At 47.4% G+C, this 576,716-nt stretch overlaps 3 protein-coding genes and 1 pseudogene across 5 annotated transcripts; all 4 read left to right on the top strand.

Annotated features, from left to right (window-relative positions):
• Window positions 1-17,321: 17,321 nt before the first annotated feature.
• CAPN14 (calpain 14) lies at window positions 17,322-48,363 on the top strand. Of its 2 annotated transcripts, XM_075535930.1 has the most exons (21): window positions 17,322-17,546; window positions 18,782-18,851; window positions 19,613-19,731; window positions 19,865-20,001; window positions 20,405-20,579; window positions 21,683-21,748; window positions 23,752-23,837; window positions 26,448-26,522; window positions 27,690-27,853; window positions 29,141-29,308; window positions 30,296-30,300; window positions 31,920-32,125; window positions 33,024-33,060; window positions 37,375-37,431; window positions 38,799-38,856; window positions 41,176-41,240; window positions 42,891-42,959; window positions 43,633-43,711; window positions 44,356-44,472; window positions 44,811-44,866; window positions 48,337-48,363. In XM_075535930.1, exons 1-21 carry the CDS (start codon window positions 17,322-17,324, stop codon window positions 48,361-48,363), a joined length of 2,061 nt encoding a protein of 686 aa, XP_075392045.1. The 2 variants fall into 2 exon arrangements, with proteins under 2 accessions (XP_075392045.1, XP_075392046.1); XM_075535931.1 differs by lacking the exons at window positions 17,322-17,546; window positions 18,782-18,851; window positions 19,865-20,001 and having other exon boundaries at window positions 19,709-19,731.
• A 52,723-nt stretch (window positions 48,364-101,086) lies between these two features.
• GALNT14 (polypeptide N-acetylgalactosaminyltransferase 14) lies at window positions 101,087-366,569 on the top strand. Of its 2 annotated transcripts, XM_075535663.1 has the most exons (15): window positions 101,087-101,215; window positions 272,816-272,985; window positions 308,573-308,671; window positions 315,323-315,390; window positions 321,172-321,237; window positions 321,487-321,608; window positions 330,360-330,447; window positions 331,224-331,308; window positions 334,144-334,247; window positions 356,469-356,595; window positions 359,163-359,255; window positions 360,766-360,849; window positions 361,594-361,738; window positions 365,134-365,253; window positions 366,411-366,569. In XM_075535663.1, the coding sequence occupies exons 1-15, from the start codon at window positions 101,087-101,089 to the stop codon at window positions 366,567-366,569; spliced, it is 1,659 nt and encodes a 552-aa protein (XP_075391778.1). The 2 variants fall into 2 exon arrangements, with proteins under 2 accessions (XP_075391778.1, XP_075391779.1); XM_075535664.1 differs by lacking the exons at window positions 360,766-360,849; window positions 361,594-361,738; window positions 366,411-366,569 and having other exon boundaries at window positions 365,134-365,218.
• Window positions 366,570-413,051: 46,482 nt separating this feature from the next.
• LOC142431040 (next to BRCA1 gene 1 protein pseudogene) lies at window positions 413,052-415,208 on the top strand (annotated as a pseudogene).
• Window positions 415,209-514,762: 99,554 nt separating this feature from the next.
• Window positions 514,763-575,257, top strand: CAPN13 (calpain 13). Its single transcript, XM_075536071.1, has 21 exons — window positions 514,763-514,960; window positions 521,614-521,692; window positions 524,036-524,154; window positions 531,395-531,534; window positions 542,335-542,509; window positions 543,657-543,731; window positions 547,746-547,831; window positions 551,736-551,810; window positions 554,187-554,308; window positions 554,801-554,964; window positions 557,132-557,143; window positions 559,956-560,158; window positions 561,202-561,235; window positions 561,527-561,583; window positions 563,885-563,942; window positions 564,030-564,088; window positions 565,529-565,597; window positions 569,591-569,666; window positions 571,870-571,998; window positions 574,308-574,363; window positions 575,231-575,257. Exons 1-21 carry the CDS (start codon window positions 514,763-514,765, stop codon window positions 575,255-575,257), a joined length of 2,013 nt encoding a protein of 670 aa, XP_075392186.1.
• Window positions 575,258-576,716: the final 1,459 nt, after the last annotated feature.

The raw sequence follows: 576,716 nt of genomic DNA, 5'->3' as shown, positions 1-576,716 counted from the left end.
GGGGCCAACTCAAACTCACAGATGTCAAGTTGATGCTGACTCATTGCGACTGTATAGCGCAGGGTAGAACTGCCCCTCTGAGTTCCCAAGAGCGTAACTCTTGAGGGAATAGAAAGGCTCATCTTTCTTCCAAGAAGAGGCTGGTGGTTTTAGTTGCAACAAGAACAAAAATATCAAGGTGTAAGAAATCAAACTCGGGATGATGGCAGAGGAGCAGGTGTGAAGGGAGAGGTTGGATGAATTCTAGAAGTAAAGCACTCCTTTGACTGAAATGTACTGAGCATCGCCTGGGCACCAGGCCTCGTTCCAGGTGCTGGGAAAACAAGGTGAACAAGCATGGAGAATGAACTGAATTGCTGTCATAGGAGTCTCTGCAAGGGTGGGAGCCAAGGAGAAGGATTGTGGAAGAGTTGGGGAAGTCTTCACACAAAAATAACCCCTGAGAGGGAAGGTCACCTGAATTTGGTCAACTTCACCCAGGGAAAAATGGAGATAATTATTGGTCAAGGTCAAGACTTATCACCCTAGAAGACTAAAGACAGAAAGACCCAACTTGCAGAGACAGAGAGTTAAGGAAATCGCTTAGGGAAGGAAGACAAAGTCTCTCTCTACCATAAAGGAATTGGCAAATTACTCCTCAGTAGAAAACAACCTGAAAACAAAAAACCAAGCTCACTGCTTTTGAGTTGATTTCTGTCCACAGTGACTCTACAGTTCAGGGTAGAACTGCTCCTGTGGGTTTGTGAGACGAAAACTCTTTATGGGAGTAGAATGCCTCCCTTGTTTTCAGACCAACTTCTAACTCATTACGTCAAAAGACTGCCAAAGAAAAACCCCCAGGCTTTGACTCAATTACTTCCCTGGCTTTTGTCAATGTCTAGCATAAACATCTTCGAAGTATTGAAAAGCAAGGAAGTTACTTTGAGGACTAAGGTATGCCTTGACCCAAGCCATGGTATTTCCAGTTGCCTCATAACTCAAAACCAAACCCACTGCCATCAAGTTAATGTTGACTCCTGCAACCTTTCTGGGAGTAGAAAGCCCAGTCTTTCTCCAAAGGAACTTCTAGTGGTTTCAAACTGCCTACCATGCAGATCACAGCCCAGCGCTCAACCACAATGCCATCAGGGCTCCTGCAATTGTCTCACATATATGTCAAAGTTGGACATAGAATAAGATCAAAGAAAAATTGATGCACTCGAATTGTGGTGTTTGTGAAGAAGATTGAATGTACCATGAACTGCCAAAAGAGCAAATGAATTTACTTGGAAGGAGTACTACTACCAGAATGCTCCTCACAGGCAAGGACAGCAAGACTTTGTCCCATGTACTTTGGATATGGTATCGGGAGCGACTAGCCTGGAGAAGGACATCATGCTGGATAAGGTGAAGGGGCAGTGGAAGAGAGGAAGGCCTACATGAGATGGTTTGACATAGTGGTTTCAACAATGAGCTCAGACTTAAGAACAATTGTGAAAGTGCAGCAGGACCGGGTGGTATTTTGGTCTGTGATAAGTTGGAACCAACCTGAAGGCACCTAACAACAACAACAACAAGAGGCATAAACATCAGAGTGTCCAGGGATCTCAGTTTTTATTCATTGGCAGCCTATGCATGAGTGGGCTTGTGGGCTCCTTGCCATTAGTTAAGTAAAGTTCTAAATCCTGGCTGCCGGTTTAGGGTTGGAAGTCGGAGGATGACTAACTCTACGTCTGGTCAAGGCAGTACTGGAACAGGTTCTGTTTGTATGGTGCTCTAAGAAAAACTCAGAGTTATACAATACCATCGCAAAGCCGCAGGTGTCCCCTCCCTTCCAAAGAATATGCGTTGGAGAAGCGTCAAGCTCTGGAGAGGCGGGAACTCACTATTGACCAAGAGTCTGTGCTTAGAAAGGACCATATATAATATGGAGTGGCAGGTGGCAGGCTTTTGCTTACATCAGAAATAGAGCCTGTCAGGTTCCATAAGGAAGCAAGACCCCCTGCACAGGTAAATTTCTATCACTCCAAAGATGGGTCTAGTTTAGCCCAGAGCCACTAGGGGCTTCTATAAGGTCTAGGTTAGGTTCACCAGGCGAGAGAATGGTGTGTATTGCTGGTTACTTCTGGTTTAAGCTTTGCAGGCAGTGTGTAGCTGGAAAGAACATCGAAGTCTGGAGGTCTGAGTTTTGTTCTCAGCTTTGTCATTACCCATCAGTGGGACCTTGAACACCTGTTGACCTCAGTTTCTTCATTTATAAAAGATGGGTTTGTGATTAGCAATCTTTGAGGTCCCTTCAAACTCTGGTTTCTATAAGTGGTTATTTGGTAGCGCTATTGATGGTTTTAGGCACTGCCATTTATCTGGCCACAGACCATCCAAGGAGTCTTCTGGTTTTGGAAGGGGTCTGGAGGAGGAGGCTGGGTCCTTATTGGGGCCCTAATGGTCCTACTCTCTGAGGACTTGGGCTGCTGGATGGGTACCCAGGGGCAATGGGGCTAGTTGGCATCCTCCGTGAAATCACAGGTGAAGAGGACAATGATGACCAGGCTCATGCTCTGCGACAGTGAACACATGGGCAAGATCTTCATGAGTGCTGAGCAGCCACCCTCACCGAGAACCTGAGAACTAGCCATTGTTTGGTCAGGGAACTTGCCTCTGGTTCTTGGAAATCACACCTTGACGCTCTGGAAGACTTTGCAGCCGGGCCACCAGCTCTCAGCTCTGTTTGTAACTAAACTCTTTCATATGGAGGCAGAGAAGAGACACCATTTGGGTAGGAGGCACGCATAATATGTGTTTACAGTTTTGTTCCCAAAATGCCAGGTACACTCGATCTTTGGCTCCTAGCTTGAATCTGGAGGTGGATGAGCTCAGGTCTTCCAAACCTAGTCTGCTTTGGAGTACGGCTCTAGGATTGACAAGGTCCTGGCGCCCTCCTGGGTATCGCTGACCTTATAGAGCGAGGATTCTTAGAGGGTTGGGTCCTGGCAGTTCCACAGAAGGAGAAAATCTAGAGGGAAGGGAAGGAGGCTCTACTTAGAGGATGCCTGGTGACTGGACTGTGACTTTCCTGAGGTCAGAGATTCTAATTCACCTTATATCACCTGACCCAGCACCTGACCCATGGAAGGCATGCAATAAAGCCTTGTTTAAATGAATTGAATATACAACTTTTCAAATGGCCTTGTGAATCACTCTTTTGAACACAAAAGCCACCAAGAGAAAGAACAGGAATTGATTGAACTATTAGTGGTGTAACTGGTCTTGTGGTGAATTCCTATACACAAAAGATAACCACTAAGCTGACTTCTAACACAGAGCTTATTTTTGTTTTGCTTTTCTTTTTGCCTTTTGGGATGTTATATAAGTGGAATCTTAGAATATTTGTGTCTGATTTCTCTTCTGTAGTAATTTGTGAATGGCATTCCTCTGGTCGTGTGGAGTTCTTGCTTGTGTATGCTCAATTCTGCAGTCTATTACGTGACTGTACCTCAGTGTCCTTACCCTGCTGATGGCCATTGACATGGTTTCACCTTGGAGCTACTTTGAATAGTGGAGTTATGAGGATTCTTGTACACGTCATTTGGTGCACAAATCTATGGAAAGGAGAACACAGTGGGTTATGTGTTGAGTTGCTAACCACAAGGTCAGCAGTTTAAACCCACAAGCTGCTCCATGGGGAAAAAATGAGGCTTCCTACTCCCATAAAGATCCATAGTATTGGAAGAGCATAGGGGCCATTTTACCCTGTTCTGTAAGTTTGCTGTGAGTCAGAATTACAATCAGTTCCATTTTGCCTTTTTATATACCCAAGAGTGAATTGTGTAATAAAGTGCACATATGTTTAGCTTTCATGCTTGCTACCAATTAGGGTTTTTTTTCAGGAAATCTTTTTGGCTGACTTGCTTTTTCCAAAGGCAGGCTTTATTATTCTTTACGTTTTACAAATAAGGAAGTACCACTGTTCAATCACTCAACTGGCCAGTCATGTAACAAACATTTAATCAGGCGTTTGTGGACTCAGGACTCAGTGCCGGGCTCTGGTGTATTGTTTCGTTTTGTTTTTTGGTGCCATCCAGTTAGTTCTGGCTCAGAGCAAGCCCCTAACGACGGAAAAAAAACACCCCCTTGTCCTGCGCCGAGATCATCTTATGTTGGAATCCATGCTTGCACCCACTAGGTCAACCCATCTTGTTGGGGGCTGCTTCCCTTTTTTCACAGCCTCTCTCTACACTTTACCAAGCATGAAGTCCTTTTCCAAAGACCGATTACACGTCTAAATGACACGAGATGGTATCTCACTGTCACTGCCTCTAAGGAGCATTCTGGCTGTACTTCTTCCAAAACAACTGTTTGTTCTTTTGGCAGTCCACGGCACTTTAAATATTCTTCACCAGCACCATGACTCAAATGCACGGACTCCTCTTTAGTCTTTCTTATTCAATGTCTAACTGTCAAAGGCCTCTGAGCGCATTGTAACGACCATGGCTGGGGGAAGGCGCACCTTAGTCCTCCAAGTAGCGTCCTTGTATTTCATCACTTTAAAGAGGTCTTGTGCAGCAGATGTACCCAATGCACTGCTCTGGGTATACGAGGGCGGGGGGGGGGGGCGGAATCTCATTCTACCTTGAAATGCAGTTTGAGTACAGTTTCTTGATTGTCTTCTGAAAAGCAAGCGTCTGCTCTGAAAAGAGAAAAAGAGGGCTTGAGGTTTTCCATGACAAACGAAACCTAAACGCAGGCAGAGAACTACTGGAGGAATTTAAAAGAACCTTCAAACCATTGATTTTGCAAAATGATCTCCCCTTCCCTGAACAGGAGATGGCCATATATTGATATGTAGAAATATGGGTTTTCCAGTTATTACTTAAATTCAAACATACTGCCATCAAGTCGATTCCAATGCAGAGTGACCCTCTAGGTCAGGGTTGAATTTCCCCAGTGGGTTTCTGAAACTAACAAAAATTTTACTTAGAAAAAGCTTGATCCAGGGCAATGTAACCGAGAGGAATTGCTGAAACCCAAATGAAGGCTGAGCATGACAGTGGGACAAGAGCAAAGTCAAAGGAAATAGAGGAAAGAGCTAGGGGCAAAGGGCATTTATAGAGGTCTAAATACAGGCATGTATATATGTAAATATATTTATAGATGATGATGGGGAAATAGCTCTATGTACATATATTTATAGGTTTAGTATTAAGGTAGCAGATGGGCATTGGACCTCTACTTAAGTGCCTCCTCAATGCAAGAACACTTTGTTCCATTAACCTGGCATTCCATGATGCTCACCTTCCCGACACAATCACTGAAGACAAATGGGTGCATAAGCAAATGTGGTGAAGAAAGCTGATGGTGCCGGCGATCAAAAGATATAGTGTCTGGGGTCTTAAAGGCTTGAAGATAAACAAGCAGTCATCTAGCTCAGAAGCAACAAAGCCCACATGGAAGAAGCCTGTGTGACCATGAGGTATCAATAGGATCAGTTATCAGGCATCAAAGACCCAGAATGAAAAATCATATCATTGTGCACGAGGGGGAGTGTGGAGTGGAGACCCAAAACCCATCTATAGGCAATTGGACATCCCCTTACAGAAGGGTCACGGGAGGAGACAAGCCAGTCAGGTTGCAGTATAGCACCGATGAAACACACAACTTTCCTCCAGTTCTTTTAATGTTTCCTCCCTTCCACTATCATCATCCCATTTCTACCTTACAAATCTGGCTAGACCAGATCATGTGCAGATAAGAGCATGAAACACAGGGAGTCCAGGATAATAAACCCCTCAGGGCCAATATTGAGAGTAGCCATACTAGAAGGGGAAGGGGAAGATGAGGGGAGAAAGGGGCAAACAATCACAATGGCCTACCTATAATCCCCTCCCAGGGGGATGGACAACAGACAAGCAGGTAAAGGGAGACGTCGGTTAGTGTAAGACACGGAAAAAATATTTATAAATTACCAAGGGTTCATGAGGGAGGGAGGGTTGGAGAGAGAGGGGGAAATGAGAAGTTGATACCAAGGTCTCAAGTAGAAATAAAATGTTTTGAAAATGATGATGGCAACAAATGTACAAATGTGCTTGATACAATGGATGGATGGATTGTGTTAAGAGTTGTATGAGCCCCCAATAAAATGATTTAAAAGAGAAAGAAAAACATTCCGGCCAGATTTGGTCCCCTCACATGTGAATGGTGCAGCCCCCTGAGTGATGCCAATGTTTCAATTGACTGTTCATTGAAGGTTGACAGCTCTAGCCCACCAGTGGTGCCTAGGAAGAAAGGCCTGATGATTTGCTTCCATGAAAACGACAGGAAAAGAGACTCGACGGAGCAGGTCTACTCTGGAAGACTGGGGTTGCCACAAACGGGAACCAACTGATCTGTCGGCAACGGGCTTGGCATTTTGTTGTTTTCACATCAGTGAAGTTTGGAGGGGAGGCACCCGGTACCTTTCCCGTTTGACAGGAGAGGAAACAAGCTCCGAGCTGGCACGGGGTCTGCCCACTGTCTCGAGCTCAGAGGTCACTGACCCAGCTGTCTTCCCGATGAGCTAATTCCAGATCTAGTACTCCATGCCCACTGCACACTGCCTATTACACAAACGAAGTACGGCGCCTGCCCAAGATAAGTCAGGCAGGACCTCTAATCGGTCTTGTTCTTTTGGTCCAACTGTCAAGAGCCTGGAACCGATCATTTTTCAATCCAGTGCTTTGTATCGTGGAGACAGCCAGCAGGGAAGAACTCCAATTTTACCTCAGACAGCTCGAGTGGGCTGGGACAAGAGGGCAGATTTCTCGGGAAATCAACCATTCCCTGGAGGATTCTGAAGACTCATAATAAGGATGTGCTGCTGATTTCTGTGTGTCCTTCCCAGGGCTCTGATCCTGTCCCAGCAGGTGGACCCAGTCACACATATCCAGCATGGGGAATGGTGCCTAGCACCGACACGTTGCTCAGTAACCATCGGGGTGAACTGAACTCAAGGCATAGGACAGACCCTCGGGGACTTGTTCTTAGTTTTGTGCTCTCTTGAGATTTCTACGTGCCCTGGTGTCTTAGTGGTTACATGCTGGCTGCTAACCACAAGGTCAGCAGTTTGAAACCACCAGCCACTCTCAAGATAACGACCGGGCTTTTGACTCCCGTAAAGACTTAGTCTTGGGAACTCACAGGGGCCATTCTGTTCTGTCCTATAAGGTCACTATAGGCATCAACTTGATGGCAATGGAGTTTAGTTTTCCTTTTTAAGTTGAGATTCCTATGGAATTCATGACCATGTCGTGGGGGGGGAGTCAGTCTTCCCACCTTAAATTGGAGTTTGTACCTTTAATAAGTTCTGCAGAGATGGATGAAGAAGCAATGCAAGTAAGACCTAGTCGCTAGGCAGACATTATGCTTCTTTAAACTAAGGCAGTAAGGTTAGTGTGACGATGCCAATCGGACGGGAGTCAGACTGATCCCTTGGTTGTCTGACAGTTTTTAAAATTTGAATGAACTTTACTGAGATCAGATCACATATATTAAAACGCACCTTGTACAAGTGCAGAGTTCATCCAATTTGACAAACCTCTGTGCCTGCACAAGCACCACCACAAGTTAACGCATGGGACATGTCTACATCTCTGGCCAAAGTTCTCTATCTCCCTTTGCAATGAGTCCTACCCTTGGCCACTTGTTGCCACTGAGTTGCCCTCTTAGATTTCTCCTGGAAACTTTTTTTCTCTTGATAAAGGGAATAGGTGCTAACTGCAGAGTTCACACAGTAAAGTGGTACAATGGAAAAAACCAAAAATCTTGGAGCCCTGGCAGTGTAGTTGGTTACACTTAGGATTGCTAACCGCCAGGCCAGCAGTTCAAATCCACCAGCCTCTTCGAGGGAGAAAGATGGTGCTTTCTACTCTATAAACAGCTACAGTCGCAGTTCTAGCCTGTGGACTAGGGTGGCTGTGAATCGGAACCAACTCAGTGACAGTGAGTTTGGTCGTTTGGATTGGAGTCGCGTTATCTAGAGAGAGCCAGGGTTATCATTCATAGGTTGTCCCTGGCTTCTCCGTGTGTTTAATAGCTTTGGGGTCATGTTCTTGCACATGTGTCTGGGATGACTGACTCTGAAGTCGTCCTTTTGCATATAGAACCGCTAACTCAGCGGTTCTCAACCTGTGGGTCGTGACCCCTTTGGGAACAAAAGACCCTTTCACAGGGGTTGCCCGATTCATAGCAAGAGCAAATTGACAGTGATGAAGTAGCAACGAAAATAATTTTATGGTTGGCGGCTCACCACCACCTGAGGAACTGTATGAAAGGGTCACGGCATGAGAAAGGTTGAGAACCACTGCCCTAAGTGATGGGCATCTCGATCTCGGCTACCAAGTTACCCCTACCAGTTTCCTCCCATAGCAAGTTGGTCACGAAGACCCATACATTCTAAAACCTTAAGATGGCTTGAGTATTTTCTCTGCCCTCTCCCCACTGCCTTTATTCCGGCTGGCTCTTGGTTTTGCCTGGGTTGTTACAGCAGTCTCCTACCTGGGTTCTCGGCTTTCAGGGGCGGGGACCACTGCAGCCCCAATTCACACATGTTCTAAAGTCCAGCTCTCTTTGCCTCTACTACCGCTTACTTCACCCCGTGTCCTCAGGATCAGGTTCATGTCTGGGTCAACTCTCAGCACGCTCTTCCGTCCGTGTCAATCACTCGAATGCCCTCATTACTCACAGTTCCTCAGAAGTCACTGTTGTCTCACACCTGTACACTGGAATGTCCTCTTCCTAAGGCCCCGCTCAGCAAACTCAGCAGTGTGATCTAACTCTACCTGGAGGCTGCTCCTGACACACCCTCAGTATTGAGGAAGTGTTAAAATGATATAAGCAGTCGACCACTCTTCTGGGAACTTGTTATTCTTATTATTTCAAATTCAACCACGTTTTTGAGATCCGCCCACATTGACCACAATGACTTCTGGGTATCTTCCACTATATGAAGAAGTCACGCTTCATCCTTCCACTCCCGCCTGAGGAAAGGTATGTCGATTTCTTTTCTATTAAAATAGCGTGTAGCACACAGCCTTTCCCACATTTTCAGCTGTGCATGCAATCAAACATGTATCTGCTATAGATGTCCAGGTGTGGAATTTGCTTGGTAAGGAGTCTTATGGCTCTTTTTTTTAACTTTATTAAATAGATATGACACTCTAAGGGGACATAGAAAATAATGCTCCCCCGCGGTCCTCATGGTTGGAGATTCAAAATCACCAGCAGGTCCTAGGGAGGAAGACTGGGTTTTCTTTTCATACGCAGTTACCAATCTTAGAAACCCACAGGGGCTCGCTATGAGTCAGCATTGGCTCGAAGGCAGTGAGAGAGTATTGTGTGGAAGGAGCCCTGGCTAACTGAATTGGGCTCGCCGAAAGGTCAGCAGTTCTAAACCATCAGAGCCCCTCTGAGGGAGCAAGAGGAGACTTTGTACTCCTGTAAAGATGCACGATCTCTGAGGCCAACCGGGACCATTCTTCTCTGTCATATGGGGTTCAATGAGTTGGAATCAAATCAATGGCCGTGAGATTTTCGGTGTATTGTGTGACAATTCTCACATACTTATATGCTCATGATGCCTTGGTACGGTTATATTTTCCAAGTCTCTTCCGTTTGATGGGTATGAAATAATATCTAGTTAGTGTTCAATTTGCATTTAAAAAATATTAGTCAGGTTTTTCTCCTTTACCACTTTGCCACACATACAAAAACTGAACTTTGGGGTTTGCCTGTTCATATTCCTTTCCTATATATTTTTAATCTATTTGTTTATCTTTTTTATTAACTTATGAGTTATTTATCTTCCACACATTTGTCCTTTGCCAATTACGCATACCTTATCCTTGTTTGGATCTTGCGTTCTAACTTTAAAGATCGTGTCATTTGTCTTGTTAGGACTTTGATTCTGAAGTAGTAAGAATTTTCAGACTCTGCTCTAAGCAAAATCTCCTTTTTATCCTATAGTCGCGATCACCTCCTGTATCGCTGTCATTTTAAAGCTGTTGTCTTATTTAAAATGTGATTTAGGTTTTTAATCCACTAGGATAATAGTTTTTTCTTTTGGTGTGAAATGGGAATCTATGTTCTTTCCTGTATAAATAGCATGGAGACCCATTGCCATGCCCTCATTACCTCTGTAAATTGACTGTAGTACACCTCCAATCACATAATCTACCAACCATCTAGTCTACTGTACGAGGGCCTACTAGAGGCTCTTGATTTTATTCCATCGTCATATCTGTCTAGCATTAGGCTGACATCTTATATCTTTGGTTGTGACAGCTTTATTTTAATATCTCGTGGGACAAATCTTCTTTCCTTATTTTTCTCTTGCAGAGTTTGTTTTAAAATACACACACACACGAGTTCTGCAGAAAAGCTTGTCTAAAAATCCTATTTCATTTTCTGTTAGCTTTTCTTTCCTTTTCTCTTTTAAAAAATCATTTTATTGGGGGCTCCTACAACTCTTATCACAATCCATAAATACATCAATTGTGTAAAGCACATTTGTACATTCATTGCCTTCATCATTCTCAAAACATTTGCTCTCCACTTAAGCCCCTGGCATCAGGTCCTCATTTCCCCCCTCCCTCCCTGCTCCCCCCTCGCTCATGAACCATTAATAATTTAAAAATTATTATTTTGTCGTATCTTTCCCTGTCTGACGTCTCCCTTCACCCACTTTTCTGTTGTCCATCCCCCAGGGAGGAGGGCATATGTAGATCCTTGTAATCTGTTCCACCTTTCCAGCCCACCCTCCCAGTATCGCCACTCACACCACTGGTCCTGAAGGGATCATCTGCCCTGGATTCCCTGTGTTTCCAGTTCCTATCTGTACCAGTGTACATCCTCTGGTCTAGCCAGACTTGCAAGGGAGAATTCAGATCATGATAGTCGAGGGGCAGGGAGGAAGGAAGCATTTAGGAATTAGAGGAAAATTGTATTTTTCATTGTTGCTACATCGTACCCTGAGTGGCTCATCTCCTCCCTGAGACCCTTCTGTAAGGGGATGTCCAGTGGCCTACAAATGGGCTTTGGGTCTCCACTTTGCACTCCCCCCTCATTCACTATGGTAAGATTTTTTGTTCTGATGATACCTGATCTCTTTGACACCTCATGCTCGCACAGGCTGGTATATTTCTTCCATGTGGGCTTTGTTGCTTCTGAGCTAGATGGTAGTTTGTTTACCTTCAAGCCTTTAAGACCCCTGACACTATATCTTTTGATAGTCGGGCACCAACAGCTTTCTTCACCATATTTGCCTATTCACTTGCCTTTTCTTCAACGGTTGTGTCAGAAAGGTGAGCGTCTTGGAATGCCAATTTAATAGAAGAAAATATTCTTGCATTGAGGGAGTACTTGAGTTGAGGCCCAATGTCCTTATGCTACCTTAATACTAAACCTTTAAGTATATGCACACAGATCTATTTCCCTATCCTCATACGTAAATATATTTGCATATGTAGATGTCTTTATATAGACCTCTATAAGTGCCCTTTACCTCCCAGCTTTTTCCTCTATTTCCCTTGACTTTCCTCTGGTTCCACTATCATGCTCAGTACCCACCAGGGTTTCAGTAATTCTTGATTACATTACCCTTGATCATGCCCAACCATGCCTCCCACACCCTCCTCACCACCAATTTAGATTACTTTTTGTTCCCTTGTCCCTGGGTTTGTTAACACCACTTCCTTCCTCCCCTCCCCTTCTCCCATGTCCCCCTGGAACTGTCAGTCTCATTGTTTTCTCCTCCAGATTGTTCATCCAGCCTATATTATTTAGACAGACCTGTGGAGATAATAACACGCACAAAAACAAGACAGAGCAAAGCCAAGCAACAATCTACAACAAAATGACAACAAACGAATGACAAAACAAAACACAACAAGAAAGAAAACTTGTAATTAGTTCAAGGATCCTTTGTTGGCCTTTAGGAGTGTTTTCCAGTCTAGTCTGTTGGCGCACCATACCCTGGCCCCAAAGTCCACCTTCAGCATTCCCTGAGGACCTCGCCACTCCATTCCCTTGCTGTTCTGTTGCACCCCCTTAGTGTTTTGTCTTGGTGTGGCGGGATCAGATTGGGTGCAATTTCCACACTGTGTCTCCAGTGTTGTCCCCTGTAGGGTTATGGGTCAGTGAGGGGCATCATGTCTCATAGTGGGGCTGGCCATGTGGTCCTCTTTGTGGACTAGCTGCTCTAATCAGGAACATCATCCTCAAGGCCTGGTGGGCCAGGATGTGCTCCACTCTCTCCTCCTCCCCCTTCATCTGATCCCGTGTGCTCCGATCAGACATGTCCCTCTCCTGGAGCTGAAGATTCAATGCCGTCCTCTGAAATAAATTCTTATGGGGGGAATCTTTCCTTTTTTCATGAACGTTTTGAGCCTCCTTATATATGCAGGTAGGTATATACGTTATTTTCCTTGATCATTAGTATACTTTATGAATTTTAGAGCCAGCCTAACAAGTTTCATAGAATGCATTTTAATTAAAATATATTTTACTTTGTCTTTTTGGGTGGTTTGTGTTGATAGACTTCCCATTGCCCTGGAGTTGATTTGGACTCCAGAGGAGACCCCCTAGCACACAGTGGACACGCTCCAGGGGGTCTTTGTGGCGGTCAGTGTTGACCGGAGCAGAGAGCCTCCTCTTTCTCTTGCATGGGGACGGCTTGGTTTGAACACAGCTGGCATCATGGCGAGTGGCCCCTCAGTGTGGCCATGACAACAGGCCACCTTGTTGATAGATAAATCGGTAGAGATAAGCTACATAAAGAGGTACCTTTTTTTTTTAACCACCAATAAGTTTTACCATTTTCTCCATTTAGGTCTTGCTCTTCTTTTGCAAGATTTATTCTAAAGTGCTTTTGAATAAACTTACGAAAGTAAGTTTGACCCAGGGTCTGCCCACCTTCCCTTATTATTACATGTGTCTTCTTGGATGAGGATGATACCTAAAAGATACTTTGGCTCACAAAACTTCAGACTCCCTCATCTTGATGAATGGCATCAGCTAACCCAGAGCATTAACCCCACTTACTGTTATGCATAGATATTTTAAAAATAAGAAAATTGTCTAGTTTTTATACAGTAGTTTTGCTATGGTATAAAAATATCATTGCAATTTTGTAGAGTGCACTTACCTTATAGTCACTGAGACTCTTGAACATGGATATTAGTTGATTTTGTTTTTGAGATCTTGGATATTCTATGTGTGAAATAAAATATTCTGTAAATAAAAGCCATTGATTTCTAGTTTTCTGATTAAAAAACTCATTTTATTGAGGGCTTTTACAGCTCTTATCACAATCCATACATCCATCCATTGTGTCAAGCACATTTGTACATATGTTGTCATCATCATTTTCAAAACATTTTCTTTGTACTTGAAACCTTGGTATCAGCTCATTTCCCCCCACACCCACCTTCCCTCCTTTGTTTTCTGATTTTTATGCCTCTTGTTTCTTTTTTCAAGAAGTTGTAATGACACAGAGTAAGTGCTATTATTTGATGACAGTGAAGGAACAGTATCAGGGCTTAAATTGTGACACCAATTTGTAGAAAGCTAAGGAGGAGAGGGAGCCAAAAATCCATCTGCAGAGTATCTAGTCAGATGAAGCCTCTGGCAGAGTCCCTCTGGCCACAGGACAGGGAGTCCAACAGCTTCACTATCAGACAGATTATTGTAAACTTGATTATGGTGGATCGAACCATGGTATAATATGACGCTTGATTAGTTGACCTCTCTCTTGACCCAACTCTAGGTTTAAATATTTCCCACTTGTTCCATGACAGAAATTTATTCTTTGGCTTTAAAAAAATTGTTGGTGGTCTTTGCTTTCTTATTCTTTATTTTTATATTATTATTTTCTTCATTCTGTTTAGATTACTTTTTGTTTTTTATTGCTTCTGTTAGGTTTCCCAGTTTATGAAGCACAGAAGAAGTGGATGCATAGAGACAATAACTGATGCAGTGGTTTATTGGGGTCTGGATGGGGATATGGGGAGGGTGAGGGGACTTTGGAAGTAAACAGTGGATGTGGGAGGAAGGAGGGAGCATTTGAACTGATTGTGATAATGTGTATAAAACTCTTTTGAAAGGTGATTTATCATTCTGAATGAAGGGGAGTGTGGTCTCCAGACCCAAAGCCCATCTGTAGGCAACTGGACATCCCTTACAGAAGGATCATGGGGAGAAGATGAGCCAGTCAGGGTGCAGTATAGCACCGACGAAACATACAAGTTTCTGCTGGTTCTTTAATGCTTTCTCCTCCCACTATCATGACCTCAACTCTACCTTATAAATCCGGCCAGACCAGAGGATGTACACTGGCACAGATAGGAACTGAAAACACAGGGAATTCAAGACAGACAAAAACTTCAGGAACAATAATGAGAGTACAGATACCAGCAGGGTAAGGGGAAGGTAGGGATGAAAGGGAGAACTGATCATAAGTATCTACTTGTAACCCCCTCCCTGGGGAACAGACAATAGAACAGTGGGTGAAGGGAGACATGAAAAAATAATAATAATTTATAAATTATCAAGGGTTTGTGAGGGAGGGGGAGGGAGAAGAAAATTAGAAGCTGATACCAAGGGCTCAAGTAGAAAGAAAATGTTTTGAAAATGATAATGGCAACAAATGTACAAATGTGCTTGACAAAATGGATGCATGTATGGATTGTGATAAGAGTTGTATGAACCCCCAATAAAATGATTAAAATAAAAATGCTATTTAAGTCTGCAGCGTCTCTAGTCGGATGAAGCCTCTGGCAGAGAACCCCTCTAAGCCGCAGGCCAGAGCCTTGGACTGCTTGACTATCAGACAAAGATGACTGTAAATTTGATGTTGCAGGGTCAAACATGGCATCATCCATACTTTTTCAGTTGACTTCCCTCTTTTTAAAAAAATCAGGGGACATACAACTCTTATCACAATCCATACATACATCAATTGTTTAAAGCACATTTGTATATTCATTACCCTCATCATTCTCAAAATATTTGCTCTTCACTTAAGCCCTTGGCATCAGCTCCTCATTTTGCCTCCTTCCTCCCTGCTACCCCTTCCCCCATGAATCCTTGATAATTTATAGATTATTATTTTGTCCAACGTCTCCCTTCACCCACTTTTCTGTTGTCCATCCCCCAGAGAAGAGGTCACATGTAGATCCTTGTAAGCAGTTTCCCCTTTCTCCCCCACCTTTTCCAGGTATCGCCACTCTCACCACTGGTCCTGAAGGGATCATCTGGCCTGGGTTACCTGTGTTTCCAGTTCCTATCTGTACCGGTGTACATCCTCTGGTCTAGCCAGATTTATAAAGTAGAATTGGGATCGTGATAGTTGGTGGGGAGGAAGCATTTAGGAACTAGAGGAAAGTTGTATGTTTCATCATTGCTGCACTGTACCCTGACTGGCTCATCTCTTCCCTGCGACCCTTCCGTAAGGGGATGTCCAATTGCCTAGAGATGGGCTTTGAGTCTGCACCCCGCAATCCCCCTCATTTATAATGATATGATTTTTTGTTTGGATGATGCCTGATACCTGATCCCTTCAACACCTTGTGGTCACACAGGCTGGTGTGCTTGTTCCATGTGGGCTTTGTTGCTTCTGACCTAGATGGCCGCTTGCTTTCCTTCCAGCCTTTAAGACCACAGATGCTATATCTTTTGATAGCCAGGCACCATCAGCTTTCTTTACCACATTTGCTTATGCCCCAGCTTTGTCTTCAGGGATTGTGTCGGGAAGGTGAGCATCACGGAATGCCAGTTTTATAGAACAAAGTATTCTTGCATTGAGGGAGTACTTGAGTTGAGGCCTAATGAATTGACCTCCCTCTTGACCCAACATGAATTTATTCTAGTCTCAAGTATTTCTTGCTTGTTCCATGACAAAAATTTTTCCCCATCAGTTTAAAATATTGTTGGTGGTTTTTCTTTTTTAATCTTTATTTTCATCTTTATATTACTATTATTTATTCTTGCCATTCTATTTTGTTTTTATTGTTTCTCTGCCCAGAAGGGATAGGAACATGGAAATAATGATGAATGCAATGGTTTATAAGTGAATTGGGGTAGTGGGGAGTAGAGAGATTGAGGGGATTTGGGGAGCAAACAGTGAATGTGGGAGGGGCCACTAGAATTGATTGATGTATTTATCACTCATTTTAAAATGGTTTAACCAGGGAAGTATGTGATATATGAATACTATATCAAGAAAATGACTAAAAAGGAAACAAACCAAAAAAAACCCACCATAAGTATATACATGTTTGTGTATATTTTTAGAAAGTGATTTAACTACGGAAGTGTAGGTAGGATATGTGGATATATCAAGAAACGACTAAAAAAGGAAAGAAAGAAAGAAACCAGACTTGAACTACAATTACCATGGATGAAAGAGGAAGAGCGTTTGCTTAGAGGCCACTGAGTTTAGGTGAATGGTGCAATGATACGGAAGATGATCTCAATAATGTTGTGCAACACAGAGTACCATCAATGGCACTGAATGACACACGCAGAAGTTGCTGAATCAGAGAACGTTTGTTGTGCGTACTTTTGCCACAATTAAAACACAAGAATCAAAAAAATAAAAAATAAAACACAAGAATCACATGAATCACAGTGAGTACAAGGAAGAAGAACCTGTTCTAAAATTGATCGTGGTGATGATTGCAGAACTCTTCCTGATGTGACTGAGTGATTGAATGGTCTGATATGGGGATGAAGAGCTAAGAAACTTGTTTCAACAACAACGAAAAGAGAGTCATGATTTTACAAAGAAGGAGGGTGATTTTTGAGCAAGAGGAACATATACGGATGAGAGGCAGAGTGAGGGAAACCTTTGGTGGGAGGCTAGGGAGGGGACGCCATCGCTCCTTCCCGCCTCGTCAAGTGTATGGCCCCTCTACTCACTGGGGGAGCTTTTGCTTCCTGCTTCTCCCTTCTTATATCTTCTGCTGAGCAAAAGTAGCCCTGTGATCTTAATGTAGTCAAGGGCCCTGGACTGAGGCGTAAGGCGGGAGAGTCTACATCATTTCCACAGACCTTTACGGTGGGGCCTAGATCCTCCACCTAGACCCCAAGCCATTGAGCATATGCGCATGGACCTCCAGTCTCTGGGATCGGATTTGAGCCCACTGTTTTTTCATAGGGTCCTTTCTCTTTCTTACCCCTTCTCCACGCCCTTCTTCCCCGGCTGTGGAAATGGCAAAGAACAGAGATGTGAGTCAACTGACCCTCTGCTTTCGGTTTCAGGAACAGCAAACCCAATCTAGGGAGACCCGTGGAGACCATATCCACCTGCCAACATGTCTCTGTGGTCATCTTTCCGAGGGAAGTGGCAGCTGGCCAGGAAGAACGTGGTGGGAAGCTCTGCTCAGTTGCCAAAAGAGGACTATGAAGTCTTACTGGAAAACTGCCGTAGGAATCACTGCCTCTTTGAAGACAACAGCTTTCCAGCCACCCTGAGCTCCATAGGCCAAGGGCCCCTGCTGCAGAAGCTGCCGGCTCGCCTGCATTGGAAGAGACCTCCGGTAAGGCTGGCTGGGAAGGGGGCTTCTGTGCAAGGCACACATGGGTCTGGCTAGACCCTCCTTCAGAAGAATCAGAGCTTTCTGGCACCAGGCCGTGTTCTCTCACATGGATTCCCCACAAGAAGGGAACCGAGTGAGCTCCCATAGCTCCATTCTCTAGAACAGGGGTTCTCCACCTTCAGAAGGCCGAGACCCTTTAATGCAGTTCCTCATGAGGTGGTGACGCCCCCGCCCCAACCATAACATTATTTTCATTGCTACTTCATCACTGACATTATGAATTGGGCGGCCCTTGTGAAAGGGTCATTCGACTCCCAAAGGGGTAGCGACCCACTGGATGAGAACCGCTGTCATAAAAGAAGAACTTCCATTATTTTAATGGAAACCCAAAGAAAAGGCTTCCCACCCCCCCAGTACAAGTGCTTTCTCTCAGTGTTGCCCAGCCTCTGACTTCCAGGAGCTGTACACCAGAGAACTACGTTGTATACAGTGAGAGGCATCTGCACCCCAGATTTGCTGGGGCAGCCCTGATTTCACAGATAGTCCACATCTTATGGCGTGATGGGTCCATGTTGGGCTGCTAACTGCAAGGTCAGCGGTTTGAAGCCAACAGCTGCAGCGAGGGAGAAAGACAGGGCTTTCTACTTCTCCACAACAATTGCAGTCTCAGAACCTTACAGGGGCAGTTCTACCTTCTCCTGTAGGGTCACTCTGAGTCGACTCGATGGCAGTGAGGTTGGTTTTGTGGTGATAACTATATGTCTATAGCTCTAGCTAAGGATATAGAGACAGCGTCCCTGGAGGGTGAAAATCGTTAAGTACTCAATTACTTGCTGAAAGGATGATGCTTTGAACTGTTAGCGGACCTGGAAGGCAGATCTGGAGTGAGGTTTATGAAAAGTGACACCTTGACAACCTTACGGAGCAATTTGACTCCACACCCACCTGGTTGCCATGAGTTAGAATCGACTTGATGGCAACTAATGACAACCAACCAACATAAAATACCACATCTGAAACAAGTTTTCAGGGATCGGAAAGTATGGTCACTGCGGCTCCGGGGGGAGTCCCTGGTGGCTCAACTGGTTAAATGCTCCCCTACCAACTGTGAGGTTGGTGGCTTGAATCCATCCAGATGTCTCCCAAAAGTCACAGTCATGGAACCGTGGTTGGTGGTTGTAGCTCCTGAACTTCCTTGCTCTGGGTCAGAAGGACAATCTTGTCTATTCACACAGGAGCTGCACAGAAACCCCCGGTTCTTTTCTGAAAACACCAAAAGATTGGATCTGTGCCAGGGCGTGGTAGGTAAGTGCACACAGCCCTCGGAGACCCAACCCTGGCTGCCTGCAAGCCTTTCCTGGCCAAGGCAAGATGGAGCACCGAGAAGGACAGTCTGGAAAACCCAGAGGCGAAGATGGGGCGGGTTGATGTCCTCTGTCTGTTGGTGGGATCGTTATCAAAGCTAGTGCTCTGAGAATTAATGGGGATGCCGTTCCTTGGCTCAGACCCAGGGAACCCTTGTCGCCAGCGCATATGTTTAAATTGTTGCTTTAGGAAAATGTTTCCTTCTCGTTTCCACAAAGAGGTCCTTCTTGGAACACCCGTCTGTAGGTTTTTCAGCACAGAGTCCAAACAGGTTTACCCTCAACCAGCTGTTCTTTTAGGAATATGTGCAAATGATCCATGACCACCAGGGAAGGCATGAGTACAGTGATACCAATTTCACACCTAGCACAATGGAGTCTAGAACATAAATATGTCACAGACGCAGAATCTTGCAAAGCTTGGCCGTGCTTTGGTCCAACTCCCCAAGGTTAGAGTATTCAGGAAAGTAGACGTTAGTCAAAGAACACGGCTCTGTTAGTGTTGCGTGCATTTCATCAATATTTCCCAACATCCACTTCCTCAGCATCTTTCTCCCCAGTGTGTATATGTTCCTCTTCTCCTAGCTATCCTACACACTCAGAGAGGGTGTCTATGGGGCCCCAAGCATTTCTAGCCTGCAACAAGGCCTCAGTAGGTCCCTGCAGAAACTTGTAGACTAAAATGTGTGCTGTCTGGCGTAGGAGACTGCTGGTTCCTGGCTGCGTTGCAAGCTCTAACCTTGCACCAGGACATCCTGAGCCGAGTCGTTCCCCTGAATCAGAGTTTCACTGAGAACTATGCTGGCATCTTCCGGTTCTGGGTATGTGTCCTCCTGCTGTCTCTGCCTGCAAGGGGCATTGGGAAGAGGGTTCTTAAAGGAGCTAGGCCTTTCCCCACTGGGCTGAGCAGTGTCCATGGTATCCTGACTCATGAGAGGCACTCTCTCCTTCTAGTTTTGGCACTTTGGGAACTGGGTTCCTGTCGTGATAGATGACCGTCTGCCTGTGAATGAGGCTGGCCAGCTGGTCTTTGTCTCCTCTACCTGCAAGAACCTGTTCTGGGGTGCTCTTTTGGAAAAGGCCTATGCCAAGTAAGACAACCAGAACTAGCCCCCCCCCTCTTTCCTCCCTCTCTCTCTCTTGTCAATGTTGGGAGATAAGAAAGGAAGTGGGTAAAGTCGATGAAGCCCCATCCCGGGGCACATTTCAGTGAACAGAGACGTGATACGCCTAGGGTCTGTCTCTATGTCAACAGTCAGGAATTGTGTCTTTCTCTAAAGGGTGGGATGGTTTATGAGGAGTAGGGACATTGAATATGTATTTCCTTCTTTACCCCCCCCCCCTGGGGGGCACAGGGAGGGAGAAGGAAAGCATTGCAGACAGGCGCTCAGAGATGAACAGCAGAGGAGATTCCTGAGGCTCATTGGGACGTCTGTGGGCTTTTGTATAAAGTACTTTCCCTTCGCTGTTCATGGGTACTCCTTCCCTGGGCAGGCTCTGCGGCTCCTATGAAGACTTGCAGTCTGGACAGGTGTCAGAAGCCCTTGTGGACTTCACTGGGGGAGTGACAATGACCATCAACCTGACAGAAGCTCCTGCAAACCTGTGGACCATCCTAACTCTAGCCTCTTATAGCAGGACCCTCATTGGCTGCCAGACCGTCTCAGGGGTGAGGCTGGGCTGGGAACTGGGAGAATGTCCTCCCGTCCTGCTCCCCTCCTCTACACCGACGACCTCTCCGCTGTGGGGGCCCATGGACCCGCATGGAACCCTCATAGTAGGCAAGGCCACAAGCGAAGGAAGATGGGAACGTAGACAAGACACTAACGGTAGTTCAGTGTCAACCACTTGTGAGACAGCTTACCTGTGTCCTTTAGTAGCGACCCGGAGTCCAGAGTGGGGAGCGCTGGGCCCATCCCCACCCCTACTATGGCCCCCTTGAGTGGCCTCACACAATGATGTAGCACTTCTGAACTGGAACTTATCCTCTGTAAAAGGGGAGTGCACACTGCAGCCAGTGTCGCACACGGCATCACTGAGACTCTCAACTCAACTGAAACCACAGAGCTTTAAGGACGGCAAGGGAACACACACATCAAGTTCCTTCTCCACACTCACGCTCACTCTCACATGCTCACTCTCATGCTCACGCTCACTCTCACGCTCACTCATGTTCACACTCATGTTCACACTCACTCTCATGCTCACTCATGTTCACACTCATGCTCACGCTCACTCTCACGCTCACTCATGTTCACACTCATGCTCATGCTCACTCTCTCATGCTCACTCTCATGCTCACGCTCACTCTCACGCTCACTCATGTTCACACTCACTCTCATGCTCACTCATGTTCACACTCATGCTCACGCTCACTCTCACGCTCACTCATGTTCACACTCATGCTCATGCTCACTCTCTCATGCTCACCCTCATGCTCACGCTCACTCTCATGCTCACTCATGTTCACACTCATGCTCATGCTCACTCTTTCGTGCTCACCCTCACGCTCACTCTCACACTCACAATCACTCTCATGCTCACACTCACACTTACTCTCACATACTCACTCATGCTCACTCTCATGCTCCCGCTCGCTCTCACACTCACTCTCACTCACGCTCACACTCATGCTGGCTCTCACTCATGCTCACTCTCACACTCACTCTCATGCTCACTCTCAATCTCCACGAACCCTTGCTCCCTCCAAACAGCTCTCCCACAGATTCTCCAGGGAGAGTCACACCAAACATCTCTCCTTTGTCTTTACAGAGGGAGAGGGTGCTGGAGAATGGGCTGGTGGATGGGCATGCCTACACACTCACTGGCATCAGAAAGGTGGGTTGAACTTGATTCCTCTGAGCCTTTCTTCTCTCCCTGAGTGTCCCACCAAGACCTTGGCTTATCTGGGTAGATAGTTATCTCTCTTTTTGGGGGGTGGGGGGAGGAGGTTGTTTGTTTGTTTGTTTTGTATCTGGTAGAATACATTTCTTTTCTTTTAAAATCATTTTATTGGGGGCTCTTACAGCTCTGATAACAAACTGTACATCAGTTGTATCAAGCCCATGTGTACCTATGTTGCCATCATCATTTTCCATCTTGATGATGTCTTGATGAACTCACCAGCGCCTGCCAATGTAGATGATGGGATCCCCATGCCACTGTCCCTATTTTCTGGAGTTAGAAAGCGGGTACTCTCCCAACTTCCTTCCCCTGGGAATCACTCAATCTTCAGCTAATTAGCCATCTGTGCCTCATTTTCCTTTCCTGACCTACCAATGACCAGTCATAGAACGATTCCTCCCCCTCAAATTCTTGTTTATTTACCACCTGCTCCTTTCCAACAGTATCTCAGAATCCTCTGATTATTAGACACCTTTTAAGCTCTAGTAGGCATTGAAGAGAGTGTGAGGAAGGTAGGATACCTGCTCACACAGAGCACGGAGATGCAGTACGTTAGAAAATGACAAGGAAGCCAAGTAGAAACAGAAGGGAAAGCGTCTCCAGAGGCTTGTGGACGTGCAGGTAGCAGAGAGGATGCCGACCTCGCCCTGTTGAGGGATCCAGGAAGGCTTTGCAGGAGAGCTGATATTTGAAAGACGGCGGACACTTGATGGCTGGCTCCTGAAAGATGGTACGATTTGTACAAGGGAATAAGAACATTTTTTATAAGAGAACAGCATGAGCAAAGGTAGAGATAAGAAATCTGAAGGTTTAGTTTCAAAGAACTTCCTCTAGAGCACCTGACTCTACAAAATGCCTCCAATTCCCTTTAAATTCTCTTTTAGTGTCTTGAGCTCAACCCTTGCTTAGATCTTCAGCAAGCATATTTGTTTACCCAGAACTTTTTATTTATGTTCATACTGATTTAACACAATTTATATAGCATTTACTAGAGATGGAACACTGTTCCAAATACTTTCCAAATATCAACTCACTTTAATGTTTATAAGTCTGGTGAATACAAGGGTGCTTTACACAATTAATGTATGTATGGATTGTGTTAAGAGTTGTATGATCCCCTAATAAAACGTTTAAAAAAAAAGAAACCATAGAGGAAAAAAATGTCTGGTGAATATATCAATGTGAATGAGGGGGAGTGTGGAGTGGAGACGCAAAGCCCATCTGTAGATAACTGGACATCCCCTTAAAGAAGAGTCACTAGGAAGAGATGAGCCTGTCAGGGTGCAGTCTAGCACCAACGAAACATACAACTTTCCTCTATTTCTTTAATGCTCCCCCTCACCACTATCATAACCCCAATTCTACCTTTAAAATCCTGCTAGACCAGATGCACATGGATACAGATAAGAACTGGAAACACAGGGAATCCAGGACAGATGATCCCTTTCGAAGTAATATTGAGAAAAGCAATACCAGGAGGGGCAGGGGAAGGTGGGGGAGAAAGGGTGGGAGAGGTAGTGGGGGAAATGAGAAGCTGATACCAAGGGCTCAAATAGAAAGAAAGTGTTTTGAGAACGATGATCGCAACAAATGTCCAAATGTGCTTGACACAATGGATGGATGGATGGATTGTGATAAGAGTTCTACAAGCCCCCAATAAAATGATTAAAACAATAAAATAAATTTAAAAGTCTGATGAATAAGTATGACTATTCGCCTCATTGTCTTGATCAGCAAACTGAAGAATCAAGATGTTAACCAGACCTGGGTATCACGGCCAGTAAGTAAGAGAGCCACTTTCTCCCTCACCAATTATTCTTTGATCTTTAAGCTTCCATTTCAAGGTCTCCCCTGCAGGTATGCATCCCCCTCAAACAGCTGGAATACGTGAAGCCGGCACTTATCTAGCCACCTAAACTGCTCCTCATTTTGTGCAGGTGACCTGCCGACACGGACCTGAATATTTAGTCAAGCTGCGGAACCCCTGGGGGAAGGTGGAATGGAAGGGAGACTGGAGTGACAGGTGAACTTGGGGGACTGGCTGGGAGGAGGGAGACAGAAGTAGGTGAAGGCTGCCGTCGGAAGATAAATTACACCTGTTCATCCCGTGCTGTCACGCGGGGACAGGGACAGTGTCAGAGTGTGAGAGTCCCCTCTCGCATTTCTCGAATGCTTTATCGTCTCTAAACTGCTTTTTCGTTCCTTAAAACACTTAAAATCAGGATGTAGGGGAGGCTTGTCAGCACGATGCTAACCCTTTTGTATTGCTATTATCTCTTTTATTCCTCCAGACAAGGCTTTTACAAGGCAGGCCACGTCTATCTTCCTTTTAGTGATGAAGAAACGATGCTTAGATAGAATGAATTGGTTCATATCCTAGAATAGGACCCAGAGTAGGGTCACTGGTGTTGTGTCCAGTGCTTCCCGACATAGTTCGGAACTCTTTTGGAATCACTGAGTCAAAAGTCCCTACACTCTAGTCATTGTCACTGACCTTTGCGTTTTCAGATTAGATGCTTACCTTCAGGTTATATATTTCCGTCTAAAGTCAGCATCAGAGGAGCCCTGGTAATGTCGTGGTTACGCACTGGGCTGCCGTGACATAGCACTTTGAAACCACCAGCCGCTCTGTGGAAGAAACATGAGGCTTTCTAGCCCTGTTAAATCACAGTCTCGGAAACTCACAGCAGCAGGTCTACCCTGCTCTTTAGGGGCCCTGTGAGTCAGAATCGACTGGAAGACAGGGAGGTTGGTTTGGGTTTTGAAAGGTAACCTTAAAGAGGAATGGTCTATTTCAGCTACTTCCTGGTTGGAGGTTGCAAGCAGACAGGGAGTCCTACCCATCTCATTATAAAGATTTGTAATGCTTAACCTTGTATGACACCTTAGACTCTCAGAGGATACACACATGTCCACACACACGATCACTTCTGTTTTCTAGAGGAAAACACTAAGGCTCAATAAAATAAGCTGAAATGGACTCCTGACAGTTTGTACTGCTTTATCTTCGTGATCGATCGGTACATAGATGCGAGTTGTCAGCGGGGCTGGATCTAAGTGGGAAAATGGCATCCACAGAAAAAGATGAACTTCAAAGTGCCGCAGAAATGGACCATCATGTTGTCTTGTCCATCTGCGTTTTGGCATCCTTCCCACTTTTTGTGAGTCAGAGGGGTGGCGAGGACTGAGAGAGACAATGGGTCTTATGCCCTTATGCCCCTGTGCCTAATCTGTTGTTAACCTCCCTCCGATGTGTTTTTTTATTTAAGACGTTGTGGCTTTCAATTCTTTAACCCGCACACAATTCTTTCTGTATGTTCCGGTGGTTGCCCCACTCGCTTCCTCTGTCCCTGCAGAGCCATGAGAATGTGGAGCTGATTCACTGTAGCTCTTGGAATGTCCTCACCTGCTACTGGCTTCATCTCTTATGTTGATTTCTACAGTCTTTTTCTTAAAATCTAGCAATGAAACACATATTCCTGCTTCTTCACACATCTGGACATTTTTTATTAGATGCCAGACCTTATAAATTCCATGTGGGCTTAGTTGACATCTCACTTAGATGGCTGCTTGCTTGAAAACAAGCCTTTAAGATCCTAGACACAATTCCTTTGGATAGCCAGGCACCATCTAGTTTCCTCATAGCTCTTCTCTCTAGCACCCACAACTTCTATTGTTCATACATTGTTGAAGCCCCAGTCATATCCTGGTCTGTCGTTAAATTGCTTAACTTTTGAATCCTTGCATTTAGAACATTTTAAACATTTTTATCACAAATCTAAAGAGAACTTACTGCCCCCCACCCCCATAGAGTGAATTTAGCTGCAACAGTAAGGGCTGGATTGTCTGCATCTCTATGGGAAGTGTCATGTATTTAATACAGTGTCTTAACTCTGTCAGGGATTCATGTGACTCCAGCCCTAGGAGAGCTCTGGGATGACTTCTGCTTACAAATTCCAAGTAATTCTTCTCTCTAAGGAAGGTGCTGTGTGGGTGTGTCCACATTTGATTAGCAGAACTCAAAGGAACACGAATTTGTGGAGCTCTCTCTTCAGGTAGCCCCCCTCCTCTCAAGTACTTTCCCCAGCACATTCTAGCTGCCATGGGTTCCCTCCTCTCAGACTCCTGGTCCTATACCACCTTGTCCGGTGTCTGAAAAGAGTTGTCTCTTATATTGAACCTATTTGTCATCGCTCATGGTGGAGGATGATACAAGGCAGTCTTGCTCTCTTATGGCCAGAAGTAGAAGTGCAAAAGGATGAGGCTGGAAAACAAGCGATACCAACATACGTATAAACACCAGCTCTGCCTTTTAATCACTTTAAACATGGGGCTTAATCTGTATCTTCAGTTCTAAAATGGGATGCAAAAACTCCTACTTTTCATGCTTGTGATGATCCTTAAATGAAGCCAAGCATCTCAATGGCTTGCTTAGCTCAATGCTTGGCTTGTAGAGGCGCACAGCGAATATGAGCCATTGCTCTCGCGATATGCAGCTTGAGGTGTTGTTGTCAGCAAAACGGCATACAAATCTTGATCAATGATGGCACTATGAAGCATTTACTAAAGAATTTCTAGCATGTCACCCATAAGCCTTTCATCCCCCCTGAAAACACCTCCTTTTGGTTTTCAGCTCAAGTAAGTGGGAACTGCTGTGTCCCAAAGAGAAGATTCTGCTGCTGAGGAAAGACGAAGATGGAGAGTTCTGGTACTTGACTTGGGACTTGGGTTCTCACCTGGCTGCATTTGAACTTCAATCCAGCAGACATTTATTGGGTGCTTCTATAGGCCAGGCGATGGGTTCAGAGAGGCCAATCAGATACAAGCTCCATCCTTTAGGAGATCACAGTGCAGCAGGGCAAGCAGGCTCATAGACAAGCCACCAGAGCATAGACAAGCCACCAGAGCTTAGTGATAGATGCAGTGACCCTGGCCAAGGAATTTGTGGGCGCAAGCCCTTGGTCCATGAGCAGGTCAACGGAAGGTGGACCACTCCTTCTTTCTGGTCTCCACTGTCGTCTCTTGTTGACTATATAATAAAAACTCTTGCCAAACTATACGCCCCTGGACATGTGATCCTGCAGAACACGGTAACACTACCCCTATGCACTCCTATGTCTACTCATTCCATTTTCTGAAAAGACACGAAGCCATCCTGAGCCCACAATGCCTCTTAGTGTGGGGCGTGAGATCCATCTACCTGTTCCTCTGTCCTGGTTCCTTGCAATATTTGCCCCTTTACATAACCCACTGCATGTGTGTGGGCATGAACTGCAACCCTTGCTGCCTTAACCTGTGCCCACTCCCCACCCCCAGCCTGGTCTCATACTCTTTACCCATCCAGTTCGGACTGCGATGGCCGTCTCTTTTGAAAGTCTTTCACTGAATACAAGAGCTCTGCTGAAACTATTATTCTACTTAAGACAAATGAGCCCAAGACAAGTTAAATAGCAAGCCCCAAGTCAAAAAGTTAGCAAATAGGTGTCAAAATATTCTATTCATGATCAAAAATGGATCTGTGCTATTCACGCCGAACAGTTAAAAATGGCTGGTGACAAGGGCCTCTGTTAGACAAGCGGTTAGCACTGGGCACCACAAAACCAGAGCATTGGCCTCAAGCAGCCTCTGTAAGGAGCGATCTGCACCCAGAGAATAGGATTTCCCAGGAGTCCTGACCCGCCAGTGAGGGACCCTCACTCTAGTCTGGCCCCACTCCCGTGTCGCTAAGATCAGATTGGATCAGCTCTGCTCCAGATCCTGGGGGAGGGTCTTGGCCCAGGTGAGGGCTGGTGTGGTCCTACAGGTTGCACAACCTCCCTTTAGTCCTGGTGACTAGGTGACATCTCATTTGTCTCTTGTCTCTTCCTTCCCACAGGATGACACTGCAGGACTTTAAAATGCATTTTGTGCTTCTGTTCATCTGTAAGCTGACTCCCGGCCTGTTGAGGCAGGAGGCTGGCCAGAGATGGATGTGCACCATGCAGGAGGGGAGATGGATCAAGGGGAGCACGGCTGGTGGCAGATTGAAGTCACCCCGAAGTGAGCATGTGCACAGGCATCAGGACCTCTGGGGTCGACTGGGACAGCTTTGCCAAACAGGGATGGGGTTCGGGCTGAGCCACTGCACGTACCTGTGTGGTTGGCACCTGCCTGAGGGTCAGTGGGCTCTGCTCACTAAGCCTAGTGCTCTGGCTTAGTAGACTGTGTCCGCTGGGTAGATGGGACACTTTTCTAAGGGGTACAAAGATGCAGTGAACCAAGTGGGCCTGTGAGCCTGTGGAAGTGCATCTTTCCCAAGGCGCACCTCTTCCTACTCGGCACAAAGCATCCTTTTGGACCAACAGAAGCCCTGCCTGTAGGCATGCATGCCTCTTACAAAACCCAAACTGAATGGAACCCACTGCCATCGAGTTGACTTTGACTCATAGAGACCACAGGACCAGTTCAAAGGACACCTTGGCTTTCTGAGACTAAATATTTATGGAACAGGCAGCCTGATCTCTTCCCCTTGGGTCCACGGGTAGGCTTATATTGCTGACCCTGTGGTGGGCAGCCCGATGCTTGATCCACAGCGCCACGAGGGCTCCGTATGCACAGTGGAAGCGTGGACTACATCTTTTTTGGTTGGCTTGAGTCAGGAATAACAGCACTTGTTTATTTGTTTGTTTGGGGTGGTTAGGTTAAGGCTATTGCTATGTTGCAGAAACTACTCTTTCATGGCCAGATGTAGAAACTAATTATATTTATCAGGCCTGCCTTAGCTGGTACTTGGTAGGGAAACTGAAGACAAGAAATATCTCTAAGTTACAAGAGATGAACACGTTTGAATTCTCAAAATGGAGAGGTTGGGGAGCTCTGTCATGTCCTCCACAAAGGAGAGATGGGGTGATTCCATTGGAAACAATTACCCATGGGTTATGCTCCCAGCTGGCCAACGTGGCCTGAGCTGTGGCTTCCTCCCCACACCAGAGAAGTACCCCCCCAAGGCTGAAGCCAACACTAACATGCAATGCCCCTGGGATTTCGAGCGCTGTTGGCTAATCCAGTTGCTGCTCCCTTCCTCGGCAAATGCCGGGGCTCCTTCACTTGGTGGCAAATGATGGGCCCCAGTGCGTCTCAGGGAGCATGTAGAAACAAGGTGGAGAATGTGGTCTGGGGCAGGGCAGGGCTGTGGTGCTCAGAGCTGAGATTGAGGAGTCGCCCACTCCATCAGGTGGGTGCTGTGGTGTGGAAGGTGCCCTCTGAAGGGATTGGTGAGCTGGATTAAGACGGCCAAATGAGGAGGGAGCCGGGGACCGGCTGACAACTTTTGGCTTTCTGTCCCAGACACATTTTGGAAGAACCCACAGTTTCTGCTGTCTGTCTGGAAGCCCGAGTCGGTCAGGAGGTCTCTGCACCCATGCAGTGTGCTGATATCTCTGCTTCAGAAGCCCAGGTGTAGGCACCGCAACCAGAAACCACACCTCGCCATTGGCTTCTACCTCTTCAGGGTAGGTGGGCTTCGAAGGGCCTGGGGATCTGCCTGGAGGGCCCTTCAGCAGCTCTCTACCCTTCCTCTTCCCTGTCCGCTTCACCACCCATCTCTGTCCACAGGCCTGGGTTTGGACAAAAATTCTGTCCCTTGGAAAAGGTGAACTAGAACAAGGTACTTCTCTGTACTTGAGGGTCAACTCCCTCATCTGCCAAATGAGCACCATCATCTTTATACCAACTTGACTAGAATGACCATGCAGGAGGACTCACCTTTGGGTCAGAAACATTAGCTGGTACTTCCTCAACATTGGATTCCTTTGCCTCCTCCAGAAAGCCCATAGTTACTTCCCACACCCTTTTCCGGAATTTCAGATGTTGAATAGGGATGACAATGCGTAGAGTAGCAGGCATTTTGGAAGGGACCAGGGCCTCCCGGGGAGTCTGCTATATCAACCTCCTACTAGGGTCGGGGTCTGTGAAAGAGTCAGAGGCCCTGTGTAACGAGATCTTTCTGTTCTTGTGTTGTAGATGCAGGGGGTGAGTTCTACCCTTGACCGGCAGGCCCTGGTTTGAGGTGATGTCCTGCGTGGCCAAGCCCTGTAGGGTTGGGTTGGCAGTCTTCACTTGATGTGTGCCAAGAGGCCAAGAAGCGATTGGCTGTAGCAGTCTTTACTGAAGGAGTTCCGCAAGGTCTGATGTTAATGCAAGCTCACTGCCTGTGGGGCCTGAGAGTCCATCGACTTTGCTTCCTTCCTTCCTTCCTTCCTTCCTTCCTTCCTTCCTTCCTTCCTTCCTTCCTTCCTCTTTTCTTCTTCTCCTCCTCCTCCTCATCCACTCCTCCTCCTCCTCTTCCTCCTCCTCCTCCTCCTCGTCCTTCTTTTCCACTCAAGGACCCCAAGAAATCCTAATGCATCCATAGGGAGGTCTCAGTCTGGTGCATACATTTCAGAATGGGTGCAATCTCTGCAGATAGACCTAGGGTGGACATGGAAGACTGTCACTGCATAGGAAAGGTGATGAATCACAATCTCGCCTGGGTGCTGAGGCCATGAAGAGAGGCCACTAACAAATGGGGCATCAAGAGAAATTGCACCCCATCTCCCTGGGGATGAGGGACAAAGGCTTGGAGATAGGGGGCATGGTGGGGGGTGGTAGGAATATAGGCAGGGGGGTGGTAGCCACTCTGCGAGGAGAGAAGCAGCCTGGAGGGATTCGTTCAGAAGACACAACACATCACAGTGTCAGAAAGATGGCAGCTATTATTTTATTTCCCAGAAATAACAGGAGTGAAAAACTTAATTTTCTCAGTTTTGATAGAATTGGGTTAAAAGATTTTATAAAGGAGCCATTTTGCTTTGGGCATTGGCTGGTTCGCTAACTGCCTCCCTAACCTGCTACTTTTATGGGGCTATGGAGGGCTTGTGATGCCTCTTAATTGAACAGGTGGTTATTTGTCTCACACCTACTTCCTAGTAGAATTTGGGTCAACTGACATTAAAAAATGTAACCACGTCAAAACTATAGCCAGTGAAAAATTAGAGCGACAGGAGAAAAGTAATAAATAGATAGGGGTTACCTAGGCAATTGATTCTAGCAGGAAAAATAAATAAAGCTGGGCAGCTAGGAGGATTGTGCTGCTGCTATGATTTCACTCGGGGGGTCCTTGCAGGCAAGGTCAAGGGCCAACTGGCTGAGCCTCTGCTTTTTATTGTCTGATGCATTTTGTTCTCTATCCCTGAGTGGAATCTGCCCAGTATGTTTGCACGTGGATGGTTCGTATCTTCGTTAGAGCTGCGTATACACTGCTGCAGGGACGGTCCCCACGTGCAGCTCCACTGCCCAGAGAGCACAAAGGGGAGAGGGAGCAGGAGGTAAGGAGAGAGAGGAGAAAGGGGGAGCAGAGGAAAGAAAGAGGGAGAGGAGAGAAGGAGGAGAAAGAGAGGGAATAGGAAAGTCTCAATGAGAAAATCAAGCTCGTGCCATATGCCAGGGCCAAGGTTAGAACCGGCAGCCCAATCCGGGTCTTCATCAGAGCTCTGGTTGGAGTCTGGCTCCCTTTTCTGAGGCCGCTTCCCTGAGAACACGCCGTATCCTGTCTGTCTGTCTGTCGTCTGTCTGTCTGTCTGTAGCTGTCGCGATGTAGGTGAGGAGGTGATTGGTGACCCACCGGTGGTACGGGTTACCATAAATCAAAATCACCCAGAGCTTGCACCGCAGACGTGGCAAGCAGCATGCGTTAAGAACATGGGCCCGAGAGCTCAGCTGTCTTTGGCTGCAGTTCAGACTGGGATTCGTACTAACTGATGGCTTTGGGCAGATGACCTACTTAGCTGAGCTCACCACCGTCCCCCACCCCCAACTGCAAAATGGATAGTACAGGCCCACATCATTTTGCACACAACTCTGTTTCTAATATAATGCCATTCAAGTTGGCATGTGTTGATTCATCCCTGGTAGAGTTCCAACTGGGATGCCCATCCCTGGCATCTGTTTTCACCCCTTCTTGCCATCTGCCACCCGAGCGTGTTGAATTTGGCTAGTCAGAGTCACCTTCATCTTGGGCCAAGGACCCCAGGTCCAGTCACAGTCAAGGTGATCATTGTAACTGGTTTTCTTCTTCCTCCACTCACAGCTCTATGGCAAACAGAGGCGACTGTCCCCTGAGTTCTTCTGGAAAAATGTTCCCTTGAGTCGGCCAGAGAGATTTCATGCTGAGAAAGAAGTGAGCCAAGAGCTGTGGCTGGACCCAGGAACATACCTCATTGTGCCCTGCACATCTGAGGCCAACAAGGAGTTGGAGTTCGTCCTTAGAGTCTTCTCCAGGAAGCATACCTTTCAGTAAGACTGCAAGGCCTCCCTGCGAGGTTGGGGCTCACTGGGTCCAGGGTAGGCAAGGAGGGCAAGGTTCAAATTGGGGGAGGGCAGGGTCTCCCTGAGACTTAGAGAGAGCAGGTCACTGATGTGGCTGTCTATGTGAGAAGCATCCCTCCTTTCTGCAGACACACTCTCATGAAGAGTCAAGGGAATTCTGCTGAACATTAGAGATCAAAAGATAGAGCAATCGTGGTCCCTGTTCTCTAGAATCTCAAGGTCTGGGGAGAATACAGATGTAGCAGCAGTTATTTACATTCATGTGTGAAAGGCATTGAGAGGTCATCAAGGAGAGCCATCTGAGCCAACCCTCCGTGGTCCTGGGGGGAGCAGAGACAACTGCAGGGAGAGAGTGGTGCTGATGACATGCAGCGAAGTTGCTCAGGTGAGGGGAGGTCATCTGTAAGTGACAGGCTCAGATGTACACTTGAATCTACATCGCCACCAAAAATATTCCTTTTCCTCAGCTAGGTAGCACTTGGATGGTTTTTTGTTGGGGTGATTTGTGACGTCTCAGCCACACATATTTAGACTTGGCATCGGTCCTCTGCTGCTGCTTTCAGACAGTTGAGTCATTGAATAGGAATAGAAATAGTTAAATGAGGATGTTAGGAGGTAGAGGATTCAGAATAATGAAAGGTACCGAGATAATAAATAGCGGAGTAGGTGGAGGGGGGCCACGAGCAGTTTGGTGTGCCCTGTGCCTTGTCTTGATTCCCCAAGGAGAAGTGATGGTGAGCTGTCAGAGCTGGGCAGGCACAACCAAGGAACTGAGAGCTGAGCTCTCATGGGGAAGGAGGGGACTGTTCAAAAGGCTCTCCAAATGATCTCAGAGGGAATCTCTTCTCTGTTTTTCTTCTCTTAGCGAAATTGGCAGTGACCCCCATGTTGCCGTGTCTAAGGTGAGCAAGCCAGGAGAATTTCATGTGCCTGGAATGGCTTTCAAAGCCAGGGTGGCGGGTGGTTCCCTTTATATTCTGAGAGCGGTAGTTCTGGGGGGAGGAAGGAGGTGCCAAGACTCACACACCCCGCTGTATGACAAACAGACCACTACACATCCACTAAGGTCCCAGCCATTCCAAACCCAGAGCCAAGGCCATGCAGTGTGTGTGTGTGTGTGTGTGTGTGTGTGTGAATGCAATTGTAGGAAGTATAAGAAGGAGGAAAACTGAGGAGCTGATGCCAGGGGCTTAGGTGGAGAGCAAATGTTTTGAGAATGATGAGGGTAACAAATGTACAAATGTGCTTTATACATTGAAGTATGTATGGATTATGATAAGAGTTATATGAGTCCCCAATAAAATGACTTAAAAAAAGAATGTAAATAGTAAAATATGCCCATTGAAAGGGGGAAAATAGGAATAGAGAAGGAAAGAAAGAAAGAAAGAAAGAAAGAAAGAAAGAATGAAAGAAAGAAAAAGATACTACAAGATTCTGTCACGGAACAGGAAGTCACGTTGAGAACAAATGTGCACATTCAGCTCTCTTGAGCTGGTATGAGCTGGCATTTATAAATGATGCCAGGGCTTGATTACTCAACACGCAAGCTCTGCATAGTCCAATTTCACCTTCCCATCAGTCTGCAGTGCACAATTTCACCTGACCCCCCACATTAAAAAGATGCGGTGAAACCCATAGGGACTTGCTCACCATAGATTAGCTTGCAAGCCCACGACTGAATACCTTGCTCAGTATGAGCCCGGCACAGTTTACATTGTGCTTACTTGTTAATCCACCCGTGAAACTGCCATACTCTTTTACATTCCCATCAGTTATATACGAAGAGTCCCTTTTGTTCCATGCTCTTGCCAATGCTGGCACAGTCTTTTGCGTTGTTTTAAAACCTCTTGGTAGGTTTATAAGACCTCTTGGTAGCACTAATGATTACGTGATCAACTCCTAAAGGCGGGTAGTTTGGACACACCAACCTGACAACTTTTCCCAAAGGCTCTAAACTCCCTAGCTGGGGCTGATGACAATCTGCAAGTCAATGAGAGATGGTCTACAGTGGCATCGTACTGTCTCCCTAATTTGCATTTTACCGAGGACTTTGGAGGATTGTTTTCATCTACATATCTTCTTTGGTGAAGAGTGGTCACACTTTTTGCCTCGCCGACCTGTCCCTGAGTTGTAAGTGTTCTTTCCATGCTCCACATGCAAATCCTTTGGGAGCTATTTTCCAAATATGTTCTCACAGTTTGTGACTTGCCTTTTAATTTACTTAATGCATCTTCTGAGGAGAAAAGGGTTTAACTTATGATTATTTAAATTTACTGAGTATTTCCTTTTATAGTCTTGTTGGATTGCATTGAAGACATATTTGCCAAACCCAAAGTTAAGATATGTTTTCATATGTTTTTTTCTGGAAGTTTTGTATTGTAGCACATGAGCATCTCTGATGCATTTAAAGTTTAGTTTTGTACATGGTGTGAGGTGAGGGTTTTTTGGTGTTTCTTTCCCTACAGATATCTAATTTTTCCAGCACCATGTGTTTTATAAAGTATCATTTTCTACTGACTGGACATGATATTTGATCATATACAAGGAAAATTCAGAGTTCATGGGAAAATTTCATCATATTTTGATTCCATTTTCCATGAAATTTTTGAAGCACTCTTGAATGCGTCTCAACTCTAGACCTGATTATTTCCCACACATGAATTTATACAGGTTTATGGCTGTGTTACCATGATTACTAGAGTTCATGGTATTGAAATCGGATAGTACAAATCCTCCAACTTTGTTTCCTTTTCAAAAGGGGTTTTTAAATTTTTGTTTTGTTTTGGCCTCTTCTAGGTCTATCAAAGTTACATTTACATTTTAGAATCAGCTTATCAATTTCTTCAATAAGGGCAACTGAGATTTTGATTGGTATGGCATTGAATCTATAAATTATGGGAAGAACTGACATCTTAATTTTAAGTCTTTTGATTCATACACGTGGTGTATTCCTCATTGATTTAAATATTTCGTTTATTTCAAAAGAGTTATATAGTTTTCAATAATAGGTCCTGCACATATTTTGTTTAAAAAATTCCTAAACCATTAGACAGTTTTACAAATACATATAAGGATAAATATATGTACACAAGGGCACATACACACACAGATAAGTTAAAAAGTATTGCTACTATGGTTCCCATTCATACACATATAGGTTTATTCTAAACAGAATTTTTATTGTAGACCCATTAGTGTGCTTAAAAAACTTCCAAACAAGACTAGCTTCAGAAGGGTATGCTGAGACAGATAAACTCAAGCCAGAGAACTCGGCTCAGAAGGTTATGGTGACTGTGTTTTGGAATTCCAAAATCATCATCTTGATAGGTTTTCTCAAATGACAAAGTATGATCACACGGGCTTATTAGGAAGAAAATTTCAAAAGGTTGAAAACTGCATTGGAGAGAGAAAAGGTACACAAATTGTGCTAAGAAATCTCCCCCACCTCGTCATTACAATGCACCCACTCATTCTTCAAGTGTAGCAAAGTTTGTCCTGCAAGAATTTCATTGGAAAACCTTTTCCCATCCACCCCACAACCCTGACTTTGCCCCTTCAGACTTCATTTTGTTCCCCAAAGTCAAAAACATTTAAAAGGAGTATGAATCAATTCCCTCAAAGGTACCCAAACTGGCATTTTGATGTGATGCAAATTGAAGCGTGCATAACTCTTTGAAAAAGGGTTAGAGAGAATGAAACACCACGTTCAGAACTGTATAGACTTAGATGCTCCCACATCAAACTATGTTGACATTTGGTCTTTTGGTTTAATAAATGTTTATATGATTTTATAGAATGCTTTTTGACTTACCCTCCTGTACATGCGTATGTCTAGTTCTAGCTATCTACCTATCCCATATCCACCCATAGATGCTTAATCTATTCAACAGAGATGTTTACTCTTTACCCTACCTATTAGGAATTTGGATGATAGTGAACATTTGAAATATAGTTAATGCTGTTTAACTATTCATCCATACAGACTCTATCATCTGTTATTTCTCAATGTGTTTCCATTGATTAATTTTGTCTTTCTTACATATCAGTTTTTCCTTCTTTTTCCCATACATCAGTTGTCGTTTTTTTTTCTCTTCTTCTTTGATTGGGCACAAGGCACTGCAGATTTTAATGTGGTGCTGGCGGCTTCCGTATTCCTCCACATATCCTTGACTTTTAACTTATTAAATTACTTGGAAACAGTTTGATCTCATGCTTTGATGTCAGAACCAGAGAGCTCTGATCTAGGTTTCCATACTCGGTGAACGGTAAGGTCTTCCACTGCGTCCCACACGTTAGATTTCCAGATTGCTCTCTAGTTTTGCATTTCTTTCCTCTCTGATACTTTTCAACGTGAACTCTGGCCACCTTGGCTTTTCCTGACTCTTAGCCCTGTCTCCTCATATCATAAAGACCCTGGGGTTCTATCTGAACTCCCCATTTTTGCACCATAACCTGGGAGCCCCCCTCATTTCTTTCCCTGTCTCTGGAATCATTGCACTGTCTGATGTCTGATACTGACAATCTGAAAGCCTTTGCTTCATCGAGTGGTCTACATGTTGTTTCAGGCAGTAACAAATCAAGTAATCCCTATTATTCTATCTTTCTCTGAAAGAGAAGCTTCATTAGCCTTTCTATAGTTGAGGCAAACATCTGTCTTAGCTTTTTCTCTAACGGCTTTTGTTGTCAAGGTGTCTTGTCAGGGATGTAGCCCACTTCCCCTGTGGATGCGGCACAAGAAGAAAGGGGTGGGCTTAATGGAGGCATTAAGAAATCTTGGAGTCTAGAACCCAGAGCCGAAGCCCTGATGTCATTCAAAGTCTCTGTTTAAAATGTTAACTATGTGCAATTTAGACACCGAGCAAGTTCTAAACAAGGGCCAAAGGACAGGGTTGTGAACACTTTTGCTAGGATAGATTCTGAGTACTCAGGTGTTTTGTGGACACATGTCTCTAATTGGAGTCACTGAGGGTCAACATCAGAGACAGCTGGAGGGCTGTGGATTGGGGTAGATGCTGCATCAGGGGAATGACTAAATAGCACCCTTACTTAGAACTCTTCTTTCTGTTCTGTTTGGGAAGCTGAAGCGCGTCAAGTGATGAAATAAGAGAAAAACAGCATTTGCTTCCCCAAGGGCCTAGAAGCCATGAGACATTCGTGTGCATGAGAGTCTGTTTGCACAGATAAATGGCTACGTCTCCCTCTATCTGTTCCTACAGGAAATAGTAGAGCAACATGAAGAGCAAGATGAATTTTTCACCAAACTCTTTGCAAAGGTAGGTTGACCAGATGTGGTAGCAGGGGGTGGTGGTAATAATGGAGAACAGGGGACAAATTAGGGGCTCTAAGTTCTCAGAAGATGGGCTTGCACTTGCCTGACCCTGTGCATAAACTGCGACGTGAGGTTGTCCAGTCTCAGGATGTTCATGTCCCATGATGTTCTCGAGAGTTTAGGGTCACCACTGCAGTCGCTGTCCCTAGAAGGAACCTGAGAAATGTGAATCTGTTCTTGGAAACTGCATCAGTACTCAGTTGGTCTTTGCTGCTTGAGAACATAGCTTACAGGAATCTCGAATCTGTGCTGGGGAATGAAAGGAGATTGGTCATGACAAACCAGGGGGCCGTGAAGAAGGAAAACTGAGGGAAGCTCAGAGAGGAGGTCACTTGAGCGGTGACTTGAAGAGGGACTGAAACTGAAACGGGTAAGAAGGTAGCTAGAAATAGGAGGACCTGGGGGTAAGCATCTGCCTCCCTTCCACCCTTGAATTGGATCTTTGAGTTGATACAAATTTCAGCACAAGCAGAAGACGGGTGGGGGCAGCACCCGGCTAGGAAAGCCACCTTTCCCTTGCCTGCTCGTTACTAAATTTCCTTAGGAATAGGGCAAGAACAATACTGGGATCTGGAGTCTGATACTTAAACGATGCCATGAAAGCTGGAAAGGAGCACTTGGTGGCGGGCGTAGTGGTTACAAGTTGAGCTAACTGCAAGGTTAGTGGTTCGAAACCACCAACGGCTCTGGGGGAGAAAGACAGGGCTTTCAAATTTTATAAAGAGTTAGTCTTGGAAACTCACAGGGGCAGTTCTAGCCTGCCCTTCAGGGTCATTGGGAGTCGGCATGACCTCACTGGCAGTGAGTTTGGCTTCAATTTGGAATGAAATCTGGATAAACCAAACTTCCTTTGTATGCAAACTTCATGTTTCAAATCCACAACGTCTTTCTTATTCTCCTCTAGTGATTTGCTTTATATAGCCAGAGACGATAAAACAGAATCTTATCTTTTAACTCATAAAGGTGGTTTCAGTAATCATAAACTAAACCAAAATGCTCGTGAACTTCTAATGGATTTGTGTAGAACCAGTGTGGCCCTTTGAACAACCTGTCCTGCGGGCACTCTCAGAACGTGGCATCCAGTAAAACCCCACCCAAAAATTTCCATGAAGCCACAGACTCAATTCTACGTCTAGCCTCCCCTTTTCTGTGCACGCTAATGGTGTCAGTCATCTCTGCTCAGGAGGGAGCATTACACGGGGAGGATGTTCCCAGCCACAGTGGGCTCCCTCTCTTAGCTTGTGGCCCCCGTGCCATCTAATGAGCTTTCAGTGATGCGTATTTTCTACTCTTGTTCTATTTTCTTTGTAGTATCCAGAAATAAATGCAGTTCAACTGCAGAAAATCCTGAACAATATGACCTGGTCCAGTAAGTATTTCAGAGCCATTTGGCAGGATCCAGAGGGGCCATAGCTCTTCTGTGTGTGGTTTGCCTCTCATTCCCCTGGTGGAGTAGGCTTTGTACCAAGAGAGGTCATCTTGTATGGCAAAGCATGTATGCAGCACTAAGAATACCCAAGTTTCGTTTCATTTGGGTGAGTAGAGAAATACGGCAGCAGGAGTGAGGGTTTTTGTCATTTCCTAAACTGAGAGGAATAGCTGAGTACTTCTTTCTCGGCACATACATTTCACGAAGAACAACTTCGTTTCCTTCCTTCATCTGACAAATAAGCTCTTGGATGAGCTTATGTTCCAATCGATCTGCACACATTTTTCAAAGCCTTCTGCAAATGGGGGACATCGATGCTTTCACACGAAGCTTAGGATCAGCCAGAAGAAAAGGTTGAAGTCTATAAAAGCATTTTATACCTCTATTTGGAATGAGAAAAACAGGTTAGTGACAGACTGACTTCTCCAGAAAGGAGAATGAATGTAAAGGTGCATCAATTAAAGGTGGATTTTCTACCCAGGAAATGTGATCGCCTTTCCTTTCAATGAAGCCAAGCCTTCAAACCCAAGCAGGGAATTATATAATTCTGGGTCTTGAAATAACTCCTGGGCGATCTCTCCAATTCAAATTCTGTTTTCAGAGAAATAGCAGAGGACCTAGACATGATAGTCCATAATAACTGACTCCTCCAAGAACTTTCTAGATCAATTCTGTAGAGATTATCTTGTAAATATGGCATATGCACTTTCAAAAAAAATTAAGTACCTTGATCATAAGGATGCAAAGCAATTTTTCAAAGAGCACATGGCCAGGTTACATTCATTTAATTCTTTGAGAGGGTTCCTGCATGGACAGATCCGGGGACTCTTGTAGATTTTGGCCACATGCTTGTAAATGTCTTCATGTAAGTGCAGAAATGTGGGTTGGAAAATGGTAGTGTTAGATTACTTGCTGTAAGTCTTCTTACCAGTTAGATAAGAGTTATAGACCTGTGAAACTTGAGGACCAATTCTAGGTGAGATGTTGCTCTTGGTCCTGTTCATTTACCCCAGATTGAGCAATGACTTGGGAAGAAATGGGATGCTGGTTGATCAGGTTGGTAGATGTCATAATACTAGAAGGACCCATTCCTATCATATCAGAGAAGGGAGGACTGAAAGCCTACATGTTCTTAACCAGCGGTGCCCAAACCAAACAGATGAGATGTAGTCAAGCTGAAAACAAAGCCCTATAATTTGTTTTTTTTAAATTGCTGCACAAATTTTATACAGAAGAGACCTCATTTTGGTGACAGTTTATTGCGAAAAATGCCTGGTTAATTTAATTGACCTCATGCTTAACATGAGATAATAGTTTCAAGTTGCTGCTTAATAAGCGAATACAAATGCAGGCTATATTTAATGACAGCATTTACATTTGTGGCTTCGAAATGGTGTGCCAAGACACAGCAGAAGCCAAGAGGTTTTCATCAGTTTCCATGCAAGGAAAGGGATTGGATTCTGTGGTCCATTACACTCTGGGAATTCTGGGTTAAAAAAAATGTAATTGTTGGCTCTTCGGTACTTAGGACATGCGAATGTTGCATGGTGAACAGAGAAAAGGGTCTATAGACACAAAACATCCCAACTTGCCTTGACTGCAAAACCCTTTCTTTGAAAAAACATCTCCTTTCAAACAGCACTTGGGAAATGCTAGCCTAAAACTCTAGCTGCTTACTCACATTGCATCTGAAGGATTATGCTCAAGATGAAGTACCCGATTTTAGGTAAGTCCTGGCAAACTGACAGTGTCTAGAATGAGGGTTTGGAAATCAGATCACCCGGGAACCAGTGGAAGAAATCTTTAGGTGTTTCGATTGGAAAGCAGAAGATGAAGAGGGGACAATGTGCGTCGTGCTTTTCTGGAGGCTGAGCTGGGATCAATGAGAGACGCTGACACAGATTTCATGATAGTTAACACAAGAGGTGTTCTCCTCACCAAAATGACCATCTGCTCAGCAATCCGAGAAGCAAACCCATCAGTGTGAATGGGACCTGGAGCAGGTTGGCCTCCCCGATCTAGTACATCTGGGAGCCTGTAGTTCTATGATCCGAGCTTCCCCTAAAGCAGGAGGGTTGTGTCCACTTGAGCCATGAATGAAGGAATCTCCGCCCACCCAGCTCCACTGGTCTCTCAGTCTCTCTCTCTCCACCCACATAAATGGTGTCATTGCAGCAGCTCTGTCCTCCTGTTTAGAAAAGGGAATGTTGTGTGGAGCCAGCCCCAGGCTGACGTGTTCTGTTTTTGGTTTTGTCTCAGAATTGGGGTGCACACAGCCCGTCTTCAGCCTCGATGCCTGCCAGGGGATCCTTGCCCTCCTGGACGTATCTTTTCATTTCTGTGGGAGAATGCATGCTGCTGGCTGGGCACTTAGCTCCGGGGCCAGATGGCCTGGGTTTGAATGCCAACCCCAGCCCAGGTTTCATGACCTTGGGAAAGCCATTTAGCCCCATGGGCCCTCGAGATGTTCATTTGAAGAACAGAGGGAGTATTAAAACCTACCCCCAAGAATTCAAGCAGGATACATTTGAAGTTAGGCGCTTAGAATAGAACTGTCACATAAGTGACCAATATGAGCTATGAATAACAATAGTCTTATTTCCTGGTAGTGAAGATGAGGCAGCTGCAGGGTGGTGATTATTAACAATTCCCCAGCTTGTCATTTAGTGATAGGGGCGGTGTGCTCCCCAGTTATAGACCAGGCGACTGGAGCTTGGGGAAGTTAAATGACATGCCACAAACTCAGTTTTCTTGGTTCTTACTGCTGTAATTTTTCTAGCAAACCCTCTGCCTTTCTAAATAGACAATATAATGAGAATTTGATTATCCATTCTACAGAAAGACACATAGAATTGATAGTCTGGTGTGTGTGTGTGTGTGTGTGTGTGTGTTTGTGTCAGGTGTGGGGGGGGATGGGGTGGCAACAATAGAAACCAAACCAGCAGAGAGAAAAAGAGTCTGCAGAAACTCGGAGAGGGACAGCCGTTGCTGTTTCACCGTGGCCAGCGCCCAGCCACGGTGGTACAATGCACAAGGGAATGCAATACCATGCAATGCTGGTCCTGTGTCGTCCCCATAATCAGATGTAGGCTGGCCTATGACGATCGGCAAGGATTTCATCGGCTGACATTTGGAAGCTCATCACCTAACCGTTCTTCCTAGTCCATCTTAATTGGGAAGCTCTGCTGGAACCCGGTCAGCACCATAGAAGGACACTTGCCTCTGCTCGGCGGGGCATGAGGTGGACTGGCTGCGATCTAGCCTCATGTAAAGTGGGAAGTCCACCACTGAGCTAGCAACGTCCTCCCTTAGGTGTGGAGTGTGGTGACATGTCTACCTGTGAAAACAGGCTCCAGCCTGGTCATTTAGCAAATCATCTTGGCCTTCTGAGCCCATATTTTCCCATCCATATCGTGGGGGAGACCATACCTACCTCACCTCATAGGGGGAAGGAGAGTCACACAGGTGCGATGTGTCACTACATGGGCTCACCTAGAGGTGGGATGTGGCGGCATTTTGACCCAGCCCCTCTGATACGGGCGGGGGGGGGGTTGGTGTGGGGTCTTTATGGTCATCCACTCAACTCCCAATGGTTCCCAAAAGGGCTAAGCAGGTAGCATATGAAAGGCATCCTTATTTACCTCATGCCTGACTCTTTCCATCAGTTCATTTGAACAGCAAGGAAAACGGAGCTGCTATTCTTTGATTAAAGACATCCGATTGGCCAAACCAGAATGTGGTGCCGTTTCCATCATCATCGCTACCCCGTCATCCTTTCTTTGACTCCTTTAGCCTGTCCTAGTGGGGGCGAGGGAGACTGGGCCAGATGGGCTCCTGAGGGGAGGCCTGGGAGGGGTGTCAGACACTGAATGGGACCACCCAACAACGCACGCAGCTGCATGGAGGACCAGCCACTACCCACCGGGTTGATGTTGGAAGGCTCTCCTGGCAGATTTTTACCTTGACTTTGCTAGCTTAATGCATCAGGTACTGTGAGCATCCAGGAATTCAGAGACCTGTGGAAACAGCTGATGCTCTGTCAGGTAAGAACCAGTCCAAATCATACTTTTGGTGGTGGGGGTGGAAAGGGGAGAAATGGAGACTTCTCTGATTGTAGGAAAACTACATAAAATACAAGTTTCTCCTTCAGCCCTCTGTGCTCTACCCATCACCCAATAGTCTCAAATCTCCCTCCCATGAGCATCTCCTCCTTCTTGCTCTTTCTGCTCCTTAGAGGATTTGTAGCAATGGTCTCCTGAATTTCTAAAGCACACACGTGACCATGCTGGTTCCTTCCTAAAAGTCTGTCCAGACTCCTCACTGCGTATAGAGAAAGATCAGACGTCTTAGCAGGGCGTTCAAAGCCCTTTGTGATTAACAACCCTGATCCTTCTCTCTTGAGTCATCAAGTGGGACAGCCCTGAACAATTGGATCTTGTGCTCAGATTGATCGCATTTCCCTAACCAGGTGGGTCTATACCTCATGAAAGCAAGCCTGTTTGGTCCCTTTCTCAGAGCCATGCTCCCTAAAGCAATGTGAGAGGCAGTAGGATTCTGGCAGGGGCCCGCCGGCACATCCTTATCCCGGGTGCAGGCCCTCCTGGGATACAGCATCCCATAATTCTATGCAGCATCTTCTCTGGGGCCCTTTGGAGCTCTCAGGGTGGGGATGGGGTTGGCTTGGCTTCCATAGCCTTGGGTTGGGTTTCTTTGCAGGATATTTTCCACAAACAAGACAGTCGCCAGTCAGGATACTTGAATTGGGACCAGATGCGGGCTGCCGTGAAGGAGGCAGGTAGGCATGGAGGGGCCTGCTGGTACGGCACTATAGGGCATGCTCACCAGGGCTGGAGGAGAGCGTAAGACTCAGCCACTCACGTTGGCGCAGTGGAGATTAGGACATAACCCACACCATAAGCCTTCAGCCTTTCCCTGGTGCTGGCGGTGATGACGGTAGTGTTAGCAATTACAATCTAGGGAACATTTCAACATGGCCATTCTGACGGCCGCATGTGCATTAGTTGATTCAAAGAAGTGGATTTGCACATAAGAAAAACATTGCTTGGTATTTCCATTTTAAGCATAGCTGACATTTATTGGGGGTTGGCATATCAGGCTCTCACTTAATCTTCAACAGCTCCCAGTAATAATCCCATCTTTCTTGAGTAAGAACTTGAAATGCAGGGAAGTCAGGTGACTTGCCCAGAGTTCACACCTGGGAATCAGACTCAGTGCTGAGTAGACAGCCTCCTGCCAGGATCTAAACATTCCCAGGCTCGTGGAATGTTTTTATCTCCATTCCTCAGGATCGGCAGGCATGAAGAATGGAGATAAAATAGCATAAATGGACAATGAAAAGAAGGTGCCCATTCTCCCCTGAAGTGAAGGTACTCCTCAGGGGCTGCCAGCCCCCCTCACAGGAGCCTGTGTCCAATGTAGGGCTGGAGCTCACTGACGACGTCTGCAAGCTGATGCTCATCCGCTATGGCAGCCCCAATCTCCAGATTGACTTTGTACAGTTTGTCCACCTGATGCTGCGTGCGGAGAACATGGAGGGTGAGCCGGCTGGAGGGAGGTCCAGGGCTTCCTCCCTATTCCCTGTAGGTTTTTTCTCCAAACAGTAATTCATGCTGGAGGATAAGAGGCCAGGCGAACTGCACGGAACATGAGCTCTGAGCCTGTGAGACACGGCTAAGCCCACCCCAATGGATGCTACATGGCTTCCGTAGGGAGAGGCAGCTCATTTAGTGAAAAGGCGCAGAGGCCTAAGGGGGGTTCCCTTGGGGTTTCAGTACCGGGATGGTGAAGGGAGCAAGGAGAGCATGGGGAAAACGAATTCACAGTGTTTCCAACATCGAACAATTCATTCTATGCTTTTCTGCCGATTTTCCCAGATGCCTTCCAGAACTTAACCCAGGATGGCAAAGGCATATATCTCCAGAAGCCAGAGGTGAGTCTTTCTCCATGGAGTCTGCTGCCCGGGATCTTGGGCCCCGGTCGCCATTGTAGGTGCCAACTCTTGGGAAGGAGAAGAGCTCTGGGCTCATTCACTCTGCTGAGTTTGGAATGGTGGACTGCATTCCTGTGCCCACTCATGGATCAGACATTTCTTGAGGACTCACTATGTGCAGAACACAAAGGGAGGGAGCCAGAGACTGACCAAGTGCATCCATGGCCGCAATCTTGCCCTGGAGTAAAACCTACAGACTGCCAGCCTCATACAATAAGCATTTCTTTAGTTCCAGAGTCACAAGGCTTTGAGTCAGGAGAACTCGCTGGCTTGTGCATGCATCTGAGGGCTGGTAGGGGACCGCATTATGGTATCTTCATTAAGGAGGGTCTGACCACACCTAGCCTTTGCAGAATAAAGGCAGAAGCTGAAGAAATCAGATGGAAGCACGCCAGGTTCTGAAATCTAGCTCCCAGCTGGCACTATCACTTGGAACTTCTATGGTCCAAAGCCAGTCCCAGGTCTACATCTGTTTTCAACGTATGGGGAGGTGACCTCCACTGTTGGGAGAGGAAGACGCTCTTGTGGTGCAATGGGTTAAGGTTTGGGCTGCTAACTTAAAGCTCAGGAGTTCAAACCTGCCAGTTGCTCCTGGAGAAGCATGAGCAGTCTATGTCTGTACATATTTACAGCAGCGAAAAACCCACGGAGTAGCTGTGCTCTCTCCCGCAGGGTGGCTATGGGATGGACTTGACGCAATGGCATGGGAACTTTGTTGTGAAAGGGAACACGGCGTCCTTTAGCAGAGGGCATGGGTACAGAGAAGCATGACGAGCTGGGTTACCGGAAAGGCATGACTCACGCACAGGCCATAATGAGAGCGACGCTAGATGCCGTGTTCTACCAACGTCTTTCTAATGGAGGCTACTTTGATGTTGAAGCCCCAAAGATGAACCTAGCTAGCCACCCTGTGTGGCAAGAAGGAAAGACCCAGGCTAGATGGAATAATGCATTTAATCCCACTGAGCGCACAGGGTATGCAGGGAAGCTGACGCACGATGAGCCAGAGGTCAGGGTCATGGCCAGTAGGATGCACAAGACAGAGGAAGCCTCCTCTTAGGAGCTGGCTGGCATAGCCTGTGTCACAAGACAGCAGTATACTCAGTCTTGTCTCTTCTCGAACCTCAGACAGTTCTTTGCATCTAGCAAGTGCTTGGCAGACGTTTGCTGAACGAATGACAGGAGGTATTGCGACCCGAGTGTGTATGGCACCAATTGTCTTCCCTGATCCTTCAGACTGCGCCTACGTCTTCAGTGCCTGCTTTGTCCTCAAGGTGGCGCTGCCTCATGCTCACCGCTAGGACGTAGGTCTGGAGTGGAATCACTGCTTGCCTTTGGAAACAGGTGCCCTGTTTCGGCTGTTGCGAAAGGTCTCAGTCGAAACTGGGGTTTCTTCCTTGATCTCAAATGTCCATTTTTTATGCACCCACCTTCCAAGGTAAGGACCTCCAGCACATACCTCTTATCAATCACTCCGATCTGCAGGTGTGCAGGTGGGGTTCAGCTAGAGGGCAATGTTTAGAGACTTCTGAGTTCACCCCTAAACTTCCTAACCCACACGCTGAACTACTTTGGCACCACCTCTGACCCCAAGTATTCCCCCCCCCCCCATAGAGGCAGGCACAGAAGCAGGGAGCAGTAAGACGTGGGTGACTCGTGAAACAGGACAGCCCACAGCAAGAGCCCTGAGCCTGTGCAGCAACGTGTAGAAAGATGATTGGACTCGACTCGAGTTAAGTGTCGTTGGGCCTGTGGTCAAGGCTCCGTCAGCTCCCCAAATGAGGTCTAGTCTGTCTTGTATGTCCTACCTGATCAGACCCTGACCTCTGCCTGCATTGCGAATCGGTTTTCCTGCCTGCCTTGTGCTCTCGGGGGGATGGCACACGTTATTCCATCTAGCCTAGGTCTTTCTTCCTCTGCACTCATCCTAGCTGGCTGCTTTTTTTTTTATGTTTGGGGACAGTCAACTCATAGGGACTCCATGTAAAAGAGTAGAACTGGCCCTAGAGGAGGGGTTCTCAACCTGTGGGTCGAGACCCCTTTGGGGGGTAAAATGACCCTTTCACTGAGGTCACCTAAGACCATCGGCAAACACATATTTCCAATGGTCTTAGGAACCAAGACACGGCTCCTCTATCTGTCCCCAGGTGGGTCCGCCCACATGCAGATACGCCCACATTCGCGTACCCGGTGTGAAGACTGTTACCCATGCTATGCAATGCTTCAAGACAAAAATCTCATTTACTCGTCATTAGAAATAAATCATTCACAATCTATAATTACATATTATTTTTGTGACGAATCACTATGCTTTCATTATGCACAATTTGTAACAATGCAAACACATCCTGCATATCAGATATTTACATTATGAGTCATCACAGTAGCAAAATGACAGTGATGAAGTAGCAAGGAAAATAATTTTATGGCTGGGGACCTCACTGCATGAAGAACTGCATGAAAGGGTCTCAGCGTGAGGAACGTTGAGAACCACTGTCCTACGGGTTTCTAGGCTTTGACTTCTATGGTGGGGATCACCAGGTCTTTGGCGTGTGGAGCGGCAGTCAGCAGCCCCATGCTTAGCCATGGCTCCAGATCTCCTGGGACCGGGGTCTTGGCCGGCGTTAGGGTCTTCCATCTAGCTCGAGGACTGAAGGCTATTTATGTTCAGTCTCTGGGCCTCAGCTCCCCAACCTGAAATGAGTGGGCTGGACTACGTCCCAAGGTCCTCTCTAGCACTGCCCCTCCCTGGTCCCCTGAAGAGGAGGTCATCAGGGCCACCCAAGATCTTCAGGAGGTAGCAGCCCCCTCACTGGAGTTTGCCTCTGAAGTTTTCTCCGACATCACTGTACCTTCATCAAGACCACCATCACCATTGTCATCGTTTGCATGCCGTTGGCCTGGGAGCAGTTTTCCGAGAGGTCCCCTCTAACTGGATTGTCGTGCCCATTCATCACACCGCATCAAGCCATCAGACAAGTGGGCTCGTGAATGGAAACATCTAGAATATGCATCAGTGGATTCTCATTGCCCAGTTGGTTGGCACACATGCACCGAGCTGTTGTGCGCATGCCAAATTGAATTCATGGGAGGTGGGGGTGGGAGGGTGGAGGTGGGGGATATGGAGAACTGAATGCAGAATCAGCTTGAATCTTGGTTGTCAGCATTCACAGGTACTATGAAAAGCCAATGTTGATTTTTACTTATGACCAGGTAGTATGGTCCCTCTGGCTAAAATATGTATTAATGTCCTGTCTCCATGGCTCCCAAAGAGTCAGAAAAGGAAGCCCAAAGTCCTATGTTGGGCTCTGGTCCTCCGAGTAGCTGGGGACAGACAACTGAAAGCACCCTTGAGTGCTGTGAGGAGATGGATCTGAACTGATCAGAACTTGCTTTTCCATCCTGTCTAGTGGCTTATGATGACTCTGTACTCCTAAGAAGCCTGGCGCCCAGCCACTCTCACTGAGGACTTCCTGCATGGGCCAAGGGTCCCTCTGGCTCCCCCTCACTCCAGTTCCTCATCTTCAGGACCACCTCTCCAGCAGTCAAGTTCAGCCAGAAGGATTTCTCTCCTGAAGATCTCTTCTTTGATGGCCACCATGTGAAAAGAGAAGGGAGATTGTAAATATTGTCTTTGATTTGTAAGGACCAGTTGTCCTTCCCTACAGTCACAACCTTGTCACAGGCAGAGAGGCTATGTGGCATGGCCTAGACACTCTGACTCCAGAGCTGGGGGACTAACCTCTACACGCCCCGCCCCCATGGCTGTCCCTTCGGAGTGCCATAAGGCACTCTTTCATCGCGCTGTACATAAGGTAGGGCCACTGTGAGTCGGAACTGACTTGACAGCACCTAATAGCAATAGCATGGTGTTCTAAGGACCATCACATTTGGGATCATAATCTAAATCTCAAGGTCTGAGGAGGGAGTAGTATCTGTACCGACATCTAAGTGTTTGGTAGAGTCATAGACTAAGGCTTAACTGTAGGTGAGACTGGGGTTAGATTGGGCTTTGAAGAAGCCCGTAAATAGAATCGGCAGGGTCCAGGGATAGTCAGCCAGCTCTGGCATCTGAAGTCATCTTCTGCTGACAAGATCCCCAGATGATTAAATGTTGGGGGAACCACCTGGGTTCTCAAAGAGCTCCCTGCTTGTGGCAAGTGCCAACCTGTTTGCTTGAACTATGAACTATCAGAACCATACCAAATCAGTCCAGAAACTCTCTGTCTGCCTGCGCTGGAGAAGTAAATAAACAAACCTCAACCATGGTGTTCATCGGGTAGGATATGAGATCTTTTTTAGCCACAGAGTCCCCCCATGGGCTCCCTCCCGACACAGAACCCATTTACAGGCCAGAATGAAAGCTGTTCCCCAAAGCGCATGTAGTTCGTTGCAGGTTAGCACTTGCGGGACGTTCATTTAAGTTTGATTTACCCTTAATTTGCAACGACTCTAACAAGCATGGCTATCTGGTTTGCGCACCTTCGCTTGGCCGACTAACGGAAGTGAAAGGAAGGATGAGAGGGCTCCGTTGGCAGCAGAGACAAAGGCGACGGCAAGCCGTGGTCCCCGCCAGAGAGGAGCATCTTTCAAGTCTGGGTTAGAGAGCTAGCAGTATATTTCCTTTAGAAAGCTCTTCACTGATTCCGAATGATCAAGTATATGATGGTTTTCCCTAAGTGCCAGGTATAAGAGGTGTTGCAGGTTTCATAAATGCTGAGCATATATTTATCGTCTTTTCAAAATTTTATATCCATTAATTTATCCGTATCTCTGTCTTTCAGTTCTGCCATTGTTTTCATAAAACAGTTATTCCCTTGATTCATGAAGGTTGTTTTGGAGATGTTTTTGAGCATGAGAGAGGAAACCATCATCCAATGTCAGATCTCTGGATCCCAGTGGGTTGGGTTCTGTTCGCTGGGACGGTGTCTGGTTATGGATTAACTAAGTCTGATAGAAACCCGTTGTCTGGCTTCTGGGTGATCTGAATGGTCACTGATGTGTTCCTCTCATGGCTCGGAGTCTATGTGGCATTGTGCCAATTCAAAGATGATCTGTTCCCAGTTGGGAACAGTGTTGGCCTCCAACAACTCCTCCCACCCAGTGTCCAGTGTCAGAAACCAGGATGCTGAGCCAGCTCCCTCACCCCCGACTCTCTCTTCATGGTCTGCCGCCCGAGGTAACGGGGGGTCAAGCAGGATAGACTGGAAAGGTTGAGAGTCAAGTCTGGGAGGTGGACATCAGCACCTATGGGGGGAGGAAAGACGTTTGCTATAAAAAATCCGAACCAAACTCACCATCCTCGAGCCGATGCTGACTCACAGCAACCGTGTAGGGAAGGGTAGAACTGCCCCCCTTCTTTCGCCTAGGGAGCAACTGGTGGTCTTGAACTGCTGGCCACAGTCCCAAGCACAGCCACCAGGCTACCAGGGCTCGTCCATGATCCATAACAAGTAGAAAATGTGCAGAGCAGAAGGCCAGCATTCGCATCCGGGAAGGCAAGTGGGTCCAGACAGAAGGCCAGGCTGTCCACCGACCAGCCCCAGCAAGCTGAGCCCACCCAGGAGACCGCTCTTCTGTGCTTTGAACACCTCAGAAAAATGTCTCCCAGGGGGCAGAGAGCATGTGACAAGAGACTAAAACACCTGCCCTTTCCTAACCATCATTTTCCTTCCTTCCTTTTTTCTCCTTTTGTCTCATGCATAAAAACTCAGTCACCAAAGAGAACCTTCTCGATTTCCAGAGGGAGCCTGGAGCGGGAACCCAGCCACTGGCTGTAAATAGTATTGCTTTCTTGCTGTCTCCACAGTGGGTTATAGAACTGCTTTTAGCTCCCAGGGTTTTCAGCCTGATGTTTCCCCAGTGAAACAAATGTATTTATTTTTATAATGAAAAAAAAAGGGGGCGCAAATGAGTTTCACGAGACCTGGGCAGGCTCTGCCCAGCTTCACAGAGGCATGGGGTATGTTTCCAGCTCTCAATGTGATCTGGGGAGACAGCCTACGAGTGGCTGCTAACGTCCTGAGCTTCATCTCTTCTCCAGTCACATCAAGAGAGAGGGAGTGGAAAATCGAATGGGAGTGAAAGCAATTGGAGGTTGGGAAGACACCGTCGAGCTGTTCGACTCTGGGCCTCAGTTGATTGTTTTATAAAACAGAGCCCCCAGGCTGGCACCATGAGTTCCTTGCTGGCGGATGCCATCACGTCTGCTTCGATGCACGGTGGCCTTCTGTGCAGCAGAACGAAATGCTGCCAGTCCTGCATCATCCTGACAATGGTTGCCACATTCCAGCCCATTGTTGCAACTGCTATGAGGGAGCTGGCAAGGCCGGGGCCATGCTGGCAGGGGCCAGACCACTGCAGGCCCTGTCATAGGGTCTGGATTTGATCCTGAGCTGCGGAGGCAATACAGTAGAACTGTATACCTAGTCATGAGCAGCACAAACCTTTCCTTTAGAGCAGTGGTTCTCAACCTTCCTAATGCCGTGACCCTTTAATTCAGTTCCTCATGTGGTGGTGACCCCCAACCATAAAATTATTCTCATTGCTACTTCATCACTGTCATTTTGCTACAGTTATGAATTTGGCAACCCCTGGGAAAAGGTCATTGGACCCCCAAAGGGGTCGCGACCCACAGGTGGAGAACCAAGGCTCTAGGAAGTCAGTAGCGTGCAGGGGGAGACAATAACCTCAGAGTCACAAGAATGGAGTTCAAATCCTTCAAATCTTTGCCATGACCCTCAGGATAGGGAGCATTGGTCAAGTGACTCAACCTCTCCCAATTCCTAGAGCCCCATGAGTAAAATGATAATGATTCCCACTGCACCGAGTTCTTGTGAGTGCTCCTAGGATTTGTCAGGACGTCTTAAAAATGGGTGCTCAACCTGAGTTCTTTGTAGCCTGGTGGAGGGAGGGGCTTCCTTCCTCCTGCAACCATGGCATGTGCGGAGACTGACAGCAACACTAGAGGGCGCGCTGGCCCCATTCACTAGGGAGGGATGGGCTGGTTCAGGGTGTAGCGCTTTCTGCTTCAGCCCCAGGTGGATCCATTCTTTATTTTACACGGGGTATTCATTTCCGGAAGGAAAAAAGCCCAAGAACACAAAGTCTTTTTTTAAAAAAATTTAAAACAAAGGCTTTTTAAAAGAACTCATTTTCAATGCCTCTCCTTGAGGGCTACAACTGCATCCTGTCTGTTTACTGTTGTGTCCCAGCACCTAACTTAGTGTCTTGCTGTGTTTGGTATCTGCTGAATGGGTGAATGAAGTTTAAAGTCATCCAGGTAATTCCTGTCATTACGTCGATCTCGTTTCAGGATGCAAACTCCAAATATTAATGTACAAGGTTTGCTAAAAGAGACATACAACTTCTCATTAAAATGATCCCTCGGTGGTTGTGTGAGGTGCCAAGCACCCACCATGTCCTGGCCTAAGGGGCAGTTCCAACCATTATTGAAAAGGTTGTCTGAGCCAGTCAGGCCCGAAGAGAGGTTAAATCCCCTGGCATTCGATGGCCTCTTGCTTCCTTTTCTTATGCATGTGCAGAATGTATTCTCTCAGGAGGATTAGCCATAAGAGTCCCAAGGCCTTGGACTTTCAGGTTGCAAGTGAAAGTGGAAGCAGTGTGAGCACTGGGAGGCTGTGAAGCCCCAGACTGGCTACTTGCCCTCATGTCTATCCTGAGTCTCAGTTCGCTTCCCTTGCTCCTACTTGCTTAAGAAAGGGAGACCAGAAGCCCTGTTGTCCCTGACGGGCAGGGTGGAATGAGAAGAGCAGATCTCTGGCTTCACTTTGGTTGGAAGAGGTCTAGGTGTTTTTAGGGCTACCAAAAAACAAAGCAGAAAGCTGTCCGTGGGGCTTTAGAGGAGCTTCTTAAGTTCTCCATATATTTTTAAATTCTATGGGCAGTGGAGGGGGTTGACCTATATAACTTCTCAATGTACCTCTGGTTAAGAGACCAGGGTCTAGAGTGGCCTTAGAGTGACCTGCCTGGGTCCAGGTCAGCCATTTATTGCTGCTTCCCTTGGCAAACAATGGCGTGCATATCTATGGTCTCAGAGGCTGCTGTGATTGATGGTCACACACCTTCACACCTGTATGCTGCTTAACACAGGGCCTGGCCCCTGCTAGGCTGGCTAGTAAGTACCCTCTCAGTCAGTGATTCTAAACCTTCCTAATGCTGTGACCCTTTAATACAGTTCCTCATGTTGTGGTGAACCCCCAACCATAAAATTATTTTCGTTGCTACTTCATCACTGTCATTTTGCTACTCTTATGAATCCGGTGACCCCTGTGAAGGGGTCATTTGACGCCCGAAAGGGTCGCGACCCAGAGGTTGAGAACCACTGCTTTAAGCCATGTTGACTCAATCAGAGAGCCCCTGCCTCTACTCTACAAAATCTCCTGCCTTCTGGCATGGGAGAGGCAATGGGTTTCTCAGCCAGGGAAATCCAGAAGCCCCCAGGCTCGGCTGTCTACTTGATGTCTCAAATCTACTTGGAAGACATTTATTTGAGGGTTTGGGCATGAAGGATTCATTTCCCAAAAAGCATCTTTTGGCCAAATGGAATGATCAAAATGATCATTGTCTTTGCTTCAACTTCTATGGGCCTGATGTCAAGTTTTACCCCAGAGAGAACGTCACCTAGCCTGACATTCCATCAGCCAGCCGTCAGGATGGATCTGTTCACCAGCAGTGACAGCGAAGGGAAGTCCTGATGAGTCCCCACAACCAGTAAGAACAGACCCAGCAAACTGAGAAAAACAGGAATTTCCGGGGCCCCAGGTCAGCTGTCCCCCACCTGCTGGCTCTTTGTATTCCACACGCGCAGACACGGGGACCAGGCCAGCCCCCAGCAAGGCTGGAGTGTGTGTGTCTCTGGGTGCAACTCATTTGGTTGGCCCATTTGGAGTGCTCCTCTTCTGCTCCTGGAGGAGACACCAGTGACTGCTAGCGTGACTTTGGCCCAGGGCTTTATCCTGGGTGGCTGGGGTGTTCTCAGACCACAGAAGCTCCACTTTTCCACGTGCCATCAGCTCTGGGTGGGTGGGTGGGCATGTGGAGGGGCGTTCCTCTGTGGACTCGAACATGTGGAACAGCGACTAGCCTGTAGCGAGGTTGACAGGCATGACCTAGAAATGGACTTAGGAGATTGCTGTTCAGGTGGATTCACGGCTGTGTATCCGGAAGGAGTCCTAGGGACAGGTCAGCCTGTGCCAGGCTGGGACTCCGGGCTAAGAGAAGAGTCGTAGGTTCTGCTGGGAGAGTTAGAGATCCTCAGGGGAGTAAAACGGACCCCGAGTGGTACCTAGCAAACCAGAGACAGACTTGACCAGAGGCCAGACTTGACCTATGTTTTTGTCCCCTCAACCATGGACTGGTTGTGTGGTATGTGGCCTTAGGAAAGTCACTTGACCTCTCTGAGTTTTTGAGTACTCATCTCGTAGCTTCTGTCACCATGGTGGTGAAATTTAACTGAGATTTTGAGGGGGTCACATCATAAAATGGGGTTCGCAGTTGGGGGTTTCTGTTCTAGTGGAGAGCCCTGGTGTAGCGTGCACTGGCTGGATCCACCTGAGAATATTCAATTCTGCCCTAGAATATCTGAGGGGCTCACCTATAAGGAGGGGCCATGAAAGTCAGTACAGGAGCAAGTGGCCGCGAGACATGTCAGACACAGATAAGAGCGCCAAGCACTTGTGTGTCAACATAGCTAGGAAGCAATGGAGGAAACGAGGAGGCATTGAATATTCATGGTTATGCTAAATATACAGAAGACACATGAAGCATCAAATATTTATGACACATTAAATGTATGCAGGGCACAAGGCACTCAATATTCAACCAGCCACCCATTGGTGACATCCGCTGTGGTTCCGTTCTGGCCCCTAGAAATGCAGATAAACACACTCCTGGCTGTTCAGCAGGCCGATGGGTGACCTAAAGCTGTGGCCAGGGCAGCTGGCCCCTGTGTCTCTGACCACACCTTATGGACTTTTTGTTTTCAGGAACCTGCTGTTCTCTCTCTCCTCTCTCTGTGTCCTAAAAAGATCGAAGGCAAAAGGATTACATTATCTCCCTGACAGATGCTCATGTCCTCCTGAATAGCCTGATGCTTGAAGAACTTCATCACCACTGTCTGCTGTCCATGGCCCCTTTGGAAAGCCACGCACGGGAGGCTTTCTGTGAAAGTACCCCCCCCAAAAGCTAGACCAGAGAGTCCAGTCTGCACCACTTGTTAACCATGACAGTCTGTCAGTCATTGAGACTCCCCGGGCCGTGGTTTCTTTATTCATGAAATGGATGTCCAACCCCAAACCCAAACAAAGAGATACTGGAGGACATGGTACTTGATTTGAATGTGTAAATGCATATCTAAGGAAAGAGGAATGTTCTGGAAAGGGCAGCCTGATTCACGGGAGAATTACGGGTATTGATAATGACAAGTAATTATACAGGATTAAAAAAGTGTTTAGGGGAGCACTCGGGTAGCTTAGGGAAGGGCAGATGGGAGGGGTAGAAATGAGAAGTTTGGGAAGTGTGGTGACCTGCTCGAGATCCATAGAGATGATAGGTCATCAGGAATCTCCCCCCACCCCCTCCTCCTGCCCCAGGATCTCTCTTTCTTACAACCTCAGAAGATCTTGGTGGTACCTTTTCAATGGAGTTGACTAACAACCTCTGCTTGCATGACAAGAATTCCACACGACTCCCCAGCCACTCTGGAGAGTTAGGGGGCCTCCTCTTGTACCTCATGCCATCAAAAGTCCAGATGAAGACCAAGCCCAGGTGGAGAGTCCAAATCCAAGACAGAAGGTGTGGAGGCAGCAGCCACAGTCCTCCATCCAAACCCTCTGTCCTCCTCTGGCCTTCAGTCAGTCTGTCCTCTGGAGGTCCTGATGGAGTCGGGGAAGGAAGACAAAACTTAGTGCATTTTAAGGCCATGCCTTTGCCCTCCTCAGCCAGAAAGGTGCTGGGGGAAAGGTGTCCACAGAAGGCGTCTCACCAGAAAGATTCTGCAACTGAAGTGCAGACGTCTCACTTTCTCACACCCAGGATGGGAAAGACCTGTCTTCAAAGGTGGTGGTTTAATAATGGTGTCATCTCCTTCAGTTCAAGAGGTAGCACTTGCATACCTGCAACGTTGCCAAGTTTATAGACCACATTATGTTGGTGGCATTTTTGAGGGTAGGCAGAAAGTCATCTTAGTTCTATAGTAATTTCTGCCCCCCCCATCCCTGCCCCAACATACACACACAAAACAAATTCCAACTGCCACAACACAATTTGCTTCCAGGAAGATTTCCTTTGAGGAAGATATCTACCCCTCTCAGCAGTTGGGATTCCCATCGCCGGGATGTGGATTCTGTGCAGAGTATGACTGCTCCACAAGATGTTCAAGCCTTTGACTTTTGGGAAGCAGATTGCCAGGCCTATATTCTGAGGCACACTTGGAGGAGTATGAACTACCATCTTCTCATCTAGTAGTTGAATGCTCGGTTCGCGCCATCCATAGACTCCTGGGTTCCCATTAGGACTGATCAGAACTTCTCTGTGACTGGCACTGCCTTCAGAGCATAACAGATGTGACTTATTTGTATAGCAACTCCTGTCCACAAGGTTGGTAGTTTGAAACCACCGGTTGCTCCAGGGGCAAAATATGAGGCTTTTTACTCCCGTAAAGAGTTACACTCTTGGAAACCCACGGGGAAGTTCTACCCCACCCTAGAGTCGGAATCATCTTGATGGTAGGGAGTTTGGTTTGGGTTGGTTTGGGCCTTTCTGTCTCATCTCCTCTCGGGACACAAGACTCAGAAGTGTAATGGTGAGAAAGGAGGCGTTGGGGTTTGGGTGGAAGGCCCCTGGTTGATGCCCATAAAGAACAGCTGCCAACCTGAAAGTCAGAGGTTTGAGTCCACCCAGAGGTGTGTGGGGAGACAGCCCGTCTAAGCAATCAGCCAGGGGCGCCGCCGGAAGGGGAAGGGCGGGCCAGCTTGAGGACTGGGATCCCGTCGTGGAGTTGCACGCGGAGGCCCTGTTGAACCGACATGTGCTTTGCTGTCTCTGTCTCCACCACCGTCAGAAGAGAAAGTGAACGCAGAAGAGCAACGCCCGCGGAGCACAGTGCGCCTCGGACACAACACGCGGGCCTCACCAGGAGGCGGGATCGATTCCAGGGTAGTGAGTGGTTTGGTCACGTTGGGGCTTATGTAAATAGTCTGTAAGCCCCAAACCAGTGAGAGCAGGGAGGGTCCTACGCAGAGCCAATCCTCTGAGTTTAAAGATTTTGCATTTTGAAACCGAACGCCCTTCTGTTTCATCCTTTAACACGAGAACTTTTTAAAAGGTAAGCAAGCAAACAGTGAAAGGATTTTACAAACCCGTTTCCGGAAACGCCCTTGAGAAGAAGAGGAGGTAGGGGATGAACAGGGATGTGCATATTCCTCCCGCAATCCCCACATTGGAGCAGCTGGTTGGGATATGAGCCTTCGGAAGTTTTGTTGGGGGATTGCCTGTGAGCTCTCCTGGGCTTGGCTTCCTAATTGCTAGTAAGAGCGCTCACTAATGTTCATTGGTAAGGAAAGTAGTCTTTGAAGGAGTCAGTTTGCTTCAAGAAAAAGGCGCGTCATTTGATTGTGCATGGGTTTAAAAGAGCAATGTATGGGTTTGGGCGATGTTCATGTTGTAGGGGAGCTGAATATCCCAATGTGTTTGGCCAGTGGTACCTTGCTTTAAAATCACCCGGGAAGTTTCAAAGCACACGTTCCAGAGGCTGATTTAAACACTACTTCTGCGGCCTGCTGCACATTTCACATTTACAGATGATTACATTTTAGACTGGCAAAGTATCTAGTCATGTGGGCCAGCTATTTAATTTACCACTAAATCTGACATTCTGGAGACAGGCATGGACTTATTGTTCCATATTTTCACACACACACACACACTAAAACTCTTCTCATGATTCTCATTTCTCTGAGACCAGAGTTTCAGTACATAACAGAAAATGTTGTCAGTTTTCATTTATTGATTCCCTTTCCAGAGTAGGCTCAGATCTACCAGACTCTTGCTTTCATTGAAGTTAGTTTCTGCTGAGTTGGCCCTGGCTCAGAGTAACCCTTTGTGTAATGGAACAAAACATTGCCTGGCGAGTTAAAGTTTATTGTGCCAACCTGGCAGAGGGCAGAGGGATAAATGTCTGCAAGAGCCTCGCCTTTCGAGTTCTCGGGTCTCTTACTTTGTGATGGTTGCACCAGAGTGCAGCTGCCTTAGCCAGTTCCCTGCTTCAGCTGGCAAGGCTCACTTCCTGCAAGACATCCCTGAGGAGAAGCCACATGGACCTACCCCGATGCAGCTCTGGGTGCTGGAGCAGCCATGTGGAGACCCCTGCCAGCGTTGAGATGCTTACACATTCACTGATTAGACTTTCCTCCTGCAGTTGGTGTCATAGTGTGTGTTTTGTGAGATGGAGGAGGACTTTGTGGATTAGTGTCAGACATCTGGGTTAATGTTGGACTTATGGACTTGGACAGCACTAGGTTGGGATGTTTTCTTTGTGCACTTACCCTTTATATAAAACTCTCTCTTATGCATGAGTTTCTGTGGATTTGTTTCTTTAAAGTACCCAGACGAACACACCTGGTCTTGCGCTATCTTCCTGATGGTTCCTATGTTGCTGCCCTTTGTGGCTTTGGTGCCAATCACCTCATTCAGGGTTTACTTCATGTTTTACCAAATGTAATGTCCTTTTCTAGTGATTGCTTTTTCCTACTGACAGTATCCACCTGTGATAGTTTGGTTTCTTGTGCCAACTAGGTCATTAGGAGCATGTGGGAAGAGTTTAGTCAGGCCAAATCTTGATTAGATGGCAACAAGATAAATGACTTTCCAAGGCCAGCCCCCTTCTCTCTTCCTCCCTGGTGACTGAACCAGCATGCTGCTTCTTGAGCTGGTTCTTTGCCTCAACCGTGAGCTGCACTACCTCTGGGCTAAGCCAACCCATGGATCATTTCCTTCAAGACCTGCTGTGCCACACTACTGGTATTGCTTGAGCTTGTGGCCGATGGATCCTGCTGGCCTTCCATCACTTGAGTTCAAGATCCCATGGGGCCTGCTTCACTAAGCTACGGTGTTACTGATAGTTGCTGACCCATCTTGCTGTCTGCTGCCTCTAGGCAGCCCCTGTCTGCCTTACCTGAGAGAAGACGCTGTTGTTTGCTTCCTTGCTCTCGTACCAACGGACCTCGTGAGTTGAAGACTTTGATATATTAAATCTTCCATGAAAGTGAGTTGAACTGAGCCTCTGCACTGCTGTGTGGACTAATTAGCTGTTATATTCCTTCTTGCTGTATAAGCCTATCATGTGTATGTGTGTATATATATATATATTCATAAATGTCCTGGTTTTGTTTATCTAGAGAACCCTGCCTAACACACCACCTCTCATCTGTCAGTTTGTCATATTGTGGTAGCTAGAAACTATCCACCAGTATTTAAAATGCCAGCAGAATCAATCATGGGGAACAGGTTTCAGTGGCGCTCCCAGACTAAGATAGACTAGTAAGAAGGAATAATCTATTTCTGAGGGATTCATCACTGAAAACCTTATAAGTAGTAACTGAACATTATTTTATAAGTAGTAACTGAATATGAACACCTCAGGTTGGAAGACACTCAAAATGTCACTGGAGAGGAACTATCCTCTCAAAGTAGATTTAGCCTTAGGATTTGAATGGAGCAAAGCTTTAAGGTACTTAGTTTACTGGTGGGACAGACTCAAAATGAGATGATTTGCAAAAATCCATTAACATGCTACACACAAAGTATGAATCCAGGAGAATTAGAAGTCCTGAAAAAGGAAATGGAACATTTAAAGATGGATATCCTAGGTATGAATGAGTTGATATGGACTGGTATTGACCATTTTGTTTATTTTTTATTTTTTTAATTAGTCATTCTATTGGGAGGTCTTACATTCTATAGTTCAATCACATTAAGCAGCATTGTACAATTGCTAGTACAATCAGTTACAAAACATTTTCTTTCTTCTTGAACTCTTTGATATCAGCTTCCATTTATCCTCTCCCTCCCCTTACTGCCCCCTAGGAACCTCAGATTATTTTCCCCTTATAATAGTTTCTTTTCCATGTCTTACACAATCTAATGTTTCCATTCACATACAATTCTGTTGTTCAATCCCATCGAGTGGGGTTATGGAATCATAAATGCTATCAGTTTCCTATTCCCCATGCCCCCACTTCTGTTCTCATACCCCCAGGGAACTATTACTCCTGTTACTGTATCTGAAGAGTTATCAATCTTGGCTTTCATGTACCAAATGTTCTGAAATATACAAATGAACATACGCAAATCTAACATGATTAATGAGGTAAAATCAGTAAAAACCATAATAGGGGAGGAAATATTAAAGAACTAGAGGAGAGTTATATGTTTTATCAGTGCTATACCACACTCTGGATTTATCATCGCTTCCCTGTGACCCTTTTGAGAGGGACTGTTTAATTATTTTACTGGTGGGTTTTGGGGTCTCCACTACACACATAGGCCTTCACACCTATTAGGTTGCTTGTTTTTGAACTTCTGAAACCTCTTACCATTCACACCTCATGATCACAAAGGCTGGTGTCCTTCTTTCTTGTGGGCTTTGTTGCTTCCTTGGTAGATGTTATAAGAGCACCCCAAAATGATTATATTTTAAAAAACAGAAAAGAAAATGTTTTGAAACTGATTTTGATAGCAATTGTATAATACTGCTTGATATCATTGAACTATGGGATTGTATGATGTCGGGATTAACTCCTAATAAAATGGTTTAGTGCAAAAAAGAACATTTCAAGAGCTATCTTTCAGTATTGTGCTATCTGTGATAGCATAATATCTGCACCCCTACAAGAAAGATCAGCTAATACTATTACTCAAACTTATCCACCAACCACTAAAGCCAAGTTCAGGTCCTTCAGCCTGAAATCAATCAGAATGCATTGATAATTACTGATCATTGCGATGAAAACGTTGTAAGCAAAGAGGGAGGATCGGTAGTTGGAAAATACGGCCTTGTGATAGAAACAAAGCTGAACATCGCAATGACAGAGCTTTGCAAGACCATCCACTTCTTCATTGTAAATACCGTTGCCAACAGCAATACTGGAGATCACACACGTGGACCTCACCAGATGGAATAAACAGGAGAAATAATTAAATATATATGTGAGGAGAAACAATGAAGACTTTAATATCATCAGTCGAAAAGACCAAGGTCAACTGTAGAAGTTTATCTATTTCTTCTCCGTAAGTTCAGGTTGAAGGTGAAGAAAATTAACACAAGTCCACAAGAGCCAAACTATGATCTCGAGTTTGTATCATTGAAATTATCAACAATCTCATGAACAAGTTCAACACAATAAGCATTAATGACCGAAGATCTGGTGAGCTGTGAGAGGACATCAACATCATACATGAACAATACCATTAACACCCCCTTACAGAAGGGTCTCGGGGAGGAGACGAGCCAGTCAGGGTGCAGTGTACAACGATGAAACATACAACTTTCCTCTAGTTCTTAAATGGTTCCTGTCCCCCACCTTCCCCCCCATCATGATCCCAATTCTACCTTACAAATCCTGCTAGACCAGAGAACATGTACACTGATACAGATAAGAGCTTGAAACACTGGGAATCCAGGACAGATAAACTCCTCAGGACCAATAATAAGAGTAGAGATACCAGGAGGGTAAGGGAAAGTGGGTGGCGGGGGTAGCGGGGAGAAAGGGGGAACCGATCTCAATGATCTACATCTATCCCCCTTCCTGGGGGATGGACAACAGAAAAGTAGGTGAAAGGGAACATCGGACAATGTAAGACATGAAAAAATAATTTATAAATGATCAAGGGTTTGTGAGTGAGAGAGGGGGAAAATGAGGAGCTGATACCAAGGGCTCAAGTAGAAAGCAAATGTTTTGAGAATGATGATGGCAACAAATGTACAAATGTGCTCGACACAATGGATGGATGGATTATGATGAGTTTTGCGAGCCCTCAATAAAATTGTTTAAAAAGAAAAATGCCATTAAAAAGACAAGAAAGAAAAAAAATGACCAAAGTAGATGTCATAAGAGGTTCTAAAATTTGCTCCTGAACATAAAATATCTAAAGTAAGGGAAAGAAATAATGAAGTGAAAGAGCTGAGCAGACAATGTTAAGGGGTATCTTGGGAAGATAGAGTATTATGATGAAATGTGCAAAGAGTTGGAAAACCAAAAAGGAAGAGCATGCTCACTATACCTCAAGCTGAAAAAAACTGAAGAAAAACCCAAGCCTAAAGTTTAAGTATTGAAGGATTTCATGGGAAAAATATTAAAGGATTGAGGAAGCATCCACAGAAGATGCCGGGAATGTATAGAGTCACTGTACTCAAAAGAACTGGTCAACATTGAATCATTTCGATGATCGTACATGATCAAGAACCAACGAGTCTGAAGGAGGTAGCACAGCTGCCCTGGCAGTGTGGGTGACAAACAAGGCTCCCAGAATTGACAGAAAACCAATGAAAACTGAAGCACTCACTTGTGTGTGCCAAGAAATTCGGAAGACAGTTACCAGGCCAATTGCCTGAATTGAAATTCATATCTGTACTCACGCCAAAGATAGGAAACCCAACAGTATTGGGAAAGTTATGGAATCATATCATTTATATAAAGTAAAACTTTGCTGAAGAAAATTTTAAAATGTATTAGTACTTCAACAGGAAGCTGCCAGAAATTTATGGTGAATTCATAGAGCAGAGGATATGGAACTACGGACATTAATCATTATTAGCAGTACATGGATTTTGACTATAAGCAGGTAATACCAGAAAGATGTTTAATTTTGCTTTATTGATTATGCAAAGACTTTAAACTATGTGCTTCATAACAAACTATGGATAACATGGAGAAGAATAGGGATTTCTGAGTACTTAATTGTATTCATCTACAACCTGTCCATGAATTAAGAAGCGGTGTTCAAGCAGAACAAGGGGTCACTGCATGGTTTAACCTGAGAAAAGGTGTGCAGGGCGATTGTATACCTTCACCATACTGTATTCTGAGCAAAAACTCCAAGAATCTGGGCTGTGTACATTGCTGGAAGAAAGACTCATTAACAACCTTTCTGTGCAGACGATAGAAACCTACTTGCTGAAATTTAAGTTGACTTGGACACTTTGCGATGAAAATCACCAAAGACTGCACCTTCCGTATAGATTACAACCCAATGCAAAGAAAGCAAAACAATCCTTACAAATGGAGACAATATGGAAGTTGTAAAAAATGTCATGTCTTTGGACCCACACAACACTCGCGGAAGCCACAGTCAAAAGACCAAAGAACACGTTGCAGTTGGTGAATCTGCTGCCCTGCTTAAAGTGCTAATATCTATTTAAAATGTTAAGGAACAAAGATGTCACTTTATGAACTAAAGTGTGCCTGACCCCAGCCATGGTATTGTCTATCTCCACATATGCATGTAAAAGCTGGACAATGAATAAGAAAGGCCAGACAATACTAATTTGTTGTTGGTCATCATGTTTTTAATAATTTGTTGTTAATTATGGTGTTGATGAAGAATATTTAAAGTACCATGAACCACCAGAGAAACAAGCAAATCTGTCTGAGAGGAAGTATAGCCAGGAGGCTTCTTAGAATTGGAGACTCTGACTCATGTACTTGGGGTACGTTCGAGAGAGACCAGTCCCTGGAAAAGGACAGCGTACTTGTTAAAGTAGATTCTGTGCCATCTAAGAATTCCAACAATCGCACCATCTCAGATTCACAGTGCTCCTGTAAGGCACAGTACAGTCATGAGGCAGAATCGACCCAGCAACTACACAACCCATGACAGGAAAACCCCTGACCTCCTCCATCATGGAAAACACTGCGTAGTCTGTACGTGTCTGCACCCTTCCCTCCATGTTGCGCTCTCAGGTTTTCACTTTCCCCAGAGCTTACCTGCCCTAAAAGTGGAGCTAAAGATACCGGACCTGATCTGCTGACAAAGTGCCCCCCTCATCCAAAAGAAGGTGAAGCAGGGAGCGGCTGGGTGACTGATGCTGCTGTACACATGCTAATTTGGTCATCTTCATCTGCTTGGGGAGATAAATCACAAGCATTTCCATGAATTACTGCATCTGTGATGAATTTGGTTTCCTGGCTGCTGGTCTGTGGCAAATGATGTTCCATAATTAGGGCAGTTATTTACTAATGGACAAATCTGTTTCCTCACCACCTTCTCCATTTGGAAGTGGCTTCCCACGGCTGCAGAAACCTGGGTGTCTGGAAAGGCGATTGAGCTCTGAGTTCGCAGGACCGCACGGCCTAGTGAGTATGGATTAGGCTCCTGTTGGCATCTCTGCGCTCAGATATCCAGGGCAAACACACTAGTGACCGGATTCTGTAGGCTCCCGACCGCGAGGACGACGCTAGGAGCCTGAGTCAGCGTACAGGCATGGTGGAGGCACAGGATGATGGTCGTGCTTACTTTTCTGTATATTTTGTCATCTCTTCCTCAGAGTTCTTTCTTCTTGATTTTGTAATTGGAGCCCAATGAAAGTATTACTCAGTGGCACTGGATTAAGCTTACTTTCAATATAGTATAAGTTAGGAAAATGAGACCAAGAAAAGGTGAGTCACTAGTGATTGGGTGATTGGTTAATTCTACTAGCGATAGAATGTGAACTTCCTGGGAATGCGGTCGGGGACTCGCTGTTATCCTTATTAGTAGACACGTAAAAAATGACTGCTGTTGTCAGTTGCTGCTTCAAGTGACCTCCAACTCCAGGGACCCGTGAAGGCAGAGCCGAATTGTGCTCCAGAGGGCTTCCATGGCTGCAACTTCTCAGAGCGTGTCTGGCCCGTCTCCAGAGATGCCTCTCTGGGTCGGTTCCAAGCACCAACCCTTCAGCTAGCGGCAAGTTCACCATTGGCTCCACCCAGCTCCTCACACAGAATGTCACACATAGGGAATTCGTCCAATACTATAAGCACTGTCCACACTATCCCATAAAATAGTCCTTGTCTTTAAATAGCTCTATTCCAACAGGAGGGTTAATTTTGCTCTTGGGCACTGGGACCTAGATGGCTCATAAGGCATCTGCATGCACCTGGTGCCACCTCAGTGAGAAGGTGAATGACTGAGTGTTCCACGAGTATAAGTCACTGAAGAGATTTCGAACACATGCAACTGACATCTTAGCGGGGGGAATGAAGTCTAGTATTTCCCCCATCACTGTCTCTAGATGCAAGACAATTGTAGGGGGTGGGGGTGTGGCGTTGTGAGGAAGATCGGATCAGCTATCGAAAAATAAGTAATATGTTCTCTGCACAGCAGAGTTGTAATTTCAATGACTCTGTGGCCTGATTGCATGAACATAGGGAGTTTTATGGATGATGGGATAGGTACATTATTCACTTATACATTTTTCTTCCAATGAATATTTATTGAGCATCTACTCTATGCCAAGATCTTTCAGGGCATTAGATATTCTGAGATGAATAGAACCATTCATTGCTTTCCATGAATCACCATCTAGTTAAGGAGATCCAACTCTTCGGGGAATTAAAGTCAGCATGGTGCTCCCAGGAGGGGTAAGTGCAAGGGCCATGTGATCGCAGGGGGGCCCATAAAGCAGCCTCCAGAGTTTAAAAGAAGATTCAAGAAGGAGGTAACAGTTACGCATCATGTGTTCGCCAGGCTGGTCTTCTTGAGGTGGTAGGCTCCTCCCCAGATCCTCCCCTGGAGGATTAGCACACGCCCCCCTTTGGCATTGAATGCCCCTTCCTCTGCCCTTGAACTCTGGACCCCGACACATGCTTCAGGCCTAAGTTTTTAAAATCAACCTTTTCTCCGAGAGGCTAAATGTGATTCAAATTCACTGCCATCATGTACAGTCTGACTTATCGCGACCCTCTAGGTCGGAACAGCCCTGCCCCTGTGGGTTTCTGAAGCTGTGAATCTTCCCCAAAGCCGACAGCTTCCTCTTTCTCTCATGGCACGGCTAGGGGAGCCAACTTGCTGACCTTGGGGCTAGCAGATTATAACAGATTAGTGCAGAATCTGCTATGCCTTCAGGGCTCCATGCTTCTGACTAACCCCCTTTTACGTGCCCCAGCTCTCCTTTATGATGTGAACATATTTGTCTCTATAGGAATTTTTAAAACACTGTCTATTTTTCCCACTAGTAGGCATGTCCTTCAAGGAGCCTGCTGTACGGAGTGCCTGCTACACGAAGAACGCACGATAGAGAAGGGCAGGCGCGGGAGGGAAAGAAAGCCCTCTGTAGCTATCTCTTCATCCCGACGCATGGGGCTTAGGAGCCAACTGCACAGGCTCTCCGACTACGGTAGACAGAGTAATGGGGCCCAAAGTTGTCCCTGTTCTCTTCACCAGAGCCTGCAAATCGGTTACTTTCTCATGGCAAATCTGACTCGGCAGGGGGGCTTAGATTAAGGATCTTGAGATGGAGAGATGAGCCTGGATTATTTGGCTGGGTGAGGCACTAATCCCAAAACCGACTGCTACTGAGTAGATTCCAACCCAGAGCGACCCGATGCAGGGTCCCTGGCGCTGTAAGTCTTGGCAGGGGCAGTGGCCTCACCTTTCTCCCTCGGAGCAGCTGGTGGGTGTGAACTGCTGACCTTGCATTTATCAGTCTAACTCTTACCTGACCAGTGTCACCGGGGCCCTTTAAAAAGGGAGGCAGGAGGGTCTTTGAAGGTGGGAGACCATGCAGGAAGAATGATGAAAACAGAGCGTGATTAGAAGATGGGGACAGGGGCCCTGAGTTAAGGAGTACAACTGAAGACGCTGGAAGAAGCAAGAGACAGACACTCCCTGTTACTTCAGAAGATACCAGCCCTTCCGACACCTTGATTGAGCCCTGAAGACCGATGTTGGATCTCTGACCTCCGGAACAGTAAGAGAATAAATCGGTGCGGTGTGAGGCTGCGATTTATCATCGCCGCAGGAGGAAAGTAATGCAGGTAGAGATCATCAGATCATGTGTGGGCAGGCTCTTGGAAGAGCACAGAGCCAGAAATCATGATTTGCTTACAAAGGCACACCCCATGTTTGTTCCGTTTCTATGCAGTATGATGTGAGTTCCCACTAACATAATGAGGGAGATGCTTGAATAATAACCCTATTCCACCCCCCACCCCACCCCCAATGGCTTATAATTGCCATACAACTTGAGAATCTCCAGGTCTTATAGTTTTAAAAAAAATCATTTTATTAGGGGCTCATACAACTCTTATCACAATCCATACATATATCAAATTGTGTAAAGCACATTTGTACATTTGTTGCCCTCTTCATTTTTTTAATCGTTTTATTAGGGGCTGCCACAACTCTTATAACAACCCATATATACATCAATTGTGTAAAGCACATCTGTACATTCATCACCCTCATCATTCTCAAAACCTTTGCTCTCCACCTAAGTCCCTGGCATCAGGTCCTCATTTTTCCCCTCCCTCCCTGCTCCACCCTCCCTCATGAACCCTTGATAATTTATAAATTTTTATTTTGTCATATCTTGTCCTGTTCGACATCTTCCTTCACCCACTCTTCCACTGTTCATCCCCCAGGGAGGAGGTCACACGTAGATCCTTGTAATCGGTTCCCCCTTTCCACTCCCTCCACCCTCCCAGTATTGCCACTCACACCACTAGTCCTGAAGGGACCATCCACCCTGGATTCCCTGCGTTTCCAGTTCCTGTCTGTACCAGTGTCCATCCTCTGGTCTAGCCAGATATGTAAGGTAGAATTGAGATTTATAGATCTTAATTATGCTCTCATGCATATGCATCCGTTACCCACATGCGCCTACCTAGCTCATTACTGCAAAGATGTTTAGAAAAAGTGGAACGGGTTCCTCTGCATGCAGCTCCCTCTGAAAATAGCCTAGGAAGTATTTCACCTCACTGCAACAATCTGCTCTGCTCAGGACTGGTTCGCCGATCGGCTCTGCCCAGCGGCGTTCAGCCTCCACGCGCATCAGCTCTGGCCCCAAGCCTGCCTATTTTAACAGACAATTCCCTCCTCCTCAGCCCTGAGGGATGGGCTACAGCTGATCCCTCTGACTTTCAGGCTTTAGCCTGTTCCTCTGGATGTGGTCTGCCCTTCAGGCAGGACAAGGAATGCTAGATCTAGGCATCTATATCCAAACGGTAGTGGGGGGAGCAGAAGGGGTGGTGATGCCTTTGCTTGGGGTGTCACCCTGTTGAAAGTGGCTTGGGTGGGTCTGTGCCTCTGGGCCCTGCATCCCCGCAGTTCTAGAGATGCTACTTACCCGCATGGAGTGACTCTGCCACCCCACAGCCTGTGAATTCCCCGTGTGCGCTTCCAATGGCTTTTAGTCCCTCTTGACTCGGTTAACCAATCTGGAAGGCAATTTTCTTCTGCTCTGTGTTCCTTCCTCTTCCTTAAGGTCCCCCCTTACTTCTTTCTGCCCCTTCTCTCCTCAGCTGTCCTCCCTGTTCTAGAGGCTTCCATAGGAACAACACTGGTTTGTGTGCTCAGGGAAAACTCCAATCGATCTTCATGGGGCATTTCCACCTGATGGACAGATGCGATGCTGTTTGTCAGCCTCTATTTGGGACAACCAGACTGACTTCTTAGGAGCTCTGACTTGTGAGGGGTCTCCATATTACAACACAGGAGCTGTGCCACGAGGGCAGTCCCTTAACTTTTCTGTATCTCTGTGTCTGTAAGTGGAGGTGATTCTATAAAGGTGTTAAGGACTCGGGGAGGGTTAAATGAATGAACATGTAAAGTGCTGGCACCTCCCGAGCACAGTCACTCAGGAAATAGGTCCTCCCTCCTCTGTCCCCGCTCGCCAGTTCCTGGAGAATCTGCTTCAGAGCAGCGGTTCTCAACCTTTGGGTCGCAACCCCTTTGGGGTCAAATGACCTTTTCACAGGGGTCACCCGATTCATAACAGTAGCAAAATGACAGTGATGAAGTAGCAACAAAAATCATTTTCTGGTTGGGGGTCACCACCACATAAGGCACTGTATGAAAGGGTGGTGGCATTAGGAAGGTTGAAAACCACTGCTTTAGAGGATGCTCCCTCCCAGGAGTCAAGGCGGGACTCTGGGCTGAGTCAGTTCCCTGGTGACCTTGAGGCAGACGTCCCTATGCTTTTACAGACTGCTGCAGGGGTCACGAAGATGGTGAGCTTGGGCCACAGCATCTCAAGAGGCACGGCTGCATGGCATCAACCTGTGTAAGCTTGCAGTGTCCTTCCTCAGGGGATGGCCAATCTCCATCGGCCAATGTTGAGTGAGGAAACCTGCGCAGTTTAAATATTATTTTAAGTATTGCTTGACTTATTTTTAAGTTTCTCCCCATTGGGCAATCAAGCTATGTCTGGAGCACACTGGTGTTCCCCGAAGCAGATCCCTAGGGGGCATCAGGAAGCTCCACTCTCCCTATCCCAACATGTTTAAATTAAAAAAAAATTTTATTAGGGGCTCATACAACTCTTATCACAATCCATACATAGCACATTTGTACATTCATTGCCTCATCATTCTCAAAACATTTGCTCTCCACCTAAGCCCCTGGCATCAGTTCCTCATTTTCCCCTTCCTCCCTGGTCCACACCCCCCCATGAACCCTGATAATTTATTATTTTGTCATATCTTGCCCTGTCCAATATCTCCCTCATCCACTTTTCTGTTGTCCATCCCCCAGGAATGAGGTCATATGTAGATCCTTATAATCGGTTCCCCCTTTCCAGCCCACCCTCCCTTCACCCTCCCAGAATTGCCACTGGTCCTGAAAGAATCATCCACTCTGGATTCCCTGTATTTCCAGTTCCTATCTGTACCAGTGTACATCCTCTGGCCTAGCCAGATTAGCCAGATTTGTAAGGTAGAATTGGGATCATGATAGTGGGGAAGGAAGAAGCATTTAGGAACTAGAGGAAAGTTGTATGTTTCATCATTGCTACACTGCACCCTGACTGGTTCGTCTCCTCTCTGAGACCCTTCTGTAAGGGGATGCCCAGTGGCCGACAAATGGGCTTTGAGTCTCCACTCTGCACTCCCCGCTTCATTCACTATGATATGATTTTTTTGTTCTGATGATGCCTGATACCTGATCTCTTCAACACCTTGTGATTGCACAGGCTGGTGTGCTTCTTCCACGTGGGCTTTGTTGCTTCTGAGCTAGATGACTGCTTGTTTATCTTCAGGCCTTTAAGACCCCAGACACTATCTCTTTTGATAGCCAGGCACCATTAGCTTTCTTCACCACATTTGATTATTCACCCACTTTGTCTTTAGCAGTTGTGTAGGGAGGGTGAGCATCATAGAATTCCAATTTAATAGAAGAAAGTATTCTTGCATTGAGGGAGTATGTGCTTGGAAGCCCTCCACTCATGTTTAAATCTGCCTTTCAGAGGTCACATGTTCTCTGAAGCCTGCCCTGCTTAGACCAACATTGCCCTCCCTTCAGCCAGTTTCTCTGTGGCATTCAAGGCACTTTAACTTGATTGCTTGATAGATAGATAGATGATAGATAGATAGATAGATAGATAGATAGATAGATAGATAGATAGATAGACAGACAGATAGGAACATTTCATTCTTCCCAAAGATCGTGAGATCCTGATGGCTTTGTCCTTAATATCTCTCAAACCTGGCCCCTTCCGCCAGCTCTGCCACAATTGCTTGGAGCCCTGGTAACCCAGGGAGTTACGTGTTGATCTGGTAACCTCAAGGTCAGTCGTTCAAATCCACCAGCCACTCCTCCGGAACAAATGAGGCTGGCTTCTTTGGTCTGCCCACACCTTTCTGACCTGTTCAATGTCCTCTCATCCTTCTGGCCAAAGGGAGCTTTGGAAAACGTGGGTCTGTTTAAGTCATTCCCTCGGAACCCCTGCTTATCCACCCCACCAGTTACACCCTTTAATGACACTGCTTCCTGTACTGTCTGCTGGGAGAAATCCCATTTTGACATGGCCTCAAAAACTCTGTGGGGTCTGCGGGGCTCCCTCCTCCACACACGCACCCACAGCCCTTCTGCCTGGATTCTCTCCTCCTCCCTCCTGCGTGGCCTCTTTAACACTGCTTTCAGCACGGAGTGCAAATCTCATTTCCTCCTGCGAGTCTCCCCTCGACTTCCCCAGCCAGGATGACAGTCCCTCCGTAGATGACCCCATCAAACTGGGTTTCTTCTGGCATCGCCTCGCTCATACTTGGCCATTCTCACTTCAGTCACACAGATAATACAGACACTTGACGGAAGCAGAGCAGAAATGTGTCTGCTGTGTGTGTCCTGAGCCTCCTGCACTTTAATTGTGCAGGTTGAACCCGGAGCAGACGCTAAGCATTTATTAACAGCTGAATGGAGGACCAAATGCATGGATGAAAAACGCACTGTTCTTATTCAGAATGAAGGCTTTGCTCTGAACACTGCATGGGAGCACCAGCTTTCACCAGGGCCTGGGCATCAGAAGTAGCGCATTTGTCTCCAGTTAGTAAGGAAGGGCTGAGCATTCTGGGAAAGCTGGCTTGTGGATGCAGGGACTACACTGAGTACTTCATTGCACTGTATCTTGAGCATCTTTCAGTTCGATGAGCACATTTCCCAAGAACGTGGATTTTGATGACTTTCTGGGCAGACTGTGGGAGACGGGCAGCTAAGGAGCACTGTGAGCTGTGTAGACACGTGGCTTCGAATGAGCAAGAAGGTGATGGCCGTGATTCTAAGAGGTGGCCTGGGGAGGTAGAGGTACGAGGGGATGGAGATCACAGGTCGCTGGGCGGAGATCACAGGTCTTTCATCTCGAGGTGAAGTCCAGGGATGCCCGGCATCAGTGGATGTAGCTGGGTGCTGGGAAAATGCAGAACACATCCAGAAGAATTCTCCGATGGTGAGGAGAGAACAATCACGAAGATAGCTTGAAGAAAGGTAGCAGGGCGCAGATTACAGGAATTAAAAATGCTCCGAAGATTCTGACCATGGATGCTGAAGGAAACATCGGTTGGGGGTCCTGCCTGGCCCAAGCCCCTTCTCTAACAATTGCCGGGAGCCCCACTCCTGCCCCTGACGTTGGTCAAGGCAGTCATGACCTGCTGGAGCAACCCTTTTATCTCACCCACCTGCTTCATCCAGAGCAGCTTCCTGGACAGAGCGGATGCCATCAGATTCCTCCGGTGGTGGGATTCAGCTGGTTTGTATCTGTTTGGTGGAAACAATACAAAAGTTTTGGTTGAGTTTGGTTAACTGATTGTTCAACTGGTGCTTATCATTGGGGTTCTCTCTACGGTCGGTGGCTGGGCAGCTGCCCAATATGGAAATCACAAATTGACACCCCTTACTCCTTTGTCAGGCTCGTCCACTCAGCAGCAGATTCTAGGCACTCATAGCCGTGTTAATTCTGCCCATAGGTATAGAAAATTAGATGTCACTCCGCTTGTAGTATTTATTTATATATTCCATAAAACTCGGAAGGCTTCTGAACACATTTCTATTCCCTTGCATTACTTCAGTAAAGAAACACAGAATGTAAAGAGAAAAAGTGCCAAGCTACCAAAGGGTGACATGCTGTCATTCATTTCAGCTTTGTGTTATGCCCTAAATTCCCACGAGATGTTGTGAATGAGCTACGCAATTCCTGAAAGTGTTCAACGTCCTACAAATGTTGTCAGAACAATTGCTGTATGTTCAGCAAAAGCAGAAAGGGGTTTTGCAAAGATGAACATAATGCGTTCAGAGAAGAGAACTCATTTCTCTGATTTTAATCTATTCAACACAATGACTATTGTCTAAATGGCCCACCTTCTCCTACAGTGAAAAGATGGTTAAGGATAAATCATACAACCAAAGATGCTCAGATAAAAGCAAAGACTATCACAAGGGAGGATGCTAATCAAGAAGCAATATGGAAATATCTTAAATCACAGTTCGATTGCTTTTTGTCCGATGTTACTTAATATTTTTTCATTAATATTTTTAAACTCTTTAAAACAATCCAGTTTTGTGCTTCTCTATTACTGTTCATACTCAAGTATTAACCATGTGAAATAATAAACTGCCTTTTGGTATATCGTTTTATTATACGTGAAACAATCATTCGGGCAGCAAATCGGTTGTTCAGTTATTTGAATCCCAGCACTGGGCCCCTCCCTGGACATTCGGGATTAGGATAGTGAGAGACGAAGATTGTTCTTTATCAGAACTGGGGTCCAAAGTGCACCTTGAGGACGGAGCTGGGAGTCAGCGCCAAGGCAAGCCCGGGCTGAGCATCTGGGAGCCGAAGCCCCGGGAGAAGAAGCAGATCTGCAGAGAGAGGCAGAGGTGCCGGCAACTGGGCATCAAAGAGGAACCTGCACGACCCCTCGACCTTCCAATTTCAGATCTCCTTTCCCACAGGCCTGGCTGGGTGGCTTACCCGGCAGTCTGTCTTTACAAAAACCTTCCTGTGCATGGGTTTCTTATCACCAGAAGAGCTCTGAGAAGCCGTCCACGATTAAGCACACATTTTCCACTTGAATTGAGGATGCTCCTGGGAGGACCCAACTTTCCCAAAGAGCCCAGCTAAGGACTCAGCCTTAGAAAGACCAAGCTGGAAATATCACGCTAGCCTGTGACGAAACAGAGTGCCGATGTTTGTGTACAAGGGCCGCACAGCTCACGCTTGAGTAAGATGTTCCTGAGCGGGCAGCTGACCAAGCAGGAGTGGGGGTGATGGCTCATTAGAGAGAAGCAGAGCTGTGGGGGCAGCAAAGCAGAACCCTAAGTGGAGGTATATGTGATAATTAAAGTTTATTGTGCCAACCTGGCCGATAAACACATGTGGAGTTAAATGATTAATTGAAGGGCGGAGGGATAAATGGCTCAGTGAGCCTCACCTTTCTAGTTCTCGGGTCCTTTGCTCTCTGATGGTCAGACCAGGGTGCAGCTGCCTTAGCCAGTTCCCTGCTTCATCTGGCAAGGCTCACTTCCTGCAAGACATCCCCAAGGAGAAGCCACATGGACCTACCCCGATACAGCCCTGGGTGCTGGAGCAGCCATGTGGAGACCCCTGCCAGTGCTGAGATGCTTACATGCTTACTGATTTGGGGTTCCTCCTGCAGCTGGCGTCATTGTGTGTGTTTTGTGAGATGGAGGGGGACTTTGTGGATTGGTGTTGGACAAATGGAGTAATGTTGGACTTGTGGGCTTGGGCAGCACTGGGTTGAGAGGTTTCCTTGATGTGCACTAAACTCTCTCTTAGACATAAGTTTCTGTGGATTTGTTTCCCTAGTTTACCCAGACTAACACAGTATGGGACAGCGAGACTGAGGACCCCAGTAGGGAGTCTTCTGTGTTGCCCTGTGAGAGGGTTATGGCATCCATCTTCATCTGTACAAATCAGTGCAGTCATTCCCTCTTCTTTCCCCTCATCCTCCCACACCCGCCCCACTCCTCCCCGGCCTCACCCCAGTGGCCGGCTGGCCCAGCAAAGGGTTTTGCTAGATGACTTCTAAGGGATTCACACCACACAATGCTCTTGTAAAATCACACTCCCTGCTATCTCCCTTGGACAATGTCTCAGCCACCAGCTCGGCAGGCTGTCCGATGTGTTAGTGGGTGGACTTGGTCCCCTTCTCTCAGGCATAGGTGCTGTCAGGCAGCCAGCAAGTGTGTACTGGGTATCTCCTGGTGGCCAGTCTCTGTACAGGTGATCGGTACTGTTGGCCTAGAGCTTATAGCTAAATAGCAGAGGAAGCTAGTTGAGCTATCTAAACAGATGGGTTTTAAAAATGTTTCTAGGAATGGAGTTGCAGGTTTGACAAAGCAGTGTAATGGAGTGTACTTTGAAGCTGATAGGTTGTTTTATTAAAAAATGTATATACATAGCTTTGTGGGAAATTCCGTTTGGGGGTTTACCTCTTCAGATGTATATTTTATACTGAAGAAATGATTTTTATTGAATTTGTGACACAAACTTATTCTTCCCACCCTGAATGCCCACCTCATGAACCAAGAGCACACCAATTTGTAGACTGGATTGAGCCCAATGGGTTTGGTTTGGTTTTCAAGAAATTACACTAAGAAACTAGTTGAAATTCGGAGAGGGGCTGGAGTGTGGAAAGCAACATGTCTTTCAAGAGGTCTGATGCTAGGCAGCCATTCTCTTCCATGAGCACCTGGACCAGTGGTTCTCAACCTTCCTAATGCTGCGACCCTTTAATACAGCTCCTCATGTTGTGGTGACCCCAACCATAAAATGATTTTCGTTGTTACATCATAACTCTGAGTTTGCTAGTGTTATGAATCATAATGTAAAAATCTGATATGCAGGATGTATTAGGCGACCCCTATGAAAGGGTCATTCCCCCCCCCCAAAGGGGTGGAGACCCACAGGTTGAGAACCACTGACCTAGAAGCAGAAAAAAAGATTGAATAAAAGGAAAGTGTACTCATTTGCTCATTCCTCGCTCATTCACATGAGTCATTCTTAATTCATTTATTGGTTTTCTTTGTCAAGCTATTTATTTCTAAGGAGGCCTGGTGTCACAGTGTGCTAAGCACTGTGCTGCCAATAGAGAGGTTGGGGGTTCAAACCCACCCACTACTCAGTGAGAGGAAGAGGAGACTGTCAGTTACCGTCCAGATTGACCATCTCACAACCCCGCAGGGACAATCCTACAGCATTGCCCCGACTCAGCACTGACTCGATGGAACTGCGTTTGGTTGAGTTTTGGTATTCACTTTTTGCCATACGACAGAGAGTCTGTCATACTTTTGTGTGTGGTTGTGATGCTGGAAGCTATGTCACTAGTATTTCAGCTGCCAGCAGGGCCACCTAAAGTGTGCAGGTGTCAGAAGAGCTTTCCAACTAAGAACAGGTCCCGAAGGAAAACAAGAGGCCGTCCGCTTCTGAGGGATCCGCCCCTGCAGCCTATGGACAGAATGGAGACCCTGTCGGGCACTGCGAACATCATGAAAAGCCACAGAACATTGATGGACACAGGGCCAGAAGATGATCCATGGGCTCGGAAGGTGCTCAGAATGTGACAGAGGCAGAGCTGGCTTCTCAGTGTCGGGTCGACCCTAGTCATGTGAGTGGGATGAAGCCTGTGAGTCAGCCTTCGGGATCTTCATGATGCAGAACGAGAAGAAACAGCCGCAAGCATCAAGGAAGCATTTGAACTTGGGATGCACGAAATATAAATCTAGGCAAAGCCCTGGGTAAATCTGCCACGCAAGAGAACTAAGGTGCCCCGGACCCAAGCCATGGTGCATTCAATCATGTGAAAGTTGGACGCTGCATAAGGAAAGTCGAAGAAGAATCCATTTGTTTGAATTCTGCTGCTGGCAAAGAATATCAAAAGGACCCAGGACTGCCCAAAGAGCAACCAACCCTGTGTTTGAAGAACGAGGGCCAGAATGCTCCCCAGAGGCCAGCGTGGCGGGACTTGGTTCCACTGAGCTTGGACAGGTTGTCGGGAGAGACCAGCTCCTGGCGAAGGACATCATGCTTGGTAAAGTGGAGGGAAAGAGAGGAAGGCCCTCAATGGCGATGGATTGACACCGTGGCTGCAACAATGGGCTCAAACATAAGAACAGTCATGAGGACGGCCCAGGCCTGGAGGGTCTTTCGTTCCATTGGACACTGGATCACTGTGAGTTCGAACTGACTCTCTGGTACCTAACCATAAGATGCGACATGCTCAGTTCCTGCATCAGTGGTGCAACAGTGACTAACATGAAATCTCTTGCCTCCTGTGAAGGGAGAGACATACACATATACGGTTTGTTCAGCAGTAACGGGTGCTGCGAGGGAAATGAAAGCCACCGAGGCCAGAGGGAATGGCAGGGGTCGGGCCTGCTATTTAGATAAAGACACCGGAAAAGTGAAATCAGAAACACCCTAGTGCGGAGCTGGTGGGGAAAATGAAGCGGGTGTCTTAGAGGATTAGAGCCAGGTTTCAGGTTAACCTGGAGTGGTTCCCTCCAAGGTTGGAAGTGGAGTTCACCCAGAGGTGCCTTGGAAGAAAGGACTGGCGGTGTGCCTTTTCAGAAAAGCAGCCTCTGGAAGCTCTGTGGAGCACAGTTTGACACTGCCCTCTGTGAGATCACGGTGAAGCAGCGTTGACTGGACAGCAACTGGTTTGGAGACACGGACAGGGTGATCCTGTCTGTCTGTCTTTACTGTGAGCTATCCTGCTGTTTATTTAATGAATCACTTCCCCCCCCCCAACCTTTGCCAGTTTGAGTGATTTGTAAGACGCTTAAAATTCCACAAGGTGAGTCTAGCGCAATTTTAAACCATCCAGAATTTCATAGTTCCCTCACGTGGTTTTTTAGCGACAAGGGCACATGGCTCTTTAGTGACACCTGGTGGCAACTATCAAGAAAAGTCATGGTTTGAATCCAGTAGCTGCTCCACAGAGCAGTCAGCTTTGGAGCCCCCATGGGACAGTTCTGCTCTATCAAGTGCACGACGGCAGCAAAGCAGACGTAAAGCACTAACGACATGGCAGGTGCTTGGTGAGTTTCAAAACGGAAGGAATCACGCTCTTGAGATCAGGAAGAGGACACTGGTGCTAAGGTGAGTCCATTTGACCGGTCCGAGGGGACGTGGCTCTCCAAGTGGTGCTTTCTTTGAAATGGAGTCTGGAGCTGGTCCCCACCCCAGATTCTGTTCCTACAGATGGCTCTCGGTGGTTTGAGGGCTCCTGCTGGTAAACTTGGGGGCCTCTTTTGTCCCTGGTTTCCTCTTCCTATTCTGGTTTTAAGAAATAGCCCACAGAGTAGGATCTCTCAAAAATTCAATGGCTCCCCGGGGAATACAAATATTCAGATGTCAAAAAAAAAAAAAAGCACCGAACGGGGTAGCTCAAGATTACGACAATTCGGCAGGCTTGGTCCATGGGAATGCTAGTCACCGAATGCCCCCGTGCCAGGCACTGGGCGCACCTCATCACCGTTTATCCCCAAGGATAAACTACAGTGAATGGAAGGGGGCGTTGGTGCTTCAGTGTCGAATGCTCATCTCCCATGCAGGATGTGTGGGTTCAGTTCCTGGTCAATGCACCTCACGTGCCGCCATCACCCGTCTGTTACTGGGGGCTGGGGTGTTGCTACGATGCTGAACGGGTTTCAGCAGAGACTCTGCACTAAGATAGACTAAAAAGAAAGGCTCGACCCTCAAACTTCCCCACCTCCCACACGTCGCCAAAAAGCAATCTGCAGTGGGGCTGGCCCAGGCCTGCACAGGGATTCATTTCATTGCTCCCAGGTCACCCTGACTCAAGGCTGCCCTGACTCAGCTACCAACAGCCACACACACACACAAATATGAGAAAACCGACCTGCAGACTGAGCAGGTCCCTTTGCTGTGTCACTCAAATGCTGGGTTGCACGCTAGGGAAGATGACTTTGGCTGATAAAACAGAAATAGAACAGTTAAAAGGATTGTGGGGAGACGCATGGAGAATGCAGGCTCAGCCTGCAGAGGAGCGGCTTCCCCTCACAGGGTAGAGTGGGCCTTCAGGGACTGCCACTGTCCCTCCTACAGAGAGCTGGATGCCCTGTTGGTACCAAGGCCACATCCATGCAGGAAGCCAGCTGGGTTGCTCTTGCCCTTGCTGCCAGTATACCCTGCCTCTTCTATTCCAGTGGGTTGACCCTCTGGCTGTGTCTACACCCCTCTTCCCACATTTTATTCCATCTCTCTGGTCTCACTGGCTCTCGGGGGGAGGGGGGAAATGATTGGCCCGGGGGCACAGATGAACAGAGGCAGACCCACCCACCAGGCACCATCTGCAATGGAGGTTGTGGAGGGAAGTCACTGGCTTCTTCAACTGCTTTCAGAGAGCTTGGGCAAACGCATTCACAAAAACTCACTGCCATCGAGTCGATGCTGACACAAAGCAACCTCCCTGTGGGTTTCTGAGACTGCAACTGCTTTATGGGAATGGAGAGCCCTGTCTTTCTCCTGCGGAGCTGCCGGTGGTTTCTAACTGCCGACCATGTGAATTGCAGCCCAACTCGTAACCACTGCACGAGCAAGCAGGGCTCCTCAGGTAAACTCCGGGCTAACCAAAATATGGCTGTCCTGACATTGGACCGATAGATATGCCAATAGACTGGAAGAAAAGTCTTAGATCAACGAATGTGTGTGCACTTGGTACATAACACTCCGTAGGAATCCATGGGGGAAAGATTAATATGAAGAGATAGGCTAGCGGAATCTCAGCACACACTGCGTACAAAAGCTGCATTCAAGACCTCACTCCATGGCGGTCGATCGAGGCCCAGAGTAGTTTTAGAATTCTCTGTTGCTTTTCAGATGACAAGACTGAGGCTCCAAGGGCATCCCCAAGGTTGCACAGGTAAGTATCAAGCCTTGGGAGATCTCGGAACACTTCCAGTGCCTGCCCTCGGTTGCAGCTGACTAGAGCTTTTGAGTTTCTTTTGAGTTCATTGCTTCCCCTCATCAGTCACATGCAGAAAGAACCTTGGGTCAGTTCTTAACATGCTATTTCTCAGGGAAGGGTGAATTCAGGAGACCCAAACCTCCGAGGGATCAGAAACGGACTGAGCCTTAGCTTTGGAAATAAGGCCTTGAGGGCTGCTTCCCCCTAGAGAAGAATACATGATATTTCTGTCTTCTTTTCAGTGAGAGAAATAAATAATACATGCTCAGAAAAGATGGTCACACATGAAGTTGGGTTTCCTCCCAATCGTGCTTGTAGCTCCTCTGACCATCTTGAATTATGCCCCCTACAAGTATGCGTTGGGTACCCTAACTCTGATCCTCCGGCTGAAAATCCCTTTGGCACAAGGGGTTGTTTTGGTTATGTTAACTCTCACTGCCATGGACTCACTCACACTACTCACCTTGACCTTGGTCCCCAAGGTCGCTTTCCAGACGCAGATAGCCTCATCCTTTCCTGAGGTGGCTTTGAACTTCTGGCCTGGTCGTTCTCAGTCCCACACTCACGGGGAGTGCCAGGAGGGTTCCTGTGGTTCAGAAGGCCCTATTTGTGCGTCTTAAGCCAATCTTCTTAGAGATATGAGATGAGCAGAGAAGCAGCCGAGATGGAGGAAGATTGATGTCTCACAATATAAAGATCACCAAGAGATGGAGGACAGCAGGGGTGAGACAAGGAAGAACCTTCCCTGAGAGCCACCAAAGAGAGAAAGATTTCCCTTAGTGCCGGTGTCCTGGATGTGGGCTGCTAACCTTCTAGACGGTGAGAACATGAACTTCTGTTTGTTGAAGTCACCTCCTTGTGGTATCACTATTATACCAGCAGTAGGTAATGGATACAAGAACCCACTTTCCTTTGCCTTTCTTCCGAATCCTTCTCTGGGACTGAACCCTGCAAGCCTGATGATCCATCAAGGAGCAGACATATTCCACGGGAAGGGGCTTTCCTGTCTGCCTGTGGTGGAGGGACATGTTTTAGGATTGAGTTCAAGCTTTCATTCCCCGAAGGTTCTATTCTGGAGCAAGTACACCCAGGGATATATGAGATGTAAGGGCCATAGAGAAATACTCGTATCAATAAAGAGATGGACCAGATTCATGGTTGGGATGAGACAACTAAAAATATCATCTCCACAAATTTATCTATAATTTGAAACTCATTCCACTGACATCCCAGCACAAAATTTTTACACAGTAAATCGACAAATATTCTCCATTTTACATGTGTAATACATGTCCAATTGGATAAAGGGTTTCTATACAGAAGAAAGATATATTTCCATGTGCAAACGAACCAGGAGATAGCTATCTTGACATTGGAACTGACAGACCAATGGAACGGAAGAAAAAATGCACGTATTTGTTGTAAGTTGGCGTATGATAAATGTAACACAGCAGTCAATGATAAAGACATGATTCTGGGAATTGAATCCCAACACACCGAATATACAAAGGTAGAGCTCGGATGGGTGAAAGACCTAAATGTAACAGAAAACTTTACAATCAAACAAACAAAACAAAACTGGAAAGGTAACAGAAAAAACTTTTGGAAGGTATCTTTGTGATCTTAGGGTGGGGATGAATCTTACAAACAACAAATAACATTTGACCATCGGAAAATATACCTTTTCTGTATAATAATGGGCACCACCCTCAACATTACTAATGGATGGCAGGTTGGGCAAAGGTGCCTGCATCACCCAAACAGGGAAAGGGTTGCTATCTATTCTGTACAAAGAACCTTTGCAATATTAATAAGGAATCATAACAGAACAGTTAGTAGAAAAGTAGTCAATGTTTATAAATATATAATTCACATCAATGACCCAGATAGCTAAAACAGATATGAAAAAAATGCTCAACATCTTTCCAAAAAACAAAAACCCAAGCCCCCTGCCATCGCGTATGGTCTAGCTCATAACAACTGCGTATAGGGAATCTGAGGCTGCACATTTCCACGGGGTTCAATAGGCTCATCTTTCCTCTGCACAGGACTGGGGGGTTCAAACTACTGACCTTGTAGTTGTGCTGCACTTGCTCAACCGAACACCGGCGCTTCCTTCACATCAGTAGTATTCTGAAAAGGAAAATGCAAACAATATTGAGATACCAAGTTTCACCCATCAGAAAGTAATATAATATCAGTTATTGGTGAGGAGATGCAGAAAGAGCAACTCTCGTGGAAGTAAGAGACCATGTGAGTTGAACCGGGGCATCGATCGGGCAGTACTTAGTGAAATCCTGTTTGTGTGCCTTAGAGACCCTCTCACATAGGTCCATGGGAAAACACAGACAGGGCTATTCATGGAAGCATTAGGTTGTAAAGTCCGTGGGGACAACCAGGATTCTGGATACGTAAAATGCGGTATGTATTTATCTATAGCATCTTTGATTTATAATAATAATCAACTAATTCTTAGGCAGCAGACACTGTTCTAAGTGGTTTAAATATATTATCTCAATGAATCCTTTCAGCAACTCTGTATTATTCCCATTCTATAGTTGGGCAAATTGAGGCCTGGAGTAGTTAAATGACTTGTCCATGGCCACAGTAACTAGACATTGGTGCAAAAGGTATGTGCGATTCATTGACAAGAGATGAAAAACATAAACCAGTGTTGAGTGAAAAATTGTGGAAGCAGAATCACATCTCTAGCACAATATCAGTTATACAGCTTGAAGAACACCATTAAATTGTGTTTTGTATTTTTCAAAGTTACATATCTATTTAGGGAGCTGTACCAAACACATCAGTTCTGTCGACGGGAAAGGAATGGGACAGAAGGAAAGGAGGGGTGGGGGGCCTCATCCATGAAGGGATTCTGACGAGGTGCTGTGATGAAGAACTCAACTGTACGCGGAGATCTGCGGGAGGGGAGAGAGAGACAAGAGACAGGGGAATGGCAGCAGCTCCACCCCATGTGGTCTGAGTGGAGGTCAGCGTAGCACAGTCGAAGGTCAAGGACTGCTCTGCAGGAAGGGAAGGTGCATGAGAAGCCCCCCACCCCTTTCCTCCTGGTGGACCCTTACTTCTACCTGACCCTTTGTGCCTCAAACCAATACAACACTCCCACTACTCGTGGTATGGGGGTCCCTGGGTAGTGCAGACGGTAAAGGGCTCAGCGACTGCCAATTCAAACCCACCCAGGGGCACCTCTGAAGGCAGGCCCGGCAGCCTTGAGAACCCAGGAAGCAGTTCTACCCTGTGCACGTGAAGAATCCGTCTAATAGCAGCCAGCAAGATCTTACCGTGTGTTCTCGCTCTCATGACACAGGTAGGGCGCCATAGCTGCGCTTGCTCTGGGCAGGTTCTGCTGATCTCCTCATTGGATCATTTCTTATTGAATTTGTCCCAGCCACCCGATGATGCAGGAACCATTTTGCAGGGGAGATTCAGAGATCATCTCAGTAACGTACTGAAGGTTACAAACTGCTGACTCTTAACCTACGGTCACAGGCAGTGGCAATGAAGTTGGGGTGGCACCCAGGGCCCTCAGAGATCAAGTCCTCCCTCTTCTATGCTGGGAGGCACTCCTCCCTGGCCTCAGACTACTTCATGAATATGCTCCTCCTCACAGGCGTGCTCCGTACCTGAGGAAGGTGATGATGTCTGATTCCAGATGGAAAACGGCAGGCCCTCAAAGCCTTGCTCCATCCAGCTCACAGGACCGGTTGGTGGCAGACCTTGAGTCCCTGAGCACATACCAGGCTCCTGACACCACCCCTCCTGACCTTGGCCGTGTGGGGCTCTGCTCATTTACTTTTGCTGGGAAATTCTCACTTCTTTGGAGACACGTCAACCAACATTTTCTAAGTTCTAATGAGTGCACCTGCTTGGTTCAGGTATTGGGCTTGGAAGCATGGGGGCTTGAATGGTTAAATGGATGGGGGCATGTGTCTGTTCACCCCTGTGAGACTGGGGATTTCCCCCCGGCCATGCCTCCATTGAGGAAAAGACAGGATTTTCTACAATCTACCCATAAAGAGTTATAGTCTCAGAAACTCACAGGGACATTTCTACCCTGTCCCATGGGGTCATTATGAGTCGGCATGGACTCGATGGCAGTGAGATGCCTCCACTAAGGAGCTCTAGTGGCATAGTGGGTACAAGTTGGGCTGTTGACCACAGGTCAGCAGTTTGAAACCACCACCAGCTCTGCGGGAGAAAGATGAGGTGTTCTACTCCTGTAAAGAGTTATCACAGTGTTGGAAAACCACAGAGGCAGTTCCTCCTTGGCCTATAGGGTTGCTTTGAGTCAGAATTGACTCAATGACAGTGAGTTATTTTTTCGTTATTTTTTCACCCCCAGTGAGTTTATGTATTTTCCCTGTCTGGGGTCCTACTTACCATGTAAATGTACTATTCAGAGAGGGAACTCATTCACCCTCTGGGAATGCACTTTATTGAAGAAGACCTGACTGAGGAACTGGGATGGGATTCCTCCGAGAGGAGGTCAGAAAGGTATTTGGGCAGAGGAAGATCTGTCTTGGCTAGCTGACATCAATTCTGCCTTTGCACAACCGTATCATGGGGCTTGTGATCCACATGGATTTCTTTGACTACTGTGATAATTACATAACTTCATGTCATCTTGAAGAAATATGAACATATAGGGGTGGAGTTTAGCCTGTCAATCAGGTCATGGCCTGATGGTGACTCCTGGTGGGTGTGCCCTTCTCATAAGGAAGGTCCTGGGAACTTCCCTCGTCTCTCTGCCTTGACATTCCTGCTGGTGAGCCACTCTGGGACCTGCCAGAGCTCTGTGATGTGGCCACCACCATGGGATCCACAGGACTTTCCACCCACCAGCCTACGCTCTTCCTGCGTTCTGCGTGTCATGGCATATGGCGGCGTGAGACTGAAGAGGGACTTATGGACTAATATCGGATATGGGCTTGATCTGGACTGGGCTAGGATGTTTGCTTGCTCTATAACTACTTCTTCATATAAAGCTCTCTCTTATACATATATGAGTGTCGCTGGATTTGTTTCTCTAGTCAACCCGGATTAACACAACTAGTTTTTCAGAAGCAGATCTCCAAGCTTCCCCGCAAACCTCTGCTGACAGATGGTGGCTATGTCAGAGGTGCTCCAGCGTGGAATGAACACGGATCTCCAGCATGGAAGGCCAGAATTCTCCCACTGTCCTGCCCCTGCCCCTGGAAGGTGACTGGGAACTTCCCAAAGCAAAACATAACATTAGCTGCCCACCACTGAGCCCTTGCCAGGTTCCAGGCACTTCCCAAGTGCAATCTCATGGAGTCCACCGCCCCTCGATACAGGAGGTATGCTAATGTTCACTCTTTGTGGATAAGAAAGCCGAGGGCGGGAAGAGTAACCAGCTTGGCAGAAATCCACAACTCTCTGCAGAGCTGGGCTTAGAACACAAACTGCTAAGCTGTACCTACTGCACTACCTTGTCCTTTCAGCTCCATCCTGTACTCCTCCCCCTAACATTGGGGCTGTGTTTCCTATACTCGGCTTCTTTAAATACATGTACTTCATGGGATACATTGTTGGATTAAACACTTTCATGAAGTTGATCATCATTAGTAAATAGCTTTAAATAAGAATGGCCATAGCTGGGTTTGGTCATGGGGCGGCGTGCTCCTGGTCTGAGAAGGTGCCCCAATCCTCCAAGGCAAACTCTTTAGACAAAGTCACTGAGACAAGATGAGGGTCAGGCCTAACCCAGGTGGTCCTGGCTGCTCGGGTCAGAGCCACTGTTGGGCATTTGTTGCTTTCATCACCTCTCTGGTGCTTTTTCTGCCTGACGGCTCTGCAAGTCATAGTGGAGACAGACAGGATGAAAGCAAGCCCGTGACGATGCTGCGACCAGTCCTGCGTCTGCGTGCTTGCGTGCTTGCCTGCTGGTCGTCTCCCCCCCACCCCACTGCCCCCCGAGAAATGAAGACCATCAGAGCTGATTTAGGAGGTAGGGGGAGTGTCACCAAAGCCAAACGCCCCAGAGACCCTCAGAGACTTGCTAGAGAGACTTGCCGTTTGCTGGTTGATGTTGAAGGGCACTTTGCAGAGCAGGCTTGTCATGAGGGCTTATCCTTGCTGCGGGCCTCTCCTCTGGAGACAGAAAGCTTTTAACTGTCTCTGAGACAGCTGGACTTGCTGACCGTAGGCAGTCACCCGCATCACCGGCAAGTTTCTTCCCTAAAGGACAAGGACAGTCTGCTTGGGGGTGACTCTCTTCCTAATGAGTAAAAAGGACCTTTGCAGAGGGAGCGTGTGTGATGGGCACGGTCACTGTCAGTGCGCCCCTGGGGGTGTCAGTAGGCAGGTGACGAGAGTGTGTCTTCCAGCGAGACATGCGTGGCAGCATGGAGGGTCAGGAAGAGAGGAGACTCTGGGAGATGTGCAGTGTCCAGGGGGAGCGCGCGGGCGCCTGTGCATGTGCGTGTGCGTGTGCGTGTGCGTGTGTGTGTGTGTGTGTGTGTGTGTGCCGCAGGGCTTGGCTCTGTGTGCCGGCTCTTTCTTCCCCGAGGCCCACCGCTGCTCCAGCAGCCACTACTGATCTGATCTTGGGTTTGGTTCTGGACTGGAGCATGCACTGGGTCTGTAGTCAGGGGCTTAACCAATACTATTATTATTGCTGTATTAGCATCGATAGCCCATTCCCACTCAGATCTTGTAGACGGGAGTCCTTATCACCTGTCCCCCACTCTCTCTCTCTCTCTCTCACACACACACACACACACACACACACACACACACACACACACACACACACACACACCACACCCCATTTGCTGCACCCTGGAGATTGCTTTGAGAGTCCGAAAAGATAAAACCCCTCCGCTGCCAACGGTTTTAATCATTTATTTTTAATTACATAAGAAACGCGTGGATCTGTTCTGCTCGTAAAAAATTCACACCGTGCATTCAACATTAAAGGATCCCCAAGCGAAGAATTTAAAAAGCGCTCCAGTCCTCATCCCTGCTGCGGACCAGCTCCAGGGAAGGCGGGTGGGCCTGGCAGAAGGTTAAGGACGCGCCAACAGACAAAAACAAGACCCCGTGCCTGGCGGCCTGTGTTATGGAGCAGAACTGCTCCATGGGGTTTTCTTGATGGTCTTCTTTATAGAAACAGATTGCCAGACCTTTCTTCTGCGGCAGTGTGGAGGGGGAGGGTGGGAAGGGCGGGCGGTGTTTAAAGTCATGAACCTTAGGTCAATAAAAACTGCAAACCAATCGTTGCAATTGCGTCCATGTGAACTCATTAGGTTGAGCGTTGAGTGCACATTTTTTTTTGCACAGCCCGTTAAGGAAGCACAAGGCCCCTGCTGTACAGGAAAGGGTGAGGGAGCTGGGGTCACCTTTAAGACAAACCAGGGGTCTTGGACTGAATATAGTCTTTCTGCATAATTGCTATTGATCTTGCTGGGAATGAGCTCTAAGACTTTGATAGTTCTCTTTTTAAAACAGATAGGAGCTCCGGCGGCAGTGTGGCTAATACGGTGGGTTGCCACAAAGTCGGCCGTTCAAACCCACTTGCTGCTATGCAAGGAAAACATGAGTCTTTCTTCTCCCACCAAGATTTACAGCCTTGGAAAGTCACCAAGGCAGTTCTATTCAGTCCTACAACATCACTAGGAATTGGACTAGACTTGAAGACTGTGATTTCTATTTATTTATTTATTGACGACTGTGATTTTTACTTTTTATTATTTTTAAGTTTAAAGCAGTTAGGAAAAGGAGGCCAGGGGCTCCTGCACTTTGGACCCTTTCTCTTACTTACGCTGTCTTAATGCTTTGAGCAGTAGAAGCAGCAGCTCAGCCTTTGCCCACTGACTTCTCTCTCCAGAGGGCTGCCTTACCAGCTTGGGGGCAAGCAAGAGCATCTTCCTCAGTCACCATTAGTCCCATCTGACTTAGTAGAGTGATGTCTCCATACTAATTGACAGCTCTCATGAAACTTGAGAGACCTGGCCATCTTTGTCCACAATAAGTGAGAACTTTTAATCTAATTCTCTCAGTGGCATTCTGTTGATGGACATTTCCTTTATGGTGTAATAAGTCCTCGAATAAATTTGCTACTGACCCAGATGGAGATGCATAGAGAGACTAGGAGGCTGAGTCAGGAAGGCACTAAGCTGAGGCACACGGAGGTGGAGAGGAATCTGAGGTGCCATCGACCAAGCGCTGAGCTTTAGAAATGGAACAAGTGAGGTCCAGAGACATTTGCTGTGATGCCCCAACCACATGGGGAATTAGAAACAGAAGGGTCTCCCGATTCCCAGCTTGGGGTGCCCTCTCTGTTCTCAAGACAAAGCCATGCTCCCCTCGGAGAACCGGGGGCACGTCACGCCAGTTCTTGGCCCAGGTTGCTTCTGGCTCTTATCCTTCGCAGAGTCAGATTGCTAAGAGCACCGGATGAAATGGTGAGTATTATGTTAAGTGCCATGTAAATCGCAGTGCAATTTTCAAGTACAAAAAAAGCCGATAGTGCGCTTCCTTTCACTGGTTGAAGGACAAGGCTCCTTAATTAGGCAGTCATCGCAGGAGCGTTTCTCAACGCACCATCTTCACCTATGTGGCATCAAGATCGTAGGGCGCCTGACCCGGAAAGCTTTGCTTTTTGATGTTTTGTTTTGTCTCATTGTTTTAAGTTCCCTAGAAACCTGATTACTCACTGAGTGTTACGTAATCTCGGGGAATTATTTTTAATTCGGTGAGGTGTGATGGCGCTCTTGCTCTCATGTGAGAGGATGTCTTCGTTTGGGGAGACGGGTTACTTCTGGGTTACTTAGGGTGATTATCTAGCTCAGGGGTCCTCAAACTTTCTAAACAGGTACCAGTTCACTGTCCCTCAGATCCGTTGGAGGGCCGGACTACAGTTTAAAGAAAAACTATAAACAAATTCCTATGCACACTGCACATATCTTATTTTGAAATTTAAAAAAACAGGACAAAAACACCCGGCGGGCCAGATAAATGTCTTCAGTGGGCTGCATGTGGCCCACGGGCCATAGTTTGAAGACCCCTGGTCTAGATGCTCTGTGCCATGATTCCTGGACTTCGGTAACCATGGGTTGAACAATCACACGTGTGTGCGGGTACACACACAAACACCTATGACAAATGTTGACAATCACTGAATCTAGGAGGTGGGTGTGCAGTAGTATCACCACCCTTTGCGTATAGACTCGTGGGTTATTTTTCCAAATTTTGAGACTAAAATGGTCAGAAAAACCAGTTCTCAAGGGGAGTCAAGCATCTCTAGGAGCCCTGGCAGTGTGATCATTATGTATTGGGCTTTGAGTCACGTGGCTGGCAGTTCTAAACCACCAGCAGCTCCATGGGAGAAAGACTGGGCTTTTCTATTCCATAAACATCCCGGGAACCCACATGCAGTGAGTTGAGTCATTTGAGAGCCAGTGAGGTGGAGCTGTGAACAGCTGACCATATTCTGTGAGTGGCCTCTTTCAGGAAGTCTGCTAATGACATGGGACTCTATGTCAGTGGTTCCAACCTACCTAATGCCATGAACCTTTAATACAGTTCCTCATGTGGTAGGGACTCCCAACCATATACTTATTTCATTGCTACTTCATCACTGTAATTTTGCTACTGTTATGAATTGTTGTGCAAATATCTAATAGGCAGGATGTATTTGCATTGCTACAAATTGAACATAATGAAAGCATAGTGATGAATCACAAAAACAACATGAATGTAATTGTATATTGTGAAATATTTATTTCTAATGGAAAATAAATGAAATGTTGTCTTGAAGCATGGCGTAGCATGGGTAACAGTCTTCACCCCGGATACTTGTATGTGGGTGTATCTGCATGTGGGTGGATCTGTCTGGAGACATATAGAGGAGCGGTGTCTCAGTTTCCAAGACCATCAGAAATATGTGTTTTCCGAGGGTCTTAGGCGACCCCTGTGAAAAGGATCATTTGACCCCCAAAGGGGTTGTGACCCACCACAGCTCTCTATGATGCTATTCCGAATTTTAAGAAATAAGGTCACGATGATCATTTTAATCCTCTCCTGGTGCCTCATCAGGATTGGAGCCGCTCTCTCCAGCCATGCTGGTGGACTTCCATCTCCTCCAACGTTTGTTTTTGCCTAAGTCACCTGTAAGACCGACATGATGAGGCCCTGGCTGTCATTCTGGCGTCGGGCAGGCCTGCAGTAGCACTGTCTAGCATTGAATAGACCGGTGGGTTCCAGACTCGAGTGCCCAGCAAAAGCACCCACGGCACGTCTGCAGGCTTAGGTGTGGGCATCCGAGTTTTGTTTGGAGCCGTGCTGAGGAAGTCAATGTTAGGGGTGTGATGGCCACTTTAAGACGGAGTTTAATTTGCGGGAAGAACAGCTGCATTCTTGAGCTACAGCCTGCTCTCCGTATCTCCTCTACCATCTTGAAGCAGGGGGCCTGGTGGGGAAAAACGGACCAAGAGAAAGAAGATGGAAGGACCGGCCTGCGGACTGTTGCCGACGTACATGCACTATGTTCCCCTGCGGGAGAGAACCCCATGCCAGGCTCTTAGAGAGGCCCTTATTCCTTGCTCTCTGATTACCAAATGCATCCGTTTCAGTTGAAGGCAAAGAGTGAAAATGTTTTGCTAGCCTCAGTCAATTAGGATCAAAACAGGTGGCGCTTGTATGGCTTCAACCCGATGGATTCTTAGCGGGCAAGCCTGAGAGGAGGCCCTGAATGCAGAAAAAATTAACCCTGACCTTGCAGCCACCCTGCTGAGTGACCCAGGCCCTCCAAGCAGAAGAGGGCCCAGGGGTGGCCTTTGTAGCAGGACTCAATCTCTTCTCGGCCTTTTGGCTAAGATCAAGTGTAGCAGGACTCAGCACGCCCCTCCCACCCCCCTCTGCACACTGGAAAGCGGCTTCCAGGTTCTTATGCAATCCTTCTGTGCAGCTTAAACCTTTAATTAACCAGAGATGCCATCAAGAAAAGTTTGCCAAGGAAGAGGATGCCTGTTTTAATTAAAAAGATCTTTAATAGTTATTAAGAAAATCAATTTGGAATTCAGGCCCAAGAGCGGTGATGGGAGAAGTCACTGAGCGGAACTTTTCCATTTCTCCGGGTAGGAGAGTTTAACCCTCTTGGCAACACAGCTTTAAAATACCAGCAACAGAACACCAGGCCTTTCTTCTGAGTTTCTCGCTCAGGTGAGTTTGAACGTGCCACCTTTCTGTTGATAGCCAAGTCAAGTGCTTAACTACAGGTGCTGTTCATAGACTGCTTTAATATCGCCGGAGTACAGTACGTGAGCGGTCCAGGGACACAGATTGACACTTGTCCCTCCTGGCTCTGGAATCTCCGCCCCAGATCCAGGAGGCAGGCCTGCCTATGGTGTAAGAAGCCCCACCTTTCTGGAATGCAGGGATCCTGTCCATTGAAAGTAACAGGAAGCCTTTCAAATGGAAAGTCTCCTTCCTCATGAGGAGAAATGATTTCCCCCCCCTCTTTCTTTCAAAGAGACGCATTATTTCTCCTCGAGGATTTGTGTGCCCGGACAGCACAGCGGGCTCCTCTCCATTGCCGCTCACGCTGCCTTCCTCGGATCAAGCCAGAACAAAAGGGCTCTGGCTCTTCGGAGCACAAGAGAAATATTATTCTCACTTGCCTCGTGGAAATGATACACAAGAGGAGGAACAGCCAGAGGACGGGCCAAATAAATGGTAGGCGGGGTGGGGGGGCGGGCTGCACTGAGAAAGGAAGGAAGGAGCGCTTATTTTCAGCCACCGTGCCTCCACCAACAGGCGTAGGATCTTCCTATCAGTCGGTCCTTCCACGCAGCTCAGTTGGGTTCAGAGGCTGAAGGCACTTTCCAGATATTTATGTTTAATTAGTATTGGTATAGCACTGAGGGAGGGAAGTGAAGGTGGGGGGAGCGCGGGGCTACAAAAGCCAGTCTCCCGGCCCACTGTAGCCACTCGGGAGCGCCCCCACCTGACACAGGGACACAGAAGGAAGCAGCAGCCGATGAATCTCCTAGCACTCACACCTGTGCTCTCACATTCAGTTGGCGCCAGAAGGGGCTTGACACCCACTTGTATTCCCCTCAGCCAATTGCCTGGAGTCTGTGCTCACAAATTATTGGTCGACTCCCTTGCCAATTTCCTGGCAAGGGCCGCACGTTCCCTGGAACGATCTCAGTTCCTTGTGGCACCTGGCCTGCTGGACCTGGTATGCGGCATTGCGTGGGAGCGCTGAGAGGTGGGTGAGGAAGCGGAGTGGGAGTCCGGTGGTACCAAGGTACCTGCCACTGTTACATAGACAGGGCATCCAAATTTCGGGCTCTGGGCCTCACTTCCCGCCACTGCCAGCAATCCAATCTCGTGCCCCAGGAGGACTCAGTGCGCCTCTTGGGGCCTCTCATTCCAGGGCTTTCACCTGTCATTTTCCCCAGTCTGATTATTATTCTGGTTCACAACCCCCCATATAGACAGACAACTGGCTCTGTTCTGGTTTCACTCTGTCAGCCATGAGTGAACCAGTGTAAAGTCTTGTTTTGATGGTCTGTTTGGTGTCCCAGTGGGTGTACTTATTGGCTTGCTAATCATAGGTCAGCAGTTTGAAACCACTGGCCGCTTCTCAGGAGAAAGCCATGACTTGCTACTTCCTTAAGAGTCCTCGCCTCAGAAACGCACCGGGGCGGCTGTCTCGTGTCCCGGAGGGGTGGTTAGGAGCCAGAATGGCCTGGATGGCAGTGAGTCTTTTGCGTTTTTAATAGGTATTTGGAAGGAGCCTTGGTTGCTTGGTTGGGTAATTATCTTCTTGGATTGCTAACTCCAAGGTTGGTAGTTAAAGCCCACCAGCTGCTCAGAGGGAAAAAGGAGAAGTTCTTTGCTCCTTCAGCCTCAGAATTTCAGTCTCAGAAATCCTCTATAGGGTTCCTAAGAGTCAGAAGAGACTCAACGGCAGTGGATTGGGTTTGGGTTTGGTAAATATTTGGAAGGAACTCTGGTGGAATTGTCAGGTAAGCATTAGTCTGGTAAATGCAAGGTTGGTGGTTCAAACCTACTAGCAGCTCCTCAGGAGAAAAATGAGGTTATCTGCTCCCATAAAAATGTACAGCCTTGACATTGGGCCTCCACTCAAGTACTCCCTCAATGCAAGAACACTTTGTTCTATTAAACTGGCATTCCATGATGCTCACCTTCCCAACATGATCTCTGAAGACAAAGTGGGTGCCTAGCAAATGTGGTGAAGAAAGCTGATGGTGCCCGGATATCAAAAGATATAGTGTCTGGCGTCTTAAAGGCTTGAAGGTAAACAAGCGGCCATCTAGCTCAGAAGCATCAAAGTCCACATGGAAGAAGCACACCAACCTGTGTGATCACAAGGTGTCCAAGGGATCAGGTATCAGGCATCAAAGAACAAAATATCATATCATTGTGAATGAGAGGGAATGCAGGGTGGGGACCCAAAGCCCATCTCTAGGCAACTGGACATCCCCTCACAGAAAGGTCGCAGAGAGGAGACAAGCCAGTCAGGGTGCAATATAGCAATTATGAAACATACAACTTTCTTCTAGTTCTTAAATGGCTCCTCCCCCACCCACTATCGTGATCCCAATTCTACCTGACAAACCCAGCTAGACCAGAGGATGCACATTGGTACAGATAGGATCTGGAAACACAGGGAATCCAGGACAGATGAGCCCCTCAGGACCAGTGGTGAGAGTGGTGATACCAGGAGGGTGGAGGAAAGGTGGAACCGATCACAAGGCTGCACATATAACCCCCTCCCTGGGGGACAAATAACAGAAAAGTGGGTGAAGGGAGACGTCAGACAGTGTAAGACATGACAAGATAATTTATAAATTATCAAGGCGGGTGGGGAGGGAGGGGGAAAATGAGGAGCTGATACCAAGGGCTCAAGTAGAAAGAAAATGTTTTGAGAATGATGAGGGCAATAAATGTACAAATGTGCTTGACCCAATGGATGGATTGTGAAAAGACTTGTATGAGTCCCCAATAAAATGATTTTTTTTTTTTAAGTACAGGGTTAGGAACCTCCTAGAGGCTTGCTATGAGTCAGAATAGGCTTGATGGCAGTGTATTTGGTTTGGTTTATTTTGGTAGGGCTATTCTGGTGACAGGGAGAGATCCTGGAGGGACGAGTAGTGTCTGGCGCCCTGCCCTCTGAAGACACACTCTGTCCCAGGAGCCTGGCTACCTCCATGGTGGGTGGGTGATGTGGTAGGCAGTGAACCACTTTCGGTTGGACAGACAGACTCAGACTGCCACTGGCTGATGTGAGCAAGCCAATTTCTTATGTAAAGCTGGCTGAATGCCTCTCTCCGTAAGCACTCAACTACTAATGGAAGGGCGGGGGAGTTGACCTCACCAGGGGTGCCCCCGAGGAAAGGCCTGTCAATTTACTTCTGAAGAATCATCACCACGGAAAGTCCTCTGGGCCACAGCTCTGCTCTGACAAACATAAGGTCACTGTGAGCAGAGTCCATGAGAGCACAACTGGTTTGATTGTGGGACCACTGGTCTACCTCGTCTCTTCTTTTAATAAACTTCTTGCGCATCAGTTACTCAAAACAGTGGCTCGCATCAACATCCAGGCCATTTCCAACTCAGTACACAACCAAACCAACTTTAACACCAAAGACCCGCATTTTTAATCAGCTAAGAATAACCTACTCCCTTTCAGCAACATCACTGGAAATCCTCCAATTAGAGTAGCCATCAAATTTGTCTAAAATAGGAACTTTCTCAAAGTGAAGAGGGCACTATTTATAGTATTGCCACCAAAACAGGCACAAACAGTGACAGTTCCACAAACCAGGGCAAGCTCAATATGCAGCATCCGCTAGTGACTTGATCATAGAGCTATCAGGGTTGTCCCGTCTCCAGCTCTGGGGCATCCTCGAAATTCTAGCCGGATTGGAGGGTGCTACAATTTTGTTCCTTCAGGTTTTTAATTTTCCTCCCCTCTTCTGCCTCAGTGATGTGTCTAAGCGTAGGCCCGGCACAGAGGACCGGCTTTCGTTGCCAGAGATGGTGCCTATTGCTGCTGTGGAGATAGATGCTGTCCAGTCAGTTCAACGCATGACCAATAGAACAGACAAGGGTCCGGTCGTTTGCCATCCTATCAATGGTTGGTTGCTATGTTCAGGCCCGTTGTTGCAGCCACTGTGTCAGTCCATCTTGTTACGAGTCTTTCTCTGGTTTGCTGACCTACTTTCCCAAGGTGACCCTCCACGTCCCCTTCTACAGACACTGGTCCCTCCTGATGACATGTCCACGGTATGTGGCACGCAGTCTCGCCATCCTCACTTCTTTGGAGCATTCTGGAAGTATTTCTTCCGAGGCAGATTTATTCTTTCTTCTGCTAGTCCATGGTATGCACAGTGTTCTTCATGCACACAATCATTCAAAGGCACCAATTCTTCTGTAAGTCCATGCTCACTTGGGTGTGCCCATGAGGAGTTTGAGGACACCAAAGCTTGGGACTGGCCCACCTCAGTCCTCAAGGTGATAGCTTTGCTTTATAACATGCCAAAGAAGTCTCGTGTGGCCTATTTGGTCAACGTATTATAACCATCGGCATCTGGACTGCTGTTTCCATGGGCACTGAGGGTGCATCCCAGTTAAATGAAATTCTTGACAATTTCAACCTTTCCTCCACTTCACATGAGGCTGGCTGTTGCTTCGGGCATGAAGATTCTGTGTTATATGGGGGTGGAATCCACACGCAAAGCTGTAGTCTCGGATCTCCGTCGGTAAGGACCTTAAAACCTTCACCCTCAGCAAGCAGGGCACGTCAGCTACATCTCACTGGTTGTTGATGAATCTCCCTCCAATCTTGATGCTTCGTTCTTTTCCATGCCGTCCAGCTTCTCAGATGATTTGCTCAGTCTGCAGGTTGAGTAACTGTGAAGAAAGGACACAGCCCTGATGTGCATCGTTCCTGCTTTTAAACCAGACAGTATCAGGAGGGACCAGCTCCTGGAGAGGGATGAATGGAGGGTCAGTGTGGCAAAGTAGATGGTCAGCAAAAAAGAGGAAGGCCTTCAATGAGATGGGTTGGCACAGTTGAGACAATGGTGGGTCCAGACATAGCAACAATTGCCAGGATGGCCCAGGACCAGACTGTTCTGTTTGGCCATTACCTTCTTGGTTTATGTACAGGCTCTGCAGGAACACAATTAAGCATTCTGGAATCCCCATTCTTTATAACAGTATCAAAAATTTGCTTTGAGACCCACAGTGGAAGGCCTTTGTACAGTCAAGGAAACAGTGGCAACCATCTTCCTGGTACTCCGATTTCAGCCAAGATGGATCTGACATCAGCAACAGTGTCTCTCACTCCACGACCACTTCAGCATCAGGCTTGAAATCCCAGATAGTCGTATGCTGACTTCTACGTTGCTGTCATGCCGGATTCTAAATCCCTGGTGTTTCAAGGATCAGCAAGGTCACCTACAGTGGACAGCTTTCGGTGGAGCTTCCTGACTAAGCACCTGGTCATGTCATTCTGAAAATATGGACCAGTGAGATGTTCTTGAACAGCAAGTGAACCTTTTCTGATATAGAGAGACCATGCAGATGCAGACGCTGGCAAACTAGGCAGTCAGAAACGGCCAGGAACAAATGACAGTTGGTTTGGGGTCCCTCTGTGTCTTCTGTGCATGCTCTCTTCTGTCAGCGTCTCCCCCAGCTAGTTCAAAGCACCACGAGTTATGGTCCAGGGGCTTCTGACTCATCACTCCAGGTGTGGCGGGGGAGAAGTGGTTCACCAGGCTAGGCTTCTGCCTGGTAGCTGAGCATTTAACCACTGTGATGCCAGGATAGCTCATTGAACCTCTGACTTCCAGGTGGTTCAGGGTACCAAATCGTCTTCTACTTTTCTCTAATCTAATTGGGGCACTCAATGCTGCTAGGGCCACGCATCTTCCGTAAGACCGAGCATGGTTTATGCCGCTGCATGATCCCATCCCCGAAGATCAAATCGCATTCTATAACCAGCACAGACACAGGGCTGTCACAGCAATAGATCTTATACTCTGCAAGGGGGAGGAGGTGGGGAAAGAAAGTTGGGGGCTTTGTGGAATAATGAAAGAAACACTCCTTTGAAATGCAAAGATACAAATCCTTTTCAAGGAAGTAAATGATGGAGTGGTATGTGAGAAACTAAAGTAGGGGGTTGAGGGGCTGGGGGTGAGGGGATGGGACAGTAAAAGGAGGTGTTTAATGGACAGAGAAAGATCCAGAAAGATGAATGCTCAGATCCCTTAGGGAAAAAAAAACCACCCACCCACTTGTCACAGATAAGAGGAAAGGCTGGCTGGCTTTCTTCTTTTGACAAAGATGTGCCCCAGTGGCAGAGAGAGGAGGGGAGAGGCTTGGTTAATAGTCAGGCAGCGAAACAATTGCATCACTCCCGTGATACAGGCCATGCCGGAGACCAGGAACATGTGGCTCTGATGGGATCTGAATGGGCAGGAGCCAGGTATCGGCAACTAGAGAAAGTGGGGGCTGATGTGTGATTTACAGTTGGGTAGTTGAATAGAGCGGACTGTAGGGGTCGGCCCAAAGACTTGTGTCTGTATTACTGTGGCATAAAGACAGACATCTCTGAATTCAATCTTCGTTGCCAGAGCTGGGCCGATGTGCCTGGGTCTCACTGTAATCTGCCTTCCCAAAGGTCCCCTCCCTGTTGGTTCAGAAGCAGCAGGGACCTATGGGAACTGTCCCGCTTGTGTGGATGGCAGGTGATTGTGCTGGTGGTAGCAGTCTAATGAGTGTGCACCTGGGCGCGCGCACACACACACACACACACACACACACACACACACAATCACTGCAGTCACCCAGTGGGCAGCTAGAAGGTAGACAGGGAATCGGATCTGAAACAAAAGGCCTATGCAGAGAGTGGAGAATGAGCAGTAGGGCGTCAGCTAAAGGAAATGGGCAGCCAAGTGGGGAAGCCCACAGCAAACGCCACCCCCAGAGAGCACACGTGCACACACACGCACAAGCACACGCACAGGGCTTCCCAGCTTCCTCCCGTTTCCAGCCTGCATTGGCTCCATCTGCTGCTTTACCCAGCTTTCCCGGGTCATCATGGATTTCCTTCTATAGTTTTAATACTAACATGAATGGCTCGCATCTGCTCCCATAACCAATTTGCTCTCTAATGTCTTCGGCTGAGAAGAGAGAACAGCTTATGCAGAACTTGCCACTGACAGGAACGGCAAAAAGAGTCCTCATCCAGAGACAAAGGAGAGTAGGACCCTGGATGTGTGGGCCAGAAAGGCCCTGCAGAGAGCACTCCAGGACAGATGGGGACAAGGAGCCCGGTGCAGGAGAAACTTTTGTAAGAACTTCAGAACCAGAGAGCTGGACACATCTGAGAGTACCAGGCCGGTCCTCGGGGAGCATGGTTGCTCCTGGATTCCTTGCCAGGGTAAATCTTTCCAGAGGCTCCCTCCCTCTGCACACAGCTATGAGGGAAAGAGAAAGTCAGTTGGATTACTCACCAGTGAGAGCAAATGCCCCACTGGGATCCTCTGTGTTCTGCATTACTTAAGCTGGTTATTAAAGTTTTAAATATCTGTCGGAGCCTGAGGGACCCTGGCTAGGCTGTGTCCCAGAGAGACCTACAAGGCTGGGCCTGGCATGCAGGCTGACTTGGGGTCTTGGTGCTTTACTAACCCTCACACTCTGTTTCCATGGTAATGACAACTGCTGGTTTGGACCACCTAGTTGAACAGGCCTTTAGTTGATTAAGGTAAATGACACTGAGCAAAACTGGAGTCACTGGAGTGCTTCCACAGGCCCAGGTGGTCTTCCCCATGTGAGCAGAGGGCCGAAGACTGATTCAAGGAGCAAGCACCTTGGAACAAAGCCTCTGCTGTTCCAGGTTTTGCAGGCCCAGTGCCAAGCTGCCTTCATTAGGGTCTCAGTTTCCCCAGACTCCCAGCAGTCCGAATGAAGCTCCTCTGCAGCAGGCAGTGGGGCGCTGCACCATCTCGAGAGCGTGGCGGTGGTGTTGTGTAACTGGCTGCCATCTGTTACTCAGCAGCAGCAGCAGCATCACAAAACGCTGAGCAGTGGACTACGGTGCTGCTGCTGCTCCCCCATGCAGCTCCTGCCTGGAACTGACAGCAGCCCAGCCGCTTGCCTGGGGGTCCCCTGCAGAGCCAGCTGCAGCCTGCTCTTCAGGCCTGAGTCTGCAGGTCCAGGGTCATGCACTTGAAGGGGTTAGGGAGCCCAGGACCCGCCGTGCATGCAGCAGGGCTATGCTGCACCTTGCCCATTTACTGGCACCAGGCAGCTTTGTCTTCTGGCCAAAGCAGTAGCTGGGGAGCTCACCCCAACCTTGAGGGGAGAGGGTTCTAATAAAGGCAAATGCTGACTATTCCCAGAGTTCTCAGAGATGGGCTGAGAATTCAGCTGGATCTTGAGATGGGCTGGCAAGAGTGCTCGGTTTTCTGGGCTGTTCGAATTCCAATGCTGTTCCCCCGCAAACACCTCTTATCTGTGGCCTAGCCAAGAGCTCCGTGAGTCTGCGAAGCAGTGAGAGACAAGGTGTCTTTGAATATTTTTTGGGGCTCCTCTTCATAGGATGAAACCCAGAGTCCTGTTTCACACAGCCCCACTGCTAGTTAGTGTTTCTCTCTCTCTGTGTGGGGGTGGGGGTGAGGGGTAGGGAGGCGGTTAGAAACATGGCAACTCTAGTAGCAGGCACATCATCCTTGTCTCCCCCAAGAAACGTGTTAAGTAAGCATCCCTTTCCCTAAGGCTGCATCCATTAGAATGACACAGGTCCTCAGTTAATACCAGCATCTTGCATCGGACTTTCTGAACCATTCACTCATGTTTAAAAACGAACAAAACAAAACAAACAATCTCTTGTGGGTTGTAGCTCTCCATGCCTCATCTTTCTCCCATAGAGTGGCTGGTGGGTTTGAAGAGCCAATCTTGATGTTAGAAGCCCAATAAGTAAACACTAAGCCACGGAGACATTATGATCCCCATTTTACAGATGGGAAGGCTCCGGCCAGAGAGGTGACTTACCGAGTGTCACAGTGAACTTGGCAGAGCCAGATCTGGAACCCTTTGTTTTTGATGTTAGCAAGTCGAGTGTGACTAATGTTGACTGATTAGAACAGCTCCATGGGGTTTTCAAGGCTGCCATCTTTCAGAAGTTGAGAGCCAGGCTTGTCTTCCTAGGTACCTTTGGGGAGGTTTGAACTATCAACCTGTGAGCTGACAGTTGAATACTGAATTGATTGTGCCACCCCGGGGTCTTCAGGACCCACAGACAAGTGATGTTGCCATTATTCTAGCCTGAGTCTTACCAGAGAATGGGGTTCTAAATTTGCTCTTCCTATAAACCAAGGACAGGAGTCCTGGTGTTCACCACAAGGTCAGCAGTTCAAAACCATCAGCTGCTCCTTGGTAGAAAGATGAGGCTTCCTATACTCCTGTAAGGATTTACAGTCTTAGAAAACCCCAGGGCCAGTTCTACTCTGCGTTATAAGGTCACTATGAGTCAGTTATAAGCGACTCAATGGCTGTGAGTGAGTTTTGTTGTTGTTTGTTTGTTTTGGTTTTCATACACCAAGGTGGTCTTCATCTGGAAATGAGAAAGCGCTCTTTCTAAAGGCACCTGAAAAAGGGCTTTTGAAAGGTAACCCTTTGTGCCCAGGGTGAGAGTATCCTTAAGGGAGATGATTGCATTTTAATTTTTAAAAGGAATTTCTTTAAAGTTAAATTTAGATCTGCTCAGCATTCCATTAAGCTGAAAAAGTTGCCAGGCACCTGCAGGGGGACAGAGAAAACACCACAGGGAGATGGTTGAATTCGCTTTTGGCCTTGAAAAGCCCAAAGCGTGACCCTTGGTTTGGGCATCAGCTTAGCCAAAGCCCCACCAGCTCTTGGAGGGTGCCGGGGACCACCCCTCCCCACCTCCGACCCCCACCCCTCCGGCCATGCCAAGAGCAAGCCCATGTGCAAGGGGAAAGTCCTCTCAGGCCCAGCTCCACCCGGCGCAGGAGGGGCCCTCGGTCCCAGCTTGTGTCTGTGGCGTGGGCAGATGGTGGCGGCGGGCATCCTCTAGCTCTGGGTCTCTGCCGCGCACCGCTTCGACCCTGGGTGGACCCACAGCTGTCCCGGGGCTCCGCGCGGGCAGCCCCAGAACAGCAGCGTGCACCTTGGTCGGCGGGCGGCGGTAGCGCCCCCTTCCAGAGCCGGCTCTCTCCTGCCCAGACTCCCTCAGAGTCCGTCCGTGCGTCGTGCTCGCCCTCCCCTCGCGCCCCCCTCCTCTCTCTTCTCCCCACTGTCCCGCCTTCCTCGTGCTCCTCCCGGGGCGTCGCACACAGCCTTGGACCGCTTCCCTCTCCGCTGCAGCTCCAGTCGGCTTCCCTCGCGCGGCGGCCGCGGCGGCGCGGGAAGCCTCCGAGCTGCCGCCGCGCTCCGGGGACCAGCGCGAGCATCCTGCTCGCCCGCCGCGCCCCAGGGCGCCTCGTGCCCCACGCCTGCCGCCTTCTCTCCGACGCAGGTAGGGGCGCCTGGCAGGATCCCGCGGCTCCTCCTCGCCGCAGCTGGGCTTGCGTCCCCCCGGAACGCGGCGCTCTCCGGGGATCCTGCCCCCCGACCCTCGCCGCCGGGGGGTGCCCCTTGGACCTAGCGTGGAGGGAAGAAGGCCAGGGGGACCATGCGGCGCCCGACTCGCCGCTTGGTGCTGCCCATCTTCGGGGTGCTTTGGATCACCGTGCTGCTGTTCTTCTGGGTGACCAAGAGGAAGTTCGAAGTGCCCATGGGACCAGAAGTGCAGACCCCCAAGGTACGGGGTTCGGCGGCGCGCGGGGCACTGGTTCGCAGGAGGGCGCGCAGCCCGCGCGCCAGGTTGGCAGTCTCTGGGGAAGCCGGGGCCGGGGTCTGGGTGCCGCGAGTAGGCAGCCGGGCGAGGCGTACTGCTCGCGGCTGGCTCCGTTTTTTGAAAAGCTCGGGCACCTCTGTCCCCCCCCCCCCCCGGAGGCGGGAGTGGGTGGAGGTGGAGGGGGGGGCGCGCGCTCACGGACGGAGCTGGTCTCCCAACTTGAGCTGCTCACCAGGGGTCCCGGGGCGGATGGCGGGTGGCGGCCGAGGGGTGGCATCCGGTGGGCATCGATAGTCGCTGGCTGTTGGGTTCGGTGGCCGGGCCGGTGCAGGCTCGGGCGAGAAGTCTGCCGGGCGCTGGCGCTGACCTCCTTCCAGCAGCTGCCAGGCCCGACCTGCGGAGGCTGGAGGCCCCGCGTGCGCCGCGCGCGCCTGTGCTGCTCCTGCAAGCGCCCTGCTGCCTCTGGTGCGGCGGCGGGGCTGCTGCCCGGACCCACCCGGCCTGTTGCCACCTCAGCTTCCTAACTGTCCCCGAGCTCCTCAGAGCCATTGGAAGTTGAAAGTACACTGAATGTCACTGGGCATCCTATGAAAACAGAGTCTAGTATTGGTGGGGAGTTGGGGAAATGGGAATCCAAGTGGATTTCCCCATGTGTACCCAATTTAGTTCCTCATGGAGCAGAGCTAAGGCTCCCCTTACAGGCTCCTTCCTGCCCTTCCATTCTGAGCCCCCATTCTTCACTCCCCTCTGCCCACCATGGACCTGGTGGAGGGGGGAATTCCTAGCTAGCTTGGAAATATTTATTCATTGAATCTAGAGCAGCATTGGGTGCCTTGGGGAGAAACCCTGCAGGAGCAAATAGTTCAAACAGGATACCAGAAACCAGAGTTGGGGCAGTGGGGTGGGGGTGGGTGGGAATGGTGGGGTGAGGGGGGCGGGGGGGAGGGGGAGCTTAAGTACAACACAGAGGGCTGAAACCAAAGAAAAACTAACCCCCCTGTCTGAGTGGATTCCTACTCAAAATGACCCTATAGGACAGAGCAGAACACAGGGTTTCCACCTTTAAGGGGCAGACTGGAGTGACTGATCAGTTAGCAGCTGCAGATCACTTCAACCACTGGCAGGCCCAGCAGGGCCTGTTGTCCAGTTGTGCCCAATACCTGGTGAGTGGGCTCTTCCCAGGTAGATGGGGTAAGTGGTAATATCCTCATTTTCTGGATTAGGAAATGGGTTCACAGGCTGGAAGTCATGCACCCGAGGCCACCCTGTTGGTTTAAACTCAGATCTTTTCACTATTTTAAGACACTCCTCAGATCCCTTTTTAACGAAGTTGTCTGCCCATTATGTTTTGGAAGTTTGCCAACACTCAGGTGAGTTCCACAGACATTTCTTTGAGCACTTATCACGGGAGAAAGATTCGGGTTTTATTACTCCCATAAGAAACCTACTCAGGCGGCTCTTCTCTGTCCTGTAGGGTCCCGGTGAGTCGGAAATGACTTGATGGCAGTGAGTTTGGGGTTTGGGGACCACGTGCCAGGCATTGTGGCAAGTACTGTGAGATGCAGTGCTGAACTCCCTGTGGGTGGCAGATGCAGTCACAAATGGACCAGGTCCCTGCAGTGGGCAGAGGGCCAAGATGACTTGATTTCCTGGAAGGCCGGGGACTTCCTGGAGGTAGGGGGGGACTAACAAAACAGTTGAGAAAGATGAACGGGTTTGCAGGTCAGTCTGTAGACAGGGCATTCTGGGCAGAGGTGAACTGCAGGACACAGGCTCGGGAATGACACAGCATGCTGGTCAAGGTTGGCATCATTTGAGTGTTTACAGGAGTAGACGGCAGGGATGAGCCTAGGGAGGTGAAAAATGCAGGGATCTTAACAGATAGGACCGGGCCATTGCAGCGGATGGGCGTGGAAGAAGCAATAGCCTTTGTAACAATAGATCGATTTTCTCAATCTCCCTGCCCTGGGGCTGGGGAGTTTTTCTTCTCCCCCTGGGTGCTTCTGCTCCTGTGCTGCAGTTAATGATGCCTGCAGGGACATGAACTTTCTCTGCTTTGTGTGGAATCTCATTACCTTAAGCTTACTTTTTCGAGTTTACACCAGGGACCAGGGGCTAGGGATTTGGTTCCTTCTTTGTCCGCTAGCTAAACTTCATGGTGTCTCTTCCTTTCCTGCCTCTCTCATCCTGATATGTGTTGAACGCACATTTATTAGATGCAACCATATGCCAGGCTTTGTGCTAGGCTTAGGGGACGGGGAGGGGGGCGGGGGGGGGGCGCTGGTCTGATGCTAGAAGGTGTTCCTGTTCTTTGGGAGGGCCTCTCAAAGCTCCTGGCTGAGGCAGAGTGACAAATAGATGAGGGTAGTGAGTGTGAGTGGTCTGATAAGAGAGGGCTGGGCGTTGAGTTGGACCTCTGGTGGTATAGTGAGTTACAGGCTGGGCTGCTTAACTACAAGGTCCGCAGTTCAGAAATCACCAGCCCCTCATTGGGAGAAAGTCTATTACTGTGAAGGTGTATCATTTCCTACTCTCAAGCTCGGGTAACTATGAGTTCTAATGGATGACACGTGTCAATGACAGTTGGCTTAGGTTTTTATTTATTTTCATTTTTTTTGGTTTCGACGTGGTGGAAGGACTCCTAGTGGCACAGCAGGTTAAGCATTTGGGCTACTAATGGAAAGATTGGTAGTTCAAACCCACCAGCCGCTTTGTGAGAAAAAGACGAGCCTGCCGTGTCCTGTAACCCTAAACAACAGTTCTACTCTGTTCTCTGGGGGCCCTGTGTTATTTGGAATTGACTCAGTGCCTGCGGGTAGACATCACCACTCAGTGGTGTGAAATCACAGAAAAGAGGGTTTTTTCCCCTTTCTTTCTCATTTTGATCAATTACCCTTTCTCTTAATATTCTATTCATCTTTCTGCATTTCTGGTGTTCTCTGTGAATTCTTCTTTGTCTCATGAGTTCTATAGACTTTAAAATCACGATACCTCTTCATATTAGGCTCCTTCCTCTGTTTTCATCCGTTCCTGTGACTTCCTGTGTTCATGGACATGTGGCAGACAAGGATCTATCTGTAGCTTACGCCTGTGTCTACGTGTCTGAGGAGAGGAGCGGCACAGGGAGAAAGCACTTAGCACCAGAACAATTTTATTCCCCATGGCTTATCTGAAGGCGTGCCCCAAACCACCAGCTGCTATTGAGTCAACCCTGACTCAGAGCGCCCCTATAGCGCCCCAAGAGGACAGATGGGAATTGCTCGCTAGGGTTTCCAAGGCCTTAGGTACATCTTTATGGGATGAGATAGTATAAGGTCTCTCTCCCGGCTAGATTTCAGCCTCGTTCCTTGGCTCCGCGAGAAAGATTTCACGCCGAAGCCGGGCTCGTGATCCAAGTGAATTTAATGAGAGTTAAAAGAAGTTTCAGGTTTTACACGGCACCCATAGGATTCCTCTGACCATGCGGCCTGGCAGAGACTGCTCCGGGACATGCAAGGATCTCTCTCCTCCTACGAAGAAGACCAGACCACCCAAGCAAGACAAGCCCCTCTTCCGGGGAGGCGTGGTGAACGACCCCAGGTCGATCCCATTGGCTGAATTGCAATCACCTTGCCCAGGTGGGCTGCTCCAGGTGTAAAGCCCATCTGACAGCTTTGTCCTATGCTGGCTCTCCTGGGCATGTGTAAATGGACTTCCCAATTCCCTAGGCTAAACTACCTAACAATAGCAGTGGACTGCCTTCTCCACAGTTCTGTGAATTACTGAGGGGGACATTTCTCTCTTGTTGGGCTGGGTGTTGGGGGAGTGTTGGGATTTGAGGAAGTTCAGGACACTAGGTTTTTGTAGGAAATTATTGTGTCTAATCTTGCAAAAAGCCCCTGCCTTCTGTATTAGCACCTTGGAGGATGAGTACATGCAGCTCGGCTTCAACTGTAACCCCTACGTTGGGTCCTTGTTTTTTGTCTTTTAATCCACAGCAGGTGCAATGGGCCTCTAAACCACTTAGAGAAATTGGGAATGGTGTAGGGGGATTGGAGAGGCTGGCTGTGCGGTGGATTCCTGGGTAAGGCCCTTCCGATATTCTCGTCTGTGGGGCCTATTGCCTTCTTGGGGACTGTGGACCCCACTGAAGACCCTTTGGAGGGTCTTTGTGCTTATAGTGTTAGCAAGGGACTCCATTCGCTGAGCGGTGAGACCTCGAATGAGGGGTGAACAATGCAATAAAATCTATGCTCAGTAACAATCCAAGCGATACTGAGAAGCTTGCCGTACTCTTGGTTTAAGGAAATTAATTGGATTCCCCCCCCCCCTTAGTTTCAAGAAGGGCTCGTTCTATTAATAGCTCAAGTAAAGATTTCTTTAAGTTTGACTTTAATGTTGATGTGGTTCTTTTACTGACTTTCCCTCCCCCACCCCAACTCAGCAAAGCTCTAATTCCTAATTGAAAATCCAGGTAGCAAGTTTGATGTCTTAATTCAAACTGTATTTTAGTGATAAACACTATACCATCAAAAAGTACCTGCAAAAATGTTTTCATATCTTCTCTCCCCCTGTCAAATGTGTGCCATTTGGAGAATTATTAGACAATTAAGCAAAAAAAAATTTTAAAGGACTAAAATAAAATAAAGCAGCAAATTTGTCTTTTATTTCCAAGAAACTAAATTTAGTCCAGGGGCTGAAGGCTTAGTGAAAAAGTAAAAGAATCTTAGGCCTGGGGGTAATTTTTGCAGGAGGTTTTGGAAATGTAAAGGCTTAGAATAAAGTGCCTGGGGCCCATGTAAATGTATTTGCATGGTACTAGAAACCTAGCAAACACTATTAGAAAGTGGCTTGTCTTTCTGTTGCATTTGCATACCACCCATGCCTTAAATGTACCACATTGTTATTTTATTCCCCACTTAGTAGATAATTTCTTCCATTAAAAAACCCATGAATTATAGAGAGGGACCCCATTAATCTGCTGGTATTCTTGGCATGCACCCTGGAATCTATCCAGGGAATTTTGACTCTCCAGAAGAACCCTATGATCAGAGGCATGGTCACCCTGTCCTTCCTTGTGTTCTTTGCTAATGCTGCCCCAGGACAGTTCAGGGAGCTGGCCTTGAGGATGGGGAGACCTGGAGCTCCTGGGAATACTATGGGAGACAAGGACACAGGGTTTTAAGGAGGGGTTTTGTTTTTGAGATCAATAAGCTCTTTATTAGCTCTGAGGCCCCTACTCTTAAGAGGTAGTGGGAAATTTACCTGAGGTCTTTCAAGGCTCCCCTGAGGTTGTCACCAGGGCCAGGGTCCTTTGCAGAGTCAGGCCCTGTGGGCACGAGGAGCGAGCACCCAGCCTGCACCTCCCCCTCCCCAGGTTAGACAGGATGCCTTGGCTGCTTTTGGAGAATCTGGGGTACTCCTCTCTCTAACACTCGTTGTATTAGTCCAAGTCAGCTAGAGAAACAAATCCAGGGAGACACTCATATGTGTAAGAGAGAACTTTATATCAAAGAGCAATTGTATATTCAGAAAGCATCACATCCCAGTCCAGATCAAGTCCATAAGTCTGATATTAGCCCATATGTCCGATGCCAGTCTGTAGATTCCTCTTCAGACTCACACAACACATACAACAATGCCAAATGTAGGAAGATCACAGGCCAGTGGGTGGAAAGTCTTGTGGATCCAGTGGCAGTGGAAGCATGTTAGTGCTGGCTTGAGTCTCCACATGGCTCCTCCAGCTCCAGGGCTCTGGCTGCCATCAGCATAGCTCCATGTGGCTTGCCAACAGGAATGTCTTGCAGGGAGAGTATGTGTGTCCCGCCTCCAGCGAGCTATTTATCTCTTTAGTGCCTCCAAATGAGGTCATCAAGCTGCGACCGGATTGGCAGGCTAAACTCCACCCCTTCCCTCCTCAGCTCTCAAGTTGACACCAGATTATGTAAGTGCCACACTTGTGAGTTTGGACACAAAGCTGGGCAAGCTGGGCCTCAAACCTCTCCCGAGGCCCAGAATGCTATCTGCTCAAATGCTGGAAGGAGGAGGAACAAGAGGAGTGTCTGGGTGGCCCAGGCTGTCCACAGACGGGGTGGAGGCTTGAGTCCCCTCAGAGGAGCCTTGGAATAAAGGCCTGCTTCTGAACACCCATTCAATAAAACCCCTGTGGCTAACAGTTCTGCTCGGACACTTGCTGCGTCTCCAGGTATTGGAGTTGACTTCGAGCAACTGGGAAGGGGCAAAACCAGGAAGGAAATCGAAATGAACGTCCCAGCAGAAGCTTCGCAGTCCTGTCTGGAGGCTACCCCTTTTCGTGGTGACCCATCTGTAAGTGTTATTTATAGGTATTCATCTCCACGCACCAGCTGTCATTCATACATGGGGCAGGAGGCCTGGGGTCTCCAACCCGCTGGTTTGCAGGCCACCCCGTTTTCCTCTTCAGCCACACGTCCCTCCTCCCCGATGTTCAAGATCGGTTCATCTAGCACAAGGCTCCCAGGAGCCCATCCGGAGGAACTGTTGGGCTTGGGCCCTTGTTGATCTCTGATGTTGACCATGTCGTCAGCTTCCCCAGTGTGTCTCAGAGCCTGCGCGATTTTGGAAAGCAGTCTGAATCACAAAGCAGGAATGGATCCAGAGCTACTGTTGGAGGGGCCTCTGCGAGCCCTGCCGGTGGCTCGCACACTGCGCCCCAGGGACACCAAATGAGAGCCCTGCCATCTGGTTCGGGGTGGGGGCAGGGGAGGGGGAGGGTGGGCATCTGGAGGGCCTGCGCCCTCTGCAGCTGGCTGCCACTGAGAGGATGCACGCTTTCCTCCTGGTGCGGGCACTCAGACGCACATCCTTACTGTCTGTTGTTCTTGGGTACTGTTGAGGTGACTAGTTCAGGCAGACGCTGCAGGGTGAGAGTACACCAACCTCACAGCGTGGCCCAGGCTGCAGGTTCTAGGGAGCAGGTCACTGGCTAAGTCTGAGTGATTCAAACCTTTGGCTTCACAGCCGAATGCTTAACCACTGTTCCACCAGGGCCCCTTACCTTCTCCCTGGAGGCAGGAAATGGAGTCAAACCCTCCTCTGGCATTTCCCGCCACAACCCAAAGGAAAGCCAAACTCATGGCCATGGAGTCTTTCCCATAGGATAGAGCAGAACCCTATAGCCCCTGTGGGGTTCCAAGCCTACAACTCTGTGCAAGTAGAAAGCCCTGTCATTCTGCCACAGGGCAGCTGGTGGTTTTGAACCGCAGACCTTGCAATTAACTACCCAATGCGTAATCTCCATACCATTGCCAGGGCTTTCTTTGACCTGCTCCCCTCTGCCCCTGGCTCAGGCCCTTATCTGTGGCATGAGGAGTGGCCGCCCCAGCGCCGCCTGCCTCCCACCTGCCTTGCCAGCAGTCTGGCCCTCTTGCGTTAGTTATGAGTAACCTTATGGCTTTAAATGATCAAACCATAGACCCTCTCTGTCTACTACTTATCTTTTAATTATTTTACCAGAAACGCTAGATTAACCAAACGATAAATCAGACTCTGAGTCCTCAGATGTTGGACTGATTAAGAAAGAATCCCTTTTGGGGACAGAGTGGTACACACACACACACACACACACACACACACACGCGCGCGCGCGCGCACACACACATGCATGCACGCACTCTGGTGAATTCTGCAGGCGCTCCTGAAATGTGCTGGCGCTGGTCTTTTGGTAGTTCAGAATAAACAGCCTGGTGTGACCTTCTGGGCGGCAGCCTTTGCTTTTGGCAGCTGTGGTTGCCAGTAGAAGACCCGGTGAACACCAGGAAGCTAATTTGGGGGAGCGAAGAGCGCTCCACTGGGTGAGAGTGTGTGTGCCACCCAGTGTGTGTCTCCCCTCCTGGGCGTCTCTCCACTCTCCCTCCTCCCCTCATCTTGTTCTTGCTCCTGTTCTTACCCACATCTCTGGATCAGCTCCCGGGCTGTGAGAGAGGCGTGGAGCGGAGAGCCCAGGGGCCCTTGGTCTCCCCTACAGGCCCCAAGGTCAGAAGCAGCAGCATCATTAGTCACAGAGATGCAAGGCCACTCTGAATACGCAGAGGCTGACCTTTCCAAAGGAAGGAGGGGCCTCTTTGGGCCACCTCCAGCCCTTCAGGAACCCAAGGTGCTGGAGGCTGTCTCTATCCGCAAGTGCTCTTATCTCAGCGGACAAGGAGCCATCTGAGCCACCACCTCCTGGACATTGCAGATTTCAAGTGCAAAGCCGTTTCTGCATGCCATTTCCGAGAGAGACAAGATTAGGCACTTAAAAAAATTAATTAAATTCTCCTCATGTCACTTATCTTCTCAACTGTAAGCACGCTGACGGTCTTTCAAGGAAATGCAGCCGGGCAGCCCCTGCAATGGGCTTTGAGTCCCAAGACAGAGAGCCCACCACCCCAGCTGCCTTCCTCCTGATGACCACGCTGTTTCAAATGCAATTTGCATTTCATTCTGTGCCAGGAGAGAAGTGGGGGAGCCTGTTTAGAACCCTGACAAGCTTTCCATTAAGTGTCCTGTTCCTTCTCTCTCTCTCTCTCTCTCTCTCTCTCTCTCTCTCTCTCTCTCTCTCTCTCTCTCTCTCTCTCTCTCTCTCTCGTTTGGGAGCTTAGGCTTTTCTTCCTCGCTGGGCCAGGTCGAAGATTGATGCTGCTTCCCTTGTCCCCTTGAGAATGCTGGAATCATTCATTCCTTCCCCCAGCCGCAGAGCGCCAGGCCCGATCAATATTTATGCCCCCGTCACTCGCAGCTGCAACATGCAAGCATAATGGGCGCCAAGTTCTTTGATGGCCATTGAAAATTAGCTGGTGCCTCTATTTCAGTCCCATTGTTTTCTAGGATCGCCAGGAGATCAGACTGCCTGGTCGTTGGATTAATTGAGCCCCCAGATAATTGGCTATTAATGGATGGCCAATTGATGGCTGCCAGCTGGGTGCTGAATTGACTAACATCCTGATGGTGGGCAGGTGGTCTTCAGCAGGCGAGGAACTGGCTGAAAGATTCCACTAATTAAAGAGTGAATCAGGGAAGGAAGATGAGAGGTGGCTCTTGCCCCTCCTTCACCTGTTCTGTGATACTTCCCATGTACAAAGCCCGCCTAGTCATACATGCCTCATTTGATCTTTACTGCCGGCCGGTGGGGGGGGGGCGGATAGTAAGAAAGTCCTTTGTTTTTCTTTCTAGTTTTACAAAGTATGGTGAACCTGGAACTATAAGGGGGCAAGAATCCTATCTTTTGACCCTGAAGCATGTACAATTTCTAATACGGCCAAATTCAACCTCGGGTTAGATTCTTTTTCTAGTGGAAAATGAAAGATGATGTACACACACACACATGCACGCATGCATGTAGCAACCAAGTGCTGCCGAGGCCACTCAGACTCAGGGCAACCCCAGGGTCTCAGAGGACAACTGTACTCCTTAGGGTTTTCGGCAGCTGATTTTTTGGAAGTAGATTGTCAGGTCTTTGTTCAGAGGGCCCTCTGGATGACCTGAGATCTCCAAACCACGAAACACATGAACCATTTGTACCATTGATCGCTGTCAAGTCGATTCTAACTCACGGTCATCCTACAGTGTAGGGCAGACTTGTCCCGTAGGACTTTAAGGCTGTCAACTTTTATCGAAGCAGAGAGACTCACTTTTCTCCCATGGAGAGGCTGGTGGATTCGAACTGCTCATTTTTGGGTTAGTGCCCCAGTGTGTTACTTGCTGTGCCACCAGGGCTCCTATTGCTCCATCCAGGGACGCCTGTATGTTGTTGGGTGCCACCAAGTCCATTTCCACTCAGACATACCTGAAAAACCAAACTCACTGCCATTGGGTCAATGCTGACTCGTAGTGACCCCCGTGGGTTTCTGAGACTGTTTGTTGGAGTAGAAAGCTCAGGCTCTCACCTGCGACCATTCGGATTGCAGCCCAACATGTAACCACTCCCCCACCAGGGCTCCTGATAGCTACTCCAGGTGAGAGTGAGACTGCCCACAAGGGTTTTCTAAGCTGTCATCTTGACAGGAGAGGATTACCAGGCCTTTCTCGCGTGGAACCACAGGATGGGGCCGTACTTCCAACCTTTCAGTAATCATCCAAGCACATAATCACTGTGCCTTTTCTATGTGAATTTCATATAACGCTAGAACTCTTTCTGGGCAATGGATCCCCGCCTCTGATAAAACCAGGAGCCTTGTTTTCCTCTGTGCAGAAGGAGGCTGAGGAACAGATTAGGCAGAATGAAAAGCCAGTCTCTGACCTGGTCAGTCAAGGGCCAGGAGGGCTTTGGGTTTTCTTCCAGGATAGGATAGGCAAAGTTTACATAAACTACCTGGCAGGGTCAACGGTTAAAGGTTCCACAGGCCACTAACATCCTCCATGGGAAAGAGGCTGACCTTGAAGACTCAAGGAAGGGGCTGTCTCATGAGAAGAAGAAGGAGACCTCCCACCCTCTCCGTCCCCTTGTCATCTGTGGCGGGCTCAGCCTCGCCACCGTCCTTCTGGGTCAGCAGGGTGGACAGCTGGAAATTTGGCTCTGCTGTCCTTCATGAGGGTGCGTCAACTGAGAAGTCAATAGAAGTGTGGAATGGAGGCAGGGACTGTGGATTTGAATCCTTACCATGATGCATGGGGTCCTTAAACAGTCAGAAGCAATTCCCTTGAGAGAAGAAACATGTCATCGGAAAGAACCCATCACACCTTATTTCAAATGCAGGCAGATTGTCTGGTGATGGGAGGAGGGGAGGGAGAGGATGCCAGGAAGTGCCTCTAGAAGATCTCAGCATCTCCCTTAGGTCCTGTCCTCTGTCAGAGAGAAGACCACTTGTCTGTATCTTGCTGTTTAGCCTTGAAGTCCTCTGGATCCTTGCTCAGTTCTGCCACGTAGCTGGCTGCTGGCTTTACCCAATTATCAGGAGCAGCTTCCTTATAGCTGGTTTGGAGGTTCAAAATCCAAACCAAACCAAAAACTCATTGCCCTTGAGTGGATTCTGACTCCTAATGAGCCTATGGAACAGACTGGAACTGCCCCTGTGGGTTTCTGAGATGGTAACTCTACAAAAGTAGAAGCCCTCGTCTTTCTTTGAGGAGTGGCTGGTGGATTTGAACTGCTAACCTTGCATTGAACAACCCAATAAGTAACCACTAAGCCACAAGAGTTCCATCGGTGATTGAGAGGTTGGTTGTCTGTAATGTAGTTGCTGCCAAAGTGTATTTTTAATTGTATGAAAGTATAAAATCAGGAGGATGACTACGCCTTCCTCGGTATGTTGTCAGCAGGTAGAATGGGCTGCCAGGGGACTCAGGTTGATGCTTTTGTTAAGAGGCCTGAGTGACAAAGTCATTGTTTAATTTAGAGATTCAGGTTTCTCACTCTTGGCCGTTTCTACTGAACATGGCACCGCTGAATGGTACTGTATTTTGAAAGATTATGTAGTGAGTAAGAATGAAAAGCGTTATCAAGCTAGGCCATTCTGCTGTTTTCTCTACCCACGCAGAGATCCTGAACGCTTCCTAATCATTTGATCCACTCTGGACCGGATCAACTTCCCGCCTCTCTTAAAACACAGCTTATGGCGTCTGGCTCCAGGTTTTGGCTTTTCTCTTAAATCAGAGTTTATATTTTAGAAAGTGTCTTGGCAGTGCCTGCTGCAGCTGAACCCATGTATGTCCCCATGTCGCTGCCATTTCACTCCCAGGTCTATACCCAACAGCAGCGCATGTGCATTTTCAGTGAAAGTCATCCGCAGGAACTGGGTCATCGAACTTTTCCTATAAAGGGCCAGGTAGAAGATATTTCAGTTGTTCGGGGCCACACGATCTATGGGAGAAATCCCCGGTGGCACTGTGGGTAAAGCCCTTGGCTGCTGATGGAATGGTTGGGCGTTCAGTCCCACCGGTCGCTCGAGAGAGAGAGACTTGGAAGTTTGCTTTGGCAACAATTACAGCCTTGAAAACCATAGGGGACAGTTCTGCTCTGTCCCAGAGGGCCACTATGAGTCAGAATCAACTCAATGACAGCAGCATCGTCGTTTATTTATTTATTTATCGCTGTTGGATGTTGTAACGACTCAACTCTGCTATTGTGATATGAAAGACAATGCCTGCCAGCGTGTGGCTAGGCTCCAGCAAAACTTTATGGAAACTGACATTTGAATTCCATATAATTTCTACATGTCATGAAATATTAGTCATCTTTTGATATTTCCCCCCCCCAAACATTTAGAAATGCATACTCCCTTCTTCCTGTCTGGATGGCCGGCTGGATTTGTCCCCTAGCTGTCAGATACCATTTATGGGAAGTCCAAGACCAGGCAAAATGAGAAGCCAGCGGGGTGGGGTCCTTGACGGGACGGAGGAAGAGAGCATTCGCAGGGAGCACACCGTGTCCCAGTTCTTATGCCGGCTTCTGCTGCTAACACAGGTGTGCTCCCTTTGTGACAATTCATGGTGTAGAAAAAAGTTGACAAAGAAAGGAAAACTGAACCCATTGAGTGGCTTCCCACTCCAGATGTTAGCTGTGTGTCACGCATTGGGCTGCTACCTGCAAGGTCAGCAGTTTGAAACCACCAGCTGGTCCTTGGGAAAAAGAAGAGGCTTTCTACACCTGAGAAGATTTACAGCCTTGGAAAACCACAGGGGCAGTTCTCCTGTGTCCTATAGGGTCACTGTGAGTCAGAATCGACTCGGTGACAGTGAGTTTGGAGTTGGGTTTGGTAGCGTCCAAGACCAGCAGTTTTCATTCTCATAGCTACTACTTTGTGTACCACGTATGTCTGAGTGTTTGGGAGAAAGGTCGTGGCTTGTCTTGCCACCTTCCCCAAAGTTGCTTCCTTTTATAGCAGTGAACCTCTGGGGTTACCCTGTTAGCTGCTGGACCATGGGGGATTTGGGGATAGGGGGGTATCTTCAGGGAGTACAGGGGCTGTGGAAGGGTTTTCAGAGTGATGATAACTAATCAGACTGCCCTCCACAGTGCACGCCACAGCAAACTCACCCGTGCTTACAGAAAGAAGGCGCCAGTCCAACTGCGCCCAGGGGAACCATACGGCACAAGCCACTCACAGATGTAAGCCTGCCTGAATGACACTGACTGGCTTCTAGACAACCAGCTCCTCCTCTCTTGTTCATCCAATAAAACAAGCAGAACAGTAATAACCTGAGGCCTCCCCCCATCAGTGGGTCTGATCTTCTGAACACCCCTGTGTGGCTGGCCTTGTGAACATCATTGTTCAGACGAGCAACACTGAGCTTCCCAGGGGTTCTAGGACTCACCCAAGGTCACATTGCTCACAAGCAGGAGTGGGAGGAGGGTTTGCTTCCAAAGCAGACCTGCCTGACTCTACCAACCACTGTTCCCCCTTTGCTGTGCTCAGCCCAGGCCGCCTCCTCTCCCCTCGCAGGCAGAGTGCCCTGAACCACCTGCTCTGGGGAGGGGTGCACTAGTACTCGCTCTCCCCTTCCGTCGCCTCTGCTCTTCTCCTTTCTAGAATTATACACATCTTGGTTAGACCAGAAACTGTTCAGTGAAGTAGTTTTAGATCACAAGTGATCTGTCTCTTCAAGGACAAATCCTTTCCAAAGAGGGAAAAAAATGGTTTATCACTTTCAAAGAGAAATTGGTTATGGGTTCAGCACCGCCTGAAGGCTGCCCGCCCCTAGCCTGGCCAGGAAGATGTCAGGCCCCAGGGTTTGCACCTTAAAAAAGGCTGCTCCAAACTAACATTCTTGCAAGTGTGCTGGGCCCTTGAGACTGATTAAAGAAGAGACAGCGAGGAATTCCTGACAGACGCTGGAAGCACAGACGCCGGAGTGGATGGCTGCAGCCTCCTTGACTTCACCCCGCAGGGAGGCATGGCCTTGTATCCTGTGTAATAACTGATGATTTGGTTGTTTGTACTGAGGAGTTGAAAGCTATCATGCACCGGGATAATACTCAGCATGGAGTAGTAATTATGGATCAGCAGATAATAAAGGATGCATGGGATTGACTGCTAATTAGATTATTAATTGAAGTAGCACCCAAAACAAATACGTGCTGTTTTCTACTTTCTACGCTCACTCCTTTTGCTAACGTGCAACTTCCTTCCCCTTTTGTCTGCGCCAAGACTTCTGGCTTCCCTCATGGTGCTAAGCTTATTTGTCGGTGAAGCTGCAGAATTAAGTCATTTTCTAGCTGTCCCTCCACTCTCAAAGGGGACTGATTGTACTAAGTGTCTTAGGTCAGGCCTTGCTGGCAATGTCTGAAGACTTCCAGTAAGGGAGGAAAAACAAACAGAAAACATACAACCCCACCACTCATCATCCAGCCAGTTCTGCCTCAAGGTGAGCCCACGGCTGTCCTTGTAGGACTGTGCTCTGTGGAGTTTTCAATGGTGACTTTTCAGAAATAGATTGCCAGGCCTTTCTTCTGAGGTACATCTGGGTAGACTTGAACTACCGACAGTTAGCAGCCAAGTTCTTAACCATAGGCAGCAGCCAGACCACCCTCTCTGAGAAGACTGGGTCTTTCCCACAAGTTGTAGTGAGCAGAGAGTGATCCTTTTGGGGTTTCTCTGTGAAGTCGGGGCTGAAGTTAGTTGCCCAGAGAAGTTACACAGTTGCTTTTTTTTGCATTCTGAGGTTTGGTCTTTGCTCTCCTGGAAGAGGGACCAGTGCCTGGAAGAGGATGTGACACTTGGTAAAGTAGAAGGTCGGTGAAAAAGAGAAGGACTCTCAAGGAGAAGGACCGATGCAGGGGCTGCAACAATGCGCTCAAGCAGAGCAGTTATGAGGCTGGTGACGGACAGGGCCATGTCCTGTTCTATTGTATGTATCATCTCCATGAGTCAGAACCGACTCCATGGCACCTCACAACGTCAACAACACCCTAGATTGCGTCGGTGTTGTGCCCCAGTGTTACCAGCATAAGGTGCCTTGAGGACTATGGGCAGGGCCATCTGGAAGTGCCTTCAGGAGCTCTCCAAGATGCTTGCAGAGATGCTGACTCTAGTGGAGTTAGCTCTGGCTTGATCATGGTCCATTGGACTGTGAAGTGCTATTTGTGACTTGCCAGAGAAGGAATTTGTTCGTGACCACCATTTAATTCCAGGAGTCTGTAGCAAGGAGAAGTTCCTGTGTTGGGGGTGGGGGTGGGGAAGCGCCCAGTACTGTTTAGAAGACATGCTCACTGTGCTGGAGTTCCTGGGTCCTAACAGTGGCTTAATGTGCTATACGGCCACCTAAAAGGCTGGAGGTTTGAGCCGACATGGAGGTGTATCAAGAGAAATGCCTGGAAATCTGCTGCAAAATCAGCCCTGGGAAACTTTATGGAAATGGGCTTTGTATGACTGAATCAAATGAAACTAGTTCTGATCCACAATAAATCACTAATCTTTTAGCAACCCATGAAGTAGGCAGTCTGAAATCAACTGATGTATACAAGTGCATTCTTACCAACTGTGGTAGTTACATAATCTGGTGTCAACTTGAGACTATTAGGAGTGAAGGGTGGAGTTTAGCTTGTCCATCAGGTCACAGCTTGATGACCTCATTTGGAGGCACTAAGGAGATAAATAGCTCAATGGAGGCCAGATCCACACTCTCTGTTTGGTCTTCCTGCTGACAAGACACATGGAGCTAGCTGATGGAATCAGAGCTGGAGGTGGAGGAGCTACCTGGAGACCCCTGCAGCACTGAGATGCTTCCACCGCCACTGGATCCACAAGACTTTCAACCCACTGACTTGTGATCTTCCTGCATTCGGTGTCATTGCATGTGTTGCATGAGTCTGAAGAGGAACTTGTAGACTGGTATCAGACATATGGGCTAATATTGGACTTATGGACTTGATCTAGACTAGGCTGGGATGTTTTCTCAATATACAATTGCTTTTTGATATAAAACTCTTTCTTCAACACATATGATTGTCCCTGGATTTGTTTCTCTAGTCAACCCAGACTATCACACCAGTGAACTAAGGCTACTGCCTTTCTGATTCAACAGTGTCTGAGTGTTGTTCTTAGGTGCCATTGAGGTGACTTTCAGGTTAAAGCGACCCCATGTGACAGAGTGCAGCTGCTTGGCAGTCCTTGGTACTTTCGTTATTCTTCACCAACACCGTAACTCAAATGTATCAGCAGTTCTTCAGTTGTTCCTACTTGTCCAGCTTTCACATGCATGTGAGGTGATTGGAGATATCCCAGCTGGGGTCAGGCACACCTGAGTCTTCGAAGTAACATCCTTGATCTTCAATAAATATGGAAATGTAAAAGATCTAAAATATTCAAGACATTCTGAGGGGAAAGGATAAAATTGACAACATACAATATCAGATTAAAAGACTCAATCACACCAAGTTTTAGTAGTTAAGGCAGAATGGTATTGATGCAGGAAGAGTCTAATAAACTAGTAGAAGAGAAAAACAAACAAACAAACAAACAAACAAACAAACAAGCTTGATGCTGATGCGTAACGACCCTGGTAGTACTGTCCCTGTGAGTTTCTGAAAGGCTAACCCTGTATGGGAAAGCCCCCTCATTCTCTCTCAGAGAGAACGAGGTTTCAAATGACCAACCTTGTGGCTAACAGCCTAATGCATAACCACCACACCACCAGGGCATCTAGAGGAGAATACAGAGTCCAGGAAAGATCCTAAGCACTGCTGTTGTTAGGTGCTGTCTAATTGGTTCTGATTCAATGGACCAAAACATTGCCGGGTCCTGCACCATCCTGCAAGTGTTGCTCCCATTGTATAGCCCATTGATGTAGTCACTGTGCTAATCCATCTCATTGAGGGTCTTGGTCTGCTTTACCAAGGATGATGTCCTCCAGGAACTGGTCCTTCCTGAAAACACGTCCAAAGCACGTGAGAAGTCTTGCCATCCTCCCTTCTAAGTACCATTCTGGCTGCCCCGTTCCCAAGACAAATTCTTCATTCTCTGGCAGTCTATGGTATATTTAACAATCTTTGCCAACATCGTAATTCAGAGGCAACGGTCCACCATCAGCGGTCATTATTAATTTCACATGCGTGTGAGGTGAATGAAAATATCCTGGCTTGGGTCAGACCCCCTTCAGTCTTTAAGGTTACATCTTTGCTCTGATTTTATTTTATTTTTTAATTTGAAAAGCATTTGAAAGTGGTGTTTCGCAGCAGATTTGCCCAATACAATTTATAGCTTGACTTGTCTCCTTGGTAGTGATAGCTTGACTTGTAATAGCTTGACTTATAATAGCTTGACTTGTCTCCGTGGTAGGGATTGTGGATCTAAGTAAAATGAAATGACATCTTTGAAAACCTTAATAGTTTCTGTTTATCGTAATGTTGCTTATTGCCCTAGTTTTGAGGATTAAATTTTTTTATGGTAGGTGTAATCTATACTGAAGGCGGTAGTCTTTGATTTATATTGATAAGTGCTTCAATTTCTCTTAGCTTTCAGCACACAAGGCTTTTTCACCACGGGGTATTAATAAACATTCCTCTTATCTCGAGACTCTGTTCTTCATCCTGGATTACGGGCCCCGCACTCAGGTAAGTACGATAAAAGCCTACCACCCTGACACGCACCTTTTCTGGCTCTAAATTGTGCAATACCCCTTATTCGTTTGAATAACTGCCTCTTGGTCTGTGTACAGGCTCTGCGTGAGTTCCACGAAGTGTTCTGGAATCTCTGTTCTCTGCAGTGTTATTCATGATGCATCATGAGCTACACAGTCAGAGGCTTTTGCCAAGGCAGGGAAACGCGGGCACATACCTTCCAGTGGTGTCTGCTTTCAGCCAAGGTCCATCTGGCATTACTACTGATGGCTTTGCTTCCGAGTCCTCTTCTGAACCCACTTGATTCCAAAACCACACTTCCTGCCAATTGAGTTGATTCAGACTCCCAGTGACCCTGTGGGACAGGGTAAAACTGTTCCCTGGGATCTTCGAGGCTGTACACTTTCTTGGAAGCAGCAAGTCTCCTCTCTCTCTTGAGGAACAGCTGGCAGGGTTTGAACTGCCGACCTTCCAGTTAGCTGCCCAGTGTGTCAAGCGCTATGTTACCAGGACTCCTTCTCTCAGGCTTGAATAGAGGTCCTATCATTTGCCCTAATCAAAAGAGATAGTAAGTGGTCGAGCCAAGACCCCCATCACAGGTAGAGGTGATGCTGGAATGGACGCTGTGTGCGTGCGATCAGGGTATTTGACAGATGACCTTGGAAGATGGGTGAGGTCCTGAAGGAATACTGCATTTTGAGCGTGTCTCAAACACAGGAGAAAGATGGGACTTTCTACTCCATTGAAGAGTTATAGTCTTGGAAATCCACAGGGGCAGTTCTACCCTGCCCTATAGGGTCGCTGTGAGTTGGTATCGACCTTAAGGCAATGAATTTGATTTTGGCTCAGACATGGGAAAGAGGTTTATGGGGTCTCTAAACAATGACCAGATTAATTTGTACCAGGGATCCAAGTGTTACCTTGTGAGACCTTTTGCAGGATGCAGGGGTTGGGGGCCATGAAACCTGCCTTGCTCATGTCAGGGGGATTCTGAGGGACTAGAGTCCCCCTGCCTGCCAACTGCAAGGTTGATGGTTCAGACCCAGTCAGTGGCTCTGCCGGTGAAAAGATGGGGGAGGGGGGGATGTTGGAATCTGCTCCCGTAAAGATTGCCGCCTAGGAAACTCTGTCATATAGAGTCAGAATCACCTTGAAAGCGGCTAAAAGCAACTAGTGTAGCGCCAAGCAGTGCCTCTTTGCAGGCACCTGGCCACTTCTGAGCTCTGAGCCCCGTCTCCCTGGTGCAGGAAGATGAGAAGCCTTGGACTACACCCCGGCTGATGACTGGTGGGAGGGACTACGAGACGGGTAGTCTTTGGTTCCTACTGGCCGCAGAAGAGCATGAAGCCAAGAAGACAGAGAGACTCTTTTATCTCGGTTTCACATGAGGAAAGTTTGAGACGAGGGCTTCTAGATCGACTACGAGTTGTTCTGCAAGGTCGGCTCTCTTCCCCTGATCGTGGCATATCCCCCTGTTACTTCAGAAAACTGTGGCTGAAGTTTCATCTCCTCCCTAAAGCTATCTCACGAAAATAGGAACTTGCTATTCCACAGGGCCTCTTGTTCGAAGAAGAAGGATTTAGGGTGCTCTTTGAAAGTTATGTCTGAAGGAACACCTTTACCAGGATCCACTTATCCCTGCACTGTCTGATGTTGTAGAAGCGCAGAGGAAGGTTAACCCCGAAGGAAAACCAAATTAGTGCAGAAAATACTGTGTTAACTGAGCAACAACCTGCTTTCATTTTATTAGTCCAGGCTGCCAGTCATGGATTCCATACTGCTTTGAGCACATTAGGCCAGAGGTCAAGGTTCGCTGGTGGGGCAATGGAGAGGTTGGTCATTTGCGATCCCCAGCCTCTCTGTGAGAGAACAATGTGGCAATCTATTCCTACACTGACTGGCAGCCTGGGGAGCAGGATGGGGCAGTTCCACTCTATCTGTCAGGTTACGGTGAGTCGGACTTGAGTTGTTGGTGGAAGATCTCTTTCAGACGATGGGTCAGGCTGAAGGTCAGTCTAGCCCCCTTGCTATTGTTGTACAGCCGGTGAGTTTAGAATCTGTTTTTAAATGGCTGGACAGGTTATTCTAAAGAAGACTAGGACCTGGTATATGAAAATGATTCAAAATTCAGATTTCAGTGTTTACACATAAGTTTTCATTGGAATGCAGCGACTCGCGTTCCTTTCTATATGGTTGGGGGCTATTCTTGTGCTTCCAGGACAGAGTTGAGTGATTGGGACCAGCCCCGTTGGGTGCACAAAGGGAGAAACATTCACTGTTGAGCCCTGTATATCTAGGAAAAAATTAGCCAGTCTTTGTCTTAAACCTTTGCTTCTTGAAGTATGGTCAGTAGACCAGGAGTGTAGGGGAAACCTGGCTGTTTACAGACCTCTGCAGACAGACTGATTCAAAAATCTGCCTCCTACCAAGTTCTCCAGGCGCCTGGGTGCAATTGCAGATTGAACATCGCTGCCCTAGAGGATAACCAGCATCTCTTGTTCACAAAAAGCTTGTGTGAATCATCCTTCACAAACTGACGTCTGTAATCAGTGACACATTTCCTTATTGTCTTGGAATGACATTCAATTCTAGGTTCCTACTCCCCTGGGTTGTGTGGGGACTCCTCCTCTACCTTCAGTGTTGAAAGGGCTCCCAGAGGCTGCCTCAGCAAGCAGCAAGGTGGGAAGAGCCTGGAATGTCCTGATGGTCACCTCACTGACCCAGCCCTCTGCATTCTGCCGCCCAGTCCTTGGTCCAGGTTCCTGCTTCCCCAGAGGCACCGTGCCATCCCTGCAGTCCTTTCCCTTGACCCCAGCGACAACTGGAGGCCACTCTCCAGGCTGGCGGCCCCTCCTTCCTTTTCTAGGCATGAGAAATATCCCTTTATTTCTAGTCCTCAAAGCCCCTGCCTCTTTCCCTACCCTCTGGGCTACTTCCCTGGGTGGTGTAAATGGTGGCTGCGCTCTGCTGCTAACTGGAAGGTTGGCCATTTTAAGTCTAGCCGAAGACACTAGGAAGAAAGGCCTGGTGGCTGAATTCTGAAAAGCCTTGTCTTGTCAACTCTGTGATGAGACTGGAAATGGGTTGGGAAAGAGTTTGAAAATAAATGCTTTTGCTAGTTGTTTTTTTCTAAGATGAGAGTATGTCTGAAGGTAAACAAGCCTCACCCCTTGGGAATAGGAGACTTGTCACTGGGGACTTTGTTGATTAAATGGTTTGGGTTTACGAATTGCAATTGCTCAGCACAGCTAGCTGCTCATAGAGGGGCCCAGCCTGGACATTTTTAAGTTGGCATTCTTTTTTTAAATTTTATTTTACCCCCACCGGTCTGAATGAGATCTGCTGTTCATGTTCCAGCTTTCCCCCCAAGGTTGATTTTACCTGTTGTCAACCACCTGTTTTCATTTCAACTCATGTAGCTCCTCACAGAGAAATGCCCTGTGGGGAAGTTACCTGCCTATCAGGAGTCCCCACAGGTGAAGGCTGTGGCAGGGCCAGAGCCAATAGTCCCCTTGAATGGCCCTGACCTCCGAGGGGTGCTCAGAACACCTTGAATTTTGAAAGCCTAGGCACCTGCCTATGGGATGATTCCCTGAGAATCAGAACTTGAGATGTGAAGACTTCTTGTCTGGCGCAATGAGCAAAGTGGGTCAGGACTTGGACCTAGTAGAATTCCCTTCTATATATTATAAACAACACACACCAAAAAAAAACAAACTTACTGCCATGAAGTTGATCCCGACTCATGGTGACCCTATGGGACAGAGCAGAATTGCCCCGAGGTTTCCATGACTGTAAATCGTTACAGCCTCCTCTTTCTCCCATGTCTTACACATACCAGGTAGCCCCAAAACTTGTCACGCCCTCCGGTGTTAACCGAGGTTATGGGGCTGGTACACTTTGCCGGTCTCCAAACTGTCCTCTTGGGAAACTGGACCAAGAAAGGCCCTACCAGGTAGACATAGAAATACACCCATAACATGCCAAGGTAAAAAAATAAATAGGATACAAAATGGTGCCCATCTTTTGTTTAAAATAATACATGTTTAAAGAAACCTTAAAGGAAATAACAGTTGTATTATTTTTGTAAATGGAATGTAGTGCATGCCTTTTGGGGTGGGACAAGGTGGGTGTTTTCCCCTCAAATCTTCTATTTACCTTCTTCCACCAGGTAGGTAGGCAACGTAACCACCTGGGTGTAGAGACTAGTGGCACTGTACGTTAAGTGTTGAATTACTAATCTCAATATCAGTGGTTCACCAACTACTCCATAGGAGAACGATTAACACTGTTCCAGATGGTGTCCAGCTGCCAAAAGAATCTTATCTGGGGTCTTAAAGGCTTCTCTGAAAACAAGCAGCATCTAAGAGAGGGGTCAACTAAGTACACATTGAAGGAGCACACCAGCCCGTGTGATCCAAGGCATGTAAAGAATAAAATCCAAATCCAAAGGAGGGAATGGCATTAGAGCTTAAATTGTCAACACCCAGTTTTCAGAAGGCTTTGGATACCAGTGGAAGCCCCATGTCGTCATTTTCAAGGTTCCCGTGTGGATTAAGCCTCTGGTGAGTCCTCTCCAACCATGGTCCAGGGGTAGGAATAATCTTGCTGTCAGGCAGAGAGCATTGTAAAGTTAATTGTGGCAGGTGTAGTTAGGTCCAAATGTAATGGTTTATCATTTGAGCTCCTTTTTGACCCATTTTCAGGTTATTTCACTTTAAAAATGTTCTGCTTTCTTTTTGATTGAAGTTTTTCTATTTTTTTCTTTCTTTCTAGTCATGGTGGTTGTTTTTGCTTGCTTTTTGCTTCCTTATTTTTTGGTATGATTTTTGTATATACGAAATCCAGGATAGGTAAATCTATAGCGACATAAATAATTCCATAATTCACCTAAAAATATAAGAGACAAGCCATGTAATTCAGTAAAAATGTATTAAAAACCCTTACAAACTAGTACATCAAAGAATAAATAAACATTCAGAGACTAATGAAAACGAAAGCACAGAATACCCATATAGGAGAGAGAGCAAAGACAGTGCTTAGAGGGTCACTTATAGGTGAAAACACCTATGTTAGAAAGGAAGAGCTAAAATCAAGCCTAACTGCACAACTGATGTTGAACCATCCTTGCATTGCTCTAACACACCACAGTTATGGTTTACTTTTATTATGCTGCTGGATCTTATTTATTGGCATTTGGGATTTTAGTATGTATGTTCATGAATTAGATGGGCAAGCTGTGTGTGTGTGTGTGTGTGTATTTTCTTAGATTTTGAATTTAATTTAAAATGAATTTGTTGCTGTGATTGGCTTCATTGATCTGACCCCTGGCTCATGGTGAACCATAAGTACGACAGGACAAGGCAATTGTGATCCATAGGGCTTTCAAGGGTAGCCTTTCAGAAGGAGTGTGTCTTAAGCTCCACAAATATTTATTGAGCATCATAGCAATATGCAAGCCTCAACTGGCAGAAAATGAATTAGGATTTTTATTTCATTTGAATGTGTGAATACTTAAACTTAAGCAATTGGCCATTCTCAAATTAAGTAATGGTCACATAAAACTCAGCTATAAAATTGTTTGGTCCTATTCGCTTCTTTAGAGTTCATGGCAGGGAAATCAGCATACTTGCCTCTCAACTAAATGATTGGAGGTTTGAGTACTCCCAGGCTTAGCTCAATAAAAAGACCTGGTGATTTACTTCCCCCAAATCAGCCACTGAAAAACGCTGTGCATAGATCTACTCTGACACACATGGCATTTCCATGAGTTGGAATCAAATCCACGGTACCAGGTAGTGGGACTGGTATTAATTTATCCAGTGGTGGCCCCTTAACCTTCCTCCAGATCCATCATGGTGTGGTAGAGACAACTCTTCACCACAGCCTTGTCTCTGCTCTGGCACACAGCAATATTACATTTCACATTTCCCTTCGACGATGTGGCATTATATCACTCTGTCCAACAGAGTGCTGTGGGAATACACGCGCTTCCCTCTTCTTCCTCTTCTGCCACGTGATAAGATTCTAGGGATGGCCAGGAATCATGCAGTAAGGAGCCTTGTCTCTGAGTCAACTCATGGGAAAAAGTTGGCTTTCCTCCTGTCTCGAATATCTACCCAGGACCTCTTGTGTAGGTTAGAATTTCTATTGGCTTTAAAATATTGATATCGCTTGTTAGCACAGCCTAGTATGCACTATTACATATTGTAACACTTTTTTTCTTTCTTTCAAGTTCTTCTTGACTCAGTTTGGGTAGTTTCTGTCTTGGTATGAAATTACCCATGGCCTTAGGATTTCAAATTTTGCACTAGTGTTGTACATAATATTCTTTTATATTTATTCTATGCCTCTGGTTATATCTCTGTTCATACGTCTAATTGTATATAGTTTATTCTTTCTGAATTAGACTTATTAGGGATCAAATTTATTTTAGGGTCTTTTCCAACAACCAGTTTTTGAACTTATATACCTTCTTTGTTCGAGTTAATTTTAACTTCACTTATTTAGTTATTCTCTCCACATTGTTTTTGAGTAATCGATCCTTTCTGATAATTAGAGCATGTAAGATTGTACTTTTCCTCTTGTTTGCAGCCTTTGCTAAGTCCAATAGATTTTTTTGTTTTTATTTTGATAAGACTTTTTTCTCTTTCCAATTCTTACTAGATGGTTTGTATTTCAAATCTGGATTTACTCTTTGTTTGAAGGGCTGCCAATGAGCATTTTGTAAATACACTGTTTCTTATTATTTTTGATAATTGTATTATTTATTTCTAATTTAACTCTATTATTGAGATAAAATGGGTTGCATAGTTGTTACTTTGAGCATTTCTTAATTTTTATTTAGGGCTAATGATAATTTGTTAAAGTCATTTTGAACATATCAGGAAAACCAGAATATATTTTATTTGAGGGCCGCAAACTTCTTTCTGCAGATATATATTAGATAAATTTACTGGATTCAATTTATCATTGCCTTATTTTGTATCCTCTTTGGTCAGCTAGATCTGTTCAATTCTGAAATAAGACACTGTAATGTTATTTTAATAAATATCTCCTGCCTTCAAAAGTTTTGGTTTTGTTTATTTAAATGCTGCTTTGTCTGGTTCTTCAAAATTACGATTTATAGATACTCTCATACATTGCATTTTGAATTTCACCTTAGCTGATGTTCATAGTATCCTTCCTATGTTGTTTTCATTTTTACTTGCCCATCTCTTTATTCCCGTTTCTTTATTATGCAGTTTATTCCTCGTTAATCATGTATAAATTGGTGTTATTTTTCAATCCAATATGATAGTCTTGTATTTTTAAAATCATTTTATTAGGGGCTCATACAACTCTTATCACAACCTATACATACATCAATTGTGTAAAACACATTTGTATATTCATTGCTCTCATCATTCTCAAAACATTTGCTCTCCACTTAAGCTCCTGGCATTAGGTCCTCATTTTTTCCCCACTCCCCGCTGCTCCTTCCCTCACGAACCCTTGACAATTTATAAATTATTATTTTGTCATATCTTGTCCTATCCGATGTTTCCCTTCACCCACCTCTCTGTTGTCCATCCCCCAAGGAGGAGGTCACATGTAGATCCTTGTAATCTGTTCCCCCTTTCCAACCCACCCTCACTCTATGCTCCCAGTATCGCCACTCACACCACTGGTCCTGAAGGGAACATCTGCCCTGGATTCCCTATGTTTCTGGTTCCTGTCTGTACCAGTGTGCATCCTCTGGTCTAGCCAGACTTGCAAGGTAGCATTGGGATCATGATAGTGCGGGGGCAGGAAGCATTTAGGAACTAGAGGAAAGTTGTATTTTTCTTTTTTAAAAAATCATTTTATTAGGGGCTCATACAACTCTTATCACAATCCATACATACATCAATTGTGTAAAGCACATTTGTACATTCATTGCCCTCATCATTCTCAAAACATTTGCTCTCTGCCTAAGTTCCTGGCATCAGGTCCTCATTTTTCCCTTCCCTCCCCGCTCCCCTCTCTCATGAACCCTTGATAATTCATAAATTATTATTTTCTCATATCTTGTTCTGTCTGACGTCTCCCTTCACCCACTTTTCTGTTGTCCATCTCCCAGGGAGGAGGTCACATGTAGATCTTTGAAATCGGTTCCCCCTTTCCAACCCACCCTCCTAATGTCCTCCCAGTATCGCCACTCACACCACTGGTTCTAAAGGGATCATCCACCCTGGATTCTCTGTGTTTCCAGTTCCTATCTGTACCAGTGAACATTCTCTCTCTGTTCTAGCCAGACTTGCAAGGGAGAATTTGGATCATGATAATTGGGGGTGGTGGGGAGGAAGCATTTAGGAACTAGAGAAAAGTTGCATTTTTCATCATTGCTACATTGTACCCTGACTGGCTCATCTCCTCCCCAGACCCTTCTGTAAGGGGATGTCCAGTGGCCGGATGTCAGGTTTGCTGGTCTAATTGAACAGTTTTAGAACACAGTGCTTAGTTTTCCATTGCAGAATGATGTGTCTTTTTCAATTAGTCTTACTCACTCTCACAGTGTGTGTGTCAGGCCCTTTAATACACTCTAGCTGAATTTCCTTCTACCTGTTTTAAGGTCTCTCACTCCCATACCCTCCTCTTAATTTTCTTCACCTTGAGGCTTCTGCCAGAATTTCTTTCTTTTTTCATATTTACTTTCGTTACCCACTGCCAAGGGGTTCATGCCAACTCATCATGGCCCTAAGTAAGGATTACAGCAGTAGGAGAGTCAGCAGCCTCATCTTTCTAACACAGAGCGCCTGGTGGCTTTGAAGCTTGCAGTTAGGAGTTCCATGCGTACCCACCCGTGCCACCGGGCTCCTTGATTTTCCTTAGAGTGATTTGCGGAGTATTTGCCTCAGCTTGGGAATGTGTTATCTTTTCTGTGATGCCTTGCATAGCCACAAATATCCTGCACAGGGGCAGGTAGATAACATTCTGGCCTCAGCACTAGGTGGCAGGTCAAGTTCACTGCCCTCCAATGGCCCGATGGGTGGTTTTCTACTGTCTTCTAGATTCCAGGGTTGGAGGTGACAAGCTTGCTTAAACTCGAATTGCTTTTCCTTTGTAAGGGACTGACTCTTTCTTAGCGAGCTTGTGAGGCTGGATTGTTATCTTTGGAGACCAGGGTCACCGCTCTGAGCACCTCTTTTTCTGTGGTTCCTGCTAGAGCTCAGTTCTATTCACAGAAGTTTTCTTACTTTCATCTGTTCATTATGTGCTTCTTTTGTTTCTTCTGGGGTTTCTGTGATTCAGAAGCTGCCTTCCAGGGTCTGCCCTCGAAATATCTGTTTGCCCTGATTTTTATTTCTTTGAGCTTTGCTTCTCCTGTGTGCCCTCCACCCCCACCCATCTTGAACTTCTAGATCATTAGTTCAGGTCCCTACAGTGACCATCCTTTTCATCCCTGTATCTGCTGAGTTTTTGAGTTTAAAAATCATGAATTTTCATTCCAGAGAATCCTCCTGTGCTATAATGAAATCTCATTAAGCCCTGTTATTACTTTTTGTTTGAGTTGCCCTGAGTCTCCCCCGCAGTTCTGTTACATAACAGCCACCCCACCCCCACCCCAAATGTTCTGGTCATTCATCTCTGCGGCTCCTGGTCTCCTGGGTGGGTGGCTATTTTGTTTTGTCTTCTTGGTAAGACAAACAGGTGCAGCTGGCTCCACCTGTGGTGAGAATGGTGATGGTGTTGTGGTCTGCATTCTGGTAGCTTGTGATACCACCTGGCTAATAGTGATCTTCCTACAGTACCCGAAAGAACCCCCCTGAGCTGCTTCACCTCCAGGCTAGAAGATACTTGGCAGACATGCTCAGCTTCCCTGCCCATCCTCTGCACCTCAGAGACAGTGGGGCCTCTTGGGACATTCTCACGTGTAGAAGCTGCCTTCTCAGGCATCCATGCTGCTCTGGGCTAATCTGTCCCCAGGATTTGGACTGTGGTGCCCTGTAGGTACAGTGGGTTTTGCACTGAACTATCAATCAAAGGTTAGTTGTTCTAACCCACCAGCTTCTCTAAGGGAGAGACTGTCTACTCCCATAAAGATGTGAAATCTTGGGAACACAAAGGGGAAGTTCTATCCTGTCCTATAGGGTTGCTAAGAGTTGGAATCTACTTGATAGGACAGTCCTTCCTCAGGGCTTTTCTGCGCCTGCTGTCCAGGTTCTTCTTCTCCTTCACCTCCTCCTCCTCCTCCTTCTCCAGCTTTCTTCATCCAGTCTGCAGAACTGAGGCTTCTCATGAAATTCAGACCCTGCTTCTAAAATTGTCTTAGCAGCCTCCAGGCTCAGGAGTGCAACCTGCAGTTGGCCACGAATTAAGAAGACAGCTTGTGTTGTCAGCGGGAATATAATCAATCCATTGTTGTTCCCAAATCTCTCCCTTCATGTCTGAAATTTCAACAGGAACTTTTCAGAAGCCTGCAAGTAAATATTGTTTTGGAATGTAGGTTTCTTTGTAAACTTCTGGTAGGAGGAGGAGAAAGTTGAATCTTTGTGTTTACTTTTATTCTGCCTCATTCTAGGCGAGGGGTTTCTTTCACCTTTTGAAAAGATTTTCTTTCAGATGTTGCACGATGCCTGTTGGCAATCGGTGCCTGCAACTTTACAGTAGCTGCATTAATAACACCGCCAGGCTAGGCTTCCTTCATATGGCTGGGAATTACTTCTTAGAGGTCACGGGGAGCCTGTAAGCAAAGTGAGAGTTCTAACAGCAAAGGGTCATGAGATTCTAGGAGCAGAGGTTATAGAGCAGGATTTGGTGAAGGCATGAGTATAAAATGAAGAATCGTGGGAGAAGGTTTGCGGTTGCTTGGTGCTGTGGACCAAGGAGAATGGTATTGAATCTTGTTCCATAGATGGTCCAGAGTGTTGCCTGACAACAGGGCCAAGTGGATTCTGATTCGCTGGAAAATTAATTGGCCAGGGTGTTATCACATGCCCTTTCAAGTGAGCCGAACTAGAGTATGATGTGGGTCATGAATGTTGCCCATTGTCTTTTGAAGATCATGGAATGCTTTCATGCTTAGTTCACAAAGAAGAGATCCTCATCATTTTCAAAGGTATTCAACATCTGTTCCAAATGAAACCGGATGTCAGGTGTTGACCCATACATTATATCTCACCTTCACCCAATACTCTTAAGTTAGGCAGCATTTTTCACAGCCTACACTGAAGAATGGGATTCTGAGAAGCTAAGTGACTTATTCAGGAACACCTATCAGTTAATGTCCATGAAATTTATTTATGAGTTGACCAGGAAGCTAAACGGATGAATCAGTGTAATTGGAAAGCATAGGGTACATTATTTGTTTGCCTTCCCCCCGCCCCCGCCCAGGAGTGCCTAGGATTTTCCCAGAGGACTTTGAGAGAGGAAGCCACCAGGTCCAGTTTACGTCAGCAGAGTGTTCTCCTGTTCCTTGGAGCTGGCCTTGCTGCTCCCTGGCAGGGCCAATGCACAGGCTCTCTGTGCTTAGCCTACGGGCGTGACATCCGCAGCTTTCCCTTGAGCCTTTGACAGCACTGGTGAGTGGAAGAGGAGCTTCTTTTTCTTGTTGTCGTCAGGTGCCTCTGAGCCGGTGCCGACTCATGGCAACCCTGTGTACAGAAAAACTCAACCCTGGCCCCGCACCACCACCCCTTGCTGTGGCTGAGCCCTTTACTGCAGCTGCTAGGTCAGTTCATTGCATCCTGGCTTTCTTCTTTTTTGATGGCCTCTGCTTGATCAAGCATGATGTCTTTTTCACAGAATGGACTCCCTTGATAACATGTCCGTCCAAAGTATGTGAACCGAAGCCCCCATTCTTGCTTCTGAAGAGCGTTCTTGGCTATATGTCCCTCAAGACAAATTTGTTGGTTCTGATATTTTCAAGATTATTGACCAGTACCCCGATCCAGATACATCAATTCTCCCAAGGTCTTCCTTCTCCAACATCCAGCTCTCAGAGGCCTCGCAGAGCAGCTTCGCCCAATACAATATGCCGTTTCGTTTCTTGACTGCTGCTTCCAGGAGCACCGGTTGTAACTCCAGTTAAATGAAATCCTTGCTGATGTCAACCATGTCTCTGTTTTTCGTGATATTATGCATTGGCTGTTTGTCGTGACGTTGTCTCTGGGTCCAGTTGTTGGCAGGTAGTTTATTTCCTAGATAGTAGAGCGTCCTATGTAGAACAAGGAGCGGGATGGGATGTAAAGGACAAAAAATGTGTGTGTGTGTGTGTAAGTGTGTCTATAGCTGTACGAAGAGAAGGCGCCCAGAACCATTGTTGGAGCCAATGAGTGTCTGTGGCATGGTCCTTTTGGTAATGAAACTTCCCCCTTAGTAATTGGAAAAGTGTACATACAAACGACATTTGTCCATTCCCCATTTCTCAGGTGTACACTTTCATGCGATCCATCCACTGGCGAGGCTGCTTCTGATGACCCGCTACGGATAGTCAAAGGGCAAAACCAAGTACGAGCAAGAAGCAGAGTGATGGCATAAAAGGAGGAAGGGGTCCAATTCGAATTCACCTTGCATCGCGAACAGAAACTAAAACCAGATGAAGCACTTTCGTCTGACAATTTCTGTGGGCGAGCAGATTCACCTGCGTCCTTCCGCGTCCTTGTGAAAGGTGAAGTGTGCGTGCGGTGACCCTCGGTGCCGCCCAGGGAAGCACTCAGCGAGTCCAATTTGTTTGTTGCCGTGGCTCTTCAGGTTGACAGGTTGTATTTGAACGTCCCGGGCAGGAGCCATATTGGCGGAGGCCTATGGGTAAATGGGTCCCTTGTTCATCGCCTTACATCAGCTTTGAGCCTGCTTGCTGTTGATTCAGCAAACAAATTAGATTTCATAAGAAATGGAAACAAACAAAATCCCTCATGCCAGGTGCTGCCGCATACCTCTCCTTTTAAGAACGCAGCAACAGATGGCTCACAAACAGTGCCGTGAGTCCGGCACTGTGCTCAGCATTGTGGGAATGAATACAGTTGGAAATCCGGGGCCTCTGATTTAGGCCTGTCTAGTAGAACCGTCCTCTGGAAGGGCCCGACGTGGTGCCCCTGGGGATTGGGATTGCTCAGGCCCCGAGTGCTTGACCTTGACGTCCACGGCAGGCAGCCCCACAGGGCATTCTCCAGCCACACCTGGAACACCAGTGCAGAACCTGGGGGCAATGCTGGGTTCTCTGTTTAGCCTCCTCTCTGGGGGGCTTTGAAGAACCTGCCATTTTACTTCCTTCAACTCTGCTGGATAAGCCATAGGGCTGAAAACCTCTCTCAGAAACCAGCTAGTAGCCCTTCCTGTGCCACTGGGAGGCCCAGAGCCATGCTTTTGAAAGTCAAACATTGCCTGGAAACTTTCAGTAGCCTGTCCTTAAGTACTGACGACTGGGTGCCCTGAAGTTGACAAGCCACAGAGTGTCTTTATTCCCTTGTGAATTGGGTCAGGAATCTTTATCAAAAGCTCCACATCAGCAGACAGAAGAGATTCAATCCCACACTTCAATGACCGGGGAATAGGGAGCGTTTGATGCTGGTCACCAAAATCCACTGATAGCCTCTCTCAGTCCTAGTGGTCCTGCACCTGTTGTCCATAGGTTCATCTCCCCCCATGGCTGCCTCTTGCTGATTGTGGGGAGTTAGGCAGGTGGGGTGGCTTCTTTGAGGACATTTTCTTATTGGTTCCATGCGTTAGTCCATGCGTGTCACCCGTACAAAAGCAGACAAGAGTAGGGAACTCTCTTCTTCTCATTCTTAAAAGTCATGGTGGGCACGAAGGTACTTCTTCCTGGGGATATGGGAGTCTTTGGATTTCAGTGGGAGGCACTTTGTGGACAACTTTTTGGAGTTTGCAACATACTTCCTCTTTGTCCTCTCTTAGGCGTCTGGGTCCTAAAGTTATGACTGTGTGTGTGGTGGGGACATCGTGAGACTGGAATGCAGGGGACACATTCACTGTAGAAGGGAGGTGGACAGGGAGCAGACAGGTCCGCCCGTATGTCCAGGGTTCACCCAGGCTCCAAAGCTCTACATGAAGAAGTCAGGTCTTTGTGCCCCGTCTTAGTGTCGATTGTCCTTTAACTCTGCTCAGTCCTGCCTCCCGAGTGCAGTCCTACTGCTGCCACCACCTTTATTTTTTGTCCCCTTTCACCTTGGAGCACAAGCTCCAAGATCAGGACAGGGGGCCTGCTGCAGGAAACTTCCGGGAATGAATTTGGTTCACTCTCCCAGGCATGCGTCAGAGGAGGGGAGGCTCAACTTCCCCAAGAATCAGCTCCACTGGTGATGCCTATCCAAGGACTTGCCTTTCCTGTTCTCCGCCTCCTGTTTATAATCTCTGCCTTCCCCCTTCCTCTTTGACCTTCCATTGTCCTCCCTGCCCCCTGAGAGGGTTTATATTTATTTATTCAGAGCCTCTCTGCTTAGAGGACCCCATAGTCCCTTTTCTGGGAGCAGTTAGCGCTTATGATCCTTTTCACAGGGCTCAAGGTAGCTGGGATAAGACATTTAGCATTCTGTTTGTAAATGTTCCCCTCTTCCTCGAAAATGATTTTTATCTTCAGGTCCTTTGAGAGCAGTGTGAGCAGGTAGGCTTTCGCTTTGCCTTGCTGGTGAAGTCTCAGTAAAAAGGCATCATGAGCCTGGAAACAGGCTGAAGTCTTGGAAAGAAATGGCTGACATCCAATTTCTGGATTTTTCTGCAGTCATTTTCTTGATACTTTAGTATCTCTGTGTGTTAGTCTGGGTAGACTAGAGAAACAAATTCATTGACACTCATATGTGTGTGAGTTTTATATAATGCGTATCGTACAATAAGAAAACATCCCAACCCAGTCTAGTCCAGTTCAAGTCCTGTTCGATATTAACCCATATGTTGATACCAATCTAAGAAGTCCTCTTCAGACTCATGAAACACATGCAATGATGCCGAAGGCAGGAAGATCACAGGCTAGTGGGTAGTAAGTCTTGTGGATCCAGTGGTAATGTAAGCATCTCAATGCTGGCAGGGTTCTCCAAATGGCTTCTCTAGCTCCAAGCCTCTGGCCTCCATCAGCCTGTCTTAATGTGTCTCCCAGGGAGTGAGTCGAGAGAGTGTCTCCCACCTCCAAGGAGGAATACAGAAGTTCCCAGGATCCTCAGGAGAAGGCATGAGAGGCCTCACTGAGTATGATCTGATTAACAAGCTAGACCCCACCCCTTCACTCTTAACCTCTCAAACTGACAAACTATTATATAACTGCTATACTCTGTAAATTATAATATTCCAATAGTCATAGTGTTAGAAGAAGTATTTTTATATGGTTCCCTTTGACTAATTTTTTATTGTGTCTTATGTTTTTAATGCTAGCCCTTGGTTGCTTCTTATTGAGATAGTAAACTGCCTTCATTGTGTCTAGGGAGCCTGGGTGGCACAGTGGATTAGGTCTTGTTCTGCTAACTGCAGGGTCAGCCAGTGCTTCAAACCCACCAGCCGCTCTTCCGAGAAAGCTGAGGCTGTCTGCTCCTGTAGATTTACGGCCTTGGAGAAGTTCTACTCTGTTCTATTGAGTTGCTATGAGTTACAACCGACTCAATGGCAGTGGCTCTTGTTTGTTTACTACTTTTGGCTGACCTATCTTATAAGTGGGGTCTTTTAAAATGACGTCATTCAATAAATTGGAGTTACAATCCAAGTTCTCATATTTTATCCTTAGCTGCATCATGATGATGCCTTTGAAAATCTGACTTGAGGAATTTTTTTTGGAGACTTTCGGGAAGCTGGCGAACTAATAAGACATGCTACTGGCTCCCTCAGCAACAAATATCGGAGAAACCAAATGAAATACATTGGGATGATAATCCTGGAATCCTGGGCTTCAAAGTAAACTTCAAGAAGTAGGTTAAAAAAAAGAAGTAGGTAAAGTACTGATTAGAAAAAGATACTGAATGAAAACTAGACAGGAGACATACGTACTGACTTATCAACAGGCCCAGCCGTGGATGGCCATTTTGAATCATGCCCACACCGGTGGCTGATGACCAGTACACAGCCACATTTAGACTAGACACCCACACCCCTGCCCCCAACCTCCCACTGAGCGACTGCTAACACTTGCTCTTGCACCATGTGATTGGTAACAGATGGAGGCCGACACCAACCCAGCCAACCTGCACCTGCTGTACACAAAGCACAAACTACACCCATGACCTGCAATGGGTGCCTAAGTGCAGCCAAACTCACGAGGTGAGCAGTTGTCCAGCTCACCCAGACATAGAAAACACAGTAAAGAGGAAAACCTTAACAAAACACACCAACAGAAAGCCATCAGTTATATACCAATATGTCATGACCACCATGTCTTAGAGCTAGTGTACAACCTCAGTTCACATAAAGTAACAATACAGAGCAGATCAAATCAATGACAAAAGTAGAGAGTCTGAAAACCTTTCTGAGGCAGAACCAGCACTGGAACTACCTGATACAGAATTCCACTGTGCTAGTCTGGGTACTTTAGAGAAACAAATCCACAGAAACTCATGTATAAGAGAGAGTTTTATATAAAGATTAAGTGCACATCAAGAAAACATCCCAACCCAGTGCTGCCCAAGCCCACAAGTCCAACATTAGCCCATATGTCCAACACCAATCCACAAAGTCTTCTTCCATCTCACAAAAGACTCACAATGATGCCAACTGCAGGAGGAAAGCTGAGTCAGTGAATGTGTAAGCATCTCAGCACTGGCAGGGGTCTCCACATGGCTGCTCTAGCACCCAGGGCTGCATTGGGGTAGGTCCATGTGGCTTCTCCTCAGGGGTGTCTTGCAGGAAGTGAGCATGCAGCTGCACCCTGTTCTGACCATTAAAAAGCAAGAGACCCAAGAACTAGAAAGGCGAGGCTCACTGAGCCATTTATCTCTCTGCCCTTCGATTAACCCACATGTGTTTATTGGCCAGGATGGCACAATAAACTAACTACCTCACCCACATATTGAGGGACCTTAAATAGCTTGAGAAAGACACAAGGAGAACAGAAATAAAACTAAAGCCACAGATAAAATGCTAGAAGAATTCAGTACAACAACACCTGGGAAACAACAAAATAATTAGAAAATTAGAAACCTACAAAGACAGCAAATAGAGAACCAGAAGATTCATTGTATTAAGATTTCAGAAAGAGATAACAAACTGGGAGGTGAAAAGAGTCAAATTGAGTTAATGGAAGGCAGAAATAGCAAAATTGAAATCAAATCTTAATAATAATCTGTGTCAGAAACAATCAGAAATAAGGAAGAATGAACAAGAATGAGGAAGTCATCAAAATTTTGTGAGATACCATCAAGAGACACACTGTAGATACAAAGACAAAAACAAATAAAAAGATCAAAGCATAAATACGTTCTGATAAATGTGAAATCAGCAGAAATGGTGGCAATATTTCTGATGAAAGGGTCTTCAGGGCAAAGACCGGCGAGTGAGACAGGAAAGGACATTATATTACTAACTCATGAAAGGAAGGATGTTATATAAATAAAAAGAACAGAAATATCATCAGAAGGAAATAATAGCAGCAGAAATCAGTGAAACAGAAAACAGGAAACAACAGGAAGAATATGACTGAACGTTGGTTGTTTGGAACAGTAATAGAGTGGACAGATCATGGCAAATTTAACAAAGCAAAAAAAGGAGAGGCAAGTAACATAAATTAGAAATGACACCAGTGACATCACAATAGAACCAACACACATATAAACAAAGGATAAAACAACTCTATGAGGAACTGCACCCCGAGACACTTTGGGGCAAGGAAGACCTTTAGAAGAAGTGGGCAGATTGTAGAAACCCACCACCTGCCCAAATGGACACAACCTGAGGCAAAAATTATAGCAGACCCATCTCAAAAGGAGAAGTGGAGTAGGTCAAGACAGATCCTAATAACACAGCTTGGTCCAGATAGCGTCACTCATAACTTCTCCCAAAAATGACAAGGGAGAGGACACTGTTTGCCCAAACAATTCCGAAACACAGACAAGGATGGGACGCTCCTGAATTCTTTCTATGACGCAGCCTGACCTGTATTTTGGACATGCGATCAGGAGAGACCCGTCCTTGGCCAAGGCCATCAAAGTAGAATGGCAGTGAAAAGACGAAGACCCTCAAGGATATGAATGGACACGATGGCTACACAGTGGGTTCAAACAGGACACATGGCGGGAGTGGGGGGCTAGGGGGACAGGGCCGGGCAGGGCATTGTTCTGGTCTCTGGTTGGATAAAGAATGGTGGAACCTTGGAGACGATAGCCCTTCGTTACCATGACTCGGTTGTCAGTCCAACAACAGATATGCAAGGTGTACATCATCACCAGGGAGGTTTGTATCCCTTAGAACAGCGGTTCTCAACCTGTGGGTCATGACTCCTTTGGGGGTCAAATGACCCTTTCACAAGGGTCGCCTAAGACCATTAGAAAACACATAAATGCTCCACAATATATCATTACATATTGTTTTGTGATTAATCACTATGCTTTAATGATGTTTAATTAGGTTCCATTTGTAACAACGAAAATACATCCTGCATATCAGATATTTACATGATGATTCACACCAGTAGCAAAATTACAGTTATGAAGTCGTAACAGAAATAATTTTATGGTTGGGAGTCACCACAACAAGAGGTAGTAGGAAGGTTGAGAACCACTGCTTCAGAAGAATCAACCATTTGAGGTCAAACAGGCAGCATTTTCCTAGAGCGAAAGTACAGAACACAGGAAGGAAGTGGGAAACATGGGAAGACATGGGACTTTTGGTGGACATGTAGCTTGGAATCACAACCTATGTATAGACAGGGTAACCTTGGACTTGATTAGTCAGTGAGTAGAATGCCCAGAAATGAGGACCAGGAGGAATGCATGTGCTTCCTGCCTTTGTACCAGGATTTAGAGATTAAGGAAGGGAGAAAGGGGGACCTGTTCTGGCTATTCTGTAGAAATTAAACCATTTTCCGAGAGACGGGACTTCAAGACAAGGAAAGAATGGATTTGTTTTTAACGATTTCAAGTAGAATGGAGGCTTTTCCTGCGATCGCTGGAAATAAAATTGGTTAGAAAATGATGTCAGCAGAGAGTGGGGACTGTGAACCAGGAAAATAAATGAGCTCTGAAATCACCTTCTATTTTATAAATATTGTTTCTGGAGCTGAGAAAATTGAGACAGATTATTCCTTTTTCTCTCTCCCAAGCGATGAGTGGACGGAGTCCTGAGTATCCCATTTGGACCTTGGTAGGGGCATCTCCTCTTGTCTTGGTGCGCTAAGTAGCTTTGTCTGCATTTAGACACACTCCATTTCCCTTTCAAGGACCACTATCAGCAGTAGCCAATTACAAACACACCTCATAACACATTATTGAGACACACTGCACACAAATAAGCTGGAGAGATGTGTAATGATTTTGCTGCATCACGTCCCTTACAATCTGTCTGCACTGCCGCTGGGACGGAGGGGCACCTCCGCTGCGAGGGTTCCTGCCTGTGTGTGTTGATGTGCATTTTGTTTCCACTGTACCCCAATTAGTCATAATTTCAGCCCGACCAGCAGAGACGCTCGAGGAAAGTAAAAGGACCTAATTTCACATTCCGACAGACTCCTTTTCAGCTCGAGACTCCTTGTCTTTGGCTTTCTAAAAGTATCAGAGCTATATTAGCATCCTGGATTCATCCCAGAGCAAGGGATGATGCATTTTCCGACTCACTGGGTGGCTTCCTTCTGTTATCTGTTTCTTGTCGAGAGGCAAAAGGTAGGCAATTTAGAGAAGTGTTACCTTGTCAGGCACTTCCTCTATCTAGCCTCTGCCGGTTTGGTTTTGTGGTGAGAGTTTGCTGATGAGTGAATTTTTCTCTGCCATTTGCCCTTGATGTTGGTTTCAACGCAAACCTGCATTTTTCCACAGCGACAGCTCAGCTGCATCCAAGGGTTAAACACCAGCCCCCCTTTCCCCCTCCACCCCGATCCCATCCTCCCAGTGTTCAGGGGTGTGTGGGGGAGATCACAATCAGGTTCAAGGGCTTTAGGCAGAATCCTCTCTTGATGAAGCTGGGAACCTGCCCATGGATCAGGTTGACAAGCTCTTCCCGCAGCTGCGGATGCTGAGACTCAGGAGGAGCAGTGACTTTTTCAAGAGGACTCAGCAGGTCATTGGCAGAACTCATCTAGAACCTGACTGCTTGGCTCCTGGTCCAAGCTCTTTCCTCTCTGTCTGTTCCTCCCTGTAAAATGCAGAACTCAGCAGGGGGCAGGGAGCTGCCAACAGGGATGTTGGATGCCTGCTGGACCCTCCAGCCATGAAAATCATCACAGAGCATGCAAATGATGAACGCTTGTGTAATCTTCCTTCCCCAAAGAAACTATTTCCATTCTGCAGAGGTTTCGGAAAGAGTCTATGCCGTTTCAGAGGATTATTTTATCAAAGGATTCTTTTCATCTTAATTCTTTTGGGGAACCAAAAAAAAAACCCCAAAACTGAATGCCTGATGCTCCTACCAGTGCTCCCTTTCTTGAGTTTTGTTCTTGCAGTTTGTGGCCTTTTTTGAAGAGACAGCAGATGAAGGCGAGGATAAGATAGTGCACTTGCATTTAAGTCAATCGAGTACATTTTCAGGCAGATGGAGAACTAGGTTGGGCCTTCTCGGACATGTTTGTGTCTTTGCGCGGTTGATGTGTCCAGCTTCCCAAACTTGGAAAAATTTACTGTTCACACTTCATTCATATGTTCCTTGGTCCTTGGCAAACGGATTGCTTTTGAAGAATTTATGTTCCCATCTGCCACTTCTATTAGTGAGGGCGATATTGTTGCCGGTGGTAGGGATGGTGGAGGCCCAGGGGCCTAGTGATTTGACATTGCTCATCTGCAGCCTGGAACCTCGGGGCTTGCATGGGGTCAGAGACAGGCATCTGGGTTTAGGATTTTCCAGCTCCCACTGGCTGACTGAGGGAGCCTGTGTTTGCTCACAGCCAGGCAGATGGTGCCAAGCGGTGGCACATCCTACTGCTACTTTTGCAGCCAGCAAGAACAATGTGGCAGGGCAGCCAGTAAATTGGCATTTTGAAGAATGTTATGTCTTTGGGTGTGAATGTGTGTGTGTGTGTGTGTGTGTGTGTGTGTGTGTGTGTGTGTGTGTTGGGTGTTCCTAAGTTCTGGTCTTGAAAACCCAGCTGTTCCCTGGTGGGTGACTTAGAGGAGAAAGGGCCTTGAGCCCTGGGGAGAAGCTTAGAGAAGTAGGATGCTGGGTAACATGATCAGCACCATGGAAAGTGCCATGTTTCTCATTCCGAAGCCCTGATGGAAAAGAGACCGGCTTCCTGTCTGTGCCACCCGTAACGCCCCCCAAATCAAACTCGCTGCCATTGGGTCCATTCCAATTCATAGCGACCCTGGTACAACTGCCTAACTCCACTTGAGTGGACTTGCCAGATAGACGTGATCTGTGGAGGAGTGGGCAACGCGGGCACAGGTGCCCCAGCAGCTGAGGTTGGGGAGAGTCCTGAGGGGAAGTGAGGAGAGTTAGGGGAGTGGTAGGAAGACCCAGGGCAGCAGAGGGCAGGGGACCAGCAGAACATGCAACCTGAAGGTAAGTGATGCATACGGCTGATGAGCCACCGCGATAGCCCTTCTTGGCAAGTAGTGGACAGGGGCAAGTGGGCCCTAAGGAAGTGAGCTGTCCCATGGATGGGCTATCAGAAGAAACCTGTCTTCCCTTCCTTCCCCGTGTTTTCTTGAAGTCAAACATACCAGTGGCAAAGTGCACAAGTCCTCTGGACTTCTTTCGGCTTTATACAATTTTAAGTATGTATGCTTTTATATATGGCTCACTTATATAACCTACTATCTAAACCAAGATACAGAACCTTTGCAGCCCCTTGGAGTCTACCTTTTGTCTCCTTGCCTCTCCCTGACAATGTAAGGTCTTATCTTAACAAAAGACTACTCTATCCCTCCCTGTGCCATTCTTTACTAAGTGCAAAACCAGATCCAAGGAAGTCCATTTTATACGCTGACACTGAAAAGAATTTGGTTGGAGTTTTGGTAGAGTTGAAATTAAGATGTGGAGGGGTGTCAATAAGAGCCACAAAATTATCCCCAAATGAACAACATTCCCAAGGAAAATGTTCAAAAGGGCCAGCTGAAAATTATAATCTTGTATTTCACTATGAATTTGAAGGAGTCAACGAAGCAGTCATTTCTGTGAAGAAAAACTACACATCTGAAACAACAATGCTGGAAGGGATGGCATGATGGCAGGAGGAGATGAAACACGAGTTGGCAGAACTTGAGGAGAAAATAAGAGAAAAAGGCAGAACCACCGCAGACATGAAGAAAGATCTCAAGGGGAAATAGGCACTGTGAAAAACACAATGTGGCACGTGAGCAGTACAAATGAGAAGAGTGAGTAAATGCTATTAAATTCAAGATGAGAGAGAAAATGAGCTATAGAAAACAAGAATAGGAAATCCAACACTTAAAGGGGACACGTACAGAGGCTTCCTGGACATATTCAACTCATCGGATTGGGGTGCTGTCAAAAAGTGGAGGACCATCATCTCTGAGGGACAGGTTAGTCAGGGGCACAGCTTACTTCATAACGATAATGTTCTACCTCCTGGTGAGTATCATCTGCGTATCAAAAGTGATCATCTGAGATATAACTATTGGTCTCTACTCCTAGGGAGCAAAAGGGAACGGAAGCAATGAAAGGCTAAAAGGAAAATCGATCCACGGGATTAATAGCTCACACAAACCTCAACTTCTTCTCATGTAAGGCCGGGCAGCTAGAATGGTGCCCACGTGAAACGACCAACAGTGTGACCAGGGACACACTAAGGTCCAAGAGAGAATGGTAGAAAAATGTAAAACAAAACTCACATTTCTAAAGAAGCGTTAAGATTTACGGGACCTATATGAGAGGCTACAGAACCCCCAAACGAATGCCCTAAGATACTCTATGAACTTGGGAATGACACTATATCTGCAGGTCATCTTTCAGCTACGTAATCGATGGGCTTGTAAAACCAACAATATCACCCATGAGTAATACGTTCCCTGAAACCCTGTATTCATTGGGACCCAAACGTTCACCGTTACCTCAAAGCAAAGACAAGAAGGCGGAGAGGAGAAGCAATGTTAGCACAATGGAAATACCACAGACCGATTGGTAACCTTTGGCACAGAACAATCTGTACAAAAATTGTTGGAGGTGAACCTGATTTTTTTTTCATGTAGACTTTCACCTAAAACACCACTTAAAAATTTTACCTAAAATAGGATTGTAACTTCAACAAGAAAGAAGGAATGATTTGGGAATCCAGACTAAGGGACCATTAAATCCCTGAGAAAAGAAATAGCAGACAGGCTCCCTTTCCTTAACAGCAGCAATTCACTGCCCCTAAGATTGTGGAAAAATACGTGTAAGAGACGGAAGCAAGGGAAGGATGTGGGAGCCAAAGGCAACCCAACAGCCCACCACGGCCGCCTAGTTGATTTCGCCGCACAGCGAGCGCTAGGAGAGAGTGGCACTGCCCCAGGGTTTTCAAGGCTGCAATCTTAACGGAAGCTGGCTCTTTGTCCTGGGAGCTGCTCGTGGAGGAGATCCACTGAGCTTTGGGACAGCAGCAAGCGCGTGACTATCGCCCCACCAGCTGCTCTATAAGTAAGTGCCCAGACGGTTCTGAGCATGTGCAAATTCAAGGAAGGTTGTTCCCGCGAGCCCTTCCTTAGGCAAACTCGCAGAGAATGAGCTTCCACCAACAAAGAGAAGTCCGAGGTGGAGCACTGAATATTTTAAATTGTAAAATGAAACTAAAGCTAAGACGAGAACAAATATAAGGATTAAAGCGACAGAGAAGAAAGTACATGCGCCATGTCCTGATGATATAGAAATGATACAACCTACCAAGACGGAAAGGGGAGGAAGGGAAGAGGGAAGAAACTTGCTCTGTGATTGTTGAGGGTCAAAGGAGACCATTTAACACTGATGAAGGAATGAAAGCACAATTACATTTAATAGTGAAAGGTAAACATTAAGAAAGATAATACTATTGATTCAACTCAGGTGGTGGGAGCACAGCAAGAGTAAATGGTGCCCAGGGGCTATGTAATCTGCTCGTGCCGCTCTTTGCGTGCATTTGCCACTGGGTCGGTCTTTCTGTGCACCTTCATAACTGGCACTCCGAGACATATGTCTCTTACTCTTCCCGGGCCTTTGCGTTTCCTCTGAAGAAAGGGAGGTGAAAGAGAAGAAAAGGGAAATAAACCAATGTTTTCTTTGCTTGTAGCATAGACTTAATAAACAATGTCTAAAGATATAGGTTAGCGTTATTATCTAACATTTCTATTAATGAGCGGCTAGCATACAGCTGTAAACCTTATAAATATCAGAAGAGTCACACAGAGACACAATCACAGAAAGACTTATAAGAATGCTGAAGAGGCAGGACACATAATATCAACTAAGGACAAAGAACAAACTTATTTGTCATATCACTAAATATAAATGGGTTTAAGTCACCGTTAAGAAGGATTTTCAGATTAGATCACCAATCAAAACTCAACTCTGTGTTTACAAAGATGGCCCTAAAGGAACACAGACCACGGCATAAATCAAACAAAACGCTTAATGCATGGCTCACAGATGAATGTAAAACTGAAATTACAGATTTTCTGGAAAACAGCAATTTATAAAAATAGTGAATGTCAGCGTATAGCTAAGGCAGTGTTCAGAGGAAATATTATGGCCTTAAATATATACAAGACAGAACAGTCACAAATTAATTAATTATCACAATCTAGGGGTTATTAAAAAACAATGAATTATATGGCATAAGGAAGAAATAGATGAAAGTAGGAAATAATGAGTTAGAAAATAAAACAGTTTACATAAATCTCAAAGCTGACTTTGGGGAAAATGCAGGGCTTTTTTGGAACCAATTCAAAACCCTGGGACAAAAGCTACAATAAAATAAACTAAATCAAACTCACTGCCATCAGGCTGATCCCAACCTAAAGTGAACCTATAGGACCAACTGGAACTGCTCCACGGGGTTTGAGACTATACATCTGTATGGGGGCAAAACGTCTCATCTTTTTCCTACGTAGTGTTGGGTGCCTTTGAACCACAGACCTTGCGGTTACCAGTCCAGTGCTTAACCCACTGCATCACCATAGGTAATTTTTTAAATGTAAGTACACGTGCAGATACAAAATAAAATGAAAGTAGATACATAGGAAATGCACGGCTGCTGGTGGGACTATAAAGTGGTGCAACCACTGTAGAAACTGGATGGCGTTTCTTTAAACAATTGGAAATACAGGCACCATATGACCTGACATTTGGTAGAGACAGGCACTCTCTTGTTCATTGCAGACTATATACAATACAAAGTGATGGAAACAGCCTACATGCGCCTCCCTGGAGGAATGGGTCAACAAGCCATGGTCCGTACACATAGGGACTAGTGTGCCACATTACAGAGGAGCTCTGGTAGGGGACAGGGCTGCTAATCACAGGTCACCAGCTCATTCCTTGGGAGAAAGATGAGACTCAGGCTCCTTTAAGGAGCTGCAGCTTTAGAAACCCACAGGAGGAGTCCGACTCTTTCATATAGGGCCGTTATGGATTAAAATGGACTTGATGGCTGTGAACTTGAGTTGTGTGCAATATTAGAGAGGACCAATGCATCTGATGAGGTCAGAACATGGATGAACCTGGAAGACATTACTCTGAGTGAGATTAGTTAATCACAAAAGGACAAATATTGATTGAGACCACTATTGTAAAAAGGAAAGAAAGAAAAAATATTTTAACACTAAGTTTGAAACCTTTTTTTTTTTTTTTTTGGATGGTTACCAGGAGTAGGGAGCCAAGAAAGGATAAATTACTGGCTAGGGAGTCAACCCAACCCAAACCCACTGCTATCAAGTCCACAAAGACTCATAAGACTCTGTAGGACAGGGTAGAACTGCCTCTCTGGGTTTCCAAGAGTTTTAAAATCTTGTGCGAGAAGACAACCTCATCTTTCTAATGAGGAGGGGCTAGTGGATTCAAACCGCTGACCTTACAGTTAGCAGTTCCAGGAGAATCCATTACAACACCAAGACTCCTCGGAAAAAGGGTAGACAGGTTTGAATTTGGGTGAAGAGCAAAGGCAATCTCTAATATGAAAGAGGTCAGGGGAAAACGATGGAGGCAGGGAGCCTGGGAAGAGTGCTAGGGTCAAAGGCAGCAGAGGTCAGTTATGTACACAATCTTACAAGAACGGTGGTCTATGAGTAAGTGCATGCCTAGAAAGCAGGACGAACGAGTGTGAGAGGGATAGTGGAAGTATTTTGATGGGGGGAAAATATATATATATTTGACAGAAGATCTTTGTATATGTGTATTTACCTATTCTCCAAATATGTTTATAAGCACAGTAGAGCACACAAGAGGTACATTATTGAAACTTCTTAGACATAACCAAGCACCTGGTAGGAAACTTCTTAGACATAACCAAGCACCTGGTAGGAAAGGGTTGCTGGCCCTGAGTTCTCATGACCATAGTCTCAGGGAGCACCGAGGGACATTGGTATAAGAAAGTTCACACGATGTTCTTCATCCTACTTTGGTGAAGAGTCTCTGGAGTTTCAGAAGCTCCTGGCTGGCCAGCAAAGGTCCAACTCTGAGTGCCTTCCTGTCCAGAGGAAAGAAGAGAGAGTAAAATTGAAAGCATGTATATTTTTCACCATGTTCCACAGTGTTGATGCCATCTATTAGAGTCTTTAAGTTTGTCCCCATTTTCTAGTTGCTGGTCTTTATGCTTGTGTGGTTTATATTTAGTTAATGCTTGTCCGTGGTGTGAGGTATGGTTCCTGTTTCATTCTTTTGTAGACAGACATCCAGTTTTCCAGCACTATTTGTTGAAAAGGATGTCTTTTCCCTACTTCATGTGTTTTAGTCCTTGATCAAAATTTAGGTGTCTAGGTACTTGTGTATGTATTTCTGTTTTCTCACTTCCAATTCACTGGTCTTCATATCTATTTTTTTTATTTTAACAATTTATTAGGGGCTCATACAACTCTTATCACAGTCCATACATATACATACATCAATTGTATAAAGCACATCTGTACATTCTTTGCCCTAATCATTTTCTTTTTTTTCTTTTCTTTTTTTTACATTTTATTAGGGACTCATACAACTCTTACCACAATCCATACATATACATACATCAATTGTATAAAGCACATCCATACATTCCCTGCCCCAATCATTCTCAAGGCATTTGCTCTCCACTTAAGCCCCTTGCATCAGGTCCTCTGGTCTTCATATCTATTGTTGTACCAGTACCAGACTTTTTTGACAGCTGTGGCTGTATAAAAGTTTTTAAAATCTTAGAGTAAAAGTCCTCCCATTTTGTTTTAATTTTTTAACAGTGTTTTATTTATCTTGCATTTTTTCCCTTTCCACATAAAGTTGGTGATTCATTTTTACATTTCTTTGAAAACTTGTGGTGGGAATTGGATTGAAATTTCATTGAATTTGTATAGTGTTTTTGATAATAATGACATTTTTCACAATGTTTAGTCTACCTATTCAGAAGCATGGTGGCAAACTTCCACAACTTGGGTAGTTATTTTGGTTTCTTGTAGGAATATTTCGTAGTTTTTCTTATATAAGTATTTTGTTTCTCTGGTAAGATTTACTCCTAAATATTTTATCCTTTGTTTGGTTATTGTGAATGGTTATGTGAATGATATTGTTCTTTTAATATCTTTTTATGTACACAAATCTTTTATGTACACAAATCTCTTTTATGTACACAAATTCCATTGATTTTTGTATGTTGATCTTATAACCTGCTATGCTGCCAAAGTTTCCGATTAGTTCCAGAAAAAATTTAATTGAATCTCTGGGGTTTTCTATAAATAGGATTTTATCATCTGTGAATAAAGAGAGTTTTGTTTCTTCTCTACTTATGTGGATGGTTTTAGTATTTTTTTTTTGATGTCTCTTAACTCTACTTAAAACTTTCTGGACTTTTTAAATGAAAGTGGTGATAAAAGGCAACCTTGTCTTTTCCTTGTTTGAAGATGAATATTTTCAATTTCAACAGATATATTTTTGGAATGTAGATGAGGTCCTACTTTAGTTCACATCTGGAGAAGTGATGTGCCTACCTTCATAGATACTGAGAAAGCTTTTGGAAAAAAATACAATGACTGTTTTTTATTTTAAAACAACACATCCCATAAAACAGGAGTGGTTGGGTACTTCTGTAACATGATAAAGTACATCTATCTCAGGCTAAAAACCAGCATCACATTTAGTAGGGAAACAGTTAAGGAATACGTACTAAACTAAAAGATAGGAATCTGCAAGGCTAGTACTATTATTCCTCCATGTATTGGAGATGCTTATCAATGCAATTAGACAAGAGAAAATAGATAGTGGAGATTAGGTGACAGCCACTACATGCAGATTCTATGATTTCCTGGCTGGAAACTGCATGATAGTTCACTGGAAAGTGATGTTAAACAATAAAAGATTCCCATAAAGTAACAGTGTACACCTGGGAGCCATGGAGGGGAGGAAGTGAGCGAGGAGCTCACAATGACAGTACAGGGAGGCAGTAAGTATTCTAAATGTGATGGTAAGGTGCGAGTAGCTTTTCTAAGTTTAATCAATCCAATTGTATCTGAGAGGAATTATTGAGAGGTGAATAATGGGTATACATAATAGTGGGGTAGAAGGAAAGAAAAATGAAAAAAGGAAAGAAAAATATATAAACGTATGTGTATTTATTGATGTATGTGTATAGATATCTATATAAATGCACCAAGGAAGCAGATAGACTTTGGGTCTCTACTTAAATCTTTCCTCAGTTCAAGAACGGTTTGTTCTAATAATAAGGCACTGTGTGGTCTCATCTTCCTGACATGATCGCTGAAGACAAAGCAGATGCATAAGCAAATGTGGCGAAGAAAGTTGATGGTGCCCGGCTATCAAAAGATATAGCACCTGGCATCTTAATGGCTTTTAGTTAAACAAGCAGCTACCTAGCTGGGAAGCAACAAAGCCCACATGGAAGAAGCACCCCAGCCTGTGTGATCATGAGGTGTCAAAGGGAAGAGGTATCAGGAATTCAAAAACAAGCAACCAAATTGATGTGAAAGGGTATGGATGTAGTGGAGACCCAAACCCATCTGTAAGATAATTGGACTGTCCCTCTCAGAAGGGCCACACGGAAAGGATAAAAAAATCCAGGGTGCTGTATAACACTGATGAACCATATAACTTGCCTCTAGTTCTTTAATATTTCCTCCCCTTACTATTACGGTTTTTATTTGTTTTACCTCATTAATCATGTTAGATTTGCATATTTCATTTGTATATTTAAGATCATTTGGTACATGAAAGCCAAGAGAGATAGCCCCTCAGAAACAGTAACAGGAGTAATGGTTCCCTGGGGGTATGAGAAGAGAAGGGAAGGGGAAAGGGGAAATAAGGAGCTGATAGCATTGATGACTACATAACCCTACTCGATGGGATAAAACAACAGAATTTTATGTGAATAGATATATTGGATCATGTAAGATATGGCAAAAAATCCACCCCACAAACAATTTTAGGGAGGAAATATGGGTTCCTGAAGGCCAGGGTGGGGGAGGGAGTGGATAAAGGGGGAGCTGATATCAAGGAGTTCAAGAAGAAAATTTTGAAACTGATTATGGTAGCAATTGTACAATACTGCTTGATGTGATTGAACTGTGGATAGTTATGATAGCTGTAAGAGCTCCCAACAAAATGATTAAAAGTTTAAAAAATAATAATAAGAAGAAAAAGTAACAATGTACAAAAATGAGTAAAGAGAAATGGTTTCTCTTAATATATATGACTATCAAGTAGAATGCTCACAGAAAACCTTCCCTTTATAAACATAAAATAGTTACTAATTAGCTTAGCAAGAAATTTCAAAATGCTCCTGAGAGAACTCTGCTGCTAGATATGAGAATTTATAGTTTTTCATTTATTAAAACTGTATGTTATATAGAGGCACTTGTACAGATAGTTAAAAGTAATAGAATTTATAGCCCCAAAATAGATTCAAATGACTTGATCAAATACTAAATATTTTATTTAAAATATTTATTTCCTCAAATCATTGGAGGAAAAGTGAAATACATGCTATTTGGATAATTTTAACTCTGTGATGAAAATCAAATAGAATCCATATTTCATACCATATACCAGGAAAAATTAAAAATTAAAATGAGATAAAAACCAACAGCAAAAATTTTAAAACACAGCGGAGACTTTTCTAATCAACCTTCTAAAGCCAGAAGTCATAAAAGAAAAATCTGATATAAATGAGTAGAAAAAATCTCCACAAGGTAATCGGATAGCAAAAAGAATCTACATAAATTGAAAATGACAATACCAACACATAATAATAAAGGACTAATCACCTTAATGTATTCACTGGGTGTGTCAATAGGTGACATGTTTGGCTGCCTAGCCAACAGGTTGGGCGTTCTAGTCCAGAGTCACCTCCAGCAGAAAGTCTTGATGATTTATGCTGGAAAATCTGCGGGACACAGTTTCACTCAGATATACATGGGATGTCATGAGATGGAATCTGATTAAAGAAAAAAATGGAACTCATCATTGCATTGATAAGTAAAAAGCTCCAAAAACCCAAAAGAAAAGTAATCCAGTGGAAACAGTATGCCAACTATATAATCAGAAAGTTTACACAAAATGGAAATAAGCATTTTTCTGGGACTTATTAAAAGATGTGTTCAGCCTTACCTCAAAAATACCCAATACCATATTCATGTATCAAATCGCCAAGTGAAAAAAAAAAGTCAACCTATGGGACAATGTTGTATGTTATATTCATGATTGTATAACAGGTGAAGATGAGGCAGACTTAGACTATAGATTAATATTTGCAGCTATATGCAGGAAACATTATGGATTGACACACAACCAACTGATAGCAGTGCTTGCTTTTAGGGGAGGTGGTGAGACTTGGGGATGTGTTTTTAACCACGCGACGAAGGGGTTCTTGCATCAAGAGGATTCTGCCATATCTCCCGACACATTTATGTCACAGGATGATGTATGAGATTGATTCAAAACGTTTGCGGAAAAATTGAATGAAAAGAGAGTGGCATTTTTTCACGAACTTTTCGAAACCCCCTGGTATATTAACCTGCCCTTCCTTGTTCATGGAAAAGTGTTTGAATGCTTGTAATCCAACTAAGTCTAATTTTCCCAAAGCCCCGTTCTCCTTGTAGAAACCAGGTGGAATAGAGGCAGAGCTCTGCAGACTCTAAATCTACTGTGAGGTTTTCAGGTAATAGCCGCATCGTCTCACATCACTAACTTTTATTAGGCACTGGAGTGTTCATTTGCGAGAAAGCTGAGCATTTGCTGAGTGTGCGGTTTCAGTCTCCCTTGATGATACGGTGTGGATCTGGATCAAGCGTTAGATACTTGTTTTGCAGCTTTTTAATAGAGCTATGCAGTGGTGCCTGATAATCTGATAACCCGATAACTGATAGCCCGAGGTTCCCTAGTTCCTAATTATCACGTGAGTCTGAGAAGCTCTGATCCTGTGAGCTGCGACAGGAGATGGTGGACGTGGGATGGGTGGAAGGGATGGTTTTGTGAATCTCCCTAATTACACTAGGTTGAAGTACCGAGCCCATTAGTGCAAACCCAGAACTAGAAGCTGAGTCTGTGAGGGCCGGTTCTGGCTCCTTTCCCACCTGCGCATTTCCCATGATCACAAGTGTCTTGTGTCCACGCAGTGCAGTGGTGTTCTGTTGGCAATACAATAGTAAGGAAGGACAGAATTGGGGGGATGCGTGCTATCTCTGTTATGATGATTGCTTGGCCCAAATGGGCTACGACCACAATGAGCTTTAACCGAAGAAGAAATGGCAAACACAACTCAAAAGTTCTAGAGTTCAGCAACAACCTATTTGCGCATAGCCCATGTCATAGCATCCTGTTGAGTTCTTTTGTTCAGATGTTTATTTGTTTGAGAGCTTCTAAATAAAAGGGCTTTGTCTTGACTTGCCCTCGGTTGTATCTCCCATGCATAAAGTACCTATTAGATGTTCAATGAGGACTTGTGGAAGAGATTAATATTCCACCCTTGGAGCAGAGGGAGAAACAAGCAAGCACCTGGTCTGCGAATGGAGAAAGAGATGGTTCCCTGAGATTGAGAGATTGAGATGTGGCAATGGAGGCTAGGGACCAAAAGATAACAGATGTCCACTGAAACCCAAGGATTTCTTTAACTTACTTTCTTCCCTTGTTTCTTACAAACATCTTTTCAGTTCATCATTTCATTGGATTTGATTCAGGATGATTGGGATGAACTTCTACCCATTTAGTAAGTGACCCCACAAACAAGCGGGAGTCCCTGGAGCTCCTGGCTGTGCACACAGTACCTGTCAGCATTCACTTTCTTCCTTTCCCCAGCCAGAGGCTCCTGGGGGTTTCACCTTGATTGAGATGTGCAGTCGTTCCATTGCACATCTGTTAGCACACTTGGAACAAGGTGGATTCTCAAAGACTCAGAGTTGGCTGAAACCCTGGAGATTAACAAGGTTTAGTGTGTTGGTGACATTAAATGATCCCACAACCAAATACAACCTTTGCATTGTTTGCTCTGGGGTTTGATTGGTTTTCTTATTTTCACGACTGAACTTGACTTTTGTTAACAGTGCAACAGTGCATCGTGTCTTTCATTTTTACTTAGTGACTCAACTAGAATATGCTCATTGGTTGCCTTCTAGAATTGACATTTACTTGGTGATTCTTGGGTATCTATTTCTGACCTTGTCTGGAATTGAGTCTGACTTGAGCATTCTGCTCATTGGACAGAGGAGTCACTGAGATCAGAGGTGAGAAACAACCTTCTTGGATTCCAATGTCATCAGAGTAGCAGTGGGGCTGAATCACTCCTGTTCCATTCCATGACCCATGGAAGCCTGCTCTCTAAGTTCATCTCTATATGAACATCACTGATGGACCAGAGGTGGCCTATGTCTGCCAATTTGTCGACCAGCCTCACGTTCCCTGAGAAATTTACTTAATGCTGACCCTCAGTTCTTCAGGTGAAAACAGGGAGAGTAAGCTGAGTGACACCAGGAGAGTGGTGAAATCTGTGACATAAATTATACCCAAGGGAGGCCCAAGGTTATTATATCGCCAGAGAAAAGACTAGTCAGGAACACCTGACTAGTTGCCCACATCCAACTTCTGTGGTGCTCTAATCACAAAAAAATAGTTTTGAACACCAATGAAGGCTTGTCAAAGCCTACAACTTAGGTAGATCTTATTGCACCGAAATAAACACAGATGGCCTGCATTCCTTGGCTTTCTAGGGACTTAACCTGCTTGGCGGAGCTTCCCAATAGCTGTAGGGGGAGTTCAGTCTAGACTTGGAAGAATCCTGTTCGGTACTCCCGAATATTTTTCTTTATAGGCTGCAAGTCTGTTAACGCGTTTGACAGCCTGGTTGCATTCAACACCTGCTGGATGCTACAAAAATAACGTGATATATACATAATAGATAATAATAAGAAATGTAGCACCTGTCATTTGTTAACCATGCTATTCTTTTTTTTCTCACGGCAGAGGGGTGTGATGGATTAGTGCTATCCTCTTCCTTGAGAGGAGAGACACCGACACGGTGCATGGAAGCTAATGCTCGTGCCTGTGGTTCGTGCTTACGGGAGCCCAAGGAGAATGCTTTCTCCACCTTGTCCCTTTCCGTCTCTACCTTCTTTATCTTCTTCCCTAGCAGGGCATTGCTCTCAGCTTCTCAGCCCACATTGTGGGCAGAAATGTCACACTCCCAGCCACAGACAGAGCCCCCTACCCTCTCCTTGTCTCATCCTGACCTGCCCTGGAGGACTTAATGAAGGGGCCTCTAAGGGGCTAGCCTTAGAGGAACCATGTACGGCCAGAGGAACTGGGATACAATCATATCACGCAAACATGACATCCAAGACAAACCTGACAAGCTGGCAGGTTATTTGATGCAGTTAAGAGGGTCTTTGTAAGCTATGTAAGTTGTCTTTCTAGAAGGAATGCTCTCCTCTTAACTAATGGCTGTCTGGCCGGCTTTTGGATCTATCTTGTGACAGAGCACTCACCCTTGGAAACAACTCAGCCAGCTGGGATGCTTCCTTATACACTGAGCGAGAATTACCTTCAACCCAGGACAGCATTCTGTAGCAGTACAGGAGCTTGTCTTCCTTCACTGCGGTAGCTCTTTGCATAGATGATGAAGGCACCCTCAGAATTCCCTCTCTAATCAGTCGTCCTGTGCAGCAGCAGAATCCTAGCCTACTCCTGATTGTCTTCCTGGATTTGGCCCATTTGGTCCCCGTCCTTCCTAAAACACAACTCCTAGAATAAAATCCTGACTGATTCTAGAGCTTTTGCCAGAATCTACATCTGGGATCTTTATCAGGGACTGGTAAACATTTTTCCCCTCTGTAACATATATTTTTGGCTCCTGGGACGTATAGTCTCCTGCAGGTACTCAAGTCTGCTATAGCATGAAAACAACTGTGCTCTAACAAAACTTTATTCGTGGGCACTGGAATGTGAATTTCATATAATTTTCATGTATCACAAAATATTCTTTAATTGTTTTAACCATTTAAAATGTAAAATTATTTTTGGCTCGCAGACTATAGTAAACAGGTGGCAGGTCAGTCTTCGGGCATGAGCTGGAGTTGGCTGCCCCTTCGTGTATTCTCCAAGAACCTGGGTGATGTAGTGGTTATGCGTTGGGCTGTTAACTGTAAGGTCCGCAATTCGAAACCACCAGCTGCTCCAGGGGAGAAATACAAGGCTTTCTACTCATTAGGAAGTAACAGTCTCAGAAACCCAACAGGGGCAGTTCCATCCTGCCCTCTATGGTCACTATGAGCTGGCGTCGACTTGAGGGCAGTCAGTTTGTTGGTGTTTTAGTGTGTACTCCAAGGATGCTGTCTTCTCCCATAGAGATTTCGTTTGTGGACCCTAAAGATGAACCATTCTACTCTGTTCTATAGGGTCGCTATCAGTTGGAATTGACTCAAAGGCAACAGTGTTCTTATTTTTATTTATTTTTTGAGCACATATACTCGAGGATGCTATTGGTGAAGTGCTATGCTTCAAGTTTACCTCACAGGGCCGTGGCTTGAGCCCCCCAGCATTTGCGGGAGAGAGAAGCGGCAGTCTGCTTCCATAAGGGTTTGCAGCCTTGGAAACCCTCGTGCTCCGTCTTTACTGTCACTGCGGGTCAGAGTGGATGGCAGTTCGTTGGCAACACATTTGCTTTTTTCAGTGCATTCTTTAAGTCTGCTTTCTTTGAGGATGCGTCCTGAGCATGTTGCCCCGTCACAACAAATCAAAACAATTCTTTCCTCCCTTGCCTGAGGACCTTCCCTTACTGCCGAAGGAAAGTATTGCCCGGCACAGAAAATTCAGAGGTTTTATTTAAAAAGCGAGACTACCATCAGGAGAGGGAATGTGGTCTGGAAAATGTAAGCATAAGGGAATGGGAGTTTATAAAACATGTGTCATATAATTTAGTCTTCCCCGCACCTGTGCAATGGTTATTTTAGTGCGCCCCTCACACTTGACAAGAAAGTCCCCTAAAATTTAAGTGACTGCTCCATATCCCCCAGCTTTAACAGAGTTGAGACTCAGCTCATGTGGACCAGGTGCTCTGTCTACTGATTGCAATGATGCATAGCATATCATTTATTTGACACTCGCATGCACCTGATAGTAGTGGAATCCAGGTGAGGTCAGAGTCTAGTCTAATGGGGAGAGGCTTCATAGCATTGTCAGTACCTGAGTAAAAGGTGAGAGCAGGGAGTCCTGGAGGGGACCTTCCATCACTCTAACCTGGACTGAGGACCTTCTTGCTGGCCGTAGATTCTTCCCTTGATTAGGCCCCTTTGTTCCAACAGGGAAGGAAGGATGGCACCACTTGATTCTTCTGTGTGTCTAGACCTAGTGTTTCAAGTCTGCCCACAGGTACCTTGGAAGAAAGGCCTGGCAATCTCCTGAAATATCAGCCCCATGAAACCCTGTGGTGCACGCTTCCACCCTGGCACACACAGTGTTCCCGCGCCATCATTGACTGTCTGCAACCATTAGTTGCTTGGTTGGGAATGGAGAGGAGCAGGGAGACTAGATTAGAGCCCTCACCGGCCTCACACGTTGGCCTGCAGCAGCCCTACTGCAAGGCAACAGCATTGTCCCCTGGCCCGGTCTGTTCTCTTCAGAGAAGACTTTGGTGGGTATTGCAGAGGGCAGCACAGGGTCTTCAGAACTGGTTAGAATGAGACTTGAAAGAGGTGTTCTGCCATTCTGCCTCTGGTCCCTTCCAGGTATGAATAAGATGTGCAGAGGTGGGGTGGAAGGAGCAGGCCGGCTGCTTGTTATTTCTGGGACCCCTTGCATGAAATGCAAGTACTCCTGGCATCACCTGTCAGATCTAGTACTTTTGGTTTCGTTACAAAATAAAGCAGCAAGCTCTCTAAGCACTGGCTTTAAAGCCCATCTGGAAAATAACCCTTCCTGCGTTCCCAGGAAGATGTCAGCATGTCTAAGGCAGAATTGATGAAGGAATTTTTGAGGCAGTCAAGAAAAGAAAACGAATCAGGCTTCAGGGAAGTTGGCACAAGAAGTGAGAGAAAAATAACTCCAAATCAGAAAATAGGTCTCTCTCCAGAAACAATAGTTCTTGTGGCTAACTCCTTCCAGCTGGTCTTGCCTGATTGGTTCTGGTCCAAAATCAGCTATTCTGTGAAAGGGAACGGTGACAGAGCAATGTATTTTGTTTTGTTTTGTTTTGTTTTGCTTAGTGTTTTACTTTGAGCTTCCTCATAAGCCCATCACTGTGCTCCCAGGTATCTGTGGGGTGCAACAGAAGTAGACGACATTGCCTCCACTTTTTATCACACTGAAGTCCAGCAGAAGATGCTGAAGCTCTGCAGTAAACAACGAGAAGGATGCACATGGTTAAGTGCTTGGTTCATAACCAAAAGGTTAGTGGTTTCAACCCACCAACCATGGGAGGAAAGACTGGAAGATCTGCTTCTGCAAAGTCACAGCCCGGGAAACCCTGTGGGGCAGTTCTGGTCTGTCCTAGTGGGGCTCCCATGTGTCAGTATTGACCTGACAGCAAAAGAACCGCCACCCCCCCCCCAAAAAAAAAACAAAACAAAACCCAAAACCAATCAAGTGTGAAACAGATTACAAAGGAGTCCTTGAGCGGTGCAAATGATTGCCTTGCTCATCAATAGGTTGGCAGTTTGAGTCCACCCAGAGGCTCCTCAGGAGCAAGACCTTGTGATCTACTTCCCAAACCAGTCATTGAACATCTCAGCAACACAGTTTCACTCTGACTTGGGCGGGATCATCATGGGTTGGAATCAACTTACTGATCACAGGGTCGGTGTTTAGAGTTTTTGATATTGCAAATGCTTTAGGGAAAGGGAGGAGTCCTGTGAGCCTAGGGAATTTTAAAGGTGGGACACGAGGGTGGGCAAATAGCAAGCAACACACCTTGTCGATGATCTTGCTTCATAATTCATTGAGAATGTAGAGCTCATTTGAACGTCTCATAATGCCTCTATCAAACTGTAAACATTCCAGCATCTGCTCATACTGTATTCTGTCTTGTTACCATGGAGAGTGCGTGCCTCTTCTCTCACCTGAGGCCAGCCCCATAACTTGTCTTCTGCGTTACATCTTTTTGCTCTTGAGAAAGTCATTGCCCTCCCCAAACTTCCTGACTTCTCTCAGGCTTCTAACCCTCTCTCCTTTCAGTAGCTCATTCCAGCTCGAACAAGCTCTAGTGTCATAGCCCTCCTTGGACTGGATAGACCCCCTCATATCAGTGAGCAATCACTCCAAAAAGGCCTCATTCGAAATAACCACAGTGTCTCAGTGGAGTACAAATAAGCCTTGATTTCCTCCTCGTGGGGTCCTGGGTTGGCCAGAGTTCCACTTATCTAAGTTGCCTTCCAAATTGTGACCTATGTTCCAAGTGTGTGGTGCATATCACTCCTCTTCCTTCATCCAGAGGCTACCCAGGGACTGTCCTTCTCATTGAGAAAGGGGAAGCACAAGAGAGCAAGCTCAATCATGCCAGTCTAGTTCCGGTCCCCAGCTCAGGTCACATATGCACATGCCAGTAGCCATAGCGAGTCACATACCTAAGCCCGACACACTCACCTGGAAATTGAGGGAGGAAGAAAGGTGTGCTGAACGAGAGTCTGCCATGCTCCCCCATCTTGGGCTCTTTTCCCCTGTTTCTCTTGATTGCTAGATTTGCAGCAAGGTTTGCTTACACGTATCTCCAGATGCTCACCTCTCATTCTTTCTTCCTCCCATTCTAGTGGCTTCTGCCCCAACCCTGCCTCCAGAGCTTCCTGTGTCAAGGTCACCAACATCGTCAGCGTTGCCCATGTCCATGCAGGTGCGCCCCTCTCCACCCTACTTTTCCCGTCTTTCGGCAGCAGGCCGCACCGTTGAGGGCTCCTAGGGCAGTTTCTTGTTTGTTGGGGCCGCGCCCTCAGCAGGGCTTGGTTTTCCTCCTTGCCCATTTCTGCACTGACTGCTCCTCACTCTCTGCTGCCGTCTGTTCCTCTCATTCATCCACCAGCGGTGGGTGGTGGTCTGAGGACTTGGCCTAAAGACCTCTTCTCTTCTTCCTTTAAACTCTCTCCGTTTCTCACCGAGGATCTGCTGTGTGTGGATGATACGTGTGTTTTCAGCACAGGTCCCTCTCGAGTTTTAACATCCTCTTATTTTCAGTTGTCTTGACATTTCCATTTCCATCTTCCAACTCTGATACATCTGCATGGAATGCTCTTTGTCCACCTAGAGTGTGTCCCCTTCTCATCCCTACCCTATCCATGTAGCTGCTTGAATAGGCCAGTTGTGGTCTGTAAGTCTCCGAACCTTCACCGAGGCCATTTCTTCTGCCTGGACCGCTTTTTGCCTTCCTTCCTTTTGCCTCACACCCTACTATGGTGGGTGTCTTCTCATTTCCCAGGTTTTGATTTACATGCAAAACTACAGCTGAGACTTTACTAAAAAACCATCAACGTCTTCAATATGGGATGTACCATCATGTAAAGAAAACAAAAATCCTCCAAACTGGACCAGTAAGCAACATCATGGTAAACAGAAAATATCGAAGTTGTGAAGGATTTCACTTGACTTGATTGGGTAACCAACAGTGACATCAAGCTTGGTAAAGTGGAGGGGCAGCCAAAAAGAGGAAGGCCCTCAACAATATGGATGGACACACTGGCTGTGACAATGAGCTCAAACGTACGAACAGATGAGGGTGACACAGGACCAGGTAACAGTTCGCTCTGCTGCACATAAGTTGACTATGAGTCAGAATCGACTTGATGGCACCCAACCACAGCCAGGAAAATGAGCAAATCTATCTTGGAATAAGTACAGCCAGAGTGCTCCTGAGAAGTAAGAATGGCAAGAAGTAGGCTCACTTACTTTGGGCATGTCATCAGGAGCGACCAGCCCCGGGTGAGGACACCAGGCTTGGTCACATGGAAGGCCAATGAAAAGAGAGTGGCATCCTCCATGGGATGGATTGACTAGTAACTGCAACAATGATCTTAAACATAGCAACAATTGTGAGGCTCCAGCAGGACTGGCCAATGGTTCTTTGTTACACATAAGGTTGCTTTGAGTTAAAATGGACTTACTGGTCCCTAAGAGCCATAGCCCCTGAGAAGTCTTCTTTGCTCATCCTATCTTTAAAAAAGGCAAACGCGCCTCAATGCTTTATTGCTTTTCATGTTATCTCTGTTTCCTACCAGTTACTGTAATTGGTCTTTATTTCATTTTTCACTCTTGTATTTTTGCCTATTTCCCTTTTAGCACCTTCACTTCTTAGGGATTCCAGAAATATTTGCTGAATAAATGACCTTGGAAGGCCCTTGGAGATTGTCTAGTGCACTCTTGCCAACCTGCAGGCCATGGATCCAGGAGAACCATGGAATGATGACCTTGGGTCCCAGAGTCCACAGTGCACTAATCATTGCTGAGCTGTAGGTGAGTGAAATCATAAATTTCACTCGTATGTGTACTACTATTTTTCAAATGATGGCATTGCAATGAATAATTGATTGGAAGGTATTAAATTTATAGGACCTTTTTATCCTTGGGCTTTTTCTGGCTTGATGTAGGTAAAAGTATATTCTTTTATGCCAGGGTTGTTCACTCATGTTCAAAGGTTGAAAAACTACTCATGTAATTAGTATAGCTTCGGTCTTTATAGTTGCCAACCCTGAGCTCCAGAGGGAAGAGGTTCCTCGCTCAAGGTCACAATCGTTAGCAGCAGAAAGGTCTCAGGGAAGATGGAAAGGAAAAGGGTAGGGAACTAGGGAGCGATATAGCTTGATGATTAAGAGCCAGGCTGTGGGCAGCCAGACACGTCACAAATAACCTGCCTTGACAGGTGGGTCCCAAGTCCTTGAGCCTGCATTGTGCTTGGTTGACTCTCAGAGGCAGCAGCAGGTGTTAGGGTAGACTAGCAACTTTGTATGTCAAAAAATCGTTTAGCCCAGGATAGAATGTCACCCTTCAGAGATCTTGGGATGTAGCGAAGGCATGGTGGGCAGTTTAGGGACAGAGCAAGTGGCTCAGGTGGACAAGCACATTTCAAATATAGAAGCATCAAGAAGGCACAAGGGTTTGCCGATTGCATGGAAAGGGAAGGTTGTGAATTCTAATGAGCCCCAATGATGGTGGAGGGAAGGATAGACAAGACTGGCAGGGGTTGGGGCAGAGTTGGTGGAAGTCGTGTGGGACTCTGGACTCGAATGGTGCCATGGTGGCTGAGAACATCAGTGCCCAGGACAGAGTGTGGCAGAAGCTGACTTCTCTGCCTCACCCATCAGGCTTCCCTGTCTGCTGCTTTCTTGGGTGGAGGGCTCCTTGTTCTGTCTCTTGACTTAGAGGACAAGCATACTGATGTGCAAGCTTCCACCCCTGATTCTTCCATGGAGCTGAGACATCTCTGCAGGCTGCTCTCAGGAGCAATTCATGAGGACTTGAAGCTCATGCTTGATCACTGGTTTCGTCCTCTCTCTGGGAGCCCTCCTTAGTTTCTGGATGGCCCTGAGGTATCCCCAATGTCTCGGCAGTCAATGTTCTCAGAGGACCCAGACCTTCCTTTTTGGAGGCGTCAAAGACAGAAAGCAGGGGAACAGAGACTTCCATTGAGACTCTGAGTCAGGCGAAGGAGTCTCTTTTTGTTGTTGCTAGTTGTCATTGAGTCAGTTCTGACCCACAGGGACCTGTGCACAACAGAAGGACACACCGCCCAGGCCTGCACCACCATCCCAGTTGTGGCTCTGCCTGAGCCCATTGTTGCAGCCACTGTGTCCATCCTCCTCATTGAGGGCTTCCCCTCCTTCGCTGCCCTGCCACTTTAACAAGAATGATGCCTTTCTCCTGTGACTGGTCTCTCCTGACATGTCTAAAGTGTGCCTGATGAAGTTTGGCCATCCTTCCCTCTGGGGATCTCTCTGGCTGTGTCTCTTCCAAGACAGGATGGTTTGTCCTTTCAGCACTCCATCCTACTTTGATACTTCTTTCCAGACCCACGATTCACACGAATCATGTTTGTTTTGGGTCTTTCTTATTCAACGTCCAACTTTCACGGGCATATGAGGCCACTGAAAATACCACGGCTTGGATCAGGTGTACCTTAGTCCTTAAAGTAACACCTTTGCTTTTCAATACTCTGAAGAGGTCTTGTGCAGCAGATTTACCTAATGCATTGCATCTTTTGACCTCCAGACTGCTGCTTCTGCGAGCATTGATTGTGGACCCAAGCAAGACAAAATCTTTGACAGTGAGAACCACGCATCTGTCAGTGTGTTGTACTGTGGGGGGTCATGTGTTGCTCTGTTGCCGGGAACTACGTCACTAGTATTTCAGATGCCAGCAGCGGCATCCTACATGAACAGGTGTCAGCAGCGCTTCCAGACTAAGAAGAGGTTACAAAGAAGGACTTGGCTGCCCACTTCGTGGGAAGTGGCCACTGAAAACCTTATGCATAGCTTGGAAGGCAGCCTGGCACATTGAAAAGACTGCTAACCAGGAGGAAGATGGCTTCTGTTTGGCTGTGGACCCTGGCATTCCGGCCGGTTAGCAAATGTTTGCCTTTATGTATGTGTGTCTTGTGTGCTGCACTGCACCTCATGAAGTCCCAAGCATGTCGTTCATGGGATCTTTAATACTCGCCTGGGCGATGGGTGAGCCCGGTTATCAGGAGATGAAGACCCTGAGTTCCAAGGAGTGAAGAAGAGACTTTCTTTAGGTTGCTTAATTACCAAGGAGCAGAGTCATTATCGTTATTTCAGTAGTGACGAGTGTGTACCCAAATCTCAGCTTCTAATCAGCTCCTCCCAAAACCTCTCCCAAGGATGCAGCCCCACCCCTTGATCCAGGCCACCAGAGAATCTGAAAGAAACATCAAAGCCTACTTGAATCAGAGGCGCTAGATATACGAGCTGCTGTGTTTTAAAAGCTGTACAGGGCAGTTGGCCCAGAAAAGACTTTTCCTCGCAGCCTGAGGTTCCTTGCTTTTGCCTGAGCCTCTTCTGTTCAGGGAAGCTTTTCCATCCGTGTCCTAACCGCAGCTCCAGGCTTCCAGAGTCAGCCAATGCACGGAAACCCCGAAGTAGTGGGCAATGGCCTGGACCACCACACTTCCCTAGCCTCAGCCTCCACGTAGCTGAGATCAGTTTCCTCGTCAGTAAAATGAGAGGGATAGCGTTTTCTAATGCGCCTAGCAGAGTGCCTGGCCCTGGGCGTTGTCCAGTATGTGGGAAGAGAAGCACAATTTGTAGAGTAGTGGAGCTGAGATGTGCATCAGGTCGCAGGACTCCAGATGGAGCGCTCGTGCTCTCTTGCTGTGATACCGAAAGGAGCCCCTGGGGGACGCAAACAGGGAAGCGGGGGATGCTGGTGAACATACCCAGAGGCCTGGCAGTCTGCCCCCAAATGGTCTTGAAAACCCGACGGAGCAGTTCGACTCAGCACACAAGGGGTCACGATGAGTCGGAGTCGGCTCCACAGTAACTAATAACACCACCACCGTGATACACAGCCGCGTGAGCAATCTCTCGAAACCCTATTGCTGAATCCATCGCTGAATTCCTCAGGGAAACTGGCAGCTTCCCTGACCAACCACACTGGCCCTGAAGGTTCCTTGGTCCTTGCTTCTATTGTTTCGAAGATTCCCAAACAGCATGAAGAGGAGCACGGAGTCAAACCAAGAGAATCAAACTCCTGGCCGTCACGTCAATGCCGACTCATCGTGACCCCATAGGGCCGGGTAGAAGTGCTGACTGTACCTCTTTATGGAAGCTGTTGGTTTCACACTGCTGACCTTGTGGTGAGCAGCCCAACGCACAACCATTACGGCACCAGAGTAGGGAGCCAAAGGTTACATAATTCTCCTTGCTTCAGAATGCATGTGACTCGGGTGACTCGGGGCTGTGGGGAAGGCCTGGGGCCTCAGGCTGCCTGCTGAACCGTGTCCACCGCACTTGGTCTTCCCACAGAGACACATCCCAGAGGCAGTGGGCCTAACTCTCAATCCATCACTTGGCTTCTTCAGAGACTGCACATGTCTAAGCGTCTACTCTGTGCCAGGCCGATGGAATAGGACTCTGAGTAGAGGTTATAACTGAGCAAAGAGTGGTGACTTTGAGGTCCGATGAAACTCATTGATCCCAGGCAGGGCCAGATCCTGCTTCCTCATCACCTCCTCCAATCCCCTTGTTGTTCTCTTTAACTGGAACTGACGGGGGAAACGATCAGACTGGGCAGCTCGTTAACCATCATTGATTCACTAGATCTCCTTCAGCAGGCGACTTGAAGGAAAAGCCAAACCATGATCCTCATCCAAGAATACTCTGGTTCCCTGCCTCCATCTGCCTCTGGTCCCCACAGGTAAGGGCAGGTCTGCCCACCACACGTTTAGCCCCACCTCCCCCAGCCTCACCTTCCAACAGCAGTCTGGACACAATGCTGGGGTGGTGGGGCCAACCAGGCTCTGGTTTTCCACAACTGTGGAAATTCCTCAGTCCTGAGCAAACCAGGACGGTTGATGACCCTAGGAAGGAACATTTCCCCACACCCATCATCATCATCGCCATCGCCTTCATCTGTAATGGCTGATAAGCAATACTTACCCTACGCTAAGGAACCCTGCTGTCGTAGTGGTTATGCCCTGGTCTGTTCACTGCAAAGTCAGCAGTTCGAAACCACCAGCGACTCTACAGGAGAAGACGGGCTCTCTACTCCCATCAACAGTTACAGTCTCGGGAACTCACAGGAGCGGTTCTACTCTGTCGTATAGGGTCTCTGTGAGTGGGCAACAGTGCGATGCCAGTGAGTTTGACCATATGCTAAGAAAAATGTCACGTTCAAGACTGAATCAGATCAGTTGCTGTCGAGACAATTCTGACTCTTGATAATTATACATGTGCAAAGCAGACCTGCTCCATAGGGGGTTCAAAAGCTGGGACACATTAGCAGCAGCGTGGCAGGCCTTTCTTTCAAGGCTCCTCTAAGTAGGCTCAATGGTTTAAATCCTTGAGGTAGGATATTATCAGTCAGCGTAGTGAAGCAGAGATATTACATTGAATCCATTTGGTAACCCCCATACTATCCTGTCTCCCTGATCCTAACTCATGTTGTCAGCACTAGATCACTCTCCTGCTGACGCCGATCGGATTTTGTGGTTCAAAAACCTGACTTCTTCCAAGCTTCTGACTTGTCCTGGTCTCTGGCTCCCAGCCTGCCATATGGCTGAGATCCACTGGGTATTAAGCTCAGTGCAAACTTTGGTGGTCTTGTGTCTGATTTCCTCTATCCTGGAATCTTGCACTTGAACGTCGGTTACTGGTGCTTGGCATGTATACCAGCTCCATGGAGTCCCGGTGATGGAGTGGGATACATATTGCACTGCTGACCACAAAGTTAGCAATTCAACCCCAACGGCTGCTCTGCTGGATGGAGAAAGATGAGGCTTTCTGCCATGGGAAAGATTTAAAATCGCAAAAACTTATGGGACAGTTCTCTGTGCATCGGTTCGCTTGGAGTCAGAATCGATGACACAGCTGGAAGTTCTCCGGAATTCACTTGGCTACCTGAATCTCCAACCTATTGCCCCACACCCCTCATGAGGCATGCTGTCTGTCTGCCAAGAAGCACTTCTCTTCTTCCTGCGGAGACAGACTGCCTTCCCCCTGAGTGTCCTGTGACTCAACCAGCTGGGGGGGTCTTAGGCATCCTTGAGCCCTTTGCTCAGTCTCTCTTCAAGCTGCTGGTTGCTTGCGTAGCCCTATTGGGACTCTCTGCAACTGTCCTGCATTTGCAGCTCCTCTGCTCCCTGCCCTGTTGTGACATGGGAAACACGGCCCTTTTCATTTCAATCTGCGCTTCCTATAATGAGGAAGACAAATAGACCACTGAAAATAACATTAGGCACTCCAAAGGCCTGCACAAATGGCTTTTGGATAGGGCGGGCTCGATTAAAATCAAATTGATTCAAATCATGATTTGAATCACTAGTCAGGAGGAGTCGATTAAATCAATATTTTCCCTTCAGAAAGGCATTCGTTTCTGATATAATTTTAATGCACAGTCTTCACAACTCTGACAGAGATAGATGTGGTTTTCATTTTTAGACGTTACATGCCATGCATTTTTAAGCTGTGATTTATTTTGACATTTCATTGAATCAATTTTGCAGCCATGTCTGAGATTTGAGTGATGACTTGGTGATTTTATTTACCAAAGCTAATCAAACAAATGTGCATAATCCCCCCCACAAAATACGCATGTGCGCTTTTGAATTGTTAACGGTCTCTGCTGTAATTGTAAAATAATAATGTGTTTTTGCTGAGATAAATTAGACTGGATAGGACAGAACCCACCCCAAAGTTAAAATATGACAGTTTGGAGTTAACGCAATCTTTATCTTTCCATTCACCACACTCACATAGTAGAAACAAAAGGTAGGCTTTTCAACAGGATTAGCCTTCCTTGGGAGAACCACCCGTAAAGAGTTCTGGTCTCGGGAAGTCCACGGGGGCAGTTCTACCCTGTCCTGTGGGGTCGTGGTCGTGGTGAGTCAGCATCGACTTGATGCAGTAAGTGAGTGAGTCTTCCTTGGACACACTGTTGCCATGTGTGGAGAAGAGCAGACTCGTTACAAACGTTATAGTTGTCTTTATCACTGTTGGACCTCCACGAGCTGATTGGACGTCTCCTAGCTGTCAGCATCATGTGACCCACAGGAAACCTGCATCCCCTTTTGTGATGGTTCCAGCTTCACCGAATCTGAAATACAGTCTCTTCAGGATGAGCAGTTGAGTTTTATTTTCAGGAAGTATTTTCAGAACGCAAAAAGTTATGAAGCACATTTGGACTGGGACCTGCCCCATCAGGATAGCTTATACAGTCTCAGATAGGGCTTGCTTTAGAGAGAGACACGTGTCTCTTCTCTCCTGTCAGACTTGGAATGTCTGGGCTGCACCCCTGTATGTTTCAGAAGTCCAAATTACCTTTTGCTTTCATGAGTTTACCTTTTTTTTTTCTGAGCCCATTTATAGCACCCACCCATGAACTATCTGGTAGAACAAAGACATATAAGCATTCTTTGTCCTAGTGACTTTCCTCAGACTTAGAAGATAAATCAATTTGTGCTCTCCCCATTTATGTAGTTCTAACTGAATACTTGCGGCTGGGCTACATTTTAGGTTTGCCAAGAACACAGTGACCTCCTGGACTCATCTTCCACTAACTTTTTAAATGTAAAAAGTAAATGACTTGGACAGGTCGTGAAGGCTGAGAGGAGAAACTGGGTCCTTGGAGAATTCCGGAACAGGGTTTTCTCGTCATCAATCTTTGCTGGATTTGAGTCATTCTTCCTTATTCTCTTCTTCTGAAAGTAATATTTAAAAGAAAAACAAAGAAACAAAGATTATTCCTCATATACAAAGATCTCCCAATTTTTCATGTAGAACTTTCTTTTGTGGGCTTTCACAGAGTTTCCTTTGAAGTCTGAGTTTGAAATGGACCCCACGTGGTTCTCACTTAGGGTTGCTGGATTTAGCAAATGATAAAAAAGGAAGCCGACTTACATGGAGTTTCGTATGTTGTTTTCCATGATGGCTGCCATGTTGGTTGCAACTCGTGTGTGTTAGACAGGGTTCTCAAAACCAGTATGCTAATAATTTTATATATATTTATACACATAGATTTATATATAACAAGAAATAAGCAGTTAATTAAATTATAAAGCAGCACAAATGGCACAGTGCAACTCACTCCTGTGAGACAGTTGTGAGACACTGGCAGTCCTTCAAGTCTTGAGGGCTGCCAGGTAGTCCTCTGTAGAGCAATTCAGGCTATCCAGGCACAGGCAGCAAACAGCAAGGCAGGTCACCAACAGTCAGCCAGCTAACAGGGTCTGACAGTCCTCAGCTCAAGAGATGTAAGTTCCAATGGTGTGGCGAAGCAGGTCTTGAAGGAACCTCAAATTACAGTGACACCAGTCCACGGGTTAGATGTCCCACAGGTAGTGTAGCTTGCAAATGGAGGCAAAGAACAAGCAAGGCAGCCGCACACTGGTCTGATGATCAAAGAGCAAGAGACAAGAAAGCCAAGGCTCGTGGAGCCATTTATCTCTCCGCCCTTCAATTAATCCCACATGTGTTTATTGGCCAGGCTGGCACCATAAACTAACGACCTCATCATATGATCCAAAGACAACCTAACAAAACACCGCCAAGCCTTGCACTTTCTTCATGAATGTTGGCATGTGTGAGTCCATTGTTGTGATCTCTGTGCAGTGCCTTCCACTCCTCGGGGCTCAAATAACAACAGTGTATCAGATAATATTCCATGTGAGCCATAGGGTTTTTGCTGGCTAGGTTGACATAAGTATTTCCCCAATATCACACGGGACATATTTCATTTAAAAAGTATTCCTTGTTTATCTGAAATTCAAGTGTAATCGGTATTCTTATATTGTGTCTGGCACCCCAATTCTCTAGGAGGTTGGGGTAATTGTTATGGCATCCCATGATGTCTCTAAAGGGGCAAGTGACATAGTCTACCTTCCTGGATACCAGACAGAGTTGGGTTAATCTTTTAATTGCTTCCTCCACTCTTCTGCTTTGTATTTCCTTTAAAAGACATTTTTGGTCAGATGTGACTTTTTCCTCCCCTTCAATCGAAATGCAATTTCTTGGCATTAGGTTCTTTGTTCATTTTGAAAATACGTTCTATATTTGTAACACACACTAGATGCAGACATATCCACTTTTATTTATATTTCTAATTAAATTTCTTTTGCCTTCACATTTTGCTACTAATACGTGTCAGAGCTCTGATTAGTGGTTTACCCTCTCTTCCTTTCCATCTGTGGTAGCCACCAAAGGATCTTTCCTTCAGTGTGAAAAGATTTTTCCTAGCTTTCTATAATAGGGGTTTCCTATAATAGGTGCCCTTTTGCGATTGATTTATTCCACTCACCATAATGTCCTCCAGGTTCATCTGTGATAGGAGGTGTTTTGCAGCTTCGTTGTTATATTTTATTTAGTGTTGAGTAGTGTCCCATGATTTGTTTATCTGCTGTTCTGCTGATGAGCAGTTAGGTTGTTTCCATATTTTTGCTATTACGAATAGGGCTGTGATGAATGTGGCTGTGCATATGTCTATTTATGTGTTATGACTCATATTTCTATAGGATCTACACCAGGCATTGGGACACTAGATTATACAGTGTTTCTATTTCCAACTTTCTAAGGAAAAGCTATACGATTTGACCATTTAAAAGTCTTCTAGCGATCTTCAAGGGTTCTAGGCTCAGCAGCATTTATTGTTTGCTGGTATTTTTTTAAGCACTGGTATTAACACTGTAATAAGAAGATCTCTTATGGTTATTTTGATTTGCATTTTCCTAATGTTCAACTGTGGTGAGCAATTCTTCATATATCTGCTGGGCACCTGAATGTCTTCTTTGATGAACTGTCTGCTCATGTCCTCTGCCCATTTAAAAAATTGGATTATTGGCCTCTTTGTTGTCGAGGTGTTTCTTAGAAATTTTAGACATTAGGCCCTTGTGTGATGTTATATTGTTGCTATTTTTTCTCCAGTCTGTGGGATCTATTTTTACTATTTTAGTGAAATATTTTGATGCATAGAAGTGTTTTATTTTTAGAAGGTCCCAATCATCTAGTTTGTCTTATGCTGCTTGTATATTTTCAGTTTTGTTTGGATCTGTGTTTATGACAAGTACCATGGCCCTTAAATTTGTCTCTACTTTTCTTTTCTTTAAAAAAATGCTTTTATTGGGGGCTCTTACATCTCTTATCACAATCCATGCATTCATCCAGTGTGTCAAGCACATTTGCACATATGCCGCTATCATCATTTTCAAAGCATTCTCTTCCCACTTGAGTCCCTGATATCAGCTCCCCATTTCTTTTTCCTCCCTCCCCCTCATCTCTGTTTTTCATTGTTAGTTTTAGATTTTATATTTAGGTTTTTGATTCATCATGAATTATTTTTTGCATGTGGTATGTATGACCGTGAAGATTGTATATTAACATGGTAGGCCATGATTCGCAGTGCTTTGGCAATAATGGTGAGGTCATGCACATGGGGAGTGCTAATTTGATATAATTGCCTCCATCGTGAGCAGGCAATCAGTTGAGAGGGAGTTTCCTTGGAGGCGTGGCCTGCATCCAATATGTGGACACTCAAATAAGGCGAGCTTTATAGCCTGCCCATCATGGGACTAACCAGCCGCCTGCTGTCATACCCAATGATCACGCATTCATTTGTTTCTGTAGCTAGCAGCCAGCAGCTAGCAGCCTGCTATAGTCCTAACTGACCTTAGATTCATTCACTTCCGACAAAGAACCTAATGCCAACAAATTAAATTTACACTGAAAGAAAAAAAAATCACAGCTGACCTAAAATGTTTTTTAAAGGAAATAGAAAGCAGAAGGGTCAATAATGCAATTAAAACACTAACCCAAATAACATATTGATCTTGGATTTGTCTGCACTTGCAGCTTCATGAGTCAGGTGTAGCCTCTAGCCTGGAATTTTCTAGCCTCTACACCTGTGTGTGCTTTTTCCTTGAGATCAATCTCTCCGTGTATATACATAAGTACGTTTCACTTGTTTTGCTTCTCTAGAGAACCCAACCTGAAACATTGTGAGATATTGCTTTTACTTCATTTTCCTGCAAATGGATATTCAGTTTTTCCAGCATTATTTGTTAAACAAACTACCTTTTTCCAGTGTACTGGTTTTCATCCCTTTGCAAACATCAGATGCACATAGGTGGATGCATTTATTTCTAGGTTCTCAATTGTGGTAAATTGGTCAACATAGAACAGACAGTTTTAAATTTGGGAAGAAAATAAATTACAAGGTAACCTCAAAGAAGATTAATAAATGTCCCCATCAAGATAAAGAAGGAAAATCATAAAAATTTAGTAAATACTGAAACAATAGCAAATAAATAAATAAATACAAGAAAACCCACAAATAAAATGAACTCAACACAGAAAATGTTATACAAAATTGCTAGCAGTACTACAAAACTGCACAGCAATGTGACAGAAATAAAGTTATACATAGTGATATTTATACCAAATGTAAGCAGATTAAATGAACCTGTCAAGAGACAGACACATAACAGATTAAAAGCAAAACCAAACAAAATAACCCAACAAGACAATGTGCTGTCTACAAGAGATACACCTTAAACATAAAGAAAAATAGACTGAAAGCCAAGAATGGAAAATATATATCGAGCAAATGGAAATCAAAAAGAGGCTATAAAGGACAATATTAATTTTTTTGATAAATTAGGTTTTTAAAGCTAAAGGTAGCATAAGAGCAGGAAAAGACATTACTTAATGATTAATGGGTCAGTCAAATAAGAGGACATAACTGTAATAAATATCTATGCATCTGATCAAAGGTCCTCAAAATGCAATAATCAAATGTTAACAAGATGGAAGAGAGAAATAGATAGTTCTACAACAATAACAGGAGACTTTAATATACCACCTTTGATGAAGGAGAGAACAATTAGAATGAAATCCATCACAGATATAGAAGAACCAAATAACCACATTGTCCAACCTGACACATATGGAATACTCCATCTCGAACAGAGTACAATAGATATTTCTTTCCAGTGCACATGGAACATTCTCCAGAACAGATCATAAAACAAAACAATCCACCAATAAATTTAAAAGCATCAAATATTATAAAACATCTTTCCAGATCACAAACTATAAAACCAGAAATCAACAGTAGGAAGAGTGAAATGAAGACAAAGGAACACAAATCCAATAACATGTTTATTTTTGTCTCCCTTCACCCACATATCTGTTTTTCATCTCCCTGTGGTGGCTATATGTCCAACCTTATGGTAGGTTCCCCCTGTTCCCCCTCCCCTTCATTCCCCTCCTCTCACTACTGTTCCTGAGGGTTTTAACTGTCCTAAATTCCATGTGTCAAGAGTGCTTATCTGTACTGTTGTGTGTACTCTGGTTTAGCCCAGTGTGTAAGGTAGAACTGGGTCATGGTAGTGGGGTGGGGGGTGGGAAGCATTCAGGAACTAGAGGAACTATGAATAACACTGCTCTTAAAAAGTCACTTGGTGATAGAAGAAATAAAAATTGAAATAAGAAAATTCCTTGATTCAAGTGAGAAAACACAATAAACTAAAACCTTTGAGACACAGCAATAGCAGTCTTTATAGGCCAATTTATAGCAATAAACACATAAAAATAAGACCCTAAATCAACACCTTACCTCAACATCTCTAACAATTAGTAAAAGAGCGGCAGAATAAGCTTATAGTCACTAGAAGGAGATAATAAAGATTAGAGCAGAAATAACAGAAACAGAAGACAGAAAAATGATAGGTGGAATAAAAAGGACTAGAAACTGGTTATCTGGACTCCCCCATGCTATTGTATTGATTTTAATTCATAGTAACCTTATAGGACAGAGTAGCACCCCTTGGATTTCTGAGACTATAAATATTGATGGGAACAGAAAGCCTCATCTTTCTCCTACAGAGAAACTGGTGGGTTCAAGTCAAAGGGTTCAAGCCCAAACCTCATTGTCACAGGGTTCTTTGAAAGATTAATAAAATCCACAAACAGTTGGAAAATCTAACAAAGGAAATGAAGAAAAGGATGCATATAATATGAATAAGACTCAATGAGCAACATCAAAACAGAACCAACTGAAATATAAAACATAGCAACAGAATACTATGAAAATTGTATTCCTATAAATTTGAAAACTAGAAGAAATGGACAAGTTTCCAGAAACACATTACTTACCTAAACTAACAATTCGAGATAGAAAATTTGAATATACCCCAAAGAAACTGATCAGGCCATTGAAAAATTCCAATCACAAAAGTCAAAGTCTAGCTGACTTTACTATCAATTTCTACCAAACATTTGGAGAAGAGCACCTATTTTAGTCAAAGTATTCCACCATACAAAAGAGGATAGAATACGTCTTAATTTATTTTATAAACTAAGCATAAATAATCCTGATTTGAAAGCCAGACAGAAGCATGAGTTAAAAAAAATTCTAGACCATAGATGAAAACATTTTCAACAAGATCTTAGACGATGTAATCCAACAACAGATAAAAATATATATACATCACGACTAAGTAGGATTCATACCACATATGCAGGGCTAGTTCAATATTAGTAAAAACAATCTATACAATTCATCACATAAATAAAAGAAATGAACCACACGATTATATCAATCTATGTAGAGAAGATATTTGATAAAATTACAACATAATTCCTGATTAAAAAACACTCCACATATTAATGAAAGGGAAATTCCTAAAAATAATTAGGGGCATATGCAAAGCGTGTACTATGGACATGTTATCAGGAGAGATTAGTCCCTGGAAAAGGACATCATGTTGCGTGAAGTAGAGGGTCAGCATAAAAGTAATAAACACATACATAAAGGGGAAGACTGTCAAGGAGATGGATTGACAGGTGGCTGCAGCAATGGATCTGCGTGTAATGATTGTGAGCATGGTGCGGGACCAAGCAGTTTATTTATTGTTCTGTTGTGCATAAGGTTACTATGAGCCAGTGCCTCCTCCATGGCACTCAACACTAATATCCAATCAATAGAGATACGATAAAAGAAATTCCTTGTACAAATGGGAACCAGACCACAATCCAGTCTTATCGACAGCCTCCTCAGGGATGCACTGCATTGGGCAGGCCAGTTGCAAGAGACCTCTTTAACACATTGAAGAGCAAGGATGTCATTTTCAGGACTAAGGTCGACTTGACCTAAGGCACAGTCTTTCACTGGCCTCATCTGCATGTGAAAATGGGCTATTGAATAAGGAAGAAAAATGGATGCATTTGAATTAGGGTCTTGGTGAAGACTATTTAAAATACTATAGATTTGCAGTTGGCAGCCAAACTCTTAACCACTACACCACCAGGGCTCCTCGTGATTAGGGCAAAGACTGTACAGATGTGCTTTATACAATTGATGTATGTATATGTATGAACTGTGAAAAGAATTGTATCAGCCCCAATAAATTGCTAAAATAAAAAAAAAGAAATGGATCAAAAAAAATAAAATAAAATACTATAGATTACAAGAAGAACAAACAAACCTGTCTTGGAAAAAGACAGCCAGAATGCTCTTTGGAAGCCAGGATGGTGAGACTTCATCTCGCATCCTTTAGAGCTGTTGTCAGAAGAGACTGACCCCTGGACAAGAACATCATGCTTGGTAAAGTGGAAGTCCTCATGGAGATGGAGTGACACCGTGATTGCAACCACAGGCTCGGGCAGAAACACAATGAAGAGGATAGGACCAGACCAGCCAGGGTCTGGACTCGGCGGCACCAATAGCAACAACATTCAGCAATGTGCTGGGAGGGTTAGCTACAGCTAAAAGGAATGAAGAGAAATTAGAGGCAACCATAAGGGCCAAGAAGACCAACTCTGTTTGCAGATAGGGGGTACCCCCCAAAAAATGCTTTTTTTCCAAAGCTATGTATTTGAGGTTGTTGTTTTTTTTTAATAAAACAACCTATCACTTTCAAAGCACTTTCCATTACACTTCATACATTTGTCAAATCTGCGATACCATTCTTGGAAACATTTTTCAAGCTCATCTCTGTGGATAACTGACAGCACCTTCCTCATTTTTTTTTTTACCTCTTCTAAGTCAACTCACTGTCCTTTCATGTCCCTCTTCATTCGAAAAACAAAAAGAATTCGCATGGAACGAGATCAGGTGTGTAAGGTACGTGAGGCAAGAGAGGCATGCTGTTTTTGCCCAAAACTGGCACACTGAGATGGCTGTGTGAGCAGATGCATCGTCGTGGTGGCAAAACCAGTCCCCCTGTCTGCCACAAATCAGGCATTTTTTGTCACACACTGTCATGCAATCTTTTGAGAACCTCTAAATAGAAAGTTTGATTAGCAGTCTGACCTGGTGGAATGAACTCCAAATGCACTGCGAGTCGACATTTTCTTCCATTCAGGAAGTTGATGGACATCCAGAACGAGGTTTGTCATCAATCAGCATTTCACCTTTTTGGAAATGAGAAAACCACTCATATATTTGAGTTTTTTCCCATAGTGCTTCCCTTGTATGCTGTGTTCAACATCACAACAATTTCTGTGGCATTTTTCCCAAGCAGGAAACAGAATTTCACAGCCTCATGCTGTTCTCTTAAATTGGCCATCACAAAAAATGTTTGAGTGAAACTGCTTTTACGAAAAAATTCACTGTGACCAAAGAGAACCTTCTCAGGCGACACCACTGGGTGTACTAACTCAGGGCGAGTTTCTGGATACTTGCCTAGCGGGAAAAATTCATACTATGAAAACTCTTCCCAGCAGAGCTTTTTTTCAGGGCATGTTTTATTTTTTTTTGGTGGTGGTGGGGTTATCCCCTCATATATTGCATGCAAGTAAAATTCTGCTGAACACCATCCAGCAACATTGCAGCAGTGGATTCACAGGTAGCTGCCAGTAGTTCAGGCTGGATTCAGAAGAGGATGTGAAGTAAGGGATATCATTGCTGATATCAGATGGATTTTGGCTGAAAGCTGAGAAGACCAGAAAGATGTGTACTTATGTTTTATTGATTGTGCAAGAGCATTTGACTGTGTGGATCTTAACAAACTATAGATAGCCTTGAGAAGAAGGGGACTCTCAGACCACTTCATTTTGCTCATATAGCACCTATGCATGGACCAAGAGGCAGATGTGGGGACAGAGCAAGGGCAAAGGTGTGTGTCAGAGTTGTTTCCTCTCACCCTACTTGTTAAATCTATTGTCTGACAAAATAACCAGAGAAGCTGGGCCATAGGATGAAGAATGAAGCATCAAGGTCGTAGGAAGACTTATGAACAACCTACCAGATGCAGAAAATTCAACCCTGCTTGCTGAGAGTGACCAGAACTTACTGCGAGTGATGGCAAACTCTAGGACAGGGAGGAGCTGCCCTTGTGGGTTTCTGAAACGACTTCTGTGCAAAAGCCTAGACAGCTTCATCTTGCTCCTGAGGGGCAGCAGCCGATGGTTCGGGACTGCTGGGCTCACAGCTCAATGAGTAGGGACTCTGAAAGCGAGAGGACTTGACATCCCAACTGTCGCGGCTGTTAGTCGCTGTGGAGTAGGTTTAGACTCCTCGTGAACCTATGTGTAACGGAGCGAAACCATGCTCAGTCCCAGACCCCTCTCACATCCTCGGTCTGTTTGAGCTCATGGCTGCAGCCTCTGTGTCCATTCATCTTAGCAAGGATCTTTCTCTTCGTGCCAACCCTTTCTCTGCTCTGTCAACTATGTTGTCTTTGCTGGGGACTCTTTTCTCCGGATAACATGTCCAAAGTCTGTGAGACAAGATCTTGCCATCCCGGCTTCGAAGGAGCATTCTGACTACACTTTTCTCAAGACAGCTCTGCTTGGTCTTTTGGCAGTGTATGGTACTTTCCATATTCTTTGCCAACACCCTAGTTCAAATGCATCGATTTTTCGGTGGTCTTCCTTATTCACTGTCCAGCTTTCACATTCGTTGGAGGTAATTGAAAGCACCATGGCTTGGGTTGGGTGCACCTTAGTCCTCAAAAGGACATCCTTGTTTTCAGCACTTGAAAGGGGTCTTATGCAGCAGATCTACCCAATGGAATCCATCATTTCATCTCTTGAGTGCGGCTACCAGGAGCATCGATTGTTGATTCGAGCAAAATAAGGTTCTTGACAACTTCACTCTTTTCCTCATTTATCAGCATGTGACCTCCTGGTCCAGTTGTGCAGATTTTATTTTCCATATATTAAGTTGTTATCCATGTTGAAAGCTATCATGCTTGATCTTCATCAGCAAGTGAAAAATTCAAAATACTCCACAAAAACTTACTGTAACTAATTGAAAGGGTCACGGGGAGAAGACGAGCCAGTCAGGGTGCAGTATCGCAATGATGAAACATACAACTTTCCTCTATTTCGTTAAGGCTTCCTTCTCCCCGCTACCATGATCCCAATTCTACCTTACAAATCTGACTAGACCAGAGGATGTACACTGGTACAGATAGGAAATGGAAACACAGGGAATCCAGGGTGGATGATCTCTTCAGGACCAGTGATGAGAGTGGTGATACCATGAGGAGAGAGAGAAGGTGGGGTAGAAAGAGGGAACCAATCACAAGGATCTACATCTAACCCCCTCCCTGTGGGGATGGACAGCAGAAAAGTGGGTGAAGGGAGATGTCGGAAAGTGTAAGACATTAAAAAATAATAATAACTTATAAATTATCAAGGATTTGTGAGGCAGGGGGGCTGTGAGGGAGGGGATAAAATGAGGAGCTGATACCAAGGGCTCAAGTAGAAAGAAAATGTTTTGAGAATAATGAGGGCAACAAATGTACAAATGTGCTTGACACGATGTATGTATGGATTGTGATAAGAGTTGTAGGAGCCCCCAATAAAATGATCTTAAAAAGAAAAGGAAAAAAAAAAGGATTCAAAAAAGTGATGGGTGAGTCCAAGGTGAGCATAGGAAAATCAATTTAATTCCTGCTCTAGCAAATCCACCTCTGAAAATTTTATCAGAACCATATCATTTTTGTAGCCAACCAAAAGATGAAATACTTCTGAGTAAATCTAAACATAGAAACAAAAGGCCAATGCAACAAGTGCTACAAAACAGTACCACAGGAGATCAAGAGCGACTTACATAAATGCAACAATATACCATGCTCACAGATAGGACTTACTATTGGAAATGTCAGTGCTTCCCAAAGGGATCTACAGATAGAATGAAATTTTGATCTGGATTCCAACATCATTTTTAAAGCAAGATTGAAAAATAAATCACCAACTTTATATGGGTAGGGCAAGGACAGAAAAAAAGGACTCCAGGGAAGCGAAGGACTACTAAAGAGGAAGAAAAAAAGCAAAAGGTGTCTCGCTCCTCGTATCCAAACCTACTATATTTGTACAACGTCACCTGTGACTTTGCCCCGTGTGAGCAGAGATCCTTGTACGGGCTGTTCCCGCGAGCAGAAAGCAGAGCATCCCTACAAAACCTTTCACAAGCCACAATGGGCTAAAGTGGAGAAGCAAGTACCATGAATTTACATGGGAATTTTGTTGATGAGAATTCTAAGACTCAAAAACAAAAAACAAACCAAAACCCGTCACAATAATATTTTTTTTAAAAACCACATAAAACCTGAATAACTAACAGAATGTGTTTGCAAACCCAGTTCCTAACGGTGGCTGCTTGATGCTGAGATGCTGAGGAGAGTCCCGGGGAAGGAGCTGCGGGACCCCACTCCCTTTGCTTCGGGTGTTCACTGCCTTTACAGGCTCTCTTTGCCTCCCTCTCCCAGCTCCCCAGTCAACATGAAAATGATCCTTGAATTTCTTCTGGTTATCAAAAAATAAGTACTAATGTAGGTTTTTAAAAATCATTTTATTAGGAGCTCGTACAACTCTGATCACAATCCATCCATTCATTGTTCAAATACATTTGTTGCCAGCATCATTCTCAAAACATTTTCTTTCTACTTGAGCCCTTGTTATTAGCTCCTCATTTCCCCCCTCCCTTCCCGCTCTCCCCTCCCTCATGGACCCTTGATAATTTATAAATTATTATCATTTTGTCCTATCTTACCCTGTCCGACGTCTACTTTCACCCACTTTTCTATTGTTCTAATGTAGGTTCTTTCATGAAAGCAAAGTGATGTAAAGTGACTTTAGAAGCATGGGAGGATACCTCTACTTGTTTGCCTAAGCCAGCAGTTCTCAACCTGTGGGTCGTGATCCATTTGGGGGTCGAAAGACCCTTTCACAGGGGTCGCCTAATTCATAATACTAGCAAAATGACAGTTATGAAGTAGCAATGAAAATAATTTTACGGTTGGGGGGTGAGTTAGTTTATTGTGCCAACCTGGCTGATAAACACATGTGGGGTTAATTGAAGGATGAAGAGATAAATGGCTCAGTGAGCCTGGCCTTTCTAGTTCTTGGGTCTCTTGCTTTGTGATGGTTGCACAAGGGTGCAGCTGCCTTACCAGGTCCCTGCTTCAGCTTGAAAGGCTGACTTCCTTCAAGACATCCCCGAGGAGAAACCACATGGACCTTCTCTGATGCAGTCCTGGGTGCTGGAGCAGCCATGTGGAGACCCCTGTCAGCACTGACATGCTTACACATTCACTGATTCAGCTTTCCTCCTGCAGTCGGCATCATAGGGTGTGTTTTGGGAGATGGAGGAGGACTTTGTGGATTGGTGTTGGACATATGGGTTAATGTTGGATTGTGGGCTTGAGCAGCACTGGATTGGCATGTTTTCTTGATGTGCACTTACCCTTTATATAAAACTCTCTCTTATACATGAGTTTCTGTGGATTTGTTTCTCTAAAGTACCCAGACTAATACCACAATGTGAGAAACTGTATGAAAGGGTCGCGGTATTAGGAAGGTTGAGAACCACTGATCTAAACCAACCTGTGCAGGTACTGGTCACAGTGCATGAACTCCTGGAGGCAGGAGCATGCCCTGAGTTCCCAGCCCCTGGTTTTCCCCAGGAGGGCTCAACATCTAGGGAGTGCCTACCAGAGGGCATAATTGTATGACAGGGGTATACCATGATCCAGTGGTGCCCAGAATGGGAGACACATATGTTGTGAGACCCTACATGACCAAAGAAGCTTGTGGAATGCTCTTGTCTGACATAGCCGCATCCAGAAGCCAATTATAACCTAGCAATGTGGGCTTCTAATTGGAGGAAGGAGTACATCTTCCTGTGTATCCCTCTTTCATCCTTACGTGGTGTCTGGGACACGACGCTTGGTCCAGACAGACACATTTCCCATAGCAGTGGTTACCTGAGATGTACATGCATTTCCAGTTCTTATTTCTTAGGTACTTTCTATTGCACAGAATCTATCTAGAGCTGAAGTATAGGCTCACCCATCCCACTTTGAACTGAATCCCCACACAGCTCCCCAGCTGTCACTCCGGGCAGTGGAAGAGAAGGGCCTGCAGAAAGCTCATGTTGTGCAGGGCCTGCCTGTGCTACTCCCTGGTACTAGCTGTGGTGGTTTCAAGTGCCGTTCTACCTTTGAACATTTGCTGCTCTCTGTTCTGAGGGGCAGCATCTTTCCCAGGAGCCAGGGCCTGAGAAATGTTACAGCCCCAACATTCTGGTAGGATCGGACACAAAGAGCACACCAGAACTGGATAGCAAGGCTGCTTTGGTCACCATCTAGTATGCCGATGGGCTTTGAAAGGGAGCCAGCCACCGCAAGATTAAAACCAAAGCAAAAAAAAAACCAAAAAGCAGTCCCATAGATCCAGGAATGCGGTTTGGGCTCACTTGCACTAAATCCCAGATCCAATTTAAGAACAATGAGTTCTTACATCATGGCCCTGCTCCATACTCACCCTCAGGAAGGGAACACAGAAGATGTGGGTGCTATAGCAAAGTGTGGTGAAGAGATTAGATGGTGCCCGGCTTGGAGGTGACTCTCTTGAATTTTTGTTGTTTTTCAGTATACAAAACCCAGGCTTAAGGAATCTATAGGGATAGCAAGTAGATGCTGGGTTTCTGGGGGGCAGAAGTACAGTGTGAGGGTGGGGTGGGGTGGCAAGGTGAAAAGGAACTGATGTCAAGGAGTTCACAAAGGAAAAGACTGTTTGGAAACAGATTGGTAGCAATTGTACAACACTGCTTGATGTGATTGAACTATGGAATGATAAGATATCTGTATTAACTCCCAATAAAATGTTTTTTTTCTTTTTAAAAAAATCATTTTTATTGGGGGCTCTTACAGCTCTTTTTTTTTTAACATTTTATTAGGGGCTCATACAACTCTTGTTTTTTTGTTTTTAAAACTGTCTACTGAATGCTTTGAGGGGAAATTACAAGTTAAATCTTTTTCTCTAGAGTCACTTGGTTGGCTTTAACTCTGGGCAAACCTTGCTGGCAACCTTTAGAACAATAGGATTTTCTTATCAATCTGTGTTCCTTTAATGAGGGGCGGGCTCATTAAGACAGGGCTGGGAGTCGACCAGGTGAACTTCTGATAGTCTCATGCTATCAAATCCAATTAACATTTTTCAAAGCCTTGCTGAAACTCAGAAAGTTGTTGAATTGGATCATTACCATTCAAGTTTTCTCCTTCTAATGAGCCTGAACTGTCTCCTCCATGGCTTAGGCCTGCTATGCTTCGGCTGTTGTCCCTATTGACTAATGAACGTAATTGGGCCTGGGCTTGGATCCAACCTTCTCATTTCAGAACCAGCCACTGCCTGCACTGGAGCCGATCTTTTTCTCAAGATTACGCTGCCCCTTCATTTTTCCCTCCTGCCTTCTCCCCTTTAGAGCATGATGTCCTCACCTCCCACCTGGGACTGTTTGCTTCCCCGTTGTGCAGGGTCCTGGGCTGCCCTGGTCTCTCTCTTCCTTTGGACCAGGTCATACCCATCCATCTGTAACTTAGGACAGTTCCGCTGATGGACACAATACAATACATCTTTATCAGCTGCCTCCGCCAATCTGTAACAGCCTTTTTTGCATAGACTATAACAGAAGAGCTATGCACACACACACATACACACACACAGAACTAGTGTGGCTCCCCTGCTAATTAAGGCATGAAACCCAAAGATGATGAAACCGAGAGAAATGAGAGTATTTTGCTGGCGTTCAGGGGAAGGCAGGTTTAATTAGAGACCGATAAGGAGGTAAATGAAGATTTCAGGGGATTCTAAATGAAGACTTTGGGGGCATCTTCAGTGTCATTGGGTTATATAAGTGTTCCTTTGTTTCGAATTTCATTTTACAGCACAGGCTTTCATTTGCCTTGCTAAAGAAACTATTTGACTTCGCGAAGATCATCACCGAAGGAGGGGGGCGGGGTGAACGGAATGGAGCTGGTGAAAGAAATATTTAGAGGGATCAGATGTGTTGTAACGGAAGGGACAGGAAGGGCAGGTGTTTAAAGAGGGCCAGAGGGCTTGCAATGGAGAGAGAGAGAGACTGCGTGAGATGGCAGGCGCTGAGTTGTGAGCGGTAAAATATTGGGGCATCTGTGAGGTTTCATAACCATTGTGAAGAATATGGGTCAAAGCACAGCCCGGAAAGACCTGCCCCCTGCAGGTAAGATGACACTCCTAAAACTGCGCAGACCTGGATTTTAAACTCCCCTTTGCGACCTTGGGCAGAGGAGCCTCCGCTCTTTGTGCATTGGCGTACTCATCTGTAAAACGGGGGTGATAACTCACACTTCTTGGGAGTATGGTCCCGAGGTTTATGGTGGCTTCGCACAGTCTCTGGCCTATGCAATACACGGATGTTAGAGTTATTACGCAGGGACCGCTATATAATAATATAAATGCCTGCAGTCGTCACTGGTCTTTCCTTAAAGCGTCTACAGGTAGTACTCTTATCCTGGGTATGGGGTGGCCCATTGCAGGATTCAGCACTGGGTTAGGACACCTGCGTGCTGAGTCTGCATACCTTTGCTGGGAATGGTGATCCTTACATCCCGGCTTCCCCATGACCAGCCCCCGTTTATCTTGTCCCCAAGCAATTATTAAGAGTACTTCGTTTTATTCTAAAAAGTCATCCAGTTCGGATGACATATCGCACGCAGCTTTTACTGTCTACATCAGGAAGATAGTATAATGGCATTGCTCATTTTTCCAGTTTTCTTAAGTAGATTGTGAGTTTCTTGGGGGCCCGCTACATCTATTGCATCCACTGCAGTAGACACGCTTCCTTTCTAAGTCCGAATATGTGTGCAAGTTGGAACAATGGAAGGGTTCCTCTGCAACATCAGTCAGTCAGTGAGGGGCCTTCAAACTCTTTGTGGAAAAATTACCTTATCTTTTCATTTGATTTTTCCATGTGTTTTTGGAGTCCTTGGTATAGCATAACGTGTACCTTCTATGCATAGAAAAGCCATTAAAGGGACACTCCCAGATACACTAAAATATGTACCCTGGCAAGACCACAGTAATCATAGTGTTTGGATGTGCAGCACAAAGGAGCTCTGATTTGTTGCCATTATTTTTTTATTTCAGACCATGTTGCACACCCTGGTTTTTTAATATCATAGTCTCTACTGGGTGTGGTTTATAGCTGCGTGTTGGGTGTCGGATGTAAGTCAGAAATGGATAACTCGGGCACTTCCTGTCCGTACTTCCCTAAGCCTATGAAAGCACCCTGGGGGCTCAGTGGGATAGCGCTCCGCTGGGTGCTGGCTCACACCCACCTGGTAATCTGCTTCCATAAGGATTACAGCCTGCAGAACCCAAGGGGACTGTGTTCTGATGTAGAAGATCTGAGTCCTACAATAGACCTTCAAAGTGTCTATAGGTACCCTGGGTATCACAAATAGGCGGGTGCTCAACCAATAGTTAAACCCACCCAGAGGTGCCTCGGAAGAGAAACTTGGCATTTTGCTTCTGAAGGGTCCCAGGCGTGAAAACCCCTTGGAGCAGTTCCAGTCTGCACATTAGTCAGATGGATGACAGCAAACAGCAACCTTGACAGATCCATATAGACACACTACACGTCAAGGGGCACATCTTACTTTGAAAGTGTGATATGTGCATGTATACACATATGCAAATTTATACGAGCATATGCATATTGACCCATTTACATTTAGTGACCTCAAAAAATTGATCAATCTAGCTGATAAATTGGAAACAGAACCATGCCAATGTCTACACTTGTTTCCTGACTTAGTGAAAGTTCTAAGTAGGATAATCCTAATGTTTGGTCACCCAAACTGGAGCAACTTTGCAGAAGGAAAGAAGGCACTGTTAATCTGTGGGCTGGGACAAGAGATGTCCACTGGGGCTGGATGAGGGAACTTGGCGCAGGCTTACATCCATGGCCCGGTGCCTCATCGGAGGGGAGCCTCCTTTGCACGGTCTCCTAGACTTCTGTGGGCAGCTACCATGTTCCCACCCTCTTCCTCCTCAGTGATGCTAATATGTCCATTCCTTGCACACCACGTTTTCCAAGTCTGTTCGTGACCTGGGTACACGTGACTGCAGTCTGTTTCTGGCTGATGGGTTAATTCTTTCTTTCACTACATATTTTTTCACCACATGCCAGGCACATTGTGAGTCACCACCCGATGTGGGCCTTCTGCTCTTGTGGAATTGTAGCCGTCAATTGGGGGGTTGTTTGCCGGGATTTTGAGAAAGACACCTCTCTCCAGCTTCCGAATGAGTGTGGACAACCTGCCGGGGCCCCACAGCTCGGCGTTGGGGGGAAGAGCCTGCTTACCATGGCTTGGCATTTCTTGCCTGCCTCCAGAAGTTAAATCATGTTATTCAAATGGAATATTTGTGATTCAATAATCAATTCAACGGTGTAAGAGAATGGAACAGCCTGCCAGTCCTGGCGGAGTAAATCACCCCTAAGCAGATGGGGAGCAGCAGCTTCTAATAGCTCTTGTAAACATGCTGTCACTCGGGGGCTGGGCGCAGTCCAGCCGCACGCTCCGGGATGCTCATCTCCATTCCCCCGAGAGGCTGAGATCTCCAGTTGTGACAGGCATCCTGCATCAGTCAGGAAACACTTGCGAACCAGACTGGTTCTGATTGTTTCCAGATCAGTCAACAGACCTTTTTGAAGCAGCGTTCGAGGTGGGTGGAGGGGAGGTGTGTGAGACCGTGCAGAAGAGAAGGGAAAACAGTGCAAGGTGGATGGGGGGCTTAATTTGCATCTGAAAGATGCATCTGGGCACCCAACCCCATATTCTGTGTCACACTGTTCCTGTCTACTCTCAGTGGGGGCTCACAGCCGTGGTCTGTTGTTAGCTCCATTTTACAATTGAGGAAGCTGAAGTTTGGCAGGTCAAGGGACTTCTAAGAGTTGGTGCCTGGGCTGACTCTGCAGGCTCCTCTCCATTGGTCCTACACAGGTGGGCTCAGAGTATCGAGAGGGGCATGGTGCCAGGGGGGCAAGTCACTCCATCTATTCACCGTGTTTTCTTCTCCCAGTGACCCTTGGGCTTCCCCATGGAAACAGAACTTGCTAGTCTGGAAGCAGAGAGAGCCTCTCCACCCCTTCCATGGCTGCGGCTGCTTTCTGTTGACTGAGACTCTCCATTAGACCGGCACCCACTCCTGCAATGACCTTGACCCCACACCCCACCGCAGAGTCAGCCTGACCTGAAGTAAAGCAGTAGGAATATGACCAGCCATGCACCATCCTCACAATCGCCGTTACGTCTGAGACCATTGGAGTTGCCTTTGTGTCACTCTATCTTGTTGAAGGGTGTCCTCTTCTTTACTGGCAATCTAGTTTGTCTCATAGGATGTCCTTCTCCAGAGATTAGTTCCTTCAGATGACATGACCCAAGTATGTGTGAAGAAGTCACCCAATCCTCTCTTCTACGGAGGATTATCATTGTGCCCCTCCCAAAACTTCTCACTGCCATCGAGTGGCGTCCGACTCTTAGCAACCCTATAGGACAGGGTAGAACTGTCCCCTGTGGACTTTTGAAGCTCTAACTCTTTATGGGAGTAGAAAAAAATATATTCTTTCTCCCTTTTCCAAGATAGATTTGCTCTATGTTGCAAGCCATGGAGCAGATGCCTGACTACACGTGAAACTGAAAGCAGGAGACAGGCCAGGAACACAGTATCAGAACTGATCGAACCTCAACCACACTCAGGCCTTGGACTGCTGGCCGCCGTGAGGGGGACAGCATTGCTTGGCGGTCATTTCTGAATGAAGCTTCCCTGCCCGCCCTTGATTTCCTCTCCTTCATGCCGCTGACTCTTCGTCATTCTCTGTACATCCTTCATGACATCATCAATACAAGGCTGGAGTCCAGGTAGAACTTACACTCCTGGTGGGCTCATGGTTGGCTGACACATAGGTCTCTTTTCATGTTTCCACTTCAAGCCTAAGCTCCTCATCAAGTCCAAGGAAACTCCCAAATCCTCTCTGATTAAACACTGCCGTTACAGCTCCCTCAAGCATAGTGCCCGGCCTGGCCAGCATCGCCCACTCATCCAATTACCCCCACTTCCAGATTTGCATGTTCGCCACCAGGCTTCAAAATCTTGGATTGCCCACCAACTGAGCGCTAGGGACCTTTGGTGGCACGGTGGCATCTAGGTCAAGCTGGGCAAGAGTCCTGCTTCAGGAAGGAGGCTTTCAAATGAGAAGCTCCAGGCATTGCCCTTGCCCGCGTTGGCTCCTGTCTGAAGCCATTGGCTGCCTCCCCTACAGCCCACTGATAGCTGGTGGGAAAGGGATACGTGGGTGATTTGCAGGGCTTTGGGAGCCCGGCTTCACGCATGGGAGAATGGGATATAAAATGGGATGGAGAGAAAGATGGTGTTTGAGTTGGGGGACAGGCATCTCTGATTCTGAGGACATGATGGTCTGGTTTGGGATAGTGCTGGCACTTCCAGCTTCATCTCATCTTCAGACGAACATTGGGATCGAATTGGCCCACTTTTGACAACACTGATCTCTTAGGTTTGTTTTCTGGAGCCAGTTTGCTGGCTCCACACTGAGCTGATTTATGGCAGGCACGTGGTGAGCGAGTGGATGCTTGGAAAGGCCTCCAGTTACCTTGAGGAAGAAGGAGTTGGATGTGTGTCCTCCCAGGTAGTGGAGGGACCTTCCTTGGCCTTCACTTAGACCATGGTTTTGGCTTCATCTCAGGTTTCCTCTCCCAGATACCAGTGGAGAATGCTTTGTTGGCCTTGCAGGGCAAGTGCTAGTGGCCGGAGGGAAGACTGCAGCTTTGCTCTCGGCTGATTAAGCCATTCTCTGTGTCTTCACCCGGGTTCGGGCCAGCTTGATGCATTCTGTCCTCCTTGTCACAGCGCCTGCCTCTCACTCAGCAAGGCAGTCCATCACCCCATCGGGATGGGGGAGACAAATGACAGCAGTAACGGGAATTGAGGAGGATTAGATAAAACCAAAGAGCTATCACACACAGCAGTGGGCAGTCTTTTAAAAGGAAATCCATCTCCGTATTGCCCAAGGCTTCTCAGGAGGAGAAAGACATCTTCATATTGCATGTTCAGTTTGGCTACTGGGACCAGGGTCCAGGAACAACCCCCCTCCCCAGCCCCGTCCCATCTTCAGGTCAGTATGATCTGCAGGGCTCCAATGAATCTTTCCCAAGAGGTCACCCCAGGGTCAAGGTGAAGAGGGGAGGTTGTACATCACTCAGATGGCCCAAATTAGAATCCCAGCACCCGTTTCTCCCTCCACATCGTCTGCCTGTCCTTCCTGGGCAAGGCATTAGAGTTAACCTTGCTGAGGCTCCTCGTCTTCATTTATAAAATGGGGATAATAAAAAACAAAGGTTTCCTTCACCAGGGCTATTGTGCAGAATAAATGAAGTGCAAGCAAAGTGCTTAGCACAGAGCGAGGATGCAATCAGTGATAAGCATGATGATTATAAAGCAGATCCAGGCTGTCGAGCCCACCTGGAGACAAATACGCTGTAATAACCACGGACCTTCTCACTTTGTGAACACAGGGCTTGTGGTAAATAAGCATTATTAGTGCTGTTTCTGAGGGCCTGGCTTGCTCCTGATGCTTCTTCCACGTGGAAGATCCAGGGGATCTCCCCGCATCATCTTTTTTAAAAGCAGCTTCACGGAGGTAAATTTGCAGCTCATAAAATTCACCCATATAAAGTATAGTCCGGTGCTTTTGGTGTATCCACAATGTTGAGTAGCCACCGCCACCGCTCCATTCTGGAACATATTCATCCCCCGAGAAGAAACCAATAGCAGTGTCTTCCCACCTCTGCCCACCCTTGGCCCTCAGCAGCTACCAATCCAGGCGCTGTCCCCATCGACTGGTCTATTCGACACGGTCCATAAGACAATCAGATACTATCCTCATAGGTGGTGGATTGTGTGTGGATTTATTTATTTCATATTATGTGTTCCAGGTTCATCCCTGTTGTAACGTGTATCAATAGTCCATTCCATTTCAGTTCTGAATAAAACTCCCTCGCATGAACACACCACGTCTTGCTTCCTCATTCATCAGCTGCTGGATCTCTGGGTGGCTTCTATCCATTGGCTTCAATGAACAGAATCCAGTGTCATCTTCAAGACCCAGGAGCTCCACTGTTGTCCTCGGCTGCCGGGGACATTGATGGTGAGCTGCTGTCGCTGCCATTTGGATGCCTTGAGGGAGTGTGTGGAGGGAGCTGGGTGGGCCTCGGCACCGTCCCTACCAGTTTGTTCCACTTGGCAGAGTACGGTAAGGGGCAGGGAGAGGGGAGGTCTTGCGATTGGAGTACAGGGAGGGGCCCTATACCCACAAGAGGGAGAAGTAGCTTCCAGAATGGCGGGACTGTGTCTGGCCTTGGTGCCTGCTTCTCTCCCTGTGTGTATCCATGGAAGCATGTGTTTATCCTGACTGGCTTTGGGGCCTGGCTCGGCCCTTGGGGGACACTAAGCATGTGATTGAACACACGTCTACGGCTCTACGCCCAAGTCCTTGACTGGGAAAAGGGCTGGGGAATGCCCGTTTTATGTTTCCGTGAGAATTAAGTGAGCCGAATGTCATGAAAACATTAACCCGTATTAACCCGGAGGCTCGTGATGATTGCTTCAATTGGTTCCGATGTAGCTCCCTTTGTCAAAGAGCAGCCTTGGTGACCCAGGGGGTTAAGTGCTGAACTGTTAGCTGAAAGGTCAATAGTTCTGACCCACCAGCCCCCCAGAGAGAGCGAGAGAGGGCGGGGTGCGGGGGGGGGGGGGAGGAATCTGCTTCTCAAGATTTACAACTTGGGAACCCCATGGGCTGGCCCTCCTCTGTCTGATCAGAGGGTTATTGTGAGTCGCAGCTGACCCCACAGCAGTAGGCTTGGGTTTTGTAGTCGAGAAAGGTCCACGCCTCTGTCTTTGAAGCTGGACTAGCAGACGTCTGGGGAGCAAGCCATGAGGGACAGGTCCGGGCCCTTCCTAGTTTCGGACAGCACTAGGACCCTGAGGAAGGCCTGCTGTCCTGGCTGAAGGTGAGGTCCGCCTGTCACGCACCTGTGTGGAGGAGGAGTATGGAAGAGAAGGTCCAGTGTCCTTCCTTTGGAGGTGCTGAAGCAAGCTGGAGCCTGGCTCACACCAGCCTCTGGGATCCGACTGCCTGCCTGCCCACCAGCCAGCCGCAGCATGCCCAGCCTTCAGGGGGCTTCCTCTGCAGGTCTCAATGGGGGCCTCTTCCTTTCTCTTTGGCCCCTTTTTACTCACCAGCTGCAGGGCAGGAGGGGCTGGGGTTTCTGCTGTCTGCCTCCTGTTGGCCATTCCCCTCTCCTCATCTCAATGCATCAGGTCTGAGACGAACCTTCCCGTTCTCCTCCCCTGCTCTCTCCCAGGTGACAAGGGCAAAGGCCTCCTTCAGAGTGGGGCAGGCCTGTCTGCCTTCCTCAGAGCCCCAAGGTAGAACAAGCCAGGGCAGATCCTTGAGTCCCTGAGAGCAATGGTGTTGGGAGGACTGCTGGCGCCAGAGGACCGAACTCCTGGGCTGAAAGAGAGGCAATGAGTGTCCTGCTGCGGTAGCTGACCTCTGTCTCCTGAGGTCAGGGGACGAGCCCCTGTTCCTGTGCTCAGTGAATGGTGTCACCAGGGAGGAGGTCCCAAGACCTCCCAGTGTCACAGGGAGGGGAGTTGACCCCGCCAGTCTGACAGGGCCTGGGAGTGGGCTTCTCCACTTCCCCACAGGACTCAGTGTCTCCTTTCTGTTCCTGACCAGGTTGGCCAGCCCCATGGGCAGGCAGGACTCTGGGGGGCTGAGCATGGACAGCGGGCGAGAGAGGGGGGGCAGGCACAGGCTGCAGTACCCCCTGCGCCATGGCACACCTACAGCTGAGCCCCCACGCGAGCTCCTCTGTGCTGGGGGCTCACCAAAACCATCTGCTGCTGATGTTATCTTTCCACGGGGGGTTGTCGGCATGATGCTGTTTTGGCCGAGATGACTTCCTGTCTGACTCATGTCAGCATTTCGGAGGGGAAGAGCTGTAGTGAAAGGCTTCCCCGCATGGCTCCCTTCCTGCTTCCTCAGCCCCAGTGACATCAATATGCCCCTTGTTGCTCTTTCGTGGGCCAACTGAGACCTTTAAAGGTGGCCCGATGCCCGCCTCCCCTCCTCCCGCAGCCCCTGGGCGTCCTCGGGCAGAACTGGTGAGTGATGGCTGCTGTCTGTTGCTCTAGCTGCGCAGGCTGCTGGCTGCTTTACAGCCCAGCCGGGAGGGTGTTGTGCATTCTCCTTCCTCTCCTTTCACCTGGCGCTCTGGCCCTGGGGGGGATGGGGGGGGACTGCAAATGGCTCAGGGAAGGAGCGGAGGGCAGGCGTCTAACCACAGGTGCAGGCATGCACGGAAACCCCATGGGGGTGCCAAGTGGAGGGGATCGAGGTCGTGGATTGGGGACACCTGCCATATGTGTGTCCTACTCGGGACTAGAGGCCGGCGAGTTTCTTACCTTCCTTCTGTCCTGCTCAATCCTGCCAGCAAGGCAGGGCAAGCAGGACTCAGAGGAGGGGAGCTATGGCCTGAGGTCTCACAGCTGGACCAGGTGGAGATGGGATTTGAGTTCTCACAGCTGGGCCAGGTGGAGATGGGATTTGAGTACTCACAGCTGGGCCAGGTGGAGATGGGATTTGAAGCCTGAGCTACAGCCCTGTATGGTGTGTGTGTGTGTGGGGGGGGTGTATGTGGTGTGTGTGTGTGCGCATTTTAGGGCAGACACTGGGGGTACTCAGATAAGCTACACCAGGCCGGATGCCACCTGCTTTGCACCCTAGATAGTTTTCCTGGCCGTGACCATGTGAACGTAGACCACCAGAGCTTTCTTCCAAGGTACCTTGGGGGGCGGGGGGAGAGAAGGGGGTGCTGCAGCAGCCAAACTTTTGCTTAGCAGCACTGGCATCACCCAGGGGCCCTAGACGAATTGTTGTGAGGTGCCGTTGGGTCAGTTCTGATTCATAATGATCTTAGGTGCAACAGAACACAACCCTGCCCAGGCCTTGGCCATTCTCATAACTGCGCCTCTGTTTGGATCAGTGTTGCAGCCACTGTGTCCATCCACTGCCAATGCATGGGTGCTAACTCATGCAGTGACCCTCTATAGGGGTTCTAAGATTATACATCTTGAAAGGAGCCGACAGCCACGTCTTTCTCCCCTGGAATGGCAAGTGGGTTTGAACCGCTGATCTTGCAGTTAGCGGCCCGATGTTTAACCCACGGAGCTGCCACAACTCCTTTGTGGTAGCCAGTCCTTCTCCTCGAGGGTGTATAACGCCCAGGCATGTGGAAGCTGGAATTCAGCGCGAGGCCTTCTGTCCTCGTTCCGACTGGCTCCAGCCCTTACCACACCATGGCCTTGATAAGAGAATCGGTTATCTTTCTCCAAGGAGGACCACCTCCACATGGGGTGATGTGATTCCTCTCACAGTGTTTCCAATCACGCAGAATTTTAAGGATGATATGGTGAATCCGGCACTTTGGGGGGACCGGTCACCACATCAAGTGGGCTTCGGCCAGCAGCACTCTCTCTCGTCACGTCTGCTGGCATTTGCTAGGGCCTAGCACCTAGACGGTGTGTGTTTGACAGGAAGCCCCTAATTTCACCGGATTCTGACCATTTCCCATGCAGGAAATGGGGCGCAGGGAGGGCAAGGGGTTGCTTATGTCCACTCAGCCCTGCCCCAGTGGAAAGGAGGAGTTTGAACGTTCTCCCAACCAGGCTTTGCCCACCATCATCTCAGCCCTCAGCAGAGCGGGAGACAGAAGGCTGGAGGACACAGCACCGATGTCTCCTCTGCTCTCACCACTTAAACACTCCACGGAAATAGTTGAAATAATAAAAAAGAGTCCAGATGGGAGCAAATGCTATGGGATCGGTGCCAGTGAGCTCTGAGCAGGGCAGCCGGCTGACGGCCCGGGCAGCTCATCACTGGGCACGACGGGCTGCTCTCTTCTCTGGAGACAGAGGTGTTTGCTGCCGGAGCCAGGATCCTTCCCTTGAGGGCTGTCCTCTCAGTACAGAGGGGACCAGGGTGCGGGTGGGGGAGATGTACAGCAGCTCTCTGGATGGATGCAGGTGGTTTGGAAGAGCCGGTGGGGTGGTCTGAATTTGCCATCTCAGTAGACATCATGATTGTGCATGCAGCACATTTTCACTTGCAAACATGAATCTGGGCTCTTTTATCTGCTAGTTGAAGCACCCGAGGGAATTAGACTAGACGTCACTTTTTGAAGGCTTTTATTTTCTGTTCCCACGGAAATCTTTTTACTGGAATGGAAATCCTGTTCTAAGTCCCGGATATGAATTGGATCAGAGCGATGCCCTCCCCGCAGGTTGAAGGGAGCAGGAAGGGGCCAGCCTCTGGGGCTCTGAGGGGGGTCCGTAAGGCACTGGAGTAGTTGGCCCTGGAGGGTTTCCCTAGCTCAAATATTCAAGGGTTTTCCTTTCTTATCTTTTTCTCCTCTGTTTTGTGCCTGTGGCTCTGCAGGGGGCCAGTGAAAGCTGTGAGGGAGAGACATTATTTTACATTTTGGTTATCTCCTTGCACACAGTGGGAACATAAAAACATATCCAGACCCAGTTGAGTTTCAATCTTCCTTCTCACTAAAAGCAGCAGGTTATCTGGGGAGAGAGCCCCTACCCGCCAGTCTAGAGACTGAGTTTGCACTGAGTTCTTGCAGAGTTGGCTAGGAACCTATCCCTCTTCCCCCTCCTTGCCATCTACAACAAGGGGTGCTGCCCAATAGGGGTGAAATTAGAATAGACTCCTCATTTTTGGAAGTCACCTCCCGTGAAGTTCTTTTCAGACCTCGTCCATCCAGGCAGGCAGGAGTATAGGCGCGTACTACGAGGCAGGACGTCAATTCATCTCGAAACACTTGCTGGAACTATTTGTTTCAGGCAGTGCATTCAATGCTGGCGGTATGAAGATGCTTCAACCGTGGTCCCCTTCACAAGGACTCCTCAGGGCTAGTGGTAACAATAGGCCCTGCGGGACCGATGAAAGCGTTACAGGATACAGCGACGAGAATGCTTGAAAAGAGGCAGACCCAGGGCCCGTGCCAGGGCTTTATTCTGAAAGAGCTGAGGACCAGGATTTCAAGGATCCGGAATAAAAGAAAAATAGTTCTAGAAAAGCACGAGCAGGTAATTTCAGGTGCTGCTGGGTTAGTTGGGGAGAGTTAGTGTGTGGCACGGAGTGGGAGAGTTCTGGGCTCACATGGGGAGCCCATTTAAGTTAACAGGATGGAGAATTTGCTTCCAAAAGGAAGGGAAGCTATGGCCACTGCTCAGTTTTTGGAAGAATCGCTGGGAAGGTATTTTTGTGGATGTGGATTGGAGGGAGGACAAAGGGGGGGGCATGTTCATTGTCTTTGGGAGAAATGATAGGAAAACTGCCAAAGGTGGTTTTATTGGACATGATCACGTGGATGCTAGAAATAGTTGGAAGAGAAGTAACACACTCTCCTCCCAAAGGGAGGGGAGAGAGAGAAATTGAGAAAAAGGCCTCGTTGCTGATTTAAGAGGCTACATGGAGAGAGGATCTTGCTGTCAGCGGAAAACAGGGTTAGAAGGTTCCTTGGAAGCATGGGTGGTGCAACCTCATTGCAGGTACTCAGGAGAGACCAGTCCCTGGAAAGGGGCATCATACTTGGCAAAATAGAGGGCCAGTGAAGAAGAGGCAGAGCGTTCAGGAGATGGATGGATACAGGGGCTACGGCAATGGGTGCAAACATAGCAATCGTGAGGATGGTTCAGGCCCAGGCTGCGTGTCATGCTGTTGTGCGCAGGGCCGCTGTGGGTGTGAGGTGTCCGATGGCACCAGCAAGGATTGCCATAACAAGATAGACTCACATGTGGGGGACTCTAAAGAAGAGGGATGTATGTCTCACAATTCTGGAGGCTAACCCCCCAAAGCTCCAAATGTACCACCATTGAGTGGATTCCAAGCTCACAGTGAGCCTATGAAGCAGTAGATCTGCCCCTGTGGATTTTCAAGGTTGTAAACCTTTACAAGAGCAGAAAGCCTCATCTTTCTCCTATTGAGTGACTGATGGTTTTGAACTTCTGTCCTGGCTATGATTAGCCCCATTTGTAGCCCTACTACACTACCAGGGCTCCATAGAATGTGGAGCGTAGGAGTTGGATTTCAGAGCCTCATCATTATGGGCTTTCCAGGAAGAAGCTTCTTACCTCTTTCCGCTTTGGAGACACCCAGCGTTTCTTCGTGCTCTTGCCCGCTGGGGCACCCTGGCTAAGTGCTGGGCTGCTCACTGAAGGCTGGCGACCCACATATGGGAGTTGAGAGCCCTGTCTTTCCCCCAGGGAGCAGCTGGTGGTTTTGAACTGCTGACTTTTTGATCGCAGCCCAACTACAAATCACTATGCCACCTATGAAAGGGTCTGGGGAAAACAGCGAACTCAGTAACAGTGGGCTTGGGGTGGCTGCTTATAGCTGTACCTCTGTCTGTGGTCAGTGTAGGTGGTGTAGAGAGGTCTCTGCGCTTCCTCTTTATAAGATCCCACTCATAAAGCGTTGAATTTCTGCCCCATCCACTCGGTTATGCTTCATTAGCATAATAAAAGGGAGGTCTTACTTTCAAGAGGAGTCACAATCACAATTACAGGTACAAGGACTTGATTATCTAGATTTGGGGGGTGGGGGCTGCGGGGTAAGGGGGGACAAGTCGATTCTGAGCAGTGGAGAAAGGTCACCTTGTATACAAGAGGTGAGGGTGAGTGGGACACAGTAAGTTTGCGGAGCCTCTGGGACATTGGAATCCTGGGGACAGACGTGCTGGGTTACACATTGAGATGCTACCCAAATAATGCGCAGTTTTCTCGATGGGAGAAAGATGAGGTTTTCGGATGCTATACAAATTTACTATTTTGGCAACCCACAGAGGGTGTGCTAGTCTGTCCTGGGGGGTCACTCTGAGTCAGAATTGATTCGATGGCAGTAGGAAGGAGGTACTGGATGAGACATTCAAGAAGGATGTCCACTAGGGTGTCTGGAGCTCAGGAGACAGGCCTGGGTGGCCTTTGGGATCCTCGACTGAGGGTAATAGCTGATCGCATAGGAGTGGGTGATGTCAGAGAAGCCACACGTGATGGAAAGAGAAATCCCACAGGCCTGGGACTTCCTTAGAAAATTCTCCATGGTGTTGGGTGCTGTAGTCCTGATGCAGACTCAGGGGTAGCCGAGCCAGGTGGTTCTGCAGAATTGACTGTCTTCCGGGCTGTGCACTGGCTTCCTTTGGAGAGAGGTGGCCTGCTGGGCCCAAAGTACCGAGACTAATTGAGAGAGCTGTTTAACTGAAACACATCACCTGGGCTCACACCAGCCGGTGGGCAGTGCCTGGGCCCCGGGCGTCACGTTGACAGGCGCTAGCCATTAAAGGTGCAGGCAGGCAGTGGAACCACAGTTTGGAGGGGCCGCTATTAACAGCATTTAATAGCAGGACTGTAGTTAATGCTTAGCAAATGCTTTATGAACAGGTTCCTGGTGCTCTGTGAAGGCTGATTCAATTTATTCGGAATGGATTTGCTTTCCCCTATTAAGCTCAGGAGTGCATAATCAGTTCCTTCCCTCCATTGAAGGGCTTTCTGCTTGGCAGAAGTGGGGCCTGCTTAACGCTGGCCCTATTGAAGTTAAGTGGGGACACTCAGAAGGCGCATCTTGGGAGGGGGCTGGTTGTGCGCAGGGGTGATGTGCCGAGTGTTGGCCGGGTAAGGCCCTGGGTGTTTTGTTTCTGGGTGGTGGGGAGTGGGGAGGGGGTGAGAAACCTGAAAGGGCTGCGTTGTGAGGATTGCATCTGCCCAGCCCGCTCGGTTCCAGTCTTGTCTAGAACACCAGTTTCCTTGTCACCCTTGGGCAAGCCATTTAACCTTTCTGCCTCTGGCTCCGTCATCTGTGAAGTACAGCTAATAGCTCGCCTCTCTGCTCCTCTCAGGGGTATTGTAAGAATTAATGACCAAGAAGCCATTTGGGGGTTGGAGAGGGGAAAGGGCTGGGGCTGGTGTAAATAACAGGCATTCAAGGAGAATAGGAGAGAACAGATAAGTCGGCCTTAGCAAGCCATACATTCCATTTGATTTCAGATAGTATTTGTTCAGCGAGAATTAATGCTGGTTTTTTCATTAACAAGACAGGTGGGTGGACTTTCAAAACGAGAACAAAAAGACCCGTCATCCCTCAGCCCTGCATTCCCTTCTCGATGATGCTTCCAGCCTCAGGTCTCCCCTTACAGCTCGACATGGGACCATACCGTGTTGGCATCATAGAGGCTTGCTTGCTGTCTTGTTTGTTTGTTTGAAACGAACTTGCATGTCACAAAAGACTCCAAGACCTTGTCAGTTTGGCTTTTCCCCCTTTGATAGCCACTCGGACCAATGTTCAGATCTGATGGGTAAGGAATCTGGAGGGGCTTTAAGGCTATATGACCTAGTCCATAGAGGCTTTCATTGGCCAATTTTCTGAAGTAGATGACCAGGCCTTTCTTCCTAGTCTGTCTCATTCTAGAAGCTCTGCTGAAGCCTGTTGACCATGGGCGACATGCTGGTATTTGAGATACTGGCAAAGCTTCCAGCATCACAGTAATAAGCAAGCTAATAACTGAGTGGAGGTGGCTGCTGGGAAATAAGAGATTAGGTTTTACACTTTCGTACTTTTACTTAGAAGAACGATGGCTGAGTTTTGTCTCATGTACCTTGGACATGTTATGAGAAGGGACTAGTTCCTAGAGAAGGACCTCATGCTTGGGACAGTACAAAGCATAAAACCTAATCCACAGCCATCAAATTGACACTGACTCATATAGACCCTACAGGACAGGATAGAGCTACACCCGCGACTCTCCGAGACAGTAACTCGTTACTGAAGCAGCAAGCCCATCTTTTGCCCTCAAAAAGGCTGGTGGTTTCAAACTGCTGACCCTGTGGTTAGCAGCCCATGGATTTTCTGAGCCTGGATGTTTGTAAGAAAATGTACGGCTCTGACTTCTTCCTGCGGAGAGGCTGGTGGGTTTAAACCGCTAACCTTTCTGTTAGCCGCCTGAGATAGTTAGGGCTTATTGTGCCAGCCTGGCCAATAAACACATGCGGAGTTAATTGAAGGGCTGAGGGTCAAATGACTCAGTGAGCCTAGCTTTTCTTGTTCTCTGGTTTCTTGCTCTCTGATGGTCGGACCAGGGTACAGCTGCCTTAGCCAGTTCCCTGCTTCAGCTGGCAAGGCTCCCTTCCTGCGAGACGTCCCTGAGGATAACCCACATGGACCTATCCCAATACAGCTCTAGGTGCCAGAGAATCTGTGAGGAGATCCATGCCAGTGCCAAGATGTTTACATGCTTACTGATTCGGCTTTCCTCCTGCAGTCAGCGTCATTGCTTGTGTTTTGTGAGGTTGAGGAGGACTTTGTAGATCGGTGTCGGACATATGAGCTAATGTTGGACTTAAGGGCATGGACAGCACTGGGTTGGGATGCTTTCTGAATGTACACTCCCCTTTATATAAAACTCTCTCTTATACACACCTAAGTTTCTGTGGATTTGTTTCTCCTGTCTACCCAGACTAATACACTGCCAAACGCTTAACCTATTGAGCCATTAGGGTGCCTAATCTGTGGGCAGGGGTAAGGCAAGCACTCCAGGGACCAGCCACAGCAGGAAGTGGGAACCACATGGGGCTGGAAGGGCACATTTGTAGGTTGCTGCAGCACAGAGCCCCCTGAGGGCCCTAGGAGGGCGGGGAATCTGAACCACAGGCCACAGCACCAACCAGGGAGGAGGTAGGAATAAATACTGGAACATTCCTCCTTCCTCCACCCTCAGATCTCCTGTGGTGTCTCCTACTGGCTAATTCCATGGACACCCTTGAGGGCAGGGGAATTCAGGGTTGGATTTGTGGTGGTCAGACCTCAGGGTCAGAGAAAGAAGGTCAAAGTCAGGGATCATAGAAAAATGCCCAGGACAGGACACGAGTCCCTTTAGCAGGTCACTAAGTCAACCTGGTGACGCTTGTTCCCAGAGGGAGAGTACAGCTTGCCATGTGGGTGATGGGGTGCTCCAGGGAAGCCCAAGAGAGATGCCTAGAACTGACCTTCCTGGGGATTGTGAAGGGCTCTTTCTTCCAGACCCCAGCCTCTCTGTTTGGCTGGAGCCGAGCCCAGTGCCTCCACCTCTGGCCGAGTTTCCAAGCTCGGCCCCAGCTTCACCATTTGCACAGTTGTCACGGGTATTGTGAATTGTTTCTGTATCTTGCCATTACCTTAGAATGACACCGTGATTAGACCCACTGTTGGATCTTGTTATTTAATGCCTTCATCAAGAAGTACATCTATTACTTTATCATATACTTGAAAGAAATGTCTGGAAAAACATCCTAGATATAACTTGGCTCCTTTGTAAGACTCTTGTGTTTTATTTTATGCATGTAGAAGCAATACTCTGAAAAGGGACCCAGAGCCTTCCATCCGACATGGATGAGTCTGGAAGCTCTGGGTGGCATCACCTTAGAGCCTCACTAGGTTGGCTGATAATCATGAGGCCCTAAGTGTCGTGCCTGGAGGGTGTGGTTTAGAGGCCCTGGCCAATGGTTGGAGCCCTGGGAGGTGAGGTCCCTGTGCTGAGCTCCAAGAACATTCCTGGAAGAGTTCAGACTCTCTCTGCCCCAGGTTCATGGACCTAATCATCAAAAGCAGTTGCCCTCATGTCCATCCCGACTCTTGGTGAGACCCCGGCATGTCCGAGGAGCATTGTGTCTGTGGGCATTTCTCTTCTGAGTTCACTTTCTCTTCTGACTGTGGTGGAGACAGAGCCAGCCGTGCAACTCCATGATGGGGATCCCAGTCCTCAAGCTGCCCCGACCTTCTCTCCGTCTCCTTCCTGTGCCCCTGGCTGATTGCTTAGAAAGCCTGTCTTCTCACACACCTCTGGGTGGATTCAAACCTCCGACTTTCTGGTTGGCAGCTGGGCAAGTTCATTATGGGCATCAACCAGGGGCCTCCATCCCAAACCCCAAAGCCTCCTTTCTCACCATTACACTTCTGAGTCATGTGTCCCGAGAGGAGATGAGACAGAGAGGCCCAAACCAACCCAAACCAAACTCTCTACCATCAAGATGATTCCAACTCTTAGCGAGTGACCGTATAGGGCAGGTAGAACGTCCTCTTCATGTTTCTGAGGCTAGAACTCTCTACAGGGACAGAAAGCCTTTTCTTTCTCCCGTGGAGCAGCTGGTGGTATCAGACGGCTGACCTTGCAGTTAGCAGCCGAACAAAGTCACCACTGTGCCAACAGGGCTTCTACCCTTGGGATGGATGAGGGCAACCCTGATGATCCTCTTCAACGCCGAGTTGCACAAGGATGACATCTGCACATCACCCACCTACCTCGCAGTCTTGGGGAGGGTTTGTTAATAGGCAAGCTTCCAAGGCTGCACCCACAGACCCACGGTGCTGGTCCACAGAGGAGGACCTCGGGGGCAGGGTCTGCAGACAGACGTTTGAGACCCAGAAGCATGGCATGTGATTGGCTGTGCCCGTGGTACACTTCATGTGACCTGAAGTTCAGTGTAATGGAATTTTCAAAAACACATTGAATTGCTAAACCAAGCCGCACTCCTGTCAGATTGAAAGAAGACAAGTGAGGGGAATCCTTCCTTTGAGCCCTGCCAGGGCCCGTCTCGCTGCTGTCCAGTGGAAAACTGAAGGTCTTGCTGGCAAGCTAGGCTTATGGCTGTGCTCGCCGGGAGGGCTGCTTTTCATAAAGGAAATCAGTCAGTCACGTGCTGGTGGGGTCTGTTCACCTGCTGCTCTAGAAGTAATAGATTCACTGGGACATCCCATTCAAGTGGCTGTCGGAAGCCCAGTAGCCAGGGGTTGAGCAGCAGGCAGCCTGCCACCCTTGCAGTGAGCCTGTGCTAGACCCTTTTGTTAAGACAGCCCCTGGATCGATGTCGAGACCAGTGACATGGACCCTCTGGGGTGGCAGGGGTAAGCAATGGCTCAGAGATCAGATAATGGAATAATGGCACCTTTGGCCTTGGCAGCTTGCGTCTCGGCTGACCTGGGCTGTTCTGTTTTGACCCTGAATCTTTCATGGCGAAGGCCACTCTGCTGATCTAGTGGGCTGACAAGGCTGCACTTTTTACGTGGCACCTTTCATCCGAGCATTTCAAGTGCCTGTCAGAGGTCAGAACTTCCACAGGGCTAAGTGCTCGTGTCATTTACGCTCCCCCACCCCCACTAAATATTAGAATCCATGAAAAGCCAGATGCTGGTGCCTCACTAATGGGTTGACACTTTCCAGATTTTCATTAACCCTCCCAGAGATTGCCGGTGTTATGAGGGTGAGCCGTGTGGTAGCAGAGAGCCCGAGGGTACATGGTATTTGTGCTGTGAATAATAATTTTAGCTTTTATTTCAGTCGCTTCTCTCCCTGAACATGATTTGCTTTATGAGAACTACTTTCCCAGCCTAGCCTCATTCTCTTTGGCTCAGCTAGTGGATGGAATTCCCCCCCTGGTTTCCGGCCGGTGCTGCTGTCTGACGAGGCCGCTGTCTTGCCCCAGATATGTTCCCGAATTCTCAGAGGCTTTTACAGGCTTCTCAGCGGTTCCATGCCTGGAAAGGTATTTTCCTTGAAATAAATGGCTCGTGCGCCATGATCTTTTGTTTTCCCACTCATAATAACCCGGATGCATTTACTAATGAGGGTGTGGGATTCACAGGAGAACCTGTAATGCTGCCTGAGTCTGTGTCATTCCAGCCAAGGCAAATAGATGGGCCAGTTTATTTCCCCCGTGGGGCTGGATCCAGGGCAAGGGAACAAATGCAGTCGCCTAGGGTTTAGAATAGGGACACTGGGGCAGAGTGGTTATGCCTTGGCCTGTGATCCTCAAGGTCGGCAGTTCAAAACCACCAGCCGCTCCACGGGAGAAAGACGAGGCTTTCCACTCCCTCCCGTAAAGATTAGATACAGTCTCAGAAACACACAGGGGCAGTTCTCTCCTGTCTTCTAGGGTGACCAGGAGTTGGCGTGGACTCGATGGCAGGCAGAGTGGGGGTTGGGAGTGTACAGGGACAGCTCACAGTGCCCAGCTAGTTCCGCCCAGGGCCCCTGGAGTTTGGGAACTACCAGGTTGCCATTTTTGCCCTGTTTCTTCATCATTTGGGCAGTCACCTTCCAGGCACGGTGCTGGGGACTCCGGTATAGCAGATGAGAGGTTCTCTAGGCAAGAGACAGGGCTCAATGACTTAATAGTCATAGAGCAGGAGGATGGGATGGAGCTCCTTCAGATCCGGCTGTTCACGAAAGCCTCTTAGCGGAGGAGACAGGGAAGGCAGGACGGGAATGACAAGGAGGTGCCAGAGACACCCACTTACATTGGTTCCACTGACCCCACGTCAGAATAAGTTCGCCGGTATGTAAATGTGATATCAGCCTCATCTCAGCCCTTCAGAAGAGCCATTATGAAGAGAGCTTAGCCCCCAGGGACTGTAGTGCTCTTGCACTTCCTGGTCCGTGTCTCTCTCCCTAAGTAGTGGGTGATCTTCTTGCAGGCTGGGCCTCTGAGTGTTCTTGCCCGTCCCCACAGGGCCTTCCTTGGGCCTCGTGAGCAAATGGTTGGTACAGGGTCAAGGTGTTGCCAAGACAATCCTGACTGACGGTGACCCCGTGAGTAGAAGTGTGCTCCAGAAGGGCTTGGCTGCCTCCTTTTCTGGAAGGAGAACACCGGGACTTCCTTCCCAAGTGCCTCTGAGCGGACTCGAACCACCATCCCTCAGAGTTGGCATGGGAAACATTGGGATGGTTGCATGGATGCGGGAAGGGCATGCCCTGTTACTTTTCTCCAGCTTTGCATCCCTGTCTTCCGGTGGGGTTCTTACCCAGCAGGGCTCAGCACGGCAAGCTGATGAGCACTGGAAAGAGAAGTCCAGGGAAGCATCCTGACCTGGAACTGGCATCCAGGTCACTTGAACACGACTTCAAGTCTGGCATGAGGTGAAAGAGACGGATTAATTCTTGGCAATCTAGCGATACCTCTTGTGAAGAAAACATGGATGACAGGAAAACAGCTAAGAAGTCTATTTCATAAGAAATGGGACTTTGGGTCACCTGGAAGCAGCCAGGTACCAAAAGGACTGTTCCGGGGTCCATTCAGGCTGCAAATGGAATAGGTTTCTCCCGGGAAGTGATGGGGGTTCTGGTGTGATAAGGCCCCTAGATGCATTTTTGTGGACTTTACTCTGAAGGGCAGTCTTGCCCAGGATCTGGTCTTGGCCAAGGTGGGCAGGGCATGAGGACACACGGTGGGGGGAAGTGTAGGTCTTGAGGAGGGGCCATTTGTCAGGGTTAAGACAAGTCCACTGAGTCCCCCCCAACTTCCAGTCATAGTGGGTGAGGGTAGATCTGTAAGGAGCTCATGGTTTTGGGGGGCAGGAGAATCCACATGTCTTCATGCCCGGCGGGTTTTCTGATACACTAACTGATAGCTAGCAATGGACCTCCCTTGTTTTTGCTGTGGTTTGGGCTGACCATGGCATCTAAGGGCTCCCAGGCGGAACCCCTGCACAGCATGTGGGCATCCTGTGTAAGATGCAAGACTTGGGCCTGAGAGCAAAGTGAGGGCCTGCTGGCAGAACCTAGCCCCTGCAGCTGATTCTCCCCCTCCCTGCCTGTCCTCAACTGAGGGCCACACCTGGGCTGAGTGAGTAGCTCCAGCTGTGAGCTGTTGGACTGCATTAGCTTCGCCTGGGTCCCTAACAAATACCACCCACTGGGTTGATTAGAACCACAATGGATACATTGTCTCCCAACTCAGGAAGTTGGAAGTCCAATTCAGGGGGTCTGAAGGCCTCCTCTCCCTGAAGGCTCTTGGGGGAGCTTCTTCCTGCTTCACTCAGCTTCTGGTTCCCTGGCTGTTAGTTACCCTGGCTGTTACCTTGGCTGTCCTGCACTTGCAGCTGCAGCGTTACTTCAGCCTCTGTCTTTCTTGTCACCTGGCCAGTTGCTCTCCAGGTGTGCATCTATGTCAATGGATCCAGCTTGAAAGTAAGGATGCTCTCATTTTAACTCTTTACACGCAAAGACCCCCATTTTGAAACCAGGTCATGTTCACCAGTACCCGAGGTCAGAACTAAAACATACCATTTCGTTTTTTGAACATTGTACCGTGAGCTGGGAGAAAGTTTACAGAGCACGTTCATTTCACATTCGATTATCTGTGTACATTTGGTTTTGTCACATGATCAGTTGTACCCCCCTCAACGTCCTAGCAGCTCCTGCGCCCTACTTCTTCCCTGAGCTCCCTGTCATCACCATCCTCTGCCTGCCTGGGGCGTTTGTTGATGGGCACTTACTGCCTCCGTGGTGCCCTTTGACTGGTGGTTCTGAGGCTTGCATTCCTCACCATGGTTAGGGCTCCCTCGATGGAGGGGCCTGTGCTTTGGTGATCCCTGAATGTGGATTCAAAGCCCGGGTTCAGTGTGTTTGGAGCAAGAGTCTTGGGGTTCCACGTCTCTACCAGACCACTGAGTCTGGTCTATTCCATGACCTTGATTTGGATTCTACCTGTTTCTCTTCCTTTGTCCGAGACCTTGTATTGTGGTCTCAATCAGGAGGGTTGGCAGTGGTAGCTGGAGCCTGTCTGGTTCTTGTCGCGGGCTAGTGGATGCTGTGCTCTGAGCAGCCCCTTAGTCCTCTGGACGAATTGTTTCCTGGATTCTGATTTTTTTTTCACTCTTCTTTGCTCCACACCAAAGCATACCCAAATAAAACCCCCGTGCTGTGACACTGTGTCTGACTCACAATGATGCTATTTTAGAACTTCTGAGGCTATACATTTTTATAGTAGCAAGCCGCTGCAGAGCCACTGGTGGGCTTTGAACCACTGACCTTGCAGTTAAGAGTCCAAAGCCTAACCCATTGTGCCTTTGGACCTTTTTCTTGATGCCAGATGAGAATAATGCTTACTTTCTTGCGAAGACAATGCAATTTTCATAATGCACAAATTAGATGCCATGGAAGCCCATGACCAAGTAGTGCTTGGTGCTGTAGTATTAACAGCTCTGCCCTTTGAAGTAGGATGTCAGATAAGGGTCAGCCTGCCGAATTACATTCAAATTCCAAATAACCAACCAATGTCTTTTTAATTAAACGTATATCCCCAATACTGCATGAGATTCATTTGTTCTTGATCTGAAATTCAAATGTAATGAGTTAAATCTGTTCACCCCAATTTAAAGGCATAAAGGAGAGGCTCAGAAAGAGGCTGCCTGTCTGGAAATCAACCACTGCCTTTCCCATCCTCTGCAGCCGAGGATCATGGGGCTGATGATCTCTTCTCTCCCTGAGCTGAGGCTTAGCAGGTAAGCTAAGAGAAGGGACCAGAGCAGATGCAGAGAGAAAGGGTATGCAGTGTACTGATGGACTCTTTCACCTTTAAGAAATCACTGGAGAATGTCTGTGGTAGTTACATAATCTGGGTCCACTTGAAACTATACAGAGTGAAGGGGTGAAGTTTAGTCTGTCAAGTAGGTCGCAGCTTGATGACCTCATTTGGGGGCAAGAAGGAGATAAATAGCTCACTGGAGGCAGGACACACTCTCTCTGCAAGACATTCCTGTTAACAAGCCAAATGGAGCTACCCTATAGAAGCCAGAACCCCAGAGCTAGAGGAGCCATGTAGAGACCCACACCAGTGCTAAGTTGCTTCCACCGCCACTGGATCCACAAGACTTTCTACCCATTGGCCAGTGATCTTCCTGTATTAAACATTTCATGTGATTCCTGAGTCTAAAGAGGAATTTACAGACTGGTATCAGGCATATGGGCTAATATTGGACTTATAGACTTGATCTGGACTGGCTGGGATGAATGTTTTCTTAATATACAATTACTCTTTGATATAAAACTCTCTCTCTTATACACGTATGAGTCTCCCTGGATTTGTTTCTTCAGTCTACCCAGACTAACACAATGTCCATCTCCCCACTGCTTGACCTTGGCCAAGAGTAGCTTCTAGGATACCCACTCAGCTATCTGGTTCACAAATCTATCTGCCAGGTCTGGGGCCCCCTGTTCCTGAGAGTAGGAGAAACCGGGTCACACAGAGGGATGAGTGAGTCTGCATCTTCTGGTGGGCAGAGGATAGATCTCAGTTCTCTGAACTCCTGGATCTAGAGCTCAGGAGAAGAACCAGCATCGGCCCATCATTATTAACTGAATTTGAGACGTTTCTCTGATCATGCCGGCTTTTCCCTCAGGTGCCCCCCTTTCTGCTCCAGAATCCCACAGTACCTTTGGGATTTTTGATGCCCATACTTTTCCAGCAGGCTGGTCTGTCTCGAACTCTCTTCTTCTGACCTGTCCCTCTTTCCACATCTTTTCACCTTCCGTCTAAAGTCTCGCCTTCGATGGTCACTGACCGCAAACTCCAGCTGCTCTCTGCTGGCCTTGGATCTGGGAGCTAACCCTTTGCTGGCTTCTCTCCTGCATGCTTCTCTTCTCGCTCACTCACTTGGTAAATATTTCACAACGTCTAATGGACTCAAGTTGTTTACTCTGCAGGAAATAGAAAGGCATTAGTTAAGAAAAGTCACAAGCGGGCTGGATGCTGATGCTTCAGCTTTCGAGGGAGGCCTGGGAGCTTGAATGATTTCCATTTAAGAGGTTTTAATGCGGGTATGCAGCTGGAACATTCCAGAAGTTATTTTATGCTGCTGAGGCAGGACTCTGGTTGCCAGAGCCTCTGGGGCCTGGGCATGGGAGCCTGGCACCCCACTCACTGCACTTTTCTACCTAACTCTGCCCCTTTCAGAGCCCCCTCCCAGAATATTTCTTCCCTGGACCTCTCCTCTTCCTGACTCTTCAAGGTCTTGTGTCTCTGGGGAGTGCCCACTGGACACCAAGGACCAAGTACAAAACCTGTCCTCCGTGAGAGCTGGGTGAGCTGTGCCTCTCAACCGGACTCTTCCTCTGGATCTCGACTGAGAAGACTGGCCCTGCACACATGCCCAGAGCACCTCCAGGAAGGCTTGCTCCAGATCATTGGAGAGCCTGGCAGCCAACTCACTGCACTGCTGTTGCTACAAGCAACCGCCACCATCCTCTCCACTGCCACCACCGCCATCACCTTCACCACCACCATCACCTCCTCCAACACCACCACCATCACCGCCATCACCTCCTCCACCACCCCCGCCATCACCTCCACCACCACCACCACCACCGCTGCCATCACCTCCACCACCACCCCAAACACTACCACCCCCCTCCACCACTACCACTGCCATTACCTCTACCACCACCACCACCATCATCACCATCACCTCCACTGCTACCTCCCCCACCACCCCAATTGCCACCATCACCTCCCCAACCACCATCACCACTGCCACTACTGTGCCACTACCACCGCCTCTGACACTGCCGCCATCGCCACCACTACCATCACCTCCACCATTACCATCACCACCACCACCTCAACTGCCACCACTGCATCATCACCACCTCAACCACCACCACAGCCACCACCATGGCCACTACCACCTCAACCACCATCCCCACCGCCATCACCAACCCAGCTGCCTCGGAGCCTTCCTGATCCCCGTTCCTTCTGCCCTTAGACCCCACCTCGTGGCCCCACTACAACGTTGACATTCCCTGTGTCTCATGAGTTTCCTTTCACTGCACAGTGAAACAAACACAAGCGTGTATTATTTAAACAAAGGTCTATCAAGGCAGCAGGCAATGGTGTGGGTGCCGTGTACAGCTGAGAGGTGGTCAAGTTTACCGCGGAGTCAGAAGGGACTCGCTTGAAGGAGCCCCAAGCAGAATGGGGAATGGAGGGGAAATGGATGCTCTCGACCCAGAGGTTTTCCACAGGGTGCCCTCCCTCGAGGGGTCCCCGGGTGGGACGGACGATGCCCATGCTAGCTGGCTAGCAGAAGTGTTGGAGGCTGTGGTCTTCCCGAGGCTCCTGGAGGGCGGGGCGGGGTGGGGACTGATGGTCAGCCTTTGAAAGCTCCACACAGTGCTGGTCTGTGGGGCCACGACTGCCCTGCCCTTCCCAGGAGCTGGCATCGACCTGAGGGCATGGCTTGGTGTTTGCTGTGTTCACCCCAGTGGAAGCAGAGCGCTGTCTGCTTTGACACTCCCTCCCTTACGACCGAGCCTGCTCTCGGAGCCCCTCCCTCACCAAACACACCAATCCCACTCCTGTATGCAGTTCACAGGTTCCAGGGCCACCGCCCCCCAGTGACACTCACCGTGCTGCCCCGGGTCACGTGGGAGCCCAGCTGTGGCACAGACTCTGGCTTGGAGCATTTTGGAAGCCCAAGATGGACTTTGGGGCTTTGGGAGGAGCCTGGGGTCGCCTGTCTTGATCGTCTTGGCCCAGAATCGTTGCCGCTGTGACCACTGAGTAAGTGCCTGCCTGCACGTGGTCGCTGAGTGAAGTGGGAGGAGTGGGATCGAAGACAGATGGTACTGAAGGGATGGCTGCCTGGTTCAGCCTAACACAGAGAGCATGGGCTATGAGCCCAAAACAAGTGGGAAAAGAGGCTGTCTTGCTGGAGAGAACTCAACGCCCTGCCGTTGAGTCAACGCCGACTCCTATCAACCCTACAGGACAGGGTAGAACGGCCCCTGTGAGTTTCCGAGACTGGAACTCTTTCCGGGACGAGAAACCCCATCTTTCTCCTGAGGAGCGGCTGGGGATTTCCAAGTTTTGACCTTCGGGATTAGCCGTCCAAAGTGTCACCACTGTGCAGCCAGGGCTCTAGAGAGCTCGGTAGATGAAATCTAGATGGTAGAAGCCGTGTGTGGGGGGGGTGGGGGGGAGTGGATCAAAGGATAGAGAGGGAGCTTTCTAATGACGTGGGCTTGCTCCCTCCTCACTCACTCGGATAAGGGGAGGAGGAGGGAGAGCAATCCCAAGGAGGAAAAGGCTGGTAGCTTCAAGGTAGCCGCGGGCCAGGGGAGGGGTCCTGCTGGGATGAGCAGGGCAGCCTGCGCCCTGTTGAAGTGTCTGGTGCGGGTGGGTTTTGAAGGCAGGGGAGAAGACTGCCATCCTGACCTCAAGGATGGGAAGGGCTTCTCTGTGTTCCTGGGCAGGGAGTTGACCCAGCAAGAGAAGAAGGGCCCAGTGGGATGTAGATAAGGGTCCATCCTGGTTAAGCCCTGTCCCCCATCCTTCTTAAGAGATGGGAGTATGAATCTGATCTAAGACACCACCTGGACACATTTGTCAATGTGCAGGAAGGGGCTTCCACAGGCTTGTGGCTGCCTCTTCTCTTTCTTCTTTTCCTGTGGCTGGAAGACCATGGTGGAGAAAGACCATGCCCAGAAAGAGTTGCAGCCTTAGAGACCTGCAGGGGCAGTCCTGCCCTGTCCTATAGGGTCATTGTGAGTGGACATGGACTTTGTGGCAGTGAGTTTGTTTGTTTGGTTTGCAAGGCCAGGACACCTTTGTTCCCTCTGTTGCCCTCCCTACAGCTAAAAGTGGTAAGCTGCCCCAGGCCCGCCACCTCTGCCACCTCTCTCTCTCTCTCTCTTTCTCTCTCTGTTCCAAGCATCCTTGCAGCTTCTGGAGCCAGTGGATGGTAAGCTTTGAACTTGGATGCAGCAGGGGAGCTCCACCTTCCTGGCTTGGGCTACTAGACTGCATTACCATTAGGACCATCAAGGAAGCAGAGCCCTGTCCTCCTTTGGCCATTCTCTCTCGTCAGGGTCCTTGGGGTGGAGGTAGCTGGTTCAAGACCCACTGGGCCTCCCTATGCCCCTTAGCCCTCAGCCATAGAGCCAGAAGGGACCCATGCTTCTGACTCCCAACACAACACAGGGGAAAAAGGCCAGTGTGGGCAGGTGACCTGGAACCTTGTCCACCTAGAACAGTGGTTCGCAACCTGCCTAATGCCGTGAACCTTTAATATAGTTCCTCATTATGTTGGGACTCCTCCAACCATAACATTATTTTCATTACTACTTCATGACTGTCATTTTGCTACTGCTATGAATAGGGTGACCCCTGTGAAAGGGTTGTTGACCCACAGGGTGAGTACCACTGGCCTAGACCCTCCTCGTTGAGAGAGGGATGTGGGCAGCACAGGCTCCTTGGATTGGAGGTCATGAAGTCCTCTGTCCCCCTTCTGTGTGTCTGCAGGGATCTGTCTGAGCCCAAGGCAGATGGTTCCGTGGCCTTTGTGTCTGGGACATTTCTCTCATCGAGCTGTAAGCGGCTGTCTGGTATGTGGAGGAATCCCACAGGCACAGCAGCTTTGGATTAAAACATTCTAAATCCACCAATTACGGATCCTAAGCTGGAACCTCCAGGGGCTGGGACTTGGCTGCAAGCCAGCGCTCCCCAGGATAGGTTAGACGCTGGCACCAAATGCCGGGGATGCGCCTGCAGAGGAGACTGGTGGCCCGGGCCTGTGCCTGCAGTGCATCCCCGGCCGGGTGGAGCCTCTTTCTAGTCATGCCTGGGCCTGTTCTTTTGCGCTGATTCAGGGAACCATAAACCATTAGGGCATGGATTCGAATGCAGAGTCTAGGCCCTGCTTACAGAGTTCCTAGGTCTGGAATCCTTGGGACCCAGGGATGCCCGGGTCTATACAAGCCCTCCTGGATGATCACAGTGTGCAGCCAGATTTGTGTCCATGCTCCTCCTTCATCCCCACTAGTCTAGCCTCTCCTGATCTGGGACTTTCAGTGGGGAAGGGTGACTTGGGAACACCCTGGTGCTTCTTGTCCACCTCTATTGAGATCTCCTAAGCAGAGGTAGGAGCTCTGACCTGTGCAGGTGCTGCCAGAGCTCAGAACACAACCCAGGGAGCTATTCAGAAGCTATCCAGAGCCCAGTGAATACCTACCAAGAGGATACCATGTCTTCTAGGAAGGGAACCATGTAGGGGACAGTGCAAGGCAAATAAGGGGTAAATGGGTGATTAAGGGATCATCTCTTTCCTCAGGGAATGGTGTCACCTCCCATAAAAGCCTGAAAGCTACCTGTTAATACCCCTTCAGCCAACCATGCCTTTCCTTTCCTCCTTACCTTGCTGGGTCTGAATTGGGGAGGGGGGCAGAGCTGGGAGGGGAGGTCTGGCGGCACAGCCCCCTGTCAACCAGCCCCTACTCTGATTTCTCCTAGGTGAGCACTCACCCTTCTGTTCCTGGCCAGCTTTGTGCAACCAGAGCTTTTTAGGGTGAAGGGCAGGGGAAGGGGAGCTGTAAGACTCAGCCCCCCCCCCCCACCAATAAAGTCAGAAGACCTGGATGGACCCTACTTCCGGATACCCCGCTTGTTAGCCTCGGCACCCAGACAAACTTCCCAACTTCTTGGAGCCTTGGTTTCTCTGTTTGTCAAAGGGGACTTTGGTTTTCCAGTTTGCCTCCCTTCACAAGTCGGATGAGCTGATTGATAGATGTGAGAATCTCCTGAAAAGTCCAAATATCAGGAGATACCTTCAGAGGTCTGATGCTGTTATAGGTGATTGATTGGGTGGTGAAGACCAGTGAATGTTGGTGGGGGCTGTGGAGAATGGGAGAACAATGCTCAGATTCAACTAGAGAAAAATAAATACCAACGGCTCCAAATAACTCATATCTAGGGACCAATTTTGACCCACAGGCCAATAATTAATCTCTACTAGAAAATGTTAAAAGGCTGGGGGTAGTTTTCATAAATTTCCATACCATATTCATCAACAACAGTATAGCAAGTTTTCTAACATTGCCCTACAAAGTATTTTATGCCTGGAGATATATATCTATGTCTATATTTCTATATCACTCTGTCTACCTACCTGTATATCTGTCTATGATAGACTCTAAACATGCAGGCTCCAGAGTCAGCCTGCTTAGATGCAAACCAAGCCTCTTCTATATGGGTCTTTCCAACATCTTCCACTCACTTGACTTTCCTCGGGATAAGGACATCATAATTAGTGACGTAAAGGGTCTGAAATAAAGAGTGACTGATGATGACACAGATGGATTGACAGTGGCTGCAACAGCGGGCTCAGACACAGCAATAATGCGAGAATGGTGCAGGACTGGCCCGGGTTTTCATGGTACACAGGTAACTAAGTTGAAACTGATTCCACCGCACCTCACAGCAACATTACGAAGATAGTTGGACCCACCTCACTGGAATCCTGCAAGAATGAAATGAAATGGCCCAAGAAAAGTGTTGGCCTTGTGACTGGTTCTAGCTTGCTCAGAAAACAAGGATTTATTATTCTCTGGTTTGTGCTGAAGAGCTTGGAGTGGCTGACAGGCAGAGTAGAGCAACACCTTAAGATCGAGCAAAGACGACCACAAACGTCCCATTAGGTCCCTGTTGCCAGGTTTTACATTTCACTGAGAGCTTCCCAAACCACCAGCAACAGGGAGAAGTGGCTGCTAACAAGCGTCCCATGGCAGTGGAAGGATCATGTCAGGTCCTCCTGGGTCCTCATTTGCCTTTGGTTCAAGACAAGAAGTCGAAAAGGCCTTCGATCTTGGCTGATGGATTATGAGTGTACCTGGCTAACTCCCTGTGTGGAATTAGGAGCCCAGTGATCCCTCCTTAGCCATTTTTTTGGCGTCTTAGTTGTTGTTAAACCTCAGCTGGCTGCTGCCTGGAGGCTGGTGACTGAGACTTCAGGGGCCCAGGTGTGGGCAGGTGCGCTCATCTTCCTGATACCCCAGAGCAGGAAACTGCTTACAGACTTCAACTGCTCCAACCTCTCCTGCACCTGGAACCAGGCCCTCTCTCTGAGTAACCTGATCAACCCTCCCATCCCAACAGGAGCGTGACTCCCTAGTGCTGTCACCCACGTCCCATTTGGAAGGCAGCTCAGATGGTGTGCTTCTGTGAGTCTCTCTGGTCTGAATGCCCAGTGCTTTGAGGGTTCTGACGCCCCAAGTGCACTGGCAATGGACTGTCGTAAGTATATCATGAGTAGAAGAATGGGTTCTGGCTTGTGCGGTGTTCACCAGAACTATGGAAACACAAGTTTCTAGGATGCAGAGACCACACATCTGTTTATCTTGCTCCGAATTACATCCAAGGCACACCAGGATGCTTAATAAATCAATGTCCAGATGAAGATGGGGCTGTTGTCTGTAAGCAGTAATCACCGGGATTGCGAAAGAGGAAAACATTACTGGCTTTGAATGTGAATCTTGGTTTTCAGGGGGAAATAAAGCTCTATTCAGTGTATTTATTTTAAGTGGGCAGGGTCTGAGTCTGCAAGCGCAGTGTAATTGTTGGATGGAGGAAGCAGCCTTTCAAGTATTTCTGGAAATGCTGAAGTGTCGGGACAAAGGAGCTATCTTTTCTCCACAATGTGTGGCTTTAAAAGGCTTACTAACGAGAGCACGGAGAAATAATTACATGAAAAACACTGATCGCTAAAAGCATCCGATTTCTTTATTTGGAAGTAACATTCCCCATTAGTGGGACAGCTCCCTTCCCATTTTCACCTTGGCTTCTGTTTCCATCTGTCCTTCTTTCTTACCTTTCTTTTTTTGGGGCAAATAGTGCCTTTTTGTTCTTGTCTGGTTTATTGAAATGCTGTTTACCGGTGTTACCATCCACTTTATAGTCCCCTCTATTGTAAGGAGCTCCGATATGCCGGGTTCCAAGTGGGGCTGCTAAGTACAAGGTTGGCGGTTCAAACCACCACTGCTTTGTGGAAGAGAGATGAAGCTTTCTGTAGAGTTAGTATGTGTCTGAATCAACCTGATGACTGTGGGCTTGGGTCCTTTGATTGTTATTTGGCTGAAAGTTGATCCCTAGGGGTGGGTTCAGTTCCAGGCTTTAAGGGAGGGCGTCAAAGGGCCATAGTCTCAAGGGTTCTACTGATCTCTATCAGACCGGTGCGTCTGGTCTTGTCTGTGGTTTTTGAATTTTCATCAACCTTTTTCCTCCTCCCTTTCTGTGCAAGACTTGCTGTTACATCCTGATCACACAGACAGGAGAGGTAGCTAGGCACCGTCTCATTCTCTGGCCTCTGGTAGTGGAGGCTGTAGTTCACACAGGCCATTCATCATCAGAATTAACTGTTTCCTTGAGTTTGGTTTTCATACTTCTTTGCTCTGGATGGATGTCTCCTCACAAGCTTTGAAGAATCCCCAAACTCTCACGACTATTGAGTTGATGCCCACTCCTAGGGACCCAATAGGACAAGTGAGAACTGCCCCGGTGAGTTTCTGAGAATGTCACTTTTACGGGGGTCGAAAGCCCTGTATTTTTCCCATGGAGCACCTGGTGATTTCGAACTGCTGACCTCGTGCTTAGTAGCTCAAAGCATAACCACTAGGTGACTAGACACTCTGTAGAAAATTAAAAAAATAGATCGAGGAGTTCAGGGGCAACTGTTAGAAATATTGAGATAGGGAGAAAGTCAGGAGGCAGTTCTCAACCTGACATGCACTGTAACTGATGGGCAAGGAAGCTTTGAGCAGCCTTGATGGCGTCAAGGACGGCTTGGCAGATATCTAGTGGAAGTGTGTTCCACACAGGCAAAAGCTAAAACTAAATCTCTAAGGAGCAAGAATTTCTGAAGATTAGAAAGGGCTAGTGGAGCTAGAGTGGAGTGGGCTTCAGTTGGGGCAGAAGGGCAGAAGGACGAGATGGGGAAAGACTAGTAACTGAGGCCGTATCTAGCTCCCATCAAGCCCACTCTCACCAAGTCCTTTCCAACTCATGGCGACCCTGTAGGACCGAGTCGCACTGCCCCCGTGGGTTTCTGAGGCTATAAATCTTTACAGGAACATAAGCCTTAATTTTCTTCTACAAAGCACTTGGTGGGTTTGAACTGTCACGCTTCTGGTGAGCAGCCCAACACACTAAGCTACCAGGACTCCTTGGGACCATATCAAGCAGGGTCTTAGAACCTATGGGGGAAAACTTTCGATTATATTGAAAAGGAGATGAGGCTTTGGGTAGAGTAGTGATAGTCTCTGACTTGCTTAATAAGGACTACTCTGGTGGTTGACTTGGAATGGATTTCTTAGCAGGCAGAAACCATGAGACCTAGGGATGACTATTAAGATAACCCAGGAAAAGATGCTGCAGATTTGGGAGGTTAGATCCGGGAGGAACTGCAGGGGAGGGTGTAAGAAGAAGCCGATACTCGATACACTTTGGAGACAGAACCAATAGAACTTCCTGATTGATGGGATGTGGGATGTCAGAAAGAGGAGGGAAGTGAAATCGAATCCCACGTTTTCCATCTCCATAGATTGACCGATGGAGTTGCCGTCAAAGGAGAGATTGTGAGTGGAGCAGTTTGCAGGTGGAGACACTTGGCTACAGTAGCCTTCTCATTATCCCCTGCCCTCCTCCCTCCCAGGGAGACCACCCAACCCAAAGTAACTTCCCGGGGAGGTGACTCTGGCTCATGACCACCCTATGTGTATGTATCAGAGTAGAACTGTGCTCTGTGGAGTTTTCAATGGTTAGTTTTGTCAGGAGGCGGCCAATCCTTTCCTCCAAAGCACCTCTGTGTCGACTCAAGTCTACAACCTTTCGGTGAACATGAACTGTTTGCTCCATCCTGTGAGACCACGCGCTCCCCCTTTTCAAGCCCTCAGCCTTTTCCCCTCCTTACCAATTCAAATGCCACCTTTTTAGTATTCATTTTAATATTCATGACCTCCTTCCTGACATCTACCTTGATTAATTTTACCTGGCTGAAGTCTCCCAGTTCATTCTATATTCATACAGATATGCTTTACTTAACACAATAGATGAGTTTTTGAAAAGAGAGGTATAAGTCACCTTTTTATTAAAAAATAAAATAAAATCTTTTATATTCACCAGGGGAGCTAGCTATTTAAAGTACCCATTATTAATGCTTTGGGAAGGTGAAGAATCCTTTTGTCAGCTGGGTACGTAGCTCCACTAATTTTTTAGTTTGCAAGGATTGGGTTAGAACAGATACAATTGAAGGCACACTTGTACCTGCATGAGTCCCTTGCTAAGCATCTCATCTGAGTGTACCTTCTCATGGGGGTCCTTGTTTCCCTCCTGTCTTCTTCCTCCTGTGTTCTCTCTAAGAGCCAGCATGAAAGCTTAGACTCATCTCCTGATAACCAGCCTCCTCATTCTCCCTTCAGCTCGCCGTCCTATCTCTTACATCATCATCCAAAGCTCTTGCATCTCTCCCATCCTTTCTCCCCAACCCGCCCCCCCACCCAACCTTCCCTCAGCTTGTTTATCAGGTGCTCCGTACTTCCTGCCAGGCCATTGCTGTTGTTAGTTGCCAGAGATTCGGCTCCAACTTAAGGCAACCCCACGTGTAGCAGAGCAAGAAGTTGACCAGTCCTGTGTCATCCCCCTGATGGTTGCCACGTTTGAGTCCATTGGTGTAGCCATTGGGTGGTGCCTTCTAACTAGAGGGGCTCAACTCTCAGTGCCACGTTGGACAGTGTTCGTGAGTTTTCATTGGCTACATGACAGAAGTAAATTTCCCTGTCTTATCTCCCCAATCTGTCTCAGTTGGGAAACCTGTGCACCACAGGCTACCCTACTGGTATTTTAAATACTGCTGTCCTTGTAGCAGCATGCGAGTTGCCACAGTAGGCACGCTGACCCACAAGTCGTGACCTTTACAGTAGGCCTCTTAATTCTTGTCCTAATGACTACTTTATCCATCTTCTCGAATCCATCATCTTACATTCAGGTATTCCAGTAAACAGCTGAAAGTATCGTTCTTATCATAATCTATAGCTGCTCATAGACCTGTAATTGGTCTCTCTTATCTTTCTGTAGCCTACACTCTAAACCCTTTAGCCTAGTTATCAGAGTGGTCCGTGTGACAGACCTGCCTCCACCTTCCTTTTCTCCTTGCCACTGTGTGCCGATCTTTCTTCCTGCACTGTGAGGGCCATCCGTGAGGGGGATCCATTGGCAGCATCCCTGCAACCCTGAGCTTGAGCAAGGATGGGTACCAACTCTTTCCTCTCCCCTGGCCTGGAAAGCCCCCAGGTCTGCTCACAGCCTTCCCAATTTTCAAAGACCACCCCCCAACACCAAATGACTTCGTAGTTCACATTGACTGCTATCACGTTGCTTTTGACTCATGGTGAGGTTTCTAGGGCTTTGCTGATCTTTATGGGAGCAGAAAGCCTCGTCTTTGTCTGTTTGTTTGCTAATCATTTTTTCTGTGAAGCAGTTGGTGGGTTTAAACAACCAACCTTGAGGTTAATAATGTCCTAACACTTCCCCGACAGCGCCCATGCAAATGCTATCCCATAAGTCCTATTGTCCTTATCGGCTTGCATCCTTCCTAAATAGCTGTCTTAACCCATATCTTTATCTTGTGTGCATTGTGTGTAGTGAACACTTAATAAAAATATTCTGAGCAAACTGATAACCGCCCTTTTCCTTAATTACATTTTATTGTGAACCTGACTATCCTCATTGACATTCAATTATAAGCTTTGTAAGATCTGGAAATGCTTGGAGCCTCGTTCTCTCTCTTTTTTCAAGTCTCCAGGTCTTGCCACACAATCTCACAGATGGGGTGAACTGTCCTAAGTGCTAACTTCTCTATCGGCCTCCCCTGTGTTTCCAGGTTCCATGACCCTGATGGTTGACTCATGGCAAACTGGGAATTTATTCCAAACCTTCTAGCCTTCCGCTTGTTTATTTATTCTTTCATTTGTGTATGCCCCACGTGATGGGTATGAATTTCAGACCACAACTGTAAGGTACAAGAACTGTCATATTTCTTCATTTCTTTATGTCAAATTTAATGTGTGTCAAGGTTCTACCCACAGAGCTAGCAGGTAATTCAATCTGTATTTGGGGAGGCTTCCTCTCACAGCACTCCCTAAGGATTGTACAAGTGTTCTCACAGTTGTAAAGTTTCCAGAAAGATCTTTAGGAATCCTGTCCATCCAGCTGACAGTCGAGCTCATGTTGTCCACAGACTGATGGCTTCTTCACTTTTGCATTAAGAGAGTTTGCAGGACCAGGCTGGGTGCCCCAGTTTCTTCTGAGATCCTGGTCGTGAAAGAGGACGGGGAGAGGAAGCTTGTTTCTTAGCTCTCTTACCACAAAGGGTGAAACTATCGGGCTTAAAGGAAGCAAAAACTTTTCTATCACTGAGTTCTAAAGTAAAGTTCTCACCCAAGGCTCTGTAAAGGGAACAGAAAACAATGACTTTCACAGGATCCTTTAAAAAATTTTATTATTAATAGATAATTGTATCGGGGCCCTTCCAGCTTGGAATTCTTAAAATATTGCACACACAACTCCAGCAGTATCACAATGGACCTCTCTGTCACCCCCTGGAAAAGCTCTATTCTCAGGTCTTGTCTTTATTTGACGGGACTCAGAGCTCACTTAGACAAGTCCTCCCACCAGGCTGCTTGCTGAACACACTCAATGGCAGTTGTTTAAGATTGGAGCTTCATGAGGCAGCAATGCTGTTGGGGCATATAGGAGGCTCACCAAAAAACAAACTTTTAAAATCTGGGAAACGAGACCCAGGTTTTAGGACCCCTGGTAGCTAGTGGATTTTGAGTTGGGCTGGTAACTTCAAGGTCAGCAGTTTGAAAACACTAGCTGGTCCATGGGAGAAAGATGAGGCTACTCCCATAGAGTTTTACCCTCAAAAATCCCCAAGGGCAGTTCCACTCTGCCCTGTGGGGTTGCCTGAAGTCAGAATTGACTCACTGGCAGTGAGTTGAGTTCAGTGATAGGGGACTTGGAAAAGCTGTAGTATATTTTGAGCACACAAAAAGCGTCACAGTCAGGCAAGGCTGTGTGCATGCCCAGGAAAGACGTGAGGAACTCCCACCCCCATCTTCTCACTTCCAACCGGCTGAATGAGAAGCAAACTGTGTTAGTCTGGGTGGACTAGAAAAACAAATCCAGAGACACTCATATGTATAAGAAAGAGCTTTATATACAAGAGCAATTGTACATTAAGAAAACAGCCCAGCCCAGTCCAAAGTCCATAAATTTGATATTAGATCATATGCCTAATACCAATCTATAAATTCTTCAGACTAGTGCAACACATGCAATGACACCAAATGCAGGAAGATCCCAGGCCAGTGGGTGGAGTGTCTTGTGGATCCGGTGGCAGTGAAAGCATCTCAGTGCTGGCATGGGGCTCCATGGGGCTCCTCCAGCTCCAGGGCTCTGGCATAGCTCCATGTGCCTTGTCAACAGGAATGTCTCACGGAGTGAGTGAGTGAGTGTCCCACCTCCAGTGAGCTATTTATCTCCTTAGTGGCTCCAAATGAGGTCATCAAACTGCGAATTGATTGACTGGCTAAACTCCACCCCTTTACTCTTTATCCTCTCAAACTGACAAAGATTAAGTAAGTGCCACAAATAGTGAAGACAGAGTTGTAATCTACTGGAGAACTGAAGGTGTACCATAGCACATACCCACGTAGAACCTCTCAACAAAGACTGGTTCAAGTTACTTCAGGAAGTCTCTGTGTACTCATTATCTGTTAGTTACCCTAAGAGTTCAGTGTATGCACAACATAAAGAATACAAATATTATAGAATTAATCCAGGAACTTCAGTAAACACGTAAACAACAGGAGTAATAATAATCACAATGACAACCATTAAAATGGTATACAATTTCTAGTCTTACCATATATTATTTCAGACATCTAATTTTCATGAAAAATTTGGAAAATATAGACATAGTGTGACCATAATTGGGGGGCGGGCGGGGAAGCAGGGCAGGGAACAGTTAATCTAGACTGTTTGTGAGGAAGCTCAGATTTTTTACTTACTCAGCACCAACTTAAATCAGCTAATGGAAGTGTGGCCAAGAACTAAAAATGAACTAACAAAAACCATGTCTAAATTAAAGCAAAGTAGGAGAACAATATATCATCAGGTAGAGAATGTCAATAAGAAGATAGAATATTTTTAAAAAGAGACAAATAGATGTTCTCGAATTGAAAGGTAGCATAATGAAAGTGGAAATTTTATTAAAGGTGCTCAATATGCAATCGCAGAAGACAGGAAAAGAATCGGTGAAATGGAAGGTAGCTCAAATGAGAGTATCCAGTCTGGGGAACAGAGGAAGAGAGTATGGAAAAGCAGACAGAGTTGAAAAGACATGTAAGACCCCAGCTAGGATGCAAACTTAGGCAACATTGGAGTCCCAGAAGGAGAAGAATGAGGTTACGTCAAGGAAAATACTTGGATAATGCCCAAACACTCCAAATTGAAGAAAAGCATTTACCTACACATTCAAAACAATCTCCTCACAACAATGAGGAGGATCCTCTAACGACGGGCAGTGTTTCGTTCTGTCATACATGGGGTCCCTCTGAGATAGAACTGACTTGACTGCACTCAGCACCAAGGACACATCCAAGAAGTGGGATGGACTCCAAGTAGGATAAGGTCACCGAGATCTAGACACGGGAACATCCTCTCTAGGCGTATAGCAGAAAGAGGGCTCAGCACCCTCAGTGATGGGGTCTCAAGGAGGTCCATCCCTCATTGGAAACCGTGGAGATCCAGTGCAGTGGGATGGGATGGTCAAAGAGCTGTGGGGAAAAAAAAGATTATCAACGAAGAATTCTATCTTTGGCAAATTATTCTTCAGTGAAGAAGAAATAGAGGTATCGTAAAAACAAAATCTGTGACAATAGGTTTTTAGCAAACCTGTCCTACAAGAAATACTGAAAGAAGTTTTCCAGGCTGAAATGAAAGGACACTAGACAGTAACTCAAATTCACACAAAGAAAAAAAATGCAAAAGAACCAGTAAATAGAAATGCATAGTTAAGCATAAATGACAGTATAAATGTATTACTGTTTATAACTCTTTTCTTTTTCTATCTGAGATAATTGCATAAAACAATAATTACAAGACTGTGTTGATAGGCCTCTAATGTATAGACATTTAATTTGTATGACAATAATCAGACAAAATAGGGCAGGAAGCTATGTTGGACCTAAATTTGCATTTGCTGATGGAGTTAAGTTGATATTAATCAAACTAGACAGTTATAAAGTCAAATTGTTCATTGTAATCTCTAGGACAAACACTAAGAAAATAGCTCCATTAAGTAAACAATAAAGAGATTAAAAATAGTATATTAAAAAATATCAACAGGGAAGAAGATAATAATGTAATATAGAGGAACTAACAACATAAGATATAAAGAAAACCAGTAGCAGATTGACAGATGTAAATCTTCATGCGTTAGGAATTAAATGAAATGTAAATGAACTCATGGTTGCAATCAAAAGCCAGAGATTGGCAGAATACACTAAAAATGACAAGAAATCCCGGAAACCATGATCTATCTGTATCTTCTACAAGACACATTTTAGATTCAAAGGCAACAATTTTTTTTATGTTCAACAAATGAATTGAAAGTAAAACTATGGATAAGATATACCATACAAACAGGACCTCAAAGAGAGCAATATGTAACAATGTCGGACAAAACAAGGTTTTACACACACACACACACACACACACAATTGACTAGAAATGAAGACATTCTAGTATGATATAATGGTCAATTCATCAAGAGCACAACAAATCTAAACATATGCACACCTAACAAAAGAGTTGAAGAATCCATGAAGCAAATGGATAGAACTCAGCATTGAGGAATTGAAACAGATGATTCAACCATGATAGAGAATCAAGCCCCCAATTTCAACAATGGATAGAATCCAATGGAGGTTCAACAAGGAAACAGACAAGTAACAACAATGCTGATTCAATCGACTAGATTTGCTCTCTGTATAAAACCCCCTCCAATAAGAGCAGCCGGCACATTCTTTTTGCGTGCACGTGAAAGAGACCATATGAAAATCAAACTACACACTTCCCTGCTGAGTCGATTGTGGCTCACAGTGACCTTGTGGCTCACAGTGACCTTGACAGAGTAGAAACAGGTGGTTTCAAAAGCCTGCATCTTTATCAAAGCAGTCTGCCTCACCTTTTCCCCACGGAGCGGCCAGGGGGTTAGAACTGAATGCCTTTCGGTTAACAGCCCAATAGTTAACACACCGGGGCTCCAGAGATCCGTGTAGACCACATATTAAGTCATAAAACAAGCACCAAACATTTTTAAAGGGTTGAAATAAAAATGAAACCAAGCTGTTTCTTTAGCCTCAATGGAATGAAACTGGAAATCAATAACGGAAGGAAATTTGGGGAATTAACAAATAAGCAGAAATTCAACAATCATTCCTACAAAAGCAACATGTTAAAGAAGAAATAAGGAAAAGAGAAAATACATTGAGATGGATGAAAATGAAAAATAAGCATACCAAGATGCCAGGGTAAACATGTATTTCTTGAGGAATGTATGGTGTATGCACCTACAAAGAAGAAAGATCTCCTGAAGAAAACAGAGAGGGAACCAAGCCAAAAACAAGCAGAGGGAAGGAAATAAAGAAGAAGATAACAAAAATTCATGATATAGAGAGTAGATAAATACGAGTAGAAAAAGATCAAACATCAACAACTAAATCATTTGAGAGAGGCTAGTCAGGCAAAAGCTAGAAAGGACAGAGATCTACCTTTGAAGAACCTGGGCTGGAAAGAGTCTTTGAAACTTTCTGATACAAGAATAACAAAGTAAAATAACTCTGTGTGTGTGAGTGTTCTCTGTGCATTTTAAAAGGTAGTGTATGGAATCAGTGAAGTAAAGCAAGAGACTGTAATAATCCAGATACCTAGGAATGAAAACCTTGGGGTAAAATCAAAAGCAGTGGAAGGAGAGGGTCAGTAAGGGATTCAGGAAGAAGGCAGGAACACTCGAAATTATTGCTTGATCTATGAAGCCAGAAAGGCAATCTGAGTTTACTCTAGGCTCTGTAATTTACTAGCGATTTGATTTTAGTCAATTCCTCCGTGGCCCCCGTTCTCTCACCTATGAAATTAAATAGCAATCCTTGCCTGGCCTCCATCACAGGATTTTTGTATGATGGGTGTAAATGCTCTTGACATACACTTGACAAAAGTGAGGATTTTTCTTGCCATTTCCAGAGTGAGTTGTTTCTGAAGTTCATTGCAAAAGTTCATTTGCAATCCAAGTGGAAATGCTGGCTGGCCATTGGAAACCTGGGAAGGAATCTTGTGGAGAAAGGATCGCCCACTTATTGCAGTGGACATGAAAGGTATACAGAGAGGGCAAGACTTGGAGATGAGCTGGTGGACTGATTCATCCAGTGGCAAAGCCATGTGGTTAGGGATGAGGTAGACCAGGTGCAATGAAGGCTGTTTTGTTGAACTGCGGGTTGCCCAGGCCCTCTGAGGTAGAAGAGAGAGGACAGTCTGGGAGGAGGAGGTCTCTGTGAACTGCATTCAGGAGTTTCATTAGAAAATTTCTCTGCCATCAAATCAATTCCAACTCATAGAGACTGCATAGGGTAGGGCAGAGCTGCCCCTGTGGGTTTCTGTACTGTAACCCTGTCCTGGAGTAGAAAGCTTCCTCTGTCCTCCAGAGCATGGCTGGTGGTTTCGAACTGTTGACCTTTCTCTTGGAAACCCAGCGCATAACCACTATGCCATGAGAACATGGAAGAAAGGAAAAATAGTAGTATTGGTATTTAGCTAGAGAATCACAAGGAAAGGAGTATAGACAACATTCCATTTCCAAACGAGGCAGACTATTCATTTTAAACCATTATCTTTAAAAGAAGGAGCTGGAATGATTCATGGTTGTGTTGAAGCTTCAGCCTTCATGTCCTTATTTTGTAATAGAAACGCTGTTCTGCTTTTGTAGAAGTTTCAGGGCCATGAGGCAGTCCACCAGGGAAAACAGGTAGGAACCATGCCCCCCCTTGACCTTGGATGCAGGAGGGACCTGCCCAGCATATCAGAGATTCCCCAAAGCCCACGAGCTCTCAGGTTGAACACAGACATAATCAGGCTGCAGCAGCCTCTCACTAGCAAATCCCCCTTTAATCCTAATGTGCAGCTGCGCCATCTGCCCTCTCACCTAAGGCACCAGCTAGCTTTCAGCCTGTCTGTCTCCCGTCCCCAGGGAAGTCACTGGGATAGCACTAGGCTTGCCATCCAGGTTCCCATGCCAGGTCTCTCCCAGGTCAGGGCTGCTTCAGGAAGCCAGTGGTCCAGCAGTCTCCTTGGGCCAGCTCCTCCCAGCTGGCTGAGGCAGGGCTTCCTGGAAGCAGAGTCCAGCGTGCATGCTTCATTCCGCTCGTGGCAGCAGGAAGTGGGGAGCTTGATATGACCTTGACTACCTCGCAGTGTTGAGGAGGGCCTTCCTGGGATCCCGTGGTGGGAACAAGGCAGAACCAAGTTGGACCTTTGTTCACGTGGACCTCTGTGCTGCTGTAGTCATTTCACAGCCCCGGCTGCTGCTTAATGTGTTTGGTCTCCATAGTCTCTGGAAAAGAAAGTCAGTGACCTTGAACCCAGCGACCCTTCACTGGCTGCCTGGAAAGGAAAACCCCCTTATCTCACAGTGCTGGCTGGCCAGGTGTCTCTCTTTGGTCCTTGTGCTCTAGTCACTCTGGTTCTCCTAGCATCCCTGTGCCCACCTATATCCATCCCCATCCCTGCAGCCAGGCGAGGAGCCTGGAAGTCCCATGATGCCAGTGACTGGGAGGTGACATGAGGAGGGAGTCCTTCACCCCGCACCCCCCACCCACCAGTCTCACCAGGTCCATGAGGACAGAGGACTTGCTCAAGTATCATGCCTCTGTAGGTGAGGCCTTTGGCTCCAGGTCCCTGAAGGGACATTCGCCTTGGGGACCTGGTCTTATCCCCTCAAGGTCTCCTCTTGCTTCCACTGGAGTCTGCTTCGAAGGAGCTCTGGTAGTGCCATGTTTAAGCACTTGGCTGCTATTGGAATCCAAGATCAGCCCCGCAGGAGAAAGATGCGGTCGTCTGCTTCCATAGAGACTGATGGCCCTGCCACCCTACGGGGCAGCTCTACGCTATCCTGCAGAGCACTGGAACTGAGCAGACAGCAGTGGGTTGCAGTTGGCTTCTGGCTATTCCCCAACCTCCACCCTAGTGGCAGCATGGTCTACCTTCAGGACAAAGGTACTTCCTTCCAGTGACGGGGCGCCTCTGGTCTGTTAGTGCAGCAGCTTCACGGGTTCCCTAGAGGAGGGCCACAGCTGGGCACTGCCAGACAGAGGCTCAGCACAGAAACACCCCAGCCGAAGAGAGAACTTTCACCTGGGATTGGATGTCCCAGCCCATGCTCTTTCTTGGATGTGCAGAGGGGCAGGGGGAACCCACCGTGGTCAGCACGGCTCAAAACCGCGTTCCCTCTGGGACCCTTAGACTGGTGACTGGGTCAAGTCTTCAGCGGAGGATCCAAAGGCTCCTTCTTCTCCTCGTTTTGTTCAGAGAGGGCCTGGTGTGGTGAATGTGTGCCTGCAAGCCGTCATTGGTTTTGGGATTGGGTTTTCTCTACATGGTGAGCTGCGGGGGGCGTAGGAAGAAGTGATGGTGCCGGCCAAGCTGACAAATGGGGGTCTGTGACAGTGGGGATGGAGGTGGCAGTCTGTGCAAACAGGCAGCTGACCATCCTTGACTTTGCTCTTTGGTTTTCAACAAGAGGAGTTGACACAGTAGCTGTGACCATGGGGTCAGACAGGAGAACCTTTGTCAGGGCAGCGTAGGACCGGGCCGTGTTTCCTGGTGTTGCCTGTGGGATCTCTGAGTCAGAACCAACTAACAACAACAACAGGACAACTTTTAACAAGAGTCCTCACGCTTAGCTGACCCTTCCTTTTACGAATGAACAAAATCACTCTGGAGAAATCAGATGATTCGTTCCATGCCAGCCTTCCAGCCAGTGGTTGACTAGATGCCTGAACCCAGCCCTCCTTTCTCTGAGCTCTCCCCTTCTGGGGACATGGACTGGGTTGTTGGTTGGGTGGTTTGAAAGAGAGGAGCACCCAGGGGGTGGCCTAGAGAGCTGGGCATGGGAGGGCTGTTCCTAAACGCTCTCTTTCCTAACCCTCAGCCTTCATGCCACCACCCCGCCACGTCTTTGTTGTGGTCTTGTTTTCTAGCAGGGCCAATCTCTCAACGTTAAGCTCCTTGCAGCAAATGACGGCTGAGCGTGGGAGCCCGTCCTCCCTTCTCACCTCTTCCTCACGAGATCCCGCGGCAATGAAATACCACCTTGGCGGAGCCAGGGAATCTATCATTTTTACATCTCCACATCCTAGTGTCTTCTGCTCCCGGTGACAAATAAATCCCTAGGCTGATGGCTGGCCCTGGCCATTCATTAAGCAAATAAAGCTCCAGTGTGGGAGTCAGAGGCTCGTAAATAATCCTGGTGCTTTATGCCCCCTGCTGCCGCCGCCCAAGCTTTGCATATTTATAACAAAGGAGCCGTATTTCTGACATGGACTCTTCTGGGCAGGAGCGTGTTGGGGAGAAGGGCAGAGCGCACCCACTCTCACTGATGGCCCAGTTCATGGACAGGGCAGAGGGCAGCTGCCCTGAAACCCTGTCTGTTGGCATTCACGACCCTGCAGTGGCAGAGGGGGCTTCTGGCTGTTCAGCACAGCGCTGGCTCTGGGGTGCGCTGAGGGTAGAGATCAGTTGGGGTGGGAGCATTAGGGCAGGAGGCAGCTTCAGTCTATTCTCTCCTACACCATAAAGGATGCTTTTCGGGAAAGGAAGTGGCTTTCATACCTGTGGAGCCCTTGGCAAGGCGAGTTTCTGTGTGGCACTAAGCCGAAGGTCGGTGGTTCAAATCCACCCAATGGTGACGTGGGAGAGAAGCCCGATCAATCTGTTTGTGGGAAGATCATACACAAAACTCTTCTCTCATGTGTTCTATCACAGTAAGTGGAAGCACTGGGGGTGGGGGTGGGGGTAGGGTTGCCTTGTTTAGGGAAGGTAGGTGTCGGCGGCTAATAGTCATTTGGCTTCCCTCAGGAGGTCAAACACCTCACAGCTGACTCCTGGGTCAAAGACCCAGGTGTCCCCATGGTGCTTAGGGGGGCTCTGAGGGGCAGGCTGACGAGGAAAGGGCCGTGTAAGTACCAACGAAGCACTCTCTACTTAATCTTACGTTCTATTTATTAAATCTTTGTTCCTTATGAAAATTCGAGTTCACAGGGATGTCACGGATTTTGGTTGATCACACTTGCTTACATCGTTGCTATTGCTGTTAGGTACCATCGAGGCGGTACCCACTCAGAGTGCCCTGATGGACAACAGAGTGAAGGGAGGATCCAGTCTTGTTCCATCCTCTTCATCGCTGCTATTTCCGAGCCTGTAGTTGCAGGTGCTATATCAATTCATCTCCCTGGGGGTCTTCCTCTTTTCACTACCCTATACTTTTTAATAGAAAGCATTCATTTTGTAGTTATATCTACCACTAGCCAAGTGGTAGGTACATGATTTAGTTAGTTTATTGTGTCAACCTGGCCGAGAAATACACGTTGGATTAATTGAAGGGTGGAGGGATAAATGGCTCGGTGAGCCTCACCTTTGGAGTTCTCAGGTCTCTTGCTTTCGGATGGTCGGACCAGGGTGCAGCTGCCTTAGTCAGTTCCCTGCTTTAGCTGGTAAGGCCCACTTCCTGTAAGACATCCACAAGGAGAAGCCACATGGACCTACCCTGATGCAGCCCTGGGTGCTGGAGCACCCATGTGGAGACTCCTGCCAGCGCTGAGATGCTTACATATTCACTGACTCAGCTTTCCTCCTGCAGTCAGTATCATAGTGTGTGTTTTGTGAGATGGAGGAGGACTTTGTGGATTGGTGTCGGGCATATGGGTTAATGTTGGACTTGTGGGTTTGGGCAGCACTGGGTTGGATGTTTTCTTGATATACACTTAACCTTTATATAAAACTCTCTTATACACGAGTTTCTGTGGATTTGTTTCTCTAACATACCCAGAATAACAGTACATCTCTCACTAACAAAGTTTAAGATTACCTGCTTTCCAGTTAATTTCACATTTGTATACACAGCAACCTATGTTCATAGGTAATTGCAATTAATTTTTATAGTTATGATGACAGTATAAATATAATATAAATATAATTATGTTTTCTTTTAAATACATTCCTTGCTTAATAGACATTTAAATTAAATTTTATTTTTAAAAGAGAACTTATATAATTGCATAACTATATGGAGAAATAAGCTTAAACTTTTCACCGAAAAACAAGGGATGAACACATACCAGGCATGCCCACATGCATTATGCATCTCACTGCAATTGCTTTACCCCGAGCCATGTCTCTGAAGCTGCCTCGCCCCCAGCCTGCATGGGCTCCTTCCACACATGCCACGTTCCCAGGGGCAGCTGGTGTTGCCTGGATCCTTCTAGAGGCAAAAAACTGTTTATAGAGCAGTACATGAGTGAGTGTGAATTTAATTTCAGCTCCTGGTTAAGCATACAGGGGCGAAACATGAAATCATGGTGATTTACAGAAACACGAATCATGTACGACCAGTACTCTATACTAATCCACCCAGGGATGCTGGGGAGAGTCTCTTCTTAACTCCCCAGTCTCCATGGGCTGGGTTTCTTCCTAAAGCGGCCAAGACTGGATGCTCCCAGATAGGGTTGGCCCTCTTTGGCTCCTGAGCCCAACAGTACTAAGAACCCCCACCCCTGACATCCCGAGTTAAAGCTTCAACTATACGTTGGCCCTTTGGGTCCCAGAGGCAGAAGCTGTCGAAGCTGCTTCTGACCCATGTCCACGGTTGGAGGCAGTATCAGGGGCCCGGGAGTGCGGTGGGGGTTGGCTGTTGTTGAGTTGGCATGGTGACGCAAGTGTGCCAGTCAAATTGTTTCCTGGAATTTTCAAGGCTGAGACCTTTCAAAGTAGGCACCAAGTCTGTCTTCTGAGACCCCTCTGGGTGGGTTTGACCCGTCAACCTTTCAACAAATAGCCCAGTGCTCAACTGTGCGCCCCATCCCGGGATTCCCAAGATGTGCTTATGCCCTCTCGGTGCAGTTAATTATTTTAATCCATAGAACAGAGTGAGAACATTCTAAGTACACAGAGGGCTTCAAAAGAGTTACAGGAAACTTCTAGGCTTTTTTCAGTTCCATTTATCCCCCTCCCCCCATAAACTCTCTGGAAGCTCCGTGTACTGTTCACGAAATGCAGTTTCTGTCATCCCTCAGGTGTATGTGGGTTTGTATTTGTTATGTGTGCAACGTGGCTCTGCAAAGAGCCTGCCACCGGGGGCAGGCTGAGAGGAAGGAAGGACTCTGGACATGGACTTGAGGTCCTGTGTTCGACTCCCAGTGCGCCCCTGGTGTCACTGCACACACGGTCAACCAGGTCTGCGTGCAACCTGAAGGGAAGAGATTGGAGAACGTCGGCCCGGAGCCCCCGATCATCAGTGCGGAGAAGGGGATGGAACCTTCGGGTCTTGATAACCTCCTCCTGATGGATGGCACGGGGGCAAGAGTCTTGGGAGGCCCTTCAGCAGCCGAGCTTCGCTGAGGCAGTCACGCTGACCTGACTGCACCCCGCTCTGAGCATCATTCATCTCTGAGCCAGGGCAGGCCGGCCACTTACACCCTCACACGCCATGCTCCAGGGTAGGTCGGAGGAGAGACGGACAAGAAACGCTGCTGCCAATGAAAAGCAGCAGGAGGTTGTGCGGGAGATGGAACGCAATTCTCCTTGGAGGCCAGCCAGGGCTCCGCATGCCAAGGGTAAGTGGAATCATAACAAGGGCCAGAAGAGTGGGAAGAAAAGCACCTTTAACCAGGCCTCGGGGACCAGACGAGGTAAAGACGGGAGAAGGGGAATCACGACAGACGCGTTGACCTTGGCAAACCTCCTGTGGAAAAGCCAGAAGAAGGCCAGCCCTTTACTGGAGAGAAATGGCCTCCTTGAAAGTTCGCCCGGGTCTCTGGCTGACTTGGCACTCTGTGTGTCTGAGAACAGGCTCCCTACCGCATCGCAGCTTCTCCCCAAAGGCACCTCAGCCTCGGGTCCACCCCCTGCCAGACTTTCAGAGCCAGCCTCAACCCTGTTCCTCCTTCTTCCCTCTGCTGGGACCTGGGCATGTGGCTGTTGGTCCTCCACTAGGCTCAGACCCCAGCCTGCCTCTTCGTTGTCTCCTCCTGACAATGGGAATTGCTTCCTCAGCTTGCTTGCCCTCGCTCTCTCCCCAGGTATTCCTCTGTCCAGTCCCTCTCTCTCCTTGGAGGGTTGTTTGGAGTTTCAACCTGCCCTTGTTTACCAGTGGGATGAGCTGGGGAAATGCATGAGCCTTCAGTGGGATGAGCTGGGGAAGTGCGTGAGCCTGGGAGTTGCTCTGCATTGAGGTTTAGGCTTGTCCACTTTCTAGTACTATTCTAAACCTCCCTGCCTCAGTTTTCTCGCCTTAGAAATAGGAGTAATAAACTCAAAGGAAAAGCCACTGCAGTGGAGTCTATTCTGGCTCAGAGTGACCCCCTGAATAGAGTTTTTCAGGAGGTCAATCTTGCCATCTTTCCGAGAGCACACCTCATCTTTCTCCAACAGAGCTAGTGGGAGGTTTGAACCACCAACCTTGTTTTTAGCCATCTGATGCGTGTCTCACAGAACCACAAGGAAAGCACTCAATGAGATGGCCCATGTACTTCTCCCACTCTAAGCATTTAAATCTATGTTCGTTAGCAGGCTCGCGGCCATCATTGTGGATTTAGACAAAGGAAGTGAAGTGATTTGACTATGGCACATGGAGTTTCTGGCGGGGCTCCAGGGAGGACAGGGGCCGATAAAGCAGTGGGGGGGTTCTTTCTCAGTCAAGGGAGGCACACACGGAGGAGAGAGGTGAGAGGGGGCTGGAGTCAAAGGCAAGTTTTTTTAAAGGTAGAGAATAACATGCTATGTTCATGCCATGATGGGCACGATCCAGCAGAGAGGGGATTTTGTGATGAAGGTGACAGAAGAGAGAGAAAGAGCAAGCATACAGGGAGGAATGCTTTGAGGCCCCCTGCAGGAGGGACAAGCTCCAGGTACTCATACTAACACACGGATTCCATCATATGGTGCTGCCAGCTGGGTCTGATCCTACTTTGAGGGCATTATTTTTCATCCAACTGAACCTTGATACCAGACAAAATTAAAATTCCCCCACATCTGCGTTCTCATACCTTTATACACACCTTGTGTTTTGTTCTTTTTTTGTTTGTTTTACCTATCTTTGGTAGGCCAGGTCTTACGTATTTCAGAGCACCTTCCCTCCTCTTAATCTGTCAAACGTCTACCCATTCGTTAAGGCTGGTTGGTCTCCCATGTCCTGCCTGTGCTTCCTTGTTTTGCATGCCCCCAACACTCTTTCTAGAAATGAGTCCGCTCAATTGATCATCTACACCAGCGGTTCTCAGCCTGTGGGTTGTGACCCCTTTGGGAGTCGAATGACCCTTTCTCAGGGGTTGCTCAATTCGTAACAGTAGCAAAATGACAGTGATGAAGTAGCAACAAAAATAATTTTATGGTTAGGGGTCACCACAACATGAGGAACTGTACTAAAGGGTCGAGGCATGAGGAGGGTTGAGAACCACTGATCAAGACTCTTTGCATGGGCACGTCAGAACATGCGTTGTGGGTGCTGGAGACTCCGGTAAGCAGTCTGCATGGCTGCAGACAGCAGGACCCCCAGAGGGAGGAGAGAAAAGGATGCACCTTTCACGCACTGACTCATAAAATCTGGAAAGAACCGTGTCCATTTCCACATACTCCTAAGTCTTGGACTTTAATGTTGCGTATTGCTTTTGTTTAATTTACAATTATGTCAGGGGACACCCTGATTTCTTCAGGGCATAGGACCTCTTGCTCTTACCTGGACCTTCTCCCCCTGATTCTTAGCAGGAGACTTTCAGCTCCTTGAGCTGGTGATGTACCCCACTGATCTTGGGGGCGCCTTCAATTCTCTCTTGCTTCGAAATACAAATGTGCTCAATTTGTTCGATGTCGGCTGTTTTGTGACAGTGGTGTTGCGTGGCGTCTGGTGGGCAAGCCTCTTGGTGGGGTGGGATTTTGACACGAGGTGAGGTCCCCTGGCAGCCCTGGAGTCTGTCTGACTCATGGCGATTCCAGGTGTGTCAGAGTCAGCGGGGCTCCTTCACGCTTTCAGCAGCTGCTATTTTGGCAGTAGGTCGCCATGTCTTTTTTCTATGTCACCTTATGATAGACTCAAACCTCCAACCTTTCAGCCAGCAGGTGAGCATATTGACCATTTGTACCACCAAGGAATTCCTGTAGGGCAGTGGCTCTCCACCTTCTCTTTCATACAGGTCCTCATGTGGTGTTGACCCCCCAACCATAAACTTATTTCCATTGCTACTTCATCACTGTATGTTGCTACTGTTATGAATCAGGCAACCCTGTGAAAGGCTCATTCGACTCCCAAAGGGGTCTTGACCCACAGGTTGAGAACCGCTGCTTTAGGGAGTTTGGGCAAGGCAGGATGCTGGTAAAAACAGCACCGATTACAGAACTTGGGGAGGAAATACAAGGCCCCGTACTAGGTTGAGGCCTATGAATGATTCTATACTCCTGAGGGAGGCTAACTCCAAGCCAAGGTTTATGATGGGCTTGCATCCCAATCTCCTCTGAATAAGGTCCCCCTGCACGAACCCTCTTGGGGCTACAGGGTCATAGCTTGGGTGTGACTCTCTCTGGATTCACAAAAAGGCAGGCTCGTCCCTATTTCTCCTGAGAAAGTCAAGTGGATGTCACAGAATGTCTGGCTCTTCATCAACACTTCCTTCCCCTTTGTGACCCTACACCTGCCCCTATACATGTCTCCAAAAGATGCCCAGTAGCTGAAAAACCATTTCAGCCCACCAGGAACAGAGGACCAGGGGGCACAGATGATGTCTTCTGTGATCACAGGGGTAAAGAAAAAAAAATCTCTTTTCTGTTTATCTCTCTTATCAACTGTTGCCTGCACCTCGAGGCCTGTCGTGCACACACAACTAGTCACACTTGTAGTCCTGGTGACATCAGCCTTGGGAAGTAGTTGTGTGACTCCATCCCACTTTGTGGGTGAGAAAAATGGGCTTTGAGGGAAGGGAAGGCTCTTAGCCATCGTCATGCAGCCAGAGATGAGCAGGACACACAATTCATCCCAATCCCTGTGATTCCAGGCGTCATGCCTTTGCAGCGCCTTTCCACCAGCTCATAGGGGGCCAGAGGATAAATATGTGAGGCTTTGGGGGCCAGGAGTCCCCAGTCACAGACCGTCTGCTTTGCTGGCGTCAGGAAGCAAGCAGCCGTGGACATTGTCCGGCTGATTGTGACTCATGGCCCTTCCTGGGTATCCCAGAAGAACCACTCTCCCCGGGGGTTTTCAGTCGCTGATCTTTCAGAAGTGGAGTGCCTGGTCTTTCTTCTGAGGCACCTCTAAATGGAGTAAATCCTCCACCTTTCAGTTAGCAGCGGAATGAATTAACCATGTGCACCAGCCCAGAGGCTCCAAAAGTAGGGAATGAGTGGGTGTGGCTTGTTTTAATGAAGTAGTATTTGCAGATACACTGGTAGACTGGCTTGGCTGTGAGGAAGAGGTCCCCTTGGCTCCCCCAATGCCTTTTTAAAAAATCATTTTTATTTAGGGGCTCTTACAAATCTTATAACAATCCATCATTCAATAGTATTAAGCACACTCGCACATATGTTGCCTTCAACATTTCCAAAACATTTCTTTGTACTTGAGCCCTTAGTATCAGTTTCTCTTTTTGCCTCCTCCCTCCCCCACCCTCCCACCCTCATGGATCCTTGATCAACCATATATTATTTGTTCTTTCATGTCTTACACAGTCAGTTGTCTCCAATGCCTTTTTTTAAACTGACACTCCAGGATGGCCACGGAGCATCTCTTTCAGGTCTCCAAATTGGCCCATCTGCTGTGGCACCTGCCGGCTCTTCCAGCTCTTGTGTGGGTCTCTCCTGGCTCTAGGATGGGCATTCACACTCCTGCCTTTCCTCCAGGCCCATTGGCAGGTGATTAAGAGCCCAGCTATATATTTCTGACAGCGGTGGCCGGCAGAAGGGACCGTGAGGCTCAGATAAGCGTGTGCTGGAGAAGGGAGTGGCCACGTGGGACGCGGGCTTCGTTCCTGGAGCGGAGTCATCCCCATGTAATTGGCTTTTCAGAAATGGGCAAGCTGCTGGAAAAGCCTGCTTCTCTCATGTAGCACGCTATCTTCAGAGACTGCCTCCTTAGGAACCAGGGATGAACTAGATGCATGCTGCGTCGGCAGGCCTGGGCCAACTTGTCCCAAATGATCAGTATAAGCTGTACAATGTGTGGAAGCCAAGAGGCAAGTTAGGACTAGACAGAAGGGAGGTTGATTCCGGGGGGAGAGAGGGGTGGCAGGGAAAACCATTCCTAGCTGTAGCACAACTATTGAGAATAAAGAATTCCACAATCTACCCCCCACCCCCACACACACATGCACACACACATACACACACACCTCCCAGGTGACCAGAGCATCCAGTCTGTACTGGTTATCCAGATGCAATCTCAGAGGCCACTTCAAATTCCTTCAGGTCATAGATGGGAACTGTGCATCCTCAGCTTTCTGATGCTTAGGGAAGGTTCTCTGGCGGTTTTTAAGAGTCGGGGGTGGTGGTGTGAAGCTTGATTGATCTTTGTAAACCTTTGTGTTTTTGCCCCCTGGAAGCCCAAGGACCCAAACAAAGGTGCTAAGGACTGCACCCATGCCTGTGAAGAGCTGTGGCGGGAAAATCGGCTCTCGTGTTCGGTTTGTGGTGGTTGTGCCATAGAACTGGCTCTCATAGCAACCATGCAGACAACCGAGCGGAGCACAGCCGGGGCCTGCCCGCCCTCCCAGTTGCCTTGAAGCCCAGAGGTCAACCCATCTCACTGAGGGGCTTCCTCAGTTTCACTGCCCCTCGGCTGGCTCAAGCACAGGCCTGCTCCCCAGTGACTGCTCTCTCCTGATGGCATTTTCAGGTGATGTCTTGTCATCTGCACTTTTCAGGAGCACTCTGGTTGTCCTGCCTCCAAGACACGTGTGTCCATCCTTCTCGGAGTCCTCGGTGTATTTAATATCCTTCCCCAGCCCACCATCATTCACATGCATCCATTCCGCTTCTGTTTTCATTAACCGGCTTTTGTATGCATATCAGGCAAGTGAAAAGACCCATCCCTTGGGCCAGGTACACTGTACTCATCACTCATCAACGGGCCATCTCTGCTCTTTCATCCTTCAAAGAAGTCTTTTGCCATAGGTTTTCCCAAGCAGAATGTCATGTGATTCCCTCCCCCCTCCCCAGGTTTTCAGTCAATTGCAGATGGGGTGAAAGGTTACAGAGCAAATCCAGCGTTCTGTTCCCTTGTGGCTGCACTGTGTGTTCTGCAGCAGGTTGTAACTCCATCCATGGAACAGCGGGTCTCCCTCTTCCTCCCTGAGCCCCAGGATTCATCCAGCGTTCTTTCAAACCCTCTCGGAGCCTCTCAGCTTTGCCAGGGGACAGATGCCGTCCTCACAGCTCCAGGTGGTAACTGTGCTGAGAAGCACAATTCACAATTGTTGTGTGTGACAGCTGTTCACGTGATCGCCCTCCGTTGGCATTCCTGCCGGCCGCTTCCATTGGCAATGGTTGTTGATGCAAGTAGAAGGGAATCCTGGACTCCTTCAGTTTCTTCACCGTTGACCGTGCTGTTGCTCTGGGGACCAGTGGCAAAGATTGGTGCTTTCCTTAGGTCCAGAATTGTCCGTACTGAAGGCTGTCATCCTACTTTCTTTCATCAATTCATGCTCCAAGCCGCCTTCACTTTCTGCCCCCATGGTGGTGTCGTCCGCATGCGGCAGGTTGTGAAGGGGTTTCCCTCCGATCCGGATGTGGCGTTCTTGTTCAAACAGTCTTGTTTAGGGGATTCTTTGGTCCACAGACAGATTGAATGAAGAAGGTGGAAGAAGACCACCTGGCTGCACACACTGTCCTATTTCACACCACACACGATCCTCTTGCTCTGTTCACACTGCGGCCTCTGGATGCGTGTATCGGTTCCGCGTGAGCACAAACAAGCAAGTGTCCTGGAGTTCCCGTCCTTCACAACATGGTCCATAGTTGGTTTAATCCCCTGTTAATGAAGACAATTAAAAGCTGATCATGAACTCCACAGTGCTGGGGCTCGAGGGCATTTCCATGTTGCGTGTGACAACCCAACGACAGCAAGCCACGGACGCGTACACCGCATATTTGTTCCCTATCCAATTAGCAGTTGTCCATTCAACAGAAATGCTGTCTGCGGGGTTGCCTGGTGGGGCCACCTCTCACCTCTCAGAATTTAAATACACCCCGGTGCCTAACTTCTGGCCCAGTGATACTCACTTGTGTTTGTGGAGAGCTGTGCGCTTTCAAGGCCCTTGCCCATGTCGTTTCGCTTGGTTCTCCCAGTGACCCCATGAACGAAACAGGTGTGATGATGCTCAGGTTAGAGAGGGAGAAGCAGGCGCTAAGCCATTCATTCTCTTCAGGCCGCAGAGCAGATATTAGAGCCGAGTGCTCTTTCCCGGCCCCGACCTGCATTTCTCAGGAGGGCTCCGGGCTGCAGGGTGAAGCCAGAGCGCCAACTGGAGAATTAGATACTTAACCTTCCTGTCTCGCAGGATCTGCAAGGGTGAGTGACTTGGGTTGTGTGGCTCCCCATGTCCTGCCTCACCCAGGCCTTGCAGCTTGCAGATAGTGGCTCAGGGAGGGTCAGTAAATGAGTGACTGAATGGGTGGCCGCGAGTAGGCCCCTCACAGATGACTGTGTGGTACAGCCAGGGACTTGGGTGTTAGGCAGCAGGCCCTCTGGTTCCAGAAAGGGGGTGGTTCTTTACAAATGAAAAATAGCACGACGCTACTCAAAAGTAAGTTTTACTGCCAAGAACTCAACTGTGGTCAGATGGGTTACCAGTTGTCACTGAATCCGTTCTGACTGACCCTCCCTCATGTGTCACAGCAGAGCAATGTGCCACAGTCATTTTGGGGGACTGAGCCTGTGGATGGGGTCCAGGCCTTCCTCTCTTCTATGTTGTCTCTCGGCGGACCTGAACCTGCAACCTTTCAGGGAGCCGCCATGTGTCGTCACAGTGTGCACACTCAGGGATGCTTTGCCTGCAGATCCATGAAGGCTGCTAGTTCTTTTGCAAATTGTTTCCTCCCCACTCCTGGGATTAGCGGCCAGTGGGAGTGGGGGTCTGTGGCTAAGCAGGGGCCGTGCCAGTGAATAGGTTCCTGCTCTTGGCCTTCTCTCCCTCCTACTCTGGAGGCAGGTGGGAAAGATGAGGTGGTGGCTTAGAACCAGGTTGGAGATCCCCAGACAGTCTTTACATTGTACCCACCCCCACCCCAATTTAAAGATGGCTGGAAACCGATAGCTGCAACGAATCAGCGGAAAAGCCTCCCCACCTCTTCCAACTGCACCTTTCGCTTCCATTTCAGGCAGGCACCTCCAAATGGCGTAGCGTGCTGCCTCACCCCCTAGGACAGCGCCCCCATCCCACCTCCTACACCTCTGCCCATCCACTGTGCTGGAGGCAGGGTGTGAGGCCATGCTGGGTACCTGGACACAGCTCAGTGGCGCCCCCTTTAAGCCCCATTGGTGCCCTGCCCGCCCTGCCCTGGATCGCTTGTTCAGGATGCCTGCATTTGAAGCCTGACAGCTCTGTCCCAACTGGTGCCCTTGAGGGGGAAGTGACTTAATCTTCCGCCTCTCACAGCGTCCTTGGAGGATTATGTGAGAGGAAACCCAATAAAGCTGTAAGCCTGGTACCCTGAGACCCTAATTCCCTGTCACTGGGGCCGCTCACACTGCCATTTACAGGCAGACAAGGCGGAGGCGAATTCACACTCAATTCTTTCATTTGCTGTCCCCTGACTGTGTCCTTCTGGGCACCACACAGCCCAAGGCCCTTCCTCTGGGACCTTGAAGCCACAGTAAAAGGTTGTAAGGACACCAGGGCTGAATGCTGGCGAAACCCAAAAATCCAAACCAAACCAAACCCCAAACTCTCTGCCAACACATTAGTTCCTACTCCGAGCGACCTGGTAGAACACAACCAAACTGCCCCTGTGGGTGTCTGAGGTCACAAGTCTTGATGGATATAAAGCGGCGTCTGCGTGCTCTTTGTGATTGATGCCATCACTGGGCTCTGCTCCCACACCCCAAAGGGCAGGGGCCCCATCCCCTCGAAATCCTCATGTCATTTGCCTCAGATATGTTTTTTTAAGCGTCTATGCTCCTTTAGATTCTGTGTTAGAAGCAGACTACCCCCTCTTTCTCCCGTGAAGCAGCCCGGTAGGCTCAAACCGTGGGCCTTGCCGAGGGCTTTAACCGCTGCACCACCACGAGATCCTTTAAAGTCAGAATCAGGTTGGGGGGGGCGGGGCTCTGGATCCCTTAAAGCAGCGGTTCCCAACCTTCCTCACACAGTGACCCTGTCATAGAGCTCCTCATGTGGTGGGGACCCCCAACCATAAACTTACTTTCGTCACTACTTCATCACTCCCATTTTGCTACTGTTCTGAATCATCATGTAAATTATCTGATATGCAGGATGTATTTTCATGGCTACAAATTGAACTTAATGAAACATAATGAAAACATAGCGATAAACTACAAAACAATATGTAATTATAGATTGTGAAATAGTTGTGTGTTTTCTGATGGTCTTAGGAGACCCCTGTGAAAGGGTCAGTCGACCCCCAAAGGGGTTGCGACCCACAGGTTGAGAACCACTGCCTTCAAGGCTGGGTCTTCCTTGAGTCTGAGAAGGGCGACCTCCATCCACTCAGCAGCCTTGCCTCCCTGTCGGCTTGTGTCTGCAGGGCGACGTGCTCACCCTCTTGCCTCTTGCTCGCCAAGGCTGGCTGACTCTCACAGCCCCGGGCCCCCTGTCTTTCTTCTTTGGAAATAGCCTTGCCCAGGGCGAAGGAAGCCACTGAACAGCTGGCCCTGACCTGTGTCAGGAAGTGGGCAGAGGCTGCCCCCAAGACCCGGGCCCTGGGGTGAGGGCCACTGTCCCCTGGTCCCTGTAACTGTACATGCCCTTATTACTCACACAGACGTCTCACCCTTGTTTAACAACATATTAAACCATTAGTCTCCGTGCCAGTGGGTTCAGTGAGTGCACAGTGGCAAAAGCTGATCATTAAATCCCCTTTTCCCTGCTTAATCTCTTTTAAATTGGTTGCCTTTTAATTTAATCAAGTGCCTCTTTCTCAACCGCTCCTCTGTGGCCTGTGTGTCAGCGCTGGCTGGCATACCCCTGGGGCAGAGCTTTTCAGGGCTCACCCTGGTGGCCCATGAGGACTTTAAGATGTGAGCCCGAGGGCTGAACAGGAGTTCTCTGCGGGCGCAGGGCGCCCTGGCAAGGCAGTAAGAAAATGATTGGTCCCCCACCCCTGGCCCTGTTTAGTGGTTACACATTGGGCTGCTAACTGAGAAGTCAGCAGTTCAAAACTGCCAGCTCCTCTGAGGGAGAAAGATGAGGCTTTCTACCCTTGTAAAGAGTTATACTCTCTGAAACCCGCAGGGGGAGCACAACCCTGTCCTATAGGGTCACTAGGAGTCAAAATTGACTCAATGGCAGTGCGGTTGGTTTGGCTTGAGGTCACCAAAGATTCAGAGACACATCTGTTATTATTTTGTAATCTGCTGCATATGCTATCCAAGAACCTGGGCCCCCTTTAGGTTAAAAACAAGAATCCAGTATTCTCACAATAGTGATCAAATATTCATAAAAATGAGTACTGTGCTCATGTACTATTCACACGATACTACGGTTATAATAGCGTTCGAAAAATTGGGATTGCTAGGGCCCTTCAGCAATGCTGGTGGCGGGCAGGAGGAAGGGAGGGGAGACCCTTATTGCTCATAGTCTCCTGCAGCAGGCTTTACAGGCCACAGGAGGATAGCCCTGGTCTGCAAGGTACCATGGGACAGGGCACATCTTCGGAGGGCTATGGGGATGGAGGGCTCTTAGAATGGGAGGAGCCTTTCTGAAAACTTGGGGAGACAGTGGGTATGTGAAACAGAAAGGGCATTAAGAGAATGACCCGTGAGCCAGACAGACTGCGGTGATGCGTCTTCCTGAGCTTGTGCACCCACAGAACTGCTCAGCACATTACTTACCCTGCAGGGTTACTGTGAGAACTCCATAAATATTGACTAAACTGCCCCTCAGACAGAGCCTGGCATGTTGTAATTATAATAGCTAGCATCTGCTGAGTCATTTTTGCAATCTGCCAAGCATAGCCTAAGCTGTCCACTGGACTGCTCGCCGAAATGTTAGTGGTTCAAATCCACCAGCGCTCCTCAGGAGGAAGATGCAAGTCTGCGCCCCTAAAGATTTAGAGCTTCAGAAACCGCCTATAGGGTTGCCGTGTGTCCGAATCAGATCAATGGCTTTGGATTTGTTTTTGCTCAGCTTTGCAGGTATTGTCGCATGTCTTGACTCGGGTCACATAGAACAGACCCTTGTCTGTTGCAGATGTAATGGGTGCGTGCTTCCAGAGGGGAGTGAGGAAGAAGACAGAGAAGATACAAGGGACAGATGTGATCTCAGCGGGAGACTACCTTTACCTGGTCCCACGGGGAGCCCTGCAACAAAGATCATTCAGCCACTGACTGGTGGCTCCCCAGTATGTGTGTGTGGGTGGAGTCTCCCAGGAGAGGCAACCCTCCTTCAATGGGGAGCAATTGTCTGTACTCCCAGAAGGGGAGGCTTTGAGAAATTAGCAGCCCAAAGTCTTAGCAGCCAGGGGATGTAGAGTTGGGTAGAAAGGATTCTGGGTAGAGTCACAATAAACCATAACACATGGCTGTGGGGTGGAGCCTGACTCAGCTACCTTGAAGGACAGAGTAGAACTATCCCAGTCTTTAGGAATGTGGGCTGTCACATCTGTTTCCTGCAACAGAGTGACTAATGGGTTCAGCAAACTGCTGAACCTGCTACTTAGCAGCCAAGTGCTTAACCACTGTGCCACCAGGGCACCTGGGGCAATGATAAAAATCCTCTAAACCCCAACTCACTGCAATCAAGTCAAGTTCCTTCTCATAGCAACCCTGTATAGAAGCCCTGGTGACGTAGGGGCTACGTGCTGGTCTGTTAACCAGGAGAGGTTGGTGGTTTCAAATCACCGGCCACTCTAAGAGAAAAATGAAGCTTTTTGCTCCCAGAAAGGGTTCCCGTCTTGGAGGCCCACAGAGGCAATTCTACCCTGTCCTCATTGGGTCACGATGTGCTGAAATCAACTCAATGACAGTGGGTTTGCTTTTGGAGTGGAGCAACCCTATGTAAAATTTCCTGAAACTATAAATCTTTATGGAAGCAGATAACTTCGTATGTTTCCCACAGTGCATCTGGTGGGTGAGAATCGCCAACCATTGCCAGTCCACAGTGTCACTGGGGCTCCTTTGGCAATGACCACGCTCACTGTGGTCTACTTTTCCATTCAGTATAGTTCATCCGTGTACAACTTGATGGACTGGTCTCAATTCCTAGGAAAGCTTGTAAAAGGGGGGCTATAGAACAAACTAGATAGCCCCTGCTATTTCAGTGCCTGAGCCTGCCACTGATTCTCACCACCTCTCCCTTCTGTCACTCATTCTAGACCCTCCCTCCTGAAACTGAGGTCTGGGCTGTGGCTTGCCTGGTGCGGGGAGCCAGCACCTTAGGGTGACCATGCGCTTGTTAGTTTGGGGCCGCAGTGCCGGTAGTTGTGTGGTTACAGCTGAGTATGAGTGAGCCAGGAGCTACGCCAGTGAACTCCTCCCTGCCCCACCATGCGGCAGCACCATCTGTGCCCAATGACAGCACTCAGTGGCTTCAGCTGGTTTAGCGGCTCTCTGTTTTGGGTGTGTGCCTGCTGCGATACTGGCAAAACAAGTGGAAGTTATTGTTTTAAACTTCATGGGACTCTGTGTCCCTAGGTGGAAGTGTCCGCTGCCTGGAATCAGGACCTTTTTAATCCAAAGCCCCCAATGTGGAGGAAGGGAGCACAAATCCCAAGGTGCTCCCTTGGAGTGATGATGGATGGGCACACTCCTATTTTACTCCTTGGTTCCCTGAATCATAAATCCCCTTTATTGAGTATGGGAAAAATAAATAAACACTTAGTTCTGTCTAGTCGATTCTGATTGATGGCAACCCCAGAAGGGTGGGATCCAGCCCACATCCGGATGTGTCCTAGGGATGGTTGTGTAATTGAAGGGAAGAAATTAAGAGGCAGGCAAAAGTTTTGGGTGCGCTCCTCCTCCATGGTATCAGGAACTAGGTCCAGGTGGGAGAGAGAATGTATTCTTACATCAACTGATATAGTCTCAGACATGCAAGGCCCCTTAATTACAGGTAACCGCATACAGAACACAGTGGGCAGTACCTTAACCCTGGGGTTCCTGAGTTCATTAGAGGAGTAACCTAACATGGGTGCTGGGGGAAGGTAAGGGGGTGGTGACTGTCCCCTGAGCAGGGTGAGCAATAGCAACATGTCTGCTCTTATAGAAAAAGCTGCCGGTCAGATAGCAACTAGCCATGTGCTTGTAAGAGGTAATTTTAAAGTAAGATATTGTGGGGATAAATCTTAATTATGAGAATGTGATTGGGACTCATCTCCAACTCACAAGTGTGAAGGCCTCCCTCCATCCAGAACCCTTGGCCTCCCAGGCTAAAGAATTTGCCCACAACCACTCTCTTCCCTACCCTCAATTTCCCATGCATGTTTCAGAGGAGAACTGCTCCGTAGGATTTTTAATGACGGGGTCTTTTGGAAGTAGCTGTCAAGCCTTTCTTCTGAGACGCTGTTGATTGTATTTGAATTGCCCGGCTTTCAGTGAAGAGCTGAACACTTAACTATATGCACCCCCCAAGGACTCATTAAATAAAAAGTATATATACATACATATGGATAGATGGATAAAGAGAGAGAGAGAGAGACATTCTGATAGGTTTGTTGTGCCAACCTGGTCAATAGGCACATGTGGGATTGATCAGGTCGCAGTTTGATTGGAGGACAAAGAGATAAATGGCTCTGCAAGGCCCGCCCCCATCTGTCTTGCTCTCTGGTGATTGGCGCGTGCAGGCCACGCTGCTGCCTTAAGTAGTTCTCTGCCTCAACCTGTGTCTTACACCACCTGTGGGCCAGCCAACCCGTGGATCATGGATTGTGTCCTTAAGCTTGAGGCTCCTTAGGGACCTGCTTCCCTGTGCTGCTGGTTCGTACATTGCTTGAGCTTGAGACTGGTGGATCCTATCACCTTGAATTGCTTGGGTTTGATATTCCACGTGGCCTGTTTCACTACATTCCTGAGCTACTGACTGTTGCTGAACCACCCTGCTATTTGCAGCCTGTGGGCAGATTCTGCCTGCTTTGCCCGAGGGAGGACTCTGCCCAGTTTGCTTCCTTGATGTTGGACCCGGCAACCAGCAAGAGTTGAAGGACTTCCAGTGTATTAACTGTTCCATGAAAGTAAGTTGAACTGAGTCCTCTGCACTGCTGTGTGGACTAATTAGCTGTTATAGCCCTTTTCGCTGTATAAACCTTTCCTCATATATATATAATCCTAAGTGTCCTGGTTTTGTTTCTCTAGAGAACCCTGTCTAACAAAGACATAGATAGGCATAGGCATGGGCATAGGCATTTTTGCCAGGTTACTCCTTTTTTGATACTACAAGTAGCCAAGTGCATTGTCTGAAGCTCTGCCCACTGAGACGATACCCCCTGACCCACTGTCTTTCTGCCCTCTCTGAGTGTGGCTAGAGGGCTCAGCAGTCCATTCTTCATTGGCACTCACACGTGAATCTGACTTACACAGGAATAACGCTCAGGCATGCTTCTTCTGTCATCTAGTCATTGGGAGCTGTCTCCTCTGAAAGGTGTTTGTGTAACAGTGGTAAGTGACAACGCGGGGAATGGCCTCCTGTTTGTGCAGCTCACTTGGGCCTTTGCATGGAATGCCCTTTGGCATAATTGACCTTTTGATTTGGTGGGTCTGGCACTACGCAGTTTATTGTCAGTAGTTGTGACTTCTTGGTCATTGGTTATTTCATGATTGGATGGATGGGTAGATAGATAGATAGATGACAGACTGATTTCCTGCTTTTACTTGGTCTCACCATGTTATTGTTGGTCATTTGTTGTTCGGGGTTAGATGGATGGGTGGGTGGATAAATAGATGATAGATAAATAGATTCCATGCTTTTACTTGGTATCCCAAGGTTATTGTTTATTGTTTTGTTTTTTAAGAGTTTGATGTGTCTTGATGTGTAAGTCTCTGCTTCAGATGGCATAATCCTGCTCCAGAACCCTAATGTTGTAAGTTGGCATTAACCTATTGGCTTTCTAGAGGCCACATACAACACTTACATTATTCTCTATCATATAGAAAGAATATATTACTGTAGTCTCTACCATAGATGCTTATATTATTCTCTACCATATAGAGAATATATTACTGTAGTCTCTACCATAGATGCTTATATTGTTCTCTACTATAGATGCTTCTTGCACCATGGGATCTGCCGAGTTCTGAGCTCCAAGTTAGGATTGCTTGTCTTGCAGCCTCAATATATTACTATTTAAAACTGTCAGACTTTTGTGCTATCTGATAATGGGCAGGAACAGTATTTCCATGTGCAGAATCTGCAGCTTATAGAACTTGAAGAGACATATTAAATCCCGTGCTTCTTGGTGGAGGAAATGCAGGGTTCAGTAAGGTGCCCTTTTTGCCTGGAGGGGATGTCCTCATATTCCTCAGACTGCTGAGAACCGAAAAAATTTAGTAACTGGCCAAGGCTCTAAACCCTCCCACTCTCGGAAACGCATTTATCTCGCCAAGTCTTTGAACACACTTGCCAGCGCCTGTATATCTACTTTTATGAACACGATTCCATCAGTAGAGTAGACCCTTGTGATAATCTGAGATATGTCCAGATGCTCCATGGCCCTCTGGATCATATTGTAGTAGAGAGAAGGAGAATTAACAGAATTCTGGATCAAGCCTTTGAAAATACATTGCACATTCAATGCGACGATGAATTGCATCTGATCCTCCTTCAAGGGGTATTTGAAAGAAAGGATTCACCTGTGAGATGATTAGTTGCCTACTGCTCACCCAAGGTTATGTTAATCTGCTCTAGCAAAGATTCCACATCTGCCATCGCTGTTTTCTATTGGGCCTATTAGCGGGATAGGTTTACAGAGAACGCATTGTCTTCTGTCATAATCATTCAGTTTTCACATAGCCAGACTGCTGATCCAAATGGAGACATGTGACAGACATGTTGCGGTGCTGCCAATGAAGTAGTTCCTTTCTGATTTAAAAATCCTAGAACCACTGCCGGATGAATCGATTTTCAGGACTGTACTTTACAATCGACACCCATGTGAAGCTAACGAGAGGCCATGAGGGAGCTTGGGGTTGAGATCTGGCTATGGTTACCCCTATGAGGAAAGACTGGGGGAATCACTACTGTGAGCTTTGCTGTCTACACCCACACACATGCCCACTGGAACCTACCTTCTCCTTCACCTCATGCATTTGGATCTGCCAATCAGATCACACCTAGAAACGGAGCAAGGACTCTCACTTTCCATTATGCCTTCTGACCACAGCTCGCTGTTTGTCTATTTGATCTATCGCTTTATCCATATTAAGTAATATCTTTGTTGGTCTCCTGTCTGACTTGTCCTTAGAATGGACACATTTTGAGTCATCTCCATAGATAGATCCCTGGGGTCAGGTCCCCCGGATGCTACACTGACCTTACTAGACGCCATGGTCGTTACAGCCACTTTGCTTTGGATGGTGAAGTGCTGTCACTTGCCTTGTATTCTGAGATTGTACCATCGCTATTGCCACTGGGGAGCCCAAGTCTGTCACTAGATCACCCACTCTCAGTGCATTTCCCTGAACAGAGGGATTACCCTCTGGGAATTCCCAAGGAGCACAGTCAACTCCGAGATGTCCCCGTTCTTCTGTAATAGACCCATTCGAGCATGCTCACGTCTCTCTCTCTTTCTGATGCCTGCCTTCAAACACTCACCATTAATCTAGCCTCTCTAATGTCAGCTCCGCTTGCTTGTTTTCCCCTTAGAATCCAAGATTCATTCTGGCAGCATATTGGAATAGTCTCCCAGAACCCTTGTCAAAGTGCTAAATATGGAAAGTGCCCCCGTATTGGAAAATCCTCTGTCATGCAGCCTTGTGTTCTATTCCCTTGGATCCAGCCCCTCGGGATTTACTCCCAGGCCAGCGTTCCCATATCTGTCAGCTCATGGTAGCTGATGTTCCGATAGCTGGTTGGAATCAAAGCCCTCCCTTCCTTAGCAGCCCTAGTGCTGGCCAAGTGGTTTCTATGCTAGTTGCTCTTCTAGGAATCTGGTAGGTGATGCAAATGGTCTGTGTTTGATTTCTGACCTGAAAGTTAGCTCTTGGAAACCACCTAGTGCCTGGTGGTCTGCTTCCACAAAATTAACCTCACTGCCATTGAAGCAATGCTGATTCCCAGTGGTCCCCTTGTGGGTGCCTGAGACTGTGAATTGTTCACAGGAGTAGAAAGCATGGTCTTTCTCCCAAAGAAGAGCTGGTGGTTTCAAAGTGCCAACCTTGCATGGCATTGCCCAATGCATAACCACTACACCTGCACAAAGATTACAGCCAAGAAAAGCCAAAGGACCCACGCTGCTCTGTGACACTTAGGGTCACCATGACTCAGAATCAACTCAAGGTCAGCAGGTTTGGTTTTGTTGTGTAGAGATCTGGTAGCCCAGAGGAGAATGGGGACCCGTTTTATAAGGAACCTACTTCATGTGAGGGTTCTTCACACATAGGAGGGCCCTTAACCACATCGGAGGCCAGGGGAGGATCGGTTTTCCAACCAGGGGGGTGAGTAACCTATGCAAGTCTAGAGGGCTCAGGAGGAGCTGCAACGGAAGATGCTTGTGTTATCTGGGTAGACTACAAAAACAAAGCCAGGGAGACTCATGTGTACGAGAGAATTTTATATCAAAGAGCAATTGTATATTCAGAAAACATCGCAGTCCAGTCAGATCAGGTCTATAAGTCTGATATTAGCCCATATGTCCAATCCCAGTCTATAATTTCCTCTTCAAACTCATGTAACACATGCCGTAATGCTAAATGCACAAAGATCACAGGCCAGTGGGTGGGAAGTTTTGTGGATCCTTTGGCGATGGAAACATCGCCGTGTTGGCAGGGTCTCTAGGGCTCTGGTTCCATCTGGGGTCTCCATGTGGCTTGACAGAAGGAAGACAGGCAAAGTGTGTGTGTGGGGAGGGGGGGGGTCTGGCTTCCAATGAGCTATTTCCATTGAACCTCCAAATGAGGTCATCAAGCTGCAACCTGATTGACAGGCTAAACCCCACCCCCTTTGCAAGTTGACAGGAGATTATGTAACTGCCACAATACTCATGTGCATTTGCCCAGATAGATCAAACAAGTCTCAGGGATCCTTCCTTCCTTGCCCCGGCCCTGTCTGCCAGAGCAGGTCTTGCCTAGGCTGGGAAGTCAGCCTCCATTGAGGTGTGTGACTCTGCCATTAATGTTTTATGCCTTGCCTTGAACGCTCTCAGCCCTCTTGTTGTAGGACAAGAGTGTGCCTTTTAAAGTAGCTAAAGAGGCTTTCTGACTTTCATGGTTTGATTTAAATATATAATGAATAGATTTAAGTTTGTGGGGCTTTTGCTTTCTGTTGTTTTGTTTTACCTCTGATGCCGATTAGCAACAACCGAACAATTACACTGCTCTTATAGACCCTTCTTCTCTTGAATGCTGTACCTGCCAGTCATCTAGTGATGCTGTACCTGCCAGTCACCTCCTTCCACCTGGGGTGTTTATAGCCTATTTTCTGAGTGGCGACTAAGGTCTTAAAAGCACATGAGTGGCCATCAAGGTGGCACTATTAATCTTTCCCTTTTGGGAGCAAAGAAGATGAAAAAAATCAAAGACACATGGAAACAATTAGCTGAAAGGACTGATGGACCATGAGACCCTCCGGCTCATCAACCCTGAGATCAGAACAAGATGCCCGAGCTAGTGCCTGGCACCATGACAAACTGCTCTGGAAAGAATTACGAAATGGGATAGGAGGTCCTGGATAGAGTGGGAGAAAATGGAATGGAAAATTCCCAATAAAAAAGACCAGGCTTGCTTTTCTGATAGGAACTTGTGGAACCCAGGGGTGGGGAACTGAATTCACTCCCCTGGCTTAACAATCGGCCACACGCTTGACCCAAATCCAAGGAAGTGTATGTTCCTTAGAACAACCAAATGTCTGAGACCAAAAGAGCAGCACTTGTCTAACTATCAAGCTGAGTTTCAAAGGCCGGAAGAGATAAGAAAGGTGGATCAATGGCAATGGTGAATGGAGGGATTGCTTGGGGAAAGAGTGGTTCACTGTTACATGGTGGGTATTGCAGTCAATGTCATGAAACAAAACCCGTATAAATTGTGGGATGGCAAATGAATTTGCTCTGTAAACTTCCACCCAAATCACAATCAGAAGCTGAAGGGAGAGAGTGAGCCATCACAGGGTGGCAGTGCACACCACCCGGTGTCATCAATGGGGTTCTTACTCGCCATCATTAGCAAGAATGCCGCCTCCTCAACGTCTGTGTCCCGGGACTTCTCCCAGCTGACTTGGATCAGGGTCCCTAGAAGCAGAGTCTGACACAGGGACTCTGGGGGCAGTGACTTACTTGGGTTGGCTTCCAGGAGAAGGGAGGTGCAGCAAGCAGGATGGGTCAACAAAACGAAACCCCCTGCTGTGGAGTCGATGCCAACTCAGAGCAAGCCTATGGGACAGGGTAGAACTGCCCCTGTGGGTTTCTAAGATGGTAACTCTGGGAGAAAGCCGGTCTTCCTCCCCAAGCAGGATCGGGTAGGGGTTAAAGCTAGAGACTTGCTTCTGCCTGATCCCACACAGCGCTCTGGATTCTGAACGGGTTTGCAGGGTCCCACCTTTGGGCAAGGGAGGTGACCTTTGATGTGCTGTGTCAGTCACTGACCACCGGTTACTCCTGGAAGTGATACCTCCCAGGGTAGGCAGCTGCCTGTGGAAGGGGCAGCTTTGAGTCCTCAGCGTCCAGTCGTCAGCCGGGTGTAGGGGCACTGGGTTGGGCATTAGTAGCCTCTACTGTACCGTCTACAAACCTGCCAGTCTACTCTATAATGTTCCCTTATTGTCAGTGAGTCAACTTTGACTCATAACTTCCCTATAGGACAGCATAGAACTGCCCCTGTGGGTTTCTGAGACTAACTCTTTACGGAGTAGAAGGCCTCAACTCTCCTGCTCAGCTGCCGGTGGTTTCAAACCGCCGGTCTTGTGGTCAGCTACCCAAAGCATCTGCTACCCCAGAGCAAACTGAGGCACAAGGAGGTCTAGTCTTTTTTTAAGCAAGTGTCCAAGCTGGGTGATGAATCGTCCTGCTGACTCCTGCACTCTGTCCTAATGACTCTGCACACGGCTGTCAAGCCACACCAACTGCGCCTGCACGCTCCATCACACCCACTCCGCCTCCACCCCAGGTAATGATGCCTCTTCTGGGCACGGGGAGGACCTTGAGGGACTGGGAGACGGGGCAGTGGGTTTCAGCGAGCGGTATGGAGAATGCTCCGTTTTAGAAAACTCTTATTTTCCATGGGCTGAATAGATGCCATGTTTTCTTAAAAAGATTTTTGTTTGTTTGAAATGATGTTGGACGTACAGAAAAGTTGCAAAATAACCAGAACAGGAGCTCCTTGTCTACCCTTCACCCAGTTTCCCCGAATGTTAACATCTTACATAATGGTATCCTAATGATCGGAATCAGGAAATTAACATTGGCACGCTGCGATTAGCTAGATAACAGGCTTTATTCAAATGTTGCCAGTTTTTCGCACTAATAGCCTTTTTCTTCTCCAGGATCCAATCCAGGATCCCACATTTCATTTCACTGTTATTCATCCGTAGGGTCGTCCATCCTGTGACAGTTTTTCCGTCTTTTCTGGCCATTTATGACCTTGACAAACTGAGGAGCACTAGGCAGTTATTTTATAGGCTGCCTCTGTGTTGGGTTGTCTGAGGCTGCCTCCTGATGAGATGGAGATGGTGTGTTTTGGGCAAGCATACCACTCTAGGGTCCCTTTGAGCTTGCGCCATGGCCCCGTATTCAGACCTCACTCAGCCCCCTCACCTCAGTGGGAGAAAGATAGGGCAGTTTGTTCTTGTAAAGATTTGCAGCTTTGGGGACCCTCCCAGGCAGTTCAACTTGACAGCAGTGGAATTTTATTTTCATTTCATCCTTCCTCTACAGGACAGGAGACTGAGGTTCAAATGGTTTCAGTAGCTTACTCCCAAATCACAGAACCAATAAGTGGGAGAACTAGCATCAGCGCCCAGATCTGGAGAAAACTTAGATCTGTCTGTCTTTGTTCCTTGTTAGCCACTTCCTGAGAACTGCCGGGGCTGGAGGTTGGAAGCCATTGTCCAAGTTATTGTTATTTTTAGATTGCTGGGTGTGTTAGTCTAGGTACTTTAGAGAAACAAATCCACAAAAAAACTCATGTATAAGAGAGTTTTATATAAAGGTTAAGTGCGCATCAGGAAAATATTCCAACCCAGTGCTGCCCAAGCCCACAAGTCCAATATTGACCCATATGTCCAACATCAATCTACAAAGTCCTCCTCCATATCACAAAACAGATGTAATGATGCTGACGGCAGGAGGAAAGCTGAGTCAGTGAATGTCTAAACATCTCAGCACTGGCAGGGGTCTCCACATGGCTGCTCTAGCACCCAGGGTTGCACCAGGGTAGGTCTATGTGGCTTCTCCTTGGGGATGTCTTGCAGGAAGTGAGCCTTGTCAGATGAAGCAGGGAACTAACTGGCGACCATCACAAAGCAAGAGACCCGAGAACTACAAAGGCGAGGCTCACTGAGTCATTTATCCCTCTGCCCTTCAGTTAACCCCACATGTGTTTATCGGCCAGATTGGCACGATAAACTACCTCACCAGGCTGAGGATATTTTCCTGGTGGGTCTTCACCATTCCCACAGAAGTTCACCCTCAATTCCCTCATTAACTGGACTCAGGGCTTGACGGATTCTTTGACTCTGTTCAGTTTGAACTGCTGCTGCTTCTTGGAAAGCTGAAGGTTTTCCTCTAGGACAGTGGTTCTCAACCTTCCTAACGCCGCAACCCTTTAATACAGGTCCTCATGGGGTGATGACCCCACAATCATAACATTATTTTCGTTGCTACTTCATCCCTGTTATTTTGCCACTGTTATGAATAGGGTGACCCCTGTGAAAGGGCCATTTGACCCTCAAAGGGGTTTCAACCCACAGGTTGAGAACCGCTGAGTTCTAGTAGCTTGTTCGCAGCTGGCTCCCAGGTATTACAACTCCCGAGTTCTCTGAGGATGTGCGTGTCAGTCTCCCGCCTTCTCCTGCCTCCCACATGCATCAGGTGAAGTGCTCTGGGGCTGACAGGGAGTCAGGCTTTGTGGGGACCTGGATCATTGTCACCCTACGTGGAAGGCTGCTGTGGGGAGTTTTCAGATCAGCCCCACTTTCTCCATTTGGTGGGGAGCGGGTTCGCTTCTGCCCCACGGCTTGATGGGGTCTTTTGTGACCCTCCAAGTTCCACGTCCTCTCTAGGAGCCCTCTTCCTATCAATTGCACGGTCTCCGTGTGTCATGCCATATGGTGTGTGCTTTTGAAGTGCAGCTTCAGCTCTTTATTTATTTCAGGAGCTTCCCCCCACCCCCACCCCCCCAAAAAAGATGAATGTCTTTTTGTGTGTTTCATCTGGTTCTCTGCTTCAGAATCACCAGGTAACTGATGTGGGACCCCCCTTTGCAGTTCCCGTGTGTCTCTCTTCTGCCCAGTAATTGCTTTCATAACTTAGATCTCTCTCCTCTGCAGTCACGGTTACTGTCTCGGGGTCCCACAGCTAGTGGGTGGCCAAGCCTGGACTGAAAGCCTCTCACCATTGGCACTAATTAGATTCTCAGCTGAGTCCACTCTGCTTTTTGGCATTTCGCAGCTTGTCTATTTGGGTCTGTGGCAGGGTTTGGTGGGGCTCTCCTGGCCTCCTTAGATGTCAAATTCTTCATTTTGTTGTTGTTGTTGCTTTGTGTTTTATCATCTCCTTTTGTTTAATTAAATTCCTGTGCTGGGTTGTGGGGCACCTGGGGCTAATTTCCATTGGCTCCTTAGGTTCTGTAGTCTTCCAGCCTGGGGGTGTGTCTTCGTGGTTTTGCTGGTTTGTTTTCATTACTGTGCCGCCTTCTTGCCACCTCCCTCCCTCTGTGCTCTGCCCCCACCATTGCTACCACGTTTGTTTGCATCTTGTCCCAACTGACTGATCCCGATTCAGGGCCGGGCTATTGGAGACCGCTTCCCCCTCACTGTGTCTGAGCCTGGTTGATCCATCCTCAAGCCTTGGGGCTGTGAGTCTTATGATCTGTCCCCTGTTCTTTAGCCTAAGAGCCTTGGGTTAGACAGCTGCACTGAGATGGTGAGCAGTCTTAATTAACATGCCCAGCCTCCCTCCCAGGTGCCCATACACACCCCACCCCTCCAAAAAAAACCCAAGCCAAATCACTGCCTTCAAGTCCATGCTGACTCATAGAGACCCTATAGGACAGGATAGAATGGCCTCTGTGTTTGCAAGGCTGTAACTCTAAGGTGCTGGTGGTTTTGAACAGCTGGCTCTATGGATCACAGCCTAACAAGTAACCACGGTGCCCTTTCCTAGGGGCTGGCAGCTTAGAAAACCCACATTATACCCTCAAGTTAGATGTCATTGGGGGGGTGTGTGTGCGGGGGCCCACCCCTTTGCTGTTTGGTGGATTCTGCCTCCTAGGTGCCCTGTAGGACAGAATATCGCTACCCTAAGGGATTTCAGAGGCTGCAGGTCTTAATAGGAGCAGGCAAGCTCATCTCTCACCCTGCACAGTGGCTCGTAGGTTTGAACTGCTGACCTTGCCCAAAGCTTAACTTTGCACCACCAGGGCTCTTGGGCTTCGAGGAGGAGGGCAGATAAACAGGTAATAGCAGTCAGGGCCATGACGTAAGGAGAAGGATGCTTCCATAACACGGACCAACCAGATGAATTCGGCTTACTTCACATAACCATGCTGCTTCCTGTAAGTATATCTGTGTGTGGAAATCAGGAATCCAGCCAGATGAGGACAGAAACGAAGGCCTTGATTCTGTGGATGAGATGCAACTCTATTTAGAAAAGTGACCCTGATTGGAATCTGAAAAACCCAAGGCAGGTCTGAAAACATAAATCTCCGGTTTGGGCCCATCCCCACCTACGATGTCAGACTAGAACTGTGTTCCCAAGAGTCTTCCATGGCGGAGTCTTGACAAGATCACCAGCCTTCACTTTTAAAATGCACTTGGTGGAGCCCTTGAGCCTCGGGCCCTTGGTCCCCCTTTGGTGCTGTGATGGAGCTCACCACAAAGAGCAGACAGGTCTTCGAGGGGACCATAACATGAAGGAGGTCACAGTGGTTGGCCTGGCTATTTGCAGGGGGGCCTAGGAGAGAGGGGGTGCTCAGAGGAAGAACCACTCAAGATTTCAAAGGCAGCATTTCCCACGCACAGCGTTCAGAAGACAGGAACGGTCCGTGAAGAGGGAGAAATGGAAGCGCGGGCTTGGGAATCACAGGGAGGAAGAGGGATACGCGATGTTTCCTTCTGGGGATTACAATCAATGACATGAAACAAAATGTCTGTGAAGTGTTGAATGGAAAATTGATTTGCTCCGGAAACCTTCACTCAACTCACAATTGAATTTCTTTTTTTCAAAAGGCTATATCTCCTCAGGATACTTGCTCAGGGTAACCCCTACATTTTAGAGGTGAGGCAGCCAAGCAGAAACGCAGGGAGCAGAAGTGCACACTTGCAGAAACAGAGCGGTGTATCTGCAGACCGCAAGGTAGTAGCAGAGCTACATCTGAAAGTCACATCTGCCGGCTCCTTCCCAGATGCCTGGACCGCCTCATTCAGTGAGAGCCCTTTCTGGGACGCGTTGTCTTCGCTTTGCTATTAAATAAAGGACATGTAGTTACTGTTACCTGAGTGCTCGATAAACATGCACGGCACAGTGCTTTAGTGCTTCACGTATGTTAGCCGACTTGCTTCCTAAACTGATCATGCAATTTTGCAGAATGGGATCTGAGACAATGAAGGGTTAAGCCATTTGCCCCAGGTTGCTCAGTCACTGGTGCGGAGGGAAGGCCAACCCTGTTCTTCCAGTTGTCCACTTTTCGGCCTCTGCCTCCCTCCCTCTGCTTTGTCCTGTGTCTCGGGCTGATCCATTTCTCCAGTCCCAAGACAACGTCTGCCTCCTCCGTGAAGCCAACCCTAATTAAAGCAGCTCTTCCACAGAGAATAGAAAGTCTTCTTTTCCTCCAATAAGAGATGAGCTGTTGTTGGTTCTTTGTGGGCAGATTGTCCTGGTTGGGTACCCAGTCTTTGACGGCTTTCCTGAGCTAGATAAATGTCTTCTCATTGGCCTCTTTCTTTGTGGGAACAAGCCATACAAGTCTCAGGACTTTTGGAGGATTCAATGAGACAATTGCTGTTCGTCTAGTCATTTAGGCAATGTGCATTTGAGCGTCTACTGTGGACAGGGAACTCCGCACTGTTTACAGCAGCCAGTGAAACAGACATCTGTCCTGCTTACAGCCTTCATAAAATATGGCAAATGAAGTGCTGTGCACTGTGACTTTCAGTTCTGTGGAGGGAATGGACAAGATCCTAGGGCTAGCCTAAGGGAGGGGGGGAGGTTGGTTCAGCCTGATGATTCCTAGAAGACACCGTTAAAGATGTGACACAGCTGGAGACTGATGGCTACATAGGAGTTGGTCAGAGGAAGCGTATTCTAGGCAGAGAGCACAGCCGGTGGAAGACCCGCCATGGGAAAGAACTTGTCTGGTTTCACAGCTGCTGAAGGAAAGCCCAGGGGCGGGCGGACGGACGGAGGGAGAGTCGGACCGGAGTATAGGCAGAGCCAGCTCAGGCAGGACCTTACTGGGCCTGGCAAGGAAGGAGGACTTTGTTCTGGGTGCACTGGGAAGATGAGGAAAGTTTGATGAGCCAGATTGCAAGAAGAAGTTCAAATGTCAGTTTAAAAAGATAACTCTGGAACATGGATTGGAGGGATGAAGCGTCAGACTGGGAATTCATGCTGTCGTCCGGTGGGGTCGGGGGAGCTCCACAGTGGTTGGCCTGGCTGTTTGGAGGTTTGGCAGACTTAGGAGAGAGGGAGATGAGGGTGGGCTGGAAAACTCTGTGTGGAAGGTAGAATTGACAGATAGATGGGACAGGTGAGTAGGGCTAGAGGCGATGAGGGGGAAGATGAGGTTGAGGGAGAAGGAGCATGGAGGACCCTCTCAGATTCCTGGTTGGAACAGCCGCGAGGGTGGTGGTGCCATTTCCTCACCTGGGGCAGCCGGGAGCCATGTGGGGTTGGCTACAAGGAGCAGACCCCGAGAGCCATGTGGAAGGCACGTCATGAGAGATTCACCAGCTGCCTGCCAGTTTGTCAGAGAGTGGTGACGTGTGTTGCTTGGACACTGGAAGCTACTGGAAGCCCCTGGTATGTCAGTATCAGCAGGTCCCCCCTCCCCCCCGGGGGGCAGGGGGCGACTTCAGAGAACTTCCTGACTGACTTCCAGGACACAGATTCGGAAGAAAAGCCTGGTGGTGGCTACTTCCAACAAGCAGTCTGTGGGCACGTGGTGGACCACCGGACCCTGCCTGACTCATGGCTTTGGACATGCCATCGGAAGGGATCTGTTCCCGAGGGAGGACGGCACGTTTGGTGATGTGGCGGGCCAGGAAGACCCTGGGCCCAAAGGTCAGAACAATAGATCCACACAGGCCAGAGACTGTGAGGCCCCCATCGGCCCGAGCCACCTTCGGTTCTGTTGTACATAATATCACCCGGCGTCAGAGCCCACTTGGTGGCAGCCGTCTTTGCCCATCAGTGTCAGATGCTTATGAGACTCCCAAGCACACACACATCCGGCTGACCAGCCACAATATGGATTATGAGCTGAAAAGGAGAGATACGGGAAGGGAAAACTGTATTGGGAGTCGTCAACCCATGGATGGTTTTGAAGCTGCCAGATTAGAAGACATCATCTCTGGTGAGCATGTACTGAGAAGAGAGTGGGGCATGGATTCCGTCTGTGAGCGGTTGTATCAGATACAAATCAGGGATTGGGAAGGACCCGCAAAGAGATGGAAGAGAGGCCAGGATCTGAGGGAAACCGTAGGGTCACAGAGTGGGCCCTGGAAACCTGAAGAGGAGAGCGTTCAAAGTGGGGCTGCCCCAGTGGGCCGGGCTGTCACTGGGCGGTCTAAGAAGAAGATGAAGGTGCCATGCTGGAACCGAGTGCCGGGGACCTAGTCGAGGCTCAGTATGTGTGACTCTCCCCCTTGCCAATATCCCCTTCCTAATGAAGCCGCTTATTTCTGAATATGTGTTGGCCTCTCCCCCCAATTAGACCATGGAAAGGTCTCAAGAAGTAATGAGCCCTGCATGAAGTGAATGAATGAAGCGAAGGCAAGCACTGGCTCTATCCTCCAGCCTCCAAGGTTGAAGGGGCACTCTGCTCCGAGGAGTCGACCGGCTCCAAGTTTGCCACAAACGATGGCCGGCCCGGCAGAGGGGCCTATGGGGAGCCGCTGCTCATGCCTGTCAGGAAGCTTGGCCTAAGCGGTGCCAAGACGGTCCTCTTCATGGCGGGTGCAGGGAGTTGCCTCCCCCAGCAGGTTGCCGGAGTCCCTGTCGCCTTCCCTCCCCAAGCGGTGCCGACGGCACTGTAATCACACAATTATGATGCCATTATAATGTCACATTTGGAGAAATCCATATAAACAAAGCATTAACTACTGCCTGAAAATTGTAGTCTTTACCACTAATGACCTACTTTCTCGACACACCGCGCCCTCCCGCCACCCCCACTCCGCCGCCTCTTTTCCCTCTGCCTGGATTTCAGAGGCAGGCGGGAAGGTGCCGTCATCTCTCTGCCTGGAAAGCTTTAATGTTTAATGTGCTGGGAGATGCTCTTTGAGGAGGCTGAGGAGAGGCAGGCCGCAGAGCTCCTCACGGAGCCACTTAGTGAGCCAGGGAGGGGGAAGCTGCAGCGGAACAGATCCAGGGCCTGAGGACAAGAGCCGAGGGCAGATTCTGGTACTAGGGAATTGGCAGAAGACTATCGTGTGTTGGACATCTGAGCATGCCATCTCTTGGGAAGAAGAGACAGCACATGAGGCTCTATGGTCACCTCATAGGATGTCACACGGCCAACTCTCCTGAGCAGTGAAATGCCCTGCTTCGACAGGGGGCCCCCAGAAACCGCCAGGTCCTTGCTCTGATGATGCGATGATGAAGACAGATGGGCAAGAGACGAGAGGGTGCCAGGGCATTCGATAGGGTTCCCTGCACTTCCCAAAGGGCGGCTCTGCCAAAGTTGTACACTGGCAGGATTGTCTTTGTCACCAAACTCTCATTGTCAAGTGCTCAGGAAATGAATTACTTAAAGGCACCTTGCAGTGAGATGTATGCTTCATAAAGCGGAACATAAACAAAAGCAGTTCTGGCCAAGTGATTAATCTCTTCCTAATGTATTTGAATTGCAAATGTGGACTCTCATATAGTACCAGATGTGGTTCAAGTGACAGCCCACTGAATTCTGGAAAAAGTGAAATAAAGTCCGTGACAGCTAAGGTTACATGTCAACTTGGCTAGGATACGGTTCTCAGTGGTTCGGCAGACATTATGAAATCATACACCGTTTTGGGCTCCCACATGAACAGCAAGGCAATTGGAAGGAGAGTTTCCTTGGGGCGGGGGAAGGAAGTGGCCTGCATCCACTCTGTGGACATGCTGAGGAAGTTTGTGCTCTCTTGATCTTGTGTTCATCAAGAACCTCCAGTTTCTGGGATGTGAGCCAGCAGTTTGCTACCCAACATGCAGGTTTTGGATTTACCAGCTTTTGCAATCCTATGAGCCAGTAGCTTGCTGCTTGACCCATGGGTTTCAGACTTGCCTATCTCTACAGTTGAATGAGCCATTTCCTTGAAATACATTTATACGTGTGTGTGTGTGTGTGTGTGTGTGTGTGTGTGTAGAAAGTGCCATCAAAGTAGCAACCCTATGTAAAACAGAGCAAAGCACATTCTGGTTCTGTGCCATTTTGTCACAATTGTTCTGATGTGTGAGCCCATGGTTGCAGGGTCTTCTCTGTAGCACGGCCCCTCCACGTCACCAAGCATTATGTCCTTCTTCAGGGACTGGCCTTTCCTAACAACATGTCCAAACTACATGAGACAAAATCTTGCCATCCTTGCCTCTAAGGAGATTCTGGTCATGCTTCTCCCATGACAGATTCGACTTATCCTTTTGCCAGTCCCTCGTACTTTCAATATTCTTTGCCAGCACCATATTTCAAATGCATCTATTCTTCGGTCCTCCTTTTTCAATGCTGCACACATATGAGGTAATGGAAAATACCATGGCTTGGGTGAGGCACACCTTAGTCCTCAGAGTAACTTTCTCTTCGATAGTCTAAAGAGGTCTTGTGTAGTAGATTTACCCAAATGAAATGCGTCTTTTGATCTCTTGGCTGCTGCTTCCATGAGTATTAATTGCTGACCCAAGCAAGACAAAACCCTCGATAACTTATCTCCATTTCTCATGCTGTTACCAACTGCTTGTGAGGATTTTGGTCTTCCTTACATTGTGCCAATCCATACTGAAAACTGCAATCCTTGATCTGAATCAGCAAGTGTTTCCAGGTCCCCTCTCTTTCAGTAAGGAAGGTTGTGTCATGTGCCTATTGCAGGTTGTTAATAAGCCTTCTTTCAATCCGGCTGCCACATTCTTCTTTATAGAATCCAGCTTCTCTTATGATTTACTCTGCATACAAATTGAACAATTATGATGAGAGAATGCAACCCTTCTGCACACTGTACCTGATTTTAACTCATAAAGCATTCCCTTATTCTGTTTGCACAATTACCTTTCAATCCACATACAAGTTTCTCATTAGATAGATAGATAAATATAGATATAGATATAGTGGTTTGCACGCAACTTGAGACAAAATAAAACCCATTGTGTTTGGGTTGATTTTGATGTCTAGTGTCCCATGTGTTGTGCCATAGAACTGTGCTCCATAGGGTTTCCCCTGTAATCTTTATTGAAGCCATTTGCCAGACCTTTCTTCCGTTGTGCCACTGGGAGGATTTGAACTGTCAACCTTTGGGTTAGTAGCCCAGTACAAACTATTTGTGCCACACAGAGTCCTCTAAGGAAAGGCTCGTGTGGAGTCAAAGAAGTTGAATGAGGTGTAGAAGATACTTCGAAGGTCATTCTGTCACTCGACACCAACATAGCAGTTCAGACTCAACCTGCAGAAAGGGTCAGTCAGGACACAGGTGCTTTGGAGAATTGGTAAGAATGATTGGTGAGGAGCACATCATTTGGGGAATGATTATCTTCCCAAAATAAGGGAAATGCCCCCGGGGGTCTGTTTACATAAGCAAGTGCATCATCAATCCATTTCCCAGAGTTCCAACAAGATGCTCTGCGGTGGAATCGGCACCTGCTGCGTCCTGGAGACAGTCGGGATGGGGCCAGGCTCATAGGAGTTCTCCCAGATTCTCAGCCTGCTGCCATGACCACTTAATTTTCCCTCAGCGAAAGAGGACACTGCACCCCCATGTGATGTGACAGGCAGATGTTGGGGTACCCTAGGTCTGCTAAGGCCGCCAAAAGAGCCCCTCCATGAAAAGCTGGCGAGCTGCCCCCATGCAGTCCCCAGGAGGTGAAGTTATTTCAAAGTCATTCGCTCCCACCCCACACCTACATATTCAGCAGCTGACCTAGTTTGGAGAGATCCAGAGGATATCTGGATGTCACCTCATTTACAGAGTGGATAGAAACGGGCTCAGCTCCGGGCCCTCGCTTCCTGCAGTATCTGGGGAGATCTCGCCTCAACCTCCAGGGCAGAGGAGAGACAGATAAGCTCTGCTCAGCTAAGAGTTTGAGGCTTCTCACTAACATTCCCTTGGGGGATGATTGACAGAGGCGAGAGGGACACTTGACTCGGGAACTCTCCTGCCGGTTTCCAGTTTTGCATGGTGGGGGTGGGGGCAGTGCAGACTAGCGAAGATGCTTCCGGGATAACCTTATAGAAAGGGTACCGGAGGGAGATGGACCTTCTGCCCTGTACCCCCTTCTCTTCTCCTGTACATGTTTGTCTCTGGTGCTGTGGGCCAATCCATGAGTTGCTGACCCCAACGTTGGCAATGCAAACCCACGAGAGGTAATTCGGAGAGCAAAGAGCTCTCTTCCTGTTAAGCAGGGATGCCGTCTTGGAAATCCTAGCTAGAGTGACTCGGAGCTGAACCAATCGACGGCAGTGGGGTTGCGTTTGAGTTAGGGAATCAACACTGGGGGAAGCAGCGGACAAGAGATCGAATGACACCTCACCTCTTTAAAGTGTTGAAGACCAGGATGTCACTTTGAGGACCGACCCAACCATGGCATTTTCATCGGCCTCCTGTGCAGGTGAAAGTTGGACATTGAATAAGGAAAACTGAAGACGGATCGATGCACTTGAATCAGGATGCTGAGGAAGCACATGCAAAGCACCATAGACTATCAGAAACACACTCCTGTTATGATAGAAATACAACCGGAATGCATCTTGGAAGCAAGCATGGGGAGACTGTCTCAAGTACTTGGGACACGTTAGCAGGGGAGCCAAGTCCCTGGAGGAGGACAGCATGCTTGCTAAAGTCAGTCAGTCTGAAAAAGAGGAAGACCACAGGGAGTTGCATTGACACTGTGGCTGCAACAATAGGTGTGTGTGTGTAATTGTGAGGATGAGGTAGGTCTGAGCAGTGTACCATTCTGGTACTGCTGTGAAATGGAGCTGACCTGACAGCAACGACAGGCAGGCAGACAGACAGACAGGTGCTGGGTTCGGATGCGCCCTCTTCCATAAATGGTCTTCTGTAAGTGCAGGTCCTGCTTGAAGCTGTGTATGGAGCCTACGGGCCTGGGTTTGAACCCCAGAACCTCCGTTTATAGTATGTGGCCTTAGCTGAGTATCTTGGCTTGAAAAGCATGTTTCCTCTTCAGGAAAATGGGGTTATTAATAGCACCTCTCTCACGTGTGTCCTGAGCATTGAAGGAGTAACGTTCTCACACAGACCTGGGATGTTGTAAGCAGAACAGAACTCTGTGTTCAATAGTTATTGTTATTCTACCGAATGACTCTCCAGGGTGAGAATTTGCCAGTTTTCCAAGTCAATCCTTTTTCCTGGTTTCCTATACTTGTTACAATCCTGATGTCTTCTGAAGTCAGTTTTGCCTGGGAGGAACCTGGAAGGCGATTTGGGGAAGCAGCATAGCATGCTAAACTAGCCTTCCATGTGAGTGTGGCTGCTGGACTGTGCTTGCATTGTTGGACCCAGGAAGAAAAGCCCCAAGAGGCACAGAGAGCCCCGATAGGCATGGGAGTCCACTGAAGGAAGAGGCCAGATGTTGAGCAGGTGACCCAGGAGCCCAGACTCCTTGACCTGCTCATAAGCTTCTGTGCAGGCCCTGCCTCGGGTGTACAAAAAGAGTTAGCACGGAGGCCACACAAAGCTCAATTCCTAGCATCCTATAGTGGCTGTAACCCCATGCATTATTTTATTAAAGTAGGTTTCTTGTCATATCTTTGTATGGCACTATTAAAAAAACTCACAGGAACCAAATTGACTGTGACTCATAGTACCCTGTAGGGCAGGGTAGCTCTGCTGATGGGTTTCCAAGGCTTTCTATCATTGTCTGTGGGAGTCGAGAGCCCGACCTCCCACCTGTGGAGCTCTGACGTCATTAGTCACGCTGAAACAATGCTTGATTTCTAATCAAAAGCTCAGTCCTTCAAACCCACCAGTGGTCCCATGGGAGAAAAGGTGATCTGCTCTAGTAAACATTACAGTGTTGGAAACATCATGGGGCAGTTCCGTTCTGAACTGGAAAGTTGCTGAGAGTTGGCATTGGTAGGATGACATAAAATAGTATCTCCGAGTTACCTGCTGTGCCCTTCTCCTACCAACCCATCTGTGATGGGGAGTGTTTGGGTAGACAAGACCTACTGAGTTCCCAGGAGCGTGGAGTCGATCATCGTTGATTGCCTTTAGTGGTGGACAGGACAGGAAGATGGTGTGTGCGGGTTGCTGTCTGGGCTTTCTCACGGTCTGTTGAATGTAAATTGCATTTTCCCTCCAGTTTTATTCAGCCCCCAAAATAATAGCAACCACAGCAATGCTGACAATAATAATATGTTCCAAACATGCATGGATGTTTCACCAAGTAGTTGTTTTTCCATCTCATTTCTAAGAACTAATTCAGGCCTATAAAATTGCGTGGAGTTAAAGATTCGCCTGGTCCACGGGGCGGAGGGCATTACTCAGAGGTGGACAGGACAAGCTGAGCAGAGCCAGGCTTAGAACCCTGGCTGTTTGGACTCCTGTTCTCTCTCAGCCTCCAGGAGACTGCCAAGAAGGAAGGCATTTGGGGCTCCTGCCTGTACCGGGTGTGTTTGCACTTCTCTGCTCACCTACCGCCACCCCAGCCCCATCCCCTGTGCTCACCACACTCTCTCCAGTAGGGCTTTGTCCAGGTGTGATGGCATTCAAGTGGACAAAGCTTCCTTTGAAGGAGACAGGACATCACAAAGATACAACAGAGAGGAGGAATCCTTCCCCAGGAAGCCCCTTCCGGCCTTCTGTTCATTATTCCTTTTCTTTTGCTCCGTGAGGGTCCCCAGGTCAGCGTTTAGTGGGCTGCAGGCCAGTGTCAGTCCTTGGGGATATTTCGGTTCTTCCTGAGGGAGGGTTAAAGCAGCGCAGCGCTCCAGGCTCCTGCTCACGGCCCTGTTATCGGGGACGCTGAAGGCATGCACACATATGACCCCTGCTGCAGACCTGGGGTCCCCAGGCCCTGGTGAATGGTGCTTGGCCCCACAGCGATCTCCTGATGTGACAGCATTTTCTGATGATGCCTTTACAACAAGCTGCGGAGAGCAAAGGAGCCTGTTAGAGGGAAGCCTCTTCTGCCGCTATGAGAAGTGTCCTGTTATTGTTGTTCCTTCTCGGAGCAGCTTCCAAGGAGGCAGGCTTCGGACCACAGGGTGCCATGTCTGCCCTCTGGAGGCCACTCTGGCCATATCCTGGTGCCACCCCCGCCCCCAGAAGATGGAAGATACCACCCTTAGTGATTGTGTTAGTCTGGGTTGACTAGAGAAACAAACCCACAGACACTCATATGTGTGTGAGAAGGAGCTTTATATAAATGAGCAATTTATATAAATGAGCAGTCCAGTTCAAGTCCATACGTCTGATATTAGCCCATATATCCAATACAAGTCTATAAATTCCTTTCAGACTCACATAACACAGGCAAATGACGCTAACTGCAGGAAGATCATAAGCCAGTGGGTAGAAAGACTTGTGGGTCCAGTGGTGGTGGAAGCATCTCAGTGGTGGCAGGGGTCTCCACGTGGGTCTCCTCCAGCCCCAGGGCTCTGCTTCCATCAGTGTAGCTCCATGTGGCTTGTCAACAGGAATGTGTAGTAGAGAGTGAGTGTATCTGGCCTCCAGTGAACTATTTATCTCCGTTGCGCCACCAAATGAGGTCATCGAGCTGTGACCAGATTGACAGGCTAGACTCCACCCCTTTTTCAAGTTGACAGTGGATTGTGTAACTGCCAGTGAAAGCACCCTGTGCCAGAAGGGCGTGTCTATTGGGACGAGACACTGTGTGTTTGAATGTCCAGATCTGCGCAGCTGGAGAAGGTCTTCCAGAGCTCACTTCCAGCTCAGCATCCCAAGTCCAAACTCTCTCTTGGGTTTCTTCTGGGCTCTCTGAGTTCATGTCCCACCTCCCGGTTCTGTGCAAATCCATTTCCTGTACTATCTACCAGGCCATTGAGCCGTCTTTGTGCTGAGCCTCGCAGATTCCTGGCTCTCGAGACAACGGCTCCTCTTGCTTCATTGACCAGCTTCCTACGTCTGTCCAGAAACACAAGGGAGTAGGGGGTGCAGAAAGAGATGGTGGGGTCAGGTCAGCCACTACATGAAGAATGGGCTTCTCCTTGGCTTTCACGTCTGTCAGGGCTCATGACAGCTCTTTAAGCGAAGGGACTGCAAGATCTTCTACATGCGTGAGCCGCGGTGGTGGACTCCGGAGAGCATTCGATGGAAGGGAGCAGGCAACACAGCAGAAAGACACACGTGTCCTGGCATGTGCAGGGCCCCCCACCAGGCTCGCACCCCACTCTCCAGGACGTCACCAGCACCTCCTTCCCTTGCTAAATAGCAAACAAACTACACTCCTCTAAGGTCCCGAGGTTTTTCATTCTCTTTCTTGTCTAGAAATGAAAACTGGGCATCTGTCCATTCAATTAATCATGTTATAGTTCACAGTTGGGTTTTTTAGCCAATGGTAGTAATTTATTGGAATGTTCACCTTCCAGGATGCTTACAATTCCTCCAAAGTTTTCTTTGTGCGTGATGTGGACTGGGGTGGGGTGGGGTAGTGAGGTGCAGAGACGGGGCAGTGGTTGGAGAGGAGAGCTCTGAGTGGTGGCCGCTGTTGCTGTCAGTGATGAAATGAGGCTGATATCAAAGGAAGAATGAAGGCAGCATAAGAGAAGCTTCCAGGCCTTGCCTCCCGACAGAACCACATCAGGTGTTCAGGGAGTGCCCAGCCGAGCAGTTCCCCGGCAGCCACTTTCTGCCATCTGGCTCTCAGGAGTGTGGTGGGGAGGAAATGAGGAGAGGGTCCCGCAGGAGGTGGGATAGTAAAGTAAACTCATCCCTGCAGAATTATCCACCAGCTCATTTGGTCTGAGAAATAGCCCCTCTCCCCCTCTATTACATGTCCATTCCATCCATCAAACTCTTTAAGAAATGACTTTCAGATAATTAATACCAACCATTAAGCTACAACATTGAAGGAGCAATTGCCCAATTCTGAGGAAATTTTAAATTTATTGCCAGCACCCGAGATAAAATGAACACTAAGGAGAAGGAGAGAAAACTGCGCACAGAAGATAAATAGAAAGCCAAGTGGGATATTGACTTGATCCTTCTCCAGTGCAGAGTAATTTGGCTTCTAAAGTGAGTTAGATCATAATAAATTAAATTTAGATTTCTGCGCATTGGTTAAATAACTCCCAAGACAGAATCCCAGGGAGAGGGGAAGGTGATAATACATGGTGGGGATATGAAAATGAAGATGTCATCTAATAATCCATAATTGATGTGCTGTCCCTAGATGAGGGGAGGGGCCCCCGGTCTTTCTTTGGTTGTGAGCCCAGGTGAGGAAGGGCTTGCTCGCCTGTCCTTTCTGGTTGGAGTTTGAGAGGCTCATTGGAGGAACTCTGTTACCAAGTCAGTTCTTGGGCTTGTATTAGCGGTGCTGGGGTGTATTGTACATCCTCCGCTTGACTGGCCCTGGGAAAAACAAGATCATCCCAGCTAGCTGAACCACAGAACAGCACAGGGATCAGCGGATACTTTGGTGACTTGGAAGGCTTGTCAAGGGCCTGTCTATGTCTTTGCTGGGTTTTGTTGACTTGAGTGTTGCTGCGATACAGCAAACCATGACACTGGTTTGTGTCACACTATCACACAATCAGTAGGATCGCCCCTGTTACACAGGTTTTAATGGTTTTTGCTTCCAGACTGGGAAGAAGGAAGAGGCTGTACATGTCTGAGGGATTCATCCCTGAAAAATGGGTGAATGGCAGTGAGCATTGTCTGGCACGGTGCCCCAAGCTAAGGCCCTCCAGGTTGGCAAGCATTTAAAATATAACCGGGGATGAACTGCTACCTCTGAGTAGAGGTTACCTGGGTAGATGGAGCAGTGTTTGCTAGACCATCCTTTGCCGACATTTTGACAAACTCAAAATGAGAATAAAATCAGCTGCAAATACCCATTCAAAATCTAACACGGAATGCATGAAATAGGAATCTCGGAAAATTAGAAATCCTGAGATTGACATCATCGTTGGCATTAGTGGGCTGACATTGGACCTGTATCAGCCTTGTTGAATCAAATAATAATGTAGTTTGCTTTTCCGGGAATCATACTTTCAAGAGGAATGATGTTGCATTCATTGTTAAAAAGAATATTTCAAGCTCTACCTGGAAGTACCATGCTGTCTGTGATAGGATAATACTATAAGCTGAGAGGAAATTCCAGTAAATGCAAGTATTATTCAAATATACACACCAAGCACTGATGAAGCAATTGAAGAATCCTACCTACTTCTCCTGTCTGAAATTGATCAAACGTCATCAGATGCGTTGTTAACTCATGGGGATTAGACGGTGACGGATGGAAACACGGACAAAGGACCAGTAGTTGGACAATGTGACCTGGATGAGAGAAACAAAGTTGACAATTGCAGGATAAAATTTGCAACACCGACTACTTCTTCATTGCAAATACCTTCTTCAACAATATCCATGGTGCCTATACACAGGGACCTGACCAGCTAGAATACACAAGGATCAAGTTGATTCTCCGATGGAGAAGCTCGAGGTCATCAGCAGCTCGAGGACGGCTCCAACTGTGATTAGGTTACCAACCGAAATGTAAAAATACAAACGGACATGGCACCTCAAGGACACAAGGTAAAGCTTTGATGAAAGGAAAGAGACCTGGGCTTAAGAAAGCCAGAGAGGAAAAAATCACTCTGTTTTTCTCAAGCTGAATGAACTGAAGAAAAAAAATTAAGCTTTTAATTGCAATATTGAAGAAGTCTTTGGTGAGAAAAGACTGAATGATTCAGGACACATCAAAAGAAGATTTAAGGAAATGCATGGAGTCACTGTATAAAAAATAATTTGTCTATATTCAACCATCTGAAGAAGTACCAGATGATCAAAAACTGAAGGAGGACTCCAAGCAGCCCCGAAGGCATTACTGAAAAACCAGGCTCCAGGAATTGCTGGAATACCAATAGACATGTTTCAACAAACAGATGCAGCACTGAAAACACTCATTAGTATAAGCTTAGAAATGTGAAAGGTGGCTATCTGGACAACAGATTGGATGAGATCTGTATTTTTAACCATTTCATGTAAGGATGACCTGATTAAATGTAGACATTTTCCAACACTGTCCTTAATACCACAAGTAAGTAAAAGTTGCCGAAGTCAGTTGAAATATGTGTATGCAGCAGCACATTGACAGGTTGCTGCCAGAAATTCATGCTGGATTCAGAAGAGGACTTGGAATGGAAAAATATCATGATTAACATTAGGTGGTTCTTGGCTGAAATACCTGAGACTACCAGAAAGATGCTTCCTAGTGTTTTATTGACAATGCAAAGGCATTTAACTTTGGATCATAACAAACTCTGGGTCGTATGACAAAGGATGTGGACTGCAGAGCTCTTCATGGTGGTCATGGGGAACTGGAACGTGGACGAAGAAGAAGCCACACGAATAGAACCCGGGAATACTGTGTGGCTGAAAACAAGAAAGGTGTGTGTCAAGATTGTATTTTCTCATCATACTTATTCAATCTGTACGCTCAACAAATAATCCAAGAAGCTGGACGATATGAAGCCAACTCAATGCAAAGAAAACCAAAATCCTCAGAGCTGGACCAATAGACAACATCATCGTCACAAGGAAAGATGGATGTTGTCAAGGATTTCGTTTTACTTGGATATAAAACCAGTGTTGGTAGAAGCAAGCCGCACTCAAGAAATCAAATGAGCAATTGCACTGCACAACACTGCTGCACAAAACTTCTTAACAGTGTGAAGAGCAAGTGTGCCATTTTGAGGACTAAGGTGTACCTGACCCAAGCCAAGGTGGTTTCAACCATCTCATGTGCTTGTGGAAGCTAGACAATGAATAAGGAAAACTGGAAGGAATTGATACATTTTTCATTATTATATTAGAGAAAGTACCATGGACTACCAGAAGAATAAAAATCTCTTAGAGAAAATACAGTCTTAATGCTCCTTAGGAGCAGGGTTGGCAAGACTTCATCTTAAGTACTTTGGACATATTATCAAGAGAGACCAGTCCCAGGGCCCAGACATCATGATTGGAAAGTTGAGGGGCAGTGAGAAAGATGACACTTGACACAATGGATTGATACCATGGCTGCAAATATGGCCTCAGATGTAACAACAGTTCAATTGTGAGGATGGCACAGGGCTGGGCAGTGTTTTCTGTTATTCACAGGATTGTTTTATCTGGATTTACTCAATGGTTGCTACCACAGTAATCGGTAAAATGCTCATATGCAAGTCCAAGTTGAAGCTGCAGGAACTCAAAACAAGACCTTGAGAGCCAACATGCCACTTTGATATACCTTATCTGAATGTTAGAGACTAAATACTAGATTTGATGCATTGAAGAGTTACGACTGAACACGCCAAGGACATCATATATGTAGAAAGCAAAAGGTAAAAGAAGAAAGACAGTAAAGAATATCAACATGGGTATAAGAAGAGACTGAAACGTTCTCTGACATGTGAGTTGCTAAAGCTACTGGAAGACCTGGTGAAGTAAAGGAATTGAACGGGAGATTCTGAAAGGTCACTCGAGAATACGAAGTGCTGAATGTGCAAGGACCCAGAATTAGAAAAGCCAAAGAGAAGGAAAGGCTTGCTTTTTGGTCAGGGCAAAAGAACTAAAGGGAAAAAATCAACATTCAAGTTGCTGTGTTGAAAGACTCTCTGGGCAAAATATTGACGCAGGAATGGAAGCATCAAAAGAAAATTGAAGGACTAGGCAGTCACCGTACCACAAAGAGTTGGTGGTGTTCACCCCTTTCAAAACGTACGAGCAAGAACTGATGGTGCTGAAAAAATAAGTCAGCTACACTGAAGTCACTGGTGAGAGACAGAGCTCCAGGAATTAATGGAATGTCTATGAGACGTTTTGGCAAACAGGCAACACTGGAAGCACTCCTTCATCCATGACACGACATTTGGAACATAAACTACCTGGTTAATTTAGTGGAAGCGATCTCTATCAGTGTCCGTGGCAAAGAAAAATGATCCAACAGCACGTGGGAATTATCAAACATCATGATAAAGAGAAACGATTGAAGTTGTTAGGATTTCTTTTTTACCTGAATCTCCAATTAGTGCTCATGGGAGCAGCAGTCAAGAAACCAAATAACAGATTTTAGCTGAGACGGTCTGCTGCAAGGGGCCCTTTTGAAGTGTTGGAGAGAAAGAGTGTCCCTCTGAGGACTACCTTGTGCCTCCCCACAGGCATGGTATTTTCAGTTACCACACATGCACGTGAAAGCTGCCCTTTTCCCCCAGCAGGGGCAGGAGCAGCAGAAACATGGGAGAAAGGAGACAGCGGTTGGTATAAAGTATGAAAACAATAATAGTTCATAATTTATCAGGGGCTCACGAGGTGGGGAGGAGGGAAGGGACAAAAGAGGAGCTGATACCAAGGCTCAAACAGAAAGAAAATATCGAGAAAACGATTATGGCAATATATGTACACATATGCTTGATACAATTGATGATGGATTGTTAGAAGAGCTGTAAGAACCCCAAATAAAATGATATTTAAAAAAGCTAGACCATGCATAAGAAAGACAGTAGAAATGATACCTTTGAGTTATTTTGTTGGTGAATAAATCGAATATACCATAGACTGGCAGGGAGCAAACAACTCTGTTTGGGAAGGCAGAATGCTCCTTTGATAGGAAGATAGTAAGAATTCAGCTAATTCAGCTAACATACTTGGGGCATGTTATCAGGAGAGACCAGTCCCTGGATGAGGAAATCATGCTCAGAGAGATAAAGGGCCGGTGAGAAAGAGAAAGCCTGCTTATCGAGGTGGATGATCATAGGACCTGTAACCATGGGCTCGAACACAACTGTCATTGGGAGGACGGTAAAGGGCTGGGAAACATTTCGTATAGTTGTTCATGGGACTGTTCTGAGTTGAAACAGGCTCCACTGCACCTGACAGCAGTAGCAACCTGGATACATTGAACATCTGGTTGCCGAGTAGAACTGCTCCCTAGGATGTCCGTGACTGTCCTTTTTACAGAAGTAGAAGTAGGCCTTTCCTTTGGGGCAACACTGAGTGGATTTGAATGGCCACCCTTTCAGTTCAATACTACTGACTTATACACAGGTGCTGTTAAGACTAGCGGAGACGACGCTGCCTAGGTGTGGCGGTGGGCAAACCATGTATTGTCCCTGTATCTCTGTTGTCCTCATTTGCAAATTGCGGATAAGCTATTGGTTTTGTGAGGGTTAGAAATAATCTGAGGGGCTCCTCATCCATGAATTTCCTCTGGAATTCTTGCAAGAGGCAAGCACAGAAGAATCCACCAACAAGTGGGAGAAAGCCATAATCCCATTACTTTAGACAAGCCCGCACTCCCCACTCATAACATCACGAATGTGGGACATTTCCTGCTCACAGTGACACTGGCAGGACACGATGTAGCTTCGTCCTAGGGTTGGTTGTTGTTGTCGGGTGCCGTTGCATCCACATCAACCCCCAGCGACCCCCTGTCCAACAGTGAAACGCCGCACACACCTGCTCTATCCCCACAACTGTTGTGATGTCTGAGCCAGCAGTGCAGCCACGGGGCCAATCCATCTTGCTCAGAGTCGTCTTCTTTTTCGCTTACCCTGGACTTTGCCAAGTATGGCTTCCTTTTCCAGAGACCGGTCCCTCCCGCAACCAGGTCCAGAAGATGTGGCTTTGCACACTCTTAAGGAGCGTTCCTGTTGGACTGCCTCCAAAACAGATTTGTTTATTCTTCTTGGCAGTCTGTGGTATTTGCAACACGTTTCACCATCAGTCAAAATCTTCCCTGCTCCCCTGGTCTTCCTTCTTTGTTACCCGCTGTTCACGTGCACACGAAGTGATGGAGATGACCCTGGTTTGGGGCGGGCACACGCTAGTCCTCAGTGGCCCCGTTGCTCTTTCGTACTTTAATGAAATGTCGGGCAACAGATTGGCCCAATTCCTTGTTTGAGTCCTTGGCCTCCACTTCCGCGAGTGCTGGTTGTGGGTTTAGCTGAAAGGCAATCCTTGATAACCCCAGTCTTCTCTCCAGTTATCATGATGCTGTTTGTGTATTGGTCCCGTGGGGGAGATTTTGGTTTTCTTCAGAGTTGGTTGTCATCTATGCTGAAGGCTCTCCTTGAATCCTTCCAGAGGGTTCAGGACTTCCTGCTTCCCACTTTGGACCAGTATGCTCAGTTGTCCTTATGGAGAGAGATGGCGCAATAGACCCCCGATCCACTTACCCGCCCCGCCCCAGGATGGGGTAGAAAGCACGCTCTGGGCACTTACTCTGGGAGGGCAAGCACAGCTGGTCTGCACAGACCACCTGCACCGGCACTCCTCACCACGCATGGCCCCCAAGCAGGACCCTTTCTTGATTTTCTCACCAGCAATCATTCACTGCTCTAGAAAGGGCCTTTCACAAGTTGACTATGAAAACCGAAAATAAAGACACCATCGTCTGGGACTCAGGAAATTAGTTCTTTCAGTTGTAGTTTTGATTCGAAATTGTGCTTATGCCTGCCAACCCCCGGGCATTACTTAAAGCACTGGGCATTAAAGCAAACGCTCTAAAGTGCATCTGTGAAGTTCTTTCCTTTCTCTCCTCCCACCGTGTTCCTACAAGACATCTTGAATCCCTTTTCTCCATCCTTCCCTGGAACTGTCTGTTCGCACTCCAGTCTCCAGCTAGTTGCATGGCTCACAGATCGCGATGCATCTTTCCCTTCTGTTGGGTTCTGCGGCTGCCTCTCTTCTCCACTGATGTTTCAACCCCCTCCCTCATTCTCCTGTTTGGCCCTGTTTATTCACTCGAATGTTCTCTGTTTCAGCTTTAAAATGAATACATCTCTATTGCTTGATTAAACAAAGGACCTACCCTACCTGAACTGTGCCTGATCCTTTCTCGACCTTTCGATGCTTGGCCTGTAATAGAACATAGAACCCCACAGAACATGTATGTGTTAAATGTTTGCATTTGACCCTCACCACAAGATAGATGAATGCTGCCATTTTATAACTGGAGAAACTGAGGGGTGGCAAGGTTGAGTTAGTTGTGGGGTCTCGTTCCAACTCACATGCTCATAACTATTAGGCAAAATTGCCCTTCTCACATGCATCCTTGTCACCAATTTGGGGGTGGATTCCATCGTCAAAGATTCGCTATGTGTTCTCATCAGTCAATTGTGTCTTTGCTTTGAGATCAGCTTCCTTCAAAGGTTCTGGAACCCCCCTTCCCTGTCCCGCCGCCTTGCTCCCCGTTCTCCTGCAGAGCCATCAAGATTCTCCTCCCAGCTGTGGAGCTTGTCCCTGGCAGCCAGGCCAAGGAGAGGCCAACTCTGAAGGCAGATTCCTGGGGACAGGGGGAGGGCGGCACTTTTTAAATGACAGAACTATTATTTAAAGATAATATGAGTCATTCGGCCGTCCAGTGTTTGAAATTGTGACATAACTTTCCAGCCGGGTTCATGAAGTGATGCCCTTTCGGGGCTCCTGAGGGTTGTCCTTTGTTTCTGGGCGGAATGTCACTTCCTGCACCTCAGCAGGTGTTTGAGTAGCTTTCTTAGAGGTTCCCATGGCCCTCAGGAGGCAAGGCATCCAAACCATAGGTACCCTGTGGTCCAGTAGGAAGTCAGGGAGAGGGAGGGTAGCATCTTGTGATGAGGTAATCCAGGTGAGCTGTAAATTCAGCCTCACCTGGGGGCCCTCCTGTGGAGCTTTGCACCCACCAGGCCTGGCCTTGGGGACTCATGAATTGAAGAGCTTAGCAGTCAATTATGCACTTCTGGAAGCACTCGGTGAAGTCGGTGACCCTTCACTGGCCACTAGGAGGGTGCTTAGTGAGCTTTGTTCTCGTATCCAGGAGAGAAAAAGTGACCCTCTCTTGCGTTGGGCTCACCCCACATTCTGCCTTCTCAGGTATGCTCTGGGTCTTCAGGGACCATCCTCTGCAAGACCTTGGTTGTTTCCATGCGTGTGAAGAAGGCACTCATGTTGGGAAACTCTGTGGGAGGATTTGGATCATGGGTTCTAAGTTCTGCTCCACAACTTGCTAGCTGGTGACCTTGGCTAACCCACCTGTCTGCACACACGTCAATTCCTCAAGTCAGGTGTGAGGGTCCCATGAGGAAGTACATGCACGCTGCCTGGGAAAGCAGACATAGCTCCTCTTGTGGCCAGTGCCTTGGGTGGAGGACACCATTAGCCTTCTATTAGCAGAAAGGTTAGTGGCACAAAGCCATTATAGGTGACTCAGAAGACTGGCCTGCCCACCGCTTCTGAAGGGCCACAGCGATGGAATGGTTCTAAATCACACAGAAGAGTCCCCAGGAGTTGGACCCTTGACTTCAACTAACTAAAGCGACACTCCGATGTGAGTTCCTGTTTTGAATGAGCCTTCCTAATATTGAATACATCCAAATATCGTTTTAGAGAAGCCAAGCTCCCCCCCACACACACACCCTCCACACATCTCTGCGAGCACATGAAAGGCGCTCTGTACACCCAACGGAAGGAGGAGCAGCACCCTGGACGCCGCCTGTGGAGTGCAGTCTCCCATCTGTGCTCCCGCTGCTCTGAGTGCCACAGTTGTGGCTAAATTCCTGTCACACCATCTCCAGGAAGGCAGGTCCCGCCTGGGACCTGGGGACGCTCAACTGCTTTCTGGGATGGCCAGTCACATGGAGCAGACCGTGGCCTCGTTCCCTCCTGTCCCTGTGCCCTCTGTGGGTGGGGGTTGAGATGAGGCCACTCGTGTCTCACCCGGGATGCTTGTGCCTTTCTTGCATCCGCCCTCTCCATTCACCCAGGGCCCTACTTTGGGCTTCTCTTCCCACCAAGCTGGAAGATTGAGGTCCCTTCGCCATCATTCTTCTGGTGGCCGGTTTTCACCCCTTTACTGTTTCCTACACACTGTGCCAGAGAGCCCCACACCCGACCCCCTTCCTGCCTCCAAAAGACCCAGCTTCTGGACAGGACTTCCTTTCATGCTTGGGTTGGTGCAGTCCACAGTCTGTTTCTGGGATCGTCATCCCTTGACCATTCGCCTCTCTGCCCTTCATCTGGCTTTTCACCCCACCCCATGCTCCACCTTTTCACTCCTCCTCACCCCCCAAACTGAGCAGAAAACCTAATTACCCCGTGATTGGACTCCTTGGACACCTGTCCTTCTCGCATTTCCCTCACTTCTCTGTCCCGTCACCCAGTGTCCCCTTGCTTATGCAGTGACCTCCTGCTGCCCCGTCTCCTAGGTGGCTCCATGCTTACCTCTCCACTACCTCCCGGGCTGCAGCCAAAGGCACTGGGGGTTGCTCACAGCCTATCCTGAGAATTGCAATAAGTTAATGGGAGACATTTCGGGACCCCGTGGCCGTTTCCAATGACAACAGAATGTCAGAGTCACCCTGGCCTGTTGTTCCCACCAGAGGTGACAGACGTCAGATGGTGACTTTGCTAAGCACCAAGGATGGAAGGTGTCTATCCTTTCCCTGCTCAGCTCTTATTCAAATTCAGCCTAGCATATTCTTGTCGCTGCAGTATCACAGGACATTAATAAAATCAATTATTGGATAAAATCACTGGTTTCCCACGCTTCATTTTATGCTATTAATAGGAGAATGTTGTTTCAGAAGGAGATAGCAGAGAGAGAGAGAGAGAGAGAGAAAGTGAAAGCATGAGCGAGTGAGCGAGAGAGCATGCTCAATTACTGGATAAGATCGCTGCTGGGGGCTGCGATGAAGGTGCACCTGATGAGCGGCCCAGTGTACCTGTGTCCCCAGGCTGCTGGAGGCTGGACCTCCCCCTAGGCCTGCTTGAAAACCAGATGCAGGAAGTACATCCTGGTCACTGGTGGCAAGGGCCATGGGCATATGGACTGCCTTGGGGACTTCCAAGAGCAACTTAGAAAGGACACGTAAGTGGCCGTCTTGTCCTCAGTGGCGATGTCTACCTAAGGCAGAAGCCTTCATGTTACAAAACAGAATTTATTCAATAAGGTCTGCCCCAACATGCCACCTTTTATGGTTTCGATGAGATGGAAGGGTGTGAGCTTTTTTAGCCACAAGTTGCCTCTCCTGAGAGCTGATGGCACTAAGGTCCCCGGGGAAGTGGCCATCTCAGGTTAGCACTCAGTAAGCGACACCTGTCGGATGCTCATTCTCTTTGTTACACTGATGCTGCTGCTTTCCAGAGGTCCTCTCGGCCCTCTCCTTGCACCTCACCACACCAGCATATGCTGCCCTGGCTCTGATCGTGATGGACCGGGCAGAGGGGGCCAGCAGAGGGTAGGGGCCCATTCTCACAGCTTTCCATTCCTGTCACGCAGCCTTCAGATGCTGACTGGGATGATCTTTGGGACCAGTTTGATGAGCGGCGGTATCTCAGTGCCAAAAAGTGGCGTGTGGGCGACGATCCCTATAAGCTGTATGCTTTCAACCAGAGGGAGAGCGAGCGCATCGCCAGCAACCGGGCCGTCCCGGACACTCGCCACTCCAGGTATGTCTTCTCCCTCTCACTCAGTTACCCCAACCCTTGCTCTCTGGAGAGCAACTGTGTCCATTGCCAAGAATTGAGACAGGCAAGACACTAGAAGCACTGCGTTATGGTCACTGACCCCATCTCTGGTGGCGCTGTTGGGTTAGTATTGGACTGGTAACCATGACGTCAGAAGTTCAAACTCCATGGTCGTTCTGTGCCAGAAAGATGAGGCTGTCTACCCCTGTCGTGAAAATCCTATAAAGGGTCACACTGAGTCAGCATCAATCCAACGGCAGTGAGTTTGGTTTTGGATTTCGATGATGTAGTGAGTTAAGTCTTAGGCTGCTCACTATAAGGCCAGAGGTTCAAATCCACAGGAAAAGGATGAGGCTGTTTACTCCTGTAGAGAGTTAGTCTTGGAAACTCAAGGGAGCATTCTACTCCATCCTGTCAGGTCGCTATGAGTCAGAATCCACCCACCCGATGGCAGTGGCATATCTTGTTTCCTTTAGTCATATGCCCTTGACTCTTGACTGGCAAGCTGGAGAGGCTGGAGGCCTCCTTTCCATGCACCTTACCCCCTCACCTAATAGCCTCCCTGGCCAACACTTGCCATGAATGATTGAGCCCTAATGATGTAGGAGTTAGTGCTCGTTTCTCCCCCCCCCCCACAGGTCCTCACAGCTCAGCCTGACTTTCAGATGGTGGGAGGGCAGCATGGGCAGACCCCTGGCAAGTCAGTGCGGCAAGTAGCCTTTCCTGAGAGAGATCCTTCCTGTCAGGTGTTCACATGCTTCCTGGTGAGAGGAAGAACTAGGTACTGGGAGAGCAGGGGGGTCTCTGCACATTCTCTGGGTGCCACTGTCTACTGTTGGGAGTCCCCAGTCCCATAGCCCCGGCCTTCCCTGTCTTTGCTGAGGCTGCACCTGCAATTGGGTGGTTGAGACCACGCCTGATGCTTTATGAGGCTCATCATTGACCTTGCCTTGAGTCACATGAGCCCAGATGCTTGCGGTGTGTCAATGCCAGCTTCTCCCTCCTGGCCTGAGAGGCAGGGAAGACAGTGACCGTGTGGCTGTGTTTCCTGCTGCCACAGAACATCGGCTTTGTGCTGGTCGCACAGCGCTGACTGGCATACTGGAGGCAGATCCGTAACCCATGCCTGAGAGAGTGAGAGTGAAGACATCAAAGGCTGTACCGCAAAGAGCTCTTGAAGGTATTAGAGAGCAAACATGTCGCATTTAAGACTAAGGGGCACCTGACCCAAGCCTTGGAGTTTTGAATGCCTTGTATGCTTGAGAAAGCTGGACAATGAATTAAGAAGAGTGAACAATTGGCACCTTTGAATGATGGTGTTGGCAGTGAATATTGACTATACCAGGGGTCCTCAAACTATGGCCCGTGGGCCACATGCGACCCACTGAGGACATTTATCCGGCCCTCTAGGTATGTTGGGTCCATTTGTTTTTTTACTTCAAAATAAGATATGTGCAGTATGCATAGGAATTTGTTCATATTTTTTAAACTATAGTCCGGTCCTCCAACGGGTCTGAGGGACAGTGAACTGGCCCCCTGTTTAAAAAGTTTGAGGATCCCTGGATCCCATGGACTGCCAGAAGAGCCAGCAAATCTTTCTTGGAAGAAGTACAGCCAGCATGCTCCTTAGAAGTGAGATGGTGTTACTTTGTCTCATGTTCTTTAGATGTTTTATCAGAAGGGACCGGTCTGTAGGAAAGGACACCAGACTTGGTGGAGCAGAGGGTCTGTGACAAAGAGGAAGGCCCTCAGTGAGGTTCATTGGCGCTGTGACTGACCCCATGCGCTCCCATATAACAACCCACACTGAGAGGATGGCACAGGGCGGGGCAGGATCACCGTGGACAGGGCTTCACTCAGTCACTCGGAGTCAGAACTGACTCAATGGCAACAAGTGACAACATCCTTGGGACAGAGAGTTTGGAAAATGGAAAAAAATCAAGCCCATTCCCATATAGTCAATCCTGATTAATCCCGCGGAGTCAAACAGTGTGGAACGGCTTCATCCAGTGTCCAAGGCCGTAATCTTTAGGGAAGCAGACAGCCGCCACTGTGGCTGCAGAGTGACTGGTAGATTTGAACCTCTGACCCTCTCGGTAAGCAGCTGGACACTTAACCACTTGTGCCACCAGGACTCTTTGGAGTGGGTTGAAGGCAATATTATTTAGAAATCTGCAAGACAGATCTTGGCCTTTTATATGTGTTGGGTACCCAGGTCGTGGTCGCTGGAATTAATAGGGGAGTTAGAATAGCCATGTCTCAGAGACTGGTATATCTGGTGGGGCTTATGCTGATAGTCTTGGAAGGCTGGTGGAATCAGTTCTGCTATGAAGTTGGCCAATCCAGAACCCTTCTCCATGTGGCATGTAGCTGGTGAGGGGGTTCACCCAGACCTGGCTAAGCCCTGTCATTCCTAAAAGGAGCTGGAGCTCGGTTTTCCTTGTGAATAAATCAAGGAGGATGGGTGGGATTATGTCTGGATTTCTTTCCGTTTCAACACTCTGTGAATTTAACTCTCCTCTTGATGTGCCCTTAAGACTGTCCCTTAGCGGCAGTGCCTGGCAGCTCCATAGAGCCAGAATCCCAGGGGATGATGGTACCTCCAGCATTCCTTACAGCTGGCCTGGAAGCTTCTTCAAGCCAAAGCCCCGTGATATTCATACCCTGGTCCTTAGCATCTGATGGAATGGTGGGGACTCGGGAGATTTGATTTCCTGGAGCGGGAGCTCTGTAAAGGAGATTGGGAAGAGGGAAGAGACAGTGACGTCTGAGAGCACCACTTGGTCTCAGTTGGATGGGCACAGTCAGAGTCCAGATACTTATTAGGCCCCTGGAGGACCAGGGAGACACGTCCACTTTGGGGAAGGAGCTTCACCTTCCGGGTCTGAGCTGCCAGAGAACTGTCTGGGCCCCTCCTCACTGAGTAGGTGGGCTCTCGGGGGACCCTGAGCCAGGCTCGTTTCTGCACTCACCCAGCTCAGTGACCTGAGATGCCGAAACAAAGGCGTTTTAGGCTGCTTTTGTAGTAGCTGAGTAGTACCAAGCCTGTCCCAAGATCCAAGTTTACTAGGGTCCTGTTTTGAGCTCCACACCTAACCCGGTGTAATGTGCTCCCTCTCTTACACGTGTGGCATCTACTGGGGGGCAGCAAGGAAAGGAAAGAGGACCCGGCAGGATCCCAACACACTATTGGAAAGCACAATGGAGCCATGTACCAGCCTTACATCCATCTCAGGGCCACCGTTCTTCCTCCTACCTGGCCTCTCCATTGTGCTGGGGGAGCTGGGACTGTGTTATTCTGGGAGTTTCAGATGTATACAATCTTGTCGGAGAGGCCAGGTAGGAGGAAGAATTGGGGACTGAGAAGGAGGACAGGCACATGGGGCCGTGACGGGGGTATGGGGAACTCAGTCTGCAAAGCCCAGGCTAGCAGTGTAAGAAGCCACCAATGGGTTTAGCCATCTCTAGGCTGGGTTTTGTCTCGTGCTGGCTGGGTCACACAGTGCCCTTTGTCCCCCCCTTGGGGGCCCAGTAGGTGGTGACCTTTATCTCTAGGGGCTCCTGCTTCCATTCCGTCTCTCTGGGATAAACCATGTCCAGGAGGTGAAATCCAATGCAATGAAGTGACCGTCTCCAGCCGAGTCCCTGAGTGCTTCTTCCAGCCTGCCTGCTGTATCCTGACTTCATCCCAGTGGAAACTGCCTCTGTCCTGCCTGCCTTGGCACTGGCCAGCTATGGCAACGAGGGAGCTAGATCCCTTGGGACAGGGGTTCTCCACTTGGGCACTTGGACAGTTTGGACTGGACAAATCTTTGTTGGAGAGAGGGGGCTACCCCGTGTGTTTTGTAGGTTGTTTACTATCTCCCTTTCCCTCTCCCCACTAGATTTCAGAAGCACCCCTCTCTGAAAGTTGAGACCCCCAAAACTCTATCTGCCCATTGTCAAATGTCCCTTGGGGGCAAAACCACAGCAGAAGCCATTGCTGTAGAGCCAACCTTGCCTTTTCCCCAAGCCCTCACGATTGACACCTAAACATGCAGTCTGAGCCCATCCCCGGGACCAGCATGAAGCCAAATCTCCCCCACAAGACCGACTCAGGCAGGAGGCAGTGTAGCCAAGGGGTCAAGGACACATTAGCATCTCTCCAGTCCCAGCTGCACTGCTCACGTGCCTACCTTCTCTGCAGAAGTTCTGGTTCTTCTAAAACAGGGGTGGAAGTCATCGTGATGATTCGTACCTCATTAGGCATTTGTAGGACTCAACAAAAATGTGCAAAATATAGTTGCCTAGTACATTTCAAATAGGCAAAAGACAAACACACAAACAAAAAGCAGTCATTATTTTTCCAGGGTGTGTGGGTGGGGCAGATACCGCAAGGCCTGAAATGGAAGGGAGAGGCACCTGTCTCCTGAGGTAACTGAAGATGCTCAGCCAAGACAGGCAGCCCAGGTGGAACACTGGGGAAGCTGCAGCATCCCAAGTACAAGGAATGGGCCTAAGGAAGGTTGTCAAGAGTTGGCAGCGGGACAAGGGAGACCACGGGTGGGTTTCAGAGTTCAGTTCCGTGTCAGAGCAATGAGAGTGAGTGAAAGCAAACTCCCATGGGAATAGAGTGCTCATGTGCTCTGTGTTTCTCAATCCGGACTCCAAGCACGCTTCCCCAAGTTCCACTAATGAGCAGTCAAGGTGGAAAACGCCTGCTCTGGGTAAGTCCATCTCAGGCGTTCATGGTCCAGCTAACCATCTGAGGATCTTCCGACAGTATTGGTCCTGGTTCAGTAAATGCGGATTGGGGGCTGAGAGCCTGTATTTCTAACAAGCTCCTAGTAGGTGATGCCGATGCAGCTAGGGAGACTTCACACTGTGGGCTTAACACAATGGTTCTCAAAGTGGGGTTTCGCAGACACACAGCACGAGGACATTTGTTAGAAATGCATATTCATAATCTGGGAGGACTCAACTAGCCCGTGTGTGTGTGTGTGTGTGTGTATTTAAGCAGACTTCTGGCTGATTCTGATAATGAGACCTGGTGCACCTCAGCTTCCAGATGTGACTTCCTTTTGTGAAGCGGTCCATGGGTGGGTGGATCCGACAGTAAGGCTCTGGGTCTCAGTAGAAAATAAACTCAAAACCTCACTGCCACCAAGGCAATGCCAACTTGTAGTGACAGGGTAGAACTGCCCCTGTGAGTTTCCAAGGTTGGAACTCCTTAAGAAACTAGCAAGCCCTGTCTTTCTCCTGAGGACCATCTGGTAGTTTTGAACTGCTGCCCTTGCAGTTAGCAGCCCAACATATAAGCAGGTAACTTTGTCTGCCATTCCGTCCTGCCCTTTCCTCTTCTCCCAGCTCCTGCAAGTGTAGGACCCCGACCCCGTGATTCTCCTCCACAGCTCATGCTGAGGGCTGCAAGACCCCATGACTGTTGGCTCACAGTTGACTCCTGATTCCTTTGTGCTTTGCCTGTCCTTGTCGACTTGTGTGTTCCCATCATGCCTTGCAGCTAACGTTCTGCTAGCGATGACATAGATTCCTCTCTAGGGTAACGCTTTGGCAGCAGCTGCTACCTTGACTGGTGGGTAATCGGAAACCAATACATGTCTGTGGAGCAGTGTAAGGGAGAGGAAGCCTGGAAAGGACCGGCCACGGTCGCCCACCTGCCTGCTGTGTCGGCAGGAAAGGAAGAGCTAAACCAGGACCCCTTCTCATCACCCCTCCAGCTTCAGGAACCTCTTGTGAAGGACGGGGGTGCAGACTTGGAGGGAGTTAAAAGAAAAGAGCTTTTCCCTCCCATTCGTGAAAAGAGAAGAGCTAAGAAACAGCGCGTGGGAGGGGTCTGAGCTTATTAAATTTGCTTCCAATTTTCTTACCACAGTAATTGGATTCTGATTTATAGGATGCATTTGGACAGCGCCTGAACCGAAGAACTATTAGCTGAGCATTAGGGCGAGGGCTGCCAAGAGGGCGGGGGTGGTGCCAATTGCTGAGCAATCCAAAGGCGCTTCCCAAGTTGCGGACATCGGGGAGGGTGAGGAGGGGAGAGAAGTGCTCAGCAGGCAGCTCTGCTGGTTGACTAGTGGAATGTCTTGGCTCTCTTGTTAGAAAAGAAGGCCCAGGGAGTCCGGGGTTCATATCCTTCCATAGGAGGACACCGAGTGACTCTCTTTCACTTGGTCTTTCTATGAGAGGCAATGGGACACTGGAGGCAAAGACAGATGGCAGTAGGCTTTGAACACGCCTTTTCCAGGGTTGACAGTAAGGGATGCCACAAAGGGAGTTTTCCCAGTTTCAAAAGGACCCCATACTCATTCCCAGGCGCATCTCTACTCCACCTTTCCTGGAAGATTTGCCTTGATTATCAAAATAAGGCTGAAGCTTACTTTTGTCTGTGCGATGACCTGTTCAGGGAGGCCACGAGAGAGGCATGGGAACCAGGTGACCAGAGATGCGCCTTTAGTCTGTCACTCACTGCTCCTCTCGAGGTGTCGTGTCAACTACACTGTGTGAGGAGGTCACTGGAAGCTCTTTGTTTTTGGGGGTCTCTGCACAATTATAGATGAATTCCTTCTTCCACAGTTGGTTTCCTCTCCAGACGTATTTACATGAAAGTCCTCAGCCCACCTCAACATGAGCAAGGCATTGTGATGGCAACCAAGCACCAGGAACACCCCCGTCCCCCCAGACCTGGCTTTTCCCTCTGAGTTTCCCTTAAGTTCCCTCTGCTTGTCTTTCAACACTGATGACAGCCCTGGTGGCTGGCGTGGTAATCTAAACATCAAGCTACGAGCACAGTCAGTGGTTCGAATCCACCAGTCCCTAGAAGGCAGAGAGATGCAGATGTCTTCTCCTTAAAAGAATCATGGCCCCAGAAACTCTATACTGGGTCACTCAGTGGTGAGTCATGAGTTTTGTTTATAGGCCCAGTTTCCAGAATGTCCAGGGTGGTGACGAGTTCTTCTGGGGTCACAAGGATGAATAAGATGAAAAACAAAGTGAAACCCACTGCCATCGAGTTGATTCTGATTCATCACAACCCTATATAGAGATTCGGAGGCTCTAAACTCTTTAGGGGGCAGACAGCCTTCTTGTTGTCCTGCAGAGTGGCTCGCGGATTGGAACTGCTGAACTTGCAGTTAGTCCTTCAGCACTTGCCAGACGGCACCACCAGGCCTCCTTGAATAAGCTATGCCTGTGTTGCTATTGGGAGACTAAGATGAGGCTTCTTCCTCCCGTAAAGATGGACCGCCTCAGGCAGCCACGGGGGCAGGTCTACTGCCCTGTAGGGTCGCTGAGTCCAAATCAGCTGAATAGTCATGAGGTCAACGTGGAGGTTTTGAGTGATGCTATCAAGGGGTTCCCAGCTGTCAAGCAGATTTTGATTGACCATGAACTCTGAAGGTGGGTGGTTCAATCCCACCATGGGCACCCTAAGATGAATGCCTTATTTCCTCTACCACATGGGGTTGTCATGGTTCAGAATTGGCTTCGTGGCAATCAGGTGAGATTTGGGGGGGGTGGTGGCCTGGGGTTATTTGTCTGTAAGGACAGCAGAGGTTGGGACCAGAGCCTCATACATAACTAGCTCCATGGCGGAGTGGGTAGGACAGACAACTTCTAACGGGGGGGGAGTGGGGGGCTGAGACTTCCCCGAAGAGGTGGGCTGTTTGTAAACAGCGACAGGGCCAACAAGTAGAGTTCTCCTTCTCCAGCCACCCCACCCCACCGCTGTGCCCATGTTCTGGTGACAATCGTTGGACTTGGCACTCCTCCAAGTAGCATCTAGACCGTCCGATGGACAGGAAGCCATGAGATGGAGGCATGTCCCTAGAGAAGAGGGAACTATTGTGATCAAGCGAATGTATGCTTTTGCTGTTGCCTGGCAGTGTTGATTGTGGGGTTGCCTTCCCTGCAGGGGAGCGGGTGGTCGGGAGCTGGGGAAGGCTCATCAGGTCACTTCCTCCCGCCTGGCTGCCTCCTGTTGTTCCCCTCCGCTCAGTCCTCGGGGCGTTTGTCCAGTGTGGTGGTAAATGATTCGAACAGTGGGATGCCCATCACTTGCCTGGAGGGAAAATTCCACACTTCGATATATCTCACCAGGAGGACATTTTTCCTTTGCTCTTTTCATCCTGGGAAATGAAGGGGCAGTGGCCCCCTCCTCTGATCACATGTCTCCCTCCTCGGATTTACTCGGTTGGAATGGCGGCCAAAGATCATCATCATTTCTCTCCTCGGATTCGTCACTTAACAGTAACAGGATAAAAATCTCTATGGCTGGAACGGCTGAGCATAAAAAATGTTCATAGTCCCACCGCGTCCAGGCGATTCCACTAGCTCAGCACAGAGCTAGTGATGCTCCATCACGGCAGAGGGGAGGGATGGGGAAACCCATCACAGACACTTAGCTTTTGCAAACAAGCTATCCCCATCTGCTCCATTCTGGTCCCTCTTGAGCCCCATTTTTCAACTCAGGAGTTTGTGAGCCTGTTGAAAGGGGCTCCGGGTGTGCTGCACTCCGGAGCATCTCCGAGTTCCAGGCAGCTTTGGGAGAGGACGGCGACAGCAGGCGGAGTGCCTGCGCATCCTGCGCATCCTGGAAATGGCTCTGCAAGGGGCTGAGCTGCTCCCTTCCGGGGCCAGACCAGCTGTTTGCAGAACTGCCTACAGGCCAGGGGCCGGGTTCCCGTTGGATGAGAGGGAAACAGAAGCCACAGAGGTTGGGAGAGCAGGTGCTTCTAGGTCAAGATTCCTTTCTCTACCTGGTCCCCTGGTTCCGTGAGTGCTGCGCCCTCTCCTGCCCCTCCTACCTCTGTGAGTTTCAAGGAGCAAAGGTGTCTTCTAAAGAGCGCCATTTGTCACCGAGCCTGCTGGTGCGAATGCATTTGGACTGTTAAGTAGATAAAGGACTCACAGATATCTTACTTTGATTTTAAGGTTTTCCTGATCCGTGAAACCAAATATCAGCCATAAAGACAAAACCAAACCCAATCTGCTGACGCTGAGTTGATTCTAACGCACAGAAACCCTATTGAGAATTTCCAAGACAGTAAATCTTACTGGGAACAGTTAGCCTCTTATTTCTCCCACAGAATGGCTGGTGGGCTCAATGCTTCAACTAGCGGCCAAGTGCTTGGCCCCCACACTATTAGCAGCCGGGCTAGAAGTAACCTGTTTACTGGTGGGTATCAGTAAGAAAGAAAAAACAAAAGCAGAGCTCACTGGTCTTGAGTCGATACCGACTCATAGTGACCCCATAGGGCAGGGAAGAACTGCCCTGTGGTTTCCAAGGCTGTAACTCTTTATGGGAGTAGAAAGCCTGGTCTTTCTCCCTCGTAGCGACTGGTGGTTTCAACCACTGACCTTGAGCTTAGCAGGTCAATGTATAAGCACTACCCCACCAGGGTTCCTATAGGAAAGGGCGAAGGGAAGGTTTAATCCGTCAGGTTATGATGTGCCAGTAACTAGTCTTCTATCTTTCTTTCTTCTTCTAGTTTTCTATATTTCTTTCTTCTACTTCCTCCTCCTCCTCCTCCTCCTCTTCCTCCTCCTCCTCCTCCTCCTCCTCCTTCAAAACCCAGCTTTCTAGAGCCGTTTGAATTTTCTGAAATCAAAGTGGCATCCTTATTTGCATATAGAATAACTATTCAGAATAAACCTATGATCACATTTGGTGAGTTTTATCATTTTAAACTAGGCAGACTGCCTTAGGCTTTCTCCTTGGTATCTAGATGATCTCTCCCAATTTTGCCCTGGCTTTGTGTCTCTTTTATACACACCTCTGTTTATCCAATTCCCTCAACACATTTACTGAGCACCAAGTGCTGTGCTAGAAATCCGTCCCCCCACCCCCTCACCCCAGAAGCTCAAGGTCTGGTGAGATTGATGGGCATGGGGCTCATTCCTGTTGCCGACATGTAGGTTGCACCAAGCTCACACCAGCTTTCAATTGCTTACACAGCCTGCCCTGTTCCTGGGTTAAGACCAACTGTTTCCATCTTGCTATATACGGCAAGCCACGGGTGTTTGGAGAGGGCCTGTGAGAGAGACAGGCTAACCCTATACCACAAAAGACATGTACAGGTAGGTGGAGGAGGACAGCCATTTGGAAGGAGATGATGTTGGGGCTAGAACTAGGTAGGACAGGTGAAGTTTTAGCAGATGCTAGGCATTCCAAAAGGAGCCCTGGTGGCATTGTGGTTACACACTGAGCTGCTCCCTGCAAGGTCAGCAGTTCGAAACAACTAGCCACTCCTTGGGAGAAAGGCAGGGCTTTCTGCTCCCACAAAGAGTTACAGTTTCAGGAATCCACAGGGGGCTGTTCTACCCTGTCCAATTGGGTCACTATGGTTTGGAATCAGCTTGATGGCAGTTGAGTCTGAGACTGAGGCATGCCTGGTTGAGGGAGCAGCATACGCACAGGTGCGGAAGTGGAAGAGGCGCTGTTTCTCAGAAGCATTCTTGTTTAGCTGGAGTGTGGAATCGAGGTCAGGAGCCCCGGGGAGGTGGATATTCAGGAAGGGAAGCAATGCTGTGGCCGGGTTGAATTCAGGAAACGGAACATGGAACTTAGAACTAACTTGGTGAACATCTGGCTGTTTTCACATTCAGGCTCTTGTTGTCTGGCCATCAAGTCATCTAGGAGATGCTTTCGGCAGTGCCTCCCTGAGTAGGGTCACCTTGGGGAAGCTCCCTGCGGTGGGGCGCGGGGGCAGGGGAGAGGACCAAGTGGGACTGAGCAAAACTGCACCGGCAGCTTGGTGCACCTTCCCTATGAGATGGTCTGGGGCAGGGAACTACAATATCAAACCCCATTCAAACTGAACTGGTGGCTACCCCAAGACGTCAAGTTTGACGTGGGAATCTTGGCTTTACCGAATTGGCATGGAGATAGGGTGGGAGCTAGCCATGCTGATTCTTCAATGGGGAGTTACGTCTTGGTACAAAGGGAGCAGATGGAGACCTGGGAAAGGGGTCTGACTCCTTCACCTCTAAGTACATTTCTGAGGTTCATGATTAAAAGCCAATACCAAACTATAGAGATTGGGTCAGATGAGCCCTCAAGATAATTGGGTGATTACATTATAGCCTTGCTTGATGGATGTGAGCTAGGTGTTGGGCTAGGGATCACCTAGTGTATGAACCACATGTCCACATGAGTAAATCCAGCCTCAGCTTAAGAAACTTATTCAAGGACACATGACTAGTTGATTCTATGAAAACTAAGAATCAGGTTTTCAAATTGTAGGCTTCTATACTTTTTCATTCAATCACAAACATAAATCCACTCCAATAGCTCAGTTGAATCAGTATGTATGTGCGTCTTTTGTATATGTGGGCCCTAAAACGAGGCTCTTGGCATAACTAACATGGTTTCCCCAGAATTAAGTTAAATGAAATTGCAGCTTAAATCTCTGCTTCTGTTGCTCTGAAGAGACAATTCGGCTTCTTGGAAAAGCTTAACTGCTTGTAACCCCAAAATAGCAGGGTCAAGATTTTAGCTTGTACAAGGAATTAATTGTTGAAAGATGTTGCTATGAGTCACCTTTGACTTGATGGAAGTAGACTGATGCTCCAGGGGCGTGATCAATAATGTTCTCTAACAGAAAATGAAAAGGATGTATCCAACATGAATCAGAGAAATCTATAAATGGATCTTGGACTTGCACTTGATTCTAGCCCCACTCTAAGAACCATTCATTTTGATGACACGACCCTGCTTGGTGCTCGGCCTGAGGAAGGGATCATTAAAGACCAGAGTGCTGTGGCAATGTGTGTTGAAGACCCTAGATGGTGCCCAGCTATGAGAAAGAATAATGTCTGAGTCTTAAAGGCTTGTCTTCAAACAAGCTATAATCTAAGTGAGGCGTCAGCTAAATCCACATGGAAGAAGCACACCAGCCTGTGTGATCCAGGGATTGTAAATAATGTAATCCAAATCTGAAGGAGGGAATGACACTGTGAACACCTGGTTTCCAGAAGGCCATGGACGACCGTGGAAGCTCCATCTGCAGGGTCCGCACAGGGATTAAGCCTCCTGTGAATCCCTTCTGATCATAGTGGAAGGATGTAAATAACCCTGTTAGCAGAGCACATTGTAAACTTGATTATGGCGAACATAGTTGCGTCAGGGTGTAATTATTTTATCTTTTGACTCATTTTAAAGTTAAAAAAACTGATGGGGAAATACACGTGGATTGAGCCCTTGGTGAATGAATGCCCTCAGACCATGCACCAGAGATGTAAACAGCCTTGCTAACATGCCAAATGCACTGGAAAGTGGATTGGTACAGGTGCACTTGGGTTAAAATTTAGTGCCCTATCATTTGATATTCCTTATGATCCATGTAAATTTATTCTAGTTTTTAATGTTTCACTACTTTCTTTTCAATTGAGGTTTTTATCTGTTTTACTCTGTTATTCTCGTTAGCTTTTTTGTTTAACATTTTTCTGTTCGTGAAATTCGGGATAAGTAACTATATAGACAGAGTAACTAGATTAATGGTTCCTTGGGGGTCTGGTAGGGGAAGTTGGGTGGAAATGGGAGCTAATAACACTGAGTACAAGAATGAAGAAAATGTCTAAACTTGATTGTGGTGATGATTGTACAACTCTTCTTGATGTGATGGCACTATTGAATTGGATGATATGTGAATTATATGCCAACTGTTGAGGAAAAAGAAATGGGGGGTGGGGTTTACAGAAAGTGTTTGCACGACCTGATCCAAGAACACTTTGGTTCCCGGAGTGTTGGAAATAGAAATTGTAATAAGTGACTTTTTGTCATGTGCCCCTTCATACCTTGAGCACAGAGCACTCTAGTTACTCTGCCTGATAGAAGTAACTCTGCCTGATGGGAAGTATTGTGCAGAGAGTAAAATGAAGCGATGCCTGAGCTACTGTATGGTTCCTGATTCACAAACCTCTCTGTCTTTGTTTTTGCTTCGTAGCAGAGTAGAAGACTAGTATGTATCGATGACAGCATGCATTATGCTTACAGAGCAAGGGGCAGATGTGATCTAAATGGATTCTGCACTTCCCAATCGAGATAGTTGGGTGATAATATAATAGCCTTCCCTGACCCTGTGGGCTGAGGGGTTGGGCTGCTAATTACAGGTTGAAAAGTTCAAATTCATCAACCACTCAACAGGAGAAGAAAACGTTAGGCTGGCGGCTCCCATAAAGAGCTACATTCTTGGAAACCCTGTGTAAGATCACTGTGAGATGGAATTGATTCAATGGCAATAGAATGGAATCAACCGTGCCTCTGGCATTCTATCACCCAGACCAAACCCTAGATTGCAGTTGGGGTCAGGGCACTCCTTACCAAAAGGGATTTTGCCAACTTGGGGGGCCACTAGGACCAGGCTGCCTGTCCCAGAAAGTACGCCTGCCCACTGAGAGGGAGATTGGGGTCAAGGACCTTGCCCCCAGAAAGAGTGCCTTCCTTTCCTGAGAGCAAATAGGGGCAGAGCTCCTGCACTGTGTGTTCTGCGGGGCCGAGAGGGCAGAAACATGGGCTTCCAAATTCCAAGCATGGAGGTGGTGTGAACTGATTCAGTCTTGACCGCAGGGGGTGCACACATGGGGAAACCTGCCACCTGCAATCAGGTGAGTAGAGGCGAGGGTGGAAGCTAGCGGCAATTCTGGTTACCAGGAGGGTTTGTGGAACAATGGAGAGACTGTACCTTTCCAGTTGCCGGTCACCAGTGTGAGTGCTTTTTCGATCCTTGGCCAGTCACCAGATGCTCGGCCAATCAGGACACTACTTGGAAAAATACAAATGGCTGCCCTGTGTCAGGCCAGCTCATGAGTCATCGTTCCATGAGCCTTCTGGTTCCCTGCTTTTGCTCAGTGTCCTGTGTAAGTCAGTATGCAGCTCCCTGTCCAGCCTTTCTGAAGGGCAGGGTTTCGGGACCATGGTCCCTGTCTGCCTCATTTGGTCTCTGGTGGCTTTCTTTTTCTTTTAAAAATCATTTTATCGGGGGCTCTTATAGCTCTTATCACAATGCATACCAGATTGGTACTTAAGTTGCCGTCGTCATTTTCAAAGCTTTTTTTTCTACTTGAGCCCTTGGTATCAGCTCATTTTCCCCCTCCCCCACACTCCCTCCCTCATGTGCCCTTGATAATTTATTAAAAAAAGTTTCTCCATGTCTTACACAGACTGCTGTCTCCCTTCACCTACTTTTCTGTTGTCCATCCCCCTGGGAGGGGGGTTATATGTAGATCATTGTGATCAGTTTCCCCTTTCTCCCCCCACCTTCCCCTTCCGCTCCTGGTTTCACTACTCTCATTATTGGTCCAGAGGGGTTTGTCTGTAGTGGATTCCCTGTGTTTCCAGTTCTTCTCTGGAGCAGTGTGCACTCTCTGGTCTAGCTGGATTTGTAAAGTAGGATTAGGGTCATGATAGTGGCGGGGAGGAAGCATTAAAGAACTAGGGGAAAGTTGTATGTTTTGTTGGTGCTCTACTGCACCCGGACTGGCCATCTCTTCCTTGTGATCCTTCTATAAGAGGATGGCCAATTAGCTACAGATGGGCTTTGGGTCGCTACTCTGCTGCGTCACTTATCTGCCAAATCTTTCTCAAATAAACTTTTTAAGAAAACTGAAAAAAAATTTATTAAAGAAGCTGTTCCTGGCCTATGTCTGTTTCATGGAGCCTTGGTGATGTAGTGGTTTTGCATTGAATGATTAACCGCAAAGTTAGCCCATGGATACCACCAGCCAGTTCATGGAAGCAAAACGAGGCTTCCCACCCCAGTCAAGAGTTACAGTCTTGGACACTTACAGGGGCAGTTCTACCTTATCGCATAGTGTCGCTATGAGTCGTCATCAACTCGATGGTAGTGAGTGAGTGAATATATATTCACACACATAAAATCTATACCCCACTTCACAGATGTGCAGCTTCATAGGTGTGCAACTTGAAGAATTACTCCAAAGAAAACGCACCCATGCTCTAAAAACAAAGCTCTAGATCCACAAAACACTGTTCGTTTGCCACAAGTTGCCCTTGTGCCCTAGCCCATGCCTCCTCAAGAGGAACACCATACCTGGCTTCAAATTCTGTGGAGTAGTATTCCCTCTTTGTAAGCTTCACAAACGTGGAATCGCACCAGCTGTATAGTCTTGTGAGTCTGGCTTCCCTCATAATTCAGTGGATTAATTCCATCCACGTTTTTATGTGACCTTGCTTGCTCATTCTCAGTTCAGTGTTTTGCGTCTGTGTATATTTATTTATTCCCACTGACACAACGGCTGCAACTATGGGCCCAGCAATGCCAACTGTCGTGAGCGTGGTGCCAGTCACATACTGCTGCCTTCTCCCCTGCTTGGGGTCACCGTGATTTGGCTGCTGAGAACAATATCTTTGTCCTGTTACTTGGGGTTGTCCTAGCGTGGCTCTATTGTCAATAGAGCTGCAATGAACAATCGTACACGTGTCTTTAGGTGAACACACACACACACACACACACACACACACACACACACATATATATATTTCCTTCTGGTTGTTTCCCTGGGTGCTTTGATAGATACTGTCAAACACTTGATAAAGTGGTTTGAGAAACCTCCCCTCCAGCCAGTAGCATGTGTTGTCCATTAACTCCATGGCTTCATTATGAACCACTTGGTATTGTCTGTCTTTTTCGTTGTAGCCTTTCTGGTGGCTGCGTGGTGGCATTGTTCTGTCCTTCACATGCGCCTCGGGCTGTTGATCTGGGGAGTGAAGTGCCCATGGGCACGCTGGGCGTTTGGATAGGCTCTCTTGTGAAGTTCCCATCAAGCGCGTGGCCCTTTCTCTTGCCATCTTTTTATGCTCTCTCCCAAGTACCGAGCACAAAACCTGGTTCATATCCAACAGCCTGCCTCTCCGCCGACCCCTTTTTCATATCCTGACTCATGCTTTAAAAACCGAAAAATCAAACTCACTGCCATGGACTCGATTACAACTCAGAGCCACAAGCTGTGGGAGAGGGAGACCTGCCGCTGTGAGTTTCTGAGACTGTAACTCTGCACAGGAGTGCAAAGATTCATCTCTCTCCAGCTGGTAGTCTCAAACAGCTGGCCTTGTGGTCAGCAACCCATCCTGTAACCCACTACACCCCCAGGCCTCTTGGTAGCAGCAGGGAGAAGAAGTAAAGGGGAAAATCAGTGACCTGGGCTTGAGAAGACATGGGATCTCGTGAAGCTATCCCCAAGCCACGTCAGCAGCCTGGCCTAGATATGGTAGAAGAGGCACACAAGAGACAGAGATGAAGGTCACTTCCAGACTGTTGGTTTGAAAACACTTCTGCCAGGGAGACCGTTCAGAGAAAGTGCCTCAGGAACAGAATCAGGTTGGAAGCTATTTTCAGAAACGTGACTCCTTCTGGCTCAGCAGCATCTCCCCTCCTCCGAGGACCGGACTCATCATTCCCCTCACACCCTTCCCTTCCTAGCCCAGACTCCAGCGCCCTGCAAAGCCATGAACTCCGCCCTTTCTGTTGTTTCCACCTTGTGCGGGGCAGCCCCCAGCCCACTTGTCTTCCACCAGATTGTAGGTCACCCGTGGCCTGCAGGGGTACAAGCTGGCTGGATACTGTCCTCACATCTCTGAAGGCCCCACGGTCTCTTACACACAAGGACAGCAAAGCGGTTTGTTCCCAGTGTTGGCACATCATGGGGATGGAAGGTTTACTGCAAACACAGTGGCTGGGCAAACCTGGAGGAGGCTCAGTGCTAGGACGAGGACCTTGAAGTAAGCCTCTGGGCTATGAGTGATCACACCCAAGGTGCCCTCAGAAGACAAGTCTGGCCATCTGCTTCTGGAAGGTGACAGCTTTGAGAAGCCTAGAAAAAAAAACCCCAAACGCCAAACTCACTGCCATCAAGCCGATGCTGACTCCTAGCGACCCTAGAGGACGGGGTAGAACTGCTCTGTGGGTTTCTGAGATGGCCACTGTTTATGGGTGTGGAAAGCCCAGTCTTTCTCCTGAGGAGGGGCTGGTGAGTTTGAACCGATGACCTTGTGATTTGCAGCCTGAGATAGTTAAAGTTTATTGTGCCAACCTGGCCGATAAACACATGTGGGATCAATGAAAGGGCAGAGCAATAAATGGGTCAGTGAGCCTCGCCTTTCTGGTTCTCGGGTCTCTTGCTTTCTGATGGTCAGAGCAGGGTGCAGCTGCCTTAGCCAGTTCCCTGCTTCAGCTGGCAAGGCTGACTTCCTGTGAGATATCCCCTAGGAGAAGCCGCATGGACCCACCCTGATGCAGTCCTTGGTGCTAGCACAGCCATGTGGAGTCCCCTGCCCGCGCTGAGATGCCTACACATTCATTGACTCGGCTTTTCTCCTGCAGGCAACATCACTGCATGTGTTTTGTGAGATGGAAGAGGACTTTGTGGACTGGTGTCAGACATATGGGTTCATGGGTTCATGTTGGACTGTGGGCTTGGGCAGCACTGGGTTGGGATGTTTTCTTGATGTGAATTTGACCTTTATATAGAAATCTCTCTTATACATGAGTTTCTGAGGATTTGTTTCTCTAAAGTACCCAGACTAATGCACTTATACATGAGTGTCTGTGTCCACGTTTCTGTTAAAGTTTACCCAGACTAACATACAGCCCAATCCATAACCACTACACATAACACTAGGGCTCTTCTAGAGATGCCTGAAGTCATTCAGTTCCATCTGCATGGCGATGCCCTGAGTCAGAACTGACCACTAGCCACAGCGTGTCTATATGCTGTGGTTCCCTGCCCTCAACTCCCGTTGACCCCATGCACCCACCTACGTGATTAGTTGTGGATTGGACTAGGATGGCTTGGAAGGTTTTCATTGGCTGGTTTTTGGAAAGTAGTTGCCAGGCCTTTCCTCATCTCTCCAAGTCTGGTAGCTCAGCTGAGTCTCTTCAAGAACAGCAACAGACCAAGCTCTGCTGGCAGACGTGCGGTGACTGCCTGTGTGGTGCAGTGGCGAGGCCTGTCTCCCGGTGAGCTTCTCATCCCCATAACCCACGGCGTTCTTTTTTAAAAATCATTTTATTGGGGGCTGATACAACTCTTATCATAATCCATACATACATCAATTGTGTTAAGCACATTTGTACATTCATTGCCCTCTTCATTCTCAAAACATTTTCTTTCTACTTAAGCCCTTGGCATCAGGTCCTCATTTTCTCCCCTCCCTCCCCGTTCCCCCCTCCCTCATGAAACCTAATAATTTATAAATTATTATTTTGTCATATCTTACACTGTCCAAAGTCTCCCTTCACCTACTTTTCTGTCACCTACTTTTCTGTTGTCCGTCTCCCAGGTAGGAGGTTATATGTAGATCCCTATAATCGGTTCCCTCTTTCCACCCCACCCTCCCGGTATCGCCACTCACACCACTGGTGCTGAAGGGATCATCGGTCCTGAATTATTCCCTGCGTTTCCAGTTCCTATCTGTACTGGTGTACATCCTCTGGTCTAGCCGGATTTGTAAGGTAGAATTGGAATCATGTTAGTGGTGGTGGGCGGGGGGAAGGGAGGAAGCATTTAGGAACTAGAGGAAAGTTTTATGTTTCATCGGTGCTACACGGCACCCTGACTGGCTCGTCTCCTCCCTGAGATCTTTCTGTAAGGAGATGTCCAGTTGCTTACAGGTGGGCTTTGGGGCCCCCCTCCACACTCACCCTCATTCACAATGATATGATTTTTGTGTTCTTTGAGGCCTGATACCTGATCCCTTCGGCACCTTGTGATCACACAGGCTGATGTGCTTCTTCCATATGGGCTTTGTTGCTTCTCAGCTAGATGGCCACTTGTTTACCCTCAAGCACACCCACTGCGTTCTTGATTGAGTTCCTCAGACTCTCCAGGACTCAGTTTCCTAATCCCTAAAACAGAGGACAGGACTGGTGGGCACTCATCTGCCCACATTTCTCTGAAGGCGAGGGGACATCATTCCAGTCTTAGGCGGAGCTGTCATCTTGAATCCAGAGTAAGCACTGGTGACCTCTGGTTGGCTGTCGCGGTTAGGATGAGACTCGGCTTTAGCATTCAGGCCCATGCCCCACAGCTGGCGCAGCACCTGGTCTGGAGGCAGAGCAGAGGGTGACGACTCCAAAGGAGGGGGAAAGGCAAGGGAAAGAGCTGGGTGGAAGTCCTGCTGCAGCGCCTTGTGCCCACACCTCTGAGTCAGGGTGCTGAGACTGCACTGGATCCCTGCGGAGCAAGCAGAGTCGGGCGGGGTGGGGAGGGAAGCCGTGCCAAAGCGCCCGTCTCAGCCTCCGCTCCCAGGGCATCACGCTTCCTGCGCCTCGATGTCAAACTGACTTTAAAAAAAATTGGAACTCGGAATCAATCGGCAGGGAGGCGATGGCGATGCCTCATCTGGTGAAATTTGTACTTGAAAGATATTGGGGATGGCTGCCAAGGCCGGCAGAGGGAATGACTGAAGGGCCAGGGCCCAGGAAACACAAACTGTGTCTGACAAGAGATGAAAAGAGCAGGAGCAGCGGTGGCGACAGCTGCGGGTGGGAGAGCCGTGGGAGGCGTCCTGGTGACAGACAGTGGGATGGAGCGCGGGGAGCATCCTGTGCCGGAGGGTGGCTCAGAAAAGAGCAAAAGCATATGCCAGCGGACAAAGACAGAGCCTGCCTTAAGGACCCGCGAGTCACACAGCCCTGGCAAGTTTTCCAGATGTGGATACATCTGTCCATGCGGCAAGGCCAGGAAATGCCACCCCAGGAACCTCTTACATTTTCTGTTTATCACCATCTGACCTCATCTGACCCCTCGATGACTCTGCAGCCGGCCACAGCAGCACCGCCCAGTGTCTCTTCTGCGGTCCCCGTGCCTCTCCAGTCCTCTGTCTCCCTTGAATATATGGACATCCAGGGTTGGATTACCCCAGCGGTTCTCAATCTGTGGGTCGCGACCCCTTTGGGAGTCAAACGACCCTTTTACAGAGGTCGCCCGATTCATCACAGTCGCAAAATGACAGTAATGAAATAGCAACGAAAATAATGTTATGCTTGGGGGTCACCACCGCATGAGGACCTGTATGAAAGGGTCGCAGCATTGGGAAGGTTGAGAACCACCGAATTACCCCACAGGCAGGTAAGCGCAGGCTTTCTTGCGCTGGCTTATGGACCCAGCTGTGAATCTTCCCACGGGTTTGGCACCACGTCAAAGATTCTGCTGCACGCTTCGGCCGTTCATCTGTTTCTCTCCCAAAGTCACAGTGCTTTCCTATGTAATCACAGCCTCTTCTCAGATGGATCATTCCTGACAGGGGCAGGGTTTGCACGGACTCAGTTATGGTGTCGCGTGATCTGCAGGAAACTATTTCAGGTGTTTTTCACCGAATGAAAGATTTTGCCGGTGGCGACAGTCAGGTGAAAGCGGATAGTACAGATTCGTAAGTAAGCACAAGTCAGCCCATGCATACCTTGCTTATTGGCTTCTATGGCGCTTGTGGCAGGCCAGGGGAGGCATGGGAAGGTGGTGGTACAGGACCAGTTTGAGAAAAGCAAGGGGACTGGGTTAGCAAGTGTCCCTGGAAGAGTTGTGGGATGCTGGCCGCAGAAATCAAAGCACTGCTGCTAGGAGAAAGGTTGGCAGTTTGAACCCACCCAGGAATTCAGCCTGGATGCAAAGAGGAAGTGGAACAGGGATATCAATGCCAATGTCCGATGGATCTTGGCTGAAACCAGAATGATGTTTACCTGTGTGGATCATAAGAAACAATGCACAGGCTTGAGAAAATGGAAATTCTAGAACACTTCATTGGGCTTCTGAAGGACTTGCACATGGATCAAGAGGCAACTGTTCGAACAGAACATGGAAATACGAAACATTTAAAATCAAGAAAAACAATTATCGGAGCGTATATCCTCTCACCCTACTTATTCAATCTGCACGCTGAGCAAATCATCAGAGAATCTGAATTATATGAAAAAGAATGTGGCATCAGGATTGGAGGGAGGTTTATTAACCACCTGTGATATGCAGATGATCTAATTTTGCTTGCTGAAAATAAGGAGGAATTGAAGCACTGGCTGATAAAGAACAGGGATTGCCGCCTTCAGTGTGGATACAATTCAATGTAAACCAGACCCAAATTCTCACAACTGAACAAAGAGGTATCAGACATCATGATAAACAGAGGGGGAGGAAGTGTATTTGTCAAGGATTTTATCTTTCTTTTTGAAGTGTTCAAAAGCAAGGATGTTGCTTTGAGGACTAAGGTGCACCTGGCCCAAGCCACAGTGTTTTTAATTGCCTCGCATAGCTGTGAAATTTGCACATTGAATAGGGAAGACCAACAAATGCATTTGAATTGTGCTGCTGGTGAAGGCTATTGGAAGTTTCATGGACTTTCGATTCATGATCTCTCTGTCTTCCAAGAGCTACAGCCAGAAGTCTCCTTAGAGGGGAGGATGGTGAGACTTTGTTCCACGTACTTTGGACATGTTCTCTGAGAGAACAGTCCTTGGGAAAGGCTAGCACCCTAGGGAGAGGAGCAAAACAGTGAAAAAGAGGGAGACCCTTGACAAGATGGATTGACACAGTGACGGTGACTTTGTGCTCAAACATAACAATTGTGAGGATCGCCTAGGACCGGCCAGTGTCCCAGTCTGTTGTACATAGGGTCGCTGCGAGCCTAAAGCAATTCAATGACACCTAACAGCAAGAGCAGCAGCAACAGTTCCATGGGAGACAGACCTGATTGGCCTTCAGGAAACACTGTAGCCTCGTAAACCTAGAGCTGTTCAGTGCGATAGGGGTGCTGTGAGCTGGACTTGACTCAACAGCTGCAGTCCAGGAGGGAGCTACGTGTGTAAAAGCTGTGTGCAGGAGACTCATGAAGAACAAGTGGGATTACTGGGTTGTAAGGGAGGGTCCACAGGCAAGGAGTGTTGTAGGGCAGTAGATGAGGTGCATAAGGCCAGGCTTGGTGTGACTGAAAGGGGAATAAGAGAGAGATGGAGGTGCAGTTTGGTGCAGGATTGACTTGGGGATGCACTGACCATGGGAACACATAGACTCTGCCTTTGTTGTCCCCCACCCCATCTCAGATATTCCAGAGAGGCCCTTCTTGGTGATGGTCTAGAAAAGAGAAGTCAGGCTGGCGTGTCTGCCGGATGTCCCCAAGCTCAGTGAGGTGACTCTGCCTGCATCCCTGGAGTCACTAGGACCAATGGGTAACAGAGAAAAGATTGAAGTTGTCAAGTTCATCTTGCTTGGACCCACAGTTAATGCTCTTGGGAGCACTAGTCAAGGGATCAAAGGATGCCTTGCCTTGGGTAACTTGTGCACAGAAGATCTTTAAAGTGCCGAAAATCAAAGATGTTTCTTTGAGGACTAGGATGCATAGGCCAGCTACTTCAGTGCTAGGAACATTCCCCCTTTGGTAGAAGGGAATGATTCTTCTCTGACCCTTTTGCTGGCGAGTCTGAGAAGTTAGCAACTCATGCCATTTATGGTTCTCAAGCTGGCTCTGACTCATTGTAACCTCATGTATAAAAGAAGATACTAGTACGACCAAGTCGCACACCATCCACATGGGCTTTCATGTATTTGAGTACATTGGTTCAACTGAGTAGGGCCTTCTAACCTAGAGGGCTCATTTTCCATTACTGTATTGGGAAATACACTCTTGCGAGCCATCAAGTTTTCATTGGCCTGTTTTTGAAAGGAGATCGCCAGGCCTTCATTCCTAGTCTGTCTTAGGAAGCTCTGTTGAAACCTGTCCACCATGGGTGGTGAGACCCTGCTGGTATTTGAAATACTTGTGGCATATCTTCCAGTGTCGTACCAACATGCCAGCCACTGTGGTTCAACAAACAGCCCAGCAGGTGTGGAAACAGCTGAGGGAATATCTGTGGAGAACCCACTCTTTACCAGGTGAAGGACAGCCCATGCGTGCCATTTCCTTTCTTTTAAGAATCTTTCGGCATGCGACCTGCTCATAAAGACAAGACAGAGAGACTAGCAAATCCGAACTTAAGGTCGAGGAGCTGATGAGTGTGGGTGACCATCAAAAGGCATCCTGGTGGGGCATTTGAGAGCAGAGACTTGGAAGCAGGACCATCTGATTTTGTATCTGGGCTCTGCTGCTGATGAGCTGGGACCTCACAGCCATCTCCACGGTGAGAAAAGCAGGATCAGTGCGTCTCTCAGGGAGTTGATGTGCAGATTTAAGGCTCATGGAAGACTACTGGGTTCAATGGATGTTATCTATTATCACAATTGTGTAATGTGATTCAAGTAGGGGGTAAACTAAGGCATGAAGGAGCCCTGGTCCCAGATTCACTCCAAGGAAGCTTTTTCAGGAAACATTTGCAAATGATACCTCGGCCTACTTCCCCATGCCTGGTTCCAGTAGGCTCCTCATTGGCCCTTGGCAAACACCTTGCATACACCTGTATATACCTCATTGGCCCTTGGCAAACACCTTGCATGCACCTGTATATACCTCATTGGCCCTTGGCAAACACCTTGCATGCACGTGTAGTTGGCTTCAGCTGGGTGGCACTTGGTACCAGCTGACATGGATCCTGGCAGCCCTGCTGGAGAAGCTTCTCTGTAGCCTTCAGAGAACAGATTGGTCTTAGAGAGAAGGAGCTGCCCCCTCCCCCACAATCTTCACCAAGCCTTGAGGTCACCACTCACACCACAGTGGTCAGTGCAAGAGACCAAGAGTAGTTGTCGGGAACAACAAAAAGGCCCTGGCACATCAGGAAGCAATCAATGGTCCTTTCTAGGCACTCTCCATGCTGTCCCTGTGAGAGCCTACACTCTCGAGGTCCAGGTGTGCACTCTGGACCCAGCTTTCAAGTGCCGGCACAGGCGGGAGCAGTACCTAAGGAGGTGGGTTGAAGTCTCTGAGTCTGAAGTACCATGAGGATTGGTTGGCATCAGCAGTGCCAATCAACAGCGTTGGTAGGGCCAGATCCAGAGCTAGGAATTGGAAGTGCCATGTCTTCTGTGTTTTGCTCTCCATTGCCTGTTGATTGAGGCAAAGGCTCACATGCAATTTAGTGGCACAAATTCTTGACCTGTCAGGTGCCACTTGGTCAATGAGGACTGGGTTGCTTCTTGGGAATCGAGGGAAGATCATGAGGGAGATTTCCTTAAAAGTTAAACCTTCAAAGGTAAAGGATTGCCAATTATTCTGAGATGACGGTGGCCAATTCTGGTGTTTCAACACATTTTCTCTTGTGAAATGATAGTGATGATAGATTATAGTAGATTTTTTAAAGACTCCTTATCTATTGGGTTGCTAACCAGGAGGTCATTTGTTAGAAAACATTTGCCGCTCCCCTGTAGAAAGAGGAGTCTTTCCCCTCCTGTGAAAAGTGGTGGGTTCCGACACCCCTAGGAGCAGTCCTACCCTGTCCTGCAGGGCTGTTCTGAGTCAGAGTCCAATTGATGGCAGTGAGCTCTTTCCTACGAAACAAAATGGTGGAAGCCTCATCATGGTCTCTATCATTTTAAAAACTGCTATTGGACATGCACACTCACACACACACAATTATTCAATGTATGGGGACCTTCGCTTGATGAAGGCCAAAAACCTTCCATTGAATTTCTTTGTAGTTCAAGTGCAATGACTACCTAGAACAATGAGATCCCAAAGAAACAGGCAGGCCACATGTAGGTGATTTTATGTTTTCCGAGGTCCCCTGTGAAAATATAAATCCACCCAAAGCAAATCGTTTCAAGGTAAAGAAGCAAGTCAAATGTATCTTCATGTCCATTTTATTTAAATCTATGTATCCAAAGACAATCATTCCAACATGAAGTCTAGATCAAGCATTCTTAATGAGATATTTCACACTCTTTTTCATACCATCTTCGAAAGCACATGTGGGCTTTATACTCAGAGCGCATCTGTGTTCAGAGTAACCACATTGCAAATGCTCATTGGCAACATGTGATCAGTGGCTTCTTCATTGGACAGGTCTAGGGGAAGCATATCAGAGCCCGAGTCTGGGTAGCAGGCAGTGGGAAGCCTCTCTGGGAAGCGAGGTGCATCGTCCCTTAGACCCAGGCAAACAAGGACAAAATGTTAAGCATACTGACTATTTCCAATGCCACAGAGAATACCTGCAGGGTCTCCTTAGGCACCAGGTGCCTGTCCTTGGTGTTCGCCCAGGACAGACCTAGCGCAAGGCTCCCTGTTTTCTGCCATAGCATTACCCCCCAGCTCCTGGAATCTTTGGCAGCCTTGGTGGCTTGCTTGGGCTCCCTTTCCTGTATCACAGAGCCCTGGTAGTATAGTGGGTTATGAGTTGGGCTACTAACCACAAGGTCAGCAGTTTGAAACCACCAGCTTCTCTGATGGAGAAAGATGAGGCTTTCTATTGCCCAGAAGAGAGACAGTCTCAGAAACCCACCGGGGCAGTTCTATCCTGCTCAGTTGGGTCCCTATGAGTTGGCATCAAATCAATGACAGTGAGAGTTTTCTTCCTGGATTTTAGACCTTGGTGCCCCCCTTAGTTAACAGCTCAGCAGCTCCCTGTGCTAGTGTCACCCATAGGTTGGCAAAGGTCATTTTCCCTCTGACTTTCATCCTATAGAAATATCACCTGCTTCCTCTGCCAGGCACCCACCACCCGTCCTTCAGCCTTGAGTCCGTTAGTCATCCCTTAGGCATTGTCCGAGGTACTGAGGTTACAGTCACAAATAAGATGCCATCCTGCCTTTGCTAATCCTAAAAAAGAAAAAACAAAACCAAAAATAACCCTGTTGTCATTGAATTGATTCTAACTCATAGGGATCCTACAGGACAGGGTGAAAATGCTCCTTAGATTCCCAAGACTGTAACTCTGTTTCCTGTGGAGCAGGCTGGTCGGTTCCAACTGGTGGTCTTGCACACAGCAGTCCAGTGTTGAGCACCCCACCACCAGGGCTTCGGAACAGTCCATGGAGGAAACCAAAAACCACGTCTCAATACTGGGTGATAAAGATAGTGGCGAAATAAATGCAGGGTGCACAGGAGTGAGTTGGAGGAGACTCGGGATCAGGAAGAGCTTCCCAGGGGAAGTAGCTTCCAAGCAAAGATTTGAAGACTCAAAAGGTAGCCAAAGATTTTGGAAGAAAGGAGAATACATTTAAGACACATGGGAGAAGGGGTGCTGATGGAGGCCCAAGAAATAATGCAGCTGGAACTTTGACAGCGAGGAAAGAAGTCAAGATAGAGCCAGAGTGGTGCCAGCTCCCTGTGGACGTTAAGCCTCGAGCTGGAGTTTCTACATTGTTTGTGAGCAATTGGGAAGCCATGAAAGGTGTGAAAGATTTGCAGCCTTGAAAGATCATTGCAGCTGCAGTGTTCAGGATCGACTGGAATGAGATAAAGCCCGCTCAGTAATCCAGGAAGTTGCAACAGTAATTCAGAAGAGAAAAAAAAAGACATGATAGGAATGTAGAGAGGGCGATAAGGAAGAAGAACCCACAAAGCCAGGTTTAATGAGAGTGGATGTGGAGAAAGCAGGGTTGGATTGGAAAAGTATCTCCTGGGCTTGGAGAGATGGCCAATGATGAGCTGGAGAAATACGAAGGACCAGCAGGGATGCGAGGAGGCCGTGGACGGGGGAGAGCTCATCTCACTGGGGCAGCCAAAGAGGATGCTCATCAGGATGAGGGTTAGGGCTGAGTCCTCCGCAAGCAACGAATGGTTTTGAAAGAGAGTAGCAAGATTGAGGAGAAGAGTGTGCAGGAGAGCCTCTCAGGGGAAGCACTAGGATTTAAGATGAGCAGAGGGAAAGGGAAACCTATGAAGTAAACCAAGAAGAAGCTGTCTAAGAAGCAAATGGCCCTACAGGGGTGATTTCCCTAGAGCCACGGCAAGAGAAGCGAACATTTACTAAAATGTGTGACTCGGTGTCAAGTGCTACAGAGATGTCATGTAAGATAAGGGCTGAAGAGCTCCATTGGATTTAAAACGTGGGGAAAGAGGCGATGTGGCAAAAGGCAGGGGTGACCAATCATTGACCTTCATTGGGCTGTCATCTGGTTTCTCTGCTCTTCTGACCGGAAGCCCCAAGTTTGAATGTCTTACTTTTCCCAACCTAATGCCCTTCTGTAGTCACTGTTCTTCCTGGGAATATGCTTGGCTCTAATGGAAAGATCTGAGAACTTGAAAAAGGCCAGTGTGGTTGTAACATAATCTGTTGTCAACTTGAGACTCTTTAAGAGTGATGGGGTGGAGTTTAGACATGACTGATGATGAGCCTGATGGAGCTCCACTGATGCAGCCAGAGTCCGGATCTGGAGGAGCCACTTGGAGACGCATCCAGTGCTGAGATGCTTCTACTGCCACGGGATCCACAAGACTTTCCACCCACTGGCCTGTGATCTTCCTGTAGTCAGCATCATTGCATGTGTTTCCTGAGTCTGAAGACTTTATAGATTGGTGTCGGGCATGTGGGCTAATATCGGACTTATGGACTTGACCTGGACTGGGCTGGGATGTTTTCTTAATGTACAATTACTCTTTATACAAAGCTCTTTCTTATACATGGGTGAATGCTTATGAATTTGTTTCTCTAGTCTACCGGACTAACACACTGTGTAATAGGCTACCATACCACTCGCTACCTTGAAACTACTATATGCATCATTTCAAGGTTTCTTTGGGCCAGGAATGCAGATGTGGCTTAGATGGGTCTGTGATCATCCCAGAGTTTGCCTGGGGATAGAGGGGCAAGACCCACTTCCAAGTTGATCTCAGCCAGCGGCCACGCTCGGTCCCTTGCTCACGGGTCTCTCCAACATGGCTGCTTGCTGCAAAACAGCCGTCTGCCACCTGAAAGGACACGAGGCATGGACTTTCTGTATCCCGATCATAAAGGTGGCATCCTGCCTGTTGTTGTATTTTTATTCCTTGGTTCAGTCCGCATGCAGGAAGAGAGGATGACAGAAAGGGACAGAGATTGAAGGTCGTCCTTGAAACTTGCTTTCCATTGTGTCCAGCCAAGTTCCTAGGCCTCTTTCTCTCCTGCCCGGTCCCACCACCCCTGCCCAGGACACCGAAGTTTAGTGACATGCTCGGCCAGGCAAAAGGAGGCAGTGCCACAGAACAAGGAATCTCACTGTGATTTTAAATACTCTTTTAACGCGGGATTTCTGTAATGCTAAGTGAGGGTGGCTGCTGAGGCAGGAAGCAGGAGCACTGTATGTTTATGTGGACGAACACATTAATCTGCATGTGAAATCCCAGTGAAATTGACATGAAATAAAAATTTCATGCAGTACCGTGTATCAGTGTTGCCCATGAAAAGAGATTAAGAGGAATTTCTGATTTTACAGTTGTCATACTACTTAGGCTGTTTGCCTTTTTTTTTTTTTCTTCTTATGCTACACAACGGAGTTTGAACCCGGGGAGGAGTTGTGGGAATGACAGTGTGTTTTCCGGTCATCTTGCTCTTCGGCACAACAGTGATATGGCACTGCGCTGGGGTGTGTCAGATATTCTCAGTGCCAACCCCCACACTGTGACTCTAGAGCAGCGGCTCTCAACCTGTGGGTCCAGACACCTTTGGGGGTTGAACGACCCTTTCACAGGGGTCACCAGATTCATAACAGTAACAAAACGACAGTTGTGGAGTAGCAATGAAATTAATTTTGTGGTTGGGGCTCACCACAACATGAGGAACTGTATTAAAGGGTTGTGGCATTAGGAAGGTTGAGAACCACTCTACTAGAGGCTTAGAGCAAGGCCACTGTCCCCGGCCCTGAGAAGACTAACATTCTGGAAAGGTCACCGGGCCTAGAGCTTGTTCCCTCCCTCTTTTCTTCCTCACACACATTGGCTTTGGGTTGGATCCCAGTGGCATAGGATCCATCAGGCCTAGAACAATGGCAGCCCATGGATGGGGCAAGCGGTTACAGCACTCAGCTGTTAATTAAAAGGTTGCAAGTCCGTGTCTGCTGTTAATTAAAAGGTTGCAAGTCCGTGTCTACTGACAGGCACCTGGGAAGAAAGGCCTGGCAATCTCCTTCCAAGGGATCAGCTGTTGAAAAACCCGTGGAGCACAGTTCCACTCTGAGACTCTTAGGGTTGCTGTGAGTTAGAATCAACACCTCTCAGCAACTGCTTAGAGAGATGACAGTCATCCAGGAATCCATGGATGAGGCTCCCTCAGTGACAGGGGGCTCTTTCCCAGGAAACAGGTCTCACTCCCACTGCTGGGCCTTAAGCTGGGGTCTCCCTTCACCTTTTGTGGCCGTTGAGCTCAGGGACAGGGAACAACCAGGAAGACCGCCCACTCAGCTTCTCGCTGCAGCTGACCTCTGCAGTTTGTGTGGGAGCTGCAAGAATAGAGAGGAAGAAGCCTCGCTTGCTGGGTAGGGGTCGATCTTCATTGCGAGTCCCATCCGGGGCCCTGTTGAGGCCCCATGCTCCTCTCAGACTCCCCTTGGACCTAAAGAGGGATCCCCCGCTAGGAGGCTCAGCAGATACTTGGCCAGCCCTTTCCGCATCTTCTGTGACTACCCGTGGGCAGCAGCCTGCCTCTCTGTCCTGGGCAACCCACTGCAACTGCTGGAAGCAGAGCTCAGTAGAAACTGCTCCTTCAGACGGTGGCAGAGCATGGGCATCTGGAAGCGGGCACATGCCTCATAACAGTCCTGACACAGAGGGGTGGTAGCCTTGTGCGGACCCTGGAGACTAACACGAACTGGCTAACGTCAGGCACTGGACCTCCGTGGGTTCCAGTCTCCTCCTTGTCATCGTTAGCTCTGTAGAGCCAGCTCCATCTGAGGATGGCCCAACCCCGCGTGTGCCAGCAAGGAGCATTGCCCATCCAGTGCCATCGTCATGGAGGTTGGGGTGCTCGTGGCCCAGTCGCCTTCCTGGGCCCTCCACTGTGCCAAGCATGATGTGCTTCTCCAGCAGCTGGCCTCTCCCGATGATGTGTCCAGAATAAACCATTCAACTCCTTAGCATGTCCATAAGGAGAGCCCCAGGCCTTTTCTCTGAGTCAGGCTTAAAGTTGGAAGTGCTGCTGAAACCTGTTCACTTTGGGTGGCCCTGGTGGCATTTGAAATACCAATGGCATAGCTTCCAGTAACACAGCAACACACGTCATCACAGTACGACAAATGGACAGACTAGTGTGATGGCCAGGGAGAGACCCCTTTATTAGTGAGTTAACAAGACAGTAGCCACATCCTTGGGTTAGCGCTCACAGGATGGAAGATGCTCGGTTCAGCGCTTGACAGTAAAGGCTCAATAAGCCATCATTGGAGAGCATGGCGTGTGGTGGGTCAGGCCATCACTTTCAACCAGGGCACTAAGGCACAGGGCCATGCAGTAGCCAACAAACATGCAAGCAACAAGTGCATCCCTGCCCCCCCCCCTTACCAGGCCTGCTGGTTTCTGTTGTCTCCTGCTGCAGATTTCTGTACCCTTCCCCGTCCCCTGTGCTCAGTCTCTCCTCTGAGATGCTCGCTCCTCCTTTCAAGAGTTCCTTTGCTCAGACTTCAGGCCATGGGTCAGTTAGGGGTGGCCGACTCAGCTTTCCTTTAAGTAGACATCTTGGCAGGAGTAGCTAGGTGCTCCTCTCTGCTTCAACGTTATTGAGCCTGCCACATTACCACTCCTTCCTATTGTGTATACCTGGATGTAAAACCCCAAATGTTCATCTTTTATCTTCAAGTCTTCCCTTCCATTAGAGCAGCATGCTGGAGGACGCTCAGGTGGCCAGACCACAGAGCCCCAGGGTGAGCAAGCCGAGCTGGGGAGCCACAGCACCCTGCACTGCTCTGTGCCCCAGGGAGCAGGCCGATGCCAATGAAAGCCCTTTCCTGATGAGCTCCTGCCCCTGTGTATTTCACAGGCCTGTGTGATAAAGGAAACATTGGTTGCTGTGCGCACCAGCCCAGTGCTGGGGTAACTTGCAGCAGTCATACTGTGTGTTTCTGATTTGTGTGTTTCTGACGTTCCCAAGTTGTCGCATAGTCAAGCATAGGTGGGGATGGGGCTGTCTGTGATTGGCTGCTCGCGGGGAATGGGGAGGAGCGAGGACCCATTGCCCCGGGATTCATGTCTGTTTTGCTTATCTAGTGCTGCTGTGGCAGAAATACCACAGGTGGGTGACTTTGGGGAACAGAGTCATTTTATCACAAGTGGAGAGGCTACCAGTCTGAATTCAGGATGCCAGCTTGGGGTTTCTCTCTCTCTCTCTCTCTCTCTCTCTCTCTCTCTCTCTCTCTCTCTCTCTCTCTCTCTCTCTCCAGCCTAGGTGGAAATCCTTTTCCCAGCTTCCTCCATTCCTTGGATCTTCCTGGGGCATCTCCTTCCCCCTATGTGTTTGCTTCTCTCTGAGTCGCATCTGCCCTTTCCGTGTATTAAAGGGGCTAGGTTCAAGACGCCCCCTATAATATCAGGCTTGCACTCTGGAACATAAGCAGGAGAACCCTATTCTCCAGAGGGACTGCATCCTCCTCTGGGGCAGGGTGTAGGACCCCAGCCACATTCCAGAGCCAAGCTGCGCCAGCACAGAAAGTAGCTGAGCGGGTGGCGTTCCAGGAAGCAGTGTGAGCTCCATTTTGACTTGGGGGGAGGGCCGGTGTCTTTCATTTTCAGAAAAGAGGCGCTGTGCTAGCAGTCAGATCAAAGGAGCGTGTGCTGTTCTGGGTGAGATGTGGCAGCCAGGCCCCAGGGGAAGGGTCCAGGAGAGTGGTTTTGGGGCCCCACCCTCACACCCCTCGTTCCCTCTCCCTCTCTTTTCTCCCCAGTCAATACTCCAGATCTTTAATAAGTTATAAATGTGCTCTCTCTTCTGGCTGCCAGCACCAGATCACAGGGCAGGCAGTCTCGTCTTCTCCCTGGTGCCCCTAATAGATCTCCTTGGCTGAGCAGTCTTTTAGATCCCGCTCGCAGGAAGCCCGCTCATAGGAGCAAACTCTCCTCCAGGCTTCCAGCTTTGAAGATTCCTCTCAGCCTCACCTGTGCGGGTTCCAATCCCCAGAGGCCCTCCCTGAGTGGGGCGGGGAGGGCAAGTGGTTAGTGCACTGGGGGTGGGGCCGAGGGGCTGGGGAGTCTGAGGCAGGGGCATTGCCAGCTCCCGAGTTTGGGCCCCTGTGCTTGGAGCCCAAGTGAGCTCCCAGGGGAAGATCGTGTGCGTGTGGGTGTGGCAGGACCAGGTTAGGAGGCTCCGTGACTCCCCAGGAGAAGCCCTGGCGGTATAGTGGTTATGCTCGGCTGCCATCGCAAAGTCAGCAGTTTGAAACCACCAGGCTCTTGTCCGGAGAAAGACACGACTTTCCACTCCCATCGACCATTACAGCCTTGGAAATACACAGGGCAGTCCTGCCCTGTCCTGACCGGGTTACTGAGTCAGCAAGGACTCCATGACGGGAATCAGTGACTCCCCAGGGGTGGGACCTTGCAGGAGATTCTGAACCTCCATCTGCCTCATCCGCAGAGTGGGGATTCTGGCCAGGCTGCTGTGAGTGTCAGATGAGACAAGGGATGAATAAAGGCTCCGGACTTGTGGGCACCATGGAGTCCTGTGGGCAGGGATGCCTGGGTGTGGTAGAGGTGAGCACCGCCCTCCAGCCTGCCCTCGCGGAGCCTGTGACTGGAGGAGTGCCAGTGACTGACGGCTGCCTGTCACGCGAGGAGCCCTGTGGCCTGTTTTCTGGAGGCTCAGAGGACAGGAACACAGCCGTCCCAGGGCAAATGTCCCTTGTGTCCACTCACAGATGAGTCTTAAGTGATGAGTAGGAGCTTCCTAGATGAGGAAAAAGTCATAGCTGGAGCAATGACAGAGTCATGGCGGCAGCAAAAGGTCTGGAAGGCAGTACTGGGGACTTGGAACTTGACCCATCAGGAGCCACTTCAGGGATTCCAGGCAGAGAGATAGCATGTGGGGAGCGGACATGACTGCCAGGGCCAGAGGCTGGAGGCTGAAGACTAGCCAAGGGGCCGTGGCAGTGACCCCACGAGGAGGGATGAGCATCTAATGGGGGGCCTTAGGGATGGACGAGGAGGTGGCAGGAGGTAGACTGACCTAACAAGGTCTGGTGAGTGACCTCTTCAGGGAGGGAGAACAGGAGGGTCTTCCAGGTGATGGCCCACTCTTTCAATGTCCACGAGGGTCTTTGTATGTACCCTGTGGAATCTCAGCCTGGACTCGGGTGCTGAGCGAAAAAGAGCCTGGAAAATACCTCCATGCCCAGTGGTCCTTTTGTTAAGTCTTCCAGGCCAACACAATACACCTTCGCAGTTACTTATGCAGGAAGGAGGCCAAGAGGCCTCAGACACACCGTCCCGGGACTGAGGTCCTCCAGCAGGTCGAGACCACAGACTTGAGAAACTACTGAAAATGACGGGCTATTTTAGTTTGTGAAAATGGAATTTTGTACACAGTGTTGCACGCAACTTCAGCGGGCTGGTGGCCTCCTTCAAGTGCATCCTTGGGGTCTGAAACCCCAAGTTAAAAGTTCCAGGCCTGGGAAGATTTTTTTTTTTTGAAAATGGGGAGAGCGAATGTTTGAGTCCCCAAGCGTGTTATTTATTTCCTCCTGTAGTAAGTACCCCTCCCCATAATTGGTCAGCCCCTAAAACAGCGAGAAACAAGAAGAAGCATTTATCCAGGAGCAGCCTCTGGTGGTACCAGCCTCACTTGGCGGGTTTTATTTTCATTATTATAGTAATTTTCAGGCTGCGGGCTACAATTTTCACTTGCAGCGAGGTATTAAATTGAAATTACCCCAGATGTAATTGTTACACAAAATAATCTGGGACACATGGAAATGGATGCTTGTTTTGAGATAGGATTTTTTTTGTTTGTGCTGGGGCCTGGGGAATCTGCCTCTTTAAGTAAGCCAAATTTCATTAAGGGTATGTGTGTGCCCCCACAGAGGGCAACATTGTGTTAATGGGCTGGAAATGTTGGCCCAGGACGTGATGGTTTAATCTGCCCTTTGCCCAGTGACACAGATGGAAGGGATGGGAGGACACAGACTGGGGAAAGGAGACAAGGGCTTGATATTGGGTATATGTAGCTATGAAGAGCTACGGTGGCATAGTGGATACAGGTTGGGCTGCTAACCCCAAGGTCAGCAGTTTGAAACCACCGGCTGTTCTGAAGGATAAAGATGAGGCTTTCTGCTCCAGTAAAAAATTAGCATGTCAGAAACCCACAGGGGCAGATCCACCCTGTCTTAGAGAGTTGCTGTGAGTCCAATGTATTCCTAGGGAGGGAGGGAATGAGGGAGTGAGGGAGTGAGTGTGAGTGAGGGAGGGAATGAGGGAGTGAGGGAGTGAGTGTGAGTGAGGGAGTGAGTGTGAGTGAGGGAGTGAGTGTGAGTGAGGGAGTGAGTGTGAGTGAGGGAGTGAGTGGGAGTGAGGGAGTGAGTGGGAGTGAGGGAGTGAGTGGGAGTGAGGGAGTGAGTGGGAGTGAGGGAGTGAGTGGGAGTGAGGGAGTGAGGGAGTGAGTGGGAGTGAGGGAGTGAGTGGGAGTGAGTGGGAGTGAGTGGGAGTGAGGGAGTGAGGGAGTGAGTGTGTGTGAGGGAGTGAGTGGGAGTGAGTGGGAGTGAGTGGGAGTGAGTGGGAGTGAGTGGGAGTGAGGGAGTGAGTGGGAGTGAGGGAGTGAGTGTGAGTGAGGGAGTGAGTGGGAGTGAGGGAGTGAATGTGAGTGAGGGAGTGAGAGAGTGAGGGAGTGAGAGAGTGAGTGAGAGAGTGAGAGAGTGAGAGAGTGAGTGAGGGAGTGAGAGAGTGAGTGAGGGAGTGAGAGAGTGAGTGTGAGTGAGGGAATGAGGGAGTGAGGGTGTGAGTGAGTGTGAGTGAGTGTGTGAGAGTGAGAGAGTGTGAGTGAGTGTGAGTGTGTGTGAGAGAGTGAGTGAGTGTGTGAGTAGAACAATTGAAGGAGCCCCTGGTGCTTAAGTGATCAGCTGCTAATTGAACAGTTGGTGGTTCAAGCCCACTAGCTGTCCCACAGGGGAAAGACCATGGCAGCCTACCTCTAGCAAGATTAACTACATCCAGACCATAGCCTGAGCCAGTGCCGACTCATAGCAACCTTTGAAAGCCAATGGAGCAGTTCGCCTCTGTCCTTGGGGAAGCTACAGGCGGACTAGATGCCACAAATCAACAGAAACACTGAACACCTGCTCCCACATGCCCCAGAGGGCACCTTATCTTCTTTATGTCAGCTGCCACTGAACTGGTTCCTCCTGGCGACCCTGGGTGCAGAACAGGATGGCTCCAAAGGGCTGTCAAGGCGGTGCCTTTTCTAGCCGAGCTCCAGGCTTCTCTAAGGCTCTTCCCATCATCCCCTCAGTCAGTAACTGAGCGCTTAGCCCTTGAGTCCACCCAGGAACGCCTTTCTTTTCTGAACACCAACTCAGTCCCTCCAAGCCCAAATGTTCCCTGGGGTGGGGCGGAGAATTCAGCTTCCCTCGCTCACATAGCTCCTCCCTCAGGCTTGGGCCAAGTCCCAGGGGTTGTGCTCAGCAAAAGGCAGCCCCACCAGAGGCAGGCATCTGTGATGCAGGTGACCTCCACAATGCCCTTGGTCACAGCCTGTTCGGTCTGCTTCTTAGCTGGAGGTCTTACCCGCCCTGCTGCTCTTTTCTTCTCCAGGTGCAAGCTGAGGCTGTTCTGTACAGACATCCCACCCACCAGCATCATCATCACCTTCCACAATGAGGCCCGCTCCACCCTGCTCAGAACTATACGCAGGTAAGGCAGCCTTTCGTGTTCATCCACCGTCCGGCTGCTGCCCCCAGCTCTTGGCAGCCGCGTGTCAGCTCACTGGGCAGCACCATCAGGCATTTCTAGCCAGGTGCTCCTACATGCTTCCTGCACATCAACTCACACACTTGTTAGCCCATGAGGGAGATTCTGACCCCAGTTGATAGGATGAGGGACAAAGGCACTAAGGGCTAGGCCAGTTACCCAAGGTCATAGGCAGTAATTAGTGAAACTGGGTCCCAGAACCTTTCCCTTTAACCACTAGGTGACACGGTCACTAGACATAGTGCCAAACCTCATTATGGGAAAACTGAGGCCCAGGATGGTTCAGTGACACACCCCATGCCGCCGACGAGGTAAGCAGCAGCAGGAGGCTAGCAATCGACCTGGTTCTGCTCCCATCCCTGCTTCTCCACCGCCGTTCGTCTTAGGGAGGCAGGTGCCAGGGCACCTCAGAACAGCCCGGGGGTAGAATGTTAGCTCTTTGCGCTGCCTCCATCTGTCCGCCCCACCCGCAGGCGCTCACTTGGCCACGCACAAGTTCTAATAAGTGGGTACCGACTATGTGCCCGGCCCACCCTTAACAGAACTCCCCTCGGAATCCCCACCCAGCACTCAGATGACTCGTCCGAGAATTAGTTTCTCACTCTGTCCTTGGAAGACCTAGATGTTCCAGCTCCCCAGCCCCTCCTCCAGTCCTGTCCCTGAGCATCCCCACCCCACCCACTGCAGGTGACAGGAGCAGCAGCCATCAGCTGTGACATTCTGATCCTATGCAGGACGTTGCCGTGCCCACCCCGCAGCTGAGGGAACTGAGCCTTAGCGATACCACCTCGAGGCTTCTTGGGACTCAGCTAAGTGTGGTGGAGCAGTGTCCTGGCCCTGCACTCTGACTTCTGGGCCCAGCTTAACAGCAGCTTTGTCCAATAGGACAAAGTTAGTCCCCGTGGTGGCACTTTGGCATCACCGGGGAAGGTGTTGGGGCCAGTGGGGCACACAGCCACCTCCTCAGGCCAGGAAAGCCTGGCCTCGCAGAGAACTGCCTCTCTGGCACACAGCCTGTTGTAGCCCCCAGACCCAGAGGAGGAGACGAGCTTGAACGTGGACAGGGAGAGCACACCAAGGGCCACAAACTCTCGGCCTTGCCTCTCTCCTTGGCACACCTGGCCTGCTTGTGAGCAGGCAGGAACTCCTAGCAGAGGGTCAACTTCCCAAAAGGTCTGTAATGGGAGATAATCCAGCAACAGGTGTGCACTGAGGGAAGGCCAGCACCTTCATGCTGCAGGACAGCTCACTGGGACCTTCTTCACACAAGGAGAGGCCTGGCTTGACACTGAGGTTCTCAGCTGTCTTCAAAAGAGGCACTCCTAAAGATAACTGACCTAGGAGCCCTGGTGGTAGAGTGGTTACGAGTGGTGCTGCAGTCCTTATGGCTGGCAGTTCAAACCCACCAACAGCTTCTTGGAGAAAGACTCAGAAACCCACAAGGAGTCACTAGAAGCCAGAATTAACTCAAAGGCAGGGAGTTTAATGGTAACCAGTACAACCATTGTTGAGATTATGGAATGCGGCTAGGCAGGACAAGGACTTAGAACAGTGTCTGGCCCATAGTGAACTGGACAGGTGACCCCGGCAAGTGTGACAAGTCTCTTCGCCCTGGATGGCAGCAGGGGTTCTGAGGTTTCAGCCCTTGAACCTAAGCTTCCCCCTGGAGGGTTTGTTATAACCCAGAGATTCTAGCTCAGGAGGCTCAAGGGGCTGGGCATGTGCTTCTAAGACCCCTGGATGCTTCTAGTTTGGGGACCACACTCTGAGAGCTACTGCTTTTAAAACATTAGACGTGGTGGCATAGTGGTTATGTGTTGGGCAGCTAAGCAAGAGGTCAGCAGTTTGAAACCACTGGCAGCGCTTCAGCGGAAAAGCTCTCTACTCCCATGATGAGTTACAGTCTCGAAAACCCACTGGGCAGTCTACCCTCTCCTCTAAGGGGGACTGTGAGTCAGAATCGAGTAGATGGCAGTGAGGTTATGTTCTTAGCTAGCTACCGTTGCCTTAGTCTGCTGTGTGCAGAGGCGCAGAGCAATGGGAGGTGCCATGCAAGGCGCTGAGCAGCTTCTTGGGCGCACAGAGCAGCATCTCGGTGAGGTCGGTAGTGATACGTCCATCATGCAGCGGAGGGGATTGTGGTTCTGAAAGCTGAATACTCCCTGCCAGTGAATGGCGGATACTGATCCAGCACTTGAATCCGTGGCCGTCTCACCCCACAACGGCTCAACTCTTCCACCAATCAGCCCCAGCCCTTCATTCAACTGCTATTTACAGAGCGTTGGATGAAAACCTGCCGGCGCATAGCACCATAGAGTTCACAAAGCAATTTCACATGCATTTCCTCATTTCGGGCGCACAAAAGCCTGTGAAGTAGGTCAAGTATTAATATCACCTGCTTTTACGAGGAAAATGTAATTACAGCAGAAAAGGGCGGCTCGAGGGGGACTAGAGCCTTATTCTTGAGGGCACAGCCTGGCCTCCCCACCCACAGACGATGCAAACGCAACACCTTCTGGGTGCCCCTCCACGTGCTCTGTGCTCAGGGGCAGCCGGCAGGAAGGAGGAGTGCACACGGCCCAGGCAGCTACTCTCTGGCAGGGAAGAGAGCCACATCCAGCAGTGTGACCTTGTCACAAGTGCCGGCAAGCGTGAGCCCATTCTTTCAGACAAGGTCGCATGAAGAAGGAGAATGGCTTAGCCAGCCTGGAGCAAGAGCATGGAAAAAACACAGCCTTCATGGAAGTGGGACCCGTGGAGCCCCTGGAAGGGATAAACAATGATGCTACTGAGCTGCTAATGGAAAGGTTGGAGATTCCGGTGCCTCGGAAGAAAGGCCTGGTGATCTATGGACCACAGTTCTTCTCCTACCCTCATTAGGGTCCCCACAAGTCAGAATCAATGCCATGGCCAGACGCACAAGACTAGGTCATAGAGGACTGGGAAGATTGGCTCTGCTGATGAGGGGACCGTGGAGGTGGGTGGCCAGGAGAACCTACGGGAGCATAGGAAGGGATAGGAACCCACAAGGCTTTGGGGGACAAGGGGCATGGGCAGGTGTGGAGAAGTCGGGGCCCCTTCTGAACCTGGGCCTGTGGACAGAGGTGAAGCACAGCTCCAGGCGCGGCCTCCCAGCCCCGAGCCACTTGGCGGAGGCTAAGCGGTCCCTCCAATGGCTCTGATTGGAAGAGCCAAAAACAAGCCAGGTGTTACCAGGAAATGGTATAATGAGCACTTACTGCTGACGATTCCGTTCGTTCTTCTTCCCTTTTTAAACCCTGGGCATTTTTTTATTCGCTAATCATCTCTCAGTTCAACCGGCACAGAGCTGGCATGCGGTTTACCGTTTGATGTTCACATAAGAGAAGTCTTGAATTTCAAAGAGCCGGCAGGGATGGGGAGAATCGCGTGCAGGCGCTCCATCCATAATCAAACCTCATCAGAGGTTATTCTTCCAGCAGCTTCTCCCCTTTTCCTGTCTCCCTCCCTCCCCTCAACCGCCGCCATGATTGGAAGGCTGGGTGTTGGTTTTGTGCACCTACGTTCATTGGGACAGCTCTGGATGGAGCTCCCTCCACCCCACCCCCCATCCTATTGCTCTGGGCCCCAGCCAGGGAGTAGGACTTCGCTGTGAGGGTCCTGTGGCATAGTCTGGGTTCTCTGCTATTGTTATTAGGCATGGAGACAGTCCCAACCCACAGCGGCTGTGCACGACAGGACAAAAGACTACCCGGCCCTGCACCACTCTCACCACGGCTCCTATGCCTGCATCCACCACTGCAGCCATGTTCATTCATCCCCTTGAGGGCCTTCCTCTTGTTTGCCTCCCGCCCCCCACTCTCCCGGGCATGATGCCCTTCTCCGGGCACTGGTCTCTGGACGGCATGTCCATAGTGGGCAAGGCAAAGTCTTGCCGTCCTTGCCTCTGAGGAGCACTTGGGCCATTCTTCTCTGGGGAAGCAAACGAACGATGCCTCGGTCTGTACCTAAGAGAAAGGCTTACATCAAGAAGACGCTGGCACAGTTGTAGAGGCAGGCACGGTCCCAGTCCGTACGTCAGATATCAGATTGGGGCTTTTCTTGATTCAGGTAGTTGCAGGGGGCGATGATCCCAGGATTGGCAGGTCAGAAGGCAGGCTTCCGGCTTCAGAATCCAATGAATCCACATTCAGCAGGTCAGATTCCTGTCTGCTCTTGCTCCCAAGACCAGCAGGCGGACAGTACGGCAGGCTGCTGACTCAAGGCAAAGAGCTGGAGGCCGCACGCCAAGTCATGCAGAATCCAGACCCAGACAAAGCAAGTGAGCTTTCCTACGGCATCTACTTATATTAACAGGAGGCCACACCCCCGAAGAGATTTCCTTTCAATTTTCCTGGATTCAGGTGTGGCATCGTTCTCTAATCTTAAAACCAATTGGCGTATAGCAGATCCCATTTTGGAAGGGATTACACTGTGTTAGGTCACATCGTAGGTCTCTAGATTTTAACTGCCAAACCACTGAGAATCACGGTGGAACCAAGTTGACACAAACCCAGAACTACCACCCATGGTACGAAGGCAGCTGCTGGCTCTCGGAATCTGTAGGGAAGTGCGGCCCCCTGAGAACTGGGCTCAGAATGAGAGCCCTATGCTGTACCCATTTAAAGTCCTCTCCCCACATAGGTGGGGCTCCGGAGCGGGCACCTTTCAGTGGGTGGTAAGTATGTAGGTTGGGCATCTGGGAGAGATGGGATCCAGCCATCACAATCATGGTTGAGGCCCAGAGGTAACAGTGAACCCAGGCCATCGATCACACTCATTGTAATTTAAATGTCATTACTGAAACTCAAGAGGGTAATAAGCTTTACCATTTATCATCACTAAACCGTGAAGAGCTGAGCTACTGACTGAGAAGTTGGCGGTTCAGATCTACCCAGGAGAGCCTTAGAAAAAAGACCTGGCAAAATACTTGTAATCAGCCATTGAAAGCCTGATGTGACATCCATGGAGACGCATAGGGTGGCCTTGAGGGGGGTCAACTTAGCAGCAACTGTTTTCATTTCATCGATCATCTATCTATCTATCTATCTATCTATCTATCTATCTATCTACCCAGTACTGTGCCAAATACTTCATATACATTTTCTTCTCTTGTGCCCTCAACAGCCCTGAAAACAGGATACAGCTATGATGATCCCATTTCACTGATGGTGCGATCTCACTGCACAGAGCAGTGAAGTACCATCTGAGGATGACACAGCTTGTAGATCACACAGTTCTGGGGGGTAGAGATCCCCTCTCCTGTGTCCATCTTTATCGACATTGATTTGCACATGATCTCACAGGCATCAAGTCTGTGCTGACTCAGAGTAACCCCATAGGACAGGGTAGAACTGCCCCTGTGGGTTTCTGAGACTGAATCTCTTTATGGAAGTAGAAAGCCCCATCTTCCTCCCCAAGAGCGACTGGTAGTTCAAACTGCTGACCTTGTGGTCAACAGTCCATCATGTAACTACTACGCCACCATGGGTGCTAACCTGTCCTATCGGGTCACTAGGAGTTGAAATCAACTTAATGGCAGTGTGTTGAGCTTTTCATTTGCACATGGTAGGTGTGAGCTGAGCATCCCTCTAACCATGGGTCAAGGTGCTCTGCTGGCTCTGCTGAGCACTGAGTAGACAAGGGCCCTGTCCTTGGGGATAGTACCATCTAAGGGGGAGGAAGTATCCAGCTTCCCGTGTTCGGCAGCCCTCAATGTGGCAGGAGGTGTCCGTACAAAATGCCGAGGGAACCCAGAGAAGGAAACAATCCTCACTAAGTAAGTTGGGAAGCTTTCAGAGAGGAAGAGGCATTGGAGCTGGGCCTGTGGGCAGAGTGAGGGCATGGCTGGCAGTGGGAGAAAAGCTGTCCATGAGGAGTGCGCCGGGCACCTTAGGGAGCAGACCTGTCCTCCCGAGCCTGGCTTATAAAAGGCCCACTGCTGTTGAGTGAACGCCGACCCCTGGTGACTCTGTGGGTGGCAGAGAACCCACAGGGCCAATTGCTCAGAAGTAGACCCATTGCCGGACCTTTCTTCTGAGATGTTTCTGGGAGCACCCGAGGTACTCTAGCTGCATTCTCAAATCAGCTTACCTCCAAGTAGTTCTGAGACAGCCCACACCAGACTGACCATGGGGACTGTCCAAGCCACCCACGCCACTCTCCCCTGCCCCCCCCCCCATGGTGCAGCTCGACATTCATGCCCCATGGTGGCCAAAGACCTAGCACATCCCTGACCTCGTTATTCATCTTCCTAGCTGAGGGTGGGCAGACACTCCAGGTCAAGTCACAGCCAAAAAGGCGCTGAGCGGGTCAAGGGAAGGGTCTGAGAATGAGAACTGAAATTGGCAGCAGGAAGGCGAGAGGCTGGGGCCTGCGGGGGGCACCTCTCCCAGTGTCACGGGAGGCACGTGGGCAGCAGAGGGCTCTGAGCGATCCCCGGGGCCTCACAGATGAGCAGAGTGAGTGCACAAGCCCTCCGCTTGCTCCGAGTCTCCGTTCCTATTTTCAACTCCGGCTGCACTGGCGTCTTTTGCCACCACAAGCCATAATGAATTTTCCTCTTTCATCTCACAGCATATTAAACCGCACCCCTATGCATCTGATCCAGGAAATCATATTAGTGGACGACTTCAGCAATGACCGTAAGTATTCCCTGCCACATGCTCTTTAAGCACAAGTGCCTGTCCCTGAGTCCTGCCTATCAGACAGACGTGAGTCCGTGGTCAGAGAGGAGGGAAGCCTAGGTGTGTAAATGGTATAGCATTCTTTGCAGATTCAAGGCTGGTCTCAAAAAGGGAAATAAAGCTCACATTAAAAAAATTGTTTTAAGTTGGTCTAGTGGTTATGCATTGGGTTGCAATCCTAAAGGTCATCAGTTCGCACCCACTAACTGCTCTGAGGGAGAAAGACAAGGCTTTCTACTCCTGTTACAGTCGCAGAAAGCAATCAGGACTGTTCTACTGTGTCCTTCAGGGTTGCTAGGAGTCAGAGTCGACTCGATGGCAGTGAGTTTGCTTTGTTTTGCTAGAGTGACTGGCGGTGAGTCTTTGAGCCTCTGTCTGGGCAACTTTATTCTAAGGTTGATTGTGTTGGTGGGTACCCATCCACACAGACAGATACATGTGTGTCCCTGCCCCCTAATCTGGATGTGGGAAGGGCTGGTGGATCTTTACAAGATCAGGGCAGGAGGCCAGAGGCCAGAAGCAGTGTCTGTTGCTAGAGATACTGGATTGTTGTGCTGCAGGATAGGGGGGGGCGGTGAGGGGTGCCTACAGGGAATGTGGAATGGTGCTGGATTCAGAGAATGTGCTGGGTCCCCCATGGCCTCTCCCTTTCATGCCCAGGGGAGGACTAGGTGAGCCCTGTCTTTTGGATCCTTGGGGGAACATCCCATCGCATGCCATGAGACAGCCAGCTTGGCATCACACTGGTCTTACCCCCTTTTCCAGCCTCAGGCCCTCTCAGGAGCATGTAGCTTGTCCCACCAGCACTGGGCTTGTGGACCAATCCTGGGCTGATGCTGGAAACTGGACATGGGAGTCATGATCCTGCTGAAGCACAGGTGTTGAGAACCCCCAATTGTTGACACAGGCTTGGACTGTGGAGAGTCATACACAGGTGGATTATTTACCAGATCTGGAGTCACATGATCTGGATTCTGAATTCTGAAACTCGATAAGATGATTACCCTTCCCTAGGGAAGAAGAGGCTGGAGGGAAACCCTTGTCCTGCTATGGGGCTGCAGTAGTATCAGGGAATGTTGGTGGATTCCAGTGACAGTAGAGTCAGAGGAGCTAGTGGTTAAAGCATAGCCTCTGGAGCCAGTTCCTCATGTTCAGGCCTTATACCTCTCACTTACTGGCTTTAAACTGCAGGGATATAGTCACCCCAATTGTGTCTTCATTATCTCAATTATAAAATGCAAATAACAACAATAGTGTGTGCCAATTATGTAGGAAGAGTATGTAAGGATTATCTGTGTTAACACATGTGAAACACTATGGGATTCAGAGGATGCTTGTATTTGTTTGTTTTTTCAGTTTTTGCTATTTATAGTCTAGAGCCAACCAGACAGGTCACGGTTGGTCAAAACCCAAAAATCAAAATGTTGAGTCAAGAGATGATGTTCAAAACCAAGGAGGTGATGATGGGTAAAGCAGGCAAATAAAAGGACAAGTCAAGACAAATGTCTAAGATTAGTCGCTTGTCTAACTTGGCACATTTCCCCATGTAATAGGGAGTTGAACCAGCTCTGTGCTATGGATGGTTCTGTGAGCAGATTACTTAAAATATAGAGGGAGAGAAGGAGAAGATGAAGGATAAAAGAAAAAGGAGGAAGAAGAAAGGATCTCTCTAGCCAGGGCAATCAGGTCATGCTATACTATGGTGGCTTGTGTGTTGCTGTGCTTCTAGAAGCTAGGTCCCCAGTATTTCAAATACCACCAGAGTCCCATGGAGCTCCTGACTAAGAACTGATTAAGAAGAAATAATTGACTGTCCTTTTCTGAGGGCATAGAAACCCTTATGAATAGCCGGAGAACAGCATCAGATAGAGTGCTGGAAGATAAGCTACTCGGGTTATAAGACACTCAAGATGCAGCTGAAGAAGAGATGCCTCCTCAGAACGGAGTTGACCTTAATGATATTGATGGGAAAAGGTTTCTGGGACCTTCACCTGCTGATAGTAGGGTACCATTCAAAATAATAAGAAACCGCATCAAACATTTATTAATAGTTGATTCCAACTCACAGTGACAGAGTCAAATTGCCCCATTGCCTTCTGAAGTCTTTGTAGAAGCAGAAAGTCTCATCTGTCTCCTGTGGAGTGCTTGGTAGGTTCATACTGCTGACCAACCCAATGCATAACTTACTGTGCCACTTGTAGGAATATGACTCTAAGAAAATTGGACATCATCAAAAATGAAAGGAAACACATAAAGATTGATATCCTACATAGGCATTTGTGAATTGAAATGGACTGGAAGTTTGAATTGGATAATCATGTGGCTTGCTATATGATAAGAATTTCAAATTCAAGAGGATTGGCATCCCATTCATTGTCAAAAAGAACATTTTAAGATCGATCTTTAAGTATAATGTTGTGAGTAATATTTATATACCCACAAGGAAGATGAATTCATACAATTTTTCAAATTGTGTACCAACCAGTCAAGCCCGGGATGGAAACTGAAGAATTCTACCAACTTCTTCCATCTGAAATAGATCAAACAAGCAATCAAGCTTCATTCATAATTGCTAAACTTTGGAATGTGAAAGTTACAAAGAAGGAGAAGAGTTATTGGTCAGAAAATATTCCCTTAGTGATAGAAAGAAAGCTGGAGATCACATAATAGAATTTTGCAAGATCAATGACTTCTTCATTGCAAATACCTTGCTCAACAATATAAATGGCAACCATCTGCATGAACCTCACCAGATGCAATACACAGGAAACAAATGAACTCTATTTATGGGAAGAGACAATGAAGAAACTCATTGTCAGCCAAAACAAGTCTAGAGGCCAACTGTGAAATAGGCCATCAGTGACTCATGCGCAAGTTCAGGTTGAAACTTAAGGAGACTAAAACAATTCTACAAGAGTCAAAATACAACCTTGAGTATTTCCCACCTGAGTTTTTAGAGACAATCTCAAGAACAGATTTGATGTATTGAAAACTAGTGAACAAAGACCAGATAAGTTGGGGGATGATGCCAAAAACATCAAAGATAAATGTAGCAAGAGGGCCTTTAAAAGATAAAGGAAGAAAAGACCAAAGTGGAAAGATATCAGACAAGACTCTGAAATGTGCTCTTAAGCACACATGTAGAACAGCTAAAGCAAATGGAAGAAATGATGGAGTAAAAGAGCTTGTGGTAATTACACAATCTCATTTCAACTTAATAAATAAGTGTAGGGGTGGGGTCTAGCCTGTCAATAGGCCTGATGATACCTCCTTGAGGGCGTAGCCTTCTCATGAGGATTCTGGGAACTTCCTTTCTCTCTCTGCCCTCGTCTTCCTGTTGACAAGCCATGTACAGAGACTTGCTAAGCTCTGAGCGTCTCTCTCTTCTTCACTTTCCTGCTGTTGAGACACTAGGAGAGATAGAGGAGACACATGAAGACCAGCACCAGTACTGAGATGATTCCGCTGCCCTTAGATCCACAAGACTTCTCACCCACCAGTGATCTTCCTATATTCTGCATGGGCTGCATGAGTCTGAAGAGGAATGTATGGATTAGTAGACTTGATCTGGTCTGGTCTGGGATATTTTCTTAATATATCGTTACTCTTTGATAGAAAGCTCTCTCTTACACATATATCAGTGTTCCTGAATTTGTTTCTCTAGACAACCTGGATTAACACAGAGCTGAACAGAATATTTCAAAAGGCAGCTCGAGGAGACCAAGAAAAGCATTATAATGAAAGGCCTACAGAGAGCTGGAGCTAGAAACCCAACAGGGTAGATGACTCTTAGGATATCGCAAGTTAAAAAAAAAAGCTGTCTTAAATTGCAATATTGATCGATTCTATAGTAGAATGCTCAGGTGAATGTTGGGCTTGTTAATTGCAAAGTTGGCAGCTCAATCCGTCAACTGCTCCATGGGATAAAGGTGAGAATTTCTGCTTCCATAAATATTTATAGTCTCCAAAACATTCTATAGATCTCCATTAGTCAGACTCAATTTGATCAAACTACCCAATCACCCAGCTAATTTACTACTAGGCACATACTCAAAAGACTTGATAGCGAGGAGACAAGCAAGTACTTGTAATCGACTATTTGTTGTAGCACCATTCACAAAAACCAAAAGGTGGAAACTATCTAAATGGACAACAACAAATGAAGGAATGAACAGTATGGTACATACACACAATGAAATACTGAGCAAGAGAAATGGAATCTTGATACATGCTACAATATATAGAGCGCTTGACGAGGTTATGCTAAGGTAAATATGTCCGTCACAAAATGACAAATGTTGTATGAACTCATTATATCAAAGGACACAAACAGTCAAGTATGGAGACTAGCATTTTATAAATGGTTGTCTTCAGGGGAACGGGGGAGGGAAAAGGGAGTGTTACTGCCTGCAGAGTCCTTAGTTTCAGTTTATGGTGATGGAAAAATCACCTCAGTTATAGGTAGAGTTGAACAGCCCATTAGTATAATTCCTGTCAGGAAGTCCACTTGTAAAAAGCTGAGTTGGCAAAAGATGTGTGATAGATTGATTTGCAACCATGAACACACCCAAAACGAGTGCCTGCTGAGCCTTCTTTTGTATAACCAAACAGTTCCTGGGTTTTTTTCCCTTAAAGGTTTTACGTTCGGGGTTTCATGGGACACCCCATTTAATTGACCTAACAATGTGTGTAGTACTTGTGTCCTACCTACTAATCCATTGTATGGTGCTTAAAAGTTTACAAGCAGTCAACCAAGGTGCAATTGATCTCTTCATCTGGAGCAACAGAGGTAGAAGGAGAGTCGGGAATTGCAGGAGGATTTGGAATATGTGGCTAACAGCCTCCATAAATAGCTGTCTCCTTTGCCATGAGACCAGAAGAACTGGATGATACCCAGCTACCTTTACATCTTATTGGGAGAGGCCAATCTCTGGAAAGGCTCCTCATCTGTGGCAAAGCAGAGGATGCACTAATGAGATCAAACTTAACAGTAATTATGGGGGTAGCTTAGGACCAGAAAGTTTCATTCTGAGTGTCTCTGAGTAGAGGAGACTCAATCATACTTCACAACTACAATGATATAGAAGCAAATTAACCTGGAAAGATTAGAAAGGAAACATTAAGGGCAGTGAGTTTGAGTTAATGGAGGAGGAACTACTTAGGGAAAAAAAGTTATGCAACTCAACGAATGTCATCAGGGTCAGGGAATGGCAATTATAGAAACTATTAAATTGGTATTTGTTCAGTTGTTTATATTCTTAGAAGCAACAAACAAAATCGATATATTTACTAAGTCGTCTCCCATGATCTGCAAAGAAAATATCAAGCTGAGCTCATATATTCTCTGGCTTCCCAATATTTTATTACCAAGCCTCCACTAGAGTAAGAAGCATCACAGGTTATATTTTTAACAAGCTCTAGTGAAAAAGATATGTCCCCAATTAACCATGCCAAAGTTTCCCATCCTGAAATGGTCTTAGGCAAGTAAGTAGGTGCCGCTGTGGGACTGACTTACTCCACAGAGCACCACTTGAGACCACTGTGGCCTGAATGGGTCACCTGGTATAAGATCCACATGCAGGCAGCCCCTCCAATGCTCAGAGACCCAAGTTGGGACAGGACACTGCAGTTTGGGAGACGGTGCTGGGGAGTTGGTAGGGCTGCCTTGCCTACTCTTTAGACTCACCAGCAGTGCACAGTTGCGTTGCACAGACATGTCCCTATCACTTGTCTTTGCAGCTGATGATTGCAAACTTCTGATCAACCTGCCCAAGGTGAAATGCCTGCGAAACACTGAGCGGCAAGGTAGGTCCTGCAGTCAGTGTGGCTGGCCAAAGACCCTGAGGTGGGTGGAGGGGAGAATTGGTGATATGTTTGGGTGTGAAGGAGGTGACATGTTAGTAATGTGTTTGGGTATTGGGGACTGGTAGTTTGTGTGTGTGTGTGTGTGTGTAGGGAATTCCTGGTGGTCTGTGGGTGTTTCAGGGAAATGTTCACTCCTTGGTAGTCTTGATGGACAATGGCACTTACTTAACCATGTGTCCCTGACTGCAGGTCTGGTCCGGTCCCGGATTCGGGGTGCCAGCATTGCCCAAGGCTACACGTTGACGTTCCTGGACAGCCACTGCGAGGTGAACAAGGACTGGCTCCAGCCCCTGCTGCACAGAGTCAATGAGGTGAGTCAGGCAGAGAAGCAGTGGCCCTCATGTCCTGAACTTTCCCCAGGACCTCAGGCCCATTACTCTACTCCTAGACATGCAAACCTATGAGACCTATCATTCACCCTTCTCAGAAAAAAAATTATATATATATATATATATATATATATATATATATATATTCATCACCCCCACCCTGGCAATTCAATTTTTTAACTATAGCCCATAATCCAAGGCACAGCATAGGTTTCTGCTCTTGTAGCCCCTGAATCATGGCAGCACCTCTGAGAGACTGTTGTTATAACTCAATTGGGGAAACAGGACTCGACCTGCTTCCCTCAGGCTCCTGTAATGTGGACACGACAGAGATCACTGTCCCCATTCTGGCCAAACGCACATAACAATCATGGATGGAACAGGGCTGCGACCTCTTGGTTCTCTTGCCTTAGACTTCACCTGACAAGTCATCTACAGAAGGGCTAGATGGCTATTGGCACAGGCAGCTGGCACAGGGCACACATAACCTGGGCAAGAAGCAACCCTTCTTTCTGCCAGGTCGCAGAGGTTCAAGAGCTGCTCTTCAGTAGGAAGAAGGCAGTAGCGTTCATGCGACTCCAGCAGCCATTTCTTAAGGCCTCTGTCTGACCTCCGTCTATGCACCCTTGCTCAAAAGCCCAATAGGAAGACTTGTTGGCACAATGCCAAGACACCCGATTGCTCTACTTTCACCTACCTTTTCTCTAGGACTGGTATGCTTCCTTTCTTCATATTTCCATGATTCCTCTGGAAATTGAAAAAAAATTATTAGTATTTCAATCAATAATGAGCCTTGTAAAATTTAATCATGCAATCTCCAGCATCATATCTATCACCAAGGCTATATTGATCCTTCATCTTTATTTCCTGTTTCCATATTCCAGTCGGCAGTAATTATCAATGTGTCTTGACTGCCAGCTTAATCAATTTCAGATGGCAGAAGTTGGTCAAAGTCTCCCATTCCCTCATCATTGGCATCGGTGGTTGGTGTGTAAATTTGAATACTATTCCTATTCACTGGTCTTCCTTATAAGCACATAGCCATTTTCCTAACACAGATACCACTGTCCTTCAATACAGAGCCTAAAATGTTCTTTTTGATCATGAATTCCATGCCATTCACCTTGCATGGGTCATGTCTGCAACAGGGAACCACATTATTGTCTAAGTCAAAATGGCCAAGACCAGCCCCTTTCAGCTCATGCATGTCTGGTTATCAATCTTGAAGTACAACTTCCGATACCCTTGATTTCTACTTTGTACATTCCAGCTTCCGACAATGAATGGCTGTTGACAGCTATCCCTTCTCATTTGAATTGGGCCACATCAGCAAATGGAGAGCCCCCAAGCTTAGGTTCACTCTCTATTGAGAAGGCAGCGCCTCCTCACTTGCTTGTAGAGTGCCTTCCGCCATGAAGGGCTCCTCTTTGGGTGACAGACCAGGCAGTGGACTCATGTGGTCTAGACAAACAAAACCAGGGACTCACCAGTGTCGAAGAAAGAACTTTGCACCAAGAAGTAATTGTATATTGAGGAGGCGTCCAAGGCCACAGGTCTGATGCTGGCTGGGGCCCTCTTCAGCATCATGTAGTTGGCAGGCAATAAAGTAGAAAAGTGAAGCAGGCAGCAGGGAGATCACCAGCCAGTGGGGCAGAATTCTATGGATCCAAGGTTGGCAGTAGCCTGGTAAGGCACCCACAGCTCCCAGCATCAGCAGCCCATATGGGGCTGCCCCTGGAGGCAGACGCAGAATCCAAGCCAGCAGGAAGACAAAAACCAAGACAGAGAGCAAGAGAGAGAGAGGTCCCCAGGATCTCTCTTATTAAAAGGCCACTCCCACCACCCCCAAAGGGGCATCAGTAGGTTGTGTCCTGATGGATAGGTTGAACTCCACCCCTACCCGTACCTCTAGGATCAAGTTGACTTCAGATCTCAGAGGAGGAAATGAAAGGATGCTGCGCGGATATAGCTCCACCTTTGGGGCCTCCCATCACTCTTTGGCTCCCCATCTCCTCCCTCCAGATTGCTGGCCAGGAACCCGGAGGTGAAGTCAGGGAGCCCAGTCTCCTTTCCTTGGGGTAAGGAGACTGATATAGAGCAGAGTATGATCAGGGCTAAAAACTGATCCCATGAGCTCTCTAGTCAGTGCTGTACCCAGGCCTGGCCAGCCAGAAACACCCATCATCCAGGGGGTCAGCCTTCCATGGCCTGTGAGCCCACACTGATGACTTTGTTCCTGGAGGGGATGGCAAGGGTTCCTGCTGTCCTCAGCAGCTGCAGTATGTCTGCGTGGTTCTTTCCATCCCCGACTCTGGGGCCATATCAAGATGCCCTTTCTGAGAAATGCTCTCGTATCTCTGTCTGTGGCTAGCCATCCATGGGGTTCTCTTTGCCCACCACTCCCAGGCTGAGGCCAAGCCTCCATCTCCCTCTCCCGAGTCTGAGTGCTGCCCTAAGACAAATTGCTCCTTCCTCTGGGAGCAGGTCAGTCTTCCTAAAGCATTAGGAACAAAAGCCAGGACTCCGGAGCTGGTACTGAGGACTGCAGGGGTTTCCCTGGACCTTGAGTCCAGAGGATGAAATGTTCTAGGATGTTCCTTTTGAGATAGGAGTGTGAGTGTCAGCCTGTGTCTACTTGTGTGTTTGTGTGTGTCTTGGTGGAAAATAAGAAAAAGAAAGATTTGATCTTGCGAGTGGAAGTGGACATTTTAAACTGTCATTGTATTTGGGGATTTTCAAAAACAGAGATCAGAAAGAGGACGGGCTCTCGATACTGTAAACGGCCCTCAGCTGGTATCTTACCCGCTGAAGTCTCTCTTCTAATTATATGGTGACACGTGAAGCCAGCCCAAAGTTGCGTCTCTCTTTAAGCATATGCTGCGTATTTCTTTAGTTGGAAAGGGGATTTTAAGACATCTCAAACCCCACAGCTTTTGGTAAATGCATAGAAATAATCACGGCATATTCTTCCACATGCTCGAACAGACTTTCCTCCCTTATTCCTCCCAGGAACAGGTTAGGGAGGGAGGAGTGATTTCAAAAAAGAAATGGAGTCCCAGAGAGTGTACTGAATTCAAGGTGGCACAGCCAGTCCTGGAGCACAGGTGTCCTGTCAGCTAGTCCATGTGTTCCTATGACTGCCCCACAGCGTCCCTGGCTAAAGTGGAGGCTCCAGGCTTTGTGTGTGCATACCACACTAACATCATCTAGTACCACCAGCCTATCGCCTTGGGCAGACTCCGAGGTCTTAATAATATTTGGATCTGCAGCAATTCAGTCGTTCCTAAAAAGGTACCAACAATTGTGGTCCAGTCGACTTGAACTCATGGCAACCCCTATGGGTCAGTGTAGATCTGGGCTCCATAAGATTTTGCACTGGCTGCTTTGGGGGGAGTAGGTCCCCGTGTCTTTCGTCCCAGCAGTCTCTGGGTGAACGAATCTACCGTGCTTTTGAGACCAGCCAATTATGCTACCTCTTCACACCGCCCAGAGATGCCTAAAACACAGTTGGCTCTCTATAGTATTGGTTGATCAAATAAGTAACTGACTATCCCTCAGAGTACTTTGGCCTTTTTTTGGGGGGGTGGTCCATTTACAATGTGGCTTTAAGTACCAATATCAGTAGAGAAATGAGAGGTGGAGGCTAAGGTGGTGATTGGTGACCAGTGGCATGTACATTCAGCCCTTGCTCCCGAGGGGGGCTGTGGGGTAGGAGGGAACTTGCAGGCATGGAGAGTGGCCATGATCTAGCTGCCCATTTGATCCTGAGTGTGGTATTAGCGTTAAAGGTATATGGACACATTTCCCCACCCCTCCCTCCCACCCACCCACGATGCATCAGGACTTGCTTTAGTGAGTCCCTACATTAGTTATCCAGTGCTGCTCTAATAGCAATACTACAAGGGGACGGCTCTGGCAAACAGAAGTTAATTTCTCACCGTTTAGGAAGCTAGATGTCCGAATTCAGGGCGCCATCTCTAGGGGAAGGTTTTCTCCCTCTGTTGGCTCCGGAGGAAGGACCTTGTCTCCTTTCAGCATCCATGGGCTTGGTCTTCCTTGCCGATCTCCACGTGTCTTGGCATCAACCTTCCCCTGGGTATAGGAAGTTCTCTGCACAGTGCCCCTGCATCTCTTTCTTGGTGGCATCGAGAACTTTGTTTCTCTGCTTGATCCTCTCTGCTTCCAGCCCTTATAAAACAGTAGATAATGTGAGCCACAGGCCAGGGGAACTCTCTTTATGTCAGGTAAGGGCTGTGGCTAAGTAGGGGTGAAGCACCCCTCACACACCCAATTCTGCCTCATGGACACAAGCAAGCAGACCCTAATCTGCATTAATCACAAGCAGATGTTAGGGTTACGGCACATCACTGATGGAAAATCCTCCTGGGAATCCTGGCTTAGGCAAGTGGACACGTTCAAGGAGGAGCGCACAAAGTTTGTGACCAAATGGAATTAAAAGTTAATGAGCTTTTTTTCCCCCCATGAATTTTTGGGAAGCCCTTTTGCATTTGGGGGGAGGGGGAGCCCAATTCAACCTGCGCCTACAGGAAGAGAAGACATCTCTTTTGGCCATGATCGACCACCTGCCGGACAGTCACTGACACCGTATCCCGAGAGGGAGTTTGTACTCGCCCTCTGTCAGCCAGTGCTGATTGAACACCTGCTACCCACCCGGCTCTGAGCCAGGGCTGCGGCATACAGAAGTGGAGCAGGCACCAATCCCCCTAAGTCACACACAGAGGCTGTGCCCGGGTTTTGATGGACCTTGTATAAAGTCCGCTTAGCTCCTTTCCAAGGTCAAGGTTACCACACAACCCTTCACCCCAAATACTCCTCCTTTGCTGCTGCCCACGCGGAGCACTCGGTTGAGGATGGAATTCCTCAGACGTGAAGCTGGCACAGCCCCGAGGCAGAGCCAGGCGTGGCTCCTGGGGAAGCCGGCGGCCCAGGCAGGCAGCCAGCACATTTGTTTGTCACTTCGGCTTCCGAATGTTAACGCCATTTGAAAACTAAGACAAAACAGTGTCTCCCTAAGGACAGGGTGCAACTTCTGAGGCCCCAGAACTCCACCAGGAAAGGCAGGATGAGGCCATTATCAGGCCCCGAGAAGAAGGCCAGTCTCTGGACTTCTAAGAACATACCAGAGTTGAGGACAAAAAGCCGTCTTTGGGAGTGCGTCCGTGTGTAGGCATTAGTGTTGGTTGCAGGCACTGTGACTGGACACACGGGACCACGAGACAGCCTGGAGGAACGGCGACAGCTGGGCAGGTGCCGGGCTGACTGCGAATGAAGCAGCTGTGCGGGGCCCCAGTGGTAGAGGCAATGCATAGGCAAGGCGCGCTGCTTTCCATCCGGGCCAATTGGTTTTCAGAGGCACCGTGCTACTGTCAGCCTGAGTCGCATGTGGGTGGCTGAGGGCCAAATTAAGTCTGTGAACTTAAAACCAGACACGTGGTGCAGCTGGAGCTGAAAAGAAGACAGCCTCATTTGAAGGAGAGATTGAACCAGGAAATTAAATGACTTCAAGGAGAAACGGAGGTTCCTGCCAAGCGCACCAAAGGGTGACAGATGCTCAGGACTGGAAAAACATTCCTGCCCGATTCTCCTGAGACGTGCCCACTCTCCCAGGCCATGTCATTCCCATCCAGCTATCCAGGAGTCTCCTGATTCCCAGGCGCCCTGCACTACCTGCTGGGGGCCCTGTACTTCCCTTCCTGCCTAGTCAAGAACATCATCGAATATGTATTCAGGATGGTAGAGCGAGAGAGAGTGAGTGAGTGAGTGAGTGTGTGAGTGCGTGTGTGTGTGTGTGTGTGTGTGTTTTCAAGAATACGTATTCAGGATGGTAGAGAGAGAGAGAGTTTTCAAAAAGTTCCTGGGGAAATGGAATGAAAAAATAATGGGTTTTCCCAACAACTTTAGGAATACCCCCCTCCTTGTATATGTTGTCTGTAATATAGGGGAGCTTCCAGATGTTGATAGAAATATTTCATTATCTTTTTATTCTACATTTACCATCCTAGTTGAAGCTCCCCCTAGTACATATTTGTGTGTGGGGGAGAGAGGGTAAGTACAAGAGAATTTCTGCTAGGATTCTAGCTTATGCCTGTACAAATATATGGTTTATTCTAAACAAAGCATGTTTAAACCTGCCATTAGCCACACGGAGGTGGCTAATGGCCTAGTGGAGCTGAATCTTGAATGTGGGCAGGATGTGAGGGGTTCTGGAGACCCAGATTGGAGACCATCTATATAGAGGTCACTCTGGACATCTTATCGGGATGTCCTTAGAAAAGGCTGTCACGTTTCGTAAACTAAATGGGGCAGCGGGTGGCTGCAGACTTGTTCTCTCAGCCACACAGTTGTCTGAGTCTCATTGGGTACCTTAAAAAAAAGTCCAATCAAGAGTGGTGTCTGAGGGGGTCTGCTGGGCCAGTCAATTGATATCCCACGGCCAGCTCTGAAGGTTGTGGGGGGCATTCACTGGGACTCAGAGGGATCATCTTGCAAGATGTTCTGTAAGGACACGAGACGACTACAGGAGTGCATTAGGAGGGAGTCTGAGGCACATGAACACCTGCTTTCATAAGAGAAAGGCCAGGAACTTTTCCCCATCACAACCGCGTTACTGTTGTTAGGCACCATAGCACCCGATGCACAGCAGAATGAAACGCTGCCTGGACCTGCACCGACCCCACCGTGGTTCCTGCCCTTGAACCATTATTGCAGCCGTGGTGTCGAGCCCTCTCCTTGAGGGCCTTCCTCTCCCCCAGGGCCCCTCTACTTTACCAAACATGATGTCCTTCTCCAGGGACTCGCCTCTCCTGACACCAGGTCCCAATATGGAAGATGAAGTCCCGCGCTTCTTGCCTTGTCCCTTTAGTGGTCCGTGGTCCTTTCCGTGTTCTTCTCCAGCACCGCCATTCAGACGCGCTGATTCTTCACAACAGTACACGTGCTCGTTCTCTAGGAGTGACAAAGTGACTCCTATGGGAATTTCAGTGGAAGCGTTATCCCTGCGACAGCCCTGACCTTGCCCTGCAGACTTCCTTTTGTTCCCCGGGTGCAGAGAACATTTAGAAAGAATATCGTTGGAGTCCCTTCAAGATGACAGAACTACTGTTCTGACGTGCTGTAAATCGAAGCGCACAAAATGGTCCCCACGTGATTTTGATACCGACAGACAGAATAGTTTGGAGGAAGAAGTAAAAGATGAAGCTGAAAAGCTAAAGACAGAGGTTCCCGAGATTGTTCCCCCATCACACCCACCCCCTCAAACTCCCCCATGCCAAAAGCTGAAGGTACTCAAATCCCTTATGGAAAAATGACATCGTTTATGCCTATTACCTAAGAGCATCCTCCCGTAGACCTTAAATCACCTCTAGATTACTTATAATGCACAATATCATATAAATGCTATGTAAATAGCATTCAACCTCTATTTACTATTAGCTTGTGAGGAATTGATTTGACCCCATAGATGCACAGGTCACAGACTATCTTTGATCCCCCATTGGTTGAATTCAAGAACGTGGAACCCTCTTCTTCTGAACACCAACTGTGCTCAGGAGTTTGAACCTTAGAGGCAATGAACATGTTTTAGCACTTGAGTGACAGAGTCAACCTGGCTGTCAGAAATACGACTTTGACAGTGGTTGTGGAGAACGCAGGAAAAGAGGCCGAGCTGGGAAGTGCATGGCTCAGAGTCTGATGAAGGATTCTAGGCATGAAGGAGGATGAGCAACTCAGAAGAGAAGTCTTAGTGTTAGCAGTGCCAAGTTCATGGGCGGGGGTGAAGCTTCGTAATGTAGTAGTGGGGTGTGTGTATGTGTGTGTGAGATGGTTCTATGACAGAGATAGAGAATTTGGGGAAAGGAGCAGGTATGGAGAAAATATGATGAAGCTGCAATTGTACAGGGCATGTGAAACCCACATGGAGGTGGCTAATGGCTAATGGAGCTGAATCTGGAATATAGACAGGATGTGAGGCACACTGGAGACCCAGATTGGAGAACATCTATCTACAGGTCACATTGGACATCTTATCAGGAGAGAGAGCACAAAAGAGGAAGATCCTCGGCATGATGGACTGACACAGTGGCTACAACAGTGGACTCAAGCAGAAGAACAATTGGGAGGATGGTGCAGGCCTGGGTGGTGTTTCTGTGGGCTATGGGGTCTCTCTGAGCTGGGACTGACGTGCCAGCACTGAACAACAACAATACACAGGCAACAAAGGAAGTCAGTAATCTCTGGACTAACTATTCACCACCTTGCCCAGGCACGACAATCGTGCCAAGACCATGAAAACCAGAGAATGAAAGCATTGTGGTGTGTGTCTTTGCCTCTTGGGACTGTGGGCCTCAGGTCACCTGTTCAGCTAACTATCTTCTGCCTCCTAAGAACTTGACTGATGTAAAAGGACCTCTGGACCCGCCCCCACCCCTTCCTCAGTGTGTGGACCCGCCCCCACCCCTTCCTCAGTGTGCTGCACTCTCTAGCCTGCCTTAGATGCCCTCTGGAACCAAGGACAAACTGCACCTTAGGCATGGGAGGGAAAGAGGCCAGGCATTCAGCACCCCATTTGTAGACATTGAGATCCGGGGGTGAAAGTGTTTGGTCAAAGTCAGTCACAACACTTGGCACAGCCAGGCCAGGACCCTCCCAAACTCCTGGCCTCGCAGCCAGGCTCTTGGGCCCCACAGACTGAACACAGCCTCTGTTGGTTTGCAGGATTCCACACGGGTTGTGTGCCCTGTGATTGACATCATTCACCTGGACACGTTCAACTACATCGAATCTGCCTCGGAGCTGAGAGGGGGTGAGTGAGGCTAAACCCTTTCTCCTGAATCAATATTCCCCACCTCCACCCCACCCCCTACTCATTGCTTTCAAGAGAAACACAAGGAAAGATTCATCTTACTGAGACCGTGAGAGGAAAGAGTCTGGGAACTAGACTGCACACACCCAGGTCCAGAGCACTCGTTCTAACGTAGAGTTCACCCGGGACCTGAGGGCAACCTGTTCCATGGGCCTTGCTGGGACTCTTTTGGGGAGGGGGAACCTCGGGCTCCACTTCAGGTGGTCGCTAACTCAAGACCAATTTTAGGCGATTCAGGTCATCTAGAGACTCAGGGTGTTAAGCACAGGGCTGCTAATTGACGAGATCAGCAGTGTAGAGGGGCCGATCTGCTTCCAGAACAAACCCCATAGAGCAGTTCTTCTCTTTCCTGTAGGGTACACCTGCTTGTACCTTCCCGGGGCTCATACCTGGGGACCGGATTCTATAACTGTCCCTCTTGCCCTTCGATCCTAACCCTGGTCTCTGTCAAGCCCAACTCTTTGTTCTCTGCCCTTTCTTTCAAAACACCACTGAAGCAGAGAAGCAGAGCAGGAGCAGGAGGAGGTGGATAAAGAGAAAGAGCCCCCAAGTTTGCCAGCTATACCACTGATCAGCCTCCCCAAGGCCTGTTATCTCTGGGTCCAGCTCCTACGGCCTCTGGGTGCATCCATGAAGTTCTGGAGAACGTGTGGAGTGGGAAAACACTGCAAGTACTTCTGGGAAAGCACGCCAACCAGGTCCTTCCTGTGTTTTAGGGTTTGATTGGAGCCTCCACTTCCAATGGGAGCAGCTCACCCCAAAACAGAAAGCTCAGCGCCTGGACGTCACCGATCCCATTCGGTAAGTAGGCAGGGTCAACTTTCCTAAACTCGCCCCGCTGTTATCCAGTGTGGGGATGAATTCTACATTAAATGCTCAACAAGGGGAACAGCTAAAGGGTGCCCTTCCCCAGACCACATCCATTGATTCCTTATTTGAGGGGGTTTCTAATGTCATGAGGTGGTCTCTCCAAGGGCCTGCAGGCACCTGGTGAAGAAGAAGCCCCGGTGGTATAGTGGTTACGGGTTGGGCTGCTAATCACAAGGTCAGCCGTTCAAAAGACAAGGTTTCCTACCCTATAAAGAGTTAGAGTCTCCGAAGCCCACAGGGGCTGTTCTACCCTGTCCTATCAGGTCACTATGAGTTGGCATCTACTTAATGGCATTGAATTTTGGGGGTAGGGGAGTCCAGTGTTACCCATGTAGACCTCCTTCTAAGGGTTGAATAGTCCAAGTTGGTCCTGTTTGGGCCTCTACTAAGAGAAATCCTTTAAGGCCTAGACAGTCCCTCTGGCATTAGTTATCAGGATTCAGCCCAGGAAGGGCTCTTGGCAGGGAATCCAGACATCAAGGCATGGCAATGGCTGCATGTTAGTAAACACACCGCTCCTTTCTGTGCCAGAACGTGGCGGAAGACCGAAGCACAGCGCTGCTTTCCCAGCATGCCCAGGGCTTTGTCCGGACCTGGACTCTCTCTCCCAGTCCCCGTGTGGCCCACAGATGTGGTGGCCAGATGGTTGTATGGGGGACCATCTGAGGGCCAAACATAGTTCAGAGTGCAGTGGACCCACCCATGGGAGAAGCCTGTGGTCTCAGCGTCCAGACTGTCGCTGCAGAAATCAGAGGCTGACAAGGCTGGGCTGGCACCTTCCCCGAGTGTCAGAGAAGGAAACCAAACTCACCCCGAATCTTCCACTCAGCAAAGCTATCTTTCCCTAGTAAAACCCGAAAGGACATTCCCAGACAGCCAGAAAGGAATCAGAGTGGCCTCTAGACTATCCTCCGTTACAGGAAATATTAAAGGGAATTCCCCAGAGTGAAGAGCAAGTGACCCGACGTGTAATGCATAACCCAATAAAATAACCGTGAGCACCAGGAGAGCTCATTAAGCAGTCATAAAGGACACTACATATGCATATGTGCTCCTCTTTGCGGCAGGCAATAATATGCACATATGGCATCCTTTGGGTCGAGAGCATATTTGTTGTGCTTATTAACTGTTGCAGGTTCCCCCTCATCCCTCACCCAAATTGGGGCAACCATTAAAAAAAATTAGTATGGCCTTAATATTTTTACCTAAGTAGGGTGGATGGCAGGCGTGTCTCAGGCCTCTCTAGGGACCCATGAGGTATCAAGAGAATCAGAAGGGGGCCCGGAGCATCACAGAAAAGGCTCCAGCCCAGGCCTTCTCAGCCCAGCGATGGACGGGGCACCAGTGATACTCTAGGGCAGTGGTTCTCAACCTTCCTAATGCTGCAACCCTTTCATACAGTTCCTCATGTGGTGGGGACACCCAACCATAAAGTTATTTCATTACTTCATAACCATAATTTTGCTACTGTTATGAATCGGGTGACCCCGGTGAAAGGGTCATTCGACCACCAAAGAGGTCACGACCCACAGGTTGGGAACCGCTGGTCTGGCGCCTCTATGTATCTCTGGCTCCTGCTGTGCGCTATTTGACAACTTTCATCCAACTGACGTAAGGGCCCAAGAGGTTGTGAAGAATTGGATGGTGACATCCCAGACAGATGGGTGGAGACTCAGAATGGGCCATTCTCTCCTCCTGATCAGGAGTGATGCCAAAAGGGAGTTTGGAACCAGATGGCACCCTTTGTGTCTAAAGGAATGAGAGAAGCCTCAGCCTGCTGAGACACCTCCTCAGGCCCTAGCTAGGGCCAGCCATGGCATGTAGGGTGTGGGCCTAGGACGAGTATCCACCTGTCTCAACACCTCAAAGGAGGCCACTAAGTCAAGGACAAGGCTGCTGCTGCAGCTGGCTTTGGGTTTTGTCCCTTCTCCTTTACTGGGGCAGCCCGAGCTGAGGTCAGGACTAGGGATCAGCAAGGTGTCCTGGCACCGGAAAGACTTCATCTGCTTTCTTTAGCTAACTGTTTGGTCCAGGAAAAAACTCACTTTACCACTGGCCCTCTGGACCCACGGAATAAGACACAGGTCCCTAAGCATTCTCCCACCAGCGCCAGCCATTGATTCCTACAGACACCCTCGGACCTCCTGTGCCACCTTGAGCTTCCCACGTGGCTTTTTGTGGGCTCTGCCGCCCTTGCCTGCATCCTCTTCAAGCCCATTCCTTTCCAAGCAGCCTCTCTGGCATCTCTCTCAGCAATCAAAGCCCCGGGGAGGTTGCCTGTGAGGCCCCCAAGGGAATGGAAATGACGGGGAAGGAGTTAAAAGGGGGAGAGAATCCAGTTTGAGGACATGGGTGTGCTGTGATCAGGTGCCACCTCAGCCCTTGTTCTCTGTACTCTGGTCAGTGCCGACTCCCATGATTGAGTTCCCTGAGAACCACACTGGCCGGGCCTGTCAGAGGGGCCCGAGGTGACACCCAACCCCTTAGAACAGCTGGGGACCTGAGTGAGTCGCAGCTTCCCATCCCAGGTGTGCTGCTGAATGAATCCTCCTGTCTGTGACATCAGGAGATGTCTTCCTGCCATCCAAGGACAAATACCCGGCAGCGTGTTCTGGGTCTGGGTAACTGGAAGATGTCTTGGCCTTTCCAAAGAAGAGCAGAAGCAGGGGGGAAATGACCTTGCATCTGGACTACAATTCAGAAGAATGTAAGCATACCTTACCCCCTTTAAAAGAGTCTCCCCTTCTTTTCCTTCCAAATGTCCAGGACGCCGATCATAAGCGGAGGGCTCTTCGTGATTCAGAAGTCCTGGTTCAACCACCTGGGGAAGTATGACACGGAAATGGACATCTGGGGTGGTGAGAACTTTGGTGAGTTCCTCCCCCACCTCTCCCACCCATCACGTCCAAGGGCCTCGCTCTGCCCCTGCCCTGTCAGTCCCTGTGCCCTTGGGCCTGGCACGGAGCTGGTGGAGAGATGCGTGAGGGCCCGAGAGAGGGTGATCACGTCCACTCCACTGGGGGAAGGCCAAGGTGATTACTGGGAGGGGGGTCGCCTGACCCCAGGAAAACATGGCTGGGCATTGTGTTTGGGGACAATTGGGTGGCAAGAAGACCAGGAAGAACCCAAGATCAGCTTGAACTGGGGCCATGGTCTCTAGACGCTGGAGGTGGAAGGAGACTGGCCAGAGTGAATGAGGAACAGGCATGGCAGTGCCACGGTGAACATCCACCGGTGTGCCGAACACTGCAAATGAGGGGGGTCGTGAGGAATTGTCGCAGACACCTGTGGGATATCAGGCCCTTGGCTTTCAGGGAAGGAGGCAGGGGGAGGGTGGAAGAGCTGGCTTATGGAGTCAAAAGCAGAGCACTTGAGGGTCAGGCCTGAACACAGTCCAGAACGCCGAGGTTGTGGAGTCAGAAAGACACGAAGGGACCTGCAGGTTCCTCCTGCAGGCAGAGTGTGCGCAGAGAAGAAAATAACCCTACTTCTCAGGGCGATTGTTCAAATCCAGCGAGGTCAGTGTGTCTGCTTCTCTCCTAAGAGCTCCCTACCATGCCACCTCCACGAGGGCAGGGCTTTGTATGGGTTTTGTTTCTTGGTTCAATCCCCAAGCAATTGAGAATGGTGCCCACCACCGAGAGGCACATGAATCTGGGTGGGGGAGACGACCGATCCTGGGGTGTCAGGGCCCACGCTGCCTCCCTCCATATGCAGAGCTTGCCGAGCGCTGGCTTTGGGGTCCTTCTGCAGGCCAAGAGAATGAGTGACCCGCGGGGTACCTCCCAGCACTGGTCAGCAAGCCTGTCTGCCCACTGTCTGCTGCCATTTGTTTCCCCCCAGCACTGCCTCCCAAGAGTTTGATGGCTCTCTTCCGCCGTCACTAAGTGATATTTCCTGGAAAGTCATGGCTGCTGGCCTGACCCGTACCATCTGTTCTCTCAAACTGGGCAGTGGAAAGAAATCCATCAGAGAAGTCCTTCTGCTGCCATAGGCAGGGCCAGCGTGGACGCTTCACAAACAAAACACCAACAGCCAGCTCCTACTTGACTGGCCCGGGGGGCCGTTTGGCACTTGATAAGGCTTGACGTCCGGTCAGCCGGAAGTGGCCCAGCAGAGCTTGAAGCCAGACAGACCTTGGTGGTGTAAATGTGGTAGGTTTTCCCTGGTGAGAGAGGGGCAGCATTGGCCATTGTTGGGGCAATGACATCCGTTGGCCTCTTGACTCCTGGCCATCCTATCTATTAACAGAAGAAGACTCTGCCTGGACTTGTGCTATCCCCGTAATTGGTTACATATCAGACCATGTGATCCATAGGTGGTTGCTGTTGGTTTCTTTTTGTAATGTATTGAAAAATTTGTCCCCTGCCATGTCCAGCATTAGTCAGCTGGGCTCCATTTAGATGATTCATAGTCAGGAGCCAGTTGAACGTAAACCTTCTTGTCACCACAAGGACTGATCGAGGTGTTGACCTTGGCTATGTCAATGTCATAGAGCTTCTTCACAGCCTTTGGATCTGGTGCCCGTTGGCCTTGACAGCCACAATGAACACCCATGTGTTATCTTTGTTCTTCTTCGTGGCAGACTCTGTGGTCAGGGAACCTGATGATGGCATAATGGTCCAGGTTGGTCCTCCTGGGGGCGCTTTTCAGATGGCACTTGGGCTGACTCCTTAGCCTCAGGGGCTTGGGCCTCTGGAAGGTGGGTGATGCACAGGTTTCTTCTGTGGCAAGGCCTTCGTGACCTTTGATGCCTTTGCTTTGGCTTCATTTTGGGGACTGGTAGGGGCTTCCTTCTTTGCCCTCGGCTCCATCTCCATAACAAGGCTGATCCTTAGGGTTCTCACTGGCTGGTGGTGAGCAGTTCACCAGGCCTTTCTTCCTAATCCGTGCCGGTTTGGAAGCTCTGCTGAAAGCTCTTCAGCATCCCAGCAACCTTCAAGGCTCTCCTGACAGATGGGTGGTGACTGTGCATGAGTGGCACTGGCAGGGGATTGAACCAGGGACCCCAGCATGGAAAAGGAGGGTTCTACCACTGAACCTCTACTGCTGCCATGAGTCCCTCAAATGTTCCTGCAACCATGGTCCCTCTTACAGTCCTTAAATGTGTTCCAGCTTTTCCTCCCAGCCATCGAAGGAGCCCTCTGGGTAAGAGTTTCCTGGACAGCCATCATCCAATGTCAATTTGAAGGCTCCTTAGGACGAACTGGTCACTGCTTCATAGCTCAGCACACTGTTTTGTTGAGAAGTTTGTTGTTGTTGTTGAATTGTTGGAAAATGCTTCTAAGGCCGTGGTTCTCAATCTTCCTAAGGCCGTGAACCTTTAATACAGTTCCTCCTGTTGTGGTGACCACCCCCCTCCCAACCATAAAATTATTTCCCTTGATACTACGTCACTGTCATTTTGCTACTGTCATGAATCGTAATGTAAATATCTGATATGCAGGATGCATTTTCATTGTTACAAATTGAACATAAACATAACAAAAGCATAGTGATTTATCACAAAACAATATATATTATGAAATATTTATGCATTTTCTGACGGTCTTAGGTGACCCCCGTGAAAGGGTCGTTTGACCCCCAAAGGGGGTCACAACCCTCAGGTTAAGAACCACTATTCTAAGGCCTGTTTATCACCCTCCAACTTCTGTCTGCCGGGGCTTGATCTTGACCTTTGCAAGGTGAGTATGAGCCACCTTCCCTGCGGCAGTCACCTAGGAATCCAAGCAGTGTGCTATTTTTCGTGATGGAACGTCCTGACCCAACCTAATAGTACCTTTTTATAAGGCAGTGTCGACGCACATCTGCTCACATCATGTAGCAATCTCATCTTGTCGGCTTCTGAGTCGGTTGGCTTTAACAAGCGCTGATTTGAACAGAGACATCGGGAGTGCTGCTGGGGAGGTGTGGGAGACACATTTTACAGTTCTTCACACACAGAAAAATTTAACTACAAAAAAGCCCTGCAGACAGCTATCGTAGGAAGCACTTTGTCTTTTTCCACCCCAACAATCCATTAGTTTACAGCCTGCTACCGGCACTTTGAAAGCCAGGCTGGGTGTTTGGCTGTTTGCTTTTTTTGACAGGGGTGGGGGTGGGGGAGGAGCATTTTCTATGTCACAGTGATAGATCTATCATGTGACAAGGGCAGATCCCCCCCCGCTCCGGGCTGTGATGCACCCAGTACATTAGGTGGACATAAAGCGAGTCCCTGTAGAATGGGGTGATGGTCAGGGCTGGCCTGGGGTTTGGAATGATGCTTCAACTGCAGAGGGAGGGGGAGGGTGGTGCTCAGTGCAGGAAGAAGCTGCTTGTCCCACTGGAGGAATCCCAGTTCCAGGGTGTGGCAGAAGGACTGCCCTATCCCCAAGTCAGCAAGTCCCAAAGCCATGGACATCTTATCATGGTTCACAGCCATCTCCTTCTCTCCAGCCCCTGATACTGATATTCCCATAATCCACCCTCCCACACTCCTGCCAAACGCTGCTTTTCTGAGAGACAGGGCGGCTCCATCACTCCCAGGCCCGGACCACCAGTGACATCCTAAGGATACAGCCTACACTCTCCAGCTCTCCCCTACTTCCCAGCCTTCTCTGCCCATTCACTCCACCAGCTTTCATTCCATTCTTACTAATGGAACCGCTTGCAGTTCCCAGAATGCATCTGGCCCTGTCAACCGCTGGGCCACTGCCTTCATGCTCCAAAGACTGATTCTGCAGGGGGACTCACTTCTAAGGTCATCTCTAGGACTGGCACATCTTCTCTGCCTCCTTCTCCCAACCCGGGCTCGGTGGTCCTCAGCACCTGACTGGTTTCTCTTCTCCAGCATTGGACACAGCCCTCGTGTGCATTTGTCTGTTGATTCTTCTTGCCTGCTGCTCTGCCTCCCACTAAACCTGGGAAAGCCTCAAAGGCAGGAACACTTAATCCAGCATCTCATTCCCGAGGCCTGGAATGGTGGAAACTGCTCTCTAAATGCGTCTTCAAAAGATGGCAGCCTAGCTGGAAAGGTGATTGAAAGTGAGAAGCACAATATACCATATATGGAAACTGTGAGACCCCATTCAAACTAGGTCCCAGGGCATTATGTGGAGTCCATGCTTAGTGGTCCCCTTTTAACATGGAAGAAGAATAGTAACAGCAGAGAGAGGCCTTTTCAGTCTCAGAAATGGGATTTCTCTGGGTTCTAGACCTGTCCACATAAGTCAGCTTTGTTTCACAGCACCCAAGTCCATGAGACTATTGGGGGAAAGGATCTGACTGAGATCTCATGACTAAGCAAAACTACAGGCTGCTCCTGTCTGACCCCATCTCACTTCTCATCGGTCAGAGCAGCTCGTGATGGAACGGCTGCCACAGCCCTGTGGGAGCCGTGCCACGTCTCAGCCTACCCCACCGCGCTGTGGTTTGAAACCAGAGGTTCGCCCATGTTGCCGTCACGCCCACCAAGTTTTTCTAAGATGAGCTGAATCGTTTTGATATTAGGTCTACAGTTCCGCATGTGAGCAGGCTAGAGAGAAATGGAGCTTCTGAGCCTTTACTCTGCATTAGAAGTTGATTTGCATAAAAATGGGATGCTTTAACTCCAATTTACATAGCACAGAGTACAGCAATACATCTACTCTCCTCAAGCTTTGCCTCATGGTCGAGATTTTGGTCCTTAGAGGAAAATGGAATCTGTAAGAGAGAGAGAGAGAGAGAGAGAGAGAGAGAGAGAGAGAGAGAGAGAGAGAGAGAGAGAGAGTGAGTGTGTGAGTGTGTGTGTGTGTGTGTGTGTGTTCAGTAAACAGAGAAACAGAGTTTGGGACTTATACAAGGAGAGAATATAGAATGTCTGAATTAATGAGGGATTCCCAATGGCTCGCCCAGTGCGTGCATCATTCGCAAAGGCCCATGTTGAGAATAGGGAAATGGAGGGGGGTTTGGGGGACACAGAAGATCCACCACACTCACCTTCCCCAGATGTAATCAGAGCCATCAGGTAGCATCAGGCACGGCATGTGTGTGTGCATATGTACACACACGTGCACAATAGGAGGAACATGGGTTAGGGAAGAGGCTTACCTCTGAATGCTGTACTCACGAAGGGCTAGATATGTCCCTGGGAAGATTAATTTACCTCAGACTGAAGCCCCATGTCTAATTATATCAACACCCTACTACCTAAAGCCTGTAGGTAATAGGTTAAGTCAAAAAGCGTTGCTATAAATTTATAAATCTTCATGAAACAAAAACGATCAAAAGATGAATCTATGATTCCTCTACATGTTCTTCTTCTAGCTGTGAAGGTGGTATTCCCATCTCTCCAGCCCTCACAATCAGCTCAGTGGCCGGGAGTTGAGTTTGAATTTGGAACCCCTCGCTAAAGAATTCTACCCTCTGCAATGGACACCACATCAAAGCAGCTGTTTGTGCATTCGAGAGGAACCCAAATTATCACCAAAACAGCTGTTTGTGCATTCGAGGGGAACCCAAATTATGAACCCTTTAAATACTCTTCAAGTTTGGGGAACACCAAACCACGAAGGGTCAAAATTAGGGCAGTAGGATTGATAGGATACAATTTCCCAATAAAACTCTTGCATAAAAGCCTTTGCAAGCCTGGAAAATGAGCACAGATATTATGATTAAAAACAACCCTTCCCCATGATTTTCATCTCAAATACCCGCCAAATTGTTGTAACCTTATGACCTGACCTCTTTATCTTGAATTAACTTGCCAGCAGTTTCCTTCGGAAGCCTCTCTTGCTTGGATCTTTTTGGAAGACAACTGAATGAACATACAAGTGTATTCCTCAGAGGTCTTCTCAGCCTTGTTGCGCTAGATCTTGAGGAGACGACATTGAATAGTAGGCCTTGGTTTATGAACAGCCTGCGCAATGCAGCTGACACAGCCTTGCTTGCTGAAAGGAGAATTCGTAGTGTTTGCGGATGAAGATCGAGGATTCTGGACATCAGTATGGATTGCAACGGAATGTAAGGTAGAGCAAAATTTACACCGTTGGACCAGTAAGTAACATGATGATACATGGGAGGAAATATTGAAATTGTCAAAGACTGTCTTGCTTGGGTGCACAATCAGTGCTCAAGAGAGCAGCAGTGAAGAGACCCAACGAGGCGCTGCATGGGGTAAATCTGCTGCCCAAGACTTCTTTACTGGGTTGAACGCAGGGAGGTTATTTGAGGAGCAAGGTGTGCCGCACCCAAGCCATGGCATTTGCAGTCACCTCATGTGCACATAAAAGCTGGACGTCGCATCAAGCAGACCTCCGGAGAAACGCTGTGTTTGAATGGTGGTGCTGGAGAAGGATATTGAAAGTGTCATGCACCGCCCAAAGGACACACATCTGTCCTGGAAGAAGTATGGCCAGAGTGCTCTGTAGAGGCAAGGATGGTGAAAGTCGTCTCAAGGACTTTGGACATGTGGTCAGGAGCGGCCAATCCCTGGTGAAGGAGAGGGGCAGCGATGTGCAACACAGCAGTTTCTTCTATTTCTGAACCGGGCCCCACCAACACATGCAGGTCTCCGAGCTTCCCCCCGTCTGCATCATGGCGGGCGACTCCTTGGAGAAGGCAGCTCTGCCTCAGTCACGTGCTGCGTGCCTTCCAGCCTGAGAAGCTCGCCTTCCAGCCCTAGATCAGGGGGTTCCGCTGCTGTTCAGAAGGTTTTCGCTGGCTCATTCCCCCAAAGTGGACAGGACCTTTCTTCTTCATGGTCTGTTCTTAACCTGGAAGTTCTGCTGAACCCTGTTTCTTTTCTGTGACCGTGCTGGTATGTGAAATATCAGTGACATAGCTTCCGGCATCATAGCAACATGCAAGTTACCACAACATGACAAACTGATAGAGCAGTGGTAGCTAATGGAATTCTTTCATAAACCTTAATATAGAGAGAGATATGTAGATAGACACATATTCAAAACAGGACTCATCACAGTAAGTGGAGCTGATGTCTAATGGTTCTTTTTGCCCTTTGATAGAAATCGAGCTATAAAATGAAAATAGATCTTGGTCTAGTAAGGGTGGATAGTAGCATATGGCTATCTGGGATTTAATTCATGGGAGAAAGCTGTCCCTTCTCCTCCGAATTCCTATTGACAATTCATTATAATGTAATTTGAAAAGACCTAGAGTTAGAAGACCAAAAGAGAATAACTCATATAGTTTATCTCAAGATAAAAGAACTGAAGAAAACAATTAAGCCTCAAGTTGCAATATTGAAGGATTCCATGGGAAAATACTGACTAATGCAAACGAACATGCAAGAAGTACCCGCAGACACTATACAAAAGAGAATTGGTCGGTATTTGTGTTAGTCCAGGGAGACTAGAGACACAAATTCATAGACACTCATATGTGTGCATAAGAAAGAGCTTTATATATGAGAGCAATTGAAAATTGAGAAAGCATCACAGCCCAGTCCAGATCAAGTCCATAAGTCCTATATTGGCCACATGTCCAATACCAATCTATAAAGTCCTTTTCAGACTCACGAAACATAAGCAATGACACCCAATGCAGGAAAGTCTGTGGATCCAGTGGAAGTAGAGGCATCTCAGCACTGGCAGGGGTCTCCACGTGGCTCCTTTAGCTCCAGGGCTCTAGCGTAGTTCCATGTGTCGTGTATCACAGGGAGTTGGCCTGTGTCCCACCTCCAGGAGCTATTTATCTCCTTAGCACCTCCAAATGAGGTCTTCAAACTGCAACCCAATTGACAGGCTAAATCCACCACTTCACTCATAAGTCTCAAATTGACAACAGATTATATTACTGCCACAGTATTAAACTATTTCAAGACCTAGCATATGATCAAGAACCTAAGATGTTGAAGGAAGAAGTCCATGCTGCGCTGAAGCCGTTAGCAAAAATCCAGGCTCTAGGAAATGGTGGAATATCAATGGATATATTTCAGCATGCAGATGAAGCTCTGGGAGCACGCACTAGTCTATGCCAAGAAATTTGGAACACAGCTACCTGGCCAACCAAGTGGAAGATATTCACATTTGTACCTATTCCAAGGAAAAGTGACTAAACAGAATGCATAAATTTAAAGCAACATCATTATCATAAGCAAGTAAAAGTTTGCTGAAAGTAGCCCCCAAACAGTTGCAGTGCTATGTAGACAGGGAGCTGCCAGAACTTGAAGCCACACTAGACACAAGAGCGCACATTGCTGGCGTCAGATCGATCCTTGCTGAACGCAAAGATCACCAGAAAGATACTTACTTGTGTTCTGTTGACTATTTAAGACATTCAACTGTGGGAATCATAACAAACTGTGGGTAATATTGAGAAGGGGGTTCCAGGATATTTTAGTGTGCTTATGCAGAGCCCATAGCTGGACCAAGAAGTGACCATTTGACTACAATTAAGGTTTATTTCATTGTGTAAATTCTGGCAAAGTTTGTATCATGGTTATATTTCTTAATCATATTTATTCAATCTATAGACAGCAAATAATCTGAGAAGCTGGCCTGTATGAAGAAGAACAAGGCATCGGGACTAGTGGAAATCTTATTAACAACCTCCACTGAACAGATGCTTCCTGAAAGCAGAGGGCAGTGTAAATTGAAACAATGTAACGAGGACAAATAGCCTCACAATTAAACAATAGACAACATCATAATAACGGAGAAAAGATGGGAGTTTTTAGGAATTTCCTTTTGCTTGGATCCACAATCAATGCTCATAGAAGAAGCAGTCAAGAAATCAAATAATGTATAGCTTTGAGAAAATCTGCTGCCCCAAACCTCTTTTAAGTATTAAAATGCAACATTCCTCTAGTTCCTGAAAGCTCCCCCCACCCCCCTCACCTCTACCATGACCAGTTCTACCTTACAAATCTGGCTAGACCAGAGAACACACATTGGTACAGATAAGAGCTCTCAACACATGGAATTCAGGAGAGATCAACCCCTCAGGAATGGTAGTGGGAGGTAGGGTAGAGGAGGTTTGGGATGGGGTGGGGAGGGAGGGGGGAAAAGAGGCACTTATACCAAGGGCTCAAGTAGCAAATATTTTGGAAATGATGATAGCGGCATATGTACAAATATGCTTCATACAATTGATGTATGGAATGTTGTAAGAGCTGTAAGAACCCCCAATAAAATGATTTTTAAAATATAGTAGGGCCATAAATAAAATCAAAGTGTGAAGCAAAAAAATAAAATCAATAAAATTTTTTAAAGTGTTAAAGTGCTAACGTGTCACTTTTGAGGACTAAAGTGTGCCCGACACCAACCATGGTATTTTCAATTGCATCATATGCAGGTCAAAGGATTGATGCCTTTGGATGTTGGTGCTGGTGAAGATTACTGAATATACCGTGGACTGCCCAAAGAGCAAACAAATCAATCAGCCAGACTGATTCTTAGAAGCAACGATCATAGAACTGCATAGGTTGGACTCGTTATCCAAGGAGGCCAGTCCTTGGCGAAGGATATAGTGCTTGGCAAAGTCAAGGATCATTGACTTTGACAAAACCTTCAAGGTGATGAACGGACACAGTGGCTGCACCAGTGGGCTCAGTAATCGTTGTGAGGTTGGCAATGGACCCAATTGTATACGTCAGAACCAAGCTGAAGGCATCTGCAAACAGCATAGGCCCAACAGAAAGGGACTTCTGGCGTTACACATAGGGGCCTGATGGGGACCGCTGGAAACTACTGACGTGCTGATGGGAGGATAAGCAGGACGGAGATGAGAATGGAGGGCCGGGGGGCAGTTATCAAACATTAAACTGCAGTTTAAAGAAAATAAGAGGACAGAATTGTCCTCTGTGAGCACAGAATAATTGCACCCCTCTCTCTAAAGAGTTCACCGTGGATTTGGATCCGTCCGACATTTATCAAAAGGAGATTATTTGAGCGCTGACTCATCAAGAACCCCCTACAGCCTCCCTACAAAGAGTCTTTCTGATCCTCCTCCTCTCACATCACACAGGCAACTGCCTGAAAGTGATGACCGTGCAAGAGCAGGTGACTGCCAGAAAGGAGGGCGCTCCAAGCCAGAGCCTGAATGCCCAGTGCCTCCCCCTCCAGCCCAGCAATTCTGATAGGCCATCCAAATCACGAGACTGTCCCAAAGGCTTCAGCAGCTATCTGCAAATGCCTGGGCCTGGCTCCCAGTCCCGGGAGGATACACGTAGACATAAGGATAGGGCCACCATACATCCCAGGGCCTAGCTATTCCAAAACATGCAAAACCTGCAAAGTATTCTAAACAATAACTTGACTAAAAAGGTGGCCGTTTGCACTTAACCGGTGCCGCCACAAGACAATGACCTGGACATTTCTTCAAGATCACAGATCAGAAAACCCTAGGGGGAAGTTCTCCTCTGCCACAAAGTGTTGTTCAGGTTTGGGGTCTACTCAGTGGCTCCCCACAACCACATCCGAGAGCCTGTAGACCACTGCACTTTTTGAAAGTTCTAAATAGGCATGTAAGCAGCATCGCCTAGACACTTACTCTGGAAGCAGCACAACGATCCATGTCTCAGTAACTTGAAGTATGAAACTCTGATCATTGGGATATGTCTGTGTGTGTACATATATAATTTATTAGGGGTTCGTGAGGGTGGCAGAGTGTGGAAGGGAAAGAGTAAAGAGGAGCTGATATCAAGGGGTTCACATAGAAAGACAATGTTTTGAAAATGATGGTTGCATCTATATAAGTTCACTTGATATAAGTGATTTATGGATCGTTATAATATCTGTAAGAGCCCCCACCCCAATAAAATAATCAATAGAAAAGAAAAGATGGCCATTAGAAAAACTCTGACCCCACGCCAGCTGCGGGTTACATCAGCTGACCCGAGGACGGCTCAGCCAGACTCTCCCCAGGACTGGAGGCGTGAGTGGTCGAGGCAGCAATGCGAGGCTGTTTCCAGCTGCCTCAACCCAGCTTCTGACTCGTGGAGAGTCATGGTCCAATGGGATTACATCATTGTCATACATGGGATCTTCACTAGCTGGACATTGGAAATAGATTGCAGGCCTTTCTTTCTAGTCCACCTGAGCCTGGAAGTCCCTCAGAAATATGTTCAGAATCACAGCAACCTACAAGCCTCCAACGACACAGTGGCAGCTGTGCATGAGGTGCACTGACTGAGCAGCAAACCAGGAAGCCCAGAATTCTGTCACTGTCCCCAGAAATGCGATAGTTGTGTATTTGTCTCATTTGCTATTTTGCAAGGGCCTGGAAGCCCTATCTTTGCCTCCAGAAGTAAATTGCTCAGTACAGGTGCCCAGTACTAAGGCAGGGCAGCGTCAGATCAAGAGCATGAAATGGGGAGTTGGCAAGATATACCTCAATCCCAAGCTGCTGGCTTTCAGATACCCTATCAAAGCTGCTTGTCCATTAGGAAATAGGGACATTAATAATCACCGAGAGGGTTGTTCGGAGGACTGGTGAGTTACCACCTGGGCTCTCCTAACAAATCCAGGCCCTGCAGTCAATGAAAGAGTCCTTTCTCCCATTGCAAATGTTTGCTGAAGTGAAACGCTCTCGGGATGGCCGCTAACTCCACAGAAAGGAAGGAACATGAGGAAGGAGGATGGCGTCGCCGGTGGGGGAGATGCGGCAGAATGAGTGAGGCAGGCTGTGGGAAGATGCTGAGAGAGAACGTCTTCTGTTTGATGGCGACCACAGCCCATTGGTGGAAGCATCCAGCAGCCACTAGAAGTTTGCACTCAAGCACTGGATTAGAGTTGGGGTGTTGAGATGGAAGTGAGTCTTCGGCATCAAGAGAGCCATGGCAATATATGAGGGCCTCCAAAGAAGATGCTCAAAGGTGACCCCTGCGGTGAAGTAGGACAAGAACATCCGGAGCCCAGAAAGAAGGTTGAGAAGGTCTAGAGTCGAGTGACAGTACTTTCCAAGGCGGCTGCAGCCATGTGTGCATGAATGTGTCACTAGACGCAGAATTAAAATGCCGGGTCAAAGGAAGCATAAGGAGAGAGCCGGTTGTGGAGGAAGGGGGTGGAGGATAGAGTTGAGGCATAGGTTGGAGGGATTTGCTTTGCAAATGAGGAGGGACATATGTCGCATTTGAATACACGGAAAGGAAAAGACCATAACTGAGACGTGCATATTTTTAGAAGGAAGCAGCATAAGATGGTTACGTTCTATGTAGCAAGCAAAGGCTCAAATGCTTGTTTTGAGGAATTAGATGGTTTTGTTTGGCGGGGAGGGGACTGAAAAACATCTGCTTGGAATCCCCAGTGAGGAATTGAACGGAGCTCAGATGTCCATGTGTCAAGAAAGACACACCAAGAATCAGATTTCCCTATGTACTGACCTCCTCCCACCGCCCAACCCCGTAAACTCCCAAGTGAACTCGCTGTCATGGGGAGACACGGATACTGCCTTGTCCAGTAAGCTCATCGGATTGCTCAGTGGCTGTATTCATTTCCTAGGGCAGGTGTGACGACATATCATAGAGTCGCTTCAAGCCAAGGAAATGGATTATCTCAAAGTTTGGGCGGCTGGGGGTTTGCAATCAGGTTATCAGCCATGTTGATTTCTGAGGGCTCTGAGAGAGAATTTGTTCTAGGGCTCTTTCCCGGCTTCCGGTGACTCTGGGCAATTAGGTGGTTCCTTAGCTTATAGCTGCATCTTCCCGCGGGTCTTCACCTGTCTCCTTCTGTGCCTTTTCTCTTTGATAAGGACTTCACTCAGATTAGATTGGGACCCCTTTATTCCAGTACAGCCTCATGTTCACCTAACCTGTAACATCTTCAAAGACCCTCTTTCCGGACAACAAAGGAATGCCCACAGGTAGTGGGTTCAGGGTTAGGAGTTCAGCACAACTTTGAGGAGGTTACCATTCAGTCCACACTAGTGACTCTCGTGTAAACATCAAATCGAAGTGTCACCCAACTCACACAGTGCCTCCGAAAAATCCCAAATCACGGTTGACAGTGGACTTTTATGGAGAGCCAAACCTCAAATGTGTAGTCCATGAATTTCAAGATCATCCTGTGGCCAGAGGTGGCCAGAGAAAGAAAGCTGAACCTCACTGAGGAAACTGGAAGCAGGTATAGAGAGAGGGCTGGTATCCACTAGAATCTTTGTTGTCAAGAGACCGGATTCAGAAAGATGGCTCATAATAACCATACAGGTTGTTACAGCCATTCTTCACATAGTTGACTCATTAGCAAACATTCCACATTCACAATAGTAAAAACCAACTGTCTAGTTTGCTCATGAATGACCCAGATCAGCCAGTAATGAACACTGAGGTGGGAGATGAAGAGCAATGTCTGAGGGTTAATACTATGTGTCATCTTGGCTGGGCCATGAATCTCAGTGGTTTGGCAGTGCCATCACATAAGTTGGCAGTCATTTAATGATGTAGTCATCCTCCGTTTTCATATAACACTGTTATTCACATAATGACCTGATTTGGGGGAACGTAATCAATAAGTGAGAAGTATACTTCAAGTTTACACGGTTATTCTCCTAATTGTGATCGCGACAGCCCTCCTGCAAAGTACCCTGATCTTTGCTTAACATGTGAACAAATGACACCCTGGGAAGTTAAGCAGCTTCCCCAAGGACATGCCTTCAGACTGAGGTTTGCAGACCCCGCGCCACGCTCCTCCTGTCCCTCTCCCTCTGCGTTTTTGCCATCTTTCGGTAGCAGTCTTGAGATGTGCGCATGCGCTCCACTCCACGGGAAAAACCTGAAACCCCCGAGGAAGAGCTGCAGCCTCTTCGAGAAAGCACCTGCAGAGTAGCAGAGGGCCAGGTATGGAGAAGGCGATGGCCGCAGGATTGGGGGCCAAGGAAAGTCTTACCTGCCATTCAGTGGCTTTGCAAGGGGGCAGCAAAGGGGGCAGCCCATCGTGGGTGCCGACAGGAAGGGGGACCACCATAGGTAGAGAATTGAAAGGCAGTAATAAAACTGTCTAACAGCCGGTCTGCTTTTCATTGCGCTCCCCATTCTAAACAATGTCAGTGATAAAATACTCCTCCAGCGAAACCGCTGCACACCCACTTCCCCATTGCACGTCGCTCTTCCTTCTCTGAGGCGAATCACTGCTTCCAGCCTGTTCCTAAGTGCTCTCAGGGGAGAAGTTCACTCCCTCCCGACAGTGGCAGCCTCCTCATAGCTGCCTCCGCGCACGCCTCCCCAGCCACCTCCCTGAGCCTCGGCAGGCGGCGCCTGCGGCGGCAGCAGCCAGAAGAAATGGGTCTGTGCACAAGCCCCACCCAGGGGAGCATCCCCAAGGATGCTGCTGATGCTTCTGACATCTTCTACAGCTGCTCTCAGCTCGCAGGTGCTGCTCCGACTTCCACCTCCCCGCTGCGGTTAGGTGGCTCTCGCAGAGTCTTAGAACTACAGTGCAGTGTTGAAAATAGACCCTGTCTAAGCACCTCCTCAGGTTTAGGCCTAGGCCAGGCTCTGGCCATGTAGTTATCTCCATCTGGACCCTGACGATTGGGAACGTTCTCTGTATTCTCAAATGGAATACTCTCGTCTACGCTGGTTCTAACCCTTTGGGGGTCTTCGGGAGCAAGTCTAACCCACCTTTTGTGAGTTCAAGAAGAACTCTCAAATGGTTCACAAGTCTTCTCTCTTCCAAGCTCAGGCACCCCCTGGCGCTCGCTAACCATCCTAGCAGCTGGGCTCCGGGGACTAGTGTGCCCCCTCCCCCTCAAGGGAACAGGGCTTCTCTGCAGCAGACGCTGCTTCTGCATCAGTTCATATCACCTGTTAGGCAGGGTTCTCTAGAGAAACAAAACCAGTACACTTGTAATGATAGATAGCTAGATAGATAGGATTATAAGAAGGAATACCACAGATAACTAGTCCACACAGCAGTACAGGGAGCTCAGTTAAACTCATTTCCATAGAAGTGTTAATTAACTGATATACTGGAAGTCCTCAACTCATGTGGGCTGTCAGGTCCTAGGACAAGGAAGCAGACAACAGAGTCCTCCCTTAGGCAAGGCAGGCAGAGTCTGCCTACAGGCAGAAAACAGCAGGGCGGGTCAGCAACAGTCAATAGGTTGGGAGCTTAGCAAAGCAGGTCCACATGGGATATCGAACTCAAGCAATGAAAGGCAACAGGATCCACCAGTCTCAAGCTCAAGTAATGTATGTCCCAACAGCATGGCAAAGCAGGCCTCAAGCTCTAGTGACACAATCCATGAGTTGCATGTCGCATAGGTAGTATAGCTCACAGACTGAGGCAGAGAACTAGCTAAAGCAGCAACATGCTGGTCTGATCATGAGAAAAGGGGGCGGGCCTTTCAGAGCTATTTATCTCTTTGCCCTCTAATCAAACTGTGATCTGTTTAATCCCACATGTTCCTATTGACCAGGTTGGCACAATAAACTTAACTATCACAGTCCATTCATTGCCAACTTGGCACCTGTGCGCAATTCTTTAGCCGTACATAATTTCCAGACATAATGAAATCACACTCACACTTAACATCATATATCTATCATACATGTAAATGAAAATGCACTGAATGTAATTGTGTCTGGTACATTTGACATGAACGAAGGAAAGATATCAATAAACACATATAAAGAAGAAATACTGACAATCACAAGCCTCACTTTTGCAATTGATCATATGGTCGTAACTGAGAGGTAGAACTAACTTCTTCTACTACCCAGTCTGTCCCTGAGCTGACTGTGGTTCTTTGCCAGTGTAGGATGACCCAGACCTTCATTCCTGAGTAGTCTGGGTCATTAGACATCCTGTTAGGATTGGGTTTCTATAGTTTACCATTTACTTTAATCACAGGGCATGGTAGTACTAAGAGACAGCCTAATTTCTCCTTGCTAATCAGGATCAATCACACCACTCAGTACAGTGACATACTTCCTGACCTGTTGATCCAAAGGTATGCAGAGCCCAAAGTGGCCAGGAGGAATTCTCAGCTGCCCAGTTCAATAGAATCAGTTCTTTGTTTCCAGGTGGGAGAGTTCCTTCAGAATTAGGACCTCTAGTCCTGACAAGCATAGGGTTACTGGGACAGGAAGCAAAAAAGCTGCAAGTGGATCATTAGACGTAATAGTGGTGGTGCCATTCCAACTTCCACCCCTTGATTCCTGGAGCCATGAATCTTGACTATAGGAGACACAGCATCATATATTGGATGCTGGTTTAGAGCATATACAGTCTCCTAGAGAACATTGCCTTAGCATTGCAAGTTGTTGCCACCTAGCTAGCTGCATAATTATGTCTTTAGGAGCCCATCCCATCGTTCTATCAAGCCGGCAGCTTCAGGAGGATGAGGAACATGATACGACGTGGATTCCATGGGGATGGGCCCATTGCCACACTGAATTTGCTGTGAAGTGAGTTCCTTGATCTGAAGCGATGCTATGTGGGATGCCATGCTGGTGGATGAGGCATTCTGTAAGTCCACGAATAGTTTTTGGAGGAGCATTGTGTGCAGGGAAGACAAATCCATGTCCAGAGTAGGTGTCTACTCCAGTAACAATGAAACGCTGCCCCCTCCATGATCGCAATGGTCCTACATAATCTACCTGCCACCAGGTTGTTGGTTGATCTCCCTAAGGAATGGTCCCATATCTTGGACTCTGTTGGCTTCTGCTGCTGGCAGATGAGTCGTTCAACAGTGGCCAAGTGTTTTGGTGAGTGGAAGTCCATGTTTCTGTCCCATGCATACCCTTCATCCCTGCCACCATGTCCACTTTGTTCATGTGCCTACTGGGCAATGACAGGAGTGGCAGGGGAAAGAGGAGAACTAATCTCCACAGCGCATGTCATCTTATCCACTTGATTGTTAAAGTCCTCTTCAGCGGTAACCCTTTGGAGGGTAACCCTTACATCTCCCTCCATGCACTTGTCCATCATCTCCCTGAACCTACTTTTCTGTCATCCATCCCCCAGGGAGGAGGTTATATGTAGCTCCTTATAATCAGTACTAGAAATGTATTACATTTTAAAAAAAGTATTTTATAAACTCTGTCCCTCACTGAGATAAAGTTTAGTATACATGTTCTTATAACTTGTTTTCTAGGCATGTGCTAATAATAATTAAAACAAAAAGAAACTTGTGTTGGACATTCCATTTTGCAACTTGCTGTTGTTAACTAACAGTAAAATTTAGACATCTTTTAATGTCTTTAACATAAAGATATACTATGATTTATTTAAACTATCACTATTGATAGTGCTCACGTGAGACACAAATATCTCTACTTTCTTGGCCCATTCAGAGAGGTCTTTCCACATACCTCTTCCCCACACCTCCTTGTCACCAGTTTTCCAATCATGTTCCTTCTAATTCCATCCAGCCGAGCCATTAGCTACAGCCATGAAACACTGTATCATCTCACATTTAGCCATTTCTCCTTCTAGGGAAACTGAACGGCCAGGTGCACTGCTCAGAGCTCTGCCCATTGGGAGGATTTCCCTTCACCACTGTCCTTTAGGGAGATCGCAGAAAGGGGCTGTAGTGCTGCTGCTGTCCACTTACCAGTGGCGCCCGCATATCGTGCAGAGCCATCCGTAAACCAGCATGAGTTTTCTGTTCGCAGTCAACTTGTCATAAAGAACTCCCCAGGAGGCCATAGGTGCAGACTGGGAGAAGGAAGGTACTGTGAGGAGTGGAGACTGTGGGTATTTGGGCCACTTCTTCATGCATCTTACTTGTCCCTTCAGGTCCTGCTTTGCCCCGATCTCATATGTACCACTTCCATTTAACAATGGAGTGTTGCTGCGCACGTCCAACTTTATGATTACGTGGGTCAGACAATACCCAGTTCCTGATGGGTAGTTCAGGCCTCATGGTGACTTGGTGGTCCATGGTGAGTCGTTCAGTCTCCACCAAGGCCCAGTAACAGGTCAACAGCTGCTTTTTAAAAGGGGAGTAGTTGTCTGCAGAGGATGGCAGGGCTGTACTACAAAATCCCAAGGGTCTATGCTGTGTTTCACCAATAGGGGTCTGCCAAAGACTCCACACTGCATCTTTATCTACAACTGACACCTCTAGCAGCATCGGGTCAGCTGGGTCATATGGGCCTAGTAGTGAAGCAGCTTGCACGGCAGCCTGAACCTGCTGAAGAGCCTTCTCTTGTTCTGGGCCCCACTCAATATTGGAGGCCTTTCATGTCACCTGATAAATAAGTCAGAGTTGCACACCCAAATGAGAGATATGTTGCCTCCAAAATCCAAAGAGACCCATTAGGCATTGTGCCTCCTGTTTATTTTCTGTCTTTCTTTTTTTTGCAGGGGGTGGGGCAGATGCGATTCTTGACTTTACTAGGAATGTCGACATGCCCCACACCACTAGACCCCTAGAAATTTTACTGAGGTGGACGGTTCTTGAATCTTTGTTGGGTTGATTTCCCACCTTCTTGCACACAGATGTACTAATGAATGTAGAGTCGGGTCCAGTTAACATAACATCATCAATATAATGGACTCATGTGACATTTTGTGGAAGAGATCAAGGTCCCTTCGGAATAAACTATGGCACAGGATGAAAGAGTTGATGTGCTCCCGGGAGAGAGTTGTGAAATTATATTTTTGCCCCTGCCAGCTGAAGGCAAACTGCTTCTGGTGGTCCTTCGAGACTGGTATTGAGAAGGTGGCATTAGCCAGATCAATAGCTGCATATCAAGTACCAGGAGAGGTATTAATTTGCTCAATGAAATTGCAACTGGAACGTCAGCTGCAATTGCAGTCACCACCTGGTTAAGTTTACGATAATCCACTCTCATTCTCCAGCATCCATCTGTCTTCTTTACAGGCCAAAATAGGTGAGTTAAACAGGGCTGTAGTTGAAATCACCACCCCTGTATCATTCAAGTCTTTGATGGTGGCACTGATCTCTGCAATCCCTCCAGGAATGCGGTATTGCTTTTGGTTTATTAATTTCCTAGGCAATGGCAGCTTAAATGGTGTCCACTTGGCCTTTCCTACCATGATAACCCTTATTCCACATTTCAGAGATCCAATATGGGGGTTCTTCCAGTTACTAAGTATGTCTATTCCAATGAGGCATTCTGGAACTGGGAAAATAACCTCAGGATGGGGTTGGGAGCCCACTGGACCCACTGTGAGGCATACCTGAGCTAAAATTCCATTAATAATTTAACTTTTATAAGCCCCTACCCTGACTGGTGGGCCTTAGAAACATTTTGGGTCTCCTGGAATTAGCGTCAGTTCAGACCAGTGTCCAGCAATCCCTGAAAAGTTTGATTATTTCCTTTCCCCCAATGAATAGTCACTCTTGTGAAAGGCCGCAGGTCCCTTTGGGGAAGGCTAGAAGAAAGACTAACAGCATAAACCTTTGGTGATGTAGCAGGGTCCTCCTTCAAAGGGACCCGGCCTCTCCCTCATTCAAGGGGTTGTGGGTCTGTAAACTGGCTCAGGTCTGGGAATTGAGTGATTGTGACTGTCTGTTCTTCTGTTCACCTGATCTAGCATTCTTCTGCCTGTATAGATCACATAAATATGTACAACAGCAATTCTCAACCTGTGGGTCTCAACCCCTTTGGGGATAGAATGACCCTTTCACAAGGACCACCCGATTCAGATCAGTAGCAAAATGACAGTTATGAAGTAGCAACAGAAATAATGTTATGGTTGGAGGGTCACCACAACATGAGGAACTGTATGAAAGGGTCGCGGCATTAGGAAGGTTGAGAGCCACTGATACGGTAGGTTTCCCATGTATTTCACTCCTAGGAACACCGTGGCTAAGTAGCCAATGCCAAAAGTCCACACGAGACAGGTTGCTCTGATTACTACAGAAACCTCGCTGTCCATTATGATAACAACGCCCACCCCCATCTCTTCTGATTCAGTGCTGACACCACCATGGGCCCAATGAGCCCCATTGTCAACAAAAGTCAGAGTTTGCTTAGGGTTGTTCCCACTGTTAATCCTGGTGCACATAAAATAGAAATCACAGGAGTCTTCAGAAATGCTGGGACCCAATTTACAAACTTGCTCCTTGTGGTTCTGGGGAAAGGTATGTCCTCAGGGCACCCCTTTTGGGGGTCTCTTGAATTATTCTGATAGACCCCTTCCAACATATCAATTTCCCTAAGCTTTTCTTTTACAGTGTACCAAGGGAGGTCAGGTACCTCAAGCTGGTCTAATCTAGGCCATCTGGCAGCTCATGCTTCAGTGAACCAACCAAATAAGCTATTAGATCCTTTTTTTCATCTCTTGCTGAGACGTTGAAGGAAGAATCTGTGCTTAGGGGCCCATATCAAGGAGCTCAGATTGGTCTAATGTTACATTCCTTGCACCAGGATCCCACACCCTCAGTAACCATTCCCATGGATCTTCCTGGGATTCTACTTGTATATGAGAACAACTGAGCAGATCTTTATGCCAATAGCGGACTTCTTCCAGAGTTATCATCTAAACCTCACCTTTAGGAACTTTCTGAGACTTAATTCTAGTTACAGATCCAGAGGAATTAATGGGTGATGAGGTTGTTTCCTGAGGGCTCTCAGCAATATCTTATAAGGAATATCCTCCAGATGCAGCCCCACCTGGCATTTCAGCTTGAACAGTTTGGTTACTCTGCTCAGGTGTGAGTTGTTTTACTGAGAGTGGATTGATCCCCTCAGGTGTGAGGGCTGGATCTATTGACTGGGATGGCTCGATAGACTCTAGGGCCTCAATATCCTCCTCTTCTGGATCATCCGCCTATGTGTGCACATCCCATGTTTCTGGGTCCCTTTTCTTTCCAATTAATGCCAACTTTAATACCAGACACTGTTCTAGACCTACAATTCAGTTTGTGCTGTAAATCAGCTACTCGTATGATGAGACTCTGGATTTGGTTTTCGGCAATGTCAGCTCTATTACTAGCATGCAGACGTTTTTAGGTCTGTCATTTGGCACTTGAGATGTGCTTCTGAGATTCTGAGATTACCCCTTTCCTTGATCACATTTTCTATTGTAAGGAGGACCAGCAAACCAGCTTCCCTATAGTTTTCATCCTGAAAAAAACTGCTGGAAAGTATCAAATACACAATAACCCAGAGCCTCTCCTCTCACCAGCACTTCATGTATTGCTTGTGATATTGTGGATATTGGCTTTGTGACTTCAAGCACTCACACCACCCTCTCTAGTAAAAGTGGCAGAGTTATCCATGCCTATAAGGGTAGAGGCAGCATTCTCAGTGCTGTTAGGCCTAATCAGGCTTGAGAACCAATTCAAGAAGCCCATAATTATGTTCCTGTTTCTCTAGACCACTCCTGATACCAGTTGTGTTAGGCAAGGTTTTCTAGAGGAACAAAACCAACATATATACATGTTTATACAGCGAGAAGGACTATAGCAGCTAATTAGTCCACACAGCACTACAGGGGGCTCAGTCAACTACCCTGTGGAACAGTTAATACACTAACTGTTCAACTCCTCACGGGGGGCGGGGGTGGGGGGGGGCGCTCTGGGTCCAAGGTCAAGGAAGCAGATAGCAGAGTCCTCCCTGGGGCATGGCAGGCAGAGTCTGCCCACAGGCAGCAAACCCCAGGGTGGGTCAGCAACAGTCAATAGCTTGGGAGCTTGGCCAAGCAGGCCCAGATGGAATACTGAACTCGGGCAATGCAAGGCAACAGGATCCCCCAGCCTCCAGCTCAAGTGATGTGTGCACCAGGAGCGTAGCGAAGCAGGTCTCGAAGGAGCCTCAAGCTCTAGTGGCATGATCCATAGGTTGGCTTGGCCCACGGGTACTGTGACTTACAGGTTGAGGCAGAGAACTAGCTGAAGCAACAGCACATTGGTCCGGTCACCAAGAGTGAGAGCGAGCGGTGGGCCCTACAGAGCTATGTATCTCTTTGCCCTCCGATCAAACTGCGACCTGATTCACATCACGTGTTCCTATTGGCCAGCTTGGCACAATAAACCTTACCACCACAACCCTCTCAGCTGTTACAATGATCATCGCCATTGATGAGCGGGAAAATCGTGGCTGTCCAGGCCTGTGGAATGACTGACTGGCTGTGCTGGGCCTGGGTGCTGCAAGCAAGGCCTCACTGTGTCTTTGGAGCTGCCTGCCTTCCGGTGCCCTGTGCCTTCTCCCCCAGGAAGGCAGAGTGTTAAGCGGAGGGGCCGTGGTTCTCTTGCAGAAATCTCCTTTCGAGTGTGGATGTGCGGCGGCAGCCTGGAGATCATCCCCTGCAGCCGAGTCGGCCATGTCTTCCGGAAGAAGCACCCGTATGTCTTCCCGGATGGGAACGCCAACACTTACATAAAGTAAGGGAGCACCCCGGGGCCTGAGGCCATGGCCAAGAGGTTCCTGGTGTTGGTTGCATCTGGACCTGGGGCTCTGGGAAGGTCACCTGAGGGTTCAGGTGGACGGAAACTGCACAGCACACTCCTGGGACAGTCCGGGTGGGCCCCAGCCCAGCACACCCAGTGTGAGAGGCGGGCACCCGGGCACCCGATGAGGCTCACAGACATCGCTGGTTGCATAACCGTGCCAGAAGTCCAGGGACTGGGAGAGCTTGCCATGGGGAGGAGAGGAGCTTAAGTTCTGGCCGGGTGAGGAGAGGCAAGGGCTTAGGGAAGATGTGGGGACCAAGGAAGCAATGCGGAGCCAACTTAGAGGCCTCCTCCTGGGCCAGGCAGTGGGCACAGAGGGTGTGCAGCAGGAAGCTAGGGAGACACAGGAACTCCGCCGCCCCGCAGTGTCCATGTGCCTGGTCTCTGCTTCCTCTGCCCCCCATATGCCCTCCTCTCTGCACTGTTCTTCAGGTCATTTCATTTTCTCGTGTAGCCTGCCCATCCCTCTGGGGGTGGGGGTGGGCTAGTCTCCGTTGACCTTCGCTCCCTATATCCATCCTCTTGTCTCTTCTCTGATACTTTCACTCGCCCACTTACTTCTCTTCCCTCTGCCACTTGGTCCATTTGGGGAACGGGCAGCGTCTTAGTGTAATTTCTCCAGCGGTACCACCCCAGTGATGGCGACGCATGTGTGTATATATGTATATGTACAGAGAAGGAATCTTCATGCCATAGGGGTAATGCATTAGGCTGCTAACCAAAAGGTCTAAAGTTTGAAACCACCAGCTGCCCCTTGAGAGAAAGATGGGAGATGGGGCTTTCTACTGGGGTAGAGTTATAGCCTTGGAAACCCACAGGGGCAGTTCTACCCTGTCCTATAGGGTAGCTGTGAGTCAGCATCAACTCATGACGATGAGTTTGAAATAGATATAGAGATAGATATAGAGATAGGTATAGGTATAGATATAGATAGATATATTTAGAGATAGATAGATAGATAGATAGAGATAGAGAGAGAGAGAGAGATTAAATTACTTCAAGGAAATAGCTCACACCATTGTAAGGCCTGGCAAGTCCCAAATCTGTGATTCAGGTGTAAGCTGGAGACTTCTGCTGGCTTACTGGATGGTAGGGTCTAGTGAATTCAAAATGCTACAAGTCAGATGACAGGCCAGACCCCCAAGAAAACTCCTCTTTCATCAGATTGGCCGATCTCATTCAGTCATCCGCTGGAGCATGATTAGGTTACAATATGGAAGAGCAAGCAGACCGGTGGCAATCAAGTCACCAAGGATCCTAGTTCTAGCCAGGTTGGCACATACCATTAACCATCACAGGGGAAGCACCTCTTTTTTTTTTTTCTTTCACTTTTCATCCTTGGACATGTCAGTTCCTCTCCTGTGTCCATCTTTCCTCTGTTTTCACATGTTTGAGTGTGTATGGGCCACATCCTGACATAGAAGTCTTGAGGCACGGATTTGAGCCGTTGGAAAATTAGAAATACCTTTTGCAAAAGAACAAAACAGGGCAGGCAAGTGAAAGGCCCTGAGAAGATCAGCTGTCCATGAGGCCGGGACACAAACCAAGGCAGGGCTGCCTGAGCTCTAGTTCTTAAAGAAGGAAAGAGAAGGGGGCCTGGCTGCCCTTGGAGGGCAATGTATCTGTGTAGGAAGGGGCCGATTGGGGGTGAGGGGCCAGAGAGCCAAGCTCCACACATTGTTGCAGAGACTGTGTCCTGGCCAGCGGGCATTTCCGTGCCACTGGTGGGTAATTTTGTGGTTAGAGGTATGTGACACAGAGGCTATTAAGCTCGGGCCAATCGAAGTGGCTGGCGAGGCACTGTTAGCGACCTTTGTTGCACTGAAAACTGGGTTAGGCGGGCAATACTTTGTCCCAGGTCCAGCAGCTCGGGGGTATGGACCACAGTCTTCTGTCAGATGCCTCTCTTCTAAGATTGAACCAGAACCCTGGAGGAGGAGTAAACCCTTCCTAGTTAGACGTCAAGTTCGTTTCCAGGGGCCTTGGCAGGCACCGCATACTCCTCACTGCACTGGGCTGATTGTTCCTGATAGCTTCCCTCTTGACTCAGGAGCTCCACCCCTGCATCCTGACTGTGCATGATGGCCTGCTCAGGGCCCATCTCTCTCTCTCTCTCTCTCTCTATCTATCTATCTATCTCTATCTCAACAAGTGGTTCTCAACCTGTGGGTCACAACCCCTTTGGGGGTCAAATCACCCTTTCACAGAGGTCTCCCGGTTCATTACAGTAGCAAAATGACAGTGATGAAGTAGCAATGAAAATAATTTTATGGTTGGGAGGTCACCACCACATGAGGACCTGTATGAAAGGGTCGTGGCATGAGGAAGGTTGAGAACCACTGCCCTAAACCAATGTTTTCAGGGAATGGCATCCTTAAGCTCATGGACTGCACTGGCTTCACAGGGAAGAAGCCTGGTGATGGCAGCCCACTTGGCCACCGGTGTATATTTTTAACAGACTACATCATCTCCCCTTCCTGACACCCCTGTCTCCCCAGGAACACCAAGCGGACTGCCGAAGTCTGGATGGATGAATATAAACAGTACTATTATGCTGCGCAGCCGTTCGCCCTGGACAGGCCCTTTGGGAAGTAAGTACCCTTCTGGGTAAGGGGTGCAGATTCGAGAAACACGGGTCATGGCTGGCCTGTCTGCAAGGGGCTCCTGTCTGCTCAACACATCTCCTTGAGCCTCTAAGCTCTGTCAGGGCCCACGGGAAGGGTTCTGCTTCCTTCCCAGCCTTAGAGCTTCTGTCACCCTGGGGAGCATGGAGATTTGGGTGGTTCTCCTGGAATTCCTATCTGGTGACCTGTGTGGAGCTGGCTTGAAGACCTGTGTCCCTGCCAGCTTAGTATTCCGAAGGCCTTCCTCCTGGCCCCCAGATACCACGCCTACAGTGTCCTTCATCTGGGAGCCATAGGATGCGTTCAGACACACCCCCTCCAGTAGCACTCTAGCCTCGTGGGGAGAGGGGGAAGGGGAAAGGGAAAGAATGTTTATTAACATCCCATCCCACTACATAAGTCACCCCAAGCCCCGAGAAGCGCGCATCAAGGTCCCCCATTTTACAAGTGAAAAGACAGATGTAAGCAAGCCATGCATCTTGCCCTAGATCACACACATTAAAGAGGAGGATGGGGGCTCCAAGCCACGCCTAACTGTGATGGGAATTTTGGTAATGGCAATTGGTAACCATTGGAGGAGCCCCCAGTTGGTGCAGTGATTAGGCTTTGGGTCAGCAGTTTGAAACCAACAGCTGCTCCAGGGGAGAAAGATGAGGCTCTCTACTCCCATGAACAGTTACAGCCTCAGAAACCTGCAGGGAGCATTCCACCCTGTTCGCTGAGGTTCCATGGGACAGCACAGAACTGACTCCGAGGAAAGGAATTGTGTGGTTTGGGTTTGTTTTGTTTTGTTTGGGGGGGTAGGTGGGTATTATTGGTGACAGCGATGCAACATAATTGATGCCATTAAACTGTACTTGTGAAAAATGTTAAATTGGCAATTGTCTGGTGTGCGTGTGTTTACAATGAAAAAACTGAGACATGGGAGCAAGCCAGAGGTTTCAAACAAGCCAACAAAAACATTTCCTTCTTTGTTGCCTGGAAAGCTCTCAGTCATACCCCAGGGTGAGAACAATGCCTGGCACCTCATATTGAGCGCACAGGAGAGGCTGTGGGCCCATCATAGGGGCTCAGGAAACCCATCACTGACGCCCCTCCAGAGCCAGCCCAAGAGGAGGCCCTCAGAGGCTGAGACCTTCCCAGCTGGGCTGCAGAATCTAAAGAGGTTTGAACAGAGGCAGAGCCCTGGAGTGAATTATTAACAACACAATGAATGTTCTTGCCTCTTTGTTTTTAATGAAAAGTGCCTACCACCACCCAATTCCATTTTCAAGTCAGCGCACAGGCCCTGGATGTCATTCTGGCGCTGTTGTGAGAGATTGCTCAGTGTTTCCCTCCCTGGTGTCAGGCACAGGGAAATGTCTGCTGGGCCACCCTCAGGAGAAGTGTGGGCACAGCGCGTGGGCACACCTGGAGCCCGGGTGCCAGGGCCGTCTCTGACGCTAGCCGTGTTGTCATTGTGTCTCCCCACACCCAGCATTGAGAGCCGAGTGAAGCTAAGGAAGAATTTGCACTGTGAGAGCTTCAAGTGGTATCTGGAGAAAGTCTACCCCGAGCTCAGGTAACCTCCCACCTTGGTGCCCCTTTGCTGGCGGCTGCCAGGGAGGGGCTCGGCCGACTGGGTCTGGAGAAAGCAGTTAAGCGCAGCTGAAGAAGGGCGTTGGATCTGGGAAGCCCTGTTGGCTCCCAATGCTCTGAAACCAGGAGGGGAAGTAAGTTTGGTCAAGGTTATCATGAATGATTGCATTGAGTCCCTGAGCCAAGGTGAAGCCCTGCAGGAGGGAATGGAGCCTGGCCCTGCCTGCCCCCGCCCAGCCCTCCCCCGTGATGGGTTGGAGATCAGATGGATTAGGATCTGGAGGGTGTTCCTTGACTGATTTTTGGAAACTGATTGCCAGGCCTTTCCTTGTATGGATGCTTTGCTGAAAATCGTCATCAGAGCTACATGCAAGCCTCCACTGTGTGGAGGTATTGGTACCCGCGTCTCCTGCCTGAAGGCAAGACTTCTATCACTGAACCACAATAGTTCATCAGCATGAGGAATCCAGGTTAACTAGCAGCAATATTTCTCAACTATTGGGGTCTTGGACCCCGGGTTACATTCTGAGGGCATGGGCTCGCTGATCCCGGCTCCATTCCTGGAATATCATCTCCCCTTGTGTCTCGTGGGTCCTTCCTGGTTGGCTTGTTCAAAGCGGGATCTGCCCCTTTGCAGTGACACAAAGTAGCATAGGTCCTGCCGAGCTCTCTCCATGTCCCGAAGAGAAAAACAGTGGGGCCTCACTCCCCCCTGACTTCCCTCCAGGATCCCCAAGGATGCCTCCATCCAGAAGGGCAAGATCCGGCAGAGGCAGAAGTGCCTAGAGACGAAAAGGGAGACCAACCAGGAGATCCCCAAGCTAACGCTAAGCCCTTGCATCAAGCCCAAAGGGGAGCTTGCCAGTTCGCAGGTAAAGTAACCATCTGGGACGCAGGCCTGCGTGAGCCCAGAGGAGGGAAGTGGCCAGTCACACAGCCTCCGAGGCCACCTGCTTTTGCACAACACCCGGAACCCAGTCCAGCATAGAATGCCTGCTTGTCGCTCTCTTGGCCACGACTGCCTCTCCTCCCCTTGGCTTCCAAATGTGGAGGATGCTCTGAGAGGCAGCGCCATGCCTGCGGAGCATTCCCCTGTAAATCGGTGGACAGGAAGCACACAGTGGGTGGGGCAGGGCGGCCACCTTGCATGTGTGAAATGCAGACAGGGAAGAGTGTGTAGCCAGGAGCCACACCCTCCAGGATATCAGGCCTGAGACTGGAGTGAGCCCTCCCCCTCTGCTCTCAGCTGCCCTCATTGAGTGCAGAAGAAGGTTTACGCCTACCTCACTTCCTTCACTCAGCCAAGCGCTCCCCCCTTTGAGCTTGGGCCTGCTCTTTAAGAAACCCAAGCCTAGCCCTCCACCTTAGAGTCGATTCTGACTCTGTGACTACAGGATCAGAGTCACATGATGGGGTGAAGCAAGAGCCATGATTCTCTCTTGGCCACACCGAGGAGGCAACAGAAGGTACCACATAGAGCCCAGGAGCACTACTGCCTTAGACCAGTGGTTCTCACCTTTCTTCATGCCACGCCCTTTCATACAGTTCCTCATGTTGGGGTGACCCCCCCCAACCATAAAGTTATTTTCATTGCTACTTCATCACTGTCATTTTGCTACTGTTCTGAATTGGGTGACCCCTGTGAAAGGGTTGTTCAACCCCCAAAGGGGTTGTGACCCACAGTATGAGAACCTTAGACTGTGGCCGCAGCCTCTCATTTGCACCCAAACCCAGCCTCCCACCCCTGCTTCTCCATCCTCTCCTTTCTGTGTGATCACCAGACCAATTGTCCCCCAAGTACCATCTCACTGTAGCCCCCTGTGGCTCTGCATTCGCCATCAGATGCCTGCCAGTGGAGAGCTCTCCCTGACAGGCTCAGGCTTGCCTGACTCTTCCTGCCAGCAGGATGGGAGAGAGGGGCTGCAGGGCAGGAGCTGGATAGGAAAGGGGCAAAGAAAACAGAGGGTCCCTTTGACCTTCCATGTGGCAGCTCAGCTCGGGGCGAGACGACTGCTCAAACGACACCCTGTCACATTCTGTGAGTAGGTAACACCCACCCCTCTCTTCTAAAACTGGGTGCTACTTGTGGGGGACCCCAGCAGGCAGAATATTGCCGAAGAATTTACTTGATCTGTCTCCAATAAGGCAGGGTTCTTCTGCTTCTGAATGCCTTGGCTGGATCAGTTAGGGTAGGAACGAGCCTCAGGACCTATGAGATTTTGTTTGATCAGAGGGTGACAGTGCCTGTCCCCCCACCCCTGAGCTTTGGGAAGGGATGGAAAAGCCCTCATTGTAGACCATAAAGGCCACCATCCTAAGAGGCACCAAGTGGGCAGAGTCCCCTTCCCGAAGGCAGTCTGAGCGCCCACTCTGGTTTGCTTGTGGGGAGAAGAGCTGGGCCGGTGTAGCAGCCATGTGAACTTGGGAGATGGATGGGGATTCCGCCCACGTCACTGGTGCCCGTTCACAGGAATCAGGACAAGAGGATAAATGAAGGCCTGAGCCCCTGAGATCCAAGTCAGCCATGGAGGGGACACACGCACAGTGTTGGACTTTAACCTGGGCCGCCTTCTCTTTATCCAACTAGCTCTGACTCACATGGTGAACTACCAGCCTGCTTCCCCTCCAACTGTGACTGCTCCTGTATACAGAGCCCCTCGTGCTCATATGTGTGTACCCCAGGCCAGTCTTGGAAGACTCCCTGGGGTACTGACATAAGGCTTAAGCCCTGTGGCCCCAGAGGTCTGCAATGAAAGCTCCCCAGAGGGTGAGCCCCAGGAGCTGATTGGGCACCCCAGATGTGTGGTTTGGGATCTCTGAGTCCTCACTGCTGAAACCAGCCTCCCAACCTTGGCCTGGCCCATCCTCCCAGGCCGACCCACACTCTCATCCATGCCCCAGCCGGCCAAACTGAGGCTGAGCCCAGGCTCAGTGGACAGCTCCCTTCTGAGCCTGTTGACATGTCCACCCCCGTTCACAGAGGCAGCTCTGAGGCTGCTCCCGGCTTCCCTCTGACCTCTTGGATCTCAGTGGCCTCATGAAGACCTTCTGCGGTGAGGCCGCTGTGGTGGTCGCTGCTTGCTGTGTGCTACGGAGTGAAGTCACTTGCCCGCGTTCACAAAGCAAGGGGTGGAGAGCCCGAGTCCCGGCCCCAACAGTCTCTCCGGAGCCAATAGAAAGCGTGCTGGATATGAGGCTTTCATCAGAAATGTCTCCAGACATAGCAAATGTTGCCTCAGGGAGAGTTGGGGGTGGGGGCAGAATGGCAGTTTCTTACCCAAAGTGAGGGGGGTCCCCTTCTAAGATGTGTGCCCCCCGCCCAGCCTGCACTCCTGCCTCCACCTCCAGACCCGCCTTATCCAGAACTTCACTCCCCCAGTTGTCTCCACTTAGATATTCTTCCCTGTTTGCATCACCATCCAGTTCAAGAAAAGACAGGTGAACCTGTGTCAGGCAAAAGCAGGCCCACGGCCACGGAACTGATTCAGACCCAGCGATTCTAGGCCAGGGTGGGCTACCCTGTGTGCTTCCAAGACAAGAACCCTTTATGGGCAGAGCAAGCCTTGTCTTTCCCCCCGATGCGTTTCAATCAGGCAGGCTTTTTATATCCTCGCTGACCCACCACTCCCTTCTGCCGGCAACTTTCCTCTGGAGATGTCCTGTAAGCACCAGCAGTCCAGCCTGGGTGCCCTCCTCCCCCATCCACTGGCTTCCTGCACCCAAGGTGCCCCCAGCAGCCCCCAGGCACTTCTGTGAGCAGCAGTCAGCCAGAGAGACCACGCGCGGTGTGCTTTGGCCAGCCCCCAAGTGGAAGCCTGGCCAAAGAGCTCATACTTCCTGAGCAAGGCTAAGTCAGTCAGAGCCATGGCCATTGCTGCCTTCCCAGAACCCGTTACTGACTCCGAGCATCTTTGATAAGCTCCCTCCTCCAGGCCTTCTGGAAGGTCTAGCAGGCCACAGAATGGGAATCGGCAAACCTCTCCCTTGTCCCACCCCTGCTCTATTCTAAGGCATGGATTCTGAGAAAGGGGTGTGTTCCCCTGACCTGCCAGGATGCTGTGTGAAAAGTCACGTGTGAGAAACAGGGTCTGACAGAGCTGTTTTCTCTGTGTGAAGACGCAGGATGGGGAGCAGCTCGCTGCAGTCTGGTCCACATTCTCCCTGAGAGCACTCTGTTCTTCTGGAACAACTCTCAGAGACACCCCCCCCACACACACACACACACTCACACCTCTGCCAACTAACCTTCCCTGGTCTCTTCCCTTAGGTGTGGTCCTTCATGTACACCCAGCAGATCCTCCAGGGCGCCCTGTGCCTCTCGGTCACCACCTTCTTCCCCGGCGCCCCGGTGATACTAGCGCTTTGTAAGAATGGAGATGACAGACAGGTACGTGCCCAGAGGGTCTGCCCTGGGGCAGGGCAGCCTTCCATAACTTTTCTACCTTGTCAAGGTTGAGGGAAAGAATAGATACAGGGCGAGGAAATGTTTGGGACAACAAGGAGAAAGGGGTTAATAAGAAAGGGGTCCTTGTGGTTAGGGGTGGGAGAGGGATGCTGTCCAAGGTGCCTCCATGTTGCAGGCCCCAGGGTAAGCTCCCTTCCTTGGGCTGCTCCCCCCTCCCCCGCCCCCCACCTACTCCCCTCTGCTCCTGAGACTGCCAGCAGTGTCAGACCATGGCACTTGGACTCCCGCTGTTCTTTGCTTGCCCCGGACCCTCTCCTCCCCAATCCAGAATCTCACAACAGGAGCTCTGGGAGAAGGCTTTTAGGGTCTCAAGAATGAGAAAGACGAGACCCTTAGGCTCTGGCCATGTCCCCGATGACTTGCTAAGCTTTGGTGACCTGGTCCTCTAGCAGCGAGCCATTGACTCCAGTCATTTCCCCAGCAAACTGGAGGGTGGCCTTGGAGAGATCAAGTCCCAAATGCCTGCCTTGTGACTGGCTGTGCAGGTGACTTGACCTCACCCCCAGAGCTTTAGTTCGGCCCCCCACCTTAGGGAACAAGATGAGTGATGCTCATCCTCTGAAGGAAAGCTCTTCACAGCCGTGAAGGAAGTACAGAGCTCAGAAGCAGGTGGAGAGGGGTCCCCCGGATTTATCCATCCCCTCTCCTCTTGTTGGGATGTGAAACCCAAGGGACAGCCCCTCTGCTTGGGGGCCCCGTGCATGGCAATGCCAGCCCCCGGGATCTCTCTGCCTCTCTTCTCTCCCTTTGTAGTGCTGCACATAGCAAGCCAGAGCCTTGTCTTGCTCTTTCCTCTGGGGTACTCCTGTGACTAACTAGTCACACATTCTCTGGCCTATTGCTTGGAAAGTTAATGCCTCTTAATGAGTTTTCTTAGCAAACATATTGATTTCCCTTTTGCTTTTTAAAATCCATTTGGAAAAAACAAAACAACCAACTCTACCCGACAGAGCAATTAGTACCCATCCTAGTCCTCTGAGGGACGTGAGGCTGGGATGGAAGCATCTTCCATTTGGCCCAGACTCCGGCATTGGCAGGAAACCCCGTTCATCCTCTCCCTTCTCCCGTTGCCCTCGCAGCAATGGACCATGACCGGCTCCCGCATCGAGCACGTCACCTCGCACCTCTGCCTGGACCTGGACATGTTTGGTGAGGGTGCTGAGGTGGACAGAGAGATCGTCCTTAACCCCTGTGAGTCCTCCCTAATGAGTCAACACTGGGACATAGTGAGCTCCTGAGGGGTCTCCCGCAGCCAGCGGGACGCTTCCGGGACACAAAGCCCACTGGACGGACATTAGGCTGCAAGCAGCCCCAGACTAATCCAGATGCCCTGAACTGGGAGGCAAGGGCCAAGCCACCCAGGACAGGAGCGGCTGTCTCAGGGAACATAGAGGAAGACTGCAAGCCACGTGCAGCTCAGAGACAACCCCCACCTGCTCTCAGTGTGTTGAATGCCTATCTTGGCCATGTTTCCAACTGGCATTTGCAAATAGCTCACGGGAAGATCCTGGTGTCCCCTTGCTTACAAAGGAGGCACTGGGGGTCAGGGAGATGAGCCTTCCTTGTCACCAGGCCAGGACGAAATGGGACATTGAAGAATGAACGTTGTTTTTGAAACAAATAAAGATAACTTTTTCTCTGAATATTGATTCCTCTTTTCTACTTAACGTTAGTTTGGGGCTAAACTCGTAAATTCTCTGTTCCATGGGCTGGGGGCCTCCTGGCAGAGTGGTCAAGGGGAGGAAGGACATTGGAAACCGGCGCTTTTTCCAGCGCTGGGTGACCTGAACTTCTCAAGCCTCTGTTACCTCTCCTGTTGAGTGGGGGCCACAGGCCCGGTTGTTCTGCCCCAGACTTATGCAATCTGACTCATTCGGGGATGTTTATCTAATTCAGGTGCTGTGGGACTCAACCTGTGGACCCGGATTCTGATTTCACTGCCTGGTTTAGAACACTGCTCTGGACAGTTTTCTGTTCCCAATGGTCTTCCAGACTGAGGCCATTGACACAAGGGTTTCCAATTCTAATAAATCCCCTGTCTACCAGTGTGCCCTAGGAATTGAGCACTATGACTACTTCAAGAAAGGCGCCCCAGTGGCCTAGTGGGCTGCTAACTACAAGGCCAGTAGTTCAAACCCATCAGAAGCTCCATGGGAGAAAAATTAAGTTATAGAGATGTATGGCCTTGGGGACCCAAAAGGGCAGTGCTAGGCTGTCATATAGGGTTGTGGTAGGTCAGGCTCAACTGGATGGCAAGGAGTTTGGGAGTGAGAATATCAGAGAAGGATCAGTTGCACTCTGTTACCCACTGTCATCCAGTCTCTTTTGACTCAGGACTACCTTATAGGGCAGGGTGGAATTGCTCTAGAGGTTTTACTGGGGCCGCAACTATTTACGAACACAGACTGACCCTTCGTTTTCCCACAGTGTAGCTGGTGGATTTGAACCACCAGTCTTTCTGCTAGCAGCACTATCCTTAAGTCGCGGAGCCTCCAGGGCTCCTCTATGATTTTAGGACTTCCAGACTCTGCTTCAACGTTTTCTATTATAAGCTCACCATCAGCTGTTTAGTAGCTACATCGCACTGCGTTCACAGAGCACCATGAAATTTCACCTAAACGCATGACACAGTCATTAGCTCATCATTTCTGTCAGTCAGATACAGCTGAACGGGATTCGTAATGTGTGCTTTAGGATTTTACAAGGCTACCTGGAAGGTGATGTCCAAAGCCTATCATCCCAAGGCCCAGCTGGGGGAGGATCTGTTCCAAGATCTCTCCAGGGAAGTTGGGATGATTTGCTTCCTGTCGTCTGTTGGCCAGAGGCCACCCTCAGCTTCCTGCACAGGGCCCTCTCCAATGTGGCCATTGGCTTCAGCAAAGCAAGGAAGTGGAGACACACGAGCTCCAGCAAGAGAGCATTCAAACAGCCTGACACTCACGTAACCACATCACAGGCTGATTCCCACCCAGAAATTGCCACCCATCATTCTTGCCACAAGGAGCCCTGGTGGCACAGTGGTTAAATGCTTGGCTGCTAACCAAAAGGTCAGCAGTTTGAGGTCACCAGCTGTTCCATAGGAGAAATCAATATGACGATTGGTTTCTGCAGAGATTATTACTGTTGTCACTCAGTGCCCTCGAGTCGATGCCAACTCAGAGCGACCCTACAGGACAGGGTGGAACGGCCCCTGTGGCTTTGAGACTGGAACCCTTAACGGGAGCAGAAATTCCAGTCTTTCTCCAGGTGGTGGTGGTTAAGTGCCATCCAAGACATTCTGACTCCTAGCAACCACATGTACAATGGAACGGAACACTGCCTGCTCCTGCACCATGCTCCCAATTGTTGTGTTTGAGCCCACGGTTGCAGTCGCTGTGTCAGTGCACCTTGTCGAGGTCCTCTTCTTTGTCACTGCCCTTCTGCTTTACCAGGCTTGATGCCTTTCTCCAGGGACTCATCTTTCCTGACAGCGTGCTCCAGGGACGTGAGACCAAGTGCTGGCTATACTCCTCCCAAGAGAGAGCTGTTGGTTCTGCTGGCAGTCCATGGTACTTTCAGTGTTCTTCGTAGCACCAGGATTCACAGGCATTCTTTGGTTTGCCTTAGTCAATATCCAACTTTTACACGCATAGGAGGCAATTGAAAATACCATGGCGTGGGTCAGGCCCACCTTAGTCCTCAAAATACCATCCTTGCTTTTCAACACTTTAAAGACATCTTATGCAGCAGGTTTTCCGAATACCATGCATCTTTTGATCTCTTGACTGCTGCTTCTATCAGCATTGACAACTTCAATCTTTCCTCCATCTACCGTGATGTTACCTAGTTGTCCAATTGTGGGGATTTTGGTCTTCTTTACATTGAGTTGTCGTCCATACTGAAGGCTGCTATCCTTTCTTTCATCAGCAAGGGCTTCAATTCCTCCTCATTTTCAGAAAGCAAGGTTGTGTCATCTGCATTTTGCAGCTTGCTAATAAGTTGACCCCCAATCCTGATAACACATTCTTTTTCATATAATGTGATTTCTCTGATGATTTGCTGTGAGCATGCCAACTAAATAAATATGGTGAGAGGATACAACACTGAAACCCATCTTCCCTGACTTTAAACTACGCAGTATTCCCTGGTTCTGTTCCCACAACTGCCTCTTGATGGAGGTATAAGTACCACCTGAGCACAATGAAGTGTTCCGGAATTCCCATTCCTCTCAAGGCTATCCACAGTTTGTTATCATCCGCACAGTTGAATACCTTTTCGTAGTCAATAAAACACAAGTAAATATATCTCTGGTATTCTCTGCCACGGTCCATCTGACATCAGCAATGATACACCCCTTGTTCAACATCGTCTTCTGAATCTGACCAGAACTTCTGGTAGCTCCGTGTCCATCCACAACTGCCACCTTGGTCGAGTGATGTTTTGCAGCATTTTATTTGCATGTGATAGCAATAACATTCTTCTAGTGAGCATTCTTTTGGGTCACCTTTCTTGGAATGGGCACAGATATGGATCTCCTCAAGTCAGCTGGCCAAGTAGCTGCCTTCCGAATTTTCTGGCAGAGATGAGTGAGTGCTCCTACTGCTTCATCAGCTGGTTGAAACAGCTCCATTAGCATTCCATCAATTCCTGCAGCCTTGTCTCTGGCAATGCTTTCAGTGCCACTTGAACATCTTCCTTCAGTTCTTGCTCTGCAGATATTACAACTTAGAAACCGCACGGGGAGGTTCTCTTTTGTCCTAGGGTTGCTATGAGTCAGACTTGACTATAACGATGGTCTTGTTTGGGGGTAGGGAGTTGTTCATACCATATTCTATTCTGTCTGCAGCAGACAACTTCTCTTCCTCGCTCAGAACACCTGGTACTTTCTAACTGCCAGCCCTTCTAGTGCTTTCTAACTGCAGCCCGGCTCATAAGCCACCCATGACATCTGCGGAGCCCATGGAGGCTTCCTCTCAGGGCAGTGAATTACCTTATGTGCTTTGTCTCTTTGCTCTCTGAGCTCAACTTCAGTGGGAGAGTTTCCCTCAAGGTTTCCCTTGGGCCTTGGTGGTGATGTCCCATCTCCTCGAGGTCTCAAGTGTGCCTCGGTGGATGTCCTTGGTTCCCAACCCACGTGTACATGGATTTCTCCATCTGTGGCTTCTGCGTTGTGAGAGCGGTAAGACGCCTCCCCTGGGCCTGTCATGAGCGTGGAGATTACCTTTCTTCCACCTCACATTGTGGTCCTGCTTCTGTGGAGCAACACTCGCCTGTCTGGTGGAGGAGGCTTGTCTAGTCTTTCCAGTCAGTCTGCTGTTTGTAGGGGTCTCAATTTGGGCTCCTGCCTGCCTCCCCCCTCTGAGGAGACGAGGTCTTTGTCTGTGTCTGCTTCTGTGTTAAGATCCAAGCCCTGATGATATTTATCTGGCTTCAGGTCTCTTGCCACTGCTGATCGATTCCCGCTTGTTTCTGTAATTTGGAATTTTCCCCGTCCTTTCTTCAAGCGCAGCTGCAGTTCTACATTGTTTTTGTTGTATTTTAGTTCATATTTATGTGTGTCAGGGATGGGGTGGGGGCTGCCTGTGTCAGCTCAGACCCAAAGTCCTCCGTGTTGTAATTAGCTGTCACCATGTCCCACGGGCTGTGGGACCATATCTTACCGTGGACATTCAATAAATCTCTGTGAGTGAGTGAGATAATAAGCTTGTGGTTTTTTAGTCCCACTTCCTAATTACCTTCTGGCTACTGTGATCAGATGCTTGAGTTTTAAAAAGACAACAGAGGCAGAAATGGAGGGGCGAGGAGACAAATTGATAACCGTGCAAGCTCATTATAATAAACATAGATGTAGGGATCATGCATATTTTACTTGATAATGACAGAGTTTAATACTGATAATACTAACTGGAAAGAAATATCAGTAATGGAAATCTTTAATACTGCAGTAGAAGCGCAGCAAGAGAGAATGTGTTCCCATAAACTCGGGAAGATGGAAGGGTGGGCCGGGAGCACTTGTATTACGTGGGCAACGGCTGCCGGTGTAGTCACTGGTACCTGGCAATGACCTGAGTCCTGGCTTGCCTTTGGGACTTCAGTAGATTGCTTCCAGGAGGGGCTCCCCGTCCACCCATGGTCCACCAGGGTTTATCCACAGTCCCTCTCTCCCCACTCACCATGCCTCTGGAGAGTCGGAGCCCAAACTCTTAACTTGTAACCCTTGTAACTGGCGATGATGCCTGGAAGTGTCTGGGAGCGAAGGAGGAAGGATGGTACTAGAGTGATATGTGAGTGTGGTCTGGGGCTTCACTGGTGGAGTTGGAAACTGCTCCTCCCCCAGCCCTCCGAGCCAACCAACCAAGCTCCCTGGTGGTCTGGGGTCTCAGGCATCCCAAGCCCGGGATGAAGGAAGCCCAATCCCGAACTACAAGCGCTTCTCCATTTGCCGCCGAGCCGGCTAATTTAATGAAGTCATCACGGTGTGAACCTCGGGCTTATTGGGCAAGGACTCCAGTGCACGACATTACCTCACAGCAGGAGATGGCGTTCCGCCGCTTTCCAATGGGAAATGATAAAACAAAATTACCAACGGCATCGAGAAAGAAAGGAGAACAGCAAGAAAATAAACTACAAAGACCTGGGGGGAGAGACGGCTCCCTGCTGCTGTGGCAGGGCTGGTTGCCTTGGCCATTCGAGCCGGTCACTGTTACCTGGCTGAGCTCTCCAGAAAGAGCAGCCCCGGGGTCTCCGTCCATCCGCTGCTACAGATAACGGGCGGCGACAATAACTCACTGTCCACACACCGCCAGGGGGGTGTGCATCAGGCAGCGGGTCTGCCCAATCGCCCCAGCACCCAAGAGCTCTGTGCCTTCTCCTTTGGACACACGACTGGGGGGAGGAGGGCTGCCACTGTCGATGGTGGGGTGCTCTGATGGGTGGGGGGTGCATTGCACCCTTTTTCCTTCCGAGAGAGGAACAGCTTCACCCACAGGCCTCACCATGGATGGAGGAAAGAAAATGGGGCTCTGTCCCCGTGCCCTGCTGTGATGCTTTCAGTGTGAGGATGACAGGCAGAGAGGCTAGCCCAGAGTCAGCAGAGAGGGCTCTTTGGAAAAGCTGTCCTCTGAGTTAGCAGTTACTCGGGTGTGCACATCCAGAGAGGCCTCGGGGCTCAGCCGGGGCTGCTGTCCTGCTGTGCAGGCCCATCTGTCACCCAGAGGAGATAGGTCAGGCCTGCCCCCAGGGAGGAGACTAGACTCCTATAGGGCACCCTGGCCTCAAGACCTCCTTTTCTGGCAAGTGCCTTTCCTCCTCGGCTTTCGGAGCAGTTGGGGGTCATCTGGGATGAGCTCCCTCCTCTTTCCCTCAGTAGCCTTCTCCATGCTGAGTCATTCCCCCCACCCCCCCGACTCTTCTCCCTTCTTGCTTCACTGCCTAGACCTCCTTCCTGTCGAGATGGTAGTGTTCTCTCCCACCTGGATTAGAAGGAACCCGCCCTTTCTCCAGCCTGAAAGCTCTGAAATGCGGCCTAGTGGTTCCTGCCCCGGAGACTCTAGAATCAGGCAATGTCGGTTCAAATCCTGTGTGCCTGGGAACCAATTGCATAACCTCCTCTCTGATGTCAATTCAAATCCTGTGTGTCTGCGAGACACTTACATAACCACCTCTCTGAGTTCAAGCTCTTCTTCTATAAATGGAGCTTCCCCAGAATGCTGTGGTGGAAATTAAATGAAATGATTGGCGGGATGGTCTCAGCACAACCCCTGGGCCATACCAGGCTTTTTAAAAGTGGCCATTAGCATTTAAAGGTAAGGACTAAGTGTCTGGTTCTAGAGCACAGGAGTGTTTGGAATTGATACCTCAATCCTTGGAGGTCTATTAGAGGTTGAGCTGGGGCCCAAGACTCTTCGGTGGGATGCCCAAAGTATGGGGGCTATGGACAAAAACTATGGATCCTTGTGGGGCTCTTCCTGCTTCTGAAGTGAGACCAGAAAGTGAAAGCACACAGGACCATCTAGTGAGAAGAGATGAGGGTATGCTACATTTTGACAAATATCATAAGGGGGAGCTTTGAAGAACAGAAACATATTTTCTCAGAGTCCAAATCAAATGTCAGCCACATCAATTCTTTCTATGAGCCTCGTTCCTAGTCACTGACATCAGCCAGCAATCCTTGCAATTCCTGGGCCTGTAAGTGGATCTATCTCGGATCTGGGTGTCTCTGTGTTTATTCTGCTCCTTTATAAGTCAGAAGAGATTATATTTAGGGCCTGCCACACTCACGTGTGATCACATTAACATAAAAGAAAACACTACTTCCAAACAGGGTCATATCTGTAGGTACAGGACCCTGGGCATCCCTATTTTGCAAGAGGACCCGCAGTTCACCCATATCTACCCTTTGTTTTGGGCACTTCATTTCAACCAGTGCTCCATCGCCGTCTCCAGCGGGTGCTTCCTTCCTTTATGCATCCACTCAGAGTTTGTACACTGGAGTCTGGTCCTTGTCCTCTACGTGCCAAGCACCTGTGTGCCACGGATTATACGCCCTGTGGAGAAGCACCACCCACAGCATCGGTGGAATTGCAGAAGTGAAGAACAGAAGCCAAGGTGATCCGGAACCCTGGAGCGTGGCAGAAGGCCTCCGGGTTTAATACCCTGGGAGCCCCCTCCTCACTCACAGCAGAGATCATGGTATCCCAGCACCTAGGAAATGCCAGCAATTCTGCTTCATACCCTCCATTTGAAACTTCTGGTCAGACCTGTGACTTCATGCCTGAATTCTACCTCTATTCTTTGCTAACCAGGCCTTGATTTTTGTTTGTTTGTTTTGTTTTTATTTTTTAATTAGGAAGCATTTTAGGTACCCACAAAATAATAACAGTGTAGCAATAACATAGTGTTTATTCTATGCTCAGCATTCTTCAAAGAGCTTTAAAAATTGAATTTATGGGGTGAATAAGCAAAAGTGGTGAAGAAAGTGGATGGTGCCCAGCTATCAAAAGAGATAGCATCTGAGGTCTTAAAGGCTTGAAGGTAAACAAGCGGCCATCTGGCTCAGAAGCAATAAAGCCCACCCACATGGAAGAAGCACATCAGCCTGTGCGATCACGAGGTGCCAAAGGGATCAGTTATCAGGCATCAAAGAACAAAAAATCATATCATTGTGTGCTCACCTTCCTGATACAACCACTAAAGACAAATGGGTGCATAAGCAAATGTGGCAAAGAAAGCTGATGGTGCCCGGCTATCAAAAGATATAACTCCTGGGGTCTTAAAGGCTTGAAAGTAAACAAGGGGCCATCTAGCTCAGAAGCAACAAAGCCCACATGGAAGAAGCACACCAGCCTGTGCGATCACAAGGTGTCGAAGGGATCAGGTATCAATGAAGGGGGGATATTAGCCTGTCAATCAGGTCACAGCTTAAGGACCTCATTTGGAGGCGCTAAGGAGATAAATAGCTCACTGGAGGTGGGATACTCACTCCCTGCAAGACATTCCTGTTGACAAGCCACATGGAGCTGCACTGGTAGAGCCAGAGCCCTGGAGCTGGAGGAGCCATATGGAGGCCCATTCCAGTGTTGAGATGCTTCCATCACCACTGGATCCACAAGACTTTCCACCCACTGACCTGTGATCTTCCTGCATTTAGCATCATTGCATGCGTTCCATGAGTCTGAAGAGAAATTTATATACTAGTATTGACATATGAGATATTATTGGACTTATGGGCTTGATCTGGACTGGGCTAGGATGCTTTCTTAATGTACAATTGCTCTGTGATATGAAGCTCTTTTTTATACGTATATGTATGAATGTCTCTGGATTTGTTTCTCTAGTCAACCCAGACTAACACACACAACCACCAAAAAAATACCATACCCCCCTCAAAAAAAAACCCAGAATTTTATTTTCAAAGCTATGAATTAAAAAAAAATTTTTTTTAACAAAACAACCCTATCACCTTCAAAGTACTCTCCATTACACTTAATACATTTGTCAAATCAGTGACTTCATCCTTGGAAACATTTTTTCCCAACTCATCTGTTTAGATGGCTGACAGCACCTGCCTTGATTTTTTTTCTTCACCTCTTCTAAGTCATCAAAAAGCTGTCTTTTCATGCCCCTCTGCATTTATAGAAATGAAAAGAAGTCACATTGAACAAGGTCGGGTGAGTAATGTGCATGGGGCAAGGAAATCATGCTTCTTTTGCAGGTATGTTGTGGCAAAACCTGTCATCTGTTTGCCACAAGTCAGGCCTTTTTTGTTGCTCACTGTTACGCCATCTTTTCAGAACCTCTAAATAGAAAGTTGGATTAACAGTCTGACCTGGTGGGACTCCAAATGTACTATGAGTCGGCATTTTTGTATGTTCAGGAAGTTGACAGATGTCCAGAATGAGATTTGTCATCAATCAACATTTTACCTTTTTTGAAACAAAAAAACCACTCGTACACGAGTTTTTCCCTTAGTGCTGTCCTTGTAAGCTGTGTTCAACATCTCACAACAGTTTATGTGGCATTTTTATGGAACAGGAAACAAAATTTCACAGTTGCACACAGCTGCACACTCTTAAATCAGCCATCAGAAAAAATGAGGTGGCAGTGAAACTTCTTTTATGAAAAATTCACTGTGAGCAGAAAGGACCTTCCCAGGCATCACCACTGGGTGCACTAACTCAGAGTGAGTTGCTAGATGATTACCTATCAGGAAAAATACGTATTATGAACGTTCCACTCTGCCCGGCACAATTCCCACTGGTTTGCAGAACCCCCGCGTGTAGATACACACTACCACAGTTGCTGTGGAGGTGACAACCCCGTGGGAGAGTAGAACTGTATCTGTAAGGTTTTCAATGGCCGTGGCCTTTCAGAAGCACATCACCACACCATCCTCCCAGCATGCCTCTGGGTGAACTTGTGCCTCCAACTTTTCAATTAGCAGCTAAGCGCATTAAACATTAGCACCAACTAGGGACTCCATTGCAATTATGGCCACGAATCTTATTTCCATATTGCTGTGGGCAGAGAAGGTAAGTAACTCGCTCAAAGTCATACAACGTGGAGTGGCAGTGAGAGTCAAGTCCAAGATGGCAGCTCCAGGGTCTGGTTCAGAACTACTGGAGTGTGCTGCTTCTCCCACGGAGTGGGACAAAGTAACGAATGTTCCTGCTCTCACCATGCAGGGCATGATAAAGTACCAGGGATTTCCTAATGGACTGCCCTTCACATGAGTCTTTCTACATCTTTGACCGCCACACAGATGCATTCACTCATTCTGTCCGTGAAGCCTGTGTCCCAACACTGACATTGGTGTGTGTCCAGCATTGTTTTAGGAAACACTGGCGTTGCTTGGAGGAGGGGTGTGTGTGGCTATCACCGTGATGTTACAGAGGAGGAACTTGTCACTTGGTCAAGGTTGCCCAGGTGAGAAGTGGCCAGTGAGCTACTCCTCCCGAGGACCTCTCGCCTCCCAAATTACAAGGTAATCCAACACCCAGCATGTATATGTAAATCATGAAGCAATAAATATTTACTAGGCATCCATTATATGACAGGCCCTATGCCAGGAGCGGGCCACCAGTCCTTGCCTTCAAGGACAGCAAGCAGAGGAGAGAAATGAGTTTTATTTAAGAGAGGGAGGGAGGGAGAAGCAGAGGGAGGGAAGGGGTATGCTCAGTAGCGTCACTGCTGTGATGGAGGTGAGGGGCTGCGAAGGGAGTGGGAGAGGGAGAGTCTCCCTAGAGAATTCCCAAAGAATGCGATGGCTAGGGTGAATTGTGAAGTCAACAGAACAAAAGGAGGATAGGGGGGCTGGGGGTGGGAATTCCAGACAGAGTTTGCTGCTCCACACTGGCTTTAAGTACCTGGTTTAGTCCTAGCTGTCATATCATTTGGACATATTTCTGAACCATTCGTATTGAGGTTGGAGAAGAACATGGACTCAAAGGAAGATATAGCTTGTCTAGGAAATCCTTTCTGGACCCCAGCAGGAGGGATGTGGAGAGGCTAGGTGTCCCTTCCGTGCCCCCATGTTGTCCTCTGTGTCCCCTTGGAGTGCTTTGGGTGCCCATATGCTTTTGCATTCCCACACCACCCGGGGAATGGCCCAGCTCAGCACTGAGCTCACTTCCCTGCGCACGCACCTATCCTCCCACCCCATCTGTATGTAGTGAGCTCCTCAAAGAACAGTGGCCACAGTGTGTCTGGCTGGAGCTGATGCAGATGATGCTCGGACTGAGTCACCACCAAGGGTGCTGTGGTAGTTACATAATCTGGTGTCAATTTGGGACTTGAGAGGATTAAGAATGAAGGGGTGGAGTCTAGTCTGTCAATCGGATCATAGTCAATGAGGCCTCTGTGGGCATGGCTTTCCCCTGAGGATTCTGGGAAAACTCTGGTATTTCCTCCTGGGAGGCAGGAGACACTTTCTCTCTCTACTCACTCCCTTGGAGACTCTCTACTGGCAAGGCTGACTCCCTGAGAGACATCCCTGAGGAGAAGCCACACGGACCTACCCCAATGCAACCCTGGGTGCTGGAGCAACCATGTGGAGACCCCTGCTAGCACTGAGATGCTTACACGTTCACTGACTCTGCTTTCTTCCTGCAGTCGGCGTCATCGTATCTGTTTTGTGAGATGGAGGAAAACTTTGTGGATTGGTGTTGGACATATGGGTTAATGTTGGACTTGTGGGCTTAGGCAGCACTGGGTTGGGGTGGTTTCTTGACCTTTAACCTTTATAGAAAACTTAACCTTTATAGAAAACTCTCTTATACACATATGATTTGTTTCTCTAACATACCCAGACTAATACACCTTCCCTGGCCCTCAAGTAGAAATGTTTGAGCCTAGAGAAAATTTGAGTCAAGAGGGAGGTCTACTGACCAAGTATATTATATCATGGTCTGATCCACCATCTTCAAGTTTGCAATGATCTCTGTCTGATCATAAAGCTGTCCCAGTCCCTTACTTGTAGCCAGAGGGATGTGCCAGAGGCTCAATGTGACTAGATGCCCTACTGATGGATTCTGGGCTCCCACTGTCCTCCATAGCTTTCTACAAATAGGGTGTTTACAATTTAGGCTCTGATACGTTTCCTTCATCATATTTGGATTTTGTTATCATCATCTTTGGATCACACAGGCTGGTGTGCTTCTTTGATGTGGACTAAGTTGATGCCTCACTTAGATGGCTGCCTGATGACAAGCCTGTAAGACCCCAGACACTCTTGCGGTTGATAGCCAGGCATCATCTGCTTTCTTCACCCTACTTTGCTGTAAGACTAGTGATCTCTTCATGAAGGCAAGTATCGAGCAGGGCCATGTTGTTCTCTGCTTTCAACCAGGAGCTGTCTCGTGTGAGCCATGCTATCTCTTGTTCCACATCCTTTTCTGAGTCTGTCTTGAATTTCTGGCAAATCCTTATTACCATTTTTTAAAATTATTTTCTGCAAAACTTGACTTGCATGTGATGTTAATGATAAACCAAAAAACCAAACTCACTACCATCAAGTTGATCCTGACCAACAGCTGCCCTATAGGACGAGGCAGAAATGGATTTCCAAGACTATAAATCTTTGCAAGAGTAGAGAACCTCATCTTTCCCCTGTAGAGCTTACTGACCTTAGCTGCCCCCTACACCACACCTTTCTTTGGAATGGGAACAAAATTAGATCTCTTTCAGTCAGTTGGCCCATTAGCTGCCTTCTAAGTGTCTTCACACAGACCAGTGTGTATTTCCAGCGCTTTCTTGATGTGCTAAGCTTTTCTCTTGGCATTCTATCAATCCCCGAAATATTGTTCTACACCAACATCTGAAACTTTGTTTTCTGTGAATGCCTTCAGTGCAGCTTGGACTTCTTCCTTAAAAATCACTGGTTCTGGATCATATGCTCTCTCTTTAAAGGTTGACTATTAACCAGTTTGGTGCAGTGACTGGGCTTTGTCTCCGTCTTATTTAGATACTTCCTGTATCATTCAAGGTTTTGCCCATGGAATTCTTCATGATCGCAACTCAAAGCTTGAATTGTTTATTCTATTCTTTCAGTTTGAGATGTGGTATGAAGTGTGTTCTTTGCTTTTGGTTTTCTAATTTCAAGTCTCTGCACATTTCTTTAAAATGCTTTACTGTGTCTTCTTGAGCTGCCTGTTGAGTTTTTCTGCCTTCTGAGTTTTCGGTTGTTTAACTTCATCATTTCTTCCACATGCTTTCGCTCCTCTACATTCAAGAGTAAGTTTGGGAGTCTCTTCTGATGTTCTCTCTCTCTTTTTTGATGACCTTTTGCGTTCTTCGTGTATGGTGTTCTTGATGTCATCCCCAAACACATCTGGTCTTTAGTAATTAGTGTTCAATGTTTAAATATGTTCAGACTTAAAATAAGTTCTACATTTAGTTGGGATATGCTCAAGGTCATATTTTGGTTCTTAAGGACTTAGTTTAATTTTCTTCAACTTCAGTCTGAACTTGCAAAGAACAATTGACGATCTATACCACAGCCGGTCCTTGGATGATGATAATGAGCTAATGATATTGAGATTCTCTGTCCTCTCCTCTCATAGATGTTCTCAGTTTAATCCTCTGCATTCCATCTGTTGCGGTCTACATGTATAGTCACTGTTATGTCATTGCTTATGCTTAAGATGTATGTTGTGCATTTTCCATGAATAGGTCTTGCAAAATTCTTTCATGTAATCTTCAGCTTTGTTTCCAACAAGGCCGTATTTTCCAACCACTCTTCCGTCCTCTAGGTTTTCAATTTCTGCATTCTGATCACTAGGAATTATCAATGCATCTTTATTGCATATATTATCTATATCCATCTATCTGTCTAAAGAGCCCTGGCAACATAATAGTTAATACTACCCTGCTTCCCCAAAGGGCAGCAATTCACACCCATCAATTGCTCAGCAGGTGAAAGATGGAACAATGTGCTTTCATACAGAACAGCCTTGGAACCCTTATGGGCGGTTCTAATTTGTCCTGTAAGGTCACCATGAACCAGAATCTAATCAGTGGTGATGGATATATATATACACATATAATATTTAAATATATATTATATATTAATATGCATAAGTGCATATGTTGGTGCTATATGTTAGTATAATGTATTAAATGTTATGTTTACATATAAAATATCACATATATTTATATACTATATAAATATACAATATAACATATATGTTGGTTTGTATCTACTAGCATACTTGGCATATATATGTATAAAGAGATAGCTAGATAGATTTAGATATGTATTTGAGACTTGTCAAAAACCCTTCCCCATTTTCAAAGAAACACCAGTTCTCACTAAGTCACTGTCAACTCATGGCCACCCAAGGGTGTCACACCACCCCACGGGTGTCGGAGTAGAACTGCATCCATAGGGTTTTTGATGGATCAGAGTTTTTTGAAAATAGACCATTAGGCCTTTCTGCGAGGTTCCTCTGAGGAGATTCGAACCTCCAGTCTTTCGGTGAGTGGTGGAGCACATTAACCATTGTCACCACCCAGGGTCTCTGCTTCCCGTTTTAGAGAGGTGGGGAGTGGAGCACGGAGGTGAATGGTTTGCTGTAGGGTCTAAGTGTTCACAGGAAAGCCTGGGGCCCTGTGTCCTCAGGGGTCTCTCCTGTCACCCTCGTGTTCCTGCTGTGGCTGGGTCCCTGAAGAAAGCAGCCCTCCACTCCAGGAAGAGCCGCCACCTCTCCAGCTTTCCAGGGAGACATCTTCAATTAAGACTCAGACGGAGCTGTACTTGTGCCTGCCCCTGGGCATGTAAACCGCCATACTCCTCCCTCACCAGTGGCCACTATTCTGGTAGGTGACATGTGGCAAATCGCGGTCTTGATAATGAGGTGGCAGGAGAATTGTCTGAAAGGCAAGGTGGGGGGAGGGAGGGCCCAACCGCTGGCGAGGTTCATTATACACCCTCTCCCTCTCTCCCACTGCTCTCTGAAACATTTGTTCAGAGACTAAAAATATTCACGGTTCGATGAAGCCCCAGATCTGAATTATTTTGTAAAAACTTAAGTGCTTTCAGAGTTAGACGAACAAGAAAATATTTGACTTGTGTTCTCATGAAAGCTATTTTTAACGTTTAAAATATAGAAACAATCATACTTCAGCTTTTCAGACGCTAATATTTGCTGGCGTGTGGCAGGCCCTTGGCCTGATGGCACATGAAAATCCAGGTACATCGAAGACCAGGTACCTGTTCTTCATCACTTCCTGTCAGTTTGTCATGCTATGCTGGCTGGCATCTTGCTATGATGCTGAAGTCATGCCACTGATATTGCAAATACCAGCAGGGTCACCCATAGTGGATAGCTTGCAGGAGCCACTCGAGATTAAGGTGGACACTAGGAAGAAAGCCCTGGAGATCTACTTCTGAACACCAGCCAAAGAAACTCACTGCATCATAACAGATATCCAGCCTGGTACTGTGCTAGGCAATGAACCCCCTACATTGGAAGGTTCCCCAAGCCCATGGAGGCCAGAGCAATGCACTGGAGCATGCCTAGGACTGGAGGGGGCAGTACTGGGCTGTGTTTCATTCTGTTATCCACGGGAGTTAGAGCCAACTCAACACCCACTAACAACATCGACTCTGCCACTGAGTCAATTCTGACTCCTAGGGATTGGATAGGAAAGGAGAGTATTGCCTCTGTGGGCTTCTGAGACTGGACTCTTACAGGAGGGAAAAGTGGCTGGTGGTTTCAAACTGCTGACCTTGCAATTAGCAGCCCAATGTGTAACTCACAAATGTCTGTTCAAGAATTTCTCATCATTTGAATCCTAGGTCCAACCCTACCACCTACTAACACCGGAAGTTCAATGTTCATCTTTATAAAACGAAGGCAAGGATATCCCTTGTGCATTGGATGTGTTGTTGGCACAGACCAATCCCTGGAGAAGAGCATCATGCTTGGTGGGGTGGGTGGCAATTACATAATTTCATGTCAACTTGATATATAGAACGTAAGGGTGAAATTCATCCTGTCCACCATATCGCAGCCTGATAGTACCTCCTTGTGAATGTGGCCTTCTCATAAGGAGGGTCGTGGGAAACTCCCCATCTCTCTCTGCCTTCACCTTCCTGTTGAGTCACTGGGAAAGCTGCCGGAGCCAACTGAGCCCAGTGAGCCCTGTAATGCAGCCACTGCCATTGGATCCTCAAGACTTTGCACCCACCAGCCTGTGATCTTCCTGAATTCTGCATTATTGCATGTAGCTGCGTGAGTCTGAAGAAGGACTTAAGGGCTAATATCAGACTTACAGGCTAGTATCAGATTTATGGACTTGATCTGGAGCTGGCCTGGGATGTTTGCTGATGCATATGCCTTCTTGATATAAAGCTCTTTCTTACATACATACATGGATGTCTCTGGATTTACTTCTCTAGTCAACCGGGCCTAACCCAGGTGGAGTCAGTGTAAAAGAGGAAGATAGATCAGCACAGTGGCTGCAACAATGGGCTCAGACATAAAAACAATTGTGAGGATGGCGCAGGGCTGGACAGTGTTTCTTTCTGTTGTACGTAGTAGGGTCATTATGGGTCAGGACCAACTTGATGGCACCAAGCAATAATAAGTTGGTCCCTGTCCCACTGACAAAGATCCATTGAAGACTGAGGAACTGCTGTAGAAAGGGCAAGGCATCTTTGTGGAGCAAAAGATGGGACAAAGGGAGAAGAAATCCTCGTCTGGGACTGGTACCTCCTGGTTGGTGGGGGAACCAGCCTCCTGCCTGGCTAAGCTCATGAACCTTGGTTCCACAGCAGAATACAAGCTTTTCCAAACTCCATTCGTCTGCACAGTTTTACCCTGCAGCCCCGAGGCTCAGTTAAACACCGTAGCTCAGAGTACATTTTAATTTCTGATCATTAGTTACAAGATTTTCTTGTTAATTCTGATTCAGCAGATTTTGCTGAGACAGCTCTATTTTCTCCCCTTTATTTTGGTCTCAAGGCACAGAGCCTATTCAGACAGACAATAAATCTGGGTGGCTAACCTCCCTCCCAGGAATGAATCATCTACGGTTCTGAAAAGGACAGGGCAGCCTCGGGGTGGGATAGGGAGGGAGAAGGGTGTCGGGGGAGGGACCCTCCTCCAGGCCCTCTTCACGGGGGAGGGGAGGAGGTAGGGGTGGGGGTGGGGGGACTCTGGGGGGATCTTCAGCATGACTCTGGCCCCAGGACAGAAACCTGCTGGTAATTACATCAGAAGATAACAAAATTCCTGCAGAACTCAATAACAGGCAAATCAGTGGTGGGAGGTGGGGTGCAGAACAACTCAGGACAACTCAGCAAAATAAGGCTCCTGCTTTCTGCCTCTTTTATTAGATCACAGGTATCATGCGGCTGAATTTGCTGGAGATTATGTAAGTGGGGACACAACAACCAAAGTTTGCAGCCAGCAGGACTGGGTTTGGGCTGGGCACCCTCCTCCTCCGCTCTTCCTTCCTTCTGGCTCAGTGCTTGCCTGAGGCCACTGACACCCAATGAGTTCACCTGTCTCCTTGGCCTGATCCCAAACTATTGCAGATTTCAGTCAACCACACTCAATTGCCTTCGGGCCTTCACACACTTCCGATGGGTGTGGCTTGTATTTGCAGACATTGACAATACCAGCTAATTGAAGCACTGGCAATTCAAGGGTAGAAATCTCCTTCCACACGGAAACCCAGATTCGATCCCCACCCCAGGAACTCATGTACAGTCACCACCCACCTGCCTTGGAGCCTTGGGTGTTGCTATGACGCAGAACTGGTTTCTGCTGCGCTTCCAGACTTAGAGACATGGAAGAAAGACCTGGTGATCAACACGAGCTAGGGATCAACTCAGTCCTTTTAACCTCTTAATTGCCACACCTGCCCTGTGTGGTAGGTGTAGCCATCATTCCCATTCTACAGATAAGAAAACGAAGTGCCACCCATGTCATACAACTCTCCCTAGTCACCCATAGAGTAAAGGGCAGAATTGGAATTTGGTCCCTGACCCCAGAGTCTGTGTCTTTAGCATTTACACTCCTGTTGAGTCACAAGCTACTACTGAAGGGGCATGGTGTGGTAGCAGGAGAGGTCAGTCTCAGGGAGAGAAAACGTCTGGTCTGGATCTACGATAGGGATGCGGCAGAGGCTGGAGGAACCAAACGAGCTGATTGGCTGTAAGGAAGTTCTATCTAGTGGAGGCCAACCCAAGTCAAATGCAGGGGTCCAGGCAAGCCTCATGGAGACCGCCATCGGATGGATGGGCATTCAACTTCAAGCGGCAAGAATCACTCATCAGTGTAGGCAAGCAATGGGCATCAGGCATGGCCAGCAAGCTATGGGTCCCAGACATTGGACCCCACTGTGAAGTGGGCTTGGAAATCAAGAGTATTTCGGGACAAGTTGGAGACCAGAAGAAGTAGATGGTGCCCAGCTACCTCTACTAACTCTTCTGAAAAGGTTCACATTAGAAGATTCTGGACAGAGTGGGAGAAAAATTATGAAACAAAAACACAAAATCATAAAAGAAAGACCAGATATACTGGTCTAATTGAGTCTGTTGGAACACCTGAGCCAATAGGCCTTAGTCACTCTTAAAGTCTGGAAATAAACTCACCACCCTAGCTCAATTCTCAGCTAAACAACAGAGAAGACTATAAAGGGAAACAACATTAGGGAAGTGTGCACACCTTAAAACAATTAGTCACTAGAAATCAAACGAGCAGCATTTACCCACTGACAAAGGAGAAATAGTAATACATGGGGAGGAAGTGGGATAAATTATGTGACAGCGTAGGGATTGCAATCAATGAAATGAAACAAAGTGTGTATGGTCTGTTAAATAGAAAACTGATCTACTCTGTAAACCTTCACCCCATTTGCCATATATATTGTTAAGTACATAAGAACCTTGGAAAAACCATGACACTGGGAAGGAACCAGACAGATACATGAACAATGGTATACACAACATCACCAAGACTTGGGTACAAGACTGTGACCCAGTAGTAACAAGCTAGACCTGGTGCTGAGACATAAATAGCACATCGAGTCAAGGCTCCTGGAGCCAGATGAGCCCTGGAAGGGACCTGGAGCAGAGCCTACGGAAATGAGCTATGTCCACTCGGGAACAACAGAACCGGCCACACCCTGCCACCAGCTGCTCTGCCTGGGCAGCAAGGAGAAGCAAACGTGTTAGTGCACAGAGCAGCATGCCCAGGTCTGGGTCTGCCTGGCCACCCTCTCTCAGCTACTTGTACAAGCAGGAGGTTGAGACAAAGGCATGGGCTGATAATGAATCTCACACACACAGGAACAGGCGGGTGGAGTGATCGGTGGTTGTTTCGAAAATGAACAAAACAGCTGGAGGTAACGTCTTCGTTACAGGCTGTCATCTCTGATGCATGTGGATTTCTAATCCTGGGCACGGTTCAGTTCACGGGCACCAAGGAAGTGCAGCGTTCACTTCTCAGGCCGCACTGGCCGATGTGCGGGTTATTAGCAGGAGACAAGCATTTAGCAACATCAGGAGTGTACGTGTCACCACCTGGGTGGGCAGCCCCTGCTCTTCAGGGGGATTCCCAAGGAGTGTGTTGGGAAAGTCAAAAGTGCTCCTAGTGGAGGGGTGTGGGGTGGCAGCCTGTAATGAAGGCTGTATGTCCGGCAGTTTGGGTGACTTGCTAGACAACAAAAGAACATCCCCTATTTGACCCCACCTGTGTGTCCTTTCTGTTCTGTGGCCTGGAACGTGGAGGCAAGGCTAAGCCAGGCTTGCGGGGAATGACTGGGGGTCTTCTGTCGGTGCCATCAGCTGGGACTAGAAGGAGAGTCACTTGTGAAACAGAACAAAAGAGCTGTGGCCTCCCGTTGTCATGTGTTCCAGCTCTCCCCCCCACTTTCTAAGGACATTCTTTACTCCTCTTCTTTCCTCAGCTCAGCATCACCAGGACATTCCACTCGGGAGCCATCCAGGAATCCCTGTGCCATCAACTCTGACTCCTACATAAAGTCCTCGTGCAGAGGCTTGTTTAAAAGGTTCAAGGGAAGAAAGAGGGCAGAGGACCCAGCCAGTGCGCCCCCCTATGTCTCCCGAAGAGAGGCCTGGCTTCTTTCCTCTCATCAGAGGGGACCAGGTCAAGAAAGTCAAAACTAAGGAATTGGACAAATTCCTTTTCATCAAAACGGAGGTAGAGCCAGTGTCCTGGGCATATTAGGATCTCAGGACCGTATGGCACCACGGGAAGGGAGAAGAAGGGCAGAGAGCAAGCATGTTCAGTGCAGTGTGCGGCAGCTTTGCAGTGTCTGCCATCCACCCAGGCAGCAGCAAAGCCACAGGCAGGCCTGGCTGTCCCAACGGAGGCCCAGGGTGTGCATGAAGTCAGGGCGTCAGCCAAGGGGATAAGCCTCTTGATGTGGGTCCTCATTAAACACAGGACCAGAAAGTCTACCTAGGACCAGAGGCAGGCATTCTTCCTAAGCAGCTCCTGCCTGCCAGGGAGGGCCCAGTCCAGGATCTTCCCTAGGCTGGGCCAGCCCTCTCTCAAGGGTGAGTGGTAACTCGTGCCCTGGGCTGTGAGGTCGACTGTCAGGGTGTGCCTGGCTGTGTTCCAGGGCTCAGCTTGTGCTCACAGGTCCTGCAGCTCTGCAGGGCTGACCGAGGCTGGGCTGCCCCTCTGCTCCAGCCCCCACCCCGACCCCTCTCTTCTCTTAACCTTCCATCCCAGCTTAAATTCTAAGGGCCAAGGCCAAGGAAGGGGCAGAGGATGAGACTGGAGAGAAAGGAAAGGCATCATGAATGAGTAGCAGGGTCAGGTAGGGGACTGTTAGGACCTAAAATTTGTATAATCTGAGGGAGTACTGAGCCTTGGAAGTGTTCAGGGCCAGAGAGTGCCCCTAACCTCCGTAAGTGGCCTTCAACTTCAAGAAGAAGCAGTCTCTTCCCAGGATCAGTCAGTACATGTGGGGAGAGACGTGGAAGTCTCCTCTCCCCTTTCCGCTCTCCCTCCCAGACTCCTCGCTGGCCAGCTTGACTGGGTTGCCATGCTGCCCCCCCCCTCCCAATTAAAAAATCTACTCTGTATTTCCTGTGTGCAGCACTCTTAATATTAGGTCTGAAAACAATTTGCAATCAGTTGCACTAATTAATCTAATTGAATTTAATTCCCCTTTCTTGGCGTCAGGGGTGAGCACGCTCCATATGCTGACTTATGTAAAGCAATATGCAAATTTGTATCCTGAGCCCAGAGCCCTACAAACATCTTTGATTACACACACACACACACACACACACACACTCAAAAAGGCTACACTGCAGCCATAGGTAAATGAACCAGTGCAGCTTCTGGCCTGACTCCCCTCTCTTCCCACATCCTGGGGACAATGGTCCCTTGTCTTCCTGTCACCTGTGGCTTCTCTTCCTGTCCCAAACTACCTTTGGTCACCCAACCTCTCTGGTATGCTGCTGCCCTTGTCCCCCAGCCACATCAAACTCAGAAATGAGTCCTGGCCTTTGCTGGGGAGAAGTCTAGACCTTTGCTTTGGGGGTTGGAAGTTGGTTGGGGTAGGGCGGTGCTTGGCTGACTGCCTCCGATGCCTCCAGCAGAGGGCAGTGTAGGGCGCTGAAGGCGAATCGGCTTCTCTGGGCAGGAGGAGAGGGGATGGTGGACATGGAAGACAGAGGAGTGGGGGCCATGAGCCATGGTCAGCCACAGAATGACCCCAGGGGCACTTTACTGCCCTGCCAGATAGGGAGGTGATGATGACAGCAAAGCTGTGACTCGATGATGGCCTCGGGCCCTGGTGCATCCACTCAGTCAAACCCAATGTCTTGTATGTGCTTTAAAATAATGGACGGGATGAAGTAGGAATGGGGTAGGAATGGGTTTGCATAGATTAGAGAAGAGATCATATTGGCTGAGTTAAAAACTGTTGAAGCTTACTGAGGGTCCCCAGCAGTTTACTATACTTTCCTCTCTACTGCTGTATAAATTTGAAATGTTCCTTAATAATAATAAATAAAAGTCTTGTATGATTGTTTTCTTTTTCTCAGTTCTGAAACTGGATCCAATAATTGGCTTTTTGCGTCCAACTGTGTGGGAGTTAACTGAGATCATGAGAAGAGCCAGCAAAGGCTTGGTTGTGGCCTCCTGCCACAAATAGGCCAGTGGAAACAAAGGACACAGCTCTTAACCCACTTTTCCCAGCAGCCAGCAGGGAAGAAACCATGTGCGGTGGAGAGGGGCTGTCCCAGGCATCTGCAGACTCCATGAAGGGCCCAGTTCACTTCAGCCAGCGCAAGGACAATGCATAAACCGGGGTGTGGAAGACAGCTTGGAGAGGAAAGTAGCTGAGAGGGAAGATTTAGGTAGGAGTATTGCAATGCTGTGGTATGAGGTTGGCCTCATCTCCTTGGGAGAAAGACTAGGCTTTTCTACCCCCATGACCAGTTACTGTCTCAGAAACCCACCAGGAGTCGCCATGAGTCAGCATTGACTCAACGACAGCGAGAACATTGCATGAGAGGGCTTCGAAAGTCTTGTGGGGAAATGGACAGAAAGACACTGGAATTCTCCTATAATCTCTCTGATACTCGGTAAAAAAAGAAAAAAAGAAGGAGACAGAAAGTGAGGTTTGAGCTAGGATAGTGATAATAGTATGGAGAGAAAGACAAAGAACTGAATTTCCCAATCTCATTCATAGGATTTAAGGTGGTAGCATGGGTTATGGATTGGGTTGCTAACTTCGAGGTTAGCAGTTCAAAATCACTAACTGCTCTGCTAGAGAGAGATGAGGCTTTCTATTCTCATAAAGACTTAGAGTCTTAGAAACCCACAGGGGTAGCTCCACCATGTCCTACAGGGTGGAGACGAGTGGGAGCCAACTCGATGGCAGTGAGTTTGGTGTAATTTGAACGTGAGGAACGAGTGGGAAGTCTGGTTCCCCGGGAAGACATGAGAGCTTGCGAGAAAGAGGTAGAAGTCGTAGACAGTTCAGACATAAAACATTAAAGAGAAGATGGAAACCCCATGTTTAATAGCAGGAAGCAGGAAAGCAGATAGTAAAGACAGAAAACAGAAGGGTGACTTCAAGAAGTACAAAGAAGACCAGGAACATTACCAGGGAAGCCAGGAGAGGTGAGAAGGCCGCAGGCTGCAGAGAAAAATCTCACTGCCATTGAGTCCATGCTGGCTCTTAGCAACCCCCTGTGGCGTTACAGGAGTCAAAAGCCCAGTCTTTCTCCCTCGGAGCTGCTGGTGGCTTCAAGTTGCTGACCCTGTGGATTATAGTCCAATGCCTAACCACTACACCAAACCGCATAAAATAGGAGCTACCCAAGATCTCTCAAGACCCCAGAGCTGACTGCTGACCATGGCTAAGTTTGGGGGGAGGTTGTGCAAAGGCATACCCTTTTAATTGAAAAATCATTTAATACTTAAGCGATCTTTTTTTTTTTAATATATGTGATTTACAAGCTTGGGGTTTATACACACGACATCCATATTCTTTCCTCAATCCACCTATCTCTCCAGTATATTAAAGATATTTGTTGAAAAATTATTCAAAGACCTTCATGAACAGTGAGGGGCTTTCGAATTTAGCTGGTTGGGAGGAAGAGTTTATTAGTGAGAATAAATCCGGCTGAGATGGCAGAGAGTGGACGATAAGGATTGATTTATTGACGTTTTAAAGAGTCAAAAATGAGCGTTGAGCCTTTCCTTCCTTGGCATAAGACTTTGCTTCACTGTTGCCAATTTCTTCCTCCTTCTCCCTCTCCCTCCCCCTCCTCTCTCTTGATCTTTCCCTTTATCAAACATTTCTGTGTTCCAAGCACTAGCAACCAGCTGGACATACATAAATGACAATGAAGATAAGTCCCAGCTGGGGTCTAGAAATGGGGGGCTTATGAAGAGGGAGTTCAGCATGGGGGACCAGAGGTGGAAGGTGGCTTCCAGAGCCCCTGGCCTGTCAGGTCATCAGTTAGAACTTCCAGCTGCTTCTCAGGAGAACCGGCTGTCGACTTATAAATGGTATCCCACAAACAGTTACCATCTCAGAATCTCCCAGAGGCAGTTCTGCCCTGTCCTGCAAGGGTCACTATGAGTCCATATTGACCCCATGGCAGTGAGTTTGGTTTTGTTTTATTTGGACCTTAGCCAAAGATTCCTCTGTAAGGCGCTTGGCTGCTTCCCATAGTCTCAGGTTGAATGGCATGTTTTCTCCAATGACTCATTGTGACCCTATGGGGTTCTGAAACTGTAACTCTTTAAGGGAGTAGAAAGCTTTATTTTTCTCCCATGGAGGGGCTGGTGGTTTCAAACTGTTGACCTGGCAGTGAGCAGCCCAACATGTGCCCCATAAGCCAGCAGGGCTCCTTGATAACTGAAAGATAGGAGGTTTGGGTCCACCTGGAGCTGCCTCTGAAGAAAGACCTCATGACCAATTTCGGAAAAACATCAACCATTGAATGCCCTTTGAAGCACAGTTCTACTCTGACACTCATGGGCTTTCCAAAAACCTGAGTTGGCAGCAGCTGGTTTTCACCTCCAATGAGCGTTTCCTTTGGCCTGGGTATGAGGAGGCATGGCCAGGGCTTCAGAAGAAGCCAGACAATGGCATCAGTGCTGGTGACTGGCCAGCATGCCAGCTGCTTCCTTTCTCTGGGTTAGAGCGTAGCAAAGGTTCTTTATTTAAAATTTGCATTGTTATCTTCCCTTCCCCAAACTTAGGTTAGTTCCTGTGTCAGGCCTGGTTGACTAGAGAAACAAATTCAGGCACACTCATCTATGTGTAAGAAACAGCTTTCTATCAAGAAGTAATTATGCATGCATAAAACATCCCAGCCCAATCCAACTCAAGTCTGTAAGTCTGAAACTAGTCCCTAAGTCCCTCTCCAGACTCACGCAGCCACAGGCAACGATGCAGAATGCAGGAACATAGAGGCCGGTGGGTGCAAAGTTTTGTGGATCCCTTAGTGGTGGACTTATCTCCGGGGCTCTGGCATGCCTTAAGAGTGACTCACCAGCAGGAAAGTCAAGGCAAAGAGAAAGGGGAGAGGGGGAGGTTCCCAGGACCCTCCTTTTGAAAGGCCACACCCACAAGGAGTCACCATCAGGCTGTGACCTGATTGACAGGTTAGACTCCACCTTTACACTTCTGTATATCCAGTTGACATGAAATGATGGAACTACCACAGTTCCCTTATCTTACCCCTGGTGGAGAGCCTAACCTCTAAGACTCGGGGTCCCTGCGTGGGATAGTCAGACTCTATGGGACCCAGGGCCCTCCAGGATGGCTTTGTCCCCAGGTATCTGAAAGTCTGGATTCTGTTTCCTTTGAGGTCTCCTTGTTCACTAGTCTCTGAGGAAAGCCATGGTTACCTGGCTGCTCTGCAGATGAGTGAGGTCAGAATGGTGGAGCAGAGTAACTCCTCTGTGCTCAGAGGAGAATACTCCAGAGAAAAGTCATGGGTAAGAGGAGAAAAGCAAGAAAATGGAGGCTGAGGCATCTCTAACTCCCTAATCCTTTGAGGCACAACTACAGGAAGGTGGTGAGGGTCTAGGAGGGAGGCGCGGAACTGGGATGAAAGAGTGAGATTCTCACCTTAGATGCAAATTTTAAGGTGAGAGAAGTGCTAAGTAATTCAGTGATCGAGATAAATAATACTTAGCACGGTATTTTGAGAAATAAAAATTGATGCAAAAATTCATGATGAAGGAGATAACAAAATTTTAAATCGGTCGCCTGGGAGAGCAGACGGTAAGTGTAGCTCCGAACTAGGAGGGCAGTGCTGAGGTTATTTCCAGAGCCAGCACTTCTAACCAGAACTTCTAGCCGAGTTTCCTGCCCTTGCTTAAAGGCCTCCCGATTCCCAAAGACAGCAAGCTAATTCTTCACTGGGCTCTGTAGTCTCCCCCAATGCCCAGCGCACTCCAGCCTCAGCAGCCTCCCCTCCTTCCCAGGACATGGTCTCCTCTTCAAAATATAAACCCAGTGCAGGGAGGGACTTGGTTTGTCATCCCTGGCGGAAAATGCTACATCATGCACGACCCATAGTAGGTGCTCAATCAATATTTGTGCTAAGTACCTAGGCTCACAACAGACGTGTCCTGGAAGAGTTCAGTCTAATTACATTTTTGCATATCGAATACTATTTTACCGCAGTAGGGTTGTTCACTGCTTATAGGAATCCTATGGGGAAGTTTACGCTAGAGAGAGAATCACCTTCTTACTTAACTTTTAGTTTATAATTTTGGATTTTCATAAACTAGATCAGGTTTATCCTATACTTTCCAAACCAATGAAAATGTCAACAAAATCCATGCATTTTGGCTCAAAGACCAATGATAGACCATTGACAAGATGGGGGAGCTATCTGAACTTCCTTGGAGTTCGGTTCAGGGAATGTTAACGGGAGATTTGGGTGCTGTGGGATGTGTGCCTGGAGTTCTGACTGACCAGCAAAAGAGCACTGAGTGGAAACATGCCGTGCTTTGAAAGAACAGCTGCAAAGCGACCTTTTTCCAAGGTGATATGACCCCCAAAGCAAATACCAATCAAGCCGTGGAAGATGCCACCGTCACCTCATCCCCCCAAAAGCTTGTCAACTGACATCCAAGATCAAGACAATGCTCATTTGTTTTGTTTTATATTGACAGGGGTGGGGGGAGGCGATAGTACCTTTGGAGTTCATTCTACCAGATCAGACTGTTAATCAAACTTTCTATTTAGAGGTTCTGAAAAGATAGCATAACAGTGTGTGACCAAAAAAAGACCTGATTTGTGGCAGACTGGTTTTGCCACTATGACAATGCACCTGTTTGTGCAGCCATCTCAGTGTGCCAGTTTGGGGCAAAAAACAGCATGCCCCTCTTGCTCCACGCACCTTACTCACATGACCATGCTCTATGGGATTTCTTTTGGTTTCCATGAATGAAGAGGGGCACAAAAGGACCAGAATTTGACAAGATAGAAGAGGTGAAGAGAAAAACGAGGGAGGCGCTGCCAGCCATCCAAACAGATGAGTTTGAAAAATGTTTCCAAGAATGCAATTACAGATTATTAAGTGTAATGGAGAGTACTTTGAAGGCAATAAGGTTGTTTTGTACAAAAAAATTAAATGCATAACTTTGAAAAACATCCATTATTTTGAACACCCTCTCATATACTTTCAGGGGTCCACAGTCCCATTCATGACAACCATACCAGCCAGGTTAACGTCACCTTTATTTGCTTATCACCATAATAATTCTGCATGACAAAGTACCCCAAATTTAGTGAACCAAAAGAGTAACTAACGATTAATGATTTCAAGAGCAAACCCAAACTCACCTGGTTAGAGAAATACAGTCTGATCTCTAACAGCATAGGCTGCCTCCTGTATGTAAGTACACAGGGTTTATATGCCCCTACCTACATCCCCATCAAGCCCTTCCCATGATACCATCCACAGCCCTTCAAGCAAAGGTTCTTTCAGCTCTCATCTCTACTATTGGGGAGGTCAGAACACAGGAAGAGTTCAGTTCAGCTTTTGTTGACTTTCTCCATTTAGATCCATGCTCCAATACCCTATGAATCCGATTCCCATGACGCCATAGTCAGTGACCTGTGTTCTGTATACATCATGCCAAGTAAAGTCTATTTAGGTCAGAATAGTGGGCAGAATACTACGGTAGGAAAAACAGCCTTTACATTTATTTCAAGTCAGGAATAATTCTGTTATGTGCAGCCAGCAGTGGGACATTACCCGTCCTTCTAACAAATCAGAAGCTTACGTAACTGTGTGTAGGCACATACCACCTTGAAATGATTTTTAATTTCATATTTATATTTGCCCTTGGTCCATTTGTAATTACTGTCTTTGGCGATCTTTCATATTCTGTTTCAAAGGTATAGGTGTGTGTCCAGTCAAATAGATTGCAATTAAAACAGATGGAAAGGTGAGATCATCAGGACCACTTTATTATGAAGTAAGAAAGGATGGATATGTCTGGTAAAATGATGCGAATATAAAACAGGAAATTCACACCCAGGCATACACACTGCCAATGATGTTGCTTTCGGTAAAGGTAGAGTAGCTTGCATCAGACTAGCCATTCTGTAGGTAGAATGGTTGCTGACATAGCCTGGTTCACTGGCCGTCATAACCACTAGACTAGCAAAGAAAGGAAAAAGCATTTCAAGGCACTGGGAAGTAATTAAAAAGCAGTCAGGAGTGGGAAAGGAAGTAATCACTGAAAGATGGAAACTGTAAAATGATATTCACACTTAGGTAGACTTTCACCTGACAGCAGTACCCGCTCCACCCCTGCCGAGGAGGCACCCCCCAGAGAGCGGGCAGAAGGCCCCAGTGAACAGAAGCAGGACCGAGTGTCAGGCTGCCAGAGCATAGGGAAATGAGGAGGGAAAAGAGAGAACCACAGTGGGGGAGAATCAACATAATCTTATAAACCCTGCGCAAATCTATAATTGATCTTTGAATTATACATGTGCGTAGGAGACACTAAGCCGTCGGGCCAAAAGCAATAGCAGAAGGTCAAAGGAAATGAGCAGTGTCAGGTGCTGATGCCCATTTCAGGAAATGCAGAGCTTGGGGTTTGTGTAGCAGCCAAGCTGACAGCCTTCGACAACAAAGTCCAATACTCTAGACAGGGGTGGGAAATGTCCGGCCTGAGGACCGTACAAGGGCGATGAAATCATCCATACCAGCTAACATCGCAGGCCTCCCCAGAGCAGCTGTTCCAGCGATCACATTGGTGGGGAGGAGGGAGTTCATTAAATACCTGACCAAATGCAGCAGGCTAATGTTTAAGTTGATAATTTCATATGGCCCACAAGGATATTACGAATATCCAAATGACGTTGGCAGCAGAAACAAGTTCCCCACACCTGCTCAAAGAGTACTCCGAATCAGAGTTGCTATATGTCAGTCACAGTATCTGCCATACACTTAAAAGTTTATAAGACAAAGAAACAGAAAAGTTAGCAATAGAAGCTGACCCCAAACGTTGACATGACTGAAGAGGATTTTTTAAAGTTGCTATTAATATGCAAGGACATATAAGAATATCTATACACCCAATAGGTAAACAGACAGGGAGCCTCCGTAGAGAAACTCATTCACTTACTGCCACTGAGTCTATCCCAATTCCTAGTGACCCTCCAGGGCAGAACAGGCCTGTCCCTGTGGGTTCCTGACAGGAACAGAGTCTCATCTTTAAAAAAGACATCACAAAACCAATCAACAAGAAAGTATGGTATCTGCAGAATGAAAAATGCTAATAATCTAAATGAAAAACTGCTCGGTTAGACTGACAAGCAGATTGGGGACACTATTAGAAAGGTTTATTGAGCCTGCAGGTAGATCAATGGATATTGTCTATACTAAAGGACAGAAAGAGTGACCAGGGGAGTGAGGAGATTGAAAAAAACTTGCACAAAACCTCCAAAATCTTTGGACACTATTGAGCAGTGTAACCTAACACCATAAAACATATGTAATTGGATTGCAGAAAAGGTGAGGCAAGGCAAGACTGAAAAAGTATTTGAAGAAATAATGGCTGAGAAATATTCCAGAACTTGGTCAAAAGATAAACATACAGATCTAAGACACAGACTATCAAGCAGAACAAATATAAAGAAGGAAGCTGGGGAGTCATGTGCAGCCACCTCAGGATGTAAAGCTTCTGAAAACTAAACATAGAAAGAGAAGGATTGAGAGGAAATTATGCGCGTAGTGAAACTGTGCCGAGAGTCATGGATTGACTTTTCTGGAGGAAGAGCAGGGGTCAAACGACAAAGAAACTCCATCTTTGAAGTGCCGGAAGGTCAAAGCGTCAATCTGAAAATCCTCTCGCAGAAAAAAATATCCCTTGATGTTGAAGAAGAAACCAAATAACTAACTCCAGATCAATAGAATTGAGAGAATGTATCACTAATAAACTAGCACTGTGTGTGTGTGTGTGTGTGTGTGTGTGTGTGTGTACTCTCGAGGTATACTGAATTATATGATATGTAAATTAGGTGCCAATAAAACTGTTATAAAAAACATACTCCAGGAACTACCAAGGTTAACGATGCCAGATAGAAAGCTGATTCTACAGGAAAAAAGAAAGAAGAGCAAAAATGGTAAATTTGTGGATAAAGATGACCCCCTGCCCCTTAATGTCTTTAAAGACACATAATCGAGAGATCAGTGAATATATCAGTATACTTTCTCTGGCAGTAATGACACTACGGGTGCCACAGGGCCGCTGTAGCACAAAGGATGGGTGTCGCCAGGTCCGTCCATTTCCTATGAAGTGATACAACATTCGCTTTAATATCTGTGGTCAATTACAGATGCGTATTGTAAACTCTAGGAGATTAATGCAAGAAAACACAGCTTAAGAAGCCAACTACATTAAAATGAAAACGTAAAAGTAGTCAACTTACTCAAAAGAAGGCAGGGAGGGATAAATGGAAGAACAAAAGTCAGAATGGATAAATTGAAAATAAATATCAAAACTATAGTGCCTATCCAACAATATCAACAATTCTATTAAATTCATTTGGTCTAGCACATTAATTAAGAAGATAAAATTTAAATAAAACTACCAACCTCCGTGACCTCATCGACATGATAGTAGTTATATGCAACAATTACAAATGCATATTCTTTTCAGGTGGACATACAGCATTCACCATGAAAGACTGTACACAAAATAAACAATTCATTTCAAAAGATCAAACACTCTCTGAGTACATCCGCTTTTGACAACAAAATGAAATGAAAATTCCAATAGAAAATAGAAAGCCTCAAATATTCAGAACTTAAACAACACACTTCTAAAGAACCCATGGATCAATTTTTTTTATCACAAAAGAAGCTACAAGACATTTCAAACTAAATGATAATAAAAATGTAACATCTCAAAATGTATAGGTTGCAACTTAAGCAGCACTGAAAGTAAAGGAGCTGCTATAAATGTCTCTGTGAGAAAAGAAGGCCAGCTTACAATGAATTAAGTTTGCACTGTTAAGAAAGATGAGAAAATTAAACCTTAGGTACAAGGAAGACATGAAATCATCGAGATTTAAGTAGAAATTAATGAAGTAGAAAACAAACAAGAAAACCAGCAAAGTCAAAATCTGGTTCTTTTACAAGATTAATAAAATCAATCTTACCAACACTGATTATGATAGCACAAATTACTATACTAGTAAAATTAAGACTATTAGGGATTTGTATTACTGCAGACCTGCAAATATTAAAGTGATAAGGACATATTGAAAATAAGTGTATGGAAATAAATTTGATAACTTAGCTTAAATGAACAAATCTTATGAGAAACATAAGTTACCAAAATCGACCCAGAAAAAATAGAAAATCTGAATAGCGCTTTGCCTATAAAAGACATTACACTTACCAAAAGCCTTCTCACAAAGAAAACTCTAAGTCCAGAAGAATTTGCTATTGAATTTTATCAAAATTAAGGAAATATAAAATCCCAATCTTATATAAATTTATACAAAAGTCGATGACGAAGAAACGCACCCCACTACGCTTTACAAGGTCACAATCATCTGGTCAAAATCTGACCAAAACTTCACAAGAAAGGAAAGTTAAAGGGCAGCACCCCTCACAAACATAAACAACCATAACTAAACTATTAGTTCAAACCAAATACAACAATATATAAAAATAATTCATTACAACTAAGGAGAGCTTATTTCAGGAATGCGAGATTGTTCTAGCACTTGAACATTAAAGTAACTACCGTATTAATTGTGGTAGTCACCTAATCTGGTGTCAATTTAAGGATTAGGCACGTAGGGGTGGAGTCTAGGCTGTCAATCTGGAGATAACCAATGAGACTTCTGGGTGGGCATGGCCTTCTCCTGAGAATTCTGGAAAATCTGGTATTTCCTCCCTGGAGGCAGAAGACAGAGCTCTCTCTCTGCTACTCCCTGGGAGACACTGCAGCTGACAAGATCTCTGAAGCTGGAGGAGCCAAGTAGAGACCCCTGCCAGCGTGGAGACACACCACTGGATCCAAAGACTTTCTACCCACTGGCCTGTGATTGTCCTTCATTCAGCATCATTGTATGTGTTTCGTGAGTCTGAAGAGGACTTTAGGGATTGCTGTCAGACATATGGGCTAATTTCAGATTTATGGACTTGATCTGGCCTGGGTTGGGATGTTTTCTCAATGTTCAATTGCTCTCGTATATAAATCTCTTTCTTAGACACATATGTGTGTCCATGGATTTGTTTCTCTAGTCTATACAGACAAGACATTAATAAAGGAGAAACAAATACAATTATATCAATAGATAAATTAAAAATATTTGATAAAATTCAAGACCCATTCATGAGTAAAATACTCAGCAAATCAGAGGGGGAAAAAACATCCTCCTGGATAAAATGCAGACATGAAAAATTTATAGTTTCTATCAAACTATAATTTGTTGCTTGCAAGAGTGTACTAATTATAAAAGGAAGCTTTCATAGGAGAACCCTAGTGGGTAATTCTTTAAAAGATGGTGTATGTTGGGGAAGGGAGATGTTCTAAATTCATCATCTCCTCTTCGAAGAAAGATATATGATAGGTATGTGAAAATCCCACCTGGGTGATGTGCTTGCAAGGAAGCAAGATTGTTTATTGGCCCAAGTAACTTCTAATAACCATAATGGGCCAGGAGACTCTTTAACCACAATTTAATAAGGCTCCAAACCAAAATATAGAAGCTCTGGTTGTGTGTTCGTTTGCATCCACCAGCTCTGCAGGGCTGCTAACCTCAAGGTCAGCAGTTTGAAACCACCAGCTGCTCCGAGGGAGAAAGATGGAGCTTTCTATTTTTTGTGAAGATTCGTCTCAGAACTCACAGGGGGCAGTTCTACTCTGCCCTATAGAGTCACTGTGAGTCAAAATCAACTCGATGGCAACGAGTTTGTTTCCATTCAAAATATCTACTTCTTGATTTCTATGCCACAGAAATAGCAGTATTTACACACAATGGTTCTCAACCTTCCTCATGCCGCGACCCTATAATATAGTTCATGTTGTGGTGACCCCTAACCATAAAATTATTTTTGTTGGTACTTCATAACTGTAATTTTGTTACTGTTATGAATCTGGCGACCCCTGTGAAAGGGTCATTCGACCTCCAAAGAGTCGTGACCCATGACTTAAGAACCGCTGATCAGGGATTACCACTGGTACGGTGAAAACCTGGAGAGTACCTCAATTCTAAGAGCAGGAGATTGGTTAGATAGACTACGGTCGATCGTAGAATGGAATTCTCCAAAGCTCTTAGAAACAATGAAGTGGTTCTAAGTGCAATGGCAGAGAACAATACAGATGGCGTGGCTTTGGGGAATAAAGAACATTGATTTATAATATAGGACAAATCTACTCTAAATAAGTAAAGCTTTCCATCCTCGTTAGTTCTAGATAATTTAGCTAGCATTCCATTTTACTTTGCTCTACAATCAACTATCCACAATCCACTGTCTACAGTCAACACCCACGGAAGACGCTGTGAGCAAGTCAAAAGATGTATTGCATGAGGCCAATCTGCGGCAAGAGGTCGCTTCAAAATGTTAAAGAGCAAAGACGTCACTCTGAGAATTAAGGTGAGCCTGACCCAAACGATGGCATTTTCAATTGCTTACGATCGTGTGAGAGCTGGACCATCGGGGAAACCGAAGAACTGGTGCCTTAGAATTGGCGTGTTGGTGAAGAATACAGGATGCTAGAAGAACCACCACCACCACATCTGTGCTGGGCAAAGTGTAGCCAAAGCTCCTTACTAGCGAGGGTGGCAATAATCTGTCTCGTGTACTTTGGACACATTATCACGAGGACCAGTCCCTGAGAAGGACATCAGGCGTGGTACAGCAGGGGTCAGTACAAAAGAGGAAGGCCTTCAACGAGCAGGGTTGACGCAGTAACTGCCACACTAGCAAAGACAGTGTAAGGGCGCAAAGACAGCAACGATTGTGAGGCTGATGTAGGATGGGGCTTTTGTTCTGTGGTACCCACTCAGTGATACCCACCAACAACATATCATTCGTAAGTATATTTTATACAGCTTAGCTATAGATCATGTACATATATCATTGGTATATAGAATAAAAGCCTAAAGCGACACATACCCAAATTCTAACCATAGCAAATTTGGGGTAGTTGTATTAGGAGTAAGTTTTTTCTTTGTTTACCTGTGTGCTATTTTGCCCATAAGCAGCTTTTTTTTTAATGTACATAAACCCCAATTGCGCAAATGCAGGCAACGATCCCTCTTAGTGGGCTACCATTTTTCAGGGCGCATTCTATTAGCAGTTCAGCTGTGGGGCCTGGAGCGAGAGAATTACTTTTGCTGAGACCCTTTGTCGCCAGGCACGAGAAGTACAGCGTCGCGCAGTCCTCTACGAGCAACCGTGAGTGAGAAGTCCCTCTGTGCTGGGGCACAGACTCTCCTCTGAACCCCCAGAAAGTCTGGTGTCCATCGGGAAGCAGGTAGAGACTAGAGGGGCACTGCCCACACCCCTCCCATCACCCGGCCTGGCCTGCGTCCAGGATGGACCATGACTGAACTCGGCCATGGTCGGAGCAATGAACTAGGCCCTTTCTCTGTACAGTGCTTTTAATACTCCACAAAGCCCTGCAAAACAGGCATAATTCAGCAAGCCATTCATTCAGTACATATTTGTTTATCATCTACTGCCCGCCAGCCACGTTTCCAGGTGCTGGGACACAGCATCGAATAAACCTGACAAAACTCTTCTTCCTTCTAGAGCCAAACATGCAAGCGAGGCGAGAAGGGCGGTAGACGCGAAGCTGGCGCAGTGAGTAGTCAGTGTCGAATGCATTTGAAGGTGATTAATGCTTTCCAAAGAAGGGAGAAGACCACTGGGAGGGCTGGAAGGGGCCGGAATGACCGTTTTCCAAAGGACAGAATGTCGGCTTCATTAAGAAGGAAGCATTTGGAGCAGCGCTTGAGGGAGATGAGGGAGGGCGTGATGCAGATATCTAGGCAAAGCGTATTCCAGCCAGAGGGAACAGCCCGTGGGAGCAGTCACAATCGGGAGGCCTGGGGGCAGCGTGGAGGAGGTGAGGAGCAGAGTAGAAGACGAGGTCAGAGAGGGAGCATGGGACTAGGTCCTGGGAGATATTTTAGACCCTTTAGAAAAGGGTGGCATTTACGAGCCCCCAATAACATGATACATCTATAATAAAGTTTTTTAAAAAGTAAAGGTTGGCCTCTATTCTCTAAGAAGACAACCTAAGAAGATATGCAAAAATTCAAGTGCGGGATGAGAGAGCCGCAGGCCATTGAAACGCCACAGACCCCATGCACGTGGTTCACAATCACGCCTGCGATAAGTGGCTAAGGGGGATTTGAATCTGGCTCCAAGTTCAGGGTTCTTTAAGTTCATCTCCCAGTGGCCCCTGGAACTTTTGCTCAGAAAGGAAACAGAGCATAGGCCTACAGGACTGTTAAATCGTCTTCTTCGGCGAGAGCTCTCCCCCCAAGTCCTGTTTCCTTCTGCCCTCACTCTCTGATGCTCCCACCTCGGCTGCTCGCCTGACCGTGAACACAGGACCAGAATGGCACTGGTACCTGTGTTGGAAAAGCCGTGTGATGTTCTCATGTTGGTTTCAAGTGTTTCCCAGACCCTTCAAATAGCCTCGAATGGCAAATAGCCACCGTGCTGGAGAACAACAGCTGGAGAAACTGAGGGAGGCGCAGCCAGGTCAGGAAAGTATTCCCAACATTCCACGTTGACCAGAGACAGAGATGGATGCAGAGCTTCCTGATTGCCGCCGCCTTGCCATTTATCGTCTCCTGCCTGCCCGGTTTGAGCTCTCAATGCTACAGGGAGACCGCCTCTTCTCCACACAGCTCAGCTCCCAGAAAGGTGCGGGCACTCCTGGGCAAGAGGGAGTGTGGCGGCAATGTCACAAAGCTACGGTGAGTAATAGTTACTTTCTTGCGCAACATCCATCAGGAGAGCAGCCTGGCATTTATCTAGCAGCACGGGATTGTTATCTGGTGGCAATGTTCTTCCCCTGACAGTATCTTTGAAGTAAGGGTCAGCCATCCAGCAGGCTGTCTGCTGCTGATTTCTTTCTGTGGGATGAGCCATAGTCAAGAAACGCTGGCAAGATGGTGGGCCTGGAGCAGAGGGAAGGCGCTCTTCCCACTGTTCAGCCGGAGAAGCAGGCCTCCGCCTCGATTCTGGCAAACGCTTGTCAAAGGGATGCTTGGGAGGGGAAGGAAGATGCAATAGCAGGGTCTCCATTTCCACTCCCGCAGTCTTGGAACCACGTTGATGTCACGGACCAGCCAGTAAGTTGGATGGACGGACAAGTTCTGAGAATGGGGGAGGGAGGAAGGGGCTTCTGTGGGTCTTGGTCTGTCTTCTACCACCTGACCAGATTCTGATGGGCTTAATTGAAAATGTTCAGAAGGAACTGATGTCTAATTAGTTCAGGACTCAAAAGTCAGAAGATGGAGCTCAAGTAAAAAGAGTTAGCCAACCAAAGGCAACCAGTTGTCGTGCAATTGATAACTCCTTGCAGATCGAAGCAGAACTGTGCTCCACAGGTTTTCAATGTCAATGGGGATCTAATTGTTGAAAGTAGGTCACCAGGCCTTTCTGATGAGGTGCCTCTATACTTGAGTCTCCAAATTTTCAGTTAGCTTTCTTTCCATTACTGTACCTCTTGGGGTCATAGATTGAAAGCTACAGTGTAAGTAATGGATCTGTTCATTAATGCTGAGCATTATATGCCCAGAGGAGCCCTGGTGGTATAGGGGCTATGAATTGGACTGCTAACCACAAGGTCAGCAGTTCAAAACCACAGGCTGCTCCACAGAAGAAAACGAGGCTTTCTACTGCCATAAAGAGTTATAGTTTCAGAAACCCACAGCGGCAGTTCCACCCTGTCTTATAGGGTCACTGTAAGTCAGAATCAATTCATAGAAGTGAGTTTAATTTGGGGGTTTATTCTGTGTCCCAGAGTGTACTGGGCTAGTGAAGCAACAAAAAGAAGTATGTTGTTGTGCGTGTACGCTTGTGGAGTGGACAAAGTCTACATTGGGACAAATGAAGTCTAATCAAAGCCAAGGTGAAACCAGGAGCAATTCTGTAGTTGGCTTTCATTAACTGAGGGTCTGACATGTGCGGGACACTTGGTGGGTGCTTTCACCCTGTCATTTTACTTAACCTTGGGTCTAGGACAAGCTTGCAAGTAGAGGGGGGGGGGCTCATTGCACAGATGAAAACCTGAAATGCGGGGAAGCTGAATCATTCACCCAAGAGCTCAAGATAGTCATTAAGGCCGCATCTGTTTCTCCCCAAGCCCAGGGTCACCCTCTCTATTGCACCCGGACGTCATCTGGTGATCTCACCAGTCATGTAGGTGGAGGTGAAGCCCCAGCTCACACCCATCCGGTGCTGAGGTCCAGCAGCCTCACACTCACTGAATCTGCCCCGCCACACTTGGGGGCCTGGCTAGACATCGGGGCAGGTAGGGGCATTTGGAAGAACTTGACTATTTATAAAGGAGAAAGCTTTCCCTTTGGGGAAAGGAATGCTACTTTTTTTTTTTTTTACCAAAGATGCCAGGACGATTATCGTATTTGCTTAGAAATCATTAAGCACTTGTCAAAGAAGGGGACAGCCAGTGACCGTCAAGATCTGTCAAGAGAAGAGAAACAGCCCTGCGATGCTAATGTGACTCAGCAGGAAATGAGATTTGATTTACAAAAATGTCAGCTTTGATGCAATTTTCATCGGAGCCCGCCGCCTGTCGCCCCGCTTGCACAAAGCCGCATCAGTAGTCAAAGGAGGGAAGAACAAACACACTGGGATCCGGCCACAGGTCCCTTGAAGTCATTCAGGGCTGAACATTTATACCACATGTTTCTTGTTTAAAAGGTAATGTTCTGTGCTGATGGTCCCCCAGGCTGTATAGATAATTGTAAAACAAACTCCATATTCCTCTGACACCCTTTCTAATTACACCTCACCTTCATTAGGCTATTAAAGTGATAGATGGTAGCAATTACATTGAACCCCACTGAAAACTCTCTAGCTGTGACGCGCACTGACGAGAACATGAGTTATTTACCTAGCAGCCAGGAAGAACGTGGCTGCCCCGGCCAAGCGGCGGAACGAGAAGCCCCACGCGACCCATAGTGGCAGATGGATTTCTGGAGAAACGTCTAGAGCAGGCCCAGGGGAAGCTCGCACTTGATGCTGACGTGGCTGCTGGCCTCACCAGATGCCTAGCGGTGGGGAACAGACAACGTGGCTCCGGTGTTAAGAGTTATGGCTTCTGTAGCCATCCAGGGCAACTCTGTGAGTGAAGAGTGAGGTCCCCACTTTACAGAGGAAAAAAAGAAATTAGGAGAAGTTGAATGGTCTATCCAAGAACCTAAAGCAAAGAAAATCACCCAGACCTGGAGCTAGTCCCAGCCACTTTACACACGGAGTAGTTGAACGAACTAAAGAAGTTGAACCTAGAGAAGACAGAGAAGAGGGCAGCGGCTATGTCTAGACATCCCAACATGAGTTGGATTTGTGCCATTTACATGGCCCAATTAAAAATTTCTTTGTTAACTAGCTAATGAGTTAAAACTGAGAAAGGTGTATGTCATGGTGATACATCTTCAAGCTCCCCAGAGAGAAGCTAGAGTCCATGAAGGAGAATGCGGCCCCAGGATGGGAGGATGGCTTTTTAGCAATTGGAGGTATGCAGATGACACTGCCTTGCTGGCTGCGCGGGAGGAGGATTTGAAGCACTTGCTGATGAAGATCAAGGATGGCAGCCTTCTGGATGGATTACAACTCAATGTAAGGAAGACGGACCAATAGGTGGCATCATGATAAATGGAGAAAAGATTGAAGTTGTCAAGGATTTTGTCCGGCTTACCAGCAATTCTCACTGAAGCAGCAGTCAAGAGAGCAAATGACACATGGCACGAGGTAAACCTGCTGCACAAGAACTCTGTACTGTGTTGCAAAGCAAGGCCTACTCCTATGAGGACCAAGGGACACCTGACTCCAACCATGCTTTTCAACCGCCTCCAATGCCGGTGAAAGGTGGACACAGGGTAAGGAAGGCCAAGGAAGAACAGACACACATGAATGAGGATGCCGGCACAGAATACTGAAAGTCCCAGGATTATCAAAAGAACAAAAAGGTCTGTCTTGGAAGAAATACAGCCAGAATGCTCCTGGGCAGTCAAGATGGTGAGGCTATTTCATGTACTTTGGACATGTTGTCAGGAGAGACCAGGCCTCGGTAAAGGACACCAGGCCTGGTAAAATGGCAGGACAGGCCAAAGGAGGAGAGCCTTGCTGAGATGGCTTGACCTAGTGGCTGTGACAATGCTCTCAACATAATGACCATGGAGAGGCAGGGGCAGAACTGGGCAGGGCTTCAGTCTGTTATGCATTCATGTTCCTGTGAGGAGAAACCGCCTGGACAGAACCGAACAACTGGTTTAAACACCGATGGCGCTTCTTACTCTGCCTAACGGAAGAGTCAGAGGGACGCTGGACTTCACAGCTGGTTCAACTGGTGGTTTAATGAAAGAATCGAAGCCGTGGGTTCTTCCTATATCTGCTTTCTGCTTCATACACAATGTCAGTTACCCCAGATTGGTGACTCTCATGCACGTATGGTGCAGCCAGTAGCAATGGACCACATTTTCTCATGTTTTCTCCTAGGAAGAGCAAGACTTGGCTTTTGTGAACTCTCAGAGTAATGAAGAGAGGTCTTATATGCCCTCTGCAATCATCCCCCTCACACCTCACTGGGTGAAGTTGGAGCACATGCCAATTTCTGAATTAATTATCATGTTTAGGAGGATGGGATTACTCTTGTGAGTTGAGACTAATCATGACACAATCTGGAGGTGTTGTAAATCTCAGATTCTTCTGAGATTTTTAGGGGAAGGCGACAACTTGAGCGATTTTGAGAGGAAACAGGAAGCGATCATTGGTGAGGCCCCCACGATGTTGATACGAGGGAAGAGCAAGGACCGAGAAGCAGAGCTATGAGACAGTTAAAGTTTATTGTTTCAACCTGGCCAATACACACATGTGGGGTTAATTGAAGGGTGGAGAGATAAATGGCTCAGTGAACCTCACCTTTCTAGTTCTCAGGTCTCTTGCTTTGTGAAGGTCGGACCAGGGTGCAGCTGCCTTAACCAGTTCCCTGCTTTAGCTGGCAAGGCTCACTTCCTGCAAGACAGCCACAAGGAGAAGCCACATGGACCTACCCCAATGCAGACCTGGGTGCTGGAGCAGCCATGTGGAGACCCCTGCCAGCACTGAGATGCTTACACATTCACCAATTCAGCTTTCCTCCTGCAGTCAGCATCATTGCATGTGTTTTGTGCGATGGAGGAGGACTTTGTGGATTGATGTCAGACATCTGGGTTAATGTTGGACTTGTGGTCTTGGGAAGCACTGGGTTGGGATGTTTTCTTGATGTGCACTTACCCTTTATATAAAACTCTCTTCTACATGAGTGTCTGCGGATTTGTTTCTCTAAAGTACCCAGACTAACACATATGATGAGGGTGGGATGGAGAGAAGGACTCTGATATCCTTCCTCTAGCCCAGAGACTTTATCCGGAAGCACAGGGCAGTGGGGCAAAGGAGCCCTTGACTGAGCACACAGAAGATGGAGGCAGACAGTGCTGGTGTGGGCAAAAGGGGCTAGATAGGCTTGGAGATGGGAGACAGAAGGGGTGCTAATGATCCAGTCTGGTCACTACAGGACATTTGAATATCAGACAGGGAAACTGTGGTTCTTCTACCCTCTTTCTCCATCGCTCCCATCACCAGGTTTCTGTGAAAAAGAGATGCTAGCATGGCGAAGATGCTGCAGGGCCTGGAGAAGATGTGGGGGGCAGGGGGGGGAGTTCCTCAGAGCTTTCTTCTGAAGAAGACACTTCAAGCCCATTTGAACAGGTGGGAGTCCTGGGACTGCTTTCTTCCATTGGTTTCTGGATCCTGTAACTTCCATGGGTGAGGTGTGGGATGGTGAGGAAGTGTCCTGGGATTTCAGTCATGTTTTACTGGGTATGTGTCCAGCTCCATTTCTGGACACATGATTTTTGTAGCCCTGTGAAGCCATTTTCAAGCTTGTAAAAATGTGGGGAAAGACCCACTACGTGTGAAGGGAGTCTGGGACAGGAGTTCTCTGAGAGGAGATGGTTATCTCCGGGAATGTGTTATCTCATCACAATGAGCCCCTACTCTGCGCCATGTGCACCATCTGGCCTCGCCTCCCTGGAGGCCCTGTGACCCTGGTGTGTCAAGTGGCTCTGAGGGATTGCTAGATATTTGGCACACCCTGTCTTCACGTTTCACAGTGTGCATCACTGTGTCTGCACCTAGAGAGGTTCAATGAATAATTCTGACCTGAAAGGCTGAAGGCATGATTAAGCCTATTTCATAAATGAGAAAACTAAGGGCCAGTTATCCATAGTTGATTGACCAAGGTAAGTCACAAGTGATGGCAGAGCTGAGACTCAGCGGTTGATCTTTTACCTCCCAGGCTGGCTTTGATCCAGAACTCAACAATCTCTGATATCCCTCTGTGTTCAAATATTTGAAGGCTCAGATTCAGGGAATTAATTCGTCTCTAGGCCAGTGGTTGTCCTGTTGAACTTCAGGCGAATGGTGGGAATGTCCTGAACCTGCACTTTCTGACACAGTAGCAACTGGAGACATGTGGCTACTGGACATCTGGGATGGGGCCAGCATCAGTGGGGACTGAATATTTAATTCTTGAGACCAGTGGCTACCATGCAGAGCCAAGCCGCTCAGCAGTGCTCTCTCTCCCTAACAGCACAGCCACACGCCTTCCACTCTCTGTAGATTCCACTTGGAGAAACTTTCCTGTGTGTCATGGAAAACATATCGAGTGTCCCCAGATGTACTAGCCGTTCGGTAGTTGCTGTACAGAAGTCAGATGAGCATAAAATAGACGGAGCTGAAGCAGAAAGTCTATTGAGTTTTAATCCTTTCTTATCATCTGCGAATTGCAAGCTCTATCCTTGGCAGCCCCCTCTTCCTGGAAACCAGAGACGCTGCCCTGCAAGGCCCGGCCTCCGTCAAGTGAGGCGAATTCAACACACTTGAAAGAGCACCCTTCTTGTCAACCTCATTTTTTCCTCTCAGAAGCAGGTATGGATCTTTAATACCATTTATTTCTATTGAATTCTTCTCTGGAGAGGAATTTTTAAAATAGGCTAAGCCATTAATCCATTAACCGTTGTATTCCTTTCTAGACCCTCAGTCTTCGAAGTTGTTTTCTCATCGTGTGATAGAGCCTTGGCGAATCTGAGGTGAAGTAGAGCTTAAGCAAATTCCCGTCCATAACAATGATGATGATGAAGTCATAACTATTCATCTGGCATTTGGACCAAACACTGTGTGTGTTCTTTATGTCCCATTGTATTTAGTCAGCATAATTTTACTCGTCACAATACTATGAAGTAGGTTAGGCACCTTTATTTAGCAGATGGATAAGTAGCCAAGCTAGACCTCAAAACAAAGTTTCCCTGGCTCCAACACTAGGATGCTTCCTCTGTGTGCTGATACTTTTTGGTCATTTCCAAAGCAAGGAATCAAATGAAAGGAGCTGTCTCAAAGGCTCAAACTCACTGCTGTTGCCCTAGTGAACCATAGGTCAGGGTAGAACTGCCCCAGTGAGTTTCCAAGACTGTAACTCTTTATGGGAATAGAAAGCCTAGACTTTCTCCCATGGAGCAGCTGGTGATTTTGAACTGCTGACCTTGCAGTTAGTAGCCCTACCATAACCACTATGCCATATAGACTAGAAAAAAGTAGAAACACTCGACATGGCCAACATATCAATTGTTAAGAGGGAAAAGCACTGCTATACCACTGTATTAGTCTGGGTACTTTAAATAAACAAACCCACAAAACTCATGTATAAGAGAGAATTTCATATAAAGGTTAAGTGCACATCAAGAATACATCCCAACCCTGTGCTGCCCAAACCCACAAGTCCAATATTAGCTCAAACGTCTGACACCAATCCATAAAGTCCTCCTCCATCTCACAAAACACACACTATGACACCGACTGCAGGAGGAAAGCGGAGTCAGTGAGCGTGTAAGCATCTCAGCGCTGGCAGGGGGCTCCACACGGCTGCTCCAGCACCCAGGGCTGCACTGGGGTAGGTCCATGTGGCTTCTCCTTGGGGACGTCTTGCAGGAAGTGAGCCTTGCCAGCTGAAGCAGGGAACTGGCTAAGGCAGCTGCACCCTGGTCCGACCATCACAAAGCAAGAGACCTGAGAACTAGAAAGGCGAGGATCACTGCGCCATTTATCTCTCTGCCCTTCAATTAACCCCACATGTGTTTATCGGCCAGGCTGGCACAATAAACTTTATCTCAACCAGATACGAAAATGAACTCAGGCTGGATCAAAGCCCTATATGTAAAAACATAGAACTATAAAGGTGACCAGTGACAAAATATGGACAATGTTACAGAGGCAAGACATTGGAAGGTTGACAAGGCTTATAGACAACAGAGGCAAACACTGTTTCGTGCACAATCTTGCACTGTGGGGGTCTATGAGTAGATGCTTGGATAGACACACAGGCTGAAGAGGTGGGAGCAGGAGTATTCCCCTGAAGATAGCTTGACAAAGGATATTTCATACGCCCATTTACTTCTGCTGGTGAAGACCATTGAGAGTATCACGGGCTGTCATCGGAACAGATAAATCTATCTTGCAAGAAGTGTAGCCAGAATTCTGCTCCTTAGAGGCAAGACTGGCAAGGCTTCAGCTCACATACTTTGGACAGGTTGTCAAGAGAGATCAGGCCCTGGAGAAAGACATCATGCTGGGTAAAGTGGAGGGGCAGGGAAAAAGAGGGAGGCCTTCAACAAGATGGAGTGGCACAGTGGTGGCAATGATGGGCTCAGGCATAAGAACAATGATGAGAATGGCACAGGACGGGGTGGTGTCTTGCTCTGCTGGACATCACGTCACTATGAGTGGTGCTGACTCAATGGTCCATAACAGCAACAATTGACTTTTGCTGCAAATGGATCCAAGAGTCCATTGTGGCGTGTATAAGGGACAAAGTTATTAAAACCTCTTAGACATACCCAAACACCGTGAAGGGGTGAGTCAGTGGGCCTTGGGGCTCAGGTGCCACAATCTCAGCGGGCGCCAAGGTCAATCGTCACCACAGTCCACAAAGACAATCGTTCACATCATATTCTGATGAGGAGAAGGTTGTAACAGTTTGTGAGCAGCCCGCTCAGGTGCAGCTACTTGGTCCCCCCTGGCCAGAGGAAGAAAGTGTGAGGACAAACAAAAGACACATGGAACAATTTGTCCAGTTGACCAATGACCCTCACAGACATCCGCTTCCACAGCACTGAGACCAGAACTGGATGGTGGCTGGCTGCTCCTGCCCACTGCTCTGAAAAGGATCACATGAGAAGAGAGAGAATGGGAGAAAAAGGTGGAACCACGCTGACATTGGTTAAAGAGACCAGGAGTCCTGCTCAGATAGAGACTGAGGTTTGACTGTGATCCTTTTGACTTGGAACTGAATTCACCTCTGTGTGAGAATGGGCAACCATTTAAAAAACAACAGGGCTGACCTCCTCCCTGGGATATGGACAGCAGAGAAGCAGGGGAAGGGAGACTCCGGATAGGGCAAGATATGACAAAATAACAATCTGTGGATTATCACAGGCTCATGAGGAAGGGGGGAACGGGGAGGGAGGGGGAAAAAAAGAGGACCTGATGCAGAGGGCTTGAGTGGAGAGCAAATGCTTTGAGAGTGATTAGGGCAAAGAATGTACGGATGTGCTTTATACAATTGATGTATGTATATGTGTGGATTGTGATAAGAGTTGTATGAGCCCCTAATAAAATGTAAAAAAAGAAAAGAAAAAAAAAAGAAAATGATTAGGGCAAAGAATGTACAGATGTGCTTTATACAATTGATTTATGTATATGTATGGATTGTGATAAGAGTTGTATGAGCCCCTAATAAAATGTTTTTTAAAAATTAAACAATGGTGGAGCCAGGAGGAGAGCAAGAGTTAAACGTGTCCTAGATAAATACTCTTCTATACAAAACACTGCAATGTTACTTATTGAAGAAAGACTAGAGGAACCCCTGAGACTATGCCCTCGAGTCCCTCTTCAGCTCTGGAAATTAACTTGGCCCCATGGCTCAATTTGCAGCCAAATGATAGATAGACCCATGAAGATGATAACAACAACAACAACACTAGGTAGGTATGCACAACTTCAACCAAAGGGGCAGCATTTCCCCTAGGACAAAGTTTATAAGAGTTAGGAAAGATGGAGGCGTGAACAGGAAGCCTGAGCAGAAGCGGGATATGGGGTGTGATTTTGTGGGGACTGCATCAGTGACATGGAACAAAATGGGGAGAAAGTGTTGAATGGGAAGTTGATCTGTTCTGTGAACTTTCACTCCATTTAGAAAAAGAAAGAATGCCCCTCAGGACCAATAAGGAGAGTAGCGATACCAGGAGGGTAGGGGAAGGTCAGACAACAGAAAAGTGGGTGAAGGGAGACAGTGGTCGGTGTAAGACATGAAAAAAATAATTTATAAATGATCAAGGGTTCTTGAGTGAGGGAGAAGGGTGGGGAGAATAAGCCGATACCAAGGGCTCAAGTAGAAAGAAAATGTTTTGAAAATGATGGTGGCAACACATGTACAAATGTGCTCAACACATGGATGGATGTATGGATTGTGATAAGAGCTGTAAGAGCCCCCAGTAAAATGATTTTTTTCATGAAATTCAATTTTGAAAAGAAAGAAGAAAGCATTGCTACTCTGTAAATGAGTACAAAGCCCCCACCATGGAACTGAGAGCCGTCTTGTGTGAGCATTTGGCTGCGCACAACGGGAATAGCCGAGGGGGAAGATACCTCCCCCAGGCTTTCTTCCTGAAGTACACTCCACACAGCGGAAGTGGCTTCAGCAATAAGAACGAGAACAATGCCGGTGTGGATGGGTCTCAGCTTGCACTCATCCACGTGGCAGCTTTGACCACTTGGCAGCTGCTTAGAGCAGTCCCTGTCAACAGCTCGCAGGGTCCAAAGCGTAAGGGATTGGGGGCTAGAAAACATTTCGTTGAGGACTCAACTTGGAAAGCGTGTGCCCGTCTATAAAACGGGGATGATCTGCCCGCTGTAGAGGGTTGTGTTGAGTCACGAGTGGAATTTGGTGTGTGCATGTGTGATTCAAAATGCTGTGGAGGATGACGTCACAGTCACCTCTGTACTGGGATCAGAATCGCTACCTGTGGCCCAAATATGAGAGTAACTTAATCCAGACCGGTGGCAAGAAAGGGCCTACCCCCACCACACCGATCGTGCCCTCTCAGCCGCCATGGAAGGCTCCACTTTAAGTAAATAAAGGGCTCCATAAAGAAACCACCATTTCCAGCATGCAGTGCGAAACAAAGGCCTTCGCCCGGTATTTTTGGAAAGCGTAGTTCTAAGGGGAGAGGTACTTTCCATACTGGAGGCAGGCACGATTCCCACGGAAACCGAGTTGCCAGATTGGAGATTTCTGCATGCTTGTGGACCGCAACACCTGTAGACTAGAGTGTGTGTCTTTGCCTCTTGAGAGCAGGGAGTAGGCGAAGGAACCCACAGATCTTAAAAAGACTACGATTCCTATCGAGCCCCACGAGACGCGGACTGGCCGTCCTCTAAGCCCTGCAGCATGGAACCACAGGTCACTCTAAGTGTGACTTTTAAAAATGAAATGCAGAGCTTTCTGGTTTCGAACCAGAAAGCACAACTTGGGCAGATGTAGAAGTTATGGTAAAAGTTTCGTTTGGTCTGAACACTATTCAAATAAAATACTTGGATGAGGAAAATGAAGAGGTGTCTATCAACAGTCCAGGAGAATTTAAAGAAGCCCTTAAGTTGGCAGTGATGCATGGAAACCAACTGCAGGGCAGGTCCTGGAAGGTCCAGGGATGAGACCCAAATCCAGTTGCATCAAAAAGGCAGTCAACTACCCGGACAGGGAAGAAACCATTTGCACATTATCCCTCACTGCTGAGGGTCTTGGGATCCGATATGAAGCCCCCAGAGGCACCTGCCCCACAGCCGTTTCCACTTGATCCATGTGATGCAGACCAGCTTCCAGAGAAGCCCCTGGACTGGTTCAAACACTACCTGGAGACATTCAGAGAGCAAGTGGTTAAAGAAAGAGTTGAGAAGCTTGAGCAGAAATTACATGAGAAGCTTGTACTCCAACGCCCAACCTTGGGTTCCTGTCCATCAGAAGTCTCAATGCCCATTTCAGACGAAACACTGTTTTTGCCAGAAAACCAATTCAGTTGGCATATTGATTGCAGCAGCTGCCAAAGAATATAGCCTATGCCCATCCTACAATGCAGACTGTGAGACAGGGCCATATGCCCATGATCTAACCATGTCCTGCCGAAGTTGCGGAGACCTGTTGTGGGATCTTCTGAACCGTTCGCTCACTCAAGGGTCTCTCCTCCTTGCCTCCCTGCTGCTCTGGAGCAAGCCAGGCTCCAAAACCAAGTGGGCAAGAACTTTCTTAAAGCAGAAAAGCAAAGGTTGCAAGCTGAGATGAAACAGTGGAAAGCAGAAGTCAAGGAATTTAAAAAGCAGCTAGGAAGATTCATCTGTGGAATTCTATCCATGGGCTTCAGAGCCCCAAGTCTCCTTTGGGCCAAGCCGAGAGCTTGCTGCAGTCTAATACCCTGATGTTCCCTTTGCAGCCCTGTGCCCCAGTCAGGCCAACCCTCAGTGCAGCATCTGTGGACGAGAATGTGCCTGATGGGACTCAACTTCAGCCAGGAGCCACGCTCATCCAACACGGGAGAATAAAAAACGCAGGAAATGTCAGATGGAGTGCAGACCCAAAGCTCGCGTTCATGTGGGGGAACCTGACTCTGGCTTCTACAGAAAAGAAGGATGTCTTGGTTCCCTGCCTGTAAGCCGGCCATGTAGGAGTTGTGTCTGCGGAGTTCATTGCCCCAACCTTGGAAGGAACATGCACCTCCCACTGGCGTCTTTCTCATCAAGGCCAGCAGTTTGGGCCTTGGGTCTGGTGTAGTATCAGACTGGATTCTTTCCCCTCCACTGAGAGCCCTAGTAACAACGACAAGGGCATGGCGGGCTCAAGCAAAGACGAACCCACTTGCCGACAATAGGAAACTTTTCTTCTGGCCAAAGAAGAAATTCATCTTGGTGAAGGCACTGAGCCGACAGAAGGAATAGGAACCCACATCCCACAGACCCAAAAGGTTGCCAGCGAGAGGGAGCGCTACACCCCATCTGTGGACCTTCTGACTGCCCGGGAGCTGCTGGACATAAACCTTGTGTGAGAATTGGAGAGGGTGCCACACCACACCCCTGTGGACTCCACGGGGCTGGCGAAGAATATGGCTGAGGGTGCTGCCGCTGGGGAGGAAGCCGGAGATGACCTGAGCGGGACCCAGTGTGTCTGCGAGACTGTGCTCAGGTCCCTGGCATTGGATGCTGCCCTGATCACAACCCACCTTGCTGCCAGAAGTCCCTGCAAATGACATCTACCTCATCTGAAGGGGAAGGCTCCCTTGGTGAGGAGGGAGAGGAGATTGTCCATATCGCTGAAGAAGAATTTGCTGAGAAGGAGGAGGAGGAAGAAGATGAGCTCAAGGATGAAGTTCAGAGTCAGTGCTCTGCTTCCTCAGAGGACTACATCACCATGCTGCCCCAGTGCTTTGACACCAGCGAGCCCGCCGAGGTTGGAGAGCTACTCCCTGAAGGAGAGAACCAGTTGCAGGGGCAGGACATCAGTGACACTGGGAACAGTGCCCCACCTCTGCTGTCCAGGAGCTCTCCTTGAGTATAGCAGCATGGTCCCAGTAGAGTGGAGTTACTGGTTACCATCCCAGAACTTCCTCCAGGCCCTGATCAGATAAGAGGAGAGCCCAGAGGTGTTTTTTTTTTCTAGATCCCTGTTTTATTCTTTTTTAAAAATCATTTTATTAGGGGCTCATACAACTCTTATCACAATCCATACATCCATCAATTGTGTAAAGCACATTTGTACATTCATTGCCCTCATCATTCTCAAAACATTTGCTCTCCACTTAGGCCCCTGGCATCAGCTCCTCATTTTCCCCCTCCCGCCTTGCTCCCTCATGAGCCCTTGATAATTTATAAATTATCATTTTGTCCTATCTTACACTGTCTGACGTCTCCCTTCACCCACTTTTCTGTTGTCCATCCCTCAGGGAGCTCACATGTAGATCCTTGTAATCGGTTCCCCCTTTCCAACCCACCCTCCCTCTATCCTCCCAGTACCACCACTCTCACCACTGGTCCTGAAGGGATCATCCGCCCTGAATTCCCTGTGTTTCTGGTTCCTATCTGTACCAGTGTCCACCCTAGCCCAGAGGCTCTTCAGGACATGTAAACAGCAGACAGAAGAGCGACAGCCACTCAAGGCACCACCCCAGGACGGGCATTGCTGGAGGACTAGTGAAAGGGGCTTTGTCCGTTTCTTGCTTCTGCCTACAAGGTCCTATTTGCTGGGCCACCAGTCACTGCTCAGCCAGTCATTTCTGAAGACCAGACAGCCGCTTTGATGGAGCACCTCTGTGAAATGGGATTCTGTGACAGGCAGCTGAACCTCCGGCTGCTGAAGACACACAATTACAACATCCTGCAAGTGGTGACAGATCTCCTTCAGGTCAACCACCACGAGTGGTACAGCCACGCTATTGAAGAGTGTCCGTGTATTGAATAACTAGCTGCCTGCTGCTCAGAGATGACCTTACTCTGTTCTTGGTGTTGGGAAGAAGCCCTCTGTCTGGTTTTTAATCTCATGAATATTTGTACAGCCCACCATTGAATTATCAAGCAATACCTGCAATACAGTATTTTGGCGGAGCCAATTAAAGACCAGGACCTAAATTTTCACCGTGGATACCGAGTGAATGGTAGCAAGACAGCTGGAAATTGTGGTGAAACTCCTTTGTCCATTTTAGTGTGCGGAAGAGCATACTCTAAACCATCTGGACAGCCAGTTTTCTCTTCTGCCTGCATTGAACGTAACTTTATTTGTTTAGTTGATGTGGGTGTTTTGTGGAGATACCGATAACCTGCTCATCGGCATTTTTTAAATGCAATGAATGTTGGAAGAAAGGCTCCGTTGTTTTCCAGAGGTATTCCTATAATTCCTCTAGCCTGACCCCAAGCCTCACAACTCTGGGTTGAAGTGACACCCAAAGCGTGACAGAAACTCTGACGCTCTTCCTATCCCCAGGAGAAAGTTTCCCAACAGGACGGAGTGCTACTTTTGCTTGCAAATGACCAGTCCATGTGTTTTAGAGCACCCCCCCTCTGGATGTCTACATTTCAATGAAAGGATGGAGGCGTGTGCTAACTATTGAACTCCCCAGTCCCCGATCGACTCTGTCTATTGCAGTCATTGTGCATCTTTTTCTTTAAGGGGAAAGAAATGTTAAATCCTTTGCTAATCCTATAGAGCAAGAAAGGGACCGTTCGGTTACTTAGAGGGAAAGGTAAATTTCATGATGGCTTTTATCTCTTTTTCATGTCAGAGCAGAGCTTTATTCTGATAGAATTAAAGGCTGGAGGAGAGCAACAATGAGACGGGCTCCCTAGCTGATGTCAGTAAAGTTCAGGGTCGGGCAGAAAGTTGTGGGGTATAGGTTCCTACTGACTCCCGAATGTCAAGTCAGTTTTAAAAGGTATCGGCCCTGGGGAGCCTAGGGGGAAACTGCAGAGCTTCCGGTAGGGCGAACTCCCGGGAAAGTTTAGGTTCAAACCCAGGAGGAGGGAAAGAGCTCGCGTCTGAGAGCTCGGGTAAGGAAGCATACAGATGTATTCCTGAAAATGACTTGTCAAAGAAAAAGAATCAGACCCACCCAGGCTGGAGATGGGATAATGAAAATAGTATTATTTAACCTGGTTGGTACTTATAATAAGTGGTGATTTCATCATTAGCCACGGTGCTTATTTACAGGACAACTGTTGAACACTGTTAAATAAAGCCAGGATTCAGACCGCAAGCCAACCAGGTGGTTCGTTGGTTAGAAGGTTTTGATGGGGCTTCTGACTGGAAGCCTGAAGCAGCAGGGGGTATGGAATTGGGGTACAGTGTGACCCTTCCGGGCCAGACCCGTCTTAACCACCTGAGTCAGACTGCAGATGCCCAGGAGGGCGGTGGGTTCGGCCTACCTCATTGTACGTGTACACAGCCACTTAAAGAATGGTGAAATAAAGGTTCTTTGAAACTAAAAAGAAAAAAAAGCTGTGGAGAACTTCCGGTTTTGTTTGTATTTTTAATTCAATTTTTCCAGGAACGTTTTGAAACCACTCAGGTATATACTGCGTTCCCACCAGTGTGTCTTCCGCACTCCTCCTCCAGCGGGGGGGAGCTGCTCCGGGCAGGGCTTTCTCACAGGCACAGGAGTGCGGCCGGAGCATCATTCTGACACCCAGGCAGAAGGGGATGCCAGCCACCAGAGGCCCCATCACACAACCCCCAGACCCTTCTAACTTGAATCAAATTGGCTTGCAGCTGTTTGTCCGCAGGGTGGCAGGCGTGGAGAGGCAGGGACCTGCCGCGGATCCCCCTGCTGTCCTGTTATGATTGTGGCTTTCGCTGAACTGGAATATTAGAACCGGACCTAATAACGATCAGAGCAATAGTCACCCTGCCTTGAGGGCTTCTCGGGCTTTAACGGCCATTCAGAGAGCCGTTTGTAGTTCCTGGTCAAGGCTCCAGGCAATTTGTTCCGCCATCGAAGATTATCCTCACCAAACGCTCTGACAATTGCTTGGTTCACCTGGGTGTGCCAGGGGAAACCTTTGTGAACTGCTAAACTGTCCACAATCAACCTGGAATTGATCCTGCAGGACCACACAGAGGCAGGAAGCTGGAGGAGTGGCTGAGTTTTCTTAGCAAACCCTTAATTCAGAATCAGATGAGATGACTAAGCACGGCGATTTTCAGAAATTTTGAACAGCCCATGTTGTTCTTTCCCCCAAATGAAATCGCATCGGGAGTTCAAATACAAATAAATGGCTGCTACTTTGTAAAGTCTATGTTTTACACTTGCTCGTGAATAATATTTACGTTTTACAAAGTCAATCAACAACATATAGTGAGATGTCTATGATTAACGCAAAATTAAATAAAAAATCACAGGGTCGGGCTTCAGCATCTTTTTAATCTACATTGTACTTTTGTTGTATGATAAGCATCATCAATAATGCTTGAGCACTGCTTTGAGTATGTTAGCTCACTTGGACCATAGACCTCGAGCTAGCATCTTCATTCCCAGATGAGGAAGTCATAGGCTCTGCATCCTGAATAAGTAGTCTGAGGTCACACAGCTAGCAAGTGGCAGAGTGGCGGTTCAAATCCAGGCAGTCTGGCTCCCCGAAAGTTTAAGATCAGAATTTTAGTTATGATGAAACTTCAAAAAGGTTATGTTGAAATGGCATTTAAAGATAATGGAGCATTTCCAGGAACTCTTTGAAACTTCTAATAATATCTAACACATGGCCACCCCATAACCGCACGTGTTCCCGAGGAGAACTTTGCAACCTAGGGCTTTCAGTGATTAACCCCCTAAGAAGTAGATAACCCAGCCTTTCCTTCAAGACATCTCTGGGTACTCTTGAACCACCAACCTTCCAGTTAGCAGCTGAATCCTTAACTACTTATGCTACCCAAGAACTGTATGTATAGAAATGCAGCACATGACTTGATATGGCTCTTCCGAGCCATCACTCCCATCAAGCAAGCTGTGTTTTCCTGACATGCCTGGGTAAAGATAGGGGAAGAGAGGAATTGTATTGCATGATTCAGTGGTGAGTGTCTGACATGCTGCTGTGTATAAAGTGAGTCATCTCAGGAGTGGCGATAGCTCACCATCAGCAAGAGTCAAGAGTGGAGCTTGAAGATCCCTTTGGAGCTGAGATCCCTGTGCAGTGAACCTCCTTGATCCAGGCGGAAAGTTTTGACCTTAGAGGAGCAACAGAGGAGCAGCAGAATCAGGAGCCAGAGCACGAGTCAGAGAGATGGACAGACTGCCCAGCCCACAGAGCAAGTAAAAGTGAATGCGCATGAGCAGGAGGCTGGCTTGTGGAATGGGCTGCCTCTGGGCACTTCACTCTGGGAGCTGACTTTGATGAGTCACAGAGCCCAAGTTGAATGCCTTCAGGTCAAGGCTTACAGTGAAGTAGCAGGTTCCTTGGACACAACTTTGTAACTTAACCTGACCGAACAAATGTATCCTGAGCATTTCACACTTGAATTATATTCTGTTAACTGCCATAAATCCCCTAATTGTGAGCATTGTCTATGAGTTATTTGTGGTCATGGAAATGAATTACAGAACCCCGCAAAAAAAAAAAAAGAGAGAGAGAGAGAGAGAATGAGGGGTGGGGTGAGGGGAGTAGAGTACTGTGAAAGGAACTGCTGATGTCAGAATAGGGTTAAGAAGGATGGAAGACTTTAAGACCCCAAATGCTATATCTTTTGATAGCCAGGCACCATCAGCTTTCTTCACCACATTTGCTCATGCACCCATTTGTCTTCAGCAATCATATTGGGAAGGTGAGCACACAATGATATGATTTTTGTTCTTTGATGCCTGATGCCTGATCCCTTTGGCACCTCGTGATCACACAGGCGGTGTGCTTCTTCCATGTGGGCTTTGTTGCTTCTCAGCTAGATGGCCACTTGCTTACCTTCGAGTCTTTAAGACCCTAGACACTATATCTTTTGATAGCCAGGCTCTATCAGCTTTCTTCACCACATTTGCTTATGCACCCGCTTTGTCTTCAGTGATCATGTTGGGAAGGTAAGCATCATGGAATTCCAGTTTAATAGAACAAAGTATGCTTGCATTGAGGTAGAACTTGAGTGGAGGCCCAATGTCCAACAGCTACCTTAATACTAAACCTATAAATATATGCACATGTACCTATTTCCCCATCAGCATATATATATTTACATATGTACATGCCTGTATTTATACCTCTATAAATGCCCTTTGCCTAGTTCTTTCCTCTATTTCCTTTTACTTTCCTCTTGTTCCACTATCATGTTCAGCCTTCATTTGGGTTTTTGTAATTCCTCTTGGTTACATTGCTCTTGATCAAGCCCTACCAGGCCTTCTACACAATCCTTGCCATCGATTTTGGATCACTTGTTGTTCCCTTGTCCCTGGGTTTGTTAACACCCCCGTGCTTTCCCCAGCCTCCCTCTCTCCCATGTCCTCCCCTGTGTGATCATGAGGTTTCAATAGGATCAGGTATCAGGCATCAAAGACCCAGAACAAAAAATCATATCATTGTGAATGAGGGGGAGTGCAGAGTAGAGACCCAAAGCCCATCTGTAAGCAATTGGACATCCCCTTACAGAAGGGCCATGGGGAGGAGACAAGCCAGTCTGGGTACAGATAAGAGATGGAAACACAGGAATCCTGGACAGATAAATCCCTTAGGACCAATATTGAGAGTAGCCATACCAGGAGGGTGGAGGGAAGGTTGGGGAGAAAGGGGGAACTGATCACAATGATCTACCTTTACAACCCCCTCCCTGGGGGAGGGACAACCGAAAAGTGGGTGAAGGGAGACTATTGGTCATTGTAAGACATGAAAAAGTAATGATAATTTATAAGTTATCAAGGGTTCATGAGGGAGGGTTTGGGGAAGGGAGGAGAAAAATGAGAATTGAAACCAAGAATTCAGGTGGAAAGAAAATGTTTTGAAAATGATGAGGGAAACAAATGTATAAATGTACTTAACACAATGGATGGATGGATGGATGGATAGATTGTGATAAGAGTTGCATGAGCCCCCAATAAAATGATTTTTTTTAAAAAAGGATAAGGGATCCATTGGGGGGGGGAAGCCCCTTGAAGAGCAACATGAATTCTGTTAAAATTGAAACAAAAACAGATGTCAATTTTATGACGAAGCTTTGGTAGAAAATGAACCGCTGACCTTTTGGGGTGCCTGAGCGCTTCAAGCACTCTGCCACCAAGGCCCATTCATGTTCTCTCTGTCTCTCTCATCGAATCTACTTGTCCACATATCATACATGGTAATATATTCATTATATATATACACACACCTACCTGCAAATAATAGCTTTTTAATTAGCCACACTGCAATCTCTGGCATTCCTTCATTAAAGTGGGAGGGCAGCAGAGCTGCATTTCAAGTCCTAGTACATTCAGACACACCTCACCCCCTCGAGCACCTCCACCAGGGTTCAGGAAACCATGACATGTCCTGACCCGGAGCACCAGGGGCCTCTTGAAGAGCCAATCAGTCTGTCAAAACACACATGCTGCGTGCCCGCAGGGTGTCGTAGGAGCAAAAGACATTGTCTGGCACTTTCCCAAATGGAAATCTCTAGTCTCTGGCACTACCAATCTTCCCCATTACAAATCTTCCAGCTGGTAAACAGAATGATGCCACTGACATTTAATTGAAATGTCAGCACATTTAGAAAGAGCCCTGATGAAACTGCCAAGTTAAAGTTATCGCTGATGACTTAAGCTACATGGAAATGGAAAATCACCACCCCGCAGACCCCCCCCCACACGCTTATGCATACACACACTACAATATCACACTGAGAGAAAACTGAGAGTTTGGGCCATCCAAGAAAAATCTACAGGGAGTGTCTAAATGAAGTTTCATTCCAGCTATGAAAAATCTATCGGGCATTTGAACAACATCTGTGAAAGTAACCAGGTCTATGATACACCCATGCCCCTGTCAATTAACTCAACAAGCACACAATTGAGTAGATTGCCCTTGGATCCTTCTATGACCTGCCATCTATTTGCATAGCTTATAGGTGATTGAGGTCTTTGCCTCTCCCTGTACCATTGCTTCTTGCCATGGAAACTTGGACATGTGGGTCAAGTCGGTTCAGTAGGAGAGTTCTCACTTTGCATGTGTGAGACCCGGGTTTGATTCCCAATCAGTGCACACCTCAGGCACAGCCATTGCCCATCTGGGAGAGGAGGCTGGCATGTGGCTATGATGCTGAATGGGTTTCAGCAGAGCATCCAGACTCAAATAGATTAGGAAGAGAGGCCTGGCAATCTGCATCCATATCAGTTGATAAAGCCCTATGGATCACCATGATCCCTCATCAACATTGGCACAGGACAACCAGCACTTCCTTTGGTTGTACATGGGGTCACGTGAGCAGCAACTATTTTGTAATTCGTTCGCCCTGCCTCCCCCATGCTGATTCTGGGATTATCTACATAATTGCTTTTGACCATGGGGTGTTAAGAGACACAATTCACAGACACGAGAAAATCACTTTCATTCACCTTTTCCCTGTCCCATGGCCATTTGAGAGGCGGGTGCTTGGACTATCCTGAGAGGAGTGATAACACAATAATAGCAATTGAAAGTGTAACCTCCTCCCTGGGGGATGGACAATAGAAAAGTGGGTGAAGGGAGACATTGGACAGTGTAAGATATAACAAAATAATAATTTATAAGTTATCAAGGGTTCATGGGGTGGGGGAGGGAGAGGGAGGGGGTAAAATGAGGAGTCAAGGGCTTGGGTGAAGAGCAAATGTTTTGAGAATGATGATGTCAACGAATGTACAGATGTGCTTTACACAATGGATGGATTGATTGTGATAAGAGTTGTATGAGCCCCCAATAAAATTATTTTTTTTAAAAAGAATGTCAACACCAGGCATGTGAGGAATCCCAGCCCCATCAACAGAGCCCTGTAGATGACCTGACCCCAATCACATGGACAGGAATTCTCAGGAACAGCCAAACCTTGGGTAACTGAACCTGACAGATTACGGAGCTCAGAGTTTGCTGTTGTGCATCACTGTGGCTCTGAATTTGATGGCAACAGATATCTGACTCCGAGGCCTGCTTTGCATGGCCTCCTCCTTTGATCTCAATAATTCTGGGGGAGAATGTGGTATGGGGGCACCTCCTCATTTTGCAGATGGAAATATGGGGGGAGCTCGGTGAATTCCATTTATTCACTCAGTCACCTCTTCTGAGGCCAGATTCTCTGCTCATGTTTCAGTCCCATGGCCTCTCTGGACTCCTTAGCCCACAGTATTAACCTAGAGGCTGAATCCACTTTCCTTTCCTTTTAGATAAAAACGGCGGTGCTTATAGGTTGAAAGCACAGAGGGGAACAGGCATTTCAGAAGTTCTTGAGCCTGACCGGCAAGAGGTTGATAAGCAACTGGCTTTGCAAGCCCCCTCCAGCTCCATTCACCACGGGACACCTCCCTCCTGCCCAGGGTCCACTCTGCTTGGAAGAGATAGGACAGCCAAGTGCAGGGCAGATGTGTGTTCCAATTGCTCTCCCTCTGTGGCTGATGTCAATTGCCAGGTGTTTCTCAGAAATTCCCACCAGGTAGGAAAACCATTGAGAAGTTATTATGAAATGATCAAATATATATATATGGATATATATTGACCTTGCAATAACTCACTTTAAAACAACAACAACAAAACCCAGCTTCTCCATTTCCACCAAAAGAAAGCCGAAACTCATTCTTAGAAAATCCTGTACAATCTGGATCAGGGGTCCTCAAACTATGGCTCACGGGTCACATGTGGCCCACCAAGTACATTTATCTGGCCCGCCGGGTGTTTTTGCTGCAACCTCCTGTCCTGCTTAGCAGCCGACTCGTCCAGTGTGCATAGGAATTTGTTCATAGTTTTTTTTTTAAACTATAGTCCAGCCCTCCAGAGGTCTGAGAGACAGTGAACTGGCCCCATGTTTTAAAAGTTTGAGGACCCCTGATCTGGATCAATGACCATTTGTGCGCTATCCTCCTGGCTGACTTCACTTTCTTGGGTTCAGCATCAGAAACAGCCTTCTCCTGGAACATTCACCTCTGCTCACCTCTTCCAAAAAGTCTCTTCCTTTCTCTCCTTTTCACAGGCTCCCACTCTCTTCTACAAGAGCAACCCACTTCTTGAAAAACACTTTAAACGCCCCCTCACTTGATTTGCTCGCGCAGCCACTTGTTTTGCTCGCCCATGGATCCAAAGGCTTTACTGCCAACCTCCCACGGTGCCTGGTTCATGCACACAACACCCGTGGTGGTGGGACGGCACCCTTAGTTCTTGGTTGGACCCGAGTGAAGTCCGACCCTTGATGGGCCAAGGTAAAGAGACTCGACGTGTTCAGAGGGAGGGATGGAATGGCTTCCTGTAGGAAACGACAGACAGTCCGATCTCAGTAGTTTAGGTCTCAGTAAGGAGTTGCTTCAAGTGGGCCTTCAAGATCTCTTCCACGAAGGCCCGGACACATACTCCCTGTCATGATAAATCCCCGTTGCTCACACTTGTTGCCACCAAGCTGATTCCTGCTCATGCTGACCCTGTAGGACAGAACAGAGTTGCCCAGAGGGTCTCTGAGGCTGTCTACTGCAGGGAGGCCAACTGCCAGCTCTTGCCCTTGCCTAGCAGTCGGTGGGTTTGCCTACCTACTCATCCTTCAGTTAGCAGCCAAGCGCTTGATTGCTGTGCCACCAGGGATCCTTCCTCAAAGGCACCACCACATGGATCACAGGCACCTTCTTTATGGCCAATCTACCTCCCCCTGGATGTAGGCTTTTTGGAGGCAGATGTCCTGCCGTCTGTCTCTACATCTCCTCTCCAATCTCATGACTCTCACCTATTAAAAATAACAACCCCAAAACATTCCTATCAAGTTTGTTCTGAGTCTTAGTGACCCTATCCAGGATTTCAGAGACTACAAATTGCTTTGGGCCCAGATAGCCTCCATGTACACATAGTACCAACTATCTCAGTTTGGGCCCACGATAAACATCAATAAGTAATTTCACAACAATATAGATGTATGTGTGCTTCTGACTGTGTAAGTGTTCTCACAAGAATGTCAACCATTGCTTTTATTTGTATGCAATAGAGTCACAGAGTTGCTAGATCCAAGGATATGTGCTTTGAATGTTAGTAGATGGTGCCTGCTAGATTGCAAAATATCGTAACTCATTCACTATCCCAAATAGCAATAGATGAGAGCATTCCTTTTTGTCCTGCACATCACTGCCAGCAACAGATATGATAGTTCTTTGAACTCTTTTTTCCAGTCTGGTAACTGCTAAATGATATCTCATTGTTATTTTAATTTGGATTTTTATGATTATCCATCAAATGAGCATATTTTGTGCTATTTGCATACACCCTTCTCTGAATTGTGATTTTATATAATTTGCTCTATTATGACTTGGTCCCTTTTAAAAATTGTTTTACAATTTCTCTTTGCGAGATACATTAACCCTTTATCTTCCATCTTGGTTATAAACATTTTCATAGATATGTTGTTTACCTATTAACATATATATATTCTACATTTTTGCCAAAACTTGCAAGCTTCTTTTTAAAATTGAGATATATCATTCACATACCACAAAATTCAATCTTTTGAGCATAAAGTGCATTGGTTTTGAGGATAGTCACAAGGCTGTGCAGCCATAAACACTAATTCCAGAACATTTTCATCACCGGCCCCTCCAAAACACATTGTAATGAAATGCACAAGGACCTGAAGTTAGACAACCAAAAGTGAAGAACACACTCAGAAAGCTAATGGTGCCCGGCTATCAAAAGATATAGTGTCTTGGGTCTTAAAGGCTTGAAGGTAAACAAGTAGCCATCTAACTCAGAAGCAACAAAGCCCATGTAGAAGAAGCACACCAGCCTGTGTAATCATGAGGTGTCGAAGGGATCAGGTATCAGGCATCAAAGAACAAAAAAATCAAATCATTGTGAATGAAGGGGAGTACAGAATGGGGACCCAAGACCTATCTGTAGGCAACTGGACATCCTCTTATAGAAAGGTAGCGGGGAGGATACAAGCCATTCAGGGTGCTGTGTAGCAACGAAAAAACATACAACTTTCCTTTAGTTCCTAAATGCTTCCCCCACCCACTCCACTATCATGATCCCAATTCTACCTTACAAATCCAGCTCAACCAGAGGGTGTACACTGGTACAGACAGGAACTGGAAACACAGGGAATCCAGGACATATGATCTCTTCAGGACCAATGCTGAGAGTGGTAATACCAGGAGAGTGGAGGGAGGGTAGAGTAGAAAGGGACACTGATTACAAAGATCTACATATAACCTCCTTCCTGGGGGATGGACAACAGAAAAGTGGGTGAAGGAAGACACCAAACGGTGTAAGATATGACAAAATAATAATAATTTCTAAATTATCAAGGGTTCATGAGAGAGGGGGGAGCTGAGAGGGAGGGGAAAAAATGAGGAGCTGATACCAAGGGCTCAAATATAAAGCAAATGTTTTGAGAATGATGATGGCAACAGATGTACAAATGTGCTTGACACAATGAATGTATGGATGGATTGTGATGAGTTGTTTGAGCCCCCAATAAAATGATTAATAAAAATAAATAAAACTAAAAACAAAAAAAGAAAGACCAACAAGGCTCCAGGAACTAAAGGAATGATGTGTGTTTCATCAGTGCTATACTGCACCCTTATCCCTTCTTTGTAACCCTTCTGTGGGGGGATGTCCAATTGTCTACAGAAGGGCTTTGGCTATCCACCCCAACACCCCTCATTCACATCGATAAAATTGTTTGTTTTGGACATTTTGATACCCGATACTGCCATGATCACATAGGCTAGTGTGCTTCTTCAATGTGGACTTATTTGCTTCACTGCTAGATGGCAGCTTGTTCAACATCAAGCCTTTAAAACCCAAGATGCTATTTTTTTTAGATAGCCGGGCACCATACACTTTCTTCACCACATTTGCTTAGGCACCCATTTTGTCTTCAGGATTGTGTCGGGAAGGTCAACACACCATTTTTTATGAAAACACTCAATAGATTCAGAATAGGAAGGAAATTTCTCAACATAATAAGAGCCATATACAAAAACCAACAGCCAACATCATGCTGAGTGGGGTGAGGTCGCGGTGGGTGACTAGAAACACTTCCACTGAAAACAGGGACCAGGCAAGTATGTCTCTAGCACCACTCCTATTCAACATCATGCTGGGAGTCTTAGCTAGAGCCATCAGACAACAAAAAGAAATCAAGGGAATGCAACTACCATGACCCAGTTCTACCTTGCAAATCTGGCTAGACCAGAGTACACATTGGTACAGATAAGAGCTCTCAACACATGGGATTCAGGACTCATAAAACCTTTAGGAACAGTAATGGAAGTAGTGATATCATTAGGGGCGGGAGATGGTGGGGTCAGGGAGGAGGGAGGGAGGAACACAAGGTTGGATAGCCCACCCCCCAGAGGGACAGATAACAGAAATGTGGGTGAAGGAGACAGCGGGCAGTGTAAGACACTAAATAATATATAATTTTTCAAGGATTCATGAGGATAGGTGGGCAGGGGAGGGAAGGGAGAAAAGAGGAGCTGATACCAAGGGCTCAAGTAGAAAGAACATGTTTTGGAAATGTTGACGGCAACATGTGCACCAGTGTGCTCAATACAATTGAATGATGGGTTGTCAGAAGATTTGTAAAAAAATCTCCCAAATGGGTGTTGAATGTTGTCAAATGCCTTTTCCGCATCTATTGATTTGATCGTGTGGCCTTTATTCTTTGCCTTATTTATGTGGTGGATTACGTGGACTGCTTTTCAAATGTCGAACCATCCTTGGAATGAATGCCACTTTCCACCAGTGTGTCTGGTCTGTTCCAGAATGCTGAGTTTTGCTCTCCATTTTTGTCTCTTCTTGTGATGAGATTCTGATTCTTCTCAGTGGTACCCCACATCATTCTTAAGCTTTCTCGGGATTTGGTCTCTTTTTACCTCCTGATTTTTCCTCTCGTAATCTATTATTGAGAGAATTGTCTTCCACTGATTCAATTATCTTTGTGTTGGGCTGAAATTTCTAGAGAAACCAACCCAGTGACACTTATGTATGTACAAGAAAAGCATTTATCAAGAAAGAATGTTGTAGCAAGAAAAAAGCCCAGCCCAATACAACTCAAGTCTAACAAGGATCAGGTGTTAGATGAAACCCTTTCTAGACTCGCACAGCTGCTGGCAAATGAAACGGAGGAGAAGGGGAAACTGGGAGATCTTGGGCAGGGGAGTACTGAGTTGCATGGCAAAGTGCCTTTATCTTCCAGAGAGAGCAGGCCACATCCGCGGCCTGCAGAATCAGATGTAGAATTCAAACAAGCACAAAAGTGCAGAGGTACCAGAGAGATGGTTCAGTATCTCTTTTATAAAAAGGCCATTCTACCAAGGAACCATCACTAGGCTAAGACTGGTTTGATAGTTTGGACTCTCCCCTACTTTCTTTCTTTCTTTTTAAAATATTTTTATTAGGGGCTCATCCAACGCTTATCACAATCCATACACACATCAATTGTATAAAGCACATTTGTACATTCGCTATCCTCATCATTCTCAAAACATTTGCCTTCTACTTGAGCCTTTGGTATCAGCTCCTCATTCCTCCTCCTCCCCTACTTTCACACTGATTCACCAAACCCAAACCAAACTCAGTGCCACTGAGTTCATGCTACCTCATAGGACAGGATAGAACTGTCCCTGCTAGTTCCTGAGACTGTACCTCTTTAGGAGAGTAGAAATCCCTATCTTTCTCCCAGGGAGCAACTGGCAGTCCAAAACTGCTGGCCTTGCAGTTGGAAGCCCTGTTAGTAACCACGATGCCACCAGGACTCTTGACACAGGTGCAAGTTGACATAAAATCGAACTTCACCCTGGTTCTTTTCACTTTCAGTCCATTGTCTGCTTTGAAATCTTGGTATTAATCTTCACCATTCATCTGTCAGTTTGTCATAGTGTGGCGGCTTGTATGTGGCTGTGATGGAGGGGCGATGACACCAGGATTTCAAATACCAGCAGGACAACCCATCATGGACAGGTTTCAGCTGAGCTTTGAGACTAAGAACAGAGACTACAGGGAAGGACTAGGCTGTCCATTTCTAAGAGATGCACCGTGAAGGCCTTAGGAATGGCAGCAGAGTGTTGTCAGAGATAGTACCAGAAGATGGGGCACTCAGTTTGGAAGGCACTCAAAATCAGAGTGAGGGAGAGCTACTGCCTCAAAGTAGTCAACCTTCATGATGTGAATGGAGTCCGGCTTTCAGGACCTTCGATGGCTGATGGGACACAACTGAAAATGAGAAGACACAGCTGCAAACATCCACTAATAATCAGAATGTAGACTGTATGAAGCGTGAATCTAAGAAAATGGGAAGTCATTAAAAATTAAATAAAATGTACTAAGATCAATATTTGAGGGATTATCGAACTGAAAGGACTGGAATTGGCCATTTTAAAAAATCAGATAATCACATCATTTGCTATGCCAGGAATGACAAATTCATTAGAAATGGTATCACACTCATCATCAAAAGGTACATTTCCAGAAAGATCTTGAAGTACAATACTATCTGCGATAAGATAATATCAATATGCCTAAGAAGACCAGTCAATCAAACTATGACTAAAATTTATCCATCAAACACTACAGGTAGTGATGAAGAAACTGAAGAGTTTTACCAGCTTCTTCAGTCTGAAGTTGATCAAACACGCAATCAAAATGGATTGATCATTATTGGTGATTGGATTTCAAAAGTAGTAAATAAAGGGAAAGTAGTAGTAATTAGAATGCATGTTGGTGACAGAAAGGCAGCTGGAGGTCTCGTGAGAGAATTTTATTAACCATAGACTTTCTCATTGCAAATACCTTTTCTAGGAACATGTATGATGACAATACCAATGCAAAACAGCAATCAAACTGACTACATCTATGGGAAGAGACCGTGGAGAAGCTCAGTATCATCAGCCAAAACAAGGCCAGGGGCCAATGGTGGAGCAGACTATCAACTGTTCAGGTTACAGCTGAAGAAAATTAAAACAAATCTGCAAGAGCCAAAATGTGAACTTGTCTCTCCGACCAGGATTTAACAACTAGCTCAAGAAGATTTGATCTATTGAATATTAATAACTGACAACTTGACAAAGTGTGCAGTTACATCAAGACTTCCCACATGAAGAAACCAAAGGTCATTAAAAAGGGAAGCAAAGTTTACTTTATGCTACGTATGTCTCAGTTCACAAACATATCTTTTTAAAGTAAAAGAAAAAGAAGAAATTATAATACTCCCCAATAAGCCAAAACTGAAACCATGTATTTCTAACTGAGCTTCTCTGTACAAAATAGTAAAAAGAGTCCTTCAGGTTGAAATGAAAGAATATTAGATAGTAACTCTAATCCACATGAGAAATGAACAACACTAGTAAAGGTAAATATAAAAGAAAAATAAATTCACTCTTTATGTGTAACTCTCCTTTCCCCATGATTTAAAAGATAACTCCATAAATAAGTAATTATAAATCTTCATTCCTGTACATATAATGTCTAAAGATGTAATATGTATAACAGTAATAGCACAAAGGAGGCGTGGCAGAAGAGAACTGTAGAGGAACCATTACTGCTATAATTAAATTGGCATTAATTTGAATTACATTATTATAAATTATTATCTTAATTGTAATACGCATGGTAATCATGTAGAAATAAACTAAAGCACAGTAAAAGAAACAATGGCTGGAAAGGGTAGACTAGAACTAGCTGCTTAACAAAAGAGAAAGCAATCTTTGAGAAGGAAAGAAATAAACAATATATGACAAGTAGAAAAAACAGCAAATGTCAGAGGTAAATCATACCTGATTCATCATAAATTAAACATAGGTCCATTAAATATTAAGTATAAATAACTAAAGCCCATTCAAAGAGATCGGCAAAGATAGGCAAAGACAGCACAAGCAGGCCAGAAGTTGTTGCTGCGCAGTAAGGTCCAGAGAACATGGCAAAGATGCCTCCTCAGTCATCGCCTGCACCATCCTCAGTGAGCTGGTTTGGCCTCCAGAAATGCGTTGGGCTTTTTCTCCACTGTTGCAAGGAACCTCCATGTCTTTAGCACTGGTCTTCCAAAAGCTGGCACTCCTGAGAGCTTTTCTATTCCAGAAGTGTACATTCTTGGAGTTGATAATTCTGTTGACCTTGGATAGACTGGACTGGACTTTATTTGGTGATTGTATTGACTGTGTACATAGGCTGAGGAATGTCCATTGGCAGAAGAAAGGGTCGCATTTTTTTTTCAGGCTTAACTGGGATGTCTCTGTACTGGAACCTGAAGATGTTGCTTTGTCATGTTTGGAAAGACTAAACTAGTCAAGAAGGGAAATACTGTGCAAGGGATGGGAGCCACTGTGTATAACTCAGGGAGACATTCCCAAGTCATACGATGATGACTTTGGTAATACCATTGGTTCGAAGGCTCATAGACAAGTCGGATTGAAAGCCCCTAGAATCATGCCTTGAATTTCTGTGAACCAATGCAAACTGACATTCTTAGTAATAAGTGACTAAGGACAGCAGTGGATAGTTCGATGCTGGTTGAGCCTGGTTCTTGTGAGCTGATTATTGGTGACCACCATCAGACTGGCAACACATCAGTTGCTATTGACACGATCATCGGCCAGAAATGCTGCAGTGATGAGCGTGATGAAAGTGTGCTACACTGTATCTATGTTGCTATTGGTCAAAAAGGATGCTCATTTGCCTGACCAGGGAACAGACTCACTGGTGTGGATGCCATGAGACCACATGGATTCTGCTACTGCTTCCAGGGCTGCACCCCTTAGTGCCTGGCTCTCTATTGTGCTTGTTTTTGCAGTGTGAGACTACTTTAGGTATAACATATCAGAGAATATTTTAAGGATAATGGCAAATACGCTTTGATCATCCCATGACGACTTATTTAAACAGGCCATGGCATGCTGTCAGATGTCTCTGTGCTCTGCTGAGCTGCTGGCTGTGAGGTGCACCCTATAGATAGATGGGATCTATCTACCCATTTGTCCACTGGAGAATGCAGCCAAAATGAACACTTCTTTGGGTGACGACTCCTTGATGGCTTTACCAGTCATCGGAAAACAAGCTAGTGACATCTCGGCTTATATTCCAATAAATGTCATTTCCATTACTAATGAGCAAATCTTCTTGAAAACACAATTGTTCTACAACAGTATCCACTTTGCCATTCACATTGGCCCTTCCATGTCCTGTGTTAAGTCTGTCATACAAGCAAAGTTCATGCAGTGAGTGGCAGGTCAATTCCAGTTTCACTCAAGCTCGCACTTAATTGTAGCCCCAATCTGAAAACAATTAGTTCTTGTGACAGTGTCCTGCTCAATGCCAGCCCCCATGAAGTAATCACTGAAGATATGGGTGCTATAGCAACGTGTGATGAAGAAAGCAGATGGTGTCCAGTTACCAGAAAGAATAGCATCTGAGGACTTAACGGCTTGCCTTAAAACGAGTGACTCTCTAAGTGAGGCACCAGCTAAATCCACGTGGAAGAAGCACACCAGCCTGTGTGATTCAAAACTTGTAAGTAATAAAAACCAAACCCAGAGGAGAGAGCAGGTTTAGAGTCTACTTTCTGAACACTCAGTTTGCAGAGGGCTATGGATGACAGTAAACAATCAACCCCATCCGCAAAGTCCCCCATGCGGATTAGGAATCAGGTGAATTCATTCTGACTACGGACCAGCAATGGAAAGGCCTTGGGACCAGACAGTGTCCTGTAGGCTGGTTACTATAGTGGTAGTTTGGTCAAAATGTGACACCCTGTCATTTGATTCCCCCTCTCGATCCATTGTTTAATTGTTCCAGTTTTCCATATTGTCTCCTTTATTTTCTATTGAGGATTTTCTCCGTTTCACCCTGTCATTGTTTTGAGGCTGGTTGTTTGTGTCTTGTTTTGATTGTGTATGCTCTTCTGTACATGAGACCCAGGGTAGGTAAATCTATGGGGACAACTGGATGAATAGTCTCAAAGGGAGCTGGGAGAGGAAGTGGCTGGGAAATGGAGGGCTAGCAGCGAGTGCAGAGAAGCAGAGCTATCCTGGAATTGATCGTGGTGGTGGCCGCACAGCTCTGATGAGTGTGTTTGATGTAGGACACGTGACTAGGATGTTGGTGAAACTGTCAAAAATAAATGAACTGACTTTAGAAATAAAAGAAGAAAGATAATTGAATTTTTCCACAAAAATTTTCTAGCCTCCTTGTATTTTATGAATAATTTATGCAAGATGTCTGGAATAGACGTTCTCTATGGAGAGATGGAAGACCCCTGGTGGCATAGGGGTTATGAGTTGGGCAGCTAATTGCAAGATCAGTTATTAGAAGCCACCAGCGGTAGCCTGGGAGAAAGATGAACCTTTCTTCTCCCATTAAGAGTTGAAGTCTCAGAAGTCCACAGGGCCAGTTCTACCCTGCCCTGTAGGGGTGCTCTGAGTCTGAATTGACTCAGTGGCAGTGAGCAGAGGAAGAGACCGAACATGGAGACATCATTGCTTCCGGATTCAGTTGGGAGAAAATAAGAAGGAATTGCTAAATGATGTCGTTGCTCGTTGACATTGAGTTGGTTCTGATCCATATTGACGCTCCACACAACAGAAGGCAACACTGCTTGGTGCTGCACCATTCTCACAATTGTTGTGTTTGAGACCATTGTTTCGGGCACTGTGCAATTCATCTGGTTCAATATTCTTCTCTTTTTCACAGAGCATGATGTTCTATTCCAGGACTGGTCTCTTCTGATAATGTCCAAAGAAGGCGAGATAAAGTCTTACGGCCCTTGCTTCTAAGGAATGCTCTGGCTGTACTTCTTCCAAGAGAGATTCAGCTGTTCTCCTGGGGGGCCATGGTGTATTCAGTATTTCTTGTCAACACTGTCATTCAGATGCATCATGTTTTCTGTGGCCTTCCTTATTGTACAACGTCCACAATATGAGGTAAGTGAAAATACCACGGCTTGGGTTAGGCATGCCTTAGTCCTCAAAATGACATCTTTGCCCTATGACACCCTAAACAGTCTTGTGCAGTAGATCTTCCCAATGCAATGTGTTGCTTGAGATTTTCAACTGCTGCTTCCATAAGTATTAGTTGTGTATCCAAGTAAAAGAAAATCTTTGACGTCAAACTTCACTTGTGAAACTCTCACTATTTGCAGATTATATGATCCTAAATATAAAAAACCCAAAGTCTCCCCCCAAGTCTGCTAGAAACAATTGAGGGATTTAGCAAGGTAGCAGGATACAAAGTTAACAACCAGAAATTACTTGAATTTCTGTATCCCATCGAAGAGAGCTAGGAAAAAGACATTAATAAAATTATACCACTTACAATAGCCACACAAAGGATGAAATACTTAGGAATAAACCTAACTAAAGAAACAAAAGACCTATACAGAGAAAACTATAGAACATTGCGACGAGAAACCAACAAAGACCTACATAAATGGAAGAATATGTTATGTTCATACAGGCAGATTTAATATGGTGAAAATGTCAATACTACTTAAAACAATCTACAGATACAACGCAATCTCAATATAAGTCCCAAATACATTTTTTAAAGAAATGGAAAAAACTCATTACCAACTACATAAAAGTAGACAAAAGACCCAGGATAAGCAAAGAACTTCCTAGAAAGAAGACCAAGTAGGAGGCCTTGCACTACCTGACCAAAAAATTTAATACAGAGTCATATAGTCAAAACAGCCTGGTACTGGGATAAGGAGCGGTATATAGGTCAATGGATCAGAACAGAGGTATAAATATATGCATATATATAAATATACTAATATATAATGATAGGGATATAAGTCTATGTACATATATGTACATGCTAAGTATTGAGGTAGCAGGTGGACATTGGGCCTCTACTCAAGCTCTCCCTCAATGCAAGAACACATTGTTCTAATAACCTGGCATTCTGTGATGCCCACCTTCCCGACACAATTGCTGAAGACAATATGGATACATAAGCAAATGTGGTGAAGAAAGCTGATGATACCCGGCTATTAGAAGTTATGGTGTCTGGGGTCTTAAAGGCTTGAAGTTAAACAAGTAGCCATCTAGCAAGGAAGTAACAAAGCCCACATGGAAGAAGCACAGCAGCCTGTGGATCATGAGGTGTCTACAGAATCAGCTATCAGGCATCAGAAGATCCAAAACAAGCAATCATATCAATGCAAATAAGGAGGGTTGGAGTGGAGACCCAATGCCCATCTGTTAACAATTGGACATCCCCTCACAGAAGGGTCACAAGGAAGGGACGAGACAGCCAGGGTGCAATATAGCACCAACAAAACACACAACATTCCTCTAATTCTTTAATGCCTCTTTCCCCACACTATCATGACACCAGTCAAACAATCCAGCTAGACTGGAGCATGTACACTGGTACAAATAAGAGCTCTTGACACATGGAATCCAGGACAGATAAACCCCTCAGGAACAGTAATGGAAGTAGCAATACCAAGAGGGTAGGAGAAAGACGTGGAGGTAAAGAGGGAGAAAGGGGGAACCAGTCGTAATGATCAACAGATAACTCCCCCACCCCAGGGGACGAACAGAAACATGGGTGAAGGGAGACAGCAGATGGTGTAAGATATGAAAATAATAGTAATTTATAATTGATCAAGGATTCACACGAGTGGGAGGGAGGGAAAAAGAGGAGCTGATACCAAGGATTCAAGTAGAAAGAAAATTCTTTGAAAATGATGATGCAACGTATGCACAAATATTATTGATACAATTGATGTATGGATTGTTATAAGAGCCTCCAATAAAATGTTTTTTTTAATGCATCAGCCTACAGGCAACTAATCTTCAACAAAGACTGACAAATATCCAATGGAACAGAGACAGCCTCTTCAACAAATGGTATTGGACCAACTGGATTTCCATATGCAAAATGAAACAAGACCCATATCTCTCCCCATGCCCCAAACCAAGCTCAAAATGGATTAAAGACCTAAATGTAAACTCCAGAGCTTTCAGGATCATCAATGAGAAAGCTGGTACAAACTTGAGGGCCCTCTTGCAGGGCATAGACTACCAGGTATAATGAAGGAAATCACAGCGGAAGACAAAATAGAAGACGGGCATGCTGCAATTACATCACTCACGCACATCCAAAGACTTCACTGGGAGAATAAAATGATTGTCCACAGAGTGGGAAATGTTTTTTTTACCGACACATTGAACAAGTGTCTAATTACCCAAATCTACAGAAGTCTACAACATCTCAGTAAGAAAATAACAAATGACCCAATTAAGAAATTGGAAAAAAGATATGAACTGACAGTTCACCAAAAATGAAGGCAAATGGCTAACAAACACATGAGAAAAATGCTCATGATCATTAGCCATCAGGGAGATGCAAATTAAAGCCAGAATGAGATACCGTTTTACACTCACATAGTAGCTCTATTTTTAAAAACCAAAAAACAATAAATGCTGGAGAGGATGTGGAGAGATTGGAACTCGTACACACTGTCGGTGGACTTGTAATTACATACAGCACTATGGAAAATGATATGGCGATACCTAACGTAACGGAATGGAAATCCCCATGCAATCCAGCAACACTATTAGGCATATGCCCCAAAGAGACACAGCACGAGTAGATGTATGCTCTTCCATGTTCATAGCGGCACAGTTCACAGTAGCAAGAAACTGGAAGCAGCCCACATGCTCAACAGTGGAAGAACACAGAAACTGTGGTGCAGACACACAATGGAACAATGTGCATCCCTAAAACACAGTGATGAAAGCACTTGGAAACCATTGCCCAGTGAAGTAAGTCAATCACCAAGATGAGTATGTATGAGTCCCCTACTATAAGGAGAAATATCAAGAAAAACAAATCTTAGGGACCAAATCCCAAACAAAGGGGCAGAGAACATCTACCTACCCATCATGAACCATACATTATCCCGCCATGTGCATTTCATAAATACCACCACAAAATGGGAGACCTCACATAGGCTGGGGTCACTCCTTCAAGAAGGGGGAAAGGGTTATGACCATCCAGTTGATGCTGTCCAACACTGAGACCAGAAGGCGACAAATCAACAGGCCCTGCACTGGAACGACAGGAGAGCCTTCCTGGAAAATCAAGTTCAGGCCAGGGGAGGGGGAGCATGTACACTCCAGAGGAGGCACTTACAGTTCTGTTGGTGGGTATGGGGGAGGGTGGAAATGGGGAGGAGCAACCTCACATCCAGAAGGGATGCTAAACAATAACTGTAGGAAACCCAAAGGGGATAATAAAACCAGCTTTATGATGCTGGGTAGACACTTTGAATAAGTTTCTAACATCCAATTTGTAGAAGGCGATAGGAGACATTAGGAACCCCAAATCCATCTGCAGACTATCAACAGGGATTAAGCCTCTGGCAGATCCCCTCCAGTCATAGGCGAGGAACTCAAACAGCTCTATTATCAGACAGAGAGTGTTATAAACTTGATTTGGGTGGATCAAACTATGGTATAATATGATACTGGGCTATTCCACCTCCCTCTGATCCTACCTAAATTTGCTCTAGGCTTAAATATTTCTTACTTGTTCCAGGACGGAGATTTCTTCTCTGGGCTTTTAAATATTGTTGGTGATCTGTTCTATTTTACTTTTTATTTTTATCTTTATATTATTATGACTATATTACTTTCTTTCTTCTGCTTCATTTTGGATTTGTTTTATATTGTTTATGTTAGGTTGCCCAGTTTATGAATGAATAGAAGTAATAACCAGGAAAAGGGTTGGTCCAGGATGGGGGATGAGGAAGGTGAGGGGAATGCGCTAGCCAGCAATGAATGCAGAAGGGAGGAGGGAGCCCTAGAACTGATTGTGATGATGCGTATGCAGCTCTTTTAAAAAGTGACTTAACAATGGAAGTTCATGATATATGAATCATATATCAAAGATAAAGAAACAAAAGTTGACCAAAGGCTACCGTGGGTGAAGGGGGAAGAATTTTTGCTTAGGGGGTATTTAGGTTCTACTTAAGCGGGTGGGGTAATTTGGAAAAGGATATCAATAATGTGGGCATTACAGAGTATAAATCAATGGCACTTAATTATACATGTAGAAGGTGTTGGATTGGAGAATGCTTTGTGGTGTATATTTCTCCCACCGGTGAAAAAAATTAATTAACTGGTAATAAGTACAAGGAAGAAGGAAATGTGCTAAAATTGATTGTGGTAATGACTGGACAGTTCTTGATAAGAGGACCTGATGCAAAGGGCTTACGTGGAGAGCAAATGCTTTGAAATTGATGAGGGCAAAGAATGTACAGATGTGCTTTACACAATTGATATATGTATGGATTGTGATAAGAGTTGTATGAGTCTCTAATAAAATGGTTTTTTTTAATCATATCATAGTGAATGAGGGTGAGTGGGGAGTGGAGACCCAAAGCCCATCTGTAGGCAATTGGACATCCCCTCATGGAAGGGTCGTGGGGAGGAGATGAGCCAGTAAGTGTGCAGTGTAGCAATGATGAAACATACAACTTTCCTCTGGTTCCTAAATGCTTCCTCCCCACCATTATCATGATCCCAATTCTACCTTACAAATCTGGCTAGACCAGAGGATGTACACTGGTACAGACAGGAACTGGAAACACAGGGAATCCAGGACGGATGATCCCTTCAGGACCAGTGGTGTGAGTGGTGATACTGGGAGGCTGGAGTGGAAAGGGTGAGCCAATTACAAGGATCTACATATCACCTCCTCCCTGGGGGACAGACAACAGAAAAAAATGGGTGAAGGGAGACATTGGACAGCACAAGATATGACAAAACAATAATTTATAAATTATCTAGAGTTCATGAGGGAGGGGTTAACGGTGAGGGAGGGGAAGAATGAAGAGCTGATGGCAGGGGCTTACGTGGAGAGCAAATGTTTGAGAATGATGAGGTCAATGAATGTACAAATGTGCTTTACACAATTAATGTTTGTATGGATTGTGATAAAAATTGTATAAGCCCCTAATAAAATGAATCTTTTAAATATGCTGGGGAAAAAAAAGACTGAGCTATTGAATAGTATGAGATGTGGAAGAAGTGCCAAATAAATAAATAAAAGACAGGTGGCACTCTCACGACTATAGCCTCTCATTACTCTTGAGTTCTCCTTATGAACTCCCCTCCAGGGCTCAGTTTCAAGTAAACAGTAGGCCGGTCATAAAGAGAACACTGCTACTAGGACGTGCCCAGACCTGACAATAATGAGCCATTTGAAATCAAAGGGCAGCATTCACTCAGAGACCAAATGCAGAAGGCCTAGAAAGAAGGAAACATGGAAACAGAAAACCAAGCAAAGAAGGAGATCAGTGATATTATTATATCGAGGGGATTTCAATCAGTGACCTGAAACGAAAGGATTGTGAACTGTTCAAAGACTGACAACCTACCCTATCCACCTTGACTGTTTCACAGCACCAAGTTTAAATACATAAAAATAGCACCTGCAGCAAATGAAGGTGATGGGGTTGAAGAATGTATTGTGAGTCAGATGGGGGACATTGTGTTAAAATGAAGGCAAATTTACCTACTACTAAGGAGCAAATGCGAGTGGGCGACAAGACTTTCCAACCCAAGAACTAACTGCCTGTGTGAAATAGACACACCCATGCATTCACAGTTAAATCTTTAATTCATACTGACTTTATTTTTGTATTAGTGTAACATGGGAACTTTATTTTTATTTCCTCCCAGATAATAGTCTAGCTGTTCTAATTCAGTTTATTAAATAGTCTATCCTTTTTTTCAACCCCACACAGTCGAACAAACCACCTGTTCCCAGTAACTTCTCATTATACTAGGCTCTAACTATGGATTTTTTATTCCACATCTCTGATGTATTTATCTTTTCTCATTTCAAAACCATATTGGTTTTATTAAAGTTGTGTACATTCTGGTATCTGCTAAGTTTTGTCTCATTTAAATGTTCTATATCATTATCATTTTTGAAACTAGTTTAGATATTTTTCTTGTATATTAATTTTCATATATACTCCAAGGAAAGATATTTGGAAACATACATATATGTATGACTTGAAGGAGCTACAGTACTACATTTTCTTATCCAACTATTCGCTAGGGCCTTTCAATTATTTAGATTCTATTTCATGTCATTTAGTAGGATTTCTAATTCTCTTTCATTTAAATTTTGAGTTTCCTTTATTAAACTTGTTCTGATGCTTATTGCTAAAACAGAGGAAGCTTTCTTTTTTTTCATACTTTTTATGAATCTAATCTACTTACAAAATTTTCCTAATAAGTTCCTGCTAATTAGTTTCTCACTTTACTAGGGCTGATATATTTAAATATATAAAATATCATTTTTTCTTTTCTAATGTTTATTAAATTGAAAATATGTTCAATTTTACTCAAACCAAAGTTAATGTTAACTGTTAGTGATAGCAGGCAGTCCTGCCTCGTTCTTCATTTAATTCAAGCAGTTTAGTGTTTGTCATCCAGTATATTAGTGGTCGTCTGGGGGTAATTAATTTATATTTTATATGACTTAAAGTTTCATTTTAAATCGCTTGTCCTAAAAGTATTTTTAATTAGACATGGTTATTGAGTTTTTGTCAAACGTCCTTTCAGTGCCCAACATAAAATAGCTTGTATATCTTTTAATCCTCTTCAATTTATTGATACAACAAGTTACTTTGATGGTTTCATTCATATTACGTAACCTCTAGTATAAAATCTGCTTGGTCATAGCCACATTGTACTTGTTTGCCTTTTATTTAGAATTTTGAATCTATGTTAGTCAATGATATGGTTGAGAATCTTTCTCTGCTGTTTTTGTCAGGTTTTGTGGAAAAGTTATAAGGAGTATCTGTTCCCTTCTGTCATCTCGAGGAGAGCCAACGTAAGGTTAATGAGAAACACAGCTCTAAGATCTGGTGGCATTTTCAACAGGAACTCACTAATCAGAGTTCCAATTTCTTCCCTAGTAGTTGATCAAGTCAGGACTTTAATTTCTTTTTAAATCAGTTTTAGTGGAATGTGTTTTACCTGGAAGGAATCCGTTTGGTCTAAGCTTTCAACTTTGCTACCATGCAATTCTAGCACAGAGTTTTTCATCTTTAATCCCATCTGTTGTTTATGGTCTCTCTTCCTTAATCAATCTGGCAAAGGGCATGTCCTTTTTGTTGGTTTTCTCAAAGAACCTGATTTGGGATTTATTTCTCCTTTCTAGTTTTTGCTTGCGTTTCACTGGGTTCAAAGGAGAAATTAAAAAGGAAAGAAAGAAATTACTTTACTACCTAGCCACGAAAGACAAGGATAACACTTCATGGAAAAAATAATATGGGGCGCTATGAAAGCAGTGCTTAGATCGAACTTCCTTAATTATTCAAGGCAGGCAATGAAAAAGAAAGAAATCGTTTGTTCGTCTTGGGGAAATTAGAAGAACAATGAAATCGACCAAAGACTCAGGATAAAAGTATGAATAAAGTCGAAATCAGAAAGACCACACAGAACTCCAAATTGAATCTTGACTCTTCCGGGCGTCCACCCACAAGGTGAAGTCCAAGTTCCGTCAGGATGCCAAAAGCCCTTCCCGATCCAGTCCCTGCATGCCTGTAGCAGCGACTGTCTGTCCGCAACACACTTCACACTCCAACAGCGCGAAATCCCTGGAACTTCCCCAAAATGTCCCATCTTCTCACCAGAAAGAACAAAATGTTCCTCCCCCATGCTCTATCTGTAGGAGTTCCGGGGTGACGCAACACGTAGCCCCTCCACGACTGGCTGACAGCCTGGGGGGTTGACCACATCCCGCGGGGCCCTCGAGGACAGGCCTGGTGTTCTTCTGCAGTTCACAGCCAGGAAAATCCCGCGGAGCACGGGTCTCCTCCGCACACATGGGTCTCCAGGAGGAGAGGGGGCCGGGGGAGGAAGTGAGCCACATATATGGAGGGTGTACCAGGCTATCGCTGATATCTTTTCTGGAGATGGGCTGTGTCAATACATGCAGCATGGTTCTTTAAAACACAACAACTAAAAATTAATCCCTCTGGATTCCTCATCCCTCAAACCTAGTGGTCTGAGTGGCTTATAAAAGCAAAGAGGAACAGTAAAAATGGTGTGGACTTGGAGTCTTCGTGGCAAACAATTCGTCTCTGAGAAACAAACAAAAAAGGCTTGACGGGACACCAGTGGGTCACCAACAAGCTATCCCTGCACTTCTGTCTATGAGGGCGGTGCCAGTGATTGACGCACTCGGTTACTACCCCCAAAGCTGGAGGTGCAAGTGCACCCAGGGTGCCGTGGAAGAAAGGCCTGGTAACCTACTGCTGAAAAGTCAGCCCTTGAAAACCTTTTGGAGATGGAACTAGAACAGACACGTCTGTAGCTTATAAACAGTGTAATCGTTGTCACTTAATTTGCATAGAAACCGTTAAGTGGGAACCTAAAGTGCTATATAAACTTTCACTGAAAACACAACCAAACACAGGATTATCAACTAAAAGAAAATGATTGGGAGCCAGTTCTACTCTGACACACGTAGGGTCGCCATGGGTCAGAATCAACTCTGCAGTGACTGGCTTATGGTGGCTGTCATCACAGTATAGGAGCCCTGGTGGCAGAGTGGGTTAGGCATTGGGCTACTAACCACTGGGTCAGCAGTTTGAAACCACCAGCCTCTCTGAGGGAGAAGGATGAGGCTTGCTATGCCCAGAAATAGTTATAGCTTTGGAAACCCACGGGAAAGTTCCACTATATCTTATTGCAGTGGTTCTCAACCTTCCTAATGCCACGACCCTATCTATAATAAAGTCCTCATGTTGCGGTGACCCCTAACTATAAAATTATTTTCATTGCTACTTCATCACTGTCATCTTGCTACTGTTATGAATCATCATGAAATTATATGATATGCAGAATGTATTTTCCTTGTTATGAATTAAACACAAGTAAACATAATTAAAGCATAGGGATTAATCACAAAAAATATGTAATTATATATTGTGAAATATTACATGTTTGCCGATGGTCTTAGAAGACCCCTGTGAAAGGGTCATTTGACCCCAAAAGGGGTCACAACCCACAAGTTGAGAACCACTGTCCGATTGGGTCACTCAGTATGAGTAGGGGCCAATTCAATGGCAGTGAACTTGTGGGTGGTTTGTATGAGCACAGTGTATTGTAATTCCCGTGTTCATGTCTGCCTTTCCCATAGGACCAGGAGAACCTTGAAGGCAGAAAACTGGTTGTGTATAATTGGTCTAGAAAGTGATTCCTAATTCCCCGACTAAAACATAGGAAGACTCAGAAAATATTTATTGCGTGAGTGGATGAATCTCATGTCTGCGTATACAATTACTTAGATAATATCTTGCTTTGCCCGAAGAACCCCTCAGAGTTGGTTACACAATGCTTACTTTCCCTGTTTCTGGACTTTCGGTCCATCTTAATCGGCAATAAAAGGGCTTTATCTAAAGCCATTTCCAACGCTTTCCTACTGAATGATTAACGTTCCCTTCTTCACGTGAACACACATGCTCCTGGGCTTGCTGGACTTTAGGCAACATTTCTCGTGTTAAATCCTTTCTCCTTTGAACAGCTTCCCTTGATTGCAGGACATTATTCCTTCCGAGTACCCTTTGAAATGTCTTCACTTCTATGCTTCCTGCATTTCTAACTCAGCTTACAAATGGCCCAGTTCAACCATGCGCTGTCCCTTCAACTCCCTTTGTCTCGTGTTCCTCGTCTTTGAGCATGGAGTCACGCTTTCCCAACTCACTTAACCTGCAAACGATGCCATCTTTGTCTCCTCCTTCCTGCACTCTGTCCAGGTCACCGATCTTGTTTGTAGTGCTGACACGCTTTTCATTTCCACAGATGTGGTCCCATGCCTGGTCTTCTTGCCCTTTGCTTATACATTTTAATAGCATTCTAATTGCTTTTTCAACACCCAGCCTCTTCGCCTTCTGATGTATTCTTTATCCCATGAGTGATTATCCTTCTAAGACAAATCTGATCATGCTTCCCCACAGAAAAGCCTTTGTTAGTGTCACACTATTTATTACACGAGGGACAGAGAGTCCTCCGGCACGAATGCACTGGAGACCCTCCTTGATCTTTGAGGTTTCTGTCTCTTCAAGTTCATGACCAGTTTCTCTCTGCCATGCAGCCTACACTTCGGGCACCCACCTGAAAGCCACCTGAAACATGCCTGTGCCTGACAGGTGCGTATCTGCCTCTAACCATTTGAACCTTACTACTTTTGTTAGGGGCTGTCCTCAGCTCCTGGTGACCGACCCCCTGAGTAATGGAACCAAATGCTACCCAGGCCGACTCCAGCCCCACGATTGGCTGGGGGGCTGACTGTTGTGATCCTTGTGGTCTTCCCTGGTGATTTTGGAAGTAGATCACCAGGCCTTTCTTCCCAATCTTAGTCTGTAAACTTGTTCAGCATCACAGCAACACGCAAGCCTCTGGGTGCTTTCTCCTGGAAGCAAAGGCAACTTGCCTGCCTGGAAGATGAGCATTGTCACCACTAACCCACCACCTCCCTCTCAACTGGTTCGCACCACGGAATCAGGGACTTTGTCCTGTTTGCTACGCCTAGCATTGAAGGGTGCACTTTCAACTTTCTTGACCGTTGCTGGCCCCACTCACTGGTTGCCTTTTCCTTTTTCCTCAGTGGTGAATGTCCATCTTCAAAGGGCCAAATCCACTTCTCTAAAGACCCCCTGACCAAACATGGGCACATCACTCTCCTTCAGTGTGCTCCAAAAATGTTCTCTTCAAATGTTGGCTTAGCATGTTTCTGACTATAACTACTTTTGGCTTGATGACAAATAAGCAGCCATCTAGCTGAGAAGCAACAAAGCCCACATGAAAGAAGCACACCAGCCTATGTGATCATGTGGTGTCAGTGAGATCAGGTATCAGGCATCATAGACCCAGAACAAAATATCATATCAGTGTGAATGAGGGGGAGTGCAGAGGGAAGACCCAAGGCCCATCTGTAGACAATTGGACATCCCCTTACAGAAGGGTCACAAGGAGAGACGAACCAGTCAGGGTGCAGTATAGCACCGATGAAACATACAACTTTAATGCTTCCTCCCTGCCACTATCATGACCCCAATTCTACCTTACAAATCCAGCTCAACCAGAGCATGTACACAGGTATAGATAAGAGCTAGAAACACAGGGGATCCAGGACAGATAAACCCCTCAAGACCAATATTGAGAGTAGCCATACCAGGAGGGTCAGGGGAAGGTGGGGGGAGAAAGGGCAAACAGATCACAATGATCTACATATAACCCCATCCCTGGGGAATGGACAACAGAAAAGTAGGTAAAGAGAGACCTCAGTCAGTGTAAGACATGAAAAATAATTTATAAATTATCGAAGGTTCATGAGGGAGGGAGGGAGGGTGGCGTTAGGAGGGGAGAAAATAAGAAGCTGATACCAAGGGCTCAAGTAGAAAGAAAATGTTTTGATATAATTACTTTTGGATATATGCTGTCTCCTGAATTAGATTTGAACTCCTTGGGGAAGGAGAATGGGCCTTACTCTAATGTAGCTTCACATGCTGAACTCAGCCCAGAACAGGAAGTTACTCAAGAAATACTGGCGCTGGAAGATGGGAGTCACACTTTCGACCTTTTGATGCTATAGGCTCCGCTGCAGATCGGGGTCTCCTGGACACGGCACCTCTTCTATCTAGGTCACTAATTCGTCTTCTGTTTCTTGGCAGGGGACCCCAGAATGGAAGACATGAGGAAAAATGGGGTCCCGCTGTTGAAGTGACTTGCCCAAGATGACACAGTCCAGATGCGAACGAATTCTTGGACTAGATCTGCTGACTCTCTTTCAGTTCAGGGTCTTTTCTATGAAGTTGACTGTCGCTCTGCTCTTTCTTTGTATCAACTTGAACTTGTTGCCTCCCAAACGGAGAAGGACATGTCTTTGAGAGGAGCTGTGAAAAAAGACCCATCGCTCCCGGCTTTCCCCAATATATTTCCTTCTGCAATATATCCAAAGCCCACCCCGCTGTCAGAGGTGAGTCCCAGAAAGAGGACCAAATCCTTACCACAAGTCACTGTGACTGGGAACCTAGGTCTCTAAGCAATATGAAAAATGATAGGCCCAGACCCTGGTCTCACCCTATCTCTTGGTAAACAGCCACCCTAAGCAGCCTCTCACCCCTGGCCTCCTAGAGAGAGCCAAAAATAGCTCGAAGGGATTTCAAGTTCTAACCACCCTCCAACATCAAATGAAATAGAAAAAAAATGCATTGCCCTCAATAGATGTGGTTTTATTGTAATTGCTTGGAATTTGAATAGCATGCTATAACCATTCTCATAAATTGAACTTCTGTAGATTTATTAAGCTATTTATTGAATGGCGGGTAATAAACATTTGGGATTGACTGCTCTGCACCAGTTACATATAAAGTTGCTAAGCGCCCATAAAATAATTACGACTCAGTTGCCACGCTGATAAGCCCTAATAGGCACAAGTTCAATGTATACTCGGGGCCTTATTTAAAAGTTTGCTCTTCTTTCCAGCTTTGAATATCATCTTCCTGTCTCCTAGCTCTCGCTTGCTTTCTTACCCTGTACTTTGACCCCCACCTCTCCCACACGGAGGAGTCCTGGGATGATGGCAAGAGCAGGTGTGACACCAGGCACGTCTGCGCTCAAGAAAGGGATCTGCCACCTCGCTGGCTCTGGGACCCTGGCAAGTTGTTTTTCTTCATCTAGTCACCTGAGATGCAAAGTACGCAAGCCTATGGATGGCATAGGGAAGGGGCTTTGGCATGTCTGCTCCTACAGGTGCTGCTGGACTCATCACAAGCATGGCTGCCCCTAATTCTCCTGCAGCGGGCTCTCCCCATCACCCCACCTGCCCCACCCAGACCCGATTTCCTACCTGCTCAGGTGGACTGTTATAGCCACCCCCCAGCACCACACACACTGAATGGGCCCACCACCTACTTAACCTTGCCTCCAGCATTATTATCTCCTTACCTGGGACCCCAGTGTTACTGACTTCCCACTCAAATCAGATGAAACAAGCATTTTGCAAAAGATGTGTTGCTTCATTTTAAAAGTCCTATCTGGCCACTGTTGGTTGACACAGAGTCGGTTCTGCCTTCTGGAGACCTTGAAGATAACGGCCCGCTCTGGTCCAGCCTCGCAGTCTCAGGGATACTGGAGTCCATTGCTGCAGTCACGGTGACAACCCGTCTCACGAATTGCTCCCATTTCCACCGGCTCTCTAATATACATATCTATACATGTATACATGTCTAGACTGTACTTATCTATATTTTAAAAATTATGATACATGTGATCATATAGAAATGTGGAAAGAACAGGCAAGTATATAGAATTAAAGTCACTCACAATAGCACCATTCACAGATAAACAGCTGTTTATGTTTTTAAATATTTCTGTTCCATTTTCTGTTTCTCCAGAATTTCACATTGATGGGCTTGAGCTGATTTTATTTGTATTTTTCAATGCAGCTAATTAGATAATATTCTCTACATAATTTTGATTCTAATTCTTAATACCACTATGCTATTGTGAACAATTCACAGCATTGTTAAAAACTGTGTGTGTGTGTGTAGTTATACAATATTCCACTGAACAAATATATCCTGGTTTGCAAGGAACAGCTAAATTACATCAATTAAAATGTCTATTATAAGTTATTCTTATATAAACTTATCTTTTATTTATAGAAAAGCTGAGTGATAATTTACAGCTATAACCTTTATCAAACACTGCTTTTTGTTTAATTAGGGTTTTCTGAAACTCAAAGCTTCTGCCTACCATCTATACTCCTATCTTTGCTATGGAAAAATAAAGAAAGAATGAAATGCTCATTTTCCTCTTGAAGAAGTACATAAAGATATTTTTAATAGAAGGTAAACTAATATCTTGGCACTTAAGAAAACATATTAGGTGCATTAGATCAGGTTGGTTAGAGAAACAAATCCAGGGACACTCATACATGTGTAAAAGAGAGCTTTATATCAAGAGTTATATACCAAGGAAACAATCCAGCCCAGTCCAGACCAAGTCCATACATCCAATCCCACTCCCTAAGTCCCACACTAGCCCATACATCCCTCTTCACCTCACACAGCCACACACAATGATGCTGAATGCAGGAAGATCACAGGCCGGTGGCTGAAAAGTCTGTGGATCCAATGGCGGTGGGCACTTCCCCAGGCTGCCATCTGCAGGCCTCAAAGTGGCTCCTCAACAGGAAGGTGAAGCAGAGAGATAAAGAGAGGGAGGCAAGTCCCCAGAGAGCCATTTACCTCAGTTGCCATCTAATCAAGGTGCGACCTGATTGACAGGCTAAACTCCATCCACATGACCCTACAGGAGCCATATTGGCACAAAAATGTATCACATTAGGGTTTGTTCCTTTCATCTTAGAAAATAATTGCTCTAAAACTGTATGTGTATTTGCTAAATTGTATTCCTAATAAAAGTGCTAAGGTGATGCAGTACAAGAGACCTGGGGCCATAGGGGTTACAGCTTGGGCTGCTTACCACAAGGTCAGCTGTCTGAAAACACCAGCCTTTCCTTGGGAGGACAGTGAGGCTTTCTACTCCCATAAAGAGTTATAGTCTCAGAAACCCGCAGAGGCAGTTCTACCCTGCTTTACCATGAGTCAGAATTGAGTTAGTGGCAGGGAGTTTGTTCTGGGTTGGTGATGCAGTGGTTAAAGAAGTGGGCTGTTAACTAATGGGTTGAGCCTATTGGCTACTCCATTAGTTAAAGATGAGGCAGGTTGTTTTCATAAATATTTACAGTCCTAGGGATCCTGTGGGGGACAGTTCTACTCTGTCCTGTAGAGTTACTATGAGTGGGAATCAACTTGACAATAATAGATTTGGTTGGTTTTAGTATTAAGAAAATTAATTGTAATGGCTGTATAGTATAAACCAGATGGCATATATAATAATTCATCTACCAAAGCTACGGTTGAATATTTTTATTTTTTCTAATTTTTCACAATAAATGCTGTAATAAATATGTGCACATTTTTTCTCTTTGTATTACTTCCTCAAGTGTATGTTTCTAAAAGTTAAAATATTAGCCAATTCATATGGTTTTAAGATTTTCAAATCATTTTTTTAAATTCTCTAAAAGACTCAGCCTATACATTCTTGTAGAGAACCAGGTCTGATGAATTCATGTGCATATAAATATTGGCTCCATATGTTTATTTTTATACTCTGGAGTCAGATGCCATTAAAGAAATACTTCTAGAGATTGCTGGAATTAAATAATTCACAGAATTTTTAGACAGAAGACTTATGCTCAAGCCCTTGACTATATATTTATATGGCCCCCGAGTCAGTGGCATGATGGTAGAACAAGGAAGGGGCCCTGATTTGTGCTATTTGCCAATTCCAGTGTAAATACTTCCACCACGTCAGATTTCAGCCATCAACATACTGTCACTGACCATGGGGTTGGTAAGACATTATATCAAGATTATATAAGAGATTATATCTCGGTTATATCAAGAATGGCAGAAGCCAGCTCTAGCATACCACTACCTTGGGCTAATACACATCCTCCTCATATGTCATTGAAATAAAGACTAAAAACTTCATGAAAAGATGGATGTATAAGAATGACCTGAGCAGTATCTTCTCAGGAAATAAGTAAAATTAGAATAAATAAACAAAAATGAGGATAGAAAGCCTTCGTCCTCACTGAAGCTTGGGGTTAGCTATGCGCTACAGTATAAATGGCTAGAAACTTCTTCCATCAGCTTTGGATTAGACCACTCTGTGATTCCTCTTTGCCCATGAGCAATGCAGTGTTATTGTAGTTGAGAACACTCTGCCTAAGGCCACACATATTACCCAATTCTGTAGAATAGGGCGGTGGAGATGAGTAGCCAAGAGAAAGAGTGGGAGTCCCCCTTTTATATAGTACCTGCTCACAGGTGCCAGGGTGACAGGGGTAAAAGAACAAAACATGACCATTGTAAGCGCTTTCCTTCTCTGCTCCTCCTCCTTGCTAGTAGCATGGGCTCACTTGAATTAGGGGTTTGGGGACCTGAGTGTTGGGAGGCTGTTAAAAGATGGGATAATTATACTTGGAGCTCTTTCGATCCAAAAGAAGAACAAGAAGTATTCTCGCCAAAGAGAAAAGCTTTGGGCAGGCAAGCACATTGTTCTGTCAACTGTGTTCTTCCCGAAGTGGGAGAAAACAATTAAGAACCTGTCTATGGAAAAGTGCATTTCTTAACTCGATAGGCAAACCCCCCCCCCCCCCCCGAGTGAGATTAGGCATAACATACACAAGACCTGCACAAGAGGCCAAGCCAGAGAAAACCTGGCTAAGGAAAGCTGTCTCCTAACATAGCAGTCTCATCAAACTGAGAGGACCTGTACAGAAACAAGTTCCTCTAACTGTGATTGCTTAATGTCCCAGGCCTCCCCACCCATTCAGGTTGTTGAATGATTGAATTCATAATAGAAACATAAATTCTACAGTTGTCCAACTGTCTTAGTTGGTTGATGCTGCCGTACAGAAATACCACAAGTAAGTGGCTCTGAAGAACAGACATTTATTTTCTCACAGTTCTAGAGACTAAAAGTCCTGATCAGGGTCTCAGCTGTGGGCCTCCCTTCCTTGGGGACAGCCCGGGGATTTCTTGTGGGCTTGGCTCCTTGCAAGGCAGCTATCTCTCCCAGTAGGTGCTTATTTCTGTGCCATCTCTGATCTTTTTTATAACTCAGAAGTGATGAGGGTTAAGACTCCCTCGGTGTTGCTGTGGTCATGTCAACATAACAAAAACCCATTCCCAAAGGGGTTCCCATTCATAGGTACAGGATTAGGATCCCAATGCATGATCGGGAGCGGGGTGGAGTGGGCACAATTCAATCCATAACGGCAACTTCCATGCTAAGTGAAAGGCTTGGGATGTCCTCAGAAATACCAGGAAAGATCCCAACAAGAGGTTCCTTACATGATTTTGGTGACAACAAGCCTATTTATAAGCATTCTAGGCTCTTTAAGAAAACAGCAAACAAAATACAAGAACCAATGCCACGCTGGTTTAGGAAATAAAGAGCATGAAAGAAACAGATGAAGAGCATTTAAATGGGAATAGACTGTATGAATAAGGGTTGGATCTTTCTTTTAATAAACAAATCACTGAACTCTGAGTCCGTGAAGAGACGATAAGGCGAAGAAACGTTTGAAGAGATAATTAGGCATATATTCCTCAGGAGATCTGACAGTGCCGTGGATTAGGCTTTGGGCTGCTAAGTACAAGGTAGGCAGTTCAAATTCACCAACCACTTCTTAGGAGGAAGATGTAAATATTTGTGGTCCCAACAACACTATTTTGAGTCACTTTCAATCAGAATTGAGTCAATGGCAGTGACCTTCTATGTTGACTGCAGCATTATTCACAACAGCAGCAAGATGGAAAGGACCTGACTGCTCATCAACAGATGAACCATCATACATGCGCACATGGAATAGTATGCAGCCACGAAGAATAGCGACGAGTTAGCAACAAGTATTCTAACACGAATAAATCTGGAAGATAGTATGCTGAGTGAAATAAGTTGATGACAAAAGGACAAATACTGTATGATCTCACTGTTGCAACAAGCTTAGAATAGGTGCACATACAGAAAGCAACATTCCTTGGTGGCTATCGGGATTGGGAGTGGGAGCATCATGTACTAGATGATAGATACTTGTTAGTTTGGGTGATAGACCAGGAAATACTGCATAAGGGTGCCATCAGTATAACTTGAACTAAGTACAAGATGTCACTACAGAAGTACACAAAAATAAGAGACCACGTGGGTGAAAGCCATAGTATATTCTATTTCTGCAACAACAGCAATAACAAAAATGTGTGTGTGGTTACCTAGGGTGATATGTATGCTTGCTGTTGGTGTTAGACACCATTCAGTCAGTCCTGACTCATAGCGACCCTGTGTACAACAGAACAAAACACTGCCTGGTCCTGTGCCACACTCACAATTGTTACGTTTGAGCCCATTGTTAAAGGCACTCTGTCCGTCCATTTTACCAAGCATCTTCCTCTTTATTGTTTGCAGCCCTACATTAGCATGAGGTCCTTCTCCGGGGACTGGTCACCCTGACAACATGTCCAAAACATGTAAGAGGAAGTGTTACCCTCCCTGCCTCCAAGGAGCACTGACTGTACCTCTTCCAAGGCAGATTGGTTTGTTTGTGGGACAGTCTATGGAACTTTCAATGTCCCTCGCCAACACCATAATTCAAATGCACCAATTCTTCTTTGGTCTTCCTTAATCAACGTCCACTTTGGTCTTCCTTAATCAATGTCTCATGCATATTTATGTTTAGGTAAGCAAATATGAATATGTGAATGAGCATGTATAGATGTTTCGATAGACAAATACATATGTGTGTTTGTGTGTGCTGCATATATATTCAGATATAAAATAAAATACATCGGGTTAACAGTTATGGATACTTCTTTGTCATAACCAAACATTTCCCGGGATTGACATACTGGGTTTGAGAATTCACACCATGGTTTGTATGGGGAGGGGGCCACTCAGTCAATTGGCTTAACATAGCTCATAAAGTATAATATTGTACATCCTAGTTTGCTGAGTAGTGTCTGGGGGTCTTATAAGCTTGTGAGTACCCATCTAAGTTACAACTATTGGTTTCAGCCTGTCTGTAGCAAAAGAGTAAGAAGCAAACCAAAGACTCAATGAAGACACTAGTCTACTGGAGTCAAAGTCCCTAAGCCAATAAAAACATTAGTCTACAGGAGCCAAAAAGTCCTAAGCCAAAGAAGACACTAGTCTACAGGAGTCAAAATCCCCAAACCAAACTAATTGCCATCGAGTCAATTCTGACTCCTAGTCACTCTATATAAGGTTTCCGAGGCCATACATCTTTGCAGAAACAGAAAGCCTTATCTTTCTCCTGGGGAGTGACTGGTGGGTTTGAAACGCTGACCTTGTGGTTAGCAGACGAAAGCTTACCAGGCAGGCAGCACCACAATGAGTACGTAAACCATGGTCTCGCTCACCCTGCACCAGAAGGACTAGATGGTGCCTGGCTCCTACCACCACTTGTTTTGACCAGGGACACAATAGATGGTTCTCTAAAGAACCAATAAAAAATGTAGCCCCAAACTCAAATTCCTAAAAGAGGCCAGACTTATTAGAGCGGTAGAGGTGAGAGAAACCTCAAGACTATCCCCCTAGGATGCACTTCAAACTTGGAACACAAGCCGCTTCCATGGGTCATCTATCAGGGAACAAAAAAGGACAGAGTGGCTCCTAAGAAAGATACTATTACCCATGAGGGGCGCTGGTGGCAGCGTGCGTTACAAATTGCACTGCTAACCGCAGCCGTGTGAGGCAGCACCGGCGGCTCTGGGGGAGGACCATGACACTCTCTGCTCAGAAAATAGCATCTAGATGCTAGTGAACACGCCGAACTCCCGACTGAACCGGAGGAGACCAGTGAAGCATCCGTTTGGACAAAAAGGGCAAAACCATACGAAGCACTAAGCAACACGGATCATACTTAAATGTGGCCAACTTAAAATCAGCACAGCTGGAGGCTTGATCACAAACGTTGCTCTTTAACGGTGTAAACAGGAGTTTTGCAGCAGGCTTGCTTTCTTAACTGCGGCTTTATGACTGAGTGATTCTCCATGGTATGAAGATGACACGTTGTGTTTATCCATTAATTCATTACTGGCTCATCAGCTGTTGCCACATTTTGGTCATTGTGAAAAACGCTGCCTTGAACATTGGTGTACAGGTTTCTCAAGTTTTTTGTTTTAAATCATTTTATTGGGATTCTTACAGCTTTTAAAACAATCCATACGACAACTGTATCAAGCACATTTGTACATATATTGCCATCATCTTTTTCAAAACATTTTCTTTCTACTTGAGCCCTTGGTATTAGCTCCTCTTTTTTACCTCCCTCCCCCACCCTCTCACCCTCATGATCCCTTGATAAATTATAAATTATTATTATTTTCATATCTTACCCCATCCACTGTCTCCCTTCACTCATGTTTCTGTTGTTTGTCCCCAGGAGGTGGAGAGGGTGGTGGTTAGATGTCAATCGTTGCAATCAGTTCCTCCTTTCTCCCCCTTCTCCCTCCCCACTACCCCCACCCTTATAGTATCACTACTCCCATTACTGTTCCTGAGGGGTCTATCTGTCCTGGATTCCATGTGTCAAGAGCTCTTCTCTGTACCAGTGTGGTGTATAGGTTCCTGTTTGCCTTCCTGCGTTCACTCATTCTGGGTTTATACCTAGGGCTGCAGGGTCATATGGGAGTCTCAAGTTTATCTTTTTAAATATCTGCTCCACAGGTGTCCCTTTTGACATCCATCCCCACCAGCATTTGCATGATGGTTCTAGTTTCTCCACAACTCCTCTTTTTCACTTTTTTGTTTTTATCACCCCCATTCTAATAGTGGAGAGATATTCATCTCTGATTGTGTTTTTAATAGACCAGGCTTTCAAAGATGGAATTGTGCCCCTCAGAACTAGGAGTTGTCATTTCCAACCTCCATGTGGTGGCAGAGAGCCCTGGTGATGTAGTGGGCTACACCGTTGGGCTGCTATGAGCAAAGTCAGTGTTTCAAACCCACCATCTACTCCATGGGAAGAGGAGGAAGATGTCTACTCCTTTAAACAGTCTAGGAAATGGACAGGGATTATTCTATCCTGTCCTATAGCTAGTAAGATAAGGCAGCGAAAGGACGTCAGAGGTATTCATCTGGGGAAAGACGAAGTGAAAATACCGTTAGTTGCAGATGGCCTGATTCTAGATATTGAAAACACTGAAAGCTTCACAATAGGAGTGCTGGAAACAATAGAGGAATATGGTAGAGTGGCAGGATACAAGATCAACCATCAGAAGTCACTTGGATTGCTATATGCATCAGATACGATCGCAGAAAAGGAGATCAAGAAAGCAGTGTCCTTCACAATAGCCAAGCATAAATTGAGATATCTAGAGAATTACCAAACAAAAAAACCCCAAGAGGTCTGTACAAGGAAAACTACAGAACATTAGTACAAGAAACCAAAAGTGACCTTTATAAATGGAAGAATATCCCATGCTCATGGATTGAAAGACTCAATATTATAAAGATGTCAATCTTATCCAAGGCACTATATAAGTTCAATGCAATCCTGATACAAATACCAGCATATTTTTCCAAAGAAAAAGAAAACCTGACTATCAACTTCATATGGAAAAGGAAGAAGCCCAGAATTAGAAAAGAACTCCCCAGAAGGAGGAAAGCAGACGAAGTCAGAGGACTTGCATTACACCTGACTTTAAAACCTATTATACAGCCACCGTGTCCAAACAGCATGGTACTGGTATAATGACAGATACTCGGACCAATGGAAAGAAACAGAAAATCCTGAAGTAAAATCAGCTGCATACAGACAACTGATCTTCAATAAGGGCCCCAAAAACATCAAATGGGTTGGAATGCCTTCTTTAACAAATGGTGCTGGAAAAACTAGATATCTACCAGCAGAAAAATGAAACAAGACCTTACTACACTCCATATGCAAGAACAAATGCAAGGTGGTTCACAGAGCTCAAGGTAAAACTCCAAACTATTAGGATCATAAGCCAGAAGTTGGGACAAACTTGAGTACCTTGGTGCAGGGAATACATAGGCTATCAGAAATAGTGAAGGACACACACAGAGGAAGCTAAAATAGACAAGTGGGACATAATAAAGATAAAGCATCTATGTATTTTCAAAAGACTTCATCAAGAGAGTAATAAGAGAGCCCACAAACTGGAAAAATGTAATTAGCAAGGACATATCAGACAAAAGCCTTATTACTAAAATCTACAAAACTCTGCAAGCCTGCAATAAGAAGAAAAATGAATTGCCCACTGAGGGAGTGGGCAAAAGACCTGAACAGAAGATTCACAAGGGAGGAAACCCAAATGGCCAATAAACATATGATAAAATGTTCCCCATCATTAGCCATCCGGAAAATGCAAATTAAAACAACTATGAGATACCACCAAACCCCCACAAGGATAGCCCAATTCAAGAAAAGAGAAAGCAACAAATGTTGGAGGGAGTATGGTGAGATAAGAACTCCCATCCACTGCTGGTGGTCTTGTAGATATGTTCAGCCACCATGGAAAGCGATTTGGCGATACCTAAAACAAATGGAAATCGAGTTACCTGATGACTCAGCAACCCCCTTACTGGGAAAATACCCAGAAGAAGCAAGAAACAGACGACCACCAGACAGCTGCACTCTAATGTTCACTGTGGAGCAGACGACCACCAGACAGCTGCACTCTAATGTTCACTGTGGAGCAGACGACCACCAGACAGCTGCACTCTAATGTTCACTGTGGAGCAGCTCACAATCACAAAGAATTGTGAACTTCCTATAGTTTCATCAATAGACTAATGGATTGAAAAACTCTGGTATATACCCACAATGGAGTATTACATGTTCCTAAAAAGCAGCACTGAAAACATGAAGCATACTGTCTCGTGGAAAGAGTTGGAGGAAATTATGCTGAGTGAAGTTAGCCAAACACAAAAGGACAAGTACAACATGGGTCCACTGAGGTAGGTTCAAATAGCACAACAGGTACAGAGGAAAATGAACATGACACATAGCTTCTGGGCTAAGGACAAGGTACCATGGCAGGGATCAGACCAAACCCAAGGATGCAAAGGGCCATCAAAAATAAAAAAGAATAAACAAAAAAGAGGCAGATAGCACCAGGGTTGAAAAACGTGTTTTTTGCCTTTAAGACCCACAGAGGGAGGAGAGGGAATAATTCTTTCTTAAAAAGATGGCATTGGGGAAGCAGGGCACTAATCCATCCATGGGGAGAGTATTGTTTATGTCTCCACAGGAAAGGGAGAGAGAGAGAGAAGACCTCATTTTAGTGTGCCAATCCTTGAGGGCAATGTACCTGCAGAGAGCAGCTCATTAACAGAGGGGACTGCAGGGTCAGCCCCAGCTTGAGTCATGATGTCCCCCTCTCTAGATGGCAGTACTGAAAATACAGCTCGGGGAGAGCAGCTGGTCTGTCCAGTCCACATGGGAACAAAAGAAGTGGGAATGAGAGAGAGAGAGAGAGTAGACCACATTCTAGCACACCAAACCTTGAGGACAACATTCCTGCTTGGAGCAGCTAGTTCACAGAGGGGACTTCAGGGCCAGCCCCAGCTCAAGACATGACGTGCCCTCCTTAGATCACATTATTGCAGAGGCCAGCACTGAAGAGATAGTTCAGGGAGCCTAGGCAGCCTGACCGTCCCACAGGCGGGCGAACCAAAAAGGGAGCGCAACAGATCAGCAATGAGCACAAAGTCACGAAGTCCCTGCAGAATCCCGAAAATAGACTTCTGACACAGGGAGCAGTGCTTGGCACCTCATCCGAACGGATTGGGGGACATTCTCAAAGGTGAGCCATTAGATCTGGAATTATGCATATGTTTGCTCATTTGTTTTTACTTTTAGATGTCTCTTTATATAAGACAGGCAGGATAAGCAGTCCCAAGAAGACAGCACTGGGACTGACAGTTCCAGGAGGGCATGGGAGAAAAGGAGGTGGGGGGAGGGGAGCAGTGAACCAATAACATCAGGGACAAGGGAATAGCAAGGCACCTAAATTTGATGGCGATGGGAAGGTAGCACTCTGTGGTGCTTGACCAATTGTAATGTATCCAAGAGAAACTTCTGAGAGGTGAATGATGAGTGAGCATGATAGTGGGACAGGAAGATAGAAAAAAGTAATAGAAGAAAGCACTAGGAAATAAAATTATATATATATATATGTGTGTAAATATATAAAGATGGATGGATTTGTTGGTGTGTATATATATATATGTAAGTTTTAAGTAGAGGCCTGAACTCCATCTGCTTCCTTAAAATATACATTTTTATATAAATACAATAAGGAAACAGATGGATTTGGGGCCTCTTCTTAAATCTTACCTCAGTACAAGAATTATTTGTTCTAATATTGTAACAAGGTATGATACTTACCACTCCAAGATGATCACTGAAGACAAAATGGGTGCATAAGCAAATGTGGTAAAGAAGCTGATGGTGCCCAGTTATTAAAAGATATAGTGCCTGTGGTCTTAAAGGTTTGAAGTTAAACAAGCAGCCATCTAGCAGGGAAACAACAAAGCACACCAGGTGTGTGATCATGAGGTGTCAAAAACAAGGAATCAAATTGATGTGAAGGAGCGTGGAGACCCAAAACCCACCTGTAAGATAATTGGACAGTCCCTCACAGAAGGGCCACACAGAAGGGATGATATATCCTGGGTGCAGTACAGCATTGATGAGATACGTAACTATCCTCTAGTTCTTTAATATTTCCTCCCCCACTATTATGGCCTTAGTTGAGCCTCACTAATCTTGTAAGACCTGCATTGTACAATCAAGATCTTTCAATGCATTAAATTCAAGGTAGATAAACCCCTCAGAAACAGTACTGGGAATAATGATTCCCTAAAGGCATGGGAAGTGGGGGGAGAAGGAGAAACTGAGCAATGATGAATTTATACCCCTACTCAAGGGGAATATACAATAGAATTGTAGGTGAATGGGTACATTGGATGGTGTAAGATATGGCATATATGTATATATTATACATTAAGAGATGGTTCTCCCTTTCCACACCCCCTTCCCTCCCAGTGTTGCCACTCTCACCGCTGGTCCTAAGGGGTTCATCCGTCCTAGATTCCCTGTGTTTCCAGATCCCTACTGCACCGCTGTGCATCCTCTGGTCTAACCAGGTCCGCAAGGCAGAATTGGGATCATGAGAATTGGGGCGGGGGGAGGAAGCATTCAAGAACTAGAGGAAGGTTTTAAGTTTCATTGAGAGCTGAGAGTATAACTCTTTAGGGAGTAGAGGGCCTCATCAGTCTCCCTCTCAGAGGCTGGCAGATTTTAACTACTGATTAGCATACCAGCAGATAACCCAGGACACCACAAAGGTACCTGTCTTTCTGCCTCCTGAAACCACTGCTTAGGGTTTTGCCTCCTCCTATCTATTTCCAAGATAGAGCCACTTGACACAATTCATTGAGACACTCATAATCCAATTAGCTCTTAATACATGTGCATTCAAACACAGAGAGACAATGAGAGAGCAAGAGAAGGAAAGGTCACAGCAAATTCACAACTAATACTGAATCCTGCCTTCCTAACATACGAATGTCCTTCAACTCCGACTCATAGCGACTCTACGTGTGTCAGAACAGAACTGTACGCTACAGGCTCGTTCCAATGTGATTTTGAAGAAGGAGATCGCCAAGGGGCACCTGGAAGCACGGGGCCTCCAGTCATTTGATTAGGAGCCAAGTGTATTAAGCATCTGCTTAACACCGGGGACCTGTCCTTCAAATTAGTGTTCTCCAAAGCACACCCCTCAGAGCTAGAGTCTCCACTAAAGGGATGGTGCATGCTGAGAACCCCGGAAGGACTGGCACCAGCGCTAAAGCAGAGAACATGAACTTCAGAGGGAAATAGCCCTGCATGTTAGCCAATGTTGCATCTTATTACCGGCATAATCTTCTCCTGAGGATCCAATTAGATGTTTAAAAGACCTTTGAAAACAAGTCTTGGGTCAAGAGCAAACGGAAGTCCCAGAAATCGAACATTGCCCATTGGGAAACGGTGCCATATTTCTGTCATAGCAGGCAGGTTCCCATCTAAGTTGTACCCAAATTCACTCCAGCAAAATCTTAAAAACCCTTTCCTAATGAAATGAAACAATCTTCTCCTACAAGGCTGTCAGCAATAGATGATGCTCCTAGGACTATCAAGCTTGCACTCACCGGAAGTGCTGAAAGAAAAACTGTCAACTGAGAATCCTCTAGCTGGCAAAGCTAGGCTCTGAAACTGGAAAAATTAAAACATATCCACAGAACAAAAGCCGAAATAGCTTGTTACCAGCAGGCCTGCCTTCTAGGAAATACAAGAAAGCACATGAGCCCAGACACCAAGGCACTAGACAGTACCTTGACCTAAATGAAGAGATGGTGCTAAAGCACACATGGTAAAGTTGTTGAATGGGAGGATGTTTAGTTGTGTATATTTTTGTGATAATTGTAATAAATAATTACACAAACAACAAGGAGCACAAGGAAGAAGAAAATGTAAATTTGATTGTGGTGATGATTATACAACTCTTCAGGACATGATTAAACTATTGCATTGCATGATATGTGGGTGAAGTGCCAATAAAACCATTTAAAGTGCGAAAGTGAAAGTGAGAGCGCAGCTAGAGATAACTACATGGTAACGTTGTGATTGTCAGTTACTATCTATCCAAACTCAAAACCAAACACGCTACTCCTGAGCATTCTGACTCACGAAGATCCTACAGGACAGCGTAGAACTGCGCCTGTGGGTTTCTAAGACTCTTTTTGGGAGTAGAAAGTCTCCTCTTTCTCCTGAGATGCAACCTGATTGAGAGGCTAAACCCCTCCCACACTTTCCTACAGGAATCATGTTGGCACACACATGCACACACACACACACACACAATCAGAAGACTTTTGAAAAAAAATAAAGCACTCATTTATGTTTGGGTTGTACCTTTGTTCCCCATATGACTTAAAAGACTGCTACATAAAGCAATGATTATAAATTTGTGTTGATGGTCTACAGTATAGAAAGATATAATTTGGATGGTAACATCACCACACAGGTGGGTAGAGAACACAAAACAGCAAACTCACTGCCGTGGGGTTGATGCTGACTCATAATGGCTGACCCAGTTGGACTGGGTCCAGCTGTCCCTGTGAGTCCCTGAGACTGTAACTCTTTACAGGAGTAGAAAGCTCCGTCTTTCTCCTGAGCAGGCTCATGGTTTCAAACTGCAGACCTCGCAAATTGCAGTCCAGTGTGTAACTCATGTGCCACCAGGCCTCCTGCAGAGCTATATAGGAGGGCTGTTGTTATACTATGGAAATTAAGTTAGCATTCATCTGAATCTGATTGCTATACAGTAAAGTTCAATTATAGTCCCTAGAGCACTCAGTCACTCCGCCATCATACCAAAAAATACAGTAAACAATATCTTGATATGAAGTCTCTGCACGCTTCCTTAGCTCAATGGTAGAATTCTCACCCTCCATGTGGGGAGTTTGGTTCAATTCCAGCCTCTGAAAATGAGTCCGTGAAACCGCTATGGGTCAGATCCCGCGGTGTCTGGGGTCTCCATGTGTCGGGGGAGGGGGAGGAGCCCTCAACAGCAGCTAACAACACCTGAAGTGTCCTTCTCACATGACACTTTGAAACCAAAAGGAATCTTCTCCTTTCCACACTTAATGTCCAATTTTATCTCAGAAGCTACCAAGTTGAAACACAGTTTCTCCCAAAGGAGAAAGATCAAATTTGCTTGTGGATCCTACTGCAATCTGATAATCCACAGAGCATTTTGCAAGCAATGAGCTAAACTCCAATAAAATAATTCAATCTCTACTAACCAAATAAGCTTCTGCCAGGATAGGGTCTCTCATCTACCTACTAATAAAATGATGCTGTTTGGAAAGTGAACCTTGTCATCCAGTGTAGTTGTTGGGAATCAGAGTTCTGGTTCTTGATAATTCTTTGCACTGTTTTGTAACTTGGAACCATAAATTATATTATTTCTTGGGGGGAGAATGAGGAGGAGAGGGCGGGCAGGAAGGGCCAGGTTCCAGTCTTTGATGGCATATGACTGATGATAAAGTGTTGCGGATGGAGAAACTCTGCCCAGGCTTTTGAACTCGTGTGAGGGCCGAGTAAGAATCACTTCTGGTCCCGAGTCCAGGGGTCCCTAAGCTGTGCCCCTGGACTCCCTTTCAACTCCTCCGAGGTCCTTCAGATGCTGTGGGACTGTGGTGGGGAGAGAAACGGGGAACACACTGCTTGGAAATCCAAGTAGATGAAGCCGACTTCAGCTAGAGTTGCTCACGACTATTCTTTTATTTTGGAGGGGCTTCCAAGTCAAGCGTGAAGCAACAGTTTCACCGACTTACAAAAAGAGAAAGCACATTTTAAGAACGACCAGCCGGTTCGATTCTCAGTTCACAGGCAGACCATGCAGTCTGTTAGGTTCCTCGGGTGGGAAATACCTCAGTACTTGGCTTCCCATGAGAAAGAATCCATGCGGAGCCTGGTTTGCGATCCAAGTGGGTGTTTAGAAAGGGCAGGTTTTACACAGGCACCCTCGGGCACTGCACCCCCACAGGTGGCGACCCCAGGCCAGAGAAGCTGCAGACGGCTGAGGAGCAGCTGGGAAAGAGGATGGTCTCTGTTCAGGCATTTTAGGGCCTTCTGCTGGGAGGCGTGGTCCACGGTGCTGGTTGACCCCATTGACTGAATGAAACCCGCCTGACCTAGATTGGGGCTCACCCAGGTGTACTGCCCACCTAAATGTACTGCCCCTTCCTGGCTTGGAGCCTGAATTTGGAGCATGCCCTATAGCCTTTATCTGCTCCCAACTTCCTGTCGGGGCCCTAGGCATGGAGAGGAGCAAACCTCCATGCCCTCTCCCACTGCCTAACAAGGCTTCCGACTCCCCTCAGCTCAACACCAAGGGTTTCCTCTTCCACATCCCCCTTTCCACTCCCCGAACACACACACACACACACAGAGAGAGAGAGAGAGAGAGAGAGAGAGAGAGAGAGAGAGAGAGAGAATTTTCTAGCTAACTTACTACACTTAACCGTGCTGCAGCCGTTGACAGTTTTAGACCTCTCTTCTGGATATAAAACCAAAACACCAAACTCACTGTCAGCGAGTCAGCGCTGACTCGTGACGCCCTGTGGGTTGATAAGACTATGACTATTTACAGAAGTAGAAAGCCCGATCTTTCTCCTTCAGAGCTTTTGGTAGTTTTGAACTGCTGACCATGTGGATTGCAGGCCAACTCGTAACCACTCCACTGCCAGGGATCCCTCTGGGGACAAAGGTATCTGGGGGTAAAGCTTCTCAGCCGGAGGCCCCACACTGCTGGGGGAACTACTGATGCAGAGTGCAAAGCAAGGAAGCGAAGGAGAGGGCGCAGATGGGAGCTGAGCTCCTGTCTCCAAGACTGGGCCTGGTTAAATAGCAGCTCCGACAGCAGAGGGTCTCTAAAGCTCAGAAGAACTCCAGGGCTGAGTCAAACTCCTCTTGGAATGAGGACAGGAATTCTACTTCTTGACTGGATCCAATGCCACCTCCCTCAAGTTCATGCCCTGCCTCACCTTTATCACACTGGGTCTCCCTGTCTCGCCCCAATACACTTGCAAACGTATGCAGGTCACTCAATGGCACTTGAAATCCCAGAAGGAAGGAAGGAAGGAAGCTGGAGCCTACTTTAATGTTATGCCCACGGTCCAAGAAGCTTTCCTCACCTCTGTCTGTGATTCTGAGTGGCAGCCAAGCTGCTCAGTCCAGGTAGCATCAAACCACAGACAATATTTGGACCCTGCTACTTGGTTATCGAAGTCTGTCTGGGTTTCCTAAAAGGCAGCAGATAATCTGGTTGGTTAGCTTTCTGATCTGAGATGTCAAACATCATGAGGGACACAGTAGGTTACCATGATGGTTACCCGCCTCTAAGTCACCTTGTACTCAGAATAAACCCCTGCCCGATGAAATCAGCTGCTGCCTGGTCCTCCACCATCTTCAGAATTGCTTATGAATCAGTCCCTTGTGGTGCATTGGGTTCTCCCTGGGTGATTATCAGAAGTACATCTTTCCTTGTCCACCTTTGTCCAGAAGCTGCCTTGAAACCTAGTCAGCATCATAGAACCACTCAAGCCCCCAGTCAGCTCAAAGGTGAGTGAGTGGTGCCTACGTAGGATATGCACTGGCCAGAAATCAAATCCAAGTCTTCCTCATGGAACGAAAGCTCTATGAATCATCCCTCTTCCCTACAGGCTTGGCATAGATTATCTGATCTGTCTCTTCCAACAGAGGCCACATTAAAATCCTCCGAGAATTCGAGCAACCATGGGTTAACATTTGAAAAACACTGGAAACCAACAAAATCCACACTTGCTGAAGGTCCACTCCCACCCCCTCTCCCCCAACCGCAGGCAAGGCTTGCAGCAATTGGAGCAACAGTGGTCCACTGTAGGAAAATGTGTTTTGGAGACAGATGGGACTTCCCATCTCTACCACAGCGGGCCTGCTGTGCCCCCCTGTGCTATTCAGGGCTTCTGATTCCCTGAGCATCACATATGCCAGCCTCTGAGCCCTTCAGACTCAGCCGTGTTGCATGAGTCACCATCTCCCCCTCTTTATCTCACCGGGAGAACTGCTCACGCAGAGCTACAAATGTTGTCCTTGGTGATAAAATTATCCCACGAGGGCCGGGAAATCCACCCCACGCAACGGGCAGCCCTCAACTGACAACGAGGCTCCCAGAAAACACTCAGCAGTAAGCTCCACACGGCTATAAGTCAGTGTCTGTTTTGCTGACACTACCTCACATAGATGTTTTATGCCTTGGGAAGTCAGGCAGATTAGGGCTCTGCACCCCACCCCTGCCCAACCCCCAAGACCCCTCTTCATCTGTGGGAGGGACCAGTGGGAAGAACCAGGGTGTGAATGAGCTCTGGAAGGATTGCACTTCCCCTTTACTGCCTCCGGTTCATCATGGAAAAGTTCTAAGCGATAGCGACATGGGAGGAAAAAATCAGCCACAATCTCGCATCCAGAAGACATTATTGTGACAGCTTGATAGTTTCACTTGAATAGTTTTTGAAGCCTCGTGGAGCATAGTTGAAACGATATTCAATATATAATTTAAAATCTTACTCTTTTTTTAAATTTCATTTGCTATTCTCACTGTATTTTGTTCCCAGGCGTCTTCATCAGTCTCACGATGGATAGTCTTTGGGTGAACAGCAACTCGATCAATGAAGTAGAATTCCAACTGGAAGACATTTCTTGACCCTACCGGTGGTTGTCCTTCATGTTGACCCTGGATTCCTGTAAGCACACGGGGGATGCTGGGGGCTGGGACAGGGAGTCGTGTGTAAGGGTTTCAACTCTGGCCCAGCCACTTCTTGGCACTGAGAAGAGTGAAAGACAGAGAACTAAGAAAACTCAAGACAAGCGTGGGGCTTCTTACCAGCGCACTTGCCAAAGTCTTCCCATCATTTCAGCTACCGGGATGAGGGAAAACAGTAACGATTGCTTACAAGTAGAGAAAATTCCCCAGCCAACACCTAGATGCTCTGTGCGGTCTGAGATGGGGACAGAGAACTCAGGTAAACCACGCTGGCTATGCTAGAGGGTGCACACACTCTGATGCCCCAGCTAAGCCCATGGCATGGCAGTCAATCCTCACTGTTCTGCTGTGAGATTTAAACAACAACAACAACAACAACAAAACTGTCAGCCTCACTTTAAGGAAGAATAATTTAGGTCTTAGAGATTTGGAGTGATTGCTTGTATTGAGTCAGTCAAGCCAATACCAAGTCAATGCACCTCTGTTCAACTCTGAGAGACGATGACAGGTGTGATGCTAACCGAGGGAGCTAGGTCAGAACTCACGTATGAAAAGCCACATTCCTCCAGACTGCCAAGCTGCCCAAGACTCAAACACCACCCACCAGCTGGGGAGTCCCCTACGACAACTTCACTTCTGACCTGCTGGCATCAACTCTGGCGCTGGCTATAAATTTCCCCCGATCTCCTCAGCATGCCAGCCAGAAGCTTGGAAACCCCAGCTCTCCTCACTTCTGACCGACTGACTACAATTTCAAGAGTTTCCTCTCCCTCCTCAGGATACTAGCTGAAAGCTCAGGGTCCACCACCAAACTCCTGATTTATCATCTCCTGGCTGCCACGACTCCCTCAAGTTCAATCATTTGCTAGAAAGACTCCTAGAATTTAGGAATGTGGATACATGTCCTTCATCGGAACCTCATTAAATAGGCCTGATGGGCTGAATCATTGCCCACCTGGCTGAACTCACCTTCCAATATCTCCTTCCCACACCATGAGATTGGCTGATATCACATGACAGACATCCTGAAGTGGGTCTTTCTGGTCTGGCAGCCACTCCTTGTAAGAATTGGTTCATTAGCATAACCTGTCAGGTAGATGTGGTCTGGAACCCTTAGTAAAGACACTCCAATCACTTGGATAAATTCCAAGTTTTTCCAAAGTATTCACTCAGGAAGTAAGGAGAAAGACAAGCTTCTTTGGCTAAAGTTAATTGTAAGGCCCTCATCTGCCAAAAATAAGAGATTTAACCAAGGGTCAGCTGGAATTCCAGTCTAAATTCAAAGATATTTTATATCACATCCAAGGGGCCTCTCAAAGTCACTAAGGAGTCTCTCTTCCTGAAAGTAACTGAGTTGATATTCACTTATATTGGCAAACCTCCTTCACAACACAAAGATCCCAGGGGCTGTGGCTATCATGAAAGATGCCATGGACGCACCCCTATCCTGCACGGAAGGCCTCACCCCCCCCCATGGGCTCTCCCCTAATTGCTCATCATTGCCCTTGACTAAAGGAAGTCATCTTGTCCAAGGTTACAACCCCTCCCCAAGGGCAGCCTGCATCCAACTGTATTCAACTCACTGCCTAGGAGTCGGTGCCGACTCACAGTAATCCTCCAGGACAGCGTGGAGCTGCCCTTGTGGGTTTTCAAGATGGTATCTCTTTACAGAAGTACAAAGCGCACTCTTCCTCCGGAGGAGTGGCTGGTGGCGTCGAAGCTGCGGACCAGCTTGGAACCACTACACAGCCAGAGCGAGCTTCTGTCATTCGTCAGTGTGGGAGATAAAGGGCCGGTCCCTTGCCTCAACAGGAGACCATCCTAAAGAGCCATTCCATCCCTAGAACAGTCTAAGGGGTCCGGTGAGCTTTCTGCAATGGTCCTGTGCTATCACAGTTTTAATCTTCCTCCCGTGGAGTACTCTTGCCTTGGGATCTAGCATCTTACTCGTCTTAATCCCAACACACCCCTCAACCAACCATCTGCACAGAAATCTCCCTCTTAGAATTGATTTCTCAGGGGGCCTGAGACCATTAGACCACTAGTCACTTGCACAGGGTGAATGAAACCCCCAGCCAGATCCATTGTCACTGAGTCACTCCTGACTCATAGCGACCCCAGAGGACCGAATAGAACAACTTCTTAGGGAAAAGGATACAGAGATGTATGTCACAGACGCTAGTATTTTATTCTACTACCTCAGGACTAATTGCACCAAGGAGAGAGGGGGAGGGTACCCTTCAAGTACTTCGAGGAAGAGCAGGCCTGAATGGGGTGGTGTGGCTGGTGCCCTTAGGCAGATACAAAGGGTGCAATTCTAGTGCTCGGCTCCTGGAAATTTCTGCCGTGCCCATGGGGTAGTAGAGACTGGAAACAAGGGATACAGGAGGTAAATTTTCTTTTAAAAAGCACTGCCATCAAGTCACTTCTAACTCATAGTGACCCTACAGGACCGAGTAAACTGTCCCTTTGGGTTTCCAAGGCTATAAATCTTTATGAGAACAGAAAGCCTCATGTTTCTCCCACAGAGGGGCTGATGGTTCTGAACTGCTAACCTTGGGGTGGGAAACCCATCTCATAACCCACAACACCACTAGGCCTCCTCCAAAGAGGTAAGAAGGGATTAAAATAGCGCTTCTCAACCTGTGGGTCACGACCACTTTGGGTGTCGAAGGACCCTTTCCCAGGGGTCGCCTGATTCATCACAGTAGCAAAATGACAGTGAAGTAGCAACAAAAATAATGTTATGGTTGGGGGTCACCACCACATGAGGAACTGTATTAAAGGGTCACAGCATTAGGAAGGTTGAGAATCAATGGATTCAATCGATGGGTCTCAATCCTCAATGCACCAAAGAAATCTCCTGAGTGTCTTTTAAAGGATATTATCTCCAGGAGTCCCCTCCCAAGACTCTGACTTGACTGCCGTGGGGTCAGGGTCCAAGGATAAGCATTTTGTACCTTTCCACGTGGTTCTAATGTGCAGCTAAAATAGATGATCTTTTGGTTACCAGAGGTGGGCAGACAAAGAAGGCTAATCATTCCTAAGGTTACCTTGTGGCACAACGGTTGCGCATGCTGCTAACTGCAGAGGCCGTGTCTGGAACCCAATTGTGGTTCTCGGTGCGAAGGCCCTGACACTCTGCTCTTGTGAAGATGATAAACCATAAAACAAATCCATTGCATGTTGCTCAGAACTGATGCCCCAGGGCAGAGCAGAAGTCCCCGGCAGGGTTTCCAAGGCTGTAATCTTTATGATGGTAGATACCACACCCTTGTTCCTAGAAGTGTCTCCTAGGTTTGAACCACTGACCTTCAGCTTAGCAGCTGACTACTTTACCATGGTACCATCAGGGCTCAGCCATAAAGCTTGCATCCTTGACATTTCCCCGGGACAGTTCTACTCTTTGTGTTGAGTCTCTATGAGTCAGAATCGAGTCCTCCATAAGCAACAATGAAATACACGTTTGCTCTGATTCCTAGTCATCTGATTCTACCTCAACACTGAAGATCACGGACAGTGAATTGGAGCCACTCAAAAAGGTGAGCCGGCCCCATCTCCTGACCCTGTGATGTCTCAGACTTGTTTGTGTAATATCTTAGCATGGCCTGTGTGTGCATGTAATCAGAGAGGTTGAGCCCTGGTTGTCCGTGTACATAGTGTCCAGTCACTTAAGCCTTTAATCTGTACAAGTCAACAATTCGTGGATTATAGTCTGAAAAGCTGGCCAAACATACCTAATTCCCTTTTCTCAACAGTGTCTTAAATTCTGTACCACTGGGTAAATGAATGACACTATCACCAGAATTATCTTATGTCCCAAAGGGGTAACTTAAGATGTTGTCTATTCTAAAATTATAACAATGTCTCTAATGTAAACCAGAGACATATATAAGCCAGAGGTATATGAATGGATTGAGGTGGGTTGTGGGGGGTGGGGGTGGGGAGTTACACTTAATCATAGTCCTAACCTACAAACAATTATTCCTTATCACATGACCCTACTTAATACTTGCCCTCACGGAGAGATCATTTAAGATATGAGTGCTATAGTAAAATGTGGTGAAGAAATCAGATGTACCTGTCTATCAGAAAGAATCGAGTCTAGGGTCTTAAAAGCTTGCCTTAAAACAAGCAGCTATTTAAATGATGGAAGAAACACACTAGCCTGTGTGACCCAAGGATTGTAAATAATAAAATCCCAATCAGAAGAAGGAAAACGTATCAGAGCTTAAATTCCGAACACCCAATTTTCAAAAGGCTGTGGGTGACAGTGGGAACCCCAAATCCATTTGCAAGGGCCCCACATGAGTTAAGCCTCCGATGAACTCCCTTTGACCATCGTCCAGGGAGATGAATAGCCTCACTACCAGAGGGCGACTTTGTAAAGTCATGGGGCCATGACTGGAGCAAGTACATTATACTAGAGAAAGAGCTTATGAGAAAGGTTCAGGGTCCTCCAACCAAGGCTGTCAGAGCACAGCTCATGGTCAAGTGACTCTAGTACCCCATTTCCATCAAGGACCTATCTAGGGTAGGGAACTTCCAGGAGGGTGGCGGTAATGTACTTTCTAATGCATTCTGCCGAGAGGTAAAGCTATTCACCCTGTGAGTTAATGATCAAAACTAACTCAACTGAGGTTGAGACCATATAGAAACTCAAAATGGACATAGATAGCCACCACCAACCATGGCTGCTGTTGCCAGATGTCATGACGTTGGTTCCAACTCATAGCAATCTTATGCACAACAGAGTGAAACTCCGCGCATTCCTGCAACCTTCTCACGGTGGTTCTGATGTGTGCCCATGGTGCCCATTGCAGCAGCCACTGTGTCAGTCCTTTTCTTGAGGGTCTTCTTCCTTTCTCTGCCCTCGTGGCCTTCCGCATGTGTCCTTCTGTCGGGACTGGTCTCGCCTGACATGTCCAAAGCACATGAGACCAAGTCGTGCCATCCTTGCCTCTAAACAGCAAGCTGGCTGTTCTTTTTCCAAGACAGATTTGTTGCTCCTTTTGGTGGTCCACAGTTTTTCTGGTAGTCTTCGCCAGCACCATAATTCAACCCCTTCGAAGCTTCTTTGGTTTTCCTTATTCAATGTCCAATGTCACGTGTACGTGAGGCAATTGGAAATATCATGGCTCGGTTCAAGAGCACCTTTGTCTTCAAGATAAACTCCTTGCTTTTCAACACTTTAAAGGAGTCTTGTACAGCAGATTGACACAGTGCATCTTGTATTTTAATCTCTTAACTACTGCTTCCATGAACATTGGCTGTGGATCCAAACAAGAGATCATCTTTGACAACTTCAAACTTCTCTCATTTTTCGATGATGTTACAGATTGGTCTAGTGGAGAGGATTTTGGTTTTCTTTACATTGAATCATAATTCATACTGAGTTGCAATCCTTGATCTTCTGCAGCAAGGGCTTCAACTCCTCCTCAATGTGAGCAAGCAAGGTTGTATCATCTACATATTAAAAGTTATTGGGCCTTCCTCCGGTCTCGATGCCGCATGCTTCGTCATCAACACCAGCTTCTATGAGTATGTGCTCAGCATACAGTCTGAATAAGCATAGCTGAAAGAATAGAGTCCTGATGCACTCCTTTCCTGATTTTAAATCATGCAGCATACCCTTGTCCTGTTTGCCCCATTGTCTCTTGCTCTGTGTACAGGTTCCATATGAGCACAAAGAAGTGTTTTGGAATTCCCATTCTTGGCAATGCTACCCATAGTTTGTTAGGATCCACACAGTTGAATGTCTTGGCATAGTTTTCTGCAAACTTGATGCTCAGTAATTAACCTCTAATATACTTCGTATGCAACAAAGGAACCTCCCCGGTGCTACATTTTCTAAAGCACACTAACATAGGGGGACTTGCAAATTCTGTGATACACAGACTTGCTTGTCAAGGAGTATATGAAAACAGGAAAGATCTTCCTCAGAAACCTTTTTCCAGTTTGTTTTCTTTTGTTTTCCTTCTAGGCAGGGAAAACTGTGCTTAAGAATTCTCCAGATTTTTCTTTTATATTGTGCAATTGTTGAGAACTCTGCATAATAAGAGGATAAAATGATGAGCAAAACAAGAACTGAATCAAGCTTGATTGTTCAGACACAGTATTTGCAACTGAGAACATGTGTACTAATCTTTGCACCTGGTCTATTGTCTAAAGTTTGTCCTCTCAAGATGTGTAGATAGAGTTAAAATAGAAATAAGCAGACCTGTACGCTCCTCCCATAGCGATGTCCTATCCAGGAAGCAAACATATGTCTTTGACCCCGTTTTGCCTTTTCCGCTTGCTGAGGGACATACTGGGCACAAGTACAGTCTGATCTTTGTGAGGCATTCACTGAACACAGTGTCCTTGGCTTCCACGTGGGAAGTCCTGGTGTTCCTGTCATCTAATTCTCCTACACTTCCATCAGCCACATAAGAAGTCTGATTTAAAGAAAAAATAGTAGCCATTTATTGAACATTTACTAAATACCAGAATTGATACAGGCACACCTGGGAGATAGTGCAGGTTCAGTCCCAGACCGCTATTATAAAATATGAATGTGCACATAACGGATATGTTTATACTATACTGTATGGTATTGAGTGTGTAATAGCACTATGAAAATTTTGAAATATTATGAAAATTACCAAAATATTACACAAAAACAAAATGAGGTCTTGCTGCTGTAAAAACATCACTGTTAGACTTGCTCAACACAAGGTCGCCATAAACCTACAATATGGAAAACACACACTATCTACAAAGCACAATACAGTTTCATAAAATGAGGGACACCGGTATTAAGTCATCTACTTCTCTTCGCTTTTTAATTCTTCTAACATGGGATGAATTCTATACTATTATTGTCAGCATTTGGGAGTTGATGAAACTCACTTAGAATTAAGTGACTTATACAAAACCCCACAGTTGGTAAGTGGTGGGACCAGACAATTTTACTTGAAAATCAAGGATCACGCATTGCTCGTCTGGAAAATAATGTTCGATTTGACAAGATCACTGCCACAGGCCATCGATTTCATAGAGCTCGTGTTCTGGAAGTGAATTGCTAATCCATGTTCCCTCCACTAATGCCCCTTGGGACTTTTTCAGTTCCAGATTCTGGTCTGAGGACTGCTTCAAACTTACAGTTCACTGGCCGAGATAAAATAATTATTTTCATCAAAAACAAATGAGTGACCTCATTCTTCAACATTCAGATAAGATACTTGATTTAATAAATGTGCTAAAATTTCACAGAGGTTGTTGACACCTGATATAAGTTCCGCATTATCTACTCAACTGGCAAAGCCAAGAAATTAAGAAGGAAGCTACTTGGACAACCTCCATGTTTGGACCCATTCCAGAGAAAGGTGACCCAACGGAAAGTGCAAAGAAAGAACACCATCATTGATATCACATGCAAGTACCATGTTGCTAATGAGCATTCTACAATGTTGTGGCCATTCATTGACAGGGAGCTGCCAGAAATGCAGGCAATATCCAGAAGAGGACATGCAACAAGGGGTCTTATTGCTGATGTCGCGTGGATCTTGGCAAAAAGAAGAGAATATCAGAAAGAGGTCTACTGTGTTTTATTGACTCAGAAAAGCCATTGACTCAGAAAAGCCATTGACTCAGAAAAGCCATTGACTCAGAAAAGCCATTGACTCAGAAAAGCCATTGGACTGTATGGATAACAAACGATGGGTAACCTTGGGAAGAATGGGAATTCCAGACCACTTCATGTGCTCATATGGAACTGGTACATGGATCAAGAGACACTTGTGTGAATGGAACCAGCAGATAATGCTGCCTTAAATAGTGGATCTCACCCTTCCTGATGCCGCGGCCCTTTCTGACAGTTCCTCATGTTGGGGTGACACCCCCAATCTTAAAATTATTTTTGTTGCTACTTCAGCACTGTCATTTTGCTACTGGCATGAATCCAGAGACCCCTGTGGAAGGGGTGGTCAATCCCCAAAGGGGTCGAGATCCACGAGTTGAGAACCACTAGTTTAAATTAAGGTAAGGTACAACAGGGGTGCAGCCCCTCCCCAGACTGACTCCATCTGTGTGCTGAGCCAAACCTCGCAGTGTCTTCTATTCAGAAGACTGAGGCATCGGGATTGGAGAACGGATTATTAACAACGGGCGCCACGCTAATGACACTACCTGCCTTACTGAAAGTGAGGAAGACTTGAACACACGCTGGTGAAGGTCAAGGATGACAGCCTTCAGTGTGAATTACAACTCCACATGAAGAAGGTCAATTCTCACAAGGGAGCCCATGGGGACAGCATGATTATTGGGGATAAGGACATGCCTCTCAGTAGGCTTGACCTGCCCACATTTTAGTTAGTCACTGAGTGTGTCAGCTGTCACACTCCCAGGAACTTCAAGGTGAATCACACTATGATGGGGCTTCGAAATGTTCATGGAAAAATTCAAATATCTTTTCATTCCATTTTTCTATCAACTGTTTGATGTGCTCTTGTCTAGCATTACACGTCTCCATGATTGTTCCCTTCCACCACCGCTTCCCATAACATGGGGTTATGGATTTGCTGGTTTTCTTAACTTTTTAAACCATTTTGAAAAGTTTCCATCATGGGTATTTTAGAATCATCCTGCATGTTTAAACAGTTTCTGGGTCCCACCGTTCCCTTTGCCTCTGCCTGTCCTGTCATGAACACACACATGCCTTCAATGTCAGGCTTCACACGAACATGAAAACCCCCACTTTCACCAGCCTCCTGTCCCACAGGCCTAGAAAGGGAATAAGAATAGAGCGGGACATGATGTCGGAGGTACAGGATCCATGCAGAATGCAGTCCACAGTATGCCCTGCTGAGGCTGGTGTGTGTCCAGCCATGACTTATCTTTTGGGACTGACAAATAGCACATTTGCTTTTACCTTTTGTTACCTTTGCTTTTTTAAACACACAGAAAGGTGAAAGTTCAGAAATGTGATATCTATGCCATTGAACTTCATTGGAATTTCTCCTAATACTTGTTTACCTTTATCTGGTAGCACACTGTATCAGAATTCACTGGAATATTTGAGTTAAGCTTCAGAATTTCTATGAACAAGGAATAGGGAGGAGGTTTATGAAATTCATCAGAAATAATGGGAGGAGGACCACACCCCCTGGCATGTCCTGAGAAGTTGAGAGGGCTGCGGGCACAGAAAGGCTGTGCGACTTGGTCATTCCCTGTGTCTATGGATTTTACGTTCCCGCCATTCTTAACTGCTGCCTGTGTTGTACTCCCGCAAAACACACTGGTCACCCCCTCTCCAATCAAGGTGCCAGCTCCCTCCTTGTCACGACTGACACATGCTCTCTCTGCTCTCCCTCCCAGGACAATCTAACTCTTCCCCACCCCACCCTGCCCCCCACTCCACATCCTTACCATCACCAACTCATTGCGGATTCTCAATGACATGTACCATTCCTCATGAAGCCTCCATGATTCTTCAACGGGGTCAAGGTTTCCGGCAATTGGATCTCACTGCATCTGCCTCATTTCTCCCTTGCACTCATCACGTGTCAAATGGTCTTTGTTTAGGGTTCCTGGTTGCACAGGTGTCTCTCCCAGGACACTGTCCACATCCCAGTCTGGCTGGGCCAGTGCCATGCCCCGCTGTGCCTCAGGGCCCAACACAGAATGTCTGTAGGAGAGACATTCCTGGACAAAGACTCGAGCCAGAACAACAGAATGGAGGGAAGCATGGAGGAGGCTCAGGATGGGAAGGGCGAGGGGAAGGCAGGGAGAAAAACAGACCATAGGAACAGTAAGGCTGAGTCTTCTGGACCTAAGTTATAGCTAGAGGTTGGCAAGCACCAGTGATTTATGGCATGAACAAGTGATAGGTTTCCTGGGAAGGCGTCCTATCTCAGCAGAAGGGAACACTTGTTCAAGGACTCTAGATACGTTACACAAGGCCATGAAGTGAACTTGAGCTCAGTTGGTCCCACAGATTTCCCACTGAGAGAAGTCTGTCGCTGTCATTCTGGCCTGACAGTGAGAGCATGAGGCAACAGCAGAATAAGTGCAGCCAGCAGTCAGGACGATGGCTAGGTCTCTGACAGATAAGAGAAGCAGTGTGTCCAGAAAGCGCCATGGTGGTGCCAGTCTGCCCTTGAGCAGAAATCTGAGGGGCTAGGATTGGGTAATCACAGCATTAGATCCCTTGGGTGGGCACAAGCCATGACAGTGGAGGCATCAGTGAATATCAGTGACAAGATGCCATCCTATGCATCGAAGTCAGTATGGGGCTCCCTGAAGAGGAACCGTGTCTTAGGCTTGGTTCTCTACAAAGGCAAAACTCTGTGTAAGCATCAGCTCAGCTCTAGCTCTGTGAGTAGAAAACCTAGCGAATTCGGTTCCCAGAGATCCCTACGCTCCATAAATGATCCTCCGGCCTGAAGCCACTCAGTTTTCTTTGTTTAGTGACTGGGACACCCATGGTCTGTCTCCTGCTTGGACTCAGTGCTTCTGCCTTGACTGCCATCACCCCTCTGGTGTCACGGCTCCCTCTCCTGGATGTTGGAGGTTCAATGAACAGGAAGGAATCTCATGGTCCAGAGGATAAGCTCTGCTCTTGGTTCTTATTCCTTGATGGCAGTGCGAAACCCTCCCTACTGACAATTCTTGCATTTGAGATGGCTCATTTTAAACCCAGCAGAATAGCACAATTGACAGCCCCCTCTTAAATTTCCACATACACTTATTTGCATGATCCTATTCAGGTATTTGGCGAGAGTTACAAAGGTTGTGGCTAGAAGGGCCATATGAACAATTCTCTGTACAACACCTACCAGGATAGTTCTGTTTATTTACTGATGACATGTATATCATCATGTGAGTGTATATCACTCACTGTGTTTGTAATGAAAATTCTTACAGAATGTGTCTGCTGGGTGCAGGCATCCCATTTTGAAAACACCTACTCCAAACATATATGAAAGAGATGGAGCAAACATGAGCCAAAAAGCCATCAAACAACCTCAGTGCCGTCACATCAAGAACGGTACAGAGATCTTCCTGCGGTCTCAACATGACCAGGCCTTAAGGGATTCTGACTTATAGTGACATTACAGGACAGGGTTGAACCTCCCTTGTGAGTTTCTGAGACTGTAAATCTTCACAAAAGTTAAAAGCCTGTGTTTTTTCTTCAAAGGAGGAGCTGGCAGGTGGTTTCAAACTGCCGACCTTAAGCGTCACAACCCCACACATAACCACTATGCCACCAGAGTTGCACATCAGTAAGTCACAACTCAGAGGGAAAGAGATCCCCTTAAGTAAAATAGACATAATTTATACATGTGGGATTAAAACCTACCTCTAGTGAAGTGTCACCACTCCCTGTCGATCAGTTGTTTTACTGTGGTGGCCTGCATGTTACTTTGATGCTGACAGATACACCAAAAAGCACTTTTAATGCCCGCAGGGTAATGGAGCATGGGCAGTTTTCCACAGAGCTTCCAGGCTGAGACAGACTAGGAAGAAAGGTCTGGTGATCTACTCCCCAAATTAGCCAATAAAAACCCTGTGGATCACAACAAAAACATCCCCTGACTCTGTTGCTTTGGATGCATCAGGGGGAATCAATCAGTAGAGGAGAATGTTGTGCTTGGGGAAATCGAGGATGAGCCAGAGAGAGGAAGGGTGCCAATTAAACGGGTTGCCACAGTAACCACAACAGTAGACTTGAACATGGCAGTAGGTATGAGGATGGAACAGGATCAGGTCTTTCATTTGGTTATACACAAGGTTGTTATGTTCTGGAGTTGATTTGATGGCATTATCAATCTACCCATCTATCATCGATCTAGTACTCAGTCAAATATGTATCACCTGGCTCACTGCTACCTGCCAGGTTCTGGACTGAGCCAAAGGCATGGACTCTTTTTTTCATGTTCAAAGTCCCATCTCTTCCATCCAGCCACCATCTTCCTGGCTGTTTCAACACTGATTTTTCTGTGTCTTCTTCTTTTCTTCATGTAGGTTGCCATTATACCTCACAACACAGATTTCACATGCACACGAGTCCATTGTAAATGTCATGGCTCAGTTGAAGTGCTACTTCGTCTTCAAAATAACCTTCTTGCTTTTCAAAGCTAAGAAATTTAGAAGGCAGCTACTTGGACAACCTCCATGTTTGGACCCATTCCAGAGAAAGGTGACCCAACGGAAAGTGCAAAGAAAGAACACCATCATTGATATCACATGCAAGTACCATGTTGCTAATGAGCATTCTACAATGTTGTGGCCACTCATTGACAGGGAGCTGCCAGAAATGCAGGCAATATCCAGAAGAGGACATGCAACAAGGGGTCTTATTGCTGATGTCGGGTGGATCGTGGCAAAAAGAAGAGAATATCAGAAAGAGGTCTACTGTGTTTTATTGACTCAGAAAAGCCATTGACTCAGACAAGCCATTGACTCAGAAAAGCCATTGGACTGTGTGGATCATAACAAACGATGGGTAACCTTGGGAAGAATGGGAATTCCAGAACACTTCATTGTGCTCATGTGGAACTGGTACATGGATCAAGAGACACTTGTGTGAATGGAACCAGCAGATAATGCTGCCTTAAAGAGTGGATCTCAACCTTCCTGATGCCGCGACCCTTTCTCACTGTTCCTCATGATGGAGTGACCCCCCCAGCCTTAAAATTATTTTTTGTGGCTACTTCAGCACTGTCATTTTGCTACTGGCATGAATCCAGAGACCCCTGTGGAAGGGGTGGTCAATCCCCAAAGGGGTCGAGATCCACGAGTTGAGAACCACTAGTTTAAAATAAGGTAAGGCGCAACAGGGGTGCAGCCCCTCCCCAGACTGACTCCATCTGTGTGCTGAGCCAATCCTCGCAGTGACTTCTATTCAGAAGACTGAGGCATCGGGATGGGAGAATGGCTTATTAACAACGGGCGCCACGCTAATGACACGACCTGCCTTACTGAAAGTGAGGAGGACTTGAACACACGCTGGTGAAGGTCAAGGATGACAGCCTTCAGTGTGAATTACAACTCCACATGAAGAAGGCCAATTCTCACAAGGGAGCCCTTGGGGACACCATGATCATTGGGGATAAGGAGATGCCTCTCAGTAGGCTTGACCTGCCCACATTTTAGTTAGTCACTGAGTGTGTCAGCTGTCACACTCCCAGGAACTTCAAGGTGAATCACACTATGATGGGGCTTCGAAATGCTTGTGGACAAATTCAAATATCTTTTCATTCCATTTTCCTATCAACTGTTTGATGTGCTCTTGTCTAGCATTACACGTCTCCATGATTGTTCCCTTCCACCACCGCTTCCCATAACATGGGGTTATGGATTTGCCGGTTTTCTGAACTTTTCAACCATTCTGCACAAGTTTCCATCATGGGTATTTTAGAATCATCCTGCGTGTTTAAACAGTTTCTGGGTCCCACCGTTCCCTTTGCCTCCGCCCGTCTTGTCATGAACACACACATGCCTTCAATGTCAGGCTCCACATGAACATGAAAACCCTCACTTTCACCAGCCTCCTGTCCCACAGGCCTAGAAAGGGAATTAGAATAGAGCAGGACATGATGTCGGAGGTACAGGATCCATGCAGAATGCAGTCCACAGCATGCCCTGCTGAGGCTGGTGTGTGTCCAGCCATGACTTATCTTTTGGGACTGACAAATAGCACATTTGCTTTTACCTTTTGTTACCTTTGCTTTTTTAAACACGCAAAAAGGTGAAAGTTCACAAATTTGATATCTATGCCATTGAACTTCATTAGAATTTCTCTGTATACTTGTTTGCCCTTATCTGATAGCACACTGTATCAGAATTCACTGGAATATTTGAGTTAAGCTTCAGAATTTCTATGAACAAGGAAAAGGGAGGAGGCTTATGAAATTCATCAGAAGCAATGGGAGGAGGACCACATCCCCTGGCATGTCCTGAGAAGTTGAGAGGGCTGCGGGCACAGAAAGGCTGTGCGACTTGGTCATTCCCTGTGTCTATGGATTTTACGTTCCCGCCATTCTTAACTGCTGCCTGTGTTGTACTCCCGCAAAACACACTGGTCACCCCCTCTCCAATCAAGGTGCCAGCTCCCTCCTTGTCACGACTGACACATGCTCTCTCTGCTCTCCCTCCCAGGACAATCTAACTCTTCCCCACCCCACCCTGCCCCCCACTCCACATCCTTACCATCACCAACTCATTGCGGATTCTCAATGACATGTACCATTCCTCATGAAGCCTCCATGATTCTTCAACGGGGTCAAGGTTTCCGGCAATTGGATCTCACTGCATCTGCCTCATTTCTCCCTTGCACTCATCACGTGTCAAATGGTCTTTGTTTAGGGTTCCTGGTTGCACAGGTGTCTCTCCCAGGACACTGTCCACATCCCAGTCTGGCTGGGCCAGTGCCATGCCCCGCTGTGCCTCAGGGCCCAACACAGAATGTCTGTAGGAGAGACATTCCTGGACAAAGACTCGAGCCAGAACAACAGAATGGAGGGAAGCATGGAGGAGGCTCAGGATGGGAAGGGCGAGGGGAAGGCAGGGAGAAAAACAGACCATAGGAACAGTAAGGCTGAGTCTTCTGGACCTAAGTCATAGCTAGAGGTTGGCAAGCACCAGTGATTTATGGCATGAACAAGTGATAGGTTTCCTGGGAAGGCGTCCTATCTCAGCAGAAGGGAACACTTGTTCAAGGACTCTAGATACGTTACACAAGGCCATGAAGTGAACTTGAGCTCAGTTGGTCCCACAGATTTCCCACTGAGAGATGTCTGTCGCTGTCATTCTGGCCTGACAGTGAGAGCATGAGGCAACAGCAGAATAAGTGCAGCCAGCAGTCAGGACGATGGCTAGGTCTCTGACAGATAAGAGAAGCAGTGTGTCCAGAAAGCGCCATGGTGGTGCCAGTCTGCCCTTGAGCAGAAATCTGATGGGCTAGGATTGGGTAATCACAGCATTAGATCCCTTGGGTGGGCACAAGCCATGACAGTGGAGGCATCAGTGAATATCAGTGACAAGATGCCATCCTATGCATCGAAGTCAGTATGGGGCTCCCTGAAGAGGAACCGTGTCTTAGGCTTGGTTCTCTACAAAGGCAAAACTCTGTGTAAGCATCAGCTCAGCTCTAGCTGTGTGAGTAGGAAACCTAGCGAATTCGGTTCCCAGAGATCCCTACGCTCCATAAATGATCCTCCGGCCTGAAGGCACTCAGCTTTCTTTGTTTAGTGACTGGGACACCCATGGTCTGTCTCCTGCTTGGACTCAGTGCTTCTGCCTTGACTGCCATCACCCCTCTGGTGTCATGGCTCCCTCTCCTGGATGTTGGAGGTTCAATGAACAGGAAGGAATCTCATGGTCCAGAGGATAAGCTCTGCTCTTGGTTCTTATTCCTTGATGGCAGTGCGAAACCCTCCCCACTGACAATTCTTGCATTTGAGATGGCTCATTTTAAACCCAGCAGAATAGCACAATTGACAGCCCCCTCTTAAATTCCCACATGCACTTATTTGCATGATCCTATTCAGGTATTTGGCGAGAGTTACAAAGGTTGTGGCTAGAAGGGCCATAATGAAAAATTCCCTGTACAACACCTACCAGGATAGTTCTGTTTATTTACTGATGACATGTATATCATCATGTGAGTGTATATCACTCACTGTGTTTGTAATGAAAATTCTTACAGAATGTGTCTGCTGGGTGCAGGCATCCCATTTTGAAAACACCTACTCCAAACATATATGAAAGAGATGGAGCAAACATGAGCCAAAAAGCCATCAAACAACCTCAGTGCCGTCACATCAAGAACGGTACAGAGATCTTCCTGCGGTCTCAACATGACCAGGCCTTAAGGGATTCTGACTTATAGTGACATTACAGGACAGGGTTGAACCTCCCTTGTGAGTTTCTGAGACTGTAAATCTTCACAAAAGTTAAAAGCCTGTGTTTTTTCTTCAAAGGAGGAGCTGGCTGGTGGTTTCAAACTGCCGACCTTAAGCGTCACAGCCCCACACATAACCACTATGCCACCAGAGTTGCACATCAGTAAGTCACAACTCAGAGGGAAAGAGATCCCCTTAAGTAAAATAGACATAATTTATACATGTGGGATTAAAACCTACCTCTAGTGAAGTGTCACCACTCCCTGTCGATCAGTTGTTTTACTGTGGTGGCCTGCATGTTACTTTGATGCTGACAGATACACCAAAAAGCACTTTTAATGCCCGCAGGGTAATGGAGCATGGGCAGTTTTCCACAGAGCTTCCAGGCTGAGACAGACTAGGAAGAAAGGTCTGGTGATCTACTCCCCAAATTAGCCAATAAAAACCCTGTGGATCACAACAAAAACATCCCCTGACTCTGTTGCTTTGGATGCATCAGGGGGAATCAATCAGTAGAGGAGAATGTTGTGCTTGGGGAAATCGAGGATGAGCCAGAGAGAGGAAGGGTGCCAATTAAACGGGTTGCCACAGTAACCACAACAGTAGACTTGAACATGGCAGTAGGTATGAGGATGGAACAGGATCAGGTCTTTCATTTGGTTATACACAAGGTTGTTATGTTCTGGAGTTGATTTGATGGCATTATCAATCTACCCATCTATCATCGATCTAGTACTCAGTCAAATATGTATCACCTGGCTCACTGCTACCTGCCAGGTTCTGGACTGAGCCAAAGGCATGGACTCTTTTTTTCATGTTCAAAGTCCCATCTCTTCCATCCAGCCACCATCTTCCTGGCTGTTTCAACACTGATTTTTCTGTGTCTTCTTCTTTTCTTCATGTAGGTTGCCATTATACCTCACAACACAGATTTCACATGCACACGAGTCCATTGTAAATGTCATGGCTCAGTTGAAGTGCTACTTCGTCTTCAAAATAACCTTCTTGCTTTTCAAAGCTAAGAAATTTAGAAGGCAGCTACTTGGACAACCTCCATGTTTGGACCCATTCCAGAGAAAGGTGACCCAACGGAAAGTGCAAAGAAAGAACACCATCATTGATATCACATGCAAGTACCATGTTGCTAATGAGCATTCTACAATGTTGTGGCCACTCATTGACAGGGAGCTGCCAGAAATGCAGGCAATATCCAGAAGAGGACATGCAACAAGGGGTCTTATTGCTGATGTCGCGTGGATCGTGGCAAAAAGAAGAGAATATCAGAAAGAGGTCTACTGTGTTTTATTGACTCAGAAAAGCCATTGACTCAGACAAGCCATTGACTCAGAAAAGCCATTGGACTGTGTGGATCATAACAAACGATGGGTAACCTTGGGAAGAATGGGAATTCCAGAACACTTCATTGTGCTCATGTGGAACTGGTACATGGATCAAGAGACACTTGTGTGAATGGAACCAGCAGATAATGCTGCCTTAAATAGTGGATCTCAACCTTCCTGATGCCGCGACCCTTTCTCACTGTTCCTCATGATGGAGTGACCCCCCCAGCCTTAAAATTATTTTTTGTGGCTACTTCAGCACTGTCATTTTGCTACTGGAATGAATCCAGAGACCCCTGTGGAAGGGGTGGTCAATCCCCAAAGGGGTTGAGATCCACGAGTTGAGAACCACTAGTTTAAAATAAGGTAAGGCGCAACAGGGGTGCAGCCCCTCCCCAGACTGACTCCATCTGTGTGCTGAGCCAATCCTCGCAGTGACTTCTATTCAGAAGACTGAGGCATCGGGATGGGAGAACGGCTTATTAACAAAGGGCGCCACGCTAATGACACGACCTGCCTTACTGAAAGTGAGGAGGACTTGAACACATGCTGGTGAAGGTCAAGGATGACAGCCTTCAGTGTGAATTACAACTCCACATGAAGAAGGCCAATTCTCACAAGGGAGCCCATGGGGACACCATGATCATTGGGGATAAGGAGATGCCTCTCAGTAGGCTTGACCTGCCCACATTTTAGTTAGTCACTGAGTGTGTCAGCTGTCACACTCCCAGGAACTTCAAGGTGAATCACACTATGATGGGGCTTCGAAATGCTTGTGGACAAATTCAAATGTCTTTTCATTCCATTTTTCTATCAACTGTTTGATGTGCTCTTGTCTAGCATTACACGTCTCCATGATTGTTCCCTTCCACCACCGCTTCCCATAACATGGGGTTATGGATTTGCCGGTTTTCTGAACTTTTCAACCATTCTGCACAAGTTTCCATCATGGGTATTTTAGAATCATCCTGCGTGTTTAAACAGTTTCTGGGTCCCACCGTTCCCTTTGCCTCCGCCCGTCTTGTCATGAACACACACATGCCTTCAATGTCAGGCTCCACATGAACATGAAAACCCTCACTTTCACCAGCCTCCTGTCCCACAGGCCTAGAAAGGGAATTAGAATAGAGCAGGACATGATGTCGGAGGTACAGGATCCATGCAGAATGCAGTCCACAGCATGCCCTGCTGAGGCTGGTGTGTGTCCAGCCATGACTTATCTTTTGGGACTGACAAATAGCACATTTGCTTTTACCTTTTGTTACCTTTGCTTTTTTAAACACGCAAAAAGGTGAAAGTTCACAAATTTGATATCTATGCCATTGAACTTCATTAGAATTTCTCTGTATACTTGTTTGCCCTTATCTGATAGCACACTGTATCAGAATTCACTGGAATATTTGAGTTAAGCTTCAGAATTTCTATGAACAAGGAAAAGGGAGGAGGCTTATGAAATTCATCAGAAGCAATGGGAGGAGGACCACATCCCCTGGCATGTCCTGAGAAGTTGAGAGGGCTGCGGGCACAGAAAGGCTGTGCGACTTGGTCATTCCCTGTGTCTATGGATTTTACGTTCCCGCCATTCTTAACTGCTGCCTGTGTTGTACTCCCGCAAAACACACTGGTCACCCCCTCTCCAATCAAGGTGCCAGCTCCCTCCTTGTCACGACTGACACATGCTCTCTCTGCTCTCCCTCCCAGGACAATCTAACTCTTCCCCACCCCACCCTGCCCCCCACTCCACATCCTTACCATCACCAACTCATTGCGGATTCTCAATGACATGTACCATTCCTCATGAAGCCTCCATGATTCTTCAACGGGGTCAAGGTTTCCGGCAATTGGATCTCACTGCATCTGCCTCATTTCTCCCTTGCACTCATCACGTGTCAAATGGTCTTTGTTTAGGGTTCCTGGTTGCACAGGTGTCTCTCCCAGGACACTGTCCACATCCCAGTCTGGCTGGGCCAGTGCCATGCCCCGCTGTGCCTCAGGGCCCAACACAGAATGTCTGTAGGAGAGACATTCCTGGACAAAGACTCGAGCCAGAACAACAGAATGGAGGGAAGCATGGAGGAGGCTCAGGATGGGAAGGGCGAGGGGAAGGCAGGGAGAAAAACAGACCATAGGAACAGTAAGGCTGAGTCTTCTGGACCTAAGTCATAGCTAGAGGTTGGCAAGCACCAGTGATTTATGGCATGAACAAGTGATAGGTTTCCTGGGAAGGCGTCCTATCTCAGCAGAAGGGAACACTTGTTCAAGGACTCTAGATACGTTACACAAGGCCATGAAGTGAACTTGAGCTCAGTTGGTCCCACAGATTTCCCACTGAGAGATGTCTGTCGCTGTCATTCTGGCCTGACAGTGAGAGCATGAGGCAACAGCAGAATAAGTGCAGCCAGCAGTCAGGACGATGGCTAGGTCTCTGACAGATAAGAGAAGCAGTGTGTCCAGAAAGCGCCATGGTGGTGCCAGTCTGCCCTTGAGCAGAAATCTGATGGGCTAGGATTGGGTAATCACAGCATTAGATCCCTTGGGTGGGCACAAGCCATGACAGTGGAGGCATCAGTGAATATCAGTGACAAGATGCCATCCTATGCATCGAAGTCAGTATGGGGCTCCCTGAAGAGGAACCGTGTCTTAGGCTTGGTTCTCTACAAAGGCAAAACTCTGTGTAAGCATCAGCTCAGCTCTAGCTGTGTGAGTAGGAAACCTAGCGAATTCGGTTCCCAGAGATCCCTACGCTCCATAAATGATCCTCCGGCCTGAAGGCACTCAGCTTTCTTTGTTTAGTGACTGGGACACCCATGGTCTGTCTCCTGCTTGGACTCAGTGCTTCTGCCTTGACTGCCATCACCACTCTGGTGTCATGGCTCCCTCTCCTGGATGTTGGAGGTTCAATGAACAGGAAGGAATCTCATGGTCCAGAGGATAAGCTCTGCTCTTGGTTCTTATTCCTTGATGGCAGTGCGAAACCCTCCCCACTGACAATTCTTGCATTTGAGATGGCTCATTTTAAACCCAGCAGAATAGCACAATTGACAGCCCCCTCTTAAATTCCCACATGCACTTATTTGCATGATCCTATTCAGGTATTTGGCGAGAGTTACAAAGGTTGTGGCTAGAAGGGCCATAATGAAAAATTCCCTGTACAACACCTACCAGGATAGTTCTGTTTATTTACTGATGACATGTATATCATCATGTGAGTGTATATCACTCACTGTGTTTGTAATGAAAATTCTTACAGAATGTGTCTGCTGGGTGCAGGCATCCCATTTTGAAAACACCTACTCCAAACATATATGAAAGAGATGGAGCAAACATGAGCCAAAAAGCCATCAAACAACCTCAGTGCCGTCACATCAAGAACGGTACAGAGATCTTCCTGCGGTTTCAACATGACCAGGCCTTAAGGGATTCTGACTTATAGTGACATTACAGGACAGGGTTGAACCTCCCTTGTGAGTTTCTGAGACTGTAAATCTTCACAAAAGTTAAAAGCCTGTGTTTTTTCTTCAAAGGAGGAGCTGGCTGGTGGTTTCAAACTGCCGACCTTAAGCGTCACAGCCCCACACATAACCAGTATGCCACCAGAGTTGCACATCAGTAAGTCACAACTCAGAGGGAAAGAGATCCCCTTAAGTAAAATAGACATAATTTATACATGTGGGATTAAAACCTACCTCTAGTGAAGTGTCACCACTCCCTGTCGATCAGTTGTTTTACTGTGGTGGCCTGCATGTTACTTTGATGCTGACAGATACACCAAAAAGCACTTTTAATGCCCGCAGGGTAATGGAGCATGGGCAGTTTTCCACAGAGCTTCCAGGCTGAGACAGACTAGGAAGAAAGGTCTGGTGATCTACTCCCCAAATTAGCCAATAAAAACCCTGTGGATCACAACAAAAACATCCCCTGACTCTGTTGCTTTGGATGCATCAGGGGGAATCAATCAGTAGAGGAGAATGTTGTGCTTGGGGAAATCGAGGATGAGCCAGAGAGAGGAAGGGTGCCAATTAAACGGGTTGCCACAGTAACCACAACAGTAGACTTGAACATGGCAGTAGGTATGAGGATGGAACAGGATCAGGTCTTTCATTTGGTTATACACAAAGTTGTTATGTTCTGGAGTTGATTTGATGGCATTATCAATCTACCCATCTATCATCGATCTAGTACTCAGTCAAATATGTATCACCTGGCTCACTGCTACCTGCCAGGTTCTGGACTGAGCCAAAGGCATGGACTCTTTTTTTCATGTTCAAAGTCCCATCTCTTCCATCCAGCCACCATCTTCCTGGCTGTTTCAACACTGATTTTTCTGTGTCTTCTTCTTTTCTTCATGTAGGTTGCCATTATACCTCACAACACAGATTTCACATGCACATGAGTCCATTGTAAATGTCATGGCTCAGTTGAAGTGCTACTTCGTCTTCAAAATAACCTTCTTGCTTTTCAAAGCTAAGAAATTTAGAAGGCAGCTACTTGGACAACCTCCATGTTTGGACCCATTCCAGAGAAAGGTGACCCAACGGAAAGTGCAAAGAAAGAACACCATCATTGATATCACATGCAAGTACCATGTTGCTAATGAGCATTCTACAATGTTGTGGCCATTCATTGACAGGGAGCTGCCAGAAATGCAGGCAATATCCAGAAGAGGACATGCAACAAGGGGTCTTATTGCTGATGTCGGGTGGATCGTGGCACAAAGAAGAGAATACCAGAAAGAGGTCTACTGTGTTTTATTGACTCAGAAAAGCCATTGACTCAGACAAGCCATTGACTCAGAAAAGCCATTGGACTGTGTGGATCATAACAAATGATGGGTAACCTTGGGAAGAATGGGAATTCCAGAACACTTCATTGTGCTCATGTGGAACTGGTACATGGATCAAGAGACACTTGTGTGAATGGAACCAGCAGATAATGCTGCCTTAAATAGTGGATCTCAACCTTCCTGATGCCGTGACCCTTTCTCACTGTTCCTCATGATGGAGTGACCCCCCCAACCTTAGAATTATTTTTTGTGGCTACTTCAGCACTGTCATTTTGCTACTGGAATGAATCCAGAGACCCCTGTGGAAGGGGTGGTCAATCCCCAAAGGGGTCGAGATCCACGAGTTGAGAACCACTAGTTTAAAATAAGGTAAGGTGCAACAGGGGTGCAGCCCCTCCCCAGACTGACTCCATCTGTGTGCTGAGCCAATCCTCGCAGTGACTTCTATTCAGAAGACTGAGGCATCGGGATGGGAGAACGGCTTATTAACAATGGGCGCCACGCTAATGAAACGACCTGCCTTACTGAAAGTGAGGAGGACTTGAACACATGCTGGTGAAGGTCAAGGATGACAGCCTTCAGTGTGAATTACAACTCCACATGAAGAAGGCCAATTCTCACAAGGGAGCCCATGGGGACACCATGATCATTGGGGATAAGGAGATGCCTCTCAGTAGGCTTGACCTGCCCACATTTTAGTTAGTCACTGAGTGTGTCAGCTGTCACACTCCCAGGAACTTCAAGGTGAATCACACTATGATGGGGCTTCGAAATGCTTGTGGACAAATTCAAATGTCTTTTCATTCCATTTTTCTATCAACTGTTTGATGTGCTCTTGTCTAGCATTACACGTCTCCATGATTGTTCCCTTCCACCACTGCTTCCCATAACATGGGGTTATGGATTTGCCGGTTTTCTGAACTTTTCAACCATTCTGCACAAGCTTCCATCATGGGTATTTTAGAATCATCCTGCATGTTTAAACAGTTTCTGGGTCCCACCGTACCCTTTGCCTCCGCCCGTCCCGTCATGAACACACATATGCCTTCAATGTCAGGCTCCACATGAACATGAAAACCCTCACTTTCACCAGCCTCCTGTCCCACAGGCCTAGAAAGGGAATAAGAATAGAGCGGGACATGATGTCGGAGGTACAGGATCCATGCAGAATGCAGTCCACAGCATGCCCTGCTGAGGCTGGTGTGTGTCCAGCCATGTCTTATCTTTTGGGACTGACAAATAGCACATTTGCTTTTCCCTTTTGTTACCTTTGCTTTTTTTAACACGCAAAAAGGTGAAAGTTCACAAATTTGATATCTATGCCATTGAACTTCATTGGAATTTCTCTGTATACTTGTTTGCACTTATCTGATAGCACACTGTATCAGAATTCACTGGAATATTTGAGTTAAGCTTCAGAATTTCTATGAACAAGGAAAAGGGAGGAGGCTTATGAAATTCATCAGAAGCAATGGGAGGAGGACCACATCCCCTGGCATGTCCTGAGAAGTTGAGAGGGCTGCGGGCACAGAAAGGCTGTGTGACTTGGTCATTCCGTGTGTCTATGGATTTTACATTCCTGCCTTTCTTAACTGCTGCCTGCGTTGTACTCCCGCAAAACATACTGGTCACCCCCTCTCCATCCAAGGTGCCAGCTCCCTCCTTGTCAGACCTGACACATGCTTCTCTCTCTTCCCTCCCTCCCAGGACATCCTAACTCTTCCCCACCCCACGCTGCCCCCCACTCCACATCCTCACCATCACCAACTCATCCCAGAATCTCAGGGACATGTCCTTCTCATGAAGCCTCCTTAATTCCTCAATGGGGTCAAGGTTTCCGGCAATTGGATCTCACTGCATCTGCCTCATTTCTCCCTTGCACTCATCACGTGTCAAATGGTCTTTGTTTAGGGTTCCTGGTTGCACAGGTGTCTCTCCCAGGCGACTGTCCACATCCCAGTCTGGCTGGCCAGTGCCATGCCCTGCTGTGCCTCAGTGCCCAACACAGAATATCTGCAGGAGAGACATTCCTGGACAAAGACTCGAGCCAGAACAACAGAATGGAGGGAAGCATGGAGGAGGTTCAGGATGGGAAGGGCGAGGGGAAGGCAGGGAGAAAAACAGACCATAGGAACAGTAAGGCTGAGTCTTCTGGACCTAAGTCATATCTAGGGGTTGGCAAGCACCAATGATTTATGGCATGAACAAGTGATAGGTGTCCTGGGAAAGGCATCATCTCAGCAGAAGGGAAACACTTGTTCAAGGACGATGGATTTGGTGTACAACTGGATGAGGTGAGCTTGAGCTCAGATGTTCCCACAGATTTTCCACTTACTGAGAGTTGCCTGTCGCTGTCATTCTGGTCAGAGAGTGAGAGCATGGGGCAACAGCAGAACAGGTGCCAGCAGCAGTCAGGATGACAGCTGTGTCTCTGACAGATAAGAGAAGCTGTGTGTCAAGTAAGCACCGTGGTGGTGCCAGTCTGCCCTTGGGCTGAAATCTGGTGGGCTAGGATTGGGCAACCACAGCAGTAGGTCCCTTTGGTGGGCACAATCCATGACAGTGGTGGCATCAGTGATTCTAAGTGACACACTGCCATCATATGCATCGTAGTCAATGTGGGCCTCACTGAAGAGGAACCTTGTCTTTTTTTTGGTCATTATATTGGGGGCTAGTAGAACTCTTATCACAATCCATACATACATACATTGTGTCAAGTACATTTGTACATTTGTTGCCATCCTCATTCTCAAAACATTTGTCTTCTGCTTGAGGCCCCAGTATCAGTTCCTCATATTTTCCTCTCCCACCCTGTTCCCCATCTTATGAGCCTTTGATAATTTATAATTATCATTTTGTCATTTCTCACACTGTCCAATGTCTCCCCTTACCCACTTTTATATTGTCTGTCCCCCATGGAGGAAGCTATTTTAGATTCTTTTAATCAGCTCTCCTTTCCACTGCACCCTCTATATCCTTCAGGTATCCCCTCTCACTACTGGTTGTGTACGGATCATCTGGCCTGGTTTCCCTGTGTTTCCAGTTCCTATATATATATCAGTGTACATCCTCCAGTCTAGCCAGATTTGTAAAGTAGAATTGGGATCATGATACTGGGGGTTGGGGAAAGCATTTAGGAACTTGAGGAAAGTTGTATGTTTCATTGTTGGTACACTGTACCCTGACGGGCTTATCAAATCCTTGAGATAATTCTATATGGGGATGTCCGGTTGCCTACAGATGGATCTTAGGTCCTCATTCTGCACTCCCCCTCATTCACAATGTTTTGATTTTTTGTTCTTTGATGCCTGATCCCTTTGACACCTCGTGATCACACAGGCTGGTTTGCTTCTTCCATGTGGGCTTTGTTGCTTCTGAGCTAGAAGGCCGCTTGTTTACCTTAAAGCCTTTAAGAGCCCAGATGCTATATCTTTTGATAGCCGGGCACCATCAGTTTTCTTCAACACATTTACTTATGCACCCATATGTCTTCAGCAATCGTATTGGAAAGATGATCACATGGTGATGTGATTTTTTTGTTCTTTGATGCCTGATAACTGATCCATTCAGCACCTTGTGATCATGTAGTCTGGTGTGTTTCTTCTATGTGGGCTTTATTGCTTCTCCGCTAGATGGTCCCTCATTTACTTTCAAGTCTTTAAGACCCTAGATGCTACATCTTTTGATAGTCAAACTCCATCAGCTTTCTTCACCCCATTTGCTTATGCTCCCACGTTGTCTTCAGCAATCATGTCAGGAAAGTGAGCATCAAGGAATGCCAGTTTAATAAAAGCAAGTATTCTTGCATTGAGAGATTACTTGAGTGGAGGCCCAATGTCCATCTGCTACCTAATACTAAACCTATAAATATTTGTACATAGATCTATTTCTCCATCGTCATATATAAATATATTTACATATGTACATGCCTTTATTTAGACCTCTCTAAATGTCTAAATGCCCTTTGCCTCCTGGTTATTTCTTCTATTGAGGAACAGTATCTTATGCTTGGTTCTCTACAAAGGCAAAACCAGTGAATCATCTCTGTGTAAGCATCAGCTCATGTCTAGCTCTGTGAGATGGAAAACCTAGCCGATTAGGTGCCCAGAGGTCCCTCCACTCCACAAACAATCCTCCGGCCTAAAGGCATTCAGCGTTCTTTGTTCAGTGACTGGGACACCCACGGTCTGTCTCCTGCTTGGCCTCAGTTCTTCTGCCTTGGCTGCCATCACTCCTCTGGTGTCACGGCTCCCTCTCCTGGATGTTGGAGGCTCAATGAACAGGAATCTCATGGTCCAGAGCATAAACTCTGCTCTTGGTTATATTTCCTTGATGGCAGTGAGACATGCTCCCCCACAACATTCCTGCATGGGAGATGGCTCATTTTAAACCCAACAGAATAGCACAATTGATAGCCCCCTCTTAGAGTTCCACATACTCTTATTTGCATGATGCTGTCCAGGTATCTATTTGGCGGGAGTTCCTAAGGTTGTGGCTAGAAGGGCCATAATAAACAATTCTCTGCACCACACCAACCAGTATAGGTCTGCCTGTTTACTCATTATATGTATATAATCAGGTGAGTGTATATTGCTCACCATGTTTACAATGAAAATTCTAACACAATGTGTCTGCTGAGTGCAGCATCCCATTTTGCAAACATCTACTCCAAACACATATGAAGTTGATGGAGTAAACATGATCCAAAAAACCATCAAACTCAGTGCCGTCAAGTCAAGAATGGTATAGAGATCTTCCTGCAGTCTCAACATAGCCAGGCCTTAAGGAGTTCTGACTCATAGTGATCTTACAGGACAGGGTTGAACTGCCCTCTGAGTTTCTGAGATTGTAAATCTTCACAAAAGTAAAAAGCCTGTGTTTTTTCTTCAAAGGAGGAGCTGGCTGGTGGTTTCAAACTGCGGACCTTAAGCGTCACAGCCCCACACATAACCACTATGCCACCAGAGTTGCACATTAGTAAATCACAGCTCAGAGGGAAAGAAAGCAACTTAAGTCAAATAGAAAAAAATTATAGAGCTGGTATTAAAACCCACTTCTAGTGAAGTCTCACTACTCCCTGTCGATCAGTTGCTTTACTGTGGTGGCTTGCATGTTGCTTTGATGCTGAGAAATACACCCAAAAGCACTTCTAATGCCAGCAGGGTAATGGAGGTGGGCAGTTTTCCACAGAGCTTCCAGGCTGAGACAGACTAGGAAGAAAGGTCTGGTGATCTACTCCCCCAATTAGCCAACAAAAACCCTATGGATCACAACAAAAACGTCGCCTGACTCCCTTGCTTTGGATGCATCAGGGGGAATCAATCAGTAGAGGAGAACGCTATGCTTGGGGAAATCGAGGATGAGCCAGAGAGAGGAAGAGTGCCAATTAAATGGGTGGACACAGTAGCCACAACAGTAGACTTGAACTTGGCAATAAGTATGAGGATGGAACAGGATCAGGTGTTTCATTTGGTTTTACACAAAGTTGTGACTAGGTTGTATGCTCTAGAGTTGACTCAAGGGCAGTATCTATCTATCAATCAATCAATCTATCTATCTATCTATCATTTAACTAGTATTTACTCAAATATATGTCACCTTGCTCACTGCTGACTGGTTCTGGACTAAGCCAAGCTTCATAAGGACTTGGACTCTTTCTTTCATGTTCCCAATCCCAGTTCTTCCTTCCCAGCCACCATCTTCCTGACAGTTTCCACATTGAGTTTTCTTTGTCTTCTTTTCTTAAGGTTGGCTAACATTATATCCTACAACACAGATTTCTATTAAAACCTGTATGTATTCTTTCCATGAGGTGGCAGGGTCCAATGACTGGAGTCACTGTTTAACTAGGGTGGAGCAACACCCAGCGAGCCTATATAAGGAGGACCTGAGGAGAAGGAAGCACGGGTGCCGGCGCGGCCAGCACTACCAGCTCTGCCGTGCCTGTCCAAGGATCTGCTGCTCTCTTCAGACAGGTAACCCATGCCTCTGCCCTGCCCTCACATCCCCTCCTGAGCTCTGACAAGTCCCAGGTGTTCCTGGCAACTCTCAGGAGGAAGCCCTTACCTCGGGAACTGGGAGGGAGGGAGTGGGCGCGTCCCTGGGCTTTAGACAGAGATGGTCACGCCACATGCCTGATTGATTCCTCTGAATTTCCATGTCTTCTCCCCCAGAGATGTGAGCTCAGTGCTCTGGAAACTGGGTTTCTCTGATTCAAATGGTCCAATGGGCAAAAATGGCAAAGGCAGGTTGACTTTATAGAAGAGAACTGAAATCTTGCCTAAATTCTGACAGAAGGTCTCTGAAAATCCTGGAGTCCTTTTTGCCTGTGCTCATTCAAAGTAGCAACTTTGAAAGTTGTGTTGAGCACAAGATATATCCTGAGGGGCCAGATAAAAGCCCTCAGAAACAGTAATGGGAGTAGCAATACCATGAGGGTACGGGGAGGGGGGGGGGCAGGGAAGTAAGGGGAAATAGATAGCAGTGATATAATTACCCAAAAAGGGTGAAGCGATACAGCAGACGATGAAAAATGATATGGAAATATGTATCTGTGTAATTTATTAAGGGTTCACGAGGGCAGGAGGGTGGGAAAAAAACAGGAACCTAACTCAAAGGGCTCAGTAGAAAGACAATGTTTTGAAAATGATGGTGGCAACATGTGTACAAGTTCGCTTGATATAACTGAGTCATAGATATTCTAATATCTATACAAGCCAGCAATAAAATAATTTCTAACAAAAACCTAGCAAACTATTTAAAAAAAGACGTCCTGAGGACAGGAATCACGGCAGGAATTTGCATCTGGTTGCGTCAATCTTGAATGTAACAGAATGTAACCACGCTGTGGGATTTCCTGGGCTGTCCTCTGGACAGGAGCACATTCCACGGCTCTGTTTCTCCCACGGGGCCTTCAGGTAGGCAGTGAAGGCCTTAGTCACCGTGCCACCAAATTCCTTTCTGATACGCCCCAGCGCCATTGTCCTGGAGTCCTAGCGACCCCGACAGGACAGAGGAGAATCAAGCAGAATGGCCACACAGGAGTTTCCAGGCTGCAAACTTTATGACAACGTGCTGCTACTTCTTTCTGTCTCGGAGCAGCGGGTGACTCTAACCACGGACCTTTCCATTTGCAGCTGAGCCTTTAACCACTTAGACACGAGGCACACCCCCCCCCCCCCAAATAAAACAAACGACCACCCTCCTGACACAACCAAAAGCCCCACTGCCATGGAGTGGATTCTAACTCCAAGTCACTGTCGGGTGCCCAGGGTTGTGAATATCGACTGGAGCAAATAGTCTAGTGGGTTTCAACAACCCCCCCTTGGGGTTAGCAGTGCCACTGTTAGGAGACCCAGCCTTTGTTTAACCTCAAGTGACATCAGTTAGATCTTTAGTCAACAGAGCCTGTTGAATTGTACTAACTCGTACCTAGCGGGATGTTATCTTTGCTTTTGGTAGGTGAGAGTTAAAGGCAGATTCCTTACTAACCTACTGCTTCTTGGTTATGCCATGACCCTCGAGGAGCTGGATTGGCACAGTGGATGCCCCCGTGGGCTCAAACCCAAGAACAATTATGGGGATTGGACAGGACAGGCAGTGTCTCATCCAGTGGTACCAGGGGTCACTATGGTGGGAATGAACTTGATGGCCTCTCCTCTCATGACAAACAACAAGAACCTGTCTATTGTAAACAGGCAAGAATTCCATGACAGGTGTGCTCGGTTCTTCAAGTCTTGGTGGCAAAAGCGAGGCGCCTTGTGAAACACTTGGCGCTAGGAGGACATCAGATGCAAAGGGGACAGAGCTGGAGTTCCACACAGTGCTGAGTACAGTCTTGTGCCCTAGCTTCTTGGTCATGTTCAGGGGACCACTTGGAAGAACCCCTGAAAAGGTGTTCTCCAGAAATATACAGAAGAGCAAAAACCATTCAATGGGAACCCAGTACTCATCACTTAGATGTGGTAACAATGCTATCTGCCAAAGATTCGTATGAGCATGGCACAGAGAATATAGGTTAAGTATTTAGCAGACTACTGATATTACTGTAGGCTGGGTTCCCGACAAAACAAAGTCTAGGCCAAAGCTACAGTTCTAAGGCCTCATTGGAAAGCACACTCCCAGCACAGTGAAGGAGGGAAGTGGGAAAGGAGCTGGGAAGGGCAGGAGCCGATAGTACACCATACACTTCTGTGAATGGGGCACCATTCAAGTGGGAATTAAAAGGCTCTAAGAAACTGACCATCCTAGAACAACAGTATTCCTCTGCTGAACCCCATTTATAAACCTGGTTTCAGATGTGAATGACCTTCAACTCAGCCTCTTCTGTCCTTGAGTCTTGAATTTTCTGCTCCAGTGTGCACTACCTTTGGCTGTACATAGTGCCCTTTCTCCTAAAACCTTTATATATATGAATTATAAGGAGGCCAGGTGGTACATGAAACACCGTCTGCAAAGCTGGTTCTGCCACTAAATACCTACAACTGACTTCTGGTTCTTCTGGTTCTTTGTTTAATATTAAAAGAGTTGAGCCAGGGGATCCTCCAAGCCCCAAGTGTTTGTCATCTGTGTTGTTCCTGTCGGAAGGACGCAAATGGTTATTTCATCTAGCTGCCCCTTTGTCCAAAGAAAGTGGATTTAGCTATAAGCATGTCCCCATCTTTGAGCGAGGGTGGAAGGTTTATTGGTGAAGGCCCTCCCCCACCCCCGACCCCACTGCCGCCCTCCTAATGGTGCTGGAGGTAGAGGCACATTAAGCAGAGAACCAGGTAAGGCTGTGATTGCAATACCCGGCACACGGAGCCTGCCTTGTGAACCCATAGAGGTTAGAATGTGCAGCAAACCTTACCATGGAGGATCACTGCATCAGATCACACCCTGGAGAACGGAGACACATCCTTGGGAAGCATGGCATTGCCACATTGGGATGGTGTTCGATCCATGAGAGTCCCTTCTTTGTGAATGAAACGAAGGCATGGCTGGAAATGCAAGGGCATGTCCAATTTTATACAGTATTTCTGGGACACACAGAATGAATGCTCTACCGGGTCCTCAGACTAGAAGACTTTATAGGTCTTTTTCATCGTTGAAGGCCACTTATCTAAAACTTGTGGGGAGGGGTCCTTATGAAAAAAGATTCCTTCCATGTATTGTGCTTGCACATGCTGAAAGGAAGAAAGAAGACCTTCTGGGTGCTTCCATTTAATTTGTTGTTCACACAACAGCATCCACGAGTGTTTGGAAGCACCCATGCTCAGTACCAGAAATACACAACTTTGAAAAGCACTTTAAAAAGCAAGCCTAGCCCCCTTGGTGTTCCAAACAGTGGAACTGAGTCTAGAGCAGAGGGTGAAGGGCGGGAGCATACGGTGACTTGGGTAGGGCTTACATGATTTTAGTGGCATTGCTGTGGCTAGAACCGGGGACTCTACTCGACCAGGTAGACATTCCCTTCCGTATCCCACAGGGTCTCCTGGGCGAGACCATCCACATCCCCTGTGCCCTCTGAGATCCCTTAGACAATGAGTCCCTGAAGGTAGTGGGGCTAGTGGGTCAAGGCTCCAAGGGCAGAGGGGGTGAGTTTGCCCAGTCTACAGGCCTATGGAAAGTAGATTCTGCTTCCTGCTTTTCTCATGCCAAGCCTTTGACCTTCTTGGCAGCCAGCCTAACGCTGAACCCAGTCACTGGCAGGCAATGGGTAATCTGAGCATTTACTTCTCTGGCACCTGGGCTGGAGAGAGGAACCTCCAAAGCTTTGAAATCTGCACCCGTGAGAGAGGCTTCTATTATGTCTTGATCTCCCAGTGAATTGGAGATTATCTCCAGAGTCCTCTTAGGCCTCACCAAGCAAAACGTTATCATCTCCTTGGTAGGGGGATGTGTAAGCCAGCTCACCAGTCCTCTGGGGGCCGCCAGAGCAGGAATGGCTCTGCACCCTGCCTGTTTCTCCTATCTGTTCCTGAGCCTGAGTCCCCTTCTTGTTAAGTGAGCTCTACCTCCTTTGCCTCCAAAGCTTGCCTTTCTGGGGGCTACCAACTCCACCAAACTCCGCCAAAGCTTTGCAGCCCACAAGGGGCTGGAACCTCACTGGGTCAGGGCTAAAGGTGGGGGCGGCCCAAGGAAAGCACTGGTCTAGGATTTCATCTTCAAAACCCAAAGTTTACATTCACTCTCGCCCTTACGCTCCCGCATATATCAGGCCTTCTTCAGCAACTGTCACCGATTCTCTCAACTCCAAGCAGATTTCAACATGGAAAAACTCTCGTGTCTTCCTTCTCCACCTTTCTATCTCTCTCCTCAATCTTATCTTTCTTTTCTCTCTCTCTCTCTCTCTCTCTCTCTCTCTCTCTCTCTCTCTCTCTCTCTCTCTCTCTCTCTCTCTCTCTCTCTCTCTCACCCTGAGGTATGCTGATGTGGCATATAGTTGGAAGTAGTATGCCTAGGAGCTTTTTTTTCCACCCCCTGCCAGAGACAGTTAAGTGCCTTATTTTCTCCACTCGGGCGGCTAAATTATTCTCGATGTGTTAAACAGTGTAATTAAACACATGCACACACGAGTGCGCCCAGTCCCTTCCCCCACCCTGCCTTGTTCCTTGTCAGCAGAGAGAGTGTCAGGCGCAGCCTTCAAGCTCTGTTAGTTTTAATTTGAGTTGTGGAATTAGTAATGGGTTTTGCTGGAACACTGTTGTGGGAAATAGATCGCTCCTCGTGCAGCCTCGCGCAGGGCTTGGGCATCATTTCAAATGAGTATTTGTTAAGGGGAAAACCATCCCTTGCCGGCTTCTGCTACATTACATCAGATTTATTTCCATTGTTCTGCAAAACACCAGCCAGGAGAGAGCTGAGCACACCACTCCTGGGCAGGGGGGTGGGGGGGTGGGGGGGTGGGAGGGGGGGGGGAAACGATCGAACCTGCTTACTGTTTCTGAGCTGATTGCCAACCAATCACCCTTTGTTGCTTGCATAGGACAGGGATACCAGGGTGGCTGAGACACCTGTCCCAAGAGGCCTGGGAATGCTGCCTCCCTTGGACCTATTACTGGCAGAACGATGTGCCTATGTGCTTTGGAGGCAAAAATGAAATGCTGGGTAAAGGTGACCAAGTGGAGAAAATGCCAGCCGGCCCAAGGGGACGGGATCAGTCCTGTACAGGGTCTCTTTCCATTGAAGGGTGCGCCTGTCCCATCTTTTTTGACTATGCATGTCATGCGCTGTGGCTCTCGTCTTCTGTGCTGCCCAACAGAGGAGCCCCGCCACCACCACACCCCCCGCCCCATTAGGGCCCACATGAATTACAGTTAAATGCACTGAAGCCTTGAGCTGAGGGGCTGTACCTGCTATGTTTCGCACACCCAACAGCCTTGGGACCAGTGAGTACTGACTGAGCTGAACGCTGCAGATATAAAATATCCCCTGGACGTTCCACTCTGAAGCTCTGTGATCCCTCGACTCCTCAACAACAATAGCCCCAGCAAAAAAAAAAAAAAATCCAAGGAAACTTAGAAATAAAGCCGTTGCTGTTGAGTCAATTTGATTCACGGTGCTACCACTGCCACCCTCACCACCCCACGTGCAGGCTGGAGTGGCTCCGGGTTCTCAAGTTAGGGCCTTTCAGAAGCACATCTCTGAGCCTTTCTTTTGGGATACCTGTGCTTCACTGTTTGCACACCCCCCACTGCCATCAAGTTCATTCAGACTCATAGTGACCCTCTGGGACAAAGCAAAACTGCTCCTTATGGCTTCTGAAATTACCATCCTTTTTAGGATGACCACCTCATTTTTCTTCCAGGGTGTGGCTGGTAGGTTTGAACCACCAACCTTAGGAGCCCAACTAGGAACCTGCTAAACCACTGGGACTCTTTTCCATCAACCAGGAGTCTCCAGATCACCTAGAATTGCCACCCCCCAAGAACAACAAAGTTATGGGAACTCATTCTGTCTTCGGGACCACACAGCACACAGATCACATCTTCCTTTGTCTGCAAATCCATGCCCAGAGGCTTGTGGTAGATCCAAGGACAACTGCCCCACCACCTGGCAGGGCAGGACAGACAGGTAAAGGAAAGAGCTTGAACCAAGGCTGCCTCCTGGTGAGGAGGCCCAGGGACACTGGGCTCAGCCTTAAGAGCTGAAGGGTAATGTAATCTGCAGGCCAGACACAGCCTCCCAGGGGTGTGAGCCCTTGCTGATTCTACCAGGCAAGCAGTGGAGCTGAGAGTCTCACCTATGGAATGACCACTGCCCTGGGAAATTAGAAAGACCTGACTGTGGGAGTCCAAGAGGTACCCCGTCAGTGGTCAGGATGCTCAGAACTGGACACAATTTCTGAGCCAAGACAGCTGGGGTAGGGTAGCTGGTGAGTTCCTGACAGGAGATGGTCATGAGACCTGTTGTATTGGCTTGACTGTGAGCCCTTTCCAAGAGCTGCCTCATTTAATACCCACAGAGCACTATGAACCTGCTCTTCCTATGGCCACTTCTGGCCGATCTAGTACCTACGAAAAAGAGACTCAAGATCACCAGGGACTCTGACAGGTAGACGGGGTCCAAAAGTCACTATAGGTTCCTCAATCTTTCTCCCAAGAAATGTTTCTAGATGTTCTACCCTCCTCCACAGAAAGTGCTTTCTAAGTTCCTTATATATTTAGATGGACAGACTCCATTTTGTGCCCATTTTAGAAAGTCATTACCCCTTCTCTCCCAAAATAAAACCAAACTGACTGCCATGGAGTTGATTCCAACGGATAACATACCTCTTCCAAGAGGGTGCCACTGCTTCCTGCAAACCCTGCTGACCGCCGTGGCCAGGGACCATCAGGACACTCAAACACCTTCCTCTGATACCATTGAAAGGCCTAACGCTCCTAGTCACTTGTAGGCTCTTGAATGGAAGATGACTCGCTCTCCCTGTGAAATCAGAGCAGATTTGCACAGGAGACGGACATAGCCCATCCAGAGCAAGGCCTTGCTGCTAATGCTGCCATCAAGATAGTGTCAACTATTTTACTGGATTACCTCATTTAAAACCATAAGCCAAGGAAGACACACAAAAAAGTTCCAATATGAAATTTAGCCAAGGCCGGGCATGCTCTCTCTTACTCTCACTCTTTACTGGCAAAGTTAACGTTTAACTATAAATTTGGAGTCTACCCTCTGCTTGGTTTGTTGTTCTTCCTCTCTTTGTATCATGGAAACTGAGGACAAAGTTGAGAACTATCTTCAATTTCACTCTCAGCACTTTGATCTAGAGCCAAGGGAACAATGCTGAGCAGGACAGCGCTCTGTGACTGTTCCAGAGACACGATTCCACGAGGAGCCAGATTCCCCAGATCCATGGCGTACTGTCCTCTGCTGCACTGCAAGGCACTACAGTGGGACACAGCCCTTTCTCATGCAGCCAGCACAGTTCAAGCTGGTTTACCCAACTTGTGTAGTAGAGGGAGGCTTTATTAAATGCTGTTTATTAAATGCTGTTTTAAACTGCTGTTTAAAAGCAGTTCAAAACCATCAGCCACTGTGAGGGAGAAAGATGGGGTCTTCGACCCCCATAAAGAGTTACAGTCTTGGAAACCCACAGGGACAGTTGTCTCCTGTCCTATGGGGTTGCGGTCAATCAACACAGGCAGTGAGTTCTGGGGTTTGGTTTAATAATCAACATATGTGATCATGTATGGCACTGTCCTATACCTCCAGGTGTGCAGCTCTCAGGGGGTACAAAAGGAAAAGGAAAAAGGGAAACAATGTTTTGGTCTCTAGTCAGTCTAGATTGGCTTTAAGGAGGCCAGCGTGATTTTTCAAAGTATTTGAAATGTGTCTTTGCCATTACATTTCAGAATGTCGCTAGGAGCATCAGACTTTAACATTTTTATTACATGGCTGTAGAAGTGTTTTAAATGAATGCATTGGAGAATGAATGGGTTCATTATAAAGCAATTCCTGTTTTACAAAGAGAACCACTCACAAAATTTCTTATATGAACTTCCCATGAGAATTAACACTTGGCTCAACTTACAAGAATTAAATGTATATGCAAAGATTTATAATATATTTGTTTTTATAAAGAATGTGTTCATTCATCAGATGAAATCACCACGAAAATAGAAACTTAAATCACAAATTAAGAAAATGTATTTGCTACTCATGTAGCAACAAAGAATATAGGCAAGGAGTATGTACGTAAAGAATCTCTACAAATCAGTTCAGAAAAAGCCACCGATAAGCAAATAGACATAAGACATGAGTATGCATCTCACAGGAGAGAAAACATGAATACGGAATAAATACTTATTACTTATAATCAAGGAAATTGAAATTAAGACAACAAGGAGTTACTACTACATCTGCACTGTCCAGAAATCCATAACATCAAGTTGATTCTAACTCATAGCAACTCTAATAGGATTTTCAAGGCTTTATGAATCTAAATGGGAGCAGAGAATTTCAACTTTCTCCTTGAAGTTGTTGGTGGGTATATTTCACCTTGTAGGAGATGTCTACACGGTTTTCCAGTGTGGTTGTATCCTTTTACATTTCAGAGAAAGCAGTATCAAAAAGTCCGCCTTTATGTTCCACGTTTTCACCAACATTGACACGGCCAGTCTCATTAACTTAGAACTTAGATAGCAGTCACAATCAATGGGATTTTTGAAATCCCTCCTGGGTGACCTTGGTTGATAAGCACTTGATGAGAAACACTCTGAATCAGACTGGAGCTTCCTGCAAGGGCAGGCCTGGTGCTCTGCTTCTGGTGGCGGCGTCCACCACGCACCCAGGGGTCACCTTCAGTTGGAATCGCTCTGACCACGACTCACAGGAGATGTGTCACGGTGTCTCCAGGTGGGAGAGTTCGCATTTCACTGGTGACTGAAGATGGACATTTTTTCATGTTGCCTTTTGCCTACACACTTTCAGCTCCTTTGGTGAAGTGTCCGATTTTTCCCACTTTCTAATGGACGGTTTTTAAGCTTGCGTTTTCAGAGTCCTTACATATCCCAGATACGAGTTCTTTGCACAGCGCATGTGTTGTGGACATTTTCTCTTGGTCTGTGGGTTGCATTTTTTTCTTTAATGATGCCTTTTAAACTTTTGATGAAGTTGTATTTATCTGTCTTTTTCCTTATAAATGGCTCATTTTTTGTTCTACATAAGATCCATTTCTCCATTCCAAATTTTGAATACTTTTTCCTAAAAGTATTATAATCTTAAGTTTTATCTTTAAGTCTATAATTTTGACTTAATTTTTGTGAATGACATAAAGTAAGAGTTAAATTGCGCTCTCCTCCCCACCCCACCCCAAATTCTGTGTACAGTTAACTGACTCTATATCTGTTTATTTCTGAATTCTCTACTGTGCTCCACTGAGCTCTGTGTCCATTTTTGTACGGATAGTGTGGCTTTATAATCCATAGTGAAATTAGGTAGAATACATTTTCCAACTCTTTTCTTATTTTCAAAAATTGTTTTGTTTATTCCAGGTCACTTTCATTTAGATATTGAATGGAGAGTCAACTTACTGATAACTTTTAAGAACAAAAGCAATAAGCCTGCTTGAATTCTGGTTGGGACTGTAGAGTCCACGGGTGAATTGGGGAGAACTTTTATCTCGGCCATATTGAATCATCCAATCAATGGCTCGTCCAATCCAATCTCTTGTTATCTGTTTGGGCTTTCTTTCATTTCTCTGAGCAGAGTTTTGTAGTTTAAAATGTAGGAATCTTGGATGACCTTAGCATTTTTACCTCTCGTATTCTATATTTTGGGATGCTGCTGCAAGTAGAAGTCCTTTCTCATTTCATTTTCTAGCGTCTGCTGGTAATACATAGGAATACAATTGATTTTTAAAATATCAACCTGTATAAAATGAATAAAATGCGACCTTGTTAAATTTAGTAAGTTCTACACGTTTGCAGATTTCCCTAGAGTTTTCTCCAATCAAATCATCGGGACTAATTTTCTTCTTTTTTCTGATCCTCTTCACCTTTTGTTTTCCCTCCGTTGCCGCTGGCTAGGACCCCACATGTTAAATAGGAAAGGCAACAATAGCCACCTTTGCCTTAACCTGGGCCATTATTAAGTAGGACGCCAATTAAAGATTTTTCATCGATGCCCTTCCTGAGTTTGGGGATACTACCTATAATCTTTCATTTTCTGAGTTTTAAAAATCACAAATGCAGGTTGAATATATTTCTCTTCCAAGTTCAGCTTGCTTTTTAGTCATTTAATAAGGTGGGTTATGTTGAATTTTGAATGCTAACCCAAGTCTGCGTGACTAGGATAATACCACGCCTCTCCTCTCTTTTCGGAATAAAATGTGTGAACCCGAATGATCGCAGGCTGAAAGATGAACAGATGCCCCAGCAAAACTACCTGGTCTAAGGGGTCTCTTTTGAGAAAGCTTTTGGTAACAAAAGCAATTTATTTATTTATTTTTAAGTACTCATATTTTCTATTTCTTCCTGTGTCATTTTTATTAAGTTGTATTTTTCAAGAAATTAATCTGATTTGGACAACCTACCAACTTTGTTGCCATCAGGGTGTCTATGGTGGTCTCTTATTCGTCCTCTAAGATCTGGGTGATGTGTGTGGATAACCGTGTTATTAGTGAAGGTGTAGCTGATTTATACTCTCTTTTGCCCTTGACCAGTGTGACCAGGAGTTAGTCCATTGCATGGACTCTTTAAGGAAGCAAATTTTTCCTTTGCTTAATTTTTCTATTGTCTTCTATGTAATTAATTTCCTACTTTTATTTTTATTTTATTAATTTCTTACTTTTATGATAACATTTTGGGCCCATGAGTTATTTATGTGTGTGGTTTAGTTCCAGATATTTTGCATTTTCCTAGCTATCTTATTGCTATTTATCTCTATTTTAATTCTTTTATGGTCAAAGAATATTTTGTATGATGTTAATTCTTGGGAAAAGATTGTTTTCTTGACCAGTGTCTCCTTCATTTTTGTGAAGGTGGATTCTGCAGTTGTTGGGTGTAGTGGAAGAGATGCTTCAATTATATTGAGGTAGTAGTATATTTAGATCTATTTTTTCCTGATTTTTGTAGAGTTGATCTATTAATCATTGCTATTAGGTGATAATCCCCTACTATGATTATGGAGTTGCCTCTCCAATTCTGTCAGCTCTACAAAGTTATGATTTTATTTCTTCTGGTGAATTTTTCACCACTATGAATTACCATATATACTCGAATATAAGCCAACCTGCATATCAGCTGAGGCATCAATTTTACCACAAAAACTGCATTAAAAATGTGCCAAAAAGCTCAGCTTATACATGAGTATATACAGTATGTCACATTGTCTCTGTTAATATTTCCTTACACAGTGTATTTTATCAGCTATTAAGATCCACCCAGCCTTCTTATGCACATATTTACGCAGAATAGCTCTTTCCACTTAGTTTTTAAGCTCCCTGTGTCTTCAGAAAGGAACCCTGGCTCCTCAATCATGGATATGGTCGGATTCTGTTTGCAGTTTTGTTTGTCCACTGTGATTTTCATTTCTCTGCACCCATGCTTTCCTGATTTCTTTTGGAATATTTGGATATGTCTTAATACTTCATTTTAATGTATCTGCTGGGTTGGGGCTTAACCTCCTTTACTAGTTTGTTAGTAGTGGTTTTGGAAAATATAATATACATACCTAACCTTTGACATCTTATTGCGCCCTGTCATGTAAAATATAAAAACCTTGCAATCAGATAAACCCACACCAAATCCTTTGTCAGTGAGTCCACTCTGACTCATAGCAACCCTGTGGGACGGAGTAGGACCACCCCCATGGGTCGCTAAGGCTGGAATCTTTACAGAAGCGGTTTTAATACACTGTGCTATGCTAGGCATTGTCATTTTAATAGGAATGACATCTGTAGACACCGAGACTTCTTCGGACAACCTGACGATTGTTGGCTTACTTACATGTGGACATCGTAAATAACTTAAGAAGAAAAAAATTATTCAGATATTTGCTATTTACCTTTCCTGAATATCATCTTTCCCCCTGCTATTATAAGTGGAACTGTTTAGAATCTCTTGAAAAAATGTTTTTTAAATGAATTCTCATAGTTCTCATTCTTTTGAAAATGTCTTGATTTTACCTTTATTCCTGAAAAGTATCTTCACCTAGGAAGAAATTGCTGGGTTGACTTTTATCTCTTTTGCTTCTCCCCTCCCCCCAGTCATTTGAGACACTGTTCTCTGGGTGAAAGCAGGGCTTTAAATGCTGCTGTTATTTTTCCTCTTAATCTTTGTTTGCAACAGGTTAATTAAAATATGGCTATCCGTGGTTCCCGAATTTTCAAGCATCTCCAACCCAGAACTCTCTCTATGGCACCAACTGGGGGTGTCTTGCATATTATATTTTCTGTCCCAGAATCTTTCTCCTCCCATGCTGGGCCCCAATAACTCATAAATCAGTCCTGTTACTATCATCCCACATGTCCCTGAAGGGCTACTCTTGGGAATCTTGTTTCAGTGTGTTCTTGACATTGTGTAATTTTTAATTGACCGATTTTTAATTTCACTGACATCTCAGGAATGCCAGACCCAGGTCCATGGAGTTGATTCCAACTCACAGTGGTCCTGTGGAGGGCTTGGGAGGCTGTGATTCCTTACCGAAGCAGACAGCCTCGTCTTTCTCCTGAGGAGCAGCTAGGGAGGCCTTAACATTAACCATGTGGTTAGCAGTCTGGTGCTGATGACTGTTTGAAACTCTTTGATCATTTCTATTTCTTGGAATTGGCACCTTCGATGGTCTTTTTCTTGAGGATGGGCAACAACTTTTTAAATCATTTTATTAGGGGCTTATACAACTCTTATCACAATCCATACATACATCAATTGTGTCAAGCACATTTGTACATTTGTTGTTCTCATCATTCTCAAAACATTTGCTCTCCACTTAAGCTCTTGGTATCAGCTCCTCATTTTTTCCCCTCCTTCCCCACTCCCCCTTCCTTCATGAACCCTAGATAATTTATAAATTATTATTCTGTCATATCTTACACTGTCCAATGTCTCCCTTCGCCCACTTTTCTGCTGTCCATCCCCCAGGGAGGGGATCACCTGTGGCTCCCTGTAATCGGTTCCCTCTTTCCACCCCTCCCTCCCTAGCACACAATTATTTTAGTTCTTTATTTTAAAATGATTGGGCTTATATCCCAGACAAGGTGAATGATCTCTTGGGCAGACATTAGGCTCTGTTACAATCCTCTGGAAAGTGCAGTTTTGTCTTCTGTGTTTGGATTTTTTTTGTTTTTCATTTTAAGGTGGTAAACCAACCCCACTAAGTTTAGCAGTGCATTTGGTCTCACCTTCTGCAGCAAGGAATTCAAAGTTCCACTCTGGTCAGTTAGGCTGAGACCTTTTGCAGTTCATACACAGAATTGGGGAATCACTCGGTGCTGGGGATGAAGTGTTGGACAGCTAACTGGAAGGTCGGGAGTTCAAACCCACCGGCTGCTCTGAGTGAGAAAGAGAAAGCTACCTGCTTCCATAAAGTTTCAGAAAACCCTACGGGCTCGTTCCACTCTGCCTCTCTCCTTCCTGAATCCCACTCTCTGCAGACGGAGCCTCTGGAAACTCCTTTGTTGGATCCCTCTGGCAAGAAAGGTGGAGGCGTTTGTGTGGCAGTTTTAGTCATCGCCACCAGGCCATGTCATGTAACAGCCGACTCATGCCATCAAGGCGAGTCAAACTCACTGCAAGTCAAAGGACACAGTAGAACAGCGCCTGGGTTTCTGAGACGGTACATCTTCCCAGGCGCCAAAAGCCTTGTCTTTCTCCCGTAGAGTACAAAGCGCATGACGTGGCAAATCACCTTTGTTCTCATTTCTTCTACACGTGTTCACTCCCTTCAGACAGCCGCCCCCTGCTCAGAGCGTAGAGTTTGAACCTACATGGTGGATGAGACGTATAGTTGGATGAGACGTATAGGTGGATGAGACGTATAGGGAACTTTGTCAGAAACAAAAACAAGAGCCTTGGTAACTTCATGGGTTAAGCATTCGGCTGCTAAACATTAAGTGGGCAGCTTGAAATCGCCAGCCGCCCTGCTGGGAGCCCGTAAGAGCTCTGAGGTCTCAGAGACCCCCTTGTGCATTCTACCTTGTTCTACAGGGTTGCGTGAGCTGTGATTCACTCTACATCAGTGAGTCTGTGGAAGAGAAACTAGAACTCCTGTGTAATTTGTAAAAGCTGAAAAACTGGCGCTACCAAAATAATGTGATGTGAGATATCTAAATATGTAGGGAAGCTGCTTTTCAAAGGAAATCAGGAGACTGATAAACACAACCATCAAGGCAAGGGGTGGGGTTGCCCTGGGTCCAGGGGAGTGGGGGTTGGGAGAGTGAGGAGCATGGGGGCATCAGCAGTGTTGGTACGTTAATGAGCTGGGCCCTGAGTTCTTGGTGTTTATATGCTTAACAACCTATACACTTTACATAGGCTTCTGTATGCGTTAAGTGATCAAATTTAATAATTTTATTGATGTATTGTAGCCTGAGGACTTTAGCTGCCCATTACTGTACCTGCTCAAGCAAGCTCATGCCAACCAAGAGGCTCATTATATAAAACAGCATCTGCTCTTTTTAAATAGATGTAAGCCGTATATTGGTCTCCTAAGGAGGCTGCCCACCCTTCAAAAAATGCCATAGAAGATATTTTGTTACTCGGATTTATTACAATTATTTTCTAAGTGCATCTGTCCACATTCCTGCACAAGACGGTTTTCTCCATTCCCAAAGACCCCACAGCCCGTGGATTCCCTGGTAGAGGACCAACACACATGGTGGCAGAGCTTTCGGACAGGAGCCACACTCGGCGATAATTCCCCTCATCTGTACCCACCCAGCTCTTCATTTCTGAGTCGGAGAAATGCAGGGAAGACTGAGAAAATGTTAGAGTCCAAGAAATAAATCCCCGATCTTCTGACTTTTGTGAACTGCTTTATGATTTAAATGTCTTTCCATATACTTTCCCATTTGATTTCCCCCCCAAAAAACTTGTCATCGTGCCCTTTTGACAGAAAAGGGCATTGAGTTGCCGAGTGCTTAGCAACCTTCCTACGAGTCACGTGCTCAGTGTTGGTGGTGGTGTTAGGTACCACGGTTGGGTGAGTTCTGCCTCATAGCCACTCTACCTGTGTCAGAAGGAAACACTGCCTGGTCCTCGGCCATCCGTGCAACTGTTGGCGTGAGCTTGCTGTGGCAGCCATGTGTGGCTCATCTCACTGAGGGCCTCCCCTTTTGGGAGCCCACTCTACCGTGCTAAGCCTTCTCCAGGGACTGGCCCCTCCTGGTACCAAGTCCAAAGTATATGCGATGAAGTCTTGCCACTCTCGGCACTAAGAACTATTCTGGCTGCACTTCTTCCATCACAGATGTTTCTGTTCTTTGGACAGTCCACGGTCCCTTTAAAACGGGACACCAGCGCCACAACGCAAAGCCATCCAGTTTCCCTCCAGCTTCCTCACAGGCGATCAAAATTCACGTGGCTTTGGGCCGGTGCCCCTTGAAAACTAGAGTCAGGCTCTTCTAAAGCCCCGTGATGTTTGTCCTGTGTATGCCCTGTGTATCGGACATCTTTTCCATGGGACGTCAATGAGAGTTTTCCATGAAGAAGAGGTGCCGCCAATAGGTGTGTGACTCACTGGAAGCAAACGTCCATGGAGTTTCTTTACCGGGGGATGTCTTGGGGGTCTTTGTGACACTCCTGTTCTTTGTGGAGCCCTTGGTGAGGCCACTGCTGTGCAAAGCACTCTGAATATTGGCTGACCTTCCTCTTGAAAACACGAGAAGGGGATGGAAGACCTACTGTGTGCCTGAACTGACATACCAAAGTCACGAGCAAGACAGGGGTCCTACCTACCTACGAAGAGCCTCCTTTGCCATCCTATTAATTAAACAACGCTGTAGCCTTAGTTCTACTGCTGCTTTACACTCACAGGAGCGAGGGCCAGGAGGTAGGGGGACTTGCTGTGGCTGGACAAGCCCAGGGCAGTTGCCTGCAGCTGTGGAGACGGGCTGCCCTGAGGGATGAATCTGGATTGGAAAACGAGATAAGGCAGGCGAGCAGAGAAGGTAGTCTTGCTCGCATGCGCGCGCGCACACACACACACACACACACACACACACACACACACACCCCTACACACCTTCCTGGCTCACTCTGCTTCCCTGTGAATCACTCCCGGCTTTGCTAGTAAGGCTCGCCTTCTCAGGAAGGATTTGCAGAACTTGACAACATTCTATTTTTGTGCGCGGCAGGTAACGCCAATTTTTTTCTATTTTTAAGGTCTCACTTAAGCCTGGATTTGCTCACTGCAAGGTTGGTCTTTCAAACCCATACAAGAGGTTCTTGTTGGCATCAAGCTTCAAGTCTCAGAAACCTCTGGCTTGGGTCACTCAGTCTGGAAGGAGGGGATGAGAAGGGAGTTTTTGTCTTGTTTGACCTTGCCCCTCCTCGCCCTCTCCTACTTGCCTCAGGCCGCAAGTCAGGAGAAGTCAGAATAATTTAAGTGCCAGAGAAGAGAAAGCCTACCGGACATCCAGAATCAAGCCTGTTTGGGGGTTAGTGTATGTCTTTAGTGTAGGCAGAGAAGCGGGACAGAGAAGCTAGAGAACATGTGAGAAGGGTAGTCACTACAGACGTCCTCCTTTGAGGAAGAAGCTTCGGGATGAGCGTGGGAAGGCACGAGGTGCATCTGGGGTCCGTGGCACCTGTCACACGGCTCCCTGGTCTGCCATGTGTTCTCCTCCATAAATGGAGTTTGACCCAGGCCTCCTCGTGTCCTCCGCTGAGATCTTTAGGTGACTAACGCCCAACTGTCCTGGCCCTGGCTGCAGAGTTCAGGGAGTGTGGGCATCACATGGGATCTGAGAGCAGAAACATAAAGACCCCAGAGCAGAGGTGAAGGATGCGAGCAACATGAAGGTTAAACAATCAAGCGGCACCTGGAAGCTGGGGATCGAGCAGTATTTGAATTAATGGGAACAAGCTGAGAGCTCCTACGTGGCAGGAACCGTGTCTCCTTGGTGTTTTTCACCTGCCAGCACCTCGTGCCAGTTTGGGCACCCAGTGGGTATTCAATCCCCTTGCTGTGTTTGCAGAGTCAATGTGGAAGATCGGCCACTTTCCAGTGTGTTTTAGGCAGCAGTCTCCTCCCAGTACGCTCCACAGAGAATCGACGGTCTTGGGAAATACTTCCCATGGAATAGACACTCAGGGGTATCCCAAAGGCCCCAAGAAGTCCTTCAAGGAGTAAATTTATTTTAAGTTTGCTCCCAGTGTTTCACACACATATTGCTGATAACCATTTTTGTCAGAAAGCCCTTACCCACAAGCCCCTCAGAACTAGGCTGTCATTTGATGAGCAAGTTCTTTTCTAAGTGGGTGTGTTAGGCTGGGTTGTCTAGAAAAGCGAATCCTGAGACACTCAAAGATATATAAGAAAGCACTTTCTATCAAGAAGTAATTCTATATCAAGAAAGTGTCCCGGTCTAGTCCAACTCAAGTCCATAAGTCCAATACAAGTCCTTAAGTCCCTCTTCAGACTCATGCAGTCGCATGTAATGATGCCAAATGCAGGAGGACCGCAGGCCGGTGGCTGCAGTCATGTCAATCAAAGGTCGGTGGAAGCCTCACAGGGCTCCAGCACCACCTCTCCGGGTCAGTGGGAGAGAAAGACGAAGGTTCCCAGGGCCCCCTTTAGGAGGGGGTCACACCACAAGGAGGCACCACCAGGCTGTGGCCTGATTGCCTGCTTGGATACTACCCATACATTCTTATACATCTCCAAGTTGACGTACAAGTATAACATCAGAAATTTATTTCACTAGCACAGAGGATGTCAGGTGTCTTTACAATCCTTTCCAGGTCAACATAGTATCGATAACCACGATTCTCAAAACTCAAGCCCAATGACATTGGGATGATTGCCACTCATCATGATCCTTCACAGGGTTTCTGAAGCTGTCAATCTTTATGGGAGCAGATAGTCAAACCTTCCCAACCGAGCAGCTGGTGGGTTTGAACCATTCGCTTTGTGGTTACCAGCCCAGCACCTAATCCACACCACCACCAGGGCTCCTTAGTAATAGCCATTATTTATAGGCCGATTTCTATTCATCAGTCACAGTGCCAAGAATGAGCTTATAGTGATTCAGTAGGAGGGCTCTTGCCTTCCACGTGAGAGACCACATGGTGCAATTTCTAGGCAATGTACTTCACGCTTAACAAGCATCTATGGTCAGTGGAGGCTGGCATGGCACTGTGATCTTGAACAGGTGTCAGCAGGGCTTCTAGATTAGGCTGGACTAATAAGAAAGACCAGACGATCTACTTTCAAAAGTCTTCCAAGGAAAACCTATGGACCCCAGTGATCTGACCCACAACCAATCATGGGAGTAGCACGGGACTGAGCAATAGTTCATCCTATTGTGCAGCGGTTGCCATGAGGTGGGGATCAACTCAAATGGAAGCAGAGAGAGAGAGTGAGACAGAGAGAGAGAGGAGGACTGAGCTTCATGCACAGGTTCATATGTCTCATATATCCCATAGCATGCATAGCATTCTTATGTCCATTATAAATGCTTCTTAAAACATAGGTTCCCAAAGTCGGGCCAGTGCACTACTCCTGAATAGAGTGCAGAGAGGGTTCACCACACAGATAGGGAACTGATCCTAAACTGTAAGGCCATGGAATGGCTCTTATGTTGAAATGGAGCAAAATGCTTAAGCTTTCATTTTTACGTACGTTTCAGGGCTGCTTACTAGAAATCCCACCATTGTGTTATTGGGGGAAATTGCAATGTGATTTTCATCAACTAAAACTTGCTCATTGTAGAGTTTTGTTTTAAATCATTCTATTGGGGGCTCGTACAATTCTTATCACAATCCATCCATCGTGTCAAGCACATTTGTTGCCATCATCATTCTCAAAACATTTGCTTTCTGCTTGAGACCTTGGTATCAGCTCCTCATTGTGGAATGTGCCGGGTTCTCTAATCCAAGGTTCTACTAGGAGGTAGGCAGCGTGGCGAGGCTGAGTTGGTGCCCCTCCCCTGAGTGTGTCTAGAAAGATGGTAGACCATGGTCATCAGCAACTCTCCACTCGTGGGCAGCACTGCCTTTGTCTCGAGCTCGTGGTCCACACCATCACTGTTTTCTTGCTCAATGATGCTGCATCACTGCTATGTCCTCCCCGCCACTACTTCCTTAATTTGTGTGGGCTCTGCAGGCACCTGATGGTGTGAGGTGGGGCACATTTTAGCCTGTTACTTTTCAAGAACCAGATTGAAGGCGAGTGTCCATCGTATTTTCTAACCCATAGAAACTACCTGCAGTCAACCACTCTTGACCTCAGCTGAAACAATAGGATTTTGCCTGTATGCAGCCATTTTGACCTACAAACTTAGCAGTTTTATATGGTTTGATCTAATCGTGGAAATATAAATTATTCATACCTTGTTTGCGAGACAATTGAATGCATAATTCCCTCCAAACATGCCTGTGCAGTGACTCTTCATGGGTGATATTCTGTCTAGAAGCGTGTGCAGGGTATAAAATGTGCAGCTTCCATAGACGGCAACCTTGAGAAGATTACTTTGATTCTGCAATGTTCTATGATTCAAAATCTTGGTTGCAAGCTCATATTCCTTCTCTATAAATACTCATTGATGCTCTTCTCTAATTCTTTTTCGTCTGATTCTGTTTTCACTACAAAGCGGGAACAGGAGCACTGGGGTCTATGGTGCCATCTAAACAGACCGTGGTTAAAGCCGCTTGAAAGACCTGATTCCAAAGGTTAAGGAGGACCTCCAAGCCCCACATTCGAAGTGGGAATTCAGGACTCAGACCTAGTCCTGCCTCCTCACAGATAGAGGACGTAGGTGCGTATGTTGGTAAATAGCATCAATTACCACCCAAGCAAGAAAACTTGACATTCCTCAGCAATCCTCAGTATCTCTAAATGCCTACTGTGTGTCAGGCCTCCTGGGTGGTGCCGATGGCTAAGCTTCTGACTACTGGGCAAAGGGTTAGTGGCTTGGCTCCACCCAAGGGGCACTTCAGAAGAAAACCCTGGCAATCTATTTCTGGAAAGTTCTAAGGCTTGAGAGCTGTATGGAGCAGTTCTGCTATGCGAACCTGAGTTGGAAAGGACTTGATGAATAGCTGAATGGCAGCCACTGTGGCTGGCATATTTCGTCCAATCTCATTGAGTGCCCACATAAAATCTATGAGGTTGGAACCAAATCCGTACAGATGGAGACACAGGAAGTTCATAAGGCTTGACTACTCATGCAATATTGCAGAAACAGTAGGAAGGTAATGAAAGCAGATGGTAGACTCCAAAACCTATTTGGACATTCATCACGCTGCCTGTCCATTTCCCTCTCCTTCCCCCATCTCCAATTCCTCATCCAATCTATGGAAGCTGACTGCTAAATGACCCTGGAATGTCTTCCCTCCACCATCTTCATTCCCAGTGCTCAACCACCACCTCTCCTGGGGACAAAGGCAGCAGCCTCCTGGCTATTTCCCATGCCCAGTCCATTTCTGTCCATCCCTTCCACCTGCCCTTCAACTTGCTTCCAACGAGAACACACAGACTCATGCCTCACCTCTTCCATAGCCCTGTAGGATATAAAACCCTGCATAACCTGGCTTTGCAGCCCACCATTATGCCCATCTCTGCCCCCAAATCCCTCCTCTTAACCACCTCTGCTCCCAGTGTATCTGGCCACTGCCCACTCCCTCCAACATCCACGACCTTTCCAACCCAGCTCCTGGGTGTCTGTGTGGCATACTCGGGTCACCCAAACATATTTTAAAAATACAGTTATCTTCCCGCCACTTTTCCACCTAGCATTTTTCCTTCTGCCATCAAAGCCTGATGCTGATGTGGCTGCCTCTGTGAGTGTCACCCACCCTCTGCTGGAGGAGTAACTGGGGGTCCCCCCTCATCATAGCCCCAGCACCTTGTACATCTTTTCCATTGAACAGCTCCTGTTGACTAATACTTCACTGTTAAAATGTCTAATGTGTCTTTCCCATGTGATAGCGAGCCCGGTGGGGATAAAGGGCATGTCGTATTCATCTGTGATGGGTCTGCATTGAGAGGAGTCTGTGGAACAAGGTTGGGACTCACTAATTATTCATTAAATGTACCAATACTCCCCTGTCCTCTGGGCACACCAAGAAACTGTACAGGACAGTGGATGGCAAGTTGAAGTTGGAGGAAGGATGCCGGAATTCTAGCCCAGCCTTCCAGTTGGCTGTGTCAACAGGATGGTGTAGGCGTCTGTGTCCTCGTGTGTAAAGGGAGAGTGACATCTGAGTATGCAGAGGATTTGGCAGCCCATGCCTGAACGTTATCCCCTTTTCTCCGCAGGAGGAGAACACTCCAGACATCTTCTCCGGCGACATGGCATATCATCAGGCTCCTCTAGCTGAGACCTCGGTCATAAAGTTCAAGGGCCAAGACTTTCAATCCTTGCGGGATCACTGCTTAAGAAAGGGCAAGCTGTTTGAGGATGACACATTCCCTGCGGCCGATTCCTCCATCGGCCAGCAGCTGCTCCAGGAGAAAGACCTCCAGAACGCAAAGTGGAAGCGCCCACAGGTGAGTGAGGTGCCCAGAGTCCTGCCTGCTCACCCGCCCTCTGGGCTGCCTCATGGTGCTCAGGGTCGGCCTGAACCTGACCGGAAGGAGAATGAAATTCACCTGGTCTCTCCGCAGCAGTGCTCTGTCCACTTGGTAAGCTGGAAAGGGCCTGTACCAGGAACCAGGAGCCCTGGGTTCTCTGTCCAGTCCTAGGGTTGCGTTCCATTTGATAAATGGGAAACCACAGGATCACGAATGCCAGAGTTGATCTCTAGGGCCGTTTTCACTTCCATCATTGAGTCAATCCATTATTCCCCGTCCTTCTCCTTGGTAAAATTGAATCAGTAGGAAGGGTTCATTCCAGTCATTTATGATTCGGAAGGAATTAAAATAATTGACTTCGTTCTCTCTCTCTCCTTTTAAAAAATCATTTTATTGGGGGCTCTTACAGCTCTTATCACAATCCATCCGTTGTGTCAAGCACATTTGTCCATATGTTCCCATCATCATTTTCAAAACATTTTCTTTCTACTTGAGCCCTTGGTAGCAACTCCTCATATTTTTTCCTCCCTCATGAACCCTTGATCATTTATAAATTATTATTTTTTTCATGTCTTACATTGACTGCTGACTCCCTTCACTCACTTTTCTGTTGTTAGTCCCCCGGGGGGGGGGGGGGGGTTAATATATCTAACATTGTGATTGGTTCCCCCTTTATCTCCCTACCTGTCCCCTACCCTTCTGTTATCTCTACTCTCATTATTGGTCCTGAGGGGTTTATCTGTCCTGGATTCCCTATGTTTCCAGTTCTTATCTGTACCAGTATACACTCTCTGGTCTAGCCGGAATTGTAAGGTAGAATTGGGGTCATGATAGAGGGGGCTGGGGAGCATTAAAGAACTAGAGGCAAGTTGTTTGTTTCATTGGTGCTATACTGCACCCCGACTGGCTTGTCTCTTCCTTGTGACCCTTATGTCCAACTGTCTTAGTGGTGCAAGAGTGTTTTTTTAAGTTTGTAGGAAAATGGAATGAAAAGATAATGGCATTTTCTGTGAACGTTTGAAACCCTTTTATATTTGTATTTTCAATCGTGTAAGAGGTTGATCACCAATAAGCAAATTTCTTGCACATTCTTTAAAACAAGGGAAGTATTGCAGGGCAAAATTCATCACCCTCCACAAATCCCAACGTATATTAAGTCACGCCGATTTATCTAGATGACTGCACACAGTGCTTGGCTGCCGACTGATGTGGTTCACGCTCTCCTGGAAGGTCAATGAGAGAAAGGCCTGACCATCTGCTCCCATAAAGATCGCTGCCTAGAAAGCTGCACACAGCGGGTCTAATCTTTTGAATGGTGTTGATATGAGTCAAAAACCCTTTACCACTCCTAGCAAAGACAGCCTTCAATGAAATGTCCCCACTGACTCAACATTCTCAACTCTTGGTGCAAAGAACTTGGGTTGGGGACTGCTGGCAAACATCCTATTGAATTTTTCCTCCAGCTGCCAGGCAATACATACAATGTCCAGTAAATGAGTGATACTGATATCAGCAATTATTATGAGCATGGATTAAATGACAAGCCCTCCACTGAGTGCTCTTGAGAAAGCCAAGTCAGGGTGTGCAAAATACTTGATGATACTACATGGTCCTTGCTTTCAAAGAGCATTCCTCTGCTTGCATGTCGACAGATCACTGCGTCCTGCCCATAGGAGGGAGTACTCAAGACACTGAGCACCACCTGCCCAAACATGGGGCGGAGTTTTTGCTTGGGGGAAGGGGCGGGTACTTGGGACTAGGTGCGGCTGGAGATGCTGCTTAAAGACAGTCAGTATTGTTTGGGCCTCTTGGGTTAAACCATAGTACCTAGGGGCAGTAGGTTACCCGCCATTGCCCTCTTCTTCTCATCTTCGCCTTCTTCAAGGAAAGTGGAGTCAGAGCGCACTGTTTAAAGAAGCTCTGAAAGGTCACCTTTTCTCCCTTTGTTATTTTCAGAAGCTGTGGCTCTTTTTTTTTTTTTATTTCCCCCTCACAAGGTGCTGAGCAATAGATGGAAGACGATATTTATAGTATTGTTGAGTTCATAACATTTCTATTAAAAGGGTTGAGAGTTATTTTAGGATCCAGTCCCAGGAACTTGTTTGGGTGTGAAGGGTGGGCTCAAGGAGAAGCTGAGAAAACCAAAGTAAAACGACTCACCTAGAATCACCCAAAATAAAGACAGGTGAGGCCAAGTCCATTTGACACCCCTCTCTCTCCTCATTCAAAATCATATCCAAAGTGGATAAGATGGTCATTTGTCATTCTAGCACATCTTTGTGTACACAGATGCTATTTCTTTGTACTCCTTTCACAACTGGTAGTCCTTACAGAACTTCCATATATCTTCCCTTAATTTGTCTACTTTGCTCATCCCAATTTTTAAGAAACCTCAACTGAGTTTGAGACAGGCCATGCAACTTGCTCAAGGTGGCCTGGCTAGTTAGGGTAGTGAGGGAAGGATCTTGGATTTAAACTGAGCTTCCTGCCACCAGGTGCTATAGTTCTCCTCACATGGATTCTCTATCCAATAGGAATTCTGTTAGGGTTTGTATGAATGAATAATGACTATATGCATTCATGGTTCAGGCTTTAAGTTTCATATGTGCAATGTGAGCAAGGGTTCTGTGCTCAGATACTAACCAATGGTCACTCGTTCAGACCCAACAGCTGCTCCGCAGGAGACAGACCCTGTAATCTGCTTCTATTGAGCTTCAGGTTAATGATACTATTACTAGAATTAACAAATGCCTCTTGGGGGTTATTCAAAGTATTCCCCAACAAGCTGGAAATACTGCCTTTAAAGTGGACCCAAATATATATAAACTTTACGTATATGAATGGATTTTGAGCTCACACCTAATCTTAATCCCCAACCTAAGAACAATCGATTCTTACCATGTAGCACTGCTCGATACTTGCCCTCTTGAAGTGGTCTTTAAAGACATGGGTGCTATAGCAAAGTGTGGTGAAGAAAGATGGTGTCGGCCTATTAGAAAGAATAGAGTCCGAGGTCTTAAAGGCTTATCTTAAAAGAAGCAACCATCTAAGTGTGGTGGCCACTAAATCCACACAGAAGGAGCATGCCAACCCATGTGATCCAAGGATTATAAATAATAAAATCTAAGATCGGAGGAGGCAACTGCATGAAAGTTTAAACTCTGGAAATCACTTTGCAGAAGGCTACGGATGACAGTAAAAGTCAAAAATCATATTCACAGAGTTTCCACTTGGATTAAGCCTCCTTTGAACGCCCACAGATTATTGATCAGGATGTGAATAGTTTTGCTCTCGGACAGAGTGCATTGGAAAGTGGGTTATTTAGACATGCTTAGGTCAAAATTTCACATATCATCACTTGTTTTCCCTTCTGATCCATTTTCAGTGTGTTCTAGTTTCTATTATTTTCCCTTTCTCTTGGAATGAGGTTTTTCTGTGTTTCATTGTATTGTCCTTGTTGGAGATTTTTTTTGGTATGATTTTTTTTCATATTAAATCCAGAGTAGGTAAATACTTAGAGACAGTAACTAGATTAATAGTTCTTAGGATTATAGTTCAGAAAATTGAGAGGCAATGGCGAGTAATAGTAATGGGTTCAAGAATGAAGAAAATGTTCTAAAATTGATTGTGGTGATGATTACCTAACTTTTAAAAACATATCTAAATCACATTTATAGAGGATGTGAATTAAATGCTAATAAGATTATTTTAAAATTAAATATTTACAATTCATATGAGCTGTCAGCTTCATCTTAGGACTGTAGTCACAGGGAATACCAAGGTCTATTGTCAGACAAAGTCCACAAAGGCAATATTCTGCATCCTGCTCGAGTGACTAGTGACTGACGTATATCAGGTCTCGCCTTGTCTGGAGCAAAGAAGAGCGTAGAAAATCAAGAGCATGGAAATCACTGATCCAAAAGACTAGTAGACCATGAGAACCTCAGCCTCGACCACCGTGGGACCGAGAGGACCAGTGCCCGGCTACCACGCTGTCAGCTCTGAAAGGGATCCCAATGGGGTGTTCGGGATACAATTTAAAATAGTTTTTAAAAGACCAAGTTTACTAGTCGGATGGAAACTGGCCAAGTCTCAGAGACTAGGAACCATAGACACTCTTCAGATCTGAAACGGAACTCACCCTATGGTTCAACTGCCAAACAATCGATAGGCCTATAGAGGAAGCGACAGCCTCGGGGAGCCGCGGGCACTGCTGAGGGCGACACTGAGAGGGCAGGGACCATGGCTATGCTGTCCGCTCCTCTTTGCAAAGCACGGACACAAGACATGAACTAGGAATTGCTCTAACCCTTGAACATTTGAGAGAACTCAGCAAGGAATCATTACCTGGAAGCCTTGCTAAGTTTAGAGAAGATTTTTCTTTAAGAACCTTAAATGATACTCTTTAAGAACTTTTAAAAGGCTCTGCATTCTCTAGGTTATTTACCACCATGATTCCTATTTACTGTATTCATTTTTGTCATAAAATCAACAGTATTATTGAATCGGCACAGGACTGTTCACCGTGGTTTATATTGTGAGAGCCTCGTTTTTACTTCTCATTTTGTTCGAGATTCTTTATATTTTTCCAAAGGTCGGGTCTATATACACCCTCCACTAAATATGTCATGTCTTTTGTTTTATCAAGCCGTCTTCTGGTTTTGTTTGTTTTTCATTCAATAGTTGTTTATCACTCCCTTCCTACTTGGGTGTAGCTCCTCTCCCCCCGTTTTCTTTCATCTTTTTTTTTGTCAGATCCATGAGTTCATTGCTAATTCATGATTTTAGCCCATCTTGTTTAATAATGAATGCATTTGAGACGATGAGTTCGTCTCTGAGTACGGCCTGTTTCATTCTCCAATTTTCCCGAAGAAGGAAATCAATAGTTATTGAGCATGCACTCTGTCAGACACTGCGCTAAGTACTCCACATCTGTCCTCATTTGGCAAGTGGAAGGAGCCCCCCTGTTCTGCAAGGCTGTAGGAAGGCCAGCGAGAGGGACTCCAGGAATAAAGGGCCCAGCTCTGCATGGGGCTCTGCACAAAGCAGCCATTGTTTGCATAGCCTTCTCTCTTGACTCCCCCATATGTCCCTGTATGGCTCCAATTGGATGTGGGGGGAAACTGGGGCTCAGTCGTGTAAAGAGAGTTGCTCAGGGACTCTCAAGGAGAAATAGCAGAACAGAAATGTCAGACATCGGGGCTGTCTGAACTCACTCTCAGACACACCCTCCCCTTCCCTGCCAATGACAAACAGGCAACTAGCACAGACAGCAGAGAGGGCCTGGGCCTGTGGGTAGGGAAAAGGGGCCAACTGGCTTTGCTCTCAGTATGAAATACCTGAGGGCCTCCACCCTCTTGTTTCATTGCAGTGAGTGGAGAATTTTATAGTCCCTCTTTGGGGCAATTACAGGTCATAGAAATGCCTCCGTTTGCTCTACAACTGGGAGCCTGGCTTCAGCCAGTCCTGCTCACCATCACCAAAGCCCCTTAGAACATTCTTCCTCGTTTGCTTATGGCGGGAGAAAGCCCACCTTCTGCCTAAGGTGGCACCTCTCATGACCTCTCACCAAGAGGGCCTAAGACCTTCTGCCAAGGTCAAGTCTCTGAAGAGGAAGGCCGAGAGGACAGGCCCTCGGCTGGGGCCCAGGTGTTTGCAGATTTGCACACCTTTACCTATCCCTCTGTCTGGTCCCCACCAGGCTTGCCAAGGCACAGGACTGCTTCCCTCGATGACTAATGAGTAATTGAATCCAACTCCACTTTGCAGCTGCGTTCTCTGGGGGACGTACTTGTCAAAGTGGAAAGAAATGATAGAGGAACAATTACCAAATGACACAAACTTCGACAGCAGAAACCCAGGAAGAGCTTCACAGAAAGGACACGTCCAGAGACATATCCTGGAGCTCCTGAAACTTTGGCCTGGAGGACCCCTAAAGCCATCCAAAGTTCCCCTCCAAAACTTTCATGCATCTCATGTCTTCCGAGAGCACCCCAAATGTCATGCACTGCAGGGTCCTCTGGCAATCCCTTTTCTAGGAATGGCATGTGTGATGGAGGGGCACTTAGTCATAGTACCTGTAGGCAGGGGGCCTGCAGGCTCGCAGGGTCTATTTGCGAGTTAGTCAGAGAACAAAGATCTGAATAACACAGCAGCTTGTGCACACACGTGTCTCCAGGTGAACCTGGAGTCTAGCAAGCCCAAGCTGGTTCTGAGAGATAACATTTCAAAAGAAAAGCTAGCCTGCTTTGTTATACTTATAAAAGCTGCCTGTAAGAAAGGTATCCAATTCTTTTTCTTTTTTTATGGCTTGTAACGTCTGAATAAAAATGGGCTCCTTGTGACTGGGATGTCTACCTGGCAGATGTCAGTATCCAAAGTCCTTGCTTACTTACGTTCCCTCTTCCCGCAGTTTGCTGGTGTGTTTGTGGCCGGACTTGTCAATTAGCAGCACAGCCCTTTGATACCTGCCACTTCCTGGTAGCGGTTGAGTCTAAAGACTGAGGGGCATGCTCCAAACTGGAAATGGAGCACCTATTCCAGAATTAAGCCCTACCCTTCATAAGACAAAGTGGACGATGCCTTGAGTTGTGTAACAGAATAATGTTCATTGTTCTCTCTTTCCTAAGGAGATGGATCCATCAAGGGGGCCCCCTTACTTTATCCTGGAAGATGCAAGCAGATTTGACATCCAACAGGGCAACGCAGGTAAGAATCAAACTCTCCCCTTCCAACCCGGGATTGAGCCTGGCTGCCCTAAGCTACCCTATGGAGAGAGAGGGATGGGGATACCCACTCAGATACCCAGAGTCCCGTGCAGCTCCTGCTAATGTGGGTGACCACTCACCCCTGGGTCTACAGCCTGCAAGCTTGATGAGGAATTTCTGAAGAGAAGGAGAAATTGATCGCAGAGGTGTCCAAGATCTGAGTAACCAACCAAATCACCAAACGGCTCACTGTCATGCAGTCAGTGCTGACTGGTAGTGACCCCCGTGGGATCCAAACTTATAGCTGGTGACAGGAGTAGAAAGCCCAGCCTTACTCCTGTGGAGCTGCTGATGGTTTCAAACTGGCAACCGTGTGGCTGGCAGCCCACTGTGTAACCACTACACCACCAGGGCTCCACAAGGTCTAAGAAAGGGGGTGTACATCTGTTGCTGGAAGATGAAAAGGGAGGCAGGTCAAGGGGGAGACATCTTAATTGTTTCCCTGGCTGGGGCACATATTTGGCATGTGCTGATTACCTGGTGCTCTACTTCCGTAAAGATCGCAACCAAGAAAACTCTATCCAGCACCTCTGCTCAGTCACATGGGGTCACTGGGAATTGGGATTGACTCGATGGTAGTAAAGGGCTTTTTTGTTAGTTTGTTTCAGTTACTTATTCTGGAAACATCTCTATCCTGTTGCTAGCGTCCCATCAGGTCAAGTCCAACTCCCAGGTGAACCTATGGGGCAGAGTAGACATGCCTGAGAGCGTTTTCATGGTTGTAATCTTTATGGACGAAGCCCTAGCGGTGCACTTGTTACTTGTTGGACTGGTTAACCCCAAGGTCAGCAGTTCAGAACCAGCAGCCACTCCATGGGAGAAAGAGGGAGCTTCCTCCTGCCATAAAGAGTTATCATCTCAGAAACTCACAGGGGGCAGTTCTACCCTGATCTATAGGGTTGCTTTCAGTCAGCATCAACTCAATGGCAGTGAGAATCTTTCCAGAAGCAAAGCACCAGGTCTTTTTGTGGTGGAACTACTGTGAGGGTTTGAACTACCAACCTTTAGGTTTGGTTAACAGCCAAGTATTTCACCATTCTGCCACAAGGGTTCCTCCTATTGGCTTTACATATGGAGAGACTGAGGGTCCAAGAGGCAAAACAATTGACGCCATGTCAAACAATCGAGCATTGACAAAGTTGGATTTGAAAGCAGGGTATTTGACCATGTCAAACAATCAAGCATTGACAAAGTTGGATTTGAAAGCAGGGTATTTGACTTCCACCAACCCCACCCTACACTCTCCACCCCACCCTACCTCAGCCCAAACGCAGTCTCAGGAGCAAGAGAGTTGCTGAAGAGCTGAGGGGCGTGGACCTGAGGGAAAGAGGAGGGCACGTGGACAACAGATATTCATGAGCTGAGGCAGTGCAGGACTGGGGCGCTGGAGCTGGGGGAGACGGAAAGTGGGCAGAAAGGGAGGGGAGACAGCAGACATGGATGAGAAACTCTTCGGAACAAAGACTCTAAGTCTACTGTCAACTGCCAGCTCATAGATTAAACCCGGGCTTCAACTTTGCCTCATGGGCTCACTGGGCTTAGGCCAAAAACTTACTGATGTGCGTTCAGTGGTGAGGAAAGCCCCATGCCAGCCACTCAGTCCCCTCTTAGGGTTTCGCCTAAACTGGAGACCTCTCTGCGGACATCTCTGTTGCCCATGGATCAAGCACATGGTCATTGTGCTGAAGGGGGGAAGACACAGGGAGGTTGAGGGGTAAGAGCTGTACCCCAAAGAGTCCTTCAATGATATCCAGGGAGACACTAGTGGGACAAGAGGAGAATGTTTCTGTGTGGGCTAGAGAGGCCCTGGCATGGGGAAAGAGAAGCCCATATTAGCAAACGAAAAACACAAATCTGTTTTCGGCAACTCAGAAGACCACTGACAGCAATGCCAGCAGCCAAAGTGTTTCTCACTTTCGCTTTGGACAACTGCGAGTCAACAGGGCAGGTGGCCTGCCAGGTCCTCCAGAGCCAGCTCCTGGATTCCACCTACCTCCCCACAGCACCACCATCACTGACACTGCCATCATGAACACCACCCTCACCCCGCCACCACCTCCATGACCACCTCCACCTTCACCACACCTGCGGCACCATGCCCACAGTGCACCATTCTTTAGCGGTCCTTAGTGCATTCTTTCTCTGACTGTCTTCTCTCAGAGAAGGATGGGGGTTGGACATCATTCAGAAGGAGGTGTGTGTGTGGACTCTAGGGGAGAGACCTGTGAATGGGCGTGGTGGAGCTCCCAGTTATGGCAGCCTCTCATGATTTCTTCCCTCACAGGAGACTGCTGGGTCCTGGCAGCCCTTGGATCCTTGACCCAGAGCCCACAGTGTCTTCAGAGGATCCTGCCAACGGACCAAAGCTTTTCACACAAGTATGCAGGGATTTTCCACTTCCGGGTATGTGCTCTTGTTGGATCCTCCTTAGATAAGATTTGCCATGAGCCCAAGGGAGGTGAATCGATGACATAGTCACTAGGTCAGGTACTGAGTTGGCAGTGACACTCAGGTGTCAGTTACTGGCCTCTTTCCAGAAAGGATTCTAGCAGGGTTATCAGCTGACAACACACAGGGAAGGTGATGACTAATCCTAATGCAAATAAAGAGATGAAGCAGGAATAATAAGGAGAAGAAAAGAGCTGTTTCTCAAGGGCCTGGTACCCACTGCTAAGAATTCATCTCTGTCTATTCCTGGGCCATATCAGGTTACTTTGTGGACAATCATTTTAGAGTAGGTTGGGACCCCTTGAAGGATTATTCTTTCCTCAAAAACAAAAACAAAAAAATCTTCCTAATCATTGCATATTTTCTTCCAATAGAATTCCAAAATGGTTTCATCTAATTAAAACAGATAAGCCACTCTGGTGTGGAGAGAAGCTGCCTTCAATTTATGTATTTATTTGGAAAAATAACTTTTTAATGTTCCAATTATTCCTTTAGAGCAATACGATAAATCTTTCCATTAATTCCTAGCTAGTTCTATGTCCTTTAATATAATGTTACAGTTACGATTTCTTGTTGGGACTGTACCCTTCTTTGCAAATTAATTCTCAGATGTTTTACAATTTTGCAGTTATTGTGAATGAAGCTTTTTCCCCTTCATTTCTAACTGGCTGTTGATGAAACAGACAAAAGCTAATATTTATTATATTAAACTAACCAAATTCTTTCATTCTACTACCTTAGATGGAGTCTTTGGAAATTTTTAGTTATCTAATAATATCTATAAATGGAAATAACTATGCCTGTCCTTTCAATATTTCTGGCACGTAGTGTGTCTTGTTGCATTCATTAGACCATCTCAGTTTAGAATAAGAGGAGCAAAAAGCAAAGTCTTGCCTTTCTTTGATGTTAGCAATAGGCGTTCCTGGTATGTTGCTCTTTTGAAACCTTTAGGGTTCAATTTGATAAAATTGTATTCAATTTGTTGTACCTATATCATAAGTTAAATTGATTTCTAGCCCTGTTTGTGTTTTTAATCATGTTTGACTTATGCAAGCTTTTACAAATGGACTTGTTAACCTTCGCATACTCTTGGATTGGAATAAATGGAATGATAGTTGATCATTAGGTTCCTCTGCTAGTTTGTCATGCTGTGGAGGCTTCATGTTGCTGAGGTGCTGGAAACTTTGCCGCCTGTATTTTAAATACCGATGTGGGCAGATTTCAGTGGAGCTTTCAGATGAATTCAGACAAGGAAAGATTTGTCACTGAAAACGTTATGAGTAGTAGTGGTCTGATATAATCCCAGCAAATGAACCTCTCTAGTTGGCAGACATGCAAAGTACAACTGGGGGAGATCGGCCTCTTCAAAGCAAAGTCAGCCTTAAGGACATGGATTGGAAAAAAACTTCCAGAAACTTCCTTCTTATGAGGCTTGGCTCATAAGAAGCAGCAGCAGCTACAATCTTAAAAGTGTCAAGTCATCAGAAATGAAATGGAAGGCATAAAGATCAATGCCGTAGGCACTGCGGTTGTTAGGCACAGCTACGTCGGTCTCACCCATAGTGACCTTGTGCACAACACAAGGAAACACTGCCCAGTACTGCGCCATCCTCACAATTGTTCCCATGTTGACCCCACAGCTGCAGCCACTGTGACACTTCATCTCCCCGGGGGCCTTCCCTTCTTCACCGTCCCACTCCTTTACCAAGTCCATGGAAGTCCTCTGAAGCAGTCTCCAGGGACTGGTGTCTCCTGACAACATGTCCAAGGATGGAAGTTGAAGTCTTACCCTCCTTGCCTCCAAGGAGCAGTAAATGGCTTTATTTCTTCCGAGACAGATATCTTTGTTCTTTCGGCAGTCCGTAGCATTAGTGCACTGAAACTGACTGGAAACTGACCAAAAAAGACAACGAAACCATTTCAAGATCTATCTTGAAGTACAATGCTGTGTGTTATGGGTATTCATATACATTCAAGGAAGGCCAGCTAGTCTAACTGTTACTCAAATTTATCCAACAATCACTCAGCCAATGATGGAGAAATTAAAGAATTTTACTAACCTCTTTAGATTGAAATTAATCCAACAGGCAACCAAGATACACTGATAATTAATGGTGATTGAGATGCAAAAGTTGAAAACAAACAGGATCAGTAGCTGGAGATTACATGATGAAATTTTGCAAGACCATTGATTTCTTCATTGCAAATAATTATGTTCCGCAAGATAAATGCTGACTATATATATGGACCTCGTCAGATGGAAGATACATAGTACACCATATGATTGAGGAATGTGTGGGAAGAGATGGTAGAGAAGATCAACATTATCAGCCAAAATAAGGCCAAGAGATGGAAGTAGGCCTTTCTGCCCAAGTGCCCTTATGTAGACTCAAACCTCCAATATATCCATTGGCAGCCAGTGGAACACTTTGCTTAACGTTTTACACCACTCAAGAGCTTCCTTAGAAATTTAGGATTTGAACCTGGTTCCTTTGAAAATGTGATTTGTTTAAATTTTCCTGTTTACTCAGTAAGATTGTTCTGCTTGGATCTCATAGCTTCCAAAATGGCTCATCAGAAAATTCTACTTTTTAAAATATATTTCCAAATTTATTGCCATCAAACTTTTATACCGTGCTCTGGTCATTCATTTGATCACTCTGATACATGTGGTAAATCCACTTCTTAGTTTCAGAGTTGTAGTTTTGACTTCCCCTTTTCCTTAACCGGCTTGCCAGGTGACTTATCTGTTGCATCGATTTTTGAAAAAAAGCCTGATTTTGACTTTTGTGCTTACTTCCACTCTTGTTGTTTTTGCATAATGAATTCTAATTTTTTATAATTAATTCCCTTCTACTTTATCTGGATTAATTTTATTGCTCTCATTTTTTCCCTGAAACTATACTCAGTAATTTTAGTCTTTATTAAATGGTAAGAGCTTTTTAAACTATAGAATTTCTTCAAATCTTATCTTACAGGTTTCAATATCAAATGTCTTATCTTTAATACCTTCTTAGATAATATACTTTTTGTTTTAGCTTCTTCTTGGAGATATACTGAAAATAGCAATTGCTCCTGAGTCAATTCTAACTCATGGTGATCTTGAACTCCATAGGGTTTTCTTGGTCATAGTCTCAATGGAAGTTGATTGCCAGACTTCCCTTCCAAGGATGGGCTTAAAGCACCAACCTTTTGATTAGCCATTGGGCACAGTTTATTTGCCCCAAACAGACAATTTTCTTTGCCATAGGAGTTGTTTTCTAAAGTGTATTACATTTTCAAGTATTTTGGCCTGAGAGAAGAGTTTTGCTTTGTCCTAGTTCTGGTGGTGTAGGGATTACATGTCAGGCTGCCAACCATAAGATCATCAGTTTGAAGCCACAAGCCAGCCGCGCCTTGGGAGAAAGATGAGATTTTCTAGTCCTGTAAACAGGTATAGGCTAGGAACCCAACAGGGGCAGTTCTTCCCTGTCCTATAGGGTCGCCATGAGTCAGAACCAACTTGCTGGCAGTAAGTTTTGTTTTATTTTCAGTTTATAATGTCACCCTGAGTCGGAATTGACCCAATGTCTGTGGCTGGCTATAGGGTAGGATTCCTTTTAGTGACCCCTCTCCACCTAAAGATTTGCATCCTTTTTTTGCTTTAAGTTTCTCGCCGCGTCCCTGGGTGGTGCACCTGCTTAGCATGCTTGCCTGCAAACGGACAAGTTGGACGTTTGAGAATACACCGGGACACCTTGAAAGAAAGACCTAGCATTCAACTTCCACAATATCAGCCACTGATGGTCCTCTGAAGCACAGTGCTCCTTTGAAATGAGTGTGGTTGCCATGGGTTAGAATCAACTATCACTCCAGAGCAGCTGGCTACTGACAAGTTTCCCTCCGGTAGCTCTGGGACCTTTAATCTAGTGTGTCCGATGGCAGTCCAGGAGTTGCAATGGTGACTCTTTCTGATGGTCTGCCAGTGCTGCTAATCCACGGACCACACTGAGGAGCAAGGGAAAGAATGAAACGTTCAGCTTGGCCTGGACTCTCATGGGGCTCAAAGCGTTCTCGGTGGTTCTTTATATGCTCAGGACTCCCTGAGCCCCAGGCAGACACACCCTGCCCTTCTGGGTGGTAAAAGGCAGGCAGCTGCAGTGCTGAACGCTATGCTATGCAGTCTCTCGGGCACTCTCTCTGCAAACGATGAAGTCAGTTCCAGGGCAACCTGGATGTCCTTGTTCCCCCAAACATTTCTCATGAGTAGCTGGAAAACAGCACCAACGCGATGTTGCTGGGCACAGACATTGCTCAGACACAAGCACCCCTCACCCAGAAAGGTGAGCCAGGAGACGCAGGTAAAAGTCCACCAGTGAAGTCCTTTGCTTTCTCCCTGGGAGCAACCATCTTATCAGATGTTCAGAGAGAGAGAGAGAACTCAAGTTTACTCTGCATTGCTGGTGTTAAAAGATGGCCAAGAGAATGGGTTCTAAGGAAAACCACCCAGAAGGACTCCCTGAAGCCAGGACTCCCTCATCCTTAGTGACCTACTGTGTGCCAGGCACTATTCTGGGTGCTGGACCGAAAGATGAGAAGAGCAACGTGTCCTTTCACAACCAAAGCCCCCCTTTCACAACCTCGCCGAATCCGAGTCATAGATCTAAGAGGATGCTACTCCTACCACCCCTGGAGAAAGGGGTCACACAAAACAGTGGTTCAGGCAACTGATGGCAAAAGCAGAATTGAAGCCCATCTCCCTAGAAGGGGTTCAGTGGACCCATGCGCCCTGCTGTTCATCGAAATACAAAATCCAGGTGCTGCTGTCCTTAGAGCCTCCTTCCTCTCAGAGCTGGGATTGACTTTCTGCAGCGCTGCAGATGGAATTCAGGTCCACCCTCCAAATCATGGCCCTGTTGCCTGTCCACCTCACCCCTCCATGTATTTCTCTGCCTGCACTAGGAAGGCAAGTGTGCAAGACCCAGCAAGTGTGCAAGACCCAGCAAGTGTGCCAAGGCCCAGCAGCAGTCACATCGCACACCATCCTGTGCCACTAGCTGCAGAGCCAATTCTAAACCATGGCAGCCCCGTGGATAGCATGGGAGAACTGAACTCCATCGGGGTGTCAGTGACGGCTTTTTCACCAGCAAATCACCAGGCCTTTTCCCCAAGGTGCCTCTGGGTAGATTCGAACCTCCGGCCTTTCTGTTAGCAATGGAGTACGTGGACAGGGACTCGGGCTGCAGAGCGAGGACACGTTAATGACTGTGGAAACATCTTTGTTGCTCCACTGACAATTCTGTCCTGGTCTCCATGGCTGCTCTGGAAGTACGTCTTCAGCCGGATCTGACAGCCCAACATCTGGGACACCCAGCTGCGGGAAAAGCCATGTGGACAGCTTCCCGTCACTGGCCGGCAGATGATCGATGGCATCCAATCAGCTCTGCCCCGGGTCCACCTGTTGGAGGTTCGCCTTCATGGTGACACAGGCCTGAAGCTGGCAGGTCTGCGGCTGCTCCAGCACCGGGAGACCAGGAGAGAGACTGAAAGGCTGGCTCTGTTATGGATCTTCTCGTTTGGTTGCGTCCCGGGTGAACCATTTAGAGTTGAAGGCTGGAGATTAAAACAGTCTGTTTGGAAGAGGAACATCTGGTTCATTTGTGCGGTTCACGGAGGCAGCGCCAGCCAGTTTTGCATCTAATGGCAGGGCCAGCTTGCTGGGAGGGAGCGACGCTGTAACTGCTTGGTCCTCTGGAGCCATCCTGTCCTTCTGCCTCCAGGTCTCTGCCCATGTTGTCCCCACTTTCCTGAATGCATTCCCTACCACCTGCCTTAGCCTGGGTTCCTTAGAGGAGGCAAGGCTGTAACTGCTTGGTCCTCTGGAGCCATCCTGTCCTTCTGCCTCCAGGTCTCTGCCCATGTTGTCCCCACTTTCCTGAATGCATTCCCTACCACCTGCCTTAGCCTGGGTTCCTTAGAGGAGGCAAGCCTGGGAGACATGCACCTGTACATACATGAGCATGCATGCAGGGATGCAGAAAGAGCATTCAAGGAAATGCTGTGGAAGTTGCCAAATTTGTGGGACAGGCTTCTGGCTGGGTCTTTTCCTGACGTGCATGGCATTAAGGGCTGATAAACTCAGGATTGGCGGGTCAGGGGGAACACCACTGGCTCACAGGGTTGAGGGAGCTGGTGAGTCCCCACTTCTGAGGTCAAGCAGCAGGCTGCTGGCTCAGTCCCAAAAGCCAGAGGTCAGGGGTTGGTGGATTGGATTAGAAGGCCCACATGTCTCGGAGGTAGGCCATATCCCCGAGGAAACTTTCCTTACGTCAGATCACAAAATGGAGGGTAAAATGCCTAGCCAGGTGGACCCGATTACCCATAACACCTGTACAAATCCTAGCTCCGCCCTTGAGCTTCCAGCACCTGATGGCCTGCCCTGCACCCAGTCAGCTCCCCTGATGGCCGCTCCTCTGTGATTTCACACAGACTTCCCCCAGGGGCCGTTTGTGTACAAGACCCAACTGGGCACTCTCAGGAGAGAGAGAGCGAGAGAGCGAGAGAGCGAGAGAGCGAGAGAGCGAGAGAGCGAGAGAGCGAGAGAGCGAGAGAGCGAGAGAGCGAGAGAGCGAGAGAGCGAGAGAGCGAGAGAGCGAGAGAGCGAGAGAGCGAGAGAGCGAGAGAGCGAGAGAGCGAGAGAGCGAGAGAGCGAGAGAGCGAGAGAGCGAGACTGTCACTCAATGGATTCCGACCCATGGTGACCCTATGTCAAGTTTCAGAGACTGTGAATGTTCACAGGAAGAGAGCGCCTTGTCTCTCTCCTGAAGAGCAGCTAGTAGATTTGAACAGGGGAACTTGGGGTTAGCAGTCCACTGATTACCTGACAGCCCTTCCAGGGCTCTGCAGAGCTTTGGGCTTGCTTACCAAAGTGAAGCCCAAGTTTTAGTAGCAAAGTTAAACCAAAGCCCAAGTCTCCTTTGTCCTTTTCGATATTTTCCTTGACTACACGTGTGATTCATTTTCTCCATCTGCTCAGTGAGCTGATGTGCCCAATCCCCTGCCCAGCCAGCTGCCTGATGTTGTTTGGGAAGAGTGAGTTATCACACTGAGTAGGTCACATGATAAGTGTGCTTACTTTGGGGCTTGGGATGCAGAGCATATTCCAAGACCCCCCTCTTCTCCATTCTATTAAAGCATGTGCTCATCTCTCTTCTAGTTCTGGCAGTGTGGAGAGTGGGTGGACGTGGTGGTTGATGACCGCCTGCCTGTGCGGGACCAGCGCCATTACCTCTTCGTACGTCCTTGCCAAAACAACCACGAGTTCTGGCCCTGCCTCCTGGAGAAAGCCTATGCCAAGTAAGGAAAACCTGGCCCTCTGCCTGACCTCCCTGCTGCCCTGATCTTCCCCACCCTGTGCCCTGGCTGAAGCTCCCCTCCAGCTGACCACGGGGCTATCGACAGCTCCGTTGAAGGCAGGCCACCTTCTCGGAGCACCAAGGCCTTTGCTACAATCACCATGTGCCAGGCCCCATGGGGGAGGGGCATCAGGAGGGATCCAGAGGCTCACAGCAAGTAGCAGGCAGGCCAGGAGAGAGATACAATTGCCAAGGTTGGTGTTAAGACATCGATTCTATAAAGTTCTAGGACCAAAGTCAGAGGAGACAGGAGGCAATCCTGACTCTCGGGAGCTCTACTGAAAAAGGGGCATTTGAGGGAGGCCTTGAATGACAGATAGACTTTGAGTAGTGGGCTTTGCCCAAGCAAAGACCTAAGGGCAGGGCGGTTCAAGCTGAGATGCAGGCTGTTGGGGACCTGATGTAGCTGTTGTCACTTGGCATTTCTGAGTGGGGATGAGGGAGTTGCGCTCTCTCTCTCTCTCTCTCTCATATATATATATATATATATATATATATATATATATATATTCAAACCAACCCAATTGACCAACTACATTTTTGAGCTGACAAGTTCAGCTCACTCACTACCATTGGGTTGCTCCTGCCTCAGAGTCCTATCTGACTTGTAGCAATCCCTTAGGGCACTGTAGAACTGCCCCTGTAGGTTTCCAAGATTTTTAAGTCTTTACAGGAGCAGACAGCCTCCTCTATCTCCTATGAAGCAGCTGGTGGGTTCAAACAGCTGACCCCATGGCTAGCAGCTTTTTAAAAAAATCATTTCATTGGGGTCTCGTATATCTCTTATCACAATCCACACATACATCCATTGTGTCAAGCACATTTGTACATCCGTTGCCCTCATCATTCTCAGAACACTTGCTTTCCACTTAAGACCTTGGTATCAGCTCATTTTCCCCTCCCTCCCTGATCCCCACTCCCTCATCAACACTTGATAATTTATAAATTATTATTTTGTCATATCTTGCCCTGTCCGACGTCTCCCTTCACCCCCTTTTCTGTTGTCCATCCCCCAAGAAGGAGGTCACATGTAGATCCTTGTAATGGGTTCCCCGTTTCCAACCCCACCTTCCCTCCACCCTCCCAGTATTGCCACTCACACCACTGGTCCTGAAGGGATCATCCACCCTGGATTCCCTGTGTTTCCAGTTCCTATGTGTACCAGTGCATCCTCTGGTCTAGCCTGATTTGTAAGGTAGAATTGGGATCATGATAGTGGTGGAGAGGAAGCATTTAAGAATTAGAGGAAAGTTGTATGTTTCATTGTTGCTACACTGCACACTAACTGGCTCATCTCACCATGACCCTGCTGTAAGGGGATGTCCCATTATCTACAGATGGACTTTGGGTCCTCAATCTGCACTCTCCCTCACTTACAATGATAAGATTTTTTTGTTCTTTGATGCCTGATCCCTTTGGCATCTCATGGTCACACAGGCTGGTGTGCTTCTTCCATGTGGGCTTTGTTGCTTCTGAGCTAGATGGCCACTTGTTTACCTTCAAGCCTTTAAGACCCCAGACACTATATCCTTTGATAGCCGGACACTATCAGCTTTCTTCCCCACATTTGTTTATGCACCCGTTTTATCTTCAGAGATCATATCAGGAAGGTGGGTGCTCTAAGACTTTACAAACCTCCCAACCACCAGACGCTGCACAGACTCTTTGAGTTGCTTTTATCCAACAAGGACTTAGTGAGCTGTGCCAGGTACTGTGCTTGGCACTGGGATGAAGACACTCTAAGACTGGCTTGAGTGAGTATGTGCAAGTGTATATGCATACATGTAAAATGTATGTGTGATAGAGGGTATCACTGTAGGACACACACAAGTTATGGAGAGAGGTTCAAATACATCATTGTAGGAAGGCAAGTAAACCTAAGCGTGAGACATGACTTTGCCCCTCTGAAAGCTGATGATGCCCTGTGTTGGTTAGAATGTGGGGGGTGCAGGAATCTCTCAGTAGTGCTGGTTGGATGCAGCCTGATGCAGAATTCTGAAAGCAATCAGACAGTTCTTAGTCCATTTAATGATTGTCATAGCTCAGGCCCAGGGAGGACACCCTGGATTCCTGCACAAGGGCCTGGGGGACGGATCTGAGGAGGTGTGTGGCAGAACTGGGTCAGCACATTCAATGCCCACTGATGGCCAGGGCAGGCTAGATGAGTGATTTCTCTCTGTGGAACACACACAGCAGTCAGAAGCCACAGATCAGATCTACACAGCAGCACGGCTGGTCCTAAGGCGCGGACCCCTGAGAGAATGTAGTCTGGCACACTAAGGAATAAACCACAACCTCTATGCAGATGACAACTACTTGCACTGTAATGCTCATTTTACAAGGACATGTAGAAAGAAATAGCTGCACTTTAAATGCCTGGCAATTGGTGTCTGTGGGCAGAGGGAGCTGAGCTGGGAGATAGAGAGGAGCAAACAAATAAGTACCTGTGCAGAATGAGCGGAAAAACAAGAACCAGCTCATCCTGATGTGATCGAAGGGTTGAACTGTAGGATATGTGAATTCTATGCCAATAAAATTGTCGAGGGGGAAAAAAAGAAAAGGGAAAACAAGAACCAGGCCCTGCAGTAATGAAAGCACAGGCAGGAAGATGCCAAACTACACAGCAGGCAAAGAGGGGATGAACTTCACCGAAGCCCAAGTGCAAGAAGGCTGATAAGGTTGGGTCTTGGGGAGAAGGAAACCAGGAGGAGGCTCTGACATTGTCTGGTCACTACCATTGCTGGCTGTCCCCCTGCTTTCTTTAGTGGCCACCCGCAGTTCTTCTTGCCACTGGGTAGCTTCTTTTTTCTGCCTCTTTCCATCCCCCTCTCAGAACTCTGACTTTATCTGGACCCCTCAGCTTAGTCTCCTGGCCCGCGTTTCAGGCCTCCCTAGTTGTCACTTCCGCTCCTCTCCGCCTAGTTCTCTGCTCTTTGTGGAGGCCATTCAATGTCACCGAGTCCCTTCTGACTCAGACTGACCCTGCCCCAACAGAACAAAATACTAGCTGGTCCTGTGCCATCCCCACAAGCACTGCTATGTTTGAGTTCATTGGTGTGAAGTTGATTGGGGTGATGGAAAGAAGGCAAAGGTAGAAAACAGTTTCAAAGGTTTACTTTAGAGCTCCTGGGCGAGGTTCATAGAGCCCTAATTTGGGGCAAGAGAAATCATGCCGCCCGGGAGGGAGGGGAGAGCAGAGAAAGGGACAGAACCATCCTGAGCTCCTGGGCGAGGTTCAAGGGTCCCCAGCTGGGGGCCTGAGAAGTGACACTGTCCCTGCAAGTGGTGGAGAGTTTTATAACCCAGGCGGGGGGCGGGGGGAGGGGGAGAGTAGCTCAGGAATTTTCTACTACAACTTTGTTGTCTGCAGATCCAGAGCTAAGCAACCATGTTCAATGGTATCTGCAACGGCTACCTCCTTGTGGCAGAGCTGGGAAGGCCACTGAAGGGGGGGATGGAGGCCTGGTCTCTCGCAGCGACCTTGAAGTATCTCCACCAGCTCCAATATCTCTTCACTCACCTGCCCCTTCAGCTCCCGCTCCCGCCTGACAATTGACAGCCAATGTGTCAATCCATCTCATTGAGGGTCTTCCTGCGGTTCGTTTCTGTTTCTTCAATTTTTGTTTGCTGACCCTCTCTCAAGCCTGAAGTCCTTCTCTAAGAACTGGTCCCTCTTGATAACATCTTTAATGGGCCCACTGGAGCAGTCAGCTGTGACCCAGATCAAGTGTTCATAAACACAGCTTCCTGGGGCTACTACCCTCCTGGCAGCAGGGGGGACTGTAGGAGAGCACATTCCCTCAGAAAGGGCTGTGTGTGTCTGGGACAGCCACTGAGGAGGGAAACATGTCAGAGCTAGAAATCACTACCAGGAGATGAAAGGGCAGAGGCCCACACCCTGCAAGAAAAGATACAGAGCAAAGAGTTTTGTGAATCAGGAGGTCTCCCAGAGACCACTGTCACTGTCACACATGGGCAAGGGAAGCCTCTGAGTGGTGCCGGGCAAGAAGCTAACTGGGACATCACTGAGCAAATGGCAGTATCTGCCGAATCCAGTCCTGTGCCCACTCCCATTGCTGTTGAGTCGATCCCAATTCATAGCCACCCCACATGTTACCGAAGAGAACCTCGCCCTCAGATGGTGGTGCTGTAATCTCTCCAGATGTTGATCTCTAGGCCTTTCTCCCCAGTCCCACTCCGTGGGGTGGAGCCCCCCACCTCCAGGTGAGCGCCACCCCGGACCTTCCTGTGCCCCTCCGAGGGCCGCAATGTGAACAGCGAAATGTCTCCAGGCCCCCTTTCCCTCCTTCTGTCTTCTGCGCTGCCACGTGAGGGGCTGAAGTTGCTGCTTTATTTCCAGAGTCAGGCCGAGCTGTTCATTAGCATCGGAGAAGGAAGCTCAGATAACAGGCTGGGCCCGTGGAGCCAATCTCAATGTTTGGGGAGGTTAATTCACTTCTAAGCTACTTACCCAAACACAGTCATTATCTTGGCAGCCCGGATTCAGGCCTCATCACTTTGGGGCCCTCCTTGCTTCCTTATGTGGAGGGGCAGGGCGAGGCCATCCGCTGCTTGGTGAATTAAGAAAGCTTGCGGAATGAAATGATCACTTTGACCCCATTTTGCTAACAGACTTAGAGCAATCATTTGGCTTGAAAAGAAATGGGAAAGTGGACTAAAAAATTCCACATCCCATCCCCTGAAGGAACTTAGCTAGCGGGGGATGAAATGTTTCACATGATTAAGCTATTTAAAAGCTCTCCCCACACCCCTACCACCACCAATCCACAGAAGAAGGTTCTACAAAGCAGCGGGCAAGAAGAGAATTAGGGTGCTCCTGAACCAGTAAGGAAATCCGCTTGCATCTGCCCTAGGTAGGAAATCTGCTCCTGCCATCTTGGAAGATGGGAAACTGAGCCCCAGGGAGGTGAAGCGACTAGGATGTGGTCCCACTGAGTTGGCAGCCAGCCTGGCATCTGAATGGTCCTCTCTCACCATGCTCTTTGGAGGGAAAGAAGCAGGCTCTTTGCCACTTGGAAGCTCAGTGGCTAGTCCCTGGGGCCGTGGCACAAATGTGGCGAGTCCACCCCTTTAGATAGAGGGTCCTCCTCCCCTGGGGGTGGGAGCAAGCCCAGGGGGGAACATATGGCTTTGAACTTGCTCTTTTTCTGGGGCTGGAAAACCTGGAGATGGAATGGTCAGATTCAGTCAAATGTGGGGTAAGTCCACATCAGGAGAAGTTCCTCCCCCAGAGTCATAAAATCAAGAGGAGATTGGGGGACCAGACAGACGTTCCTGTACAGAATGCTGTCAAGCTCCTCGGCAGTGGAGGACTGTAGTGCTTCAAGCATCGTGTCTGGCTCTAATGGAGACACCGGAGTTCTTCCTGCCTTCCTCCTCTCCTTGCTGGGGAAAGAGACATTCCCCACATGAGGCTGAAAGCAGAGGGCCGTGGACGAGCTCTCTCAGAATTCCTAGGTACAGATGACAAGGAGTAGTGACAGGTGTGGCAAACACAGTTCTCTCTGTCTTGTTTCCTGTCAGGAAGGGGGCTAAGAATAGTCGCTGTGCTTCCTCAAGCATCAGCAGGATTTGCGAGCTCTTGTTGATAAAGCAGAATGATGGCTCCTTGTCAAAACACCGCGCTGCTGAGGGGACGGGTTTCGTGGACAGTGAGAAGGCTGTGGGGAGACACCCGGGAGGGGCTGCAGGTGGCAATAGGGGTGCAGTCTGCCAGCTTATTGGGTGGTTCTCTCCTGATTGCACAATGGTCTGGGACATAAGACATCAGGCCATGAGGTGATGGGGACAGAGCCCAACAGCTGCTCCTCTGAAGCAGGTGTGGTGCAACTGCTCGTGAAAGAAGAAGGGCTCGGTCTTGAGATCCAGAACCCCTGTCCCTGTGAGCTTCCAATATGCTAGCAGAAACCCTAAACCCACTGCTGCCACTCTGTTCCAACTCACGGTGCCCCAAGAGCAGTGGTTCTCAGCTTTCCTCATGCCAAGACCCTTTCATACAGGTCCTCCTGTGGTGGGGACCCCCAACCATCAACTTATTTTCATTGCTACTTCATCACTGTCATTTTACTACTGTGATGAGTCATCATGTAAATATCTGATACGCAGGATGTCTTTGCATTTTTACAAATTGCACATAATTAAAGCATAGTGATGTATCACAAAAACAGTATGTCATTATCTATTGGGAAATATTTCTTTCTAATGACAAATAAATGAAATTGTGTCTCAAAGCATGGTGTAGCTTGGGTAGCAGTCTTCATGCTGGGCACTCGTGTATGTGGGCGTATCTGTATGTGGGCAGACCACCTGGAGATGGATAGAGGAGCGGTGTCTCGGTTCCTAAGACCTTCAGAAATATGTGTTTTCCGATAGTCTTAGGTGACCCCTGTGAAAGGGTCGTTCGACCCCCCAAAGGGGTCATGACCCACAAATTGAGAATCGCTGCTCTAGAGGGCAGAGGAGAAATGCTCCACGGGGTTTCCTAGACTACCTCATGACGGAAACCGAAAGCCTCCTCTGTCTCCTGCCGCTGAGCTGGTGCATTCAAACCACCAACCTTTCTGGTAAGAGCCAAGTGCTCTAACCAGGTGCTGCCAACCTTCCTGACCCTATGTACCCAACCCCCTGATGTGGGAAGTAGGAGCTAGAAGACATGTGGGCAATCAAGTCAAGCGGGTTATCAGGCCAACTGGGCATAATCATGATCAAAGGAAGACCTTGTGGTTGACTGAGCAAGCACCTGAGATAAGAATGCTGAACCTCTCATGACCCTCAGTCAGAGATAGGGAGAGGCAGAATGGTGAAAGTTAGAACCTGTTTTATAGAAAGTTGAGATAAGCCTGCCGTGTGGTAGTTTCTGAAGAATTGTCCTTTGGTCCCATGTATCTTTTACTTTCTTTTACAAAGACTTTCTAAGCCATTCCTTGCACTCATGATTGGGGCATCAGGGTGCAGTAAGTTACATGCTAGAACTCTCCTCACGGCTGACATTGTAAATCCCATCGAATGACTATTTCCTGATGGGTCTGGATATGAGATGTAGGGCAAGATGCTGATAGGATTATGTGATTTAGTTGTAAGTGACCAGTGTGATAAGGAAAACTTACTGGGAAGATGGCGGGAGGTGGGTCTGGGAGAAGACAGTTACACTTCTGTGGGTAGGAAAATGGAGAGGAATAACCATCCATTGGGGAAAAACATGCTTCTCCATACGTGTATACATAACTCAAGGGGAGAATACGCCGGGTACCATGTTCCTAATTGGATACTTTTGACCTAGCTTCTACCCAACCCTGGGTGACCCAGGCCATGTGCTGTGGACTACTGAAACTTTACACTCTGTGCATTTGAGGAGCACAGCCTCTTCCATGGGCCACACCAGAAGGATTCAATATGGAGACCCCTCAGTGAACTGGGCTTTACTTAAACTCATCTGCAACCCTTGGACTTGAGGAAGAAATTCCCAAGTGTGAGGCAAAGGAGAAGACTGCTACCCCAAGGGTATAGAACTGGTGGTCCTTGGATTTTAGTCCAATACTATGCCTTGAGGGTTCCCAATGAATGGTGGCGGAGAGCTGCCAGATACTTACTATTGTGATGTTTTCCTTGCTTTTTTTATGCCATATGTTAACTGGTAGGCACAGCATTCTGCCATTGTGAATCAACATTATTGAAACTTTTACCCTATCACAAAAAGAAACTTGGCACTCTAAAGTGAGAATTGTTCAATTTCACCAGGAGCCATCTCAGAAGCCAGAATGGTAGAATCTCGCTACCATTGAGAATGAAAAGCCAGGAGTAGAGCAAGTTTTATGGACCCAGGGTCCCTGTGCACTAAACCTCCTAAATCCAAGGATTGAAATCTATGACACCAGAGAAGCAGCAGAGGAGTGGCTGAAGCAGAACCAAGAGCATGACATAGAGTAGTGGGCGTCTTAGTCTACAAAGTGAATAGTGTTGAATGCCTGTAGGAGTTACATAATCTGTTATCAATTTGAGACTTAAGACTGAAGGGGTGGAGTCTAACCTGTCAATCAGATCACAGCTTGATGACTTCATTTGGAGGTGCTAAGGAGATGAATAGCTCGCTGGAGGTGGGAAACTGGCTCACGCCCTGCGAGACATCCCTGTGGACAAGACACATTGAGCTACACTAGAGCCTGGGAGCTGAAGGAGTCACATGAAGACCCCTGCCAGCCATGAGATGCCTACACCACCACTGGTTCCACAAGACTTTTCACCTACCAGCCTGTGATCTTCCTGCATTCGGTCATTGCATGTGTTCTGTGAGTCTGAAGAGGGATATATAGATTGGTATTGAACATAGGGGCTAATATTGGACTTATGAGCTTTATCTGGACTGGGATGGGATTTTTTTTAGTATTCAATTGCTCTTATATATAAAGCTCTTTCTTATACTCCTATGAGTGTCTCTATGAATTTGGTTCTCTAGTCTACCCAGACTAATGCAATGCCTTTGGATAGGTTTGTTTGCAGAGTAGGTTGCCTCCGGAAACTTTATTGGGAGAATTTAATTGGGGGAGCTGACCCAGAGAGCTGGAGCTGGGTGCCTTAACATTGAAACTTATGGTAGAATAGGATAGCTCTTTAAGCACTCAGCAGCAGCACTAAAAGAGCTTTGTAATGTTGTCCAAGCAGGGAAGAGGCTAAAGAGTCATGTGATTGAGAGGTCAAGGACCAGAGAGAGCCTTGCCTGCAGGCATGGATGAAAGGAGGCTGTTGTAGCTGAAAGAGATGTGTTCTGGGCATTTCTGATCCTGACTTGTAACCTGTTAACTTCCTTCACTAGACCCACCATTGTGAGTATGGTCTGCGACTTCAGTCTGGCCACTGCCAAGAATTAGCAAGCCCAGCTGAGAAATAGAGATGTGCGATGTGAGGTTGGGGTCAGCGTTGGCAAAGACGGACAGAGGGTAGAGGCTCGTCTAACCCCGCTTCCTAGGAATCTGCCTTGGGCGGCTGAGGTTGATTCTCCTCCCTTATGAAGTCCAAGGGGGTCAAGCACCATCCTCCATGCAATTTTCACAGGTGGTATCCTGCATATAGTGGCTCCGTGATATCTATTTATTGACCCAAACTTCCTTCAGGGCTGAGTGGTCTTCAGGAGATGAGAATGACATAAGTAGATATTTGGTTGGGGAAAAAAAGTGTCTGAAGACCACTCAGAGCTGGTGCCGTGGCCCTCGCTTTTTCTAGAGGAAAGGCTGGGGGCCAGAGAGGGAAAGGGCGATGGGTGTGCCATGGTTACTGTCACTAAAGTCAGTACACTTGCCTACATATTGTGGAGGGTGCGGGGAGGTGAGTGGATGAAATCTGAGAATGAGGTCGTTGCTGCTAGGTGCCACTGAGTTGGTTCCAACTCACAGTGAGCAGGGGCACAACAGGATGAAAGACCACCCGGCCCCACCCCCTCCTCACAATGGCCGTCTTGCTTCAGCCCATGGCTGCAGCCACTGTGCCAGCCCATCTCGTTGATGGTCTTCCTCTTTCTCGCTGCCTTTCTATGTCACCAAGGAAGATAGTCCCCCCGCTCCCTAGATTGATGTGTCCTGAAGGAGCCTGGGTGGTGTAGTGGGTTATACTTGGGCTGCTAACCACAAGGTCAGCAGTTTGAAACCACCATTCTGTTCTGTCCTTTAAGGTCACTATGGGTTAAAATCAACTCAATGGCAATGAGTTTGCTTGGGGACAGTTAGTCTCTCCCAACAACATGTCCAAAGTATCTGAAATGGAGCCTCATTGTCCTTTCTTCTCAGGAACACCTTGGCTGTACTTCTTCCAAGATAGATATGCTTGTTCATTTGGTGGTGCATGATACTTTCAGGATCATTTTCCAGCGCTGTAACGCAAATGCCTCAATTCTTCTCGTCTTCATTAATTAATGTCCAGTTTTCTTTGGCACATTGAAAAATACCATTGCTGATGCTGTATTCGTAGAGAATGTGGTCAAGGTCTAAATACTGACTCCAGGCTGCGTGTGGCCATCCTGGAATCAGGATGATTGACTGTGAGCTTACCAGGGGCAGGAACAGAGCTTTTCTCGTGTTTAAACACTTAGAGCCTAGCACGGTGCCTGGCATACAAGTCAAGACAGGGTGGGACACTGTGAGAGCTGGAACTTGACAGGCCTGCCTTATTTTTCTGAATCTCACAAGCTTTTCGCCCTCAACAGAGTGAAGTCTTCGCTTCCGTTCTCAAACTATAAGCACAAATGTGCGTTTTCCTTCTCTGACAGGTTCCTGTCTTACCCAGGTTTCAGCTCCCGGGTATTATTCTACTTAAAACTATTGGCAAGCTAAACAGGAAGCAGATCAATACGACTTACCATGGGTAGGCACTGAAACTCTAGCCCCACAAGGCTAAGTGACTTGGATAACCAAGGTCAATAAACTAAATATGCAGTAAGGTAGGGCTTCCACCCAGGTTGTGGCTCCAGCACCTTGCCTTCCCATCTTATACAAGATTGCCACTCCGGGAGCTGTTCAGGCTTGGAGCCAAGGGGCAGGTGGTGAGGACAGTGGCGGCCACTGGATTGTGGTGTAGGTACTCTCCATTCATGAGGGTAGAAAGTGGAGGCTAGGACCAGGTGTGGACCAGGCAGTCTTTCTCTAATAGATGTCAGAGGTCAGGTATGCCATCTCCCCTCTAAGAGCATCTCCAGAAGGCACCCAGAGGGTTGACCTGACTCTTCAATTCCCAGGCTGCATGGGTCCTATTCCAACCTGCATTATGGCTTCCTTGAGGATGCCTTTGTGGACCTCACCGGAGGAGTGGTGACCATCCCAAGCTCAAACCTCACCCCTTCCGAACTGATGATGATGGTGAAGACGGCGGCCCAGGCCGGCTCCCTGATGGCCTGCCAGACCTCACCTGGGGTGAGTGTGGGGCCCAGCCCTGTGAAGATATGGGAATCCGGTGCACTGCCTCATGTCTTTCCCTCCCCAGGGTCCCACATGGCTAGTCAGAATCAGGGCAAGGCGGCCACGATGGAGCACTTACTGTATACTTTACCAATGTAGACACACATGATCCTTACAGTAGCTCTCCCTTTGAGGTTGCCCACCCTATGCATAGGGACCATTGCGAGGATGGCGCGGGACCGGGCAGTGTTTTGTTCTGTTGTCCATCTGGGTGCTAGGGGTTGGAACGGGCTCAATGGCACCTAAGAGCCACAACAGCACCCACAGCCACAGAGTGGATTCAAACTCACAACAGCCCTTTAGGGCTCCACAGGGTTCTCCAGACTGGAGACCTTTATGTGAGTGAGCAGACTCAGCCTTCTCTTACAGAGCAGGGGTGGGTTCTAACTACCTACCTTGAAGTTAGTAGCCCCATACTTAACCCACACAGCTAGCACGGGGCAGTGCTGGGCTTCCAGTGCCGCTGCCGACCCCCAAGCCTTCACCTGCTGTTTCTCCTAGACTAGGAGGGACAGGATGCAAAGTGACTGGGGCCTCTCCCTTCCCTGAAGAGAGGACTTCATGGTGCTCACTGCTCTACATTCCTTTGCACTTGGCCTTGGATGTTCAATAAGCTCCTCCTTCCGTCCTCTGATCCCACTGGTTCTACAGGCAGTGTCCCTGGGTGGTGTGTCCCACACAGGTAGCTCAGAGGACCCTCCAAATGACTTGAGCCTGTTCCGAGATCTCTGTGGCTTCCTTCAAGTTTGTAGCTTTGAGTCACATAGCCTCACTGGAAAACTAAGATGTCCTTTAAACCCTGGCCACTCCTGAAAAGGATCCCACAACCATATTTTGCCCTGTGCCTCATTGATGACAAGTGATTAGAGGATCAAAGCCCCCAGATTTTCAGAGCTCTTTGGGGTTCAAGCTGGAATGGGAAGGGGTTGTTTCCTGGGACAGGGACTATGTGGGGATTCAGCCCCCTCTCAGTCTATAAACTCTGCCTCTCTGGGGGCAGAGATGAGGGCTGCCTGAGTCAGTAGTCCGCTTTCACCATTGATCTAGTTGTGCTTTTCCATTTCTCAGAGGTTCAGTGCAGGTCTGTTTTTCTCCTTGGCAGCCCACCACCGGGGACAACGAGATGGAGAACGGCCTGGTGAGCCTGCACGCCTACACAGTGACGGGCGCAGAGCAGGTACGGGCAGCCTGATGCCGTTTTGTGGATTGGGACACCCACTAATCCGTACACAAAAGAATGAAACAACTGGCTTTTGGTCGATGGACAGAAGCAGAGAGAGAGAGAGAGAGAGAGAGAGAGAGAGAGAGAGAGAGAGAGAGAGAGAGAGAGAGAGAGAGAGAGAGAGGAGAGAGAGAGAGAGAGAGAGAAAGAGATTGTTGGAGGGAGAGAGAGGAAGGAGAGAGCTGAAGTCTGAGAGAGAGTGGGAGAGAAAGCCCACAGGACCACCCCTGACACGCTCCATCCAAGAGCCCAGCAATACCTGTGAAAAATGTGCCCTGGGGTTCAGCCTCACTGAATCTTACACCTTAGAAGAGATGATTCGACTACAAGGGTCATGGGAAGGAGAGAGATGGGGGACCATTTGCAGGAAATCATTTCCAGTCTAGGAAGTGCTCAGTGCCTCGGTACGCAGAGATGGAGTGGAAGAGCCATGGAGTCTGGCCCAGGCAGGCCATTCAGTAGCTGAGTAACCTCACTAAAGACATTTCTCCTCTCAGGCCTCCATGTCTTCATTTCTGAACGGAGGCGCTTGGGTTTGAGAGATGCTTCCCAGAGGTCAGGATGCTGCAGACAGTAATGGCGGGCATTTGTCCACAGAAGCTAGTTCGTGCCCCAAAGAGAAGACTGAGTCTTCCTTCTCCTCAGGTTGAATCAAGTTGTGCTGGAAATATGGCAGCCCGGAGAGGGTGTTTCTTAGTCTTGGGTGGCCATGTGACTATGTGCTGAAAGGGCTATGGGTGGACGTGTTAGACTCCGGTTCTGATCCAGGCCTTTGCTGTGGATGGGTGATGTTCTCGTGGCCTCTCACCTCCCTTTCTCGGAGGCAAAGGGGGCAGCAGTCTTGAACTCACAAAGGATGCCCCATGCGGGCAGAGCCACCCACCATCCCTGGAATCACCTACTCTCCAGGAGTGAATGTCATCTTGTTGCAGTCCCTGTGCTGTGCCGTGTCCTTACAGAATGCTCCTTCGGACCCAGCCTGGGTTACAGTAGGCACCTAATATCTGTCTACTGCCCCCGCCGAGGAGTGCACCTGCTGAGCGCATGAGTGGGCTTACCTGGGGCCTATGAAGTTGAGATTACAGAACCTCTCTGCCCCATCATGACACAGGGGAGGAGCTCTCAAGTCACGGCCACCCAGCCAGGAGGGGGCTTCTGGATAAACCCACGCCAGTCGAGATTCCAGCCACAAGGGCTTCGAGTCCTCTCTAGCTGCCTGTATTCTCCAAGAGGACAGTCAGTACCTCCGCCACACCTGGCTACTCTGCTCTCCACCACTCTCCTGCCCCAGACATGGACAAATCTAGAGACGGCAAATTGGTTTCACTTCCCTGTCAACTCTGGCCAGCTGGAAATGCTCCCAGAATTGTGTGGACACGAAGGCTGCTCTCAGATGTAGAGGGATAGAGACCAATTAGTGTGGATCACTGTGATCAGTTCGGATGTCTGTGTTGATCACAGCATGAGGGAATTGTTGCCCGCACAAGGTGTTTTTCCATCCCTGGAAAAGGCCATTTTTTGTACATTAAAATAGCCTGTTTCTGCTGCGGACACAGGGGAAGATACTTGTATTCCCAGGTGTTCTTATGGCCACAAGATGGGAGGCCCCACAGAAGCCGGGCATGAGAAGGGCAGCAGCCTCCCAATTAGCTCTCTAGGGAGCAAGCGTGGGAGAAATTGAGGTGACGTTGGGGGTCAGAGTGGGCACTCAGCTGTGGTTTGAGTGTCTGGTGACTGTACTCCTGCACCACACATTTCAGTTGCTTCTATCATCATGAGGGCTGTGTGCTTGGAGGACTCCAACAGCAGGAGGTCAAGGCCACAAGACGTGTGTGGTTTGTTCCCACCCTGACATTCAGTGGCCCCGGCCACTTCCTAGTTTGGATTCAAAGGAGCGCTAGCCTGGTGGGGTCCCCTGAGAAAACAAGTCTCCAAATATTTTTGGAAGAGGCTGTCAACCACACGACCTCCTGGAGAGCCACTATGTCCACTCGTATCCTACAGGCTCTGAGATAAAGAGACAACTTGACCCTAATGTAACGCTGGCCAGGAACCCAATTTCCCTACAAATAATCATTGATGGCCCGTGGGATGACCATTGGAGGGACTCTTTTTCTAGGGTCGATAGCCCGGGCCTCTCTTGTCCGGCAGTGCTCTTTCTGAGTGGGCTGACCAGGTACTGTGAGCCTGCTTGGTCTTGGATATGACTGTGACCTTGGTTTAAACGTTACCCCTGAATCTGAGGTTCATGCGTTCAACAATCATTCCCAGCCATATAGGGCAATGCTGTCAAACAAGGGCCAAGAAATTGTCATGGCTGGGAATTCCTCCCCCAGGGACAAGCGGTTAGGACACTGGACTACAAGGGCTAAGATTGCATTAGCCCATAAATGCAGTGTGCTTTTTAATCGGCTCATCCTCCCTACAGGCAAGACACAGACAGGAAGATAAATGAAATTGGCATTTTTTATTAGGCACCTAGCTGGGGCAGAGCCTCCCCTGGGCAAGGGGTGTGTGTTGGCTGTATGCCTCATTTAGCCCTGCCACCAGCCCCAGTGCATTACCAGCCACTGATCTCCCTCTGGCACATCGGAGGCAGCCCCTGACCCTCCGCTAGGTACTGGGTGGGGGGCGGGGGGGACCATTAAGCTCTCTGGGCCACCGGGCCACCATTCCTCATGCACTCGGTAAGGTGCTACTGATGGGTCCCACACTGTTTGCAAGTGGCTAGGGGTGGGACTGAGAGGGGTAGTTGGTGCCAGGAGCCTCCGGGTCAACACTGAAAACTGGGGGTGGGGGGTAGAGGGTGGGGGAGGAGTCAGAGACAGACCAGGAGAAAAAACAACTGAGAAGAACCACATCTAAGTCCAGCTCTGTGGCCCAATTATTGTGCTGTACTTTGATGGGAGCATCCCATCAAAGATCCCCTGGAGGGGTTGACCAGCTAGCTGTGGTGTTCCATAGAAGGCCAACATTAAGGCTGTGTCCAAGAATGGGCCACTTCCAGGAGCAGCTTCACCCTTCGGCCACTTTCAACCCACAAAGTCAGAGGATGCACATGAAGACTGCTGGTAGCTGGACTCAAAATGCCATCTGCACTCTGACGTTGTGGGCCTGGGAAAGTTGCCTGAGCTCTCTCTCTGGACACCCACTCCGGGATGGCTCCACTCCACCTTTCTGCCTTGCTAATCGGACATCTCTGGGTCAGGCCCACAGTCCAGTGCTCAAGGCACCTAGCGGTGCCTCTGAAGAAAGGCCTGGAGATCCGCTTCCCAAAATTCAGCCACCGGGAACTTGTCAAACAGCGTTCTATTCTGACACCGGTGGGACAAGGAGTCTGAATGCACAGCAAGCATTCGGGGTTCACCCTCCTTACATCTGGGGTTCACCCTCCTTGCCCAGGCAGTGCTACTGTGGAGACTCAAACGCAGCATCCTGAAGGGTGGGGGGAGACAGGCAATGGCAGGGATATGGGTGATGTCTATGGGATAGAGATGCCAGGCGGGCTCAGAAGAGGCTGGGACCCCAAAAGAGTGATCCTTCACAGCCCCTGGCCCTGTTCACCTGCCATGACATCTCATCTGACCCAGTGCTAGCATGCCAGGCCTGCTGGGTGATGAAGCTGCAGCTGCCGGTGAGGTGCTGAGTGGGAGCGGAGCCTCTGTCCCCTTCTCACATGCACCAGAGATATTGATTTCACTCCTCGTTTCTCCCTAAGCCAAATGAGGTCAGGAGGTAAATTCATTGTTGGAGGAAACAGCTGCTGCATTTCTTTTTGATTTTTTTGATCATTTTATTGGGGGCTCTTATCACAGTCCATCCATGCATTGTGTCACGCACACTTGTACCTTGGTTGCCATCAAGTAGAAAGAAAACGTTTTGAAAAGGATGGTAACCACAGCATTTCTCTGCCCCCTTTCTGCCAACTCCTGCCAGGAATCACAACTGCCCCTTTTCTGTCCTTCCCAGGTTCAATACAGGAGAGGCTGGGAAAATATTATGCGCCTGTGGAACCCCTGGGGCCAAACGGAATGGAAGGGACGCTGGAGTGACAGGTACGTATGACTTCTGGAAATAAGCCAGAGTTCAGGGAAGTTGCTCCTCCACCAGGAGGGGAGAGACCCTGTGTGACTACGTGGCTCTGTGCATGTGGACCTTGGCGTGGAGGCGGAAGGGTTATGTTTGTGGCCAAAGACACAGCCACAGCCAGAAGTGGACCTCGCTCCCATGGCTACTCACTGTACCCCTGTCCCCGGTCAGCTCTCTCATAAAGGGTGCCCTGGGATAGAGGCCCAGGTGATCTGCCCTAGATATCTATCCCTCCAACTCCTCTAACCTGCTGTGGCCTCAGCTGAGTGGAGGGGTGAGGGTATGGGGACACAACCTGCGCAGCAGCAGGGCAGTTGGGACAGGAAGATGGTCAGAAAGGGAAAGCAGCAGACAGTGGACTCAAAGAAGCAATGAGAATCCATGCAGTGCCAACCTCGGGGACAGGAGGCCAGGGCCAGAGTGCTACCGTTGGCCACTGCCTGAGGCCTGGGCTGGGCTGTGAGCCCTTCTGCAGGGCCTGGTCACCATGTCCTAAGTACGTAAGATGAAATCTCACCATCCTTACCTCCAAGAAGCACTTTGACTATATTTCTTCCCAGACTCTGTTGTCCTTTAGTAAAGCAATATTTGTACCCACTCCAAAGGCAGGTGACCCAATAGCACCCTATTCTGCAGGGTCATGTACCTTGGCTTTGAGTATTGAGACCACCCATTTCCTACCAGACTGTGAGAAAATGGTGAGGATCAAGTGATTCTGGGCTCCACAGTGGTAGCCAATTTATTCTCACTTCGAAGGAGGAATGGTGGACAGAGTCACGGAGTCTAATCTCAGCCATAATTGACATTTCAGTCATACCTACTTCAAAGGCAAACTTGCGTAAATCAATAGTATATTGATCTACACTACATTTCGTTTCCCTTACACACTGCAGGAAACTTAATTATCACTTCATTATAAAATTGCCATTTTACAATAACTTCTGATGGCTCAGCCCTCAGCCAGAAAGAAGCTGGGGTGGTGGTCCCTGTCTTGCTTGTGACCTAGGCCCTCAATGCAAATGACCCCCGGAGAGAGATCTCATTAGACGCTGGTGCCTCTGGGACTGATGAATATCCCTCCAGCTTGATAAGAAGGCAGAGAAATGGGCAGCTGCCTCCTCCAGCCGCCATAGATTCCCCTTCTACCACAAAGCCTTGGACAACTCCCTTTGTAAAGCCTTGTCCCGATGCAGCAGACAGCAGAGCTTGGTTTGGAGTCAGGAGACATTGAGGGATGCCGGCCCAAGTGACCACCATCTTCCTTTTGTAAGAACCCAGATGTCACAGGTAAAGAGTGTGAATAATGACAAGAGTTATGAGCACAAGGACATGCCAAGCAGACTTGTAAGCTCTTCTAGCATTCGGGTGAGCATGGGTGAAATTTCCATGCATGGTTTTCCAGGGAAAGGAGGAAACAAATCCACATCTGGTACCAACTATGATATGACCAAGCAAGAGAGATGCCTGTAGGACACATAGCCATGTAAATGAACCAGCCAAAATTAAATAGTGAGACCACGTTGAGTAATAACTTATAAATCATGGTGGGAAAGAGCTAAATTTCGTTTACTGCCCAGACACTTAAGTTATCATTTTATTTCATCCTGGCAACAGCCTTTTCCCAGCACCGTGAACATACTTGCGACGGTAAGGATGACACAGGCTGCGTTCTATCACACGTGGGGGGGGGGGAGCGGGCTATGGGTGCCGTGGTTAGAACTGAGGGGCTGCGCCAACATCAGGAACAACACTCTGCATGAGAAAGTGTTATTCCTGGTTCAGTTTGGCTCACGGAGTCGTAGACTGGCTAAGGTACGTGTTCACGGTGACCCAACTCATAAGGACAGAGAGAGAATGACATGATTCTATTTTATTTTTACTATACCATAATACAGGTATACCAGTTCAGCTGACCACCCAAGAGAAACCCCTTCCTTCACACCCTTGACACGTGGGACACATGGTCATTTACCACCACCACACCCGGGGGGGTGGTCAGTCCCCTGACCACAGGTAGCCCAGCCATGGCTGGAGAGCACCAGCTGCTGTGCTCATGTTAGGGGTCTGTTCACGAGGCTCTCCTCTCAGCCAATCACATTGAGAGTTCCATTTCTTAGGTGTCATGGTTTCCAGACATCTTTCTTACCTACCCAGTCTCCCCCTTAAAGCTCCTCTTTGACTCTATTTTAAACACTCATTACAGTTTGAAGTCCTTTGGAAATTCACCACATCTAGATGACCAAATGACTTGAAGGCAAAGAATTGTACACCTGAAATGGGCCAAACATACCTCAAGGTACCTCCAGATCCCACCAGAACACCAGATCCTTAGCTCAGAACACCTGCTCCTTCAGAAAACCAGGAAATGGAAACAGAGTCTTACCTGGTTAGTGCAGAGATGCCCAGCGCAGTCAAGGACTCTCAGGATCACAGCAAGCAACCACATTGGGAGGGGAAAGCGGTGTCCGCACCAAAGCAATTGTGAAAAGTCACTTCTTCAACATGGTGAGCATCTCCTCTCTGGAACACGGTAGTAGATCCTGCGGGTACAGTAATGAAGCAGAAATGTTGTGTCCGCTCTGTGCCAGTGATATGGTAGGCAAGGTTCATTGATAGCATATAGCTTGGTGTCTAGGGGGGCAGAGCAACAAAGAAGCCAGCCACTGTTGTCCAGGATGGCAAGTGCTGAGACAAGCATAGTACAGTGTCTGTAGAAAATCAAAGGAATGGCACCAACTTAGGTGCCATTGTGGATGGAGCAGGTGGATGGGGTGGGGTGATAGGCAAGGCTCCCTAGGAGAAGTGCTTCACAGGGGTGAGAGTTACAGGTCTTGGATAAAAGAAGAGTGTACCATCATGGTGCAGGCTCAGCAGTGCGAGGGATTCAAACCAAACCCGCTGTCATGGAGTCGACCTGACTCATATCGACCGGACGAGACAGAGTCCAACTGCCCTTCGGGGTTTCCAAGACCATAAATCTTCATCAGAACGGAAAGGCTCATCTTCTTCCCACAGGATGACTGGTGAACTTGAATGACTGACCTTTGGCTTTGCAGCCTAACACCACGGCTCTGTCGGGGATTAGAGGATAGGATTTAAGGGTAATGGGGAGGGAGAGACTGCCCCAGAAAACCTGGAGAGTGGGCAGAGGCCAATCCCTGCAAGGCTTCCTAAGTCCCATAATGAGGTTTGAACTTCATGCAGAGCGTAATAGAGAACCATTGGTGTGTTTTAAGCAGAGCATTATGTAGCCTGATTTGCATGTAAGAAAGAGCGTTTGAAGGCAGTATGGAGAATGATAGGAAAATAAGTAGGCGGGACTGAGTTCAGGGAGTTGTGTTGGAAGTTCAACTTGGAGATGAGAGTGGTCTGAGCTACGGCAACAGCCTCAGCAGCGATGGAAATAAGTAGGCGGCTTTGAGGGCTTTTAACACGTGGAAACGTTTGAATAGGAGGGATATGCGAGCGTATGAAGAACAATTCGTAATGTCCTTGCTCGGGTCATAGGAAAAGGATGAGTGGAGTTTGGGAACGTTTCATTTTGAGATTACGATGGGAAGACTTGGACTAGACAAGAGCACACACTCGGGTGGAGCTCAGGAAGAGCTCAGGAACAGAGGGTTGGAAGCCTCCATACCCAGAGATGACATCCTGTCCTACCTGGGACGACACTCTCCACTAGCAACCCAGTAACTAATGGACACTGTTAGGTCACTCAAGGCCCTGTGGGAGATCCCACCTATGGTCTGTCTTTTTTTTAATTAATATTTTTATTGGGGCTCATACAACTCTTATCACAATCCATACATACATCAATTGAGCAAAGCACCCTTATACATTTGTTGCCCTGGTCTGTCTTTTCATGCTTAGGTCTCTGGAATGGCAGGAAACCCAGGACCCGAAGAAGCACCAGCTGTACAAGAACAAGGACGATGGAGAGTTTTGGTACGCACTCCTCTTTACAAATCAGGGTTTAAGTCTTTATTGCCCAGTTCATTGGCCCCCACACTTTCCCCCAAACTTTTGAGCATGGAGATTCATTTTGCAGAGACCAGAGTAAAGGGAGCCTCTTTCCCAAAGCACAAAAACATTGGGGGGTGGGATATCTTTATTTTCCCTCTTTGGGTGAAAGGTTCTTTCAGCCCAGAAACTTTAGAGTTGCCAAGACTTGTTAGTGCTAAGAGGAAAGGTTGTAACCCCGGCTCTGAAATCCACAATTGGGTGGTTATGCTACTGCCGAAAAGATTCATTTTTAAAAAACTATCACAAGACTAGTCATAAGAGGGATCAGGTACCGGGCATTGAAGACCCAAAATAAAACAAACCAAAAAAAACATATCGATATGAATGAGGAGGCGGGCAGAGAGGAGACCCAAAGCCCATCAGAAGTTAATTGGACATCACCTATCAGAAGGGTCACAAGGAAGAGATGAGCCAGACGGGGTGCAGTATAACGCTGATTAAACATACAACTTTCTTCTAGTTCTTCAATGCTTTCTCCACCCCCAACCTCACTCCTATCATGACCTTAATTCTACCTTACAAATCTGGCTAGATCAGAACATGTACACTGGTACAGATAAGAGCTGGAAGCACAGGGAATCCAGGACAGATAAACCCCTCAGGACCAATAATGACAGTAGGGGAAGGGAAGGGTGGGAGGAGTAAGGGGGAACCAATCACAAGGATTGGCATATAACCCCCTCCCAGGGAGATGGACAACAGAAAAATGGGTAAGGGGAAACAGAGATCAGTGTAAGACATGAAAAAAAATAATTTATAAATTATCAAGGGTTCATGAGGGAGGGAGAGTGAGGGGGTGGAATGAGGAGCTGATAATACGGGCTCAATTATAAAGAAAATATTTTGAAAATGATGATGCAAGCATATGCACAGGTGTGCTTGACACAGTGGATGGATGGATGGATGGATGGATGGATGGATGGATGGATGGATGGATGGATGGATTCTGATAAGAGCTGTACAAGCCCCCAATACAGTGATTAAAACACAAAAAGACTAATCATCAGGAAGTGAAAGTTAACTATGTCCCCAAAGCCCCACTTTTCCAAACTGCTGTCCTCCTCGATTACTTTGGACGTCACCCTCACGAGCTCTCTTTGGGATATTCCCTCACCTCTCGGAGTTCTGTCATTCACCGCAATGGCCGCCCACAACCCACAACATGAAGGAAAATGGCTCGTGGAGTGTGGGTGCCACTAAGTCCCCAATGCGAAATTCAGACTTTCACCTGGAGGTCCGTCCTCATGCCCGAGGCTGAGGAAGCAGGTAAAAGAGGCCCAGGAGGCCCAGCCGAACAGCCAGCCAGACGCAGGGCCTGAAGCATGCCGTCTCCTCCCGGCTCACCTCCCCCTTGCTGCCAGTGAGATCCCATCCCTTGCTTCTCTGATGGCTCTCCTGCTGCTCAGCAGGATGGGACTCCCTCACAGTGGAATCGTAGCTTCCCCCACTTCCTACACAGACCCCTCAGGGAGACTCACTGCTCACCCGTCTATCTTCTGTCCTGTCTCTTATCTCTTCTTGGGAGCATGGAGCGGCTCTATCTCCCCTAGCATGATTGTCCAGCGACAACACGGCGTTGGTCTCCAAGTCCTGAGTCCAGAGTTCGGGGTGAGACATCGGTGTCAACACCCAGAAGCTAGGCATGACTAGAGGTTTTAAAGGCACCTTCTTGGCTATCTATTCACATGTTGGAGGACAAAATAGGCATTTCTCTGAAGGGCTGTCTGGTTTACTTTGTGACAATATTTAAATGAAATTGGCAGGAGCCTGGGTTAGTTAATGAGGAGCCCAAGAAGGGACAAATGGCATCTAGCAGGTAAAAGGTCTCCATGGTCTCCACTTTCATCACAGTAGAAGGTGAATTTGAGATGCTGAATCCAATTTCTCCTGATAAAGATGTCCACCGTGTACTGGGGGCCAAGGGTCCTTGGGGATGGTGACGTCCCAGACAGCATGTGGAACCCTTCGCTCCCCTGGGGGGTATGCTTTAGCTGCAAGGCAGTGGGCCATTTGACTGACTGGGGGAGAAGTGGCTGTTGAAGATGATTAAGTTCCACCCAGGTGCTTAGAGACTTTCAGGGTCCAGAATATGACTCTCTCCTGGTCCTTCCAGCCACCGAAGGGAGAGATGGATAAAGGAGCGTGAGTCCCAGAGTGGGGGGGTGACTCTGGGGAGAATGTGGCTCTGGTCTTTGGGTAAGACAGTTATGAGCCAATGCACATTTAACTGCAAGGCCCAGGTGCAACAATGGGGCAAGAGCAGTGGTCACTTTGTAGTGAGTGTCTGTTTTTTAACAGGATTTCGTGTCGGGATTTCCAAAACAACTTCTCCAGACTTTCGATCTGTAACCAGATTCCAATCAGCCTGGACCACAGGAACATGCTCCATGAAGCATGGTCCATAAAGCATGAGAGCCAAGGTACCGTAGGAAACGGGACAGGTTGCAACACACTGACAGTTACTCGGTCTGCCTGAAGCTGTAGCCCAGGTCCTGCCCTGGCCTCCGCTCTCTCTGGCCGCATGATTCCAGACCATCAGGCTGACACCGAGCAGAGAGATGGGATTGGCAGCTCCCACTGGGCAAAGATGGCTGGTGGGACAGGAGAACTTGACATGGGCCCCCCTTCCCTCCCTGTCCCTTCAGGCTGACACACAGACTAGAGTCTCTTATTATCAAAATAATAGAGTCTCTTATTATCAAATTCCTCAACTTCACAGTCTAGAAAACGTGTTCGCCAAAGAGGGACAACACTCCCCACTTGGTGCGTTGATAAGAGACTGGGTCTCAGAAAATAAAAGAGCCACAACCCGTGGGGGGAGGGAACCCGGGTGTCAGATCCCCAAATCCGAGTTCATTCCTTACCGACCAGGACAGGAGCCCACAGGGAGTCGGGGCAGGTATGTGCCTCAGTGATGGGCCTTTCTCTTGCAGAGGGCCCTTGGCAGGACCCTCAGTACTTTTTCACTGTCCAAGACCCCATGGAAGGCTACAATGTCATCGTGTCCGGCACCATCAAGCCACAGAGTTTGACGCCGAACAAAAGGGAAATTCCACTCACCTTCCGAGTGTACAAGGTAATGTGGGCTTGCCTTGGGGCATGCCCTTGGGGACATCATGGTTACTGTGGGCACAGTGGGGCATCCTCTCCACCTCTGACTCTTGAGGAACTCACTAGAAGATGGTCCCACCACTAAGAAACTGCCGGTGTGAAAGATCTGAGCCAGAGGCAGCAAAGGCAAGACATTGCCTTGTGGTCCAGCTGGTCTCCCTCTCGCCCTCTCCCTTCTTCTCTAGATGCCCTTGACTTCTGTAAACTCTCTTCTCCTACCCTCCACACACTTCCTCCCGGGAACTGCCTTTCTGCACACTTGAGCTTGGGTTGGTTGCCATGACTGGAAACCCAGACCTCTGACTGATCCAGAGGCTCCCAAACTTATTTGACCTCCCACTCCCTTTACGGGGGGGGGGGGGGGGGGGGGGAAAGTTGCTCAGCCACCCTGGTACTTCAAAACCATGTGTCTGAGAGCCCATCCTCCTGACAAAAGCCCAGCTATCTGCTTTTGCAGTAGCACCACCACCAGCACCCCCTCGCCCCTGGACGGTTGCAGCACCCTGGTGACTTTGGGAAATTCACCTTCAGAATCCCCTAAGTAAAGCATGAGGCTCAAGGGAAGTGGTTTGCCTGATGCCTTTATAGCTCAGGAATCTTTGAAGGTTTGTCAATGCCTCCAGGCCTATTTCCCTCCGTGTCAGCCAGGGATGCATCTCTCTCACCTGCCCGCTCTGCTAAGAGGCACATAGACCCCAGATCCCTTTAAGGTCCCTGGAGCGCCCAGGAAATTGTTCCGGATCCCAATTAAGTCAAACGCCAAAGGCATCAGACCTTGACAATACGGAAGACACCAGGGTTCATTTCACTGTTTGGCTGCCTGACTCTCTGAAGTTTCCGGGCCGTTGGTGGCATGTGTGGGTAGAGAGCTGGCTCAGGGTCCATGCCCATAGTGGCCTCAGGCTGACAGAGCACTCCCTCTCTTACAACCAGCCAAACACAGGTGGTCTATCAACAGGCATGACAAGACTGCGGCAAAGGATAAGGGTAGACAAACGGTTTCAGCCTTACCCCTACAGTCCCTACTGCCCTGCTGACTCACCGCTGGGCTCCAGACACATCTCCCTGGGATAAACCCCAGGTAGACCAGTGGTTCTCAACCTTCCTAATGCTACAACCTTTTCATACAGTTTTCATGTGGTGGCGACCCCCAACCATAACATTATTTTCATTGATACTTCATCACTGTCATTTTGCTGCTGTTATGAATCGGACGACCCCTGTGAAAGGGTCGTTCAACCTCCAGAGGGGTCGAGACCCACAGGTTGAGAACCACTGGGGCAGACGCAGACATGACCTGGGAGCTGGAATGGGGTGGGGAGCGGGGAGAAAACCCACATCACCTGCGGGAGGTGGGGCCTGGTGATAACAAGAATGGCTCACCCTTTGCCCACCTGGTTCTCCTGGTTTCTGACACACGGAAACCCCATGTGCCTAGTGGTAGTGAGGCTTCACTACACAGGAAGCAGCACCCCTTTCTCCATGCCTCCTTCTGCTGCAACAGCAGAACCTCCGTTTCTCCGTGCCTAAAGTAGGGAGACTCCAGTCAGCCTGCAGTATCACTGCAATGCGCCAACACACCTGCAGACCCTCCAGTGACTTACAAGTGAGACCACATCCCCATTGCTGACACACACACACCCCTCGCTGAAGGGAAAGCACAGGCATGTCTCCACTCAAAAACACTGGCATCCCTACCAGCTCCGGGGCCCTTGGGCCAACACTCATGCCTAGTCCAGTGGCCCTGTGGAATTCGAGCAGTGTAGTGCTCATTGGGGTCCTCCATGTGGAGCAGTTGACATTTGATTCCAGTCCAGTCTCAGCTCTTCCTTCCCACTTCCATGGCCATCCCTGTGAATAGTAATGTCACCTCGCTGAGCTGGCAATGGCTGTGTCCTATTCCTTATGGACCCCTCCTTCCTTTCCTGGATTCTCCTCCCTTTGCTGCCCTGGGACTAGTTGGGTTTTCTTTCTTACAGCTCTGCAGAGGGAGTGAGTCAGCTACCTGCTCACCCCAGGTCTGCAGGGAACAGGCTACGTGCACACACCGGAGGGGGAAGGGGGCACTGATCATCCCACCGTCTGGTTTGCGTTGGGTTTACTGAGCCTGCCTTTCCTCCTCTTTCCCACAGGTTGACCCCCAGGTACGGTTCGATGTCACCCTCGGCTCCCTGCTGGGCGTCCCCTGCCTTGGTTACAGTCTGGGGGTAAAACACTCTGTTTGGTCCAACATCCGTGGTCTTCACATGTCCCTGGCCACAATGGCTGCAGATTCCACTTTGCTATGAGTTACGAAAGACGAGCTTGGATTCTACAAATAAGTCAAATATGTGTCAGAATGCGTTCAGTGTGCTTGTCTAAAGGTTGGACCCGTTGGACTGTTCTCTGGGTTGACGTTCAAGAATAGCAACAGATGTCTGGGCCTTAGTAACGGACCACTAAAGAAACAGTACTGAGATAGGCAGGCAGACAGACAAGCAGACATTTACTTCAAGGAATTGGTCAAGTCATTGGAGGGACTAGACTACAACATCCAAAATATGTAGTTCGGGTGGTGAGGTGGAGACTCCCACAGACTCCTGTCCCAAGACGTGTCGGTCAGACAATGAGAAGAGGGTCAGACAAAGAGAGAATTCTGCCCAAATATCTACGTATAGATGGAGACAGAACACACTGTATGGGAACTTCCTTTCCAACTGATGGATTGATCAGACTACATTATGAAAAAACTAAACTGATGTTTGGCCACGCACTGGGAACCATCATCTAGCTGGCACATAAAATGTGTCGTCATAGTGGGTTATTTTTTCCTGTAAGATGAGAGAGAGTGGCAAGACTGACGGGACACTTGAGCCTCTCACATTCTACCTCGGGCCCAAAGCCGTCATACACAGGGTGCAGGCTTGAAAAGACAGCTTCCAGGCACATCTTCTAGCTCCTATTGCCACCACACTGCCGCCCTTCCTGAGAGACCTCCAGGGACGCCATTGGTGAGAGGCAACCCAAAACTCTGACTACAGATGGAGAAGGATGGATGGAGCTCAGACAGCCTGGCCTCACTGGCACCCAGTCCTCTTAAAGCAGCCATGCTCAACCTGTGGGTCATCCTTTCACAGGGGTCATCCGATTCATAACAGTAGCAAAATTACAGTGATGAAGTAGCAACAAAAGTAATTTGGGGGGGTGGGTGGTTCACCACGATATGAGTAACTGTATAAAAGGGTCGTGGCTCTGGGAAGGTTGAGAACCACTGTTTTAAAGGGTGTGAAATCTGCGGTCGGTCCTTCTACTGCCAAGGGGCTGGGGTCAGGAAGGAGGTAGCAGATGTGATCACAGCAAACAGCTGGTACTTGTGGCAAGCAAATGGGATAAAGGGAGCTCCTCCAGGCCTCCCAGAATGACAGATAGAACCTGGACAGGGGGATCCAGAGCCAGAGATGCACAGAAGCCAAGGCAGAAAGCCGACGGCAAGGCTATCAAGGAGGTCTGGTTTAGGGTCTGACTCTGGCCCCTGGTCCCAGCCATGTAGGAGTGGATTGCCTGGGAGGGTCTCAAGGGAAGTAGTTAGGTCAAGGTATAGGTGGGCATTCGAATTCTCAAAGCTGGAGAATTTGAGTCCATCTTAGAAACAATATAAGCCCATCCCTAGAACTAGGCAGTCAGGTCTGTGTGGAGCTAGTCCTATCTCTTTCAAGCCCTAGGCCAAGACCTCTTCTCCCAACTCATATACGCACTTCTATTTACCACTGAGCAGGTCTCTTTGAAGAATTTGGGGCCTGGGCAGAGCTATGAGACAGCAGAGAAACCCTCGATTTTCACAGCTACACACTCAGCTTGCCTCCTCTTCTCATACACACCCAGAGCTGCAGGACTGCAGGAACGGACAGAGCAGGCTGCACCTCTCACCGATTTGCGAGAGGGGACTTAAAGCAAATCAGGTTCCCAACCCTCCCACGACTCTAATGTCAGCAAAGGTGGTTCCACTGACCACCCTGCTTCACCTCTGGCCCAATGGCCTCTCCCTGCCTCATCTTGTAGCCCTCCCCTGTCCCCCAAGCCTGAAAAGTAACTCTCCTCCACCCCCCTCCCCAGTTATTTTCCCCAAAGGCAGGCCTCATAAATAACCATTTCACACAGTGTAACCCTTCTAAATGAAATCCCCCAGGCTCGACTGTCTTGGGGAAATTTTGTTTAGTAAGGGGTTTTTTATTATGCAATATCTATGTGACATCTGGTAATGGGAACGGCATTATATTTATTATTTTATATCTAAGAAAATATTGAAATGAAAGCAAAATGATCAGGGCTTCTTATTCGCCAATGAGAAGGGATTTCGGGGCTCTGCAGGAAAGATACAACAAAGGAAGCTGAAGGAGCCCCCTTGGCCCTGGTCCAGCACCCAAAGAGTGTTTGACAAAAGGTTCCCCAGCGTATTGTATTGACAGTGTCGCTAGTTCCACGCTTTATTTATAAGCAGAGAGACCAACCCTGACCATCAGGAACCTAGGAGGCAGTTGCTTCACATCCGCCTTCATCTCTCCAGTCTAAGAGGGAATCATCAGTGAACCACTGCCAGTTTCTAGGGGTTCTCAGAAACACTGTCTCCCTTTTCTGGGGAAGAGCTATGGCTGGGTTGTCCTGGGTAGTGCAAATGGTTATCACCTTTTGCTGTTAAGTGATCACTTGAAGGTTCAGGGCCACCCAGAAGGGCCTCCAAACAAAAGTACCAACAATCTACATCCCCAAAATCACAGCCATTGAAAAGGCTATGCATGGAGAACAGTTATAATCTGACACTCCTGGGTGACCGTGACCTTGAGTCAGTCCTGACTCCATGGCAGCTGGCTAATGGTGTCTGGGTGACCAAGGAGGGGTCGGGAGGACCTCTCTGAGTTTGGGGGGCTGAGGCCCACGAAGGGACTTCCTTGTGTCTCTCACTGTCACTTGTTCTTCCAGTTCCAACAGTTCCAGAAAAGACTGCCTCCCAAGTTTTTTTCCCAAGGCCGAGACCATATCCACGGCATGAGATTGAATACCAAGTTCAATGTCACACGGTACCTCCACTTGAGCCCTGGGACCTATGTCGTGAGCCCCTGGACGACCAAAGATGAAGTTGGATTTTTCCTCCGAATCTTTGTGAAATTGCCAGACAGGGACAGGTACAAGCTCTGGGGAATTCTAAATGTTTTTACCGGTTTCATGTGTATCCATGCATGGCATCACTGTGTGCCCTGTACTGGGCTGACCTCTGGTATCCACACACCACAGGTAGGATGGGACCGCTGCTTGGTGGACATGAAGTCTCAGGACAGTGCAGGGTGGGGAGCAACACATCTGGCTGAGAGACTGAGGAAATGGGGTCTGAGCTGGTCCTGGAAGGGAAAACATCATTTCACTCTGCAGGAGTGAGGGGAGGGGATGGGAAGGCACAATAGTGCAGGGGATGGCCTGAGCAGAAGCAGGGAGATGAGGGAGTGCGGAGCTTGGTGAGGAGTAAATGAAGTTAGCCATATATACAACATGTCAGCCGTATACTCAGCATGGCAGCCCTATATACAGCATGGCAGCCTCATATACAGGCTGTCACCTGTATGTACAGGCTGTCACCTATATGTACAGGATGTCAGCTATATGTATAGGTGCTATGTGGTAAATAGGGCAAATGTCTGAATGTAGTCTGAATATGGGGTACACCAGATGGGCACTGAAAGACAGTATTGATCATGGAGAGTCTTGCCCCGATCGAGACTGAGATGGAAGATGGACAACACAGGTTTTGGTGGGAGCCTCTTTCTCTTGCGCCCAAGGCAGCCATCACTTGAATCCCGGTGAGCTTCACAGAAAGGTACACATGAGAACTTGTCAGACTGTCGTTCCAGGCAGCCAGCACACTACCAGTGAGGGCTGGACCATAAGGAGCACTTAGTGGTGTCCTTGTCAATGGGAGTCATTGTATAGGAGTATCTGGCAGTGAAAGAAACCATTTACCAAGTAGTCTGGCAACTAGATCATGTCCATCCCAAAGGCTGGTATGTCCATCTGCTGACTGCCATGGCTGCCCACTTCTCCTCTTACAATACCAAGGCCCCCCTCTAGGCAGGTCCTTTGGGATCATTGACCAACGCCACCTCAGAGGTCCTCCATATGCAGGCCTCCTTTGACTAGTGGGCTGATCATCTTTTTCACATTTCCTCTTTTTTAGGAACCTGGACAATTTCAACCTCAGAGGAATAAAGGTAGGTGTGTAGCGAGGCTCAGAAAGTAAGCCTCATTGGCCACATCTCATCTGCAAGAGCTTCTATCTCCTCCCTGCCTGCCCCAGAGACAGCATAGCCTGGTACTAGGTCAGGGAGAAGACCAGTCTTCTAAGGCGACATTGGGCCCAGTCCCCCTGCTCCCACAGACTTCAGTGTTCCCATTCCCCAAAAGCCCATGGAAATCTCTAGCTCAGAACCGGATGGGGGTTCTTGTACCCACGTAGTTCCTTCGCCAGAAGTTTACTGTTGGCTATTTTCCCTTTGTTCCAGGCCAATCTTCCAGAAAGTCGAATTGAACAAAACATTTTCCAGCGATATGCTCAGCAGGTACAGCACCCGACACCGAGGGGCCCAACACCGAGCGGGTGGTGGAGAGACCCAAGGGCAGGGATTGCCCGCTCAGAACAGTCTGGCGGCCAAGTGTGTCAGAGAGTAGACCTGCCCCCTAGGGTTTTCTAAGCTGTGATCATTCCGGGAGCAGACCTTGCTTCTTAGCACTTCTGCGGGGGTTCGAGCCACCAACCTTTGGGTTAGCAGGGTGTGCCCCTGGGAGACAGAGAGAGGAAGCCTGGCTGGATAAACCATCTTGCCAACCTCTCTCCCTGGATCGTCTCCAGAAGGGACAAGCCTGCCCAAGTGCAGAAAAGGGTACCCACTTGGGTGACATCTAGGACAGAAGAGAAGCTCGGACAGGGAGAGATGATGATGATGATGATGATGATGTGTGAGAGAGAGAGAGAGAGAGAGAGAGAGAGAGAGAGAGAGAGAGAGAGAGAGAGAGAGAGAGAGAGAGAGAGAGAGAAACCTTTCAACAAGCCGCTGGCACCAACCCCTGCAATTTGTTCTTCTCCTGCCCCGCCACCTGCCTGCCAACCTTGGTGGTGTTCCTCCAGAGAGCTGGCCAGCCTCACAAAATGAGCGTTCTTCCTGCCAAGCCACCTTGTGCACAGATTTCCATAATGGTTTAATAAACCGTTATGAAGAACTCGACTTGTCAGGATAAAAGACGCTGCCAAGGGCTCAACACCATGGCCCCCTTTCTGTGAATAGTCCCGTCAGGTGGGAAGTAGGGAGTAATATGATCCTCCTGTGTGCCTTGCTCACCTCGGGCCAATCAGAGGCCAAGGATGGAGCGGCTACCTGCCAGGCCTCTGCATCCAGAGGGTTAATGGGGCAGTGGGAACAAGGAGGCAGGTCGGTCCGGGGAGCCAGCAATGAGAAATGAAGGGTGTGGCTGCAGTGGGGTACAGTGCAAAGAGGAGCTGAGCGCGGGGCTCCTGGAGAGGACTATGTACTCAGGATTCTGGTCTTCCAGCTGCATTGACGCGGGCACCACTGCGCAAGACGAGGCTTCCAGAATGATGACCCCAGGCTAGTTGCTCCTGGAGTCTGGGGTGACATCATGAGCCTTCCTTGTCCCCAGCACTTACCACTGTCCTTGGCACAGAGGAGGTTCTCAGTCCCCTTTGTTGAGTTGAATGGAGACCGATTCACTCCCCCAGGGCAGCTGCACAGGCTAGACTGAGCCGCCCCTGGGTGATCAGCAGGGCCTCCTCTGAAGGAGGCCTATGAGCAGGATGGCTTCAGCGTTTCTCATGGCTGGTCCACTCACTGGCACATCTAAAATGACGCTTATGACAGATGAGCTACGTGCGATAGCGGTGCAGGTCCATACCAGGGGCTTTTCCACACAATAACCAAGTGCCTTCTCATTGAGCGTGACCCGACGCCCACACGGCGGGGTCTTTGCAGAAATCCACATGGGGCGCTGTGCGCAGCTGGTAAGTGGAACCCTGAGTAATTTGCCGTCCACTTTTGCCCTTGGCTGGGGATCCTTGAGCAAGGTCAAGCTGGCATCAGCCTATACAACCTGAGAAACATCCCTGAGGCCAACATCTTCCAAAGAAAGCTTAAACACAATAGTCATTCGTGAGTGTGTAGTCTTCTCCCTCGGCCTCTCACGGCAACAAGACTAGTCTTAAACTGAGACCACGGCCAGCTGCTGTGAATCCATCCCAGATCACACAGCTCAGAATGTCACGCAGTGTCCCCAGTACACCATCAAAAGCAGTAAGCACCTCCAGACGTCTCTCCCCACAACCTCAGTTGCTTCCTGCGGTTCGTCTAAGTGAAACCACGAGACACCCCCTTTTCCTTCCACAGCTGGGAAGTCTAGGGTTCTCGCAATGTCCTCAACCACAGCACCGTCTCCTACCATAAATTTAAATGGTTCTTATCTCCCCTTGCCCTACATACATGGCAGGAGGGCACATGTGTACGCACACACAGACACACACATCATAGCTTCCCGTCGTCTTTCTGATAGGAGTCAGAGAAACGCACCTTACAGGCTAAAGTGATCTCTGCCACACCCTTTTCCTGAGGGGACCCAGGTGACAGGTGTGGTGGGGGTGCCCAGACCCTTCTCTGGGTTCAACAATGAAGAAACTCCAGGTAGCTTATAGCAGTTGTCATATGCCAGGAGTGGTCGGGGACCCTGGGGGTGAAGGCAGGGCCTGGAGAGGGCAGGGCTCTATGAGGCGGGTGCATGGGGGAGTGTAGGGCTTAAGGCCCCTGTCTGCTCTGAGAGGTGGCTGATCTTGTCTTGCTTTCCTCCTTCGGGGACAGAAGCCGGATATCGACGCCCCCCAGCTCCAACACCTACTAAATCAGGAATTCCTGCAAGGTATGACCACCCCCAGGGCTGGGCCAGCCCCACGCCAGCCCCACGCCAGCCCCACAGTCATATGGACCCTTCCTCTCCCTTCCCCAGGACTCCCAGGGGACACATTCTCCTTGGATGAGTGCCGGAGCATTGTGGCGCTGATGGACGTATCCTTTGGCAGTTGTGCCTCCGCTCACCCACCATGCCCCCCTCTCAGACCTCCTGGGTTTAAGGAGCCCTCTCTCTCCATAAGCCTGTTCTCCTTGGCTGAAAGCATTCACCCAAGAGTCTGGGAGCAGGGGTTCTCCACGAGCTCACTGCTCAGTGCATCCACAGCGACAGTGACCTTGTCAATGGCTGCTACCAACTGTGCACCAAGAACTGTGCTGGGCACTTCCTTTCGCCTTGTCATTCGGGCAACGACTCCTGCATCGCAAGTACATCTTACTCCATTTACTCAATGGAAGAAACCAGTTCAATCATTTGCCCAAATCACATAGTTCACCGGGATCCCTGTCCAGATTCATAAGTGAGGGTTTCCGCACCCAAAGGCCGTGACCCTACAGCGTCATTTTATCACCCTCTCCTCTGGCCCCACAGGAAGTCTTCACTCTTGAAGTGACTTTAACAAGCCCACCACCAATACATATACAGAAACATTCCTCCACCTACAGGCCAGTTTTACCCCACTATTCCTGTCATTTCATTGTGCTTGCATGTAAGGAGACAGGGTGCCTTACCCCAAATCAAGGTCGGGTCTCAGATTGCCCCTCACCTATCGCTCTCTGCCCCTCCTGCCCCTGCCCCTGCCCACCCTCGCTCGGCTCCCACCTGTGTGTTTAAGACCCACTGTGGCCCCAACCAGCTCCCCTGAGAACGAGAGAGATCGCCCTGCCCTTCACTGCAAACAAGAGACTGGATTGGGGAAGCAATGCTAGCCACTGTAGAACAAGAGGGCTTCTTGATGAAGCCATAAATCAGGCCTGGCCCAGCTGGGTGTGGTTAGAATCACTCAACGATGACACTGCCCATCCCTGCGGACACATCCAAATGACCCAAGACAGTCCTCCAGCCTAGGACCCTGGGGGGCCAGGGGAACTCGTGCTTGCCAGACCCTACAAAGCAAAGGAGGGCTGGCCGACCCTCCTCTTCCTCCTCCTCACCCACCAACCCCTTCTAATTCGGGTGCTCCGTGACTGTCCTTTCACTGTGGTCACAAGACACATGGCATGGAGTGATCAGAGCGATCTTGAGTTGGAAACGTTCCACCCTCACGCGTGCATCAAGCACCCATCTCTGCAGCTCACACCCACGAGCCCCCCACTGCCTGAGGCTCCACCCCAGCTACCCAGGGCTATGTGTTGGGGCCTCCAACCTCCCTCAGGTGCAAGTGATACCATAGGGTTTCCCTCTCAGAGATCTCTTCTCCTTGTGATCATCTATTTTCCCTTGTGATATAAATCTAAGCTGGTCCTTTCCAGCACAGCTGGGAGCCAGCTGGCATGGGGCCACATCTCGGTGGCATTAGACCAGCCGTGTGACTTGTAGTTGATGGATAAAAATGCTTTCTTCATGCCAGACTGGTTAACCCTTAACACCCCATCCAGCTGAAGGTGAACGGCCGGCTTGACCAAGAAGAATTTAAAAGGCTGTGGGAGCGCCTGACCAAATGCCAGGTATGTGACTTGAACACTAACTCTGACCAGACAGCCATGGTCAAGCTGACTGTGAGTCCCAGCAATGCTTTGCATGGTCACAGTTAAACGGTGCGCCCCACAGGGCTTTCTGTGGCTGATTTTTCCAAGATCCCTCCAGTTGGGAACTTCCAGCCTTCTGGCTAGTAGTCATTGCAATATTCCTTGTGTTCCTAAAAGAAGAGCTCGGGGTGGGTTGGGGAAGACATGTAAGTACTCCTAGGAAGTGTGCGGCTAGACCCGCCTGGCTGGCAAGCTAGGAATGGTTTGGAGGAGAAAGAGGTCACTGTGGACTACAGTCGACACTGCCAACTGTTGGCATTTCCCACTATGTTGTCTCCCCTGGTTGACTACAATATCTCCCAGGCACTCACCCATCTCTTCCCTTTCCAGCCTGTGTTAGTCTGCGTACACTAGAGAAACAAATCCAGGGACATCATATGTGTATAAGAAATAGATTTATCCAGTCCTGCAAGGTAGAATTCGGATCATGGTAGTTGGTGGGAGGAAGCAACCAGGATCTGGGGGAAAGCTGTGTTCTTCATCGGTACTACCTCGCACCCTGACTGACCCATCTCCTCTCCTAAACCCCTCTATGAGGGGATCTCCATTGGCCGACACTTGACCCTTGGGTCTCTACTCTGCTCTTCCCCCTTCATTCAATATGGTATATTATATATACACACACACACACACATATATATATATATATCTTTTTTTTGCATGATGCAGGACTGGATAGGGCAGAGGTTGTACACTGGTGCATACGGGGTCTGGAGGCACAGGGAATCCAAGGTGGATGATACCTTCAGGACTAAGGGTGTGAGGGGCGATGTTGGGAGAGTGGAGGGTGAGTGGGTTGGAAAGGGGGAACTGATTACAAGGATCCACATGTGACCTCCCTGGGAGATGGACAGCAGAGAAGGGGGGGAAGGGAGACTCCGGATAGGGCAAGATATGACAAAATAACAATGTATAAATTACCAAGGTCACATGAGGTAGGGGGGAGCTGGGAGGGCGGGGAAAAAAAAGAGGACCTGATGCAAAGGGCTTAAGTGGAGAGCAAATGCTTTGAGAATGACTGGGGCAGGGAATGTGTGGATGTGCTTTGTACAATTGATGTATGTATATGTATGGATTGTGATAAGAGTTGTATGAGCCCCTAATAAAATGTTTTTAAAAAAGAAATAGATTTATATCAAGAAGTATTTTTTTTATTATTTTTTAAAATTTTTTTAAAACAATTTATTGGGGCTGATACAATTCTTTTCACAGTTCATACATATACATACATCAATTGTATAAAGCACATCTGTACAGTCTTTGCCCTAATCATTTTTTTCTCTTTTCTTCTTTTACATTTTATTAGGGACTCAAACAACTCTTACCACAATCCATACATATACATACATCAATTGTATAAAGCACATCCATACATTCCCTGCCCCAATCGTTCTCAAGGCATTTGCTCTCCACTTAAGCCCCTTGCATCAGGTCATCTTTTGTTTCCCCCCCTCCCTCCCCTCAAGAAGTATTTTTACATTAAGAAAACATCCCAGTCCAGTCCAGATCAAGTCCCTAAGTCTGATATTAGCCATGTCCAATACCAATCTACAAAGTCCTCTTCAGACTCAGGCAACACATGTGATGATTCCGAATTCAGGAAGATCACAGGCTAGGGGGTGAGAAGTCTTGTGGATCCAGTGGCAGTAGAAGCACCCCAGTGCTGGCAGAGGTCTCCATATGGGTCCTCCAGCTCAGGACACTAGTGTAATTCAATGTGTCCTGTCAGCTGCAATATCTCCCAGGGAATGAGCCTGTGTTCCACCTCAAGGGAGCTATTTATCTCCTTAGCGCCTCCAAATGAGGTGATCAAGCTGCTGACTGATTGACAGGCTACACCCCATCCCTTCACTCTTAATCCTCTCAAATTGACAGCAGACTCTGTAACTGCCACACAGTCCATCTGCCGGGAGGCTCTGTCAGGCACACAGATGTGCTCTGTGGCTCCCATTGGTCTCAGGACAGTCTTGACTTCTTGGAGTGGTACTCAGCCCTCCATGTGTGTGTCGAGAAGCCCTTTCATTCATGCCTTTGAGCCCTCACTGGCCCCTGGAAGCCTTTATTCCTTCGGGCCTGCCTTCCACGCCTCCTTGCTAGCACATCTCCTTTGCCAAACCCTCCCTGCAGCTCCAGCCTGCCTCCAGAACCCAGTCTGCGCCTGCCCTTCTACCTTCTAACATTGCAAAGCAGGCCAAATACCTGGCCTACTTTTTATAGTTATAAATAAATCCTGCTTGTTACAAGGGTCACGCCAGTTCACCACGGAAAAATAGAATACACACAGGTGAAAATAAATTTCATCAAGGAAAAAAATCTATCTGGCCAACTACTGAGAAATAGTATTCACACCAAGTGAATGCTCTTTGAAATATGTCCTGTAACGTGTATACACCCACATGTGCACATACATATTTTGATAAAAGTTCAACCCGCTTAAGATAAATACCTGTCCCATGTGTCCAGAGTCTTGCCATAGTCCATAAATAACTCCTTCCATACCAGTTGTAAAGACTGGCTGAAAAGCTAGCACGTCTCGGTGTCTCCCTGATCCTGGTCACTGTGTTCTCTGCCCAGCCCAGCGATGGCTGCCACATCCACCTTGCATGTGGGTGGGGTCCTCAGGAGAGACACCACTATGTTCATCTCCTTTCCTCCACACCATCCACAGTGGTTGGTTCCCAAACGGTTCATAAAGTGACCAACTGATAGATTATGGAATGAATGAATGACTACCTCTTAGGGAATGTTCCAGGTCTCTCTTGATACCCAAGAGCCAAATAAACAGGGAAAGTCCCCAAGCTGCCATTCCCAGTCACTGGCTACCCCACTCAGCCTGTCATGCTCCTACCTGGGAGGTAGGACGCCATGGAGCTTAGCTACTACAGGGCTCTCTCTCTGCGTGGCCCACAGTAGGAGTGAATGTGGAGTTCAGTCTGAGTCCTGAGTTCTGCCAATGAACCACAGGTTAGAAGGAGGTGCCTAAAGACTGACTTTAAGCCATCTGTCAGGGGAGCCTGACAGAGCCTCATTTTGCTGGGACTCACTCAGGTGAAGGTGGGTCAGAACTGACCTGAGGGCAACTGGGTTTAGGTGGGGTTTCGGCCCTGCCTCTTGACACTCACACCACCATGTAGAATCTGAATCTCATCACTCACCTACCATAGCCACCCCCGCCACCCCCCCTCGCCACCCCCCCCCACTCCTCATGCAGGATGGCAATCAGGATTAGAGTGAGAATTAGGTAGAGGGGACACAAAACTCAACACCACAGGGCCAATTCCAACTCATGGAAGCCACGTGGGACAGAGCCGATGTGGCCCTGCAGGTTCCTGAGGCTGTCGATCTTGACTAGGGTTGACAGCCTCTCCTTTCTCCCATGCTGCAGCTTGTCTGTTTGAACAGCTGACCTTGTGGTTCACAGCCCGACTCATAAGCCACTAGGCCACCAGGGTTCCTTGACACTGAGTACTGTAATTAGCCCTACACTTTGGGGAAACTAATGCTAAGAGATGGAGTCCCTGGCCAAGTCACACGGCTGGTCAACTGTCAGGCAGTTTGAGCCGGTGTTTTCATGGCCCCAGCACGCAGCTTGTCATCCAAAGAGCAGCGAGGCATCGTCCCTGTCTAGCCCAGTCTAGTGGGTGAGAGAGGGGAGGAGAGGGAGGAAGAGAGGAGAGTGAGCAGACCTGGAGGGACCCAAAGGCTAGCGGTCAGGATGGTAGACTCCAGCAGGTGTCACCCACACCTGTCTTCCCCACTCCTCGGCCCCTCTTCCTTGACTCTCCCTGGCCTGAATCTCACCCACGCTTTCTTAAAGCAACCTCCAAGGATTGCAAAGGGGCTGCCAGGACCTCCCTGACCCCGGTGGGCAGCTGGGCTCACACGAGCTTCTTGCTTCTTTTCCCACATCAGGCTGCTTTCCAGAACACTCGGAGGAGCTCCGGGGATCTCCTGAGTGAGGATCTGTGGCAGGCCATAAAGAATACAGGTAAAAGGATGCTGTGCTCAGGGGTGATCTGGGCCGTGCTGTATGCGCCTCTGCTTCCCTAGCCTGCCATGAGCGAGGCTGGCTGGTAGAGCAGACAGAAGAGCAGAAGTGTCCATGCCCTGTCCTCTCCTAAGTCACACGGACCTCTATGGGTCTCCAGGGCGCTGGCCTCAGGTTCCATCCCCCTCCCCACCCTGAAACAAGTTCTAGCTCACTGGCCAATTCCCCTAATTGCCTTTTCTCTGCGGCACCGCGCTAAAGGTCAGAACATAGCCCCACAGGATAGCGGACAGGTCAGCAATGGCCCTGCCTTAGAGCGTGAGACCATCCGCGTCAAATGCCCACCGGCACACTGGCGCGTGCTCTTCACGGCACTGTGTTTGGGATGGCATTCCATCCAGTGGCCTGTCTGCTTCAAGTAAGAAAAGCCTCAGTCCCCGCATAATGACAATCACACCGTAGGGTGTCCAGGTGCCTCTTAGTTCACCACAAATGCTGCTCAAGGCATCTCATCTGATTGTCCCGACCATCCCGCGCGGTCTGGGATGGGCAGGGACCATTAGGATGGGCAGGGACCATTAGCTCCACTGCACTGAGGGACTGGGGGTGGGGTGGGGGGAAGGTTAAGTAAGAAAATTGCCACCTTCCTTCACAGACTGCAAGAGTGTGCTCTCCCAGGGTCATGCCTGCGGGAGAGCCCCCATCCTGCCCCCATCCTTCTCCCTCCCTCCCTCCCTCCCTCCCTCCCTCCCTCCCTCCCTCCTTCCCTCCTTCCCTCCTTCCCTCCTTCCCTCCTTCCCTCCTTCCCTCCTTCCCTCCTTCCCTCCTTCCCTCCTTCCCTCCTTCCCTCCTTCCCTCCTTCCCTCCTTCCCTCCTTCCCTCCTTCCCTCGGTGGGCGGCCAAGGGCTGGCTAGACACATAGCCACTGCTTTCCCGCTGTGGCTCAGAGGCCAGACTGGCGCATGCATCAGGATTCCCCAGCGGGCCTGTTACAACATACATGGCTGCGCTCCAAACTCCCAGAGTTTCTGGCTCAGTGGGTCTAGGGGGAGGCTCAAGAATTCACCTTCCTAACAAGCTCCGGAGGGATGCTGGTGCCCACGGTCCAGGGACCACGTTTGAAGAAGCGATGTGTTGCTGGTTAAAAGGGACGCTTCAAGGGAGACAGCCTAAAGAATCCATAATGAAGGGAAGTATAACCGAGCCTGGCTGGCAGTCCATTCCCAAGGCTTCCGGCCAGGGCGGCGACTAGAGGAGGAGACTGAGGTCAGGGGAAGAAGAGAGGGGGCGCTGGGAACGTGATAGGAAGGAGAGCGGGTGGCCTGCCTGAAGGCACTCAAAGTCACATGGTCCTCGTTCTTCTGGGGAAGCCAGATGGTCTTGGGTCACGTGAGACCCTCAGGCCTCCAGGTTTGTACCGTGGTGGATGTTTTGGCTTACCAGCGTCCCTTTGCTGCCAGAGCCCAAAGGCCTGGTCCTTTGCCAGTCTTTCGTGACCCTGAGGTGGTTGGTACCTCCGAGGAGTTTCTAACCAGATGTGCAGGATGATAAAGCTCAAGGTGGGCCCAACGCCTCTCCCCTGTCCAGCGGAGGCCACCTTCTGAGTTTTCCAAAGGCTGACTTCTTTCCTTGAAGACCAGCCCCCACTCCCCCCACCCCCCGTTCGCTACTCCAGAGACCTCACTTTCCCACATAGTGCACGTAAACCTACATCCAGTCACGGGTAGGGAGTAAGGTGGGCTTCCCAGGTCACCTGCAGGCAGGGATCTGAAAGAGGTGGGCTGGGAGGAAACTCATCCCACATGGGAACTAGCACCAATGGACACATGGGAACAGGGACCAAAGGACACAGGAAAGGGTGTGGCTCCGAAGTCAGTGAGATCAAAGACCTCTTGCTCCCAGAGAAGGCAGTGCCAGTGTTAGCTCTATAGTCATCGTGTCCCCAAGAAGAGCTAGTCTGTTGTCTGAGCACCAGGGCAGTGTTCCTAGAGTCCGGCAGCCAACAAGAAAAACAAGACCGGAGCTTCTTGGGAAGGCTGGCTGGAAAGGCAGGCTGAGTAGAAAGTACCAGGGGGTGGGGGTGGGAAGAGGGTGGTAGGAAACCACTTGGTCCGCTGAACAGGTTTCTCAAACCTGTGAGGCACAGGACCGAAAGGCACCAGCCCCATCTCCTCCTGCTCAGTAACTCACTCTGTGGCCCCAGACTTCCTCGCAGGTGTCTCCATCAGCAGAGAACTGCTGGATCTCATGACCCTCCGCTACAGCGACAGTGCCGGCAAGGTCAGCTTCCCAAGCCTGGTCTGCTTCCTGATGCGACTTGAAGTCATGTCAAGTAAGTGTCACCTGGGGAGAGGAGCGCTGACATCCTGGAAACCCTCCCAGTGACCAAAGGGCACAGAGAAGCTAGAGGACCAACCAGGCCTGGGCAGGTGCCAACGTTAGTTCTGATAATGCAGTATTCTCAGCCACCCCTTTCCTCCCCAGCACACTCAGCCTCAGTTCCCTCAATTCAACACCCTACACAGAGAGCCCCTCTTCCAGGAAGAGGGTTACCTCCCATCAGAGCTTCTTAAACTGTGGTTTTAGACCCCGCATGAGGTCACACAACTGGATGTGGGGTTATCTAAAATGCGGCAACAATGAAAGGTTTCTGAACACACACAGCGACCAAATCGTAATTCAAAATCAAACACACGATGGATCAGAGGTGGTTGTGCCAGCACTCGCCCCTGCCTCATCGAGAGATTTCCCTGCAGCCTTGGTTCGGAACACACGACATGGGCTCATAGTCACTACACCTCTTTCTACTTTTATATAAGTCATTTTATCTGTACCAGTGTACATGCTCTGGTCTAGCCAGACTGGTAAGGTAGAATTGGGATCATGATAGTAGATGGGAGGGGGAAGGAAGCATGAACTAACTAGCGGAAAGTTGTATGTTTCAGCGGTGCTATACTGCACCCTGACTGGCTCATCTCCTCCCCACGGCCCTTCTGTAAGGGGATGTCCAATTGCCTACAGATTGGCTTTGGGCCTCCACTTTCCACCACCACCCCCATTCACACTGACATGATTTTTTGCTCTGGGTCTTCTGGTGTCTGTTACCTGATTCAGTTCAACACCTCGTAATCACACAGGCTGGTGTGCTTCTTCCATGTGGGCTCTGTTACTTCTCCGCTAGATGGCAGCTTGTTTATCTTCAAGCCTTTAAGACCCCAAGCACTATATCTTTTGATAGTGGGGCACCATCAGCTTTCTTCACCACATTTGCTTATGCACCCATTTGTTTTCAGTGATCGTGTCGGGAAGGTGAGCATCTCAGAATGCCAGATAATTAGAACAAAGTGTTGAGGGAGTATTTGGTAGAGGCCCAATAGGACACCTATTTCTTGTTGGAACCTCTGACCCAAAGGCTAAGCTTTGTATTGAACGGATTCATTTTCATTTCCACCTATACTTCCAATCACCCATTGTGGTCAGTTTTGACACCTAGGCAGACGGAAGCTTCTGAAATTTTTTCCACTCGAGACCCCATTTCGCAAGAGGAACTATTATGAGACCCCCGGGGTATCCACACCGGCATGGAGTTGATTCGGACTCATAGTGATACATAGAACGGAGTAGAGTGGAGCTGCCCCTGCGGGGTTCTAAGACTGCTGCTCTTTAGGGGAGGAGAAAACCTTGCTTTCTCCTGTGCCCCGAGTACACGGGTCTAAACAACGAGCGCCCCATCAAACACAGCTTTTCATCCAGAGCATCTGACTGGGGGTGTTTTGTGGCTACGAGTGCGTGTTGCACTTGAGAAGGACTCCACAAGAGAGCCGCGGTTCAAGAAGCTCCGCTTAAACCGCTGGCCCCTCTCTCCGTCGTGCTCACCTTGTAAGCCGACTCTGGCATCGTGCAGTGGCAGATGCGCGTCTCCACCGAAGGCATTTTACAGCCAAGTGAACAGCTGAGGGCAGGAGGTCCTTCCCGGGGCTCCAGGCATCTCCCAATGTAAGTCAGAGCGTTGACCCTTTCTAGCAGCCTAACCCTTGATTTCAAATGAAACCTTCTGTGAAACCCTGGAACAAGCTGTAGCTCAAGATGGGCTTGCTGTGCTGAGGTAGAGCTGGGGGAGTGGGGCGGGGAGGGGCTCCCTGAGCCCCACGCCCTGCCGTGAGCCTCTCTGCAAACCCCCTCAGCCCCAGAGAACACAGCCTGAACCCCAGTGCATGAGGCAATCGGTAAAGATGGAGACACTAGAGCCCTGGCCTGGGGAAGAGAGTAGCCTGTGGCCTAAGCCTTGCCCCCACAGGGAGCTCTCCGGAGGGCTCCTACCATGTGCCCAGGGACTACTGAATACAAGAGGATGCCCTCCCTCCCCCTGCCCTCCCCTCCTGCCAAGGCCAAGCGTGGAGATGGAAAGTGTAAAGAACTAGGAGAGAAAGGCTGGGCCGATGGGCCAAGCAAGCTCAGAGAGCTCTTTGGAGGAGGTGAGCACTGTGGAGGCTGGGCAGTAGGTCTGGCTGGAAAGAGCAGAGGGGCGGCTCTTTGGAGAGTGAGTTGGTGCATGCTCAGAATAGCCCCTGGGCCCAAGCCTGCCCTCCTGACCCTGACATCCCTCCTCTTCAACCTGAACCCTTTCCTCTTTCACCTCAGAGACTTTCCGAAACCTCTCGCAAGATGGACAAGGACTCTACCTGACAGAAATGCAGGTGAGTTACCTTTCCCTCCCAGGCAGCGGGTGGGAGAGGGCACAAATCCCAGACCACCTCTCTGCTATCCTTCCAGGGGACAGTTTTCTCCCCACCCTGATGATTGCTTTCTTAGATTGCTGGCTGCCACGGCTGCTTTAGGATCTCTGGGAAAAGATTTTTTTTTTTTTTATGATGACACATGAAAGCAGAGGATCGTGTGGGAGTCCTAAATTGTAGAGGGAAGTGGAGAACAGCCTGGTGAGTGCCCTGTAAACCAGTGGTTCTCAACCTGTGGGTCACGACCCCTTTGGTAGTCGAACAATCCTTTCCCAGGATTCACCCGATTTATAACAGTAGCAAAATGACAGTGATGAGGACGCAACAAAAATAATTGTGTGGTTGGGGAGGTCACCACCACATGAGGAAGTGTATGAAAGGGTCATGGCACGAGGAAGGTTGGGAATCACTGCTGTAAATGAAACTTCCACCCACTGAGTTTTAGAAAGAGCATCCCAACCAGGCCACGTTGGTCAACCTCCGAGACACTTACTTACCTGCCATTCAGAGGTGCTGTGACTCGGGCATGGAGACCTCCCTCTGGGCTTGGAATTGGCTGGGACGGGTTGATGAGACTGAGCATTCCAGGGGAGGAGGTGCCGTCAGCCGTGCTCCGTGGAGTGAGCCCACATGGATTGATGAGCGCAATGACCCCACACATCCCTCGGTGGGTTAACCAAAAGCGTGGTGGCTTGAGCCCACCCAGGGGGCCTCTGAAGACAGGTCACAGCCTCACAAACTCAACCGGATGCTGCACACGCGGGCGCCCCTGAATTGGAATGGACGCAGCAGACTAGTAACGAGCTAATGATGAGTCTTATTTCTTAGTGGATGAACCTTGTCATGTACAGCTGAGACGGAAGCAGAGCAGCCCCTGCCGTCCAGGTGAGAGTTCGCTTCGGGATCCTTTCCTCCCGGGGCACACGTCTGCTTCTCCTCCAGGAATTGCCCACAAGGACCGGGAGCAGGGGTCCTGGGGCTTGCATAGCTCGTAGACCTGTGGGCCCAGGCTGACCGCACGGGGCCCCTGGTGGCCAAGGCTGACTGCAGAGTGCATGGAGGCCCTGTTGATCGGTGGGCATCCATAGAGGGTGTGGGCCGAAAGTCATGACTGAGGGCAATAGAATTCTTCATTTCCATTGCAAAGAGAAAGGCGAGCACTCACCCTAAAATTTTAAAAAAGGCGAATATGTGAGTCCATCGAAACAGGCTTTGGAGAGACAAGAGTTGGGTTGGCTCAGGCTTTACTGCTACCAGCAGACCTGGCCCGGACAATTCGTGTTTGCCCTTCAAATTCATCTTCCTTTTGAAACATTGGAACCAGCCCCAACTCCCAACCGTTCCTCCATCGCAGTCACTTTTACCTGCTGCCAGGCTCCCCTTTTAAATCATTGAAAGGCTTCGAACCCTTTCCTTACTGATGGCAACTGAGGCACCTGTCCTGACTTACCTGCAAATTTGACTTTAAAAGGCACACCTGGGCTCGAATCCTGTTTGTAACCTGCCTGGCCTTCACTCTGCAGCTGTGAGCAATCATGAGCAGCTCACATCCACACCGCTGGTATCCAAACTCCAAGACTCACTGCCACCGAGCCGGTGACTGATAGTGACCCTATAGAACAGGGTGGAGCTGCCTCTCTCTATTTCTGAAACTATTTTCAGAGGAATAGAAATCCCTCCCTTTCTCCCACAGAGCGGCTGGTGGTTTCGAACTGCCAGCCTTGCAGCCCGCAGCCAAACATAACTAGTATGCCACCAGGTATGCTAGAAAATTAACACCTGTCACATTTCATCTAAGTTTCTTTTCCTGGAACAGAGGATAGCTGGACAGAACCCACACCCCAGCGGCTAGAGCAGAAGCTCTGGCCGGCTCTGGGAGCCAGACACCCAGGACGAGGGGGCTCAGGGATGTGCGTCCCGTTGCTGCACAGGTGTAAGGGATAGACCTTCTTTATCTGGAGACAGCAGTATAGGCCTCTCAAGCTTTCCCTCTTGCTTCTAGTTCTGCAGTCTGGACCCCTGCAGAAAGCCGGGAACGGTCAAGCCTTCGGACTGAAAAGAATTTACTTGGCTGCATTAGCCCATCCACTCCACTCTCCTGTTGAATCTCCTTGGGGTAGTGTCTACACGTCCCCGTCTCCGTGAAGTGCATGGTTCTCCGGGTGGCAGTCTGGTGGTTGGTCCGCACCCAGTGAGACTAGTTTCTCTGTATGATTTTTGTCAACAGCATTTACTCAATCCCCTGATCATGTACCTTGAAATCAAAAGACAGATACTGTCTCCATAAAGAACTACAATTTTAGCATACCTACTT

The sequence above is a fragment of the Tenrec ecaudatus genome, chromosome 17 (assembly GCF_050624435.1).
Source record: "Tenrec ecaudatus isolate mTenEca1 chromosome 17, mTenEca1.hap1, whole genome shotgun sequence".
NCBI classification, from domain to species: Eukaryota; Metazoa; Chordata; class Mammalia; order Afrosoricida; family Tenrecidae; genus Tenrec; species Tenrec ecaudatus.
The sequence above is the reverse complement of the archived record's forward strand: the minus strand, read 5'-3'. Positions and strand labels throughout refer to the sequence as shown.

Coding starts and splice junctions, on each gene's coding strand:
- GALNT14 (XM_075535663.1), top strand. CDS start 101,087: ATGCGGCGCCCGACTCGCCGCTTGGTGCTGCCCATCTTCGGGGTGCTT. Junction 315,391..321,171: donor GGACGACTTCAGCAATGACC/GTAAGTATTCCC, acceptor TTGTCTTTGCAG/CTGATGATTGCAAACTTCTG. Junction 359,256..360,765: donor CTGGACAGGCCCTTTGGGAA/GTAAGTACCCTT, acceptor CCCCACACCCAG/CATTGAGAGCCGAGTGAAGC.
- CAPN14 (XM_075535930.1), top strand. CDS start 17,322: ATGTCTCTGTGGTCATCTTTCCGAGGGAAGTGGCAGCTGGCCAGGAAG. Junction 23,838..26,447: donor AAGGGAGACTGGAGTGACAG/GTGAACTTGGGG, acceptor TTTGGTTTTCAG/CTCAAGTAAGTGGGAACTGC. Junction 42,960..43,632: donor AACAGCTGATGCTCTGTCAG/GTAAGAACCAGT, acceptor GTTTCTTTGCAG/GATATTTTCCACAAACAAGA.
- CAPN13 (XM_075536071.1), top strand. CDS start 514,763: ATGGCATATCATCAGGCTCCTCTAGCTGAGACCTCGGTCATAAAGTTC. Junction 514,961..521,613: donor CAAAGTGGAAGCGCCCACAG/GTGAGTGAGGTG, acceptor CTCTTTCCTAAG/GAGATGGATCCATCAAGGGG. Junction 561,584..563,884: donor TCCAGCGATATGCTCAGCAG/GTACAGCACCCG, acceptor CTTCGGGGACAG/AAGCCGGATATCGACGCCCC.